Source organism: Carcharhinus amblyrhynchos, chromosome 20 (genome assembly GCF_965287045.1).
Source record: "Carcharhinus amblyrhynchos chromosome 20, sCarAmb.v2.hapA, whole genome shotgun sequence".
Taxonomy (NCBI): Eukaryota; Metazoa; Chordata; class Chondrichthyes; order Carcharhiniformes; family Carcharhinidae; genus Carcharhinus; species Carcharhinus amblyrhynchos.
In genome coordinates, this window is record NC_137343.1 from 37,967,503 (window position 1) to 38,544,218 (window position 576,716).

At 43.9% G+C, this 576,716-nt stretch overlaps 4 protein-coding genes across 6 annotated transcripts in view; 3 read left to right on the forward strand and 1 right to left on the reverse strand.

Moving 5' to 3' along the window:
• Positions 1-118,231: 118,231 nt before the first annotated feature.
• On the forward strand, positions 118,232-468,963 carry srrm4 (serine/arginine repetitive matrix 4). Of its 3 annotated transcripts, none has more exons than XM_080208425.1 (13): positions 118,232-118,784; positions 380,806-380,949; positions 404,442-404,525; positions 408,138-408,209; positions 410,989-411,024; positions 411,122-411,172; positions 428,939-429,031; positions 435,611-435,788; positions 454,266-454,624; positions 455,480-455,710; positions 460,935-461,045; positions 465,442-465,570; positions 468,484-468,963. In XM_080208425.1, exons 1-13 carry the CDS (start codon positions 118,651-118,653, stop codon positions 468,773-468,775), a joined length of 1,914 nt encoding a protein of 637 aa, XP_080064551.1. In that variant the 5' UTR covers positions 118,232-118,650; the 3' UTR covers positions 468,776-468,963. The 3 variants fall into 3 exon arrangements, with proteins under 3 accessions (XP_080064551.1, XP_080064552.1, XP_080064553.1); XM_080208426.1 differs by having other exon boundaries at positions 404,445-404,525; XM_080208427.1 differs by lacking the exon at positions 460,935-461,045.
• Positions 468,964-492,487: 23,524 nt separating this feature from the next.
• hspb8 (heat shock protein b8) lies at positions 492,488-504,971 on the forward strand. Its single transcript, XM_080208703.1, has 3 exons — positions 492,488-493,307; positions 494,234-494,297; positions 504,485-504,971. Exons 1-3 carry the CDS (start codon positions 492,902-492,904, stop codon positions 504,654-504,656), a joined length of 642 nt encoding a protein of 213 aa, XP_080064829.1. The 5' UTR covers positions 492,488-492,901; the 3' UTR covers positions 504,657-504,971.
• An 18,494-nt stretch (positions 504,972-523,465) lies between these two features.
• On the reverse strand, positions 523,466-540,473 carry LOC145355931 (heat shock protein beta-1). The gene is made up of 3 exons (XM_080208428.1): positions 539,999-540,473; positions 526,784-526,847; positions 523,466-524,313 (listed from the first exon to the last, which is right to left on the reverse strand). The coding sequence occupies exons 1-3, from the start codon at positions 540,354-540,356 to the stop codon at positions 523,944-523,946; spliced, it is 792 nt and encodes a 263-aa protein (XP_080064554.1). The 5' UTR covers positions 540,357-540,473; the 3' UTR covers positions 523,466-523,943.
• Positions 540,474-564,292: 23,819 nt separating this feature from the next.
• Positions 564,293-576,716, forward strand: part of LOC145356101 (coiled-coil domain-containing protein 60-like) — a 90,755-nt gene continuing 78,331 nt past the window's right edge. Inside the window, exons 1-3 of the mRNA XM_080208704.1 lie at positions 564,293-564,331; positions 564,643-564,932; positions 567,965-568,054. Of these exons, the coding sequence (XP_080064830.1) occupies positions 564,645-564,932; positions 567,965-568,054 (378 nt within the window). The 5' untranslated portion in view covers positions 564,293-564,331; positions 564,643-564,644. The remainder of the gene's footprint in view (positions 564,332-564,642; positions 564,933-567,964; positions 568,055-576,716) is intronic.

Consider the following 576,716-nt stretch of genomic DNA (forward strand, 5'->3'; position numbering starts at 1 on the left):
CAGAGCTGGGTACAGGGAGAAAAATGGTTTTCCCCATGACCTCCAGCACAGACCTTGCACTGATCGCCATGTTTTGAAAATCAAAGTTTTAGGCATCTGGAAACATGCTGACTTAAGAGATTGTGACATCAGACAATGGGCAACACAGTGGCACGGTGGTTAGCACTGCTGACTCACAGCGCCAGGGACCCGGGTTCGATTCCTGGCTTGGATCACTGTCTGTGTGGAGTCTGCACGTTCTCTGCATGGGTTTCCTCTGGGTGCTCCAGTTTCCTCTCATAGTCCAAAGACGGGCTGGTTAGATGTATGGGCCATGCTAAATTCTCCCTCAGTGTACCCTAGGAATTTTCACAGTAACTTCATTGCAGTGTGAATGTAAGCCTACTTGTGACTAATAAATAAACTTTAAAAAAGGATTTAGGAGCCATTCCGCCCTTTCAGCCTGCTCCACCATTGAATAAGATCGTGACTGATTGGTTGTGGCTACAGCCCCACTTTCCCATCTGTCTCCTATAACCCTTACCTCACCTGCTTATCAATAATGTGTCAAACTCCAGCTTGAATATATTCAATGACTCTGCTTCCATTGCTTTCTGTGGAAGAGAATTCCATACACTAATGGTAACTGAAAGAACAAATATTCTCTTCATGTATGTCTAAAATGATAGAACTCTTATTTTTAATCAGTCAATGTCTAATGCTTACTTACACCTTTGATTTGATGTGATTTATTATTGTCACATGTATTAGTATACAGTGAAAGAGTTGTTTCTTGCATGCTATACAGATAAAGCATACTGTTCACAGAAAAGGAAAGGAGAGGGTGCAGAATGCAATGTTACAGTCAAAGCTAGGGTGTAGAGGCAGATCAACTTAATGCAAGGTAGATCCATTCAGAAGTCTGATGGCAGCAGGGAAGAAGCTGTTCTTGAGTCAGTTGGTATGTGACCTCAGACTTTTGTATCCTTTTCCTGATGGAAAAAGGTGGAAGGGAGTATGACGACGGTGCGCGTGGTCCTCGATTAAAAGTTGGCTGCTTTTCCGAGGCAGTGGGAAATGTAGACAGAATCAACAGATGGGAGGCTGGTTTGCGTGATGGACTGGGCTACGTTCACAACCCTTTGGTTTGGGTAGAGCAGGAACCATACCAAACTATGATACAACTGGAAAGAATGCTTTCTATGGTGCATCTGTAAAAGTTGGTGAGAGTTGTAACTGACATCCCAAATTTCCTTACTTACTTACCTGACTTACAATTTTGGGTCTCGCTGATCCTGTTAACCTTGTTTCAGGGACCGAGGTTCAATTCCGACCTTGGGTCACAGTCTGTGTGGAATTTGCACTTTCTTCCCAAGTTTGCATGGGTTTCCTCTGGGTGCTCCAGTTTCCTCACTCCAAAGATGTGCAGGTTAGGTGGATTGGCCATGCTAAATTGCTCCTTAGTGTAGCAAGATCTGTAGGTTAGATGGATTAACCACGGTAAATGTGTGGGATTGCGAGGCTATGGTGAGGGAGCGAGCCTGGGTGGCCAAAGAGTCAGTGCAGATCCGATGGGCCAAATGGCCTTTCTGCACTGTAGGATTTCTATGATTCTATCAAAGGGTTGGCTTCTATTGACGGAGGGGAAAGGGTCTCAGGCACTTGATGTTTTCAGAGAACATTTCCACTGCCTGCACTCAACCGAGAGTAGTTTCTGCTGCGATTACTCTGCACCAAGTAGATTTTCCTCATTCATGTATGGGACATGGCCATCTCTTGCTAGGCAAGCATTTATTGCTTATCCCTAATTATCCTTGAGAAGGTGGTGGTGAGCTCCCTTCTTGAACTGATGCAGCCCATATGGTAGATACATCTATAGCGCTGTTAGGGAGTGAAGTCCAGGATTTTGGTCAAAGTACAGTGCCAGTTTGACCTGGATACTGCAACCTCAAAGACTTGGGCAGGTCAAGAGAAGGAAGGGAATGGAAACAAGGTTATCGTATCCCACATTGGCTATGCCAGTGGATTCTTCCATGCTGGACATGTTAATAAGATTTCCAACGTTTCCCAGTTTACCACTCATCACTGGATTTGGGAGGTTACCAAGACCCTGAAGAGCAGGAGAAGAGGGATTTGATTGTCTTCTCTCCAAGCAGAAAGAAGCAGGAGGACTGACTATGTGGCTTTAGCAGCCTTTCCAATGATGAAGGGAGACATCAATTGCACACATGTGGCTCTGTGAGCTCCACATCTCAGATGCATTGGAGTCACAGAAGTTTTCTCTCTCTCGTTACATACAATTGGTGTGCAGCCGTACATAGGTCATTATGTTAGTGAATGCCTTTATGTGAAGGCAGCAGATATCATGTTTTCAACCTGCACCACTTAACCATCCCCACCAATTCAAGCCAGCATGTCAGACCAGATAGTGGCTGCTCAGTGACAAACATCCATAACCAACTTCATCCAACAACACATCTAATACTCATCGATTCATCCTTGTGCATTCCATTAATGACTGTCTTATGTGTGCCTTTATCTACCCTAATGCTCCTACAAAGCATGACTCCAGTGGCTGCAGCCTGGCTGGTGATAGGGGGTGCACATATTGTTGCAGCCCCTGAGCATCTCTGGGTCTTGGGAGCCTAGCTTCAGATTACACTACCTCAGCAAGGGTGGCAGTAGGCTTGCTGGATGTTGGGCACCAAGGTCACTGACAGAGTTGGACTGTAAATGTCATCATTCTGAGAAAAAGCAAAATGAATTGTAATCCTAACCCATTTTTGGGATTATTCTGGGTCATGTGTACTCCTTGAGTAACGATGTGCAACTGGGATGGCAGATGGAATTTAATCCTGATAAATGTGAGGTGATGCATTTTGGAAGGAATAATACAGGGATACATTAATACATAATACATGATAAAGGGTAGACCAATTAAGAGTATAGAAATGCAAAGGGACCTGGGAGTGCAAGTGCATAAGTCTCTGAAGGTGGAAACCCAGGTGGAGAAGGTTGCAAAGAAAGCTTATCGAATGCTAGTCTTTATAGGCAGGGGTATAAAGTACAAGAGCTGGCGTCTAATGCTACAGTTGTACAGAACGTTGGTTGGACCGCATTTGGAGTACTGCGTCCAGTTCTGGTCACCTTACTACTGGAAGGACGTGGAGACCCTGGAGAGAGTGCAGAGGAGGTTTACCAGGATGCTGCCTGGTATGGGAGGACTGGGTTATGAGGAAAGATTGGGTAGACTGGGGTTCTTTTCCTTAGGAAGTCGGAGATTAAGGGGGGATCTGATAGCGGTGTATAAAATAATGAAGGGTATAGATAGAATGAACAGTGGCAGGCTTTTTCCTAGATTGGAGACAAGTATCACAAGGGGTCACGAGCTAAGGGTGAGGGGGGAGAAGTAAAATTTGGATACTAGGGGGAGGTTTTTCACACAGAGGGTCGTGGGGGTATGGAATGCACTACCAAGTAAGGTGGTGGAGGCAGGCACGCTGGACTTTTTTAAGATTTACTTACGTAGGCACATGAGTGAAACAGGGATGGAGGGTTATAGGAGACGGTTTTAAATAAGGGTCAGAGCCTCGGGACGTTACTGGAAATCTAATGCTACATGTGTTGATGTTTTGTCTGTTTTATTCCGCAGGTGTGTCGGTCCACCTTGTTGTCTAACGAGGGGCATGCACACGGTGGGTCGTGCGTGGGCTGCTCTTGGATGTTTCGAGAGTGGCCTAGTACTTCGTGTCGTTGTGTGTGCTTAAAACTGGACCAGCAGATGGGCACCACAACAGCTCAGTGACTATCACTGCTAGCTGTGCAGACACATGGATTTGGGCCAGTGTCTGTGGGAGTTTGCGCATTCTCCCTGTGGTTGTGTGGGTTTCCTCTGGGTGCTCTGGTTTCCTCCCACACCCCAAAGATGCACTCTTAGGCTGATTGGTGTAACAAATTGTCCCTAAATTATTCTCCCCTCAATCTGGTTTCCAGTGGGGGTACAATAAGCATAGACATGGGCCAAGGGAGGTGTAGGAAAAATGCTTTGTTAAGATGGCGGCGCAGGTTTATTGGGCCGAAGGGCCTGTTTCCCGTGCTGTGTTGTTCTTTGTTCTTTGATTTCGGGTTCATGTCACGCTACTTGTAACCCCCACCAATTGCCTGGGTGTGCAAAATCCTACCAACTGTTCTGACTTGAGACAATTCACACCTCTTTAACCTGTGATTATTCCAGTCTCCTCTCGCATTGTCTGCACCTGTAAAGACTTGATTACCCGTAAAGACTCGCATTTCAATCATTATCTTGCAATTGTGTTTCTGTCTATGTGTGGCATGTTTGTGAAACCCACCTCTCCACTCATCTCTGAAGGAGCAGAGCTCCAAAACCTTGTGATTCCAAATAAACCTGTTGGACTTTAACCTGGTGTTGTGAGATTTCTTACTGGTCCCTGAGTAAGGTTGAGAAACACAGTAAGAAGTCTCACAACACCAGGGTGAAATCCAACAGGTTATTTGATAGTAAACGCCACAAACCTTCGGAATTGTGTTCCTTTGTCAGGTGAGTGGAGAGTTCTGTCACTTGAGAAAGACAGGCCTTACAGACACTTGTATGCGTCTGACAAATCGGTCTAACTCTCCCTGAAGAAAAGGAGCAACCAGAGAATTTTACCATCCTCCAGGTAGCCTTTCTAACAAGTTTTAGCTAGATTATAACAACTTAAATACTATAAACATCTGTTATAAGCATCTCTCCTCAACAACGTGCTTTTCCACTGAAGAGTATGGCAATGGGTTCTCGAGAAGTCCATATAAGACAATATATTTTCTATATTATATAGAAGTTTATTAAAGAACCAAACATGCAATTCACTTTTGATGGCAATTGCAATATTGATAGTTCTTGGAAAATAAATATAATTTTGTTATCCAAGTCTTGTTAGAGAGATACTTAAAATATCCATCAATATTTAAATATCTTAAAATCCCTCAGTGAGAAGCTACTGAGAACTAGCAAGATAATTCTATCTCAGTTAGTAGGAGATCTATCATCATTATACCACAGCATCTATGCCTTTACTTTGATAGAAGCTGGAGTGAATCCAACAAACCCAAAAGTCTTACTGTTTGGTGCCAGTATTTATACCATAAAAGAACTGAACCAGCAGACAGCATGTTGAGCCCTCATGCTGGGTAACATCCTTTGTCAGCATCCTTCGAGCAAACAGAGGTACAAATAGTGCTCACTGCATTCAATTTCCAGGCATAAATGCACTAGGAGCTGATTTGGGGGTGAGGAAAGGAGAGGGATACACAGACATATAATGAGCATCCTGTATTTCATTCCAGATTGCTGAATGAGAGTGAAGTGGGATTTGAGAAAGTGAATCACTCAGGAACATACCATCAGCTTCAGGGACTTCATGTGACAGCAGCACCAATTGTACCCTGCACTTTCTCCTCCCACAGGGTGAGGTGTACTTGTCTCCCTTCGGTTCTTTGTTGTGCTCTCCGATTATGAGCCTTCATGTCCTACGGCTGGGGTGGAAGGGTGCATTATAATGCGCCTGGGTGATGTGCCTGCCGTAGCTGAGTGGCTGGAACTCTGTGGAAGCCGGGGGGGGGCTGTGAGGTTTTGAAGCAGTGTGTGAGGGAGCTGGAATCCTCCGACTTCATCAGCAGCTGGGATTCTCTGGCCCCGTTGCTGCGAAATGAGATTTGGCTGAGGGCCAAATTGTCTGTTCTCGCTGGTGACAGTGGCATCAGTCTGACATCGGAGAATCCTGACTGTAGTATGTGAATGATAGGCATGAGTGACCATTGTTAAGGATGTGCTACACTGAATAGTTTGTGTACGTGTGTGTGTGTGTGCCTGGTGATGCGATGGGTAGGAGATGGTATTTTCAGAGACAATTGCTGACTTTCACTGCTTGTATGAAATCATTGTGTTTTTCCTGCACTTTTGCCAGCTCTTTGGGGACAGGTTCCTGGCATTGATCCCAATGGCTGTAAGCTTCCACTAGCCCAAAAGTGGAAGACCTTCTGGTCCCACCTGGGAAAGTGAGCTCATTTTTCCATGGCCTACCATGGTCTCCGGCACTAAGTCTGAGAACATCAGGATCCTGATCTAATTTGCTGCTTCAATTTACTCTTGCCCACCCACTTCCCGCAGCCACCAGAATGCACCCCATCTTTACTAAGTGTGGACTGGCTTGGAGTGAGTCTCGGACCACTTGCTGAGTTGCCAGTATGTTTAGCACTGGGCTCTACAATCACAGAGGTGAGCAAACAGCACAAGAAATGCCCATTGCCAGCATCACTTCTATCAGGACCTGGGTAATCACACATTGCATGTCCACACCCGCTCACAATAACTCTCCCCACCCCCACAACCAAATTATTTCCGGATATTTGTTCCTCTAAATGAGGCAGAACAGAATTTGCTCTCCGGCTCCCCCCTGTGTCTGGTTACAGAATTGCTGCCTGTTCTTGTGCTCAGAGAATGGTGAATAGCACAGGAGAAACGGAGAGAAAGCCATGAATTCATTTCTCTTTAGAAAATAACAAATCCACAAAATAAACTTAGAAAAGAGCTTTAATGAGTGTAAAATGCATGTCCTTCTTCCATTCTTGATACCTGAAGTAGGAAAAGAAAGACTTGCCTTTATCTAGCATCATTCATAGCTGTCGATGTCTCAAACAAAGGCAGAAAAATGCTGGAAAATCTCAGCAGGTCTGACAGCATCTGTGGAAAGAGAACAGAGCCAGCATTTCCAGTCCGGGTGACCCTTCATTAGAGCTGATGAAGGCTCTGACAAAGAGTCATTTAGACTTGAAACCGTTGGCTCTATTCTGGCTCCACAGATGCTGCCAGACCCGCTGAGATTTTCCAGCATTTTTTTGTTTTTGCTTCAGATTCCAGCATCCGCAATATTTTGCGTTTATTGGATGGCCCAAAGTAGTTTATAATCAGCGGCGTACAGTTGAGGTGATCGCTCTTGTAGTGCATGCTAATTTGGTGCAGAGGAAACACCCACAAACAGCATTGCAATAATAACCAGATGATTACTTCTGCAATGTTCTTGGGGGATAAATGTGGAGCGGAACACCAGGGATAACTCTCCTACTATTCTTCGTAAGAGTCCCACAGGTAGACAATGCCTCGGTTTAAGGTTTCATCCAAAGGAGTGCACCTCTGACAGTGTAGCACTGCTTCAGCACTGCATCGAATTGTCAGCCTTGATTCTTGTGGAATGCAATTTGAATCCACAACCTGCTGATTTTCATCCAAAGGTGAAGCATTTACTCTGCACCCTCGCAGTGTCACTGACTCAACAAATTCATATAGCATCCAATCACACTTCTCAGAAATGCTCCAAGTTGTCTTGTGTATATTAGTGTTTGAATTGCGGCGACTGGAATGCAGTCAGCCATTTTGTACACAGCAAGATTCCATTATGATAATGGAATGGCTGACCAGCTAATCTGTTTTTTTGATGCTAAGCACATTTGGGTTTTTCATGATAATCTGTAACCAGATATAATGTATATTTTTAAGAGGTTCTGTGAGCATTTAGCGTGCAGCAGCTATAGCATCCCATCAAGCTCCTGATATTTATCTATCAGCAATCAGGTATGATAAACAATGTTTATATAATAACTATCCTGAAGTTGTCTCAGGATTCTAGTTAATCTGCAGGTTCACATGTCATTGATGAAGCATTCGTTTTACCTTTTGCAGTTTATAGTTATTGTCTGAATGTTATGGTGAAAATACAGCTTTGAGATCATTCCAGTTTGCTTATTGCGATCATTTAAAATTTATGCTTGGCAGGTGAATCAGGTATTTTAGTCAGTTTAACAAAGATATTATTAACATTAATCAAGATAAATTATGACAGTCAGTGCGCTATGTGGTGCTGATGCACAATCCCATTGTGGACATATGGCAATATCAAACTCAAGGACCTTGGATGGCACGGTGGCACAGTGGTTAGCACTGCTGCCTCACAGCACAAGGGACCCCAGTTCGATTCTTGGCTTGGGTTACTGTCAGTGTGGAGTTTGCACGTTCTTCCCATGTCTGTGTGGGTTTCCCCAGTGTGCTTCTGTTTCCTCCCAAAGTCCAATGATGTGGGGGTTAGGTGGATTGGCCATGCTAAATTGAACCTAATGTCAGGGGCTAGCAGGATAAATAAATGGGGATATGGAATGGATTGTGGTCGGTGCAGACTCGATGGGCCGAATGGCCTCCTTCTGCGCTGTAGAATTTCTATGATGAAGACCCACTCTTTCAGCTAGCCCATCCTATTGTGTGGCGATGTGTTATGCACCAGGAAGCAACTCCCCATCTACCTGGAGCCATGTGATGTCCCTGGAGAGGTGCGAACCCAGGTCCACTTGGGAACACAATCTGGGAATCATCTCTCGAGCTCTATTAGATAGTCACAACTTGTTCAAGGGGTCACTCACATTGACTGGTTTTGCGTGTTACCCAACTCTTGCATGGGGTGATCTCGATCTCAGTCACTAACAGGTCCAGCTCACGCTGGAAAGAAAAACAGTTAGCGAGTGTTGACTGCATGAACAAGCAACGTCTTCTCCCGGTCTACACCTGCCTAGTAACCATTTTACAGCCACCCCAGTTTTACACCCACATGATTTCTCTGTGCGTTCCCTGATTCTCCTTCACCTACTCTGCTGAAGTCATTGTGAAGGTAACTTCCAAGTGGGAGCAGAATTGTGTGGACGATAGCCAGAAGTTACCTCAACAAGTTAGAACCTGTGGTTGCAACTCAATTCATGCAATCAATTTTGACTTCCAGCATTTTTGTCATCGATCCACTGCTTCCCTTTGTTGTTAAATTCCTTTTTTTGAAAATAACAAAAAAAGTTATTCATTTATATAACACCAGTTACACAACTTGGTCATTATTGCACCCCAAGTGCCAATTTAGCCTTCCACTTGGAGCAGGCGGTGTCGTCACTGGTCCAGTAATCCAGAAACCTAGGTTTATGCTTTGGGTTCCAATCCCATCCCTACTCTTATTTGCCATGGTCACAATTAGTATAATTGATGTGATGTGTGTAAATATATCTGCGTTGTATTTTGAGATTTGGGGTGAGGACTGCCCTTTAAGAGTATGGGTCAGTGACTCCTGGGCAATTTGCTCCACCCTGTGTGGGTGGTCTTAGGCCTGACTGTGAATGAGTGAACACCCTCAATAAACAGCTCCCAGTGTTGATGTTCTCAACACAACCTCATGATTCTTACTGCCTCTTAGTCCACAGGGGAAAACATAACAACTGACTGTTGTATAAACCCACCTGTTTCACTAGTGTCCTTTAAGGAAGGAAACCTGCCACCCTCCCATGGTCCGGCCTACACGTAACTCAAGACCACTGAAATATGGTTGGCTCTTAACTGCCCTCTGAAATGGTCCCAACAAGCCACTCAGTTCCAGGGCAATTAGGACAAAGCTGGCCTTGTTAGCAGCATCCACATCCCATGAAAGAGTTTTAAGAAGTGATAAACAGGGGGCGATGGCAGGGAAGTGGTACTGTTATTCCAGAAGTCCAGACTAATGCTCTGGAGAGATAGGTTCAAATCCCACCATGGCAGTTGGTGGAATTTAAATTCAATTTATGAATCTGAATTAAAAATTCAGTGAGGACATCAGTGAGACCATTATTGATTGTCGATAGCCTGCCTAGTTCACTAATGTACCTTAGGGAAGGAACCACCCTTACCTGGTCTGGTTGATATGTGACTCCAGACCCACAGCAATGTGGTTGACTATTAACAGTTCATTGGAGTTTAGAAGGTTGAGGGCAGATCTTATAGAGACATATAAGATAATGAAGGGGCTAGACAAGATAGAAGTAGCAAGGTTATTTCCACTTACAATGGAAACAAGAACTAGGGGGCATAGCCTCAAAATACCGGGTAGTCAATTTAGAACAGAGTTGAGGAGGAATTTCTTCTCCTAGAGGGTAGTGAACCTTTGGAATCCTCTGCCCATTGAAACAGTAGAGGCTACCTCGTTAAATGTGTTTACATCACAGATAGATTTTTAACCAATTAGAGAATTAAGGATTATAGGGAGCGGGCAGGTAAGTGGAACTGAACCCATTATCAGATCAGCCATGATCTTATTGAATGGCGGAGCAGGCTCGAGCGGGCAGATGACCTACTCCTGCTCCTATTTCTTATGAAATGGAATAGCAAGTCACTCAACTGAAGCACACAAGGGATGGAAGCAAATATTGGTCCTGCCGGCAACATCCACATCTTATAAAAGAGTAAAGGAAATAAAAATACACAATGTGATCCTTGGAGCAGATGTGTATTGGGTGCTTAATGAACCAGAGAACCCCTACAGTGTATGAGGAGGCCATTCAGCCCATTGAGTCTGCATCGAGTTTCCAAAGATCATCTGACCTGGGCTCACTCTCTACCACCCTATCCCTGTAGCCTGAAACACCTTTCCATGGTTTATCCCTCTAGCCTACACATCTTTGGACACTAAGGGGCGAGTTAGCATGACCATTCTATCTAACCTTCACATTTTTGGAGTGTGGGAGGAAACCGGAGCATCCAGAGGAAACCTACTCAGACATGGGAGAACATGCAAACTCCACACCGACAGACAGTCACCCAAGGCCAGAATCAAGCCTGGGTCCCTGGTGCTGTGAGGCTGCAGTGCTAACCACAGTGCCCCCGTGCTGCCCTTGTGGTTGAAGGATTGATTAGTGCAAGGGGCAAGGGAGACATGAGCAGTGACAGGAGCCTGGAAGAGTTTTCTGTGATGTTTTCCTGTGCAAATCCCCAGCAGCTTAACCTTGTGTTATTACAGCATGCTTGGAATCTTAAACTTGTCTGGAATGTCTTCATATTCCATCCCGTCTTCTTCACTGGGCTCTTCGGCCAAACACGTGTGATGAACATCTCCTCCAGCAATAATTCACTGTGCTGTGCAATATTGTGTGGGATGGAGCACAGCATTAATTCCTGGAATCCCTCGCTGGGGGAGCTGAGAGATGCACCCTAACCTATTGACGCATGTGATGTGTATTCCAATGACTTTATTGATGACAGACCTCAGTGAATGGAGGGAGGTACATTCACAGACACAGTGAATGAATGGAATGACCAGCAGGGAACAGGCACTCTCTGAAAGCTCAGCCTCCAGAAGGACAGGGGGCAATTCTCCCAGAAGTGCTGAATTGGCAGGAAAACTGCTCTAAATCCCAATTGTTTTGCCAGCTCTCACCTGAATCTCCGCACTCTGTGCACTGCAGAGGTCCCAGTCATGTAAATCTCATTAAAAACCAAGGGGGGGGTGCGGGGCCTATCTGCACCGGAGTTTGACAGTGCTGGAACTCTGTGCATGCGCAGTAGCCCCAACCTGTCAGTCTCCCCCTTTGCTGGCCAGCTTGATAGTTGGCCAGTCTGGGACCCCCGCAGTACTGCCCCTCCAGCCCCACAGCCCAATCGCAGCCCCTACAGCAATTCTGGGCCAGCCCTGAACCACTCCCCCAACCCCCACCCCGGCCTCAATGCACAGCACATCCCCCCAGTAGTGGCGATCCTCCCATTCCCCCCACCCTGAGAGACCCCCCCTTCCCCATCCTGACCTCCCCAGGTCAGACATTCAGAAGCAGGACCCCTCCCCGGCAGACCACTCCCCAAGCGCACCCCAATCACTGTCCTCCCTCCATCTTACACCAATCCTGTCTGCAGAGTGGTGACGAGACCCCCCCAACCTCCACCAATTATCTCAGACCCCACCAACAATAGGCCCTGCCCCATTGGCACTGACCAATGCCTGATGGGCAGTGCCAAGGTACCCCCCAGGCATGGGCACTTTGCCCCTTGGGCAGTGGCGGGGGACACAGGCTGGCACTGCCTGGGTGCCCACACCCAGGGGATACCACATCCCACCTGGAGGGTCCTGATTGTCCCCTTTCATTCTGGGGGGGGGGGTCTCCCGCTAGTTCCCTGAGCGTGGGGGAGCTAGTCTGAACCCTGCCATAATGAAGTACTCTGGCGAGGTGGGAGATTCAATCGGGACCTGAAAGTTCTCAATAATGAAATGATAAACATATTTAAAATGCATTTAAAAAAGATTCAAGTAACTTACCCGCCTTCCTGTTGGTTTCCAACACGGTCTGGCTGACGGCTATTCGCCGGCTCTGAGAAATGTGTCCAATAGAAAGGTCGCAGGTCGCAATGGGAGAATTGCCACCACTGTTTCCAGACATTTCAATGATTCCATCTCAGCCCTCCCCCCTTTCCTTTACACTTCTCTCCTGTGCAGCAGCCGATTCCAGCCCGGTATACTGTTGCTGCCATGGATGGCCCAGCCCTGCTGCCAAACACATTCCAACACATCTTCCATCTCAATCTTGTCAGTTTGAAAAGTTCTGAAATTTAGCCAAAACAATCAGCACAAGCACACTTTGCCAAACGCTCGCCGGAGTGAACTGGGACAATTGGTGCCTTTTGAAAGAAAGAAAAAAATAATTTATTATCTACCCTAGTGCTTGTGAAATCTTGCACCTCTCAAAATGGCTGTCACATACCGACACACCTGTTTGTAGTTAATCCATTGCTTTGGGAGGGGGTGAGACAGTTCCTGTTGTGTGCTCTGCTTGAAGGCAGGCCCTTTGTAATGACTTCAGTCAGGCCATTGAGGTTGGCCTATTAGAATATGAACTACCTGGTTAAGGATCCAATTGATGGGCCAATCAGGGAGTCTGTGCCTTGTATTTAACCCAGAGTGTCACTTCTTCTACCACCTCCTCCTGGAGGTAGACTGTTGGTTGTGAGCACTCTGTGTGCTGCTGTTAGAATTTGTAACTAAAGAGATTTTGGTGAAGGGTCTCCAAATACTGATTATGTCCTTGAATCTGCTCATGCTTGATTCTGAGCTGTTTTCTTGGCAGTTTTTAATCAGTTTTTTTTTTAAAACCATTGCCCTTCATTCTCAAGGGACAGCAAAAAGTCTGCCTCAGCTGAAATGGGAATCAGATTTACTGTTTCTGTTATTCCCAACCACTTGCTACCTAACTAGCCAGTTGAGCTACTCATCCCTTCTCATCCACCCAGATTTAATTTATTTTCCCATATATATTGGGATACAGTACAAAAAGTATTGCTTCTTGTGCACTATATAGATAAAGTACTGTTCATAGAGTATGTAGGGAAGAAGAAAAGGAGAGGGTGCAGAATACAGTGTTGCAGTCACTGATAGGGTGTAGAGAAAGATCAGCTTAATATATGATAACACCATTCAAGTATGTTGGCAGCAGGGAAGAAGCTGCTCTGAGTCAGTTGGTACATCTTTTCTGATGTGAGAAGGTGGTGGAGAGTCTGTCTGGAGTGGGTGGGGCCCTTGATTAGCTGCCTGCTTTTCTGAGGTAGTGGGAAGTGTAGACCATCAATGGATGGGAGGCTGGATTGAGTGATAGACTGGGCTTTGTTTAGAAACCATTTTTTGATTTCACTTATTGTAATGTATCAATATACAATAAGTATTGTTCCTTCTGTGCTATATGGACAAACTATACTGTTTAGAGAAGGAAAGGAGAGTGCAGAATGTAGTGTTACAGTCATAGCTAGAGTGTGGAAAAGATCAACTTGGGTCCATTCAAAAGTCTGGTGACAGTAGTGAAGAAGCTATTCTTGAGTAGATTGGTATGTGACTTTTTTGGTATCTTTTTCTTGGTGGAAGAGAGTATCAGGTCATTAATTATGCTGGCTGTTTTTGAGGCAACAGGAGGTGTAGACACTGTCAATGGGTGGGAGGCTGGTTTGAGTGATGGACTGGCTTCATTCACAACCCTCTAGTTTCTTGTTTTGGACAGAGCAGGTGTCATAACAAGCTGTGGTACAACCAGAAAGAATGCTTTCTATGGTGCATCTGTAAAAGTTGGAGAGATAGTTGAGGCAGTGCATCAAACAAAGTCCTCTTTCCAAAGAAACACCAGCTTTCCCATATAGCATAATGTAAAGCACCAGTGAAAATCTCATTTCATGTGGTTTATTTCAGCCCCCTTGAAATAAGCATGTTATAATTTATATAAACTTGACCAGCTGCTGATTGAGGTTCTGGGAAATTAATATAACCTCACTCAGTTCTGAATTGACAAGTCAATTTTTCCCTGGTGCTTCATTCAAAAAAGCTAATGGATTGTTGGAGGGTACAGAACAGGTCTGATTAAATTGCAACAACTTGCATTTGTACAGTGTCTTTAATGTAGAAAGATATGCTAAGGCATTTCTTAAATTCATTGCATTTGGGAATAATTGGTTAGGTCAGTACTCATTGCCTATCCCTAGTTGCTCTTGGAAGGTGGTGGTGAGCTGCCTTCTTGAATCGCTGCAGTCCATGTGTTGTAGGTACACCCATAATGCTGTTATTGAGTCAGAGGTTTACAGCATAGAAACAAGCCTTTTGGCCCAACTTGTCTATGCTGCCCTTTTTAACTCCTAAGCTTATCCCAATTGCCCACATTTGGCCCATATCCCTCTATACCTGTCTTATCCATGTAACTACCTAAATGCTTTTTAAAGGGCAAAATTGTACCTGCCTCTTCTACCTCTGGCAGCTTATTCCAGACACTCACCACCCCCTCCTGTGGGGGGTTGGGGGGGGGGGGGAAAGAAAAGTGTCCCTCTGGACACTTGTATCTCCCCTTTCACCTTAAACCTATGCCTTCTAGCTTTAGATTCCCCCACCTTTGGGAAAAGATATTGACTGTCTAGCTGATCTATGCCCCTCATTATCTTATAGGCCTCTTAAGATTACCCCTCAGCCTTCTATGCTCCAGAGAAAAAAGTCCCAGTCTATCCAACCTCTTAGGGAGAAAATTCCAGGATTTTGATCCAGAGACGAGGCAGGAATGACAATATATGGCCAAGTCAGGGTGGTGAGTGTCTTGGAGGAGAATTTCCAGTTGGTGGTGTTTCCAGGTGTCTGCTGTGCTTGTCTGTCTTGATGGTAGCAGTTATGGGTTTGGTAGGTGCCATCAGAGGAGACTGAGTTCTTGGGTGGGTAATCTAATCAAAGACATTTGGCCCAATTTTACTTGCTGATCACAAGTTTGATGGCCAGCCAAATCTCCATTCCCTGCAGCAGGATGGGAAAATCCCACTGGCATAAACAGCGATAAGATTCTAGCCATTGAGTCAAAGATGGGACTAATTGGACTAATTTTTCAGATAACTTTTGCCATAATGAAACATCCCAAGGAGCTTCACAAGAACTTTTATAAAACAGAATCTACCTTAGATAATCAAGCAAATGATGAAAAAGTTTAGCAGAGAGCAAGCTTTTAATAAGTACCTTTTAAAGGAGCTTGGAGAGTTAGCGGTGGAGTGGCTGATTGAGAGAATTCCAGAATTTAAGGGCTAGGACTGTGGCAGGGATGTTATGAAGGTGGAAATAGGTGGTCTTGGGTGGAGTGGATATCTCCAAGATCTCCAAATAACCACGATTGTAAATAGTCTGGTTCAGCTTCAAGGCAGTTGTCAGGGAGAGGAATGGATCACAGGGCTGGTGAACCAGGATTGTGGTGTGGACCACAGACACTGGAGAGGAGTTTCTGTTTAAACAGTACTGGGCGTCAGACAATCAGTCTGGCAAATTAGAGACAGCAGAGGAATGAGTTGGTGACGTCAGTGGACATGTGGAAACTGATGCTGTGTTTCAGATGATGCTGTCGAGGGCAGTATGTGGCTAGATAGAAAGAAAGAAAGAAGGACTTGCGCTTGTATAGCACCATTCACAACTTTAGGCACTTTACAGCCAATTGAGGACTTTGAAAGTGCAGTCACCATTGTAAAGCAGAAATTACAGCACCCAGTTTCTACACAGCAAGCTCCCACAAACAACAATGTGACAATAACCAGATAATATATTTTTGTGATGTTTGAGGGAATAGATATTGGCTGAGGCAAGGGGAATAACTTTCTTAGAAACCTTGATATTGATCTGCGGGGACAGACAGAGCTCAGCTTTGTTTTATCCATAAATATGGCACCTTCGGCAGTGCAGCACTGCCTCGGTAGTACACTGAATGAGGAACAGGAAGATAGACCATAGAGTAAACCTAAAGTAAAAGCGAGGGAGTGGGAAGATGAGTCATTCAAGTTAATTCTGAGTATGATCGGGGTGGTATAGTGGCCAGTGGTTAGCGCTGCTGCCTCACAGCACCAGGGACCCAGGTTCAATTCCAACCTGGATGACTGTGTGTGTGGAGTTTGCACATTCTCCCTGTGTCTGTGGGTTTCCTCCCACAGTCCAAAGATGTGCTGGTTAGGTGGATTGTCCATACTAAATTGCCCCTTAATGTCCCAAGATGTGTAGGTCAAGGGGATAGTGGGTAAATAACTGGGGTTATGGAGAACAGGTCAGGATGGGATTGCCCCTTAATGTCAGGGTGATTATGTGCAGTTGCAAGGATAGGCCTAAGTGGGATTGCTATCAGTACAGACGCGATGGGCCAAATGGCCTCCTGCACTCTAGGGATTCTGTGATTCTACTCTGATTTGCTGGATAAGAATGAAAGCAGGTGAGCACGGGGCCATCCAGAACACTGGAGATGTGCTTACTTCATAAGACTCCAGTGAAGCACCTTGGCATCTTTCATTAGATTAAAGACACAATATAAACATAAGTTATTGCTGCTGAGGAGGATGTTGCAATCAACAGTCAAAGGCTGTAACCAGGTGGAGAAGGAGAGTTTAACTTTGTCACAGCTGCAAAGGATATCATTTTTGAGTCAGAACTGGGACAAGGTGGATATCTAATTGGAAGCATGATTCAAGTAGGGAGCTCTGGGAAAAGTGGGACCAGGTTTTCAAGGGACAGCTTATGTGAGGAATCTGAAAAGGAATGGAAGGAAGCAAGAATGGAGGAGTCAAAATCTCCTTCTCCCCATGCATTGAGGGGAAAGGGCAGATCCTGCAAAGAGACAACCATTAATGTTGTTCTCGGGCTGATGGTCAATGGATAGGCCTGGCAACTGAGGGGAATGGTTCATTAACCTAGTTACATTCCCTGCCCCCCATGTGGGAAAACAAATTAGTTCCATCTGCCTTGCATGCTGGATGTACTCATATATCCATGATCTCAATTTCTTTCTTTTAAATTATGAAGAATGTTGCTGTGAAGTGAAAGTGGAAGATTACTGTTATAACTATTTTTAAGGGGAGACAGTATGTAGTAGTATTGTCACTGGGCTAGTGATCCAGAGAACCAGAGCAACGCTTTGGGGACCTGGGTTTGAAACCTACCGTGGAAGATGGTGAAATTTGAATTCAATAAAACTGTGAAACTAAAAGTCGAAAGGTGTCCATGAAACCATTGCGATTAAAAACCCTTCTGGTTCAGGATAGAAATCGGGGGGGGGGGGGGTAAAGGGGATGCTGGTCAAACAATATTCCGTGAGTAGGTTCCCCACACCACCACCCCTGCCCTCCAACCCGCCATCAACCTCCATCTCCCCACCCACCAACCCCCAGATTTCCTTTCCGAATCGGGTGTTTTTTCATGACACTGGTTTCTTAATGTGGAGATGCCAGTGTCTGACTGGAGTGGGCACAGTAAGAAGTCTCTCAACAGCAAGTTAAAGTCCAACAGGTTTATTTGGTATCAGGAGCTTTTGGAGTTCTACTCCTTCCTGATGAAGGAGCAGCTCTCCAAAAGCTTGTGATTCCAAATAAACCTGTTGGACTTTAACCTGGTGTTGTGAGACTTCTTAGTGGTTTCATGGTCATCTTTTGACTTATAATTTCATACTTATATTAAATCCTCCCTGTGTGTGGAATCAGCTAACTGAAGAACTTGAAGATTGAATGGTCTGTTATAACTATTCTACTTTAAGTTCATACAAATATGAATAATTTCCACAATTTAAAAGGTACAAAAAACAAACTCAATTTATAGATCATGGCTATATTGCATGAATGCATCCAGCATGCAAGACAGACAGAAACTAATTTTGTTTTTCCCACATGGGACAAATGTAATTAGTTTGTGCGAGTTATTCCCCTCGTTTTCCAGGCCTCTTCGTTCATCATGAGCCTGATATATCCCATAAATAAGTAAACTGTGTTCTAAGGCAGTCTTTCACCAGAGGAGCCCAAAATCAGTGATGTTCAAAAACATTATTACTGTGCTAGATTCATAAGTAAGTTTGCACGGTCAGTAAAGGAAAACTCTTTGGAATGAGAATGGTTGCAAGTAATTTGGGGCTCTCGTAGCAGTTTTATTTGAAATGATGTTGGATGGTGTCAGTTGATAAAGGCATTGCATTTCTTTGTCAATACCATATCAACCAAAACATTCAGGAAATCTTGCTTTCTCCTGTACCATTTTCTTGCGTCGGTCAATAAAAGTATTGCATTTCTTTATCAATACTACATCAACTAATACGCTGGAAAATCTTGCTTTCTCTTGTATCAATTTCTTCCCTCCCCTCCTGAAGGTATTTAGCCCTAACTGAGGCAGATTGCCAGAGATGGTGGTTCCTCACTCAAGGCATTGCTGTAAGTTGTGGTGGATGATTTTACCATTGTGACTCACCAGCCAATGGGCAGGACACTCCCAATAGATTATGAGAGGCAGGAAATCAGGTTCGCATCCGAGGGGTGGTGATGGTGGAGGGGGTGTGGTCGGGGTGATATTTCTGGGTGGAGTGGGGCTTGCAATTGGCCTTGGGCTCCGGTGGGGTGGGGAGGGGTGCTGAGTGGAGGCTGGCTGCAGCAGCAGAGGCCTGACAGATTTTTCTCTTTCTCCCTCACAAACTTGTCAGGCCTCAACTGCTTGCCATTGTGCATGTACAGCCACAGAGGTCTGCTTCTACACCAGGCTTGCTAGTGATTTAAGACTTGCCCTTTTCCCTACAGACGAGGAATGACATTACCCGTTTTTTTTCCTGAATGGATCAGATATTGGATTTGAACTCACCCAAAAAAAAGGTCAGAAACTCTCCCATTTTCACACCAATCCTGGACCTAGAATTTTTTTTGGTAAGATCGACCCCATGAAAATTGTGGTGCTCTGTTTGCAGAGTGTGGTAGCCAATAGGAGCTTTTTCCTTCTTGAGTCTCCTAGTGTGACCATTTTGACAAAAAGAGAAGTAGTTTACCCTTGCAGAAACATGTTTCTCTGAAATATGCTGGAGTACTTCAGTTCACAGATTGCCACCACCCTCTTGAGTCTACAGCAAGCTTGTGTTGTGGGAAAGCTGGATTGCAAAACCCTGAATCCTGCCTCAAGTGTGGAAGGCAGCAGACAGAATAACCTGAAGATTGAAGTGGTCAGTTACAACAATTATCTTTCACTTTAGGTTCTTAGGAATACGAATAATCTTCACAATTTAAAAGATACAAAAGAACCCTCAATTTATAGATCATGGCTATATTGCATAAATACATCCAGCATGCAAGACAGAAACTAATTTTGGGTTTTTCCATATGAGAAAAATGTAATTAATTTGTGAGTGATTCCTCTCATTTTGCAGGCCTCTCTGTTCATCATGAGCCTGATATATCCCATAAATAAATAAATTGTGTTGTAACAGACTCTTTCAGTCCAGGATGAAGTAGTTCATGGTCTGTGAGAGAACAATTACTAGACGAGCCCAAAATCAGTTGTGTTCAAAAACATTTACTGTGTTGGTTCATGAGAAAGTTTACACTGAGTTAAGGAAAATGGGACACTCTCTGCTGGAGTGAGAATGGTTGCAAGTAATTTGGGGCTCTCATAGCAATTTTATTTGAAATGATGTTGGATGGTGTCAGTCGATAAAGGCATTGCATTTCTTTGTCGATACCGTATCAACTAAAACGTTCAGGAAATCTTGCTTTCTGCTGTATTATTTTCTTGTGTCGGTCAATAAAAGCTTTGCATTTCTTTGTCAATACTGCATCAACTAATACATTGGGAAATCTTGCTTTCTCCTGTATCAATTTCCTCCCTCCCCTCTTGAAAGTATTTAGCCCTTACTGAGGCAGAATGTCACAGATGGTGGGCAGTTCCTGGTTCCTCACTCAAGTGGGCATTGCTGCAAGTTGTCGGGGGCAATTTTACGTTGTGCCTCTGCAGCTAATGAGCAGAGTTCGCTGCTCAGATTATGCAAGAGCCAAGAATTTGGTTTGCACCTTGATGATGGTGATGGTAGGGGTTGGGGTGATATTTCACGGTGGGATGGAGCTTGCGATTGGCCATGGGCCCCCATGATAGTCGGCGGGGGATGCTGGGTGGAGGCCGACTGCAGCAGCAGGGGCCTAACAGATATCTCTCTCTCTCTCTCTCTCTCTCTCTCTCTCTCTCTCTCTCTCTCTCTCTCTCTCTCTCTCTCTCTCTCTCTCTCTCTCTCTCTCTCTCTGATCTGTCAGGCCTCTACTGGTTGCCATTGCACATGTGCAGCCAGAGATCTGCTTCTACAACAGGCTTGCTTGTGATTTAAGACTTACCCCCTTTCTGTACAGACAAGGAATGGTTTAACCCATTTTTTTTTCCTGCACTGAATAGATAAAATACTAGATTTGAACTCGCCCAAAAAATGGGTCAGAAACTCTCCCATTTTCATACCAATCCTAGACTTAGAAATTTTTTTGGTAAGATTGACCCCGTGCTATGCTTGCAAAGTGTGGTAGCCAATCAGTTTTTTATTTTTTAGGAGCATTTTCCTCCTTGAGTCTCCCAATATGTCCATTTAAATAAAGAGAGAACCAGCTTACCCTTGCAAAAACTTGTTTCTCAGAAATATGGCGGAGCATTTCAGTTCACAGATTGTCACCACCCTCTTGAGTCTACAGCAAGCTCGTGTTGTGGGACAGCTGGATTACAAAACCCTTTTTAATGCTGTTCCCCCGACTCTTGACAGTGGATGGCTCCATCTTGGTTACTGATAGTTTGAACCTATTTTCAGAAGTTTGTTTTATTAATATTACATTATGTGGTGAACATTAAAATGCTATTGGGCAACACTGCTTCAGAATGCTTTTGTAACTAAATTTTGACTAGATGCAGAGTCAAAAAAAAAAGGTAATCAAACCCAAACAAATGTAACAATGATGTGGCTTCATATTGTTAATGTCTTTTCTCCCATGTATGAAAATGGCAAGTTAATGTCTAAGTGTGAGAATAATTCAAGTTCTGGCAAACTGAGTTGAAATTCCTGCAGAAACTCAGAACAACATTTGTTACAAGTGCAAGTTCCAAAGAAATCCCAGGGAAATAGTCAAAATGGGATTTCCATAGATGCTGTTTATTCCTCTGAGATTTACTGTGAACAATGGTCAGGTCTAAGAAGGAATTCTATCCAACCTTCTCAAGAAGGCAACACTTCTCCATGATACTGCACTTTAATATTATGAACCAGCATTATTGATCAGACTGATTTTCAGTCCCTGCAGAGCAACTCACGGCAATTTGTTATGCATGAAATTTGGGACATTTTGGAGCTCATTTATTCGACATGCACCACTTCTGCCTGAAGGATCCACAGAGTATCCATTCTTCACACTAAGCAGCAAGGATGATTGCTTTTGAGAAACTACTCCACTCTGAGAAACTGAGAAAAATTGGAATACTGCATGTTTTGCTGATCTGTTCACTTGTAAATCAAGAAAAGGCATGAAGCTTGATGAGGTAAATTTGTGTACGTCCGATTTTCATTACTCCACCCTTGGCAACTGATCTTTCAGTTGTCTAAACCCTACATGTGTGATTTCATTCCCAAAACACCTTCATGAGATTCTATGCTCCTTTAAGAATTTCTTACAACAAACCTCTTTGACTGAATTTTTCATCATCACAAGATATTCAGCTATCTAATGTGGCTCAGTCCCAAATCTTGCTTGGTAATTCTCTCTTATCATCCTCCTCCTCTGGCAAGTCCATTATGACTCTCTCAAATTTTATAGATACACCACAGAAAGTATTCTTTCTGATTGGATCATAGCTTGGTATGGCCCCCGCTCTGCCCAAGACCACAAAGAAACTACAAAGGATCGTGCCTAGTCTATTTTTGAGCAAACTTTGAGAATTTCAGCTATTTTTCATTGAGCCACTTCATCCCAAGACAGACAAAGCATACCTTAACACAGAGAAGGAAAGGAGAGGGTGCAGAATGTACTGTTACAATCAAAGCTAGAGTGTAGAGAAAGATCAATTTAATATTGGGGTGTAGAATAGACTACCTGCTGTGATAGTGGAGTCTGATACTTTAGGAACTTTCAAGCAGTTATTGGATAGGCACATAGAGCACACCAGAATGATAGACAGTGGGATAACTTGATCTTGGTTTCGGACAAAGCTCTGCACAACATTGAGGGCTGAAGGGCCTGTACTGTGCTGCACTGTTCTATGTTCTAATATAAGGTAGGTCCTTTCAAAAGACTCATGACAGCAGGAAAGAAGCTGTTCTTGAATCAGTTAGTGCGTGACCTCAAACTTTTGTACCTTTTTCCTGACTCCCATCTACACTCTATCTACACTTCCTGCTACCAGCATAATCAAGGATCCCACATACCCTGGACATTCTCTCTTCCACCTTCTTCCATTGGGGAAAAAGGTACAAAAGCCTGAGATCACATACCAACTTACTCGAGAACTGCCTCTTCCCTGCTGCCATCAGACTTTTGATTGGACCTGCTTCACACTAAGATGATCTTTCACCTTATCGCGCCTCAGCTATGACTGTAACACTCTCTCCCTTCCTTCTCAAAGGACCATATGCTTTGTATAGCGCACAAGAAATAATACTTTTCATTGTATATGTATTCATGTGACAATAATAAATCAAAAAAGATGCTAACTACAGGTGCACATTGTTGCTGTAAATTAAGTAATTGCAGACAATTTCTAGGTTGTTGTAGTTAGTGTTATCCTAGTGAGAATCTCCCTCAGCTGCTGTATATTGTCTAACTGAGTCATTTGCTAAAAATGCCGGTATACTTTGATCCTTCCATTAATGTTAATGTAGCTTGTCCCTATGGGAGCTACATGTCTTTAAAAATAAAAATCTTGTAAAACTGCAGATTTAAGCTACTTTTTTGTAAGCTTATCATCTCATTAATTCCATTACCATGAGATATATGAACTGATGGAAAAAGATGCAAATAAAACAGAAAGAAACAGAATTGGTGATACTGGTATAATTTTGATTCACTGTCCCACTTATAATGTTGGGAGGGAGCATCTTTTGAATTTCCAGAGACTGATTTGAAAAGCATCGCGCAACAAGATTTGAAGTTCAGAAGTTTTTACTGTAACAGACTAATTAAAAGGAACATCGGCTAAACATGTAGCCACTTTAAATTACAGCAAAGATCTTCCATTTAACAGGAAGCCTCACAGCACCAGGTTAAAGTCCAACAGGATTATTTGGAATCATGAGCTTTTGGAGCACTGCACCTTCATCAGGTGTGATACCTGATGAAAGAGCAGTGCTCTGAAAGCTTGTGATTCCAAATAAACCTGTTGGACTTTAATCTGGTGTGGTGAGATTTCTTTCTGTGCCCAACCAAGTCTAACACCAACATTTTCACATCACTAATATGACCAAACATCTATGGAAATTGCAGAGGAAGTTTACATTTCTAATGGGTTGATTCCCTGCTGCTTGTGTCCCTCCATGCACATCTGAATCAGAGGCTTGAGTAGATGCACAGGACTTACTTGGACAGTTATCCAGGAAACATTAGACAGGTTAAAACTTGGTCAAACGCCTGCGTAACTCCACGACTTATTCACCCAATCATTCCTGACCACCCAACCACTTCTCAATCATCCAACTACCTTCTTGACTAATCTCTGACTATCCCCTCACCGCCATCCATCAACCTCCCGACCTGACCATCCACTCACCCATCTACTCACTTCAACTGCTTCATCCACCCATTTACTCACCCCTCACGCATTCACTAATACACTGAAACGCATTGGGATCTTGAAATGCTTACTTGAATATGACAGCTGATGTTGTGAAAAGGGAGCAAGTTCTCCACGCTAAAATCTCTTGCTGGTCTCTCTGTGGATTCTTGCACTGAGGGCCTTCTAGATCCTGGACCGGAAGTTTGGTCTTTTCAGACGGATTCAGGCAAGTCGGCAGTTTCCTGACTGACGAACGTTGGGAGCAGAAATTCCGACGCTGATCCGAAGATTTGGGCTCATTTGTAATATTTCCAGACTGGCTGTCCCCTGCACTTAATGTGCTTTAAATCTACATTGTATGTGCAATTGAGTTAAAGGCTGTAATTTAATCAGAGGATTTCAGTGGTCACAAAGTGGCCAGCTTCAGTGATGTAATCCTATCAGTTGAATTGTGCTCTTGTAGTTTCCAGATAACCATCTGTTCCCAATACACATTTCATTCAACTTTCTTCCCATTTCGGAAAAGTCATTTTAAGGTGGTAAGATTCAGAGATTTTTGCATAGCTTGACCAGTCTGTTTCTGTCATTGATTTATGATTCAAAATTAAAGTCTATCATATTTTGTAATGTAGGTATATACAATTGATCTGAAATAGAGACCTCTTCCTAAGCTTAGACACAGGTTAAAACTCTTACTTTTTCACTCGGAGGGTTGTGGATTCAAGCCACGCTTCAGATAAATGAGTGAATCATCCAGACTGATTCCAGCTTTCAAAATGGGATGTTAAACCATCAACCCACCTCGGAATTTAGAATTCTTATTATCAGAATTAATTATTCTAATATCCATGCACAAAAGATGTCAAAGCACTAAAAATTAAAGTACATTTATTAAAGTTAATTCATTGGTCACAAGTAGGCTTACATTAACACTGCAAAAATCCTCTAGTCGCAATACTCCGGGTACACTGAGGGAGAATTTAACATGGCCAATCCACCTAACCAGCACATCTTTTAGCACTGTGGGAGGGGAAACTGGATCACCCAGAGGAAACACACGCAGAATGTGCAAGTGCCACACAGACAGTGACCCAAGCTGGGAATTGAACCCGGGTCCCTGACGCTGTGAGGCAGCAATGCTTACCTCTGTGCCACCATGCCACACAATTCGACAAGGGCAGAGGTAGGCGCCCGATCTCCCCTCCAATACTTACCCCTCAGGTCACCACCAAAACAAGTGATCTGGTCATTTACTGTCCTATTGTATACAAATTGGCCACTGAACTCCCCTACCTTCCATCAGTAACCCTATTTAAATGTATTAAATGTGTGTATTAATGTATTAAAGCACAGTGAGGCATCCTGAGGGTGCACAGAGCTACAAGTAAACACAAGTTCTCCCTTACTAAAACTTGTAAGTTTGATCTTTGCTTCTTCTAACTTCTACAAAGATAAATGGATCTCTTGGTGCAGTGTGGACCCGTACAACAAGCTTCTTGGATAGATTTCCAGTTTGTGCAGGGTTAACTGATGACACTTACTGAGGGTGCTACTTCCAGGGGTGACAAGGAAGATTTATCCAGCAATTGCCACTGCAAGTGAATTCTGGGTTGGAACCAATGTCCTCCACTGCCTGACAGAACAATGGCAGCCTAGGGGCAGGCTCACACATGTAGAAGCCACTAGAGGGCTGACAAATACCCAAGGAACAGCATCCCAACAGGCATCATAGAGGATCAAGGTGGAAAAGCTTGAGATAAAGTCGAAGATTTAGACAACAAATGGGAGAATGTCACCAGCACTCTCAATAAACTGTAAAATTGATGCCTGGCTCAACTCTTCACTGTCACATCTACCAGAAATTTCTTTCCATTTCTGTTTTGACTATTTGCTTTATTTCTGTTTAGATCATTTGTGAGACATCAGTGTTGCTGGCTGGCCAGCATTTAATGCCCAAGCCCAGTTGCCCAAGGACAATTGAAAGTCAACTGGATTGCTGGGGCTCTGTAGGCCAGACTAGGTAAGGATGGCAGATTTCCTTCCCTGAAGAACACGAATGAATCATATGGGGTTTTCCGACAATCAACACCGGTTACATGGTCATCAGTAGATTCTTAATTCCAAATGCTTTTTTAAAATTGAATTCAAATATCACCATCTGCAATGGTGGGATTCGAACCCAAGTCCCTAGAACATTAGCTGAGTTTCTGGACTAATAGTTTAACAATAGTACCACTTGGATATTGCCTCCCCTATTAAAGGGCATTCATTTTTACAAAATTATAATTATAGCTGGAAATGCTGCAAAATCTCAGCAGGTCTGGCAGCACCTGTAGAGAGAGGGAGAAACTTAATGTTTCAAATCTGTATTACGCTTCTTCAACCTTAAGAGAAGAAATTCCTCCTCATTTCCATCTTTAATAGGAGACTCCTTACATTGAAATAACTTTTAGGTTCTCTCACATTTGGAAACATTATTCGCGATTCTCCCAAAAGTGCTGAAGTGGTGGGAAAACTGTTCTAAATCCCGACTGTTTTTGTCAATTCAGCTTCTCACCTGAATCTCCGCACTCTATGCACTGCAGAGGTCCCGGGGGGGGGTTCGCACCAGACCTTGATAGTTCTGGAACTCTATGCATGCGCAGTGGCCCCGATCTGTCAGTCTCCCCATTTGGCACTTGGCACTGCCAATGTGCACTTGGGCATGGACACTTTGCCCCTTGGGCAGTGCCAGGGGCACAGGCTGGCACTGTCAGGGTGCCCATGCCCATCCTCCCACTACTGATCCCCTGTGGGGCCCATTTTGCTCCCCTCTTCATTCTGGTGGGGTCTCTTCTAGCTCTCCGAATGTGGGGAGCTAGTCTAAACCCCGCTGGAATGAAGTACTCCTGGTGGGGTGGAAGATTCACTCGGGACCTGAAATGTCCTGAGAATTAACGTATATACATATTTAAAACAGATTAAAAACAGATTTAAATAACTTACCTGCCTTCCTGCTGGTTTCCAGCCTGGTCTGACTGGCGACTGATTGCTGGCTCTGGGAGATGTGCGTGGGTTCCCGGCACATGCACAAATCCCTGTTCAAGGCCGGAGATGTGCGTCTCCCACCACGACCTGACGGGACAGTTGTGGGTCGCAATGGGAGAATCGCGGCCATTGTCTTTGCAGCTATCCTGTAAAGGCCCCTCCAGCTGAGAAATCCCCAGAGCTGTTCCACAAAGGATGCTGGAATGTGTCTGTCATATTTCTTTGTGCTTTGGCCTTCATACCACCCTCTCTCACTGTGACAGAGTCCTCGTTATCCTCAGTTTTCATGGTACCAGCCTGTTTCTTTAACAGACAAACAATCTTTAGCATAATCACACCCACCCCACCCTTGCATTGTATGTGCGAACCCCCCCCCCCCCAGTTTTGACTGGGGCCTCTGCAGTGCACAGAGTGCGGAGATTCAGGTGAGAAGCTGAATTGACAAAAACAGTCGGGATTTAGAACAGTTTTCCCACCACTTCAGCACTTTTGGGAGAATCGCGAATAATGTTTCCAAATGTGAGAGAACCTAGAAGTTATTTCAATGTAAGGAGTCTCCTATTAAAGATGGAAATGGGGAGGAATTTCTTCTCTTAAGGTTGAAGAAGCGTAATACAGATTTGAAACATTAAGTTTCTCCCTCTCTCTACAGGTGCTGCCAGACCTGCTGAGATTTTGCAGCATTTCCAGCTATAATTATAATTTTGTAAAAATGAGCACTCACTCCATGACATCCTGGTTCCTTCTACCACCACTCCTCCCACCTTCTTCTCTCCTTTCCCTGGAGTTGCAGATGTAACATCTGAGCATTCACCTATTCACTAGCCATGGTCCTGAACGGTCCTTTTAGGCTAGACAGATATCTCCGTGCTCTTCAAAGATGAGCAATTGTTCACGGGGCAACTTCCTCCACCAGCCAGAGATGAGGTGGCTGACTTGCAAATGTTTACAGTGTATGGGTGCAGCCCCCACCCTCCATGCAGAGTTCCCCATTCCCTGCGGTTCTACCTCCCTCCCCCCACCCCCCCAACCCACAACCCCACTCTGGCTCTGCCAACCCCTCAGGCCCTGTCCTCTTGGCACTGCCTGGCACCCGCTGGGCAATGCCAGACTGCTACTGTCCAAGAGGCAGCACCCGACCTTGAGTAGCGCAGCAGACCGGGAAATTTAAGCCCATGGGGGTGGGGTGGGGAGGGGAGGTGGGTGGCTGGGAATGGGATTCGCAACCTCGAGGTTCATTTTTCTGGACATAACCAGCCTCAGGGAACCAGTGCAGGGTTTATTACCATGTGGAAATCAGCATCTATTTGGCGAGCCCAGGATTCAGTTGTTAAAGTTTCTGTCCCTGTTGGTGAAGGTCCACACTAGTGCTGATCATGTAGGCCCCCAGCAATGGCAACCAGGTGTGATGGCCTTGCTGGTGGCACCAGAGTCCTTGTGGGATGTTGGGTAGTCCACCTTGGGCAGTGCCAATCTGGCATTATGCAATGGGCACCTGGCAGTGCCAAGGGGGCATGGCTTGAGGAGGGGGTCAGAGTCAGACCAAGACTAGGGGAGGGGTGGGAGGTAGGGCAGCAGGGAATGGGGAACTCTGCATGGGAGAGGTGGGGGCTGTTGGTAGCATAGGCACTTGGAGGCCAACTCCAACGATCAGGAGGTCGGCCATCAGGGTAGGGCAGTCAGACCTAGCACTCAGTAGGCCAACAACGGGGGTGGGGGTGGATGGGGCTGGGGTTGGTCCAAGCCGGCAAAAAGGAAGCTTGCAATGGTGAGGAGGGAGGTAGGGTGGGAAGCACTTGTCAACTGATCTCCCAGCATGCTGAGTGATTGGTGCATGCGCACTAGCCCCCTCTGCTGTCCGATGTCGGCCTCTCAGGTGGGATTAGGCCCCTCCTCTACAGGCATACATCCACTGATGGACTCTGGAGTGCATAGAGTGCCGTAAATTCATTTCTCTAAGCTCACCCCAAAAAAAGCGGTAAAAACTCCCATAATCCTGCAATTTAGTAGAACTTTCATTCCAAGGCCTCCTATAGTGTGCCTCTCTGAAAGGCACAGAACAGACTTTACAGATTCCAGCTGTAAGACTTACAATGCTGTTATACTGGCCGGAAAAGTACCGTTCGTACTATTTTTTTAAAAAAGAAAGTGATGCCAGGCACATTTAAACACTGCACCCCACTAAAGTCAAGTAACAGCATTAGGCGGATTAAATCTTTAACTGGACGGGTGGAGACCCATTAGTGAAGTGAGTCACATGCCTGCTTTCTGGAGTACCTCACTGGGAACAGGTAGCTGCGCAGTGCGGTGAATTGTATCCATGTTAATGTGTAAAATCAGCCGGATGAGTGATGTCACAGAATCTCACCTGAGGGGGAAATTCATATTCGATAAGGAATGTGCAAGAGGAAAATGGAAGCAGAAGAAAATTGAAGAACAAATTGAATCAAGCCCCGGGCTTTTAAACACAGAAATTTGCTTTAGGATAACAGAAGCGATGGAAATACAGTCTATTAAATGTCATATCCTCCCTAGTGGTTGGTTATATTCCCCATATAACTCATTACATCCTCCCAGACAAACTAATATTGGAATACATTCATATATAATACTTTTTTTAAAAGTTTGTGGGAAAATCACACTTGGTTATACGAAGTTAGAATAAACCTAGAACAATAGAAGATAGGAGCAGGAGGAGGCCACTTGGCCCTTCAAGCCTGATCCGCCGTTCACCATGATCATGGCTGATCATCCAACTCAATAGCCTAATCCTGCTTTCTCCTCATAGCCCTTTATCCCATTCGCCCCAACTGCTATATCCAGCCGCCTCGTCAATACACTCGATGTTACCATTTTGGTGGAAGAAAATAATCTTGCAAGACGAGCACCAGGGGACTGACCTTTGTGAATCAGCTGCTTCCTTTCCAACCTCAACCTAAAACTGGCCTGCTTTGCCTTACCTACGATGGGAGAGCTCGTAGAGACTTATAAAATTCTAACAGGTCTAGGCAGGGTAGATACAGGAAGGATGTTCCCAATGGCGGGGGTGTCCAGAACCAAGGGCCACAGTCTGACAACACAGGGTAGACCACTTAGGATGGAGATGAGGAGGCATTTCTTCACCCAAAGAATGGTGAGCCTGTGGAGTTCATCACCATTGGAAGTAGTTGATGCCAAAACATTGAATGTATTCAAGAGGCAGCTGGATATAACACTTGGGGCGAACAGGATCGAGGGTTATAGGGAGAAAGCAGGATTAGGCTATTGAGTTGGATGATCAGCCATGATTGTGATGAATGACGGAGAAGGATTGAAGGGCACCCCCTCCAGTGCCAGTGCATCCTTTCTCAAGTAAGGAGACCAAAACTGTAAACAGTATTTCAGGTGTGGCCTCACCAGCACCATATACAGCTGTAACATAACCTCATTGTTTTTAAACTCCATTCCTCTGGCAATGAAGGACAAAATTCCATTTGCCTTCTTAATTACCTGCTGCGTTTGTAAACTAACTCCTTGAGATTCCTGCACAAGGACACCCAGGTCCCTCTGCACAGCAGCATGCTGCAATTTTTTACCATATAAATAATAGTCCATTTTGCTGTTATTCCTACCAAAATGGATGACCTCACATTTACCAACATTGTACTCCATCTGCCAGACCCTCGCCTACGCATTTAGACTATCCATACCCCTTTGCAGACTTTCAGCGTCCTCTGCACATTTTTCTCTGCCACTCATCTTGGTGTCATCTGCGAATTTTGACACACTACACTTAGTCCTCAACTCCAAATCATCTATGTAAATCCTAAACAATTGCAGTCTCAACACTGATCCCTGAGGCGCACCACTAGTCACTGATCACCTCCAGAATCTCTAGCTGCCATACGCACACACTGCGTTCAATTTGCACCCTGAATTAGATATAATCCAATTACTAGGCCGTGACGCTCAATGTGGTTCTGTTCTGAAGGGCATATCAGAAATTGGAAGCAGGGTGACAGGGACAGAGATTCACTGAATACAATAGGTTGGACACTGAGATGACAGCATGATTTTAGAACTTAAACCTTTGAATCTTGAAAGGGAAGAATAATTCAGGCCTAGTCCCAGAATTATCAGTATCCCATCCTCTTGTTACGGAAGTCAACAAATTTAAGGAAGCTTCAATATGTGCACTGATGACTCATGGGAAGGATCATTTGTTTTCAGCCCAGATGTAAATTCCATTCTTTCGTCTCGTAACCCAAACCCTCGGCAACCACCTGCTCTGGCTTAATCACAGATTGCAAACCCTCTGCCTCTCGTTTGATCCAAGCTTCAAACCCACATTAGTCACCAAGGCAACTTACTCCCATCTGTACAAATATCACCTGCCTTCGCCCCTGCTGTACCAGAGCCGGGACATAACATCCTGTGACCAAATCCAGCAACTGAGGCACTGCAGATAGTCCACTCCCTGTTTGGCAAGTCCAACTTCAGTTTTGATTGGTATTTAGAAAGTAAATGTCACCTATCTCAATATAGAACCACAGAATCCTTACAGTGCAACAGGAGGCCATTTGGCCCATCAAGTCTGCACCAACCACAATCCCACCCAGGCCCTATCCCCATAGCTCCGTTCATTTACCCTAGCTAGCCCACTAAGGGGCAATTTTGCATGGCCAATCCACTTAACCCGCACATTTTTGGTCTGTGGGAGGAAACCGGAGCACCCGGAGGAAACCCACGCAGACACGGGGAGAATGTGCAAACTCTACGTAGATAGTGACCCAAGTCAGGAATCGAACCCAGCTCCCTGGCACTGTGAGGCAGCAGTGCGAATGTCTCAAACAATGTTTTGTGCATTTTTAAGCTTGGTAAATCAACTCACATATTAAATTCCTGTTCACACTCTGTGTCCTCTCCCTAGCAACTGCAGACAAGGAATTCCATTGAAGGACACCAAAGCAAAATAAATTTGCAAAGCAAAATGAGTGTCTTATTTATCAGGGAGAGAGCACCACAAGGAAAAAACAAACTCACATGTCAGAAACTTCTGACCCCGTTCCTGGCTGGGATCCTCCAGTGCCGCTGCGCTAGATGAAGTTTTGGCTGAATGCCAAATTCTCCATTCTCACTGGCAGTGGGATAGCCGTGGACAAGATTGGAGACTCCCGCCCATAAAATCTCTTTCATGACCTCATGATGAGACGATACTGTGCCTTTGAGAAATGTATTTACTCTGCAGGATGTTTCTGCAGTCCTTGGCAATTTGTCAGCGCTGTATTGTCTGCAACCAGTCTCCTTTATTGTTACTGAAGCTGTATAATTGACATTATGTTTATTCTTATTCTGGCCTAATGCAGTGTTCTATGGTTTTAATGATCCCTTGGGATTGTTGAGTGGAGCTTGATTGACATGTGGCTCAGGGCAACTATGCTTCACAGGGTTTATAGAGTAGAATAGATCATAGAATAGAATCTCTACAGTACAGAAGGAAGTTATTCAGCCCATTGAATCTGCACCAACCACAATCCCACTAGTTTAGTTTCTAGCCAGAAGTCACCCGAGATTAAGTTTACCTCTCCGAAGTTTGGCTGCTTGGGGGGAAGATCCTTCTCTGCAAATAGCTGGCCCGGATTTCTATCCGTAGATGTTACAAAGCTGAAAATCCAGCATCATGTCAGCATCTTAGGGGTGGTACGGTGGCATAATGGTTGGCACTGCTGCCTCACAGCTCCAGGGACCTGGGTTCAATTCCTGGCTTGGGTCACTGTCTGTGTGGAGTTTGCACATTCTCCCTGTGTCTGCGTTGGTTTCCTCTGGGTACTCTGGTTTCCTCCCACAGTTCAAAAGATGAGCGAGTTGGGTGGATTGGGCATACTAAATTGCCCCTTGGCGTCAGGGGCCTAGCTAGGGTAAATGCATGAGGTTAATGGGATAGGGCCTGTATGGGATTGTGGTTGGTGCAGACTCGATGGGCCAAATGGCCTCTTTCTGCACTGTACAGATTCTATGACTCTATACTTGCGTTTGTGCTAAAGTCTGAAGAAAGGTGTTTAAATTGGAACAACAGAGGTAGAAGTTATACATCATTGGTAAAAATTATGTTGATTCTTTTTGTTATATCTTAACTGTGTTCTTAATTAAACTTTGTTTAATAAAAGCTTCTTAGTGAGTCACTTGAATAAAAAAGTGAAACACTTTATGCTCACCAATGCCAAAATCAAATATAAAACTTAGGGTCTAGGCTAACTTCACAAGACACTGTGGTGTCTTTGACTTGGGTCTTAATAATGTCAGAATCAGATGATGATTCATGAAGTATTTTGAAGTGTAGTCAATGTTGTGATGTATAAAACTGCGCAGTAGCAAATTGATGTCCCTGGACCAGCAATGAGATACATGGACCGATCATCTGTCTTACTGATAATGGGTGAGGAAATGGGGGGAGAACTCCCTTGCCCTTCTTCAAATAGTGGCATGGCATTGTTTACATCGACCCAAGAGGGTGGGCATGGCCTTGGTTTAACACAGCATCAGGGAGATGGAGCCTCCAACAGTGCAGAACTCCCTTGGGACTGCACAGAAGTCTCCGCCTGTGCTCCCATCTCTGGAATGGTTTTGTAAACACAACGCCGCACAGTTTCTCTTTCATCACCATCCAGTTGGATAGTCTGAAGCAAACTATTTGATCTCGCCTCGCTGTTATAATATTCAGGAGAACAAAAACAAAGCTCCTTTTCAATAATAAATGACGCAGGGAAACAAGCGCTCAGTATGGGAACTGCTCCATCGCTGAAGATAGGAGGCAGGCCAGCAGAATCAAAGCCTTTCCATCAGCAGATCATTGGCCTGCCTTCTGGTAAAGCTTTGAGCAACGAACAGGAAAAGCACTCGAGTCTGAAACACATCTCAATCCAATGGACCCCTCGGGCCCTGATGCTGCTGTTGCACGCATTCCTGGCACTGCGCTTTAATGCCTCATAAATGTTGCAAAGATGAAACAAATAAGTGAACAATGCAGAGTCCAAAAAAAGTTTTCAAACCAGCTGCTTAGTTGTTCATCTCTATTTGATATCTCTTTAATTTGTTCTTTAATTTGTGGTCTAGTTCTCCTTGATTCCGGAATGCGGGATGTAGAACATTACAGCGCAGTACAGGCCCTTCGGCCCTCGATGTGGAACCAATCTAATGACCCTCTAACCTAAACTATTCCAATGTTATCCATATGCCTATCCACTGACCATTTGAACGCCCTTAAAGTTGGCGAGTTCACAACTGCAGGCAGGGCATTCCACGCCCTTACTACCCTCTGAGTAAAGACCATACCATCCATCCTACATTTATCACCCCTCAATTTAAAGCTATGTCCACCTCGTGTTAGCAAATAAGCTTGTGATCAGGAACTATGATGTCTTCCATTCCCACTTGTCCCAAACGATATTCAAATTGAATTGCTCAGTTTTGCTCAGATTTCCCCTTTATTCAGTGTAGTACTGAGGGAGTGCAGTGTTGTTGGAGGTGCTATTCTCCAAGTGAGTCTTTAAAGCGAGACCCCATCCACTCTCTCATGAGGAGATTTAAAAAAAAGTCCCACTGCACTATTTCAAAGGAATGCAGGGAGTTCTCACCAACATTCTAGCTAATTATATTTGTCCCTCAACGTATGTAGAAACAGATTATCTGACCATTATTCCAGGGCTGTTTGGGGGATCTTGCTGTGCGTAAATTGGCTGTCATATTTCTTACATCACAGCAGCAACTTCGTATCAATAAGAAAGCACTTCGTTGGCTATAGAAAATACTTCCTGATGCCCTGAACTAATGAATTTAATTATAAATGTAATTCCTTCTTTAAAATCTCTGTGACTATTGACAGCAACACTTCCGGTGTGTTATGGTCTGAAGGGATTCTGAAATGCACGGCAGAAGCACATTAAATTTGGATACAAGGGAAAATGGTCAAGGGTGCGAAATCAGAGGGTCCCATCTCCTGTCCTTTCAGCCACAATGTGAATAATTTCCCCAATTTCAGAATCGAAACTGGTCTCCCGGCTGATTCAGCTTCATGGTTGATTAGTATGGTGTGATCTAAGTCCACAAACTTATTCTCTGTAAAAGACACAGGAGCACGATTGCCAATAAGTGACTGGATAAAAACATTTTGGGTTGATTTATTAAGATTAGGCACATGTACACAGTCCTACATTGTTGTAAAGATTAAGACCCGAATACCATAAGATATAGGAGCAGAATTAGGCCATTCGGCCCATCGAATCTACTCCACTATTCAATCATGGCTGATATGATCCCCATTTTCCTGCCTTCTCCCTGTAACCTTTGATCCCCTTATTAATCAAGAACGTATCTATCGCTGTCTTAAGTACACTCAATGACCTGGCCTCCATAGCGCTCGGTGGCAATGAGTTCACCACCTCTGGCTGAAGAAATTCCTCCTCAAAACAGTTTTAAAGTTTGGAGAACTAGCAGTTGTCTGCTCTACCTGTTTATAGCAAAAGTGGAATATAATGGACAGGATTTCCTGGCCGCTCCAAGACCAGAAAACCCCATCCGAGGTCAACGGACCTTTTGCATGGTCTGTGATCCGCCCGCTACGATTCCCATCAGCAGCATTCAGCTACATTAAGGCTGTAACTAATGCCCTGCTTACTGGTCCACAGGATCATACTAATTTTCCTGGACTTGATGTCTTAGACGCAGAAAGCCTCTTCCCTCAGGTGCAGGGTGTTATTGATGCCACTCATGTTGCCATATAAGGTTCAGCAGCACTCGGGTATCTTGCTCAACAGAAGATCCTTCTTGACCATTGCGGGTAAAGTGACCACAACCAGGTTCTCCTTCATATCTGTACAAAATTAACCAGCAGCTGCTACAACTGCTTCATTCCCAAGTGTTTCCAACTCTTTCAGTTATTTCAGTCACCTTCATAGATCCACAGTTGGCTTCTAGTAGCCAAAAACCTTATGCCTTAAGACCTTGGTAATGACCAAGCAGTGACTTAGTCACTTATGCTTTAGAAGCCCTCAGATAGAGGCTGAAGACAATTATAAAAGCAGCCATGTAGTCAGAACAGGTATAGTTGAGTAGCTCAGTGCCATTCTTTAGGTGCCTCAATCGCGCAGGTGGAACTGCAATATACCCCAGCAAGGATATCTAAAATAGTGGTGGTGTGTCACATGCTGAGTAAGATCATGCAGCAAAGAGATCTACAGCTCAAAGATTATGATACTATAGCCAGATCTCCAACTTCTGAGGAGAAGGAGGAAGTTTAGTTGATTTATTAGTGTCACAAGTAGGCTTAGATTTACACTGCAATGAAGTTACTTGAAAATCCCTGAGTCACCACACTCTGGGCCTGTTCGGCTACGCTGAGGGAGAATTTACCATGGCCAGTGCATCTTACCAGCATGTCTTTCGGACTGTGGGAGGAAACCGGAGCACCCGGAGGAAACCCACGCAGACATGAGGAGAACGGGCAGACTCCGCACAGACAGTGACCCAAGCCGGGAATCGAACTTGGATCCCTGACGCTGTGAGGCAGCAGCGCTAACCGCTGTGCCACCGTGCTGCCCAATTGTCTGACGTCACAATCTTCTTAAGTCAGCATGTTTCCAGATGCCCAAAGCTTTCATCTTCAAAACATGGCAATCGATGCAAGCCATGTTGGAAATCATGGGGAAAACCTTTGGACCCCCAACCACCATTTTTCTCCCTGTACCCAGATCCCGTAGCACCACAACAGCAATGTCACGGGACTCAATTGCAACGATAGCATTACTTAAAGGAGCAGAGTTTTTGTAATATAATGAAAGCACCATAGACCTCTTGACAAACATTAACCGAGCTTCTATGCCTGATTGCATGAAGGAAATCTCTTCACCACCTTATCAGTTTAATAAATGTAGATTTGAAATGCCATTGAGCACTCAAACGTCTCCAAATCAGTGACCTTAATGAGATCATTAACATTATGATAATGGGTTCCTCGTGCTGTGAGGCAGCAGTACTAACCACTGTGCTGCTGTGGTAGATGATGACGAGGAGGAACCCTTGTTCATTCTGAAACAGAGGTGAATGAGGAGACTGCTAGTAATGGAACAGCTGGGAGGCATGACTATGTAGCCAGAGCAGGAAGGTTTCATTGCCAAACATGTCCTTGTGTAAAATAGATTCACACTGGATCCTCACACTTGACATCAGCCAGTCTCTGGTGGGCAATTTCCAACTGAAGAAACTTTCACATTGAAGCCACTCCCATTTCCAGCAAGGGAGAAAAGCATTGGCCTGGATTTTCTGGCCCCACTATAAGTGCCAACGTACATGCAGATAAAGCAATGTATAATAAAGCCACAACTGTGCAACAGTTGGATGAACTTGCACAGCATCCATTCCAGCAATGGCCCAATTTCTGGAGTGGGTGCCATTTTCAACATTCATAGCTTCCATAAACTTCCACGCTACCTTCTGAAAACACATCCTCTCTCACCTGGAATATAAAAACATGAAGCACTGGGAACAACAGATGAACAATATTCCCTGGAGCATACATGGCATCTTGACCAACATTGCCTACACTTTGAGCTCAATGCATAACAGTAACTCACGGATAAGTGCGCGGGATCCAGCACTTACACTTGAGATGTGCCTACTGACCTCTATCTGTATGCAGAGTCTCATCATTGAGCCTCCCTTAGGTAAAGCGTGGATGGACAATGCATAATGCAAAGAGAATCTCAGTCCATGAGCCTTTGAATATTGCAACTCCATATGAAAGAGCAGAGAGTGGTGATGCCTTATTGTGGAGCAACGAAATAATCCCCAGAGACCCAGAACTATTGTTATTAGCCAACATGTTGAGAGTGGTCAGCCTCTTAAAGCCTCTGGGATTGGGTCTACCCTAGCTGAAGAACCATGCAATATTTATACATCATAAGTAAGCAAGGCATTATTTTCATTCTAACATTGTCTTTGTTTTAGGTTTCACATTAAATGATTTTCAGATGTTCACAAGGCAAGATACCTACTATCCCAAGGATTGTCTCTCTTTCTCATCTCTTGTGCACCGAATCACCCCCTTGCCACCTCAAACTGCCCGCCATGTGGACAGAGCCCCAGCGGCACTCTCTCAATTAGGTGCTTCCTGGAAGATTGTTTCGGCAATCATGCCATTGCAGTGATTGAGTTTGTGACCCAAGAGTCCAAGATGGAAAGGTACTTAACTGGTTAACTCAGCTCTGACAGTGGAGAAAGAAGCAACTTGGTATTTCCAGACTTTCTCCTCTCAGTTTCACACCATTCTGACAAAGGCACTTGGACCCTAAATTGTCAATGTCCTTCTAACTTCTTTTATGTGTCTGTTTTTCTCAACTAAGACGTACACAAACAATCACCTTCTGTCATCCGTTTTTAAGGCAACTTCCTTTTCTTTCAGCCAGTTATCTTTGTTTATTAAATTTATTGTCAAAGAATCAGGTGCTTGATAATTCCTGGGGCAGGATTTCTGTCTCACCCCAACCGCACCCCCTCCCTCAACAACGAGCACCACCATCGTGGCGTCTTTCACAGCGACAGAGGTGGCCTGCCACTTGCCAGCAGCACGAATCTTCCTGTCAATGGAGTTTCCCATTGTTCGCACCCAGCACCGCAGGAGACCTTTTCCCCAGTGTCCCCAATATTTAATCCTCAAACAATACCCCTAACTCACTTTGTCTGGTCACATTTGAGTTTTACAGCACAGAAAGAGGCCCTTTGGCCCATTTTGCCTATGCTAGCCATCAAGCGCCTATCTATTTCAATTGGCTTCTCTCTTGATGTGTAGCTTGGGTGGATTGGCCATGCTAAATTGCTGCTCAGTGTCCAAAAATGTGGAGATTAGGTGGATCAGCCATGGTAAATTCATGAGGTTGGTGCAGACTCGATGAAGTGAATGGCCTCTTTCTGCACTGTAGAGATTCCATGGTAGCTGCTGGCAGAGTTTTCCAGTGTCCCCCATTCTTGTTTCAGATTTCATTGTCCACAGTGTTGTGCTTATGTTATCTATTCTAATCCCATTTTCCAGCACTCGGTCTGTAGCCTTGTATGCTATTTCAGGTCCTCATCTGAATTGGAACATAGGCATTAGGAGTGAGAGAAGGCAATTCAACCCTTTGAGCCTGCTCCGCTATTCTATAGGATCATGGCTGATCTCCATCTCATCCTAACTCCACTTCCCTGCCTTTCCCCCATAATCCTTTATCCCACTTTTGATCAAATATTTATCTATCTCATTCTTGAATCCATTGATCGATTCTGTATCCACTGCCCTCTGGAGCAGTGAGTTCACAACCCTCTGTGGGAGGTAGCTGCTTTTTATCTCTGTCTTGAACCTCCCCCTTCTTACTCTACAACTTTGATCTCTTGTTCTAGACTGTTCTAGAAGGGCGAACATTTGATTAACATTTACTTTATCAATCCCGTTGAGTGTTTTATATACCTCAATCAAAACTCCCCTCTCATTCTTCTGTAATCCAGCGAGTACAAGCCCAAGCTACTTAACAAGTCCTCATACGACAGTCCCTTTAAATCTGGAATCAATCTAGTGAACCTCTTCTAAACCGCCTCCAGTGCCACCACATCCTTCCTGAAAGAAGGTGATCAAAACGGAACACAATACTCCCAAGTACGGTCTCACCATTGCCTTATACAATTGTAATGACACTGCTTGATTTTTATACTCTAGGCTCTCTGCAATAAATGCCAAGATTCCATGTGCCTTCCTTATAATGTTCTGCACCTGCATACCCACTTTCTGAAACTCATGCACAAGGACACCCAGATCCCTCTGCACAGACGCCTTTTGAATCTGTTTCCCATTTAAAAAGTAATTTGCCCTTTAAATTTTCTGGCCAAAATGGATAACCTCACATTTATCCATTTTAAATTCCATCTGCTAGATTCTGGCCCATTTCCTGAGCCTGTCAATATCCATTTGGCAAGCAGAACTGCAGACCTGCAGAGCTGTGACATGCATGATGCTGTGTGTCTGTGCATTCTGCATATTAAAAAACCATACATGGTACAGGGTCATAAATGACGAGTGCAGTGCACAAGGTAGAGTGACACATATGATACTATCTATGCATACAGTGTATGAACAAACTTTACTGTTTTCTTTAGGTTTGCTGTCTAAGTGGGAGCAAACATGACTTTGGGGTCCAGAGCTGTACACTCTCCATGATCTCAAAATCATTGGCATTCTGCTGCCTCTGAGTCAGACCTTCGCTGAGATTCTGGGGGAGGGAGGGGAAGGCTGCACTGAGCCTAGAGTACTGTGTGCAGTTTTGGTCGCCACACTATCAGAAGGATGTGATTGCACTAGAAAGAGTGCAAAGAGAATTTACCAGGATATTACCCGGGCTGGAGCTTTTCATCTATGAAGAGAGGTTGGTTAGGCTGGGGGGGGTTATTTTCCTTAGAGCAGAGAAGGCTGAGGGGACACCTGAGAATTATGCAGAGTTTTGCACAGGCATTTGACACAATCATAGCCATAATTGGAAGTTGGGTTTAGGCAGGTGCTGGGCCCTGCTCCAATTATGCCAGTAACCAGGGTAACAAGCGACTATAAAACAGTGTATTCAAATTGATTTGACTTCTCCCCGCCTAACACTAATGTGTGAAACATAGAAACTAGAAGTAGGAGTAGGCCATTCAGCCCTTCCAGCCTGCTCTGCCACTCATTTTGATCATGATGATCATCAAGTTCAATATCCTGATCCCACTTTCGCCCCGACCTCCCTGCCCCATATCCCTTTAGCCCCAAGAGCTATATCTAATATATTCTTGAAATCGTACAATGTTTTAGCCTCAGCATTTTCTGTGTAGTGAATTCCACACATTCACCACTCTCTGGGTGTAGAAATTTCTCCTTACCTCAGTCCTAAAAGATTTACCCCTTATCCTCAAACTATGACTCCTAGTTCTGGACCCTCCCACCATTGGGAACATTCTTTCTGAATCTACTCTTTTGGAATTTTATAAGTTTCTATGAGATCCCGTCTCACTCTTCTGAACTCCAATGAATATAATCCGAACAGATTTAGTCTCCCTTCATAGGACAGACCCGCCATCAAGGAATCAGCCTGGTAAATCTTTGCTGTACTCCCTCTATAGTAAGTACACTAAAATTGCACACAATACTCTAGGTGTAGCCTCACCAACACCCTATACAGTTGCAATGTTGCTGGGAACTTGCTGTGAACCAATTGACTGCCATGTTTCCTATTTCAAAAGTACTTAATGAAATGTAAAGTGATTTGAGATTTCTCGAGATTGTGAAGGCACTTTAGAAATGCAAGTATTCCTTTCATTATAATGCAACAAGATAACATCTTGCCCTGTGTATCACAATTTGGCGTTAATGTGAGAGATACAATAAACTGGCTAACAGTGCAGTACACTGTGAGAAGTGGAGGTAACGCAGTATCCAAGTCTGTTAGATGGAATAGAACTAAACGACACAATGACCTCTCCTGATAAACTCTTTTATGAGTACAGTTTAAAATGGTCTAGAAGGCAGGTGATTAAACGCGTGCCATTTTTGTATAAGTCATTTCCTATCCTGAATTCAGGAAGGGCTATTCATGTCTTCAAATGATACACTAGCTCAAGAGAACAACTTCAGGGGAGTCAATTAGGTGTGGGGTGGAGGGGAAGCATTGAGGTGACACGGGTTCAAGGTGAGAGGGGGAAAGTTTAAGTGAGAAGTGCGGGGGCAGTTTTTCACGCAGAGTGTGCTGGGTGCCTGGAACGCGCTGCCAGAGGAGGTGGTGGAAGCAGGCACATTGGCAACATTTAAGAGACATCTGGATGGGCACATGAATAGGGAGGGAATAGAAGGATACAGACCAAGTAAAGGCAGAAGATTTTGCTTTAGTTTAGTTAGAGCATCATGGTCGGCACAGGCTTAGAGGGCCAAAAGGCCTCAAAGTTCCTGTGCTGTACTTTGCTCTTTGTATTAACAGACAAAAAAAATGTTTGAAATACATTAGCACAGTGCTTTTTCCCAGTTGAGGTGCCAATCATGCTGTGTGATATTAATGTGTAACATCATCTTATCAATTTTTCTGATGTATTCAATTGATTTATTTTAAACGGTTTAGCATTTTAAAGTAGTGGGCAAAAGAATTTCATATGAGGGTGTAATTGCTTGTGTGCCAAGATGGCACAGTGCAATTTCAGTTCAAAGCTCCTTACAAACATTGGGCCCATATTTCGTTTTTAGCTCAAAGCACACGCAATTGACCTCAAAAGAAAGATGCCCACAAGCATCCAGCAATCACTGTGATGTGGATTTCCCCTCTTCCGACATTATTTACAATCTGGTGTCAAGTCAACAAGGACAATGTCATCAAGAACCCTATACACTTCTCACAGACTGCAAACCGTGCAGGAAGTAAAAGGCACAGATTATTTTTTCCTATTAATTACATCTTGTAGAGAGCGATGGAAGTGATTGTGATGTACACATGGGACTAAGGCAGAAGCTTACACAAACTTCTCAATATTATTCCAAAAATATGCAAGGCATTTTTACCGCCATGGTGAAATTTGACATTCAACAAAATAAAATTAGGTTTGTGTTTTCGGGCAAAGGAGGTAATTCTGAACTTACTATGTTACTATGGAATTTTTCACCCCTTCACACCCTTCCAGTCTCGCACAATCCCTGAAAAAGATGAGAACAGAGGTTTGAATGGCTCACCGTCCCCACTGCAGGCAAAACCTATGACGGGGGTGGGGTGGGGGTCGCTGCTGGAAAATACTGGTCTAAGAGTGGAAATTTATCTCTCACCGATTGGCTTTGGGATGGGCCGCTTGAGGAAAATCATCGGCCGCAATGCACCATCTGGAAAAGTGTGGAATCATCCAAGGCAACTTCTGAATTTGCAAGTTTAACCATGCATGTGTAGATTTCAGAAGTTGCTGTCAGTTTCAGAGGAGTAATGACACTGACTGTTTTGCTATGATTATTGCTATAAAATCTGGCCCATTAATTTTGAATTAGGATGAATTAAGCTGCAAGGAAGATCTTGGAAAGGTTCTTTTCAAATTAATTAAGTTTGATACCAATTCCAGTTCATGTGGTATATTCATAATCCTTTCAGTTCAGATTAATTTGCACTTCAAGAACTACCTTTGACTCCTCTGGGTACATTAAACTACAGATTGTATGGCTTATGCATTAAAGCTGTCCAGAAAAAAAGAACTCATACAATTTAAAACATTTGGGTTCAAGTTTAGGCTCCAGCCCCCTCATGATAAACGAATCAAATAAACTCAAACCGTCCTTACCCACCCCTCTTACCTGTGCCAACAACAATCACATCCAGACCCTATTCCCGTGTATTTACCCAGCAAATCCCTCCCGACACTAACAGACAAATTAGCATGGCCAGTCAACCTAATCTGCATGTCTTTGGACTGCGGGAGGAAAGCTGCGCACCCGGAGGCAACCCATGCAGACACGAGGAGAATGTGCAAACTCCGCACAGTCACTCAACACCGGACTCGAACCCGAGTCCCTGGCACCGTGAGGCAACAGCGCTAACCGCAGAGCCAACGTGTTTAGTTTCCTGGCCACCTTCTGTTTTACTGTTTTTATTTTTTTGGGTGTCAGTAGCAAGGCCAGAATTTGTTGCCCATTGTGAATTGCCTTTTGAACTGAGTGGTTAACGAGGCCATCTCAGAATCAACCACATTGCTATGAGTCTGGAGTGACACGTAGGCCATACCAGGTAATTATGACAGATTTCCCTTCCTGAAACATTCTGGTGAATCAGTTGGCCGATGATAGTTTCATGTTTGCTGTTATGGATACTAGCTTTATATTCCTACTTTATTAATTGAATTTCAATTCTGCAAGCTGCATTATGAGATTTGAACCAATACCTCTTGGATCTCTAGATTTTTAGTCAGTGAATGTCTCTCACTTGAACCACTGAAGCTATATCAGCTCTGTGGTTTCCATCATCCTTGTTTAACACGTTATCTGTCTATGCAGCAATTTGGCATGTCCACTAAGACACTCACCAACTTCTACAGATGCATCCATTCTTTCCAGTTGTATCACAGCTTGGTATGCGTCCTGCTCTCTCCAAGACCGCAATAATCTGCAGTAACCTATAAAGGGTTGTGAACGAAGACCAGTCCATCACTCAAACCAGACTCCCATCCACTGACTCCGTCAACACTTCCTGCTGTCTTGGAAAAGTCACCAGCATAATTAAGGACCCCACGCACCCTAGGCATCCTCTCTTCTACCTTCTACCGTCGGGAAAAAGATACAAAAATCTGTGGTCACGTACCAACCAATTCAAAAACAGCTTCTTCCCTGCTGCAATCAGACTTTTGAATGCACATACCTCACATGAAGTTGATCTTTCACTGCACCCTAGCTATGACTGTAACGCTACATTCAGCACTCTCTCCTTTCCTTCTCTATGTACGGTATGCTTTGTCTCTACAGTGTGCAAGAAACAATACTTTTCACTGAATACTGCTACAAATGACAATGATAAATCAAATCAAAAATCTCACGCTCCAATGAGTTATAAAAGGCCAAGGGAACCGGCAGCCATCTCTGCACTGCGGACATAGGGGCGGCACAGTGGTCAGCACTGCTGCCTCACAACGTCAGGGATCCGGGTTCAATTCTCAGATTGGGTCAGTGCCTGTGTGGAGTTTGCATGTTCTCCCCATGTCTGTGTGGGTTTCCTCCGGGTGCTCCGGTTTCGTCCTACAGTCCGAAAGTCAAAAGGTGCATTGGCCATGCTAAATTCACTCTGTGTATCCGAACAGGCGCAGGAGTGTGGCAACTAGGGGATTTTCAGAGTAGCTTCATTGCAGTGTTAAGCCCACTTGTGACACTAATAAATAAAAATTGGGTTGAGTAATACAAGCCCATATTGATGGGTTGGGTTCCACACCTGGATGTCAGCTGGTCCTGCTGTTGGAGTGTACCTAATAAAATGCTGATTGTTGCCAATTAGCAGTGAGGGCAGATTATAGACCATCATCCCACCCAGTGTGTGCTGGAGGGATGTCCGATCTGAGGTTGTGACCTGCAACAGCTAGCTCTGACACGGGACAGTATCAGGTCCTTGAAGAAACTGTGTATGGTTAAGAAATTTGACTTTTATAATCTATCCAAGTAAACCTATTTTACTTTGAGCTTATATCTGCCAACCACTTTAAATTTAAGTGGCAAAATCATACATTAGCAAGTCGACCACCCTCAGATATTGAAGACTTACAATCCATACAGAGAGATGTCTGCACTTTCAGAACATGGCAGAGGTTCTCCAAAAGGCACAAAGGTGCACCCAGATTCGGTGAGGCCGTCCTGGATGTCCTTCTCTGTGCAATTAAGGGAAAAAGTGATGATCTAAGTCTGACTGTGGGGAAGAAGAGGAAACACAAGTAGACTGATGCAGTGTAGGATGGAGATGGCTGAGAAGCTCAGCAATATGGACACTGAGTAGAACCTGGTCCCAGAGCAACAAAAGGTTCAATGACCTCGTGAACCCAGCAAGGTTCCGTATGAAGAATTTGTCCAGTGGGTTACAGATTTCACAAGCGAATACAGTTGGTATACAAAATTAGTTCTCACCCAAAGTTATGTGCTTCCACAAGGGTACAGCTGTCCTAAATATGTAGATATGTAAATATCATATGTAAATATGTATGGTTAGTTCTTAAAACAGTTTGTGGTCGGTGCAGACTCAATGGGCCGAAGGGCCTCTTTCTGCACTGTAGAGTTCTATGATTTATGAATTTAACCTAGACAAAGCTTTGTAACATGGTTAAAGTTATATTTGTCCGTGATACTTGAACAAAAGAAGAGCTTTCTGACAGTATCATGGAAATTCACAATTTGTTATCTCTGAAGAGACACAGACCTCTAGCTGATGGAACCAGTTATACTGCCTTGGTGTCCTGCAAACTCAATCTGCCATCTTACTTATACTTTTTAACAGCAGCAATGCAAAGAAGGGGTTTTGCCCAGATTGAACATGTGGCCGCTGCCTGTAAGACTGATTTATCTCCACAAGCTATCTCATCGTGTGAAGTCACCCCGAATGGAAAAGTGAATTATCCAGCTTCAGTTTTTAATCTGCCAATTTCAGTCAAGGAATAGCTCACTGGGCTTTATAGATCCCACATGAAGCACCGTTTTGTTCGTCTAAGGTCCCTCATTTACAAATACGTCACTGATTATAAGGGAGGGAGCAAATCAAAAACTCTTTTGTTTATGGATGAGTAGAGAGACCATATATCACTCGGACAGAGTGAGCCCATACAGGCGAGGTATGCGCCACGTGGAACCTCTGACCACTTCTGGAGCAGCAAGTGTTGGTTCTGCTGGAGCCAGACATGAGCAGATTGTAGATGCTGGCACATCTTGCAAACACTGTTGAGGGCACTTCACTGGTAGCTGCACTAAATATGGTAGGGGAGGCTTTGGACAATCAGCAGAGTGTTCAAGATCATCCAAAGACTGATTCTGAGATGGATGATGAGCCTCTGGAGTCGTCCATAAGGCAGCAGGTGCTGAGTGTCCAACATGAGGTCAGTAAAGATTCAACAGGTTTACCAGAAGGCTGTCTCCGGAGATGCCTATCTCAGCCACCATGAGTGCTGCGATAATCCACCCTTCAGAATGCCAAGCTTCCTCCATTGACAAACTTGTCACAGTGCTGGAGGGGTAAGCAGAGCACATTGCAAACATAGTTGTGGGTATGTGAGCTGACCTGTGCACTATCATCCTCTCTCCAAGTACAGGAGCTCAGTCCCAGAGGAACTAGGGGTTTGGTGACTCACCCAGCTCCTGGCATCTCTCTGGTTGGAAGGGAGGACCAGCTGGGTAGGGACAGGGAGAAGGCCTGGTTCAGAAATTCAGTTAGAGAGTTAGTGCAGATTCAATGGGCTGAATGGCCTCTTCTGCACTGTAGGGGTTCTATGATTTCAAGTGTTCTCAATAAACTGGCAGGGTGAAGGAAAGAAAGGGATGAAAATTTGGATGCAATGGCCTAGTGGTACTATTGCTAGACTATGGGCCAGATTTTACCATTGTGTCGCGCTCGTTTTTGCATACAAACACGTGATAAAGTCGGGTGTGAGGCCATTAATGCGATCCGTGCCCATGTCTGAGCAAATGACCACTCTACTGAGATCCAGGAATGGCCACTATCCGGTTTGGGACCAAAACGGGCGCAACGGCGATTTAAATGCATTTGCATGCATTTAAGTTGAATTAATGAACTGCCCGCCCAACTTTATCAGCATTTCCCCCTTTACCACTGCATTCGCTGATCCGAAATCGCACCAAAATGGACCCGCTGAACAAAAGTCTGAATCAGGAGCTTCAGCTGCTGAAGATTGCGTTCAGTGCTTCCAACGGCTCTCTAAATCAGATCAGTGGTGGGATGGAGGAGGGAGGCAGGTCAGACCATTCTCTGGGGGAGGAGGGGGGCGTGAGGTCAGATCATTCTCTGGGGGTGGAGGGGGGAGTGAGGTCAGACCATTCTCTGGGGGTGGTGGAGGAGGGGGTGACGTCAGATTGTTGTCTGGTTTTGGGGTGGGGGAGGGCCGATCGTTGTCTGGTTGGGGGAGGGAGGTGGGCTGGATCATTCTCTGGTGAGGGGGTGGGAAGGGAGGAGGAGGCTAGTCAGGTGTTTCTCTGGGAGGGGTAGGGTGGGGGAGCAGTGAGTGAGACCAGATCATTCTCAGGAGGTGGGGTGGTTGGAGGGGAAGTGAGGCCAGATTGTTCTGCGGGGGGGGGGGGGTGGGGGGGAGAGACAGATGGATAAGATGTACTTTGGGGGAGCGGGGAAGAGAGAGAGGTGGATAAGATGTATTTCGGGGGGAGGGGGGAGGCCCGATCACTCACTGGTGGGAGGGAAGGGGGGGTGCAGATGGATCTCTGGTGGTGGCGGGGGAGGTCTGCTGCCACTCTGCAGGCGATCAGTGGGGGGACGGGGCTGAGGGTCGCGATTGGTCTGGGTAGCAGTGTGGTGGGTGGATAAGGGGGACAGTGATGTCTGTGGGGCCATCGCTCCTGCTTTTCGCTCCCGGGGCAGCTTTCTCCACTTTCTGTGGCCTGGGAGCGATCTGACATGGGTGCGCTTGTTCAATTTTTTTTCTAACCTGTGCGTGTGCAGTTCAGAGCTCTGATCATTTCGCTAAGCGCCCCCCCCTTAGCGCGATTTGGACCTCCAGATTTTTTTCCGGCTGAATGTGTATGAGGGTGCCTGAAAGCAGACTTTCAAGTCGGATCTGAATTACGTCCAGGTTCAGCACTTGGAATGAAAATGGTAAAATCAGGCCCTATTAATCCAGAAACTCAGCTAATGTTCTTGGGTTGGCATGGGGTGGCACAGTGGTTAGCACTGTCGCCTCACAGCACTAAGCTGAGGGAGTACTGTGGAAATTATGTAAGTGTGGGAAGATGGAGAAGGTTTGGATGTTAGGGCTTCAAGTAGGGCGAGATGGAGGGACAATATTTCACATAACCCCTGATGTTGCGGTGGCTAGAGGCACTATAGATTACCAGCATATTGAGGCATCCCTGGTGTCAATGGCCATCCCCTCAGTCACAGCATCTTTGCCACTCTCCCACACCTCATGCTAACCATTAACTATCAGATTGGTTCCCTTCGGGCTCTCTTCACCTTCTTGGGCAACTCTTCTTTGTAAGCTGAGGACATATCGAGGCAAGATTATGAGATATATGTGAGGGGGAGCACGGCAACGCATCTCCAGAACAATAGAATAGAATCCCCACAGTGCAGAACAAAATCATTTGACCCATTGAGCATGCATCAACAACAATCCCACACTGATCTGATGCCCGTTACCCCACACATTTACTTACCCTACTAATCCCCCTGACACTAAAAAGCAATTTAGCATGACCAATCACCCTTACATGCACATTTTTGGACTGTGGGAGGAAACCAGGGCATCCCTGTTCAGACTTGGCAGAATGTGCAAACTTCATACAGACAGTGACCCACGTCAGGAATTGAACTTGGGTCCCTGGCACTGAGGCAGCAAAGCTAACCACTATGCCACCATGCCGCCCCAGGCATTAGAAGCACATCTTGGAGGTTGTTGGTCTGCTGCACAATGTTCCTGGTGCTGGCATTACTCATTGTAACCCCTTCCCTTGGGTCTTGGCACTCTCACATACATCGTGAACCATCTTTTGCAAGGATATCTCTTATTGCATAGAATCCATCCCTCCAACACATCTAGGCCAGTGAGAACATTTTGAACAAGAGAATTCCAGATATCCGGGCATCATTGTGACTGCTGTCTGGATATCTGGCACATGTGTTATTTTAGGAGATATGAAAGATGGTATTTAGTGTGAGATCTTAGTCTCTCAAAATTAAAAATATATCTTGCAACCAGGCCACCATTAGAGCAGGGATAGGGAAATTCAAAGTTTATTTTTTATTAGCATTGCAAGTAGGCTTATATGAACACTGTCATGAACATCCCGTAGTTGCCACACTCCGACGCCTGTATGGGTACATTGAAGGAGAATTTAGCATGGCCAACCCACCTAACCAACTTGTCTTTCAGACTGTGGGAGGAAACTGGAGCACCCGGAGGAACGCCACGCAGACACGTGGAGAACGTGCAAACTCCACATAGACCAAGCTAGGAATCGAGCCCGGATCCCCGGTGCTGTGGGGGAGCAGTGCTAACCGTTATACAACTGTGTCACCTATGAAGATAGTGGGGTTTGAGTTTTGATACATTGGAGAGCCCCTCTACGTGATAGCCTGAAGATGCTGCACCCAGGCAGGCAGGGAGGTTGCCAGCCCTATCTGTGAAACCTGGAGAATCCCAGTCAGCCTCTTTTAACTGACCTCAATAAGGTTGTATCAGCAAACTACCACATATGTACTGCTAACCCTGTACCCCACCATCTTGCACATTGCCAGGAGGTGGCGTATAGCTGAGAAACCAGTTTGCCAGCCAATGGAGCTCTTTGTATCTCTGGCCTGCCTTGCTGCCTGGCAGTTGGCCAGACCAGGAAGGAAGGTTTCGGGGTCATTTCTCTGAAAGATGCCTGTGAACGGTTTTGATTACAATCTGCAAGACCCTCATGGCCATCCTTTGGCGCTAGTCTATAAATTACAACATTAATCGGATTTCAATTTGACAGTTGATCATGGCTGCCAGTCCCGTAACATAATACAGGGTATCATACTCATAAGATTACCAAATAACTCTCAGAAGTGCAGTTGAAATGTGGCTTCTTGTCAAAATGAAGCTTCCCCTTCATCGCAGTGCAAACACATATCATTGTGGGTGGCCTTCTGGGATGACCTGATCGTAGTGCACTCAGAAGTCACAGCTGAAACCCACGCTACATTAATATCTTTGATGGCTTTTTGAATCAATGCAGAAGTGCTGGTGTAACATCATCCTCAAATATCTTGCAATCAAGTTGCTGCTGTATTCTATTTTGTAACATTGGCAAATCTAGGCACTGTCAGTCAAAACAACTGAAAAGAATGACCTCGCAGCACTAAGGACTCCGGTTCAATTCTGGCCTTGCGTTACTCTCTGTGGAATTTGCACGTTCTCCCCATGTCTGCGTGAGTTATCTTTTGGGCCCTGTGGTTTCCTCCCACACTCCAAAGATGTGCAGTTTAGGTTGATTGACCATGACAAATTGCCCCTTAGTATCAGGGGGATTTGGGGAGTAAACATGTGGGGTTATGGAGATGGGTGGGATTGTTGTCAGTGCAGGCTCGATGGGCCAAATGGCTTCCTTCTGCACTGTGGAGATTCAATGATCTGAGAATTTTAAATGCAAATGAGTTGCCATTTTTTCCGCAATCTTTTACACTGATTCACAATTCGGGTAAGTCTGGTCTCAAATAGAGAATTGACCAAAATTGAAATTGCAGGATGCTGTTCATTGTGCTGGTTTGGGAATGGTCTTCAAACTGTATCCATTTCCTCAAGCAGCATGGTAGCACAATGGTTAGCACTGTTGCCTCACAGCACCTGGGACCTGATTTCGCTGCCTAGCTTGGATCACTGTCTGTGCATATGTTCATGTGTAGAGTCTGCACATTCTCCCTGTGTCTGCATGGGTTTCCTCGCACAATCCAAAAGCTGTGCTGGCTGGGTGCATTGGCCATGTTAAATTCTCCCTCAGTGTACCCCAACAGGTGCGGGAGTGTGGCGACTCGGGGATTTTCGCAGTAACTTCATTGCAGTGTGAATGTAAGCCTACTGGTGACACTAATAAATAAACCAAACTAAGTGCACAAGTCACTCTCATAGAATCCCTACAATGCAGAAGAGGCCATTTGGCTCCTCGAGTCTGCACTGACTCTGACAGATTATCTTACTCAGGCCCTCTCCTCTGTGCTTTCCCTGTAACCCAACACAGTTCCCCATAGCTAATCCCACTCACCTACACATCTTTGTGCACTAAGGGGCAATTTATCAAGGGCAATCCACCGAGAGTGTAGATCTTTGGAGTGTGAGAGGAAACTGGAGCACCCGGAGGACACCCAAGCAGATATGGGGAGAATGTGCAGACTCTGCACAGACAGACAGTCACCCAAAGCCAGAATTGAACCTAGATCCCTGGTGCTGTGAGGCAGCAGTGCTAACCAGTGTGCAACTCATTCTGAGGCACGTTTAAATATTTCTCATATCAAAAACAAACACAACTTGAAGAAATCTATGAATGTATGCCAATGAACTTATTTACGGGGTCAGCAAAGTTTTTAAAATCATTTTCAATGGTTTAAGATCAAGTTAATCACAAGTGACAAACTGGATTCACTTATTAAAAATGACTTTTTTTTGCTGGTAATCCCATTTCCAGCCATAATCTCAATCCAGCTATTGCTATTGTAACACCACCAAGGGGGTTGTGTTGTCCTGGAACCTTGTAGACAGGGGTTTAAGCACAGGTCAACACAGGAGCTCAGGTAAACAGCAGAAAGACTATATCCTCATTATCGCAAAGTCTGTTTCAAATGGCAAGGTGCTTCCAAACAATAAGGAAATAAAACAATGATGAAAAATCCAGCTCTTTGGCGAGTGCTATCTTTACAATGATTCACTTCCCTCTCTATTCAACCAGATAGCGAAACTATTTACCGACACAATCAAGCCAAAACAGCAAAATGAACCTGCAGGGCTCAATGGGACTGGAGGCCTGGAGTGCGTTTGCTTCAATGCAAGAAGTATAATGGGTAAGGCAGATGAACTGAGAAACTGGGTTACTGCATGGAATTAGGATGTTCTTGCAATCGCAGAGACATGGTAAAAGGAGGACAGGATTAGCAGTTTAACTGGATATCTTTGTTTTATGCGGGACCGAAGGGGAAAGAAAAAGGGTAAGGGAGTTGCGTTGCTGATTAGGAAGCACATCATAGCTGTGCTGAGGGAGGACACATGGGGGGGGCGGGGGATCTTGTTGTGAGGCATAATGAGTGGAGCTCAGGAATCGGAAGGGTGAAATCACAATGTTGGGAGCATACTATAGACCTTCCAGCAGCCCGTGGGAGTCAGAATAGCGGTTGTGTTGTCAGATACTGAAAAGGCATGAGGAAAAAGCAGGGTAGTTGTGGTGGGTGACTTTAACTCCCCCCATATTGACTGGGACTCCCTTAAAGCCTGGGGCTCAGATGGAAAGCAATTTGTTAGATGTGTCCAGGAGGATTTTTTGATACAATATGTTGACAATCCAACTAGGGAGGGGGCCATACTAGACTTGGTATTGGGGAATGAGCTGGGCCAGGTGATCGATGTTTCAGTGGGGGAGCATTTTGGTCTCAGTGACCATAATTCCATAAGATTTTGGGTAGTCATGGATATGGACAAGAGTAACCCTCAGGTGAGGGTGCTTAGTTAAGTGAGGGCCAAGAACATCCAAATTAGACAAGAACTGGGGAATGTTGATTTGGGAGCAGCTATTTGAGACTACTTCTGGTTTGTGGGAGGCTTTTGAAGGCTGGTTGATTGAAGTGCTGGACAGGCATATCCCAGCTAAAGTGAAGAAAAGAAATGGCAGGATTTGGGAACCATGGCTGGGAAGGGAAATTGTAAGCTTGGTCAAAAGGAAAAATGATCTCGGTATCTAAAAACTGACGAAACCCTTGAGGAATATAGTGAAAGTAGGTAGGAACTTAAACGTGGAATTAGAAGGGCTAAAGGGAGACATGAAATGTCTTTAGCAAACAGGGTCAAGGAGAATCCCAAGGCTTTTTATTCCTATATTAGGAGAAAGAAGGTCGCAAGAGAAAGCATAGGCCCATTCAAGGGCAATGGAGGGAAGTTACAGGAGCCGTAGGAAGTGGACAAAATTCTTAATGAGTACCTTGTATGAGTATTCACCAAGAAGAAGGACATGATGGATGTTGAGGTCAAGGATAGGTGTGTGTACACTCTAGAGAATATCAATATATTGAACGGGAAAATGTTGAGTATCCTAAGTTGCATTAAGGTAACAAGTCCTCAGGCCAGATGGGATCCCATGTTATCCCACCGTTACTGCGGAAGGCAAGGGAAGAAAAAGCTGGAGCCTTAACAGATATCTTCACATCCTCTTTGACCATAGGTGAGGTTCCGGAGAACTGGAGAATAGCCAATGGTGCTCACCTGTTTAAGAAAGGAAGCGGGGATTATCCAGGAAATTAAATGCTGGTAAGCCTGACATCAGTGGTGGGGGAGCTTTTGGAGAAGATACTGAGAGACAGGATGTATGCACATTTGGAAGAAAATGGACTAGTTAGTGACAGGCAGCATGGTTTTGTATGGGGAAGGTCATGTTTCACCAACTTGATTGAGTCTTTTGGAGAGGTGACAAAGATAATTGATGAAGGAAGGGTTGTGGATGTTGTGTATATGGACTTTGGTAAGGTGTTTGGTAAGGTCCCACATGGCAGGTTGATACAAAAACTAAAATCACATGGAATTTGGCATGGACTGGCTAGATGTATATAGAATTGGCTTGGTTATAGAAGACAGAGAATAGTATTGGAAGGGTGTTTTTCAGAATGGAGATCTGTAGTTAGTGGTGTTCCGTAGGGACCAGTGCTGGGATCTCTGTTGTTTGTAGTATGTATAAATGACCTAGAGAAAAATGTGCGTGGTCTGATTAGTAAGTTTGTGGATGACACAAAGATGGATGGAATTGTTGATAGTGCCAGGGATTGTCAGAGGATACAACAGGGTATAGATTGCAGACTTGGGCACAGAAATAGAGATGGAGTTTAATCTGGACAAATGAGAGGTGATGCATTTTGGAGGATTAAATTTAGGTGTGAATTATACTATAAATGGCAGAAGCCTTAGATGCATTAACATACAGAGGGATCTGGGTGTGCAGGTTCCATGGTTCCCTAAAAGTGGCAACACAGATGGCCAAGGTGATTAAGAAAGCATATGGCATGTTTACCTTCATGCTTGCTGGGGCATTGAATACAAGAATAGGAAATCATATTGTAACTATATAAAATGTTGGTCAGGCCGCATTTGGAGTATTGTGTGCAGTTCTGGTCACCACACTACCAGAAGGATGTGGAAGCTTTGGAGAGAGTGCAAAAAAGGTTCACAAGGATTTTGCCTGGTCCTGAGGGTGTTGGCTATAAGGAGAGGTTGAATAAACTAGGTTTGTTTTCACTGGAAAGACAGAGACTGACGGGAGACCTGATAGAGATCTACTAAATTCTGAGAGGCATAGACAGGGTGGATAGTCAGAGGCTTTTTTCTTGGGTGAAAATGTCAATTTCAAGGGGGCACAGGTTCAAGGTGACAGAGGGAAAATTTTAGGGAGATGTGCGGGGAAAGTTTTTCATGAAGAGAGAGGTCGGTGCCTGGAACGTGCTGCCAGAGGAGATGGTGGAAGCAGGCACATTTAGCAATATTTAAGAGACATCTGGGTGGATACATGAGTAGGGAGTGAATAAAGTGATATGGTCCAAGTAAGGGCAGAAGGATTTTTAAAAATTTAGTTCGCACATCATAATCAGAATCTTCTACACTATCCAGAACTCTACCTACCTTTGTGTCATCTGCAAATTTACTAACCCACCCATCTACATTTTCATCCAAGTCATTTATATATATCACAAGCAGCAGAGGTCACAGTACGTACGGATCCCTGTGGAACACTTCTAGTCATGGACCTCTAGCCAGAAAGACACCCTTCCACCGCTACTCTCTGACATCTATGGACAAGCCAATTCTGAATCCAAGCAGCCAAGTCACCGTGGATCACATGCATCTTAATCTTCTGGATAAGCCAGCCATGGTTGTCAATGAATAAATGTTCATGCATCATTTGGCTGTTAACTTTATTTGGTGGATTACTTATAGCTAACTCCAGCATGACATGTTCTATTGTTGATTCTCGGGCAGTGTACTGCAGAAAAAATATTCCAAAGAAATTTGATGCCTTTTTGACAAAGGACATATTATCCCAATCTGCATGAAAGTTAAAATACCCCAGTAAAATCATACTTGTCTAATTTGAACATTTGTACAAACTATGCCTTCATAGCCATTATCTTTTACATCATTCCTACTACACTCTGAAATTCTTTACTATTTAATTCTATCCATAAAATTCCCACTGTTTGCTTATCTCTTTGCTGCATGCTCTCTTACCATTGAAGTAATTTTATCCTTCATCACTGAGGCTACTTCATCCTCTCTATCAGTTTACTGTGCTTCTTGGAGATCTTATAACCTGATATATTTAGCTTCCAATATCATCGGGCTGCCGTGTCTCACAAATCGTTTCCATGTCATACCCTCCAAGTTACATTCACACTTGCACTTTATTCAGTTTGTTCTTTACAATCCATGTATTTGTCTGAAGAAGTTCAAGCCCTTAAGTTGTCCTTCTGCTATAATGATTTTCGTATACATTTCTTATTTCTCTCTCCTGGTTTAATTATTTTAAACCTTTTACTTGTGATGCCTAATGCACAAATTTCGACTGTTGCTGTCACTGTTGCTAACACTATAGTTCAGAAATGCCACCAATGCCTTTACTTGCTCGGACGGCTAAGAAAATTCAGCATGTCTACTAAGACTCTCACCTATTTTTACAGATGCACCATTGAAAATGTTCTTTCAGGTTGTATCACAGCTTGGTATGGCTCTAAGGATAGGCATTAGCAAAGTATTGTCAGTGGACTAGTAATCCAGAGACGCAGGATAATGCTCTGGGAATCCCAGATTTGAATCCCAATATTGTGGCAGATGATGAAATTGAATTCAATAAAAATTTGGAATTAAAGGTCTAATGATGATGATCATCGATTGTCGTGAAGACCCACCTAGTTCACTAATGTCTTTTAGGGAAGGAAATGGGTGGCACTATGGCATAGTGTTTAGCACTGCTTCCTCCAGGGACCTGGATTCAATTCTGGCCTTGAGTGACTGCCTGTGTGGAATTTGCATGAGTCCTTCAGTTTCCTTCAGTTGCTCCAGTTTCCTCCCACAGTCCAAGGATTGGCTATGCTAAATTGCCCCTTGGTTTCCAAAGATGTGTATGTTAGGGGGATCAGCAGAGTAAATATGTTGGGTTGTGGGGATAGGGTCTGGGTAAGATGCTCTGAGGAGCATCGGTGCAGACTCAATGGGCTGAATAGCCTGCTTCTGCACTATAGGGATTCAATAATTCTATGAAATCTGTTATCCATACCTGGTCTGGTCTACATGTGACTCCAGATCCACAGCAATGTGATTGCCTCTAAAATGTCCTCAGGGATGGGCAATAAATGTTGGCCCAACCAGTGATGCTCATATCCCATGAATGTATTTTTAAAAGACTCACTTGTCTTCTGTTTATATTCCAACTTATATCTATGGTATCTGTTCCAAATGAGCTCAACCCTGCCATCACATTGTGAACCCTCCACTCTCTAGTTTACAGTTCTTGTCGCTCATTCATTCATCGAAGCCCCTGATCACAATCCCCAATCAGACAGTCCCTTTCCATCCCTATAATGATGCCACATCCCATGAAACATAAATCCACTTTCCCACTTCACTTCTATTTATTCCTACCTGAATTGTCATGTGGCTTGCTCAATGTCAGTAAAATAAGCGAGATAGTCATTGGAAACCTAGTGGGCCACATGCCCCTGTCTACACCAATGGGGACGATGTAGAAAGGGTTGAGAGCTTCAAGTTTCTAACTATCCGGGTCACCAACAACTGGTCCTGGTCCCTTTGCGCTGATGTGACAATTAAGAAAGCCCACCAATGCCTCTACTTTCTCAGAAAGCTAAGGAAATTCAGCATGTCCACTAAAACTCTCATCAGCTTCTGCAGATGTACCATAGAAAGCATTCTTTCTGGTTGTATCACAGTTTAGTATGGCTTCTGGTCTGTCCAGAGCTGCAAGAAACTAAAAACGGTTGCGAACAAAGCCCAGTCCATCTCGCAAACCAGCCTCCTCTCCATTGATACTGCTTACCGCTGCCTTGGAAAAGCAGCCAGCATAATCAAACACCCCAGCCATTCTCTCTTCCACCTTCTTCCGATGGGAAAAACATACAAAAGTCTGCGATCATATACCAACTGACTCAAAGACAGCTTCTTGCCTGCTGCCATCAGACTTTTGAATGGGTGTTTTTCTGGCTGGCGATCAGTGGCTAGTGGTGTGCCTCAGGGATCAGTGTTGGGACTGCAATTGTTTACGATATACATAGATGATTTGGAGTTAAGGACCAAGTGTAATGTGTCAAAATTCGCAGATGACACTAAGATGAGTGGCAGAGCAAAGTGTGCAGAGGACGCTGAAAGTCTGAAAAAGGATATAGATAGTCTAAGAGAGTGGGTGAGGGTCTGGTAGATGGAGTGCAATAAATGTGAGGTCATCCATTTTGGTAGGAATAACAGCAAAATGATAAAAAATTGCAGCGTCCTGTTGTGCATAGGGATCTAGATGTCCTTGTGCAAGAATCACAAGTATTTGGTTTGCAGGTGCAGCAGGTAATTAAGAAGGCAAATGGAACTTTGTCCTTCATTGCTAGAGGGATGGAGTTTAAAAACAGCGAGGTTATGTTGCAACTGTATAGAGTGCTGGTGAGGCCATAGCTGGAGTACTGTGTACAGTTTTGGTCTCCTCACTTGAGAAAGGATATACTGGCACTGGAGGGGGTGCAGAGGAGATTCACTAGGTTGATTGCGGAGTTGAGAGGTCGGCTTATGAGGAGAGACTGAGTAGACTGGGGCTATACTTATTGAAATTCAGAAGAATGAGGGGAGATCTTATAGAAACATATAAGATTATGAAGGGAATAGATAAGATAGAAGCAGGGAAGTTGTTTCCACTGGTGGGTGAAATTAGAACTAGGGAGCATGGTCCTAACATAAAGGGGAACAGATTTAGGACTGAGTTGAAGAGGAACTTCTTCACACAAAGTGTTGTGAATCTGTGGAATTCCCTGCCCAGTGAAGCAGTTGAGGCTACCTCATTGAATGTTTTTAAAGCAAGGATAAATAAATTTTTGAACAGTAAAGGAATTAAGGGTTATGGTAGGCGGGCAGGTAAGCAGAGCTGAGTCCACAAAAAGATCAGCTATGATCTTATTGTATGACAGAGCAGGCTCGAGGGGCCAGATGGCCTACTCCTGCTCCGAGTTCTTATGTTCTCATGATGCCTTATATTAAGCTGATCTTTCTCTACACCCTAGTGATGATCTGTAATACTACTAACCTGATGAATATAACACTACATTCTGCGCCCTCTTCTTTCCTTCTCCTCTATGTACTCTATGAACGGTATGTTTTGTTTGTATAGTGCACAAGAAATAATACTTTTCACTCTATCTCAATACATGTAACAATAATAAATCTAACCAAAATCAAATAATGCAGAAAGTAGCATCCTTGAGGCCTATTCATTGATTTAGCTCCTAGTTCCTGATTCCACCCACAACACACCCTTTTGATGTACTGCTTTAATCCTATGATTTTATTCATTATGATGAAACACAGTAGCAGCAACAGCAAAGCAGTATCATATACCTCTATGTTGACACTTCAGCATCTAGGGAGAGGTGTCATACAGCTTAATAAGGCTGTTTAAATAATATGGATAAGAATGGAGAGTGGGGAATGATTACAATATTTCACTAAAGGGGTTTAGATGGTACCGTGAAACCAGATTTGATTCATTATTGCAACATTTACTGGAATACAGTGAAAAGTATTGTTTCTTGTGCACTATACAGACAAAGCATACTGTTCATAGGGTACACAGTAGAGGAGAAAAGGATAGGGTCCAGAATAAAGTGTTATAGTCATAGCTGGGGGGTAGAGAAAGATCAGCTTAATATATGGTGGATCCATCCAAAAGTCTGATGGTAGCAGAGAAGAAGCTGTCCTTGAGTTGGTTGGTATGTGAGCTCAGACTTTTGTATCTCTTTTTGTGCCAGAAGAAAGTGGAAGAATATGCCCAGGGTGCGTGGGGTCCTTGATTGTGCTGGCTGTTTAACTGAGGCAGTGGGAAGTGTAGATAGAGTCAATGGGTGGGAAGCTGGTTTGCGTGATGGACTGAGCTATGTTCACAACCCTTTGGAGCTTCTTGTGGTCTTGGTCAGAGCAGGGGCCATACCAAGCTGTGATACATTCAGGAAGGTGAGGTGTCACTTACACATCTTGATGAAAATACAGTCTTGGGTTATTTGTCCCCTGTTTAGCTCCATCTTTACACCATATAGTGCATTTCCTTAATGCAGAATTTATCTGAATTCTGCATCTATTCTGTGCTTTGTCAGCAATGCCCATCCCACAAATGATTGAGGGCAACTGCTGCCAATATTGATCACAAAATGTTTCAAAGCATTCCTGAGGATGGATGTCCATTGGCCTTAATGGGAGGTTTGGGTATAGAGAATCATTTACAAGCTTATGTATATGGAATGAGTGTTTACGATGCAAAGCATTAACTGCAATTGGTAACCGGTATCGCTTTTGGCAAACATGCTCAGTTTGATTTAATAAGTCCCATTAATAAAAAAAACCCACACATTCATATTGCTATTTTCAGTCATCAAATTGCTTTGCAATACAAATATAGCAGGTGGCAGGTGGTGTAAAGTTAGGAATTTTAAATACATAATTTAGTGATAAATAATCACTATCAAGAGGTCATCAATTAAGGGTGAGGGGGGAGGTATAATTTGGAGGTAAGAGGAAGGTTCTTTACACAGAGAGTTGTGGGGGTCTGGAATGCGCTACCGAGTAGGGTGGTGGAGGCAGGCACGTTGGACTCGTTTAAGATGCAGTTAGATAGGCATATGAGTGAAACGGGAATGGAGGGATATGGTAGGGGCTATTAAATAGGGTAAACCTCGGGAGACACCGGAAGGGCAGGCTGTATAACTAATATGTTTTGTCTTTATTCCACAGGTGGAGGTCCACCTCGTGTCAAGCGAGGGGCATGCACACGGCGGGTTGTGCGTGGGCTGCTCTTGGAAGTCCAGGAGTGGCCTAGTACTTCATGTCGGTGTGTGTGCTTGATCCTGGACCGATAGACGGGCTCCACAACAGCTCAGTGACTAGCACTGCTAGCTGTGCAGATACATGGATTTGGGCCTGTGTCTGTGGGAGTTTGCGCATTCTCCCTGTGGTTGCGTGGGTTTCCTCCGGGCGCTCCGGTTTCCTCCCACACCCCAAAGATGTGCTCTTAGGCTAATTGGTTTCCACCAAATTGACACTATTTCTTCCCTGAATCTGACTGAGTAGGGTCCCATTCGTAGACATGCAGGGTAGAATAGGTGTAGGGCGATGCGGCGGCGCGGGCTCGTTGGGCCGAAGGGCCTGTTTCCCGTGCTGGGTTGTTCTTTGTTCTTTGTTCTATAATGTAATGAACTTCCTCAGGATCATATACAAGAAGCTTCAGGGGAACAGCAAGCAAAGGATGTAAGCTGAGGTGAATGTTAAAATGGATAAAGTATTGGACATAATAAAGGCATTGAGTCATGTATTGATATCTTGCATATGGGAAGTTATGAGTTAAGTTGCAGGCAGGAGAAATAAATGACTGTCTTTTTTTAAGAAGTGGAAATCGGGAAGTAAGTCGGAGCTATTAAAGGAGGAAATGAAGTTTACTCAATGTGGAGCAAATCCAACAACAAGATGGACAATTTGAGCCAAACTGAATTGTATCACTTTTCTCCACACCATGAAATGTGCTGTCAGCCTCCACATTAATTTAGTTCACTGACTGGTGTGTGGCAAGATATTGGATTCAATCCATGTCTGGTGGGAATATTTCATATTTCACGTACAAGGAATAAATATGCCTGGATGCAATCACCTGACTTTTGTATATTGCAAATGGAATTTATAGCTAAAGAAATGGAGTATAAAAGTAAGAAAGTGTCGTTGCAACTGTACAAAGCATTGGTGAGACCGTACCTGGAGCACTGTGTATAGATTTGGTCCCTTCATTTAAGGGAGGATTAGAAGCAGTTCAGAGAAGGTTAACTCAGTAAATTCCAGAGATGAGGTGTTTGTCTTACGAAGAGAGGTTGAACGGTTTAGGCTGACACCCTCTAGAGTTCAGAAGAATGAGAAAAGATCGAATTGAGGTAAATAAGACAATAAAAAGGTATTGACAAAGTGGATGTAGAGCGGATGCTTCCTTTTGTGTCCTCTTTTTGGGCAATCATCCCATGTGCTCTCACTCTCATACTCCTTGCGATCTGTACTGCCTCGTGAAGATCCACAAGGCCAACACTCCCAGTCGTCCCACTGTATCAGGCAATGGGATCCTTTGTAAGTATGTCTTTGGTTATGTCAAGGGCATCCTGAAATCCATCATACAAGGAATTCCCCACTTCTGATGTAAAACTATGCTCTTCCTACAAGAAACTTGGGACCATGGACGAGTTGAACCAGTAACATTCCTCATCATAATGGATATCTCGACATTCTACACCAGCATCCCCCACGATAATGGCATTGCTGCAATAGCCTCAGTACTCAACACCAACAACTGCTAAATGCCAGATGCAATTTTACAACACATCTGCTTTATCCTGGATCACAACGCCTTCACGTTCGACAACCAGTTCTTCATCCAGACACATAGAACAGCCACGGGGACCAAATTCACATCTCAATACGCCAACATATTCACGCATAGGTTTGAACAAGACCTCTTCACCGCACAGGACCTTCAACCGACACTAAACATCAGATACATTGATGACAAAGCCCACCCCAGTCCAACGCCAGCATCTCCACCTCAATCTAGAACAAGAGGTCATAGTTTTAGGATAAGGAGTTGCACATTTAAAACAGAGATGAGGAGAAACTATTTTTCTCAAAGGGTAGTGAATCTGTGGAACATATTACCCTACAGTGCAATGGATGCTAGGACACTGAGTGAATTTGACGAGATAGATTTTTTAATCAGTGATGGGTTGAAGGGTTATGGAGAACAGGCAGGAAGGTGAAGTTGGGGCTGAGACAAGATCAACCATGATCGTATTGAATTTGGAACAGGTTCGAGAACTGAAATGTCCACTCTTACTCCTAGTTCTTATGTTCGGTAAATTGAATAGCCAATTGGCCTGATCATAAGGATTTCCTGAGGGTTGTCTGCTTTGCTTTGCAAATAGTCCATGAAGGCAAGTGGGTTTGGAACTGACACCTATTAGTTGGATGCTGTCGGAACTCCAAGAATGGTTCCTGGAACTGCAAGCAGACTCTAACTTCGATTCAATGCATTGGATTTTATTTGATTTGATTATGAGTATAGAGTGAAAAGTATTGTTTCTTGCGTGCTATACAGACAAAGCATACCGTTCATAGAGAAGTTTACAGGTATAGCTAGGGTTTAGAGAAAGATCAACTTAATGCAAGGTAGATCCATTAAAGGTCTGACAGCAGCAGGGAAGATGCTGTTCTTGAGTCGGTTAGTACGAGATCTCAGACTTATGTACTTTTTTCTTGACGGAAGATGGTGGAAGAAAGAATGTCCAGGGTGCATGGGTGCAAAATTATGCTGGTTGCTTTGCTGAGGCAGCAAGAAGTGTAGATGGAGTCAATGGCCGAGAGGCTGGTTTGTGTGATGGGTTCATTACCTTTTGTAGTTCCTTGCAGTCTTGGGCAGAGCAAGAGCCATACCAAGCTGTGATACAACCAGAAAGAAAGCTTTCCACGATGCACATGTAAAAGTTGGTGAGAAGCATAGCTGACAGCAAGGGCAGCATGGTAGCACAATGGTTAGCACTGCTGCTTCACAGTTCCAAGGACCTGGGTTCAATTCCAGGCTTGGGTCACTGTCTGTGTGGAGTTTGCACGTTCTCCTCATGTCTACATGGGTTTCCTCTGGGTGCTCCGGTTTTCTCCCACAGTCCAAACATATGTGGGTTAGGTTGATTGACCATGCTAAAATTGTCCATTCGTGTCATGAGATGCGTAGGTTAGAGCGATTAGTGGGTAAATATGTAAGGATATAGGGATAGGGCCTGAGTGGGATTGTGGTCAGTGCAGATTTGATGGGCCAAATGGCCTCCTTCTGCACTATAGGTTTTCTATGGTTCTATGACATACCAAATTTCCTTGGTCTTCTGAGAAAGTAGAGGTGTTGGTGGGCTTTCTTAACTATAGTTTCGGTATGGGGGGACGAGGATAGGCTTGTTGGTGACCTGGGCATAAACAATGTATGGTTGGGAGCTTAACGTTTTTCATTGCCTTGAATCCTGGTTGAAATTTGAATGGTGTCGGAAGCATTATTCATATTCAACAGTTCTCAAAGGACTGGAATCATGTGGCACAGCGGATCTCAGGTCATCATTTTTTAAGGAATTGTATCTCAGGTCCTTAAAAATATTATTAGCACAGAGCTTATTTTGTCTATTATTTTTTGTAGTCAGCCGCCAGATTTCATCAGTAAATTTCTTCAGCCCTATTGTTATGGCTTAAGCTCACCCATGATTACTAAGTAACTCATTTTGTCTTTTATAGTCCAAACAATGATCTTATCCTATTTTCTGAAGTGTTGAAGATCATAAGTCAGCTTATCCAGTAAACTAGTGGCAATTATTTTGGTTCACTCCCTATGGCTTTGCAAAGGTAATGGGTGTTTGAGTGTTTAAAGTAACATTCTGATTTGTATGAAGTGAGGTCTCTCTTCTAATACCTGTGATGAGTGCTGAATGTCAGAGTTATATCCAAGTAAGAGCCTAAATATACAGAGTGCTTCGGCCATTCAAAATAACATCATCTTCCAACCAGATTGTGAGGTTAATCAGCAAGGAATGGAATTGTTAATTGGCTGACTGGTATCCCTTCAGTTATTCGAGATAAACTACAGCAGGCATCTTAGGATTAAGCAATTTACCACAGTATATACTCTTAGAAGCAATTTTTTCCCCCAGTTTTCTCTCAGAAGCCGTTGATTCCCACAGGATTATGGCTTCACGTTACCATTAATCCTCCTGTATCAATCCCTCATGATCATCCTTCATTTTGATCTTGGCCATCCAATATGTTGTGATTTGATTTATTATTGTCACATATATTGGGATACAGTGAAAAGCATTGTTTCTTCTACGCTATGCAGACAAAATATACCATTCATAGAGTGCGTAGGGGACAAAGAAAGATAAAGGTTCAGAATATGGTGTCACAATCACAGGGTGTAGAGAAAGATCAGCTCAATGTATGGTAGGTCTATTCAAAGGTCTAATGGCACAGGGAAGAAGTTGTTCTTGAGTCAGTTGGTACATAATCTCAGACTTTTGTATCTTTTTCCCATGAAGAGGAAGAGAATTTTACGGGGTCATGGTGTACTTGATTATGCTGGCTGCTTTTCTGAGCTTGTGGGAAGTGTAGATAGACTCCTTGGATGGGAGGCTGGTTTGCACGATGGACTGGGTTATGTTCACAACGCTTTGTAGTTTCTTGCAGACTTGGTCAGCATAGGAGCCATACCAAGTTGTGATACATCCAGGAAGAATGCTTTCTATGGTGCACCTCTAAAGATTAGTGAGAGTCGTAGCAGACATGTTGGATTTCCATAGCCTTCTTTGAAAGTAGAGGCATTGGTGGGATTTCTTAACTACAGCATTAGCGTGGAGGCACCATGTCAGTTGTAGGACATCAAGAAACTTGAAGCTTTCGACCATTTCCATTTCATTGATGTAGACTGGGGCATGTCCTCCACTACATGAAGTTGATGACTATCTCCTTCATTTTACTGACACTGAGAGTGAGATTATTGTGGTCACACTATTTTGCCAGATTCTCTATCTCTTTCCTGTGCTCCGTATTATTACTGTTTGAGATCAGACTCACTATGATTACACAAATGTAATTAGTACATTTGGCAGTGAGAGCAGTTCAGCACAAAAATTTATTACACACACACACACACACACAATCCAGCTTTTCCTTCAGAGATGTCCAGAAAACAATCCAGAGCAGGAACCCCAATGAGTCTTCTGCTCATAATGCGTAATTCAGCACAGACCAAGTATCCAAGCTACGACCTTTCCTGTCTCTAGGACTCATTATCACACAATTACATTATCAGCATTTATGCCCCATATCATGGGTAAAGGACAGCTCTTCTATACAGTAATGGCTTGAGTCTATTTGCCTTGCTGATCTACTCCATGGGTTGAATCTTATGTTCCCCTGCAGGGTTTGTACGCAGGGAGGGTGAGTGTAAAATTTTTCAGCTGACTCTTTTGCCAGGTATCTGCCCACCCTGTTCTCTCTGCTATTTTGTGCTTGGACAAGCAAAGCCTGCCCACCCTTCTCCCAGTTCAGGCCTTAAGTGGTCAATTATTGACTTCTTAAGGGCTATTCAATGATCAGCCTCAACGTTCTGGCTAGCAATAAGTTCCTGAGAAGGGGAAATCCTGAACATAAAACAGAATCATGCCTCAGGCAGGGGGAAGAAATGGGGTGGCTGCCTCCAAAATCAACCTCCTTTTAATATCAGGTACTCAGAAAGTCTGGACCCGACAGGTCCTCCCTCTCCAATGGCCTGTCTATCATCTCCAACTCAATGTACTGTGAGACTCCCATAACTTACCTGGTCCTGGACTCCCAGGAATTAGGCTCCCAGGAATTAAGCATGCAGTCCCAGTCCTGCCCACTTCAGCTTCTGGTGCTGGAGAACTGCTGGAGAGCCATCCAGATTGGCAGGTGTCTCTCTGCGATGGAACTTCTTCCCAGTTTAAGGATAGGAAGGCCTGTCTCCAGGCAATTAACCCTCATTTGGAGTGTGAGCTGGCTGCAGGGGTAAACAGAGGCATATTTGCCATTCACTCCCAAGGGAAACTTCACCAATTTTAATATCCTGGCCCATGAGTATGCTTGAAAGAACTAATATTTTAAGAGCTCTACTGAGCTTTTTGGAAGATTATATCCAGTACATGGTATTGCCATACAGGCTATGTATTCAAGTCACTGGACCAATATAAATATCCAGGGACAAAGTGGATACCTAATGGTATAGTCAGGAGATCAGATGATTAGCATTGATAATCACAGCACGAGGGATCCCGGTTCAATTCCTGGCTTGGGTCACTGTCTGTGTGAAGTCTGCATGTTCTTCCTGTGCCTGCGTGGGTTTCCTCTGGGTGCTCCAGTTTCCTTCCACAATCCGAAAGATGTACTGGTTAGGTGCATTGGCCATGCTAAATTCTTCGTCAGTATACCCGAACAGGCACCCAAGTGTGGCGATTACGGGATTTTCACAGTAACTTTATTGCGGTATTAATGTAAGCCTACTTGTGACACTAATAAGTAAAGTTTTACTTTAGAATTGAACTTGAGGACTTAGCAAGTCTGCATTTATCCACATCATCCACAAAATACATAGCAGCAAAGCGATCAACAAAGAAAAATCAAAGGTTGAGTTTGATTATTGTGTTTGACTAATTGTGCATATAGATAGCTGGCCCAGTCTAACTGGCAATAGCTATCTCACTAATAGATGTATTACCTGGAACCCGACACTGCAAAGAAGGATTCATTCACAATCACTTCAATCCTGTTGGTTTCTATCCTAGGTTAGGCACAGTGAATATTTTACCCAGTTATTAGCTGCCATGAGGAACATCTCCAGTTCACCTCTTAAATAGTTAATTCATGATTTTATTTGTTTGAAAACTAATTTAATCCAAAGGATATGTACAGTGTTCGAACGTGCGCAGTGTGAACTCCCGGGGTAAAAACGTCAGAAAGGGATTATATTTCAAGCCATGGCAGCTGTGTTGTAGCTGAATGACCTTTGAGCTTCTGCTGTGGTAGATTTAACACCCACCCCCAACAGTTCTGAATGACATGACATGAGGGCTAAGAACCACAGATGGTTCCATTATGAGAATCCAGGTCCCAATTATGTAATTACGAAGTATGTAGACGGAGTGTGATCAATGGAGTTAAATAATGAACAATGCCAGCAGCTTGTGCTAAAAGATTGTGATATGCTTAGCTTTTTATTTTCCCAAGCCCACTGATATGAGTTCCATTATAGGTCAGCTGGCCACTTTGCTGGTTGCTGGAGTAAACATATATTTAGGTTGATATACTTTTTGTGAATCCGTTATTTTCCATTTCTGTGAGAGCCTTGCCAATGCAAAACTCGTGAATCAGATGCAAGGACACTCTCACTGGGAAGAACAGAGTAACGATTATTTTTAATCAGCCAGGCAAGCTCGAGGAAGTGATGTGCAAATATAACACAGGGGAACATTTTAATTTCAGGAGAGGATCTGGTTAATGAGTGTCTTGCTTTGAATTCAGTCTTGGTAATACAAGAATCATTGGTCCACTACCTTAGAATTGGTAATATTAAAATTTGCATCTTTGAAACCAAAAATTTCATGCATGTGAAGTATGTTAAATTATAATTTGCTACAGCTAGAATCTTGAAATTTTCATTTTATATAATTATGACGCCTTAATTGAGAAAAATTTTGAGAAAAGTCATTTTTGCCTGGGGACAACTCATTATTCTCTCCCATTTTCCTCACAGCGCCAGGGACCTGGGTTGGGTTCCCAGCTTAGACCACTGACTGTACAGAGTTTGCATGTTCTCTGCATGGGTTTCCTTCGGGTGCACTGGTTTCCTCCCACACTCCAAAAGATGTGCTGGTTAAGTGCATTGGCCATACTAAATTCTCCCTCAGTGTACCCAACAGGCGCCGGAGTGTGGCGACTAGGAGATTTTCACAGTAACTTCATTGCAGTGTTAATGTAAGCCTACTTGTGACTAATAAACTTCATTTTGCCCCTTTGAACAGCACTGTTGTTAAATTTTCCCCTAGCCATTAATGTGCCAGATTTTGTGAATATCTTGACTTTGAACTGGAATTGCAGTCTCTGACACCTTAATCTATTGGATTTGGCTGGAAGGCAAGTCAAGTTTTGTTTGTTCAATTCTATTTGTGGAGATTAGATTACAACCTATTGTATTGCAAATGTGTGCAGTGAAAAAGCTGCGACGCTGCCTGAGTGGGGAGAGGTGTTCTCGGAACTGATCAATGCTTTCACATTTCACCACAGCCTCCGACATTTCTTTCCAATTACTTGGTATCGTGACCTTTTAAGTTTACCAATTGTATGCTCACAAGTTGCGTTTTCAAGAATAAAATGGACCCGCACCTGCACACTGAAAGAGATGTCTGTTGAGAAGGTGATGTTTTCTACAGTGTGAATTATTCTCGAGCAGCCCATGACAATGTGCTCCAACAAGATAATTTATACTTTATTGAGAAAACTGCAGAAGGTGAAAAGGTCGATGGTGCAAAATGCCATCATTGTTCAGAAAAACAGGTGAGAAGCTACGGTGGCACAATGGTTAGCATTGCCACCACACAGTGCCAGGGAGCTGTGTTTGATTCTGGCCTCCAGCCACTGTCTGTGTGGAGTTTGCACATTCTCCCTGTGGATTTCCTCCAGTTTCCTTCCACAGTCCAAAGATATGCAAGTTAGATGGATTGGCCATGCCAAATTGACCCTTAGTGTCCAAAGATGTATAGGTTAGGGTGTTTAACGGGGTAAATACGTGGGGTTACGGGAAAAGAGATCTGCTGTTGGAGAGTCAGTGCAGATTTGATGGGCCAAAAGGCCTCTTTCTGAACTGTGGGGATTCTATGATTTCTATGACAAGACGTGAATGCCAGGTTTCAGCTCATAAGCGGTTCAGTCTGGAAATCTGAAATCTGGAAAGAGCAGCCATCTGGAATTTTTTTTGATGCAAGCCACAGCGCCAGGGACCTGAGTTCTATTCCGGCCTTGGATGACTGCCTGTGTGGAGTTTGCACATTCTCCCCGTGTCTGCGTGCGTTTCCTCCGGGTGCTCTGGTTTTCTCCCACTGTCCAAAGATGCTCAAGTTAGGTGGATTGGCCATGCTAAATATATAGGGGATAGAGTGGGGGAGAGGGTAAGATGCTCTGTCAGAAAAATCAGTGAACTCAATGGGCCGAATGGCCACCTTCAGCACATTAAGGTTAGAGGAAGGGTGAGGGTAAGGATCCTATGTTTCACCACTTGTGGCACTGCCCCAAATAGCGAAATAATGGATGCACTGGCCTTCACAGATACAGTCAGAAGTCTCAGGTTAAAGTCCAACCTGGTGTTGTGAGACTTCTTACTGTGTTTACCCCAGTCCAACGCCGACGTCTCCACATCTTCACAGTTATAACAGTGGTACTATTTGAACTGGCGTTAAAAGCAACAGCTTTCACTGTTTCTGGAGGAAGCGAGGAGAGAACAAGAGTATTGCTGCCGCTGCTTCTGTTTGTAGCTACTCCTACTGGGAGGTCTATTGTCATGGTACGTCACGCTGCTCTGTCTTGTGCCATCCTCACACATCCATTATAGCTGGTCTGCAACCACTGTGTAACATCAGTCATCCAGCTTCACCAAGGTCGTCCTGCCTTACTGCTGCCCTCCGCTTTGTCCTCTAGAAAAGATCTCCGGAGCTTTTCAGCTCTGATCAAACAGCTGAAACACCGGGTGGAATTTTACAAGATTTTTTTCTAAGTATCCAACCACATGGAAACCGGAGAGTTGCTGATCCGTTTTTTAATGCGGGTTTTCACACGCAATTTTATGCACTCAGTCTTTAAAAATGTGGGCTAGACCTTTTCTAGCTGTTAGAGGCAGTGGGCAGGACCTAATTCACCAGCAGCTCAGATTGGAGCCACAAACTGTACATGCTCAGGAAAAGCAGCTCTGCTGACAACCCCCTGGGCCAGATACAGCATCCCCCTCCCCCATGCAGAGATCAGAGATCCCCCTCCCCCCCGCAAACATTACTTACTGCCACCCACCCTAGACCATCCCCCCCCTCCAATTCTGTCCATATCCACTATCACGTGGTGCCCTCCTCATCTCCCAGCCCTGATGGCTGCCTGACATAACCCACTCTCTCCCCCGCCCCTGGTTATCACTGAGTCACAAATCCTACCCCCCCAACCCCCAGTCTCCCATCAGCACACCTGCAAGTGGTGTCTTGGCTTCCCCTTCATGATAATAGGGCAAACTGCATTAAAGTGGCTGGAACGCTCTAACAGGCGTGTGACTCGCCCAAACTGCCTGCAGCTGATCTGCCCTGACAAGGGGCAGCTCTGTAAAAACCCTAAGGATGGACAGACAGACAGTGCAGGAAGAACTGGCCCCCAGGAAGACTGTTCCCCACTTGTCAGATGCTGACCTGGTCAGGTTACTGGAGGAGGTGGAGGAAAAGCGGGACACCCTCTTCCCCTCAGCCGTCCCAGAGGAAGGGTTGTAAACACAGCCTGGGAAGCGGTGGCAACGTGTGTTAGTGCCAGGGCAACCACGAAACGGTGCCACGAAAAAAACTGAATGACCTCATCCGATGTTTTACCTCAACTAGCATCTTCCCCCAAGATCCCCCCACCTCCAGTACCCTACATACTTTCAGCCCCTGACCCCCAGCACATCAACTCTCCCACCCAACAGAGTCATAACTCTTGGCCCCTGAGGGCCACCCCCTGATACACACTGCAGGACTTGTGCTATCAGGTTTGACATGGCTCCTTCTGCCTCCACAGGAGAAGAATACCCATAATCGTCAGGAGAGGGCAAAGATAGAGGGTGGTGTGCCTGAAATCCTGGTCCTCATTCCCTTTGAGGAGCAGGCACTGGAGCTTGTGGGAGAGGAGGAGATGCGAACCATTAATGACAGCATGGTCATACTGGAGTATACAAGTGAGCACTTACCGATTGGAGAAATCTCACGTAAATTGCATGCAGCCCACATTCCTCTCCTTCCCTTGCATTTAACCATTTGTCCTGTGTTGCTGGAAGGGACCCCGATGTGCCTGGGCCATCTGACATCACGGCCCATCCTGCCCCTGACAGCTCAGGAGACTTCTCGGAGGAAGCAGATGAAGAGATCTCCGAGGCCAGCACCAGTTTTGCTTCTGCTTCCACCTCGCAACTCACCATCCCGGAGATTCTCACGTCGGTGGGTCAAATTAGTGGCAAGGCATCTGGGTCACTCTCTGGCGAGCATGACTCATCTGACAATGTACATCGGGTGGAAGAGGGAACATCCGAGGTCTCTGGCATGCGGGGGCCTGCTGGAGGTGAGGACTCAGCTGGGCCCAGGCTACATGTTGGGCCTCCGCGATCACCTCTCCCTCAGCTGCTGGAGGAGCAGCAACAGAGCCAGGGAATGCAGGAGGGGCTGACGGCCACACTGGACCAACTGCGAGGCTGTTCAGCAGGATCCCAAAGCTTTCAGGTGGAGCAGCTAATGCCTGTCTTGCATAGTTCCCAGCCCAACAGTCCAAGGGTGGCACCCGCAGTGGAAAGCCTGGGGTAGGAGATTCTCATCATGAGTGGCAGGTTTCAAGTGATGGTCGAGTCATAACAGGCCCCAGAGGGCCCAGGCTGATTCACAGCAGGGCCACAGCAGAGTCCTAGAGAGCTGAGGCTGATTCACAGCAAGCTGCAGCAGAGCTCCAGAAGGCCCAGGCTGATTCACAGCGGGGTCACAGCTGAGGGACTCCACAGGCTTCTCGAGATTCTGCAGTCCATGGCTTGAGAGCTTGCAGGAAACCCAGAGGGACAGCACTGAGACACAGCGGGCTATGGCAGCTGCCCTTGAGAACATTGGCCAGTCACAAAGGGTTTTGGCTGAGGGGCTGCAGAGCATGGCTCAGTTTCAGAGGGCACTTGTTGCTGCTATTTACAGGTTACCCTGACTCAGGTGGCAATTGCAGAGGGCATGACCGTTATGGCTAGAACGCAAGTCGTCTTCCAGGCCTGGCAGGGCTAGGTGACATTGGAGTCACTGCAGAAGCACCACAGGAACCCCGAGGGAGGAGAAAGGGCTCAAGCCCATGTTGGGGCCTTCCAGCCAGGAGACTGTGGTTGTGGCTATACCTTCTGACTCCTCCCTTCCTGACAGCAGAGTATCTCAGGGGCAGTGGGATGAAGAGGGTGTCGTGGATATGTTCCTGATATTTAGAGCCCAGCCAGGACCCACAAAGTCCAGGCCCTCCAGAGGATGCTCACCAAGGGCATCACAGGCCATGGGTCATGGTAGACAGCTGGGAATTTCCACCTCCGATCTACATCCTGGGGAGACACCTAGACGTAGCGGTAGGCCATATAAAGCTTAAGAATTGGTAGAAGCACTAAAATGGCATGGGTGAAGGGCAATACTAGGTAGATAGAATATTTAGGCACTTTAAAGTCTCATGTTCACATGTTTTTATATAATTACTTATTTTGAAAGCACTATTATTGGCAGCAGTAAATGCTATTTCACCCCACATCTGTGACTAACTTGTCTCTGATTAGCCTCCAACAGGAATGTACCTACCCCCAACAGTCATCATAGGGACCCTACATGTTGAGGTGCACCCTCCTGCTTGCCACAGAAGCGCTCTAACACAGCGTATCCAGGCTCAGCACTCCAGTCTTACCATGTTCCAGGAGATTGTGCAACTCCCAAGGTGAGGAGAGGGGTGTGGGGAGAAATGGAAGCCACGTGCAGTAACCCAGGCCCCTATTGACCAAAGCACGTGGTGATCAGGGCCTCCCTCACTATCCTGGCATGCCTGATCCTTTTTTTGCTGCCAGCCCACCAGTGCCTGCGTGGTGTTGTTCGTCCTCCTCCTCCTCCTACTGCTGGGCAGCCTCCTCCCCAGCGATGCCCACCTAGTTGCCCTCCAAGCCTTCCTCCTCCAAGAGGTCTCCTCACTGTTGCACCAGGTTGTGTAGGGCATAGGACACCACCATGCGAGACAGTATTGGGGGGCCATATTGGAGGGCCCTGCTACAGCTGTCCAGTCACATTTTGAGGAGCCCTATGCACCGCTCCGCTATTGAACGGCTGGCAACGTGGGCCTGATTATATTGGGTCTCCACATCACTGTCAGGCCTCCGCAAAGGCGGAATCAGACAAATACAAAGCGGATATCCCATGTCCCCCACGAGTCATCCCTGCACCCTGGGCACCCCCTCAAAGACCTCCAAAATATTAGTACTCCCAAATGTAAAACTGTCAAGCCTGCTGCCGGGGTGTCTGGTATAGATGTGCACGATATTCAGCTGATGGTCACACACCAACTGCACATTTATTGAATGGCGACCCTTTCTATTCATGAATCTTCCTGGATTCTTCACCTAGGTCTTGATGGCAACGTGGGTGCAGTTTATTGCCCCCTGCACGTCTGGCATCCCCGTGTTGATGGAGAATCCTGAGGCCAGGCTTCCTGCTGGGTAAGGCCCAGGTCCAATTCATTATACTGGCCAGCCCAGGCATACAGGGCTTCTGTGACCTCCTTGAAACAATTGTGGAGATATGGTTGAGAAATGCCACACAGGTGTCCACTGGCAGCCTGGAAGGACAGGAAAAAGCCTCACAATACCAGGTTAAGCCCCATCAGGATTATTTGTTGCACCCACTAGCTTTCAGGACTGGCTATTCCTTCATCAGGTGGGTGGGTTCTCTCTTATGGCATTTGCCATCATTGGTGTGGCCCTGACTGAGCCCATGGCTGGTAGTGCAACTGAAAGGAGTGAAGATGATGGTATGCTCATTTCTAATCCTCCTCTTCATATCTCACTCCCATCTTATCCCACAATCTCTTCTGATTCTCTTCTGACAATACAAGGTACTGGTGAGGCCACAACTCGAGTAGTGGTGCAATTTTGGTCCCCTTATTTGCGAAAGGATATATTGGTCTTGGAGGGAGTACAGAGAAGGTTCACCAGGTTGATACCAGGGATGAGGGGGTTAGCTTATGAGGAGAGATTGAGTAGATTGGGCCTGTACTCGTTGGAGTTTAGAAGGCCGAGGGGTGATCTTATAGAGACATATACGATAATGAAGGGGCTAGACGTGGTGGAGGCAGAGATATTCTTTCCACTTAGAAAGGAAACAAGAACTAGGGGGGACAGCCTCAAAGCAAGGAGGGGTCAGTTTAGAACAGAGCTGAGGAGGAACTTCTCCTCTCAGAGGGTAGTGAATCTCTGGAATTCTCTGCCCGTTGAAGTGGTGGAAGCTACCTCGTTGAATATGTTTAATTCACTGGTGGATAGATTTCTGATCGATAAGGGAATTGGGGGTTATGGAAAACAGACGGGTAGGTGGAACTGATCCACTTCAGATCAGCCATGATCTTATTGAATGGCGGGGCAGGCTTGAGGGGCTAGATGGCCTACTCCTGCTCCTATTTCTTATGCTCTCATGATTTACAAGCTGCAGGCGGAGGATACATGTAAGTAATTCTGGCTTCTCACAGCAACTCCGCATTGTTCCTTTATCCTTTCAGTTACCTGAGAACTGGCACATAGGCAAGCAGTGCCTCAGGAAGAGCAATCAGAAAAGGAGATTGATGGTAATGAATCATAATCGCTCAATCACACACTCTCAGTCACCAGCTCAGATCCTGACACTGTGCGTACTTCGAGAAGCAGGATGCACAGAGTTTTTCCATCCCGCCCACCATGGGAATAGTGGCAGGCAGGGGCGGACATGCAAAGGTCCTTTGATCTCAGGCGGGGATTTCCAGCCTCGGGGTCAGCGTGGCTGGAAAATCCCACCCAGTTAGCCACTGGGCCTGAGTGAGAGGAAGCGAGGGCAAGTGGAAAGAGTACGCCATCCTCCTGAAGGTTGGGCTTGTACACGAGTTCTGTTGCAGAGAGCACAGATGAGTATTTGGACCAGGCAGCAGAATGAAATGCTTGCCGCATTGGCAGGACTGCCAGCAAGTATGCCATCACTGTCGAGGACAAGTCTGACATCAATTTGGCACTGGGTTTGTGCAGAGCTTGGAACCCAGCTCCATGAGAATGCTTGTGTAACAAACCATCATGCAGTATCTGATGGCTAGTGTCCCAGCCTCCATTGCAGTGCTAGCAGAATACACTCTGAGCGCTGCTATTGAAGCTCAGATTCAGTTCAATGAAATCCAGCTTGCTGTCATGCAGGCTTAGACTGCTACCATTATGGCTGCAAAAAGGGGCGTAGCTAGAGTGTTAAGGTCTAAAATAGCAGCAGTGTTGCACACTGACTCATGTCACGACCTTCCCACTCCGCATACTTCAGGATATGATTCTAATCCCTCACCAAAATGGCACTTCGTGTGGGCCATACTGCAGCATCACTGTACGTCCATAATACCACTCGTAGTGCCACAGTGCGCACATCATGGAGTCATAGAATCCCTACAGTACAGAAAGAGGCCATTTGGCCCATCTAGCCTGCACTGACAATAATCCCACTGGGCCCTATCTCCGTAACGCCACATATTTACCCTACTAATCCCGTTGTCAATAAAGAGCAATATAGCATGGCTAGTTAACCTAATTTGCATGTCTTTCGGACTGTGGGAGGAAACTGCGGCACCCGGAGGAAACCCATGCAGACATAGGGAGAACGTGCAAACTCAATACGGACAGTCACCTGAGGTTGGAATTGAACCCTGGTCCCTGGCGCTGTGAGGCAGCAGTGCTAATCACTGGGCCACCATGCCACTCTTGTCTCTGTGTGCCTCTATCTCTCATTTAATATTCTGTGTAAAACCTATCTCTTCCATCAAGTTTTCCCACTTGTCCTAATCTTTCATTCTTCGATCAAGTGTTTGACTATATTCCTGCCTTGGGATAATTGTACATGAAAGATGCTATATAAATGCTAGGGGCTGTTGCTGTACTGGAAAGCCTGTAGATGTATTGGAGCATTTTCAGGGTAATGGGCAGCAGAGCAAATTTGGAATAATTAAGAACAATGGAAAATAAGTAATCGGAACAAGTATGCTTACTTAGCTCTTTGAGCCTGCATCTGCCATTCAACACGCTCAAGGCTAACCTTACACACAACCTGTACTATCCCCATATTCCCAGATTGCCCAAAATGTTATCAAATAATACCTTGAATATACTCAACAGTCATCTCTGTGTGAGAATTCCAAACGTCCACAACTGTTTGAATGAAAAGAAATTCTCATCACTTCTGTCCCAAGTGACTGACCCCTTATTCTGAGATGGTTACACTCTGATCTACATTCCCTTCCAGGTGAAACATTTTCTCTGCATCCACCCTCTGTCAAGCCCCTTATCTGTTTCAGCTAAATCACCTTCTGAGCTCCATGGAAAATAACCTAATCTAGCTGATCTGTCTTCATGGGGGAATCCTCTCATCCCAGGAATGAGTCCAATGAACATTTGTTGCATTCCCTCTGCAGAAGTATGTCCGTATTTCGGTAAGAGGCCCAAAACTACAGTACCATACTATAGTATTTTACCACTGTAGTGGGTCAGATCTCAAACAATGATGAGACAGAGTACAGGAATGAGATAAAGAATCTAATGAACTGGTGCAGCAACAATAATCTCTCCCTCAATGTCAACAAAATGAAGGAAATTGTCATCAATTTCAGGAAGTCTAAAGGGGAACATGCCCCAGCCTACCTCAACAGGAATAATGTAGAAAGGGTTAAGAGCTTCAAGTCTTCAGGTATCCAGATCTCCAACAACCTGTCCTGGTCCCCACTTGCTGACACTTCAGTTAAGAAAGCCCACCACCACCTCTACTTTCTCAGAAGACTAAGAAAATTTGTCATGTTAGCTACGACTCTCATCAACTTTTATAGGTGCGCCATAGAAAGCGTTCTTTCCGGTTGTATCACAGCTTGGTATGGCTCCTGTTGTGCCCAAGACCACAAGGAAATGTATATAAAAGGTCGTGAATGTAGCCCAAACCATCATGCAAAGCAGCCTCCCATCCATTGACTCTGTCTACACTTCCTGCTGCCTCGGCAAAGCAGCCAGCATAATTCTACACACCCTGGACATCCTCTCTTCCACCTTCTTCCACTGGGAAAAAGATGCATAAGTCTGAGATCACGTACCAACTGACTCAGGAACAGCTTCTTCCCTGCTGCCATCAGACTTTTGAATGGACTTACCTTACATCAAGTTGATCTTTCTCTAAACCCTAGATATGACTGTATGACTACATTCTGCACTCTCTCATTTCCTTCTCTATGAATGGTATGTTTTGTCTGTGTAGCGCGCAAAAAACAATATTTTTCATTGTATGTTAAGACACGTGACAATGATAAATCAAATCAAGTCAGAAACCATTCCCCTGGCCATACACTCAACCATGGAACACCTGGACCACAAGGAGACTTAAGTCAGACTCCTATTTATTGACTACACCATTATTCCCACAAAACTCATCTCCAAACTCCGTGGCCTAGGGGTTGGCTTTTTACCTCTGTGATTAAATCCTAGACTTCCTAACCCACAGACCGCAATTAGTTAGGATAGGTACTGACACTTCCTCCACAATCATCCCTAACACCAGTGCCCCAAAAGGCTGTGTCCTCAGTCCCTTACTATACTGCTTATACACTTACGATTGCGCGGCCAAATTCCTCTCCAATTACATTTTTAGGTTTGCTGATGACACGGTCGTGGATTGAATCTCAAGCAATGACGAGATGGAGTACTGGAAAGAGACAGAGAATCTGGTGAAATGGTGCAATGACAATAATCTCTCTTTTTAATGTCAACAAAATGAACGAGATTGTCATCAACTTCAGGAAGTGTAGTGGAGGACATGCCCCTGTCTACATCAACGGTGCTAAAATGGAGGTGGTTGAAAATTTCAAGTTTCTAGGTATTCAGATCACCAACAATCTGTCCTGGTCCCTCCACACTGATGCTGTCATTAAGAAAACCCACCAATGCCTTCACGTTCTCAGAAGTCTAAGGAAGTTTGACGTATCCATTAATTTCACCAATTTCTACAGATGCACCAATAGAAAGCATCATTTGTGCTTGTATCACAGCTTGGTATGGCTCCTGCTCTGACCAAGACCTCAAAAAACTACAAAGTGTTGCGAACATAGCCCAGTCCATCACACAAACCAGCCTCCCATCCATTAACTCTGTCTACATTTCCCTCAGGAAAACAGCCAGCATAATCAAGGACCGCACTCACCCTGGATAAACTTCTTCCTTTGAGAAGAAGATACAAAAGTCTGAGGTCACATACCGACTGATTCAAGAACAATCTTTCCCTACTGCCGTCAGACTTTTGAATGGTCCTGTCACACACAGGAAGCTGATCTTTCTCTTCACCATATCAGTAACTACAACACTATATGCTGCACCCTTTCCTGCTCACCCTACGTACTTTATGAATGGCATGTTTTGTCTGTACAGCACACAAGAAACAATATTTTTCACTGTATATCAATACATGTGGCAATGATAAATCAATTCAATTCAATTAGAGACACCGATGCCCTTGTATAATGATATGACCGTTCAGAAGGCAAACTGAAGCTGTAGAGAGATCCTTTAGTTGGAGAGCTCATGTGGCTTTATACTTTAACCTTCCTCCTGTGTGGAATGGCCCTATTTTAACATTAAGTTGTGCCCGTTTTCGGGTGTGAAAACTTGGTAAAGTTGGGCGTGAGGCAAATAGCGTGATTCGCTCTGGCCCCCTCCCTCCTTACCAAGGGCTGAAAATGGCTGCCGTTGGGACCGCGCTCAAAAAGGAAGCGGCATCGGTAGAGAAAAAGGGGTGGGTCCTCTGCCACTCTGCGTGTGATTGGTAGAGAAAAAGGGGTGGGTCCTCTGCCACTCTGCGTGTGATTGGTAGAGAAAAAGGGGTGGGTCCTCTGCCACTCTGCATGTGATTGGTAGAGAAAAAGGGGTGGGTCCTCTGCCACTCTGCATGTGATTGGTAGAGAAAAAGGGGTGGGTCCTCTGCCACTCTGCGTGTGATTGGTAGAGAAAAAGGGGTGGGTCCTCTGCCACTCTGCGTGTGATCGGTGAGGGGGAAGGGTGACAGGGAACTGCGATCGGTCTGGGTAGTGGGGGGGGGGGCTGCAGTGATATGGAGGTCAGTAATGTTGCGGGGGCTGGGACAATGTCTGTGGGGGCCAGTGGAAGGCATTATCCGGCCCAGGAGCGATGTGCAATGCTATTCATTTTTTAACGGTGCACGCGTAGTTGGGAGGCACCAATTGGAACTGCAGGAGTTTGGGCACATTAAGCCCTGCACTCAGGCTTCTGTAGCGAAATTCAGAATCATTGCTATTTTTTTCAGGCAGAGTGCGTAGGGGGACACCTAGATCAGGTCTAAAAGACAGATCTGAAACTCTCTCAAGTCCACCAGCACATGGAATTAAAATGATAAAATAGGGCCCAAAATGTTTGCCTAATCCTGACAGGCTATGCTGATTCTGTCAGAATGAATAAAGAGGGTAGTTTGAGTGCTTCAGATACTTCTCGCTCAGTTATCTTTATTACTTATTTATTATTATTGCCAGAAGTAGGCTTACATTAACACTGCAATGAAGTTACTGTGAAAATGCCCTAGCCTTCACATTCCAGCGCTTGTTCGGGTACACTGAGGGAGAATTTAACACCACCAATGTACCTAACCAGCACGTCTTTTGGACTGTGGGAGGAAACCAGAGCACCCGGAGGAAACCCATGCAGACAATGATCCAAGTCAGAAATTGAACCGAGGTCTCTGGCGCTGTGAGGCAGCGCTGCTAACCACTGTGCCATGTGTGCTGCCGCTTTGTTACATGGGTATGGAATTGCAATGCACTGGCATTTCTCCTGTTTTTTTGCAACATTGTACATCCAAGAAATAATTCTACTAAGTATAAAATCTGGATTCAAATGTAAGACTCGAGTTCTTTGGGTTCTTTGATGCATATTGCAATGAATTGTGATTAATCCATTGCCATATTTCACTGAGAGACAGCAGCACTTTGCAACTCAATGAATTTTATGAAAATATACATTCTGGTAAAGTGCTGTGAGTTGCTCTTGTTCACACTTACTTGCCGAATAATGGTTTATTGAGTCCTGATATAAAGATTTTAAAATCAGTTATTGACTGAAAAATATTGCTCCACACACGACTGTAATCTAGCCATTTAAAATCTCAGGAAACTAAGTGTTCAGTTATTAGAATTCAACTTAAGTACAGAATATGAGTTATTAAGGACCCCGCACTAATCCTTCATCCTGCCCGCTTCTGTCAGTTGAGAAAAATGAATAATATATTCAAGCATTGGTTTCAAGATTCTGCTGCATTATCCTTCAAACAAATCTATCCAACAAATCTTCATTTTGGAGAGATTGCTGCAATTTGTTACGAATAAATGTCCCGTGGCATTGCCCATATCAGTTAGTGAATTTTTACAATGAAATACAAGTTGGCAATGAAGTGGGAAAGGACTCTACGGAAGTTCACTCTACAGAGCCATCTAATTGGCAGGACTCGGAACTGCTTCATGGGAGCTGAATGAAATAATGGCAGAAGGAATTAACATTCGTGGAGAGAAAAGACAAAGATCAAAGAAAATTACAGCACAGAAACAGGCCCTTGGTCCCTCCATGCCGGCATTGATCATGCTGTCCAACTTAACTAAAACCCCCGACCCTTCCTGGGCCCATATCCCTCTATTCCCATCTTATTCATTAATCAAGACGCCCCTTAAAAGTTACTATCATATCTGCTTCCACTACCTCCCCTGGCAGCGAGTTCCAGGCACCTGCCACCCTCTGTGTAAAAAAAACTTGCCTCGTACATCTCCTTTAAACTTTGTCCCTTGCACCTTAAACCTATGCTCCCTAGTAATTGACTCTTCCATCCTGGGAAAAAGCTTCTGACTATCCACTGTGTCCATATAAGATAATGAAGGGGAATGTATAAGATAATGAAGGGGATGGATAGGGTAGAGGTAGAGAGATTCTTCCCACTCAGAAAGGACAGCAGGACTAGAGGGCACGGTCTCAAGGTAAGGGGGGGGAGTTTAGAACGGAGTTGAGGTGGAACTTCTTCACTCAAAGGGTGGTGAATCTCTGGAATTCTCTGCCCGTTGAGGTGGTGGAGGCTGCCTTGCTAAATATATTTAAGACATGGGTAGATAGGTTTTTGGTAGGCAAGGGAATTAAGGGTTATGGGGAGAAAGCGGGAAAGTGGAACTGAGCCACATCAGATCAGCCATGATCTTAATGAATGGCGGGGCAGGCTCGAAGGGCTAGATGGCCTACTCCTGCTCTTATTTCTTATGTTCTTATGCCACTCATAATCGTGTACACTTCTATCAGGTTGTCCCTGAATTTCCATCATTCCAGTGAGAACATATCAAGTTTCTCCAACCTTTCGTCATAGCTAATGTCCTCCATACCAGGTAGCATCCTGGTAAATCTTTTCTACCCTCTCCAAAGCCTCCACATCCTTCTTTTATATTCCAAGTGTGGCTAAACTAAGGTTCTATAAAGCTGCAACAACTTTTAAACTCAGTGCCCCGGCCAAATGAAGGCAAGCATGCCATATGCCTTCTTGACGACCTTCTCCACCTGCGTTGCCACTTTCAGTGACCTGTGTACCTGTCCACCCAGATCCCTCTGCCTATCAAGTTCTGCCATTTACTGTATATTTCCTATCTTAATTAGACCTTCCAAAATGCATTACCTCATATTTGTCTGGATTAAACTCCATCTGCCATCTCTCTGCCCAAGTCTCCAAACAATCTATATCCCATGACCTGTACATAATTTTTAAAGGGTTGTGGGGCATAGTTCAAAGCACTATCAAGTTTTTTTCGGAAGGAAGGTGAAGATTGTAAAGGGTTAACATCGGGATCACTTGCTACTAATGTAATCATTGATGTCGCTGTGAGGCAATGTTACGTGGCTATAAGACTGAGGTTTGGTGGGAAGCATAAATACAAACTTATATAGAGTACTGGGATGTAAAAGATTTGTCAATAAAACCCATTCTTGGTTATGGATAACAGTCTGTTTAAGGTTAATTTATCAGTGTAGACTTACATTAACAATGCAATGAAGTTACTGTGAAAATTCCTTAGTCACCACACTCCACACCAGTTCAGATACACCAGGGGAGAATTCAGCCAATGCACTTAACCGGCATGTTGAATTTAGGACAATGGGAGGAAACCGGAGAAGCTGGAGGAAACAGGGAGAATGTGTCGACTCCGCACCGACAGTCTCCCAAGCTGGAAGGTAGCATTCTTGGACTGCGAGAACCCCAAATTCAAGATAACACATGGCAGTTGATGATTTCTGTTGACTGTTCATGTGCATTATTCGAAGTATGTTGGCAGGGAACTGAGTGTAAAGACCCAGAAAATCTTCAAGTGTAGATCGCAGACCTGAGAGATCTGCTGCTTGAAAAAAAGCATAAAAAAGAAGAAAGACTGAAGACTCAGCTGAGAATAGTGCATTGTGGTGCTGCAGATACAAACAGACACACTGACCAGGACTCCAGACAGATGTGGATTTAGATCTGCAAACAAATGTACTGTAGCAGCAAAGGATTCAAAGCTTAGGGTAAGCATAAAGTCTACATTGCCAATCCCAGAACCTTTCCAAAGTGCTGAAGATTCACAACAGGCTCAACAATTGAAAGAAAAGATTCTCCTATTGCAGGACACCATCAGGTTGGCATAAGAAGGATCAGGTCAGTACTTTACTCTATGTGGTAGGGGACATAGTAGATGATGTTATTGCTCATATGAGGAAGTTCTCCTGGCATTCAAATTTCACTTCAGTCTTAAAAAACTGATCACTTGAGCAAGTGAAATTTCATAAATGCAGGCAAAAACCAGGCAGGTCCATGGAGTCAATTGTAAATGACCTGTACATGGAGTCAATTGTAAATGACTGACCTGTACAGGCTAGTGGAGAATTTTGACAATGGTGCCCTCAGAGCTGAATTAATGTGTGAGCTTAGAATAGTCAGGGGTTTGGCTGAAACCTTATCAGGTCTTTTGAAAATGAGGGAAGATTTAACTCTGACAAACACAGTGCAAATCGTATTTCAAAGCAAGTGCAGGAACTAAAATAGAATGATTGTTTGTGGGGAAAGTAATGTCCCTTGGAAAAAGAATGAGTGAAGCCATTCAATATGGTGGATAAACAAGAGAAAGCACTGTGTCACAAAAGTCATATAATTGGGTAAATGCAAACCCACTCACATCTTGGGAAGCTCTGAGTGTGGTGGGAAAATCCTGCACAAGTGGGAAGGATGCTTAGTATCAGATCAGTCATGATCTCATTGAATGGGCTCAATGGACCGAATGGATAACTTCTGGTCTTAAATCTGGACAGCAGGATGGCACAGTGATTAGTACTGCTGCCTCACAGCACCAGGTTTCAATTCCCGGCTTGGGTCACTGTCTGTGCAGAGTCTGCACATTCTCCCCGTATCTGAGTAGGTTTCCTCCGGGTGCTCCGGTTTCCTCCCACAGTCTGAAAGATATGCTGGTTAGATGCATTGGCCGAGCTATATTCTCCCTCAGTGTACCGAACAGGCGCTGGAGTGTGGCGGCTAGGGGATTTTCACAGTAATGCCCACAATTAACACTGCTATGTTAATGTAAGCTGGTTCGTGACACCAATAAATCAACTTAAACTTATAGTCAGCAGGGGAACCTTAGTGTCACATCTGTGGAAAGTTAGGACATGCTAAGAATGTCTGCTAATCTAAAATGCAAGTAGCTCATAGGAAAAAAGAGAAAATAACAAGACCCAAACCAAATACAAGAGGTAGAAGAGTCAACCTTCCTAGAAAAAGGTTAATAAAACAGAAAATAATCACTGGGGCATTAAATTAGAAATTTGATGGCCAGCCCATGAAATTCAAGCCAGATATTGGTGCAAATCATTCAATATTACCTGACAAATTTTAAAAAATCAAGTTACAGCCATCCTATCTTTGCAATTCACGCCCCCCTCAATATTCAGAACCAATCCAATATTTACAGATGCACCATGGAAAGCCTGTCCAGAGGTATCGCAGCTTGGTATGGCTCCTGCTCTGACCGAGACCACAAGAAACTAGAAAGGATTGTGAACGTAGCCCAGTCTATTACGCAAACCAGCCTCCCAACCATTAACCCTGTCTACACTTCCTGCTGTCTCAGAAAAGCAGCCAGCATAATCATGGACCTCATGCACCTTGGACATTCTCTCTTTCGCCTCCTTTCATCAAGAAAAATATATGAAAGTCTGAGGTCATGTACCAAGCGACTGAAGAACAGCTTTGTCCCTGTTACCATCAGACATTTGAATGGACCTACAATATATTAAGCTGATCTTTCTCTACATCTTAGCTATGACTGTAACACTACATTCTGCACCCTCTCCTTTCCTTCTCCCCTATGTGTCCTGTTAATAGCATGTTTTTGTCTGTATAGAATGCAAGTATCCCTGTATCCCAATAACACTATATTCTGCATTCTTTCCTTCTCTATGAAAGGTATGCATTGTCTGTATAGCTTTCAAGATACAATATTTTTCACTGTATACCACTATATGTGACAACAATAAATCAAATCAAATCAAAGTCAAATCCTTACCCTCCTGCATCCAAGTCTCCATAATGACTATCAGATTGTATTTTTGTTTCAATTTGTGCTATCAATTGGTTTATTTTGTTCTGAATACTCTGTGCATTTAGATACAAACCTTTTTGTTTTGTCTTTTTGCTACCATTGCAACAGTTATTCTTGATATTTTGTGCACTCTTAGATTTCTTTCTCTCTGTCTCTTCCTGCCATTCTCTGATCTCCATCTCTTCTATTATTATTTTCCTCTCTCCCCTTGCCTCTATCTTTGACATAACCCATCTTTCCACTCTTTAGTTTAAAACCCTCTCTCGTTGCTCAGTTACGTGGTCCACGTTTCAGGTTCCTCCTTATTTGCTCTTCCAAAAGCATTGACAATGTTGAACGGGACTGTTACAATGAGAAAAAATAATTGATGGTATTTTGGTGAGGTCACACTTTAAAGAAAAGCCTATGGACTTGAATAAAAGGAGGGCTCAGAGAGAGATAATCCAGTTTTGCAGTCCTGAAGGAGAATGGATAAGAGAGAGAGAGGAAGTGTGATTGAGTTTTAAATGTGTTTTTACCATGTTGACACAATGCTGTAATTCCCAGTGAAAGTTAATGGAATAGTTCTACATTTTCAAGTTTAAACTTCCCTTGGCCCCATTATAAGACCACAGTAAAGAAATATCTCCTATAAAACTGTGCTCGATCTAGGCCAACCAAACCGGCCCACGTGTGCCGCACAGCCCTAATTAATGGTCAAGCCTCTCCGTTTTGGTGACCTTGGTATTATTTTCAGCTCTGGCTTTCACAGGGCAGTAGCAGTGACCCTTTGACAACTAATTAACACAGAAATCAGTTAACGCACCATGACATTTGCAGCACAACATTGTGACCGATTAAATAGTAACACATAAACAAGGTCCAAAAGAAACTGCACAGCAGAATGCCAAGAATGCTTCAATTGGTATTTTGGTCCGTGGTGGAAAGTTTCCACAGAGTTGATCCCATCCTGCCATGATGTAATAACAGAAAATGCTGGATAAACTCAGCAGATCTGGCAGCATCTGTGGAGAGAGAAACAGAGTTAACCTCTCGGGTCTAAATGACCCTTTTGCAGGACTGAAGAAGGGTAGAAATATAAAGAATTATATAATAGGTGGGTAAATAATAGAATTCTACTGTGCAGAAGGGGGCCATTGGGCCCATCGAGTCTGTACCAACCACAATGTCACCCAGGCCCTGTCCCTATAACCTGTGTATTTACTCTAGCTAGTCACCCTGACACTAAGGGACAATTTATCATGGCCAATCCATCTATACGTCTTTGGAGTGTGGGAGGAAACTGAAGCACCCAGGGGAAACTCAAGCAGGCACGGGGAGAACATGCAAACTCCACACAGACAGCAACCCAAGCCAGGAATCAAACCCAAGTCCCTGGTAGTGTGAGGCAGCAGGGCGTACCACTGTGCCACTGGGTGGAGGAGGTGGGGCAGAATAGAAGAACAAGGATAGGTCAGGGTAAAGGAGAGATTGACAAAGTTGTCTTGGATATAAGACAAGAGAGAGTGTTATTGCTGCCATTAGGGGATGAAGAGAGCAAACAGTGGCAAAAGATAAGATAGCAGAATGTGTTCATGGGAGCAAGTGAACAGCAAAGGACAGATGACTTAGTAGAGAAGGGGTGGGGTTGTGTTGGGCAGGCCAGGGAGTTAAAAAATAACTAACAATAAACAAAGATGGGTGGGGGCGGGATTCAAGTTGAGGGATAACTTCACAGTCTTATGTATGCCATAATGTAACTTTGTTGAATACGAGATGGAATCCTCAGTTCACTGTACTTCCAGTGAGCCCATGATAGCAGAGCAGTTATGAGAACATTTCAACACATTATGAAACAACTGGTACTTCACATTAGTGGACAACCGGCCTAGAATTTACTACTGTCCTTGCAACGAATATATAGATGTTGGGAGATACACTGATCCCCCAGGCGTGGGTTTCCTCTGGGAACTCAGGATTCCTCCCACACACCCAAGATATGTAGGTTTGGCTGATTGGCCATGCTAAATTGCCCCTTAGTGTCAGGAGGGTTAGCAGAGTAAATATGTGGGGTTAGGGGGATAGGGCCCGGGTGGGATTATTGTTGGTGCAGGCTCAATGGGCCGAATGGCCTTTCTGCACTATAGGGATCCTATGATTCTATGACTCAAAACTCTGAATAGAGAGCCTAGCAAAGCCAAGAATCGAAGACCTGCTCGTAAAATCAAGACAAACCCTGAGTGCACATTAACTCAAGGAAGAGATATGCCATAAGTAGCGATTCGCCTAATTGCTGGGTGATTTGTGCCTCTCCACCATTAGCCTTTCATCAGAGAGGCATCTTACCATCACTGCCTCATGCGTTTCAGCAAATTGTTGCATTTGTGTGATTATAACAAATTAAACCTGTCGCAAATGCTAGAGAGAGTAGTAAACAATCCAAGTACCCTCTTAACGAGGACATTTTTGATCCTGCAAGGCCATCTCCAACTTGGAAATGGAACAATTAAAACTGTGGAACACCACTTTCCACAAGTTTAAATTACTTCTAGATGTTTTAAAAGGGAAAAGTTCAGATTTTTAACTTTTTCTTGCTTTTCCTTTCTGTCTTTTTTTACTTTACTTTAATTTTTAATCTAAAATGTTTTCTCCTCTCTTATTTCTTTCTCTAATTTGATTTGGTGGCACGGTGGCACAGTGGTTAGTGCTGCTGCCTCACAGCGGTTAACGCTGCTGCCTCACAGCACCAGGGACCCGGCTTCGATTCCTGGCCTGGGTCACTGTTTGTGTGGAGTCTGCATGTTCTCCCTGTGTCTGCATGGGTTTCCTCCGAGTGCTCCAGTTCCTCCCACAGTCCAAAAGATGTGCAGGTTAGGTGGATTGGCCATGTTATATTCTCCCTTACTGTACCCAAACAGGTGCCAGGGTGTAGTGACTACGGGATTTTCACAGTGGCTGCATTGCAGTGTTAATGTAAGCCTACTTGTGACACTAATAAATAAATTGAAACTTGACTTTAATTCATCTACCTCTTTCCCAATCATTCTCTCCACTTATTTCTCTATCCTTAGCTATTAGTTAAGGAGGCAGAATATTCCATCATTGACTAAGGCCCTTTGCCATGTCATTATCAGCTTGCAGCAAGATGCATTGCCAAAGAATTCCAACATGATGGATGAGGGAAAATGTCTCAGAAACGTAGCATGCTGTGAGATGCTCTGTGTGAACAAACTCTGTACGAAAGTCTCAATAGTGTGACAACGTGGGCACCAATTCTCGAACAAGAACTCCATTCGCTCGCCCACTGAGACGGTGGGATAAGTGAGGGCACCACATTTTCTTATACTAGTCCTAACAGGCGGGATGGGATGGTTATGTATCAAACTTACCACAGATAAAACTCATGGACTTGGACGTTCCATTCTACAAGGGATGAGCTGGCTGGCAGAATATTATTGGCAATTTGATGAAATGGAAAAAGCAGCAAGCTCAGCTTCGTTTACAGCACGCTGTCAACTCAAATTGACCTTCCTGACATTCATTCAGAGAGTGATTCCATACTAGAAAATGTGGTGTTTTTTTTGCTTTATTGAAGTGTAGACTTGACTTTAAACTTATCCTGAACACAATCAAAAAACAGAACTGTACTTTTGAGGTCAACTTATTTCCTGAGGTTGAAATGACAGCGTTTGACATTCAAAATCTAATATAAAAATCCCCAACTCCTCAAATACCCAGTCCCATCATAATCGCTGTAATTAATTTTCCTCCAGCCGTTTGAAACTTTCTTTTGTCTGCAGATGCATCTTCCTTGGTTCCATTTCCTCTCTACCTCACCCCTACCCCCCACCCCTACCCCCACCTTCCCCACAACTTTTGAAAATAGCCATGGATACGGTAGGTTGGAAATTCACCTTGGGTAGTTGCAGAAAACAAGCAGTGTCTCATTGGCAGCCTGTTACACGTTAGGAACACTGGAAGAGGAATAACGCCCTCAAGTCTGTTCTGCCATTCATTGAGATTTTGGTTGATCTGTCACCTAACTCTGTAGACCCCACCTTTGCTCCTTATTCCTTAATAACTTTCATTAACATAAATCTATCAACCTCTAAACTTAACGGGCAGCACGGTAGCACAGTGGTCAGCACTGCTGCCTCACAGCTCCAGGGACCTGGATTCGATTCCCGGCTTGGGTCACTGTCTGTGTGGACTTCCTCTGGGTACTCTAGCTTACTCCCTCAGTCCAAAGATGTGTGGGTTAAGTTCACTGGCCATGCAAAATTGCCCGTTAGTGTCCTGGGGCGTGTAGATTAGAGGAATTAGTGGGGATAAGGCCGAGGTGGGATTGTTGGTGCTGACTCAATGGCAGAATGGCCTCCTTCTGCAATGTGGGCTTTCTATGATTCTAACAATTGATCTAGCATCTGTTCCCATTTGTGGAGATGTGTTCCACATTTTACATCTAAAAATGTTTCCTAATTGCACTACTGGAAGACCTGGCTCTAATTTTTAGATGACTCCTCTTGGCCCTCATCCCATACCAATGGAAATAGTTCCTCACCATCCACTTTACCCATTCCTATTAATATCTTAGAAACTTCAGTCAGTCCTTAACCTTCTACATTCCAAAGACTGCAACCCTAGTTTGTGTCATTTCAATGTGTAGTGTAATCCTTGTAGTCCTGGTGTCTTTCTAGGAAAGCTGGGCAAAATCCCTCCACGGACAATATATCCTTCCTAAAGTGTATGGTGTCTAAAAATACTGACATAAGACCATAAGAGAAAGGAAGAGAAGACCATTCAGCCCTTCGAGCCTGCTCCGCCATTTAATAAGATCATAGCTGATCTATCACTCACTAAGTCCATTTGCAAGCCTTATCTCCAGAACTTTTCATTCCCCACAGGAATGGTCTAACCAAGGCTTTGCACAATCAAACCATGATAACTAACCCCTTGTATTCTAGTCCTCTGAATATAAAGGCCACAATTCCATTAGCTCTTCAGATTCTTTTCTGGATCTGTTGCACCAGACATTTTTTTTGCATTGATACCCATAGAATTGAATATTGACTGCGTGTTTTAAACAATGATAAATGTGATTCTCTCTGCTTTATGTTCCCACCCTTGTCCAGTTTTATCCTGCAGTGGTTCTCATGGTGCAGAAACCATGGACATGTCATTTATGGAAAAGAACCAGACTTTTGAATGGCAAGTTGATAGTCCGAAATTTTATTTGGATATCAGGGATATGAAACTTTAAACAGTGGGCCTGTCCAGCAGCTCCAGTTATTCCAGTGGGTGTATGTATTGAATTTTTTTGTATTCATTCATGGGATGTGGGCATCACTGGATGGGCCATCATTATGTTTAAGATTCAACCACATTGCTGAGGATCTGGAGTCACATGTCGGCCAGATCAGGTAAAGACTTCCTTTCCTAAATTTCACCGGCGAAACAGATGGGTTTTGACAGCAATCAGAAATGGTTTCATGGTCACCATGGACTTTTAACTTCAGTTTTATTTATTGAATTCAAAAGCCACCATCTGCCACGGTGGGATTTGAATCCAGATCCCCAGAGCATTACCTGGATCTCTGGATTAGTAGACGAGCCACAATACCACTGTGCCACCGCCTCCCACATATAATGGTAATGAACAAAGAGAAAATAGGTGCCTTGGCCATTAGTAAACTGAACCAAATACACAAGAACTGGTCATTCCAGACTGTGGGATGTTGCTGTCCTTTATACCATTCTAAAATTTGCTCAGAAGGAAGAGTTCATGGTAAGGCTGACCGTACATGGGCAATGAAAAGAGCTGACTGGACATTATCTTCCTTTATTGGGGTGGCACAGTGGTTAGCACTGCTGCCTCATAGCGCCAGGGACCCGAGTTTGCTTCCTGGCTTGGGTCACTGTCTGTGTGGAGTTTGCACATTCTCGCCTGTGTCTGCATGGGTTTCCTCCAGGTGCTCCAATTTCATCCCGCAGTCCGAAGATGTGCGAGTTAGGTGGATTGGCCATGTTAAATTGTGCCTTAGGCTCAAGGGGTTTAGCAGGGTAGATTAGGAGAATGGGAAAAGGGCTTGGGTAGGATCGTGGTTGGTACAGGCTCGATGGGTTGAATGGCCTCCTTCTGCACTGTGGGATTCTGTGAATGCATTTATTTTATTCTTGCTGAATAATCTCACCCCACTCAGAATCAAACACTTGATCCCCTCCCTGCCTCTCATCCCCGTCCGCACTCACCACATTGCTGCCTGTAAATTGAAAAACTCCTTTCAAATGGAAGGGTAAGCGGTGGGGAAGGCATTTACATTTTCTTCAGGGTATAGCTACAAATGCGCATTTAGCAAGACAGAGCTACATTCATTGTAACCTTCCAACCATTTTGTCCTTTGCGCCGGTCAAGTTTAGCAGTGTTACACATGACTGCGTCCTCTCCAGCCTGATTGTTCCCTTTGGCTTGACCTGGAGAAGGCAGATTTGATAGCGTGCTATTATTAATGCCAGTCACTTAGTATGGCACAGTTCTCCTTTGATTTCATGTGACGTAAATAGGTTGCTGTCTCCCGTGACAACTGTGGGTTTTATTCAGTGCTCAAGAAGGCTCACACTCTCAGCTATGCCATTAAGGAGAGCTGCCAGACAAAGGCCTAAAGGTCTTGCAGCTTGCCCGTTAACATCAGGAGTAAAACTGACAGAGATCTGCAAGTAAGTTCCAGCTGCTCCTTGTCTTAACTGCAAAGACTTAAGGAAGGGGGAGACACTACAAAGTATTTTATGTCCAAACCGATAAATATATGTAGAACGAGGAAAGGCAATTTGTCCATTGGGCCAGTGTTTTTTTTACAGACCTTGTCATAACTCTACCATACCTATTTAATCTCCAGACAGAACATCTCCCTCTAACCCACAAATATAATTGTACATGTTCCAACATGTCTCGTCATACTTATGTCAGTTCAATCTTCGTTCAGTGAGCACTAGATAGTTCTGCCCATGTCCCCCGAGTCCTGCAACAGAGGAATATGCTGTATGAGTTGGAACTGGACTGAAATATTTGTATTACTTACAGCGTGGGATTGATGAGGAATCGGATGTATGATGTTTTCAAAGTTGGAAGCTGAGAGGGAGACTGAACTAAATAATTCCAAAACTCTACTTGGCTTGAAAAGTTGCTTCAAAGTTGCAGCAGACTGAGATTTCCAGCAACACTCTGTACAATTGTGAGGAAAAGCGGGGAATAGGGATTGAAGTGCACAACATCTGCACACTTCAGCCTCCATCGGAAATTCTAACATAATTTCTGGTGCATGTCAAGAACACTCATCCATTTATGGGCAGGGCATCCAAATGACGTGAAGACATCATCCTTTCCAGCTTCTATCATTTGCAGGGAGGAATAATTTAAACAGGAAATGGAAGCTGGGGTAGACCTACTCGGCCCTTCCTAAAGTGTGGTGCCCTGAATTGGAGACAATACTCCAGTTGAGGCTGAACCAGTATCTTACACAGGTTCACCATAACTTCCATGCTTTTGTTTGCCATGCTTCTATTTCTAGAAGCCAGGCTCTGTGTGATTTATTAACCACTTTCTCGACCTGTTCTGCCTGTTCAATGATTTCTGCACTAAAATCCCCGGAGGAAACCCACACAGACATCAGGAGAATGTGCAAACTCCACACAGAAAGTGACTGAAGCCGGGAATCAGACCCGGGTCTCTGGAGCTGTGAGGCAGCAGTGCTAACCACTGTGCCACCCAATTTGTCCCTCATACTTTTGTAGTTTCTTTTATTCAGATTTAAGACCGTAATTTCAGAATGATCTATATCATTTAGGTGGTAGCCTAATGGTATTATTGCTAGGCTACTTATCCAGAAACTCAGCTAATATTCTGGGGACCCAGGTTCAAATCCTGCCACTGCAGATGGTGGAATTTGAATTCCATTAAAAAAAAAATTGGAATTAATAATCTACAGATGACCATGAAGCCATTGTTGACAGTCAGAAAAACCCATCTGGTTCACTATCGTCCTTTAGGGAAGGAAATCTGTTGCCCTTACCTGGTCTGGCCTACATGACTCCAGAGCCACAGCAATGTGGTTGACTCTTAACTGTCCTCTGAAATGGTCTAGTTAAGGGCAACTAGGGATGGGCAAGAAATGCTGGCCAGCCAGCGATGCCCGTGTCCCACGAATGAATAAAACAAAGATATTGGAGAAGCTGGGTTTGTTCTCCTGTGAGGAGAGAGGATTGAGTGGAGAATTGTTGAAGATGTTCAAAATCATGGACAGAGAGGTGAAACTGTTCCCAGAGTAGAGAATCAGGGGTCGTTCATTTAAAGTGATGGGAAAAGGAACCAAAGGCAACAGAAGGAAAAATGTTTTCACGCACTGACTGGCTAGGAAAGAATTTGACATTAAGATAGAATTTAATATTAAGCTTGGAAGTGATACAGATCATTCTGAAACTAGGGTCTTAAATTTGAATAAAGGAGTCTGTGAAAGTATGGGGGGCACGACAGCTCTTGTGCATTGGGAAAATACATTAAAACAAATTGACAGTCGGCTGGTCTGAAACAAAAATACATTCCTGTAAGACACAACATCCCAACCGGAAAGGTGAATCAACCATGACTGAAAAGAAGAAGTTAAAGATTGCATTAGATGCCAGGGGAAGTGGCAAGCCAGAGGATTGGGAGCAATTTAGAACCCAACAAAGGATATCCAAGAAATTAATGAATGAAAGGGAGAAAGAGAATATGGATGCAAGCTGGCAAGGAATACGTAGGCAGACTACAAGCTTCTTCAGGTATGTCCATTGCAGGAGGAGACAAGAGAATTTATAATGGAGAAAAGGGAAATAGCAGAAAAACTAAACAATTACTTTTTGTCTGCCTTCATAGAGGAAGGTACAGAAAATTGCCCAGAAATACAAGGCAACAAAGGGGCTTGTAGAAATGAAATGAATTAATATCAATACAGAGATGGTACCAGAAAAGTTAATTGGATTGAAGCCAAGTCGCCTGATGAGTTTCAACCCAAAGTGTTGAAGGAGGTGGCTAGAGAAATAGTGGTGGCTATCTTCCAAAATTCTGCAGATTCTGGAAAGGTTCTTGTGGACTGGAAAGTAGTAAATGTAATTCCACTGTTTCAGAAATGAGGGGGAGAGGAAATAGAGGTCTTCTGACCTGTTCGTTGGATATCAGTGGTGGAGAAAATGTTTCAACTGATTATAAATCATAGAATCACAGAAATGTTTACAGTGTTAAAGGAGGCCATTTGGCTCATCCAGTCTGCCCTATCTCTCTGAAAGAGTATTCCACCTAATCCCACTCCCCGTGGGTCAGCACAGTGGCATAGCATTGCTGCCTCAAACACCAGGGACCTAGGTTCAATTCCAGCCTTGGATGGCTGTCTGTCATGTTCTCCCCATATCCGTGTGGGTTTCCTGCCACTCTCCAAAGATGTGTGGGTTAGATTGATTGGCCATGCTAAATTACTCCTTAGCGTCAGGGTGAATAGTAGGGTAAATACGTGGGGCTTACAGGGATAGGGCCCGAGTGGGGTTGTTACAGTGCAGGCTTGATGGGCAGAGTGGCCTTCTTCTTTACTGACATACTTGTAACCATGCATGTATTTTCCTATTCAGATAGTAATCCAATTCTCTTTTGAATAGCTTGATCAAATCTGCCTTTCAGCGAGCTCATTCCAGAATCCAACCGCCTTCTGAGGTGAAGAATAACTTTCCTCATGTCACTTAGAATCATAGAATCCCTACAGTATAGAAAGAGGCCATTTGGCCCATCGAGTCTGTACCGACCACAATCCCACACAGGCCCTACCCCCGTATCCCGACATATTCACCCACTAATCCCTCTAACCTACGCATCTCAAGACACTGAGGGCAATTTTTTTTAGCATAGCCAATCAGCCTAACCCCGCGCATCTTTGGACTGTGGGAGGAAACCGGAGCACCCAGAGGAAACCCACGCAGACACGAGGAGAATGTGCAAACGCCACATAGACAGTGACCCGAGTCAGGAATCGAACCCAGGTCCCTGGAGCTGTGAAGCAGCAGTGCTAACCACTGTGCCACCTTGCCACCCACTTCTACTCCTTTTGTCCATTATTTTGAATCCGTGACCTCTAATTGTTGATGTACTTTTGAGAGGGAATAGTTTCTCACTACTTATCCTCAGGATCTTAAATATCCCAATCAAGGTTCCTTTCAGACTTCTTTACTCCACAAAAATGGATACAACCTCTTGAATCAATCCTCATTTGCTGCAGTCATTCATCCCTGGAATCATTACTGCGAATCTCTCCAATACCTTCACAGCTTTCCTCAAGTATGGTGTCCAGAATGAATGCAGCGCTCCAGATGAGGCCTAACTAGTGTCTCATACAAATTCAACATGACCCCCTCCACTTATATGTGATAACTAGACACTTTGAACATAATAACATAATGCACAGAGACAACATGGATTTCTCAAAGGAAATCATATTTGACAAAACTGTTAGAATTTTTTGAAGATATTACTTGTAGTCTACAAAAAGGACACGCAGTGAATGTGGCATATTTTGATTTCCAGGCGGCTTTGGATAAGGTCCCACACAAGAGGTTAGTAAACAAAATTAATGCACGAGGGAGTGGGGGGGTAAGATAAAGGTATGGATTCAGAATTGCTTAACAAACCAAAAACAGAGCGTAGGAATGAATGGATCATTCTCAGGATGGCAGTCTATTAGTAGTTGGGTACCGCGAGAATTACTACGTGCGCACTGCAGCTGCCTCAGAGTGCCAGAGACCCAAGTTCAACTCTGGCCTCGGGAATTTGCATGTTCTCCCCATGTTTGCATGGGTTTTAAAGTTTATTTATTAGTCATAAGTGAGGTTTACATTAACACTGCAATGAAGCCACTGTGAAATTCCCCTAGTCGCCACAATCTGGCACCTGTTTGGGTCAATGCACTAAACCAGCACGTCTTTCAGAATGTGGGAGGAAACCAGAGCACCCATAGGAAACCCACGCAGATACGGGAGAACGTGCAAACTCCACAAAAACAGTGACCCAAGCTAGGAATTGAACCTGGGTCCCTGGCACTGAGAAGCAGCAGTGCTAACCACTATGCTGCCGTGCCACCCCTAGGTGCTTTGATTTCCTCCCACAGTCCAAAGATGTACATGTTAGATTGACTGACCATACTAAATTGCCCCATAGTGTCAGGAGATAAGCTGGGTAAATGCATGGGGTTACTGGGGGTAGGGTCTGGATGGGATAGTTGTCAGTGCAGCCACAATGGGCTGAATGGCCTCCTTCTGCACCGTAAAGATTCTATATTCACAATCTATGTAAATGATTTGGATGTCAGGAGCATCGTAACATTTCTAGATTTGCTAATGATACAAAACTAGGTGGGAATGTGAGTTGTGAGGAGAATATAAAGAGGTTTCAAGGGGACTTGGACAGGCTAAGTAAATAGGCAAGAACATAGCAGATAGAATATAATGTGAATAACTGTGAAGTTACCCAGTCAGAAAGGCAGAGTATTTCTTAAATGGTGAGAGGTTGAAAAATGTTGATGTCCAGAGGCAATAATTATCCTTGTTTGTGAGTCACTAAAAGTGAGCTTACAGGTGCAGCAAGCAATTGGGAAGGCAAATGCCATGGTGGCCCTCATCACACATGTCATTATAATGATATAATACCTTGGCACATTTATTGTCCAAGACACAAGGTGGAAGTTGCTCATATGAGATTTGGTAAGTATGTTGTGGGTTCACCTATTAAGCTGAGAACAGTTATACATAGGTATAAATCTTAGAGGAATCAGAGCTGTGTGTGTGTGTGCTTTGCTCAAAGCAAAATGAAACCAAGACCAGGGTTTAACCCTCCCACCCAATCCCCCTGGCCCCTCCCTGTGGCATGTTTCCTCTGTGGGGAGGTAGCTTGCCAATGCCAGCTATTGAGATCTTCTGGACCCATTGAAGTCAGTGACATTTTGCATGGTTCATCCACCCTGCCACCGGGGAACCAGCTGTGGGACATCACATTTGATGGGACCAGAAGATTCCACCAGCAGAAAGGGCTGGTGTGAGACACATTTTCCATCTAGTGATGTTGTTGTGCTGGTACCTCTGAAAGACATACAATAACAGCAAGGCTATTTGAGTACAAGAGCACAGATGTCTTGCTGCAACTGTATAGAGTGTTGGTAACTGGAGTACTGTCCATAGTTTTGGTTTTCTTATCTAAGGAAGGAGAGAATTGCCATCAAGGGAGTGCAACAGAAGTTTACCAGACTAAATCCTGGGTTGCTGGTATTGTCTTATGAGGAGAGATTGAAGAAACTGGATCTGTATCTCTAGAGTCACAAAGGAATTGAGGTGATCACATTGAAACTTACAACATTTTTGCATGGCGTGACAGGGCAGGATGTCTCCCCTGGCTGCTGAATCCAAATGTGGAGATGACAGCATTGGACTGGGGTAAACATAGTAAGGAGTCTCACAACACCAGCTTAAAGTCCAATAGGTTTATTTGTAGCAAATGCCATGTTCCGAAAGTTAGTGGCGTTTGCTACAAATAAACCTGTTGGATTTTAACCTGGTATTGTGAGACTTTTTACTGCCGAACCCAAAACCAGAGGACACAGACATTCAAAGATTCCTGTCCAAAGATGTGCAGGTTAGGTTGATGGCTATGTTAAATTGACCCTTAACGTCAGGGAGATTAGCAAGGTAAATACATGAGGTTACAGGGATAGGGCCTGCTAGTATTGTTGTAGATGCAGGCTCAATGGGCCAATGACCTCCTTCTGTACTGTAGAGATTCTATGATTCTATGATTTCAATGTCTTGTTCCTGGTATCTTAAGGAGCTTCCTTTCATTACTTTATTCGAAAATTGCAATTACTTCATTTTTCACTAAACAAGAGAATGGTGTCCAACTGGTTGCTTTAAGAATGCCCAAGTGAACAAGCTTCATCAGTGGAATAAAGCTTCGGGGGCAGAAGTCCCTCACCATATTCCCTTCATTTACAATTCCAAAATAAAAATGAAGTTTATTTATTGGTCACAAGTAAGGCTTACATTAACACTGCAATGAAGTTACTGTGAAATTCCCCTTGTCGCCACAGTCCGGGTCAATGCATTTAATCAGCACGTCTTTCAGAATGTGGGAGGAAACCAGAGCACCTAGAGGAAACCCACGCAGACATGGGGAGAATGCACTAACTTCACACAGAGAGTGACCCAAACCAGGAATCAAACCCTGGTGCTGTGAGGCAGCAGTGCTAATCACTGTGCCATCATGCTGCCCACACAACAGCAGTACACAGAGTCGCTATCAGACAGCAGACTACCTTCGGGAGTGCCAGAGGAACTGACACTCCCAGTTAAATACAAGGAAAAGACTCCTTGCTTGGCCCATCAATTGACTCCTTAATCAGAGAGTTCATACTCCAATAAGCCAACCTCAATGGCCTGATTGAAGTCATTACAATCAGAACAATCATTTTGCTGTTGACAGTCTCCACATTGGATAATGGAGTGGCCGTGCACATCATCAACATGCAAAACGCGTAGGAGTTCAATAAATTGAACTCAAAAAAATCTGAGAATCTTTTCCGGTCGATGATAGTCCCCCTCCACAGCTCCACATCCCAAACTGTTTTGGGTCCCTGAATAGATAGAAGAAATGCATGACAATGCAACAGATGTGAAAGGAGCTAAACATGTTCTCCTTAGCAACAGGGTGGAGTTCGGAGGTCAAAGGCTAAACGTTAATGGTTCAGGAAGCTGGAGACTGGTAAACAATGCAGACAAATCACATCGACAGAATTACCATAATTGTAAAATAAGCTGTTTAATGTCGAGCTGTTTCTCTGCATGAGACATTTTGATTTCTGTATTTAACTTGCCACATTGCACAAATTAGAAAAATTAATACCTTTCCAATCATTTCTACTTCCTCGCTGCTGTTTCAGTGAAGGTGCAAACCGATTTAAATTGTTTTAATATTAAAATCTTGGTTTCATTCCTCAGTTGAATTGTAGCAATACTAATGTGGGTGATTCTAATGATACCTGATGGGCCATCCGGATTACATCCTTGCCCTGGAGAGACCAGTTGCTGATGCTTCTCCTGACTAAGTGGCAAGGGCACCCACCCAAAGCCATTGGCGTCCTTTTCACATATGTATGTCAGTTCGCAATGACATCAACAGGAGTCCAATGCAATTTCAACTTGGCAAACTGAAACAGCAATGAAAGACTTGCCTTCTTATAGCGCTTTGCAGAGCTACAGGATGTCTCAAAGGGCTTTACTTTTTTTTCCCAAGTACAGGCACTGTAATCATACAGGAAACACAGTAGCCAATTATTATGTATGCCCCAATGGACTAACGGTACATAACAGGGAGGCGATGGGTGTAGTGGTATAATCACTAGACTTTTAATCCAGAAACTCAGCTAATGTTCTGGGGACTCAGGTTCAAATCCCACCACAGCAAATGGTGAAATTTGAATTCAATAAAAAATATCTGGAATTAAGAATCTACTGATCACCATGAAATCACTGTCGATTGTTAGAAAAACCCATCTGGTTCACTAATGTCCTTCGGGCAAAGAAATCCGCTGTCTTTACCTGGTCTGGCCTACATGTGATGCCAGGGTCACAGCAATGCTGCTGGGGCTCTCAACTGCTCTCCAAGGGCAACTAGGGATGGGCAATAAATACTGGCCAGCCAATGACACCCATGTCCCACAAATGAATAAAAGTGAAAAGAATTACAAGGTAGGCTTGATACTTGAACACTGGGGGTTGTTTATTTAAGGTGTGCACTGATTCACAGTCAGGTTTAAGACTGTCCAAAAGGATCCCACACGGGGAGGAGCTAATTGCCCAGGGGGTCACTTGGCCCACACACTTAGAGGGGCAGTCCACTCCAACATACAATATTTATATACAATTTGTACACAGCTAGCTCCCACAAACAGCAATGTAATAATAATCAAGTGTGAAACTGATAGAGGAATGAATATTGACCTGAGATGTTTTACAATCACTGAAGGAGGCAGATAAGGCTTCAATTTCATATGTTGTCTGAAAGATGATACCTCTAACAGTGCGGAGCTTCCTCAGTATTGCACTGGAGTGTCAGCTGTGATATTTGTGCTGGACTACTGGACTGGGATTTGAACCCAAACGATTTATTTGATAGTAAACTCACAAGTAGTAAAACTTGTGAGTTTACTAACAAATAAATCGGTTGGACTTAAACCTGGTGTTGTCAGACTTCTTACTGTGTTTACCCCAGTCCAACGCTGGCATCTCCACGTCTGGGATTTGAACCCAGATTCTTGTGATGCAGAAGCAAGAGTGCTGCCTATTGAGCCAAGGCTACTGAACAAGAAACAAGTGGGGAAAGTTTGGGACCAGGAGAGGCCCAAAGGGTACCATTTTTTTGTCCACTTCCCTTGTGGGGTCAGGTGGAGCAGCAGGCTTGAAGGGCTGAATTTGCCTACTTCTGCCCCTAATTCCTATGTTCCTATTTTATGATCCATGTGGACAAGTCCCCTGGCAGCTGATCCTGCCACCTCGCCAGTCATCTCTGGCCTGAGCAGTTTCTGCTCATGTTCTGATCATGTTTTAAATGACACCCAGGAGTTAATGCACCTCAGGCCTCATTTTGTCAAATAGCAAGTGAGTTTCAAACTCGCTAAAAACCAGTCTGGAGTTAAAATTGGGCCCCTTGCATTAATCACCTTTGCCCAAATACTTTCTTGTCAATCACAAAGACTGCTTTGTGCTATAACCTCAGCCTTGGGGCAGAGTGGAAGTGCCTCACATGGACCCTGCCCCTTAAAATTCCAAACTGCAGACCTAGACTTAGTGCAAAATTGATAGAAAGTCCATAGAATATGGAAGCATCACATTGTTTCCCTTTGGGATCAACTCAGGTTTTAGCATCCAGTTTATAATCCACTAGGTTAGTGTCAATGCAAAGCTGCAGCCACTTCACACCTGCACTAAATTGTCAAAGCAAATGCCCCTTAAAAGCTAATTCTGAATAAGTGAGTGAACTACACTGCCATAATTGGGCCTCCAAAGACATTTGAGACCTCCAGCTGGTGTTAACATAAATATGTTAAAAGCATTCCATAAAATAGTTCCTGTAGTTCAAACCCTTTAAGTAATTAATTACATGAAATGAGCTTAACTTATGGGAACAGAAATACAATTTTATTTCATGCAATATGTACTTGCAGCCGCATAATAAGTTTTAAAGTCTATTTATTAGTATCACAAATAGGCTTATATCAACACTGCAATGAAGTTACTGTGAAAATCCCCTAGTCACCACACTCCAGCACCTGTTTGGGTAATCTGAAGGAGAATTTAGCTTGGCCATTGCACCCAACCAACATATCTTTTGGACTGTGAGAGAAAACCAGAGCACCTGCAGGAAACCCATGCAGGCACGGGGAGAATGTGCAAATTCCACACAGACAGTGACCCATGCCGGGAATCGAGTCTGGGTCCCTGGCACTGTGAGTAGAAGTCAAGTTTATTTATTAGTGACAAGCAAGGCTTATATCAACACTGCAATGAAGTTATTGTGAAATTCCCCTAGTTGCCACACTCCACCGCCTGTTTGGGTCAGTGCATCTAACCAGCACGTCTTTCAGACTGTGGGAGGAAACCAGAGCACCTAGAGGAAACTCACGCAGACATGGGGAGAATTTACAGACTCCACACAGACAGTGACCCACGTTGGGAATTGAGCCCGGGTCCCTGGCACTGTGAGGCAGCACAATGCTAACCACTGTGGCACCGTGCCACCCCATCCCACCACATATTCAGCAAAGGGTCACCAAATCAAGTCAGTCCCTTTAACAAACTGCCAGCGTGAGACCTGCAATCGTGTAACACCTTAATGCCAATATTCTCCTGCAGAAACTGCGGACAAAATCCGATCCGATATGAAATCAAATCTATTGTTGTCAGTACCCTTCGGCTCTGTGAAAAGAAATGGCCACTGATACCAAGGTAGACAGTGAGCAACGAGTCATCAATCACTCTGCAAAGAATCAACCCACTGCAACCCACTACAGTAACAAGGTTCCACTCAATCGTACTGCTCAGGTAATGGGACATAAGCATTTACATGGTTCCAACACCTGCTCTGTGCTAACAAACAAGCAGCAACATGAAATATGACAGAGGCTATCAGCATCTACCACAGCAAATAAAATGAATACATTGACTTCAGCAGCATAAGCTAAAACCCTGCTCCCCGCTGTCCTGATCAACAGACCACAGCCATTCCTGCAACACAAAACGCTTACATGTGACATTCCGGCTCCGCAAACTGTGAAGTCCAATGCATCACAGTCCGAAGCTGTTTCCCTCTTAAGTGATATGTAATTAAAAAGAGTCCAATTTAAACAGTAATTAAAAAAGGTTCTTTTTTCTCCATGTTCATGAGTGGTTAAGCGAGTGCAGCACATTAAGGAAGCCATGTTTTTCACATCATTACTTATGTTGTTGTGCATATAGAGTGTGCCCTGTATATAGAATCATAGAATCCTATAGTGCAGAAGGAAGTCATTCAGCCCATCAAGTTTGCACCTATCACAATCCCACCCGGGCCCTATCCCCATAACCCCATGCATTTACCCCAGCTAGTCCCCCTGACACTAAGGAGCAATTTAACATGGCCAATCCACCTAACCAGCAGATCTTTGGACTGTGTGAGGAAACCAGGGCACCCGGAGAACATGGGGAGATTGGGGGAGGGGTGTGACCATGCTTAACCTGTAATGGAGTTGGCTTTACTCATAGAACAAGTATTGGGGCCAGTGTGTTTTTAATTATTTGTTAGTGTCACAAGCAGACTTACATCAACATTGCAATGAGGTTACTGTGAAAATCTTCTAGTCGCCACACGCTGGCACCTGTTGGATACACTGAGGGAGAATTTAGCATGGCCAACGCATCTAACTAGCGGGACTTTCTGACGGTGGGAGGAAAGAGGAGCACCCAGAAGAAATACACGGGAGAACGTGCAGACAGTGACCTGAGCCAGGAATTGAACACAGGTCCCTGGCACTGTGAGGCAGCAGTGCTAACCATGTGCCACAATGCTGCCCTTCCCTCCATGTTTAAAGCTGAAATGGGGCAGTGACAGTATAACAATTGGGGCATTGAGCTCACATTGTCCATCCACCTGCCACCATTTTACTGGGGCCTGGAAATCAATGACTCCCAAAGCAAGTGGGAGTAAGTGAATCAGGGCCATGTGGCATGACTCGGACTCTAGTCACATTTTCCTGCAGTTTAACATGGTGAGTTCTCACTGCTGAACCCATCGAGTGCTGTGACTTTCCCAATGGTATCTCAAGGAACACCTACATATGTCTAATCAGATCATTGATATCATTGGTAAGACAGCAGAGATATTTAAGGAGATATTTCATATTTTGCAAAGAAGAAATATTATTTTGAAAAGGAAATACTCCATGAGAAAGTTGTACTATCCATGGCTAACTAAGAATGTTAAGTGTGGTATCAAATTGAAAGAAATGAGGTACAGTGCTGTGAGGATTAGTAATCACCCAGAAAAATTAGGAAAACTTTAGAAACCAGAAAAACTGGACTAAAGAAATAATAATGAGCAAATATAAGAGAAAACTAGCAAGAAATACAAAAACAGACAGTAAAAGCTTCCACCATTATATTGAAAGGAAAAGAGTGACTAAAGCAAGCATTGGGCCCTTAGACGATGAAGTGGGCAATTAACAATTGGAAATAAGGAAATGGTAGAGATTTTGAACAAATATTTTATATCAGTTTTCACACAAAAGGAAAGTAGAAAATCCAGGAAGTAAAAGGAGGGAGCAACCTAAAACGGTCATGATCCCAAGAGAAAAAATATTAGGAAAATGCATGGGACCAAAGGCTGACAAATTCCCTGGGCTTGATGGTTTTCCTTCAAAGATCTTAAAAGCAGGGCCAGGGAGGGGAATTGTGGATGCTGCTGCTTCTCCTGTTTGTGGACACCTGCTGCTCTCTTTAATCCTCATATCCTTTCAGTGCGCAGAATTGAAAACCATAGTCACAGTGGGGCAAAACTGTTTCAGATTGGTTTAGCCAGTTCCGGGCCTCTACTAATACCATCAGGTCTCAGTGTGATGTTCTTTACAACTCAGCTTTGTCAAACAATTACACACAACAGTCCAAAGATATGTGGATTGGCCAGGTTAAATTGCCCCTTAGGGAGACTAGCTAGGGTAAACGCATGGGGCTATGGGGATAGAGCTTGGGCAGGATTGTGGTCAGTGCGGACTCAATGGGCTGAATGGCCTCCTTCTGCGCTGTGGGATTCCATGATTCTATGAACTTGCTCATTCCTATTGTCCAGTCAGCTCCACTTCTTTGAACCTGGCCCTGTGCAATATTGAGACACCCCCGTCCAAAAGACTTGAACCTTAAGCACTGCAAACAACAATCCTATGTACCAACAAGAATATCTTAAATTGATGGTGACATATTCTATTGACACGCCTGCATTAATGTGCTATTTCTATTCACACAAGTGAGCTCTGTTAATAGATAAATTACACTTTGCACTGAGTGACAAATATTTCCTCATTTTAAATTGAAACTAACCATGCATCAAAATGCCCAGCGTGGAGAAAATAATAGGAGAGCAAAGTGGTACAGATGCTGCAAATCTGAACTATAAACAGAAAATGGGCCAGGTAGCATCTGTGTAGAGAGAAGCAGAGGGCAGGATCTTGACCCTACTCTCTGTCCACGTGATTGCCAGCAGGAGCTCAAGATTTGATGAAATCTCGATGGCAAGGTTGCCATCTCCATTTTCTGCCACCCCTTATGAGCGATATAATCAGATTCATACCCAGTCATTTAAATAAATTTGAATCTAATTAAAGGCACCCTCCAGCAGATCTCACCTCCCCCCCCGCACTAATCCCACTCGATGTGGTGTAACATTGACGAGGCTTACAACAGGTTCATGCAAATGTGAACCTGCTATGGGGATCCCTCCGGGGTCGCAAAGGTCACTATAGCCCCCCCTGGGCAGTGCCCCCAGAAACAGGTTTGCACTGCAAGGTTGGCAGTCCAGATCTGGCAGTGCTAACTTGTGCCAGGGAGCTATGCTGGGGGCAGGCCTGAGGAGGGTCTCACATGCAGGGGGTCATCTATTTGTAGTGGGGGGGGGGTATCAGACTCAAAGAAGCAGTGGAGATGCTGGTGATGATCAGGGTGGGGGAAGGGGATACTGGGGAGTGGGGAGGCGGGGAAGGTCATGCTGGAGATAAGCGTCAGCAGTGCGGAGGGATTGGGTAAACTGAAGTTGTTCTCCCTGGAAAGACGGAGAATGAGGGTAGACCTAATTGAGGTGTATAAAATTATAAAGGGCATAGATAGGGTGAACAGTGGGAAGCTTTTTCCCAGGTCGGAGGTGATGAACACAAGGGGTCACAGGTTCAAGGTGAGGGGGGCAAGGTTTAACTCAGATATCAGAGGGACGTATTTTACACAGAGGGTGGTGGGGGCCTGGAATGCACTGCCAAGCAGGGTGGTGGAGGTGGACACACTGGGATCCTTTAAGACTTATCTGGATAGCCACATGAACAGACTGGGAATGGAGGAATACAAACAAATGGTCTAGTTGGACCAATGAGTGGTGCAGGCTTGGAGGGCCGAAGGGCCTGTTTCCTGTACTATATTGTTGTTTGAGTGGGTTGGCGGAGGGATGAAAAGCTACAGTTGAGTGGGGGGCAGTGGCAGAGAGAGATTTTTTTTTTGTTTCTGTAATCAAGGCACCCTGATCTCAGTGGAGACGATTCCAGGCTCAAAGAGTCTGTGCCTTGCTAGAGTGGAAGTTAAAGTGACAAAATCTGTAGAGGAGACTGGCCAGTGGAGCTGGAGAGTTCTCCACATGTTTTCTCTCCAGAACTGACACTCTGCCTAATTTCATCCAGAGTCAATGCTTCAGCCCTACTAATCCTGACAGAGTGTCACTCACCTTCTCTCTGCACAGATGTTGCCAGATGTGCTGAACATTTCTAACACTTCCCGTTTATAATAGAGCCAAAATAACCCCTTGTGCCAGCCATCCGACAAGCAATCAGATTTTCCTGGGAGCCTTTCATTTTCCTGCGTGTGGAACACAACAACAGCTGCCTAACATCTGCCTTTGCCAAACATTAAACATGAATTTTCAAAGAAAAAAATTAAGATATGAAGAAACATGAAAAATAATGTAAAAGCAATAAGTTGATAATTTAGAAAAAAAAAGTAAAAGTGGTAATTAAGATGTGCCAAGCAGCAGAGATAAATAATACAACTTTTATTTGCCTTCCTGCTTACAGAGCAGGACTGAAGAGAGGGAGATTAGATTACATCTCAAGTTGTGGTTGAGAAAGGGGAGAAAACAGGGAAGAGTTGGGTTGAACTAACTCCGATCTTGCGTTCACTGGTAGCTACATGCATTCCAAGCTAGCCTCAGTAGAACACATGCAAAAGTGAGAGTCGGGAGCAGGTTGCCTTTCCGCCCAGGGTTTTGTTTGCAGCCTGTTTGGTGTGTGAATAGGTTTTCTGGATGGGAGGGAGGAGGAGGAAGGAGGCTCAAAGTTTATTTATTAGTGTCATAAGTAGGCTTACGTTAACGCTGCAATAAAGTTACTTTGAAAACCCCCTACACTCCGGCACACGTTCAGGTATGCTGAGGGATTATTTAGCATGGCCAATGCACCTAACCAGTATCTTTTTCAGACTGTGGGAGGAAACCCGCACAGGCATAGGGAGAACATGCAGACTCCGCACAGACAATGACCCAAGCTGGGAATCAAACCTGGGTCCCTGGCGCTGTGAGGCTGCAGTGCTAACCACTATGCCACCATGCCGTTCACATATGGGTCCCTGCATTGAGTAACCTGTGTGTGCGTCTTCTTCATTCCCAGCCTCAGATCTCTCTCTCTCACACATATACTCACTCATGTTCTCACGCATTCAGTCACTTACTCACCGTCACACACACAACACATAGGGGTGAATTTTACCATTCTGCCTGCCACGGGAATTGGGCGAGATGTAGACCGTGGACTTCAGGTGGGATTTCCGGTTTCAGAAGGAGCGAGGTGGAAAAAATCTGGCCCATAAACTCATTCTCACGCATACTCACTTATTACAGCTTTAGTAAGAAAGCCCAAACTTCTCAAGTTTCTCTTCCTAACTCTGTCTTCTTGTCCTTCCTAAAATCCTGGTGAAGCTAAAACATTGCTTTTTTCCTTTACTTCTATATCCCTTTCCATTTGAGGCTGCTTCACATTACATAGTCTCTGTCCTGCTATATCCGTGACAACTGGCACTTACTCACTCACTCCAGGCCTCGGGAGGTTTGGAGATTTACTTGCTGATGTTCCGAACCATTATAATTTGGATTTGAATTTATATATCGTCTGTAAGAAAGGTAAAAATGTTTCAGCTTCATTTAGGTTTTGTTTATGAACCTTGGTGCCTGTGTGTCTCGATAGATGTGTCACTGAGAGAGGATTCGTATATTTTGAGTTGCCTGTAAATGTAAATATATTTTTAAAATCATGTCTCAGAATCAGAGAATACTACAGTGGAGGCCCTTCGGCCCATCGGGACTACACTGATGCATGAAAGATCCTGACCTGCCCACCTAATCCCATTTGCCAGCACTTGCCCACCAGACGTGCCAGCCCCCATTGGGTTCCCACCCATGGGCTATAAATATCCAATTTGGCCAGTTCACATATAATTAGCAGGCTTTAAGCCTGATTCAAATCACTCTCGCTATTCACCCATCTCCCTGGCACAATCTGCAGCAAGTGGGCTTCTGTGCTGGTTGTCACAAATACAGACCTGGCGTGGTAGAGCCAAGGACTCTGGAAGCACCACAAATCCCTCAGCAAAGAGAGTCATCCTTCTTCCCCCACACCGTGCAGGTGTGAGGTGTACCGGACCTGATCCCCTTCCCCTTCAGACACTTCATCAAACCCTTGTTCCCCCTCAGACCCCCCACTCAGCCCCCTTTCACCCTCAGGCCCCCCATTCAGCCTCCGCCCCCCCTTGCCCCTCAGGCCCCTCTTTGCCCTTGGGCCCTCCATTCAGGCCCCTTTGGGGTGGCAGGGTAGCACAGTGGTTAGCACTGCTGCTTCACAGCTCCAGGGTCCTGGGTTCGATTCCTGGCTCAGGTCACTGTCTGTGTGGAGTTTGCACATTCTCCTCGTGTCTGTGTGGGTTTCCTCCGGGTACTCCGGTTTCCTCACATAGTCCAAAGATGTGCAGGTTAGGTTGATTAGCCATGCTAAGAAATTGACCCTCAGTGTCTAGGGATGCGTAGGTTAGAGGGATTAGTGGGTATAATTTGTAGGGATATGGTGGTAGGGCCTGGGTGGGATTGTGTTCAGTGCAGACTCGATGGGCCGAAGGGCCTCTTACTGCACTGTGGGGTTCTATGATTCTATGATTCCCCCTTTAGCCTCCCCAGTCAGCCCCCCTTGCCCTTCAGACTCTCAACTCAGGACCCTCTTTCCCCTTTGGACTCCCCCACTCGGATCCCATTTCCCCTCAGGCCTTTCAGGCCACATGCTTGGGCAGTGCCAATGGTGCGTTGCCTGGCACCCTGGCAGTGACACCTGGCCTGTTGCCATGGGCTTCAGTGGCAGTCAAGGAGGTATGCCCAGTGCTATTCACCCCTCTGCTTCTGCCAGGCTGTAGAGAAAAGTTCACTCAAGGTTCCTGGGTATGCAATGGGCTTGGGGCTGCTGGTGAGAATGCAATTTTGGATCCTCCCTGCCCCTCATTGGCCTCTCATTCATTCATCATGCTTTGCATTCATTTGAATAGGCTTAAACATCATTAACCTGCTTCCCCTCACCAGATATTGACTTCCCCGCCATATATTGACACTGTGCTGACATCTGCGTGGTTTACAATGGGTTGACACAGGTATGAACCTGTTGTGGGGTCTCTCCAGAAGCATTAAGGGAATTATAGCCCCCTGGGGAAGAGGCAATTGGCTAGGCAGTGCCCTGGCAATGCCCCTGCCCTGGCCCTTGGCACAGGTTGGCATACTCGTGCCAAACTGGCAGTACCAATCTGTATCAACAGATGGAGCCCAGTGGAGCCTCACTGGGGAGGGAGGATACTTTCACACGTAATGGCAGTCTGGAAAGGACAGAAGATACCAGTGATGTCCATTGGGGAAGAGGGGGAGTGGAGGAATGGGGGTGCAAGATAGGTGCCAGCTGAGACTGTTGCAGGGGGATGGAATCCAGGGAAGTGTGAGCCAGGGATGGAGAAGAGGCTAACTCCAATTGGGGTCGGGGGGGGGGGGTGGTGGCAGGGTTGTGGTTGAGTCTCTGAGACCTCCATGGTGGACAGGGGGGAAGATTACTCAGGTTATGATCAGGGCGCCATCTTTAAAGATGACGCCCCAATCTCTGAGCAGCTGGATTGTGTTCAGGCCCTTCATTTTCCTCGCACGACAGCAGGAAACACATCCTCGGTTGGGTTTTTTTTGGTAAAATGTGGGAAGATCTGGAGAGAAACTCACCAGTTTTCTTGCCAGAAACAACACTGCCGTTTGTCTGGTAAGATTCAGCCATTTGTGGCTGGACTGCCCCCTTTACCAGCCCTGGCAGACCTGCAGATCACCCCTGGCATGGTGATTTCAGGCAGCCATGCGATCAGCATTGGCATTTCTACCCATCAGCTGTGAGAGTGCTGAAGTGGCCAACTCACTTTTTAATCTCCGCACAGTCCTGTCCCCGCACCCTTCCCTCGCACTCCCCGCCCTTCCCCCCACCCCCCTTTCTGTCACCTGGCAGGATTTTAAAACATTGCAGCACTCCATTCTGCAGCACAAACTTACCGCTCCCTCCGTCAGAAACCGCAGGCGTGAGTGAGGGTGGGGTGAGAATGCCCTTCTTTAGTGAGGGGTGGTGCTCCCCTGGTTAGTAGTGGGGACACCTTTTCATTTGTAGGTGGGTCCGATTACAGAGATCTGGCTGCCCTTGTAAAATGGCGGCCAGATCTTGGAACGGTGGGGCTGGCCAGTGGGTTGATCAAAATGGGCTTCTTAACATCTTTCAAGTGGGCGAACCTTTTCCACCTCACGACCTCTCAGCACCTCATGTGTTTCAATCAAGTCACTCTTCTCATTTCAATCAGATACAAGCCTAGCTTCTCCAACCTTTCCTCATAAGACAACCCTCCCATTCCAGTATGATAAACCTTGTGATAACCCCCCATGATCTGCATGGGGAATCATTAATTGACCTCTCAGTCGGGTTCATTGAATATGAGCTCCCTGAGGACTAGTGATCAGCCCACCAGGCGGAACTTACCTACCGAGCCCTATATAAGCAGGACTCTGAGTGGCTCCGATAGTCCCAGTTCAGGCCTGTTGTGTTCACCACAGCCTTGTGGTTATTGTTTATTTCCATTTGTGTAATAAAAGCACAGCCGACTCCTGGAGTTATTATACTTCTCTGTACTGCTTCCAACTCATTTACATCTTTCTTTAAATAACGTGACAATACTGTACACAGTACTCTGAATGTGGTCTCCCTATTGCCCTGTATAACTGAAGCATATCCTCCCAACTTTGGTGTTCAATTTCCCTCACAATAAACAAAAGCATTCTATTGGTTTTCCTAATTACTTGATGCACCTACACGCTGGTCTTCTGTGATCTCATTCGAAGAGGAGGGAGGCGACCTAACTGCTTCAAAGGAACAACAGAGCCACACTGAGTAACCTGAACCTTAGTGAGGAGCAGCGCAGGAAGAGATATACATCCCACATTGCCTGGAGTGGTTAAGGCTAATGGTGCAATATATGTTTATAATGTATGTAGATACAAGATGAAGGCATGTGAAATCGCCAGCTCCAACGCACCCCTCCCTGATGAGCATTCTACACCCATTTTGAGCAAGAGGTCAGCAAGAGCATGCCCCCCAACCTGGAAGCTCTGAGTGAACCTATATCTGGGGTCACCATTGCAGATGTCAGAGCAGCTTTCTTTAAGGTCAAACCATGGTCAGCGACTGGCCCCGAATGGGGTACCTGGATGTGCACTTAGATCCTGCACAGATCAGCTGGCGGAGGTATTCACAAACATCTTCAACCTCTCTTTACAACAATCTGAGGTCCCTATCTGCTTCAAGAAGACGACCATCATGCCGGTACCTAAGGAAAACAAAGCTGCGTGCCTTAATGACTATCAACCAATGGCTCTGACATCCATCATTACAAAGTGCTTTGAAAGATGACTCATGGCACAAATCAATTCCAGCCTCCCGGACTACCTGGATCCACTACAGTTTGCCTACCACTGCAACAAGTCCACAGCATTTCCCTGGCCCTGCACTCAATCCTGGAATAGTTAGATAACAAAGACACCAACATCAGATTCCTATTTATTGACTACAGCTCAGCCTTCAACACCATTATTCCCACAAAACTCATCTCCAAACTCCGTGGCCTGGGCCTCGGCACCTCCCTCTGCAACTGGATCCTGAACTTCCTAACTCACAGACCACAGTCAGTAAGATAGGCAACAACACCTCCTCCATGATCATCCTCAACACCAATGCCCTACAAGGCTGTGTTCTCAGCCCCCTACTATACTCCTTATACACCAATGACTGTGCAGAAAAATTTCTCTCCAACTCGATCTTCAAATTTGCTGATGACACCATTGTAGTGGGTCAGTTCTCAAACAATAAGATAGAGTACAGGAATGAGATAGAGAATCTGGTGAACTGGTGTGGCAACGATAATCTCTCCCTCAATGTCAACAAAACGAAGTAGATTGACATCAACCTCAGGAAGCGTAAAGGAGAACATGCCCCTGTCTACATCAATGCACATGAAGTAGAAAGGGTCGAGAGCTTCAAGTTTTTAGGTCCAGATCACCAACAATCTGTCCTGGTCCACCCACGCTGACACTATAGTTAGTCCACCAACTTTCTCAGAAGACTAAGGAAATCTGGCATGTCAGCTATGACTGTCACCAAATTTTACAGGTGCACCATAGAAAGCATTCTTTCTGGTTGTATCACAGCTTGGCACAGCTCCTGCTCTGCCCAAGACGGCAAGGAACTACAAAATGTCGTGAATGTAGTCCAATCCATCACGCAAACCAGCCTCCCGTCCATTGACTCTGTCTACACTTCCCACTGCCTCAGCAAAGCAGCCAGCATAATTAAGGACCTCATGCATCCCGGACATTCTCCCTTCCACCTTCTTCTTTCGGGAGGAAGATACAAAAGTCTGAGGTCACATTTCAACTAACTCAAGATCAGCTTACCTGCTGCTATCAGACTTCTGTATCGACTTACCTTGCATTAAGTTATTCTTTCTCTACACCCTAGCTATGACTGTAATGCTACATTCTGCATTCTCTCATTGCCTTCTCCATGAACGGTATGTTTTGTCTGTGTAGCACGCAAGAAACAATACTTTGCACTGTATGTTAATACACGTGACAATAATAAATCAAGTCAAATCAAATCAAATGTACGGATTTGGGGTGCATATTGCCCCTTTAAGAGTGTTAGTCAGGTGACCCCTGGGGGGTTAGCTCCTCCCACTGTGGGACTCAGTTAAGCAGCCTTAAATCTGATTGTGGAACACTGCACATCGACAATAAAGAATTCTCAGTGTTCAGGCTACTAAGCCCACCTCGTGCAGCTTACTTTAGGGGTGCGTACATAATAAATGGATCCCTGCATTGTGATCACTTTAGGCTGAAGTCATCTATAATACTAGTCTGATTGAGAATACTCCTCCCTAAAGTAGGTCACTGATGGATAGTATACAAAGTGAATTACCTCAGTGCATGTTTTCCATAGGGCCCAGGAATCAATAGGCAAGGGTTAAGAGATTAAGAACTAGGAGCAGGAGTAGGCCATCAGGCCCCTCGAACCTGCTCCGCCATTCAATGAGATCATGGCTGATCTTTTTGTGGACTCAGCGCCACTTACCTGCCCACTCACCACAACCCTTAATTTCTTTACTGTTCAAAAATGTATCTATCCTTGCCTTAAAAACATTCAATGAGGTAGCCTCACTGGGCAAGGAATTCAACAGATTCACAACCCTTTGTGTGAAGAAGTTCCTCCTCAACTCAGTCCTAAATCTGCTCCCCTTATTTTGAGGCCATGCCTCCTAGTTCTAGTTTCACTCGCCAGTGGAAACAACTTCCCTGCTTCTATCTCATCTATTCCCTTCATAATCTTATATGTTTCTGTAAGATCTCCCCTCATTCTTCTGAATTCCAGAAGGGTTGCAGGGTAGTCAGCCATTTTAAGATTTCCACAAACACATTATCTCCGCATGTAGACAGCAAGGCTACTGTCACCAAACCCTGGCACATTCAGAGTTTCACTACCATGATACCCATGGCCTGTGATCTCTGGCAGTGTTACGTGCAGAGGTCCAGCTACTTTCTAGGCTGTCCTTAGGTTGGTAACATTCTTCAGCAGTCCAGCATTCCCCTGTCATATTATGGATTTTGTTATGCTGAGTGACTGAAGAAGCTGAGTTTTTCTCCTTAAAGCAGACAAGGTTAAGAAAGTATTAATAAAAATGCTCAAAATTATGAGGGTTTTAAAAAAGAACCAATTGGGAGTTTTTTTTTTGTCACAAGAAGTGAGAGGATCTAAGCAAATGAACCAGAGAGCGTTGTAATGACTTTAGGAAGTGAATTGTTCAGATCATAGTCCAAAAGGATGGTGGAAGCAGATTCCAAAAGATATTGGGATATATACTTGGAAAGGGAAAATTTTGGAGAAAATAAGGGGAAATAATTGGATCACTGCTTCAAAGAGGCCTTTATTTGAGCTCAATGGCTGGGATTTTCTAGCCGTGTTCACTCCAAAATGGGAAACTCCTGCCTGGGGCCAGAGGACCTTTGCAATGGTCTGCGCCTCCACCTGCTACTATTCCCATGGTGGGCAGGACGGGAAAATTCCCCTAATGGTTCTTCCGCTCCCCATCCTTTTAATGTGGAGTACCGCATTGCATAGCGGGAGCCAAGGATGAGAGAGACGTCCTCTTCAGATGTGGTGGATGACACCCCCCTGCCTCCCTCCGCCCCCACTCCAAAATCCAAAGCCAACAAGAGATCAGATGCAACAGTGGCTGAGGGCTCAATCACAGCAGCGTCTGAGCACCCACAGTGTTTGTTACCTGAACTGGCGTGGGATGTTCTACAGTACAATACTTTGGATAGTGTTGAGATCAGTTGGTCCTTCGCTAAGTCCTGCATAATTTTGCCCTACAGTGGCTACAGCCATTGTCAGTGATAGATCAAAAAGACCATCCACCATACAATGCCAAAGAAACCAAGGAATTAGAGGACGCAGGATTTCCTCAGGTTCTGAAATCCACAACAACAGGGCAAGATCTTAAAATTCGAGCCTGGCCACTTGGAAACAAAAAAAGAAACCATTTATTCAAGCAAAGTCTAGTGGAAATCTCGAAAATATTGTGCCTTCAAACTTCAAGACTGAGTTTGATAGAGCTTTCTTGAGCTAGAGTACTGAGGAATCTAGAAAGAAAGGCAGATTAATAGTCATCTTCTTAGCCATAGAGTTTTACAGCACAAAAAAAAGTCCTTTTGCCCATCTTGTCTGTGCCAGCCATCCAACACCAATCTAGTGCAATCCCATTTCCAGCATTGGCCTTGTATGCTATGGTGTTATAACCATAGAATCCTTAACAGTACAGAAGGAGGCCATTCAGCCCATTGATTATGCACCAACTCTTTGAAACAGCATCCCACCCATCCCCATCCCTGTAACCCTATGCATTCACCCTGCTAATCCCCCTAACTTACACACCTTGGGACACTAGGGGACAGTTTAGCGTTGCCAATCCACTTAATCTCTGGACTGTGGAGGAAACCGGAGTGGTGGCAAGTATACAGCTATGATCTAACTGAACCATGGGTTCATCGACTCCCTTCAGTGCAGAGAAGTCCATTTAATCCATCGAGTCTGCACTGAATCTCTGACAGAGCATTTTACCCTGGCCCTAACCCATGCCCTATCTGTGTAATACCAAACATTTCCTATAGCTAATCCATCCATCCTACACATCTTTGGATGTAATTTAACATAGCCAATCAACTTAACTGCACACGTTTGGACTGTGGGAGGAAATCGGAGCACCCAGAGGAAACCCATGCAGACACAGGAGAACATGCAGACTCCACACAGACAGACACCCAAGGCTGGAATTGAACCCAGGTCCCTAGAGCTGTAATGCAGCAGTGCTAAGCCCTGTGCCGCCTTACCATCCATTCCAACTGAGTGGTAGGACAGGCTCAGAGGGTTGCAAGGTCCATTCCAGCACCTATGCCACTGCAGCAGGAGGTCTACAATATCAGCCTGAAGCTAGAGCTATATGACAGTATCTCATTGACCATCAATCCTTGCAAATGGCTCTTTCCCTTGCCCCTAACTGCTCAATTACATCTCAGATCATCTTTTGAAGAAGGCCATTTCCTCACCAATAAAACACTTCTGTCTGCTGGCCCACCGATATTATACATGCCATTCTGAATATGTCACACCCACAACAGAAGCACTCTGCAGACAATGTTATCAATAGAAAAGGCATCTCAGTTTAATCATAGAGGACAAGTGGTTGAAGAAATAGATAAACTGCAACTTAGCTCAGTTTTCTGAGATTCTTGTGGTCAATGACCTGAAGAAACTTAAGCCTGAGATGGCTGACCTGCCGAGAGATGCTGTGGTGGCTGCAGCTGAGCTGCTCTGATCCAGCTAATACCTTGGCATTAGGGTTCCAGCCCTCCAGGATTGACATGGAGTCTCCAGGAATTGAAGATCAATTTCCAAGACATTGCTGTGTGACTCTGGAGAAAAATCATCGGGATGCTAAAAGAAAAATTGGGCAGGATATTCCCACTTTCGGGATCTTCCAGCCCTGCTGGCGGCACAACCTCCACCCAGGCTTCCTGGCACCAGAGGGTGGATTCAGTGGAAAATCCCATTGACAGGGATAAGACCTAAACATCCAACTACCAGCCCATGGTGGGCCACCTCCCCACCGCAGAGAACCATGCTGCAGGGAAGAGGGTGATGATCAGAGTATCCCATCTCAGGTTAACATTTCAATGATGGATAGCTCCACTGACACTGCAGCAACCTTTCAGTGCTGTATCAAGGTGTGATCATGACTTACATGCCAGAAAATTCTGGAATAGGATTTGAATGTACAATCTACTGAAAGAAAGCAACCACTGAGCCACACCACATGGCTCCAAAGTGAAAATGTGGTCAAGCAAAAGTGTGAAATGCTTTCCAATTGCTATCCGATTTAGCTTTGTCTTTGGGAAGCAGCTACAGCCTGAGCATGTGATTAGAATGAGAAGAAAGGATGATTGCAATATCCCATTGTGATTGGGGAAGCTTTAAGAGACGGAAATGTTTGAAGAGTGTGGCTGGGTCTCAAATGCCAGATATAGGGGCAGTGGCAAGGCTCAACCCGAGAAAAAGGGAAAGAAAGGCATCATTCTTCTCTTTGTTGTTCAGGTCAGGTCATTAAGCTTCTTAATGAAAGCCTTGGAGAGGGTCCAGAGGAGGTTCACGAGAATGATTCTGGGCATGAAAAGCTTGTAAAAAGTCTGACAACACCAGGTTTTAGTCCAACCTATTTATTTGATAATATACTCACTAGCTTTCGGGGTTACCCCCTTCGTCAGGTGAATGGAGAGTGAAAAGCTTGACATATGAGGAGCATTCAAAGACTCTGGATCTGTATTTGATAAACTTTACAAGGATGGGGGGCAGGACATATCACTGAAGTGTACAGAATATTGAAAGACCTGAATAGAATGGATGTAGGGAAGATATTTCTATTAATAGAAGAGACTAGGATCCAAGGGCACAGCCTCAGAGTAAAGGGGGAGATGAACCAAGGTGAGGATGGTGAATCTATGACATTCATTGCCACAGAAGACTGTGGAGACCAGGCCATTGAGTGTACTTAAGACTGACAGATTCTTGATTGGGAAGGGGATCAAAGGTTATGGGGAAAATGCATGGGAATGGGATTGAGAAAGTTATCAGCCATGATTGATTGGTGGAGCAAACTCAATGGGCCAAATAGTTTAGTTCTACCCCTGCATCTAATGGTCTTCCAGCACTGTATCTGCATCCTGGAGATAATGCTTCTGCTGTTAACGTTCTCAGTTTGTTGCAGCATCTGCCAGGGAAACTTTTTTGCCAGTAATAGTGGAGGGGACTTGTCTTGGGGCCCCCCACTTGTTCCACTTCACCATTGCATTAATGAATCTGGTAGACCTTGCAGAACATACCTGGTACAGGAAATTTGTAGAAATATGCCATTTTTTAAAATTTCCAAATCAAACGTGTGCTTAAGTGGTGCAAGGCTTACTTTAGTGAGGCATTGAGCCTTCTAAAAATCCCAAATTGGTGATCAGACAAATCAAATACTACTAACCTGGGGTCAGCTCACCCAAGCAGATTTTAAGTGATGTCCAACCATCAGCATGGTTCTGGCTTGTAACCACTGACAAAACAGGCCTCTGTCCCTTTTCCCCTCATCCCATCAATTCGATATTCCCCTCACACTCCCTGAAACCATGTCCCTGAGCGATATTTTGGGTAACTCAAGATGAGAAATGTCTGCTCCTCATGTTATAGTTGGCAGCAGTGGCGACAAAGGCTGAGTTTAGCTTTGCAATGCCATGCAATGCCTGAAAACATCAACCTCCAAGTGCATACAAGGGAGTTCTCATTGTGTAGGGTGCAGGCTGTAGACAGAAGGCAACAGCGAGGGAGCAAGACTGGCTATCAAATCTAAAGGAATGCCTCTGAACAAAGGAGATGTAGCCTCTCTGCCACTGATTCCTACAGCCAGTCTATGTGGGCTTGAAATGCTTAGGGGTTGCTTGTAAATGCAGCTGCTGGGGCATTGTGTCAGGCACACGCGAAACCTGCTCTCGGGAACCTGCAGTCTTTTGTTATGTAGATACAGCAAGCAGCAGCCTTTGCTTTTTGTCAGTGGGAAAGGGAGAGAGAGGAGGGGAAAGAGACGTTGTACTCAGCTGACCAAGCCCGTTCCAACGTCACCACACTAAATGAGACAAAACAAGGGAACAGCTTAGATGCTGAATGCACTCTGCTGCTGCTGCTGCTTTTGTGTTCTGAAGAAGCCCTTTACTGACAGCAGGTGCTTAGCTACAAGCTGCTCAGTGTTCCCCACCACCCCCCACTCCCCACTCCCCACCCCCGCCAGACAGAGCAATGGCTCTTGTATTGCCAACCCATTGGTGATTACCTGCTAAAGCAGCTCTCGCTTTGATTAGAAAGTCGCTTGATTCCCCCTTTTTTTCCCCCCCTGTAGTAACTGCTATAGATAGGCATCGCCGAACCGGCTCAAGGGAGGGAGAGTGGGACACTCCTGTGGGGAGCGGGGGAAGGAAAACTGTCTTTTGTTTTTGTGCGACAGTTCTGACAGAACAGATAGGTGGAGTGGTTCAGCAGCTGGACAGCTCCCTGCCCTCAGCTGCGTGTGTGTGCTGTGTGTGTGTGTATGTCTGTGCTGTGTGTGTTGTATATGTGTTTGTCTGCTTGTCTGTATGCTTGTGTGTGTGTGAGCCAGTGAGCCCCCTACAAAGCTCTGCTCCCTCCTCATCGTGTCCCCCTCCGGAAGACCCAGCTCACAGATGATGGCCAGCGTGCAGCAAGGCGAGAAACAGCTCTTCGAAAAGTTCTGGAAGGGAACCTTCAAGGCGGTGGCCACCCCCCGCCCAGAGAGCATCATCGTCGCCAGCATCACCGCCCGGAAAACTCTGAACAAGTAAGTGTGCGTTTTCCCCGTATATTTTCTCTCTCCTGTGTCTTTGAAACGAAAGGTCAGAACGTTGTAGGCCACGAGTAGCTTGGCAGGCTGTTGTAGATTCAATTGACCATCTGCTATACTTAGCCGCTGTATGGACTGGAGCTCATTCACTTTGCTTATTGGAAATGTCTGTTGTTATCTGGATCAGCCCAGTTCCCCTGTCCACCGCACAGTTCAGACTAGACAGGCAATGATACTCATGGGGTGACGTTAGTGAAAGCTGTCAGCCTCATCGATAAGAACAAAGGATATATTTTTAAAAGAATACTTCACCCCTTCATTGCGAAGGATGATATTTTTTAGGAGAATGAAGCTAATCGTTTATTCTACTCAGACAGACTTTTTTTAAATCTATAAAAGCCTTTGGGTTAAGTAAAAGCTTTATTGACAGCCGCAGAGTGTGTCAGATTGTTTATTCGTGACAGACAAGCTGGAGTTTTCACAGATTTTGGGTGAAATCAAATAATAGGAAGTATGGCAATAGCATGTGACAAGTGTTATTCATGGACAGGTTTTCATCAGAAGGTTTGAGGGTTGAATGTCTCACTGGTTAAATAACTTCATTTTAACGAGTTGCGACTAGTATATATTCAAATCTGTCCATGCATTGCAACTGAAACCACTGTATGAACTGGGATTCATCTGTGTTTAAGGTATTGTGTTGTACCAGGCTAACCAGCTGCGATGTACCAAGCTGTTTACAACCTGTCTCCAGTGACAACAACACATAACCATTCATTTCAAATCAAACATGACAGTGTGAAGTAATAGCAGGCACAGACAAGCGCACACCTTGTAAAGAAGGAAAAAAAATGTGAAAGGTGTATTAAAACAAATGACAACGCGTGACTGCTAAAGGAGCACACTTTGCTTCCACTTTCATTTCAGCCAAGGCTGCACTAGTAGCCGAGTCGAGAAGGCAGCCCTTGTTGCTGGCTGCTTTCGCTCCCTCTCGCAGAGAAAGCTTACCGAGTAATAATACACCGTTATAAAAGTACCGCTAACGCATGTCCACTGTTTAGACGGGGTTTACAAGGAAGGTTTAGCTGATAATACAATCCCTCGATGATGCAGTTTGAGATGTTCATTAGAAAGACTGATTGCGGTGAGAATGGCTGTTCAGATTGTTGAGGTTGACTCAAAGTTTATTCAGAAATCGTTGACCTGAAGGCACCGGGTCCAATGGACCTCCAGACCAACACTCCTAATTAATAAATCCAGTGGCTAATTCGTGGAATCTTTCTTAAAATGTATTCATTGCCAGCAGAATTCCGAGAGCAATTAAAAGCAGGACAAATTCTAAATTAATTCCGATAAGGATGCATTCAGTGAGTGCTCTGTTGATCTTTCCTTTGTAGCACTGTACAATCAATACATTAGCTTGTGTGTGTGTGTGTGTGTGTGTGTGTACATGTGTGTGTGTGTTTGCTCCCGTTCGTTGTGTTGCTATGTCACTGGAAGTTCATTTGGATCTGCCTACAGCCTCTCCCCGCAACACGCAGTTTGGCAATTAGCACTGCCTGTCCGACCCCCCACTTATATCTCTGAATTAACAGTGACACTGTATTCAGCACTGCTACAGCTGTCGGGTCTCTCCCGCTATTGTATCTACAAGCTGTTTCCTACCAGTCAGGGTTCATTAAAAATTCAGCTTATTCTATGAGAGGACAGCCTGGGCACACAGCAGATGGCTTGCAGGCTGACACTAAGCCTGGCTTTCCCCCCTCGTCCTCAACAGATGCTGTGTGGCTTGGATTATAAGGAAGACGGTGCCGCAGATAGTTTCAAGGGAACTTTTGCGAAAGTTTTTTTTCTCTCTGAAATGTGTCTGGTCTGTTGCGAGAGGAGGGGATTGACAGCAGTTGACACTATGGATCCGTGGAAATAAAATGAAAGGGAGTTATCACTGGAGTTATAGTGGGAACACAATGTTCTCACGCGTGTAGTGTACACTGTGTAACTGATGGATTTTGAAATTGTGTTCCTTGTTGAAATCTGCACATTTATTACTTTCTTAACGGATGCCAAGTTGGTAGTTATATGCTGAGGCATCCGTGAACAGCTGCTATTAGTGACATCCGCATCCCCGCTACACGGTGACTAAGAAATGACAGATAGGACATACTGTTTTTATGAAATACTGTATTATGTGCATCTCTTTTTGAAAAGACAACAGAGCTATGCTGGGAATACGATAAAGAAGCTGATTCCCATTTCTGGGCTGCAGATTTAACTGCAGCCGCATTCTTAGATCTGAAGTAGAGATAAAGGGATTGTTTAGGCTGCCTCTTTCTACCCAGCCGCACCACCCCCCCCCCCCCCCCCCCAGCCACCACCACCCCCCGGCTCCCGCCCCTCCGAATGTTTTCAGGCGCAGATTTAAGTTGAAGTGTGAACTGCTGGCACTGTGACATCCTTCTAAGCACCGACAGTGAAATACAATGGATTCTGTGGGTGATACCACACACTGCCCTTAACAATGGGGGCCCTTCTGCGGTGCGGTGACCTGCTGCCATCGTGCACCTTGCCCATCCTGCACTAACCAGACTCGAATGCCAACTTTAAACCGGTGCCCAAATTCAGTCCGTTCCACTCCACTCCACGTACTGCACCTGAAGTGGTGCCAATGGATGTTGGCACACAGGCAAACAGCATGTTTGATTTGATTTGATTTATTATTGCATGGGGATACAGTGAAAAGTATTGCTTCTTGCACAGAAGCAATGCCAGTCATAGAGTACAGCACAGCATACCATTCATAGAGTACCGTTGCCCAAAAGTTTGACTCTCCTGCTATTTCACAAGCCCACTTCCTTTAAACAGATTGACACATCTGCTGAATTCCTAAGAAGGACAATTTCAAACAAGTCTACTCAGCGACCATTCACTCCCATCTCTCAGCACAACTGTATGATCCAAATTTTATTCAGGGGTGAGAATTATTTCCTGATCCTTCTGTCTGGCACAGCATACAGCAGCCTCAAAAACATTCAACTGGCCTTGCTCGCACACGTCAACACGATCAAAAGCACAATGCTGCCACCCCTTAAAGATATTTATTTGTACTTCACAATTAAATGTGAATATAGCTGGCATGGTTAATCCACCAGAATCAATCTGTAATGCATACAGCCGTAGAGCATACATTGAAAGAATGTTCTTTATGGCCGACCATCTTTTCATTTAATTTTCAGGCACCACCTAGTGCAACAGAGGATGAGAGATTGTTAGTTATTTGACAGCATACTTGTGCCATTAGCCATGACCCCACTCAGAATTTCTTCACCTGTGAGCTTTCAGGCCAGCTGCCTTTGCAGACATGAGTCTTGTGACCACTGTATAATACTCACATTTTCAAATATTAGTGAAATTATCAATAGTCAGCTCAAGGCACTGCATTAGAATGACACGGTGACATACACAACCAGTCCCAAATAATTTTCCCGGGCTGTGAAATGTTCAAAATTATTTATTTAAATGTTTCTTTTTCATTCATGACACACTGGAGTATGTGAGAAACACAAGGCACCAGTGAGAAGGGGACAAGTGTTGCAGTGATTTGCTTTATCATGACTTAATTAAGGGCAGCTACTAATTAGTTCTTTATCATATTACATGGACAGCTGAGATCTGTATTTCAGTAAACATCTGTATACATTGCCCCTATTTTCCATGGTTCCAAGTTATTTCTTGAACTATTTGCAGCCATCCTTTCGGATACATACCTCCTGTTCTGTTGTCTGGGGGCTTCACTGATAATTAGACTCAGCACGGTGATACAGTGGTGCCCGAGAGCGCCAGAAACCTGAGTTCAATTTCGGCTTTGTCTGTGTGGAGTTTGCATATTGTCCCCATGTCTTGGTTGTTTCTCCCACAGCTCATGGTAAATGCATGGGGTTATGGGGATAGGGTCTGGGTGGGTTGCTCCTTTGGAGAGTTGGTGCAAACTCGATGGGCTGTTTGGCTGCTTTCTGCACAGTAGTGATCCTATGGTTATAAATGCTGGAGCTTCATTGAATGTATTGCTAGGAGTACTCATATCGCTGGTGGATTGATATATTGTTACTCAGCATCTGACTTCAGTGCGCTTATATATACAACACCCTGGAAGTGCATTCGCACAACAATTGGCTCCTCTTTCTTCATGAATAACATAACACCTCCCAATCTCCTGACTCATCCAAAGCAACTTCTTCAAGCTTTGGCCATCACCTCAACTCTTTTCCCAAAACATTGTTCCACATTCTCCCTTCCCCTTCTTTATAAGGCGCCCTGGGACATTGCGCTATGTTAAGTTGTGATACTCACTGGTAAATGGAAGCAGCAACAATTATTCAAGCACTATCACCATTATTTAATACTTTCCTTCCTTCTCAATGAAGATGATGTGTCATGCACCATCTTCAACTTAGAGGACAACAAAATGAAAATAATGACTTGCCTTAATATAGTGCCTTTTAAAACCTCAAGATGCCAATTAATTTACAGCCAATTAAGTATTATTGAAGTGCAGATATTGTTGCAGCCACCAATTTTCCCAATTTGTCTCCCAAACAGCAACGGGTTCAAGACCACATCATGTGCTTTTTTTAGTGGTTTTAATTCAGTGACAAATATTGGCTGGGATACTGAGGAGAAAGCCCCACTCGCCTTTGAAATGATATATATTAAATATCCGCCACTGAAAGAGCTTTGTTGTATGTCTCATTTAAAAGATGGCACCTCCATACTGCAGCAGTTGTGAAGCAAAATGTCATCACACCTGAGCAAATGTCACCATTTTAGTGTCCAGTGGGAGGTAGATGGGGCAGAATATGTGTGACTCCCCACGTAGGCCTTTGGGATTTAAATTTTTGCTGTGACGAACCTACTAATCAAGGAAGTATTTTTCAAAATCCCAAATCTTTAGTATTACAGAGAAATGGAAATGACAAAACAATGAAGTTCAAGAAAACATTGGGCTGCATTTTAAGTGATCATCAATCAGCTAAATGTCTAGGTCAGTAACAAAGACAGTCAAATAATCAGTGAGTGCAATTTAATTCTCTACCTTGAACCAGGTTTTATGGTGGGTGTGGTATTTTTAAAGGGCAGGCTTGCAGGCCTCAGAGGTACAAACAAACAAGAGCTTTATTAGAAAGGAGTTTACTCGACTGGCTATTAGGATAGACTGCCCATTTGCCTTTGCAAACGGCCAATGATGTCATCAATGCATCACATGATCAAACTCTTGCTCCAATTGGAAACAAATATGAATACACAACACTTTCCTCATGCTTTACGTCAGAGCTTCCTGCAATGAAACACAATATAAGGTTAACAATTAAAATTTACAATACGAACAATTAACAAACACAACATTTTGGAGGATGTTGATTCCTGTGTGGTTGCTGGGGAACCTCAGGCGTCTGTTCTTTTTCATGTTGACTGCAATCTCTGGTGTTTTTAGTTGAGTTTGGATATCGTCTGTAGTTGCCTCAACCAGCCTTGACGTTGGGTTCGGAGATTTACTTGGTTTGGGAAGTGTCCTCAACTGAGGTACTGTCCCCCACAGTTGTTTCTGATATTATGAGGTTCTCAGGAATGGCTCGGACTTCACTTGACAGAGTTTATTGTGGACTCTTAATTGACTCTATCTCTGGCAACTGGTTCTAGTTGCCAGAAGTTGATCAGTGTCTCTTCTCCACATGACATCTTCTCCAGTTTATACTGTGTAGAAGACCGGTCCTGTCTGTGCTACTACGATATATCGATGTATCCACATGTACCCACATGTATCCGATGTATCCACTTTTCACTGGTAATATAATTCTTTGCCAATACTTTCTGACCTTCCTGAAAAAGACGGTGTTTACCCCTGAGCTCACGTATCAAAATCTGACTTTGCTCTCAACAATTTCCCTTGTCTTAGACGGCTTCAGCAGATCAAACACTGAGGTTTTACCATGAGTAATGTCGGAGAACTTGGGTTGATGAATGTGTTGTATTCCTGTATGTCATCAGCAATTGGCTTCGTCATTTAGACAATGATCCATGCTCACCAGTTACCTTCAATGAATGTTTCATTATCTGAACAAACCTCACAGCCAGCCCATTTATGGCAGGATGATGAAGAATGGATCGGATATGTTGGATTCTGTTCTCCTTTAGATAATTTGTGAATTATTACAAAAAGAACTGTGGTCCATTATCACAAACAGGTTGTTCTGGGTAACTGAATCTACCACAATGAAAAACATTCATCCTTCAAATGGTCCAATATAATTCATTTAAACTTTTACCATGGCCCTTCTGGCCATTCCCACGCTCGTAGTGGCAGGTTTTAAATTTTTTTTCAAATCGAACAGATACCTGACTTTTCCTTGATTTCACTACTGAGTCTTGGCCACTGAAAATAATTTCTAGTTACCTGCTTCATCCTTTCTCTCCCACAATGACCTTCATTAGGTTGGCTTAGGAGACGCCCCCTTAAAAATATGGCACTGACCCAGTCTTTAAACATCTTGCTTGGCTTTCTTCCTAGATCTTCAGCAGAACTGAGATCTCTTTCATGCTTCCAGCTCCCCATTAAGGACAATGACATGTTGTCTTAAAACCATCAGTAAACCTGCTTTGGACCCCAACATGCGATTCACCTCGTCCCAGTTTAGTTTGATTCTCTCCAGCCAAGTCTGAATAGTTACCCTTAACAACGTTCAGGGACAACGGCACATTTAAATCGATACAGCTCCTCAATGGAACCATTTAAACTCTTTGAGAGTTTAAAGGCAATATGTTGTAGTTTCTCTTGGTAAACAGTTTCTGGGGCCAACAAAACTGCTACTCTGGTGTTCACCTCCATTTTCATTGGTTGTCTGCTGTGTAAAGGAGTGACCCAGTAAAGTATTTTTGTACTTGCAATAGCCAGTAACAATAGCTCATCATCTGACTGTCACTCTGTCCTTTCTCGTGCTCTCTTTGTATCCCGTGGATCCTTTCCCTCTATTCAGTTTTCCATTTGATATATTTGGTTCTTTCTTTTTATAATTCTTGCTCGGAACTTGTTGTTTCTTTCCCCAACACCCACACTCTGTGTGTCCCTTTTCCCGCAGTTCCTGCATTTTGCACCTTCAATCTGCTGCTTTGTGCCACATTTTTGCATATTGGTGGCAACGTCAAACATGCGTCTGTGTTTGGATTCCAGCCAATACCTCGTGGAATTTAGTGCTCGAGCTTAAGCGTTGGTCTTCTTTGTTGCTAATTCCACGGAGATTGTGATTTCAAAAACTTCTTTATGTTTAAGTTGCTTTCTGTTAACAGCCCTTTCCTAGATAGCTTCACTTCATAACCACAAACTAGCCTCTCTCTATGGTGTCATTCAAGACATGCCCAAATTCACAGTATTCAGTTAATTTCTTCAACATAGCTCGGACCTGTGTGATTGATTCATTTTTTTGTTGATTTCAAATCCTGAAGTTAGCTTGTTTCCTTTCAAGTTTTGCAATCCCCAGTTCTAATTTATTGTTGCAGGGTAATTGTTATTCACAGTGTGCCTGTAGTGTTCGAGATTCTTCTGGACGGAGCATATGATGAGCTTCTTTTCAGTGTTGTTTTCTCTGAAACCTTCCTTTACATTTTGCTCCCTTTGATGGCTGCCAGCAACATTTAGTGCCCCTCCATCACCAGCTTTGGTGGAGCAACATTTTTATTTTTGTAATTCTTTTTGGATGTCTGTAGCACCAAGCAAAAATTTGTCTAGGTTTATTTATTTCTCTGGGAGGTCTGCCAGGGTGGATCCAACCTCCCTGTCACCAGCTTTCTTTATGGTATTTTTAAAGGATAGGCTTGCAAACCACAAAGGTAAAGATAAATAAGAGCTTTACTAAAAAGGTGTTTACTCTACAGGCTGTTTGGATAGACTGAATACCCATATAAGACCTTCATGCCACCACCACTAGTATTCATGCAGCAACCATTAGGGAACTTGCATGTGGGAAGCCCGGATAATAAGTCCCGTTGAAGTTGCTTGCTCCTTCCAGGGGATCTCTTGATCAAGTGACTGATTGAGGGACCCAGCATTGGGAAGTGAGAGGGGCTGCTAAGAGCCAATCCCCTGTCCTTTCTGCCAAACTCCATCTTCCCTACCTCTGGGTCCCATGCCATGATCCATTCCTGCCATCAATCACCTGCACTTGGGTCCATTGTCAATCCTTGGCCGTGGGTGGGTGTAGTACTGGCAGCAGCCACTGCCTCCCCAGGGGCGCTGCTGATCCATAAACTGGAGGTGCCAGCATTGAACTGGGGCGAACACAGTGAGAAGTCTCACAACACCAGGTTAAAGTCCAACAGGTTTATTTGGTAGCATGAGCTTTCAGAGCACTGCTCCTTCATCAGGTCAGTGCTACCAAATAAACCTGTTGGACTTTAACCTGGTATTGTGAGACTTCTTACTGGATCCATAAAGAGCTGCCACATTCTAATTGGACAGCAGCTCTCAGTAGGTGTGCATGTGCCTCAGGGAAGTGCCGTCACGACCTAGTTGAGTTCCTTTGGTGGGTCTTCCAGAAAAAAAGTTGATGAAGGGCTCTCTCCAGCTCTCTTGCCGGTGGCAAGTCCTCCTTTGCTTCCATAAAGTACCACCATTTATCTCTCTGTGTAATAGGATTTCAATTTCTACAAGTGAGATCATATGGAATTTATTTGAAGCATAGTCATGCAAAATGTCGGCCTCCTTCACATAAATAAAATGATCCCAACAGAACTGCAGTAATCCCCAAAGATATCTTAACTTAGATGTTACCCAATTTCCCACATCGGAACGATAGGATCAGACAGGTTAGGCTTTTCACCATAACTCATACCATTATGGTTTTGTAATCTCTGGCAGAGGTGTGAATTAAGCAGATTGGATTAAAAGATGCCTGTGTCTGTTTGTCATCACGACAAAGAATGCCTCTTCACTCCGTTAAGCTTCCTTTTTGGAGAGAAATGCCAAATTCTCCTATCCAAGGAAACTGAATCCCATCACGTCTGGTTGAAAGCCAAGTCCCTTACTGCCAACATGAAAGTGGTGTGGCTGTGTGCAAACGTGTTTTATGAAGATGGAAAGGCTTTGTCATAAATCGAGGAGGCAGTGAGGAGGAAGTGACGCAGTGGTATTGCCAGAGACTCGGGCTAATGCTCTGGGGACCTGGGTTCAAATCCTAAGTTTATGAATTCTGAATTTAATCAAAATCTGGAATTAAAAATTTAATGATGACCATGAAACCGTTGTCGATTGTTGGAAAAACTCATCTGGTTCACTCATGTCCCTTGCAGAAAGAAATCTGCTCTCCTTACCTGCTCTGGCCTACATGTGATTCCAGAGCCACAGCAATGCAGTTAACTCTTAAATGCCCTTTTAAGGGCAACTAGGGATGGGCAATAAATGTTGACCCAGCTGGCAACACCTGCACCCAATGCATTGAAAAATAGTCAGTTTGATGCAGTTTTAATTACTTCATTATAGTATGTAAGAAAAATTCTCATGTTAAAACATGAGCTTCAACATGTATTTTCTCTGATGGGAATATTTTGTTTTTCAGAAAATATTTCCTTCCACAGATTGACAACTTGCCAACTCCAAAAGGTTACATTTCTCAAAGTGAGATGTTGCTCTTCCCTGTAATCCACTGACTTTATTTGGAAAATGTGAGGAAAATAATGAAAAATTCTCTCAAATATGACCCCTCCCCCCCCAACCTAAACCCTGTCCACTACCCACAAGGAACAAGAGTTGGGAGTGTGATAGGATACTCCTCACTAATCTGGATGATTGCAGCTCCAACAACACTCAGGAAACTTGACACCATCCAGGGCAAAGCAGCCCACTTCATTGGTACCCCCACCCCCCCCCCGCCTTCCATAAACACTCACTCCCTCCACCATCAATGCTCAGTGACAGCAGTGTGTACCATCTGAAAGAGGTACTGCACGACTCCTTAGACAGCACTTTCCAAACCCAAAACCAATAACGTTTAGAAGAACATGGGCAGCAGATAGCTGGGAACACCAGCACCTGGAAATTCCCCTCAGAGTCACTCACCATCCTGACTTGGAAATATTCTCCATTCCCTCGCTATCCTGGATCTCCATCCCTAGGAGCGCTCTAGATGTACCTCCACCACACAGATTGCAATGGTTCAAGACGCAGCTCACCTCCACCATTTCAAGGGTAATTAGGAATAGGCGTTTAATGCTGGTCTTACCAGTGACGCTCACATCCCATAGACAAATATTAAGAAAAAGCCACCACCTCCACAGTGGTGCTGCTAAGCAATGAAGAGCTGCCAACCTTTGGCCAGCAGCTCTCAACCAGTGTGACACCCGTACCAAGGTTCTTAATCTCAGGGAAGGCCTACAACTGCCCACTTAAGCTTATTCCCCTCAGAGTCACTCTTAACGCTTATTTGTGAGCATTCCCAAAAAGGAGCTCTCTCCAGCTCTGCTGCCAACGGGCACGTTGCTCAGCACCTACAGAAAATATCACCTTCTGTCTCCCTGTGAAATAGGATTTCAATTGCTACAGCGGAGATCGATCATAACTTACTCATTACTCATTGAAATCATAGCTGATCTAGCAGCTTGATCTTAGATCTATGGTCCTTCATTCTAGACTCATAAATTACCCTCTAGTACTCTTCCATACTTACAAACATTTATATCACATTGTCCCCTCTCATAATTTGTACTCTTATTTCCTTAAATGCAGCAGGAACTTAGTGAATCAACACTGTGATCTTTCTGAAGACTCAATATCCTTTCAATAGACTGGTGCCCATAGTACACACAGTACCCTAACTTCTTATTAAGCTTTTTTTATGGGTCAGCCTTTATATTCTACAGTTCCTCCAGTAAAACCAAGAAACCCATTAGTTTTTACTGCCTTATTGCCAAGCTGAGGCATTACCTTTAAAGTCCTGTGTAGCTCAACTCCCTCTTGCGGTCCCACATCAAAATTGCGTTTTTTTTTAAAATTCATTTGTGGGACATTGCCGTCGCTGGCTGGCCAGCATTTATTGCCCATCCCTAGTTGCCCTTGAGGAGCTGGTGGTGAGCTGCTTTCTTGAATCGCTGCAGTCCACGTGCTGTGGGTTGGCCAACAATGCTGTTAAGGAGGAATTCCAGGATCTTGATCCAGCAATTGCGAAGGAACGCCAATATATTTCCAAGTCAGCATGGTGAGTGGCTTAGAGAAGAGCTTGAGGTGGTGGTGTTCCCCAGTATCTGCTGCCCTTGTTCTTCTAGATGGAAGTGGTCGTGGGTTTATAAGGTGCAGTCTAAGGATATTTGGTGAATTGCTGCAGTGCATTCTATAGAAGTACATACTGCTGCTATAGAGCATTGGTGGTGGAAGGGTTGACTGTTTTTTGGATATGGTGCCAATCAAGTGGGCTGTTTTGTCCTGGAAAGCTTCCATTCAGAACGTAATGACTCTGTTTTAGTTTATTAAGAAGTATTAGCTCCCACTTACTGACACTGGCAACTGTTTTTTTGCCAAAAAAAGGGGGAAGGTTGCGGTGGTGGTGGTGGGGGACCGGTGGTGGGGAGGAGGGGGGCGGTTAAGTAAAGTTTTAAAGTTTATTTTTGAATGTCACATGTAGGCTTACATTAACGCTGCAATGAATTCCCCTAGTATGCTTGTTCAGGTATACTGAGGGAGAATTTAGCATATCCAATGCACCTAGTCTTTTGGACTGTGGGCAGAAACCAGAGCACCTGGAAGAAACCCAAGCAGACATGGGGAGAATGTGCAGTCTCCGCACAGATAGTCACCCAAGCCGGGAATCGAACCCGGGTCCCTGGCCCTGTGAGGTAGCAGTGCTTATCGCTGTGTCACCGTGCCATGGTGTGGGTTTGAGGTTGCAATCACATTAGCCACAATCTTATTGAATGGCAGAGCAGGCATGGGGGGTCGAATAGCCTACTGCTGCATTCATTTGATCAATTTCATCTTTCTCTAGTCTTCTGAAGGATTCTACCTTCATTTATCTGCAGATTTCTGCACTCAAATCTGTATTCATAAGAACATAAGAACATAAGAAATAGGGGCAGGAGTAGGCCATCTAGCCCTTCGAGCCTGCCCCGCCATTCAACAAGATCATGGCTGATCTGTCGTGGCTCAGTTCCACTTTCCCGCCCTCTCCCCATAACCCTTAATCCCTTCTCTTATCAAAAACCCATCAACCCGCTTCTTAAAAATATTTAGCGAGGCAGCCTCCACCACTTCAACGGGCAGAGAATTCCAGAGATTCACCACCCTTTGAGTGAAGAAGTTCCTCCTCAACTCCGTTCTAAACCGCCTCCCCTTTATCTTGAGGCTGTGCCCCCTAGTCCTACTGTCTTTTTTGAGCGGGAAGAGTCTCTCCACCTCTATCCTATCCATCCCATTCATCATCTTATACGTCTCAATGAGATCTCCCCTCATTCTTCTAAACTCTAACGAGTACAAGCCTAGTTTATTCAGCCTCTCCTCATAGCTCAATCCCCTCAACTCCGGTATCAGCCTAGTAAACCTCCTCTGCACTCCCTCCAGGGCCAAAATATCCTTGCGCAGGTGCGGCGCCCAAAACTGCACACAGTACTCCAGCTGCGGCCTCACCAATGCCCTATACAGCTGCAGCAAGACCTCCCTACTTTTATATTCAATCCCCCTCGCTATGAAGGCCAGCATCCCATTCGCCTTCCTGACCACCTGCTGCACCTGCAAGCTGGGTTTTTGCGACTCATGCACAAGGACCCCGAGGTCCCTCTGCACCGTCGCCTGCTGCAGTTTTTCGCCACGTAAGTAATAGTCCTTCCTACCATTCTTCCTACCAAAGTGGACCACCTCACACTTGCCAACATTAAATTCCATTTGCCATTTCCTGGCCCATTCGCCCAGCCTATCTAGATCCTTCTGCAGACTCTCCACACCCTCCGCACAATTTGCCGTTCCCCCAATCTTGGTGTCATCAGCAAATTTCGACACCCTGCACTCGGTTCCCTCCTCCAGATCATCTATATAAATGGTAAATAGCTGAGGCCCCAGCACCGACCCCTGGGGCACCCCACTAGTCACCATCCGCCAATCCGAATAGCACCCATTGACCCCCACTCTCTGCCTCCTATTTGACAACCAATCCTCTATCCACGCTAACACCCTACCCCCAACTCCATGTCCCCTGACCTTCTGCAATAACCTCTTGTGAGGTACCTTGTCAAACGCCTTCTGAAAATCCAGAAAGACCACATCCACCGGCTCTCCTCTATCCACTGCCCTAGACACATCCTCATAGAACTCCAGTAAATTTGTCAGACACGACTTCCCTTTAATGAAACCGTGTTGCGTCCGCCCTATCAAGCAATTCCCTTCAAGATGCCTCGCAATTTCCTGCTTAATGATGGATTCTAACATTTTACCTACCACAGACGTTAAACTAACCGGCCTATAATTCCCCGCCTTTTGCCTGGCACCCTTCTTAAACAACGGCGTAACATTAGCCGTTTTCCAATCTTCCGGCACTTCCCCGGAATCCAGCGACGTCTGGAAAATAACCACCAAGGCATCCACTATCACCTCCGCCATTTCTTTCAGAACCCTCGGATGCATTCCATCCGGTCCTGGGGACTTGTCCACAATTAGCCCCTCCAGTCTGTCGAGCACCACCTCTCTAGTAACAGTAATGTCATTAAGACCCTCCATTCCTACCACCTTTCCATCGCTAACACCCGGCAAATTATTCACGTCCTCCTCCGTGAAGACAGAAACAAAAAAGTTATTCAAGACCTTCGCCATATCCCCATCCCCTACCACTAGCTCCCCTTTCTCATCCTCTAAAGGACCAACGTTCACCCTAGCCAGCCTCTTCCTTTTTATATATTTATAAAAACTCTTGCTATCCTTTTTTATATTAAGTGCTAGCCCAGCCTCATAGCTTCTCCTACCCTCCTTTATCAACTTCTTTGTCAATCTTTGTTGACATTTAAACCTTTCCCAATCCTCTTCTCGCCCACTGCTCTTAGCTACTCTAAATTCCTCCGCTTTTAATTTAACACTTTCCTTCACCTCCTTCAAATCACTGTTATATACAATGAACAGAATTAGCCCAGCATCGAACCCTGTAGCACATCACTACTTGCTTCTAACCACTGTAAATATCTGTGAATAACTTCTATTCTCTATGTCTTCTGTCTAATTGCATACCACTTAGTCTTCTCTCATGTGGTACCTTACCAAAACCCTCATTAAAGTCCATGTACACTGTGCTTTGGAGGTCTTGCAGTGGGTGGCATCCCTGCCTCTGAGCCAGAGGCTCTGGATTCGAGTCCCACTCCAGGACTTGATAGTCAAAGAAGGCGCATTCATAACACGATCAAACAGGTTGAATGTGTCAAGCTATAAGCCTCTACCGACAGACTAGCAACCTTTTCCAGGAATTACTAGCTATGGAAACAGACAAAAATCAGTCTTAGTGCACCACTATGTGTGGGAAGAATCATAGAATCCCTACAGTGCAGAAGGAGGCCATTCAGCCCATTGAGCCTGTATTGACCACAGTCCCACCCAGCCCATAACCCCACATATTTACCCTGCTAGTCCTCCTGACACTAAGGGACAATTTACCACGGCCAATCAACCTAACCTACACATCTTTGGACTGTGGGAGGAAACCAAAGCACCCGGAGGAAACCTACGCAGACATTAGGAGAACGTGCAAATTCCACACAGTTAGTGACCCAAGCAGGAATCAAACCCTGGTCCCTGACACAGTGAGGCAGCAGAGCTAACCTCAATATGATAAAAAATATGGAACTAAGTAACTACTGATGACCATGAAACCACTGTCGATTGTTGGGACAGACCCATCTGGTTCACTAACGTCCTTTAGGGAAGGAAATCTGCCGTCCTTACCTGGTCTGGCCTACATGTGACTCCAGAGCCACAGCAATGTGGTTGACTCTCAACTGCCCTCTGAAATAGTAAGGAGTCTCACAACATCAGGTTAAAGTTCATCAGGTGAATGAGGGAGCAGTGCTCTGAAAGCTCATGATTCCAAATAAACCTGTTAGACTTTAACCTGGTGTTGTGAGCCTTTATTACTGTACCCATGCCAGTCCAATGCCGACATCTCCACATCATGGCCCTCTGTAATGGCCTAGCAAGCCACTCAAATTCAAGAGCAGCTAGGGATGGGCAATAAATGCTGGCCAGCCAGCGACACCCTTGTCACAAAATGAATAAAAAAAAACCTCACCAAATAACAAAGTACAAAACACGGAATCAGCAGCAGCAGTCAGGGACCGATACAAATGTCTGTTAAAATCTGTGAAAAGTAAGAACAGTTATAGATGAAGTGGATACAGGGTGTAAGGGTTACAGTTGCACGTCAGGAAAAATAAATAAATAAACAGCATAACTTTACACGAATGTAGAAATAGTTAATTTGAAGGTCAAAAGAGATGTGTGGATATTAATAGGCTCAGCACTTAACATGTCACATCACTGTGGCGCAGTAATCAATGAAGCAAACAGGAGGCTGAACTGTTTGGATATAATCAGTGAAGCATAAATCAGAAGACGTTTCACTGAATTTGTATCATTTTGCAGGTAATTTACAGCTTCCTCTGTATCAGCGTTGGTGAAACCAAAATCATTCCTTCTGACATCTCCAGCACGTCTTTGCCTGTCCCAAAGGATCCATTCCTTTTCGGTCACATACTGGGCTACCTCACCTCTCTGCCCTCCATAGAAACACTTATGAATCTGTTCTATCCAGTTATATATTGAGGAAAAGCAAGCAGATTACAGATGTAATGAATGGATAGTACATACCGATCTCACAACCCTTGCAAAGCAACATTACAATGTTACAGCACCAACGGAGACATGTGCCATAAGACCTAGTTAAATTTCTCACATATTGTATGCCCTCAATGTCCCCAGTTATTTGTTTATCCGTGTCACTAATAGGTTTACATTAAGAATTGGAATTCTTTTGCATTACAAGTGCAAGCTGATAATGGCATGGCGAGGGACTTAGTCAATGATGGACTATTCTGCCTCCTTAACTAATGACTAAGGGTAGAGAAAGAATTGGAGAGAATGATTGGGAAAGAGATAGGTGAATTCAAGTCAAGTTTAAGTTTATTTATTAGTGTCACAAGTAGGCTTACACTAACACAGCAATTACATTACTGTGAAAATCCCCTCATCACCACACTCTGATGCCTGTTCGTGTACACTGAGGGAGAATTTAGCATGGCCAATGCACCGAACCAGCACATCTTTCAGACTGGGGGTCTGTGACACTGGAGGTCTGTGAGAGATCAGTGCTTGGGCCTCTGTTATTTATAATATATATACATGATTTGAATGAAAAAATAGGTGCTCTGATTAGTAAGTTTGTAGATGATACAAAAATTGGGGGAGTAGTGGATAGTGTGGAGGATTGTCAGAGGATACATCAGGATATAAATCAGCTGGAGACCTGAGCTGAAAGATGGCACATGGAATTTAAGCCGGACAAATGTGAGGTGGTGCGGTTTGGTAGGTCTACTGCAGAAGGAAAGTATACAGCAAATGGTAGAGACCTTAGAAGTATTAGCATACAGAGGGATCTGGGCATGCAGGTCCACATTTCCCTGAAGGTGGCAACTCAGATGGACAAGGTGGTCAAGAAGGCGTATGGCATGCTAGCGTTCATCAGTCAGGGCGTTGAATGTAGGAATTGGAAAACAATGTTGCAGCTGCATAAGACTTTGGTTAGGCTACATTTGGAATATTGTGTACAATTTTGATTGCCCACACTACTGGAAGGATGTTGATGCATTGGAAAGGGTGCAGAAGAGATTTACCAGGATGTTGCCTGGTTTGGAAGATATGGACTATGAAGGAAGGTTGAACGAACTTGGATTGTTTTCATTTGAGTATCAGAGGATGAGGGGGGATCTAATTGAGGTTTACAAGATGATAACAGGCTTGGATAGAATGGATAGTCAGAGACTTTTCCCAGGGTCTGACGGCCAATTTTTCGAGGGCACAGGTTGAAAGTGAGAAGCGAAAATTTAAAAGAGATGTTGGAGCAAGTTTATCACACGGAGAGTGTTGAATGCCTGGAACACCCTGCTGGAGGAGGTGCTGGAAGCACGTTCTATAACAATGTTAAAGAGGCCTCTGGATAGATATATAAATGGGCAGGGAAGAGAGGGATGTGGAACATGCAGAGACAAGAAAATATTAGATTAGGGAGGCATCTGTGTCAGCACAAGTTTGGTGGGAAGGGTCTGTTCCTGTGCTCTACTGTTCTTTGTTCTTTGGGCAGAAACCAGAGCACCTGGAGTAAACCCACACACGGAGAGTGTGCAGATTCTACAACAGTCACCCAAGCGGGAATCAAACCTGGGTCCCCGGTGCTGCGAGACAGCAGTGTGCCCACAGCCTCTCAATTAATAAATTTGAGGTTGTTTTCCCCATTTGACTCATTGTATATTTGAAATGTTCCATGCCCCGTAGCTGCCTGTTCCATTTACTGCTGAAGTATTTCTGCCCTGGACGATTTTGTACTTTTTTTGTATCCATGTTAAAGCACTCTCATTTCAAACATAACAGATTCAACGCCCACCCCACCACCACCCCTTGTCTTACTCTAACAATGCAGCTTCATTCATAACACAGGGGGGTATCCCTGATGTGTCAGTGTGCTGGCTTCATTTCCTTCTACTGCCTTTTGGGGAAGACTGATGATTTCTATTAAGTTATTGCTAATAGAATTAAACTGAGCTGGGAAATCACTTAAAGACAGATGGCAGAGGGGAACCTTTCATCCTGTCCATCTGGGCTACATTCAAGCTTCAGCCCCAGATGAATAAAAGCAGTATGTTAAGATTTGACCTGGAATTTTGGAAGTACTTTAAAATATATATCAAGTTATACGTATATTTATGTATTCTAAAGCTGAAAAAATGACTCCAAAATATTGTCAAAACCCTGTATTTGTGAACTGAGTATTAAGAATGAAATCTAACCCAAAATACTGCCACAAACTGATTATAAATTCAGCAAAATTTATATTTGTTTAATTCCATTCATTCTCTTGAACTTTCAATAGCTTATTATTTCGGGAGTATCGACTTCAGAGTATAAATTAAAATTAAGGGCAATATTTGTCTGAATAATACTTCTATGACTTAGCTATTTTAGGAGCTTTTAATTTGCTTTGCATCTAGGAGTTTATCCTGACAATCTAAAATAGGCAGAGTGATACGTGTTTAACCCTTGAAAGTCAGGGGAAACAGCACACGTTTCACTCATTCGCAATCTGATTTTAATATATACTTGGGTGCTGTTAGTGACCTTATGAGAATTTGGGCAGAACTTCCGGTCCCACTTGCCCCAGGAATTGTAACGGGCAGGTCAGGACCATGCAAAGGTCCGTTGACCTCGAACAGGATTTTCCGGTTTTGGGGCAAGCGTGACTGGAAAACTCTGCTCTATCTCCTACTAGTTGGAGCTAATGTGCAACTTGAGTTCTTGGTATCCGTTGACAGTTTGGGCGGAATTTTACCAGCATGCCTGCCCGAGGTTTGTACGATCTTGCCTACCTGTGGCCAACGGAGAATGCCGTTCTCCAAGCCTCACCCGCCACTGGAATCTAGGCGAACGTGCCAGTTAAAATTCCAGCCTTTGTATTTGAGTTCCTTGTAGCCTAGTGAAAACATGGGTGGAATTTAATCCAGGTGCAGGGCTCTCCCTCATTGGCAGGAGAGCAAACGAGAGCCCAGCCCTGTGTCACCTCCTTTGGGGAAGGCCTGGCATACTGAGAGCCAGTTAGCCATATCTGGCATCAGCCACCCCACATTATCATCTCCCCCAGCGCCCAGGATCAGTGAGGGGCCCAAGTGAGTGAGGGTGGGCCAAGGTTGCAGAGAATGGGTCACCAGCTGGAGATGGTCAGAAGAAGCAGCAGGTGGATGGCCCTTAGCATATTTTACCTCAGTCTTCCCTCTACCACCCAATGCTTGGCCCCTCAATCTGTCACTGAGTGTATTTTAACTAGTGTATTTTAACCACTTATAGAGCTGGGGAGAAACTACTTCACCCAAAAGGTTGTGAAACTGTGGAATTCGCTACCCTAAAGAAAATTTAAAGAAGAGTTAGACAGATTTTTAATTGGTAACGGGGTGAAAGGTTATGGGGAGAAGGCAGGAGCACATCAGCCACGATCAAATGACGGAGCAGGCTCAATGGGCCGAATGGCCTAATTCTGCTTCTGTATCTTATGAACTTATGAACCACTCCTGCTGACCCCTATAAACATGATGTGGAGATGCCGGCATTGGACAGGGGTAAACACAGTAAGAAGTCTCACAACACCAGGGTGAAGTCTAACCAATTTATTTGATAGTAAACTCACAAGCTTTCGGGGTTTGCCCCTTGAAAGTTGTGAGACTTCTTACTGTGTTCACCCCTATAAACCCCAGGTCGCCAAAAGCAAACTCAACACGGCTTTGCTTTTTGGTGGCAACTGCCTTGCCCACTGCTGATTGAATGCGATGCTGGATTGAGGCCCATAAGTGGGCACTAAATGACAAGGGATCATGTAATCGCACAGCCACTGATGTTTGCCATTCCTGGGGCCTGAAGTTCTATTTCAGTGGAAAACAGAGAGGTCATGGTGTATCCATTGTCATTAATGAAGGGCTAAAGAATCAAAGAAATACATGACTTGGAAAAGCAGAGCTTCTGGGAAGGTGATTTCCTTAATAGATCACTAATTGGGGGAAAAAAACCACCGTTCAAACATTTATATTTAAAAGCAATCAAAATAATACACAGGTCAAAAATGTTTATTTCATGCAGCACTTTCTCACTTGCAACATCATCCCGTGGTGAATGAATTCATCACAATACCTCCTTCTTATTTCTAATTCTTAACATTTGTCCCCTGCTATATAAAAAAGTATTGCCGCACTGAGCAATTTATGCAGGTTGTCCTTGTCAGGCTCCTTTGTAATCTTGGAAGCTCCGACCGGATAATCTCAAACTCTCTCTTCCAAGGAAAATAGAGCTGATCTTCCTTAGCCTTTCCTCATCACCGCACATTATTCTCTGCACACCCCATGGTAATAGATATTTCGGGGACACTACCTTCAGCAACGCGGTTCGAATGAGCCTGTAAATTAAATTGCCAAGGCTTTTTTTTTGAAAGGGGCAGGGTAGCTTTTGTAACGAACCTGAATGAGATTTTCTACAATCACAAACAGAATCACTGGCAAACACCGTATGTCCTTTATCTGAATCCTCTCTGAGTTAACACTGGAAACCATCGACAAGAATAGGCTATAATTACATTTCAAATTCAGAGCAAAGCAAGCAGAGTGCTTTTAGGAGGTGACGAATTTCACAGAATTCTCAGGTTTATATTGCATCGCTTGCAAGCAGACAGCTGCTGGGTACCTGTTACTGGTGAAGATAAATGGGGTCAAACTCTGAAATTTTGATGTACAAGGTAATATGGCAGCAAGTCATATATCTACACTGATTTTATAGGTCGTCAGACACCGTAATCTCTTTCTGCTGTAAAAATATGAAACATATAAAAACTAAATTCCAAGCAATAACTCTACTGCATTGGGAATACCCATAATATCCACTTACCATAACATATTTTAAAATTACCTCCTTTAAGCGCGACCTAAATGATCAGTCCATAATTCTGATTCGATGAGTTTCACAGTGAAATGTATTTACACATCTTTTCCTCATTGCTGTAACATGAAATTTTATTTGAATAGTTCAGGATTTCAGAAGACGAGCATCTTTTGGACCTGTTCTCCAAAAGAGCATCGGATTAAAGTTTACTCTGTGTTATTCATCTATGCATTTGTTCAAATAGTTTTTACCCCACCATCTGATCTCAGCTCTGGCAGCAGCTGGAGTATTACCAGGAACCTGAGAACCCCTTAGGCTAGAAAGACAGTTGGGTATAAATTTATCTTGGCGAGGGACACAACGAAACAAAGCAAATTGGAAGCCCGTGTGCACTCAGTCCAATTTTAGTTTCCAGTTTGTCTGTCTGCCTTGCACGCCTTCTTAAGCCTGATTTGTTTGATTTGATTAGATTTATTATTGCCACCTTTATTGGTATAGAGTGAAAAGTATTCTTTCTTGTGCGATATACAGACAAAGCATACCGTACATAGAGAAGGAAAGGAGAGGATGTAGAACGTAGTGTTACAGTCATAGCTAGGGTGTAGAGAAAGATCTACTTAATATAAAACAGACCCATTAAGAAGTCCCTGGAGAGACAAAGGTTGAGAGGCGACCTGATAGAGGTTTATAAAATGTTGAGAGGAATAGATAGGGTGGATTCTCGGAGGCTATTTCCCAGGGCTGAAATGGTCGCTACGAGAGGACGCAGGTTTAAGGTGCTGGGAAGCAAGTACAGAGGAGATGTTAGGGGTAAGTTTTTCACTCAGAGGGTGGTGAGTGAGTAGAATCGGCTGCCGTTAGTGGTGGTAGGGGCAAACTCGCTGGGGTCTTTTAAAAGACTTCTGGATGAGTATATGGGATCTAATGGGATTGTGAGTTACAGATAGATCTATGGCTTGGTAGGTATAGATGTGATCGGTGCAACTTGTGGGCCGAAGGGCCTGTTTGTGCTGTAGTGTTCTATGTTCTAAGTCCAATGGCAGCAGCAAAGAAACTGTTCTTGAGTCAATTAGTTTGTGATCTCAGATTTTTGTATCCTTTTTCCCAACAGAAGAAGGTGGAAGAAAGTATGTCCGGGATGCTTGATTATGCTGACTGCTTTTCCAAGGCAGTGGAAAATCTAGGCAGAGTCGATGGATGGATTTGTACTTTAGGGGAGAAACTTGGTCAAAACAGATTAAAGAAATAATCCCAGTTTACTAGAGGTGGACTTTAGGTTTGTCTGTACTTTCTCCTTGTTGACTTGCACACCTATCTGTCAGTTGTCCTGAACCTGATCTCTATCACTGAGCCTGGTGCTTAAACTCTGGTTTTCCCCAGCTCTTGGATGGGATAAGAACATAAGAACATAAGAAATAGGAGCAGGAGTAGGCCATCTAGCCCTTCGAGCCTGCCCCGCCATTCAATAAGATCATGGCTGATCTGTTGTGGCTCAGTTCCACTTTCCCGCCCTCTCCCCATAACCCTTAATCCCCTCTCTTATCAAGAACCCATCAACCCGCTTCTTAAAAATATTTAGCGAGGCAGCCTCCACCACTTCAACGGGCAGAGAATTCCAGAGATTCACCACCCTTTGAGTGAAGAAGTTCCTCCTCAACTCCGTTCTAAACCGCCTCCCCTTTATCTTGAGGCTGTGCCCCCTAGTCCTACTGTCTTTTTTGAGCGGGAAGAGTCTCTCCACCTCTATCCTATCCATCCCATTCATCATCTTATACGTCTCAATGAGATCTCCCCTCATTCTTCTAAACTCTAATGAGTACAAGCCTAGTTTATTCAGCCTCTCCTCATAGCTCAATCCCCTCAACTCCGGTATCAGCCTAGTAAACCTCCTCTGCACTCCCTCCAGGGCCAAAATATCCTTGCGCAGGTGCGGCGCCCAAAACTGCACACAGTACTCCAGCTGCGGCCTCACCAATGCCCTATACAGCTGCAGCAAGACCTCCCTACTTTTATATTCAATCCCCCTCGCTATGAAGGCCAGCATCCCATTCGCCTTCCTGACCACCTGCTGCACCTGCAAGCTGGGTTTTTGCGACTCATGCACAAGGACCCCGAGGTCCCTCTGCACCGTCGCCTGCTGCAGTTTTTCGCCACGTAAGTAATAGTCCTTCCTACCATTCTTCCTACCAAAGTGGACCACCTCACACTTGCCAACATTAAATTCCATTTGCCATTTCCTGGCCCATTCGCCCAGCCTATCTAGATCCTTCTGCAGACTCTCCACACCCTCCGCACAATTTGCCTTTCCCCCAATCTTGGTGTCATCAGCAAATTTCGACACCCTGCACTCGGTTCCCTCCTCCAGATCATCTATATAAATGGTAAATAGCTGAGGCCCCAGCACCGACCCCTGGGGCACCCCACTAGTCACCAACCGCCAATCCGAATAGCACCCATTGACCCCCACTCTCTGCCTCCTATTTGACAACCAATCCTCTATCCACGCTAACACCCTACCCCCAACTCCATGTCCCCTGACCTTCTGCAATAACCTCTTGTGAGGTACCTTGTCAAACGCCTTCTGAAAATCCAGAAAGACCACATCCACCGGCTCTCCTCTATCCACTGCCCTAGACACATCCTCATAGAACTCCAGTAAATTTGTCAGACACGACTTCCCTTTAATGAAACCGTGTTGCGTCCGCCCTATCAAGCAATTCCCTTCAAGATGCCTCGCAATTTCCTCCTTAATGACGGATTCTAACATTTTACCTACCACAGACGTTAAACTAACCGGCCTATAATTCCCCGCCTTTTGCCTGGCACCCTTCTTAAACAACGGCGTAACATTAGCCGTTTTCCAATCTTCCGGCACTTCCCCGGAATCCAGCGACGTCTGGAAAATAGCCACCAAGGCATCCACTATCACCTCCGCCATTTCTTTCAGAACCCTCGGATGCATTCCATCCGGTCCTGGGGACTTGTCCACAATCAGCCCCTCCAGTCTGTCGAGCACCACCTCTCTAGTAACAGTAATGTCATTAAGACCTTCCATTCCTACCACCTTTCCATCGCTAACACCCGGCAAATTATTCACGTCCTCCTCCGTGAAGACAGAAACAAAAAAGTTATTCAAGACCTTAGCCATTTCCCCATCCCCTACCACTAGCTCCCCTTTCTCATCCTCTAAAGGACCAACGTTCACCCTAGCCAGCCTCTTCCTTTTTATATATTTATAAAAACTCTTGCTATCCTTTTTTATATTAAGTGCTAGCCCAGCCTCATAGCTTCTCCTACCCTCCTTTATCAACTTCTTTGTCAATCTTTGTTGACATTTAAACCTTTCCCAATCCTCTTCTCGCCCACTGCTCTTAGCTACTCTAAATTCCTCCGCTTTTAATTTAACACTTTCCTTCACCTCCTTCGTTATCCACGGCTTATTACCTCTCTTCCTACTGTCCTTTTTAACCATCGGAATAAATTTCTGCTGAGCACCAAGAAAGATCTCCTTAAAGATCCTCCACTGCTCCTCAGCAGACCTACCTTCCAACGCACTCCCCCAGTCCACATTCGCCAATTCTTCTCTCATCCTACCATACTCCCCTCTATTCAAACAAAGGACGCGTGTCCGGGAACCCACTTTCTCCTCCTCCATCTGCACCAGAAACTCCACCATACAATGATCACTCTCTCCAAGAGGATCCTTCACCGCAAGGTCCCTAATTCTACCCGCCTCATTACATAGCACCAGATCCAAGATAGCTCGCTCCCTCGTCGGCTCCAACACACACTGTTCAAGGAAATTATCCCGGCAGCATTCCAAGAACTCCTCCTCGAGCCCACCTCGTCCAACATGGGTCGACCAATCAATATGCAGATTGAAATCTCCCATAACTACTGCCGTCCCATTCCTGCACGCCGCACTTATTTGCGTGTTAACAGCCCGCCCCACCTCCAGATCATTATTCGGGGGCCTATAGACGACACCCACCAGCGTCTTCCTCCCTTTGCTGTTCCTAATCTCCACCCACAACGATTCCACGTTCTGCTCTTTGGCTCCGATATCATCCCTTGCTACCACCTTGATACTATCCTTAATCAGCAGAGCTACGCCACCCCCTCTTTCCTCCTGCCTATCCTTCCTAAACACTTGATAGCCCTGTACATTCATCTCCCAGTCCCTGTCACCTTGCAGCCACGTCTCTGTAATGGCCACCAGATCGTATCCATTTGTGTCGATCTGCGCCACCAGCTCATCCACTTTATTCCGAATGCTTCGTGCATTCAGATAAAGTGCTTTCATCCCAGCCTTCACCTGGACCCTATTTGCCGTAACGCCACCAATTGGGACATCCTTGGCCTCTTCCTTTACCTGTACCCTATCCTTAACTTTAGACCTCGTAACGTCACCTACCCTCGCACCCTCCCCCCCCCCTAATTAGTTTAAAGCCCTGTCTACAGTCCTCTTTACTCGATTCGCCAACACTCTGGTCCCAGCACGATTCAGACCAACCCCATCCCGCCCGAACAAGTCCCACCTACCCCAATACTGGTGCCAATGCCCCATAAATTCGAACCCATTCCTCCCACACCAATCCCTGAGCCACCCATTCACTTCCTTTATCCTGTCAACCCTACGCCCGTCTGCACTCAGTTCAGGCAGTAGCCCAGAGACGACCACCTTGTCGGTTCTACTTTTTAATTCCATTCCCAGCTTCTCATACTCCCTCCCCAGATCCTCAGTCCGCACTTTGCCTACGTCGCCGGCACCCACATGTACTACAACGACCGGGTTCTCACCCTCCCACTCCAGGTTCCTCTGCAGCCCAGCTGCGACATCCTGTACCCGAGCACCAGGCAGACAACACACCCTTCTGTGCACTTTGTCATTGTGACAAAGGACAGTGTCAATACTCTTCACCCCACTATCTCCAATCACTACTACGTTCCTTTTCCCCTTCTCTTTGCCTATGTCCTGCTGCATCACTGTACCGTGTGCAGTTTGCTCACCAACCTCACCTGCCTCGTCCTCTTCCAGACTGGAAGCAAGAACCTCAAACCTGTTATGCAGATTAAGAGGCTGAGGCCTCCGCTCCTCACCCCCCTTCCTCCTCCTCCCAGCAGTCCCCTTTTGTCCCTGACCCTTAGATTTAGCCAGTCTAGGGGCACCCTCTCTCCCCCTGATGAGCCTCAGTGTCTGTAGCTCAGAGGCCAGCTCATCCACCTTGAGCTGGAGCTCCTCCAGCAACCTGCACTTACTGCAGACATGGTCACTGGGAAGGACCCTGGGGTCTGCCAGTTCCCACATCATACAGAAACCACACATCACATGCCCCTCCATTATTCACTGTAATTTTTTATGGGGAAAAAATTTTTTTCCTTGTTTCCTGCTGTAGTAGTTTTGAAAAATTTTCTTTTCCTTGTTTTTTTTTTCAAACAAACTCACCTGGCCTTTTTTCCCTCAAGCCCTTTTTGATATTAAGCCCTATTAACTCACTCTGCTTCCCCCTCACTCCGCTGCCCGCTCAGACGCTGCCCGCTGTCTACACCAGGCCTCCTTTTAAACCTGGCGCTGATTTAAAGCAGGCTGGTCCACAAATGCCGATGCCTGCTACATACTTACACCTTTACAGCTCTGATATCTGGAACATTGTTCATCCATGAAACTTGGATTTCCTTACATTTCCCCCCTCATTCCCAATTGCTTTCCCATCCCTGCCTTAATCTTTCAATATTGGAATCTGTCAATTGACATGTTACCTCTGAATTGTTGTCTCATACGTTGCTATGTATTTGCCAACCATTCTGGGAGCGTGGAGTGTCTGATAGATTTGCTGCTGTGATAGGTATTTCTACTGTTCACTGCAGACTGTTGGTAATAGTGGACTTTGGCTCATTGTGTTTCCCTGTCATACACCTATAGCTTGATTTCTACCCCTTTTCTCCCGCTGTTTATTTAAATACCTTACATAAGAAAGTGGAATAATCTCAGATTTGTGGGCAGAATCTTACTGAGGAGTCAGAGGTCCCGCCTACCAGCTGGAAAACTAGTGAGAAACCCACACTACCTCTTCTTGGCAAGATCCACTGAGTCACAAGCCAATAGAGGCAAGGCCAGGAATGGACCTTCCCCTGGAATCAAGATCCTGGGGGCAGAAATCTCAACCACTGAGATCTGCCGATCAGTCAGAGACCTTGTGCTCAGCAGCACCAATGGAGAGGCAGTGGCTATTACAGGAAGTATACCTTCTGAAGACCCAGATTCATGGAACAATCCAGGCCACAGTGGGAGGGTTGAAGTTCTCAGGGGGTGGTGCCATGAGTAGAGGAATAATGGGTCAACAGCAAGGACAGGGTGTGACTCGCAGCAGGCCCCCTATTCATAGAATCATAGAACCCCTACAGTACAGAAGGAGGCCATTCAGCCCATCAAGTCTGCATCAACCACAATCCCAGCCAGGCCCTATCCCCATAACCCCATTCATTTACCTTAGCTAGTCCCCCTGAGATTAATTTAGCACAGCCAATCGACTTAACTGAGGGAACGTTGCATGATGAAATGCACTTACAAGTTTTGGATTGCAGCTTGGAATTGTGTGATTATGGTCAGGTTGAATTGCATCTTAAGCAAAGCGTGGACCTCTGCTGTGCAACATCTCAGTATTCCGATGTACTAGTTATTTTTAAACATAGATTAACTGAGAGTTTACCGTTCGACAAATAGAATCACTTGCTGTGAGTATTCTGCCCCAGATTTAATCTTCCATTGCTTGTATATATTTGGTAATCACATGATAAGATGATATAATCAGCTTTGTAGAAAAGGTAAGGAAGTCAAATCCTCATGCGGTGTAAATATGAAATGCAGCAGCCCTTCGCTGATATAAATTAAAGTGCCATGCTTCACTGGAACAGTTTGGATTACGTATGCAAAAAGGTCTATCAGAAAATCTTCAGCTGTTCTCACAAAAATATCCAGTTGCGTATTAATAACTTGACGCGATTTATGGAAGAAAACTCCTTCAGTTTAGGCTCCAGCTTCAGCCTTGTACAAACATACCTGTAACCTGAACAACCAATGTAGGTTTTAAATTGACCATTAGAAAATGAATGCATTTACTCAACCTTTGCATAATGCTAGTCAACGTCTGCATCGTGGATAAAATCACTTTCAATTCTTGAAAGGTACTGCCATCAAAAGCAAGACCAGTGATCAAAAGTATAAATAGTGGGGAATAGAAATAAAATTTAAAATGCACTTCTAACAATCACTATAAAAGCAGGTAGAATGAATAGCCCCTGTTATTGAAGACAAGAGTCATATGCCCAATAGTTGGAAGACACAGGGAGGGACAATCTCCTCTGTGCAACATATATCGTAGAGTCATAGAATCTCTGCAGTGCAGAAGGAGGTCGTTCAAACCTGCACCGTCAACAATCCCACCCAGGTCCTATCCCTGTAACCCATATATTTACCTCCTAATTCCCCTGATACAATTTACCATGGCCAATCAATCTAACCCACACATCATTAGACTATGGGAGGAAACTGGAGCACCCAGTGGAAACCCATACAGACATGGGGAGAATGTGCAAACTCCACACAGAAGTCACCCGAGGCCAAATTTAAACCCGGATCCCTGGCGCTGTGAGGCAGCAGAGCGAACCACTGTGCCAGCGTGCCGCCTGTGAAATCTTCCCAAAATACATTGGCAATTTTGTGACTTACAGCACATAAAGGACATCTCCCATAATTCCTGATTCGGAAGAATTGTTTGAAATATGATGGATGTGGGAATAATCTCCTAAGATTAGACCTTTAGTTTGAGAGAGAGAGAGAGAGAGAGCGAAGCGGATGATAAAGATATTTATGTTCTGCAAAATGCAAAGGGCTCTTTGCTGTGGCTTGTGTAAATATTAGGTGAGTGTAACAGCTCGCTTTGAGAGCAGCAGCAGCAGTAGTGGCGTTTTGGAAGTTAAGGCTGGGTGCGTCCTTGCTGCAGTTGGCAGCAGGTGGGCTAAGATGTTCTGAGGTGACACATAGTTTGCACAAGGCTGATGGTTGCTGACCTTCCTGCTCCTCGCTCCACTTCCTTGCTGCTCAGGCTTAGTATCATCTTCGCTATAGTCATCGCCTGGGAACAATCAAGCAGATGGTACATTCCAAATTATACAAGATGCATTGAGTCTGCGGAGACAGGCTAGTGACATTGCATTGTCAAATCACAGGCACTCTGTGCAGCACTTATGGGTTTTTTTTTTGCAATGATTGTTAACTCTTTCATGAAAAATAGCTTTGATGGCCTGAATAAGTCTGCTGTGGGAACATTTTTTTTGAAGAAACTTGCTGTCCAGTTACTGCTGTGTGTGATGTGGACTCATCGTAAGCAGCCAATGCTTATTTTCACTTCACAGAGAGCGCAGTAGAGAGGGCCATATAACAAAACGCAGCACAATACATCCATCCTCTCCACTTAAAATACATTGGGCCCGATCTGGTCAATCATTGTGGTGAGCCAGTAAGATCGAAAATTAGGTTCGCACCGTTTCTTGCCCCTCGTGATCTTGCACGCCCTGGTGATCATCCAGGCAGGAGGGTATCATGGCAGCAATGGGCTGAGGACACCAGCGATCGGGGATGGGGGGAACAATATCTGGTAGGTGTGGGGGAGTCACATATCTCTCAGTGTACCATGTACACAGAACAATGAGAAATCAAGGTGTCCTCTAACTATGAGAAGCCAGCAGTCTGGTGAGAATAGGCTCTGTCCACTCCCCCTACTGGCGCAAATCACACTTTGCCTCTTTTTTGTACCAGGTTGCGTAAGAGTGTGTCTGAAAATTCGCAGAAAAAATGGGCAGGATTCTCTCCTGTTTTCACACTCGTTCAGCACTTAGACTTTTTTTTGGTAAGGTCGCCACCATTGTTTAGAGAAAAATGTGAAATGGCACAGTTCATTAAGAGGGAACCCATGCAGACTTGGGGAGAATGTTACAGACAATCCCAAGACTGGGATTGAGCCCAGGTCGCTAGCATTGTAAGACAACAATGCTAACAACTGTATCACCTTGTTACCGCTATGTGACACCAATTAAGCGTCTTTCTAACCATCAATAGATATATGGATACACTGAGTGCCTTCCAATTACATGCCTAACCTTATCATCTCAGTGGTCTTATACATTGATCTTCTGATCAGCATCGAGCGTACTCTCGAAGTTTAATGTCTTGCATATCATGATTCATCTTCTCTTTGTCTTGCTTTTTTCTTACTTTGTTATCGACATCCAGTTTAAACAAACTAGAAGACTGTATAAACACTAACTTGGAATGCGGGCAACCTGTTGTAGGCTGGGGGATGATTCTGTAAGATAACAAAAGATTGCTTAGCCTGTGTCAGACAGAAATATGGAAATTACTAATTTTCTTGTCATAATGCAAAATCTCCTCCAAAGACCTCTTCATAATCGCTAACTTCTCTCTGCAATGCCATTCAAAACTAGATGATAGGGTGGCATTTGAATGTGTTCAACTCGATTCTTACTCAGAAATATTACAAACACTCCTGATATAAACTGTGGACCATTATCTGACACCAACACCTCTGTCAATGCATAAATTGAAAACCAGCATCTCATAGCTCAATATTTCCGGTACCTGTGATAATAGGCGTAGACTCAACATTTATCCATTTGACTATTAATCAAAACAAGCCTTTCTTTCCCTTCTACCTCAAAGAGATCGATATGTACAAATCCCATTAGTTTTCCTGTGTATAATCATGGAATGAAAGGAACCAAGAGTGGGTGATTGCCCATTCGGAGGCACACTTCATCCCAGGCAGGATTATCTGGCCATTCCCACTGGCGCAATCGTCGGATTCCACCGTCAATGAGACACTGCCATGGATACCCTGGCAGCAGAGGGTGCAAACAGTGGGAAACCCTGTTGACAGTGGTAGCAGCTGAAGATCCTGCCAGTGGACAATGGCAGGCTGCCTCCATTGCTGCAAAAAATGGAAAGCACTGGGAGGTGCAGAGGGGAGGGGGTGAAAAATTCCACAACCTATCTGTAATTTTTCAATAGCATTGTCTACCTTTGATTACCAAATATAAGCTTATTGCTGCTGCTTTGATGTGGACTCAAGGACAAACACAGTAAGAAGTCTCACAAATACATAAGAAGTATGATACCATCAGAGCCATTTTCCAATTGTATACCATGTTGACCAGGTTAAAGTCCAACCAATTTATTTGATAGTAATCCTACAAGCTTTTGGAAACAGTGTTCCTTCCTCGGGTGTGTGGAACCTTTCACAACGCCATTCAAAACGAGATGATAGGGTGGCATTCGAATGTGTTCAACTAGATTCTTACTCAGAAATATTACAAACACTCCTGATATAAACTGTGGACCAACTGTGGAATCTTCCACACACCTGACGAAGGAACACCATTTCCGATAGCTTGTAGGTTTACTATCAAATAAATTGGTTGGACTTTAACCTGGTGTTGTGAGACTTCTTACTGTGTTTACCCCAGTCCAACGCCAGCATTTTTACATTATGACTCAATGGCAGCACAGTGGCACAATGATTAGCACTGCTGCCTCACAGCGCCAAGGACCCAGGTTCAATTACAGCCTCGGGTGACTGTCTGTGTGGAGTGTGTACATTCTCCCCGTGTCTGTGTGGGCTTCCTCTGGGTGCTCCAGTTTCCTCCCATACTCCAAAGATGTTCAGGTTAGATTGATTGGCCACGCTAAATTGACCCTTTGGGTGGGATTTTCTCCAAAACTGGAAAATCCTGCCCAAGGTCAACAAACCATTGCATGGTCCACCCCACCGATACCCCCTGCCGCTACAAATCCCATGGCAGCAGGATTGGAAATCTCCTCTCTCTGTGTCAGGGAAATTACAGGGTAAATACATGGGGTTATGGGAATGGTCCCTGGCTGAGATTGTTGTCAGTGCAGGCTAAATTGGCTGACTGGCCTCCTTCTGCACAGTAGGATTCTATGATACCTTCAGAGCCATTTTTCAATTATATACCATGTTGACTCACTGTGTGCGTTGTGCACATACAGAACAATCTTTCAAATTGAGCAAACTTCCTCAAAATCTATCTTAGGAGTTCCAAAAATATCACCATGGGTGGGATTTCCCCCATCACTTCACCCCTCCCTCAACTCCTCCACCCCCCACCACCTCCGCCTCCCACCCTCCCAGTATATATTTCAGCCATAGGAACAGTCCTCCATTGGCTGGTGGCCTGGTAGCTGGATTTACGGGATCTTCTGGTCATGCCAGTGTCAATGGTTTCTTCCATTATTCGCACACTCCGCTGCTGGGAACCCACAGTGGAGGCTTTGCCCTCAGCAGGACTGGAAGATCCCACCAGCAGGAATGGCTGTGAAATTCCAGCTCATGATTTTTTGGGCAGCGCGGTGGCACACTGGTTAGCACTTCTGCCTCACAGCACAAGCGACCTGGGTTCGATTCCCGGCTTAGGTACTGTCTGTGTGGAGTCTGTATGTTCTCCCTTGTGGGTTTCCTCCAGGTGCTCCAGTTTCCTACCACAGTCTAAAAGACATGCTGGTTAGGTGCATTGGCCATGCTAAATTTTCCTTCAGCGTACCTGAAAAGGAGCTGGAGTGTGATGACTGGGGGATTTTCACAGTAACTTAATTGCAGTGTTAATGTAAGCCTACTTCTGACATTAATAAATAAACTGAAACTTTAATTTCTCAGGTGACATGTAAACAAGAATTCCATTCTTGTCTTATTGCCTTCTTCCTGTGGTGTATTGTACTGAGCAAAGATGAATATGTGGAGCCACTATAAGCAGCTGTGAAAGAACCTTCCCCATAGGGAGGACAAAAGAGATTGCAGAACAGAATGCTTGGCTGTTAGTTACTAACCTAACCCATGTGGAGTAATCCAAAGACCCTTCCTCTGTTAATTCTTGTGTTTTGTCATCTGCCTGAAGGCACTGACACATGTTGGGGAATTGTTCAAATGCCCTTCAAGTTGGACAATAATTTTCTAGTGAAATATGTAGCTTCGTACAGGAAACGCTGTTTAAATGTGCAGTCTGCTACAAAACAGCATTTAAGAACCTGAGGGATTTTCACAGGATGGATATGGAGAGCTTGTTTCCTCTTTCGGGAAAATCTAGAATTAGTGGTCACTTCTTAAAAATAAGGCATCGCCCATTTAAAACGGAGATGAGGCTTATCTCAGAGGGTGGGCGTGTCTTTAGAAATCTCTTCCTGAAGAGGTGATGGAAGCAGAGTCTCTGAATATTTCGGAGAGGTGGATAGGTTCTTGACAAGCATTGTACATGGGTTTTAAAGGGATTGAGTGTTATAGATAGGCCTGGTAGGTAGGGATATGATCAGCGCAAACTGTGGGCTGAAGGGCCTGTTTGTGCTGTAGTGTTCTATGTTCTATGTAAGCAAGGTGGTAAGATGTTAGTGGGACGTAGATTTGAGATAGCAATCAGATCAGCCATAATCTTATTAAATGGTGGAGCACGTTCAAGGGGCTGAATGGCCTACTCCTTCTCTTTGTTCATATGCTCGTATGTTCTTGTGTGTTAATGCACACAAATATGGTACTTACATCATGTCAGTCGTATGTTACATGCCCATCTAGTGGCACTCTGTTAACTGCTGGTCTGCTTCACTTGCTGGAGTTTCCTCCTTCTCCACATTTGGTGATTAGTGCTCATGAATAACTTTTCATAATAAATCGCAGCAAATACAAAATCTAAAATAATAATGAGTATTGAATAAAGAGTATAAGAGTAACGAATGTCTCCATAATAACTAGGGCGTAGCCTTCCGATTTTATGTTCTCAGATTTCTATCTCTTCGATATATTGTGTAAAGGAAATGCGCATGAAAATTCATTTCAGCAGGGATGTCACTGCAAATTTACAATTTAAACTCACAAAAATAATTTGTAGAATTGGACTTCACTTGTCATCGTATTCAGGAAACAGTGCGAGAAATTCAGAGCCTTCAGTACAAAAATAGTGTTTGAGAATTTTGTCAAATTCACCTGGGTAGAATTTTTAGGACAGTGAGCGATCATCATAGGGTAGGGCGTGCCCAGTACTGGGTCGGGAGGGTGTGGCAGGTTTGAGAGGGCGATGATTGCAGCATCAGGAGGTAGACCGGGGGACGGTATCTCACAACTCCAATGTCCCAGGGGTGGCTTTCTAACTGGTAGATAGAGGGGAACCTGTAGATGTAGTGTATTTAGATTTCCAAAAGGTATTTGACAAGATGCCACGTAAGAGGCTAGTGCACAAAAATAAAGTCCATAGCATTGCAAGGAAGTGTGGATGGAAAGCATGGATTGAAAACTGGCTGTCAGACAGACAACAGAGAGTTGGCATAAATGGGTTCTTTTCAGAGTGGAAAGATGAAACTAGTGGAGTACTGCAGGAATCAGTTTTTGGCCCACAATAGTTCACTATTTACATTTGATGACCTAGATGAAGGAAAGTTTCCAAATTTGTCAATGATACAAAGATGGCTGGAAGGGCATGTTGCGATGAGGATGTTATTATTCTGCAATGGGATATAGATAGATTGGGTGAAAACATGGAAAATGCAGATTACTGTGGGGAAATGTGAGGTCATGCCCTTTGGTAGGAGGAATCAAAAGACAGATTGTTATCTAAATGGAGAGACACTGCAAGTGAGTGAAGTACTGAGGGATCAAAGTGTTCTAGTGTATGAATCAGAAAATGTGAGCAGGCAGATCTGACAAGTAGCTAAAAAGGCAAATGGCATTTTGGCCATTATTGCAAAGGAGTTTAAAGATAGAGAGTATTATCTATCTTTAATTGCACAGGGTGTTGGTGAGGCTTCGTCTGGAAAACTGTTTTGGTCCCCTTACCTTAAAACGGACATTGGAGGCAGTCCAAAGGAGATTCACTAGATTAATTCCTGGGATGAGAGGGTTGTCCTATCAAGAGAGAGTAAATAGTCTGAAACTGTTTTCCTTGGAGTTTAGAAGAGTGAGGGATGACCTTATTCAACACATAAGATCCTAAGGGTAGATGCTGAGATGTTTCATTCATGGAACAGTCTTAAACAAGCGGACATAACTACATGATAAAAGGGCCTTTATCCCATTTGGAGTATTGTGAGCGTTTTTGGACCCCATACCTAAGGAAGGATGTGCTGGTCTTGGTAAAGGTCCAGATGAGGTTCATAAAAATGATCCCTGGAATGAAGAGCTTGTTGAATGAGGAATGTGTGAGGACTATGGGTTTGTACTTGTTGGAGTTTAGAAGGATGAGGGGGGACCTTATTGAAACTTATAGGATACTGCGAGGCCTGGATAGGGTGAACGTGGAGAGGTTATTTCCACTAGTAGGAAAAACTAGAACCAGATGCACAACCTCAGGCTAAAGGGATGTTCCTTTAAAATAGAGACGAGGAGGAATTTCGTCAGCCAGAGAGTGGTGAATCCGTGGAACTCTTTGCTGCAGAAGGCTGTGGAGGCCAGGTCATTGAGTGTCTTTAAGACAGAGATAGGTAGGTTCTTGATTGATAAGGGGATCAGGGATGATGGGGAAAAGGCAGGAGAATGGGGATGAGAAAAAAATCAGCCATGATTAAATGGCGGAGCAGACTCGATGGGCTGAGTGGCCTCATTCTGCTCCTTTGTCTTATGGTCTTATCGCCTGTCATTTAAAACTGAGGTGCGTAGAAATTGCTTCTTGTGGAGGATGGTGAATATCTGGAATTCTCTTCCCCAAAGGGTAGTGGAGGCTGAATCATTGGAAGTATTTAAAGTGGAGGTGGGCAAATGTTTGATAGATCAAGGAATAGAAGGAAAAGGGAGAAATGGCACGGAAAAGGGAGAAATGGCACAGAAAAGGATCTGAGGCTGGTATAGATCAGCAATGATCATATTGAATGGCGGGGCAGGCTTGAAGGGCCTGGTCTCCTACTCCTGCTTCTATTTCTTGTGTTCCCAACTTTGAGATGGCATTCTGTGTGAGGTGCCCTCCGCAATCGCCAGAGATGGGGAAGAGTTTAAAGGTCACTTTGTCGGCCTCCCTGCAGCCACTCCCACCAGTCTACAATCCGAGGCTAGGTGGGAAAAGGCTAAGTAGCCATTAAGTGACCTTCATATGATTGGGTTTCCCGCCCAAGACCCTGCCTACCCAAGCATGGAATTGCATCTGGGTTTGGGCGTGCAGGCTCCAGGGAGGAATCCCATCCAATCAATTACATTCTATTTTCCCGCCAACCCTCCCACCCCACAACCATCTAATCACGTGATTTAGGAAGAGCATAAAATTCTGCCCCCAATCACTTTACAGACAGCAAAAAGTGTGAGAGATTATTGTTGTGTCAGGTTGAAGACTCACAGCTAATCCTTCCTTGACAAAGTTTGCCCTTTTCATGTTATTTTGACATGAGCTGTGCCCAGTGAATAGTCCTCTGATCTACACTGATCGCCAAAAATTGCATTGGTACCTTGAGTGCAAACTGGAGATTTAATTGATGGGTGAGCATTTGGCACAGCGAAGAAAAGACGGGTAAGAGGTTGAACTTAGAATGCAATTTGTTTGGTGAGCCATTCTTACTCGATAGACCCGCATACCTTCATATTCTTGGTTTTTGTTTGTGGAAAATATTGAGGCTGTTCCCGAGTTAAGTATCAGATTCTGACAACAGGAGAGCATGAAGAATAGAGCTTTGCAAATGCATGATGTGGAGATGCTGGCGTTGGACTGGGGTGGGCACAGTAAGAAGTCTCACAACACCAGGAATTTGGAATCCCGAGCTTTCAGAGTGAGTCACTTGATGAAGAAGCTCTGAAAGCTCGTGATTCCAAATAAATCTGTTGGAACTTTAACCTTTAAGTTGTGAGACTTCTTACTTTGCAAATTCAGTCATATATGTGATGAGTGCCGCATGAGTGACCAGATTTTGCCTGGATATCAGAGGAACGCTATACAAAGACGTTTACCAGTTGTCCACTGTGTTCAAGGCTTTGGACATGAAATGTGACATCAATGCATAGACAATGAAGCAAAATCGGTGGCGTGCCATTATGCTGTAAAGTAAATGCAAGATGTCCTGGACACAAGAACAACCGGCATCTAATGGCAGAGATCACGATGAGTGTAGAAAGTATTGATATGTTACATGTAAGCCATCAGTTTAAAGTGATAATATTTTCAGAATGCCTTACTTTTAGACAGAGTATTAAAGTTCAGACTTAGTGAATAATGGGTGGAATTTTCCAGGGCTTCTTGCCGACAGGATCCTTACCAAAGTCACTTCCACAGTGGGCTATCCAGCGATGGGACAGATGAGCCATGCAAATTGCCATTGACTTCAGTGTGACTGGGCAATTCCATTGGCGGTCAATGACAAGCTGCCTCCATCATGGGAAAGTCTGCCACGGGGCGAGGGCTGAAAAATTCCAGCCAATATATCGGGATTTTATTGATTTTTTTTTAAAGATCCAATAGGATAATCCATTGGGTTAAAAAAAAAAGTAAAGTTAAAGTTCATTTATTTGTCACAAGTAAGGCTAACATTAACACTGCAATGAAGTTACTGTGAAATTCCCCTAGTTGCCGCACTCTGGCACCTGATTGGGTCTATGCACCTAACCAGCACATCTTTCAGATTGTGCTTTTTTTTTCAATTTTCTGGAGGGCAAGAACCATTTCCAATTAATAGGATTAATGAGTCACCCTCTCTCTGGCTTCTGTCAATATTGCCCTTGAGATGAAAGCAAAATATTGCAGATTCTGGAATCTGAAACCAAAACAGAAAATGCTGGAAATATCTCAGCAGGTCTGATAGCATCTGTGGGGAGAGAATAAAGCCAACATTTCGAGTCTAGGTGACCCTTCGGGTCAGATGCTGTCAGATCTGCTGAGACTCTCCAGCATTTTCTGTTTTTGTTGCCTTTGAGATGGTGCAGCAGCAGTTTTGGGATATGCTAAATTTAAAGTTAAACTCCCAATTTCCTTTCCTCCCTCTGGAAATTACTGCCCTCTGTTTGGTTCATCTTGATGGAATGACTAAACCATGGAATTTACAAAAGCAAATTTACTTCCTCCATGCTAGTTTAACATTATCATTCATTACCCTGCTATTAGTGAAGCTTTTGAACTACTTAGGACAATAGGTAGGAATTTACTTGCACAAAAAGCCTTGTTGAGTTTGTGCATTTGGTTCTATTCAAACCAAATCAATTCAAATCAATCGATGTGTAATGTTAAAGCATTATAATTGTTAATTGTCAGAGCTCCAATTAAAAAAGAAATGAACTCTTCGGATCAGGAATAATGGCATTCATTTTATCAATTCCTTCCTTGACAGATTCATAGACTCCTTACAGTGCAGAACATAGAACATAGAATGCCTACACTGTAGAAAGAGGCCACTTGGCCCATCGAGTCTGCACCGACCACAATCTCTCCCACATCCTATCCCTGTAACCGCATGCATTTACCCTAACTAGTCTGCCTGGCACTTAGGGGCAATTTAGCATGGCCAATCAACTTAATCCGCCCGTCTTTGGACAGTGGGAGGAAACTGGAGCACCCGGAGAAACTCACACAGACATGGAGAGAACGTGCAAATTCCACACAGACAGTGACCCAAGCTGGGAATCAAACCCAGGTTCCTGGAGATGTGAGGTGACAATGCTAACCACTGTGCCACCAGCAGACCATTTGGCCCATTGAGTCTGCACTGACTCTCCAACAGAGCATTCGACACAGATCCTATCCCTGTGACCCTACCCAGTTAATCCTCCTGATCCACACATCCTAGGACATGCAATTTAGCATGACTAGTCAACCTAACCTGCAAATCTTTGGAGTGTGTGAAGAAACCGGAGAACCCAGGGGAAATTCATGAGGACACAAGGAGAACGTGCAAGCTCCACACAGACAGTGACCCAAGGCTGGATTTGAACCCGGGTCACTAGCACTTTGAGGAAGCAGTGCTAACTACTTCAGTGCTAGCCCAAGATGAGGAGAACTTTCTTCACTCAATGGGTTGTAATGCTGTTGAATTCTTTATCCCTGGGAGCTATGGATGCACAGTTGTTGAGTATAATTAAAACTAAGATTGACAGCACTTCAGATACATAGGTCAGAATTTTACTTGTGTGCCCGCCCCGATTCTGGGGCAGGTGAAGCTCGCAGAACGGCATTCTCCATTGGCCACGGGTAGGATCTTACGAGCTTCAGGCGAATGAGACAGTAAAGTTCCAGTCATAAAATCAGAGGATATGCAAATACGTGAGAAATGGGTTGAGGTGGAAGATCAAGTAGAATTTCATTGAATGGCAGTGCAACAGTCTTGTGGGACTTTAAGGTCTACAACTTCTAATATTTCTTATTCTTTGCCATTATAATCAATGAGTGACAGAACAATGGGCTGGAGGATAATATAATTTAAAACTGCAATGTCCTCAAATTAGATATAGCATAAGTCCAATGCGTTGGGATGCTGTATCCAATCTTGTAAAGACAGGACCTTTTACTTCTTTGTATTTTTTCTGGTTTTGGCTTTGTACTTGACTCACATAAACTGAAAAAAAGTCGCTTGATTTCATTTTAATTTGACCATCTTTGAACTGCCTGAATCGCACTGCCCTGCTATCAAAGCAAGGAACTAAAATTGGAGATGTTGGTGTGAATGATGAGCAGTTTTCAATGCTTTTGTTTGTTACCCCGATCGCTGCTTCATCACGTTCAGGAGAATAGCTGATGACGTTTAAACGTTTGGGGACTTACTTTGTTTGTTTTGGGGGGGGTGTTGATGGGAATAATTTCAATCTGACAGTCGCGGATGCGATGCAGAGAGACCAGGGTATTTGGAAATTTGCTTCTGATTATAAATGAATGAGGAAGGTTTGAAAGCTTTTGTCTGTATTTGTGATCATTCTGTGAAAAAATAAACTAATGAAGGGAGTGCAGGAATCGCACAGTTGGTCATCTGTTGGGGAGGCAGTGGTGTTCTTTGATGTATTTGAGCCAGTATTGAAAATGCTCAGATCTCTTTAGTTACTTCTACTAGTGTTCTGTCAGATCAAATGGAATCAATGATCAAATCAAAATATAAATCTGAATAGAAAGAAATATCTCCTGTCTTTGTACATTCTGTTTACTGCTAAGCTTACACTGCAGTTTTACAGAAATTATTTCACGTTAGCTGTTCTGTTACATAAAATTGCCAGCATGATTAATCCCTAATGTTCTCTCTAGTACAGGTTTCTCTTTAGCATAAAAGTCTGTTTTGTTTCAACAGCTATATAAAAAAAATTGCGACATTACAATGCTAAACACTAAATTACTTCAATGTAAAATTTTCATACTTAATACTTATTTCTTAATTTTACTTAATACTTATGTTTAAGTGAATGACAACTTAGAAAAATCAAATAATTTTCTCATAATTTTTCCCCACCTTATTTTACTCTCCTTCAGTAGTTGGTCAGCTTCTGATACTGTATTCAATCATAGAATTCCTACAGTGCAGAAGGAGGCCATTTGGCCCATCAAGCTTGTATCAACAACAATCCCATACAGGCCCTATCCCTGTAACCCCATATATTTACCCTGATAATCCCCCCTGACACTAATGGACAATTTAGCATTGCCAATCCACCTTAACTCACACATCTTTGGACTGTGGGAGGAAACTGGAGCACCCGGAGGAAACCCAGGCAGGCACAGGGAGTATATGCAGACTCTGCACAGACAGTGACCCAAGCTGGGTAGCTGCAGTGCTAACCACTGTGCCTACGAGCTTTGATAATGATTACTAAAAGCTATTTGAACACAGAAGGCATCACACTTTAGCTCCAACATTGTTCATACCTGAGACTGTTGACACACACTTACAATAGAGGGTGGGGGATTGGGTGGGGGGGGGAGCAGTGTGGGGAGAGTGAGAAGGGGTGTTGTTAATTCTCATCTTCACTCACCAGGAATGCTGAGGTTAATTGTAACACCCCTACTTCCTGAGATCAGGTTAACTCAATGCAGACCCAGCCACAAATTTTGCAGTCGGGTATCGTACATTTGGGGACATCGCAGGCATCAGCACACCTGAAGTGCAATGGGCTAGCCTCGTCCTGGGTGAGCTGGAAAAATTCACTGAGTTACTGACAGAATCACTCTCCTCTTTTCCTGTCCAGCCCACCATGGGCAATGTAGCGGGCGAGGGGCAGACCATGCAAAGTTCGTTGACCTCAGGTGGGATTTTCTGACTTTGGGGCGAGCGTGGCCAGAAAATCCTGTCCTATACTTTTGGACAGAACGCTGCGTGCAAATAATATTGTCAAAGTAAAGTGACCAGAAAGTATTACTGCATCCAACAGTGCAATGGAAATAATTGGATATCACTGTGGATGCCATCATTAACCTAGGGTGTTTCAACAAACTGATTTATCAGTGGTGTTGTGATATTGTCACTGCCCAGTTTCCCTGGCTAATGTTCTGCGGAAATGGGTTCAAATCCCATTATGGAATTTAAATTCAGATAGAAGTTGGTCTTGGTGATAATGACCCATTAATCCATCTGGGTAGGAAATCTGTTGTGCTGACCTGGCCTGACCTACATATGATCCCTGATCCACAATAATGTGTGTGAACCTTTGCTGTTTATTTGAAATGGCCTGCCAAACCACTCAGTTCAGGGGTAATTAGAGATGGGGAATAAACACTGGCCTTGCCAACAAGGCCCACTTTCCATGAAAGAGTAAAATACCATCAGAGTGCATATTAAGTCAACTTTATTGCAAATAAGAAACATAAGAAATAGGAGCAGGAGTAGGCCAACTAGCCCTTCGAGCCTGCCCCGCCATTCAATAAGATCATGGCTGATCTGAAGATTGAATTTTGTTTCTCCCCAAATGATTTATTCCACTTTTTATGCTCCACATGAGTCTTCTCTCACCTTACTTCATCTGGCCTCATTTTGTTTCCCCCTAATCTCAGTAATCATAGGCCATTGAGCCTATCCTGCCCTTGTTGATCTTTGAGAAAGCTATCCAATTGATACCACGCCCTTGCTTTTTTCCCGTTTAAACGTTTGGGGACTTACTTTGTTTGTTTTGGGGGGGCGGGTGTGATGGGAACAGTTTCAATCTGACAGTCGTGGATGCAATGCAGAGAGACCAGGGTATTTGGAAATTTGCTTCTGATTATAAATGAATGAGGACGGTTTGAAAGCTTTTGTCTGTATTTGTGCTCATTCTGTGAAAAAATAATGATAAACTAATGAAAGGAGTGCAGGAATTGCACAGTTGGTCATCTGTTGGGGAGGCAGTGGTGTTCTTTGATGTATTTGAGCCAGTATTGAAAATTCTCAGATCTCTTTAGTTACTTCTACTAGTGTAGAAGTATTTCCTCTGAATACTTGTCTTTAATGATCTGATTGAACCTGTTCCCACCACCCGGTCAGACATTGCTGTGTAAAAAATATCTTCCTCATGCCCCTTCTGGTTTTCTTTGGCCAACTATCTTCAATCCACCAACTCCACCACCACTCAAAGTAGTGTCTCCTTACTCCATCCTTGGAACATCATATCAAAATTGTGCTGGTTTACTGCATTGATCTGAACAGGGCGCCGGAGTACGGCAACTAGGGGAATTTCGCAGTAATTTATTGCAGTGTTAATGTAAGCCTTACTTGCGACTAATAAATAAACTTTAAATCTTCCCATAACCTTTGTTGCTCTGAAGAGAAGAACTCGATCCATTATGCCTGGCTGCAATTAAAACAATGCATGTTCCACTTTTAATTATCTGCTGGCCTGATTATAGAACTTTGTTTACTTATAGAAGGATGAAAATTGTTAAATCAAAGTGTGCTTTCCAGTTCCTTGTACTGTACAGTGCATGCCATTGATATCTATGAAGTTTCAAGTAGCAACAAAAATGGCACACTCGTGACAGTACGTTGTTGAAACTGGACTAAGCGACCAATGTTAGTGTTATTTCCACACCCTTCCCCTGGCTGCTTTTTATACCAAAGGCCAACATTGAGACTAATAGAAAAGGCTATTGGCACTGTGATGCTTCTATTACCCACTCGAGTTCCAATACTCACTCACATGCTTCCTGCACTCGACAGTCGACAGTTTGAAGGGATAAGTTGCACAGTGGCCTCATCCTTACAAAATCAATCTTCTTCTTCAGACTAATATAACTGAGTCTGTGGCAGGTTGGATATTTACATTTTCTACTCCTTTTTAAGAGATTTCACTAAGGGAGGTGACGGCTTAGTGGTATGATCGCTATGCTATTAATCCAAAAACCCAGCTAATGTTCTGGGGACGTGGGTTCAAATCCCAACAGGGCAGATGGTGGAATTTGAACTCAATAAAAAAAACATCTGGAATTAAAAGTCTACTGATGACCATGAGTCAATTGTCAGAAACATCCATCCAATGTTCTTTTGGGAAGGAAGTCTGCCATCCTTACCTGATCTGGCCTACATGTGATTCCAGAGCCACAATAATGTGGTTGACTCTCAACTGCCCAGTGAAATGGCCTGGCAAGCCACTCAGTTTAAGGGCAACTAATAATAGGCAATAAATGCTGGCGAGCCAGCAATGCCCGTGTTCCACTAATGAATGACAAACAAAAAAAAGTAGGATATTTACATTTTCTGTTCCTTCTTTTTGAAGAGATTTCACCTTACTCTGAAGAGGAGTCATACAGACTGTTTCTCACTCTGCTGATGTTGCCAGGCCTGCTGAGTCGATCTAACATTGTCTGTTTTATTTAAATTTCATCTTTTCAAAACCCTTTTTGGTTTAGTAGCTGGAAGGAACGACCCATAAACACAATTGTTTTCAAATCATAGAAACCCTACATGCAGAAGGAGGCCATTCAGTCCATCAACTCTGCACTGACAACAATCCCACCCAGGCCCTATCTCCACAACCCCAAACATTTACCCCACTAATTCCTCTCACCTACGCATCCCAAGACACTAAGGGGCAATTTATCATGGCCAATGCACCTAACCGCACATCTTTGAACTGTTGGAGGAGACCAGAGCACCCGGAGGAAACCCACGCAGACACAGGGAGAATGTGCAAACTCCACACAGACATGACCCAAGCCGGGAATCGAACCCGGGTCCCAGGTGTAGTGAGGCAGCAGTGCTAACCACTGTGCCGCTCTAGTTTTGTATCTGCCCCATAATGAGCCTTACAAAGCCATTCTGATGACCATTATTGCTAGAGTAAAGCGGCTCTGAAATTCCAAGCGGTTGGCAGAATCCCCAGAGAAAACCCTCGGAAACAGACTTCTCTCTATTTCATGAGGAATGGAGAGAATGAGGGTTAGAGTTAGGGTTACTAACACGCCTCATCTCCCATTTCCTTCCTTGTCTCCCACTTCAAATCACAACAAAGCAAGGGGTCTGAAAGCATCTTCAGGCTCTAGAGACGTAAAATAAAATTATTTGAAAAATATTTATTTTTGTCGAGTGTGACTTAGTACAAAGGGACTGGCTAGTTTTTTAGGGTTCAAGCATTCGGTAAGGGCCAGAATCCATCCTTCCCAACATTTGTAATGTGTGAAAGCGGCTTAGGCATTCTCACTCCCGCTTAGCCTCACTGCAGAACATTGTCCATCAGTCCACAAAAATTTACTCAGCCATAGGAAACGAGCATGAGTTGGGTTTCGGGGGGCAGCAGTTTGGGTGGGCTTTTGGTGTGGGCGATAGAATATCATTATAATATGGGTTGAGACGATTTGCCATAGCAGAGTGGACAAAGCTTAGTGTTGTCTTCATAATGCGACAAATATGCTTCGATGTAGACACTGGATGCCAAAAGGAACCAACACAAATTCATGCCAAAGGTATCAGGGATATTTTTTTCAATGGCATGTGGCCAAGACAAAGGTCAGGACCTTTGCATGATTCCCGTAGTGAGCGGGATGTGAAAATTCTGCCAAAGTTGCACTATTGGGATAGAAAATGCTGGAAAAGCTCAGAAGGTCTGACAGCATCCATGGGGAAAGAACAGAACCAGTGGCTGGAATTCTCAGATGCCATTTGCCTGCAGCCACTGCCAGCGAGCGTGGAGAATTTGGTGCTCGGCCAAATCCCTATTCACAGCAGCAGGACTGGAGAATCCCAGCTGTAGGCAAGGTCAGAGAATTCCAGCCAACGTACAAGTTGGGATGGCTTTTCATCACAGTTTCAACACCGTTCTGACGAAGGTTCATCCCGATTTGAAACGTTGACTCTGCTCTCTCTTCCGCAGATGCTGTCGGACCTGCTGAGATTACTGCATCCGCAGTAATTTGCTTTCATTCCATTTACTGGAAACATACATCTGAAAGCTGTCCTTGGTTTCCCATTCATTATAGATATGTCACTTGTGCATAGTTTTCTTATGATATTCTTGGTGGGAAAGATTCAATGCAATGATAGTGCAAGTCAAAGGAGTAACAGGAATCTCACATTTCAGCATAAAAAAGACTATAGGTCAGAGAAGAAATTCTTGCCCGTCTATGACAATGATCTGCAAAAATCATAAGAGCTGTAGAAAGCCAAGTGTCAACATCACAAAGTATGCAATTTTCCCAATTAAAACATATTGGACTTCCACTAACTTTCATTAATCAGATCTAATTATGTGAAGCATTTATGCTCAAAGTTATAATTATAGAATTGTGTTAAGAACTTACATAAGGACTCTGACTGCATATTAACTTATAATTTATCATAATTCAGAGAAATATGGAACATCATTAGCAGTTATCACAACACTCACATTTGCTGATAGCGAACATTAGTTCCGATATCAGTTTTAAATTTCCCTTTTATTGGTTTGATTCCATAACCTTGCCCTATGTCACCAACATTTAAAGTAATGTCAAGGTTTACTATCTCTATGTTGTTTACCATCTTCCATTCTTCCTTCTTTCAGTCACATTCTAAAAGGTCTAAGGCCGGAATTCTCTAAGTCTTGCATCATTGTCAGCGAGAATGGAGAATTTGGTCAAATCTCCATTCACAGCAACAAGACCAGAGAATCCTAGCTGTGGACGAGGCCAGAGAATCCCAGCCTAAGTTTCTCCTACCTTTTTTCTTTCTTATCTCCACCCTCTGATATTAAAGTGTTATATTTTAGCCCAATAATACTATGGCTTATCCACATTTCCTTGATGCTTAGACAGATTATCATTGCAGAGTTACTCCTGGACATTTCGCGTCTAGTGTAGAGTAGGGTTTATTCACCAGAGGTTTAACTCTGTTTTTGAGATAGCAGATTTCCTGAAGCTACATAGCTTTCTATGCCTACAGGTGTCGTGCTCCTGATGAGTGAAGGACAAACCCAATGGCAGAACTGTCTCATATAATTATGTCAACTCCAGTGCAAAGTCAGAATGATTAACAAGGTCAGCAAAACACACTTGTATGAATTGGTTAAACACAAAAGTGTTCAGGATTCTTTTTCCCTTGCCTGCAGTTGAACAGAAGAATATTTGAAATTTCTTTAATATTAGTAAACTATTGCATTTTATATAATCTTCTAAGAACTCTGCATTCCTCCAACTCTGGACTATTTCCTCTCTCCAGCTTTCGCAGTTGAACTGTCCAAGTCCTAAGCTCTGGAATTCATTCTGTAAACTCCAGTACCCTCTAATGTGGGCAGCATGGTGGTTAGCACTGCTGCCTCACAGCGTTAGGGACCTGGATTTGATTCCTGGCTTGGGTCACCATCTGTGCGGAGTCTGCATGTTGTCTGTATGGGTTTCCTCCCAGAGTCCAAAGAATGTGCTGGTTTGGTACATTAGCCATGCTAAATTCTCCCTTAGTATAACTGAACAGGTGCCTGAATGTGGCAACTTGGGGATTTTCACAGTAACCTCATTGCAGTGTTAATGTAAGCCTACTTGTAACACTAATAAATAAACTTAAACATAAACTTCTTCTTTCAGACCCTCCGTCAAACTCATCTTTTTGACCAGGCTTTAAATTACCCTCTTTTTTTTTTATTTGTTCCTACAATGTGGGAATTACTGGCCAGGCCAGCATTTATTGCCAATCCCTAACATTTCCTCCTTTCATCTGGCACTGATATTTATCTGATTATACTTCTGCAAAGCACCTTAGAGTTGACAATCTTTATTAAAGACGCTATGTCGATTTAAGTCGTTGTTGTGGCACCAATAATAGGGGTTGACCACAAACCCAGGTCCCAGAGGTTACAGAAAGCCATCGCTCACCTCCCCGAATAACTATCAAGTTCCAACCTTGCTCTTAACTTCCCGTTGATATAAAATGTAAAGCTTTCTAGTTTACTACAAGAATTTGAAAATAGATTGGGACAATGCTTTCATGGAATTCTTCTGAATTTATCAAACTTGCGCAGAGTTCGTAGCTATTACGTCTTTTAATGCGATTTATTAAAGTAATACGGTTGGCTTTTTGTCCTGAGAATTAATAATATGTAAAGTGCATTATATTGAAGACAAAGACAGGTTTGATGACAACTAGAGTCCAAACTAGTTTAGAAACTACTTAGAATAATCTTTCTAAGATTTGTTTTAAGCAATATATTCTAGTAATTAATTCTCTGTGACTCAAATGAGAAGATCCTACATCCAAGCATTGAAAAGACCCAAAGCTCGCAACTTTTAAGTTTTGGAACAGGATAGTATTATCAAGTGCAATGTCCCAGTGTAGCTGTATTCACTAAGACAGAGTTTTAATATGTGCACATTGTAATATTTGAACTATCGTTTGTGATAAAATATCCTTTGCACCGCCCTCCCCCACAACCACCCCCCCCCTTGCCCCGCCTCAAGTTGCATTCCAATATCGATAGGAATGTTAACATCGCTGAAAAAACAAATGTTGACTGACTTGGTGGAAATGGGGAGGAAGAGCGATTTAATTTATGGATAACTCAAAGAATAAGACAAATTGGGAATTGAGGGGCAACAACTTAAGCAACGAAATATCCAGAAGGAAAAATTCCTCCCGTCTCTGTGTGTAAATAACATACAATACAACATTGTTAGTGCAATGGATAAGTTGATGATAAAGTTTAAACTTTTAAAGTTTATTTATTAGTGTCACAAGTAGGCTTATATTAACACTGCAATGAGGTCACTGTGAAAATCTCCTAGTTGCCACAGTCCAGCGCCTGTTTGGGTACACTGAGGGAGAATTTAGCATGGCCAATGCATCTAACCAGCACGTCTTTCAGACAGTGGGAGGAAACTGGAGAATCCGGAGGAAACCCACGTTGACACGGGGAGAATGTGCAGACTCCTCACAGACAGTAGCCCAAGCCAGGAATCAAACCCAGGTCGCTGGCGGTGTGAGGCAGTAGTGCTAACCCCTGCCATGGTGAATATATTGGCCTTGAAAGGAGGAAGAGGGAGAAAAAAATAACAAAGCAAGATATTAAATAAACAGGGAAACATTTTTGGAAAACTTTCTGAAATAATGAGGATTATTTCAATGCAGTTCATGACTACAGGAGATGGGGGGAACAGAATGATTCTCAAAAATCAACAGGATGATGAACTTAACTTGACATAAAAATGTAATTAATCCCAAAGGATGATATTTCAGGTAAGGCAGTGGAAACAAAACCTCTGGGTCATTTCAGAGGTTGTCTGATGTTGTCATGGTAAAGGGCAGGTAGGGAGGAGTTGTTGCAGGTTTCTATGGAAAGATAGATTCGATGAGCTGAATGTCAATTCTTATTTCTTTTTAGTTTGTGAGTTATGTGACATGTGCGCATGAAAAGCTTTCAGGAAAACTTCTGCTAGATATTTCTAATTCAAATCAATAACCCTGGAAATTCTGATTTTCATTTGGTGGGTTGAGTTGAGGGGTTGGGAGTTTGGTGGGGTAATGTCATGTCCACCAGCTCAGGAAACAGTTCAGAGGCAGTGTAGGGGTTGCCTACGCAGAGGCTGGGTAAAAGTCGGCTTCGATGATTCGGCACTTTGTACCAGCTACAACGAAAACCAACAAAACAAAAAAAAACAGCCATTTAGTACTCATCCTCTCATCCCCTGCACATTCCCCAGGCTAGCTCATATCCCTCCACTCAGATTCCATTGCCCTTTATACCCTCTATATTAACTTAGCATCCCCCCCCCTCCAGCCCACCCAATGTCCCTTTATAGCTCCTCCGCTAACTCATGACCCTCCACTCACTCCATCTGGTGCTTAATAGCCCCTATGATTATGCAAACAGACAGAGTGAAATAGCAAGCACTGATTCTTTTTAACACTGCAGTTTTTTTCCAATTGTTCATAGGGCTGGAGATTTACCTTCTTTGACATAGACAGGATGGATAGTAAGTGGCTTCTTCCTAGGGTGGAAGTTTCAATTACAAGGGCCACACGTTCAAGGTGTGAGGGGGAAAGTTTAAGGAAGATGTGCGGGGGATGTTTTTCCAACAGAGAATTGTAGGTGCCTGGAATGCGCTGCCAGAGGAGGTGGTGGAAGCAGGCACATTAACATAATTTAATAGACATCTAGATGTGTACATGAATAGAGAGGGAATAGATGGATATGGACTGAGTAAGTTAAGTTAGGGCATCATGATCGGCACAGGCTTGAAGAACTGAAGGCCCTGTTCCTGTGCTGTACTTTTCTTTGTTCTTTGACAGTTTGACAGCTCCCTTGACAACTCCCTTGATTAATCATTTGACAGTGCCAATGAGTTTACCAATTTTTTGTGCACATTAATATAGAAAAGTTACAGCACCAAAGAAGGCCATTCTTGTCCAATGATTATTTACGTTTAGCAATCCCAAAGGGCATTTGATGTTACACAAAGGACATCACACCTCTTCCAAAAGGTATCCCTGGACCAAATCGAAAAGGGCACCTAATCTTTTCAAAAAGGTGCCCTAGATTTGCAAAGAATGCATTAATTTTAGACATTCTCCTAAGAAATTTAAAGTGCACAAATTGTGTTTTGGATATGAACCAGCAGACATTGGATGTGACTGAAAGCAGCTGCACTTTAACATGTGAATGTAAATCAGGGATGTGAAAAATACCATCCGTTCCCATTCCACCCTCCCCCATTACCCCACCACCACCATCACCCCCTCTCCCCACTCCTGCAAAGATGGTGGGGGCTCTGTTTGGGAGCTGGGCTTCCAAAATCAGGCTTCTGGTGCCATTTTGAATAAATCAGAGACTCTCTTCATCTGTCAGTGTTAATCTTTAAAGAGTGGAGTTAATGCACAGCCATTTCCAAAAGGTTTCTTTTGATTTGATTTATTATTGTCACATGTATTTTGTTACAGTGAAAAGTATTATATCTTGCACACTACACAGACAAAACATACTGTTCATAGAGTACATAGGTGAGAAGGATAGGAGAGGGTGCAGAATATAGTGTTACAGTCATAGTTAGTGTGTAGAGAAAGATCAACTTAGTATCCTGTAAGTCCATTCAAAAGTCTGACAGCAGCAGAGAAGAAGCTTTTCTTGAGTTGGTTGGTATGTGATCTTAGACTTTTGTATTTTTTTCCTGATGGAAGAAGGTGGAAGAGAGCATGTCTGGGATGTGTGGGGTCCTTGATTACGCTGGCTGTTTTTCCGAGGCAGGGGGGAGTGTAGACAGAGTCAATGGATGGGAGGCTGGTTTGCGTAATAGACTGGGCTTCGATCACAACTCTTTATAGTTTCTTGCGATCAGTTTCTTTGAAAATAAGAAGGAATGTGGAATTGCAGATTGTTCGTTTTGACACCTGGAGATAAAATTGCAGTTCTCGCGCCATCCGGCTTTGCAATCTATTTTTCATTAACTATACACGCATCTTTAGCAAAATATTTTGATTGTCCAGTTGTTGGAGGGAGGATGGTAAAAGGACAATAATACTACTTTTACCAGCAACAATACTGGACAAATACATACAGCTCATTTAAAACACATCAGCTTTGCCTCTGGGTAATGGACAGGCACTGCATTAGGTCTATATGATGTTGTGTACAAAGTAATTTTAAGGCAGAAATTGTGTTATGAACTGGCAGCTACACTCCCTCAAGCCACACAGAATCTAGGAGAAATTATTCTTCTTGTGCTTTTTAAGGCCAGTAAAGGTTCCTAATTACATGATTGTGCCGGAAGAACTACCCTATACCTTGGGACATAACTTTACTCTTCCCATTTCATTACTACATCCATTATGTTTATTCATTGGCAAAATGCTGCAAAGACAAATCCCAAACATATTTCTGCTGGAATAACTATTGCCTCCAGTGAGAACTGATTCAAAAGTAACCCCTTCCCAGATCTAAATTGACTTGCAATTGATTTCTCATTCAACATTTTAACACTCAAAAGGTTTAAAATTCAATACTTTTGCAATTACATATTTGTGTCTTGCCCCCAAAACAGAAAATGCTGGAGAAACTCAGCAGGTCTGCTGCTGTTTCTGTGCTGTAGCACTGCTGCTTCACAGCTCCAGGGTCCTGGAGCTTCCCATCCAGACGATTCCCGTCTCAGGTCACTGTCTGTGTGGAGTTTGCACATTCTCCTCGTGTCTGCATGGGTTTCCTCCGGGTACTCCAGTTTCCTCCCATAGTCCAAAGATGTGCAGGTTAGGTTGTTTGGCCATACTAAGAAATTGCCCCTTAGAGTCCAGGGATGCGTAGATTAGAGGGATTAGTGGGTACAGTATGTAGGGATATGGGGGTAGGGACTGGGTGGGATTGTGTTTGGTGCAGACTCGATGGGCCGAAGGGCCTCTTTCTGCACTGTCGGGTTCTATCATTCTATGATGATTCTATGATTCTAGGTCCGACTGCATCAGTGGAGAGAGAATAGAGCCAATGTTTTGAGTCTAGATGCCCCTTCATCAGCATTCAAAACGTTGGCTCCATTCTCTCTCCACAGATGCTGTCAGACCTGCTGAGTTTCTCCATCATTTTCTGTCTTGCTTTCAGATTCCAGCATTTGCATTATTTTACCTTTATGTCCTACCCCAGCTTTGAATCTACTGTCCCTCTAATGATGATATTGGATGGCACCCAGACCTTCTCAATATGGAAGAAGCAGGAGGACTCTGGTGTAAGGCTCCCATTTAATAGATAAGTACAGAAGTAGGTCCTTTCAATGTCAGCTTTCAAACGGGGACCTGAAATTTCACCTTTAAAGAAGAAAATGACAGAACCTTGCTTTTCCCCCACTACTGCAACACCCCCTCAACAGCATCCCCCTATCTTTCTCCTTCGGCTCTCCCAAAATGAGTAACCCAAAAAGGAAACACAAAATTTCAAAACGTGCAATTTCTGGGCATCTAATTTGAATTCTGGATTACAGAGAAAACCATTGCCCTGCTTTGCAATTAAAGAGGAATTTAATCCTTGGTAGCTATCATCTTGAAAAGGATAGCTTTGGGTTACGGAATTACAAATCATTAACTCTTCCTCATTTGGCTCTTTGTGTGTGACAGCATGAAAATACTCACACCATTTCAAAATGGGAAGAGACTGCCATCACTCTGAAGTGAATAGTAGGGCCTGGGTATCTCTGTGAATGTGCTAAGGGCTAAGTAGGGTGGCAGCATCATGATATCAGGAACTCCCTTTTTCCCTTCTTTAGTTGTGTGTTTTTTTGCAAATGATATATTAATTGCATATTGCAGCATGTTTTTTTTGGATCAGAGTCTGTGCTTATAGTTGGAGAACGACCTAATCACTAGCAGAGCCTTGGAGAACTTAAGGTACCGTCTATTGTTCCTTAGCTTTCCAGCGGAAAGGCTATCAGTTTAATGACATTATCGTGCCTGCCGCATTTATATAACCGGTTACCATCCGTCCTCTCATTTGCAGCATGCTATGTTTCAATGTTAAGAACAGATTCTTCCCTGCTGCCATCCGACTTTTGAACTACCTTATACTAAGTTGATCTTTCTCTACACCCTAGGTAAGACTGTAACACATTCTGCACTCTCTCCTTTCCTTCTGTCCTACGTACTCTATGAATGGTATGCTTGGTCAGTATAGCATGCAAGAAACAATAGTTTTCAATAGATGTGACAATAATAAATCAAATCAAATCAAATCAATGCCAGCACAGTGACAACCCCCATTTTCTGCCTCAGTACAGAACCAGTGGGTTTTACCATAAAAGATGACACGACAGAATCAAGCAGAAAGCAGGCCTCAAACTCACCCCCGTCTCCATGGCAACCAGGTACCCTTGAATGCTCACACATGTCCCTGACCCTCGACTGGGGTTACATGGCCCCCCTGCAGCCCATCCTTTGCAGAGAGTGTTTGGTTTGATCACACATCCGTCACCACACAGATACCAGGTTTGAATTTGGTTTCACCCAGAGTTTACCAAAGCTAACATCTGCTAATCCATGTCAGAGCCAGGAAAACTCTTGGGAATCTTCTGATTCAACGGAGTTTCCAGTTGCAACGTCCTGCAAACGTGGCGGGAAAAATTTGATGCAAATTTTGAAATAACTCCCATGTGAGGAACTCTAATTATGTAACAGAGGGCCATGTCAGGTTAGTAAAATATACATGGAATAATAGATTGCTGGGGCATTGAAGTAGGTGCAAGCATTTAAACTGGTTACTGGGGTCCTGATGGTGTCAAACGATAAGGACAAAGCTTAATGGGTACTCAGTGTCACCAGAATCCTTCCACTTAATTGTTGCTTTGTATCTCCCCTCAAGATGTCGTAAAATAGTCACTAGGTGGTGATTTCATTTATTACAACAGCTGTCTGGCATCCTTAACTATATTCTGGTCAGCCACTGGAGACTGAGATTCTTGAATTGGGTCAACATCTCACGAGGAGAAACAACTTTAACATAGGGTAAGAATTTCTCGAGTTGCAAAGGAACTGATTACATCATCACAGTTGTTGCAGCACTGAGATCAATGTGTTTCCCAAGTCTGGACACTAGAAGGCCTCACTAACACCCAAATCAGATGTCCTGGTCATTAAAGTCACAGTGCATTGAGAGCAGATAGGGTCTGGAAATTTGATTTGATTTATATTATTGTCACATGTATTGGAAATATAGTGAAAAGTATTATTTCTTGTGTGGTCTCCAGCCAAAGCATACCATTCACAGAGGGGAGAAGGAAAGGAGAGGGTGCAGAATATCGTGCCACTGTCATAGCTAGAGTGTAGAAATAGATCAACTTAATATAAAGTAGGTCCATTCAAAAGTCTGATGGCAGCAGGAAAGAAACTGTTCTTGAGTCGGTTGGTACGTGACTTCAAACTTTTGTATATTTTTCCCAGTGGAAGAAGGTGGAATAGAATATGCCTGGGATACATGGGGTCCTTGATGACACAGCAGGAAGTGTAGACAGAGTCAATGGATGGGCTGGTTTGTGAGATTTGGACATCAATAGCCATATACAGGGGAACACACGGCAGCTGCAGCAGAGGTGAAACTTAGGCACAAGGAGTACAACAACATGTTAACGAAGGTGATGGGGAAGGCCACTGTGTTCCACCAAATAGGACATATTAAGGTAGCACCTGAAGCACACATCCCAAATGTGTGTGTGCGTGCCTGAATGTCATCTCATTTAGCATTCTGGAATCTCATTGAGCCTTGTGTTGAGTTGTATAGCTGTTGCCAGTGTCCACCACGCTAAGTAACCACACTGAGGTATGTTGAGATTCAGTGTATTTATTGTGGCCATAACCTTCTCAGCCCCAACGTGCAATGGCATCATCACTGCTTTAGTGAAAGTTTTCTCCTTCCATATTTCTTTGAAGAGTGGATTTCAAATAATAGACAAAATGGAACAGGGGAATGCCAATTGGTACCGATATTGGCAACAGAGTCTGTAACCTTCAGCTAATGTTATCAATTGTTTAAAAATATTCATTTACAATTTCTGAACCAATTCAGAAGACTGACTATACCACCTCCACAAAGGTAACCAGGAATGGCCAACAAACATCGACCTTGCTCACGACACCCACATCCCAAAAATGAATAAAGTCAAATTGGTGATGTGTGTGATTTTTATGACAAAACAATGGTTAGTCTGTAAAAGAGAACCTGAAAGGATGAATGCATCAAATACTAAGTATAGCTTCACATCATGCCTGGGTGACAATGCGCAGTGTGTGTAACGGTCTGAAGGACCGAGAATTCATGTGTATCATAGCCATTTTAATGACGATATTTTGTAGAGTCTCTTTGACGTCCTAAGTATTTGCCTTATGTACTCGTCAATAAAAACAAAATAACTGCTTGAGAAAATTGGAATTTAAACCTACAGCAGTCCTCCAACATCCACAATAGATTCCCTCGTTTCAGAAGTACTACTGAGGATCTGAATTTAATGAGAAACAATGTTATGTGAAGCTGAACATTGCATGGAAGCTGTTATTTGTAAGATACAGAAAATACAGCCTAAGAATTATTGTTAGATTTTCGTTGACATCCAAACCTGCACTGCAATAAATGTATAACAATGCTATTTAAAGATACGTGTTCCGCAGAAAGAAAGAGGTAACAAGAGAAATCTGAAAATGTGTGACAGCTCTGAAGAAAGGACAGTGGGTTTCATGTGAAGACCCTCCATCAAATCTAAAAAGGTGCAATTACTGAGCATCTCCACATCCCTACAGTGCAGAAGGAGGTCATTTGGCCTATCAAGTCTGCACCAACCAGAGATCCTATTCCCGTAACCCCATTTATTTACTGTGCTAATACCCCTGACACTCGGGTCAATTTAGCATGGCCAATCAACAGAGATGTGCAGGTTAAGTTGATTGGGTTTGGGTTAAGAGGGGGAGCGAGAAAAGCAGGTTAAGTTTGTTGACCAAATGTGCTAAATGTGGTCAACAAGTGTTGGACCTTAATGGTGGGGTAGGAGGGGTGGGGAATTGGAGGAGAGGGGGTGTGGGTATTGGCCAAGGAATGAGTGTTTTAGAAGTAACTGTTTAAAGTGGTAGAAAATTCAGAAATCACAGGCAAATATCATCCTAGTGAAAAATCAGTTTCAAAGTGGAAAGAGGCAAAAAGAAATATGAATGGGAGAAAAATGGCAGGAAAATTAAAGAAAGTATTTGCTGTAAAGGTTTGAACAACTACTGGTCTTCCAATAATACATCTCTGTTGCAAGGAGACAATTCTTTCCATTTTCTGCTTTGCTGTTTAAATATTAAACAAAAACTCAAGAAACTCAGGAGCAAATCAAATTACACTCCTCCATTCAGCAACTCCTTAAACACCGAGTGAATAAATGATAAGATATTCAGAAGTTTGAAGTGGGGTTTTACAGCTAATCTGAGGAACCACACTGGATTTATTTCTTTCCGTTTCAATCATTAAGGTTTGAGGGTCCGGGTGCTTGATTCAAAGATTAATCAATTTGTTCTCAGACATGAAGGCAATCTCCCTCTTGTCTGCTGTCTGCACTTTTTGAACAGTCTTGGTCTGGTGTAGGCCAACTCTGAAGCAGATAATAACTTTCTCTCTTCAGAAAAATCTTTCATGGTGGCAGCTGCATTGAGTTACATTGAATTTGCAATAGAAAAAACATGCCGGAATCTAGGTTGAAACACACCAATCGGAATCGGAGCGGGCGAGGAGCGCGTAATGGAAATGTTTGTTGTCATTTAAACCTTTTTTGCATATCTTTCTATTCCATTTAAGAGTTAATGGGAAATAAATTACTGATAGCAAAACTCTACAGATGCTTATTACACATACCTAATTCGTCTCCCTGCTATTTCATTGGATGTGTAAACCCATCTGCATTAAAGCTTCTGTTAAAACAGCCACGAAGAATTCAATAAGAATAAATTAAACATCTGTGTGGCAACATCACCAGTAGCAATTAGCACCCAATGTGTACAAGCTCTCGATGTTACAGCATTTACCAGGGATAAAAGTTCTCTTTAAACTTAAATGGGACAGTGCTGTAATAAATGACCTGCTGAGATAATTACATTTCTGGAAATTGCATGTTGCACAGAGTCCCACAGTTCCGTTATTGGGTTTTAATTAGGGCAGGTAGTAATACAAATTTTCCCCCATGTTTCACAAGAGGATTTTTAGCCCAGTGTACAAAATTAACAAAGGATGAGATAGAGTGAACGGGATAAAATTGTTTGCCTTGGTGGAGATATCTAGAACCAGGGGACATAGGTTCAAGATAAGTGGCAGAAGGTGTAGAGGGGACATGAGGAAGAATTTTTTTATGCGAAGGGTGGTTGGTGTCTGAAATTCACTGCCCAGGTTGATGGTGGAGGCAGAGACTCTAAACTCTTTTAAGAGGTAACTGGATCTGCACCTTAATTGCTATAAGCTACTGGGCTTTGGGCCGGATGCAGGAAGGTGGGATTAGAAAGGGCACCTGGTGTTCTCTGGCTGACAAGATGGGCTGAATGGTCTCCTTCTGTGCTGTACCTTTTCTATGGTGGTCAGATTGACAGATTGCTACACTGCCATTCATACGTTTTCCTTCTAAGACAAATGTAATTGGTAACTGCAGTTGAAAAGACTCTTGGTAGAATTATGTCCATCTCTCAGTCAGATCAGATCTACTAGAATCATAGAATCATACAGTGCAGAAGGAGGCCATTCAGTCCATTGACTCTGCACTGACCATAATCCTACCCAGGCACTATTCCCATAATCCCACATATTTCACCCTTCTAATCCCCCTGACACGAGGGGCAATTTACATGGCCAATCGACGTAACCCGCACATTTTGGAGTGTGGGAGGAAACCAGAGCACTCGGAGGAAACCCAGGTGGAGACAGGGAGAACATACAAACTCCACACAGGCAGTCATCCAAAGCTGGAATTGAACCTGGATCCCTGGCACAGTGAGGCAGCAGTGCTAACCACTGTGCTACCGTGCTGCCCAGAAAATTGCATTTCGTGAGAAATATGGTAACTGAAAGTCCAAGAGTCATTGGTTCCAGTTTATTGTTTTATCAAGAATATAGGAATTAGGAGCAGGAGTAGCAAATTCAGCCCTTTGGCCCTATTCCGCCATTCAATCAGATCATGGCTGACCTCTCCCTGGTCTCAAATCCACCTCCCTGCCTGTTCCCAACATCGCTTTATCCCTTTTTTTGTTAGAAATATTTCTACCTCCTTAATTGTGAGTTCATTTATTAGTGTCACAAGTGGGCTTACATTAACACTGCAATGAAGCAACTGTGAAAATCCCCTAGTCACCACACTTCAGTGCCCATCCGGATACACTGAGGGAGAATTTAGCATGGCCAATGCACCTAACCAGCACATCTTTCAGACTGTGGAAGGAAACCAGAGCTCCCAGAAGAAACCCATGCAGACAACTAATAGGCTCGGCAAAGAACCTGGGTCCCTGGTGCTGTGAGGCAACAGTGCTAACCACTGGGCCACCATGCCGCTCTTCTTGAAGCCATTCAGCAATTCAGGCTCCACCGCACTATAGGGCAGTGAGTTCCACAAATAGGTGTGTAATCTAAATGTACTGTTTCACTGATAATGGGAGATGGATGAAGTGGGTGGTTCATAGTAGAAATTCCATTGACTCTATCGACTGGGAGTCGTTGAGAAGCATCAAATCTACCTTTAACCTGTTTGACCTCTGGTGATCAGTTGGCCAGGTCGAACGCCTGTTTTCTCCGTACAGATTTGCACCCCTCCAGCGTGCGGCTGAAACAAATGGCAATCTTTCAGAGACAGAAACAGTTGGTTTGTTTCTTTAGGTAACAGATGTGGGGTAGGAAAATGTGACAAATTCTAACCTTTCAGATTTGATGATAAGAGAATGGCAATTTGTGTAGGATTTGATGTCACAACTCATAGAAACAAGATCTGGGTTGCAATTTACTATAATGATGGATAATGGTTATTAGATACCCTCCTGCATGCGCTATACGTCAGGGTCATGCATTTAAGTTTGTCAAGAGAACCATAGCTTCAAGCTCTCTGACAAAGAAATCCATTTTATTTGTTTCATTCATTCATTAAACATATCCCTCTGTCGCAGTCTCTTTTCCCCTTTATCAGTGGAACTGAGCCCCAGTGGGAAGGTCTCAGCTGTGGTAACTGCTGGAATTCTAAGTTATTCGTGGGTACTGTTACCATGGCACTATTTCTGACAAGACGTGTTCATGTGGTCTGTTTAGAGAGGAGATATTAACATAGAGCGGAGGCTGCAGTAGTGTATGATCAATAAGTTGGTGAGGTTACCGGGTCACTGACTGTGTCTGCTGCCAGGCATTGATAGTTTTGATTTAATAAAATGGGGAATTGCATTGCAAAGCATGGTACTTATTGAACAGAAACCTTTCTCTGTGGATAGGGCATCATGTGGTAGGAAGTGCATTAACGTTCTATTTGATTATGTTCAAAGGCAGGATATTGAAATAACAGTAATTTATCAAAGGTGCTTTTTTTTTGATTCGAATCATTGAAGGCAAAAGCAGTAGGACGCCATCTGGTCGCTCAAGCCTGCCCCATCCCGATCTTCCACGTCAAATCCATTTGCCTGCATTATCTCTTGATATCTTAACTATTTAGAATCTGTTGGATCTCTGTCTCAAACATACTCAGTGACTGAGTCTCCACAGCCCTTTGGGATAAAGAATTCCAAAGATTCACCAGCCTCTGAAAAATTCAAAGAACAATGAACAACGAACACTACATCTCAGAAATAGGAACTTTGTATGGGTGCAAAGTTGAGACCCATCCCTCTGCCACCCTCACTCTTACCCCCAGAACAAAGAACAATACAGCACAGGAACAGGCTCTTCACTCCACCAAGCCTGCACTGACACATGACATTCTTCTAAAGACTATTTGCCTCTACACGGCCCAAAGACCTCTACCCCTTGCCTATTCATGTATCTGTTAAATGCCTCTTAAACATTGCAATTGTACCTGCTTCTACCACCTCCTCTGGCAGTGCATTCTAAGCACTTACCACCCTCTGTGTAATAAAGTTGCTTCTCACATCTCCTATAAACATTTCCCCTCTACCTTTAAACTTATGTCCCCTAGTAATGACATTTCTACCCTGGGAAAAAGACTCTGATTCTATCCGTGCCTCTCATAATTTTTGTAAACTTCTATCAGGTGACTCTCTCAGCTTCTAACATTTAGGTGAAAACAAACCAAGTTTGTCCAGTCTCTCCTCATCGCTAGTATCCTCCAAACCAGGCAACATCCTGGTAAATCTTTCTATACTCTCTCCAAAGCCTCCACATCTTTCTGGTGGCGTGGCAACCAGAACTGCATGGATTATTCCAAATGTAGCCAAACCATAATTCTACACATCTGCAACATGATTTGCAAATTATAGTCTATGCCCTGACCAATGTAGGCAAGCATGCCATATGCCTTCTTGACCTCCTTATCTAGTTGTGTTGCTTCTTTCAGGGAACTGTAGATCTGTACGCCTAGATCCCTCTGTATATTAATGCTTTCTTCTGCATCTCAGTCCTAAATGGCCTACCCCTTATTCTTCTGCCCTGTCCTTTGGTTTTACACTCCCCATACAGTAGAAATTTCCTTCCTATATCTACCCTATCAATCCTTGTAAGTATTTTATGCGTTTCATTGAGATTGTCGTCATTCTTCCAAACTCTAGAGAACACATCAATCTCATAGGTTTACCTCATAGGTAAACCTTGCCATCCCAGGAATCAGTTTGGTGAACTTTTGTTGCACCACCAACCTTCCTTACTTAAGAAGACCAAAACTATACACAATAATCCAGCTGTGGTCTTACCAAGGCTCTATACAATTACAGCAAAGCATCTTTACTTCTGTGCTCAAATCCTCTTGCAATAAAAACCAACATACTATTTTACTTCTTAATTACTTGCTGCACCTACATGTTAGCTTTCAGTGACTCATGAACAAAAACATCCAGGTCCCTTAGACATCAACACTTACCAATTTTTCACCATTTCAGAAACACTGTGCCTTTCTGTTTTTGTTACCGAAATGGATAACTTCACATTTTTTCCACATTATATTCCATCTGCCATGTCCTTGCCTATATAAATCTGAATTCTGTTTGCACCCTTCTCACAACTCATATTCCCACTTCTTTTGTCTCATCAGCAAATTTGGAAATAATATATTTGGTCTTCACATCCAATTAATTGACATAGATTATGAAAAGCTGGGGCCTAGGCACCGATCCTTGCGATATCTCTCTAGCCACAGCCTGAGAATGATCTGTTTATTTGTACTCTCTGTTCTGTGTCTGTTAACCAATTCTCAATCCGTGCCAACATGTTACTGCCAGTCCCATGATCTCTAACGTTGTTTACTAACTTCTTGTGTGGAACCTTATCAAAAGCCTCCTGAAAATCCAAAATTACTACATCTACTGGTTCCCCTTTATCTATTCTGTGAATTACATCCTCAAAGAACTCCAACGAGTTTGACAAACATGGTCTTTCTTTAATAAATCCATGTTGACTCTTCCTGATCCTATTATTATTTTCTAAGTGTTCAGTTTTCACATTCTTTATAATAGATATTAGCATTTTCCTACTAGTAATCTCAGGCTGACAGATCTGTAGTTCCCTGCTTTCTCTCTGTTTCCTTTCTTCAATAGTGAAGTTACATTTGTTACCTTCAAATCTGCAGAAAACAATGCATCCACTATCTTTGCAGCCACCTCTTTCAACCCTCTGGGATCTAAATCATCAGGGGAGGCAATGGCCTGGTGATATTATCACTAGACTATTAAACCAGGAATCAGCTATTGATCTGGTTACCCAGGTTCAAATCCCGCATTTGGTGGAATTTGATTTCAATAATAAGTATCTAGAATTAAGAATCTACTAATGACCATGTCTGAAAATGTCATCTGGTTCACTGATATTCGTTAGGGAACGAAATCTGCCATCTTTACCTGGCCTGGCCTACATGTGACTCCAGAGTCACTGCAATGTGGTTGACCCTCAACTGCCCTCCATGGACAACTAGGGATGGGCAATAAATGCTGGCCAGCCAGCAAGGCCCATGTCCCATGAATGAATTAAAAAGAGATTCAGAGGACTGGGCAACAGCTGATTTATAATTTTATGTTGTACGTGGCTAACATTTCTAAAAAGCATTGCATTTCCTCTCCCAGAACTCTATATGGAAGTTCAGTCTCTGTCAAGGTATGGATAATATCTTGAATTTTAACATTCCCAACATTCTAAAGCTCCAGAGAGTCTCTTCCTCCAACTCCAGACAAACCTGGGTTCTTTCTTTGAGTTATCAATATCACTAAGGTTGCCAGCTCGAGGTTTTACCTACCTCTCCTCCTGTTACTTCAGCAATATAAATGCGATAATGCTAGGTTGTTCTTTCAAAAATACCGTATATCTTTGGATAACATATAATTTAGGTGCTGAGCCTTCCTGTAGTACAGTAGATTTTTGAATCACTATATTTCAGTTAACTTCAGTCAGGATTTGTAACTGCCTCACTCTGTGTATGAAAGGCTGGAGTCAGTTCTGTCCTGCACTGATTCTCTGAGCTATTCTCACACAGGTCCAGAGGAGACTCATGAGGATGATTCCAGGAGTGAAATGCTTGATGTACGAGGAGTGTTTTGAGGATTCTGAGTCTTACTCGAAGGAATTTAGAAGGACATGGGGGATCACATTGAAACCTACAGGATACTGAAAGACTTGAGTAGAGTGGACGTGGAGAAGATGTTTCCATTAGTAGGTGAGACTAGGATCTGAGGGCAGAGCCTCAGGATAAAGGGACGACCCTTTAGAACCAAGATAAGGAGGAATTTGTTCAGCCAGAGGGTGGTGAATCTGTGGAATTCATTGCCATAGAAGACTGTGGAGGCTGGGCCATTGACTGTACTTAAAACAGAGAGAGAGATAGGCCCTTAATTGGTAAAGGGATCAAGGGTTACAGGGAAAAGGTGGGAGAATGGGGTTGAGAAACTTATCAGCCATGAATGGTAGAGCAGACTCGATGGGCCGAATTGTCTATTTACCTATTATCTCACTTTATTTTGGTGCATTTTCAGAATTTTTTGAGGTATTGTAGTATTGTGATAAAATTGCGTTACATAGTTGATGTTGAAAATATGTTGCAATTTAAAGCACCAATCTTCAGACTTGCTGATCACGAAAACACAGGTAAAATTTACAGTGGCACTGCGGTTGGCACTGCTGTCTCACAGCGCCAGGGACCCAATTCGATCCCAGCCTAGGGTAACTGGAGTTGCCTGGTGCCTGCATTGGTTTCCTTCGGGTGCTCCGGTTTCCCCTCACAGTCCAGGGATGTTAGGTGCATTGACTGTGCTAAATTGTCCCTTGGTGTTTCAAGATAGAATCATAGAGCCTACAGTGCAGAAGGCGGCCATTCAGACCACTGAGTCTACATTGACCACAATGCCACCCAGGGCCTCCCCCCATAAACCCATGCATTCACCATAGCTAGTACAGAATCATTACCATGACTCGGATTCGAACCGAGGTTGATGCAGCCACAGCACAGTGTACTAATCATTATACGATCACGGTGCTACAAATGACTTGTGTGAAGGTTAGGGGATTGTGTGTAGATGTGTAGTTTAGGGGATTGGCCAGGCATAGCTTACTGGTGCGGATACAATAAAGAGCACTTTATCTCTGAAGGACATATTCAGACCTGCAAGAAACATTTCTTGAGGTCAGCTATTATTTTCATAAATTTGTATAGCAGGACACCCTAGAAGTGTATGGCTGAGCTTTCATATAATGTATTTTCCTTTATTTCGCTGTCTGAATACCCTCTTTCTTTTCATTACATTCAACTCTTCCAAACAGTTAAGTTTCCCTACACTGCAAAACGCTTTCTCAATTTTAACCACCACTGTTTTAGGATTGTGCTGACTATTTCTCTAACAGGTGAAAAGAGCACAGAAAACTCTCATAGTTCCCATCCATCAAACATATCAAATATGTGAACATGATTCATTTCACCCTTCTTACCTAAGTTTGGAGCAATTTGAATTCTTTCAAATAACTTTATCCATCTTCAACAGTCTTCTGGCTTTGCGGAATTGAATTTATCTAGTGGATTAATGTGGAAAGAAGCCATTGATCTCTGCCTTCAAACTGTGCCTCTGTTCTTATTGATTTATAGACCACTTCACCCTTTTCTCATACCCAGTCCATATCAAACTTATCTTTCAGCTTCCCATGATCTCAGGATTATTTTTAAGTAAGAGAAGGCGATGGCCGAGCGGTATTATGGCTAGACTATTAATCCAGAAACTAAGCTAATGTTCTGGGGATCTGGGTTCAACTCCCACCTCAGCTGGTGATGGAATTTGAATTCAATTAAAAAAAAATCTGGAATTAAGAATCTACAGGCAATCATGAAACCATTGTTGTTTGTTGTAAAAACCCATCTGGTTTACTAATTTTCTTTAGGGAAGGAAATCCTCACCTGGTCTGGTCTACATGTCCAGAACCACAGCAATGTGGGTGACTTTCAACTGGGCAAGTCAGGATAGGCAATAAATGCTGGCCAGCCAGTGATACCCATGTCCCATGAATGAACAAAAAAAAATTAACATTGCCACTATGTCATATTAAGGCTTCCATTAGAATAGACTCAGACCTTACGCTACAACTATGCTTTATTCAAAAGTAGTTCTCATAGATTATGGGGGCATTTTCCTGCACCGTCCATCATGGGAATCATAGTGGGCGAGGGGACGCGGACCACGCAAAGGTCCGTTTCTCGATGGCAGGGGCTTCTAGTTCTAGTCCCATCACTGTCAATGGGATTTCCCATTGATTCCACCCCTCGCTACTGGGAAACCCATGGTTGGAAAGGGCCGTGGTGGGTGTGGTGAGGAGGGGGGCAAGTGGGGGGGTGTGTGTGTGGAGGGAAGGAAGTGGGGGGCTCACAAATCCACTGTCAGTCAGCTGTCTTTGAATAAATAGCCATGTAGATCATAGAATCATAGATCATAGAACCCCACAGTACAGAAAGAGGCCCTTCGGCCCATCAGGTCTGCACCGAACACAATCCCACCCAGGCCCTACCCCATATCCCTACATATTTTACCCACTAATCCTTCTAAACTATGCATCACAGGACACTAAGGGGCAATTTTCTAGCAAGGCCAATCAACCTGACCCGCACATCTTTGGACTGTGGGAGGAAACCGGAGCACCCGGAGGAAACCCACGCAGACTCGAGGAGAATGTGCAAACTCCACACAGACAGTGACCCAAGCCGAGAATCGAACCCAGGTCCCTGGAGCTGTGAAGCAGCAGTGCTAACCACTGCGCTACCGTGCCACCCTGAAAATCATAGGATCTTTACAGTGCAAAAGGATGCCATTCAGCCCATCGAGTCTGCACCAACTCTCCGACGGAGCATCTTGACCCGGCCCACAACCCTGCCATACCCCATAATCCCATGCATTTACCCTGCTGATTCCCTTAACCTAACACATCTTGGGACACTAAGGGGTAATTTAGCAAGGCCAATCCACGTAACCTATGTGGTAACCTTACTGCCTACGTGTTAACCTTTTGGACTGTGGGAGGAAACTGGAGCATCTGGAGGAAACCCACGCAGTTACGGTGAAGAATGTGCAAACTCCACACAGTCACCCAAGGCCGGAATCAAACCTGAGTTCCTGACGCTATGAGGCGGCAGTGCTAACCATTGTGCCATCGTGCCGAAAATAATATAAATGCATTTTACGTTGAGAACTGAAACATTTCTCTAATTCTCCATTTTATGCCTATGCCTTTGTTGCCTCTCTATGATTACAGATATCCATGGTGATAAGTCCTGCTCTTCAAATCCAATACCTGCCTTATTGATGTTAAATTATTTCAAGCATGCCTTCCCTTTTCTCTCCTGCCATTTAAATATTTAAACATTTCACAAATGAACACTTACTACTGAATCAATTGCCTCAATCTGTTTCACTTGACGGTGAGCTGTGAGTCTGGTGGGATAGAGCAATGGGTAATCAGCAGGACGAGTGCGTTATTTTCTTAAGATATGCGTCCTCAGTGATTCCTATGGAAACATAATCTTCAAATCTTGTTGTAGACCATAGCTTTTAGCATTGATGTTAAAGGCCTGCATGGGAAGCCTGGATGCCATCAGCAGCTCCTGAAATCGATCAACCACTTTGTCTGAGATACTTAAATACATCAAAATATTGTTAACAAGAGAGAGATTTCAAGTTTTTCTGTTCATGCTATTAACAAGCACAGTTAAAAATTGTCCTTCTCCATTTTGTCTATCCCCAAATGGGAATCTAGATAGCGATATGGTGGCACAATGGTTAGCACCGTTGCCTTACAGCACCAGGGGCCCGGGTTCGATTCCCGGCTTGGGTCACTGTCTGTGCGAAGTCTACACATTCTCCTTGTGTCTGTGGGGTGCTCCGGTTTCCTCCTACAGTCTGAAAGACATGCCTGTTAGGTGCATTGGCCATGCAAAATTCTACCTCGGTGTACCTGAACAGGCGCCGGAGTGTGGCGACTAGGGGAGTTTCACAGTAATTTCATTGCAGTGCTAATGTAAGCCTACTTGTGACCAATAAATAAACAAACTTAAACTTCGATTCTATCATTGTAAGTCATGGTGGAAAAACAAACAGGCCAACAGGCACAACAATGGGTAATCCTGTTGACGGTAGTGGGACCAGAAGATTCCGCCAATGATCAATGACAGGCTGCCTCTGGTGTTATGAGACACGCTACGTGAAAAATCCTGCCCATGATGTTCCATAGAATCCCTACAGTGCAGAACGAGGCCATTCGGCCTATCAAGCCTGCACCGACTCTCTGACAGAGTATCATACCCCAGCCCTTTCGCCCTCCCATTCCCCGTAACTTCACACATTTACCATGGCCAATGCACCTAACCTGCCCACCTTTGGACTGTGGGAGGAAACTGGAGCACCCGAGGGAAACCCATGCAGACACGGGGAGAACGTGCAGACTCCGCATAGATAGTCATCCAAGCCAAGTATCGAACCCGGGTCTCTGGCACTGTGAGGCAGCAGTGCGAAGTAATGTGCCACCGTGCCACCCCAAAAGACAATTAATTGGGGTAAAGTTTATTTATAAAGTCTAAGTTTGTTTATTAGTCACAACTAGGCTTACATTAACACTGCAATGAAGTTACTGGAGTACCTCTAGAAAATTCCCCTTCTTTGTGTAGCTGGTGAACACTGGAGGGTCTGGAGGCCTGGAATTACATCTTGATTTATTCCTCTTGTGTTGGAATTTATTAGATGTGCCCCTGTGGAAAGGGAAATTTTGTTAATTAACTTTCCTGTGGTGACGTGCGTGTGTTCTGAATTACACTTTCACAAGAGTTAGAGAACTTTCCTTGGCAACAGCATTTGACACTGCAATGGATCACAGGCTTTGCACGTTTAGATTACTTTGGGACAGGAGATAGCTGACTAGTACTAGCCACGATGAACTGATCTCCACCTTAGCAGGAATGTTCCAGCCTGCCCGTACCCCTCTCTCCACCAGGGAGAATGGGGTAGCTTTATGCTGAATGCTTGCAGCCAATTTTTCCACTATATTGAAGTCAAGGACATTGAAATTTGGCAAAGTACCTAACTAGAACCTAATTTACTCCTACCTCACAGCTTGGGTTAGGTCAGGGGTCACATGTAGGCCAGACCAGGTCAGGAAGGCAAATGTTCTTTCCTAAAGGACGGTAGTGAACCAGATGGGTTTTTTAACAACAAGCTATTTCATGGTCATCATTAAACTTTTAATTCCAGATATTTTTATTGAATTCAAATTTTGCCAGCTGCCGAGATTTGAACTCGGATCCCCAAAGCATTACCCTGGATGTCAGGATTGCTAATCCAGCGATAATGACATGACGCCACTGCCTCAGTTGTTCCGAGGGAAGGAAAAGCAGAAAGTGTTCTTGAATGTCAGCTGAATGTCAGTGTGATTCACGTGGGGGTGTTTCTTTGAATGGTTCAATCCTGCCTCAGTGGCACTACCGGCACCAATCTGAAACGCACCGATTTTCCTGCTGGCAGGGGCACTTAGAAATAATTCGAGACAATCAAGGCCATAGTTATTTTACCAAATGTGTAACATCTCAACGACACGTTTGTTGCGCTGAGCATTACCTTTGAACTCCTGAAGCACATCAACATTTGACTGGTTGGAAACTATTAATGAACTGGCCACTTACACAGAAATAAAGGCTCACCTGTCTGATTCAGCAGCACTTCAGATTGCATCAATAAGAAGGTCATTATAAAGTAATGGTCTTGTAATTGCACCACTAACTCACTCTAATAGGTTTGCTAACATATCATTTCAGTGTTGTTTTATAATTAAGAATGTGCTAAAAATGAATAAGTTATTCATTTATCATAGAAGTGAAGCCAGGGATCTAGACAAGGCACGAACAGGAAAGAATTGGAGATATTATTTTGAGTGAGAAATCAGTGGGGCAGAGGACATAGGCAAAATCTCCTTTTACGAACATGTTCAAACACTAGACACCAAAATCAGCGTTTCCAATCATTTTATTTCTATCTAGTTTTGATTATTCCAATGTGGAATGACGAGGTGGAGGCTACCTCGTTGAATATGTTTAAGTCATGGGTAGACAGATTTCTGATCGATAAGGGAATTAAGGGTTAAGGGGAGCAGGCAGGTAAGTGGAACTGATCCACTTCAGATCAGCCATGATCTTATTGAATGGCAGGGCAGGCTCGAGGGGCTAGATGGCCTACTCCTACTCCTATTTCTTACGTTCTTATGTTTGCTTCCCATAAATTTAAGGTCATTTTAAGGTCTCCTGCCCAAGCTGCATTAAGCCCCCCTCACCTATCAGCGTTTAGTACTGCTGTCTCATAGCACCAGGGACCTGGGTTCAATTACAGGCTCAGGTGACTGTCTGTGTGGAGTTTGCACGTTCTCCCCATGTCTACATGGGTTTCCTCTGGGTGCTCTGGTTTCATCCTACACTCCAACGATGTGCAGGTTAGGTGGATGCTAAATGGCTCCTTACTATCCTAAGATGCGTAGGTTAGATGGGTAGTAAATGTATGGGGTCACGGGGATAGGGCCTGGGTAAGTTCCTTTGACAGAGAGTTGGTGCAGATTCGATGGACAATAAGGATGCACTGTTGGGATTCTCTGATGCTATGAATATCTCCGTGTGTGGCCTGCTGTCAAATTGTTTTGGAAGTAATTGTAAAGCACCTTGGGATGTTGTATTACAATGAAGGCATGAATCAACGGCAAGATGTCTGCATTAGGAAAGGACTCGGAATAAAACTGGGAAGAATTCAACAGCTAAATTGCAGATGGGTCTTTGAAGTCCAGTAACACAAGCTTCCTAGGATCACACATTTCAGGTCACACTGCTTCCCCAGTGAGGGATTCACAAAGGGTAAAGAACTTCCCACTGTTCGAGGCTGAGGGACCAGGGGTGGTGAAACATTTATCAAATCAGTTGGATATTATATACAGGGATAGGAGTGAATTGGCTGAGGAATTCAGGAATAATAGCAAAGGACAATTTCAGCATTTTGAGAAGTGAAAACCTAACAAATTTTTCTTTATTTTGTAACCTCACATTAACCAACAGACTGCAGGAGGCAATAATAGATAGTCATGGAATTTCACTGGTTGAAAGGAAACAATTGTTGTTTGAAAGGTACAGCAAAGGTTCACTATAAACCGGAGCCAGAGTTTTCCAACAGTTTATGCTCCACTATTGCTGCAAGCAAGGTTGGAGAATTTGGCACTCAGTCAAATCTCTGTTCATTGCAGCAGGGCCAGAGAATCCCAGCGGTGTGACCAACCATAAGACACAGGAGCAGAATTAAGCCAATCGGCCCATCGAGTCTAATCTGCCTTTCAATCATGGCTGATATCTTCCCCAAACCCATCCTCCTGCCTTTTCCCCAAACCTCTGATTCCCTTATTAATCAAGAACTTTCCTATCTCTGTCTTAAAGATTCTCAATGACCTAGCCTCCATAGCCTTCTGTGGCAAATAGTTCCACAAATTCACCATTCTGTGGCTGAAGAAATTCCTCCCCGTCTCTGTTTTAAAGGAACGTCCCTTTAGCCTGAAGTTGTGCCCTCTGATTCTAGTTTTGCCTACTAGTGGAAACATCCTCTCCAAGTCCACTCTATCCAGGCCTCGCAATATGCTGTAAGTTTCAATTAGGTCCCTCCTCATCCTTCTAAACTCCAACTAGTTCAGACCCAGAGTCCTCAACCATTCTTCACACGACAAGGTCTTCATTCTTGTGAATCTCTTCTGGACCCTTTCCTTAGATATAAGACCTAAAACTGCTCACAATACTCCAAATGGGATCTGTCCAGAGCCTTATTGCAGCCTCAGAAGTACATCCTTGCTCTTGTATTCTAGCCCTTTTGACATGAATGCTAACATTGCATTTGCCTTCCTAACTGCTGAGTGAACCTGCACATTAAGAGAATCTTGAACAAGGACTCCCAAGTGCCTTTGTGTTTCTGACTCCCTGGAATTGACAGTGGCAGGATCTTCTAGTCCAGCCACTGTCAACGGGATTTCCTATTGAATCCACCCCCTCTGACTGGAAACTAGTGCGTCATCGGTTGGCCCAGAAAATCCCGCCAGCATGAACAGCATGAAAATTCTGGCCTTTATTTAAAAGGTAATTGAACAAATAATGTCACCAAGCTAGTCATCCAAAGGCTCAGGTTCTGGAGTACACAGGTTCAAATCCCACCATGGCAGCCGGTGGAATTAAAATTCAATTAATAAATCTGGAATTTAAGAATAAAGCTAGTCTCAGCAATGGTGACCATGAAGCCATCATTGATTGTCATAAAAACCCATCTAATTTACTAATGCCCTTTAAGGGAAGGAAATCTTCCAACCCTACCTGGTCTGGTCCACATGTGACTCCAGATCCATGGTAATTTACTTGATTCTGAACTGCCCTCTGAAGTATCTGAACAAGCCACTCATTTCAAAGGGCGGGCAACAAATGCCTTGCCATCAATGCCCATATCCCATAGAAAGTTTTGAAGTTTTTATTTATTAGTCACAAGTAAGGCTTACATTAACACTGCAATGAAGTTACTGTGAAATTCCTCTACTCGTCACACTCTCAGTCCGGGTCAATGCACATAACCAGCACATCCCTCAGACTGTGGGAGAAAACCGGAGTACCCGGAGGATAACCCACGCAGACACGGGGAGAATGTGCAGACTCCACACAGACAGTGACCCAAGCCGGGATTTGAACCCAGGTCCCTGGCGCTGTGAGGCAGCAATGCTAACCACTGTGCCGCAACAAAAATGTGAAAAGTTAATAGTTAAGCAGATATAGGCAAAAGTCAGAATTCCAGTTCAAAAGATAAGACAGCCACTGGAGCTTTGTTCCCAGTTACATTCTTTTATGCAATAATTTTTCTGATTTTATGACAAAGTTGTATTCTGGCTGCGGCATAACAAGACCATTCTGATAGAGCTTATTGTATAGTCTTTGCTAAGAATCAAAGTCAGGCCCCTGGGTCCTACATAGATTTGCACATCTTACACTTAGAAATAACCCTAAATAAATACTTTTATAGCCAATCAGCTGGGGATAGCAGTAACTGAATTAAGTTGTTTCCATTTGCATAATGTATTCAACAGCAGGGACTGTGACTACTTTTCCCTATTATACTCCAACCCCGGCACTATTTCAAGTTAAACTGGTGAAAACAGTTTATTTTAATAATGCATCATAGCGTTGCTCTGAATTTCCATGTGCGGTGACTCATTTTTATTGGGAACATTACAATGTTTAATTGTGGGTTGGGGAAACAATGCATGTCCTGGTCCGCACCCTGCTGCTGTGTCAAGGCAATGTGCCGGCATGATTGAAATGCACATTTTGTGTAGAGCGTTAATAGATGGCAATTTTAACAAGCTCTCCAACAATTCATTAAAATCTGTGGGTGTCGGGCTGCTGCTAACTGTCATTGCCGACTTTATAATTGCTCATCCTTTGACTTTTCCAAATGATGAACAAAATCCAAGTGACTTCTTATGAAAAAAAATCAGAGCTATTAGAAGAGCACCAAGTGTAGAGCAAGTAGCATTTTCTTTAAAGGTGATGTTTGGTACCTGATGAACGAAACATGCATGGAATGAAGGGTCAGTGGTGACAGCTCAAGGAATCAATTCTTTGACTAATAAGCCACAATTTTTTATTCTTTTCTTTGCTTTCGTTGTAATTTCCAACAACCTTCTGAAAATACTATTCTTTTGAATTTTCGGTTTCAGCCAATGAGTTTGACCTTCAAAAATCGAAATCAGCTCCAATATTAGTCAGTTCATAAGATATAAAAGCAGAATTAGGCTATTCGGCCCATCGAGTTTGCTCCGCCATTCAATCATGGCTGATATGCTCCTCATCCCCATTTTCCTGCCTTCTCTTCATAACCCTTCAACCCATTACTAATTAAAAATCTGTCCAACTCCTCCTTAAATTTACTCACTGTCCCAGCATCCACTAAGCTTTGGGATGATGAATTCCACAGATTCACAATTTTTTGGGAGAAATAGTTTTCCTCAATTCTGTTTTAAATTTGCTACCCCTTATGCCAAGACTGTGACCTGTCGTCCCTGAATGCCCTGCAAAAGGAAGTGTCCACTCCATGTCTATTTTATCCACACCTTTTATCATCTTGTATGATCCCCCCTCATTCTTCTAAATTCCAGAGAGTATAGGTCCAAACTTGTGATGAAGCTATAGAGGCTGCGTACAAAACAAAAGTTAAAGAAAGAAAACATGGGGGTACCTTTGTCATTCAGCTTCTCTTTATTAATGAGGGACAACATTTCCCCTTCTTGAGCGAACTTATACGAGACCAAATAAAGTGCCATTTTACAATATTGAAGATATTAGTGTCACAAGTAGGCTAACATTAACACTGCAGTGAAGTTTCTGTGAAAATCCCCCAGTTGTCACACTTCAGCACCTGTTCAGGTACACTGAGAGAGAATTTAGCACGGCCAATGCATCTAACCAGCATGTCTTTCAGACTGTGGGAGGAAACCAGAGCACCCAGAGGAAACCCATGCCGACGCAGGGAGAATGTGCAGAGCACACACACAGAGTGAGCCAAGAATCGAACCCAGGTTCCTGGCGCTGTGAGGCAGCAGTGCTAACCACTGTACCATCGTGCTGCTTCTGCTTGCTCACTTACCTCTGCTCCACTCCCTGCACTGATCACTGTCTGTCACTACCAGTACCACACCCATTGCCTCCCCTCAGCTTCCCCCACATCTCTTACCAACTTTTCTGCCTCTGAGGAGCTGAGGTGAGGGGAGCCCGAGGGTCGGAGTGCAGAGAGATGTGGGAAAGGAGTTGAGGCTGCTGGGGTTGGGGGGGCGGGAGGAGGAGGAGGAGGGAGGGGGATGTGGGGTAAGTCATGTGTGGGGGTGGTGGGGTATGGGAGGGAAGTGGTGCATGTGAGAGGGTGGGGAGTGGTTTCACACTCCATCTCATTTAAAGAGCTGAAATCCTGAGGAGGCTTTGCTACTGCGAGGAGCAACTCTGAATTCATCGGCATAAAAATGAGTGTGAGCGCTGGGCAATCAGCTCAAGTTTGCACGCTCACAGCTCCCAGCAGCCATCAGTGACAGCTCCCAGCAGCGATCCTCTTGAATCCCTTCAGATACACTGCAGCCTCTGGATTTGAAGGTGAGTAGACTGCCTGACAGTTACAGAGCTGCTACTGCCCTCCCGAGCAGTCAACATTTGCTGCTGTTGAGACCAGGATCCGTGTCAATGAGAGCAAGCGTGTCTGAACAAACAAAACAAAATGTAAAAGATTTACAACAGAGGAGGGGAAACTTTTACTTTTCCTCCACAGATACTGGAATCAATGATTGAAGACCATGCCAACATTTAAGTAGAGGTTGGATATTGCAAGAAAAGGGAGTGAAGAACTGTAAGAACAGCGCAGGCACATAGGTACTAATATTCATGTGAAGGAATAGGAACTGCTTAGGACACTTTAATGCAATTATATGTAATGAGGCAGCTAGGTGAAACAGTGCAGTAGTACATCCATAAATCAAACCTTGAAAAAAATAATGTACACATAGATGAAATGATGACTTATTATGCACAAATAATGAATTCACATTATTTGGTTTAAAAAAAAGGTTACCGATGCACAAAGCATTAGTGACTCTTTCACTTCTCTCGAATCATTAGGCTTAGAAGCTCTTTTATTCCAGAAATTATTTAAACAATGAAAAAGGTTCTTAATCACAGTTCCCCCTGAAAAATTAAATGATTCAAAGATCCTCACTTTAAACGTAAAAGCTTAATTGTCTTTTGAAAGGAGTACTGATGGTGAAATTAACTGCTGAACCCTTAGCTAATGGCACCACATCAAATTGGAAATTTCACAATTTCACATCTAATTCATTACCTCTTATTGACCTTCAGTTAAAGTTGAAGCATTTGTTGCTGTTATGATTAATTTATTCAAAAAGGAGAAGGATAACTATCTCGTTAGGGATATGATGGGTATAACAGTATAAATTGAGATAGAAAGATAAACTCGTTGGGGTCTTTTAAGAGACTTCTGGATGATTACATGGGATTTAATAGGATTGAGGGTTATAGATAGGCCTGGTAGGTAGGGATATGATCGGCACAACTTGTGGGCCGAAGGGCCTGTTTGTGCTGCAGTGTTCTATGTTCTAAAGAAAGGGAGAAATTTTAGACTCCTCTATTTTTCCCTGAGGGTAGGGGAGTCTAAAACTAGAGGGCACAGGTTTCAGGTGAGACGGGAGAGACATACAAAAGGGTCCAGAGGGGCAACTTCTTCACACAGAGGGTGGTGAGTGTCTGGAATGAGTTGCCAGAGGTAGTAGTAGAAGCGGGTACAATTTTGTCTTTTAAAAAGCGTTGAGACAGTTACATGGGTACATTGGATATAGAGGGATATGGACCAAATGCAGGCAATTGGGACTAGCTTAGGGGTAAAAAAAAATGGCTGCATGGACAAGTTGGGCCGAAGGGTCTATTTCCATGCTGTAAACCTCTATGACTCTATGAAAGGCAACCAACACAACCCTTTTCTGGCTGGCCTGTCCATAATTGACTCATAAGACTGCGATTCTGGTAAATACAACCCCAATTTCTCACTCTCTAACAGTCCCACCTCCTATCTTCCCTTTGTCAATAACCATCAGGGTATCTGCTTGGTCACAATGCAAAAATAAAAGCCACCACAAAATAAACATTCTGAATCAAATTTACAAATCAGACCACGCCACATCATATACAAAAGTTAATATTCAGCCTTGTGAATTCCCTTTACGATTGTCCTGCGTGTTTCTTTGCCTGCCCTATGTAATCTTTCCCAGGGCTGCAGCATGGTTAGTGGTGACTGCTGACTTGCAATGGAGTAGGCTGTGGATAGAGGAGGGTGACCTTGAGCCATTCTGGGTCTACAAGGCCTGGCTTCCAACTGTCCCACCTCAGTCGAGATGGCAGCAGTCTGGCCTGGCTGACTGACAGGCATCAGAAAGGATACTCTCAAAGTGGTAGGAGATCAAACGCAGTCATCCTAAGAGAGGGCAGCTATATTCTGTTCTGCGGAGCCATTGCCACTTCCTTTGGACAGCAGCTCAGTGATTTATTAATCTGCTGGAGTAAAGATTACAGGATTGCGAGGAGAGCTGGCAAGTCCCTGAACACTGGTGTCCGCAGTCACGAAGGCAGCAGTCTGAGTCTGGCAGCTAGCTGACTAACGTCAGCTTCCACTCCAGCAAACCAATATTGAGTGACTCCTGCAATGGCAGCTGAGATATCAGCTACCAGAAACTGCATTATGGTCATGTCCACAAGTATGCCAAGTGTGCCATTGAGTGTGGTGCAACCATTTGAAGTAATGTGCCGATCAAGTTTGAATATCTGGCAGTGTGCGTGCAAGCTGTGAAATGCGGTTGTGAAGCGAAGTGTGGGAGGGAGAAGTGAAGCAATGAATATTCAGTATAGGGAGTCCTGGTTGGTAGAGATTGTTGCTAGGTGGGTGCACTGAGCCATGTCTGAGATATAGGATGGGATTTTCTGGCCATGCTTGTCCAAGACCGGAAGATCCCACCCAAGGCCAACAGACCTTTGCGTGGTCCTGTCCCGCCCGCTGTGATTCCCATGGTGGGTGGGATGGGAAAATTCCATCCAAGGCGTTTGAGGATCCACTCACTGACTTTAATCATTTGTGTGAAATCATTGAACTCCATGCTGCACTGTGTTCAGGAGCTAGGGGCTGGACTGCTGCCATTAACCATAACGGCAATGTTCTCCCATTGACTTCTGAGGGTTTGTCTAGAAGGCCCCTTGGTCCCTTGTGGACAGAGGACATCTCTGTTTCTGTACAACTCCCCCAATAAGTGCAGCTTTGGAAAAGACTTGGAGCTCATTCTTTCCAAGGTTGTGCCATTCTGCTGCCTTTCCCAGCTCAGAATGAGTTGAGGAATGGCTTGCAAGACCTGATTCAACTCCAATGTACTTTGTCTCTAAGGGGAGTCAGCTACCTTTAAGTATTGTAGATAACCTGTGGCAGCTTCTCATGAGCTTGGGCCTCCTGTGAGGCATCTAACAGCTTGGAATTGGCTTCATACGCCCATCATATTAGTTGAAGGATCAAAGCATGAAGTTGGCCTTCTGCCTGTATCAGAAGCAATTGCTGTGGGTTATTCCTGTATCACTATCCCCGTGCCTGGTATTGAATTTAACCCTCACAGATCCCTGTTGACTTGCTGGCTTGCATCAGAAAGTAGCAGTAACATCTATCAAAGTTGCTGTTTTGAGAAGTTTTCATCAGATTGGAATTGAATAGAATTTTCCCTTTGAATGGATTTGTGAATACATTCTCAGAATCAGTTTTAAAGTTAATTTATTGGTGTCACAAGTAGGCTTACATTAACACTGCAATGAAATTAGATTGAGTAGAAATTGTCCTTAGAACAGCTCTGCGTGGAATCTTTCCTCAAAACCCATTCCCAAAAGATTAGCTTAGTTTTTCTCTTTGCAGTTAATTGAGCGGCCTTGAGTGTATGGCCAACATTTTGTTCCTTGTTTTCCAATCTTTCAGTTGGTGGAACTACACCAGTTCCTGGTAATGTCTGGCAGTTACAAAACCATCCAGCCATGTTTATCATGCCAGCTTCTTGATTGATTATCCACTACAACAACTTTCCTTCTTCCAGGGCTCACATAAGTGCTATATTTCTCTTGTTCAGCGTGCTAGCCAGCATCATTAGACCAAATTTGTGTTTGTACTATTTTAATGAAGTAATTAACCTGCTTAAAATAAATAGGCCAACAGCTTGCTAAAATAATAGACATAGGAAATCAACTTGAGCTTGTTAATCAGCGTGCTAAAAATATAAGTCAGAGGATTTGTTTTTATTTCTTCAGGGGATGTGGGCATTGCTGGCTAGGCCTGCATTCATTACCCAACCTTGAGAAGGTGGTGGCGAGCTGCCTTCTTGAACAGCTGCAGTCCCTGTGCTGTTGGTACACCCACAATGCTGTTAGAGAGGGGGGGGACTTTTGACCCAGCAACAGTGAAGGAACAACGATATAGTTCCAAGTCAGGATGGTGAGTTCCCCCTCCAAGGGGGCTTGGAGTGGCGGTGTTCCCATGTGTCTGCTGCCCTTGTCCTTCTAGGTGCTGGTGGTCGTGGGTTTGGAAGGCACTGCCCAAGGAGCTTGGGTGACTCACTGCAGTGCATCCTCTGGATGGTACACATGGCTGCTACCGTGTGTCAGTGATGGAAGGAAAGAATGTTTGTAGATGGGGTACCATCAAGTTGGCTGCTTTGTCCTGGATGGTGTTGAGCTTTTTGAATGCTGTTGGTGCTGCACTCATCTCGTCAAATGGAGAGTATTCCATCACACTCCTGACTTGTGCCTTGTAAATTGTGGATTGTCTGGGGAATCGGGGGATGAGTTATTCACCACAGGATTCCTTGCCCCTGATCACTCTCATAGCCACAGCATTTATTTGGCTGGTCCAGTTCAGTTTGTGGTCAATGGTAATCCTGTGGATGTTGATCGTGGGGACTCAGTGATGGTACTACCATTGAATGTCAAGAGGCAATGGTTAGATTGTCTCTTGTTGGAAATGATCATTGCCTGGAGCTTGTGTGACAGGAATGTTAATTCAAACGTGAATAGTCCTGAACGTTATGTAATCATCAGTGAACATTCCCACATTTGACCTTTTGATGAAAGTAAGGTCATATGAAGCAGCTGAAGATGGTTGAACCCAGAACACAGAGAAATTCCTGCAGTGATGTCCTGGAGCTGAGATGATTGACTTCCAACAACCACAGCCATCTTCCTTAGTGCTAGGTATGACTCCAATCAGTGGAGAGTTTTTCCCCTGATTCCCATTGACTCTAGTTTTGCTGGGGCTCTTTGATGCCGCACTCGGTCAAATGTGACCTTGATGTCAAGGGCAGTCACTCTCACCTACAGAGTTCAACTCTTCCATCCATGTTTGAAACAACTCTGTATCGAGGTCAGGAGCTGAGTGACTCCGATGGAACTTGAACTGAGTGTCAGGGAACAGGTTATTGCTGAGCACATGCTGCTTGATAGCTCTGTGGGTGACCCCTGGCATCACTGATGATCGAGAGTAGACCGATGGGGCAGTAATTGGCCGGGTTGGATTTGTCCTGCTTTTTGCGTATAGCTCTTGAGTTCCAATCAAGTTTCCATTCTTGTTCCTTCCAGTGGGATATAAGCAGCATTTTCACAATGTAAGTGAGGCCTATTAGCGATATAGATCTGGCAGAGCACTTTGATTATATTTCATATTCTGGTCATTTTCTGCAAACCGATCTTTCCCACCTCTAGTTTACAACCATGATGTTGTACTTTTTCCTCTGACTCGAAAGATTTCTGGCTTAAGCCCAATTTCAGAGATATGTGTACAAAACCCAATGCAGTGCTGAGGGAGAGTGGCACCATTAGAAGTGTATAAAACATTATGAGGCTCTGTTTACGGTCTCAGATGGACATAAAAGAACTCTTGGCACTATATCGAAGATGTGCAGGTTAGGGGGATTGACCATGTAAAATTACCACTTAGTATCAGAGAGACTATCAGGAGAAATGTGCTGGGTTGCAGGAGTAGGGCTTAGATGGGATTGTTGTCGGTACCGACTCGATGGGCTGAATGGCCTCCTTCTGCACTGTGAGGATCCTATGATTCTATATTGAAGAAGGACAAAGGTGTTTCTCCCCAGTGTTTATCCCTCTGCCAATATCACAGAGTTAATGAACATTATGGGCGGCACGGTAGCACAGTGGTTAGCACTGCTGCTTCACAGCTCCAGGGACCTGGGTTCAAAACCCGGCTTGGGTCATTGTCTGTGCGAAGTTTGCACATTCTCCTCATGTCAGTGTGGGTTTCCTCCGTGTGCTGCGGTTTCCTCCCACAATCCAAAGATGTGCGGGTTAGGTTGATTGGCCGCGTTAAGATTGCCCCTTAGTGTCCTGAGATGTGTAGGTTAGAGGGATTAGCAGATAAATACGTAGGGATACGGGGGTAGGGCCTCGGTGGGATTGTGGTCACAACAGACGCGATGGGCCACATGGCCTCTTTCTGTGCTGTAGGATTTCTATGATCACCATGCTGTTTGTGGGACCTTGCTGGACATAATTTAACAACCACACCTTATTACATTGGTACAGTGACTCCCCCTCAAAATGAACTGCCTCATTGACTATGAAGCATTTTGCGATGTCCTGACATTGTGAAGGCACTATATATAAGTTCACGTCCTTTCTTTCATATTGTACAGAACCTTTGTCACACCACCATCTCCCCAGCCGGCCCGATACGTGTCAGTTCAGTTCCAAAGAAGAGTCCTATTTGACATGAAGCGCGAACTCTGTTTCTCCCTCCACAGATGCTGCGTTTTTCCAGCCCTTTCTGTTTTTATTTCAGATTTGCAGCGTCTGCAGTATTTTGCTTTTTATTGATCAGTTTGCCTCAGAGTCTCTCCCTTCAGAGTCAAAAGTTTAAAATATCAGACCCAAAGATGTGCGGGTTAAGTGGATTGGCCGTGCTAAATTGCATCTTAGTGTCAGGGGGACTAGCTAGGGTAAATGCATGGGGTTATGGGAATGGGGTCTGTTAGGGATTGTGGCCAATACAGACTCAATGGGCTGAATGGCCTCCTTCTGCACTCTAGGGATTCTATGGGCCCAATTTTACCATTTTGATTCTAAGTGCTGAATCTGGGAATGTTTCAGATCCCGACTTTTAGACCCGTTCTCAGGCGCCCCCACACGCGTCCTGCCTGAAAAAATAGCAGCGATTCTGAATCACGCTGCAGAGGCCTACGGGCAGGGCTTATCGTGCCTGAAGCACTGCTGCTCCAATCAGATCCTCCAACTGCGCATGCACAGCAACAAAATAGAAAAACCCTTCCCCTTGCTACATCGCTCCCGGGCCTGATAATGCCTCCCCCCCCCACCCCGGTCCCCACAAGCATTGCCCCACCCCCACGACATAACTGTTCCCCTTACCCCCCCCATCCTTCCGCTACCCAGACTGACTGCGGCCCCCTCTTCCCCCCACAAGCGACGGTGGCCATTTTAGGCCCTTGGTAAAGGGGGAATGGGCGCAGGGGCAGTCACGGATCGCGCTACTCGAATCACGCCCGATTTTACCAAGTCCTCGCACCCGAAAACGGGCACAACTTGATGGTAAAGTCAAGCCTTATGAGCCAGTATAGAACTGACAACATGATATTTCAGTGCAGTACTTTCAAACGAGCCCTCATACTAAGGGCTGGGAGATTCTTGAAGAGAGCACAAAGGAGAAAAACAGACTTGCATCTATAAAGCATCACTCATGAACAAAGGACATCCCAAATGCTTTATAGTTAATGCAGTAATTTTGAAGTGCAGTCACTATTGTAGCATAGGAAAGATATTATGCACAGCAAACTCCCACACACAAATATGTGATAATGACCAAAGAGTGATGCTGATTAAGGGATGAATATTGACCATGGCATTAGGAATGATTCCCCTGCCCTTCCTCTAAATTGTACCAAGGAAACCTTTTGCCCACTTGAGAGGGTAGCCTTGGTTTAGCACCTCATTTGAAAGATAGAAAACATAGCACCTTTGACAGAGCAGCGTCTTCTCAGCCCTGCGCTGAACATTGTCAGTCCACATTTCCATAATCAAGTCACCGGAGCAATTCTTTCTCAGTTAGAGATAAGAGACTAAGCCACAGATTTCTCCAACGTTTCTCTCAAAAACAGATTATCTACTTATATAAATTTAAACCTTGCTTTATGATAGTCTCCATAACAATGATGTCATTAGCATCTCAAAAGTACTACATTAGTTGAAAACTACTTTAGGATCGTATCTTGAGAAGGCGATGGCCGAGTGGTATCATCACTAGATAATTAATCCGGAAACCCAGCTAGCACTCTGGGAACCAGGGTTCGAATCTTGCCATGACAGATGGCGGAATTTGAATTCAGCTCAAAAAACACCTGGAATTACGAATTTACGATGACCATGAAACCATTGTCGATTATCAGGAAAATCCCATCTGATTCACTAATGCCCTTTAGGGAAGGAAATCTGCCGTCCTTAGTTGATCTGGCCTACATGTGACTTCAGAGCTACAGCAACGTGGTTGACTCTCAACTGCCCTTGGGCAACTAGGCATGGGCAATAAATTCTGGCTGGCCAGTGACGCCATATCCCAAAACTGAAGATTAATATGAAAATGTGGTTATTTTTGATGGCTTTAAGTGTGTATCTGTACAGTTTCCTCATTGTACCCATTCTTCTTTTGACCTCCGTTGAGAAAGGGTTCTTTCTAGTCTGGCCATCCAGCTTTAATGGTTTTCTCATCAGATAAAATAATTCACTTATTTATTAGTGGCTATTAGTTGTAATTTTCCTTCCCTCGATTATTACTCATTTATTAGTAGGTTTACATTAACACTGCAGTGCAGTTACTGTGAAAATTTGCTGCTCCATTTTGTTTTATGTGGAGTATTCTGCTTTTGTGCCTTCAGTTACGGTCGAGGTTATTCATTATCAGTCTATATATCACTGAGCCTCCATAGTGTCCAGGAAAGGCTCCAATATTATATTTGCATTGATGTGTCAACCAAAACAAAAGCCAATTTCAAATTGCAGGTACTTGTGTCTGCAGCTACCAGAGCATTCTTCGTCGTATTAGTAATGCCCTTTGGCTTTTGAGTGCATTACATTTCATCAGCACATTAGCAAAAACTAATTACGAAGAAATGATAGAGGGAAGCAACCTCTCCTATCCCTGTAGAAATTCTATGAAGTACGCAGTGAGCAGACTGCAGGTCCTGTCCTCCAATTGTTTCTAAAAATGTGTTCCTGGGATGCCAGCATTGCTAGCAGGAACAGTGTTTGTTGCCCATCCCTTCTGAGAATGTAGGTGGTGCTCTGCCTTTTTAAATTACAATAGTCCATGTGGTCTAGGTACAAGTTGCTGCAGTGCACAACTGCTGCCACTTTGCACCACTGGAGGGAAGGCATGTTTAAGGTGGTGGATGGAGTGCTAATCAGCGGGCTGCTTTATATTGGATCATGTTGAGCTTGAGTGTTGTTGGAACTGCACTCATCTCTGGTGAGTCAATAGGTAAGGCCTCACCACAGAGTTCTCCACCACTGATCTGCTCTTGTTGTCACAGCATTTATATGGCTGGTCCACTTAAGTTTTTCATTGAATTATAGAATCCTTACCATAAAGAAAGAGGCAATTTGGCCCATCAAGTCTGCACCGGCAACAATCTCGCCCAGGCCCTATCCTGTTAACCCCATGTATTTACCCTGATAATCCCCCGTACATTAAGGGGCTATTTAGCACGGCCAATCAACCTAACCTACACATCTTTTGTAGTGTGGGAGGAAACCGGAGCACCCGGAGGAAACCCATGTAGACACTGTGAGAACATGAAAACTCCATACAGACAGTTACCTGAGGCTGGAATCGAACCCAGGTCCCTGGCGCTATGAGACAGCAGTGCTAGCCACTGTGCCATTGTGTTGCCCCATGGTGGCAAATCGTCAATGGTAACCCCTATGATGTTGATGGTGGAGAATTCAGCAACGGTAATGCCAAGAGATTAAATATTCCCTTGTTGGAGATGATCATTGCCTGGCACTTACATGAAGCAAATGTCAATTTTCAGACCAAGCGTTATAGGCTGAATGGACTTGTTCTTTGCTGTATCTCTCCATTATTGTAAGTTTTTGCTTTATTTCTATTCCAGTAAGACCTATTACATTAAATAGTAACATCAAAGGAATGATCCTGTCACATATTCAACCAAACGCACCATCCTTCACCCACAAGTCATTAACAGAGAGCTAACAAAAGTTTTATTCCTTGTTAATTATTCCATCTGGCAGACGATATATGATCAAATAGCATTTTCTTGCAGGGACAGGAGCAGGAAGAAGAAGCAATTAAATGAGCTTCATCAAACATCTTTTCTAATTAAGATGTTTTTATAAAGTTTCTTTGCACATTTTAAATAGGTCTGCTTAAAATAGAGAGCAAATGAAATTTATATAGGTTCCCCTAGAGTCTTGCCTGACAGGAATCTTGTACTATAGGCCTCCGCAGGTACAGTATGTCGAGGTGACAGAGAGCCCAACATTGATAGATCATGTCACGCCACACTGCTATTTGCTGTGTTAAATAATCACCTAGAAACAATAAATGTTGAGATAACTAGCTGAGTTAGCATTCAGCACGTTCATAAATTTCATTTTTATCCTATATTTTAAACAAAGCTAAATCCCCGTGTTCTGAAACAAAATAAGGGTTTCAGAACAGAAACTTTTCCTTCTAAAGTTTAAAGTTAGAAGTTTATTCCTTAGTATCACAAGTAGGCTTACATGAACACTGCAATGAAGTTACTGTGAAAATCCCCTAGCCGCCACACTCTGGCACCCGCTTGGGTACACTGAGGGAGAATTTAACAAGGCCAATGCACCTAACTAGCATGTGGGAATGTGGGAAGAAACTGAATGAAACCCACACAGACATGGGGAGAACATGTAAAGTCTGCACAGACAGTGACCCAAGCCAAGAATTGAACCTGGGTCCCTGGCGCTGTGAGGCAGCGCTATGACGTTTTCCGCTTCCAATATTTCCTTCTGTTTTATTTATTCATGCAATGTGAGTATTGCTGGCATTCATTTCCCACTCCTAATTGCCCTTGGACGCTGCTAAGAGTCAAACACATTGCTCTGAGTCTGGAGTCACAAGTAGGTCACACTGGTTAAAATGGAAGGTTTCCTTCCCTAAAGTGCATCAATGAGCTAAATCGGTTTTTACAACAATCAGTGATTGTTGTTATGGTACTTATACTGCCAGTTCCAGATATATTAATTAGTTGAATTGCCACCAGTTGCCATGCCATGAATCCATGTTCCCTTGCCCTCTGAATTTCTAGTCATTACCACTTTCTTCCCTAAACACATTCAAGACTTGGGTCACTGAATTCAAATGGTCTGATTGTCCAAATTTCTTATGTGTAAAGGCCTAGTGGTATTATCGCTAGATTATTAAACCAGAAACTCTGCTAATGTTCCGGGGACTGGATTCAAATCCGACCATGACAGATGGTGAAATTTGAATTCAACAAAAATTGTCTGGAATTACGAATCCATTGATGACCATGAGACCGTTGTTGATTGTTGGAAAAACTCATCTGGTTCACTAGTGTCCCTTAGGGAAGGAAATCTGCCGTCCTTACCTGATCTGGCCTACATGTGACTCCAGAGCCACAGCAATGTGGTTGACTCTTAATTGCCCTCCAAGGGCAGCTATGGATGGGCAGTAATTGCTGACCAGCGCCTCATGTCCCACAAATGAATAAAAAAAGATGATTTTGCTCTGTTATTTGTTCCTATTAGGAATAAATCAAAAACTGATTAAATTAAATCAAATAAACTGAGGGACAAATTAAAGAGACAGACCCTCAAACAATTGACGATAATTTCATGGTCACCATTACCGAGTGAGCTTTATATTACTGATTTTGCTGTGTTATTTATTGAGTTTAATTCAAATTAATAAATAATTATTTCCACTTGTTAGTCATTATCAATTATAATTCACTTATCTCTTGATGTTCTCTGCACAATATTTGGAAAGGATATGCTCACATAACATATGAGAAGACAAACAATTCTTTTTGGTTTATTTTCACGTGCTGGGATCTTTCTCACCATCCTCTTTTAATCAGTTTGGCTTCAGAGTTCCTCTGAGACTTCTTTTTTTGTTGCTCTGAGCTTCCAAAATCAGTTTTCACTCTCCTGCATTCTCACTGTGTTGAAGCTACCATTCACCACTTAATTTTCTATTCAAACTCAATTCTTTCCACATCAACTCAAACCTATAGAGTTTTGTGTCTTCCATTCATCTGACAAAGCCTCAAAAAGCTAAACTTGGCAATTGATTCTGAAAAGGCCCCAAGATCAGCTAATGTGTGTTATAGAAAATATTATTTTCATGAACTAAGTGTAAACTGGTGTCATTCGACTCTTCAACATAACAGCAATAATACCATGGATGGCACGGTGGCACAGTGGTTAGCACTGCTACCTCACGGCTCTAGGAATCCAGGTTCAAATCTGGCCGCCGGTCACCTCCAATATGGAGTTTGCATGTTCTCCCCGTGTCTGTGTGGGTTTCCTCCGGGTGCTCCGGTTTTCTCTCACGCTCCACAGATGCATAGGTTAGGCTGATTGGCCATGCTAAATTGCCCCTTAGTGTCACGTGAATTAGCAGGGCAAATACTTGGGGTTATGGGGATAGGACCTGGCCAGGATCGTTATTGGTGTAGACTCAATGGGCTGAATGGCCTCCTTCTGTGGGGATTCTGTGATATCTCCTCTCGCTTTCTTCTTAATATTAGTTATCTCCTTCTCTGGGAACTTACCTGAGTTTCTCAATGTTTAGCCAGTAAAATTTATTCATTAGTGACAAGTATGGCTTACATTACACTGCAATGAAGTTACTGTGAAATTCCCCTAGTCACCACACTATGCCGTCTGTTCGGGTCAAGGCATCTAACCAGCACGTCTTTCAGACTGTGAGAGGAAACCAGAGCACCTGAAGGAAACCCATGCAGACATGGGGAGAACATGCAAACTCCACACAGACAGTGACCCAAGCTGGGACCCAAGTCCTTTGCGCAATGAGGCAGCAGTGCTAACCACTGTGCCACCATGCGCCCTAAAGCTATGTACTGTTTTTCTGAACTGTGGGTTGTCAAACAATTGAATTTCTGCACGCTTTTTAGTGCTCTGGTGATGAGAGAAGGTTTTGTATTTTAACCTAGCCATGTTGTACAGAACATTGTCATTGCCTGAAGAACTGCTTATCTCAGACCTCCTTGCATGAAAATAGCACTTTCCATTACTCACATTAGTTGATCCTTGGGGCCTTTCAGAATCAATAGCTAATTCAGGAGGTGCTTTGTATTTTAAGGTTAAGAACCATTGGGAAAGCACGCAAGCTCATTTCTCGCAGAATACATCCAGATAAAAGGAAGAAGGCATCAGTCTGAGCTGGATTCAACTCACAGTCCAAATAGCAAAAGGATTATTGTAACCTATTGTTGAGCTCACTCCCCTCAATTCCCTTTAATGCTGATCTTTCTGAGTTTGGAAGGCAAAATTCAAATAATGATACGTTTTTTAGTTTAAAAGCCAACAGGTTATGAAATCAGGACATGAGATTTTGAAATGACCATTGTTTCCATGCATTTAACCCAATGCGCAGGTTTGTCAAATAACCAGAAAGTAAAGAAAGCATTTGTATCAAAAAATTTCTAAGTGCTGAAGGAAAATGGGAGAGAATCATGCCCAGTTTTTGAGCGCGTTCCCAGATGCAATCACACAGTACTTAGTTACATTTTGCCTCTTTTCTTTTTCTATCGCCAGCATGGGGAGTGGGAGGAGCCTATTCATGCCAGGAAGCCGGCTGCTGTGCTGTAGGGGCACCATTGCGCAGATGCCCAATCTCCCAGTGTACTGTGTACAGGTGCACACAATGCACTGGGAGATCTGTCACTCCCTCCCATTCCTCCGGACTGCAAGGGCCTGCAAGGGGTCCCACCAGTACTTACATAGAAACATGGAAAATAGAAGCAGAAGTAGGCCATTTGGCCCTTTGAGCCTGCTCTGCCATTCATTTTGATCATGGCTGACTTAAATTCTTTGCTCCAAGCTATGCTGCCCTTTCTAATGGAATGGAGTCCTCTAAGGACACAAATGGGTCAAGGAAACAATATTTTAAAGCATTTCAGCTCCTGTTGGAGCCATTTCAAGTAGAGACACTCCCTCCAAGGTCCCAAAATATTCCCAGGACATTTTTAATTTTGTTCACTTGGACCTTAGTTTCACCCTCTCACTTCCACCATAATCAAACATCATACCTGGTAGGTCACTAGATAATTGCAGTCCAATACCAAGCAATTATTGAACAGGAAGGACCCAGGTTTGATTCTTGACAGTATATGGTAACCAGTATGAGGCTTCCTTGTCCATGTTTAAAAGCATCAGGGAGGCTCCAGGTGAACATATAACTCTCATGACCCAAGCCCTAGTGCAGAATCCTCCAAGGATATGTAGGTTAGGTTGATTAGCAATGGGAAATTGATCCTTGCTGTCAGGGGCATTAGCAGGGTAAATACTTGGAGTTACGAGGATAGGGCCTGGGTGGGATTGTGGTCAGTGCAGACTCAATGGGCCAAATGGCCTCCTTCTGCACTGTAGCGATTCTAGGAATTAGTAACCTCTGACACCAAGAAGCGGAAAACGTACTCAATTATTGAGGCTCACTTGTAATAAACGTCCCATTGGATCAGTAACTGGATAGTTACAGGGAACCATATTGCCTGCAGACAGGGAAGAGGGAAAAAGGAATAAAAAGGAACTTATCCATCTCCATATGCAACAGGGTAACTTGCTTATGTCCTTCCCTGCTTGCCAATGACGTCGTATCTATATGAGGATTTTAAAAATCGGTTTACTCCTTTACTGTTGACCAATCCAGAATACGATGAACAGACTTTCAATAAGAGCTGCTCCCTTGCTTCTTAGTGACTGTTAACAGTTAAATCTAGGGTAGGAATGGGCAGTCTTTCGGTGAAATGTGCCAAATAGATCCGAGCAAATGCCACCTCCTGACACAGGGTAACGATATGGATAATTTCCCCAGCATGACAGAAGCACCTTTTCTTTCAGTTTGATTTAGACATTTCTTTTCCTCTATTGATTCTTATTTGCTTTCAAATGCTTTTTCAAACTGGCATTGATTGAAAATATCTTTTTTTTCTCCCTGAGCTGTTGCCGATACCTTAGATCTTGGTTCTCAGAAATCATGTGGCCACTGATTTTAAATGGTAGCCCCTCCACCAAAGGCCAAAGCAGCAACTCAGAATTTGGTGATGAACACGTCACTTGTTGAGGGAGAGTTTTCAGTAACTCTCCCTTTCAGGGCAACACAGCAGAGTCAGGGTCACCAAGCTGGGTGAGGGGAGGCGAGGCCTAGTGGTATTGTCGTAAGACTATTAGTCCAAGAAATCAGCTAATGTCCTGGAGACTCAGGTTTGAATCCCACCATGGCAAATGCAGAGCCACAGCAATGTGGTTGACTCTCAGTTGCCCTTGGGCAACAGGGTTGGACAATAAATACTGGCCAATCAACGACACCCACGTCCCACAAATAAAAAGGAACATTACAGACATTTCAAAATTGTCATTACAGAAAGTGCAATGACATTCAAGTTGTCTGCATAGATCATTCTGCACTGGTCCATTTTTGCAAAAAATATACTTTATTTCATAAAATATCTGAAAAAAAATTGCAAACATTTAAAAATGGCCGTGACAGGAAATTTTCAAGTTTTTTACATAGATCATGTTGTGCGCTGAGCTGCTTCAATACAATCGAATAACTTTGCAGACATTTCAAAATGGTCATTATAAATGGCATTTAAGTTGTTTAGATAGATAATTTTACCCCACCCCACTCTGCCATGCCCAGTGCCGATGGGGTATATTGGATAAAATTAAACCGGCACCTTGCTGTCTGATGGGTACTCCGATCAGACAGACTGCACTGCTGTTCCCATGGATTTGAGAGGCTGTCATCTCTGGTCAGCGAGGAACGAATTAAAATGTAAAAGTCAGTGCTGGCATGACATCATTCAGACCCTGTTGCCATGTTAACACTTAGTCACCTCAGCACAGTCTTGCCAACGCAGGATGCCAAGAGACTGCAGGCTTCTGTATCATCAAGGACAGCAGAAACAAAATACTCGGAATAGTTACTGCATAAATGGAGTGTGACTGATGTTCCATAAACCACTTTTGTCACGGTCATGGAGCTCATAATTGCATCTTATTTAACCAGCATCCTATCTCCTGCAAATCCCTTGTTGCTGAATGGTGCTTTTGGTGGATTTGATGGGTCGATCTTATCTCCCAGGCAGGCGTGGTGCCAAGCGAATGGACAGCCTCTCTGAATAATGGTAGTGGTCGGTGTGGCTAATTTCAAATTGCCAGGCTCAATAACTAGCCATTTCATCTACATCAGAATTGGAAAGTGGCCACCAGGCAGTAAGAATGTATGGCTCAGAGGCCATCTTTCAGCACCCCCCAGCATTGATCCCAAACACCAGGTAAGAGGTTGAAGGGACCTGAGGATGGTGATGTTGGTAGAGGGGGCTTTGGGGGCTGGGGGCTGGGGGGTGGAACAGGAACAGTATTGGGGTCTTGATGTTTTTCTGTGAAGTCTCGAGGATCATCTCCCTGCTCCTCCAAGCCGAGAAGGCAACCAGACAGAAGCTTACCTTGCTAGACCTCTCCTTGCTCTACCTTGCTAGGCCTCTCCTTGCTCTGGCTGCTGTTCCTGACAGGCTTGCACTATAGCTGGCAGAGTAACAGAGTAAAATTGGAGTTCAGAGATATCATCAAAGCCTGACTTTCATCGTTGAGGAGGATTCCATTGTCCTCAATGGGTGTCTCCATGTCTGCAATTTGAAATTAAGATTGGGATCCATTAAAAATATATCCCTGCCCTGTTTTCAGCTTGGCAGCTGTAGCAGAATCCCTTGCAGAGTCCCTGTTAATAATATTTCCACACGGATTCAACTGAGAAAATGAAATATTGGCTTATGTTTTATGCTCTTGCTGTTGTTAAGATTGTTGGATCCCGATGTTGGGCCTAGCTGCAATCCAGGCACTACTGAATTATTTTCATTTTGCCTGGCCTTGCACTATTGTTTGGAATGACTGATGGAAAATAAAATTGAATTAACCGCATTAATCAGCAGAAGTCTCCAATTACCAGTCTGTTCCCGTTCAAGCTACAGTATCTCATTTTCAAACAGATCAGTTCCATTGATTTAAAATCAGAGTAGCCCTTGTCTGTAGTTACACTGACACCGCTGTGTTGGCCGTGAGATAGGTTTTGGATACTTCACTGGACTGAAGCTGACAGTGCGTTAGGAAGCGCTGTGGACCCAACCTTCCCACAAGCCACTCGTAGTAACATCAGTTCCCTGACACCTCCCCATGTAATCACATTGCTCAGGCACTCCCACTGACTGTCGAACCACAGCAGCATCATAGGGGAAGGCGATGGCATCATGGTGTCATCACTGGACTAGTAATCCAAAGATTCAGCGTAATGCTCTGGGGACCTGGGTTCAAATCCCACCTTGGCAGATGGTGAAATTTGAATTCAATATAAATCTGGAAGCCTAATGGTGACCATGAAACCATTGTCATTTGCTGTAAAAACCCATTTGGTTCACTGATGCCCTTGAGGGAGGAAAATCTGCTGTCCTTACCTAGTCTGGCCCACGTGTGATTCCAGAGCCACAGCAATGTGGTTGACTTCTAAATGCCCTCTGGGATGGGTAATAAATGCTGGCCCAGCCAGTGATACCCAAATCCAATGAATAAATAAAAATAATTATGCATTTCTATAGCACCATTGATGGAGTCAAACACCCCAAAGCACTTCATAGGAGCGTAACTAAACAAAGTTGACACTGAACTACGTAAGTGGGTTGAACTATATGCTGAAGGTGGGTTCCCAAACCCCAGGGTAATGTTGGTGCTGGGCCATATCCGCTTGGTCTCTTGCCCCACTTTAATTTCTTTGGCCTAAGGCTCTTTAATTGTTCTGAGGTGAGACACCGCCCCCCCCCCCCCCCCCCACCAATCAAAGGCTGGCAGCTGTTTTGGCACTGAAGCTGTTCAATGATGGGGTGGATCTCCAGCTAAGTCCAGGATCTGGCAGGGGCAGGCTGGCATCAAGGAGACTGGGAGGGTGGCGTAATGACGGTGGCAAGTGTGGTCAAGGGGAGGGAAAACTATTGATGGGGTTTGGGGGGGAGGGGTGAGGCTTCTGATTAGCACATGGGATCCAAAAAGGAGGGACCTTTGGCCTATTCATTGGTCTGCAGTCTGCAGGCTACACAATGGGGGCGTGCTTCTCCTGCCACTCTTTAAATATGAGTGATGGCGGTACGAGGACCCTAAGGCTTTAATTTGTCTCCTTAAGGGCCTCAATTAGGATATGGACAGGCAACCTACCCAATGGACAGAAATTTCCTATCCCTCCTGCTGTGGGAATCCTGGCACGGAACGTGGCCAAAAAATCCCGCTCAGTGTCTCCGCCGCCATTCATAACATTGTGGTGAGGGTGGGTGGGGTGGGTCTGCTGACCACGCCACATTCCCTTGTTTTATGGATTCATTAGCCTGCTACCCTGCCCGAGAATGGCCATAAAATCCAGCCGAAGGAACTATTAGAACCGGTGACCAAAAACCTGGCCAAAGAGGTAGGTATTAATAATGATCCGAAAGGAGGGGGAGGGAGGGAGAGGGGTGGAAAGATTGTGGGGGAGAATTCCAGATCTTTAGGCCCAGGACTCTAAAGACAAGGCTCTTAACTCTGGAAAAATGGAATACTTCAGGTTACATTTTAGCCCACTCGTTTTAGAAACTCACTTTTTGTTGTTGGCCTGAGAAATCTGGCACTCCTGGTAACTGACTGTGTCCAAATTATCATGAAAAGCGAAGTTTCTAATAAGCACAGCCCTGCCTATGAGCCTGATAATAGACCATAAGATCATAGGGTATAGAAGCAAAATTAGGCCATTCGGCCCACCAAGTCTGCTCCACCATTCATCATGGTTGATATGTTTCTCATCCCCATTCATAAAATTGTAGAATCGTAGAATTCTATAGAAGGAGGCCATTCAGCCCATTGAGTCTGTACCGATCACAATCCACCCAGGCCCTAGCCCCATTACCCCGGGTATTTACCCTAACTTGTCCCCCTGATACTAAGGAGCAATTTATCATGGCCAATCCACCTAACCAGCACATCTCTGGTCTACGCATCAGAAGTGATTTTCCTGCCTTCTCCCCATAACCCTCGATTCCCTCATTGATCAAAAGCCTATCTGTCTCTGTCTTAAAGACACTCAATGACGTGGCCTCCACAGCCCTCTGTGGCAATGAATTCCACACACTCACTGCCATAATGGCTTAAGATGGTTTCATGCCAACAGTTCCAGCACCATAAACTGGGCAGGCTTTGGTGAAGGTGAATGTTTGACAGTTACCTGTATCCATTTTGCAGTTATCCATGTGACAGTAGGGAGGAATCTTGACCACAGTAAGTCTCCACCCCACTGTTTCCTTTTGCCTACCGCCTGTGTCTGCATATGAAATCTCTTGAAGAAAGAAGGAACTTTCATTTTTGCAGTGTCTTTCATATACACAGGAGACACCCTGAAGGGCTTCACAGCCCATTGATCACTGAATTACTGAAACAAGTGGAAAAGAAATGCAGCCACCAGCCTGTGCACAGCAAGCTTCCACAAACAAAACACAGGACAAAGATCCTGGAATTCTCTTCCTAATAGCACTTTGGGTGTACCTATACCTCAGGGACTGCAACGGTCCATGAAGGCAGCTCATCACTATCTTCTCAAGGGCAATTTGGGATGGATAATAGGTGCTGATACCCACATCCCAGAAAAAAATGAATGCTTAAAAAGCGAGAAAAAATGAGTCTAAGCAGGTGTAGCACGGTGGCACAGTGGTGAACACTGCTGCCTCATAGTACCAGGGACCCCGGTTCATTTCCAGCTTCGGGTCAGTGTCTGTGTGGAGCTTGCACATTCTCCCCATGCCTGCGTGGGTTTCCTCTGGCTGCTCTGGTTTCTTCTCAGAGTTCAAAGGCGTGCGGGTTAGGTTGATTGGCCATGATAAAGTGTCGGGGGACTAGCAGAATAAATATGTGGGGTTACAGGAAAAGGGTCTGGGTGGGATTGCGGTCAGTGAAGACTCGATGGGCCGAATGACCTCCTTCTGCACTGTGGGGATTCTGCGATTCTAATCTGTTTGGTGTTACTTGAGGGATAAATGTGAGTTACCCTGTTTTTTCCTGGAGAGGGCCGTGGCATCGTTAATATCCACCTAAACCAGCGATGAAAGAACAGCAATCCAATCATGAGGTTTGAATCAGAGGTGGGATTTTCCAGCTCATCCAAAGCCGGAAGTTCCCACCTGAGGGCTACAGACCTTCCCACGGTCCCTCCTCTCCTCCACCCACCCTGCCTGCACTGATTCCCATGGCAGGCGGAATAGGAAAATTTGCCCCAATAACCTTGCTTATTGTGGGACCAATTCAAGTATCTGCTCAGCATAGATTGTCCTTTTAAGGACTGGGTGTGTAGGTCCACCAGGTTTGTCCAACTTCTTTTTGGTACTGTAATTGGACCACTGACCACGCATCCTCCCCACAATCAATAACCCAGTGGCACAGATTGAAGAAACTGCCCCACATTACTCAAATAGATGGACATCAAAGGTTTCGCCAACTGGACTTGCTGGGAAAGTGAAGAATGATTACACATAATGCAATGTAATAATAGAAAAAAGAATCATTTCCGTCTGGCATTGTTACGTATAAATATGCAGATAAATATATCTTCAGCAGTTGTATTTCAAGCATTCTTACCTGTCATAGTGTGAACATTGAGGCTTATCTGAGCAGATAGGCATTGTAATTTGTCCCACAATACAAAGATATTTCATCAAGTTTTGTTCTGAGATTTCATGTAAGATCCCCTGAATTATTACGTTTTGCCTCTCATGTAGCTTACTGTTTAATCCTTCTCTGAGTGTCAGTGTGGGATAGACGAAGAAACAGTTTCACATCGAAAGCAAAGGTGATTAGCACAAGGGAATAAATTCAGACTGCTGATTATAAATATCCCTTTAGGGGTAGTTCTTGAGAAATGACACTCGTTACGATGATTGCTATCTTTTACTCCACACTTCCTTCACTCACGGAGTGACATGATTTCAATCCATTTCTCACAGGTTACCTTGTTAAACAAACAGTGCCAATTACCTGATAACACTTTGACAGGATGCCACAATCCCAGAACATTTTGTAAAGTAATGTTACTATTATGTCAGACATTGCACTGTGATTTGAGATTTGATTAACTTCAATGTTTGCTTACAAAAGCTCTAGAAAAAGCCGTAAGAACATATTAGCTCTTTGTGATGCGTGACCATTAAGGAAATCCATCAGCTAATTTGCTAATGACCTGGGAGACCTTGGAATTACACAGTGCAATATGAGTGCAGGAAAACTTGGCGTCTTTTTCAATTCTTACATCCAATATTTTAGCAGATGTAAGTGAAAGGGCATTATTTTAAGTTTAACAAACTAACTCTCTTTACTTCCGCTATAATAAAAGCAAATTACTGCAGACGCTGGAATCTGAAACCAAAAGAGAAAATGCTGGAAAACCTCAGCAGGTCTGGCAGCATCTGTAAGGAGGAAAAAGAACTGATGTTTCGGGGTTGCGGGGGGTTGGGGAGGGGGTGGGGGGTGTGGAGGATGGGTGGGAGAGAGAAAAAGTGGAGGGGAAGCAAAAAGGGAGAAAAGGTAAGGAAAGGAGGGATTAAATAGGGGGGAAGAGTGAGGGGGGAAAGAAAAATAAAGAAAGACGATAAAGAAGTAAAAGGTATGGAACAATTAGAGAACAGATGCTGCCAGACTTGCTGAGATTTTCCAACATTTTCTCTGGAGGTTTACTTCTGCTATCTTGGTCTCCCTAAGCACCCAGTCCAGTTGAAAGTGTGCCTCATTGCTTTGCCGGTGGCGTTTTTCACTCAATGTGTGTAAATACTGCCCCCCATTTAGTCGAGCAACAGAAAGGAGAGGAAATCTCCATTTTAGGTAGCCAATGCACAGAATTTTTACAGCGCAGAAGGAGGCCATTTGGCCCACGTACTGAGCTTCTTACCCAGGCCCGTCCTACCCCTGTGACTCCACACATTTAATTCCCTTAACCTACGCATTTTGGGACACTAAGGGGTAATTTAGCGTGTCCAATCCGCCTAACCTGCACATTTTTGGACTTTGGGAGGAAACTGGAACATCTGGATGAAACCCACACAGACACGGGGAGAACATGCAAACTCCAACAGACAGTCACCCAAGGCCGGAATTGAACCCAGGCCCCTGGCTCTGGGAGACCGTGATGTGGAGATGCCGGTGTTGGACTGGGGTAAGCGCAGTAAGAAGTCTCACAACACCGGGTTAAAGTCCAACAGATTTATTTGGCAGCACAAGCTTTCAGAGTGTTGCTCCTTCTTCAGATGAGTGAAGAGTTGTGTTGGCAGCAGTGTTAACCACTGTGCCACCACACAGCCCAGTTGTTTCTTTGCTGTCCCAGGGCAGCCCATGGAATGGAATTTTACACCAATGGGATTGTATGGATCCACCATAGTCAACGGACATTTGAACTTGGTACAATTTATGGCCTCACCCTCTCCGTGATAGGACTGCAAAATTCCGTAACATGTTTATATTGAAGCTGGCAGCCAATGGAAAATAAGTGTTTGCCACACTGAAATTAGCTCCCTAATCCAACCAGCATGGGTCTGCCACTTAATTAGCTCCCCGAGGGTGAATGTTTCTGCCAAGCAGTGAAGAAAGATTGCCCATTGCCTTGGCTGCACTTGCTGAAATATAGATTTTCCCTTCCTGCTGAGAAGTTTTTTGATCTTTATTGGCTGAAAATAACGTGGAGAACTTGAGCTTGTCTTTTAACCCACAGGTTACCGTTCTGAACACAACATCCAAAAGCCCCACCACAAACTTGGCAGAGAGTGAGAATAACAATGTACACTCGGAGAATCCCTGAACTTTGGCCTTTGCAAAGAACGTCCCCGATGGTGGGGGAGTCCAGGGACCGGGGTCACAGTTTGAGGATAAGGAGTAAACCTTTTAGGACTGAGGCGAGGAGAAATTTCTTCACCCAGAGAGTGGAGAACGTGTGGAATTCACCAGCAGAGAAAGCAGTTGAGGCCAAATCATTTGTCTCATTTCAAGAAGAAATTCAATGTAGCTGTTGGAGCTAAAGGGATTTGGGGGGGAAGGCGGGATCAGGATATTGAATTTGATGATCAGCCATGATCAAAATGGTGGAGCAGGCTCGAAGGGCTAAATGGCCTACTGCCATGGTATTTAGCCCTTCGAGCCTGCTCCGCCATTTTGGTTTCAATGTCCAGGTTTGCCAGCCTCATTTAAGTAGGACAAGATCCTATGGTGAGAGATATGGGAATAACGGAGCAATTTTGTCTCAGATGTGTCATGGTCTTGACCTTTCTTATTCTGTAATGGTTTTTAAGGGGCTTGAAACCATTCCCTTAAATGGTGTTTCATCCGAATACCTGAATTCAATACATCCAGTACCGAAGGAGGAACCAAACCATTCAATTCGAGCACCAACACCCGTGACTGGGATTTTCCCACCCCGCCCACCACGGGAATTGTAGCAGGCAGGGGGTGGACCAGGCAAAGATCCATTAACCTCAAGCAAGATTTTCCAATCTTAGAGTGAGTGTGGCCGGAATGTCCTCCCCAGTGTTTTATTCAAATGCACATTTGAGCGGCAGCTTTATTCTTAAAAAATAAGTATTTAAACGTGCTTTTACTAGTTCTGAAGGTATTTATCTGCTTTGTTTAAATAATCCTTTTGCAAAGAGAGGATAGCATCACTGATTTTAGGAGCATAAAAGTAGTTAATATTTAACAAGGTCACTTGTATTGTAGCTTGTTTCAACATTGGTAAACTATTTCTTATTTTCTGCCGCTCTCCCTTTAACAGCTCAATGATGGTACGTCATACTACTGGTACGATTTGCTTGCTCTATTACTATTGAATCCATTCGTTAGGCAGTTAAAGCCCAAACCAGAAACAGATTCAGTGTTCTGCTGCTTTAGGACCAGGAGGCACACAATAAAACAATAGAGTTTTGGAAGTTTATTTATCAGTGTCACGGTGGCACAGTGGTTAGCACTGCCGTCTCACAGCGCCAGGGACCTGGGTTCATTTCCCGCCTTGGGTCACTGCCTGTGTGGAGTTTGTACATTCTCCTTGTGTCTGCGTCAGTTTCCTCCCAATGCTCTGGTTTCCTCCCATAGTCCAAAGATGTGCTGGTTAGGCTAACTGGCCATGTTAAAATTGACCCTAGTGTCAGGGGGATTAGCAGGGTAAATAGATGGAGTTGCAGGAATAAGGCCTGGGTGGGATTGTGGTTGGCGCAGACTCGAAGGGTCGAATGGCCTCCTTCTACACTGTAGGGATTCTATGTTCTATATTAACACTGCAATGAAGTTACTGTGGAAATCCCCTCATTGCCACACGCTGGCACCTGTTCAGGCGCACTGAGGGAGAATTTAGCATGGCCAATGCACCTAACCAGCATGTCTTTTGGACTGTGGGAGGAAACCGGAGCACCCGGAGGAAACCCAAGCAGGTACAGGGAGAAGGTGCCAACTCTACACAGACAGTGACCCAAGCCAGGAATCAAACTTGGGTCCCTGAGGCTGTGAGGCAGCAATGCTAAGCACTGTGCCACCATACTGCCCTACCGATAAACTGAAGGGGGCTCTCTTGTTCATTTGACTGGCAGATGACAAGCTTACTGATATCTCAGCAATGAAAACTCATCTCTGTAACTTTAGGATTGAGATCTCAATCAAAGTGTAATCACAGTGGTTAGCACTGCTGTCTCATAGCCCCAAGGATCTGGGTTTGATTTACGGATTGTGTGTGGAGTTTGTATGTTCTCTCCGTGTCTGCGTGTGTTTCCTCCAATAATCCTAAAAACATGCTGGTTAAGTGCAGCGTCCACGCTAAATCCTCCCTCAGTGTACCCAAACAGGCGCCGGAGTGTGGCAACGAGGGGATTTTCATCATAACTTCATTGCAGTGTTAATGCATAAACTTAAAAACTTGAACCTGTTGCACTTTAGACAATTGAAAGCTATTGATGTGGATTTTCCAATAGTTTGGTACGGAGGCTCAAGGCATTGCGTACACATCGGACTGGGCAAAACTAAGAATAATAATGTTCACATTGATATAAATGTGAGGAATAGAACATAGAACATAGAAAAGATACAGCACAAACAGGCCCTTCGGCCCACAAGTTGAGCCGATCATATCTCTATCTACTAGGCTTACCTATAATGCTCAATCCTACTAAGTCCCATGTACTCATCCAGAAGTCTCTTAAAAGACCTTATCGAATCTGCCTCCACCACCACCGACGGCAGCCGATTCCACGCACCCACCATCCTCTGAGTGAAAAACTTGCACCTGACATCTCCTCTGTACCTACTCCCCAGCACCCTAAACCTGAGTCCTCTTGTGGCAGCCATTTCAGCCCTGGGGAAAAAGCCTCTGAGAATCCACCCGATCATTACCTCTCGACATCTTATACACCTCTATCAGGTCACCTCTCATCCTTCGTCTCTCCAAGGAGAAAAGGGAATGTGTTTCCTTCTCATACGAGGAATTTTCAGTGCCAAGAACGGATGGTTCGAGACAGCTGGGTTGTCACAATATGTGGGCCGGGAGTCTCTGGCCTTGTCTGCAGCTGGGATTCTCCAGTCCTGCTGCTGTAAAGGGGTTTTGACTGAGTGTCAATTCTCCATTCTTGCTGGCAGCAGTGTACCACATCGGAGAATTCCAGCCATTTCTTTTTAGATCAGAATCATAAGCAGAATTTAACAGGTCCACCTTGGGGTTTAATGGAAATTAGAATGGATGCTGGAGAATAACGGATGCGCTGACATCAGAATGTTCATTAATGTCAGCAGAAGCTTACTTATCACAGCAATCAAGGTATTTGCAAACCTAATAGATGATGAGAGGTCATGGCTCCAGCAGCTAAGTGCCTTTCAAGAAATACTTGGAGGCCAGGAAGAGCAGGAATGCTTCAAGTCCCTTAACTAAGCTTGCTTCCTTTTCTGCAATGGCCTACCTTACCTCTGACTCCTACCATAATCTGCCACCAATCTGTCTCTTCACATTCCATCAAAGCTCCCCTCCCCTTGGATCTTCCAGCTACAATCTCCACCCGCCCCCAATGACCGACTTTTCACCTGCCTAGGCCCCTACCCTTAATATAGAATCCCTTTCTCCCTCCTTCCCACTCCCCGACTGTGATCTACCTGTGCAGGCCTGTCCACCCAACACCTAGCTCAGCTCTCTACCCAACCTTCAGTTGGAAAATGGAAGAAGGAATTAAATGCGTTCCTGTTATTAAATCCAGCAGAACCTCCAACTTACCAGGTTTCTCAACCATTCCAACTGCCCCACCCCCCTCCATCCCCCCAGCTACTCCACCCACCCTGCCATTCCCCTTCCTCGTAAACCTTGGCGCCCTCATGAATCAATGCCAGGTTTCAGTCTGGGCTGAGATGTCTGAGCTGAGTTGGGCCAATTGTGGCATTGTCCCTGGACCAGAGCAAGAAGGGGGAAAATCAGTCCGGGTTCTCCTACCCAATGCTCTATCCAGTAAAGAAAAACCTGTACATTCTGTACACCCCCCAGCCACCCCACCCCACCTCACCATTCTCCTTCCTCGTAAACCTTGGCGCCCTCATGAATCAATGCCAAGTTTCAGTCTGGGCTGAGATACTTGAGTTGAGTTGGGCCTGGTCCCTGGACCAGAGCAAGAAGGAGGAAAATCAGTCAGGGTTCTCCTACCCAATGTTCTATCCAATAAACAAAAACCTGTACGTTGGGAAGAACAGGATCACGCTCGATTATAGAGTAATTGAGCTCTCCCTGATATCCTGGGAAAAGCTTACCCAGAACTGGCACCACTAAATTTGTATTAAAACAATATTGTTTCTGGGACCTTGTTGCCAATGAATTGGCAACTGCATTTCCCTATATGACAACACAGATGATATTTCAAAATTACTTATTGGTTGTAAAGCACTTTAAGACATCTTGAGGGTGGGATTTTCCATCCCTTCCCTCCGGCGGGATCTTCCCATCCCACTGAAGGTGACTCCCCCGTGATGAGCTCCCTGGCGACCAGAGGGGTGAGCCACACAAAACGCCGCTGGAATCAGCAGAACCAGAAGATCGCACCAGTATAATTACTCAATGACTCTACCCATGATTGAACACCTTGTTAGTGCTTAGGGTCGCATTTGTGGGAAGTGGTAAATTGAGTGAGGTCCTGGTGAATGGCCAACACATGTGGAGTTGGACTCCAGCAGGCCTCACTCATTCAGGTTAGGAAATACATACAGATACTGGCAGAAAACTGCCCTTTCAGATTAGTTAATGAATGGCATCCCATTTCAAAATGATACCCCTTTCTTAACCTTAAGGAACTGAACCCTTTGAATGATAAATGATTTGGAACCGATAGCTGCTTACTGAAAGAAACAGTAAGAAACCTCCCAACACCAGGTTAAAGTCCAAAAGGTTTATTTCGAATCACAACTTTTGGAGCGCTGCCCTCTTCAACAAATTCACCTGATGAGGGAGCAGTGCTCTGAATGCTCGTGATTCCAAATGAACCTGTCGAACTTTAACCTGGTGTTGTGAGACTTCCTACTCTGCCCACCCCATTCCAGCGCCGGCATCTCCACATCATACAGAAAGAAAGACTTCCATGGTGTGTTTTCCTGCAACTTGCCATTAATCATTGGTGGGATCTTCTGCTCCCGTTAATGTCCACACATTTCGTGTGACTCGCCCGGCCCGTTACCAGGGAGTTTGCCATGGGGGAGTCGCCTTCGGTTGGACAGGAAGATCCTACTGGTGGGAAGGGCTGGAAAATCCCAACCTCAGGATGTTTCAAAGTGTTTTACAGCCCATTAGGTATTTTTGAAATATCATCAGCGCTATCGTATAGGAAATTCAGCCGCCAATTTGTGAGCAACAAGATCCCAGGAACAATCATGTTTTAATGCAAATTTAGCGGTGGCAGTTGAGTGACAAATATTACCCAAGATGTCAGGGAGAACTCAATTACTCTGCTTTGAAAATGAATTACGGGATCTTGCACATCCATCGGAGGGAATAGATAAAACTGGAAGACGTCACAATAATTCATACCAAATATCGGGCTTAATTCTTTTGCCAAAATGTATGTCCACGCTTGTAAATGAAATAGAAACCTCTGTTCTCTTGTTGGTTATTATAAATTAGGAAATCATAATCAATTTATAGTGAAAGACTGCAGTAGCTTTGACATGTTCCTGTATTTTTAAATTAATGATATTCCAGATAGATTTATGGTCTATTTGTTTTTGAAGCAAAGATTATTACCCATCATTCAGCGTCAATTATCAGGTCATGCTGCTATGTTTAAAGGATTCCAAATCCCCCATGATTAAATGTTTACTTAAGTGCGCAATATACAGCACTGCACTTCAAGGATACTTCGTCCTGCCTACATTTGCTACAGCACGTGCAGTGAATACCATAGGCTTTTTAGCATTTAAACTCTTTATTCACTATGATGGCTTTTCTGTGTTTTTTTTAATTATTCATTCATGCGGCATGGGCATTACTGGCTGGCCAGCATTTGTTGCTGATCCTTAGTTGCCCTTGAAACCAAATGCTTGCTCAGACATTTCAGAGGGTAGTTGAGAATCAACTACATTGCTGTAACTCTGGAGTGACATATAGGCCAGACCAGGTAAGGGCGGCAGATTTCCTTCCCTAAACGATATTGGTGATCCAGATGGGTTTTTCCGACAATCGACAATGGTTTCCTGGTCACCATTAGACCCTTAATTCCAGATATTTTTTGTTGAATTCAAATTCTGCCAGCTGCCATGGCGAGATTCGAACCCAGGTCCCCAGAATATTAGTTTCTGGATTGATAGCCTAACAATAATACCACTAGGCCATTGCCTCCACCCCTTCCCCCCATGAAAAAAATTGTGGTTTTGCTGGTAAATTGAAAATGAATACTCATCAGGAGCACCATCTCCCAGCATTACAATAACAACTTGCAATTTTATAGCACCTTTAATGCACTAAAATGTTGCCAGGAAATGGACAGAAAGTTACATAAGGAGGCATGAGGACAGATCACAAAAAGCCTGATCAAGGACACAGGTTTGAAGGAGCGTCTTAAAGGAGGAGGAACAGAAGGAAGGTGATGTCATTGTGGGATTGTCACTGGACTTGTAATCTAGAAACCCTGGGCAATGCTCTGGGGACACCCACCTTGGTAGACTTGAATTCAATAAAAATCCGGAAACCATGAAACCATTGCCAATTGCGGTAAAACCTATTTGGTTCGATCACGTCCCTTAGGAAAGGACATCTGCCATCCTTAGCTGGTCTGTAACTCCAGATCCACAGCAATGTGGTTCTCCTAACTCTTAATTGTCTTCTGAAATAGCTGGACGAGCCATTCATTTCTAGGGCAATTAGCAATGGGCAATGAATGCTGACCCAACCAGCAATGCCCAAATCCCATGAAAGAATAAAAACAAAGGGAGCAATGGAGAGGGAGAGAAGGGTAGGAATCATTTCCTTCATTGTACCCTGCTTTCTTCTTGCCTCAGATATCTGTTCTATGCTAACAGAAAGAGACAGATAATTCTCCCCAGGCAAAATGTATGGATGTCGACATAGAGTCATAGAAGTTTACAGCGTGGAATCTCTCAAGTTTTTCTTATAGCAAATCTTCCAATCTGAGGACTTTTAATAATATTGAAAATTAGACAATTGTTGAATGCCTGTGACACAGCCAAACTGATGTTAGGTCTCAGGACCCCAGAAGCTTCTTTTTGTCACAACCCTTCATTAGTTTGACACAATGTTTATCACAAAAGTCAAACTCAGGTGTGCGTGTTTGCTTGCGTGCTTCCATTTATATATTTGTGTGTATGTGTGTGTTTATATGCGTGTATTTATGTGTGTTTGTGTTTGGGTATGTTTGCATTTGTGTGTGTTTACATTTGGGTGTGTGTGCGTTTGGGTGTGTGTGTGTGTTTGCGTTCGGGTGTGTGTTTGGGGTTTGATTGCATTTGTGTGTGTTTGCATTTGCTTGCGTTTGCGTTTGGGTATGTTTGGGTGGGGTCGCAATTGGTGGGACTGGAAGATCCCACCAGCAGGAAGAGCTGGAAAACTTGGGCAGTACTTTGAGTCCAATATAACTCTTCTTCAGAAGTTGAAATGTTCAGATTCTGGGCTCCGAATAAGAATCATGTTGGGCTCAGATGATTAACTTACTCCCTCCACAATGCTGCCAGATTGGCTGAGTTTGCTTTCCATCACTTCAATTCTAGTTTTATTCCAGCATCCACAGCATTTTGCTTTTATCATTCATTTATCTTGCTTTCATTTGGAAGTTTGGTCAGAACATTGTCCTTAGCCCTTGAAATAAGCTGGAAGTTCTATAGTTCGTTAGGTGCATGAAATTAGCATAGATCTAAGATGAATAACCCTGTTACCTACTCTAGCTCACTATCAATAACCACTGGTGGATGTATGGATGTCTAGATTAGGTTCAAGTCTGATATCTCTTAATGCCAAATAGTTGGCTGACACTCATATCTCGGTGCAGAATCAAAGGGTTGAGGTTTTGGATTGCTATTATTTCTAGAAGAACTATATACCTCCGTGGGTCAGGGAAAAAGAATTGAACCAGCACAATATTATCAGGGTAAAATTCTGAATGTCACATGCCTGCCAGATAGCCTCACCCAACAGAGCATGAAGTGTGAAGGATGCACCAAGGATGCCATCCTATACATAGCAGTGGTAAGTGGATCAATTTCTACACAGATATGTAACAGTTAGTTTGAACTAGTTGCCGAAGATTAGTGCACCATCATGCATGAAAATTAAAGAGCATTTCATGGTCATGTAGGAGTTAGCCGTAATCCGTTTATCCAAGGAACTTCAAAGCAATTCTTAAGCACTGCAAGCACCAGATTATTCGTAATTTCACAAAGGCACCAAACATAAGTTTCAAAAATGAATTCACAATGCAAGGAGTGAACATTCGATTAGAGAAGAATTCATGAATGCGCATGGTAGATGCACATCAACATGCACACTGATGCCACACGTAGTTCATGGATATTTCTCTATTCAGGAATAGTGAAAGGTCAGCATTCCACCATTGAGTATTCATAATAAAAAGTGAAGTGTGCAGTTAATCAAATCTCCTGAAACCGCGATCAAAACCAAGCTAATCTATTATGCTTTTCAACAAGAATTGCTCATAAAGAGATGCAAATTGGCAGGAGTTACAGAATGATAATGTGCGGCACCTTTATGCTCGCTGTCAGTACATCAGTGGGTCTTGAAAGCCTTCATTTTTCTGATCCGTATTATGTTTCTGAAAGGAAAACTTGTATTCAAATAGCACCTTTCATGACCTCAGGGCGCCCCAGAATGCTTTACAACTAATGGAATATTTCTGACGTGCAGTCACTGTTATAATGTAGGAAAATTGACAGTTAATTTGTGTACAACATGCTCTCACAAACAGCAGAGCGATAATGGGCTGTTGCTCAAGGAGTAAATATTGGCCATGACACTGGGGAGAACTCTCCTGCTTATCTTCAAAAAGCGTGCCGTGGGATCTTTGACATGTGCCTGAGAGAGCCGTAGCATTTGAAACCAATTGCCAAAAACGTTAATACAGAATGTCTGCATTAAGAGCTCTTAGGCACACTAAAATAGCAGTCGAGAAAAACATTGCACACGTTCTTGGAACACTTTTCTAATTTTTCAAGTGTTTAATTTCATGCTTATCCCAGTTCGATACAACAGGGATCTTGGGGGTGGGGGGAACAAAAAGTCTGATGTCATATTCCAACAGACTCAAGAACTTTCCTGGTCCCAGAATGTTTGGTAAATACATAGCAACATGTGAGGCAGCAATTCAAAGGTAACACGTCAATCGAGAGATTCCAATTGTGAAAGATTAAGGCAGGGAAGGGAAAGCAATTGGGAATGAGAGGGGAAATGTAAGGAAATCCAAGTTGCAGGAATGAACAAAGTTCCAGATATCAGAGCTGTGAAGGTGCAAGTATGTAGCAGACATCCCATCCAGGAGCTGGGGGAGACCAGATTTTAAGCACCAGGCTCTGTGATAGAAACAAGTTCAGGATAACTGGCAGACAGATATGCAAATCAGCAAAGAGAAAGACAAACCCAAAGTCCACCTCTAATAAACTGGGATCATTTCTTTAACCAGTTTTTAACCAAGCTTCTCTCCTTGAGCATAAATCCATCCATTGACTCCATCTACACTTCCTGCTGCCTTGGAAAAGCAGCCAATATAATCAAGCACCCTCTACACCCTGGACATTCCCACTTCCACCTTATTCTGTCGGGAAAAAGAGACAGAAGTCTGAGGTCACAAACCAATTGACTCAATAACAGCTTCCTTCCTGCTGTCATCAGACTATTGAATGGACCTGCCTTATATTAAGTTGATCTTTCTCTACCCTAGCACTCTGCACTCTCTCATTTCCTTCTCTATATATGGTATGCTTTACCTCATTCTTCCCTTCATTACAACAGTGGCTACACCTCAGATTTTTCATTGTCTGTAAAACACTTTGAGAGATTCCAAGGTCAAAATAGGTGAGATATCAATGCATGTTCCGTTTTTGCTTTTGCAATTGGAGTTGCCCCAGCGTCTGCACCCCCAGCTGATCCTCCTCCATACCTGAGTTTCAACAGCGTGTGTTGGCAGCCTGTGCGACTACGAGGGATAGCACTGACTCTGCTCATGGCGGAGGCACACATTTCTCACATACATCACTGAAGCAGGGCTGTGCTGCCACTTTTTCAGGCCACATCACGCTGTACCTGGGATGGACTAGAGAGCTGGCAGTCAGAGGGATTCTCCACCCTCTCTCCAAGGCAGGATTTCCTTCCAACTGAGGGAGTAAATACTGGACAGGACACTGGGGAGTGTCAATTGATTGTGTGTGAAATGGCAGTGGGCCTATTGGTGGGGACAGGTTGCACACCATCCTGAAAATTCAGGCCTATGTATTTGTCTGCTGTTATTACCAGTGGTGACATCGAAGCCAATATCTTAAAAATGGAATGAGAGTCAAATAGAAGTTTTGTAAATTTATCTTGCAGCGTACAATTACATTTAAGAAACAATCCACTTGTTAATTTTGTCATGAATTTAAAAATGAGGTATTAAAATAAGTATTAAACAATTTCTCTGACCTTAGGTTGGCTCTGCCAACTGAAGATCTGGTGGCCACACCCCCAACCTCGTTCCCCATCCTGGTTTCCCCCCCACACACACAGACTGTGTGAATGTAAGCTATGGTAGGATGGCACTAGGTTGGCAATCCAATGTTACCAAGCCAGTCTTGGTCCGATATTATGGAAGGCAAGTGGCGCCAAAATTGGAAGCCTTCTTGCCAGTTTGAAATAACCAGCTAACAGGCTATTGAGCTTGCTCATAACCCAACTGTATGCAATATCTTGTTGCCCACTCCATCGCAATATTTTGTTGCCCACTCCATGGCCAATCAACCTAACCCACACATCTTTGGATTGTGGGAGAAAACCAGTTTCCTTAAATTTGCAGCTATGACTGATTTCCCGTATGTGGCATCACTGCCCTCTCACATCCTAGCCCAGACTCCCAATTGGGTGCACACCCTCATTCACAACATCCACCAACTGGCTGCTAATTTGCCACCCAACTTTTGATTGGCCTAGCTGAAATGGCTGGTTTGAGTGAGCCAATCACTTTCCATTCCGTCTCCCTCACCCCGCCAAAAACTATTAAATCCAGCCTCTTCCCTCAGAATCAGAATGTTCACAATTTGTTCTTCCGTCAGCGCAAACTTGTAACGAGCAACATGGACGAACTTAAGACTAATGTCAATTAATTGCTCTTCAGGTAGAGAGTGGTTCGCATGTGGAAAAGGCCTCTGGGTAGTTAGATACTCAAATGAGCAAATCTCAAAGTGGGTGGCTCGGTGGGACAGCAGTTAGCACTGCTGCCTCACCGCGCCACAAACCTGGGCTTGATTCCGGTTTTGGATGACTATCTGTGCGGAGTTTACAAATTTTCCCCGTGTCTTTGTGGGTTTCCTCTGGGTGCTCCAGTTTCCTCCTGCAGTCCAAAGATGTGCAGATTAGGTTGATTAGCAATGTTAAATTGCCCCTTAGTGTTAGGGTAAATGTAGGTTAAGTATGTAGGGTTATGGGGATAGGGCCTGGGTGGAATTGTTGTTGGTGAAGACTCAATGGGGCAAATGGCCTCCTTCTACACTGTAGGGATTCTATGAAATCTCTGGAATCAATAAAGGATGCTAATATTGTGACAGGAAGTTGTATACTCTTTAATGGACGGATACAGAGGACAATTGCCTCGAACGCCTTGTCAATTTGGCTTTTTAGTTTGAGAGAAGACTTGAATGCAGTCCCACAGCTGCTGTCACACTCAGGAAGAGGCTGTGGAGTGTGCATTAATGGCAATATAATGCAGGAAGCTATAGTGTGTACCATACCTGTGGGATAGCCACCAGCTCGAGTTGCATTGAGTGATGCGTAGTCCCAGGCTCACAGGCGGCTGGAAGTGCAGCTGACTTAGAATGTAATGCACTAGCATATGTCATTTAAAATCAATCCAATTACCTTGTTATTTCAACTGGAACCATGAACAGGTATCTACTAATGGACATGGGTGGCAGAGTGAGTAGTGTTCAGCCATGAATTTCAGGGCAGTTAATGAATCAAGTAAATACATATATCTTACTGTTTAGCTGCAGAATTTGTTCTGCAAGTTGGGGAGGGAAATGTTAGGGAATCGCAGACAGGTAAATCTCAGCGGGAAGTTCCGTATTCAATAACCAAGACAACCATTATCAGCAGTAATAATGAACTATTTATTTTTTACTGAAGTTTTGGAGCAAAAAGTCCACACTTGTGCTCGCATTTGAGTTGCAGATGCCAAACATGAGAGGAGCATTGGATGATATGAAACCTAAAACATGGAATGTAGTCTCACAACACTAAGTTAAAGTCCAACAGGTTTATTTGGAATCACAAGCTTTTGGAACGCTGCTCTTTCATCAGGTGAGTGTTAAAGGAGCAGTGCTCCGAAAGCTCATGATTCCAAATTAACCTGTCGGACTTTAAGTTGGTGTTGTGAGACTTCTTACGGTGCCTACTCCAGTCCAACGCTGGCATCTCCATAACATGGAATGTTGGTAATTGAACCTTTTTGATTTGGTTTATTATTGTCACATGTATTAGCCTACAGTGAAAAGTATTGTCACTTGCTCGCTATACAGACAAAGCATATTGTACATAGGGAAGGAAAGTAGAGAGTGCAGAATGAGTGTAGACAAAGATCAACTTAATGCGAGGTAGGCCCATTCAAAAGTCTGACGCGACAGGAGGGAAGCTGTTCTTCAGTCAGTTGATATGTGTCCCCTGACTTTTGTATTTTTTGCCCAACAAAAGAATGTGGAAGAGATTATGTCCAGGGTTCACGGGGTCCTTAATTATGCTGACTGTTTTTCCGAGGCAGTGAGAAGTGTAGACAGTATCAATGGATGGGACGCTGGTTTGCATGATGGATTGGGCTTTATTCATGACCTTCTGTGGTTTCTTGCGATCTTGGACAGAGCAGGAGCCATACCAAACTGCGACATAGCCAGAAAGGATGCTTTCTATGGTACATCTGTAAAAGCTGTTGAGAATTGTAGCAGACATGCCAAATTTCCTGAGTCTTCTGAGAAAGTAGAGGCGTTGGTGGGCTTTCTTAACTATAGTGTTGGCATGGAGGGGGTGGGGTAGAGAACCAGGACAGGTTGTTGGTGATCTAGATACCTAAACACGTGAAGCACTCGACCATTTCTACCTTGTCCCCATTGATGTAGACAGGAGCATGTCCGCTTCTTGCAGTTAATGACGGTCTCCTTTGTTTTGTTGACATTGAGGGAGAGGTTACTGTCGTCGCCCCAGTTCACCAGGTTCTCTATCTTTTTCCTGTAGTCCACCTCATCAGTGTTTGAGATCTGACCCCCTACGGTAGTGTCATCAGCAAACTTGAAAATTGAGTTGGAGAGGAATTTAGCCACACAGTCATAGGTGTATAAGGAGTATAGTAGGGGGCTGTGTACACAGCCTTGTGGGGCACCAGTGTTTAGAATGATCACGGAGGAGGTGTTGTTACCTAACTTTACTGATTGCGGTCTATGGGTTAGGAAGTTCAGGATCCAGTCACAAAGGAAGGAGTCAAGCCCCAGGCCACGGAGTTTGGAGGTGAGTCTTGTAGGAATAATGGTGTTAAAGCTGAGCTGCAGTCAATAAATAGGAGTCTGACATATAGGTGTCTTTGTTACCTAGGTGTTTCAGGGTTGAGTGCAGGGCCAGAGAGATGGTGTCTGCTGTGGACCTGTTGCGGAGGTAGGCAAACTGTAGTGGATGCAGGCAAATTGGGAGGCTGGAATTGATTTGAGCCATGACTTATCTTTTGAAGCATTTCATATGATGAATGTCCATTATCAACCTGGTCCAAAGCCTGAGCAGTGTGTGATTATTCCCCAGCACAAAGAAACTCTCTGGGAAGATTGCTCTTTTCTGGTCAGCAATGCGTCAATGCTAATAACCATCGGAAGCAGGTGGCATAGTGGTATTGTCAGTAGACTAGTAATCCAGAGACCCAAGGATTATGATCTGGGGACCTGGGTTCAAATCCTACCATGGCAGATGTTGAAGTTTGAATTCAATGAAAAAAGAAGTCTAGAATTAAAAGTCTAATGATGACCATGAAGCCATTATGAAAAAAAGGCCATCTCTTTTAAAATTCATTTGTGGTGCATGGGTGTCACTGGTTGGCCAGCATTTATTGCCCAGTTGCCCTTGAGAAAGTGGTGATGAACTGCCTTCTTGAATTGCTGCAGTCCATGTGCTGGGGGTTGACCCACATTGCTGTTAAGGAGGGATTCCAGGATTTTGACCCAGTGACTCTGAAGAAACAGCGCTATATTTCGAAGTCAGGATGGTGAGAGGCTTGGAGGAGAACTTACAGGTGGTGATGCTCCCATATCCCTGCTGCCCTTGTCCTTCTAGATGGAAGTGGTCATGGGTTTGGAAGGTGCTGCCTAAGGATCTTTGGTGTTGGTTCACTCATGTCCTTTAGGGAAGGATATCTGCCATCCCTGCCTGTTCTGCACATGTGGCTCCAGATCCACAGTAATGACCCTTAAATGGGATGGGCAATAAATGATGGCCCAGGCAGCGATGCCCGCATCCCATGAAAGAATATTTACAAAATCAGATCATTTGACTGGTTAAGTCTAAGCAACATGGTTTGTAATTGTCACTCTTCTTCCATGGGTATGAATGGCACATGCCGCTGTGTACAACATGTATTATACTACCATCATTTGAACCACATTTCAACACACAGTCTTCAACATGAGCGGCCACGTCATCTGGAATTGTGTGTGAATTTAGCTGAAATTGCTGTATGATGGCACAATGATTCACACTGCTACTTCATAGCTCCAAGGACTGGGGTTCGATTCCTGGCTTGGGTCGCTGTCTGTGTGGAGTTTGCACATTTGCCTGTGCATGCGTGGGTTTCCTCCCAGTGCTCTGATATCCCTCCACAGTCCAAAGATGTGCGGGTTGCCTATGCTAAATTGCCCCTTAGTGTTAGGGGGATTAACAGGATGAATATGTGAGGTTGCGGGGATGGGGCTTGCATGGGGATTGTTGCTGGTGGAGGTGCGACGGACCGAATGGCCTCCTTCTGCACTGTAGCATTTGTATGATCCCTACATGTTGGGGGTGGGAATTGAACAGCAGTTTGCCCATGTATGATCAGTCTGGAAAAATTAAATTGCAATCGCCGTTCAAGCTTTATTTGCAGGATTTTAGTGTCAGCTTGAAAGGATTAAACCTGTCAAAATGTAAATGCTGGAATGATTCTGCAGGCCAGGCAGCATCTGTGGAGAGAAAAGCTGAGTTAACATTTCCAATCCAATATGACTCTGCCTGGGATTGGCCTCTTCTTCAAAGAGTCATATCTGACTCGAAATATTGACCGAAAATTTCCTGACCCATCTGCCACAGAAATCATAACGGATGATTTTCTGTTATATACCAGATTTCCAGCATCTTCGGTACTTAGTCTTTACTTCAGCCTGACAGGATATCTGCTATTGCATCAAATTGTCTCAGAGGGAAAATAGAATCATTATGCGCTTTCCTATCAGATGCACCAACCTTTGCCATTCTTGTGAATAGACTTCATTGTGCTAATGCATGCTATTTAGCCATCAGTTTTCAATGCTGTGCTTGACAAAGCCCTTTTAGTGAGGGAGTGAGTTTGGAAGAAAGAACCCAAAATTAGGAACAAGGTGAAGTCATCAGTTCAGTAATGCCGCTGAAAGTTTTGTAAAGCAACATCGCGCATACAACAAGTGAAGTTTAACATAGGTGAATGTGGGCATATTAATTTTCCACCTGCGTTTGGATCACAATGTGCAGGCGACAAATGCATTAGAATAAGCAAAGCCCTTGCTAATGGTAGGCGGCTGAGCAAGGTTCTGGAGAAGGTGAAGCCTTATCTGGTCAAAGGAAGTCAACTTTACAGAACCAGACAATGATAGGATTAATAAACCCCTGTGTGAACATTATAAATGGAACCTCACAATTCCTCGGGTTTTAATGTGTGAGTATAAAGGCTACAGGCTTTATGTAGCAAGGCATTTTGCTTAGTATAAAGGGCTCTGAATGAAAAACCTTCTCTGTGCTGCAGCCAATAGCTTTAACTCCATGTGCTATGCCTTTTTTATTCACTTTTTACAGTTTTGATTGAGTTCTTTCAATATGGATCTTAACTGGGGATTAAATATCTTTATATTGCATTTAGACCCACAAGGTTGCCATTTACGTGTCCTAGCTGGAACTTTTAAATCACAGCCATGTTGCGAATAAAGTGCTGAAAGCCATTCATTCCATGGTTTAACAATAGCTGGAGAGCTTGCAGGAATATGTGCAGTTGTTTAAAAACAAGTATAACTTAGATGAGGTCAATGGTAGCTTAAAATGGGGGAAGATGAGGAGGTTGTGGAGTTCTGGGGGAGGAGGGGATTGCAGGGAGGAGAAGGAATTGAGGGGGAAGGAGGCGAATGGGGGGTTCAGGAGGGGATTATACTTATACACTAATTTCTTTGAACCAATTTTCAGCTTAAGTTATAAATTTGGTAAAAGAAAGTACTGAGATTTTGAGGAACATTCTGGAGCTTTCCTGACTAATTTTTGGTGACCAGCTGTATGACCACTCTTACTGCAGGAAGGTTCTGCTCAAGTGAGATAGTTCCCTCAATGACAAATCACATACCCACATCAGTCAATCAACTTAACAATGCTCATTTTAAAATCTCAGGGCGCTATCTTACTGGCCGTTCATGCAATGCTCCCATTGCAGTGAAGTTGGAGAATTTGGGGTCCAGCCAAATCTCAGTTCACTGCAGTAGAAATACCAGCAGAACATCCCGGCCTAAGAATTTTCCACGGGTGAAGCTGAATCAATAGTGCACATCACAACTGCAAGCCTCCCCTCTCGACACCACTACCCTAGCTTCCTGTCCTTGCTAAAATCATTCCCTAACACATTGAAAACCCACAAGCCAGTTTTTTTAAATTCATTCCTTCATGGGACATGGGTGTCACTGGCTGGCCAACATTTATTGCTTATCCTAGTTGCCAAGGGCAATTGAGAGTCAACCACATTGCTGTGGTTCTGGAGTCACATGTAGGACAGACCAGGTAAGGATGGCAGATTTCCTCCCCTAAAGGGCATTACCGAAGCAGCTGGGTTTTTCCGGCAATGGTCATCATTAGATTCTTAATTCCAGATTTTTTTTATTGAATTCAAATGCCATCGTGGCGGGATTCGAACACAGGTCCCCAGAACATTAGCTGAGTTCCTGGATCATGGATAACATTGGAATAGTTTAGGTTAGAGAGTCATTAGATTGGTTCCACTAGTCGGCGCAACATCGAGGGCCAAAGGGCCTGTACTGCGCTGTAATGTTCTATGTTCTATGGATTAATGGTCTAGTGATAATACCACGAGGCCATCGCCTCCCCTGTTGAAACCATGCATGTTTCAACACCTTTACCAATCCATGATGATCTGTTCAACTCATCATCCAACTCACCACCCCACATGGAGCACTCTTTCTGAGCAAGATCTGTCAGTAAACACCCTTTGGATCAACAACTAACAAACAAGTTCCTCGTGACAAACTCTAATCTGTTGAACTAACATGGTGAGAGTGGTCCTTGCTAAACAGGTTCACTGTGCAGCCAAGTTCCATTGATGGGGCCTCAGTACCACCCCTTTGTTCACTTGTGGGGAGACACAAGGAATGCTGTACACCACCAACCTCTTTGATGAGTGAGTGTCTTTGCAAAAAGTTCAGATGTAGACAGTAGCTTCTGCACATCAGCTTTGCCCATTGGCAGTTCCAGCCTAATCCCAGAGAACCCATATAGGGTCACAGCAAACCTTACTGTTTAAAATAAATCTTTAGTTAATATATATATCTGATGAAAGAACGAATTCTAATTAATATAGTGGGTGTCACGGAATTTGATATATGTTCCTTTTAAGTATAGATCTGAAACGTTACTTGATAACAACTGCATGAAGCACATGTCAACAGCATTACACAAGTACAGCCTGAATCTGAATGTCAAATCTCAGTGATGTAATATAAATCCTTGATACACGCAACCATTAGGTGGAGCTAGCATGTTGCCGTTTTCGAATACTAATAATTAAATCTGTTCATTCTGAGCTGCTGCTATTTCAAGTGGTGGGTATATAACCCACCCTTCTATGAAGGTACATTATGCTCCATGTGACGCAATGCACCTAGCAACTTTCAATGTAACTGCTTTATTTCACATGGCCATTTTGATTGAAGGCAGTTATTTTTATGAGTGTTACAAATAGGCCTACATTAACACTGCGATGAAGTTACTGTAGAAATCCCCCAGTCACCACACTCGGGTGCCTGTGTAGTTACACTGAGGGAAAATTTAGCACGGCCAATGCACCTAACCAGCACGTCTTTCAGATTGTGGGAGGAACCCTGAGGAAACCCACGCAGACACGGGGACAACGTACAAGCTCCACACAGACAGTGACCCAAGCTGGGAATCAAACCCAGGTCCCTGGCGCTGTGAGGCGGTAGTGCTAACCGTTGTGTCACCATGCCGCTGGCAAGAAATGATGCCTTGAAAACTCGTGCCTCTTTTATTCATGGTGTTTTAATTTTGTCCTGCATTTAAAAAAAAAGTGTCACAGAGTTACCCACTCCACGGGGCAGCCAAACTTACATCAGATTTTATTATCATTCATTTCTCAAGGCAAGGCCAATGGAACTCATTTGGAGCATTGCATAAAAGAATTCTCAGAGGTGACTGTTTTTCTTTAATGTATTTCACCGCAGCAGTTCAGATATGATTGCCAGGATAACAGAAGAAAAATTTACAAATGGGGCTGGTAGCTGTGACAGTGAGCTGTCACTCTTATTAGAGACCTTGAGGAGAAGCCGGGACTGCTTTGAGGGCTGAAGCCTTCACCATAGTGTAACATTAAGACTGAAATGACATGTTTTGAGGTTAAATCTGTTTTGATTCTGAGGTGTCATTACCAAACAGCACCAGGAGAGAAAATTGCTTTCTCCATTTCATTGTCATGAATAAGCAACTAGTAAACAGAAATGACTTTCGACAACAAGTGGCTTTGTGCTGCCTGTAGTTTTCTGCTCGCGTGTGTCATTGTTTAATGCAAAAAGTGCCCCTGTGATTTCCAGTTTTTCTCCTCTTTGAAATCCATCATCCCAGGGACTGAATGATATTGACAACTATTAGAGTTCTGATCACCTCCCATCTCATTAACATTGAGGTCCATTGACCCTTCCTGACCCCTCTGCTGCAGAAACTCTTATCCATGGTTTTGTTATCTCTCCACGTAATCAGCTCCCACTTCCAGTTTAAAATTCCCACCCTTGTTTTCAAACCTCTTCATGGCCTTGTCCTTTCTCTATCTGTAACCTCCTAAAGCCCAACATCAGCAATCTCGCTTTATATTTATATGGCAGCTTTAACATAAAACATCCTGAAACTCTTCAAAGGGGCATAATATATATACATATATATATATATATATAAAACACTGAGCCACATATGGAACTAGTATCACAGAAAAGTGCTGTAAAATCTCAGCAGGTCTGCCAGCATCTGTGGAGAGGGAGTAGAGCCGATGCTTCAAGTTTAGATGACCCTTCAATCTAAACTCGAAACATTGGCTCCATTCTCTCTCCACAGATGCGGTCAGACCTGCTGAGATTTTCCAGCATTTTTCTGCTTGTGTTTCAGATTCCAGCATCCGCAGTATCCTGCACTTATCTGGAAGAAATATCGTGCTGGATTTTCCCAGCTGTATGACTAGGAGCAAGGGAAGGAAAAGACACGTGAGTTAGGTGCATTGGCCATACTAAATTCTCCCTCAGTGTACCCCAACAGATGCCAGAGTGTGGCGACTAGGGGATTTTCACAGTAACTTCATTGCAGTGTTAATGTAAGCTTACTTGTGACACTCATAAATAAACTTAAACTTAAAGGGGCTGGGAAAAATTGGGAGGTTGGGGAGGGGGGCACCATGCTGGGATGGCTCCCTGATGCATTCTAGCTTGCAGGGATCTTTCCTAGGGGTGGACCAAGAAGTGAATCGGCTGTACATTTCAGGGACACAGGAAGACAATTTGCATTGTTAAGGCCTTAACTGAGACACTACGACATCCTTGCCAGCATTTTTCTGATTGCAAGTGACTCCCTGCCATGTGCAAGAACAGCCATCTTCTTCTGTCTGGCCTACTCAAGGCCTGTCAGGGAGCCAATGGAGATGGGGGGTGGAGGGGGGGGGATCTCCATGTTATAAAGTACTAACTCTGGCAGCTTGTTCCAGACATTCACTACCTTCTGTGTGAAAAAATTGTCCACCTGGACCCATTTGCATCTCTCCTCTCTCACCTTAAACTTATGCCCTCTACTTTTAGACTCCCCTACCCTCGGGAAAAGATGTTGACTATCCAGTTGATCTATGCCCCTCATTATTTTATAGACCTCTATAAGGTCACCCCTCAGCTTCCTACGCTCCAGGGAAAAATGTCACAGTCTATCCAGCTTCTCTTATAACTCAAACCGTCAAACTCTGGTAGTATCTTAGTAAATCTCTTCTGCACTCTTTCTAGTTTAATAATATCCTTTCTATAATAGGGTGATCAGAAATGTACACAGTTTTCCAGTTGTGGCCTTACCAATGTCTTGTACAATTTTAATAAGACGTCCCAACTCCTGTATTCAATGTTCTGACCATTGAAACCAAGCATGCCTAATACCTTCTTCACCACCCTGTCCACCTGTGATTCCACTTTCAAGGAGATATGAATCTGTACCCCTAGATCTCTTTATTTCATAACTTTCCCCTAAAGAGCAAGTCTTGCCCTAGTTCAATCTACCAAAATGCATTACTTTGCATTTACTGGCCCAATTGGTTAAAATCCCATTGCAATCCTAGGTAACCTTCTTCATGGTCCACTATGCCACCAATCTTGGTGTTATCTGCAAACTTACTAACATGCTTTCTAAATTCTCATCCAAATCATTAATATAATGTGGACTCAGCACTGATCCCTGAGGCACACCGCTAGTCATAGGGTTCCAATTTGAAAAACAACCTTCTCCAAGCACTCTCTGCCTTCTGTCATCAAGCCAAATTTGTATCCAATTGGCTACCTCACCTTGGATCCCATGAGAATTAATCTTATGCAACAACCTGTCATGCCATACCTTGTCAAAGGACTTGCTAAAGTCCATGTAAACAATGTCAGCTTCACTGCCCTCATCTACCTTTTTGGTTACCCCTTCAAAAAACCCAATCAAATATCTAATATTTCTTTACCAGGCTTGGTACTTGATCACAATTCTGGGAAGTGCATAGGGCATTTTCCCATGTTAAAGGCAATATTCACTTGAAAATCTAGGGGGAAGTATGGCAAAATCCAGAGACACAGAAATAATGGTTTATGACTGTGAACATGTGAATGTAGGCAATATTTTCTTGAGTTTGCTTTCAGATGTTAAGCTGCACCATACCTCACAGTACTGGCTGTTCAATGTCTGTTTGGTGAATTTTTACTTAAACAACAGCATTAACAGTCATTGTCATGACTGTGGAAAATCTATACTTATTCCACCTGAGTTACTGATGTGTTACAGAACTTGCAATGAACGTTTCCATGTCTTTTCCTTCTATCTCGGAGACTGGAAAGCAGAGAAAACATTGTGCTATGTTATTGATTCATTGCAATGTAGCAATTATGGAAAGGTGGAAAACATTTTCAGAGTTGCTGGCTTGAATCCTAGGTTATTTATATTTAAAAGTATTTTGGAAAACTGCCAACAGAAGATTTTTTTCTGAATGCATGACATTTAGTTTAATTTGTTTGGGGATCTCAATGACACTGACAAGACAGCATTTCCAGGCCGATGCTAGTGGTTTTGAGCGTATTAAAGACAACCACATAATGTAGCACTTGTAGGCCAAACCTGGTAAGAGTTGCAAGTTCCCTTCCCCTGTTAGTGAATCAGTTAACTGGAGTCCCAAAGCTTTCATGGTCATTTCATGCCCCAGGTCCCAACCCACAAGCTATTTGCCAGAACCAATTCAACATGGTGGCATCATAGCCATTGGAGAAGATGGTAGTATAGTGGTATTGTCACTGGGCTAGTAATCTAGGGACCAGGTAATGCTCTGGGGACCCAGGTTCAAATCCCACAATGGCATATGGTGAAATGTGAATTCAATAAAAAATCTGGACTTAAAAGTCTGATGATGACCATGAAACCATTGCTGTAAGAACCCAACTGGCTCATTAATGAAATTTGCTGTCCTTATCTGGCCTGGCCTGCATGTGACTCCAGACCCATAGCAACATGGTTGACTCTTAATGCCCCCAGGGATGAATAACAAATGCTGGCCCAGCCAGCGACATCCACATCTCATGACTGAATAAAAGAAACCTTGATACTGTTCATTCAAGATTATAATAAGCCCTAAGCATGGGGCTACTCACAAAGTGGCAAGTCAAATATTTAAATTTAAATTAGCTCCAGGTCTCTTTGTTTTAGTCACTTTCACAGAGCTGGTTAATGAAACAAAATTCTCTTCCTGCACCTAGCTGTGCATTAAGGCAGACTTTCATAGCTAGCTAGTAATTCCTGGAACAGGTCGCTTATCAGTCATTTTTAGCTTGAGGAGAGCCACCCCACATCAAACATGGTGATCGGGAATCGCTCCCGCTCTTATCACCAGTCATTTGAGTATTTGGAAGAATTTGCAGATTGACGCATGTAACATCATTATGATGCATTATGGATGAACCTTCAGTGACCATTACGTCATGGGTGAGATTCGAATCCAGAAGTTCTGGTTCAGGGGTTACTCAGATTCCCGCCACAGTAGCCAGAGGGAAAACACGCCAAACCTATTGTCCCCAACCTCATTAATTATGCACCAGGGTGTTTCACACCTTGTTCAGTGGAGGGATAGGCCTGGATGACGTGTAGTCTGCCATCATATCCATATTGAAAATCCAACATTACTGACCCACTACCCCGTGTCACAAGACAAAACAGAAAGAAACAAGTCCAATAGAGTTGTATCGACAGTAATTCAATAATCATGGCTATTTAAAGGAGAAATACTTACTCAGGTTTGTTTTAAGGAATGGTTGCAACTAAATTGTTCAAAATGGTTCTCAAGATGTATTCAGCACGTGTTACCATGTTACATTTGAAACTCAAAGAAATATTGACCAGTGAACGATTATGGGAAGCTGGAGGATATGATAGAAGTCTTAAGATCTGTTAAGAGGCTGGGACAGTTTTTTATTAGGTTCAAATTTCCGAGGACCGAATCAGGATAACTGGTTAATGGTAAACGCATTGGTTCCTGGAAGCCAATTGGAAATGAGTGACAATGTTTTTTCTGCTTTTCGTGTCCAATACAGGCCAAATGCAAGACTTCAAATACAGGGCAAGTGCAAAGTGTGATTGCTGAAACATCATTGCAAAACACACATCAGGCTCAGGATTTGTATATAGGCAAATAGACATCATCCTTTTCCAGATACATTGACCACTTATAGGTCTAGCACAGGCTATTAGCTTTCCCTGACAAATATTAGTGGAATATGTTAACCTGTGGTGAAGTACAAGCAGGTGAAATCAAGAGCACTTTGGGTTAATCCAATTTTTTATAGACAACCTCTCTGGCAGAGGCTAATGCTCCTTAAATATAAAATAAATTCAGAACTTGAACCCATAGAAGAATGATGCACTATCTTGCCCCTTGCGCAGTATCGTGATATTTCCACACTCACAGCAATCTTCATGAAAGCTTCTTTGAATGAAATTGGACAGCACAGTGGGGCAGAGCGGTTAGCGCTGCTGCCTCACAGCACCAGGAATCCGAGTTCGATTCCCAGCTTGGGTCACTGTCTGTGTGGCGTCTGCACATTCTCCACATGTCTGTGTGAGTTTCCTCTGAGTGCTCCGGTTTCCTCCCACAGTCCAAAGAGGGGCTGGTTAGGTGCATTGGCCATGCTAAATTCTCCCTCAGTGTACCCTAACGTGCGATGACTGGGGGATTTTCACAGTAACTTCATTGCAATGTAAATGTAAGCCTACTAGTGACACTAATAAATAAACCTTACTTTAATTAGCGCTGAATTATGAGCAGTGTCATGCTGTGGGTTTAGTTTGAGTTAGCTGGATTCAAATTGTAGAAATTCATTTGCATTTTGATGATTATTTACCAGCTTCAATAATTTACCAGTGTGAAATCGTCCGAAGATTCGATTATGCTCAATTGGATATTCAGTTTAGATTCACAACTCAAATAAAACATTAAACGGGCCTTTCCTAAAATAAATAATGAACCGAATAATACAAATATAATTTGAAGATCGGCTAACTGCAAATTGTAACTCTTAAAGGTGGCAGCTCAACACAAAAGCCTTCCATGTGTTTTGTAGTCATACTTTGGACACCCCTCTCAGCAGGATCTCAGCAATATATTGAAGAAGGCCAATGGAGTTATCCTTTGTGTCCTGGTTGCAAAGAGTGATATCTCAAAGAACAAGGAAAATTTCAGCACAAGAACAGGCCCTTCAGCCCTCCCAGCCTGCACTAGCCATGCTGCCTGACTGAACTAAAACCCCTTACTCTTCCATGGACCATATCCCTCTATTGCCATCAGATTCATGTATTTATCAAGATGTGGCGATGCCGGCGTTGGACTGGGGTGGGCACTTTAAGAAGTCTCAAAGTCTCACAGGTTAAAGCCCAACAGGTTTATCTGGAATTGCGAGCTTTTGGATTGCTGCTCCTTCCTCAAATGACACTCACTTGAGGAAGGGGCAGCACTCTGAAAGCTCGTGATTCCAAATAAACCTCTTGGACTTTAACTTGGTGTTATGAGATTTTTTACTGTATTTTTCAAGACGCCCCTTAAAATTCACCAGAGTACTGGCTTCCACTACCTCCCCTGGCAGCAAGTTCCAGGCACCCACCACCCTCTGTGTAAAAGATTTGCCTCACGCATCTCCTTTAAACCTTGCCCTTTGCAACTTAAATCTATGCCCCCTAGTAATTGACTCTTCCATCCTGGGAAAAAGCTTCCGACTATCTACTCTGTCCACGCCCCTCGTAATCTTATAGACTTCTAAGAGGTTGTCCCTCAACCTCTGTCGTTCCAGTGAGAGCAAACCAAGTTTCTCCAACCTCTCCTAATAGCTCTCATGGAAGTCTTTCATCCTTCTCTCCCCGGGTGGAGTTCTCCCATTTTCACATTAAGTGCTGTGGTGGGGCAGGAATGAGAAATGATTCTCGCTGTGGCGGTCGGAGGGAAAGCATGCCAAACCTACTGGCCCCAACCTCATTAATTGTGCACCGGGGTGTTTCACACCATATTCGGAGGTGTGGCACATCTGGATGACACATAATTTGCTGGTGTGTCTGGGCGCCTTATTGAAAAGATGTCCAACATCGCTGACCCACTATTGAAGAAAGAAGGTGGACTTCCTGAAAATTAAGATGGATCTCAAGGATCTCTCTGAGACCAGAAATGGATCTCCTGAGAACAACAACATATCCGAAGCTGGAAGATAGACCCTCTCCAGGACGCTGCATTGGAAAGTTCACCTGCAGAGGTTCCCCCAACCCATTGCGGTGGTATTCCAGGGTCAAGGGTTGTGGGCATTTCCCATCCTAACTCCGGAGGCAACTCTGGAATTGTTCGGATGAGTCCCGACGTCTACGCACCATGTTGTTGTGAATGTGTTTTGCGCTGGCGTGTTTTCCTGCTGGCATCGCGGGCGTGTTGGGCGGGGAAAGATATTGGCCATCATCTGAATCCCATTAATGGGATTCTATCAGTATGGAGTAAGCAAGGGTTTTTGCGGGTTTGCTCTGGGTGCTATGGCTTCCTCCCACAGTCCAAAGATGTGCGGGTTAGGTGCATTGGGCATGCTAAATTGCCCCTTGGTGTCCTGGGATGTGTAAATTAGAGGGATTGGCGGGGGACATAGTTGGGGTTATGGGCTAGGGCCTAGGTGGGATTGTTGTTGGTGCAGACTTAATGGGCCAAATGGCCTCCTTCTCCACTGTAGAGCTTCTATGATTTTCTATGATTCTATCGCTATCTGTTAAATATAAGTTGACAAGTCACCTAACTCGCTACCTCTGCTTACAGGACATGGGGCAAAAATTAAATTGATTTTTAACATATCAATGTGTATGAGTTATCTGTTGAGATTTGATTTGATTTGATTTATTATTGTCACATATATGGGTGTACAGTAAAAAATATTATTTCTCGCACGCTATATGGACAAAGCATACCGTACATACAGAAGGAGAGTGTGTAGAATATAGCGTTACAGTCATAGCTAGGGTGTAGGGAAAGAGCAACTTAATATGAGGTAGGTCCATTCAAAAGTCTGACGGCAGCAGGGAAGAACATAAGAACATAAGAAATAGGAGCAGGAGTAGGCCATCTAGCCCTTCGAGCCTGCCCCGCCATTCAATAAGATCATGGCTGATCTGTCGTGGCTCAGTTCCACATTCCCGCCCTCTCCCCATAACCCTTAATCCCCTCTCTTATCAAAAACCCATCAACCCGCGTCTTAAAAATATTTAGCGAGGCAGCCTCCACCACTTCAACGGGCAGAGAATTCCAGAGATTCACCACCCTTTGAGTGAAGAAGTTCCTCCTCAACTCCGTTCTAAACCGCCCCCCCTCTATCTTGAGGCTGTGCCCCCTAGTCCTATTATCCTTTCTGAAGAAGCTGTTCTTGAGTTGGTTGGTATGTAACTTCAGATTTTTGTATCTTTTTCCTGATGGAAGAAGGTGGAAGGGAGTATATCCAGAGCGCTTTGGGTTCTTGATTATGCTGGCTGCTTTTCTGAGGCAGGGGAAATGTATACTGTGTCAATGAGTGGGAGGCTAGTGTGTGTGTGAGATGGACTGGGCTCTGCATGCTCATGTTCTCCCTCCCTCTGGATGAACTTTCAAATTCTGCCCTTTTTAGAAATGACTTTTTAAACTAATATCAAAACGTTGCTAAGACTGATTACTATACTGTCAGCAGTAACAGATTGCGCTCCTGAGCAGCGCTGGAGAAAAGTTCTATTAGCGCTTATGAACTTGGATATGATGGAGATACTCCATACCTGACTTTCATTACACAAGTGTTTGTCTAGCCTGAAGCACAAGGCATGTATCTTTCTAAGCAGCCGGCTGGAAAGTCATTATCGTATTGTGAAAGGCACATAGACGCAATACCATAGAGATATTGAGAACTTTCACATCTTGGTGAGATAGTTCTATGAGCTGGGCACTTAGAATCTCATCATTGCTCTTCTTTAGAAGAGCGATAGAAGGTATCTTGAGGCGGCACAGTGGTACAGTGGTAACACTGCTGCCTCACAGCTCCAGGGACCCTGGTTCAATTCCCGGCTTGGATCACTGTCTGTGTAGAGTTTGCACATTCTTCCCATGTCTGTGTGGGTTTCTTATGGGTGCTCCAGTTTCCTCCCACAGTCCGAAAGACGTGCAGGTTAGGTGTATTGACCCAAATAGGTAGGCGAGTGTGGCAACTAGGGGAATTTCACAGTAACTTCATTGCAGTGTTAATATAAACTATACTTGTGACTCATAAATAAACTTTGCTTTAAATTTTACCCATTGTCTAAGAGCTAACTCATTTACTGGTGTTCGATAAATAACCGAAGGCGATTCGTATGGAAGCAAAGGCCAAAAGAACACTTGTTAAAGGGAAATGGCACACAGTATGCTGATCTGGGTAGAGACTTTAGAGTGGATGGGGTGAACAATCAGAATAATTAGGCGAAAGAGCAATGATGCGTTGCATTAGCAGGAGGATAAGGCTGATCTAATAAGATTGCATTGTTGATGCATAAAGGCAATTAAAGTTTTGGGGAGATATAAGAAGGAAGATGTTATTGGCCAGAATATGAGGAGCTTTGCCCTCCAGCATTTCGCCCTTATTTGGCCAGCCATTTAACACTGTGACATGGTGCTTGGGACGAATGGAGTGACCGATGCCACGTGCTCGATATGCAGGCAGAGGCACGTGTGATATTCTCAGCAACATGTGGAGGCGGACAACGAGAAGATGGATCCTCATGGTTTTTGAGTCTACACAGTTTATTCTTAGCATACTGTGGCTGGAGTAAGGTGAATGTTTTGGCGTACAGTTTGCTGACAGTTTGTGCAGGGTATAAGTCTTAAAAGATTATTTATTAATGTCACAGGCAAGGTTACATTAACACTGCAATGAAGTTACCACGGAAATCCCCCAGTTGCCACACTCCGGCACCTGTTTGGATATTCGGGGGGAGAATATAGCATGGCCAGTGCAGCTAACCAGAACATCTTTTGGACTGTGGGTGGAAACTGGAGAATCCAGAAAAAACCCAGGCAGAACATGTAGACTGCACACAAGCAGTGACCCAAGCCAGGAATCAAACGCTGGTCCCTGGCGCTGTGCTAGCCACTGTGCCACCGTGCTGCCCAAAAGGATAAGAAGGAAACAAAAGCACATGTTCATCGCAGCCTGGAACAAGCCACATGCACTTTCTTCATTGCAATCTCCAATACCCACCCTCCCCAGGATATGTTCCTCCAAGAAGTTCAGAGGTCAGAGGTTCACAGGGGCACCTCCTGTGACAATTCTCTCTCAGGCTATTGCCTGTCTTTTTCTTGAAAGTGGATGTAGAAAGTGAGGCCTTTATTGCCACAAAAATGCAGTAAAACCTGTGTCAACATACATCCAACAATGGTCATAATGCCCGCTAAACGTAGCAAGGAAATATATGTGTGGCTTTAAGGATACAGTTGAAAGAAAGACTTGTAGTTGAAGGACAATGGCAGGGTGTTGCAATGACAATCAGTCATATTCACCTCTCCCTGTTTAGCCATACTGTTTACTTTAAAGCTCTGTAAGTTAAGGCCTATTAAAACACATCAACAGGTCATTGGGAATGGCAGATATACACAAAACAGTAGGCTTTTGAATTTGTTTTGAATTGTGCATTTAACCAAGCTGGGCTTGCAGCATACATATCTGAAGGATAGAACATACTCCCAGCATCAGCAAGACGAGCAATATGCTGTTAATGTTTCTTCAGTGTCTAGAAAATCACATAATACCATGGCCAAGAACTGAATCTAATGCTATTGCTGCTATACTCTTCTATATAAATGTGTGTGGGCTGAAAATATATCCTGGCATATTAATGTACTAACACTGGATGCATTCTTCTGAAATGTTAGTGGAGCAGTAAGCAGATTTCAGTGATTAAGTATCTTCACTATAATGGCAGAGAAACTTTAGGTATATCTTAAGCCTAAGTGTCACCAAGCTAGATTTCAGGCTTTCATACATTGGAACAAATGAATCCTGTGATATGGATTACTTTTATAGAAACCATTTGATTGAAGCATTTTTTCAAGGCTTCACAGCGCCGGGGACCTGGGTTTGATTCCCGGCTTGGGTGACTGTCTGTGTGGAGTCTGCACATTCTCCCCTGTCTGCGTGGGTTTCCTCTGGGGGCTCTGGTTTCCTCCCACAGTCTGAAAGATGTGCTGGTTAGGTGCATTGGCCTTGCTAAATTCTCCCTCAGTGAACCTAAACAAATGCTGAAGTGTGGTGAGTAGGGGACTTTCATAGTAACTTCATTAATGTAAGCTTACTGGTGACACTAATAAATAAACTTTAATTTAAAACTTATATACCAGCAGAAGGAATGGTGGGGTTCAGAAATAAAACAGAAGACTTTCAAATTTAAGCTTCCTGAGGCCACTTAGAGTGTGATGGAGGCATGATGACATTATTTACACATTAAATAAGTTCTCTGATTAATCACATTTCCCAATCCTCAGTCATCAATGTGCATCTTCTTAAAACGTATAACATTTCAGCAATCCTTTTGGAATGAATTTTCTTTTCAGCGATGGCTCTTTGCAAAGCCCTTCAGTTTATGAAGAGTTTGACTCAGTCTTCTGGCTCACTGATACAGAACTAAATATTCAGATCGATACTCAATTGCTGACATGATAAGAGAAAGCGATCCCAATTACATGATTGCTGATGTTGCAATCCTTTCAGCAAACTCTCACCAAACGTGGCATCTGTGACATTGGAGAAAAGCTGATGTTAGACGTCTTTATTTATTGCGCTTTGTAATGAGAACAGAACTTCCTCCAACCTTCAGTTGAATTCACCAAGGACGGAGAGGACAAAGTCGTGGAACAAGAACACTTTAGACAAATGGATCAATCGTAACGAATGTGGAGGGATGTCAGAATATAATTTATTCACTGCACTTTTGGTTTTTGTCCTATTTGGCATACCAGAAATCATTGGACGTGATTCTCCGGCCGCACTCACCTGGAAACAGGAGATTCCCACCCAACGTTAATAGACCTTTACATGGTCCACCCCCCCACATCCACTAGAATTCCAGTGGCGGGCAGGATGGCAGAATTCCAGCCACTGTTTCTCTTTTTCTCATTCATTCATGGGACATGGGCATCGCTGGCCAGCCAGCATTAATTGCCCATTCCCAGTTGCCCAAGGACAGTTGAGGCTCTGGAATCAGATGTAGGCCAGACCAAGTGCAGATGGCAGATTTCCTTCCCTAAAGGATGTTAGATGACTTTTTACAATAACAATGGGTTCGTGGTCACCATTAGGCTCTTAATTCCAGATGTTTTTTATTGAATTCAAATTCCACCAACTGCCAAGGTGGGATTTGAACCCGGGCCCTTGAACATTAGCTGAGTTTCTGGATGAACAGTCTACTGATAATACCATTAGCCCATCGCCTCCCTTTCAAGCTACATTTTTCTGGTTTTGTTAGCTTTGAAGTTTCACAATCTTGAACTCGAACTGATAGGATGAACTACAGTTACTGTGGGCATTTCTCATGCAAAACATTTGTCAATGTCATTCTACAATACTGTAGAGTTAGAAGCCTCTCCATCTCAATAGGGATTAACAACTGATGGAATCTTGATGGAAAATGTCATGTGAAACCAAGCCTGAGATGGTTAATTACTTTGCTACACCAATGAGTTCCATACCTTCTGGACATTAATTGCTAACTTTACCATTGCATAGATGTTGAGGTAGTTAGCACTGCTGCCTCAAAGTGCCAGGGACCGAGGTTCATTTCCAGTTTTGAATGACTTATGGAGTTTGCATGTTCTCCCGTGTCTGTAAGGGTTTCCTCCGGGTGCTCCTGTTTCCTCCCATATTCCAAAGATGTGCAGGTTAGGTTGATTGGCTATGCTAAATTGCCCCTTAGTGTCTGAAAATCTGTAGGTTAGGTGGATTAGCAGGGTAAGTGCGCAAGTAAGGGGTAAGTTTGGCTAAGAATCAGTGCAGACTCAATGGACTGATTGGCCTCCTTCTGTCCTGTAGGGCTTCTATGATCCTATGAACTCTTAACTCTTAACATAATTGGATTTCAGTCGGATGGGAGTTTCGAATTTTGAAACTCTGAAGCAAAAACTCAAACCTGCTCACCCAGTTTTAACCAAGGCCAGATGGGATAGGATCCACCAATTGTCATTGGGGTTTAGAAGGATGAGAGGTATCTTATCGAAACACAAAAGATTCTGAAGGAGGTTTGACAGAGTAGGTGCTAAGAGAATGCCTTCCTTTGTTAGGGAATGCAGAACTAGGAAGTATGGTTTATAAACAAGGGCTCTCCCGTTCAGGTAATGAGAAATTTCTTCTCTGGGGAGAATTGTTAGCCTTTGGGTTCTTTTGCCTCAGCAGCAGGAAGGTTGGGTTATTGAACATTTTTGAGGCTGAGTTGAACAGATTTTTGATCTATAAGGGAGTCAAAGGTGATGAGCTCAAGCAGGAAAATGGAATTAGGCCAAAAATCAGGTCAGCTTTGAATATATTGAATGGCAGCAGGCTCAACTCACTGAATGTCGTATCACTACTCATTGAATGGTTTTTATTTTGTTCTTATCAGCTCTTAGGAGGTGAGTTGATCACTAAAGCTTATTAATGAGGCTGTATGCCTCCAATCTAACAGTGTTTCTATTTATGATCATAGTTAACAGAGTTTCTCAGGCCTCAGGGCTGGACCCATGAGGTTAGTGTCTTTACAGCACTGCTTGTGGGACAAGGAAAGCAGAATGTTTCCACTGAGGTAACCAGCATCTCACCTTAATGTTTTCTCAATCCTTCTCTCCCGCCTCACCTCCCACTTAAAGATCTCCAACTCACCCTCCAACTCCTCATCTCTACTCCCAGTTTCCCCCAATCCACAACTTTTCCAACTCTACCATCTTCCCCGATCTACCTGCATCCACGCGATCACACTCCTCAGCTGCACCCGTTCCTGCAATCTCACCTCTTTTCATCACAAAACCTTCCAGTTCCTAGGTTGTAGGAAGTGTTCAGTTAGGCCAATTTCTGGTTGGGGAATCTGTCAAAAAGTAAAATTGGGCACACCCAATAAAACATGGGAGGAAATGGGAGCACCCGGAGGAAACCCTTACAGACACGGGAGAACGTGCAAACTCCATACATTCATTCAAAACTGGAAATGAACCTCGGTCCCTGGCACTTTGAGGCAGCAGTGCCTCAGGAGTAAAACTCCACAGTGTTCAGGGAAACCTGTCTTTGAGTTTATGATCATCATTTCTCTCCTCTCACCCACTCATAAACTTCAATGTACTTCAAGGCCATTATTATTTATGTCAGAGGGGAGGGGCTCAGAGAAGAGAACAAACTTCTGTGACAAGTACCCCATATTATTTTCCTGCAATAAAATCTAAGCAGCTTTGGAACTGTACATTGAGCAGTCAGTTATTCTGTCTCTCCAGAATCAGGATATTCTGTAACACAATAATAAATGTCAGTGGTATTTTAAAAAAATTATGTTTTGAAATGGAAAATTGGCATGACAAATGAAGTAGAAAAATATCTTTAGGAACACTTTGATCTCTCAAAACATCCAGAACTATTTGGTTTAACTATATTTTCCTCTAAATGCTATAGTAGATTTGTGTGTAGACATTTTTAATTCATCCCATATCTATACTTGCTCAGCTGTTAGTGGAAATGATCCATTACATTCCATTTACATTTCTGTCCAATATTAAATGGCACAAGTTCTTTCTCCATTAGGTGTTCCATTTATTGCCACATTTTGAAGATGCCTCTCCATATTAATGAACAGCAAATCCTTTTTAATGTTACACCAGTGTATTAATGACTGCATTTTTTGTCACTTTGCTATAAATTATTTTCTACTCTTAATCATGAATGTAAAGCACTAACAATGCTTACTGATGCACGGGGTAATCTGTTGGTAGAATCCGTACAGTGAAGAAGGAGGCATTTGGCCCATTAGGTCTGCACCGACTCTCTGACAAAGTATCTTAGCCCAGCCATTTCCTCGTAACCCCAAGTATATTTACCATGGCAAATCCATCTAACCTACACTTCTTGGGACACTAAGTAGCAATTTAGCATGGCCGATTCACCTAATCTGCACATCTTTAGAGTGAGGGGGGAAACCAGAGGAAACCCACGCAGACACAGGGAGAATGTGCAAACTCCACACAGACAGTTACCCAAGGCCGGAATTGAACCCGAGTCCTTGGCACTGTGAGGCAACAGTGCTAACCACTGTGCCACCGTGCCGCCCATGGTACATGGATTATAATTCATTAGTTTGGTCATTCAGTGGTTGGATTAAAACAAATGATGTTGCCCATTGGGATTAATGCATGAGGTTCCTGAACAACAAAGTTAATACTGCAGCTGGATTGCAAAGTTAGGAAGTGCTTTTGGAGGTATTTCTGTAGAGATGGATGCATTGTTGGTTCATCAATGCACCATTCGATGCGTTTCAACTGAATGGTCCTCAATTCTCATCATTGTTTGCAAATCCCTATTTCATTCATTTTCAGCCCCACAAACCTGAGAAATGTTTGCACTCCTCCAAGTCTGGCCTCTTAAGCAAACTACAATTTTAAATGCTCTTCCACTGGTGGCCATCCTTTCAGTTGCCAGGTCCTCATGAAACCTCTCCACCTTTCTCCTCTCTTCCCTCCTCTAAGGCACTTCCTAAAACTGATCTCCCTGATCCCTTATAGCTTTTTGCCATCTGGCCTCTCATCTCTTCATGTGGATTGCTGTAACTTTTTTGTTCCTGTGAAGCACCTTGAGATATTTTAATCCATTAAAGGCACTATAAAAGTGCAGATTGTTGTTGCTGCTCTCTGGACGAAGCACAGGAAAGCCATAATGCCTTTGCCAATGCTATGCAGTTTTGTAGTGCGAGCACATTCAACTCAAATTGGACCTGTGGGACCAAAGAGACAAAGAGGTGGTGGTGTAATAGTATTTTCACTGGCATAGTAATCCAGAGGGACATAGGACCCAGGTCTGAATCCTACTATGGCAGATGGTGGAATTTGAGTTTTCAATAAAAATCTGGAATTATAAGTCTAATGATGACCATGAAACCATTGTCAATTGTTAAAAAAACCCATCTGGTTCACTCTGCCCTTTGGGGAAGGAAATTTGCCGTTCTTACCTGGTCTGGCCTACATGTGACTCCAGACCCACAGCAATGTGTTTGACTCTTGACGGTCCTCACTGAGGTCAAAGACAGGTGGGGACGGGTAACAATTTCTGACCTTGCCAGCGATCCCACATCCAATGAAGGAATATATATGGTATCATTGAACATTCCTTTTGTTTCCGTCTTCATGCGGAAAGGTGACACAGTGGTTAGCGCTGCTGCCACACAGCGCCAGGGACCCTGGTTTGATTCTTGGTTTGGTTCACAGTCTGCGCGGAGTCTGCACATTCCCTCCGTATCTACATGGGTTTCCTCCAGGTGCTCTGGTGTCCTCCCACAGTCTGAAAGATGTGCTGGTTAGGTGCATGCTAAATTCTCCCTCAGTGTACCCAAAAAGGCAACTAGGGGATTTTCATAAAAACTTCAGCGCGGTGTTAATGTAAGCCTACATGTGACACTAATAAATAATCTTTAAACCCTTTTCCTAATTCCTGAGCCTAATTCCTAGCAGATTATGTATTGAACATTCTTCCCAATCTCGGTTTTAAATTTACCTTTACCATTTTAAATTGGAGTTCACTGCTTTCACCTCACTCATTTGATGTAATATATTCTGGGTTAAATTCATCCTGTTCATCCTGCGGAATATTTTATAAGTTTCTGTGAGATCCTCCCTTCTCTGTCTCTTGCCAGACTATGCAGCTGGAACCCTCTAATTCACCCTCATTTGACCCCTCCTGTACACTTAAGTGTCGACCTGGTTACTATAGCATGCTGAGCAAAACTGATCACAATATTCTAAATATGCCCTTGGAATGATCTCAGGTGACTTCCTGTTCCCTTGATGACATAAATCCCAGCATTCTGATTGCTTTCTTCATGACCTTGTTCATTGTTCAGATATTAGAAGTGATGAGTCTGTCATTACTTGTTTCCAGAGCCTTTTCTTAAGTCTTTCTCTGCCTGTGTAACTCAAAAAATCAGGCGTCACAGGGGGACATTAATCGGCCCAAATTATACATACTGGTTCTTTGAAGAAGCTACCCAATGACTCCCACTCTCCTGCTCCTGTCCTCGAGTGTTCTAGGTTGCCAGTTTTTAAGAATTCGCATCAAAGTTGTCAGTTCATGGATTCTCACTTCTTTATTCCAGTACTACACAAGTTAAATAAGGGTCAATGGTTTGTCAATGACTTTTTACTTCTCTGTACACTGTTAGCAAGATGCTTCTAACAATGCATTTTGCAGATATTCTCTCAGCCAGTTGTATATTGTTAAAATTTGGCCTGTAACATAGAGCTTAGGCCGGGATCCTCCAGCCTTGCCCGCGGCTGGGATTCTCCAGCACCGCCGCAATTTTGGGGTTTTGGCTGAACCTCATAAATCCATGATGAGAGTGCAAAGCCTTCAACACAAAGCAGCGCCAGATTTCAGCATATTTATTTCATTAATATGCTAACTTGTAGATAATCCCCAGTTTTCATTCTGTGTTCGCTCACATGCACCATTAAACATGATTGAGTGCAATCAGGCCCAGTGGATAGTACTCCCACGAGACACTCCAACATATGATACGGACTAATTAGGCTTATCAGCGTCAATGGACCGTAATCTGCTTCTCACTAGGCAACTCACAAAAAAATTCAAAGGAGCCCGGGTTATCTCTCATGAGGGAGTCCCACTCTGAAGAAGCTCCAACACCAACAGGGCAGCAACCTGATTGAGGAGTTCAGTTGGCCATCAGTCACAAAAAATGAGGTAAAGTGGTTTATAATGTTTCACGGATTGCATAAACTGTGAATTGATCGGGGCTGTTTGAGTTAATTAAAGACTGGTGTTTTGCCCATTCTGATGCCCTCAATGATGATTTTACTGAAGCATTCATAAATGTGACAAAACAATTGTAAATTTGTTGGGCAATTATCCCAAGACGTTCGTGACGGCTCATATGATATTGACTTCTACTGAAGAGAAAACAGTCTAAGCTTTCTGTAGCCTCTAATTCTGAGTGCCTCCCTAGGTTCAATCTCATTTTTTCCACCTCTGAATAACAGAGTCAAATCTAATCAGAGAAGGAGCAGTGCTCTGAAAGCTCATGATTCCAAATAAACCTGTTGGACTTTAACCTGATGCTGTGAGACTGCTCAGTGTGCCCACCCCAGTTCAATGCCGGCATCTCTGTATCAAATCTAATCTAGGTCGTTGGAATCAGAAGTGTCTTCTCTGCAAGGTATAGGACTCCCATCGGACAGTCACAAGCCATTGCTTACTCGCAGTGAATACATAACAGGGCATTGTTTGTAGTGTTATGACTAAATGAAAAGGGCTAGACTGATTTCCATCTGTTCCCACTTCCTGTTTGGTTATTGCAGAGGTCTTGTATTTTAACAGGATGCTGCACTGCCAATTCAGTGTGTACTTGATTGTGTCCAGTTTGTGAGAATGAAGTCAAACAGATATTCTTGAATTAGACGCGAAAGACGTTCATTTTACTATGCTAAAACCTACCTGGTTAAAAATACTAAAAGTGGACAAATACATCCAATTCCCCAATAACCCAAGCAAACATACACTTAAACTTCAAGCAAGCAAAAAAAAAGCTTTACAGAATATCAGAAGTTAAATTTGCCTATGTTAAAGTGCAGGTCAAATAAAAGGAAAGATTCATTGACTGTATCCAGAGGCATTGGTTCCTCACCTACGGCAGTTTTAAAGTTGTGGCTTTTATGTCTCTTTTCTTTTGGAAACCCTATCAGAGAAACCCACTGGCTTTCAGTAGCATCTCTCTGTCTTTTGTAGGAATGTAGATACACTTATAACTCGACAAAACTGGATTCAAATTGTAGAGAGAGAAGGGACCCATGCTTTCCAACAACTAGAATATTTTAAGCATCCACAGAAAAAGGTTGGATCGCTTGACCTCTTTCCATGCTGGTTGTATATTCTAAAAGCCAGTTCATCAGTTCATGTCTAGCATAGCCCCTTTTAGGCATTGTGACAGCTGTGGTGACTAATTTTAATGTTCCAATAATTAACACCTGAATGGTTTATTCTTCCATTTGGATGGCATATAAAGGAACCTTTTCATACTTCCAGGGAGGCCATTGTCTGCTGGGGCTTCCATAAACCCTACACCTCCCTGGTACATGATCCATACAAGTCGGCAGCCATTTTAAGTTAGTGTCTTTTTTACAATGGTTTACTATGTGGAATCTGCCGACGAGATAGCGTAAAGCATATCTTCTTGACCATAGTTCGAAGTTAACTCAGGAAGGTGTTGAAAATACCACAGAAGTCATTCAAGGGATGGCAGGGTGGGCACAGTGGTTAGAACAACTGTCTCACAGTGCCAGGGACCCAGGTTCAATTCTGGCCTTGGGGGACTGGCCTTGGAGGGAGTGCAGAGGAGGTTTACTAGGCTGATACCGGAGTTGAGGGGGTTGAGCTATGAGGAGAGGCTGAATAAACTGGGCTTGTACTCGTTAGAGTTTAGAAGAATGAGGGGAGATCTCATTAAGACGTATAAGATGATGAATGGGATGGATAGGATAGAGGTGGAAAGACTCCTCCCGCTCAAAAAAGACAGTAGGACTAGGGGGCACAGCCTCAAGATAAAAGGGGGGCGGTTTAGAACGGAGTTGAGGAGGAACTTCTTCACTCAAAGGGTGGTGAATCTCTGGAATTCTCTGCCCGTTGAAGTGGTGGAGGCTGTCTCGCTAAATATTTTTAAGACGCGGGTTGATGGGTTTTTGATAAGAGAGGGGATTAAGGGTTATGGGGAGAGGGCGGGAAAGTGGAACTGAGCAGCGACAGATCAGCCATGATCTTATTGAATGGCGGGGCAGGCTCGAAGGGCTAGATGGCCTACTCCTGCTCCTATTTCTTATGTTCTTATGTTCTTATGTGTGGAGTCTGCATGTTCTCCCCCACGACTGAGTGAGTTTCCTCCGGATGATCTGGTTTTCTCCCACAGTCCAAAGATGTGCATGTTAGGTGGATGAATGGGGCAAATAGTTGGGATTGTGGGGGGTAGAGCGGGGTTGTGCCTGGGTAAGATGGTCTGTCAATGAGTCGGTGCAGACTCGATGGGCTAAGTGGCCTCCTTCTGTAGGGATTGTGAGGATTCTATGATTCAAACATTGCAGGCAAGAGAAACAGAGCTATTGAAAAATTGTAGACGGAGTGCTTTAAAGTAAGATTGTTGCTGGGGCATTTTGGGGAGTTTTACTATGTATTTGGTCCTTGTTATCCCCAATACGAGAGCTCTAAATTCTTTATACCTTTACCAAAAAAGAGCTGTGAAGTTTGAAGCCACTTTGAAATGAAAAGTTAAACCCACATAAACATTCCAAAAGAACCATAGAATTCCCTCAAATCTGCTATCTACCTCTTCACCTCCTGCTGAAAATTGCAATAGGAACTGGTTACTCCCAGAAAACTAGCCACTGCACACCACCAGTGTGCACCCCACCCCTCTCCACATTCCCAATCCCCATCACATTGAAATTGTTTATCATTGCCAGTCTCAAAAATTGCATCCTTTTAGACAGTTCTTAAAGTTCAACTTATTATTTTGGGCTTGCTGTGGTAATGGGTACATTTTAAAAGCTTACACATACGATTTTCTTCTTTTGATCTTGACTACCGTGCATCAATGCAACCGGCAAATGGTTCTCTATTGTATATTCTCCATTCCTTAAAATCAGACTATTCACAGTTGGTGAACTATTTTGTGTGATAATACTATTACCAGGTGTAGTATTTAAACTGCGTCAGGGTTACCAATGTTAGACATACCAATGCAAAACACTTCTTAAAAATAATTGCATTCAAAAATGCTGCCTGGTCGTGTGAGTTCTGGGCAGATTTTATTGCTGGTGATCAAGCCAATGAGTTTGAGTGAAAACTTGGCAGAAAAAATGTTTTTTGGTGGGGACCGGATGGTAGATTGCAATATCATTGCTATCCTTCTCTATTCAGATAACATGCCCTAACAAGGTGTTGCCAACCATAGATCTCCACTGGATTGATCCATGATTAAGCTTGGCAAAGTACTGCAGTGGTTTCCCATTACCTTCTTCAATATGGCTGACCAGGAAATTCTCTCACCTTTACCACCTACCATGTGTTTACAAGCTGTTAGTCAACTTGTTTGGCCACATTATGAACACACCTTCCATGGTCATCAAGTCTTGAAGTATGAGACTTGAACCCAGCGATTTTGGGCCAGAGGTAGAGTCTGCTACATCTGTGCCACAAGACCTCACACACCATTTTCATCATTGTACACATTTTCGTCATAGAAGTATGACTGAACAGCAACAATGGTCTACATGTACTACAATGGAGTAATTGAACAGAAGCTATCGGATTGAATGATTTGATTAGACCCTGACACCTTTCATTTGTACCTCAGAAATGCCATCTTTAAGATTCCTCAGTCAGGGCTTGCATAGTGTCAAACGGAAGCTTTTGATTTAACGTACTAGATCATTACCAGCTCACTCACGTTGAATAGAATTCCTGATCCATTCATTTTCGCTTTAATAGAATTTCCTTAATCAAGTTACGGCCTTTACCTGATTATCGTACACCACACTCAACATAATCAATCCACAGCCATGTTTTATTGAGAAACAGCAATACACTTCATTTCCACGTAAAATATATAATTGTGCGAATGCTCTTTGGCTATGCTTGTACAGGTGGAATTGATGAATAACTAGTTGGACCACGGAACAAATGTACATCAATCTCCACAGTTTGCAGGAACTTAGAAGCCAAATCCTGAATCAAGTGGAACAATTCTTGACAAACTTGTTAGGAATTGATTGTATTTTAACAATCTTCCCTGCAATCCCATGCATCTGATATTTCAATGAAGAATGTAGTCATGCTTAAAAATAAAGTGATCCCATTGTTTACAGCAATTCCAGTAAATTGGTTTTATAACAATGGGAGGATTGTAAAGCACAATCTGCCATTTGGCTGTTAAGACAAAGCCCATGACTATTTACAGCAATTGGACTTTATTGTCTCAAGGACACAGACTCTTGATGTCAATTGCTCTTGGTGAGGGAGGTTTGTTGAATGCTTGTAAATATCCCAGATCCAGGTCAAAAGAATCTAATGTGATATTACTGACATTCTTTCTTTCTCCACAATTGTTACAATGATGTATGTCATCTTAAAGGTGACAGGCACTAGCTAGGTGCACAAATTTGGCATTTATATAAGCAGAAAGCCTTGGGCATTGCTTACCACTCTGAGAATATGCTGAAGTGTCATTTCTCAAGTAGAATGGCCAAGGTGTGACAGTAGTAAGTATGATACTCTTAGAAAGTGCACAGCGCATGCAAGACTTCATTTTTTTTGATAACATCTCAATGTTAAAACGAAGTGACACCTTGTGAGTGAAACCACTCATCACCAGCCATTATTGTTACTGTCCCTGATATTCCCTTTCACCAAAGTTCACACAACAAAGTCTTGCTATTATGTACCCTTGATTTGAATTCAAAATTCTTGGCAATTTTTCCAATGGAAAATGAAAAGTGGTGAGGTGAAAAATGGGCTGCAGTTTTGCTCCAAGTTTGTTTCACATCCACGTGAGCTGATCTTACCCCCTTTCTCTCTGGGACTCAATTTCAAATGCATTTTGAAAGTTAGGAAAAAAGTTTTCGCTTTCTAAGGGCTTCAGGTGTCTAATACTAAATTGTAAACAAGAATTTTTGATGAAAAAGACCACTTAGTTTTTTCATAGAATCCTACAGTGCAGAAGGAGGCCATTCGGCCCATTGAGTCTGCACCGATTACAAGCCCACCCAGGCTTATCCCCATAACCACATTCATTTGCCCAAGTTAGTCCCCTGACACTAGGGAGCAATTTGGCATGACCAATCCACCATGCCCAAGTTAGTCCCCTGACACTAAGGAGCAATCTGGCATGACCAATCCACCTTACCCACGTATCTTTGGACTGTGGGAGGAAACCAGAGCACCCGGAGAAAACCCACACAGACACGGGGAGAATGTGCAAACTCCACACAGACAGTGCCCCAAACCAGGAAGTCAACCTGAGTCTTTGGCACTGTGAGGCAACAGTGCTAACCACTGCACAGCACTATTTACAACCATTCACATTTTTGGTGGACATGAATCCAAAGGACAAAATTGTTCATGGTTTGGCTCCTTCGAAAAAAATGAATGTGTCACATCAGATGGATTCAGCACGAAATGCCAAGGCAAATTAGGAGAATTTTTGCTCTGTAGATTATACTTACAGGTGTTGCTGATTTTATTTCCGTGAATGTGTTTATGACTTTGTCCTGATTAACAAACATTGTTTTTGGGCGCGGAGTGGCAGATTTAAAACAGAAATGAGGAGGAATCACGTCACTCGAAGCTTGGTGAAATTGTGGAATTGTCAGAGTGCAGTGGACACTGGAACACTGAGCAAATTTAAGGAGGCGATAGATGTGTTTTTAATTAGTAGCAGGGTGAAGATTATGGGAAGCAGACAGGAAGGTGGAGATGAGATCAACCATGATCATGTTGAATGGCAGAGTAAGCATGAGGCCTGAATTGCCTAATCTTTATCCGATATTCTTAAAATATTTCTCAGTCTTTGGGCGGGTTGGAGGAGAAGCTGATCTAGTTTTGGATACACTACATTATAAAATAATTGTCATAAAAGTGCTTAATTTTTCAAGAGTCAGTGTTGTCTAAATTAGAACCTGTTCCAAAAACCTGAGAGTATAGTCAAAAATGACGCATCAGCCCAGTACTCAGGAACTATTGCACTGTTGAAGGTGCCGTCTTTTCATTGAGTCATCTCAACAGATTGTATTTGCTCTAAAATACTCCATGCCAATCATTGAAAAGGAGCAGAGCGTTCTTTTGGTATCCTGGGCAATCTTTATCAGTCAATGAGCAACTTTAAAGAGATGATCTAGTCAGTTGACTCATTGCTGGGTGTGATCCCTGGCAGTTTGTGCATTGGCTGCCTTGTTTCATCACTTTATAATTGTGATAAACTCCTAAAATATAACATTGGCTGAAAAGCGAGGGCCTAGTGGTATTATCACTGGACTATTAATCCAGAAACTCAGTTCTGCAGACCCAGGTTCAAATCCCACCACGGCAGATGGTGGCATTAATATTCAATAAAAAAAATCTGGAATTAGGGATCTACTGATGATCATGAAACCATTGTTAATTGTTGGAAAACCCCATCTGGTTCACTAATGCCCTTTAGGGAAGGAAATCTGCTGTCCTTACCTGGCCTGGCCTATATGTGACTCCAGAGCCACAGCAATGTGGTTGATTCTCAGCTGCCCTCCAAGGGCAACTAGGGGTGCGCAGTAAATGCTGACCAACCAGCAACGCCCATGTCCCACAAATGAATAAAGAAAAAGTACCGCACTGTTGAATGTGCCGTCTTTTTATTGAGACATCCAAACAGATCGTATTTGCTCAAAAATATTCCATGCCAATCATTGAAAAAGAGCAGAGCGTTCTTGTGGTATCCTGGGCAATCTTTATCAGTCAACGAGCAACTTGAAATAGATGATCTGGTCAGTTAACTCATTGCTGTGTGTGATTCCTGGAAGTTTGCACATTGGCTGCCTTGTTTCATCACTCTATAATACACTCCTGAAATATAAGGTTAGATGGAAAGTACTTTGTGAGGCCCTGAGGCTGTGAATGGTGCTGAGTAAATGCGGAATCTTTCTCCATTCTAACTGGAGAACATCCTCTATTCTGCACTGGCACCTTGCGTCTCAAAACTCAAGCAAACAATATTTTGAAATGATTCACCCTTCAATAGCTCATTGAAGGATGACTATTGCGATCAATTTAGATGCAGCAGAAATTCAAATGGGTCCAATTTAAATTCAAATAATCACAGTTCAAGGCTGCCAAAGAGATTTTCTCCACACTGCAATGCGAAATGAATACTTCATATACATAGACCTGCTAGACCATGGAAATGGATATTTCAGACAGACAGTTAGAAAAAAATGACATACTGCATTCCTCGGCAAGAGAATCAGATTTGGTTTACATGAAAATCTGTCTAGTGTGACCACCGGATGGAAAAAAAGATGCAAAGCTTTAGAATTTATCAGTAATATCCCCACTATAAATTCATCAAGGAATTGGTCCATGAATTCCAAATCTTAGCATGTTCCTGCGTCAAGGAAGTTGCACTGGCAGTAATACAGGGAATGGTTTTGGAAATTAGACTGTCGGTGTACAACTCCAAAAAAAATCGCAATGGCAAGGATGCAGATGGTTTGGAAGTGTTACAATAAAAATGTCATCGTTCATTTAGTTTGCAAAAGTACAGTTTGATGGATACTGCCTATACTGAACTTCAACTTCAGAAAGGGTCCCACAGTTAATGTTATGACAGTTGTGTCTCAATTCAGATCCATCCAGCAGAACATAAGCTTGTATTAAATTAGTTCAAGGATATGATATTTTTTACTAACCAAACAGATGCAAACATAAGCCATCATCCTCGTTTTTCTACTAAAGTTCATCATCGCCTATTGAACTATCCCCTCATCACAAAGAAAACCATAGCATATTATTTTGCAATCTTACTTTTATGTTGCTATCAGCACCTTCTTTAGTCTTTAATACTATCATTGACACTCCTTTCACCTTGTGCCCAAAACACATTTGTCCAGCTTCTCACAGTAACCAATTAACCCTGACCTTCTATTTTGCTCCAAGTGCTCCAACCGTTCTTGAATGGTACAAACTGGCAGCACAGTGGTTAGCATTGCTGTCTCACAGTGCCAGAGACCCGGGTTCGATTCCCGGCTTGAGTCACTGTGAGGAGTCCGCACATTCTCCTCATGTCTGCATGGGTTTCCTCTGGGTGCTCTAGTTTCCTCCCACAGTCTGAAAGACATGGTGGTTACGTACATTGGCCATGCTAAATTCTCCCTCAGTGTACCCGAACAGGTGCCAGAGTGTGGGGACTAGGAGATTTGCACAGTAACTTCATTGCAGTGTTAACGTAAGCCTACTTGTGACACTAATAAATAGAACTGAAACTCTATATAATCCATCATATTTCTCCCTTCCTTGAGCTCTCTCGAAATGCTAACCGTGTTTCTCCCTCCACAGATGCTGCCAGAACTGCTGGTTTTTTCCAGCATTTTCTGTTTTCGTTTGTTACAGCATATTACTGAGCCTCTGTTAGTTGATTATAATATTTGGTTTGTTACAATAATTTGTTGGATATTGTTGAGCGGGTTATCTGCTCTGGCTCAGTGGAGCCTCTGTCACTAAGTCAGAAGGTTGTAGGTTATGTGTTCTACCCTAGGTCCTTCAGCATCAAAAATAAAAGTGATATTGCAGTGCTGAGGGAGTGTTGCATGGTTAAAGATGCCGGGCGGAACTCTCTGATCTCATTCATTCCCACACTGCTGCCGGTGAGAGTGGAGAATCTGGCGCTCAGCCAAAACTCCACTCATTGCAGCGGCACTGGGAAATCCCAGCCACAGATGGGATTAGAGGTTTCCTGTGGTCATCTTTCAGATTGACTGTTAACTGGACTGACATAAAATGTTTCAAGGCACAACCTAGGAACATAGTCTAGTCCAAAGATGTGCAGGTTAGGTTGATTGGCCGTCTAAATTGACCCTATTGTCAGTGGGGTGGGGTGGGGTGGGAGGGGGAGCAGGATAAATGAGGGTTACGGGAATAAGGCCTGCATGGGATTGTGGTCAGTACAGTCTCAACGGGCTAAATGGCCTTCTTCTGTAGGGATTTTATGATTCTATTCTATAAGAATTAGGAGAAGTAGGCAAATTCAGCCTTACAAGCCCGCTCTGCCGTTCATTCAGATCAGGGCAGCACTTTGAACAGGAGCAGGAGAGTTAAACCTGTGCTCCAAACCAACATTTATCTTCCATTCAATAGCATAGAAATAGATTACCTAATCATTAAGACACTGTACTGTTTGTGGGACCTTGCTGAGCACAAATTGGGTGCTGTGTTTCCCAGTTTGTAACATTATCGACACTTCAAAATGAATTCATTGGCCATAAAGCACTTTGGGATTTCCTGTGGTCACGTAAGTGCAAGTATTTTTTCTTCTCAATGATGTACCTGCATTTTTTGGCAGCCTCTGGGATTTTTGTATCTAATTGTTGTACTAAATCAACAGATCAAAGTGGGGTTGGCGAGTGTTGAAACCTACAGGGTGCCAAGTCAATACGAGCAGACTTAAAAGGTTGAGACACCTTTAAGCTGTGTGCTGAGATTAATACTGTGGCATGAAGGAAGGGAAGCTCGCTTGATTGTTCTAGTGTTGCATTATCTCTCCATAGGGTTGCTCGAGCTGATTATTTTTCAGTCCCAGGGAAGCAGATAGCTAGTAATTTAATCATATAGTGTTTCCGGAGACTTGCAGGCAGCCGCAGTGACAGAGAGATCTTATTCATCAACTCCACATCGAGATAAGAGTTCAGTGAGGTCAGCATCATGGTAGATTTCAAGAGAGTAAGCAATGATCAGAAGCCTTCTTCACAGTTGCCTTAATATACAGGAGATTATGGTTGGAATTTTACCAACCTGCCTGCCACAGGAATCAGAGAGGGCAGAGAATGGAAAGGCCTGTTGATCTCGGGTGGGATTTTATGGTTTCGGGATGAGCGAAGTTGTAAAATTCCATTCTGTGGTTACTTTCTTTCTCATTTTTCTCTTTCTTTAAAATTATCCTTTCTCAGATCACTCAATAGACCCAGCTTATTAATTCTCCACGTTTGGATACTTTTAGTTGAGGTCACTGACTCTTAGATCTGTGCAAATTTCCCACAGTTACAAGTTATACAGGGAGGGCGGTTAAAAAGAATTGCCTTAATTTTGCATCCAGTGTCTGCGCTCTGCAGAGATAAAGGCCACGGTTCTCTGACCTCGTTCACAACTGGGATTCTCCAGTCCCGCTGCTGTGGATGGAAGGTCGGCTGAATTCTAAATTCTCCAATCTTGCTGGCAACAGTGGCAGGGCATTGGACAATTCCGGCCAAAGTTTCATTGGCTAAAATAAATCTGTCAGTCTAACTGGTAAGTTTAGTGTCAATCATAGATATTTAAATATGATGATGTCGAGAGTTAAACAGAAATTGCTGTTTCGCCGGGCAATGTAACTGTTCGCAGGGAGGGAAATAATTTACTTGACGCATTGGACACAAAAGGGACACTTTTGATTTAAGATCACTCAGGCCCAATTGCCAGCTGACTAAGTAAAGCAGAATGGAAATATCCACTGTACTGTTAAATTTTATGCTGGAGGCAACACACTCTGCAATGCACCTTGTGGTTTTTTTTCAAAGTCAAGGAAAGGCTGAACATCTTAGGATAACACTGTGTACTGCGGCTGTCAGTCTGGGGGCTGGTATAAGTATAATGCAACACTCGGTTCACAGTCCAGGTTGTACCATGGCTCACTGAGTTCAGCAGCAGAACTCACGTCCAAACCTATTGCTCGGTTGACTTATTTTTTAATGTTTGGAGAGCGCAGGGAGAGTCTCCTGCTTTCTCCTTACATCCGAAAGATTGAGGTATAAATTTATTCAACCTGAGCAATCCAGCAAATTCATCGGGTGCTCTAAGTATAGAATCAAAGAAAAGTTGCAATGTGGAAGGAGGACATTCGGCCACTGTATCCGTGCTAGCTCTTTGCAAGAGCAATTTAACTAGCCCCCTACCTTTTCCCCAACTTCACTCGTTTGTTTATCTTCAGGTGCCCATTCAAGATTCTGTTAAAGCCTTGATTGAACTTCCTCTCAGGCAATGGATTCCAAATCCCAACCACTTGCTGTGTTAACAAATATTTTCCCCATGTTGTATTCTGTTTCTTTTTGACTATCACCTTACATCGATCTCCTTTGGTTCTCAACCCCTCCACTAAGGAGAATAGTTTCCCCCTCTTTACCCTAATTCCTCACAACCCCTCATTTGCTTTGCACCAGGCTGAAGTTAAACTGCAGCCAGTGTGGTGGCCAACAGATAAAAGATTGCCTAAACCAGGCAGACTCACGACTCCTATTTTAGTGGGTTAATTCGTTAAGTTGCAGAACTGATTCCAAAGTTTTCATGTTACGTGTGCATCAGTCCACACTCCGGCTCGGGTCACTGCCTGTGCGGAGTTTGCACATTCTCCCCGTGTCTGCGTGGGTTTCCTCTGGATGCTGCAGTTTCCTCCCACAGTCCAAAAAACATGCTGGTTAGATGCATTGGCCATCCTAAATTCTCCATCTTGAACAGGCGGTGGAGTGCGGCGACTGGGGGGATTTTCACAGTAACTTTATTGCAGTGTTAATGTAAGTCTATTTGTGACACTAAAGAAACTTGGAAAAGAAAACTTTAAAACTCAAAGCTGATACATGCTAAAGCAAAAGTGGAAATGATGAAGGGTCGCTGGCTCAATTCTCTCTCCACAAATGCTGTCAGGCCTGCTGAGATCTTCCACCATTTTCTATTTTTGTTATGGAAGTATAACTGTTCCCCTCTCTCACAAGAACCATAAGTGCAAATGCTTTTTATTGGTCTCTTCTATAAATGTTGGTTTCTTTTTATTATACCTATGATCCTATTTTATTAACATATGATGTGAACAGTAGCCGGTAACAAGCTCAGAAAATAACATGTCTGTGTGAAGGTATTATTGAGTTCCATCTCCTCATAGGAGCCAACCCACCCTGACTGTACTGTGCTTCTTGTTTAGCTCACATCAGCCTTCCATAACTCAAATGAGAGATAAAGATAATAGTGCCAGACTAGAATACAGGATTTTACTTCAGTTCTGTGGATGGCAAATAAAATACCTTGAGGATGATAAAATTGTGATACAGATTATCTGAAAGATTATAATTCTTGCTTAGACCTTGTGTAGTTTCCCCATGTAAAAGCGGATTCAATAAAGTTACCTAACAGGTTTACGGCAAAACAAGAAACACTCAAGTTGTTAAATGGCTGATTGATCCATGCACATAAAATCCAATACAAGGATTGTGATCCTGGGAGTATAGAATGGAGTTCAACTGTCTCCTTCCAGTATCTATTATTTTATGATATTATGGATACTAGTATAATTGCTAATGAAATTTATATTAGATCCTGGAGCATAATTCTGTTCTTTATAAAATAAAAAGTTGGAATTTGCAATCCCTCCAACTCCAAACCACCTCACCCTCTCCCCCACCACCAAAAAAGCTCAAATTGTTTTAGGCTTATTATAGGGGAGGCAATGGTCTAGTGGTATTATTGCTAGACTATTACTTCAGAAACTTGGCTAATGTTCTGGGGACCCGGGTTCGGATCACACCATGGCAGATGGTGGAATTTGAATTTAACAAATAATATCTGGAATTAAGAATCTACTGATGGCCATAAAACCATTGTTGATTGTTGGAAAAGCCCATCTGGTTCACTAATGTCCTTTATGGAAGAAAATCTGCTGTTCTTACCTGGCCTGGCCTATATGTGACTCCAGAATCACAGCAATGTGGTTGACTCTCAACTGGCCTCCAATGGTGGGCAATAAATGCTGGCCAGCCAGCGACACCCATATCCCACGAATGAACAAAACAAATTAGATCTTGATTCTATCATGGTGTACAAAGTTCCTTCAGAAGAATCATAAGAGCATGATAAAAGTCAGGCTATCTGTGAGAAATATGTCAATAAACATTATCCAGGCATGTATAAATTGTTATATATATTGGGTGCTTAGCCCTTTAAGGGAGCCAGGATACTCCACAACAATAGAATGCATGACATCTTTCATAAAACAAATCTACGTGATGAAGATGATGCAAGTAGAATGTTTTAGACATTGGTTAGCTTGATGAGAATATTTATACACATTTTGTTTTGTGTCTTCTGCTCCAATGATGCTTAAACAATATCACATCATGGACTCCATTAAAATCAAACCTTTATTTCATTTCTAAATATGAGTACAGTTATCACACAAAACCTGCAAGTACAGAAACTCTACCTCCCAGTGTTTATAGTCACTGCAGATTTGAGATATATTGGAGTTCATCGTCTGCCGATGCTTAAATTATCTGAGTGAATTAGAATCATGGAATGGTTACAGCACAGAAGGAGGCCATTTGGTCCATCAAGCCTGCACCAACAACAATTCCACCCATGCTCTATTCACAGAATCCCACATATTTACCCTACTAATCACCCCGAACTAAGGGGCAATTTAGCATTGCCAACCAACCTAGCCTGCACATCTTTGGAGTGTGGGAGGAAACCGGAGCACTCGGAGGAAACCCACGTAGACACAGGGAGAATGTGCAAACTCCGCACAAGGCATCAAACCTTGGCATTGTAAGGCAGCAGCGCTGACCGCTGTGCCACTGTACCCACTTAGCTAGTCCCACTCACCCAACCTTTTCCAACTCCAGAAGAACCCTAGCTGTTGTAACAATCATTTCTGGATGATTGTCCTTTCATGTTTGATGAACTCAAGAGTATCTTGAGTGAACCAGAGTGAGGGAGGCGAGGGTAGGAAACAGGGAAAAGGAGGGGGAGAAGGAAATGTGTTCTTCTGCCATCAGAATGGCTCAATAGATTGCTGTGTTGGAATAGCTTTGAGGTTGTCATTCAAATACCAAAGTTTCTATTGAAAACCTAATCTAATAAAAAGAATTCAGGAAATTTCAATCTGAGATGAAGGTTTCTAATAATATCTGATGTAGAGTCCCACCGACACCAGCTATCATTTTACTTTGCCAGGATAATGGCAGAAGTGAGATCATTTTATTGTGAAATGGAAGCGACAGAGATCTTTATTTTTCAGCTGCTTTCAAGCCTTCCACGTGACAGGCCACCTCAAGGGGAATCTTGTCCAAATGACAACCCAGGCCAAGATTCAGGTTTAACCTTTGCAGTGCGAGTGCAAAGTCCTGCAGGTTAAGCTGCTGAACCGTTTTCCAGCCAATGATTTTGAATAATTCATACGGCCCCTTTACAATACGTGCTTAGTGGAAGATAGGTATCGACTCCCAGAGCTGAGCCCTGACCTACTACACTGCGGCTCTACTATCTTATCTGGCAGGCAATTTCTTCGTTCTGAAGAAAGCAGAAGTAAGCTTTGTATTTCGGAACTTACTGAGATTGAAAAGCGCAACTGAGGAGATGGTACAAGATTGGAAAATATGGTCAAGTGTCACCAAGTCTGTATTTTTAAAACTTTATTTATTAGTGTCACAAGTAGGGTTACATTAACACTGCAATGAGGTTACAGTGAAAATCCTCCAGTTGCTGCACTCCGACACCTATTAGGATACACTGAGGGAGAATTTATCATGGCCAATGCGCCTAACTAGCACACCTTTCAGGCTGTGGGAGGAAACCAGAGCACCTGGAGGAAACCCGCACAGACATGGGGAGTATGTACAAACTCCATACAGACGGTGACCCAAGTCGGGAATTGAACCCACGTCCCTGGCACCGCGAGGCAGCAGTGCTAACCACTGTGCTACAGTCGCTCCCTGGAAAAAGTTTGTGGTTCTGAGGAAGAATGAATTAGGATAGATTGAAGATCGATCAGCCTGATCCAAGTTCAGGAGAGCAGGTACAAAATGCAATCAGAAAGGCTAATAAAAAGTTGGCCTCCAAGATTTCTGTCCTCCTACAATCCTGGCCTCTTGAGAATCTCCAATTATAATTATTCTAACGACAGTTGCTATGCCTTCAGTTGCTTTGCCTCTAAACCCTCAAATCCCCTGCCTAAATCTCTCCCTTGTCTGCCTCTCTAATCTGTAAGATCCTCCTTAAAGCCTACTTCTTTAATTGAGCTTTTGGCCATATACCATATTATCTCCAAGCGTGGCTCGGTGTCACAACATTCCTGTGAAAGGCAATAGGACATTTTATTACATTACACACGTCACATAAATGCAAGTTATTGTTCTTTGGGTGGGTTTCTCCAATCTGGTCAATGTGCCAGCAAGAATGGAGAATTTGGCACTCAATCAAAACCCCAATCACTGCAGCGAAACTGGGGAATCCCAGCCATGGATGAGGTTGCAGCTTTACAGCGTTTCTCTCAAAGAATGAGGTGGAAGCCATGCTTCAATTGTATAGCCTTGGTCAGACCCCTGTTGAGGTATTGCATTCAGTTCAGAGGTCCACATCAAGAGGGATATATTGGTCTTTGGAGAACAAGCATTGCAGATTCACAAGAATTGTGTTGACATAAAAGAGCATCATTGGGCTAAAAGGGAACTCAACCTTGGGTAGATGAGCAAAGCATTTAAAATAATAAAGGAATAAGGTTGATATAAGGGGCTGAATTTTACACTGTCCCAGTGAGTGTTTATTACGGGGGCATAGGAGGCACATAAAATGATGTGAGCACCATCCCACCATCATCGCAGGCACCCCCGACCTCACCATTAAAATCAACAGCCACCTGTCAAATTAAAAAGACCATTTAAGGATTAATCAAGCTTATTATCAAGCCTATTGACCTTAATAATATGCTGCCCATGCCATAATCCGTTTGGTGTGGGCAGCAGGGTAGGAGTGGGAAGCCCAATTTTTAACCGCAGTTGGTTAAAGGGTGGGAAGCAAGACAGGGGTCACTGACTGTGGGACAGGCCTTCTTTAGATTTAAACTCCCCTTCCTTACTACCTGCTCCCTATCGTAAACCCACTCTCACCATCCCCTTCCAACCTTCCACTGCCCCACTCCACCCAACACATCCAAACCCACTGGGCTGAAGACCCCAGACTTATCTACTCCAGGGATCTTAGGCCTTAGGCTCCACTGCTCAGTTCCAGTCTCAGCAGCTGCCACTCCACTGACGTCAACCTAGTGATTCCGGGCCTAAAAAAGTTGTTGGTCAGATTGGCCAACAGTTCCAGGGGTGAAAGAGCCATGCAACCCTCGTTAATGACCCTGTGGTGCTTTATTGCTGTGGGGGCGGCTTGGCATGTGGTTGGTGAACTTCAAGCCTATGTCATTTCCCTTATTGCTCAGCCCAAAGAGAATTTATTGCCTCTGCTGGGGTCATCCAGAACTGGAGGAATACGAGTTTAAATTAGAGCGAAGCCATTGAGGAGTGAAATTGGGAAACACTTCTTCACACAATAGTTATAGAAACCTGGAACTGTGGATGCTTTGACAATTGAAGTTTTAAGATTAAGACTGGGAGGTGTTTGTTACAGAGGAGTAGCAGGCGAAAGCTAGCAAGGAAATGTAAAATGGTGTCTAGGTACGGATCCACCACAAGCGAACTGATTTGCAACCAAGGCACAAGAGGTGAGAGACCTAACTTCAAGAGAGAAAAATACAGAGATGTTGAGCAAAAATTGATATTAAGGGAAGTTGGAGGCTGGACATCAACAAAGGATTGTCCATCAGCCCAGCTTTTCTTCCAATCTGGCCAGGATTCTGAGAGCGACACGAGAATGATTCGTTGAGTTTGGGAACAACATGCAAATCTCAGATAAAAAACCAGGACCATTCTAACTGTCAGCAATGATTTTCCTTTGAAATAAGTGGAAAGGATAATCGATGGGATGCATTATAGACTCCCAACCCACAGCACCCAATTTACACCATCGGTAATAGAGTCATAGAGATTACAGCATGGAAATAACCCCTTCGGCCAACTTGTCCATGCTGTCCTTTTCTTTTCTGCTAAGCTAGTCCCAGTTGCCCGCATTTGGCCCATATCTTTCTTTACCCATCTTACCCATATAACTGTCTAAATGCTTTTGAAAGAACAAAGTTGTACCCACCTCTGCTACTACCTCTGGCAGCTCGCTCCAGATGCTCTCTGTGTGAAAATATTGCCCCTCTGGATCCTTTTGTATTTCTCCTATCTCACCTTACACCTGTGCTCTCTAGTTTTAGTCTCCCTTACCTTTGGGTTTGGACTCCCCTACCTTTGAGAAAATAATATTGGGGTAGGAATACTAGGATTTGAACCCAGGTCCTCATGCTGCAAAAGCACACACTCTGCCACTGAGCCATGTTACCACTCACCGTTAAAATGGTTCTCTTAGAAAATTAACCATTTTAAGGAACAATGTTCCTTAGTTTAGAAATATGTTAAAGTTTACTAATTAGTGTCACAAGCAGGTTTACATTAACACTACAGTGAAGTTACTGTGAAAGTACCCTAGTCACCACACTCCGGTGCCTGTCCAGGTACACTGAGGGAGAATTTAGCGTGGCCAATGTACCTAACTAGCATGTCTTTTGGACCATGGGAGGAAGCTGGAACACCCGATGGAAACCCACGCAGATGCAGGGAGAACATGCAGATTCCACACAGACAGTGACCCAAAGCTGGGAGTCGAACCCGGGGGTCCTGGCGCTGTGAGGCAGCAGTGCTAACCACTGTGCCAATGTGCCTGAGGCAGTTTTCACATGGAAAAATCCCTTTGGTAATCCAAATTAATAGTGAGCCCAAGAATTACTGAGGTGGGGAAAAAGCTAATGACGCATAAAGAATCCATTTAATTGGAAGAAGGAAAAAAAAAATAGCTGTCCCAGTGCAGGGATACGGAAGAAATCAGAATTAACAATTCACCCTTTGCCCTGTAGGAGGACAGGAGCTTGTGAGCACTGAAATCTATCATCCGTCCCAATAAGAGGAAAAGGATAAGAGCCTCCTTGGCAAAGCGACACAAACCCTTAAGTACAGAAGAATCATTAAATCCTCTTTTGATGATGCAAATTGAATTGCTGCATTAAACTTTAAAATTTTAATTTTAGCCCTGTGACATTGGCTGCCGTAGATCGCAGTTGCCACAGTACATTTAAGCAATGTTTTTTTCTCCCACTAACCTGTCTCTTCGTGGCAACGAGATGTGATTAATTCAGCAGGCCTCAGTCTGAATAAGTCACATAATTGCTGCAGAGCTGAGGGGTGCTTGCTGGAGGGCTGTTTCTCTGGGATTATGGCAGTTGTGAGGTGCCACTGGATCACCGTGTAAAGAAATCGAAAATGTTGGGAGACCTCCGAATTCCTTCATCGATTTTAAGCCTTTGATTTTAACAGACCATCTGAGAGCTAGCGAAGCTCAGAAACATTTTACATTGCCATGAGGAGGAGCTGCATGTTGCGGTGTTGGTAATTCTATACCTGCCATAAACAACACGTGTAAAGAACATGATGGGTCTCTAATAATGGGGGTAATACCTGTACTATGGCACTTCTTGTGGCGCAGTGGGTAGCATCCCTGCCTCTGAACCAGAAGCTCTAGATTCGAGTCCCACCCCAGCATTCGACGATCAAGGAAAGTGTGTTCACAACGTGGTCAAACAGGTTGAATATCAACCTGCAAAGTCCTCCCAACAAGCCAACGGTAAAATTGGGAGAGACTCCTGGTCAGCCATTTTAATACAGAATTCAAGCTATAACTCTCTGGCAGCAGTTCCAGTAAAAAATATTGCTATGGGAACAGAAGGTGCAGAAAGAGAAACAACAGCAACCTAAAACAAAGGCAAAATATTGTGGATGCTGGAATATGTAACAAAAGCAGAAAATGCTGCAAAATCTCAGCAAGTCTGACAGCATCTGTGGAGAGAGAATAGAGCCAATTTTTTGAGTCAGGATTTTTTTTACTCATTTGTGGGACATGGGCATCACTGACTGACCAGCATTTATTGTCCATCCGTAGTTGCCTGAGCGCAGTTGAAAGTTAACCACACTGCTGTGGCTCTGGAGTCACAAGTCAGCCAGACTGAGTAAGGATGGCAGATTTCCTTCCCTAAAGGACATTAGTGAACCAGTTGGGTTTTTATGACAATTGACAATGGTTTCATGGTCCTCAGTAGATTCTTAATTCCAGATATTTTTTATTGAATTCAAACTCCACCATCTGCTGTGGCGGGATTCGAATTCGGGTCCCCAGAACATTAGCTGAGTTTCTGGATTAATGGTCTAGTGATAATACCACCAGGCCATCGCCACGCTTTTCATCAGAGCAGATGAAACCTTGGGTTAATTCTCTCTCCACAGATGCTATCAGATCTGCCACGGTTTTCCAGCAGTTTCTGTTTTCAGAACGACAACCTATTCTATGCAGTGCCTTTTATGAAAAGAAACAATGAGGTCTCTTCAGGAAATCAAACAAGCGTTGTCAACAGGGTGGCGACGTTTTGAAGAGAGGATCAGTCTCTCTGACAGTACTTACCATAAAAGCCAGCAATGAAGGCAGCCCAATACACCGTCTGCTGTGACATTAGCTTTCCCCCTAGTTTTATCATTTCTCAATTTGTTAATTCATATCTTTAAATCTGTTAAGCAAAGTGTTACACTATCATGACCATAATAATAACCATAAAGAGAATGATGATGCTGCACTTCAGTGTGACATTAATGCCCCTTTAAGTATGGAGCCATCACCCAGACGTTGTAATGAAGGCAAACATTTATCATTCAAATGTAGTCTCATATTGCAGCCCACGTTGGAGGTTTCTGATAAGCAAGTGATATTTCGCAGAAGCCATTGTTTGGTAGATTTGCATAGTCTTCTGTTGTGCCACAGTAGAGTCACAAAACACTTATTAAAATGAATGAATCAAATAATTCTGTGTTGCATTTCAATCTCTGCTCCATAGTTTAAGTGGTGATTTATCTGTACGGCTTGAAATTGAAATAAGCATTCAAAACTTCAATGTCACACATTTAAATTGGCAGGAAATAAATAGCGTTGTATAGGGAGTCAAACAAACAATTGTACAAGGACAGCTCAAGTTGCATTACCATCTCATGGGGGGAAGATGAATATACACTGCAAAGATTACTGCAGTTGACACTGGCAAATAGTTATTTCAAAATGTGGCCATTGACAATGTCAACCTCAGGGTCAGTCTTGTGATAGATTTAGGAAAAGGTCAGGCCATCTCTGGACATAATATTCATGTGTTCATTCAGAACACATGATATTTCCCCACCAGGAAGTTGGGGCTCGTGAAACCGTCTCCTATAGCACTCAAAGGAAGGAGGGGGTGTTGGCAGATGCCAAGGCCAGCATGTAAGAAAGCTGCCTGCGTTCGCTGGAGAGGCGATGGCCTAGGGGTATTATTGCTAGACTATTAATCCAGAACCTTCTGGGGACCCGGATTTGAACTTGGCGGAATTTGAATTCAAAAATATCTGGAATTAAGAATCGACTGATGACCATGAATTCACTATGGATTGTTGGAAAAACCCAATGTTCAGTACACCTAGTATCACAAATACCTTGGCCGAGATTCTCTGATCTCGCATGTCCTGCCAGTGAGGGTGGAGAATTTGGCGCTCAGCCAAAGCTCCATTCACTGCAGCGGGACTGGAGAATCCCAGTCATGGGTGAGGTTGGCGCATTCCACCTCTCACTGTTCATTATGATTTTGGCAGTATCTTCTTCCTTGGTATGTATAATAACTCCATGGAGGTGAAAGCCCTGTCACCAAGTTACTTTAGTTACACCGTATATCTGTACATAGCCAGCTCTCCAGTTGCTCCCTGCTGAATGCAGACTGGGAGTCTAACCTACCTGCTTTAAATAGGAAGCACGAGACTCTGAGATTTAACCATCAATTAGGACTCATCAGGTATCTCTTTTGTATGGACTCAATCAGGTAGTACATACTTTAGCAAGCCAACCTCATTAACCTGGCTGAAGTCATCACAGTAAGGAATGACATAAAATACTCATTTCACATCTCAAACATGTCCTCTGCCGTCAGGTAGTAATTCCGTTTTTTGCTCTGAATTGGCCCTTCTCTGGCTACTATTTTGTTATTTATTTACCATTTTGTTGTGCATATGCTAATAGGGGATTTCTGGATTCCCTTTTAAGTTAACTGCCAGTTTCTTCTCATATTCTCTCTTTGTCTCTCTGATTACCTTTTTCACTCCCCCTCTGAATTTTCTATACTCAACCTGGGCCCTCCCCAGCACCACTGGCAAACCACCCCACAATGTTACTGATCCCGGTTTTGTTTTGCTGCAACCCATCTGTATGGCCACATCTCTCCCAAAAATGGTCCAAGTGCCCCAAGAATATAAGGGCCTCCCTTCTGCAGTGTCTCTGCAGCCACACATTCATCTGGTCTCTATCCCTATTTCTGTGCACACTCACACACCAGGATGAAGGGGAGAGATGGGGGAGGGGGGTGAAAGAAAAGGATTAAAGATGAGGATAAAGATTTTATCTTTAATGCAACGCACTGCAACGTTACTCCACTTGAAAATAATATTACCACAATAAAGATGGCATCTCCGATTTCATCCATGGCACCCCGCAATGCTTGGGAATGGAGAATTTGGCATTCTGGCCAAAACTCCATTCATTTTCAGTGACACGGGAGAATCCCAGCTGAAAACGAGGATGGTGATTTTCGGTGAATGTCAGGGTGGAGTGGGGGAGGGAGAATTGCTATGTTACGGTGTTATAAATGCCAACAACACTTTTTGCATCTATATGGCGCTCGTCACCTTGGAGAGATCCTCAAAAGGAAAGAGTTTCAGGGCTATGGGTAAAGTATTGGGGGAGTGAGCCTAAATTGGATTGCTTGCTCAAAAAACCATCACAGGTGCAATGGGACAAATGGCCTCCTTCTCAAGTGTTTCATTCTATAATTCTATTAATTCATTAACATTAACTCATTTTGCAGCACCTCACAATTGGAAGCAATGGGAAACAGTGGGTACTTTGACTATTTCGCAGGTGGAATTAGGTGGGGGTGTCAAGTGGGCAAAAATCCAGAGCGTTGATGTAAGATAGCTAAAACCCACTGGATTCCCGAATTTCCCAAGGACAGACAGGCAGTCAACCCACTGCCAATTGCGATTTAAAATATACAAATGAAGCAGGAAGCCTCAGATGCAATCTGCTTTAACATTGGCTGGCCAATTCCAGCAAACCCAGCAGCTGGAGCCATGTATGCACAGGCTCAGCAAAGGGAGATAGTGCTCCCTGTGGGTCGGTAGGAATAGGAGTGCTTTCTCCTAGCAACTGCCATGTTCCACCCCCCACTGTGCTCCCCACCCATCTTCATCTCCTCCATCACCAACCCCTGTCCCAATACCAACCTGTAAAAAGTCTGACAACACCAGGTTTTAGTCCAACCGAATTCACCTGACGAAGAGGCAGTCCCCTCGAAAGCTTGAGTATTATCAAATAAATCGGTTGGACTAAAACCTGGTGTTGTCAGACTTTTTACTGTGTTTACGCCAGTCCAACGCCGGCATACCCACATCATGAATACCAACCTGCCAGATGCTTCTCACCCAACTGGAACCAAGGCTGACTTCAGGTCAAGAATCTGTCAAGGCCAAAGGTCACATGCTGTCTCCACATTAGGGCAATTGCGAACTTTGATTCTTAGAGTGATAGAGTTTTGGGATGAGTGCGGAGGCAGGGTAGGTCACAGATTAGCTATGATGGCATGAATGGACGGACAGATCTGACGGGATAAATGCCCGACTCCTCGTTCCTTCCTTCCTATGCCAGTGGCCAAACTGACTCAGTATGAACATATGAATGAAGCATGAGTAGGTCATTTGACCTCTCTGCTGTTCATTAAGATCATGGCTGATCTGAATGTGTCCTTAACACTATACCTAGCCCTGATAAACTTTGACTCCCTTGTTATTCAAGAATTAATCTACCTCTGTCTTAAAAATATTCAGTGACCACCGAATCCACCATTCTCTGGGGAAGAGAGTTCCATTGATTAATGATAAAAAAAGATTCAGAGAAAAGAAATCTTAAACGAGATTCCCCTTATTTTTTAACCATGTCCCCTATCTCATGAGCGAAAACATCCTTTCAACATCCATCCCGTAAAGTCTCAAGTTCTTATATGTTTCAATAAGATCACCTCTCATTCTTCTAAACTCCAATGGATACAGGCCCAACCTGTCCAACCTCGTAAGATACCGTCCCCATACCAGGTATCAGTTGAGTGAACCTTCTTTGAACTCCTCTCTTCTCAATGAAGCAGTTCCTTGAATTGCTTCTAACACTTTATGCCCATTCTAAAATCATAGAATCATACAATCCCTACTATGCAGAAGGAGGCCATTCAGTCTATCGAGTCTGTACTGACCACAATCCCACCAGACCCTATTCCCGCAACCCCACACATTTACCCTGCTAATTCCCCCTGTCACTAATGTCAATTTAGCATGGCCAATCAACCTAACCCACACATCTTTGGACTGTCGGAGGAAACCCACGCAGACATGGGGAGAAAGTGCAAAGTTCGCACAGACCCGAGGCTGGAATTGAATCCGACCCCTGGCGCTGTGAGGCATCAGTGCTAATCATTGTGCCACCGTGCCACCCGAGATGAGATTAAAACTACACAGTACTCTAGATGTGGTCTGACCAACATTCTGTTACAGCTCGAGCAAAACATTCTTACGTTCATGTTCCATTCCCCTTGCAATAAATGACAACTTTCAATTTACCATCCTAAAACTTGCTGTGCCTGTGACTTTTCGTGATTCATCTACTGGGACATCCAGATTCCTCTGTATTTCAGAGTACGGCACTCTTTCTCCATTCAAATAATATGCTGCTTTTCTATTCTTCCTGCCAGTGTGGGAAAGTTCACTATCTCAGTAAACATCTGTGCCTGTTGTTTTAAAAGTGTGGAGTTAAAACCCCAAAGCACATGGGGGAATGCAGACTTCCTGTCTCCCCATGGGTTAGCTGAGTCACACCTACACTCGCTCTCAATGCATGGGTTAGTAAACACTCTCCCTGTCTTTTTAAAGACATTTCTCATGTCACTTCGAATAAAAAAGACTAAAACTCATCTTACATGGTTTCCTTTACCAGTAATTGAGAAAATGGCAGCTTTTCTTAAAACACAAAGTCTCGTTAGGTACTATTATGACACCAGAGACTCTACACTCACTAACTGAGCAGTCTGTATCCATTCAGTTTAGCACCATTACGTTACAGTCTCCTTGTACTATTGTCATCGGCATTGGGAGGAAGGAACATAGGAATAAAGGGATAACGTAAGGGAAAATCATTCAAAAATGATGCTTATTTCAGAATAGAGAATAACATCCTAAAAGGCTTGATGATAATCACAATAAAAGCTTACGAATTTCAGCCTGGACATGAACCAGCCTTGACAGATGGGAATGCATTGTGCAAAAATACTTCTAATGTAGATACATCTCCCCCTTGTAGAGGGCAGATGTCAGTGCAGTAAGTGTGATCGTGAGTACATGCTGTTCACTTCTTGCGACAACCACCAACCCTGGCAGCAACTCAGAGAAGGCTTTGTTTACAGTGTGTGTAATCTCCCAGAGAGAGACACACAAAAAAATCAGCAAACCAGCACTTCATTAACACAGCAGGGGGGAAGAAAGACTGCTGCTGAGAGGTTAGAAGAAAAGGAGTGTGAAATGAAGCAGTGGTTGTGAAAGCAGCAGATAACCAGCCGAAGGCACCGCCGCGCCCAGCACATCAATCTCCTGGGTTGAGAAAGGCCAGCAGCTGGAGGGGGGAAGAGATGTGACCGCTCGTGACTTGTGTCAGACAGGTGAAAGCGACTGAGCGTTTTCTCCTCCAATACAAAAGGGAAATAAACCATGGAAGGTAAACAAGGAGCAGCTTGCTGGCCCTGCACAAAAATAAAGGGCAAGGAATCCCGATGAATCTTTCAACTCGACACCCAAGCATTTGAACTAATTCATCTGCCTGTGCTTGCCACCAGGAATGACAAACCAATGTGATCGCTCACCCGATGAAAAACGACTTATAAAAACAAGTATAGTTTGCTGGAAAACGTTGCTGTCGAAAGTGAAGCAGAACGCATTTATCATTTTCCAGCGCTTGTTATTGTTGCCACTTGCTCGGGTAGTGAGATAACTGACCAATTCAGTATGGGAAGCTTTAATAGCATTGTTTCCTCAGCAACAGGAGACATTTCCAATCATCAGAAACCGGTCGCCATGTTATCTCTTTTACACCCAGTGGGTCAGACATTTACCAAATTTAAAGGGTTAATAAGTGTCTCTGTGATAACCCCCAAGACTTGCATGGGGGAAATCACTGATTAACCTCTCTGTATGATGTGTGGAATCTGAGCTCCCTGGTGATTGATAATTACCTTAGCAGGTGGATTTCATATATTGAGCCTTGTATAAAGCAAGCCCCTGAGTGGGTCCATTATTACATTGTCCCGGTTGGGACTTGCTTGTGTTCACCACAGGCTTGTGGCTTTGCTTTACTTTATTTTGCGCAATAAAGCACTGTTCCTTTACAGCTGAATCTTGGAGTTATTATTGTCCCCTTTTGCAAGTGGCACAGCAAAAAAAAACTAGAACATTGAAGACCCAAAACTTTGAAAGGAAACTTAAGAAATCAAATTACGTTTTTGGAGATGATGATGCACTCTTTTCCCACGGGGTGGTCACAGAAAGGTTTCCAGAGCACCATATTCTCTGTCTCCATGGGTACCTGGTCACCAGCCCCCATTTTAGTTCAAATGGCCTCCGAGTGGCGTCATACACTTAGCAACAGGTTTCACTCGAGTTTGGGAATTAACTTTGCCTGGTCAGTTAATTCAGGATCAGATGGAGATTGATAGGATGTAACTAACTGGGTTGCTCAGTAGGATCGGGAAACCATTTCCAGAAAGCCACAGAGGTTCCAAACTTTCTTTTTAAAATTTACGATTAGGCCTCAAAGAGTCACCATAAGTAGAAGAAAAGACAAAGAGGGGAGAATTTTCTGTTCCCATTTTTGGCAGGCAGGAAGGATGGAGGGGGAAGAAATTCCAACAGCAGCCCCAAAACAGCTATTTCCCATTGAGTGAATCTGTGACCCCCATCAATGATGTAATGGGGTTCCCACCGTGAAAGTTAGGAAAGCTATTCCCATACATTTAGATGTCATTAGCAAGCTTCCCACCCACTGACACTGTCCACACCTCCTGTTGCCTCGGAAAAGCAGCCAGCCTAATTAAGGACCCCACGCACCCTGGGCATTCTTTCTCCCACTTTTTTCCATTGGGAAAAAGATACAAAGGTCTGAGGACATGTACCAACTGATTCAAGAACAGCTTCTTCCCTGCTGCTGCCAGATTTTTGAATGGACCTACCTCGCACTAAGTTGATTTCCTTCCACATCCAAGCTATGACTATAACACGACATTCTGCACTCTCTCCTTTCCTTCCCTATGTACGGTATGATATGTCTGTACAGTGCGCAAGAAACAATACTTCTCACTGTATACCAATAACTGTGTCTATAATAAATCAAATCAAAAGCCATCCTACTGTATCATCCACTCACATAATAAACTGCCCCCTCCCTACCCCCAGCATGAAGTCATGTTGTCAGAGTTAACAGCAGGTCTGGAGGTAACGGCATTGTGATATTGTCACTGGGCTAGGAATCCAAGGACTAAGGTTGGAATCCTGCCACAGCAGGTGGTGAAATTTGAATTCAATAAAAATCTGGAATTAAAAGTCTAATAATGATCATGAATTCATCAGGTGGAATTTTCTCCGAATTTGTCAGAGTGTCGGGCTCTGGTTGAAAACCGACATGTATCTCTCCAGATGCACTACTGAGTTTTTAGACCTGATATTCTGGTACTCTGACAAAAAAAATGGAGGGGGTCGGGGGAAGGGGGATGGAGTCTGGTTTCCACCGTCAGTCTGTGGTCTGGCGACAACAGCAGTGTTGCTCACCATCTCACTGCCAGTTCCGCCTTCACTGCAGATACCCCCCCTGCCAGGTGCCCCCTCAATACCAGGTTCCCCTCTCTCAATGCAAGGTACCCCCATTACTATCCACCTTCCTCATCAATGCCAACTCCCCCTTCAAAGGCCTTGGTGCTCCCTCCTACGTGCCACACCTTTGGGGAACCCTCACCCCCAAAAGGGCTCCCCAGAGGACCTGCCCTGGCACTTCCCTGGCACAGGTTGGCACTGCCAGCTTGGCATTGTGCCAGTGGGTAGTGACCCAGGTATGCCCCTCTCTCCACAGTGGCCACACCTACCACAACTCCCCTGGCTATTTCCTCTCAGCTGCTTCAAGATTTTAAATAGCCTCGCTGCTGTGATGTCACATCGGTGAGGTGTGAATATTTAGTAAGGGTAAATGCGTGGGGTTATGGGGATAGCACACCAGCCAGGATAATTAAGGACCCCACGCACCCCAGACATACTTTCTTCCACCTCCTTCCCTCGAGAAAAAGATACAAAATTCTGAGAACATCTACCAACCGACTCAAGAACAGCTTCTTCCCTGCTGCCGTCAGATTTTTGAATGGACCTACCTTGCATTAAGTTGATCTTTCTCTACACCTTAGCTATGACTGTAACATTACATTCTGCACTCTCTCCTTTCCTTCTCTATGAACGGTATGCTTTGTCTGTATAGCATGCAAGAAACAATATTTTTCACTGCATACTAATACATGTGACAATAATAAATCAAATCAAACCAAATCAAAATTAATGTTTGATAACACCCCTGTGAAGCACCTTTGGAAATGTTACTACATGAAAGGTGCTATATAAATAAAGATTGTTGTTTCTGGAACCCACTGAAATGAGTAGCAGTGTCCAAGTGACTGAGAAACAAGTTCTGAGTGGGGTGAAAGTACATTGTGAGATTGTTTGAAGTTGCTATTTTAATTTTTTTGGATTTAACATAAATTTTACACATCCAGGTGCTCATGTGACGCACAGAACCTCAGAATCCAAGTGACTATTTTAATTTTTGCTAAGTGCTTCTTCTGATTTCCATTCTGAATCTCAACAACAAGCAGGATCGCTGTCTAATCAGGTCCCTTTATTCAAATCTAACCTTTGGCTTACAGCAGGGTTAGTTCTGGCAAATAATTCCGAAGCCAGTGAAATATTAATATTCCCTTCAATTATTTATTTTGGGTGTGACATGGTATCCCAAAGGAGAGGAGATCAGAGCGAGAATATTGATTAAAAATAGAAACAGAAAATGTTGGGAACACTTAGCAGGTCTGAAAATGTCTGTGGACTGAGAGACAAAGTTTACACTCCAGGTCGATGAGTTTCCATCAGAAGTGAACCGGGCAATCATTGACCCCAAACATTGGGTGGGATTTTCTGGCTCCGTTTGCCCCAAAACTGGAAAATCCCACCCGAGGTCAACGGATCTTTGCGTGGTCCAAACCGGCCCTGCCTCCCCCACCCGCTACGATTCCCGTGGTGGGCTGGGCGGGTAAATTTCGCCCCAATTAACTGTTTCCCTCTTCTCAGATGCTGCCAGACCTGCTGAGTATTTCCTGCCTTTTTGGTATTCATTTCAGATGTTCAGCATCCAATGTATTTTGAATATTTGTTGCAATTTTTAGCGAACAAGCTGAAAGCGTTGTTGTCAAATAGTTATTCGTTTGATGCAGAGAGTATCCCGTCCCTTCCAACCGGTAGAATCTTCCAGTCCCGCCGGAGAGAACTCCCCGCAGTGGGATGGGTGACCATGTCAAAACGCTGTAGTCATCTGTGGGATGTTCCTGTCACTGGCCGATGGCAAGTTGCTTCCAGTGGAGGGGGAGAGGAGCATGGAAAATCCCACCCATTGTGTAGGAAATTATATAGGGATTGAAATGTTTGCTGTGTTTCCAACAAACTGGGCAGGGATGGTCAACTTTGCTCCCTGCCCATTCTGAAAGTTCAGACATGCTTACGCGCACCATTGAAATAAAGGACTGAATAGTCAGTTGTAAAGCATTCAGGGGACAGCTGTCCAGTTAGCCACCAACCTCCTAACTAGTGGAAGGGACACATCTGTCAAGCCTTCCAGCACTGAAATACACACTGAAAATGAAGGGAGACAACGGGATACAAAACAAGACTGATTATAGGAAGATAGAGATGGGCAGAGCAGGGGCAGAGGATATCTAAGCTTTGACAAAGAGTCATCTGGACTCAAAACGTCAACTCCTTTCTCTCCTTACAGACACTGCCAGACCTGCTGAGATTTTCCAGCATTTTCTCTTTTGGTTTCAGAGGATATCTAACCCTATGGGGAGAGGGCGGGAAAGTGGAACTGAGCCACGACAGATCAACCATGATCTTATTGAATGGCGGGGCAGGCTCGAAGGGCTAGTTGGCCTACTCCTGCTCCTATTTCTTATGTTCTTATGTTCTTTATGTTCTAAGGTACCTCACAAGAGGTTATTGCAGAAGGTCAGGGGACATGGAGTTGGGGGTAGGGTGTTAGCATGGATAGAGGATTGGTTGTCAAATAGGAGGCAGAGAGTGGGGGTCAATGGGTGCTATTCGGATTGGCGGTTGGTGACTAGTGGGGTGCCCCAGGGGTCGGTGCTGGGGCCTCAGCTATTTACCATTTATATAGATGATCTGGAGGAGGGAACCGAGTGCAGGGTGTCGAAATTTACGGATGACACCAAGATTGGGGGAACGGCAAATTGTGCGGAGGGTGTGGAGAGTCTGCAGAAGGATCTAGATAGGCTGGGCGAATGGGCCAGGAAATGGCAAATGGAATTTAATGTTGGCAAGTGTGACGTGGTCCACTTTGGTAGGAAGAATGGTAGGAAGGACTATTACTTACGTGGCGAAAAACTGCAGCAGGCGACGGTGCAGAGGGACCTCGGGGTCCTTGTGCATGAGTCGCAAAAACCCAGCTTGCAGGTGCAGCAGGTGGTCAGGAAGGCGAATGGGATGCTGGCCTTCATAGCGAGGGGGATTGAATATAAAAGTAGGGAGGTCTTGCTGCAGCTGTATAGGGCATTGGTGAGGCCGCAGCTGGAGTACTGTGTGCAGTTTTGGGCGCCGCACCTGCGCAAGGATATTTTGGCCCTGGAGGGAGTGCAGAGGAGGTTTACTAGGCTGATACCGGAGTTGAGGGGATTGAGCTATGAGGAGAGGCTGAATAAACTAGGCTTGTACTCGTTAGAGTTTAGAAGAATGAGGGGAGATCTCATTGAGACGTATAAGATGATGAATGGGATGGATAGGATAGAGGTGGAGAGACTCTTCCCGCTCAAAAAAGACAGTAGGACTAGGGGGCACAGCCTCAAGATAAAGGGGAGGCGGTTTAGAACGGAGTTGAGGAGGAACTTCTTCACTCAAAGGGTGGTGAATCTCTGGAATTCTCTGCCCGTTGAAGTGGTGGAGGCTGCCTCGCTAAATATTTTTAAGAAGCGGGTTGATGGGTTCTTGATAAGAGAGGGGATTAAGGGTTATGGGGAGAGGGCGGGAAAGTGGAACTGAGCCACAACAGATCAGCCATGATCTTATTGAATGGCGGGGCAGGCTCGAAGGGCTAGATGGCCTACTCCTGCTCCTATTTCTTATGTTCTTATGTTCTTAAGGTGATGCACTTCTGGAAGAAGAAACAAGGCAAGGGAGTATTTCATGAATGGCAGGACACTGGGAAGCCCAGAGGAACATAGGGATCTTGGGGTAATTATTCCCAGATCCCTAAATTCGGCAGGGCAGGGGAATAGGATAATTAAGAAGGAAACCTGACAACTTTTAAAAGATATTTGGTTGAGCAATTGAAATATCATAATATCCAAGGATATGAAGTGTTGGAACGTGGGATTAGCACACCTTTAGTGGTAGATGTTGTCAGCACAGACTTGATGAGCTGAAGAGTCTTTTCTGCACTCCATGGGCAGATTTTTCTGGTCTCACTCGAGTGAAACTAGAAATTCTCGCCTGAGGTCAGCAGCCTCAGTTGTCCGCGTCTCGCGTGCTCCAGTTCCGTGGTGGGCAAGTTGGTAGAATTCCAATGTGTGTCTCAGTGAGATCAAGACCTCGAACTGATGATGTGGTTGAAGATAACAAGTTTGCCAAGGAATGGAAGAGTAAACTTTGACAGTGAATCAGATCTGACACAAGGTCACTGTACCCAGAGACACTGAAAGGATATCCAGAATGTGTTGAAAAAAGAGGTCTGTGGCATTAATCAAAGTTGTTGGTTTCAAACCAGTTAAAAACACCACGGTGCACAATCAATTAATAATATAATGGTCGCATTTTGGGAGTCTGGATAAAGATACATTGAATCTCTCTTCCTGCCAACACATTAAATAATTTCACTTTACCAACATCTGCCAATTGGAGTTGCAGTTTCACTTCTCTTGTATTGTAATGTACAATGAACTGGTATAAATTATTGATGTCAGAATATACCACCCACATCTATCTCTTTACACCCCACTACTTATCTCTTTCTCCTTTCAAACACTTCAATTCTCAGATATGAACATGATCATTGAATCCCGACAGTCCAGCAGGAGGCCACTTGGCCCATCAAGTCTGCACCGACCACAATCCCACCCAGGCCCCATCCCCTCAACCCCATGCAGTTACCCTAGCCATCCTCCCTGACACCATGGTGCAATTTAGCGTGGCCAATCAATCTAACCCGCACATCTTTGGATTGTGGGAGGAAACTGGCGCACCCGAAGGAAACCCACGCAGACACGGGGAGAATGTGCACACAGACAGTGACCCGAGGTCGGAATTGAACCCGAGTCCCTAGTGCTGTGAGGCAGCAGTGCCAACCACTGTGCCACCATGCCGCCCAAATGATGTTGAAAGGGACTCTCATATTTCTTCTCTTTCTGATGCTGTCTCCAAGAAGAGAATTTGTTTTACAGCAAACTTGTTCCCTTCTCTCTATAAAGTGCAGTCTAGTGAGGATTACGATATTGATCCTGCAACTTAGAGGCTCTTTACATTCTCGAAAAGAGAATAAGCAAGAAAAACGAAGGCATTATCAGATCAGTCATCATTCTGTCACCTCTAAGCTCCAGTATCTTTTATCAAGCCCATTAAGATGCCTATCGCCCTAAAAATAAGGTAGCAGATCACTTACTGTAACATTTGCAGTTTTTCGATGAAACCAACCTAGTAACCTTTCTTCCAGGAATTCTGAGTAATCCTATAAGGACTGCTTTGGTAAGTGTTTTGTGAGCTAGTATGTCCACTGGAGTATTTAGAATGAACCTAGTGTTGGAAACAGAGGCAGAAAAACCTGTAGCAGCAAAATATCCCCCCACTCCTCGTCAAGTGTAGAGGTACGATCTTACTTGCCGTTCACACCATGCTCCCGCTGCAGTGTGGTCAGAGAATTTGGCTGCTAGCCAAATCTCCATTCCCTGCAACGGTTTGGGAAAATCCATCAGGAGTAAGATTGCAGTCTAGGTTTCTGAAATGGGCGGCACGATGGCACAGTGGTTAGCACTGCTGCTGCACAGCTCCAGGGATCTGGGTTCAATTCCCAGCTTGGGTCACTGCCTGTATGGAATTTGTGATGTGGGTATGCCAGCGTTGGACTGGCGTAAACACAGTAAAAAGTCTGACAACACCAGGTTTTAGTCCAACCTATTTATTTGATAATATACTCACAAGCTTTCGAGGGGACTGCCTCTTCGTCAGGTGAATGGAGAGTTCTGGCCTCAGACAGAGCATATAAAGCACAGACAGTTTAGAGATTACTGATTAGAATGCGAATCCTTACACCTAACCTGCTGTTCAAGACCTGAAGTGGCTGATAATGTGAGTGGAAGGAGCACTGATCACAGTATGGAATTTGCACATTTTCCCCGTGTCTGTGTGAGTTTCCTCCAGGTGCTCCAGTTTCCTCCCACAGTCCAAAGACTGTGCAAGTTAGGTGAATTGCCCCATGCTCAATTGCCCCTCAGTGCCTCGGGGTTAGATGTATTAGCAGGAAAAATATGTGAGATTACGGGGTTACGGCCTGGGTGGGATTGTTCTCGGTGCAGGCTCGATGGACCGAATAACCTCCTTCTGCACTGTATGGTTTCTATGATAAACTGGAAGTGTACTGATTGCAAAAGAGGATAGACTAAAAGAGGAAGGAACATGTTCCAACTGAGGGGAGGTGGAAAGGGGACATTTCAATGTTACTGCCATATGGCCTCAGGGCCAGGCATTGTACATGAAGGAAACATAATCAGTTGCTGAATTCCTGCTGGGATCTGTATTGCCCATCTTTTAGGAATAAATACAGCATCTTTTAAGGTAAAGAAAATGTCCCATGATGGCTCACAGGAGCATCATCAAACAGACATTAACACCAAGACAACAGTAAGACATCTCACAACACCAAGTTAAAGTCCAACAGGTTTATTTGGAATCACGAGCTTTTGGAGCACTGCTGCCTCACAGCGCTAGGGACCTGGGTTCGATTCCTGACTTGGGTCACTGTGTGTGTGGAGTTTGCACATTCTCCTCATGTCTGCATGTGTTTCTTCCAGGTCCTCTGGTTTCCTCCCACAATCCAAATATGTGTGAGTTAGGTGGATGAGCAATGCTAAATTACCCCTTAGTGTCAGGGGATAGGGCCTGGATGGGATTGTAGTCAGTGCAGACTCAATGGGCTGAATGGCCTCCTTCTGCACTGTAGGGATTCTATGCCTATATTTCTGTCATTACAAGAGGCTTCATGCTTTTGCAGATACAACTTACATGGTGTATACTTTACAATTCTAATGATCGCATAGGATTTCAGAGTCACATTGTTATAAAGCAACAGTAGTGTGGCATGGGAAGCATCACCAATGACTCTTATTGTACTACAATGCACAAGCTTTGCTTCACAAGGTCAGGAAAAGTACCTTGGAATGAACACATAAATTAATCACAAAATAATCCCAGAAGCAGCAGCGCCTCCTCCATTCCAAGAAAGTTCTTCATTAAAATGATTGTGCACTGCCATATTAAATCAAAAGTAGAAAATGGAGACTTTGCTAACTTGCCAATGGGGTGATCAGAACATTTGATGGAATTCCTATCTCATCCCTATTTACATTTAAACATTCCATAGAGTAGCTTAGGGTTTAATTGGATTTAACTGTAATAAAAGCTACGACAACGGTGCTTCCCAAACTTTTCCCCACTGTGACCCCATTTCAATGTGTTTAAGTTGATGTGAACAAAGTGTGCTGGTGGGGTGACGCTGAGAATTGGGAGAGTGGAGAGAGAGAGATGTGGGATGATGAGGATACGGGGGAGGGCGGGAGTGCTTGTGTAACTTGAAATTACTGTAAGTTAGGAGACTCGAATCCTGTAAAAGTTTCATGTAATGTAATGTGCTGTTGTCCGGGACTCAGAGACTTTAGATGTGGAAACTCAATCACTGAGCATGTGTAAGACAGAAATCAATAGATTTCTGATGACGAATGACATTAAGGGATATAAAGATCATGTAGGAAAGTGATATTCAGGTAGATGATAGACTGGAACCTGTAGAATAGCCTAATCTATTTCCTGCGTTCCTGGATTGCATTTCTGCCTCTCGTAACTGTGTAGACTTGGATATAATCCATAAGTAGTGATCCTGGTCTGAAGTCTAGCTACAGTCACACTGCTCAATTGACACGGAAGTTCACATTCTCGTGATTTGCACACTATATGTAAGGGCTGATGTAAAGCACCCACGTTAAAATCATTTCTGTCCTACCAATTGAGTCATGGAGTGTATATATTTGACAAAGTAGTGTGCCTCAGAAAATGCACGCTATCTTGCTCCACATCTCAGTGCACAGTAAATTAAACAACGTGCTCCCAATCGAGAACGAGTAGTTAAAATTCAGACTGCAATATATGCTAAAGGAGAAACATCAAAGATCAGCACGATGGCACAGTGGTTAGTGTTGCTATCTCACATCGCCAGGGCCCTGGGTTCAATTCCCAGCTTGGGTCACTGACTGTGCAGAAACTGTATGTTCTCCCCATGTCTGCGTGAGTTTCCTCTGGGTGCTCTGGTTTCAAAAGTCCAAAAGATATGTTGGTTAGGGGCATTGACCATGCTAAATTCTCCCTTAGTGTACCCGAACAGGCATCGGAGTGTGGTGACGAGGGGATTTTCACAATAACTTCATTGCAGTGATAATGCAAGCCTACTTGTGACACTAAGAAATAAACTTTAAACCTCCTTCCAGCTCCCTGACACAGTCACTTGCCATTTTACTCGCTCACATTGCCACTCGCTGCACCCCATCTCCCGAGGGCAACACAGTGAATAACGATGGATTAAGTTCAAGGGAGAGAAATGGGGAGAAATAGGAGATCAAGAAATGATCTTGCGATAACCAACCAAACACTTGTCATGCAGTGCACTGGAGAGTTGTATTTCTATCAAAGTGGCCCATTGAGAGAATTTAACAAGAATATTTCATTGGCTGCATTACAGTCTCAGACCTTGCAACCCCAAAGTTTGCCTTGTGACCCCAATGCAGGTCATAACCCAAGGTTGGGATCCCACAGTGTATAACATCAAAAAATGCATGAATTTCAATAGATAGCTGTTTAAAGGTTGAAAAGTATGTGAATGTGACTTAATTCTAAGGACAACGAAACAATAATGATTTGATGGAGCACAATATTCTGTGATAATCATAAAATCCCTGCAGTGCAAAAGGAGATTACTTGGCCTATCGAGCCAGCATCGACTCTCCGACAGACCCAGGTCCTTTCCCCCGCCCTACCCCATACCGCCTATTGATTAACTTTTGATTTCTATGTTTCCTGCATGTTTATTTGTTTCCCAAGTACCACCATTTTGTTTTTTAAATTCAAGAGGAAGTGAAAACAATGGTTTTTGAATGAATCTCTGCTCATGTGTAATTGTCTCAATCTTACTTCTGTGGCAGGTCAGTAGTTTCTTAGATGAGTTGTTACTTTTAGTTGAAGTGAAGGTAAGCAAAGGTTTTCTCAGTAAACTGTGAAGTCGAATTTATAGGAGATCGGTTCTCAGGAAAACTTGAAGTTGGAACTGGTGGGGGACAGTCCATCTCCTAATTTGAAGGCATTGTACTTTATTACCTTGGCTGCTTAGTCAGACTGTAGCTGACTCAAGGGCCTTCTAATGGTCTCTCTATCTCTTGAGAGATGATTCTTTCTGTTTTAAAAGCAGGCAAAAACGTGGCTGGCTCGCTCATGTAACCTGTTACAAGTTCAAAATTCTTTTCCAAATGAGGTGGGTGGCCTTCTTGAGCAGGATTTTCTGTCCGCATTCTGCCCCAGGACCTTTGCATGGTCCTATTCCGTTTGCTATGATTCTCGTGGTAGGTGGAATGGGAAAATTCCACCCAGAGTGTGATGCCCTTCACACCATGAGACTTTGAGATATTGGCTGGGATTTTCCGCTTCTCATTCTTTTCAGGCAGATTTGGTGATGGGGGTGGGAGGTCTTGCCACGATTGCCCTTGCCCACCATCAGGGATGTAATGGAAATCCTGATGTTCAATGTCAGAAACACAATTAGAATAACTTTGAATCTCAATATCCACCCTCTGTGCCTGATCATCCTCTCTCATTAGATAATCAATTCCCTTCCATGTGAGGGCATGCTGGCATGAATTACAACTGGTCTCCCACAGCTTGCACTTGATGGGATGCCCTCTCAGAGGAGCTCAGGTGAGTTCATTGCTCAGAAGAGTGAGAGCAATGCCCAAGCACTGCTCAGGTACAGTTTTAACTTTTGTGCACCTGAACAGCCTTGAAAAATAGCGCCCCTTTCTTTAACAAGCCAAGTTGCTGGTGTTGGGCACAAATGGTGCCCACCCCGCTAGTGTGACATTGTGGGACAACAATCCTTGAAGCTTTTTTGCACTATGTCCATTACAATATGTTGGCGAAAGCCACGATTGTTGCCTATGGCTTCAATGCTGCTTTTTCTGCCCACGTTCACACTCTGCAAAGAACAGGTGAAATTCCACCCTTTGTATTTGAATGGCTCACTCAATTTGAAATGATGCTTTTGAATTAGTTTCAGGGAAAAGTCATAGAGTCATAGAGGTTTACAGCATGGAAACAGACCCTTTGCCCACCTTGCCCATGCCACCATTTTTCTTTAAAACCCCTAAGCTAATCCCAATAGCCCACATTTGGCCCATATCCCTCTGTACCCATTGTACCCATGTAACTATCTAAATGCTTTTTAAAAGATAAAATTGTACCTGCCTCTACTACAAGCTCTGGCAACTTGTTCCAGACACTCACCACTCTCTGTGTGAAAACAATTGCCCCTATATAAGGTCTATGAGGTCACCCCATGGCCTCCTATGAGCCAGAGAAGAAAGTCCCAGTCTATTCAGCCTCTCCTTATGACTCAATCCATCAAATCCCAGTAGCATCCTAGTAAATCTTTTCTGCACTCTTTCTAGTTTAATAGTATCCTTTCGATAATAGGGTGACCAGAATTGCACACAGTATTCCAAGTGTGGCCTTACCAATGTCTTGTACAACAGACATTGTTGTACAAGACATTGTCATTTGGTGGGATTTTCTGGCCCGGGTCACCCCAAGAACAAAAAATTCAACGGACCTTTGCATGGTCCTGTCTTGCCCGCTGCGATTCCCGTGGCAAGTGGGATGGGAAAATTCCACCCATTGTGTCTGCATCAGTCTGGAAAAGTTCCTTTTCTTCCCTCTTGAGACAGGGGAGTGTTTGAATTCACAAAAGAAGTTAGGCGATCATGGGGGGCTGGGGTGGAGGTATAGTTCTGTAGCCTTCTGTGGTGACTGAGAGTATACAGAGAAAATATACTGGACATGAAAAACTAAATTCTGAAGCAATGAGGCTCCACACTTGCAAAATTACATTTTCAGGACCAGTCAGCGATGATTCTTGGTAGTAATTCAGACTCATTGCACCATTAAAAGTTCATGAAAACATGGGCTGGAATCATAGATCTGTTCATGTCAGTGGGATTTTCTCATCCTGCCGCAGCGAACGGAGATTTGGCTGGGCGCCAAATTCTCTGACCTTGCTGCAGCATGGCATGAATGGCCAGGGAGATCACGCCCTTAATTTCACCACCCTAAGTTTATTTAGGTTTACTTATATACTTATATTAGGTTTGTATATTATCACAACCTCAGGCCCTTCGTGTATTTTAATGCCAATTCTTTTGGTGAAGGGCTGGCATAGTAAATTCTGTGAACAATAGAGTAAATCAGACAGCCACATCTGAATTCGCATACTTCACTGCACATCAGCAAAAGTCAGAGTTTACTGTCTGATTTACAACATGGTAACGGTGTACACTGGTAGCCTTGCCATTGCCCTTAACACAAAATCCGGACCATTAATAATTATAATACAACAAGGCTGAAATACTGTGTAGATGAACAGGGAGACACAGTGGGGGAATCGCAGCATGAAATAACAGGAACTCCAATGATTTTTGTTAGCTATTTGAACTGTACGTAAAATTCAGTTGGACGAGACAGCTAGACAGTAAGGAGAGAAAGAAATAAACCGTGGGGCTCCCTGGTTAAATAGAAGTTACTGAGAGGGGAGAGAAATACAGACATGGCGGCAATGCTGAAAACCAAATACAAAGATAGTGAGAGTGGAAAATGATGCAAATAGAAAACAGAAGACATACCTCAAGCAATCAAGGAAATTCGAACAGTGAGAAAAGCAAACTGACACAAAGTGATAGAATCAGCAATTTTCATTTACAATGCAGTGTTTTATTGTCACTTTCAATTTGTCTACCGAGAGAGAAAAAAAATTCTTCTGGAAGCAACAGCGTCTACTCAACCACCAAGATTTGTCAGGTAAATCCTTAAGAAAATATTCACATTGATAGATTGAAGCCTTTATCCTCTCCTTACCTCAGCACGCTGAGATGTGGATACTGACTATGGAGAGAACTGAACGACAAATGCAATTTAAATGGTCACTTGGGAACCGAATATGATTGAAAAGGGATATGATGCAGAAGCTTTTCATCTGGTACTCATTAGGATAAAATGCAAGAATGGCAAATTTCAAACTGCCACAACAATTTACGCCACAGGAGGATAGGATGTGGATTGACTGGCAAGGTTATTGGTTATTTTCCCTGAACATCAATCTGCCTTCAGTCCAAGAAGACATTGGGCAAGATTTTACGGCCTCGCTCTTCCTGAAACCATAAAATCCCACCCGAGGTCAATGGACCTTTCCACGGTCCCCCCCTGACCAGCTCTGATTCCCATGAGGCAGTAAAATTCCGGCCATTGTGCCTCTCACACAATTGAGCAATACCGTGTATGAATCTCAATGCTGGTGCCATGCCAGGTACATAAGCTGTGCATTCCAATGAATGGCTGATCAACAGATTGCACATAATAGGCAGAGTACAGCTCATACTCAACATGATTGGGCAGCACTTCTGAACAATCCTGAGTGCTCTAATAGTTATACTAAAAACCAATTTAAGATAACCAATCATGCTCATAAAATGGCTCAGCTACACTTAGAAGCAAAACACAGCTACGTGGTCTCTGCAAATAAAATGAATACATTCAAGCCTTGCACCGCTTTTGGATTGTCCTGGAGCCTGGTGATTTTTGGTTCACCTTTGCTTTCTCCATGGCAATGACTCAGCCAATCAGAGTTGACCACTACCCAACCAATCGGTACTCTTCTTTTTCTCCTGTAGTGTAAATGGTTGTGATCACTTGAAATTTGGAATTCTTGCATTTGTCCTGATGAATGCAAGACAATAAGCCTCAGCACCATGCCTCTCTTTTCAGCAATATGGGAGCATTTTAATTCATTTGTTTTTGGGGTGTAGGTATCACGAGCAAGACCGTAGTTATTTCTATCCTGACTTGCCCTGAAGAGGTTGTGGTGAGCTATCTTCTTGAATCACAATGGCAATAGTACCCCTATGATGGTATCCTGCAGGAATTTGACCCAGTGATAATAATAATGGTTATTTCCAAGACAGTCTCAAATTTAGAACATCCTCTTCTCTGGCTGTGAAATGCTCGCCTATATTAGATTTATTACCCCTTTTTTCATAAAAAAATGGAAATTTTGAGAAAATAAATTCAGTAGCCATTTATTCAGAGTATTTGTTTAATTCTTGGACTTGTTTGAATGGAAAATAATATGCTTGTTTGGAAGAATAGTGCAGAGATGGGAAGGAGAAAGGGTATTGTTTTATTGATAGGATTCTCAAGCATCTTGCAGCTAATTTGTTATGGAAATATTGAAGGCAAGCATCCTTTAAACAAAGGCCAAAGGTAGATTTTTGCATAGATATCATAGATCAAGGAGGACGCAGTAGCCTAGTGGTATTATCGCTAGACTATTAATCCAGAAACTCAGCTAATATTCTGAGGACCCAAGTTTGACATAGCAGGAATTCAATAAAAATAATATCTGGAATTAAGAATCTACTGATGACCATGAAACCATTGTCGAGTGTTGAAAAACACATCTGCTTCATTAATGTCCTTCAGGGAAGGAAATTTGCTGTCCTTACCTTGTTTGGTTTGCATGTGAGCCCAGAGCCACAGCAATGTCATTGACTCCCAACTGCCCTCTGAAATGGCCTAGTAAGTCACTCAGGTCAAGGGCAACTAGGGATGGGCAATAAATGCTGGCCAAGCAATGAAACCCATGTCCCACAAATGAATTTAAAAAAAAGTGCTACAGCCTTTTACAATAAGCTGCCCTAATTGAAAAAGCATGCACCATGTTTGGGTATTGTTAGGTGGCATGGTGGCATAGTGTTAACACTGCTTCCTCACAGCGCCAGGGACCTGGGTTCGATTCCCGTCTTGGGTCACTGTCTGTGCGGAGTCTGAACATTCTCTCCATGCCTGCGTGGGTTTCTTCCGGGTGTTCCAGTTTCCTCCCGCAGTCCAAAGATTAGGTGGATTGGCCATGCTAAATTCCTCTCAGTGTACCTGAACAGGCATCGGTGACAAGGGGTTTTTCACAATAGCTTCATTGCAATGACTAATAAATGAATTTTAAAAAATAAATAAATGAGTAATTGGTTTTCAGAATCATAGAATCCCAACAGTGCAGAAGAAGACCAATCAGCCCATCAAGTCTGCACTGACCACAATCCCACCCAGGTCCTTTCCCCATAACTCTATGCATTTACCCTAGCTAGCCCCCCAACACAAAGGGGCAATTTAGAATGGCCAATCAATCCGCCTAACCTGCATATCTTTGGATTGTGGGAGAAAACTGGAGCACTCGGAGAAAACCTACACAGACATGGGGAGAATGTGCAGACTCAACATGAAGACACAACCCAAAAGACTCAATATTTAAAGAGCTGTTAGAAGTTCATAAATTGGTTAATAACTGGTCTTCAGTGCTTACAGAACACTCTTGTTATCAAGGACATTTCACTTATTAGAAGCATCGATCGCTATGGTGCTAAATCAAAGGCTTCTTCACAAAGCAGGGTGCATGAAATATCAAATTCAGCCATGAATCCTTAAGCAATAGCAACTGAGAAACTGTAATAAAACATGTGTTTCACAATACTATTTTAATCATATAATCTCTTTCAAGTCTTTTGATTTTGTTGGTAATTTTTTAAATTCTTCCACTGGATGTGGGCATCGCTGGCTGAACCAACATTTGTTGTACATCCCTAATTGCCCATGACCTGGCAGCTTGCTAGGTCACTGTGGAGGGCAATTAAGAGACAACCCTATTGCTGTTGGTGTGAAGTTACATCTAGACCAGACATGGTAAAGATGGCAGATTTCCATCAGTTAAGGATCATTAGTGAACCAAATGGATTTTTCAGACAATTTATGATAGTTGTTATGGTCATTATTAGTGAGACTAGTTTTATAAGGCAGATTTATTAATTATATTAAAATCCCACCAGCTGCCATGATGGGATTTATATCCATGTCCCCGCAACATTAGCCTGCATTATTGGATTATTAGTCCAGTTAGGTTACTACCTTGCCACCATCTCCCCTGTAGACCTGGACATTGGGAGTAACTCTGAGGGTTACCTGAATCATACGGAATTCTTAGGAGATGATGGCTGAGTGGTATTATCGCTAGACTATTAATCCAGAAACTCAGCTAATGTTCTGGAGACCTGGGTTCGAATCTCACCATGGCAGATGGTGGAATTTGAATTCAATTTAAAAAATCTAGAATCAAGAATCTACTGCTGACCATTGTCAGAAAAACCTATCTGGTTCACTAATGACCTTTAGGGAAGGAAATCTACAGTCCCTAGCTGATCTGGCCTGCATGTGACTCCAGAGCCATAGCAATGTGGTTGACCCTCATTTGCCCCTTGAACAAGGGCATCTCGGGATGGGTAATAAATGGGTAATAATTAATGGGTAGTAGGCCAGCTAGCGATGTCCATGTCCCACAAATGAATTGTAAAAAAAATTTACATGGCCAATCCACCTGTACATCTTTTGACTGTGGGAGGATACTGGAGCAACTGAAGGAAACCTAGGCACTCATGGAGGACATGGGGTGACACAGACAGCCACCCAAGGCTGGAATTGAACCCGGGTCCCTGGTGCTGTAGGCTGTAACCATTGTGGATCCATGCTGTTAAAATTCTGGAATTCCCTTCCCAAAAGTCCTGTGGCTGTACCTACAACACAGGGACTGCTGTGGTTCAAGAAGGCAGTTCACCACCACCTTCTCAATGCAATTCAGGGCAATGAATATTGGCCTGAACAAATCCCATGAAAATATATTTTATCGAAAATCTACTCCAAACTCAGAATCCAACGTCACCGCAATGGCTCCTGTTTATTACAGCCCCAACAGAAACTGATTGAATCTTAGTATTCCCCTGACATTCTTCAGTGGCTAATATTTGCGATTTTTCTTCTAGTTAGTGAGTCGCAGAGTAAAGATTGCAATTTATAAGTCTGCTTTAAAGACTGCTTGTTGTCTTGAGTAGTAATCAGTGAGCAGCAGCAATTAATTATAGACAGTGTTAATGCCAAGATCTGTTGCTTCCTTGTGTTACATGACTCATGTTTATAGAGCACGCCGCTTAATGAAAAACTGGTTGACCATTTATAATTGGCTCTGTCAGAGACTTTAAACCTCTGGCTGAGAGGCTGATTGCAATGGATGTCAAGGTAAGAGCCATGGATCCACATTTCAACGGCCCTTTCTGTATAATTAGAGACCTTTTCTCCTACATACAGATGGATTCAGCACAATTAAGACAAGCGCTAATTCTGACTGCAACTATCTATTTAGAAGATTACATACTGCACTACACAGTCAGAAGTGCAAGGCCTGCTTGAAAGTCCAGTAAATTATGACTCTGTTCCATCAGACACTTGCATTCACTGTTATATAAACACACATGTGCTTTTTTTTAGGAGAAGATTTTGCTACTGACAATTTCTGTGACCACACAAACTCTAGGAACTGTGGCTGACATTCCAGTCGTGGTTTGGAACAGAGGAGTTTTGTGCTTGCTAAAGTGGTGTAGGGCTAACCTTACTGGGTTTTGCGAGCAGGCCCTCAGTACATGTACAGAGTGGGGTCATGGCCAGGCTGAGGCTCGCCAGGGTTTGACAGTTCAAAGATGCAGAGGATTTGTTCTGTGATGCTGCATTGGAGATGCTTCCTCAGCAGGCACAGTAAAGGAGGGTCATCCTGCTTTGTTTCTCTACAGAAATGCAAATTCATCTTGTGAAGTATTCTGCCATGTAGTGGAAATCAGCTAGGTTAACAGAGCTGGAAGGAGACAGAATTTTCCTTCTTTTCAGTTATTTTCCCCTTTTCTCCGGAACATGCTGGGATACCATTCAACAGCATGGATCACTATAGGGTATAATGCAGGACTGAGTTGTGTCTGTGCTATCACTTTGGGTTTCCTTTCAATAGGGAAAGTTAATTGGGAGCTTCGTTGTTTGACATTTATTTCAGTGTCCCCTTGACACAGCAATAGGGGAACTGAGTTTTATGTCTCATTTTTAAGATGCCACATTATTTTTATAAATTCATATTTTGATACAATGTGGATTGAGATGGAAATGCCTCTTGAAGGAAAGAACAATCTATTTAAGAATGTTCTCCTAATTGGTTCCTGTACTGCCTCAGATTAGAAAGAATGCATCAGAGGCATGTACTTTGAAACCATGCAATAATATTGTAAAATTGCGGGGCATTCCTTGATCATTGCTCATTGGATTCCCTTCCCCCCTTCTTCAATTAGACTAGTTTCTACCTCCTTTCAATGGACAAGCTTGCACACATTTGGAGAATATGCTTTGTGAACTCGAGCTCTGTACATGAAATTGAGTTTCACTCAGATTCTTCAATACAAAATGAAATCACAGAACTATCGAATTCCTACAGTGCAGAAGGAGGCCGCTTGGCCCATCGAGACTGCACTGACCCTCCAAGGAGCATCTTCCCTACGTTTTGTGTTAGGATCACAGTTCGTTAGAGCGGATGAAGCTCTGATGAAGGGTCACCCAGACTCAAAAGATTGGCTCTATTCTCTCTCCACAGATGCTGTTGGACCTGCTGAGATTTTCCAGTGTTTTCTGTTTTTGTTTCAGATTCCAGCATCTGCAGTATTTTGCTCATAGCTGCGGGTGGCAGTGGGGGAGGGAGTGGGGGTGAGTGGGGGGAATGGCGAGGAGGGGGTTGGCGAACTGGGGATCAGTTGTCACATGGCTGAATGGAATAGGTGGCCATTTCTGTCTCTTGTATATTCATACGTAACAGCTGTGACTGTTGTGCATGCGCTGATATAATCCTATTTAATAGGCTAACCATACTAGGGAGTTTGCCTTGACGTAAGACGCTTCTGGCTAGACACTGATGCAAACTGTGTGATAGTATAATATGAGTGTGATTTCACCCAATGATACTTTGGCAATTTTCCTGTGGCGTTGGATGTCCAATTGATACATTCAACATATGATATTTTAGGATTGAACTCCGCTAATGCAGCTTCATTAATCAGTTTTTGGATACTGTTGATCTGAACTCTGCCTGTAAAGTTTTGTTCTACTTGACAGAGAATGATGTACAAGGGAGACAATGGCCTTGCAGTATTATCACTAGACTATTAGTCCAGAAACTCAGCAAATGTTCTGGGGACCCAGGTTCCAATCCTGCCACGGCAGGTGGTGGAATTTGAATTCAATAAAAAAAATCTGGAATTAAGGATCTTCTGATGATTGTGAAACCATTGTCGATTGTTGGAGAAACTCATCTGGTTCACTAATGTCCTTTAGGGAAGGAAATCTGCTGTCCTTACCTGGTCTGGCATACGTGTGAGTCCAGTGCCGCAGTAATGTGGTTGTCTCTCAACAATTAGGGATGGGCAACAAATGCTAGCCAGCGATGTCCATGTCCCATGAATGAATAAAAAACAAGCCAGCAATAGCTGTCGCTTTGGCATTATTTCAAATGGAATCTGCAATATAACACTTCCCTGGGTACAAAATAGAAACAGATAATGCTGGAAGTTCTCAGCTGGGCTGACAGTGTCTGTGGAGGGAGAAACATTTCAATATCTCAGGTTATCAAGATTAAGAACTTTAAAGTTTATTTTATTAATGCCACTGATAGGCTTACATTAATACTGCAATGAAGCTGCTGTGAACTTCCCCTAGTTGCCACACTCCGGTGCCAGTTCAGGTACACTGAGAGAGAATTTAGCATGGCCAATGCACCTAACCAGACTGTGGGAGGAAACGGGAGCACCCAGAGTAAACCCATGCAGACACGGGGAGAATGTGCAGACTTCGTACAGACAGTGACCCAAGCCAAGAATCAAATCCTGGTCTCTGGTACTGTGAGAAAGGCCAAGTTGCAAGTCACCAAGAAATTTAAGAGGGGCAAAAGAGATTAATTAAATTACAAAAGAGATTAATTAAATTACAACATTGTGATTGGGCGGTGCATTCTTGAGGTTTAAAAGAATGGAGAACGGTGGAGGCGACAAGGAGATTGTAAAAGAGGAAAGGTGTCCCAGAGTTTCTAGATCTTGAGAGGAGTAAATGAAGAGACTATAATGCGATACTATTTCAGTGCCGAGAGAATATGGAAATCTGACAGATACGAGAAGGATTGGAATAGGCAGAGATAAATCAATTATCCATCAAGGCTTTCCTTGTGACTTTTCCAGGAGTAGTTGAGAGGGTTGAGAACAACATCACCAAATAAGGAAGCAACATTTGACTTCACTAGATTCTGGGGTAGAAGTCCATCTCAGGCAGTGCCATCACTGCAATGGTTGTGAAGAAGGATGTGCAGAACTAATGGTTGACGCAATACTGCCCGTTTTATGCCACTATTAGAATTTGCACTGGTTAGGAAGTTAAAGTTTAAAGAATTTCAAATTCAAACCAAACCTGCCTTGAACCATCCACTTCCGTGTTTTTCAACAAAGGCAGGACATGATCACAGGGATACATTGCCAATCAACTCTCAAGAGGTCAATGAGAAGTTTTAAGGAGTTTCCTTGTGTCCACTTTAATGTGCTTTCTATTTTTAACCCATATCAGCTGAGTAATCTTGCTGGTAAACTAACATCAGAAGTATTCAATGCAAGAGGGAAGTGCCTTTTCAGCACTGCTTGTGGGTCAGAAAGAATAGGAATGTTTCTTACATGTCCAGCAAGCTATACTGTAAACCCCACCCCATGAACTATTGGCAACCTACCACCACTATTATCTTGTCCCCACCTGATGCTCCCCACTCCCATCATCCATGGTCAGTGTACATCCAGTCTCATTCCCCTTATCCCTATAGACTCCATATCACCATTTCTTCCAATCACCATGCTGGCTACGCTCTATTGCCTTTGAATTCTTCTCACCCAACCTTTAGACTTACCCGCTCCTCTGCTGTGTCCATCTTCTAAAGGCATTCCTCCCAACAGACAGCCAAACCTGACAATCATAAAATCATAGAATCCCTACAGCACAGAAGGCGGCCATTCAGCCCATCGAGTCTGCACTGACCACAATCCCACTCAGGCCCTATTCCCATAACTGCACACATTTACCCTGCGAATCCCCCTGACATTAAGGTCAATTTAACATGTCCAATCAACCTAATCCACACATTTTTGGATTATGGGAGGAAACCAGAGGAATCCGGTTGGCTATCGGGTGGGAAACCTGGCAAAAACCCTGAAAAATTACCACAGGATATGTGGGGGAAACCACACTTCCGGGGATTTCCAGTCCGAAACCTCTCCCGTCTGCTCCTGACAAACGCCTCGGTGTATTACCAGGACCATGGGGCATTTGAAAAATTGTAAGGATTGGCATTTTGATTGACTTGCTGCAGAGCAAGGAGAACATCATGCTGTAGTGATTTACATTACACCGCTGCACTGACACTGGAGTTGTGTGCACCGTGTGTGTGTGTGTCACCTGATTCGAAGAACACTGAGTATGTGTGAAATTGTTAAAAAAAAACAGCATTGAGTGGAGTTGGATGATGAGGAGAGAAGATAATTGTCTTGACAGGAAAACCGAATCAGAGAGAGAAGTGAGCCTGGAGAAATCTTTTGATTACTCGAAAAGGGTCAAAAGGTGAACCATCAACTATAGCATAGACAGAATGATTTGAGAGGAAAACAGAAAGATAAGAACATAGCTTTGGCAGGAGGTTATATAATAGTCTCTTATTTAAGGCAGATATATCCTATCAAAGGCGTTCAAAGTGTCCATGGCAATGAAAGGTGATTTATTCTTAAAGTGATCAAGTCCAGGGTTCCAGAGGTATATGACACCGGCAAGGTTTCGAAATCATCACTTATTTTAACGTGAGCCATTAAAATCAATTGCACAATTTGATTCTGGGCTGCTCACACTGAGGTAAGTTTTACACCAACTTTTCGGTCAAGACATGCCATGTGAAACTATTAAAAATACCGTGATACACCGGCAGCCAGGCATAGGCAGCTAATTAGCTGGTCCCTGAAGGCTTTGTGTGAATGCACACACAGACCAAGCCTGGTATTTATCTACCATCACACAGCAGTGACAAACAAGGCAGCATCTGCCCAGTTACAATGAGAAATGACATTTCATATTGGTACACTGCTGTCAACCATAAACAGTAATATCCGATTTCAGTGGGCTTGCACTTTGCATGTCACAGTTTTGGATCATTCGAGAAGGGCAGAACAATTTGTGCTCTAATAGGGTTCCTGAAATAACCCGACTGTCATGTAAATATTCTTCAGCCAGCAAATAGTAGGCAGCGCTGTCCACTTGTGTCACAGATAGTTCTGCATGTACAAATATGCTTCATCTGAATACATGGGTTCGTGGCTAATTAAGCCATCTTGCTGTTCAAAATTAATTTAATTGTGTGAGTGCAGTGTTCCCAAAGGATCGTACAGAATTGTAGTCTCTTCACACCCCAACGCATTTTAAATGGGGTGTGGGTCAAAACTGCCATTTGTACATCATGTTGACTGCAATTGATATGAATATCAACATCTAATGCATTAATTGAAGGAAACTTTTGCCTGATGTAAAATTGCTTGAAATTTTGCTGAATAACATTTAAAATTGGGTTTTAATAAATGTAATGCATCACGCAAACCAGCCTCCCATCCATTGACTCCGTCTACACTTCCTGCTGCCCCAGAGAAACAGTCAGCATAATCAAGGACACCACTACCACACTCTCTCCTACCTTCTTCCATTGGGAAAAAGGTACAAAAGTCTGAGATCACATACCAACCGGCTCAAGAACAGCTTCTTCCCTGCTGCCATCAGATTTTTGAATGGATCTACCTTATATTAAGTTGATTTTGCTCCAAGTCCTAGCTATGACTGTAACACTACATTCTGCACCCCCTCCTTTCCTTCTTCCCTATGTACTCTGTGAATGGTATGCTTTGTCTGTATAGCACACAAGAAACAATACTTTTCACTGTATACCAATGCATATGGCAATAATAAATCAAATCAAAATGAGAGAATCCTAGCTAGAACCCCACAACGCATGTATGGTGAAGACCACTGCAACACTCGAACTGCTTTCTCAGCCAAAATAAGCAGTTTGTGTCCAAAACAACAAAGATTTCCATTCCATGATGCTTGGATATGCAACCCTCTCTTCAGATAAAAAATACAACGAAAAGACTGATTGTATCAACATTTCAAGCTATGAAATGCACATGCAAAATTTTCCTTTGTGATGGAATAGCTCTTTTAAATAAATGATGATAAAACATAGCTTGGGGACAGTATCGTGATCAATAACCCTGAAATTGTCCACTCCCCCATGCAAGCCCTCTGCCATGTATTAAATTGGACATGGAGCAGAAAATATCATATTAAGTTTACAATTTCCGTGATGCATTTAAAGGAATTATTGGCTCGTTGCTAGGGTTATTATCCTGATCATTTCACACATATTGCTTGCTGTACCATGTGACCTTTCATATTTACTGAAATATCAATAAGTTAAGTGTTCCATTAGTTTTTATCTGTCATGTCTAAATGTAGGCTGAACACTCTTCCATGGAATAGCCTCTTTGCTGGAACAGTTAGGCAGTTCAGTACATGTAGCTTCAGACTGCACACACACTGGGCACTCTATGAAACAACCAAACTGAAGAATATTGTGTGAGTCAAGGTGAGTGACCTGTGTAACTTATACAATAAATGAACCACACAGCAAAACCAAAGAAATCAGGGAGGTGATATTTCAAGAGAATAGAATCTACAGTGCAGAAGGAGGCCATTTTGGCCCATCGAGCCTGCACTGACAATAATCCCACCCAGGTTCTAACCCCGTTACCCAACGTATTTACCCTGCTGATCTCCCTCACAATAAGGGGCAATTTATCATGGCCAATCTACCTAACTCCCATATCTTTGGACTGTGGGAGGAAACCGGAGCACCAGGAGGAAACCCACGCAGATCCGGGGAGAACATGCAAACTCCACGCAGACTGTGACCCGAGCCCGGAATCAGATCCAGGACCATGGTGCTGTGAGGCAGCAGTGCTAACCACTGTGCCACCATGCCTCGCCTTTTTCCATTTCGACAAAGGGTCATCTGGACTCAAAACATCAGTTCTTTTCTCTCCTTACAGATGCTGCCAGACCTGTTGAGACTTTCCAGCATTTTTTCTTTTGGATGAAATTCAAGCATCCATGGCAATTAACTTTTATTAAGTCAGAGGGGTGGTGAGTTAATTCACTGTCATGAGTTGGCCATCACATATTCCAAAGGGATCATTTGGATTATGCTGTTTACAAAGTAACAAAATAACATCAATTCATAGAATCTCTACAGTGCAGAAGGATGCCATTCGCTCCATTGAATATGCACTAACAACAATCTCATCGAGGCATTATCCCCACATATCCACCCTGCTAATCCCCTAACACTAATACTCGGTTGAGCATAGCCAGTCAACCTAACCCACACATCTTTGGACTGTGGGAGGAAATCGGAGCACCCGGAGGAAACCCATGCAGGCACGAGGTGAATCTGTAAACTCAGCAAAGAAAGTGACCCAAGGCTGAAATTGAACCTGGGACCCTGGTGCTGTGAAGCAGCAGTGCTAACCACTGTGCCACCATGCCATCCTGCTGTTCTTGTTTGACTTTCAAGAAAATTGGCATAATTTAAGATGATGACTCCAACAGCTGTTTTATATTTCTCTGCAGCGTTGTGGAAAAGTGCATAATTGTGTGAATTATCTCATCTCTGTGTAGTCAATTGGAGTCCAGTTCTCATGTTTTTGCAGCTGTTATAGATCCATGGAGGTTTACAGCATGGAAACAGGACAGTAGTGTCCAGGTCTTGTTGCATTTGAACATGGACTGATTTGGTATCTGAGGAGTTGTGAATGGTGCTGAACATTGTGCAATCATCGGCAAACATCCTCACTTCTGACCTAATGGAGGGAAGGTCATTCATGAAGCAGCTGAGGATGGTTGGACCTGGGGCACTATCCTGAGAGCTTGGGGGATCTGTAGCACTGAAGGAGGTTACAAAGTAGGGAGGGGCGAATGTGCAGTCTCCACACAGACAGTGACCCAAGCCGGGAATTGAACCTGGGTCTCTGGCACGACGGACCTGGGTTCAATTCCTGGCTTGGGTGACTGTCTGTGTGGAGTTTGCATATTCTCCTTGTGTTTGCGTGGGTTTCCTCCAGGAGCTCTGGTTTCCTCCCACAGTCCAAAGGTGTGCGGGTTAGATTAATTGGCCATTGCCCTTAGTGTCCTGAGATGCGTAGGATAGAGGGATTAATGGGTAAATATGTAGAGATATGGGGCTAGGGCCTGGGTGGGATTGTGGTCGGTGCAGACTCGATAGGCCAAATTGCCTCTTTCTATACTATAGCGTTTCTATGATTCTATGATTCAAGAGGAGGCAGCACTACTAACCACTATGCCACCTGTGTGTCTGTGTGGGTTTCTTCCAGGTGCTCCAGTTTCCTCCCACACTCCAAAGATGTGTAGGTTAGGTGGATTGGCCATGCTGAATTGCCCCTTAATGTCAGGAGGACTAGCTAGGGTAAATGCATGGGCTAACGTGGATAGGGACTGGGTGGGATTGTGGTTGTTACAGCCTCAATGGGCTGAATGGCCTCCTTCTGCACTATAGGATTCTCCAATGTCAGGTATGCTGATGTCAAATCAAATTCACTTTCTTATTAATGGTTGCGCTGTTTTCATTAGCAAGTTTCTGGAAATGTAGTGAAAAGCAGAAAGGAAGAGAGGAATAAACTTTTGGAATAGAACTTTTGCAGTGTGAATGTGCAGAGGGGAGTTCAAGTGTGACAATATTCTGGTACAGTTTCAACACTGGCCCATAAAGACCCATTGAGTAATGAATTAATATTAATGCGGTAGTATATCACAAGAAGAAAACTTAATAGAAATACAGCAGAAATACAGAAAAATCATTTGACATTTTATCTGGTCTAGTTTTATCCAATGCAATTACCAGTGCATCTCTGGTCCATCATTTAGCGTTCTATCAGGTTTTTCATTAGTACATTCTGTAGGAGGTTTAATGAAATCCATCATCATTCTTCAGTTGAAAATTGCCATTATCTGCTGAAAAATATTAGCCTGCTAGCTCCACCAATGACTGACTGGATAGAGAAATTATGTTGCTCAGCCTTGAGGTTGGAGAAGTCCCAAGCTCAACCCCTAGGGGGCGATTTTATCAAAAGAAATGCTAAGTGAAAAACGAGTGTGGAAGTGGGAAGAATATGGGCTTTTTTGAGGGGGCGGGCAACTTAAAAGTCGAATATTACCACACGCTGGCAAATAAATCTTGGCAAACTTGAAATTCACCACTAGGTGGATTGGACATGAGTTTATTCATCCAAAAGCCAGTTAATGGCGGCAGAGGGTGCCATTGTGCATGCGCAAGTTTCAGTGCTCTGAGAGTACTTGTCAGCACTTCTGCTGCTATCAGCCAACTGCTGTGGCCCAGCACTCCCACCCATCCCTACTGCCACCATGGTGCCCCGCAGTGATCGTGAAACCCCCACCCGGAATGATTGCGAATACCTCCCCCACTGCACCCTTTGCTGGTACCAATCATGGCTGAAACCACCAGCACCCATGCCCCACCCAAAATGATCACTACCCTCCTCCCCCCATTGATCAGCATTTTGGAGTGTGCAGCAGTCCACCCCCCACAAATGGCCTGCCCCAATTCTGGCCCTGTCCCCTCATGCTTCATTCCCTTCAGTTTGTGACCCTTGGTACTGTCCGGTACCTGGTAGGTGCTGCCATTGTGCCAGGCTGGCTCTGACAAGGTGCCCAAGAGCAATCTCTGCCCCCGACCTCTCAAGGGGCTTCAATGGCTTCTGGTTCTACCGGCAACGCCTTCACATTTAATCACTGTAGATAGGAGTGAACCAGAGAGAATCTTTCCCGGCGAGGCCACAGAGGCAAGTGAATCCTGATAAATCTGTCCCAGGCTTGATAATTCTATTTAAGTAAATATTTAAATATATTGAAATAATATATTCATCCTTGGTGTGAGGATGATAGTGCCATATTTTCAGTGCTGGTGAGATGGCGAGAGGTGAGAAATTGGGTGTGAAATTGATTTTTTGGCATTCTTGCCATCTTACCGCCTCGCCTTCCCCATTGATCAGCAGGACGCAATGGTAAGATCACCCCATAGACTTTGCTGAATAGTTTATCCTGGAAAGACAATGCAAAGCTGAGAGGTGCAATTGTTGACCTTAGCTTGCCTGGCGATGGAGGGCAAATAGAGGAGTGGGTCTTACTTCAAGCAATTCAAATATGTGCGTGCTGTCATTCACTTTTGCCACCACTTGTCACAGACAGATAGCCAACTATCTTGCCATACATAAAGAATAGCCATTTGAGTGACAGGATTGTTGGCATTTATGAAACCATGTGCCCCCCTATATCCCATACATATCTCAGCCTTCGCTAACATTTTTCTGGGTGGCACGGTGGCACAGTGGTTAGCACGGATGTCTCACAGCGCCAGGGACCTGTGTTCGATTCTCGGCTTGGGTCAGTGTCTATGTGGAGTTTGCACGTTCCCCCTGTCTGCATGGGTTTCCTCTGGGTGCTCCGGTTTCCTCCCACAGCCCAAAGATATGCGGGTTAGGTTGATTGGCCATGCTAAATTGACCCTAGTGTCAGGGGGATCAGCAGGGTTAAATATGTGGGGTTATGGGAAGCGGGTCTGTACTGTGGTTTGATGGGCCGAATGGCCTCCTTCTGCACTGTAGGATTCTATGATTGTTAGAGACTGCTCCACCAGTAGCTTCTCGATAAAGTGTGTAAAAATGATGGATGATTAGCAGAGAAGAAAATTTTAGCTAAAATGTGTTATTAGTACCATTCAGTTAACGCTATAAAGAGGCAAAGTTTTGAACAATCTCTCAGGTTTTTCCAGCAAGGCCTCTCCTACTGTTGATACAGCCGGCATTCATATCAGGGAGTTTATTGTTGCCTTTGTGATTCCTACCATTATTCTAGGATATCTCAATCAGCAGTGATGTAAAGGTTGCTTTAAAAAAAAATGAGATCACCTCGGCGATGGCTGAACATCTTGTTTCTCCAGCCTAATCATATTGGAAAAAGCAGTAAAATTGTTTCTTATTGTTACGCAGACAATAATACTACCCACTCCCAGTCCCTAATGTGATTTAGTCATTCTCATTTCCTTTACTCTGTTTCAATCTCGACCAGCGAGAGTTTTGCGAGGAAGAAATTAGATTCCTCTGGCTGGAATTATACCCAGCCTGTCTTGTGCTTTGAGAATTTGCTTTAAGTAGGAGGAGAAAGCTTTCAATGGAATTGCAGCTGACAGAGGCAATGGTCAGAATTACTGCGGATAACACAAGAGATTTGTAGTCCATCATGTATTGCAATGCAGTGTGACTACTGGTTAAAGATAGAATAAAATAGGCCTGTCAACTGTCAGAAGGCTTAATAATTTAATAAGACTGGCTTTGAGGTGCTTTGATCACCGTCGAATTTTAGAGAACAGAAGGACATCCAGCACACGCCTTTGTGCTGGTTCTTTGAAGGATCTGTTTAATTAGTTCCATTCCCCCTGCTCTTTGTCCACAGCCCTGCAAATTTCTCCTTGCACATATTTAAATTCCCTTCAAATCTGCTCCGCCGCCTTTTCAGGGAATGTGTTTCCAGATCACAATGAAGCACTGCATGAAAAATAACCTCCTCATTTCCTCCCTCATCGCCTGCTTTGAAAAGACGTCGCACAAATCTCACCAGCGATGTGGGTCACTAGAAAAAAATAGGCTTGAGTGAAGTCTGGTGGAACTGTGCAGGAGTGGTGAATGTCAGATAAGGCTCCAAAATATTATGCTAATGGTAGCTTTCCTGAGAAGATCTTCAATTGGAGGATGAAAGTGTATTTCTAACAGTATTGTCATCAAAAAATAATTTCCAGTTGATTGGCTGGAGATCCCATGGGCATTATATGGTACATTAATGTACAGGCCTGTTGTCAGTCAGCAAAGTAAGCCTCAATATCATTCTTTGTCTGATCGTGTCACTCAAGGACAGTAATAATTTATATGGTTTCTTTTTTCCTTAGCCTTACATGGGAAATGATTATGACTAACAATGAAAGCATTCATTGCCCTAACTGCCCTTAGGCTAAATGGATTACTGGGCCACTTCAGAGGGCAATTAAAAATCAACCACGTTACTGTGGGTCTGGAGTCACATGTAGGTTGGACTGGGTAAGGACAGTGGATTTCCTTCCCGTTAGGACATGAATGAATCAGTTGAGCTGTTACAACAATCCATGTTTGTTGCCATGATTACTGAGACTAGCTTTACATTCCATCTTTATTCATTGCATTTAAATTTCACCAGTTGCCATGTTGAGTTTTGAACCCGATTCCCCAGAGCATTAGCCTGGCTCCCTGGATTACCAGTCCAATGATGTTTCCACTATGTTGCCATGTTGAAATATCCCAAAATGTATCATGTGGAAGCTAGATGGTAGAGGGCTTTGGAGAGATGGATAGAGGCTATGCAAATTTGTTCCCAATGCCCATTTTGGAAATATATTTCTGCCGGAATTTTACAGCCTTGCCCATCCAAGGCTCGTAAGATCCCACCTGAGGAGAATGCCATTCTGGGAGTCTTGCCCGCCTGATCCAGGGGTGAGTGAGGTGATAAAATTCTGGCCACTTTATGTCTGCTGGTTGGGAATATGCCTAACCTGAAGTGGATTAAATAGTGCATGATGATATTGGGATCTCATCCTGATGTCATTGCGCACGCACATGACATTTTGGTTGGAGGGCGCAGGCGGGGATCAGCAGTGTGTCCGTTGACAATTATGCTGCGTGTTGAAGGGATTAATCCCAATTGACCAGCACTTAATATGCCCGCTGCCATTCCAAGGCACAGTAGACAGGGGCAGACAGAACAACCGCTTCTTAACTTTTTGGATCCGAGCGCAGGATGAAAGGGGAATGGAGCAAATGCTGTATGAGGAGTTGGGAGTTTCAGGGAGTGAGGGGGGTTTTGGGGCTTTGAGAGAGTGTTTTCTGTGTGTGGCTCAGCGCAGTGTGGAGATCTCTTGCTGACCACCGGAACTTCCCTCCCGCCTGCTGTGTCTCCCAGCGCTGGCTATTCTGCAGGCAGTGACACTTCTGTGACCTCTCCATGCCACCTTTAAACTTAATGGTGGGCTGCCATTGGATATGGCACCCACTGTGTGCCCACACTGGCTGACCCCAGTGGCCCAATGGGCAGCACAGTGGCACAGTGGTTAGCACAGCTGCCTCACAACACCAGGGACCTGGGTTTGATTCCTGGCTTGGGTCACTGTCTGTGTGGAGTCTGTACATTCTTCCCGTGTCTGTGTGGGTTTCCTCCGGGTGCTCCAGTTTCCTCCCACAGTCTGAAAGATGGGCTGGTTAGGTGCATTGACCCGAACAGGTACTGGAGTGTGATGATTGGGGGAATTTCACAGTAACTTCATTTCAGTGTGCTAATAAATAAACTTTACTTTTTTTTAACCAGCCAATGTATTAGCACAATTCTGAATTGAAATTGGATGGGACTGGCAATGATAAACAGCTTTGGTTCCAAGTGCACCAATCACACGTGAAATTCTGTCCATAGAAAAAGCTCAGTCTGAAGAGATTGGGAATTAAAACATTTGATGGTCTTGAAATTGCCAATTAAAAAAAAATCACAACAGTCTTTACAATGAAGACTCTCTCACCAATAGATGAAATTACTTGGAACCGTTCTACACGCTTAAAATAAATCTTTTGCTGTGAAGTCCATTATCATTCCCTGCAGTGCATTAATTGCAAGTTCCTTCTTCTCCTTGTGGAACTAAGTGTGGGTAGCAGTACCAGGAAAGAGCAGTACTGGTTGTTATATAACATATTAAAACTGATCACCTCATTCTCTGAGATTCGTCATGGTCCTTTGTCAACTACAGAATTTAAAGATATGACACTCAAGGAACTATTACAATCGATCCATTGGTGTATAAATAGCAGCAACCTGCTACGGCTGTTTGATACTTTTCCATTGTCCGTCAAGCACCACTTGAAGAATGATGGTGTACATACACGTGTTACATTTTAAATTTCCTATCAATTGCTCTGATATCTCGTATGCTTCTTTACTATCAAGAAGCTGGCTGTTCTCAAGGAGGTCATTGCACAAACACACCTTCAAATTTTTAATCAATTTACAAGCATGAGGTTCTTGTTCACTCTTTTCTTTGACACTTCATTGAAACAGGCCAACACAAGGGCAGCATTGTGGCATTGTGGTTAACACTGCTGCCTCACAGTGCAAGGGACAAGGGCTCAGTTCCAACTTGTGTGGAGTCTGCACGTTCTTCCGTGTCTGTCTGTGTTTCCTCCAGGTTTCCTCCCACAGTCCAAAGATGTGTGGTTAGGTTGATTGGCTATGCTAAGTTGTCCCTTAGGGTCAGGGGAATTAGCAGGGTAAATACGTGGGATTATGGGGATAGGGCCTGGGTGGGATTGTGGTCTTGATGGGCTGAATGGCCTCTCTCTGCACTGTAGGAATTCTATGATTCCATGACTCCCCTTAGAATTGTCAACTGAATTTGATATAACACTGACCCAATAACAATGACAATGTGCTGCTGCATTTCCAGTCTTATCTTCTCACCTGAGATCCATGTTATCACCTATATGAAGATGTTTGTAAGTGTTACTTTTGCAAGTGTTACTTGTAACATGAGTATTAACTTATGAAGTTAGAGACATACAGTTCCCCATTGATAGCCTTTTAAGTAACAGTGAGCAGGAACAATACATTTCATTCGGGTACTTTAACATGGAACACTAATTCAGATTTGATTATCTACCCACAATATGTATGAAAACAAATACAAGACAGATGCAGCAGGGTTCAAATCATCATTTTCAGAATGATTCTTTATGAGAATTAGTCCATTGTAATAATCATATTAGCAACTCCAAATTCTTGATCAACAGATATGAATAATGGTAACCAGCAATTTACTAATGCAATTCTTGTCAGCTTTCCACCAAATCAGCACCAACTGATTGACACAAGATCATTTAACTCATCTCGTCATTGAGAAACCACCCTTGAGATGTCTTACAGTGTAAAATTGGCAGCCATAATATTCTTCTCTGCATCATGTGACTTAATGCTGCTTCGCTATTCGTCCGTGTGTTTCCAAACATTGTACTTTTTCTTCTACACATATAACTATCACACATAACTTTACCCCTGCACATGATAGCACTTCTAATTGCATGGCGACAGCTTGAGGGGCAATGGATTCAAGTCCCAGGATACAGTTTAATTGGTAACCACCAATCCAATGCAATCCAGTGCAAAACATTTCTATCTACAAAGAAAACAAGTTTAAACTGTGATAGAGAGCAAAATTTCCCAAAACCACCATCAGGCATTTGTCCTGTGCCTGAAATCAAAATGGTTGCCAGTTAAATCATGAGTTTGTTAGCACGTTAGCAGGTGGCATGGTTAGCACTGCCTCCTCACAGCACCTGAGTTCAATTTCCAGCTTGGGTCAGCGTGGAGGTTGTACGTTCTCCCTGTGTCTGCATGGGTTTCCTCCAGGTGCACCAGTTTCCTCCCACAGTCCAAAAGATGAGCAGGTTAGGTGAATTGGTCATGTTAAATTCTCCCTTAGTGTACCTGAACAGGTGCCGGAATGTTGTGACGCAGGGATTTTCACAGTAACTCCACTGCAGTGTGAATGTAAGCCTACATGTCAGTAATAAACTTTACTTACCGTTTATGGTATTCTGACTGAAATGTATTTTGTTTTTAATATTGTTTTGTGCTTTATTTTCTGTTTGTGTAGAGTTTGCACATTCCCCTACGTCTGCATGGGTTTTCTCCGGGTGCTCCAGTTTCCTCCCATAGTCCAAAGATGTGCAGGTTAGATGGATTGGCTATGCTAAATTGCCCTTTAGTGTCCCAAGATAGGTTAGGGGAATTAGTAGGGTAAATACATAGGGTTAGGGGAGAGGCCTGGGGCTAGGCCTGGGTGAGTGCTGACATTCCAATGCCATTCTAAGGGAGTGCTGCACTGTCATAGAGTTAAACAGTCACAGAGCTTTACATCACAGAAAGAAGCCCTTCAGCCCATTGTTTGTGCTGACCATCTTTCTACTCTAACCTCATATGGAGTCAGAGGTACTGTCTTTTGGATGAGATGTTAAGCTGAGACCACTGCGTGCTTGGACTGACATACAAGAAACCATGGTGTGTAGGTTAGGGGGGGTTAGCAGGGTAAAAACATGGGGTTATGGGAATAGGACAGGGGATGGATTTGGGTAAAAGATGCTCTGTCAAAGTGTCATTGCAGACTCAATGAGCTGAATGGTCTCCTTCCATAGTGTAGAGATTCTATGATTCTATGACTTTGGGTGTGTTTTTTTAAGAATATAGGAAAGAAACATTAGGAACTGCACTGAAAGCCTGCAGAACTGACAGACACAGGAAAGGCAACTCTTAACTGTGACTGTGGATTGCCAGATACCTAATAGGCTTCTCATTTCTTGCTTGACTGAGCAATGAAGGCATTCCTGTCTGTTATATACAACTGCTGTTAACATTAGATTTAAAATGCTGTGAATATTCTTTAACTTTAGTATTCGTTGTTCTATCTAGTAAAAATTGTTATATTGTAATGGGCACACCACACTGCTCAGACATAATACAAGTAGACATCAATCTAAGGCCTCTTACCTTTTCTCTTTGTTAATAAGCATGTAACACATTGAAATATCAGCCAACCTGCACCCTTAGGAGCACCTGCAGCTTCTGAACCCTGCTGATATAACTATCATTTTACACCTGTTGTGATATTAGTGTCATGACTGGAACAGTTCTGGCTTTTTCCAAAGGCAACAATGAAAGAAGGGAAGAAAATAGCATCTCGTGTTAGTCCATTCTATCAGTTATGTTAGCAATTGCAGATTCATGTCCAGTTCTTGACAATCAAATGTGAACAATGGGAGTCAGCAATCTTATAATGCAATTCCACTCAGCTTCTGACCAAAGCAACACTGTTTAACTGATGAAATACCATTTCACTCATCTCATTGTTGAGAAACTGTCCTTGAGTTGTCTGCCAGTGAAGAATTGCTATCTACAGACTTCTTTACAGTATCATCCAACTTAATGCTGCCATCCAGTCTCTGTGGGTTACCCTGCTGTATGCTTTGTTTCTACTCATGGATAGTGTTCTGTAGCACATACAACTATCATTTCAAATCTTAATGCTGCCTTTCTAATTCTGTGGCTCCATCCCGGTGAAATAATGTCACATCCTCCGAGAGTCTCAAAGTGCCGTCCAGTGAAACTCATTGAATTATAGAATCCTCACCGTGCAGAAGGATGCCATTTGGCTCATTGAGCCTGCACCGACAACAATCCCACCCAGGCCCCTTCCCCGTGACCCCACATATTTTAACCTGCTAATTCCTCCTGACACCCAGGGGGTCAATTTAGCATGGCCAATCAATCCAACTTAGAGTGTGGGAGGAAACCGGAGCACCCGGAGGAAACCCATGCAGACATGAGGAGAATGTGCAGACTCCACACAGACAGTTACCCGAGGCTGGAATCGAACCCAGGTCCCTGCCATTGTGAGGCAGCAGTGCTAACAACCGTGCTACCCGGAGCTCAGCAACGAAACCACCATCTGTGACAAAACAACAAAAAAATCGACCTCAATGCATTTGGTCAAGAGAACCTAAATTCCAGGATTTTACCTTAAAAAGGATGTTAAGCCTGATGCTGGTAGGGATGAAGTTACACCAATTACACTTGAATCATTGTGGGTTCCGGCTCAGACCTGTGCTGCTTCCTGAATTCTCATGAAATATTTTAACAGTGAAGTAAATCTGTGCTTATTTTGTTAGGTGTGCAGTGAAAGTGAAGATTTATCACTCGTGTCAGGATATATAATCAGGCTGGTTAACCCTCTCTGTGGTGACTTGATATTTTGCGGAGGCAGATAATGCAGCGCTATATCTATATTGACAGCTTTTATTATAGAGTCATGATTCCATCTTGCTGTATTTGTTAAAAGCCAGAGTGTATAGCAATTGGATGCTTATAAAAGAATTGCGTGAATTTTTGACTCACCAGATGAGGGACAGTCGTAACGAGAAATGGAAAACACACTTTAAACACTTAAATGTCATTGATGCACTCACTACAGTTAAGCACAGTCTCATTTCTTCAATTCTGAGCCACTTGGCCTTCCAAGGAGTCCAGGTTGCTGATACACTTTTACATGAAGACTGGCATCCTTGATTTGATTTGATTCATTGTTGTCACATACATTAGGATACAGTGAAAAGTATTTTTGCTTGTGCACTATATGGACAAACCATATCTTTCGTAGTGTACATAGAAGAGAAGGAAAGGAGAGGGTGCAGAATGTAGTGTTACAGTCATAGCTAGGGTGTAGAGAAAGATCAATTTAATATGTGGTAGGTCCATTCAAAAATCTGATGGCAACAGGGAAGAAGCTGTTCTTGGGTCAGTTGGTATGTGATCGCAAACTTGTATTTTTTCCCTGACTGAAGAAGGTGGAAAAGTATGTCTGGGGTACATTTAACGTTTCCAAGTTTAAAGTTTATTTATTGATGTCACAAGGAGGCTTACATTAACACTTCAATGAAGTTATTGTGAAAATCCTCTATAGGGGCCTTGATTATGCTGGCTGCTTTTCCAAGGCAGGGGAAGTGTCGATGGATGGGAGGCTGGTTTGCCTGCTGGACTGGGCTACGTTCACGACTCTTGGTAGTTTATTGTGGTCTTGGGCAGTGCAGGAGCCATACCAAGCTGTGATATATCTGGAAATGATGCTTTCTATGCTGCATCTGTAAAAATTAATAAGTCATATTGGACATGCCGCATTTCCTTAGTCTCCTGAGAAGGTAGAGGCATTGGTGGGTTTTCTTACCTATAATGTCAAGCTGGAGGGATCAGGATAGGTTGTTGGAGACCTGGACATCTCTCAACTATTCCCAATTCATCACCATTGATGGAACTATGAATAGTGTTGGTGGAGGGTCCAGTTCTCTTTCCATTACACAATTGACCAGGAATCCCTTCTGCTTTTACCATCCGCCACTGGCTGTTGATATCTGTTTGTTGTATTGTGGATACAACTTTCTTGGCCTCAAGTCCTGGAGTCACCTTGAACCCAGAGCTTCTGGTTCAGAGGCATGGTTGCTACCCACTGCACTACAAAGCCCCCACAATCCGACTTACTTTCGTTCAAAGTTCCTTAGTTCAAGCAATCCCACATTTCAATTTTTTTGAAATGGAATTCTCACTCTGCTTTGTTCTTTATATTGTTTACTTTCAAGTTAGCACAAACAAAACTGGATACTCAGGATTGGACTGTTCAGGTACAAAACTGTTGTCCAGTATTTTGCCAGTTTTACAGATCAAATTTCATAGAATTCCTACAGTGCAGAAGGAGGCCATTCGGCCCATCGGGCCTGCACCGATCACAATCCCACCCAGGTCCTATCCCTAGAATCCCATGCATTTATTTTGATTAGTCCCCCTGACACTAAGGGACAATGTAGCATGGTCAATCCATCTAACCTGCACATCTTTGGACAGTGGGAGGAACTCGGAGGAAACCCATGCAGACATGGAGAGAACACGCAAACTCCACACAGACAGTGACACAAGCCAAGAATTGAACCCGGCTCCCTTACACTGTAAGGCAGCAGTGCTAACCACTATGGCACCATTCTGCCCATTTTCTCATGGAATTTCCTGAAAATGTCAACTCTTACAGACTTACAACTGAGGCTGTGCATAGATGTAGAAATGGGATGAAATCTATTCAACAGGAGCCAACTGAGCTTTTTATTTATGTGTTTAAGGGATCGCCAGCATCACCAGCAAGACGAACAATTGTTGCCCATCTCTGATTGCCCTTCAGGTGGTGGTGAGCCGCCTTCTTGAAATGTTGAAGTCCATGTGGTGTAGGCACACTCGCAATGCTGGAGAAAGGGGGCTCCAGGTTGTGAGATTTCACCAGTCCCCAGATGGCAGACTGCGAGGTGGGAAGCTGGTAAAATGCCATGAAGGCACGTCAGGTCCTCTTCACCGGGAGTGGGAATGGCAGCAACTTGACTGCCCATTGACTGGAAGCAGACAGTCAATTCCACCAATTAAAAGCTCACTTGATAGTCATCCACCCAGGCCGCTGGCAAATTGCCAGTAGTGGTGGACTGCCACCACCCCCCCACCCCCCCACACCCCCCACCCCCACCTTCTGATGAGGTGACCACTGGAGGAATTAGATGTCACAACCAGAGGCTCCAGGGTGCATGTTGGGGCAATCAACATCAATGACCAGCCCCGTGGTCCTGAAGCCATTGATTTGTTTTCCATTTATTATTGTCACCTGTTTTAGTATACAATGAAAAGTATTGTTTCTTGCGCGCTATACAGACAAAGCATACCGTTCATAGAGAAGGAAAGGAGAGAGTGCAGAATGTAATGTTACAGCCATAGCTAGGGTGGAGAGAAAAATCAACTTAGTGCGAGGTAAGTTCATTCAAAAGTCTGACGGCAGCAGGGAAAAAGCTGTTATTGAGTCGGTTGGTACGTGACCTCAGGCTCTTGTATCTTTTTCTCAATGGAAGAAGGTGGAAAGACAGAATGTCCAGGGTATGTGGGGTCCTTAATTACACTGGCTGCTTTGCCCAGGCAGTGGGAAGTGTAGACAGAGTCAGTGGGTGGGAGGCTGGTTTGTGTAATGGACTGGGGCTGCATTCATGACCTTCATGGCTGAAGAGATTCACCATCCAATTGCTTGGGCTTGCCTACTTGGATGTGAATGCAAAATGAAGCATCTTCCTCTTCCAAGGCACCATCTTGCTCCCATTGAATAACACTCCTCTCTCTGGGTGGCAATGCTGAGGCTTCTGAGCTGCCAGCCATTTGGACAGCATATTGTGGAGGCAGTGTGGGCTCGGCTGCCAGCTCTAGAGCTGGTGGGGCCTGTAGTTACTGCTTTTGGGAAGGCCTGCCATGCTTTGTGCCACCAAGGTACTTAACAGACCAGTAGCGGGTCTTCCCTGAGGAAACGGGGATTGGGATTTTCCAGCTGCACTTGACCCAAGACTGGAAAATCCCACCGGGAGCAACGGACCTTTGCACGGTCTTGAGTCACCTGCTACGATGCCAATGGCGGGCAGGATCGGAAGTTCCATGCTGGGAGTACAAGTTTCATCCACTCTAGACTTCCAGTCAATCAGAGGCCAGCATCTCTTCTGTGCATCAGCGTCACTGGAGAGGTGGTACAAAACCCACCTGATGCCTAGGATTGAAGAGGTGAGGTGACGACTGGAGGGGGGCATCACTAGATTGTTCTTCCACCCTGTATGCTGAGTTCCCTGCCCACCATTGGGTTAATAGCGGCAACAGTGGGATGAGACCTGTAAGTGAGCATTAATCATCCCCCCTCCACAGACTTAATCAGAGTGGAGACAGGAAAGTGGGGTGGTCCCCACTTGCTGCCCTCCCGTCTGATAAATATCTCCATCCACTCCCACTGCCAAACTTGCCAAGTGGGAGAATGGCATAAAATTTTGTCCTTTGATTAAGTTAGCAGGGTTGAGCTGCACAGGGCGGCACGGTGGCACAGTGGTTAACACTGCTGCCTCATGGTGCCAGGGACCCGGGTTTGATTCCCGGCTTCGGTCGCTGTCTGTGTAGAGTTTGCACATTCTCCCTGTGTCTGCGTGGGTTTCCTCTGGGTGCTCCGGTTTCCTCCCACAGTCCAAAGATGTGTGGGTTAGGTGGATTGGCCATGCTAAATTGCCCCTTAGCGTCAGGGGGACTAGCAGGGTAAATACATGGGTCTACAGGGATAGGGCTAGGTGGATTGTGTTCGGTGCACTCGATGGACCAAATGGCCTCCTTCTGCATTGTAGGGATTCTATGATTCTGTGAGTGCTAACCCGTCCACTGTCTTTGGCATCCAGCAGCAGCCACGAAAGAGGCCACATCTGAAGCTTGTAACTGCAGTCCTGCTGCTTTCCCTGTGGATAGTTCAGTGCTTTCTCCTGAAAAAAGTCCCAGGATTTTGACCCAGCAACAGTGAAAGAATGGTGACATTGTTCCTAGCTGAAAAATGACCAGGGTCTTAGATGTGCAAGATTGAAATGAACTGTGCTGATGTGTTATAATACACATAGTGGTTCTTCTAATCAATACCTTTGAGCCAGTTGATAGCCTTTTCAATGAATGGAGAGGTGCCTAGAATATAGCCTGTAACTAAGAGCAATGGTTCATCATATTCCAGGGGGTGATTTATGAGCACATTTATAATATTCAACGGTATTGATGTTTTGCGGTTCCATACCTTGGAGAGAATCTTTCAAAGTACATAATTAGCTCGGAGAGCCAGCAGACTATTATAAGATAATGTATCGTTGAGTATAATTTCAGGAGGTGACAGTTGACTTGCTTTTGATGCAGGATCTGTGTGCAAATGAGAGAGAACAAGTCAATTTATGCACAGGCTGACTCAATTCCCAGCCAAGAGCAGAGGTACCTCCGTTTCTTCCCCCTCCCCCATCTCCCAATCGGTCTTTCGGCTAAGGCACGCTGGAGTTTAGAATGCGCTCAGTATCACATAGCCAAAGGTAGGTTTTGTTTTCCCATCACCGCAGGTCCTCCACATGCTGTGATCGCACAGTGCCCGTGAAACGTACAATTTATTTTGTTTGCCGCGGATTGATTTCATGGTGCAGTTTTGCTGTAATTTGATTGATGGGCTACTTAGGATCCATGTACTTTGTTGTAATTACAGTTTGGGGATTACATAATAGGGAGATAAATCAAACCATTATACAATGGCATTCTCTCATGAAACGGCAGTAATTTAATTTAACTGGCCGATCTTCTCCCGGGCAGTCTGGCACGAACAGAATGGTCAGGGATCCAGCCTCGGCTATCCACCCCTATTGTCAGGGCGAATGGTGAGACTTCTCGTGTTGCTTGCCTAAATTTGTGGTCGTTTACCCCCTGTTTAGACTTTAGCGGCAAAGCATCTGTTTGCTTCTTCCAAACCAGCCACGCACCAGCCAGCTGAGGAGGTGATACGATCGGTGAAAGTCGGGAGTGCCGTCAAGTTTAAAAAGTGAATTGCTTCGAGGAGATTGGTTTTGTTACTTGGCACTCCTCGATCTGCTGAGGTGCCATTCCTGCTGCCCTGCCTGAGCTTTATTAAAAAGTTTCCTCATCACAAACCACAAACACCCCTCCCACCCCCATCCTGTCCCTTCTCCCCACTTCTCACGACCCCACTATTGAGGCCAGTTTAACTTCCTGATCATTACCCCGGATTTAATCAACAAATCCAGAACAGACATAGGATTGAACTGGGGTTTTTCCTTGTGATGGGCACTGTTCCTCTGGATAGCGAGCAGTAAATCATAGGATTCTACTGTACAGAAGGAGACCATTCGGCCTATCGAGTCTGCACTGACCACAATCCCACTCAGGCCCTATCCCTGTAACCCCATGCATTTACACTAGCTAGTCCCCCGACACGAAGGGGTAATTTAGCATGGCCAATCCACCCAACCCGCACATCTTTGGACTGTGAGAGGAAGTCGGAGCACCCGGAGGAAACCCACACAGACACGGGGAGAACGTGCAAACTCCATAGAGGCAGTCACCCAAGTCGGGAATGGAATCCAGGTCCCTGCAGTGTAACCAATGTGCCACCGTGCTGCCCAATATAAGGTAAATTGAGTTTCTTTGTCACCTAACCCCATATGGCCTTGCTCATTATGGAGCCTTACCGAAGGCCGCCCAAACAGAGGCAGGCACATCTGAACATCACATGGCCTAGGTCCGTCCAGTTGAGAGCCCAGAACTCAACCGGTAGAGTAAAGCGGACAATTATCTTTAAGCAGAACACACAGTGGCTATACGTAGGAAAGAGCATTCTTTTTACCACCGCTTTTATCATCTTGGATCTACTGTTGGAGAATTGAGGGAAAGCTGATTGCCCATTTTTATTCCCAGCCGAGCCTTAAACCATCACTCCCAGATTACTTTCTCCCTCTGCCAATTAAATCTCAAACCAGTGTGTGGATTTTTCGACTGATCTGCGACACATTTTGTTTAGTATCTGACGTACATAACAATTCAATTGCAGAGTCTCAATCCCTTTTTACAAATACATTTCCCTGCCGCGTTGGTCTCTACTACTGCACCTCTTTACATGGCAGCCCTGAACAAGGCACAGGAGTCCAGACTTTCTTAGAGAAAATAGTATGTGCTGCAACTGATTGTAAAAACAGATATAGATTCAAATAGCATCAAAAAGGTCAACCAGAACATCAAAAGCCTACTTAGATTTATTACATTGCAAACTATATTTATATTGCAGGCACTCATCTGAGATCAGCTCGCAGTGTTGAGATATTTAGGACCAAGAATAGTGCTTTTGCTAATGGATTTGTATTCTACATGGCAACTCGCATGACTAAACCAGACTATTAATCGACTGTGGATTTTTATGCTATTTTTTCAGGTATCGGATGCTCTTTTATAAAGCGTGTTAAGGTTTCTAATTTGGGAGCTATATGCGCAGACCAAAAAAAATACAATGTTTCCCAACTAGAATTCATTTAATGCAAAATGTAGACCACACTATCCCAGATCCACCTTTCCAATCTAACCTGCTCAATTGAATGGCCATCTCCATTTTTTTTTCTGAAACCTGTCCTTGGGGCTCAGCAAAGAGGAAAATCAAATGGCAAAGTGTAGGGATGGAGAAGCCTCGGACTTTCAAGTAGTGCGAGGGAGGCAGACCATAGGCTGATCGCTGCTGTCCTGTTCCATCAGCCCACGTCCCCTCGTCCTATGCCGCTGTGCGCACTAAGAGCAGTGTCTGCTGCAGCTGCCAAGTGCCATCAGCATCATCCGGCTCAGAGAGTCTGCTTATTAATATTTCAGTGGAACATTTTAGTTGACGTTTTGGGCATTGACCTCGAGGCACTGGAACGACAAGAGGTGGGAGCGGAATATGTTCAAGGAATCAAGCTTTGATTAGCAGAGTCAGCAGAATAATAAGGTCATGCAACAAGGTTAGAGCTATGGCTAAATAGTGTACTTAGAATAAAAAAGGGGGAAAAAAATCAGCTTTGCATTTGCAGCAGTGAGAATTGATTTGATTTGATTTATTATTGCCACATGTATTAACGTACAGTGAAAAGTATTGTTTCTTGCATACTATACAGCCAAAGCATACAGTTCAGAGAGAAGGAATGTAGTATTACAGTCATAGCTAGGGTGCAGCGAAAGTTCAACTTAGTACAAGGTAGGTCCATTCGAAAGTCTGACAGCAGCAGGGAAGAAGCTGTTCTTGAATCGGTTGATACGTGGTCTCAGACTTTTGTATCTTTGTAGATGGAAGAGAGAATGTCCGAGGTGCTTTGCCAAGGCAGTGGGAAAGTGTCAATGGATGGGAGGCTGGTTTGGGTGATGGATTGGGCTACATTCACGACCTTCTGTATAATTTCTTGCAGTCTTGGACAGAGCAGGAGCCATACCAAGCTGTAATACAACCAGAACAAATGCTTTCTATGCTGCATCTGTAAAAGTTGGTGAGAGTCGTACTAACCTCTAATGCACCAGCCCCCCCCCACTCCACCAAATATTTTGGTTAGTTCAAAATATGTATTTGAATGTTCAGCAATGATGATTAACCCAGTGCAGATATTGATCCATTCTTGTGAGAAATTTCGATCAGAATTAACTGATCAGAGCTAGGACAGCACCAGAGTCACTGGTTTCAGCACTCCTTGAGTTAGGATGTGGGATGGGGGTGGGAGGGGGAATGGTGTTGGGGACCCTTCCCAGTTTCTGGAAAGTACATGTGTGATAACCCCCATGACTTGCACGGAGAATCACTGATTGACCTCCCCAGAGGAGTCACTGAATATGACCTCCCTGGGGATTGGTAATTAACTAACTAGATGGAGCTCGTATACCGAGCCCTGTATAAAGTGAGCCGCTGAGTGGGTCCATTATTCCTTTGCCCCGGTTGTGATCTGTTGTGTTCACCGCAGGCTTGTATTTTTGCTTTACTTTATTTTGTGCAATGAAGTACTGTCCCTTTACAGCCAGCTCCTGGAGTTATTATAACATGAATGGACAACACTTGGACTCATGATTGGGCCCAACTGTGGTGTCTCAACTTTAAAACAACCTGCCAAACTCACCATCACGAGAAATGAGTAAGATACCACAGGACAGGCAGCACTCATGGTACTGTACCCCGTTATGAGTTGTATTGACCTCAGTAGAGGGTGGAAGAGGTTGGAGGAATACAACATTTGATTACCGGAATCCATGTTCAGTCTCCCATCCATTGACACCGTTTTCACTTCTCACTGTCTCGGGTCAGCAGCCAGCATAATCAAGGCCCCCGGTGCACCCCGGACATTCTCTCTTCCATCTTCTTCCATCTGGAAAAAGATACAAAAGTCTGAGATCATGTACCAACTGACTCAGAAACAGCTTCTTCCCTGCTGCCATCAGACTTTTGAATGGATCTACCTCGCATTCAGTTGATCTTTCTCTACAACCTAGCTATGACTGTAACACCACATTCTGCACTCTCTCCTTTCCTTCTCTATGCACGGTATGCTTTGTTTGTATACCACAGAAGAAACAATTCTTTTCACAGCATACTAATACATGTGACAATAATAAATCAAATCAAATCAAATTGGCTGAGTAACTGCCTGGCGTTAGAAACACTTAGTAAGCGATTCACAAATTCACTTGTATCCCAGGATGGACTGGCTCTTTTGAAACACAATATGTTTGTTAATTGCTGACATACAATTTTGAGTGTACACCCTGGGCAGGAAGCAGCTGTCTTTCACCATATGTTTAGATCCCACCTTGACAGGTTGGACCAGATCAATGTCCTTTCACGGCTGGCTGTAATAGTTCTAATTGAAAATAATTTGTTCAGCCTCCATCCAGTTCCAAGTCGATGTGAGTCCCCAGCACAAAGCTCCATGGGACTTGGTGCTAATTAACAATTTTATACAAGTGGCCAAAAGGATAGGGAAGGAATGGAATGTCACATATCGCTACAGTTCATAGAATCATAGAGTCCATACAGTGCACAAAGAGGCCATTTGGCCCTTGAGTCTGCACTGACAACAATCTCACCTAGCCCCTATCCCTGTAACCCCACGTATCTATACCGCCAATCCCCTGACACTAAGGGGCAATTTAGCAAGGCTAATCCACTGAACCCGCACACCTTTGGACTGTGGGAGGAAACCTGAGCACCTGGAGGAAACCCATGCTGACACGGGAAGAACAAGCAAACTCCACACAGACAGTCACCTGAAGCTGAAATTGAACTCAGGTCTCTGTGGCGCAGTGAGGCAAAAGTGCTAACCACTGTGACACTGTAAGCACACCACCCCCCCAACCCCCACACCAACTGTGTCGCTGTGCTACCCTGTCAGGTGCACATTATCTAACATTGCGGGTAGTGTATCTTCTTAGAATGGAGCACAGCAGATTTTACTATGATTGAACAATTTACTGTCCATTTGATGCCTTTTTCATGTTATTTTTGTGTTAAGATAATGGGCGGGATTTTTCGGCCTCTCTCATCCCAAGACTGTAACGTCCTGCCCGATTGTCTGCCCCACGCCCATTCCAATTCCCGTGGCAGGCAGGGCAGTAAAATTCCGACCGATATCTTTTACAGCATGAGCTCACTGTGAAAATTGGAAGGTAGAGCAATAGGAAGGGATTTTCCCATCCTGCCCACCATGGGAATTGTAGCAGGTGAACCATGGAAAGGTCCATTGACCTCTGGCGGGAGTTTCCAGTCTCGGGGCGAGTGTGGCCAGAAAATCCCACCCATAGAGTCTTACATTATTTGAGGTGTCACCCAAGAGATATTTGCATGGTGTCATGTTGTCTCAGTTGCATACAGAACTGGAATTAAAACAATATCCCAAATTTCAAAGCGTGTTGCTATTATGATGGAGACTAAAATCACCCTGCAATTTTTGAACACTCCATTAACTCCAAACCTTTATCAATCACATTCTAGCAAGCTAGCAATTTATTTTCTCCTTCCTGACTCAGGCATGCTGACAACAATTGTTGTGTCCCTTGTGCTGCCTTGGATCAGTTCAGCTAATCCTGACTCAACCCAGGATCTTCCTGATCTTTACAGCTCCATACTTCCATTTGGTAGTTCTATTGTCAAAGGAGTCACCAGGGAAGCTTAACATCCAGTTGGACCCAAATTTTAAAGACTCCTTAAGGACAACAAAGCTCCAGTTTTAACCTTTAGGCTGGTTGCTTAAGGGAAACTGGAGTTGTGCTGTGTTTAAAGGGTCTTTCTGCCCCTGAGAATGCAAAACTGTAATCGAACTTAGAACCCTATAGTGCAGAAAGAGGCCCTTTGGCCCATCAAGTCTGCACCAAACACAATCCCACCCAGGCCCTACCCCCATATCATACCCACTAAGCCCACTAACCTCCGCAACCCTGGACACTGAGGGACAATTTCTTAGCATGGCCAATCCACCTAACCCGCACATCTTTGGACTGTGAGAGGACACTGGAGTACCTAGAGGAAACCCACACAGACACAAGGAGAATGTGCAAACTTCGCACAGACAGTGACCCGAGCCGGGAATTGAACACAGGACCCTGGAACTGTGAAGCAGCTGTGCTAACCACTGTGCTACTGTGCTGCCCTACTTTGAACTTGTGTCAACAAAGCCCAGCATCATGGAAATCATTTGTTATGCCCAATAGAAGTTCTGATTGGTGACCCTGGCTGCTGATTGCTTCATTTCCTTACCAAAAGACATATTGGTTAGGTGCATTGGCCATGCTAAATTCTCCCACAGTGTACCCGAACAGGCAGTGGAGTGTGGCAACTAGGGGATTTCCACAGTAACTTCATTGCAGTGTTAATGTAAGCCTACTTGTGACACTAACAAAATAACATTAAAGTTTAAACTTGGTGGCATGGTGGTTCGCATTGCTGCCTCACAGCGCCAGGGACTCAGGTTCAATTCTGGCCTTGGGAGTTTGCACATCCTCCCCGTGACTGTGTGGGTGTCCTCCTCATTCCAAAGATGTGCAGGTTAGGTTGATTGGCCCTGCTAAATTCACCCTAGTGTCAGGGGTAAATATGTGGGGTTAGGAGAATAGGGCCTGGGTGGGATTGTGGTCGGTGTAGACTTGATGAACTGAATGGCCTCCTTCTGCACTATAGGGATTCTATGAAGATTTAAAAATAAAACCAAACACAAAATGAAGCACCAAAAAAAAGTTTAAGACTTAATTAAAAAAACAGCGTTTGCAGATTTTTCGCCCTTGAGGAGAAAATTTTGGATGCAGGAGAAAGCCTAAAGCAATAAGAAGTTTCCTTTCAGTCCGAGATTGGAAAGTGTTCCAGCGCACTGCACTTCCTAATTCAAAACTGTGGTCAAAGTAACCCCCTGCACCGCCCCCCGCCCCCCCCCCCCCCCCCCACTCCCCCCCCCCCCCCCCCCGCCACCCCAACCCCCCCACCCCTCCCTGGCAATCCCCAGCCCAGAGAATTATCATTTTCAGTCAGTAGATTGAGATTTCTAACACCCGCAAAATCCACCCAAAACTCACTCTGCATCACTAGTTCAGGATACAGCCAGGAGATAATGAAGCAAAGTCGACGTGCTTCCGAAGGGCTCAGGCTTACTCTCCAGAATGAGCATCTCTCCAGAACATATGGCCTTTCAACAGCTTTGCTTTAGCATCTTGCATTGCACTGGAGCAAATGATAAAACCTACAACTGACATCTCAGTTCATTTTAGCTTCATTTTCTAACATCACTGTGTTTTCCACATTGATTGTAACAACTATTGACTATTTAAAAGCAGTTTGAAAGATGCCTATTAAACTTTGACTTCTCCCATGTAATATGTGCACTGCGTTCAAAGTATGTGCCTATGCTATATCCTATGTAATTTAACATAGCTTACTGGTTTTCAATGATACGCCACTCAAATTCCACTTAATCTTTTATCTATGTTGCCTTGTTCTGGACTCTAATCACTGTAAATAATGACGGCTATTCTGTCTCATCCCTTGATTATTTTGATCAAATCACCCTTTAATCTGCTTTGTTCTAAAATATCTAATTCAACTGTACGATCTTGGGCTGAACAGGACTGGCTGAAACCATGTAATAATATAAAACAAGAATGGACACTGCTGCTTGTGATGTGCAGTCACTAGTCCGCAATCTAACAACTGCATCAGTGCAACCATTGCAAGCTCAAATATAGGTCACCTCAATGCATGCACAGAGCTCCACTCCTCCAAAGCTTACTTTAAAATAAGGAGGAAAATGATTGATTTCGATTTATGCAGTGTGGTGGCACAGTGGTTAGCACTGCTGTCTCACAGCGCCAGCGACCCGGATTTGATTCCCGACTTGGGTCCTGTCTGTGTGGAGTTTGCACATCCTCCCCAGGTTTTCTCTGGGTGCTCTGGTTTCCTCCCACAGTCCAAAGATGAGCAGGTTAGATAAGATTAGCCATGTTAAATTGCCCCGAGAACTAGCTAGAGTAAATGCATGGGGTTATGAGGTTGGAACCAGGGTGGTATTGTGGTCAGTGCAGACTTGAGGGGCCGAGTGGCCTCATTCTATACTGTAGGATTCTACCTCAGATCAAATAGCATGGTGGCACAGTGGTTAGCACTGCTGCCTCACTGTGCCAGGGACCTGGGTTTGATTACCAGTCTGGGTCATTGTCTGCATGGAGAATGCATGTTCTCCCTGTGTCTGCGAGGGTTTCCTCCGGGTGCTCCGGTTTCCTCCCACAGTCTGAAAGACATGCTGATTAGGTGCATTGACCGTGCTAAAATCACCCTCAGTATACCCAAACAGGCACCGGAGTGTGGCAACTAGGGGATGTTCACAGTAATTTCATTATAGTGTTAATGTAAGACTACTTGTGACTCATAAATAAACTTTAAAAAAGAATCCCAAAGTGTTTTGCATCCAATTAAGTACTTTTGAAGTGTCACTACTGTTGTGATGTAGGAACTGTGGTGATTAATCGACTTATAGCAAACTCCACAAACAGCGATACGATAATTGCGAGATTTTATTCATTCATGGGATATGGGTGTCGCTGGTTGGCCAGCATTTATTGTCTAGCCCTAGTTGCCTTTGAGAAGGTGGTGATGAGCTGCCTTCTTGAAACGCTGCAATCCATATTCTGTGGATTGATCCACAATGCTGTTAGGGAGGGAACTCAGGGATTTTGAACCAGCGACTGTGAAGGAACGGGGATATATTTCCAAGTCAGGATGGTGAGGGGCTTGGAGGGGAACTTGCAGGTGGTGGTGTTCCTATGTATCTGCTGTCCTTGTCCTTCAAGATGGAAGTGGCTGTGGGTTTGGAAGGTGCTGTCCAAGGATCTTTGGTGAATTGCTGCAGTGCATCTTATAGATAGTACACACTGCTGCTACTGAGCATCAGTGGTGGAGGGATCGAATGTTTGTTGTTGTGGTGCCAATCAAGTGGGCTGCTTTGTCTTGGATGTTATCAAGTTTCTTGGTGTGTTGTTGGAGCTGCACCCATTCAGGCAAATGAGGAGTATTCCATCACACTCCTGACTTGTGTCTTGTAGATGATAGATTAGGCTTTGGCAATTAGAGGTTAAGGGGTTAGGGCTTGGGTGGGATTGTTGTCAGTGCAGACTGAATGGGCTGAATGGCCTCTCCCCCACTGTAGGATTCTATGGTACTCCTTCTGCATTCATTATGGAACAAAGTTAGACCAAAGTATTAAATCAAATATAATTGCGCTAAGATGTGTGTTCTTGCATTACCAGCAAAAAGCTTGTGGCACAGTTTACACATCGCATGAGCAGTAATTTTGTGTAGCAGTAAGATTAATTTGTCTTTTCCAATCAGGATGCTAAGTTTGTGATGGCTTGCCGAGGGAAGAATTGTAGCTGCTTGCTAAAACATTGGTTGAACTGAAAAAACAAGAATTAAATCAACAAAACCCACATGCAAAGAGAGAATAGAAAATATGTAAATAACAAGCCCGAATCAATTTTCTAAAATGAGATGATGGAAGGAGCTGGGTGAAATTGCCTTTTCCTGAAGTTAATATAACATGTGAGGTGAGGGGTGACCTTGCAGTTTTTGCTGACTGTTACTGTTTCAAGCTAAAAGAAAGCTGTGAGGATTTCCAGATGTGCTTAAATCTGTGCATGGTCCACGCAGACTGGAGAGTCAAAGAAGAATATATAGTTCTATGCAGTTTTAACATTCTAACCTTGAAATTACACGGTATGAAGATTTGTATTTCAACATGTCACACATCTAGAACATAGAACAGTACAGGACAGGAACAGGCTGTTAAGCTCATGATGCTGTGCCAAACATGACCATTAGACCATAAGACCATAAGACATAGGAGCAGAATTAGGCCACTTGGCCCATCAAGTGTGCTCTGCCATTCAATCATGGTTGATATTTTTCTCATCACTATCCTCCTGTCTTTTCCCCACAATCCCTGATCCTCTTTATTCATCAAGAACCTATCTATCTCTGTCTTAAAGACACCCAACCTTCTGTGGTAAAGAGTTCCACAGATTCACCACTTTCTGGCTGAAGAAAATCCTCCTCAGCTCTGTTTTAAAGAATCATCTCTTTAGCCTGAGGTTGTGCCCTCTAGTTCTCGTTTTTCCTACCAGTGGAAACATCCTCTCCATGTTCACTCTATCCAGGTTTTGCAGTACCCTCCCTCTAAGTTTCAATAAGATCTCCCCTTATCCGTCTAAACTCCAATGAGTACAGATCCAGAGTCCTCAACTGCTCCTCATATGACAAGCTCTTCATTCCAGGGATCATTCTTGTGAACCTCCTCTGGACCCTTTCTAAGGTCAGCACATCCTTCCTTAGAGACAGAGCCCAAAACTGCTCACAGTATTCCAAATGGGGTCTGACCAGAGCCTTATACAACCTCAGAATTACATCCCTGCTCTTGTATTCTAGCCCTCTTGACATGAATGCTAACATTTCATTTGCCTTCCTAACTGCCGACTGAACCTGCAAATTAACCTTAAGAGAACCTTGAACAATAACCCGAAGTCCCTTTGTGTTTCTGATTTCCTTAGCATTTTCCCATTTAGAAAACAGTCTATGCCTCCATTCCTCCTTCCAAAGTGCATAACCTCACACCTTTCCACCTTGTAATCCATCTGCCACATCTTTGCTCACTCTCCTAACCTTCTGCAGCCCCTTTGCTTCCTCAATACTACCTGTCCCTCTACATATCTTTGTATCATCTGCAAACTTAGCAACACTGCCTTCAGTTCCTTCCTCCAAATCGTTAATATATGTTGTGAAAAGCTGTGGTCCCAGCACTGACCCCTGAGGCATCCCTTAAGTCACTGGCTGCCATCCTGAAAAAGACCCCTTTATCCCCACTCTCTGCCTCCTGCCAGTCAGCCAATCCTCTATCCATGCCAGGATCTTACCCTTAACACTTATTTCAGTCTCCTATGTGGCACCTTGTCAAAGGCTTTCTGGAAATCTAAATAATGCTGCAACTTTATAAGACCCTTGTCAGGCCTCATTTAGAGTATTGTGCGCAGTCCTGGTCGCCTCACTATAGGAAAGATGTAGAAGCTATTGAGAGGGTACAGAGGAGATTTACAAGGATGTTGCCTGGACTGGGAGGCATGCCTTATGAAGTTAGGTTGAGGGAGCTGGGACTCTTTTCCCTGGAGAGACGAAGGTTGAGAGGCGACCTGATAGAAGTTTACAAAATGTTGAGAGGAATAGATAGGGTGGACTCTCAGAGGCTATTTCCCTGGGTTGAAATGGTTGAAAGGACACAGATTTAAGGCGCAGGGAGGGAAGTTCAGAAGTGATGTTAGGGGTAAGTTTTTCACTCAGAGGGTGGTGAGTGAATGGAATCGGCTGCTGTCAGTGGTGGTGGAGGCGAACTCGCTGGGGTCTTTTAAAAGACTTCTGGATGAGTATATGGGGTTTAATGAGATTGAGGGTTATAGATAGGTCTGTAGGTTGGTAGGTGTTGATGTGATCGGCGCAACTCGTGGGCCGAAGGGCCTGTTTGTGCTGTAGTGTTCTATGTTCTATGTTCTAAATCATGCCCGCTGGTTCTCCTTTATTTAACTTCCTTGTTACTTCCTCAAAGAACTCTAACAGATATGTCTGACGTCCGCTTGACAAAGCCGTGCTGACTCAGTCCTATTTTATCAGGCACTTCCAAGTACCCTGCAATCTCATCTTTAATAATGGACTCTGAAACCTTGCCAATGTCTGAAGTCAGGCTGACCAGCCTATAATTTCCTGTCTGCTGCCTCCCTCTCTTCTTAAACACCGGTGTTACATTAGTTACTTTCCAGTCCTCTGGTACCCTCCCTGCCTCCAGTGATTCCTGAAAAATCATCAGCAATGCCTCCACAATTTCCTCAGCTATTCCTTCTAGAAACCTGAGCTGTAGTCCATCCAGTCCAAGTGATTTATCTACCTTTAGATCTTTCAGTTTCCCCAGATGCCAAATTAAACTAACCACTTCTGCTTTCCCTTAGTCCATATCCATCTATTCTGTGCATATTAATGTGCTTATATAAAAGCCCCTTAAATGCCACCCATCATATCTGCCTCCACCCCTGGCAATGTGTTCCAGATACCTACCACTCTCTATGTAAAAAATCTGCTCAAATATGCCCCTGTGATAGAACAACCCCCTCTCACCTTAAGTGCATGCCCCTAGTATTAGACACTTTAACTTGGGGGAAAAAGATTTTGACTGTCAACCTCATCTATGCTTCTCATTATTTTATAGACTTCAATCAGGTCTCCCCTCAGCCTCCACGACTCCGGAGAAACCAACTTGAGTTTGTCCAGTCTTTCCTTATAGCTCATGCCCTCCAATAAAGGCAGCATCCTGGTGAACCTCTTCTGCACCCTCTGCAAAGCCTCCGCATCCTTCCTGTAATGTGATGACCAGAATTGAACGTAATGCGGCCCAACCAAAGTTTTATCAAGCTGCAGCATGACATCCTGACTCTTGTATTCAATGCCCTGACCAACAAAGGCAAGCATGCCAAACATCTTCTTTGCCACTCTATCTACTTGCGTGACCACTTTCAGGATTTCCTTCTCTATTAGACTAACGTAATTAAACATTTGCTAAATGAGCAAATTAGCTGCCACATTTCCTCCATTACAACAGTGATTACTCTTCAAAAACACTTTGATGGTTTCAATCAACCTCGCGAGAAAAACATTTAGTAGTTCTTGGTTTCATTCCCTTTTGGGGGAGGGTTGGATTTTACATCTCCTTCCATTACGATAATGACTTCACTATTTCTTTGTGAAGCTCTTTGGGAATCCTAAGGCCATGAAAGGTGTTAAATGAATGCAAGTCTTTTCTCTCTTGATTTTTTTCTTCAGATGAACACTTTTCTCAGATCCAAGAACAATATTGGAATACCCAGGACCACACTCTTCCAATTATTGGATAGTCAGCTTCATAAACTCGGAACTATTGGACCATTGATTTCCCCATTCCTGGGGTAGATTATCAGTGTATAGATTATGTCAATATCCTGTCCAAAGAATGAATGATTAGGGTGCGGAAGTTTAAAATAGGAGATGGTTCAATTTCCGAGACTTCAATAAGGATGGATGAAGGACTGGTCTCTTAAGCTGGCAGCATTATCCACAAAGGAGTGAAAATTTCCAAGTGGTTCAGATAAGGAAAAGCATTATAAAACTGCTACCATCTGCCAGAGTAAGTTACCTCAATGATCAAACCACAGCAAAGGCAAGGTTACCACGGAATGAATTGCCAGGGTCAAAAATAAGATAAGCGAGATTGAAAACATAAAGTAGGGTTCTCTCTAACACCCTTTCACACTCTTGATAGGAAAGGATCAGGATGCAGCTGTTATCACCAGGAGACAGTGCTGACCCCTGATAAAGACATCACCCATCCGGAATGATAAGTGACTGGTTTTCTTTACTATTTTCAGTCCCTACAGCAGCACTTTTGTGAAAAACTGCACAGTACCTGTGAATGGCCCAGCATATTCAACACATCAGCTCATGCTAAATGACGAGGCCACTGTGTAGCAACGCACATCTAAACCCAATGTGCCTTCGGGATAAAGGCTACACTTGGTGAAACTTGGTTAGTGTTTACTCCCTAGGAGGACCCCTTATACACTTCGACTCAATGAACCCTCTCCTGAATCCCTCTGCTCCTCCCTCTTCACCCATCACTATGGGCGACACAGTGGTTAGCACTGCTGCCTCACAACACCAGGGACCCAGGTTCGATTCCCGGCTTGGATTGCTGTCTCTGTGGAGTTTGCATGTTCTCCTCATGTCTGTGTGGGTTTCCTCTGGATGCTCCAGTTTCCTTCCACAATCCAAAAGATGTTCAGGTTAGCTGGATTGGCCATGCTAAGTTTTCCTCAGTGTACGCGAACAGGCACCGGAGTGTGGCAACTAGAAGATTTTCACGATAACTTAATTGCAGTGTTAATGTAAGCCTACTTGTGATTAATAGATAAACTTTCAACTTTTCAAAGTTGCTCCAACATGCCCCTGTGATAGAACAACTATCAGCAACACCACTCACATGCAAAAGCCCTACTGCTTGAGGGAACATGAAGGTGACTGTAAACGTCTATCGAACCCAGTAACAAGTACCTTTGTGAGGGAGTGTGGAGAGTGGTGTGGGAAAAGGAAGTGAGCTGCACGGCCAGAGTTCAGCTCAACTGAACATCTCAAGTTCAATTCGACCAGTGCTCAGGCCAACATGCTTCAGACTCTCTGCGTTCCAGAATCATTATTAAAAACTGCACAATTACGTACAATATTATTGATGGGAACACTTATTCTGATTGTTAAAGTGGATTATCTGTAATCTGTGGCAGCATAATTATAATATTAAAACAGATTTTTTTTCCTCATTTTTCAAAATTCCTTATCAAGCTGCCAACAGACTGGATTCTGATTAAATCTTTCAATTTGCCAGACTGAATTTTAAATTTATTTCAAGAACCATCAGTGTCAGAGTACTTCATTCAGATAGCTGTAGTCCCAAAAGGACAGGCAGTTACCACTGTTCAAAAGACAAATTAGTTATACACAGCTTGAGGGACACCACTCCACAAGGATGGGGAAAGTATTACTGCAGGTAGTGTGGAGATTGAACCTGTGGCATTGACACCATTCTCCCCGTATGATAGTTTGGGGCGGCACGCTGGCACAGTGGTTAGCACTGCTGCGTCACAGTATCAGGGACCCAGATTCAGTTCTAGCCTTGGGTAACTGTGTAGAGTTTGCACATTCTCCCTGTGAGTGTGTGGACTTCCTCCAGGTGCTCAGCTTTCCTCCCACAGTCCAAAGATGTGCTGGTTTGTTGGATCAGCTGTGTTAAGTTGCCCCTCAGTGTCAGGAGGATTAGCAAGGGTAAATATGTACAGTTATGAGGATAGGGCCCAGTTGGGATGGTGTTTGGTGCAGGCTCAATGGGCTAAATGATCTCCTTCTGCACTGTAGAGATTCTCTGATTCATCCAGCCAACTGAACTAACCAACCCCCATATCAGGTGACAAGTTCTCATAAATCATTTCTTCCACTTCTGGAACTGTGTCCTCTGAATTGAGCTCTCTTTTCTGCTCCAGTAGATGTTAGACATTGAGAGGAATTTCCATGGTTAAGTGGGGGTAGGCTTTGATGCATGTGGGAAGTTAAATCCTATGAAATTTATGTTGTATCAGGATCCCAACATCATCCCGTCCTCTTCCAGCGTTCCCTGTGGTGGGCTGTGCAGTTGGCAGGGTGTCATGTATGTATGTTGGGGTGTAAGGGTGTAGGGTGAGCAGGCCAGGAATTGCCATGAGAGGGCAGTTGATGCCTGGCTATGGAGGAGTTCTTGAGGGGATCTCTTGGTACTAAGGAATTTAACACTTGGATCTGGAGGGGAACCACTTAAGATAATGAAAAGGCAAGTAAAAGTCTAGCCAGCTTTGAATACTTTCGTTCCTATCCAATACAATGGGTTCCAGGTGGTCTTGTATTCTTGCTGAGTCGGGATAGCTTTGGAATCCTACGGAAATGGCAAGCGGTTCCCAATTCCATGATTCACAACCTCATTTCTGGACTGTGCCCTTTTCAGGAGTCCCTGTTAGGGCTTTGGGGCTGGTTTGGGTTGGTCAGCATGAACTGGACACACCTGACATCGCTGGCTCAAAGGTGGGAATTGGTATGTCTTACTCGTCTGCAATTTTCATGGAATCGATTTCAGATGTTAAAGGGTCATAGTTCACATCATCTCAGAGGCTTCGCAAACGTCTGTATGAGGGAGCCTTTTAAACTATCAGTCCAAGAGGTCCTCCTTATATCCCTTGTGCAAGCTATGCCCTCTGCCCACCCAACCATCACCCATCATGGACCCATGCTAAGGTATACCCCCATCTAATCCCTGTGGTCCTTCATACCCCCTTGCCAAGTTCTACCCCCACCCATTTTCATAGAACTTCATGACCCTGTGCTAAGTGTTAATCATCAACACCTTTTAAAGAATCAGTATATCCATTACTCTGATAAAACACCTGAGCCCCAGTGAAAACTTTGCTTGGTTGACAACTCTGCTATCAATTGCATAATGTTTACATACACAAGGTTTCAAGCAACTGGAGTGGGGGGGTGGGATTGGATGATGGGGCAGTAGGTGGGCCTGGGTACGATGCTCTCTCAGAGAGTTGATACAGAAGTGATGGGTCGAATGACCTCCTTCTGCACTGTAGGGATTCTATGGATTCTGTGTGGACACTTTATTGGTTCTACACAGTATATCTTGGATCAATGGGTATGGAAGTGCCATACCTTGGCATGGCGGCATGACTATCCTTGAAGAGAGAGGGTGGGGGGCAGCTTGTGAGTGGTGAGCATCGTCTTGCATGGAGGCTGAAGTGGTATGATTGGTGTATGGGATGTTTGTGGGGTATGACTGGGCGTGAGAAGCGATCAGGCCTTTGTGTTTTTATTTAAACTGGGATGAAGTTTCATATCACTGAGGTAGACCTTTTAAACAGCCGTGCAGCTTCCTTCAGGCTCTTAATTCCTATGTCCCTCCTTATTGAGTTGGCTGGCCTAACTCCAGTCTGCACCTGACTCTCCAGCAATAAAGATCTCGCCTTTGCTGATGCATTCCCAAGGTGGGTACAGGAGGGAGTATGGGTTGGAAGGAACCACATCACTGCAATCTCAGTGTGAGGCCTGAGCCATTTTAACTCCCTGGCCTCACTCAGTAATGGTTTTGCTGCCAAAAAGCATCAGGTTTGCCATCAGAATCAGTCAGAGGCCCGTACAGGTTCATGATGGTATCACTGTGAAGTTGAAGCCAATTCCAACAAGGTCAGTAGATTCCAATACATGTGCCATCAGATTATTACAGGCTAATTAACCATTATTGCAATATTCCAAAATGACAAAATTAGCAAAAAAGGTCGGAGGGGATCTCAATGTTTGTGCCAAAATAAATTGAGGCTGCAGTTTAAAACTGCACTGGTCACACATGTCGCTGTTCAACTAAAGACTGCTTTTGTCTTTTGCTGCACCCCCAGCATTAGAATTCTGGAACATTCAATTGAATTTGACGTGTTTGATGGGTGTTTATTCATAGAATGCTAATCATATGTGAAGTTTGATTAATTTGACGGCAAGCTGACAGTAATGAGCACGAATACATGCTTCAGTGTGTCAGACTGAAAGAGAAACCTTAATGACTTCAAACTAATTATTTTTTGCCTTCCTTCTTTCGATAACCATACAATGGATTATATGTGCACTTTCTGACACTATTGAATATACAGCAGCATCTAATATTGCAATCATCTATGAATATTCATGGGCAGCACTGTGGTTAGCACTGCTGCCTCACAGAGCCAGAGACGCAGGTTCAATTCCGGCTTTGGGTGCCTGTGTGGAGTTTGCATGTTCTCCCCGTGTCTGCATGGGTTCCCCCCCCCACAGTCCAAAGATGTGAAGGTTAGGTGGATTGGCCATGCTAAATTGTCCCTTAGTGTCCCAAAATGTATAGATCAGATGAATTAGGCATGACAAATGTGTGGGGTTACAGGGGTAGGATAGGGGAGAGAGCCTGGGTACTCTAATAAAGACTGTCAGAGAGTTAGTACAGAGTCATTGGGCCGAATGGCCTCTTCTGCACTACATTCTTGTGTAATATTTGTTGTGCACTTCTTGGATGAGAGCCTTATGTTAATAGGGCCTGAGACATGGAGGGGAGGAAAGCCTTGACAGATAGAAGCAATTTTAACCTGGTCTGAGCATATCTTTGGATGGTTAGTATTCTTGAATAATACCAAGGATGCTGGAACTACACAATAAAAATTTAAAATTTTGGAAGTACTGTCAGGCAGCATCCATGCGGAGACAGCAGATTAATGGGCTGAATTTTAGGTGCCCCACCACCAGACATGTTTCCCGTAAGGGTGGGAGATGCATGTAAATGGAGTGGACACCCATCCCACTACCCTTCCACCCATCACAAGCTCAGCCCAGGTGCCGAAATGGGCAGCCCACTCACCATACTTAAATCATTGATTAAAGGTCAATTAATGATAGAACCCCTACAATACAGAAGAGGCCATTTGGCCCATCGATATGCACTGACTCTCTGAAAGAACATCCCAACCATCAGCCCTATTCCTGTAATCCCATGCACTTATCATGACTAATCCCCCTAACCTACATATCTTGGGATACTAAGGGGCAATTTAGCATGGTCCATCTAAACTGCACATCTTTGGAGTGTGGGAGGAAACTGGAGCATACGGAGGAAACTCACGCAGACAGGGGGAGGATGTGCAAACTCCACACAGACAGTGACCCGAGGTCACAACTGAACCCAGATCCCCAGTGATGTGAGGCAGCAGTGCTAACCACTTTGCCACCTTGATAATAACTGCCCATGTCACAGAACATTTAGCATGGGCAGCAGGGCAGGAGCTGGAAGTCTGACTTTTAACCTGAAATGGTTAAAGGGCAGGAAGGAAATAGGTTACCAATCGTAGGGCGACCACCCTAAAAATGAACGCTCTCTTCCTTATTCCCACATCCTTCTCCACACTGCCCCCTCTCCCTAGCCTCCGCTTACCCTCCCGAGCTGAGACCCCAGTCTTACCAGCTCCAAGGGTCCCAGGCCTTGGATTCCACCTCTCACCTGTACTCATGGCAGCGGCCACCGATGCCTACCAGGAGGATTGGCTAGCAGGTGCAGAGGGCGGGAATCTGCCCCAATAAGAGGTGGAACTTCCATTTGGCCCTCGTTAATGAGCTACGTAGTGCTTTATTGCTGTGAAGCTGATCGGTGTGGAGATTGTCGATTCCACGTTGATATGAATTTTAGGGACGGCATGACAAAGTGCATCCTTCTACCCTCCCCATCCCCCATCCCTCCTCTTCCCCCACCCCCAACCAGCATCTCTCCACCCCCCCAACCCCCTGCAATGCCCCGTCCTCCCCCCAACCCCCTGCAATCACCCCTTCTCCCCCCCCCAGCCACCCCCACTGCATCATCCTGCCCAATGTTTCAGGTCAATAGCCTTCCATCAGGACCCTGCGCAGTATGACATTACTTCACTGGCTTTCTTAGTGCAATTAGAGGTCTGTGGAATTAGAGTTCAGGTCTTGTACGTGCCTCCAAAATGGTGATCTGGATTTGCTTAATAAGAAGTGGTGAGTCTGGCTGTAAATTCTATCTAAAAGCTGACTTCATATTTAAGGCAATGTTTTTACCCTAATTTAACTCATCTAATGGTGTTGAGTTTTATCCATTATTTGCGGCCGTCAGCTGAGAAGGTTGGGGGTGGGGAAATAAGCCAGTGAGTTAGCTAGTAAATTGTTACTAAACTGCTTGACAAAGCTGCCTGTGGCTCGGTGTCTCGCCTGAGCCCAACAGATCCATATTCCACACTGGGGTCAGAAGCAAAGAAACTGAAACTCACAGCGGGAGAGTGCAGATCAATAATCAACGCGCTGATGTACTGGATAGAATATCATAGAGTCTTACAGCACACAAGGAGGCCATTCAGCCCATCGTACCTACGCCAGCTGTTTGAAGGAGCTAACCCAATTGCTCGCAGCCGACCTCCCCTTCAAAGGGCAGAATAAGACGGAATGAAAACGGCTCACTCATGCATCCCTGCCGACATATTGTCATGCGCGATGGCATTGGGTCACATTCTGGATGACATCACCCCCAATCAGGGTAACACGGCGAGTGGGCAAGCAAAGAGCTTGGGAGTGCGCCCACCTTATTCAAGTGCAATTCTATTGCTTGTTAGTATTGTTAATGTGTCACTTGACGCAAATAATGAGTGTTGAAAGCATTAAACATGTTGCAATTCATGCCAGGCAAGGTGTTCTTGTTTGTTTTTAAGTGTAAGGGTGGGTTTAAAATCTCCGGTTGAGTCCTTAGCTTGAAACAAACATAGGGATATAGGAGCAGAAGTAGACACATTCAGCCCTTTGAACCTGCTCCGCCACCAATCAATTGGATCGAGTGCAAGGTATGGGCGGCCATGCTGCTGACCTCCATGGCCATCTCCTCCGAGGCTGAACGCGCCATGGAAGGAGCCCTGTACTTCCCGTGTGCTGACATCGGGACCTCAAGTCTGGTGGGCACAGCCTGGAGGAGGGTGCGGAGGGATCCATCATCAAAACATCAGGCCCTGTCCTTCTTCCCTGCCTCTCCCTTTGCTCCCTTGACTCAGCCACCTAAACAGGAAAACATGCTGGAACTGCACAGCTCCTCAATGTTAAGATCCTGAAAGCGTGTTCATGACCAGCTTGTACGCCATCTGCGCTCACATGGCAAGAAGCAACACAAACTCTGCATGTTCCAAGAGAATTTACATAAGAGGCACACTAACTTCTAACGATGCCTGATACCATGTCTGATAATTAAACACTGATTTTGGACTGAAGTCTCACACAGTTGCTGGGTGGCCTGACATAGCCAGGTGCCAGGTTGGCCCTTGAACTGCCTGAGGAGGGGGTGGGAGCAAGTACAATAGAGACATTTAAGGGGCAACCAGACAAATAAATGAATAGGATGGCAATGAAAGGATACAGACTCCGTAAGTGTAGATGGTTTTAGTTTAGGCAGGCACCATGATCGACGCAGGCTTGGAGGGCCAAAGACCTGTCCTGTGCTGTACTTTTCTTTGTTCTTTGCTCTTTGAGGAATGAATAGCCATGACCTCCTTCAGGATCACAGCCAACTACTGTGGATGTCGGACAACCCGCCACCCAATTGGATGGATACGGGAAAGACAATTGACTTGGAGGGCGGATTGTTATTTTATACGGTGTTCTTCAATGGTGGGGGAGAGAGTCAGGATGCCACTCACTTCTGGGTGCAAGTCCCTCCCAATCTGATAGTTTATTCAGTCTTGAAACAGGGCGGCATGATGGCACAATGGTTAGCACTGCTGCCACAAAGTGCCAGGGATCTGGGTTTGATTCTTGGCTTGGGTCACTGTCTGTGTGGGGCTTGCATGTTCTCCCCGTGACTGCGTGGGTTTCCTTCCACAATCCGAAAGACGTGCTGGTTTGGTGCATTGGCCATACTAAATCCTCCCCCAGTGTACCCGAACAGGTGCCAGAGTGTGGCGACTAGGGGATTTTCACAGTAACTTCATTGCAGTGTTAATGTAAGCTACTTGTGACACTAATAAATAAACTCAAAAACATTTTTTTTTCTTTTCCAAGCGTATAACCAATTCATTTCTGAAAGTTACTATTGAAGTTGTGTCCACTAACACTTGAGGCAATGCTTTCTAATCAGAACGACTCGCTGAGCCAAAACACTTCATTCTCCTGCTCCTTTTCTGTCCAGCTCGATTAAGTCTCCCTCTAACTTCTGCTGGTCTTGGGAAAACATGTTTAGGGTGATCTCCAATTAAGTTAAATGTCAGGTGCTGCTTGGTGCCTTTGAGTAGAAAAATGAAGTCCGCCTTGGGCTGAGCGGAAAAGAAAATCATTACTTCGAGAAAAAAAAGTTATTTACTTGAACAAAAACATTGCCCTGGAATTTTAGTGCAGTGATTGCCCTTTAAACCAGCAGATGCAATCACTGCTCCGGGAACTTGTGTCGAATCAGCATCTGAAATAAAATCAATTGTTGCCCATTTCACAGAGCATAGCTCAGTAAATGCGCCCATGTCTGTTTGCAACTACAACATGCAATTGATTCTCAAGTAAAATGGACTCCCATTCTTTTGAGGGATTCTTTCTGTTGTGATCAGCATAGATCAAATCTAATGAACAGAACTGGCTATTCGGAGTAGCTGAGCCCAATGGAACAGATGCACTGAGAGGAAGGTTAGATAAGACACATGAGAGAGGAGAAAGGAGAGAGAGAGTGATGCTGATCGAATGAGTTGGGAGAGGACACGGGGAGGTTGAGCAGAGCACAAATGCTGGAATGGACTGTTTCATTGCCATATAAAAGCATGATGTGGAGATGCCAGCGTTGGACTGGGGTGGACACAGTAAGAAGTCTCACAACACCAGGTTAAAGTCCAACAGGTTTTTTTGGAATCAGCTCCTTCATCGCCTTTCTAAATGTGAGAGGCAACTGGAGGAAACCCAAGCAGACACGGGGAGAACATGCAGACTCTACACAGACAGTGACCCAAGCTGGGAATCGAACCCATGCCCCTGTTGCAGTAGCAGTGCTAACCACTGTGCCACTGTGCCAGTTCCTGACCTCCATCTCCATCTGAGCTGTTCACCCAATCCACCTGTGACTCCACTTTCAAGGGGCTATAAGCATGTACCCCAGGTCTCTTTGTTCTGTAACTCTCCCCAACGCCTTACCATTAACTGAGTAAGTCCTGCCCTGTTCAATCTACCAAAATGCATCACCTCGCATTTTCTAAATTAAACTCCACCTGCCATTCATCAGCCCATTAGTCCAATTGATCAAGATCCCGTTGCAATTAGAGATAACTTTCTTCACTGCTCACAGTGCCACCAATCTTGGTGTCATCTGCAAACTTACTAACCATGCCTCCTATATTCGCATCCAAATCATTACTATAAATGACAAATAATAGTGGACCCAGCACTGATCCCTGAGGCACATCGCTGGTCACAGGCCTCCCGTTTGAAAAACAATTCTCTACAACCGTACTCTGGTTTCTGTCAAGAAGCCAATTTTGTATCCATTTAGATAGCCCATCCTAGATCCTGTGAGATTTAACCTTATGCAACAACCTATCATATGGTATCTTGTCAAAGGCCTAACTAAAGTCCATGTAGACAACATCAACTGCCCTCATCTACCTTCGTGGTTACCCCTTCAAAAAACTCAATCAAATTTGAATATGATTTTTCCACTCACAAAGCCATGTTGACTGTCCCTAATTAGCCCTTGCATCTGTAAATGCCTGTAGATCATGGCTGATAGTCTGATGCAATCACAACAAAGGTCCAAGATTTGATTGGGGACTGAAGTGCAAAGTGAGGGACGGTGGCCTGATGGAGACAAGAGACGCAGTGTGGAAGGAGGGCTGCAGAAGAAGCAGGGACAGGTAGGCCGATGGCACACAGAATGACATTGGCTGGTGACAGGATTCTCCAAACCCACCAAAGGCTCTGAGCTTTGCATAGCCTGCCTGCCCTACTGCTGTGGGAACCCACTGGGGTGCAACAGGACTGGAAGATCCCATTGTTGGGAGGGGCTGGAAAATCCCACCCTTTGAATAATTCAAGAGACAATGGGCAAAATCAATGGATGTTGGACTCTAGGGGAATCTAAAGATTGGGGAATAGGCTAATGTGATGTGGCCTAATGTGGCCCAGTGACTAATTTTAATTGATAATGCAGGGAAGGTGCTTTGATATGTTTCTTGTGTTAAAGGTACTATATATATATGCGAGTTGTTATTGCCCTCAGCTAATACCCGGGTGCACAGAACAGCAAGTGTAATCAGGAGTAGAAATCATGATTGATTTCTTCTCTCGCTAACTCAAAGGCATTGAGGCCAACTGCACTGCTATATCAATACACCAGAGGCGAACATTCAGCAGAAAACAACACCTGAACTGGCTACCTGCCTCGAGTTTATGGTGCTGTTTCACAACAAGCAATGTAATTACTCATTGTGTCATTAGTAGAGCTGGGTTGCTAGATTATTAAGATGCTTTAGTTGCTTAGAGGCAATAAATCTTCCTTGTAAGGGTTGAGTTATGAAGTGGACTAAAATCTAACACATTTCCACACAATAAGACCTGATTCAGATCAAGTCCTGGTACATTAGTGTAATAAGAACATAAGAACATAAGAAATAGGAGCAGGAGTAGGCCATCTAGCCCTTCGAGCCTGCCCCGCCATTCAATAAGATCATGGCTGATCTGTCGTGGCTCAGTTCCACATTCCCGCCCTCTCCCCATAACCCTTAATCCCCTCTCTTATCAAGAACCCATCAACCCGCTTCTTGAAAATATTGTGAGATTAGATCAGGGAAAGACTAAAACTGAGCATAGCGAGCGTTGGATGATGATGCATGCTGTACCAATCTTCTTTTGTTTTTATATTCTAATGAATCAATTATTTAGTCTTCAAGCTGTGACGATGGGATGATGTTCAGAAGGGCCAGAAATGAGCAGTCATAAATTAGTGAAATTTTGACTTGCTTACACAATGTATATCTTCATAATTTTGTTATTTTGTCTGCATTCATTTATCTGGCTTCTAAGCTAGCCCAGCTAAAATTGGGTTAGGCAGTGGGCCAATGGTATTATCATCAGTCTCTTAATCCAGAAACTCAACTAATGTTCTGGGGACCCAGGTTCGAATCCCGCCACGGCAGATGGTAGAATTTGAATTCAATAAAAAATATCTGAAATTAAGAATCTAATGATGACCAGGAAGCCATTGCCGATTGTTGGTAAAAAGCCATCTGGTTCACTAATGTCCTTTAGGGAAGGAAATCTGGCCGACATGTGACTTCTGAGCCACAGCAATGCGGTTGACTCTCAGTTGCCCTCGGTGAACTAGGGATGGGCAATAAATGCTGGCCAGCCAGTGATGCCCATGTTTCACGAATGAATAAAAAAAGTCTTGAAAAATGAATAATATTTAAATGCAGGATTTTATCCTATTCTTTCTGGGAAAGATTGCTTCTATCATATACTTATAATGAAGGTCATTTTCTATTAAGATACAGTTGACAGCTATAGCTGTCCTGTCTTCCCAATACAATAGGTAATGTGATAATTACTGCCTAACTATTAGAATCCAACCAATGTGTCATTACCACTCTGTGCAAGTGCTTCAAAACCAATCTTATTGCGCAAATGCATAATGCAGCAGTTTCCAAATAAATTAGTTTATGTTCTATGGTACAATTTATTTCTACCCTTCTGAAATATGTACAAATGTCAAAACTGATTGCATGAGGCTTGCTCGTATAACTGAACAAAGACTGCATAATGCCATACATTAGCGTCCTGTCTGAAAGAAATTGAGAAGGAAATTGGATCATGGGGCTGAGTGACAAATAAGGACTGATTTACATTTTTCTCTAATTGTTGCCCAGTCCTCTCTTGTGAAGTGACCCATTCCCTTAAGCACAATTATTAATAAATGTTGATATGCCATTCGACTGCAGAAGTAACGGCAGCTGATTCTATCCATCTGCGCGTTCCAGAAGGGCTCACTGTTGTTCATCCACACCCATAGGGAATTTGGCATGTCAGCTACAACTCTCACCAACTTTTAGAAAGCATTCTTTCTGGTTGTATCACAGCTTGGTATGGCAAGGAACTACAAAAGCTCGTGAATGTAGCCCAATCCATCAGCCTTCCGTCCATTGACTTTGTCAACACTTCCCGCAACCTCAGCAAAGCAGCCAGCTTAATTGAGGATCCCACGTACCCCGGACATTCCCTTTTCCACCTTCTTCCGTCAGGAAAAAGATACAAAAGTCTGAGGTCACGTAGCAATCGACTCAAGAACAGCTTCTTCCCTGCTGCCATCTGACTTTTGAATAGACTTTCTTGCATTAAGTTGATCTTTCTCTACACCCTAGCTATGACTGTAACACCACATTCTGCACTCTCTCGTTTCCCTTTCTATGAACAGTATCCTTTGTCTGTAAAGCATGCAAGAAACAATACTGTTCATTGTATGATAATACATGTGACAATAATGAATCAAATCAAAGTAACGTCACTGGATGAATTTTACATTTGTTGGTGGGTTGGGGGAGGCTAACCCAGAAGTATGCGCTCCACCAGCTCCCTCCCCTGTCCTTTGTACGTGCCAATTACTGTCTGGGAAGCTGCAAAGGAAGCTGGCTTCCTGACCACAAACCTTGTCCCTTTCAACCCATCAATCTTGCCGTAAGTATTGTGGCCAGAATCTCATGCCTCTTTTTAAATACCACCCCGTAGTAATGGGCTTTAAAGTTTATTCATTAGTGTCACAAGTAGGTTTACACCAACGCTGCAATGAAGTTACAGTAAAAATCCCCTTGTCGCCACATTCCAATGCCTATTCGGGTACACTGAGGGAGAATTTAGCATGGTCAATGCACCAGACTAGCATGCCTTTCGGATTATGGGAGGAAACCAGAGCACCTGGAGGAAACTTGCACAGACATAGGGAGAATGTGCAAACTCCACATAGACAGAGACCCAAGCTGGGAATCGAACCCGGGTCCTTGACACTGTGAGGCAGCAGTTCTAACCACTATGCCACCCTGTGACTTGAGTTAAGATAATAAATAGTATAGGCCCCAGGTCTCCTGATTGTCAGAGACTGGATGTATAACCCAAGATCCATGTTGGGACTCGTGTTGGGACAGATGTCCGAAATGTTGGCTTTTGTGAGAATTGACTGGAAAATGTGAAATTCTGATGGGCAATTCACCTGATTACCCAGGATATGTTGACAAGAAAACGCTAGTCTAATTATTGGGTAGCTACCCAAATGACCACCCCCAATCACTCACACTGAACCACTTCTCCCAACTTCATCCTTGACCCCACCCAATACCCCCTGATCTGTCTTAAATACCCCCAAACCCCCTGACTAACTCTCTGACCCACTTACCCCTGACGAGATCTTACAACCCCCATCACCTGATTCCCCCGACCCACACACCCATTCGCCCAGCCACACACCTGCCACCCTACCAACGGCCTTCCTATCTACTCAGTAACTCTCCCACTACCACCCACCCTCTACCACCCTAGCTGGAGACCACCCTATCCACCAACCAGCTGACCATCTTGCCACCCTCCCCACTTATCACCTCACCCAAGTGCCAGCCCACCCCAACCCACCTGCCACCCCATCCAACTACCACCTTAACTCGCCCATTGATTCAGCATACCCATTCACTCAATGATCCATTCTCGATGTTCGTACTGGATCCCTAAACTGCAGCTGATACTACAAAAACACGGTCCGTCCAGTCTCTCCCCCAGTGGAGCTTTTCGATAGACACAGTGCTGCCCAATTCTGGGAAGAATTGCAGGGCAGCACTGGGGCATGGAGAAGTTCGAACAGAGCGGCAATCCAACAACAATTGCTAATGATTTGGGATAATTGTGTTGATTTTTCCACATTGCAATGTGAATAATGTCACATTACTGCACCTTTAAGAGATTTTTTTTCGAAATCACGTTTTCTTTGATTGCTGTTTCATTATGACACTGGCTTGGCGAGAGGTCCTTTTATTGGTACTTGAATAGGGGTTTATTTATTTTCACTTTGGCATTATTTTATGGCTGTGCATAGTTAGAAAAAAAGCCAGTCGGCAGGTCAGGTTCTTTCATTTTTAGCTTGAAGCTGCAAGTTTTAGTTTTAGAAGGGACATCATGTTGGAAAGCAGTGTCTCTCTGTCTCTCTCCCTGGTGGTTCGCTGACAGCGAGGCCTTGCTTTTCTTAAGGGAAGAATCTACTGTTGGTGGTTTGACCAGAGTCCCTTCCTGCCGTTCTGACTTCAAACTGTTCTGAGTGTCAAGAGACCCACAACACTCATCCAAAGGACTCAATCCAGTATCACGTGAGCTTTAGTCTTTCTGTGCTAAATCTTGAAAAAGGTCTTTTGTCTATGGGATTGGTTTGATTAGAACATTTTAGATATCTTTGTTAAATGCTATACATTATAGTGGCTGTTTTGTTGCTTGTTTGTAATTGGTAAAACTTCTGGCTTAATTTCTTACTATACATGTTAACTGTATTCTTCAATAAACTTTTTTTTGATAAAAGCTCCCTAGGGGGTCACGTAAATCATACCTGAAGTGAAACATATGCTTATCCTGGCCAAATTCAAGACACAAAACTTATGATCCAGGTGGGGCTCCATAAAACACTTTGGAGTTTCTGACCTGAACCATAATGATAACAGCTCCATTTGAGGGTTCTGGGAATCGGCGTCACAGTCTAAGATACCATGCAGCAGAGGAGTCATGAGGTGATCACAGAGAGAATTTTGAAGTCTTCCTGCTGTCAGAATCGGTCTTTCTTAATTATTTTGAAGACTTAGAAGTGATTTTTGGAAAATGTCAATTAAGTTCATGCAGAACTTTATAAGACCCTTGTCAGACCCCACTTGGAGTACTGTGCGCAGTTCTGGTTGCCTCACTGCGGGAAGGATGTGGAAGCTATTGAGAGGGTGCAGAGGAGATTTACAAGGATGTTGCCTGGATTGGGAGGCATGCCTTATGAAGATAGGTTGAAAGAGCTAGGGCTCTTCTCCCTGGAGAGACGAAGGTTGAGAGGTGACCTGATAGAGGTTTATAAAATGTTGAAAGGAATAGATAGGGTGGATTCTCGGAGGCTATTTCCCAGGGCTGAAATGGTAGCTACGACAGGACACAGGTTTAAGGTGCTGGGAAGCAAGTACAGAGGAGGTGTTAGGGGTAAGCTTTTCACTCAGGGGGTGGTGAGTGAGTGGAATTGGCTGCCACGGTGGTGGTAGAGGTGAATGCGCTGGGGTCTTTTAAAAGACTCCTGGATGAGTGTATGGGATCTAATGGGATTGGGAGTTACAGATAGTTCTATGGCTTGGCAAGTATGGATGTGATCAGCGCAACTTGTGGGCCGAAGGGCCTGTTTGTGCTGTAGTGTTCTACGTTCTAGAACTCTGGCCCAGGTGCCAGGCCCATCGACAGTGCTGGGATCAGAAGATTCCCACTGCTGGTCAATGGCGGACCACTTCCATCGCCACGAAGGATGCCACGGGGACGCACGGAGAATCCCGCCCAAGTGACTTTCCCAACGGAAACAAAGATCCTTTGCTCACATCAGCTACATAATAAAGTGCTGCAAGTAGTGTTCAGCATGCATTATGCAGATTTGGTTTTTAATAACATGACATGAAGTGCTGGGATTGTATGATCATCTCAAAGTATTACAAAATCCTACCGCATGGATCACAAGGAATAATGTACCTGTCACAGCTAGCCCATCTTACGAATTGCATTCATAAAGGGTTCAGAAGTCATTTATTTGAATAAGCCCACCCTCCCCGACACCCTCCCCACCCTCAAACAATGAAACGGAAGGCGTGCACACATTGAAATATCAGGGCTTCATTTCACCACATAGGCTCGGATTTTGTTCCTGGTGAGAATAAGCAGAGCAGAATAAATTACAGAACTGCATTAAAAGAAATGCAGAATTACTGTACTTAGAACTGAGTTCCCCATTTCTCTTTCAGGGGAGTTAGTTTAATACCTCAACAAAATGATAAATACTGCTGAGATAGATTCAACATCTTTCAGGAAGATTTGGTTTTTCTTGAGTCTTCTTGTAAGTCAGACTGACGACAATCAAAGTTTGGAACAGATGGGTTAACATGAATTGAATGGAATGAAATGACATGGAAAGGAATGGGACAGGATGGGATGGACTGGGCGAGGATGGGATTTGACAGGACAGACCAACGCCAGACGGACGGATTTTACATGTTTCAGTGAGACAAGGGGGGTAGGATGGAAACTGAGTGAGCCATTCACTCCCTCAATTTCAGCTCATCCAATAAAGCATTGATTGGTCAATTAGTGACCATCTGATAAGGAAGGCAGCCAATTAGAGGAGCAAAGGAGGGGTCTGTGCCCAATCAAGAGGGGCCTTATGCAGTGAACAGGAAGTTGTCATGACTACAAATTTAATGGCCCCTCACTTCCTAAATTTTTTTTAACTGAAGACTGAGTAAAACTCAAACAAAACTGGAGTCTTCCAATTTGCAGCCATAAAGTCCAACCTAATGAGTCTGCAGGTAGAATTTTAATGCAATCCCTGTTAAAACTATAATTTATAATACATGTCGTAATTACACTGTCTAAAATTTACAACCATATGGAAGAGTTAGTGAAACATTAATTTACATAAATGTGGTACATACGTAGCCAATACGGTTGATCTTGTAATTGGTGCGTTGAAACATGGTTTTTGACCTTTGTCAACTGGCAAATTCATGACTGCCGATTTCCAGCTGTGTCAGTCTTGAAGGAACAGCTGGGCCTTTCTTTTTTTAAGTCTTTCGTTTGTGTTCTACTGCAGTTTGGGGGGAAAATCAGAATGCAGCCTCATTAACAGAGGTTTCCTTGTGACAGCTGCCATTCTCAGATGTAGCGGGAACAAAATGAATGGTCTTTTGAGAGATGAACAGAACTGAGAGGAGATTTGCCAAAGGAAGCAATTTGCAAAGCACCCTCTCATTACCAGCTGGTTTTTCCCATTTTTAAATGGCTGCAGTGGAATTGCAATTATAACAAAGATCTTAGGAGAGCTTAGACTGGGCTTTCATGTACAATTTATGAAAACAATTGAAATATAAAGCAAAATAAAATAGAATTACTTAGGGGTTTTCTCTAAAAATATATAGAAACTAGAAGCAGGAGTAGGCCATTTGGCCCTTCGAGCCTCCTTTATCATTCATTTTGATCATGGCTGATCATCGCATTCACTATCCTGATTTCCGCTCCCCCTCCCCCTCCCCCTCCCCCTCCCCCCATATCCCTTGATCCTTTTAGCCCCAAGGGCTTTATCTAATTTCTTCTTGAAATCACACAACATTTTGGCCTCAACTACACTCTGTGGTAGTGAATTCCACGTATTCATCACCCAGTGGGTGAAAAAGATTTCTCCTCACCTCAGTTCTAAAAGGTTTTACCCCTTATCCTCAAACTATGACCTCTCATTCTGGACTCCCCCGCCACTGGGAACATTTAGATTCAGAAAATAATTTAGCATGATTGTTAAATATGCTACAACTGGAAAAGCCAAGCCGAAATCCGAAGAAGAATCTAATTGGACTGGAAACATTGGGGTAAATTTTCCAGTTCCGCCTGCCAAGGGAATCATCATGGGTGGGGTGGACAATTTGACGGGCCATTTAAATGTCCGTTGACCTTGGGGTGGGTACGATTGGATTATCCAATCCATTATCTATGGGGGGGCGGGAGCAGTTTCCTCTGGCCTCCCTGCAACATGTTTCTCACAGCAGGAGATGGCATATTGTTCACCTGTGATGGGATCTTCTGGTTCTGCTGTTATTAATGGGATTTCCCAGTAACTGTATGCCATGCCACCAGGAACCCTGCACGGGTGTGTGCTATTGGCAAGGCCAGAGGATCCTGCTATTATGAAGAGCTGATGTCCTCCAGCCTCTGTTTCTCTCTCCTGCTGCATGCTGAGCTTTTCCAGCATTTCCTGAGTTTTATTGCAGATCTCCAACATCTTCCAGTATTTTGCTTTCATTCCAAAGGTTCATTGACATTCTCACGATATATTTGGATCAAAATCCTGGAACTCCCTCCCTATCAGCGCTGTGGGTGTACCTACACCACATGGACTGTGGCGGTTCAAGAAGGCGGCTGACAACCAGCTTCTCAAGGGCAAGGGAGGATGTTGGCCTAGCCAGCGACACTGTGGGTGGCATGGTGGCACTGTGGTTAACACTACTGCTTCACAGCAGCAAAGTCCCAGCTTCAGTTACGGCCTTGGGTCACTCTCTGTGTGGAAACTGTGCATTCTCCCCATGTCTATGTGGGTTTTCTCCAGGTGTTCCAGTTTCCTCCCACAGTCCAAACATGGGCGGGTTAGATTGATTGTCCAGGCTAACTTGACCGTTGTGTCCAGGGGATTAGCAGGGCGAATGCGTGGGTTGCAGAAATAAGGCCTGGGTGGGATTGTGGCTGGTACAGATTTGATGGGCCAAATGGCCTCCTTTGGCACTGTTGTCATTCTATGAGATCCCAGGAATAGAATTTTTTTTTAAAAGTTGCAATACTCATTGATATAAATCAATTTTACTGGATACTCTACAGGAATAGATAGACTTCCCACATTAGAATTGCAGGTTTAGCTCCAATCAAGCTCCAATATGATAGAAAGTTAACTTTATGGCACTGTCTGTGTTTATGGGGGTACACTTACACAGCACACCTGCAATGATATTAAAAGTTAAATGAACCCCAATGATCTGTTGGACTGTTTTTAACTTTCTCACGTGGACATAATCTGAAATTTCACTGACTTTACCTGACTTGCGAGCACAACCTGCAGTCAATGTAACTGCTAAAATTTGTACTGCTGCGTACTGAGCATTGGGTGTCAGTTTAGCTCAGTTGGCTGGACAGCTAGTTTGTGATGCAGAGCAATGCCGACCCTAATCCTGTATTGGCTGAGGTTATTCATGAAGGCCCTGCCTTCTCAACCTGACCCCTTGCCTGAGGTGTGCTGATCCTCAGGTTAAATCGCCACCAGTCACCCCTGCCCCTCAAAGAGGAAAGCAGCCTATGGTCATCTGGGACTATGATGACTTTACTTACCTTTGCTACAGAACAACTGAGACTGTGCATCAAAGTTATTTGTTAACTACAAAATCCTTTTGGACCAAAGTAGGGCAGCACCATGGCACAGTGATTAGCACTGCTGTCTCACAGCACTAGGCACCTAGGGTTGGGTCACTATCTGTGCAGAGGTTGCATGTTCTCCCCGTGCCTGCGTGGGTTTTCTCTGGGTTCTCCGGTTTCCTCCCAAAGTCCGAAAGACATGCTAGTTAGGTGCATTGGCCATGCTAAATTCTCCCTCAGTGTACCCAAACAGGTGCCGGAGTGTTGTGACTAGGGGATTTTCACAGTAACTTCATTGAGGTGTTAATGTAAACCTACCTGTGACTAATAAATAAACTTTAAACCTTTTGGGATGTCCTGAGGATCTAAATGACATTCTATAAATACACATTACTTATTTTACATTGTAAAATACTGAAACGTAACTTGTAAATTGTAAAGAATGAACTATTAGTAAAACTACAGCAGCAGTGTTCTGAGAAAAAGGTCCATATTTCTATTGCCATAAAATGTATAGCTTAGTTATTAATTGCTCATTCCTTTTCCAGATTACTGAAGCAATATAAAGTTAAACCACTCTTTTCTATGTCCATTCTTTGCTTGCTGTGACAGGCTGTATGGATTACGTTTGAAGATTAGCATGTTATGGTAATAGCACTTGTATGCTTAGAGCTCAGTGTTACATCTCCGAAAGAATTTGCCTTTTGGTGACAAGCAATGCCTGAAGAATGAGGTGCTTTGACAAGGTGAAATTAATAGATTAGAAATATTGTATTTATTAGTAGATAAATTCATACCCTGACAACTCAGAAAGTTCCCTGCAGTTTGAGAGTGAGAAATGAAATCAATTCTTCAACATACCTAAAATTCAGCTTTTCATAATTAAAGTTAATGCTTCATGGCGTACTTAAATGGATCAGTCATATGTAGGTTCTCTAAATGGAATTATCTTTGCTTTAAGGTGGTATTTGTTTTGGGCTGGCACCCAGGGTGCCAATGCCAGTACCAATGCCCGTCTCCTTCACCAACTGCAGACAGAGATAAGTGGGAACATTTTGAAAAGCAAAAAAACATTAGTTCCAGACTCAAGGTCATGCTCGCTGACATTGCGGATGAGTTTTCTCTCCATCCACGCAATGAATGCGAATTACTGGATGACCCCGTGACAAATGAAATCTTAAGTATTCCCTTTGAAAATTGTTCTCGCTGCAGATGTATCTTCGGCATAGCATGCAATTGTTTGATTGTTGTGTGTTTGATTATGTGAGTCTGGTAATTGACCTCTGCTCACTGTGCTTGATTGGTTATGCCTGGGGTGCTGACCCAGAGCAAAGTAAACAGACACCACGGAACATGCTAGAAGCTAGAGCTGGCATAAGCACAGTGCAGGTATTTTGTGATTGTAGCTATGCTTTAAAACAGTCTTAAATAAAAGCTGTTGTGCACTTAGAAAATAGAATCAACTTTGTGTTTCTCTGCAGAAAAAAAAACAACTAACTAGTAAAACACAACAGTGAGCACGTTATACTTTTTTTATTCAGTCATGGGATGTGGGCTAGGCCAGCATTTACTGCTTATTCCTGATTGCCCTTGAGAAAGTGATGGTGAGCTATCTTCTCGAACCATTGCAGTCCATGTGTTGTAGATATATTCACACTGTTAAAGTTTAAGTTTAATGTTTATTTATTTGTATCACAAGTAGGCTCCCATTCACACTGCAATGAAGTTACTGTGAAAATCCCCTCATTGTCACACTCCAGACACACTGAGGGAGAATTTACTATGGCCAATGCACCTAACCAGCATGCCTTTTGGACCTTGACAGGAAATTTGAGCACCTGGAGGAAACCCACACGGATACGGGGAGAATATGCAAGCTGCACAGACAGTGACCCAAGCCAAGAGTCGAACCTGGTGCTGTGAGGCAGCATTGTTGTGACTAGGGGGATTTTTGCAGTAACTTCATTGCAATGTTAATGTAAGCCTACTTGTGATGCTAATAATTAAATCTTTTGCCCCCATAGTTGAGTTAAAATCCTTTCCCAACCTTATTTTTTTTTACATTTTGTGACTCAAGACTATGTTACACATCTGGCGCTCCTGATCCCTCACTGTTAATGGCAAGACCTTTAATTGCCCCAGCCCAATTCCCCAGATTCCCATCCTAAGATGCTTTGCTTCTCTCCTCCACCATCTCCCTCAGCTTTCTCCCCCAAATGCATTTTGTTTAACCAGTGATCCTAATCTCTCCATCAACAGCTCAGCGTCTGTTCCTCTCTCTATTTCAATCCAGAGAACCCTGGGATGCATTGGTTTACATTCAAAGTGCTAGATCAATGCAAGTTGTTTCTTTCTCTGTGCAAAGACAACAGTTTACAGATAGGCCAACAAGGACATCATTCCAATTTAGATTTGAAAGAGAAAGAGCCTGGAGATTTTCTACTTTGATGTGATTTCCTGTCCATTAAACTTCAGGAATCAAAAACCAATCGAGCAAGGCCGCACTTTGATTAAATGCATGTCCAACAAGCGTCTGGTGAAAAATCTCCCCTTTCTAACAGTAGCTCCTTCCTGGGAAACTAATGGCTTGTTTGAACTGGAAAGATATGCTAGTCAGGTGGCCATCATAAATTCTCCCTCAGTGTACCTGAACAGGTGCCGGAATGTGGCAAGTAGGGGATTTTCACTGTAACTTCATTGCAGTGTTAACATAAGCCTACTTGTGACAATAATAAATAAACTTTAAACTGGAACTGCCTGACACTGAATCCAAGTGCAAAGTAGAAAATGTTATATCCTCAACAAAGCCCACACTGTACATGTGTCAGTGCTGAAATGTGGCAGCACAGTGGCAGAGTGGTTAGCACCGCTGCCTCACAGTTCCAGGGCACAATTCAATTCCAGCCTCAGGTGACTGTGTGGAGTTTCCACGTTCTACCCCATGGCTGCGTGGGTTTCCTTCGGGTGCTCTGGTGTCCTCCCACAGTCCAAAGATGTGTGGGTTAGGTTGATTGACCATGCTAAATTGACCCTTAGTGTCAGGGGGATTAGCAGGGTGAGTACATGGGGTTGCGGTTAAGGGCCTGGGTAGGATTGTTGCAGGTGCAGACTCAATGGGCTGAATGGCCTCCTTCTGCATTGTAGTGATTCTATGCTCGGATTTCCTCCCAAACACCAAAGTTGTGTGGGTTAGGTGGATTGGCAGTGCTAAATTAACCCTGAGTGTCAGGGGGATTCGCAAGGTAAATATGTGAGGTTATGGAATAGGGCCTGGGTGGGATTGTTGACGGTGCAGACTCGATGGGATGAATGGCCTCCTTCTGCATGGTAGGAAATTAAGGAATTATTTTTAATTTCCTTCTGTTTTAGCAAATACAAAAATGTGGTTCACAGGCAGATAAGGCTTCTTTGCCAAGATTCCATGCAAGTCCTCATCCTCTTGTCTTACATAATTTGATGTTGTGTACCCATAAAATATACAGTGAGCTCTTTGATGTTTTTGCATAGTAAACCAGTCCTGTGGGATTTCAGTTATTTGGCTGTAATACCTTAAAGACGACTCAGCTGAGAAAGGGGAGAGTAAGATAAAATTCAGGATGAGTGAAGCATTGAATTTTACAGTAGTATCATTACACTGGAAGCCAAAACTACACATAGAGTTCAGTAATTGAGACTGTATTAGTTTTTTGGTTTGCTTTAATTGCCAACTTTATATGGTTGAGGTTGCTTTTAATTCAAGCCTTGTCTGAAATCCAATTAATTAGCATTCCACGCTGCAATCTTTGAATTCTCATTGCATTAGTAATTAAAGTGAGATAAAAAGAGACAGGAAGAAAACAGGGTTGTAAGATTGTGGGTGAATCACATTAAGACTCGGAAAGTTATAATTCTTGCTGCGTAGCAATAGTTTTCACACCTACTCATGGGGCAACCTACTGCAAACATTGGTAGAGATACAGAATCCTGGTTCTACTTCAAAAAGATGGCATCAGTGTCAAAGGAATTATGTTTGAGAAAATGCTTTGCATCAGCAACAGCCAGAGGTAATGTGTCAGGAAGTGAATAAATGCAGAGGGAAAAAAAAATCAGGAATTTGATAACATGAGGCCCCATCTAATAATGTCCAATTGAAAACCTATGGCATTGATACAAGACGTAACAAATATATAAGAACATAAGAAGCAGGAGTAGGCCATCTAGCCCTTCGAGCCTGCCCCGCCATTCAATAAGATCATGGCTGATCTGAAGTGGATCAGTTCCACTTTCCTGCTTTCTCCCCATAACCCTTAATTCCCCTATCGATCAGAGTCATTGAATCCCTACAGTGCAGAAGGAGGTCATTTGGCCCATTACGCCTATACCAACAACAATCACACCTCGGCCCTATCCCCGCAACCCCTGCTAATCCCCCTGACACTAAGGGACAAATTAGCATGGCCAATCCACTAACCCGCATATCTTTGGGCATAGAAACAGAATATGCAGGATACACTCAGCAGGTTAGGCGGTATCTGTACAGGGAGAAACAATGTTACTGTCTCGAGTCCACAGGACTCTTTTTCAGAACTGAAGACGGGGTAGAAATGTAATGGATTATATGGTAGCATAGTGGTTCGCACGGCAGCCTCACAGCAGCAGGTGTGGGTGTGTGTGCGCGCACGCGCGTGTGTATGTGTGTGTTGTGTTCGACCGTGCTAACATGCCCCTTAATATGAGGCGATTAGCAGAGACAATATGTGGGGTTACAGTGATGGGGCCTGGGTGGGATTGTTGTCAGTGCAGGTTCCATTTGTTGAATGGCATCCTTTTGAATGGTAGGGATTATATTCTATTCTTAGACAGGGGTTGGAGAAGGTGGGACAAAATAGGAGGCCAGGGTACGTGGGAACTCAGGATAGATTTGACAAAGATATCATGGGCACAAGTCAAAGCGGGTGTTGATGGTAACATTGAGGACTAAAGAAGGTACTGGCAGTGGCATGAAGGTAAGGTGGCAGAGTGATGGGGCCAAAGCAGGATTTTATCATTAATGATTTTCCACTTTTACCTCAAACCTGCTGTACTCTGATTGAATTTAGAGTGCATTGTACAAATCAAAATCATCAAACTTGGGCAAGACTGCATCTCCAGGCCACAGAAGGACAATTTTGATGGGTTCAACATTGTCGCTGGCTTACTGAGGGAGTAATGTTTTGACCCTCAGTGGTAGTCTCCATATTGTGGTCCCACACAGTTGCGGCCAAGTGCCTCTTACCTACTGCCAATTTCTAGCAGGAGGCTGACAGGATCTACAGAAAAAGTCCGGGATTTTCACACTTCCACGGTGGTGTGGTAAAGATAACTCGCCCCAGCTGAGGGCTGCACACCTCATACCCCGAGTTAAAATTTTACTTCAACGCTGTGAGGATAGTAGAAGATGGAAGAATGTGCACCATGCAATCTGTGAAACGTGGGAATAAGGCAAAAACATTCAGAATGCCGCTTTCCCATCAAAGCTTTATCCTAGACATCTAAGCATATGAAATCTGAAATGGTTATTAAACTCATTAAAATGGCTAGAACTGTCATTGTGCAGCTGATGAAGCTATTGTTTATTTTGAACCTCTTCTTAACATTAATGATATTCCATTATTGCTCTGAGTGTTCCCCGCTGTGGCTGAAATTATAGTGCACAGCATTAATGGGAAGCACCTTTCGATCCATTGTTTGTGCTTGGCAACAGGTTTCCAGTCAAACGCCAACAAAGGCTTTCCCTCAGGGAGCAAATTCCCTTTGCACGCTTCAGTGAATACCTGCCAATCTTCAACAAAGTCAGAGCAAGACATGAAAAACTGTTAACAAAGACCTATTAATTTACAATCTGAGACTCCGCGTACAAGTGCGATCCATTCTGGATTTGGTCCAAAACATAAATCCCATTTTTATTTTTGCTCCCTGGGATTTGTCTTCCATTGTAATGTCAGTTCGATAAAAGGAACTTTCACTTCAGGCAAACATTATTGATGTTTTTATTGCACGTTATAATGCAAGCCTTTGATCACTTACTTTCTCTTAACCCAGTGACAAGTGTCCCTCGGTCAATGTTTTGATAGAAGTGAAATTAGGCATGATGGGAACAAGGCTTAGTAGTGGTCGAGTACCAGGAGCCAACTTCAGAGCGCTTGGAACTGGAGCTTTCACTCATAGTATCTCCCTAAAGGTTTGTGCTTAGCACACGTACTCCAGCTCCTTGGCTAATTAAAGATTCTTTCTATTATTGATATTTTAAATGTACATTTTGTTACAGCGTTGGTGTAACTGTATGTTTTAGAAACATAGAATTTCTAAGTGCAGAAGGAAGCCATTTGGGCCATCAAATCTGCACCGACAACAATCCCACCCAGGCCTTATCCCCAGAACCCCACATATTTACTCTGCTAATCCCTCTAACCTATTCATTCTGGGGGGACAATTTAGCATGGCCAATCAACTGAACCCGCACGTCGTTGGACTGTGGGAGGAAAGCAGAGCGCCCAGAGGAAACCCATTGCAGATACGGGGAGAATGTGCAAACTCCACATAGACAGTGACCCAAACCAGGAACCGAACCCAGGTCCTTGGCACTATGGGGCAACAGTGCTAACCACTGTGCCACCATGCCACCCAATTTTCATGAACTGTACTCCATGAGCCTTATTTTATATATTGAAAAAAGAATGTTTTCTTCTTTATTGAGCATGTGAGCACAGCTCCCATTTTTCCCTGTCTCAAGACCATCAGCGTGGAAACCCCACCCAATAACATCTGCAGTGATGCAAAGTAAATAATACTCTAAACCCATTTCTCTCTTTCTCACACTCTCAACTGGGTGGGTGCTGCAATCATGTTTTTCTCAATAACATGTGACACAGACCACATTTCAGGGTGATCTCATAGCATAGAGGGGAAGTAAACACAGATGGAATATTGCTTATTTTGTGTCCCACTAATTTTAAGTGCAGGATTCAGTACAACTCTTGGGGCTAAAGGGATTTTGGGGGGGGGGGGGGGGGGGGCGGCGTAGGGGAATCAGAACATTGAATTCGACGATCAATCATGATCAAAATGAATGGCGGAGCAGGCTCGAATGGCCGACTCCTGCTTTTAGTTTCTATGCATGTTTCTATGTATGATCCTAATACTACACTGTGGCATTGTCGGACATTCCTCTCTCTCCATCTCTGCTATTTTAGCAGCAGTTCTAACCGGTTTAAAATCATTAAGCTAACGTCTCAGTATATCTTTAATGGATTTGAAGTCAGAATCTCATTAATCTTTTGGGGAGATAATAAAATGAATGGTACTACAATGGTATGTGGTATTTCACAAAATTGGATTGGTTTACTTCATGGCGTGCTTATGGCTCACGTAGGCGGCACGGTGACACAGTGCTGAGCACTGCTGCCTCACAATATTAGGGACCTGGTTTCAATTCCAGCCTTGGGTCACTGTCTGCGTGGAGTCGGCACCTTCTCCCCGTGTCCACATGGGTTTCTTCCGGTTTCCTCCCACATTCCAACGATGTGTAGGTTAGATGGATTAGCCATAGTAATTTTCCCCTTGGTGTTCCAAGATGTGTCAGTTAGGTGGACTGGCCATGCTAAATTGCTCCGGGTTTCCTCCCACAGTCCAAAGATAGTAGACAGCGAACATAAGTTGCCCTTAAGTGGCTAGAGTCAAAACTTAAAGGGATGTGCCCACTTAAAGATAAATAGCTTCCTGGGAATAGGTTTGGAGTTGAGTGAGACTCTCCTACAAGAACAGAATTTGAACAGGAGACAGTGGCCAAAGTTTATACTTGCGAATAATCAGCAGGGTGCAGATATGGGAGGGAATGGTGCACCATACAAAATAACTTCCACAGTAAAACTACCCAACAACACATTAACCAGGTAGGTGCTGCACCTTACTGTCAGTCAATTTTGTTTCAAATAGGCTTGTGACGCATGCAAAACTTTAAGTAACTTTACCTGGGCCATACTCCACTGGGGTGGACAAGTAACTAGCACCTTTGGTACATTAACATCTTGTAAATGCATCATACATAAACATATTGTAACCTACCCGCTGGCTATTTATTGACACAGAAATCTATTACATAACTACTGTAAGTGTACTTGGAAAAAATGTGGCAGTGCATCTACATTGGACAGTTATGTGTTACTGCAGCTTTCACGTGGAAAGCAAAAGGGAGTATTTTCCATGCTGAGAGATCCTGTTTATGCTTAGCCCTGTTTGCTTCAATCTATGCAAAGACTTCATTTTAAGATGTTTCTGCCTATGCAACTAATTCTGCTAAACTTAACAATTGACTGCTAACTTGACTACATGTAAAACGAAAAGGCTAAAAGTTAGCTAGAAATTAACTGCATTCCTGAAGAGTACACAATGCAGGCAAACACGTTTTTCATAATAGCAGCTGCAAGGATTGTTTATCTAAGACGGAGACAGACTGCGAAAAACATTTCCAATAGTGAGATAAGGGTTGAAATGTAATTTGGGCTTTAGTATGTGTTTTCAGTGTGTTCAGGTTCAGTACAGGGTCTGGCTGAGAAGCCAGTTTCCAAGTTTGCTTTTTACTGCTTCTGTCATTTTAATCTTTTTAAGCTCTTTTTAAGAAAAGAAAACCATTTTAAAACTCGTTATCAGTGCTGACCCCTTGTCAGTTCAAACGAATGAATGGTCCTAACGCATGCTGACTAACTTTGCAATCATTTATCCGGCATGCAGGCAGCATGTCACCTCTGACTGCAGATGATCGTAGGATGGCAGGAGGCGATAATCAAAGGTGGGGTTGGATTGTTACTCCCAGATCTGTCTCCTACAGGGTTGGACAGCAGCAAGCATCCTTGAACCTGGGGATATAGATCTTCAGTTAGTCCCATGTTGTGTGGAGTCTGAGGGCTCAGTTTCCCATAGCCTTTGCCAGGTGTGCCCAAAACCACAGATATTGATGGCGGCTGTGAGTACTTGCCTATGGTTCTTGTTCATTTCCTTGGCGGGCCTTCCTTCATCCCGCATGACTTAAAGGCTTAAAATATTAATATTTCCGATGCTTCAAGACTGAGCTCAGCTCAGTCATTCTGAATTGGTTGCCAAATGTCACATCAAAGCCTTGTCATTGAGCTCCAGTGAACGTTAGCAATATAAGAATGCTTTTCTCATGTCTTGCATTTTCCCAGCTTTTCCGTTCTGCTGAAATCTTGTAAATACTGCAATTACAAGCATTTCCCTGACAAACCAACAGAAAAGTTGGCAGTTTTAGCTTTCTTGAAAAATTCTACTGAGGAGAGGAAGAAAAGCAGACAACAGGGAACAAGCAAAAGCAATGATTTTTTGGATGAAAATCTCCAACAAAAATTTGTAAATAAATTTATTGCTAAACGTATAATGGAAAATGATCGTTGCAAAACCCCTCATTCTTTTATGAGCTTCACCATTGCAGAGGTGTGGCGGGGGGAGCCTACAGTACAATGGTTAGCACTGCTGCCTCACAGCACCGTGGATCCAGGTTCAATTCTGGTCTTGGATGATTGTGTGGAGTTTGTTCATTCTCCCCGTGTCTGTGTGGGTTTCCTCCAGGTACACCAGTTTCCTCCCACACTCCAAATATGTGTAGGTTAGATGGTAATTAGATGGTGGGGCCATGGTAATTGGCCCCTTAGTGCCCTAAGATTTGCAGGTTAGGTTGATCAGTCGTGCTAACTTGCCCCTTGGTGTCAGGGAAATTAGCAGTGTAAATACGTGGAGTTATGGGGATAGGGCCTGGGTGGGATTGTTGTCGATACAGGCTTGATGGGCCGAATGGGCTCCTTCCGTGCTGTAGAGATTTTATGATCTCAAACGGGTAGAACATCATTCTGTGTTTGATTTAAATGCATTGGCATATTTAAACAAAGGTAAGGTTATATTTTGTTGAGACGACTTGAGGCCAGTCTGAAAGCTCAGTTTATGTTTGACACGAAAGTGGAGCAGATAGAAGCTGAACTTCCCCCATCGCGCAATACATATTCCCCTCCTGTTCCTTCAACATTTTCAGATGGAAAATATTCCTTAAAGGGGCAGTCTTGCAAGAGGACCCTCCAGTAGAATCAAGGTTTTAGTTTTACAGCTCAGGTCCCTGTCGTGTGACAGTCCAATCTCCCTCTAGTGGTCAAACCTTATAATGTTAAGCCTATTTCACAACAGCATGGTTCGTTTAGAACCTTTTCGCCTGTAGTGTTTTATCTCATCCCTTAATGGTGTTGTAGCCGTAACTTCCAACAGCATTTTAGCCCTACGGTGTCATGGCCTCCCCTTAGTTTTTAAGTCCTATGATCTTATAGCTCTATCTTTTTATGGTGATAATCTGCTATGTCTCTATAATAATCTAACCCTGTGCCATATTACCCCATCATTGACACAACTAGTGCCCCCAGAATCTAACAAAGTCATCTCTTAAATGATATCAAAAACCTATGATGTATTTTCAGTGGAACTATCTATTTCAGGGTTCCAAGTGAACTTGTCCACTGTTTAACTCCAAGATGGAATTACAAGGTATTGCCCAGAAGAGGGTTGTGTGCAAGTTTGAGGACAGGTGTGAGAAGTGTTCTCTCCGAACAGTTAACTGAGGAATGAATCATTGCCCTGAATTTTCCAACCTTAGGCTGTACGCTCTTGGTGGGCACTGAAGAAGATGGAGGGCGGGATTTTACAGCCTCGCTTGTCCCAAAACCGTAAAATCCAGCCCAAGGTCAATGGACTTTCCCATTGTCCACCCCTCGACCACTCCGGGTGGGCGGTAAACTTCCAGCCGTAACACGCACTTCCAGCCACAAGTGGCCTCAGGATGTAGTTGCGCACTGGCTTACCAATTAATGGGCTCCCATTGTGAAACAGGCATTGGGAAAAGCTCTGTGCTGCTGGGAGGTCAGAAAGAGAGCAAGCACTGAGAAAAGTTTGGAGGGTAGGTCTGAGACAAAAGATTGAGGGAGCTGGGATTTTCCTCTTTAGAAAGGAGGAGGATGAGAAGCGACTTAATAGAAGTTTATAAGATGATGAGGGGGATTGATAGAGTGGACGTTCAGAGACTATTTCCTCGGGTGGAAGTAGCTGTCACTAGGGGACATAACTATAAGGTTCATGGTGGGAGATAAAGAAGGGTTTCCGAGATAGGCTGTTTACTCAGAGAGTGGAATGCACTGCCTGCTTGATAGTGGAGTCGGACACTTTAGGAACTTTCGAGTGGTTATTGAATAGGCTCATGGAGCACACCAGAATGATAGGGAGTGGGATAGCTTGATCTTGGGTTCGGATATAGCTCGGCACAACACTGAGGGTGAAGGGCCTGTACTGTACTATTTTATGTTCTGTTAAAGGGGGGAGAAGAGTGAGGTGGGGGGGAAGGGTGCAGCAAGGGTAGGGGAGTGTGGGGAGGAGGTTCGGGCTAGTGCTCCCTCAGGGACGCAGACACTGCAGAGCTGGCACAGGGAGCTGCACACCTGTAAATTGCCCTAGTAAGTCTATACAAAGTGTGTCTAGGGCAGCACATTCAAACACAAACCTTAGTCCCCAGACAATATTTTAAATTTTATTTCATCCCGGACAGTTCATCTCTCCCTGGATCAAGGTTGAAGCTAAAACGTAAAGGCCACCTGGCCATTTGAACCACCTGCCAACAGTAAAAGACAGTAAAAGAAGATGGACCAAGTAAAATTGCATTTTATTGGCCCCTTAATGGATGAAATTGCTTCCTCGATTGTCAGCAGGAATGCTTCCAATTCTCATGCGTGCCCACCGACCAAAATATAGCGAGTGTGTGCGCTGATGACTGGACACATGTCATAGAATCCCTCCAGTGCAGAAGGAGGCCATTTTGACCCACTGAGTCTGCACCGACAACAATCCCACCCAGACCTTATCCCCATTACCCCATATATTTACCCTGCTAATCCCCCTGATACTAAGGGGCAATTTAGCATGGCCAATCCACCTAACCTGCATATCTTTGGAGTGTGGGAGGAAACCAGAGCACCCGGAGGAAATCCATGCAGACACGGAGAATGTGCAAACTCCACACAGACAGTGACCCAAGCTGGGAATCGAACCTGGGTCTCTGACGCTGTGAGGCAGCAGCGCTAACCACTGTGCCATCGTCTTTCTGCATTATTTCCAGGTCGGGCACACAACCACCCCAGCAACGGAGAGAGAGTTCTAGCCATTGTGTCCGAAACAATAAAATTGGCTGGAATGTTCCAGTCATCTATGCTGGTGGGATCTTCTGGTCCTGTTGAGGCGAACAGAGACTTGACTGAGCAGCAAATCCACTATCCTCGATTGCAGCAGTGGCAGGGTGTGAATGGCCAAAAAACTCCAGCCGTTGAGTTTGGATGGATTCACAACACGGCTGGCGAGTGGGAGTCCACCTGAAACTCTCAGAGTTGAGCTACAGAAACACATAGAACATGAGGTCACCTCTCCCAGTAATCCTGCTTCACCATAGAGTTAGACTGGTCCCTCATTTCAGACTTGCACTGGTTACCATCAGCACAAAGCCCAGATCACATTGTGCTAATGCTAAAAGAGTTAGTGCTCCCTGACATCGATTATGATCCATTGACCACATGGACTATTGACCATCCATCCCAGAATAACAGTTATCGGGCATTTTCTGCTATTGCATCTCCCCCAACCCCAGGAAAAAAAAAAATCAACGATAGAACTGTGCCAGTTGAGAAAAAGGCCAATTAAGACAAGGATCTCATTTGAATAAACCAGGCTTAGAATTCAATTTTGTAATATAAAAATGATATAAGTCAAATTGTAAATAATATTATATGCCTGCTTCCACCTTGCATATTTGTTCACATGCTTTGTGCTTTAATACAAATCTGCTGTGAATCATAGAACTAAAAATCCCTATTGCCCTTCACTTTAGTACTCTGCTTGAAACATTTTAATGGGTAACATTTGAAAAATAGCAATTTTAATCATAATACATACCATATAATTGGTGTAATAGGACTCATAAGATTAGCATAATTTCATTTTCACACAATGTGACATTTTCAAACAAATTAATTGGCACCAAGCAAGCCATCTTCGACATGTATATATTAAGGAAAATCAAGCACAGAGGATAAAAGAATGCAGAAGGTGCCGGAATGTTCCAAAAGTGAGGATGCTGGAAGGAGTGGGTGGATTTTTTGATATGCAGTCTGACAAGTAATTGCTTATCTGCATCTGGGAAAGGAAGGAAGGAACGGGAGTGAAATACAGTCTCTTCGGCGCATATTTCAATAAAATTAGTTTGGAACTTCGATCGTTCACAATGACTTTGGGGAAAGATGCAGCTAGTTTTGTGTGAAGCGGTCAACATTCATGATGTTTTTAAATTGTTTATTCACAGATTTTGTGGCAGATTTCATTCAAGTAGACTTGAATACCTGAATCAAAACTCAACACCCTTTCCATTTATTATCAGCTCCCTTCAGGCAGGGGAATTTTAATCATTTGCTCATTTGCACTAAGTGGATGTTGGGTGAGTTCCCCTCTAATATGGCTGACAACTGGGTTTCTATGCCACTGTTACTGAAACAAATCACTACCAAAATTAACTTTACTGCCAAATGGCATTTTAAATTAACCAAGTAATTTTTTTTCATTATTCATTTGTAGAACGTGGGTGTTGCTGGCTGGCCGGCATTTATTGTTCATCCTTAATTTGCCTCAGGGCAGCTGAGAGTCAACCACATTGCTGAGATTCTAGAGTGACATGTAGGTCAGCCCAAGTAATGACGGCAGATTTCCTCTCCTAAAGGACATGAGTGAGTCAGATGGATTTTCCAACAATGGTTTCATGGTCATCAGTAGATTCTTAATTCCAAATATTTTTTATTGAATTCAGATGCCACCGTTTGCAGTGGTGGGATTTGAACCCTGGGTCCTCAGAACATTAATTGAGTTTCTGGATTAATAGCCGAGCAACAATACCACTGAGCCGTCGCCTCCTCATGATTCTTAAAGGGCAATCACAATCTCTAGGAGATGTCTCTGCCAGCTTGGTAAGAAAAATAAGGAAAATAAGCTGACATCTTGGGTGGTATTTTCTACTCAACCCACCGTGTGTGCCATTGGCAGCGCAGGAGGTCTGCCACTGGCCAGTGACAGGATCCCATCTGGTCTCGCTCTTATCAACTGGGCTCCCTGTTGAATGCAACCCTTTCTGTCGGGAATCCCGTGGAAGGAGTGCTCCATCAGCAGGACAGGAAAATCCCACGGCAATGATGTGTCGTCAGTGGGACAGGAAAACCCCGCTGGCATGAACGGCTGGAGAATTCTGCCATTATTTGCAAAATAGGAATCGAAACGGTGTAGAGAAACAAAGGAATCGGGAATACAATTACACAAATCATTACAAGTAGAGACACAGGTTAATAAAACTAGATAAAACAAAGGATAAGAAGCACTTGGATTTATTTATGGAGGGCTGGAACTGAAAAATAATAACACAGTTATGCTAAATTTGTAATAACTTTAGTTTGACCACATTTGGAGTATGGTATATAGATCCTTACTTTATAAAAAGAATAGTGAGGCATTGAAGAGGGTGCAAAAAGGATTTACAAATATAGAACAAGATTACATCTATCGAGAAAGGATGAAAAGGCTGGATCTCTTTTCTTTTGAAAAGAGAAGGCTGAAGGATGATGTAAAAAGTCTTAAATGAAAGTCTTACACAGAGAGTGCTTCCTGTTCTGGTGATAATATCTCCAGAGACCATCAATACAAAGCAGTCACCAAGATATCATACAGGGAATTCAGAAGTGACTTTTTCCTCCAGAGAATGGTGAGAACGTGGAGCTCACTGCCACTGCGAATAGTTGAGCCCAAAAGTATAGAGGCATTTAAAGGGAACCTAGATGAGCAAATGAGGGAGAAGGGAATAGAGGGTTTTGCGAAATACAGTCCAATAAGGAAAGCTCAAGTGGAACAGAAAGAATGGCAAGGACTGGTTAGATCGTATGACCCATCATTGTCCTGTGACCTCCAAGAAGTGAACATTAACCGCAATGGTACTGAACATGAAACCGTTGCATCAATCGATTAAGCCTCCAGTGATTCCAACAAGATCTGATCAGGTGCATCTGGGAATGAAGAATGGGTAGTTGCATGCATCGAATTTGGCAGGGTGATTATTGAGTCGGCTTGTTTGATTAACCGGATCAGCCTTGTTGCATATTGAAAAGCAATCATTGTGAAGTGTACTTAGTTCAGCTTTGGAGTGGCAATTTTATTCAGGCATTCTCCAAGGTCAACTGTTTCTGCCTTTAGGGTGAGTTGTTTCAGGTTTGAACACTGAATTAAACGTGGCTTCTCCCCTCTTTCAGCTCAGCCTCTTGGCATTTATTCCAATGGTTATCCTACATTGTTCACTGTGTACCAGCCACGGATAAGTTGGTAGCCTTAGATGCAGGTAAGATATTTCCCTTGGTTGGACAGTCTGGAACCAGGGCCACAATTTCAAAATAAATGGGTTGTCACTTAGGAAAGAGATGAGGAGAATTTTTTGTTTTACACAGCAATTTGAATTTTCAGAATTTGCTACCCCAGAGTGCTGTGAAAGCTCAATCATTGAGTATATTTAAAGCAGAGATTGATGGATTTCTGATTAACAATACGTAAAGGGTCAATGGGTGTAAAAGTGTCTGATCAGCCTGATTGAATGGCAGAGCAGGCTCAATGGCCTACTTCTGTTCCAATGTTCCTAAATAATCAGAAAATGATGCTATTATATTGAAGGGGCACAAAAGAGCACTGATGAATGACAAAGAGGAAGGCGTTACAAGAAGGACTTGTATTTGCTTGGTGTCTTTCACAATTTTAAGTCACCTCCCACTACTTTCCAGCCAGTGATGTGTTTTTGAACTACAGTCACAATAGAAATAGAGGAATTCTGGCAGCTAGTTTGCACACACCAAGGTTCCACAAACCGTAATAACATAATAATTAGATAATCTGTTCGAGATTGAGGGTTAAGTATTGGCCAAGACCCCTTTAAATAGTGCCATCTTGTACATTAACTCTGAGTCATAGAATCATAGAGCCCTACAGTGCAGAAGGAGGCTATTCAGCTCATCAAGTCTGCACCAACCACAATCCACCCAGGCCCTAACCCTTAAACCCATGTATTTACCCTATCGTTCCCCGCAACACTTTACCATGGTCAATCAACCTAATTCACACATCTTTGGACTGTGGGAGGAAATCCACATAGACACGGGGAGAACATGCAAACTCTGCACAGAGTCACCCGAGGTTGGAATTGAGCCCGGGTCCCTGGTGCTGTGAGGCAGCAGTGCTAACCACTGTGCCACCATGCTGCCACAGTCAGTCTAGTCACACACCACCGAAAGGCTCAGCTAACATTCCTCCCATGCAGAAACGAAGGGGTGTAGTACTGCCAGAGATGGATGTGTTTCAGATATATTAAACAAAGGTCTGTTTGCCCTGCCAAGTTAACATACAAGATGCCAAGGAATGAAAAAACAAAGCCGGGAATCGAACCTGCGTCCCTGGAGCTGTGAGGCAGCAGCGCTAACCACTGTGCCACCGTGCCGCCCTTTCTTTGAAGTGCTAGAAAATACAGGCCCAGTTTGCCCAATCTCTCTTCATGATGCAGTCCCACCACCACCAGGACAGATCTGGTGAACATTTGTTGCACTTCCTCTGTAACAATAATATCCCTTCTGAGGTCAGGGGACCAAAACTGCACACAGTACTCCAAATGCGGTCTGACCAAGCTCTTAAATAATTAAAGCAAGACTTCACTATTTCCTGTACTCAAATCCTGTTGTGATAAAGGCTAACATCCCATTACCCTGCCTAATAGCTTGCTGCACCTACATGTTAGCCTTCAGTGACTTATGGACAAGGACCCAGGTCCATTCGTACATCAACACTTACTAGTTTCTCATCATTTAGGAGTACTCTGCACGTCTGTTCCTTTTGCCAAAGTGGATTATCTCATATTTTTCCACATTATCTTCCATCTGCCACTCGCTATGTCTGTCCAAATCCTGACACCAAAGATGAAGCAGAGATTACTGCCTTCATTCCATTGTCAGGTCCAGCAATGACTTGAGAGTGAGGTTAAAATCGCAATATAATCAGCATTGCTGCCACAGCGCCAGAGACCCAGGTTCGATTCCAGCCTTGGGTGACTGTCCGTACAAAGTCTGCTCATTCTCCCATATTTCAAAGATGTGCAGGTTAGGTTGATCAGTCATGCTAAGTTGCCCCAGAATGTCAGGGGGATAAATAGGGTAAATGTGGGGTTACAGTGATAGGGCCTGGGTGGGATTGTTGTCGGTGCAGATTTGATGGGCCGAATGGCCTCTTTCTGCACTCTAGCGATTCTATGATTCTTTATGGTAGAGGTCGAATGAGGAATGTGGTGGTGAAGTATTCTTGAAGAATTGTTACAGGTCATCTTGTGGGTATATGGGTGGCGCAGTCATTAGCACTGCTGCCTCACAGCGTCAGGGGCGCAGGTTCTATTCCAGCCTTGAGTGACTGTCTGTGCGGAGTTTGCACATTCTCCCACTGCCTGCGTAGGTTTCCCCGGGTGCTCTGATTTCCTCTCACAGTCTAAAGATGTGCAGGTTAGGTTGATGCTAAATTGTCCCTTAGTGGCAGGGAGATTATGTGGAGTTATGGGGTTAGGATCTGGGCTGGATTGTTGTTGGTGATGGATCGAATGGCCTCCTTCCGCACTGTAGGGACTCTATGATATAATCCATCAGGAAATGCAGACTAAAGATTCCATAAGTGATCCATTGAGTTGTAATGCATTTTGGAATACCCTGAGGATGTGCTAAGCCTGCCACATTTATTTATTTTTTTCCCATAACTGTAGTGTCAGTACAAAACCTCACGTTGATATTACAGTAATATACACACTGAGTCTTCCTTCCCTTCCCCTTATGATGGGTTCAGGACTTTGTTACATTTTTGTTTGGATGAATCATCAATGAATCATATAAATGTTGTGGCCTTTAACAAATAATTATTTCTGAACCTTTTTACATCAAAACAACTAGTTTTATTTTGAAAAATTAATATTATTCAAATTTATGGAGCACAAACACAACAGGACAATAAATATTACAAATCCTCTTTTATATTTGTCTTGTCAAAGAATAAATTAAAATAAGAAATATATATTTTTTAATTGCTTGTAAGTTATCAGCAGAAATGAAGATGGTCGAGATATTGGGTGGCAAAAACTGATAGGTAGGATGTACAAGACAGGTTGTGCTGGAATAGTCACATTTTTTTTCAAGAAGTAACAGAGAAGGTTAATGAAGGGAATGTATTGGAGGTTGTTTATTTGGAAGGTCAGTGTCAGTTTGGATAAAATATTGGGTTCAGGATAGAAAATGGATTGTTTTAAAAGACTAGAGAATAGTAGACAGTGGGAAGTGTTCAGACACTGTTATTTCATCTTTGTAAACCAGAACTCAATTACATCTTAAACTGGTCTACCTCCATCCCCTGCCCTGACCTCACACATTGACCCTACTAATCTCCCTAACCCACACATCTTGATGTAGAGTTGCTGGCGTTGGACTGGGGTAGGCACAACACCAACTTAAAGTTCAACAGCTCAGGGCAGGGGGCGGGGTAGGCTTGCTTAAGATGCAGAAAGAGGGAATTAAGGTCACCTCTGTTTCTCAATAGACATTTTATCATGTGATAAATGTGTTAAAATGCAAGCACTGGAAGACTAGACTATTTCTGCAATTCGGTATGCTGATCGTAATTGAATTCCGGTCCAATTCATGTGTGCTGTAGGGCAATTTTAATATACAGAGGGGCTTAGCAACACTGTATCCTCCTGCATTATGCAAGGATACCTCTTTCTGAGAGTCAGTGCAGACTGGATGGGCCAAATGGCCTGCTTCTGCACTAAAGGGATTCTGTGATTCTTTGAATTGGCTGAAATGTGCCATAGGCCAGGATTCTTTCGATGGCAGAGTTTCCCTTGGCGTCATTTGAGGAGTCAGCGTTGAAAACATTGCCATTGATACTAACCACTCCTCAGCCAGTTTATGCTTCAAGGAGGGTTAATGGAATAGAGATTGGATTTTTACCCCTTATTTGTCCTGCCTCCGAGACCTGCCGGCCAATTTGATTGCTGGGCAGATCTTTAGTTCCGGAAGCTACAGAGGACGGGACTGGGATTATAAACTGTGCCAAGAGTCTTAAATCCTAGAAGTCCAGGACCAGATAAGTTAGGGGAACACAAGTAGGAATGGGAGGTGAGACCCAGGGATGTGGGCAAAGGGGTGTTGGTGGAGGGGCCAGAGGATGAGGAAGTAGTTGCAGTGATCAGACCTTTCTTTGGGGTGGAGAAGGGGGCAACTGATGTTAAGTAGTGGCCATTGATGAAGGCACCTCCACCTTTCTTTCCTGGGATCAGTCTTTGGATTTCTCCCCGCCCCGAACCCCTCTCACCAGCCTGAAATTTGGAAGTGGGGTGGGAAATGACTCTTAAGGGATCATTAATTAACCACTTAAGGGCCTCAGTTTGATTTGATTTGATTTATTATTGTCACACGTATTAACATAGAGTGAAAAGTATTGTTTCTTGCGCACTCTACAGACAAAACGTTCACAGAGAAGGAAACAAGAGAGTGCAGAATGTAGTGTTATAGTCATAGCTAGAGAAAGCTCAACTTAATGCAAGGTAAGTCCATTCAAAAGTCTGACAGCAGCAGGGAAGAAGCTGTTTTTGAGTTGGTTGGTACAGGAACTCAGAGTTTTGTAACTTTTTCCCAAAGGAAGAAGTTGGAAGAGAGAATATCTGGGATCCTTAATTATGCTGGCTGCTTTGCCAAAGCAGCGGGAAGTGTCGACAGAGCCAATGGATGGGAGGCTGGTTTGCATAATGGATAAATTCACGATCTTTTGTAATTCCTTGTGGTTTTGGGCAGAGCAGAAGGCATACCAAGCTGTGATACAACCAAAAAGAATGCTTTCTATGCTTCCTGTTAGGGGAAAGAAGGTGGAGGGGGCTGGCTTAGGCCTCAGATGTCTCACAGTACAATTACAGAGAGGTCGGACTGGGCAAGAACCCAGTGGGAAGGTCATCCGGGGAATTATCCAGCCATCCTGTACCTACAAACCTGCCATCAGGCAAGTGTAAAACTCTGGCAATAGATAGACCAGCAGAATAGGCAGATATACAGCAGATGGAATTTTATAGAGAGAAGTGTAGGGTGATGCATTTTGGCAGAAGGTATAGGGAGAGACAATATAGATTTGAATAGTACAATTCCAAAGAATATCTGAAGACAGAAGTATCTGAGAATTGATGTACAAAGAGCAGAATTTAATGCCTTCCCCTGTGGCAGGGGGTGTATTTAATCAGGTGGGAGGATCGTAGGTGGTGACCTCACAGCCTTCCTGACTTCACATTGACTAAGTCCATGCGTAATAGCCCATTTATGGGTCTCATCTCACCACCATGGTATTAACCCAAGAGCAGGTGAGGAGATCTTCCGTGTGAGGAACACAAGTAAATGAATGTGGGCGTTGCTTCTGGTGGGAGAGGGGTTTGTTTCCCTCATTCAACGGCACTCAGTGGTTGATGGAGGGCTCCGACTTCAGGAAGGGCGTGGGCCCACCGAGAGCCAACCCCTACCCTTGGTGCTGACTTTCCTCCTGCCATCACTCACCTGTCGCCTAGGATCTGGTGACCATTCTGGGCCTGAGGTGGATGTCATGCCAACGGCACCCGCTGTCTCCCCAGCAGCATTGGCACTCCCCAGGGCTGCTGGCCTCCGGTTGGCTTGCAGTTTTGCAGCAGGTCTTTGATCCAGGGGGCTGTCCAACGATGTGCCTGAGTGGAAGTTAATGGAGTGGCAGGGGGGCTTCCAGTAAAATCGGATCTGCTACCTCAGGGCAATGAGGCCTGGCAATGTCTGGGGATTTACGGCTCAGTTCCATTTTAGGTAATACATTTCACCGTGGGGATATGCAAGCGCCAATTGTTATCTTTTATTATGTAGAAGTGCAATTCTGATTTGATGAGCTTAATCGAGTGACTTTGTTTTTGAATAATATTGCTAAAGAGCACGCAAGACTTCCAGATGCAATCACGTCCACACTGTACTCTCCTTCCTAACCAGTCAAGCAATCGGAAAAGTCTGTTCGAGCAGATATTGTTTTGCAGAATTTACCATTATTTTAGGCTTCAGAGTGATGGCGCACTGGGAGGGAATTAAACAGCACTGACAGGTATGAAGTGTACCCGCCTGAGATGAAGGTAGCTATTGCCTACAGAGGTGCACATAAATTCTTGGTTTGATCAGAGAAAAGTGCGTGGCTGATGGAGGAATTGATTTCATTCAGAGGGCTCATCAGCAGAGCTTTTCGAGCTGCTATCTGCTGACATTCAATCGCAGTGTCCAATAAAGCTCGGCAACGAATGCTTTGTGTCTGCTGAATGGTCTCGAGATTGGAAAAACGAACACCGTAAGGAGGAAAAGGTGCTCCTATTGTTGCAGGCCGTTTTGTTGGGGAGAACAGTATTAGCTGTCAGGCTGGAAACAGTCACAGAAACACAGTGGGAAGATTGGAATTGTCATTACATAAAAGACTGATTAATTAAGGCTTATCTGTGCTTTTATGTTGGTTTGCTGTACACCTTGATTAATAACAGGCAAGTAATAGGCTGTAATCAAAATGGATTAGGTTGAAGATTGCTGGAGCAAGGAATTAGATAACATGTGTGCTGTCGGAGAGCCTTTCCTGACCTTGAGCTGATTGGAGTCCATTTAAACAGTGAAACACAGCAACATTTATCAAAGTGATCTATCTTTCACACAATCTATGTCCAATGGAGTCCCTCTCAGCCCATCCTGCAGTTTTTCCAGCCATGTTTTCTATTGTAAAAAGTGCAGTTGCCTTTATCAATACAGGGAGACATATACGTTGAGAAAGCTTAAGAAAAATGTCATTGAAATTGCCGTTGTAACACCACTCTAGCTTAGAGAGTTAGGAATTTAATTGATTCAGACAAGATGTTGTGGATTGTAAAACCCCATTAAAACTCAACTCAAAGGTGACATAATGATGCATGAGGCTCTACCCACCGCCAAAAATATTGGAACTAAAACTTGTAGATGTGTTACTTTAAATCTACTGTTCAGCAGCCTTCCGAGGTATCTTGATTTTCACCTGCGGGGAATTTAACATTTTGCTTTTTGCATGTAACAACATTAGTATCGTCAGTGCTTTGTCAATATTCAGGTTGCTTACATTACCAAATCAATATCCATTGTGTTGTTATCCATTCCATAAATTTAGATTCTTATCCCTCAATGGGTTTACTGCCTTTCAACTCAGTGTTTTTTTTCATTATAAGCAAGTAGGTTGCAAATAGGGATTTCCACCAGTGGGAATTTGGCTTCCTATTACGAGGAGTCTGCAGAAGCTACAGGGCAGCACAGTAGCACAGTGGTTAGCACTGCTGCCTCACAATACCAGGGAACCAGGTTCGATTCCTGGTTTGGGTCACTATCTGTGCAGAGTCTTCATGTTCTCCCTGTGTCTGTGTGGGCTTCCTCCGGGTGCTCCAATTTCCTCCCACAGTCCAAAGACGCGCTGGTTAGGTGCATTGACAATGCTAAATTCTCCCTCAGTGTACCTGAGCAGGCATCGGAGTGTGGCAATTAGGAGATTTTCACAGTAGCTTCATTGCAGTGTTAATGTAGGCTTACTTGTGACACTAATAAACAGACTGTAGAGAATCTATAGCAGGCAATTAGATAAGAGTTTTTCAACCTGGATCTCCGTTCCCTGTTTTTAAAGGCATGCAGTTGAAGCAAGTTGAGTGAAGCAGCTCTGTGAAAATGAATGCCATGTAACATTTCGTTAGAGACTTGATTTAAATATCTTAGAAAGAATTATCATGATTCTTGACACTGTATTGTTTGGGGAATAGTTGGAGTACAATCCTTTGTAAGTCATGTATTGTTCTATTACTGTGACGGTGATTCAAAAGTATTTCATAGGCTATATGAATTCCTTTGAGACATCTTTGTTCTCGGAATGTGAAAGGCCCTTCACCAAATGATCGTAGACCCACACAGCGCAGAAGGAGGCCATTTGGCCCATCGTGCATGTGCTAGCAGTAAAAATCTTTCTTATGTGACTTCAAAAGGCATTTTGAGAGTGTTGTTGGAACCAAGATGCTAAATTGGGCAATCAGAGTTACTTCAATGCAATTTATCATAAATGTAGGTGTAGAACTCAATCGTGGGAGAAAGTTAGAATCATAGAGTCCCTACAGTGCTGAAGAAAGCCATTTGGCCCATTGAGCCTGACAATACCTAGGCCCTATCCCCGTAACCCCATGTATTTACCCTGCTAATCCTCCTGACACTAAAAGCAATTTAGCATGACCAATCCACCTAACCTGCACAAATTTGGACTGTGGGAGAAAACTGGAGCCTTTGGAGGAAACCCACACAGACACGGGGAGAACGTGCAAACTCAGCACAGACAGTCACCCGAGGCCAGAATTGAACCTAGGTCTCTGATGCTGTGAGGTAGCAGTGCTAACCACTTTGCCACCGTGCTGCCCTTAGTTGTTGCCCAACTCTCAGGTTAGAACTGTGTTGGTGTTCATCCGGCTATAAGGATGCTCCAGTAACAAGCAATAAAAGACACAAAGTAAGTCAAGGAAAAAGGTCTAATAAAGAAACTTCATTATACCAACACTTGGGCCACACCCTCCCACAATCCCTATATGCTCTCTGTTTATACCAGGTCAGCTGACAACCACATCATTGGTTACATTGTCTACAGCATGTTCCCATTGGTTACGTTATAACATTGGCAGATATATAAGAACATAAGAAATAGAAGCAGGAGTAGGCCATCTAGCCCTTCGAGCCTGCCCCGCCATTCATTAAGATCATGGCTGATCTGAAGTGGCTCAGTTCCGCTTTCCCGCTTTCTCCCCATAACCCTTAATCCCCTTGCCTACCAAAAACCTATCTACCCGCGTCTTAAATATATTTAGCGAGGTAGCCTCCACCACTTCAACGGGCAGAGAATTCCAGAGATTCACCACCCTTTGAGTGAAGAAGTTCCTCCTCAACTCTGTTCTAAACTGCTCCCCCCCTTATCTTGAGGCAGACTCCCCATTACACAGGCAGTGGTATATGGTTGGGTCAGTGTAATGATAGCAAAGCTTGTTTTTCATTTACTCTTTCATGTGGATGTCAAGGCCAGCACATTTTGCCCATCTCTATTAATCCTTGAACCCAATGGCTTGCCACACCATTTCAGAGGGCTATTAAGAGTCACGATGTGGAGATGCCAGTGTTGGACTGGGGCAAACACAGCAAGAAATCTCACAACACCAGGTTAAAGTCCAACAGGTTTATTTGGTAGCAAAAGCCACTAGCTTTCGGAGCGCTGCTCCTTCAGCAGCTGAGTGGGATTTCAGTTCACAAACAGGGCATATAAAGACACAAACTCAATTTACAAAATAATGGTTGGAATGTGAGTTTTTACAGGTAATCAAATCTTAAAGGCACAGACCAATGTGAGTGGAGAGAGGGTTAAGCACAGGTTAAGGAAATGTGTATTGTCTCCAGTTAGGACAGTTAGTGAGATTTTGCAAGCCCAGAAAAGTCGTGGGGGTTACAGATAGTATGACATGTCACAGCAAAAGTCTTAAGGTGCTTAGGTACTTTAAGGCACTTTCTATGCAATTTAGCTTTGACAAAGGGTCATCTGGACTTGTAACGTTAGTTCTTTTCTCTTCTTACAGATGCTGCCAGACCTGCAGTGAATTTCCAGCATTTTCTCTTTTGGTTCCAGTCAAAATATTGTTCCTTTGAAAGACAAAGGCTAATTTATATCTGTAAACTCCAGCTTGTGCCAGTAGACAAGCGTGTGGGGTTTCAATTTCTCTCAAACAGCGAAAGCACGCGTTTTGAAATGTTAATGCCTACAGACTGATACTGTAGAGTAGACAAATGTAATTTTGTTGATTGCTGAAGCATTAAAGAAAAATGGTTTCAGGAAGGTACACATCTATACTTCAAAACACTCAGTCATTGTTCATACTTCGTCGCTCCAGTCACGTGAACCTCTGCTTCAGGAACGTGTTAGATAGAAATTTACGCCCTATTCGCAGCTGCTATTGAGAAAATGATTGGAACATGAAAAATCTCTGCAGCACAAATCACAGCTAACGATGCTTACATCGGACTAAAGATTTGTAAACATGAAGGTCGAAAACAAACTGTTTCATCAAAGTCCCATCTCTTGTCAAGTGGGGAGGCGAATGGTATTATCGCGAAACTATTAACCCAGAAACTCAGCTAACATTCTGGGAACCCGAGTTTGAATCCTGCCCTGTCATACGGTGGAATCTGATTTCTTTAGAAAAGAAAATCTGGAACTAAGAATTTACAGATTCTTCGTTGATAGAAGTCTACAAGATTATGAGAGGCATTGACAGAGTGGATAGTCAGAAGCTTTTTTTCCAGGGTGGAAGAACCAATTACTAGGGGGCATAGGTTAAGGTGCAAGGGGCAAGGTTTAAAGTAGATGTACGAGGTAATTTTTTTACACAGAGTAATGGGTGCCTGGAACTCATTGCCCAGGGAGGTAGTGGAAACAGATATGATAACTGAATTTTAAGGAGCGTCTGGACAAACATATGAATGGGATGAGACTAGAGCGATTTGGTCCCTGGAAGGGTAGGGTGTTTTAGTTCAGTGGGGCAGCATGGTCGGTGCAGGCTTGGACGGCTGAAGGGGCTGTTCCTGTGCTGTAATTTTCTTTGTTCTTTGATTCTCAACTGCCCTCTAAAGGCGACTACAGATGGGCAATAAATGCTGGCCAGCCAGCGATGCCCATGTCCCACAGATGAATAAAAGAAAGTGAGAAGTATATTGTAAGAATTCTTTGTATGCAAACTTTCGCATGGAATTTCTGTGGGTTTTTCTTGATTCTCCGCTGTAACTCCCTGATCGTACACCAGGGTCTCCTCATCATTCACTCTAATTCCCTAATTATCCATTGTCACTCACCGAGCGGGCAGCACAATGGCACAGTGGTTAGCACTGTTGCCTCACAGTGCCAGGGACCAGGGTTCAATTCTCGGCTTAGGTCACTGTCTGTGTGGAGTCTGCACATTCTCCCCGTGTGTGCATGGGTTTCCTCTGGGTGCTCCAGTTTCCTCCCACAGTCCAAAGATGTACGGGTTTGTTTGACTGGCCATGCTAAATTGACCCTTAGTGTCAGGGGGATTAGCAGGGTAAATACAAGGGGTTATGGAAATTGGGTCTGCGTGGGATTGTGTTCAGTGCAGACTCGATGGGCTGAATGCCCTCTTTCTGTACTGTAGGGATTCTATGATCCTTCATCTCAGCTCCCAAACTGAAATCATAATTGACTGATTAATTATTGTTGACTATTAATAATTATTAATCGACTATTAATCACTCCCCGCTCATTCACCAAGGCCTGCTAATCAGCACTCCCCAATCCTTCACCATAAGTCATCACAACAGGAGAGGAACCGTGGTGAAATGGATGTGTACATTGTTATTTTCTCTGGGGTTTCCGATGAAGTTATGAAAAACAATTGGGAGAACATCGAACCCCAATTGAAATTTGTTCCCTGGCTTGTTTTTATTGTCTTTTAATAAGCAACATTTCCTCTCTGCCACGTAGTGCTCAGAGTGTCAAAGAATGGTTTCTGTCCAACGTTTCTGGTTGATGATCTTTCATTGGATCTGCTGTGTTGTTTCCCGGTTTTCAAATGAAAGCAAGTGAATCATAGCATCCCAGGGGCTGTTGGCCCATCAAGTCTGCACTGACCCTCTGACAGAATATCTTACCCAGGCCCTGTCCCCATGCATTTACGATGCCTAATCCATTTAACCATTTATGATGGCTAATCCACTTAACCTACACATCTTGGGAGTGTAGGAGGAAACCATAGCACCCAGAGGAAACCCATACAGATACTTGGAGAATGTGCAAACTCCAAACAGACAGTGACCCTAGGCTGGAATTGAACCTGGGTCCCTGGCGCTGTGAGGCAGCAGTGCTAACCACTGCGCCCCCCCTAAATGTGATGATTGATTGACGTGATCACTGATGTGCCATGACTGGGGACCAGCAAGTGCTCTACTCAACAGATAGCGCTCGCTAAGGAACATGCTTCATGTCTAGAGAGATTTTGAGTGTTAGTAGAAGCTGTTTTCTCATGTACTCCTGACGAAAGTTTTGGCAGAAGACCCAAACCATACTAAGACTCAAGCCTACCTGTCAATATTACTGTCAGTAATCTTCTGACGCACTAAGCCTTTGGGCAAGGTTTCTCCCACCAACCTGTAATTGGAAGAATTTCTCCAGTAATGCTTGTTGCAGGTGTGGATAACAAGCAATTCATATTCACCCCAAGCTATTTGTTCCTATTCTGTTACTCTGCTGGCTTGATCATTGCTGCTAATTCTTTGATTACATTCTGCTTGCTATCTCCAGACTTCTTAATCAAATCCAAACAAATAAGTGAGTCTCCTGCACAAGCAATGGAATTCTTTTTTGCACGTTTTCAATATATGGATATATAGAAAACTAATTTTCCTTCTGCAATTTGAAACACACTGCAGTCTTTCTATGTTATTTCAGTTATTATTACTGGCTTTCTATTGTCCCCATTCAGGGTTTTAATTTCCACTCCAAGGCTGACATTTCAGTGCCATACTAAGAAAGTGACGCGCTGCCATAGAGTTATACAGCCGCAGAGTTTTGCAACACAGAAAGAGGCCCTTCAGCCCATCGTGTTTGCGCTGGTCATCAAGCACCTATCTGTTCTAATCCCAAAGGGATTCTAGTCAAAGGTATCATCTTTAGAATGAGGTGTTAAACTAAGACCACTGTGTGCTAGTGTTGATATAAGAGAAACCATGATGTGTAGGGTAGCAGAGTAAATACGCGGGGTTACGGGGATAGAGCAGGGGTGGGCCTGGGTAATATGCAGCACAGTAGCACGGCTGCCTCACAGTGCCAGGGACCTGGGTTCGATTCCCAGCTTGGGTCACCCCTCTGCAAGTTCTCCTCATGTTTGTGTGGGTTTCCTCCAGGTGCAATGGACCTACCTCGCATTAAGTTGATCTTTCTCTCACTGCAGCCAAGACTGTAATACGACATTCTGCACCCTCTCCTTTCCTTCTCTCTGTACAGTATGTTTTGTCTGTGTAGGGCAGAAGAAACAGTACTTTTCACTGTATACTAATACATGTGACAATAAATCAAATCAAAATCAAAAAACATGTGCTGGTTAGGTGCATTGGCCATGCTAAATTCTCCCTCAGTTACCAGGATAGGCGCCGGAGTGTGGCAACTAGGGGATTTTCACAGTAACTTCATTGCAGTGTTAATGTAAGCCTACTTGTGACACTACTGAATAAACTTCGAACTCTGCTCTGTCAGTGAGTCAGTGTAGACTCAATGGCCTCCTTCTGCACTGTAGGAAATCTTTGATGACACTATTCTGGAGAAGAGGGGGGAAGCTTTTCCTCATGTCCTGACCAATATTTATCCCACAATCAACGTCACATTAAAAGGACATATTATCTAATCATTGTCACTTTGTTTTTAGTTTGCTGTGTACAAATTGGCTACCCCATTTTTTTGATTTGATTTGAATTATTATTGTCAGATGTATTGGGATACAGTGAAAAGTATTGTTTCTTGTGTGTGTGCTATACAGACAAAATTTACTATTCATAGAGAAGGAAAGGAGAGAGTGCAGAATGTAGTGTTACAGATTAACTTAATGTAAGGTAGATACATTCAAAAGTCTGATGGCAGCAGAGAAGAAGCTTGAGTTGGTTGCTATGTGACCTCAGACATTTGAACCTTTTCCCTGATGGAAGAAGGTGAAAGAGAGTATGTCCAGGATGCATGGGGTTCTTGGTTATGCTGGCTGCTGTTCTGAGGCAGTGGGAAGTCTAGACATGTTATAATGTAACCAATAATTACATTGGATCTGTTATAATGTAACCAATGGTGACAATGTGAGGGTCAGCTAACCCAGTAGACATTTAACCAATGACAAAATGATGTGGTGACCAGCTGACCCAATATAAATAAGAAGTGGGTGGGAATTGTAGGAAACCTGTGTGGTCCAGGGTACGGCCCCAAATCTTGAAGTAATGAAGTTTTATTATTAAACCTTTTTGTCTGATTTACTTTCTGAAGTATTCCTTCTGCTGGATCAACAGACAGAGTCAATGGCTGGGAGGCTGGTTTGTGTGCTGGACTGGGCTTCATTCACAACCCTTTGTCATTTCTTGCAGTCTTGGGCAGAGCAGGAACCATACCAAGCTGTGCTACATCTGGAAAGGATGCTTTCCATGGGTGCACCTGTAAAAGTTGGTGAGAGTCATAGCGGACATGCCAAATATCTTTAGTCTTCTGAGAAAGTGGGGGTGTTGGGGTTTCCAACCTTACAACAAACAGTGACTATCCTTTAAAGCAATCAGTGGCTGTAAAGCACTTTGAGATGTATATTGGTCATGGGAAGTGCTTTACAAAAACAAGTCTTTTTTCACACTGCAATGCTCAACACACTTCCTGTAAAGCTCAAACAAAACTATCGTCCTCTGCTTCCAAATCTCTTATTTCCCATTACATAATACTGTGGGACTCACTGGATTTTCCAGCCCCTCTCTCCAGTGGGATTATCTGGTCTCGCCGAAGTCAGTGGCACATTGAATGTCTCGCTGCATTCACTGCACGGGAACCAGTCACTGGGGTAGCAAGAGGTGGTAGAGGGATTGAAAAATACCAGCCATACTTGTGACCTCACTGCTTACGTAGAGAATAGTTGATGCTGATAAGTGACTGCAAGGAAGCCATATCACTCGTCACTTCAATCCCAGGAAAGGGTTTCATTCTTGCACTCCCTTCTCTCATAAATTGACTCTGTCTACACTTCCTGCTGCCTCGGAAAAGTAGCCAGCATATTATAAGACGCCACGCACCCCAGACATACTTTCTTCTGCCTTCTTCTGTCAGGAAAAAGATACAAAAGTCTGAGGTTACATACCAACCAACTCAAGAACAGTTCCTTCCCTGCTGTCATCAGACTTTTCAATGAACCTACCTTATATTAATTTGATCTTTCTCTACACTCTAGCTATGACTGTAACACGATATTCTGCACCCTCTCCTTTCCTCTTCTCCCTTATGTTCTCTGTGAACAGTATGCTTTGTCTGTATCACCTGCAAGAAACAATACTTTATACAGAATCCCAAAACATGTGGCAATAATAAACCAAATCAAATCAAAAAAATTACAGTAAGATTTAAGAGGCTTTCAGTTTCTGTAAGTAAGGAGCAGACATCAATTCTGCTTCATGTCAGTAAAGCATTGCCAACTGTGACATAGTTGCTGCAAGTTTATCAAGTGGTTATTTACCAGTGAAAAGTAGGTGAACACTGCTGTCACTAGACTACACCGTTTCTTTTTGCAGTCTAATGCTTTTTACTCTTGATCCTTTGTGTCCACATTGCTTCCAGGCAAGCTTTCAATTTCTTATAGTTTTCAATTATAGCATGAGTATAGGCATCTCACTGAGACCCTTTCACTTTGTTTGGGTGAACAATGTTTCAGTACAATATTTCACAGAATATTGAGATGACAAACAGCTTTTAGCACCTTTGCTGAACTGTTTGGAGCAGATAAAGACTGCGTACGTCATTCACCACTAAGCAATGGGAAATGCGTGGGATAATTCCTGTACCATATAGGACTCAGTGTTATGACAGCAGTATTGAACAATTGCTCAGAACTGGGGCTTGTAATTGAAGTGCCAGTGAAACAATCATGATTGGTCACCCTCATTTTCATACAGTTGCAATGAAACATTACAGTCAAATCAAAATAGATCATTTTCACCTTCCCTTCATGGGCAACGATCAATGCATTGAAAATTGCATGTGTTCTACAGCAGGCTTTTGACCCAGACTGTCTCATTCCTACCCAGTAAGGAAGATGAAAGAGAACCCCACAGACTAGGTGGGTGTCCCCTCACATTTTGTGTCAAACAGTGAATAGATTTTTAAAAACTTATTCATGGGACATGGGTGTTGCCGGCTGGCCAGCATTTATTGCCCATCCCTAGTTGCCCGAGGGCACTTGAGAATGTTGTGACTCTGGACGCGCCTGTAGACCAGACCAGATAAGGATGGCAGATTTCCTTCCCTAAAGGACATTAGCAAATTAGATGGGTTTTCCCAACAATCAACAATGGTTTTGTAGTCATCAGAGATTCTTAAGTCAAGTTTTTTTTATTGAATTTAAATTCTACCATCCACCCTGATGGGATTCAAACCTGGATCCTCAGAACATTAGTTGAGTTTCTGGATTAATAGTCTAACGCTAATACCACTACGCCATTGCCTCCCTTAGGGTGGCACAGTGGTTAACACTGCTGCCTCACAGTGCCAAGGACACGGGTTTGATTCCCAGCTTGGGTCATTGTCTGTTCAGAGTCTGCACATTCTCCCCGTGTCTGTGTGAGTTTCTTCCGGGTGCTCTTGTTTTCTCCCACAGTCTGAAAGACGTGCTGGTTAGGTGTCTTGGCCATGCTAATTCTCCCTCAGTGTACCCAAACAGGCACCAGAGTGTGGCGACTAGGGGATTTTCACAGTAACTTCATTACAGTGTTGATGTTATCCTGAGACACTGTTAAGTAAACTCAAATTTCTCCACTTCTTCTGCTTTTATCACAGTGGTACATCAAGCTACCAGTCATACAGGAGCAATGAAAGGAGAATTGAGACATCGAGTGCAGGTCCAGTGGTGCAGGCCTCGGGTACGAATGGATGCAGCAAGGTCAAAGAAAGCAAGCAGCAAAGCCACCACAAACTGCGCAGGTAAAGGATTTGTCTTCAGCTTTCATTGTGTTCAATATTAATATTTCCTCCTTCATTAACATTATCGAAATACACCAGCTTCCTCCTCTTACGCCTCACTGCCAAGAAAACCATTGTCTAATATTAAGCTACAACAAAAACCCATTGCAAATTCTAGACTCTGGGCAGGATTTTCCCATCCAGCCCGCCAGCAGAATCCTAGTGAGTGGGACATGGAGCATGCAAAAGTCCATTGACCTCAGCTGGGATTCTCTGATCTGAGGGAAAATGCGGCCAGAAAATCCCACTTTCTGGATCACTCACTGCTGGAATTCCCTGGTCTGGTGCCAGCAAGATCAGAGGATTTGGCGCTTAGCCAAATCTCTGTTCACAGCAGCAGGACTGGAGAATCCTAGCTGTAGGAGCGATCAGAGTACGCCATCGATTATGTTTCACCAGTGGAATGGTTGCTACGATTAAAAATCAGATCAGGTTACACTAAACAACTAAAGCAAACACTAAATGCTCAATCTATTCCTTCATTTTCTTTTCTTTCCAACTTCAGCTTTCTTTTTTTGTACATTCACCGTTCTGTCATTTTTCTACTCGACATGTTTGTGTCCTGTCTTTCTTTTTACATTTTTAAGTACATCGCTTCTCCACAGCCCCTCCTCAGTGGTAACACCCAGCAGCTGTCTCCCTCCCTCTACTCCTGTGAGTGGTAAGGCCTGGGCCTCCTCTGCCCACAATTCACCCTCCTGCTCTTCCTCCTCAGCTCCAGCAGCGACCATTGGGAAGTTTTGCTACACTTTTACACTGGGCTTTGATAGGGCCACAATTGGAGCACCATGCGCAGTTTTGTTCTCCATATTTAAAGAAGGATATACTTGCTTTGGAAGTGATATAGTGGAAGTTCACCAGATTGCGTTGCAGTATGTGTGTGGGCTTCATTTCCCACCCCCCCACCCCACTGCACAACCACCCCCCTCCCTCCCTCCGTTCGAATCCTACAATCTCCTACAACATTGTAACATCAGAGTAGTAACATCGATACGCTGTGTTAGCGAGCTTCTGTGGCACGCGGGAGGGTGATGATGACTCCCTATGTGCCATTGTGTTGATGCTCTGGTGCAAACTAGTCTGATTCCTACTTCAGCTCCACATGCACGCTGGCACCTGGGCCCACATCTGGGTAAGGGGGCATTAAACCCCTAAACAGGGCCTCGGGGTGGGGTGAGGTGGGCGGATAGGGAATCTCTCGTGCGTTCTGGGGATGTCATGGCAGATGCTGTAGGTCGCTGTCAATGCATGCCACCCGCGCTGTAGCCAGTGAATCATTGGAGCACCTTGATTTTCTCCAGCAGCAGCACATTGAGCGGCGTCCCCCACTGACATCAATGTGCAGGGTCCCTCCAGTGACTGTTGGGGTAAGGACATCCTTATTAGAGGCTAATTAGAGACAGGTTAGTCACAGATATGGGTGAAATAACATTTATAGCCACCAATAATAGTGCTTTCAAAATAAATAAGAATATAAAGACATGTAAATGTGAGACTTTAAAGTGCCTAAATATTCTATCTCTCAAGACTTTTCCTTCACCTGTGCCATCTCAGTGGCATTACAACTTCTTAACCTCACCACTCCGCCTCAGTGTCTCCCCAAGATGTGCATCGGAGGTGTGGGTGGCCTACCATGCTCTATGCCCTCTGAAGCCCTTGGCAAGTGCCCTCTGGAGGGCCTGGACTTTGAGGACTCTGGCCAGCTTCCAGATGTGGATGTGCCGGTGTTGGACTGGGGTAAACACAGTAAAAAGTCTGACAACACCAGGTTTTAGTCCAACCGATTTATTTGATAGTAAACGCACAAGCTTTCGGGTTAGCCCCTTCGTCAGGTGAATGGAGAGTTCTGGCCTCAGACAGAGCATATAAAGCACAGACAGTTTACAGATTACTGATTAGAATGCGAATCTTTACACCTAACCTGCTGTTCAAGTCTTGAAGTGGCCAACAATGTGAGTGGAAGGAGCACTGATCACAGGTTACAGAGATGTGTATTGTCTCCAGACAGTACAGTGAGTGAGGTTTTGCAAACCCAGGCAAGTGTTGGGGGTTACAGATAGTGCGACATGAGCCCAAGATCCTTGTTGACACCGTCCTCATGTGTGTGGAACTTGGCTATCAGTCTCTGCTCAGCGACTCTGCGCTGTCGTGTGTCGTGAAGGCCGCCTTGGAGAATGCTTACCCGAAGGCAGCTTCCAGATGTCAGGACGTATCTATGACAACCCCTTCATCCCACTGCCTCTATGTTGCCCTGCTGTCAGGAAGGGGAGAGTCAGAAGGTATAGCCACAGCCACAGTCTCCTGGGTGGAAGGCCCCAGCACAGGCTCGAGCCTTTCCTTCTCCCTCAGGGTTCCGGTGGGCCCTTGGGTCACTCCATGGGACAGCGATGCTTCTGCAGTGAGCTTCAATAGCTCCGGCGTCACTTGGCCCTGCCAGGCCTGGAGGACAACCTGCGATCTTGTCATAATGATCGAGCCCTTTGTGATGACCTTCTGAATCGGGGGCCACCTGTCAATGGCAGCAGCAAGTTCCATCTGAGACTGGGCCACGCTCTGCAGCCCTTCAGCCATGACCCTGTGTTGACTGGACCATGTTCTCAAGAGCTGCCACTGTAGGCTATCCGCTGAGTCTCCAGCAAGCTCTGCAGCCTCTCAGAGGTGGGGGTGGGGGTTTCTCCAATATCCAACGTGGGGGGAGAGGGAGGCTGTATCTGGCCCAGTGAGGTGAGGGGGTTGCGGCTCTGACAGCAGAGCTGGGTTTATTTCCTCCAGTTTTCCTGCACGTGTGCAGTTTGTGGGTCCGATCTGAGATGCAGTCTGTCTGGTGAATTAAGCCCTGCCCACTGCACCTAGCAGCTAGAAACAGTCTAGCCCACATTTTCCGAAGAAGTGCATAAAATTGAGAGTGAAAACTCCTGTTTTAGAAAAAAAACTCGTAAAGTTCTGCCCATTATCTTCAAGAGAGGAAGGCTGAAAAATGGGTGAAGCCAAAACAAGTTTAATTTGTGTCATATCCTAAGTCCCATAAAATTCATTTTTTACTTTTTATTTTGTGCATTAAGTAGGCTCCTCACAATATTCTCACCCAATGCAAGCAAATTCATAAAAAAAGGTCTATTCAATTGCACAGAAGTCTAATTAAGTAGGATGTCTTGAGTAGAGTGGAGTTACATCTCAAACAGTAACACTTAGAAACACAATTTTCTTATTGCAATTTTTGGGTCATTTTTGGCAAATTAAGACCAATCAAGCGAATGCTGATTGCATAGTCTAGCTAATTTATTTAGCAGGTATGACTGCAAATAGGTTACTGCAAACAAATGCAGATAAATTGGCCAAACAGTGGAAGGGTAAATGCAGAAAATGACACAGTAGCTAATGAAGCTCGAATATTCAACAATTTTCAATATTGACTTAAGGAAGGCTCAGGAGAATAAATTAATTGTAAACACCATCCACACCAAACCTGCAAAGAGAGAATACGTTGAACAGAAAGATGCTGGTTACGTTTGAAACCCTATTCATGTCTGGCTCAGATAGTCAACCAGAGAGGATAGCATATTAATATGACAACTCTTCAAATGTATAATGCAACCAGATGGTACAAAAAAAATTAAATTAATGCTCCAGCCTTCAAATCTTGGCTACGTCAAGAACCAATTAAATAGAAAGGTGATGTTTAACAAAAAAAACCTATGTCGCACAGCACTGTGCACTTTTGGACCCTCATTAGAGACACGAAAGAAGCTAAGATATAAGATTTTAATGAATCACATCGAATATTAAAGGGCATTCCAATCTGTGATCTTTCAGTTTTTATTAGCTAATCCTGCAGCTATAATATGATATTATGATTAGTCACTGGAGGTGTATGGAGAAGGCACTGACAAAAATCCCATTATAATTCTCATTGGGAACATCTGTTCATAACTGTATTCCGAGGAGTTACGAATGATCTGCATGTAAAAATGTCATTACTGCTTGCATATATTGAGCTTCTACAAGCGGGTCACAACATACAGCAGGTCCTGCTGTGATTGAGGGTAAATATGTATCATGAAGACATTCCCTAGCTCCATCTATTAATACAGTCTTCTAATAATTGCAGAGCCTAGAAAAGGCTTGATGAATTAGATTCAGTGTGCATGTCCTGTTTAGCTGAGCCCTACGTGAGTGTAATAAATCGAGGGTGACTGGATGAGGCTAAAGAACAAAAGGCGTTATTGCCAATGAGCAAATAATTATATTTACAACAGGGTTGGACAACCGTATATTACTCCTTCCTGGCTTTGACTGCAGATCCTCTCCCAATCCCAGATACACACTCTTGTGCTCATTTGGTGCACACTCCATAGGGTCTGGCTTGATCACATGACCCTTAAGGAATGCTCCCTTAAAGGAGCCATGCTACCACAGTGAGTTTGAGAAGTCTCAATCCAAATCTGGATGTACGTGGTCTTACAGCAAAACAAAGCTGGTAGCATGGCCGAGTGACCTAAGGTGCTGGATTAAAGCTCCAGTCTCTTCAGGGGCATGGGTTCGAATCTCACTGCTGCCATGGTAAACCTTCAGGGCAAGTCAGTGGCACAGTGCTTAGCACTGCTCCCTCACTGCGCCAGGGACTCAGGATTGATTCCCACTTGGGTAACTGTGGACTCTGCATGTTCTCCCCATGTCTGTGTGGGTTTCCTCTAGTGCTTGGGTTCCCACCCATAGTCCTAAAGAGGTACTGGTTAGGTACAATGGTCCTGCTAAATTCTCCCTCAGTGTACCCGAGTATCAGATGCCGGAGTGGCAACTAGGGGATTTTTACAGTAACTTCATTGCAGTGTTAATGTAAGCCTACTTGTGACACTAATAAATAAACTTAAAAAAAACTTTTACAAATGGATAAAACAGTTCAGCAGCCTCATGCCAGAGCAAAAGCTTGAGGGACACCACTCTGCCTCAAACAGGAGTTGACCAAGAGACTATCCCAGTTTTACCACCAGCCATATCATACAAGCTGATGAGCAACCTGTTTGGCCATGTTATGAGCATAACTTTCATGACCTTGAAGTCCTATAGTGGAACTCGAACTTGGAGCTTCTGGCGCAGGAGGGAATACTACATCTGTGCCATAAGCCTCTGATTTCAATAGTAACTGGGACTCAATTAACCATAAGAGATGTTCCTACTTGAGCCTGGGACCAAAAAAAGATTGGTATAAATTTTTGTCCGGTACTGGTACCGGTGTCCCACAAACCACAACCCACTTCTCCAACTTCAATCTTTGAGCCATGTATTCATCTCTCTTTAATTTTATGTACTCAACGCTAATTTGCAAGCAGTTCAGTTAGTAATCCAGACATTATATCCTTTGAGGTTCTGCAGTTTCATTTAATGCCTAGCTCCTCAGGCAGGAGTGCTATACTAGTCCTACCTATGTCATTGGTACCTACATGGACCACCGCAACGGGATCCTCCCCCTCCCACTCCAAGTTCCTTCCCAATGTTGAGCGGATGTCCTGAATCTGGTATAGAGCAGGCAACACAGCCGTCTGAACTCTTACTCTTTGCTGCACAGAACTGTGTCAATCCCCCTCACTATGCTGTCCTCTACTGTATCATGGTGCTTTGAGCAGATTGCTCATCCACCCTGTCTGTTTCTTTAATCATCTTAAATGCCTCATTTTGATCACCTGTCAGTCCTCTAAACTCAAGGGAATGCAAACCAATTTGTCATAACTTCAACCTTAGTTCTGTAATCATTCTGGGTATCTGATAAATAGTTAAGGTCTGCCCTATTCTGAATGTTCAAAATAGTATACAATTGGTGGAAGCATGAATAAAATATATAAAAGAGCAGCGCAATAAATACATAACATAATTAAGTATTTAATTAAAACTCATTAATGACAGTGGGACAGGTGATGCACCAAGGTTACAGCATGTGGGAGCTCTGATGCTAGTGTGACCCAGGGGCAACCATGTCAGCAGGAAATCTTTGTAACTGAAGAAACTTCAACTCAGAGTCATTGAACTGGGGGCTGAGCTGCAGAATCTGCGACACATCAGGAAGGGGGAATGTTACATGGATGCTTTGTACCAGGAGCCAGTCACTCCATTCAGGACAGGGTCATCTGATTTGTGGTCAATGGTCAGGAATAAGAAGATGTGATGGGAGAGTGGCTGGTTAAAGGAACACAGAGGGCAGAAGTATCAGCCTTGCAATTGTCCAATAGAATCCCTACAGTACAGAAAGAGGCTATTTGGCCCATTGAGTCTGCATCAACCATGATCCCACTCAGGCCCTATCCCTATAACCCCACTTATTTACCCTGCTAATCCCCCTGACATTAAGGAGCAATTTATTATGGCCAATCCATAGTGAGAGGAAACCGGATCACCCGAAGGAAACTCACGCAGTCATGGGGAGAATGTGCAAGCTCCACACAGACAGTGACCTGATGCAGGAATTGAACCCGGGTCCCTGGCGCTGTGAGGCAGCAGTGCTAACACTGTGCCATCCGTATGAAGTTGATGTGAAAATCCCCAAGTCGCTCCAGTGTCTGTTCAGATAACCGAGGGAGAAGTTAGCATGGCCAATGTGCCTCTTTGGACTGTGGGAGGAAACTGGAGCACCTGAAAGAAATCTACACAGACATGGGGAAAATGTGAAAACTCCATACAGACAGTCACCCCAGCCAGGAATTGAACCTGGGTCCCTGGTTCTGTGAGGCAGCAGTGCTAACCACTGTGCCACCATGCCAACCCTGGATATGAGGTTCTCTCAGCTTGTTTGGATGATTCAAGGTGAGGAGTCAAGAACCATATTCAGGATTTGAAAACATTTTGAAAGGTCTTTTCAAAAGGTTTTACCCAGGGCCCCCATGTCTAAGCCTATCCCCACCATGCCTCCCAAGCCCTTTCCATGACAAGACATACTCCCAGCCTTTTCCCTTCGTCCCCTTTTTTTTATTGCCAACTCAATGCTAGCTCATGAGAAGCAATAAGTCCCCATGCTCTCCATTTGTTCATGTCAACTCACTGGCATACCAAGTCCTTTCCATACCCATTTATCCACAATGCATTTTGTACATAACCAATGAGCCATATGTTTAACAATGGCAAGTGTGGAAATGGTGACAAGAAAATAAACGTTGATTCACAATTCTTCCTTTCAAAAGAATATTTGCTGGTCCCACAACACTATAAAAATGTCAAGCAAGCAGAGCATTAAAGTCTGAATAATAGAGGCGTCAAATATTTTACATCTCTTAATCCTGTCCCGATGAACACTGAGACATTGACAAAAGAGATCACAATAAAGAACAACTTTTAACCACTTAAGTATGTCACCCAAGAAAAGTTAACAATTCACACTGGTTTTTCAAAACAGAACTCCCTGCTGGGTTAATGTTTTCCCTGGTCTGGGCTCACAGACAAACTTCTTTATACATATAGATAATCGATTATGTACAAAGTAAATACTGAGTGAATGGATGTAGTCATGCCATGAATTAGCATTGACTTGGCACGGACAGCATGAGGGCCATATCGGGTGTGTGGGGAGCATTAGTTAACATTCAATTGGCATGAAAGGTATAAAGGGGAAATAGGTTGGGGGGGAGGGTGAGGGGTATGATAGATGAGCTCTAGAGAACGTAAAATCTTCAAACACAACTGAATCAGCAAGAACAGTGAGAATGATGGCGCAGATGCAAAATCTCACAAGAATCGCAAAACAAAATCTTTATCCACTCTGGTAGCCAAAACCCAAGCTGTTAACTCTTGTTCTTTCTCAAAGAATGCTGCCAGATCTGCTGAGTGTTTGCAACATTCTTGTCTTTTGCTGAACCTTCATCCATCATGTAATCATGGACAAAAGAAAATCAGAGTCATGTCCGGTTGAACTTTTTGGCCTGCTTTCCCTGGAGAACTTGAAGTTCTTAAATATTTAATGTTAACGTCTTAATATTGAAAATTCCTTCAGTGAAATAGGACTTTCGTTGAAAATATCCTTCCTTAGGGGCTATAACTTCAGCTCAAATTCTCTAATTTTCCTGGTTATACAGCAATGGACATAAAAAGCTCAAATTATTAAGATCTGGTATTGTGTCTATTACTATTTTCATAGCTCAATGCTTCTCCAAAATACAACCATGATAAAATGTCTTCAGTATTATATTGCTCCAAGATCATTTATGAGGGCATGGCGAATAATTCCCTTGCATGCAAGGATCGTATATTTATTGAGTGAACTAAATAGACATCCATCAATCTAGGTTTAAGCTGGTCTAAACATGGTTTTTGCAGCTCCTCTGAACAGTAAATGATGAAAGCAGTTTCGAATACTTTAAAATAGCAAGGAACTGTACAGACTTTTTTTTTCAAAATGCATTAAAATGATCATTTGACCCAATAGTGTGGCCTAAGAGAAAGCTGCCAAATCCTCACACATAAATGTATATGGTGGCACATTGGGTTGGCACTGCTGCCTCACTGTGCCAGAGACCCAGTTCAATTCCTGGCTTGGGTCACTGTCTGTGCAGGGTTTGCACATTCACCCCGTTTCTGCGTGGGTTTCCTCCGGGTGCTCTGGTTTCTTCCCACAGTCTGAAAGATGTGCTGGTTAGATGCATTGGCCGTGCTAAATTCTCCCCCAGTGTACCCAAACAGGCACCGGAGTGTGGCGACTAGGGGATTTTCACAGTAACTTCATTGCAGTGTTACTGTAAGCCGACTGGTGACACTAATAAATAAATTTTAAAACTTTAACTCTATGATCTTGAGTCCATACTTGAAATTGAAATGCCCAAAAAAATGATGTTGCTGCCCACTTTTTTATAAGAACTATTCTAGTGAATGACTTCATGGTTAGACGTTCATTTAATTTGTGGAACAATCCATTGAAATCGAGGCGGGGGTGGTGCAGTGATGGGAGGCAACATAATTTTAAATGTAACCAAAATACTATACTGAGTTTCAAAGCATCAGAGAATAAACAGCACAAAAGAATGTCATTCACACTATCGATTCTGTATTGGTTATTTGACAATGTTACGTCATGGCACTTCAGGCATCATCTAGAGACTTTGTTAGAAACAGCAAGTATTTATTCCTTAAAGAGAGACTTTGTACAGGTGACTGCAGCCCTAGGTTACCTTGGAGTCGTGCTCCAGTCTGTATGGTGCTACCTACATGGCTGGCGATGATTCTGCCTAGGAGAGGACTCCACCCTCTGGGGTGATCATTCACCCTCTGCTCCCATTGGTCTCTCAAGCCAGGTGACCCTCTTCTACTGTGCTGTCTTAAAGAGACAGACACCACAGTCTCTACAAGCAGTGTCTTTCAAAGGCCATTCCTCTTCTTTTTCCTGGAACCTCTGCAATTCTTTCCCTTCAAGTGTTTATCCAATTTCCTTTTGAAAGCTCAGGTTGAGTTTTGTTCTTCCACCCTTTCAAGTGAAGATACATAAAAGCTCGCTTCAGTCACTTCTGTTTCGTTAGCCAATCACTGTAAAATGGTGCCCTCTGGTTATAAACCTTTCTGCCATTGGAAACAATTACTTCTTGTTTTTTTTGTGCCAAAACAGCTCATGCTTTTGAACACCTCTATCAATCTCTTCTTAAATGCCTCTGCTCTAAGGAAAACGCTCTCAACTTCCCCAGTCTCTTCACAGAACTGAAGTCCTTCATTCCATTCCCTTTTGTAAGATCTTTGATTTGTTTTCTGACAAGAATTGAACATAATACTCCATTTGAGGCGGAACCAGTGTTTTATAAAGGTTCAGCATGACTTGTTTGCTTTTGAATTCCGTGAATCATACCTTCCTCCAGGCCACAGAAAACCTGGCCGGCACATTTTTGTGTTTTGCAAATTGTTCTTCCAACTCTTGTGTAACTTCACAGGAAGTGAAATTTCCTTCCACACCACGCCAGCTCTGTACCCCCCAGGGGTAGGGGAGGCAGTGCACAGTGGTACTGTCGCTGGACTAGTAATCCAGGGACCCAGGGTAATTCGCTGGGGACCAAGGTTTGAATTCCTGGGACCGCATGGTGGCACAGTGGTTAGCAGTGCTGCCTCACCCGGGTTCGATTCCCAGCTTAGGTCACTGATGCTGGCCTTCATAGCGAGGGGGATTGAATATAAAAGTAGGGAGGTCTTGCTGCAGCTGTATAGGGCATTGGTGAGGCCGCAGCTGGAGTACTGTGTGCAGTTTTGGTCGCCGCACTCACGCAAAGATATTTTGGCCTTGGAGGGTGCGCAGAGGAGGTTTACTAGGCTGATACCGGAGTTGAGGGGGTTGAGCTATGAGGAGAGGCTGAATAAACTAGGCTTGTACTCGTTAGAGTTTAGAAGAATGAGGGGAGATCTCATTGAGACGTATAAGATGATGAATGGGATGGATAGGATAGAGGTGGAGAGGCTCTTCCCGCTCAGAAAGGACAGTAGGACTAGGGGGCACAGCCTCAAGATAAAGGGGGGGCGGTTTAGAACGGAGTTGAGGAGGAACTTCTTCACTCAAAGGGTGGTGAATCTCTGGAATTCTCTGCCCGTTGAAGTGGTGGAGGCTACCTCACTAAATATTTTTAAGACGCGGGTTGATGGGTTTTTGATAAGAGAGGGGATTAAGGGTTATGGGGAGAGGGCGGGAAGGTGGAACTGAGACACGACAGATCAGCCATGATCTTATTGAATGGGGGGGCAGGCTTGAAGGGCTAAGTGGCCTACTCCTGCTCCTATTTCTTATGTTCTTATGTCTGTGTGGAGTTTGTATGGCCTCCCCATGTCTGAGCGGGTTTCCTCTCACAGTCCATGGTAAATTGATCCTAATTTTGGGGGGATTAGCAGGGTAAATATGAATGGTTATGGGGATAGGATGGGATTGTTGGTGCACTCAATGGACCGAATGGCCTCCTTTGGTATTATGGAGATTCTATGACATTTCTGTCCTTTCACACTGGAGTCAGATTTGCAGTTTGTGAGCTGGGATGAACTTTGTGAAGGGTTTGGGTGCAGAGACAGGCTAGTTAGAAGACCTGTCTTTGTTCTCTAACATAGTATTGCCCTTCCGAACTGTGTTTAAAGTCCTCATGTCTCACCTTCCCCACCCGCCATGTCACTCCATGCTCCCTCAGATTGCCCATGTCTCATCCAATCCCCCTCAAATCGCTCATATTACCCCATGCCAGCTCTATAATCCCCATGTAGGGGGAGGCAATGCATAGTGGTACTGATACTAGACTAGTAATCCAGGGACCCTGGGTAATGTTCTGCGGAACCAAGGTAGATGGTGAAATTTGAATTCAATAAATATCTGAAATTAACATACCAATGATGACCACAAAACCGTTGTTGATTGTCGTAAAACCCTATCTAGTTCACGAATGTCCTTTAGGGAAGGAAATCTCCATCCTTTCCTCATTTGGCCTACATGTGAGTGCAGATACATGGTAATGTGGTTGACCCCCTCAAGGGCAGTAAGGGATGGCAATAAATGCTGTCCCAGCCAGCAACACCCACATCCCATGAATTTTATTTTATAAAGTATCCTCCATAGCCACTCACTCAACATAGACCCCAGATAGTATGGGGAGAAAGAACTTTCTAATGAAAGCATTCGTACCACTGATACTGTGAAGAAGTGCATCCAGCCATGTTAAAAAACCTTGTAATATGTAATCCAACTAGCTTGTATCAACAAGGCAGAAACCATATCAGAAAGATAAGCTATTGTCACAACTTCTTGAAAATGCCATCCTCATGAGAAGAGCAGTAAAAAAAATGAAAATAAAAAAGTATATAACGGATCCTCTTGCATCTGTTATAAAATCAAGAGTTTATGCAAAATAGTTTGTATTTGATCTGATAAAACCAGAAGAATGTTAATGCTAATGCTTCTTTGTCTCAACATTCATCCCACAATTCAAAATAAGCTCGAGCATGAACTGGTAATTGCTACATTTAAATAACGTTGCTGGAATGGGCAGAATCTTTCGCCCTGTCAGAGGCAAAGAAAGAGACAGGAGGACGTAAAAATTTGGTGGGTTGGTATCAGACCTCCCGCCTCCATTGGATGTCAGTTCTGGGCAGGAAACTCCATGGTTAACCTATCTGTCCAACTTCATTTCAGAGTCCAAAGTGGCCAATACATTACCACTTAATGGTCTCTTCCAGCCTCCACTGCGATTTCCCAGCTCCATTTGGACCTGCTGAACAGTAGCATGCATGGTTGGTTAAATTGTGCACACTGTATGTTAGCTGGTGGGGGAGAGGGGGTTGGCTGGATCTGTACTGTGTTATGGGGCAAAGGGGTGGGCTCTCAGTGGCCACCCCCTCCGGGGTGGGCTCTCAGTGGCCACCCCCTCCACCCTTGTTACTGAATCCCATGTCACCTCACCATGTGACCCTCCCACTCTGAGAAATTCCTCCCCCCCACCCCCCCCATTATTTAACTTTCTCCTGGGTCCTCGGATTCTAGGGGGTGGCGTTCTGACAGAAGCCGCGCCCTCCTCGCTGGCGATGTCGACCACAAGAGCTGCTGGCCTCTGATTTTCTGGCAGCCTCTCGGCAGGCCGGCCTTCACCGCTGGGGACGTGATTCTGGAGGAAGGCCCGCAGGTGCCCCTGGATCTGCCTGATGGGAAGAAGGTCCAGTGGGCCTTCCAAAAAAGAGGCAGCATGGGCCTCCTGGCAGCTCTCCTGCTGAAAGGTGAAACCCACACCGCCAATGGATAATTAGGTCTAATGTCTAAAACCAGGACTGATTTCCATTTTGCATTCTTTAAATATCCAGGAAGAAACCTAATAATACCATCAGAACAAAATATGTCCTGTTTTACTTGTTGCGACCTACAGAAGGTACTCAGGTTTTGTTATAAGAAGCTCCAGCTACCAGCATTGCTGACTGTTATCAGTGGTAATATCAGACATAAGTGAAATAAACCCATGAGAGAGAAGACAAGTAAAGTCACGTAACACAGGTTATTAAAGTCTATCATTATACTAAGAGATAAAAGGAAGATAATGCATTCCAGCAAGGGATACAGAAAATACTGGAAAAACACGGCGGATCCTTCACCGTCTTTGAAGAGAAACTTTTGTAAAGACTCCACAACAAGGCCGGAATTTTTCTGGCCATTCACGCCCTGCCACCCCTGGAAGGAAGGGTGGAGAATTTGATTCTCAGGCAAATCTCCATTCACCGAAGTGGGACTGAGAATCCCACCAGCAGGAACGGCTGTAAAATTCTGGTCCAAATGATTTTTTACCAGAATGCGATGGGTCTGATGTCTCCCTCGAGCATTCTCGTAGAATTATAGAATCGTACAACGCAGAAGGAAGCCATTCAGTCCATCACACCTGCACTGACAACAATCCCAACCAGGCCTGTAACCCTTCATATTTACCTTGCTAATCCCGCTGACACTAATTTAGCATAACCACCTAACTCGCTCATCTTTGGTCTGTGGGAGGAAACTGGAGCACCCCGGAGGAAACCCACGCAGACACTGGGAGAGAATGTGCAGACTCCGCACGGTCAGTGACCCAGGCCAGGAATCGAATCCCGGTCCCTGGTGCTGTAAGGCAGCAGTGCTAACCACTGTGCTGTTGCTTCCTTTTTGCAATTGAAACCAAAGGTTTGGAATAGGAGTAAGCCACAGTTGCTTTCTTTACAGATTTGAATACTCTTTGAACTTCTGAAGGCGGATATACAGTAGCACTGGGAGGGGGAATGCTGTTGAAACGATTGCCTTGATAAAACCAGTTTCTGAGTTATTCAAATTGTCCCTAGGTAACACTGTGACAAAATATAGAGACCATTCTTTTCAATATTGCATTCTAAAAGCTTTTTATGAGCATTTTTTTTTAATGGCTGCTATATATTGCCAGTGAAGTAAGCCGGATACAGCACTAATTATAAAAAGCCTTGGTCTCCATGTAACAGCATATTCGGATAATGAGGTCATCTTTTTCGTGTACCTTGTTCCTTGACAATGTCCCTGACAAATTCATTATGAGAACAACTGTTCTGTGTTTCAATCTAAATACAAACTGAAGTTAACCTGGTCATGTTCCATACAGAACAGAAACAAGAGCATTTTTTAAGCTAAAGGATGAACTCGTGACCTTTGACCTGGAGGTCAGAAGGACCCAAGGAAGTGTCCTGCAGCAGTTTCCATGGCAGCCACTAGGGGCGGGATTTTCCAGCCACGCTCAGTCCAAAACCAGAAAATCCAACCCAAGATCAACGGACCCTTCCATGGTCCACCCCTCACCCGCTACGATTCCCATGGCAGGCGGGACAGGAAAATCCACCCCCAGATATCAACAATCAAATTGAGAGAAATTTAGAGGAAATCTACTTTTTTTTATCCCTTCTCAGGATGCAGGAGTCGTTGGCTTGGCCTGCATTTATTTTCCATCCCTTCATACCTTGGAGAAGGTGAGCTGCCACTTTGGACCACTGCAGTCCATGTGTCGTAGGTACATCCACACTGCTGTTAGGATTGGAGTTCCATGTGGAGAGACCACCTGGTGAACCCTGGTGGCCTCACTGCAGGCCTGAGAAGGGTGTCCTTCTACTTGGGTGCTTTATGGATCATGGAGCCCCTCCGAGCCCCCCCATGAAAACAATGTCCACCTCTGCAACAACCTGCTGCCTTCCATCAATCCTCCCCCACAGCCACACCAGCAGCCCCCCCCAACCCTAATCCAGACTTCATTTTCCCGGTTGAGTGGGTGGCAGGCATCTTTCCATGGAACGTGTCTCTTCCAGGTGCAGTCCCGGTACTGGCCACTGCACATTATGGCACTGCTGAGCTTCCAGCCCTCTGATGGGCCTTGGAAGTGGGTGCCCATCTCTTAACGGGATGGAGGCCCCCCACAGCGACTCGCTCGTGACCGAATCATCAGAAAAAAACAGTGCCCCCAGCTTTCAAGCCCATCGTTGAGGTGACTGCCACACCGATAAAATTCTGTTCTATGTTTGAAGAGGAGAGAAAGCAATATAAAAAAAGATGGCAAGCCAGGCAGCATCTGATGAGCAAGAAATAAAATGGACATTTCAGGTTGATTGTCTTTCATTTGAATAATAAAAATTACAGGCAGTGGTCAAAGGTCTTGTACAAGTAGGGAGTATGTCACCCTCCTTCAAAAATTCTGTGTTAATAAATAAGGGTGAACGTTCTGGTCTAAAGCAGGTCATTTGGGGGAACATGTGAGAAACAAGCTATGATACGATTCAAGCTTCTTTCTGAAGGCAGATCAACAACTGGCAGAGGGATCTGGGTGTACAGGTATACCGATCACTGAAAGTGGCAATGCAGGTTGGTAAGATAGTCAAGAAGGCATATGGCATGCTTGCCTTCCTCAGTCAGGGCATTGAGTATAAAATTGGCAGGTCATGTTGCAGCTGTACAGAACCTTAGCTAGGCCTTTCCAACATTTGGAATATTGTGTACAATTCTACCAGAAGGATTGGATGCTTTGGAGAGGGAAGAGAAGATGTTTGCAAGGATGTTGTGTAGTCTGAAGGGTATTAGCCAGGAGGAGAGTTTGGATAAACTCGGTTTGTTCTCACTGAACTTGAGTGGTGACCTGATTGGGGTTTACAAGATTATAAGTAGCATGGACAGTGCGGATAATCACATGCTTTTTCCTCAGGAAGAAAAGGAAAGTACAAGGCGATATAGGTTTAAAGTGCGTGGGGAAAAGTTTAGAGGAGATGTGCGAGGAAAGATTTTTACAGAGGGTGGTGAATGTCTGGGACGCAACTGCTTAGGGAGGTGGTATAGCAGGTAGGAAAGCGGCATTTAAGGGGCCTCTCGATGAATACGTGAATAGGTTGGGAATGGAAGGATAGGGAGTCCATAAGTGTATACAGTTTTTGTTTAGGCAAGTATCATGATCGGCGCAGGCGGGAGGGCCTGTTCCTGTGCTATATTGTTCTTTGGGATTTTTGATCTACTTGCGCTAATCTGTCTTCTCTGAAATATCTACTTCAGTGACTGATGAGCTTCCCTTGGAATTAAAGTCAAGCACACCCTGTTGTGATGAGGTGGGGAATCAATTTATGTTGCGGCTCATAGAAACCTTAAAAATCTTACAAGTTCGACTTACAATATGCAATCGCGATAGATAGAGGGGGGAGTTTTTAGCCCAGACTCTCCATACAGGGAATCATTGGTGGGAGTGCAAAATCCAGAGAAGATCGTGAATCCTGCCAGTGAGATTGTAATTTCCAATTTTCCCCACTCTTTGCTGGTGACGTAATCAGCCTCACACCCATTATTTATAAATTATTCCAAACAAGCAGTACCAACCTGACAATATCAACCTGTGCTGGAGGCAGTACCAGGGCCAGACCCTAGTGGGAGCTTTATTGGGGCGTTGGGGGGTGGTCACTGAGGGAGGTGTCTGTTACAATGCTGACAATGATTGTGCAGGGTGGTGGGGGGAGCTGTTGGGTGGGGGAAATGTCAGCGATGATTGTGGAGGGAAGGGGAGAGCCACCGATACCTCCACAGTGGAGGGGCATTGAGTTTACTTTTATATCAGACTGGGGTGACCTTTAGAGATTGCGTCCTGAGCTCTGTGGCACCTGTTGTCAGCGCTAAGAGGTCCCGCTCCACCTGAGTGAGCCACACCCACTCATTTTTTTCTTTAAAGAGGCTCAAAATCTGGAGAGAAAACTGATCTGTGCCATTGAAGAGTTCATAGAGTCAAGGAATCCTGACAGTGCAGAAGGAGGCCATTTGACCCATCGAGTCTAAAATGACCACAATCCCACCCAGGCCCTATTCCTATAACTCCACATATTTACCCTGCTAATCCCCCTGACACTAGGGTCAATTTATCATGGTCAATCAACCTAATCCGCTTTGGACTGTGGGAGGAAATCTGGGCACTCGGAGGAAACCCACGCAGACATGGGGAGAATGTGCAGACTCCACATAGACAGTCATCCTGATACCTAAGAGAAACCAAATAGCATGCCTTAATGACTACAGGCCAGTGACTCTGACATCCATCATTATGAAGTTCTTTGAAAGGTTAGTCATGGCACAAATCAATTCCAGCCTCCCAGACTACCTGGATCCACTAAATTTTCCCGTTGCCGCAACAGGTCCACAACAGATGCCACTTCCCTGTCCCTGCTCTCAACTCTGGAACACCTAGATAACAAGAACATCAATGTCAGACTCCTACTTATTGACTACAGCTCAGCCTTCAACACTATTATTCCCACAAAACTCATCTCCAAACTCCGTGGCTTAGGTCTCGGCACCTCTCTCCGCGACTGGATCCTGAACTTCCGAATTCTCAAACCACAATCAGTAAGGATAGGCAGCAACACCTCTTCCACAATCATCCTCAACACCAGTACCCCACAAGGCTGTGTTCTCAGCCCCCTACTATACTCCTTACGCACCTATAACTGTATGGCCAAATTTCTCCAATTTGATTTTCAAGTTTGCTGACGACACCACCGTAGTGAGTCAGATCTCAAACAATGACAAGACGGGAATGAGATGGAGAATCTGATGAACTGGTACTCTCCCTCAATGTCAACCAAACAAAGGCGATTGTCATCGACTTCAGGAAACGTAAAAGAGAACGTGTCCCTGTCTACATCAACGGGGATGAAGTAGAAAGTGTTAAGAGCTTCAAGTTTTTAGGTGTCCAGATCACCAATAACCTGCCCTAGTCCCCCATGCCAACACTATAGTTAAGAAAACCCACCAATGCCTCTACTTTCTTGAAAGATTAAGGAAATTTGGCATGTCAGCAACAACTTCCATCAGCTTTTATAGATGCACCATAGAAAGCATTCTTTCTGGTTGTATGACAGTTGGTATGGCTCCTGCTGTGCCTGAGATTGCAAAAAACTACAAAATGTAGCCCAATCCATCACACAAACCAACCTGCCATCCACTGAGTCTGTCTACCCTTCCCGCTGCCTCAGCAAAGCAGCCAGCATAATTAAAGATCCCACACACCCCGGACATTCTCTCTTCCATCTTCTTTCTTTGGGAAAAAAATATAGAAGTCTGAGGTCATCTACCAACTGACTTAAGAACAGCTTCTTTCCTGCTGTTGTCAGACTTTTGAGTGGACTTACCTTGCATTAAGTTGATCTTTCTCTAAACCCTAGATATAACTGTAACACTACAGTCTGCAATCTCTCATTTCCTTCTTTATGAATGCTGTTTGTCTGTATAGCACGCAAGGAACAATACTTTTCACTTTATGTTAATATATGTGACAACAATAAATCAAATCAAATCAAAGGCAGTGACTCACGCCAGGAATCGAAACCGAGCCCCTGATGCTGGGAGGCAGCAGTGCTAACCACTGTGCCAATTACATGCCAGTTTTCTGACTGAGTCTGACAGATTTGCAAATTCTGGTAAGGTCACCCCCTAACCTCAAAGCAAAAGGGGCATGAATTGGGTTGGTCATTTCTTTTGAGATGTCAATGGGGCATTAACTGATCTTTATTATTTTGATAAAGGAAGTATCCATGGCGATCTAACCTGTAACCTTTCTGTGCTGTGGAGTTTGTCACCCAAGTAAGGGGTAAATATTACCTCTTAAGACATTAGACTAAATTCAGAGAGGGTTGATCCACCATCTCATTAATGAAGGGTTAGGGATTATAGAATTAAGTGTTATGTTGAGCAGGCACAAAAGTGGAGCTGAGTCCATGAAAAGATCAGCCATGACCTTATTGAATGGCAGAGCAGGCTCAAGGGGCCAAATGGCCACTCCTGTTCCTAGTTCTTATGTTCTTATCTCATGCTAACTGTTACAAAAGGGAGATAGCCACTCTTTCCTAGTGTTTCTTTGCCACCAGTTGCTATACTTTCAAACTGTTATAGTCAACAGATGAATATAGCTGTGAGGAATTAATTGGATCATCGCAATATCATAACCAGAATGGATGATGAAGTTTTTGGGGGTGTGAGGAGAGGGGAGGGGTGTATAAAATATATAGAATAGAATCCCTACACTGCAGAAGGAAGCCATTCGGCCCATCGAGTCTGCACTGGCTCTCCAACAAAGCATCTTCCCATGCCCCAACCTTGTAACCCCATGTATATACCCCACTAATCCCCCTAACCTATGCATGGTGGGACACTAAGGGGCAATTTAACATAGTCAATCCATCAAAACTGCACATCTTTGGACTGTGGGAGGAAACCAGAGCACTCGGGGAAAACCTACGCAGACACAGGGAGAACGGGATGAATGTGCAAACTCTGCGCAGACAGTCACCCAAAGTCGGAATTGAACCTGAGCCCGTGACACTGTGAGGCAGCAATGCTACCCACTTTGCCACTGTATTGCCCTGAAAGGAGAAACTAAAGGAGAAAAACAAAATTAAACTCAAAAAATGACATAGTGCATTCAAACATACTGGGAACTCGGATCCATTTTAGTTCAAGTGCATTGTAATCCAAGGTTACATACCCAACATTGTCAGGATCAAATGAAATTGCTTTGTGTTACATAATAGGCTCTTTTCACAGAAAAATGTCTCCAGTTAAGTGTCAGTTTTGACTTATCTGTAACATTTCCACCAGAAGGTTATGGGTTTAATCCCAACTCCGGATGCTTGAGCACACAGCCCAGTTTGATGAATCAATGCCAATGTGTGGGAGTGCTGTGCTATTGGAGTTAATGTCTTTGGGTTGTAACACTAAAGTGAGGCCCTGACTGTCCCCTCAGGTGGAAGTGATATGTGCCTTTGCCCAAGTAAGAGGGAAACAGAATAGGAGATTGACCCTGATGTCTTGGCTAATATTTATTCCTCAACCAACATTGATTAAAGACAGATTCCCTGGTCATTGTTGTATTGTTGCTAGTAAAAGCTTACCGTGTACAAATTGACTCCTGTGTTTGCTACATTAGAACAGTATCTGCACTTCAAAAGTGCCTTAGAATATCCTGAGGTTGTGAAAGGCATCGAAGGAGATGCTGCTCTTACTTTCTTTCATTCTTTTCACAATGCACCAAGGCTTTCCATATCCACTTATGCCTTTATTAATTGAAGTTAAGTGAACAAATTCACTTGTGCGATTCGGAAAGGAAGTAGTGGCCATAATTCAGTAGTATCCAAGCCATTTTGCAGCCAGTGGTAGAGGTTCGTACTGAGAATCCAGCCATTCTCCACTCTTAAGCACCCCTAATGCACGCGACTTGTGAAAATGAGTGTTTTGAGTGGTGCTCTGAACCAGCCATTAAAAGCTACGGTGTTAACACAGGTTGCAGTCACTCCTTTGAGACTCTAAGTGGTTAGTTCCAATCAGTGTCGAAGCAAGCTGCTGATATTGTCCATTCATAAATGATGCATGTTCTGAGGACAGAGGCAAACCCAGACTGCAATAGCCACAGTGAAAATCAACCCTGTTATACACAGAGATGTTGCAACTACTCAACAATCTAAAATGGATGTCATAGCCATTCTGACTTGGCATTTCCAGATGCTAAAGATTCAAAATACAATAATATTGAGCAATCACTGTGATATGTTCATATATTGGCTGGGTTAATGAGTATAAAAGCAGATGATGATTATATTTGAGGGGTTGTGTCACTACTCTGTGACCACAAGCCTCGGACATCTGCAATGTCCCAACGACGTTAAGGGTTATGGGCTTTACACAAAAAGAAAAGACATGGGGTGGGATTTTATAGCTGCGCTCACCCTAAAATGGGAAAATCCTGCCCAAAATCAGTGGCTCTTTGCGCCTCCTGCCCACTATGACTCCTGTGGCTGGTGGGATGTGAGAATTCCCCCTGTAGTTTGATTCAAACGAACAACAGATTTATACTAGCAGGTCTTGCCTGTGCAGAGGACAAACTGAAAGTAAAAGAGTAGCCGCTGCAACACCCTAATGACATTACCATCAAATCACGTGGCTGGCTCTGAAAGCAACCTGCAACCTTCTAAATATGTAACAACATCTGATTTCTTCACCCAACTGTGTGACCAGTTCTCACCATTAGCTGTTGGATTACTAAGAACATCTGAATTCCTGAACTCAGGAATTGTTGCCGTGATCCTTTGACCCTTGATCCTAATTGTCCTCATGTACTTGTTCGGCCTGTCAACCATTATGCCAGGCATATTCTCATAGATTCACAAAGCCACAACAATTATCACTGGCCAAGACTTAACCATCACAGAGACGTTACATTTGAATACTGGAGTGTCTCATTAGTTCAGGAAGAGGTTTCCTGTGTGACTCACTCTTGAGATGTATTAGTTTTGAAATGAATGTTGTTGATATGAGCAGACATAAGCTATAAATGTACCTAAATGGAAATCTCTAACAGCTTCTCATCATATTAAAAAGACTAATTTTCTATTCCCCCGCAAATCAGCTGCTAACAGTACTACATGTTTACAATTATTTACTTTAATCGTGACTCCAGCTATTTGTTGTTTTGGTTGTCAGCCTTGCTGTAAATGCTACCTTTCACTGTGAAGTGTTTCCTTACTGTGTCATCATGCGTTTTTCAGCCGAGTTACTGTGAGTGTGATTGTAGCCAGTTTCATGTTCTAGAAGCTTAGAATCCAAACAGTGCAGAAGGAGGCCACTCAGCCCATTCAGCCTGCACTGACCACTATCCCACCCAGGTCCCATCCATCTAACTCCACGTATTTACCCTGCTAATCCCCGACACTAAGGGGCAATTTAGGCATGGCTAATCCATCTAACGTCCCTATCTTTGGAGTGTGGGAGGAAACCCACGCAGACATGGAGAGAAAGTGCAATCTCCACACAGACAGGCACCTAAGGACAGAATCGAACCCGGGTCCCTGGCACTGTGAGGCAGCAGTGCTTACTACTGCCACCCACACTGAAATGAATATTCCTTCGCTGTTGGGGGAACCGATTTTGAATTTGCAAGTCGCTTTATGAGTGTGAAGGGAGCAGACATTTTAGTTGCAGGTTCTGGTGGACCAGATGGGTTCCGGCAGCACAGCATTATGATTATTGGCAAATTGAGATTTATAGATCAAAATGATCGTGATAATGTAAAGCACTCTGAGCTGCCGGATGGTGAAGTATAATCCCCAGGGAAACGTCCCCTTTCCACAGTTAGCTTCTGCATCACTCAGAGCAGCTGATTCCCCAGCTCATTCTCTCCTGCAGTGCAGATGTTGCCTGTACTTTAGCTAAGAACGGCCAATAAAAAGACCACAACTCAACTGTTGTTGATATATGCTAATGTACTCGTATTTAATTTCCTAGATAATAATTCAAATTGCTTTCTGGTTTAAAGAGCAACAGAATAATAAATAATGCATGGCTGAAAAATTCAACTAAAGTAATCGTCTGAAATGTTTGAAAGCAAAATAAAGACAATATTTAGGCGTTCCCCAAACCGGCACAATCTGGATCACATGTAGACATAATCCTATTGGATTGCGACATTGCTCTCCCTACACATTTTTATAATTGATATTAAACCTGATCAATTCATTGTCAGCCGAAATATCTGACTAACCTTCGTACCAATCATAATTCCACAGGAAAACAGAAATGGAAACAAACTTCCTTTTGCCCCTGGGTTGACCCAACAGCTATGCACTAACATGCACCAAATTCTCTAGCTTCTTCCAGGAAAAAGATTGAAATTCCCATTCTATTCCAGGCTCCTTAAGGAGTTTCATTGGTGTTAAATGGCAGCGAGGGGATTTCCCATTCTCTCCTTCCCCGCAGATCCTTTGTGTTCTGTTGACAGTGGGACCTAGTGCTGCCCTCTGGGAATGCAATTTTCAAATTGCACCTACACCACCTCCTGTCCTGACTGACAATTGAGTATTCAACCCCATATGTTTTTTTTAAGATCAACTACACTTGTGAGGAGTGTGGCTCTGCACCTCCTTACTGTCAACAACATGTTCAAAGATGTGTGGGTTAGGTGGATTGGCCATGCTAAATTGCCCTTTAGTGTTCCATGATGTGTAGGTTCGATAGTAAATGTGTGAGGATATGGGGATAGGGCGGGGGAGAGGGCCGAGGTAAAATACTCTGTCAGAGAGTTGGTGCAAACGCAATGGTACGACCTCCTATGCCTTGTAGGGATTCTACAATTCTATGACATTTGACACCTTTTGGTCACCAATCTAAAACTTTCTCATTGCTCACTTGGCACCGAGCAAGCATTTCGCAAAGCTCCCAATTTGTTTCATTTTCATACAACCGCTGATATTCCTTCCTAATGTATTGCTTACGCCTGAGCCTCTGAGGATTCGGAGCTTTGAAATGTGCATGGCTACAAAGACCCCTTTGTGCTTTTTCCAGTCCCTAAGAAGAAACTTAGCTGAGCTCTATGTCTGATGTCCCTCTTTAGATCTGCGTTATAATCTATGGAGTAACATCAAAGTGGCTTTTAAAGTATTGGTGAGCTATAGGGTTAATTCTTGCTAATTTCTCCTCCTTATTTCAGCAGATCTTGTGATTCAGCTCATTCCCCACCACCTCCAGCTAAAAGGAAGAAAAAGAAGAAGAAATCAGAACACAAGCGAAGGCGGTATGTGTTTTTACCTGTGGGGATATGCTCCTTTTATCTCGGTCTGTCTCGGTACAGGCTAAGATTCAAAGTAAATGGTCAACCAAGATGTCATCGAGCAGTGTAGCAGGATAGAACATATCCGCACACCCTGCAGGCTACCTGTATCACTGTTTAAAAAAGGAGGTAGACAAAAGACAGGTGACTTTAGGACGGTTAGCTTAACTTCTGTAGTAGGGAAAATGCTTGAATCTATCATCAAGGAAGAAATAGTGAGACATCTGAATTTAAATTGTCCCATTGGCAAGATACAGCATGGGTTCATGAAGGGCAGGTCATGTTTGACTAACCTGGTGGAATTCTTTGGTGGACAATTGGGAACCTGTGGATGTGATTGATGTATCTGGATTTCCAGAAGGCATTTGACAAGGTGCTGCACCAAAGACTGCTACGTAAGATAAAGGTACACAGTGTTACGGGTAATGTATTAGCACGGATAGAGGATTGGTTAACTCACAGAAAGCAAAGAGTGAGGGTAAATGGGTGTTTTTCTGGTTGGTGATCAGTGACTAGTGGTGTGCCTGAGGAATCAGTTTTGGGACCGCAAATGTTTACGATGTACATGGATGATTTGGAGTTGGGGACCAAGTGTAGTGTGTCAAAATTCGCAGATGACACTAAGATGGGTGGCAGAGCAAAGTCTGCAAAGGGATATAGACAGTCTAAGTGAGTGGGTGAGGGTCTGGCAGATGGAGCACAATGTTGGTAAATGTGAGGTCATCCATTTCAGTAGGAATAACAGCAAAACGGATTATTATTTAAATGGTAAAAAATTGCAGCATGCTGCTGTGCAGAGGGACCTGGGTGTCCAAGTGCAAGAATCACAAGGATTTGGTTTGCAGGCGCAGCAGGTAATTAAGAAGGTAAATGGAACTTTGTCTTTCATTGCTAGAGGGATGGAGTTTAAAAACAGTGAGGTTATGTTGCAGCTTTATAAGGTGCTGATCAGGCCACACCTGGAGTACTGTGTACAGTTTTGGTCTCCATACTTGAGAAAGGATATACTGGCACTGGAGGGGGTGCAGAGGAGATTCACTAGGTTGATTATGGAGTTGAGACATTTGGCTTATGAGGAAACATTGAGTAGACTGGGGCAATACTCACTGGAATTCAGAAGAATGAGGCGGGATCTTACAGAAACATATAAGATTATGAAGGGAATAGACAAGATAGAAGCAGGGAAGTTGTTTCCACTGGTGGGTGAAATTAGAACCAGGGGGCATAGCCTCAAAATAAGGGGAAGCAGATTTAGGACTGAGTTGAGGAAGAACTTCTTCACACAGAGTTGTGAATCTGTGGAATTCCCTGTCCAGTGAAGCAGTTAAGGCTGCCTCATTTAAGGCAAGGATAGAAACATTTTTGAACAGTAAAGAAATCAAGGGTTATGGTGAGCGGGCAGGTAAGTGGAGCTGAGTCCACAAAAAGATCAGCTGTGATCTTATTGAATGGCTCGAGGGGCCAGATGGCCTACTCCTGCTCTTAGTTTTTTATGTTCTTACCAAGCACTGGCTACACCATGTACATCACCATGCAAGTCACAACAATGCCCATTTGCACCATTTTTCTGAGGGGTGTCCCAGCTTCCCACCAACATCACAGTGGAGATGGGAGCACCCCCTCCTTCAAAATTTCAGGGCTGATGTATCTATTCTGTACATTACACATCTCCCATTCCCTGGCGACACCTAATACAAAGGAGGTGGTTTTTCACCCATGTTCGCCGGGAGCTTAAATGGCAACACAGGCGCAACATCTCGCAAGAGTCAGAAAACAAGATCCTCACCATTGAGATCCCATTTCTCAATTTTTCCCACCCCTCGCCAATGACGTATTAATTTCAATCCGTTTTCGGTGAATTTACACGTTATAAAAGGGCCGACACATCCCATGATTCCCACTCAATGAACCTCACTGACATCATGTCACATCGGCACAGCTCACAACAGCTTTATGAAGATGGGAAATAGCTGAGGAGATCCTGCCTGGGCATCAAGCTCACTATAGGCCCCAGCAGGGAGAATCAGCGGTCTGGGCAGTGCCAACCTGTGATAGGGGCCTGTGCGAGGGCAGGCCCTCTGGGAAGCCCAGAAGTGCCGTGTAGGGACCAGCGGCAAGGGTCTGAAAAATGAGGCCTTTGAAGGGGGGGTGTGGGCAGTGATGGGTTGTGGGCAGTGAGGGGGGTGTGGGCAGTGAGGGCAATCTGGCAGTGATGGGGGTGTGGACACTGAGGGGCATCTGGCAGTGATGGGGGTGTGGGCAGTGAGGGGGATCTGGCAGTGATGGGGGTGTGGACACTGAGGGGGATCTGGCAGTGATGGGGGTGTGGACACTGAGGGGGATCTGGCAGTGGTGGGGGTGTGAGCAGTGAGGGGGATCTGGCAGTGATGGGGGTGTGGGCAGTGAGGGGGATCTGGCAGTGATGGGGGTGTGGACACTGAGGGGGATCTGGCAGTGATGGGGGTGTGGACACTGAGGGGGATCTGGCAGTGGTGGGGGTGTGGACACTGAGGGGGGTGTGGGCAGTGAGGGGGATCTGGCAGTGATGGGGGTGTGGGCAGTGAGGGGGATCTGGCAGTGATGGGGGTGTGAGCAGTGAGGGGGATCTGGCAGTGATGGGGGTGTGGGCAGTGAGGGGGATCTGGCAGTGATGGGGGTGTGGGCAGTGAGGGGGATCTGGCAGTGATGGGGGTGTGGGCAGTGAGGGGGATCTGGCAGTGATGGGGGCGTGGGCAGTGAGGGGGATCTGGCAGTGATGGGGGTGTGGGCAGTGAGGGGGATCTGGCAGTGGTGGGGGTGTGGGCACTGAGGGGGACCTGGCAGTATGGCATGTGGCTCGGAGAGGAATCTCCAGCTGATAGTGTTCCCATGTGTCTGAGGTCCATGCCCTTCTAGAAGGTGGAGGCTGCGATTTTGCAAGGTGAAGTCTAAAGAGTCTTGGTGAGTCCTTGCATCTTTTAGAACGGGCACTGTATGTCAGCTGTGAAGGGATTGGTGGTTGGAGGTGGGGTGAATGGGATGCCAATCAAGCAGACTACCTTATCCTGGGTGGTGTTGAACTTCATGAATATGGAACGTAGCTTCTAATTCACGTCTGCTGAATTCAAGCAAAGATCACCGCTGGAAACCTCTGACCTCATCATAGGCTGTGATGCTCTGGTCTCACTGCAGTGAATGGAGTTTTGACTGAGTGCCAAACTCTCCATTCTCACTGGCAGCAGAGCAGGAAAAAACGCAATTGGAAAATCCCACCCACAGATTAATATGTGCGTTCGAATAAAGAGAATCTGGAATGTGATTAATTGATGCTTTCTCCTGTCGGATAGATTGATCTTGTTTTGAAATTTAATACTATTGTAATAAAGCATAGTCTTATTCTGGAATGGGCTTAAACTGTTTTGCTCCCGCACCCCTCTCAATGAAATTAGCTCTTTATTGAAGTTTGATCATGTGCATTGGAAGGGAGCTTTGTTCTAAAATGGGCATGATTGCTTTATTTTTTTAATGCACGCCTAATTGAGTTTGCAAAGCATGTTCCTCATGGTTATGGCAATTCTTTCTGCTGCATTATTCCAGGTCCCCTTCCTACAGTCCAGCCCCAGCAAGAAAGAAGAAAAAGAAAAGCTCCAAAAAGCACAAAAGAAATAGGTAAAAAGAAACACTTTTATCACATATGTTCAAACAGACTGGTTATTCTTCTCAAAATGGTGGGTTACCATTTGAATTAATCATTGTTGGGACAATAAGTGGCAGCACTGAGGACAAAATAATGTTTTTCAGATAGTACGGCATGGTACAGGACTGGTATGGGACTGGGCAGCATGGTAACACAGTGGTTAGCACTGCTGCTTCACAGCTCCAGGGACCTGGGTTCAATTGCCGGCTTGGGTCACTGTCTGTGTGGAGTTTGCACATTCTCCTTGTGTCTGTATGGGTTCCCTCCGGGTGCTCTGGTTTCCTCCCATGGTCCAAAGATGTGCGGGTTAGGTTGATTGACCATGCTAAGAAAATTTAATAATAAAATTAGTGTCCTGAGACAGGTAGGTTAGAGGGATTAGCAGGTAGGGCCTGGGTGGGATTGTGGCCGGTGCAGACTTGATGGGCCGAATGGCCTTTTTCAGTATTGTAAGGTTTCTATGATTAGTACAAGTTCCTCCGTAGTTTATTTCCCAGGGTGGTTATTTTTTCTTTATTTAGTTTCCATTTTCCCTGACATCCTTTGACCTCCTTGTACTCTGCATCATTTGAGACTCAGCGTATGATTGAAGTCCAAGAATCTATGGGTGGAATTTTACATGAATGATTCTAACCGTCCAGCTAATGTGAAAATGGGAGTGTTCCTGATCCATCTTTTGAGCTAGTTTTCACTCCCAATATTACAGACTTGGATATTGAAAATATGGTCCAGATTGTTTCTGGCTATACAGGGAGTAGGCTGGGCTTAATTTGCCAGCTAGCCTGTGTCTGCACGTGCGCAATAGCAACTGCAGAAGGAGCTAATGCGCATGTGCAGGCCTCTGATTCTGAATTCTCCTGAAGTGGAGCCTGTGCTGCACCCCAGCTGCCCAGACTGATTGCACCCAGCTCCCCCCTCACCAATCAGAGCTTCAGTGGGCTGCCCCTTCAGTCCCTACCCCTATAAGCCCTGCCCCCATAGGCCCCATCCCCATAGCCCCAGCCCTGGCATTGCCAGGTGGGCACTGCCAAGGTGCCAGTGAGCATTTCCAAGATACCAGGCTGGCAGTGCCAAGGTGCCAGGCTGGCACTGCCCAAAGGGCACCCCCCCCCTGCCTTCAGCCTCCTCGGGGACCTCAGTGGTCTCTAGTTCCACCAGCGAGAGCGACACAACTGTCCCGTGTTCATGGGGAGCAGGTGTTTTCCTCGCCAGAGAGAACGTCTCCTGGCAAAGGCAAGTAAGCCTGGACGATTGCGTGCTGGGCTCACTAAACACATGCCAAAGAAGATCAGAATATACTTAAATAATTTATTTCTGGCGAGAGGCTGACTGCGCTGGAAATCGTCCCCTGTAAGATCGCAAGAGCCGAGAAATCGGGCGTGATCTTGATTTCTGGGCTCTTGCGTGATTTTGCCACTTGTTCCACCTGTCGATGGGCGGGGCGAGCCAGTAAAATCCTGGCCTGTATCACCTTCAACCTGTTGCTAGAATCGCTGATTTCTGTGGAAGAACTGAGGTAGGGAACTCACTGGAGAAAAGTGTTGGACTTGTGTTCTGGCACTTTATACTTTGCACATTACCACTCAGAACTATTCAATCAGCACCATGAGTATAATACCAAAGAGGTGGCTTTCTGTTTGAGGTGGGAAACATCAGTCAAACAATAAATTATACATTGACAAAGCTATTACAGAAACATAAATTGGGTAAGTTTCTGAATATGAACTAGCAGTGAAAATCCCCATGCAATGCTAGTGCATATTTCAAAATCCCCTCGAGAGACTAAACATAGAATCAAAGGCTAGTGCAGTGCAGAAGGAGGCCATTTGGTCCGTTGAGGCGGTGTGGCTCTTTCGGAAAGCAATCAAGTTAATTCCGATTCCCCATCTTCCCCCTTTCCCTGCAATTTTTCTCCTTCAAGCGTTTATTAAACTTCCTTTTGAAGACGACGATTGAATCTGTGTCCACCACCCTATCAGGCTTTGCAAATGCTAAACACATGTTCTGTAAAAAAAAAAGTGTTTCCTCATGCCTCAAGATTTCTGTGCTGTTATATGCTCTGTCTGAGGCCAGAACTCTCCATTCGCCTGACGAAGGGGCAAACCCTGAAAGCTTGTGAGTTTACTATCAAATAAATTGGTTGGACTTGAACCTGGTGTTGTCAGACTTCTTACTGTGTCTAATCTTTAGGAACAGCTAACGATGGCCGGAATTTCACCGTCCCACCCACCACGGGAATCGTAGCGGGCGAGGGCAGACCATAGAAAGGTCCATTAACCTCGGCCGAGGTTTTATGGTTTTGGGACAAGCGATGCCATAAAAATCTGGCCATTGTCTCCTTTGGATTCACTGACAACTCGTATCCATTATCCCTGATTGATGTTGTAATTGCCGTCCACTTAAATAAAAAGAAAGCACCCATATACCAACATGAAATAAGAACAACCCAATTAGAGATTAAAATTCTTTGCAATTGCCAGAACTGTTTGATTTTGCTTTGACAGGGTATCAGTAATATCCCTGTTTTAACATCCCCCACAACCTTCATCTTTATTAATTAATCCTCCTTTAATTAATTTTAAAACAAAAAAATGTCATGACGTTAATCCACGGAGTGAAGTTCCCTTTCATTTACGTTATTGCTAATTAGATGTAATTGCTTATTTGCATGCATCTCGAGAGAAGAAAAATTGAGGACTGAGTATGTCCAAAGTGCCTGCATTCTCTCACATCGCATCTTGTTACCTGCAGGTCTGAAGCAGCCTCCACAAAGAAACGACGCCACAGGTAGAGAGCTTTATTTAATCCAAATTCATAGCTACTGCCTCTTCATTTTTTTTCACCCGCCGAAACAAGAAATATAACAAGCTGTTCTCTCCTTCAGTTCAACAAGCCCAAAGAGGAAAAGAAAGGAAGAGAAAAGACATCGGAGAAGGTAAATGATATCTGGCGGTGGGCGGTAAATGGGCAACTAAGTGTTTAGCGCATGTTTGCTGTTCGTACGTCTGTCTGAGCCAGGGTGTCAATGTGAAGCGCAGGCTGCAGTGTCCAGCCCCAGGTTGAGCCACTGGAGTGGGATCTGGATAACCACTGATCTGATATGCTTTAATCTTTACCACTAAAATGCCAGACAACCTGCGCAAAACCCCAAGCTTTACGTCTGCTATGCAGTGAATTACTTTTACTGTGCTGCGTCTACAAGACTATGAGATATACGAGCAGAATTAGACCATTCGGCCCATCAAGTTAATCATGGCTGATGTGATTCTCATCCCCAATCCCCTGCCTTCTCCCCTCACTGATCAAGAACCTATCTATCTCTGTCTTAAAGACACTCAGTGACCTGGTCGCCACAGTCCTCTGTGGCAATGAGTGCCACAGATTCACCACTCTCTGGCTGAAGAAACTCCTCCTCATCTTAGTGTTAAAGAAGCGTCCCTTCACTCTGAGGTTCTGCCCTCGAGTTCTAGTCTCGCCCACTGGTGGAAACATCCTCTCCATGTCCACTCTATCTAGCCCTCTCAGTACTCTGTTAGACAGTGAAGTTAGTGTCATTTTGTAAGACAGGCACTAGCCTGATGAAGGAGCAGCAGTGCGAAAGCTCATGATTCCAAATAAACTTGTTGGACTTTAATGTGGTGTTAATCAAAGAATCCTACAGTGCAGAAGGAGGCCATTCGGCCCATCAAGTCTGCACCGACCACTATCCCACCCAGACACTATCCCCATAGCACCATGCATTTATCCTGCTGGCTCCCCTGACACTAAGGGGCAATTTATCATGGCCAATGCACCTAACCTGCACATCTTCGGACCGTGGGAGGAAACCGGAGAACCTGAAGGAAACCCACATAGACACGGGGAGAATGTGCACACTCCACACAGACAGTGACCTGAAGTCGGAATTGAACCTGGGTCCCTGGCACTGTGAGGCAGCAGTGCTAACCACTGTGCCACCATGAAGTGTTGTGAGACTTACGGTGCTTTGCCACCGTAAGAAGTGTTGTGAGATTCTTACTGAAAGTGAAGTTAGTGTCATTTCATGTAACAGGATTTGAGAGAGAATGAAATTCTTGTGTAACGCACTAAGATAGAGTCTTTCTGATGTTAATGTGTATTAAGACTCATAGAGCTTGCCTAGGGTGGAGAATGTGATGACGTTATCCCTATCACGTGGTGGAATTTGAAAGATATTTAGTGCACAGCATTATATCTGCAACTTGAAGGTAACTCATATTAGCCTACTCAAAAATGATGACACCATTTTTGCATTCATGTGTATAATTTGACATCAATAGTTTTCATTTGGAATGAATTCAAAACCAAATTTGATAGCATGCTCAAAGCTACCCTGGTATGTTCAAAACTATCCCCAATACTCAAAGTTATCCCAGCATTCTCGAAGCCATCCCACCATGCTTGAAACCACCCAAGCCTGCTGGAAGCCATCCCAGCAGACTCAGACTATCCCCCGCACATTCAAACCTAACCCGAAAGGAAGGGAAAGGAAAGAAGGGTGGGAAGAAGGGGGAGGGAAGCAAGCTGAGATGGAATGGGGAATAAGGGCTGTGGGAAGAGGAAGAGGAGAGAGAAATAATAGAGAGGGGGGGAGGCTGAGTGGGGAGTGTTGGGGGGTGGGCAGCGGCAATTGCATGGGTGGAATGTGATCCTAGACACTACATACATAATCCTTTGGGACTTGAGGAAAATTTTCATTGTGATCATTGAAGGACAGCAAATTGATGACAATAATATCAGTTGAAGCCATCATTTTTCATTGTAACTATGGTTCTGTGTGAAAATGATAGCTAGATGGTCAGAGAAAATGAAGTAGAATGATAGCCAGATGATTGTCTGCGAGTGCAAGAGATGTCAACTGATGGCTAAATGATTGCAGTTGACGTCAAATGAAATCTGTCGAGAGCAAATGATGTCAAACTGTATGAAAATTTTCAGGGAGGGTAAACATTTATTGTTGACGGTCCCCGTGGATGCTGTTAGACATGCTTGAGTTTTTCCAGCATTCCCTGTTTCTATTTCTGGTCTCACTGGTTTTGGGATGAATGTTGGTCAGTCCAGCAGGAGAATTTCCTGCTCAGTTCCTTCAAACAGTGTCAGGGGATGTTTTCCATTTAGTTGAGAGAGCCTCACTTTATCATTGGGAAGATGGCACACTGACAGTGTAGCACTCCCTCAGTATTTCATTGGGCGTGTCAGTGTTGAGTTTCTAAAACGTAGCTCATGTGCACATCTTCCACATTGGAGGCAAGAGTGCGACCAAACTAAGTAACTAATGCCTCTTACTGAAACTGTAGGTGGGATTTTATGGCCTCACTCCTCCTGAAACCGTAAAATCCAAGGTCAACATACCCTCCCTGCCTCTTGCCCATTCTGATTCCCATGGCGGACAGGCCGGTAAAATTCCGGCCGGGGGGTGCGGAATATTCCCATTCCGCACACCACGGGAATTGTAGTGGGCAGGACACGGAATATGCAAAGTACCAATGACCTCAGACAAGATTCTCCGGCATTGGGGCGAGAGCAGCCAGAATATCTGGCCCAGGATATTTATTTCCATGATAAGTTATTTTAGTTGAATGAAGAGTAAGGCCAAACTTCAAATAAATCAGTGACCGTCAAAATGGCAACACTTTTTACATGCCCCTGGAGTGATTGGCAAGACTCAATGTGTTTCTCCAGGTTCTGAAATTTAGTGTTCTTTTAAAGTTGTTTGCAGGAAACCTAAACCATGTTACAATACCTCTGTATACAGCGGCACGGTGGCACAGTGGTTAGCATTGCTGCCTCACAGCTCCAAGGACCTGGGTTCGATTCCCGGCTTGGGTCACTGTCTGTGTGGAGTTTGCACATTCCCCTTGTGTCTGCATGGGTTTCCTCCGGATGCTCCAGTTTCCTCCCACAGTCCAAAGATGTTGGGTTAGATGCATTGACCATGCTAAATTGCCCATTAGTGTCCCGGGATGCGTACAGCAGCAGGATTGGCAGGGTAAATGTATGGGATTATGGGGGACGGGCCTGGATGGGATTATTGGCAGTGCAGACTCAATGGGCTGAATGGCCTCCTTCTGCATTGTAGAGATTCTATGTTTCTATACAGCAACTGAAAGAATATAGCATCGAAATCAAGCAATATTAGCATGCGAGTGGTTAATACGTATTCCTCACATAACCGTGTTCTTCTGTTTATGGCACAATAGCACAATAGTGAGCAAAGCAACGTTACTGGAAGGCATTTGTTACACTGATATCCATATGCAACCATTTCTAAGCTGCAGAGAATATTTCTACAGTTATCAACCAACCCAATTGTGACAAATTATTGTGTCAGTTCAGCAACATATCAATTGGTTCATACCACACATGGCATGCAGAAACAAACTGTAACAATATCAGGGAGCGACAGAATAATGGATAGGTTGAATAGCTACAGGACATTAACATAAACAAGGGACTCAAATTATGCAGCAACTCATTAGATTGAAGTTTGAGCAATTTGTACAGATTATCTAAACCTCAACATTGTTTGTAATTTCCTACAAGTATTAACTCTGTCCTGTCTCTCAGTGCTTTCTACACAAACAGGAATATTCCATCTATAAACCAATGTTATTATAAAGGGATCACTTTCTATTGGAACGTTTAAACAGGGCTTGGTCGTTTAGCCTCCTCAAATCTATTCTGCCATTCAACTCAATCCATCAAATCCATCTGCTCGCCTTTCTACCCCACCGTCACACTCTTGCCCATCGAAAATCAGTCTCAGTTTTAGAATTTCCATTAAGTGAGATTCAACAATCTATTTTCCAGGGAGAGAGCTCTGGGTTTCCACCAATCTTTCTTTGAGTAAGTGTTTCCCTGAACAGCTGAGCTCTAACCTACCTTCAAGAAGATAGGTTTTCTGATATTATGACTCCCCTGATGAAGGAATAGCGCTCCGAAAGCTAGTGGGTTTTGCTACCAAATAAACCTGTTGAACTTTAACCTGGTGTTGTGAGACTTCTGATTGTGGGGCCAGGCAGAGTTGAAGGCAGAACAACCACCCCTTGTACAAAACCCTAGTTGGACCCAACTCAGAGGACAGTGAACAGATACGGACATCACATCTTAGGAAGGATGTTTTGGCCCTGGAGAAAGTTCAATGCAGGTTTACAAGAATGGTACCTGGACTTCAGGGGTTAAGTTATGAAGCGAGAGTAAACAGATTCAGGGGATTCGGGGTAGGCCATTTAGGGCAGAGACGAGGAGACATTTCTTCACCCAAAGAACCTGTGAAATTCATTACCACAGAAAGTAGTTGATGCCAAAGCTTTGAATGTATTCAGGAGGTGGCTGGATATAGCACTTGGGGCAAATGGGATCAAAGGTTCTGGGGAGAAAGCAGGATTAGGCTATTCAGTTGGATGATCAGTTATGATCATGACGAATAGTAGAGCAGGCTCGAAGGGCCAAATGGCCTCCTCCTGCTCCTATCTTCATTATTTCTTTGTTTCTTTATTTCTCTGTTAAATTATACCTTTATTTGCTCACATTCAGAAGGTTGAGGGGTGCTGTGAGAGAGGTCTTCAAAATATTTACGGGGAAGGATAGGATGGATAAGGATAATTTGTTTCCACTGGTTGAAGGCTCTGGAACCAGAAGCCATAGCCTAAAAATTAGCCATTCAGGAGAGATGTTGGAAACTATTCTATATGCAGAGCATAGTCAAGGTTTAGAACTCTCGTCCTCAAATGGAGGTGGATGCTAGTTCAATTGTTAGGTTTAAGTTTGAGATAGACAATTTTACTACCAAGGTCTCGGGAGGATACATGGAGTTAGGCCATAGATCAGCCACGATCTTATTGAATGGCCTACTCCTGTTCCTATGTGTCCTGCCGCAGAAACAGGCATGCACGAAGATGGTGGAAGGATGTGAGAATTTGTCAATATCCAAACATTGGTTTTCTATCACCATAACTTATCAACTTAAGAACAGCCTGGGATTGTAAAAATTAGTTATTACTGAGTTAAGGTGCAGAAATGCACTGCCATCCTCCCTCTATATTTTGGAGAAAATGACATTAATGCAGGAATAGTTGAAAGGAGTGATGAATGTTGAAGGTGAAGATTTTTCATCCTGGAGCATGCTCCTAGAAAATTTAATGTTTGATGCATGCACTTTGCAGTATTTTGGAATCTACAAGGAATAAAAGCATTGCACTTTTTCCATATGAAAATAAATTATTTGGAATGAATTACTTTTGTTTATCTTTCAGTAGCAGCAGATATTAATTTTTAAAGTAGCATCCTTTTTTAAAAGAAATCTTACGACAAATTTTATTCCTTCGAAGCTTCCCACTCTCATACATATGTGCTAATTAGAAGATGCCAACTCATCTGTCAAAACTGCCCTGCAACTCAATAAGACCACGGCTAACCTGATTGTGGCTTCAGCCCCACATTCCCATCTTACTCCCGACAACATTTCACCATTCCCACCACCCCCCCCAACTCCCGTTAGTCAAGAATCTATCCATCTCTGCCTTAAAAATATTCAATGGCCATCCTCTGGGGAAGGGAATTCCAGAAAACCCATGCACTCTGAGAGAAGAAAATTCTCCCCATCTCTGTCTTAAATGGGAGGCCCCTTGTTTTAAAATTGTGTCCACAGGTTCTGTTTTCTCCCACATAGGGAGACATCATTTCAGCATCCATCCTGTCAAGTTCCTTCAGGATCTTATGGGTGGAATTCTTCGGCCACGCTGGTCTAAAAGCCGGAAATTCCCATCTGACAGCAGGATATAGATCTGTCGGAGACTTGGGTGGAGAGATGGCAGATGGAGTTTAATCCGGACAAATGTGAGGTAATGAGGAAGATAGGAAATGTGCAGTAAACGGCAGAACCCTTAGGAGTATTGATAGGCAAAGGGATCTGGGTGTACAGGTACACAGGTCACTGAAAGTGACAATGCAGGTGGAGAAGGTAGTCAAGAAGACATATGACATGCTTGCCTTCATCGGCCGGGGTATTGAGTTTAAAAATTGGTAAGTCGTGTTGCAGCTTTATATAGAACCTTAGTTAGGCCACACTTGGAATATAGTGTTCAATTCTGGTTGCCACACAAGGATGTGGAGGCTTTGGAGAGGGTACACAAAAGATTTACCAGGGTGTTGCATGGCATGGAGGGCATTATTAATATGAGAAGAGGTTGGAGACACTTGGCTTTTTCTCACTGGAACAACATAGGTAAAGGGGTGACCTGATAGAAGTCTACAAGATTATGAGAAGCATGGACAGAGTGGATAGTCAGAAGCTTTTTCTCAGGATGGAAGAGTGAATTATTAGGGGGCACAGATTTAAGGTGTGAGGGGCAAGGTTTATTGGAGATGTATGAAGCAGATTTTTTACACACAGACAGTAGTAGGTGCCTGGAACTTGTTGCTGGGGGAGGTAGTGGAAGTGGATAAGGTAGTGACTTTTAAGGAGCGTCTTGACAAATACATGAATAGGATAGGAATAGAGGGATATATTCTCTGGAAGGGTAGGGGGTTTTAGTTAAGTCGGGCAGCATGGTCGGTGCAGCCTTGGAGGGCTGAAGGGGTTGCTCCTGTGCTGTAATTTTCTTTGTTCTTTGTTGACTGTCAATGGGTTTTACACTGTCTGCAACCCGCCTGCTAAAATTCCAGTGGCGGGCAGAATGTGAAAATTCCAGCCTGTATGTTTGAATAATATCACTCCTCATTTTTCTAAACTCCAATGAATACAACCTTGTTCAACCTTTCCTCATAAGATAACCACTTACTCCCTCCCCCTATCATGCCAATGGAGTGAAGTTCTCTGAAGTTCTTCTAATGAATTTATCCTTTCTTAAATAAAGAGACCAAAATAATACACAGTACTCCAGATGTGGTCTCACAAATGCCCTGTAGAGCTTTGGCAAAACTTCCCTACTTCTATATTCTATTCCTCTTACAGTAAGTGACAGCATTCCTTAACCACTTGCTGAACTTGCATACTAACTCTTTGGGTGGAATTTTCCTGTCCCACCCGCAACGGGAATTGTAGCCAGCGGAGGGTGCAGGGGTGGACCAATCAAAAGTCCATTGACCTTGGGCATGATTTTCCAGTCTTGGGGGCAAGTGCAGCTGGAAAATCCCACCCTTTGTGATTAATGCATGAGGACAGCCAGATCCCTCTGTATGTCAAGAATTCTGTACTCTCTCTCTATTTAAATGCTGCTTTTTATTCTTCCAATCAAAGTGATCAAGCTCACTTTCCCACATTATGCTCCGTTTGTTGAAGTTTTGCCCACTCACTCAACCTATCCATGTCCTTTGCAGATTTCTTACATCCTTTTCACAACTTATTTTCCCATCTTTCTTTGTGTCATCAGAAAATTTAGGATTTGGTCCCTTTAATCAAGTCATTGATATAAATTGTAAATAGCTGAGGTCCCAACACTGATTCCCATGGCACTTCACTCATCACATCTTGCCAACTGGAAGACGACTCGATTATGTCTCCTCTATGTTTCCTATTAGCTATCCAGATCCCTAACCATACTGATATATTATTCCCCACCCCCTATGAACTCTTGATGCTTTTTGTTTCACTTTGTGGTAGGGGCCTGGATGGAGTCATTTGAGGCTGCTTGAAACTATATTTTCCTAAAAATCATTACTCTTTATTTACAGTTAATATGTAGATATTGGGAGCTCAGCATGAGGTTGGAATAGATGCTCCTTCCAGATCGCTCTCTTTCAGTCAAATATTGTGACATAATTATTACTCAACATCACTTATTCTTCTGATGTTGACCCTTTAATTTACATCTCCCCATCAATCCTTTATCCCAGTCATATTTACATCCTCCCACTTCTCGGCCCTCCAAAGTCTCAGGCCTCACTAGGTTAGTCCCTGAAGTGCCTTGAACAATTTCTCTGGTCTTATTTTGAGGTTGAGGATAGTCCATACTCTCCCTTCTGTTAGTGGGAACGTTCTTCTCCCGGGTGGCTGTAGACTTCTTCTTCTTTATCTTCAGGATATGAATAATAAGCCCAAGTTTCCACTAGCTTTCTGTTCAAGGATGTTAAGGCAAGGTGGTTTCCTCCCTACAATACACTGGTCTGTCTCAACTCTGTAAAATGTCATTTGTGGAGATCTTTCATTGATTGCCCTTCCTCTTGTTGATCTCTGAAACATACTCTCCCTGCAGGATTCAGCACTGGTAACTCTTGTGGTCCATGCCAGTGACTAAAGTTCTGAGCTTGTATGCTTCTCTGTTTTTCCTCACCATTTTTTACCCTCTCATGATCATTCATGGTGCTGATGGGTTTGAGTTTTTGTCCTAGAGATAGAAGCTGCATTTTCAACCTTCTACTCATTCATATATCTAACAGTGAAAAGTCATTTTGTAGTGGTGAGGTTTGATAACTCAGAACAGCTAGATTCAGGTCTTTGTTTATCTTCAGCAAATCTTCAATGGTTCATATACCCTTCTCTCAGCTTCACTATTCGTTTGAGAGTAATGAGGTGAAATGCATACACAAACAAAGCCATATTCAGTCACACAATTGTGGAATAGTTAGTGGCAAATTATTTTTGGACAGTACAATGTCTGACATACCTTCGCTTGTTCCAAAACCATAAAATCCCGCCAGCAGATCTTCCCATTTTCCACCCCTCGCCCACTCCGATCCCCATATGGACAGGGCGCTAAAATTCCAGCCCCTCATTCACTTGAGGGACTGAATGATAGTTTCTGGCATAATACTGTGTCATCTGTTTACTCCAATCAAGGGATTCAAGGAGTAAAGAAGGTTTTCCCCTTAAATTCAACAAAGTCCCACAGACTTGATGGAAAAGTGACAGGTAATAGTGCTTCTTCTTGTTCTTGGTAAAAAGACTCACAACATTGGGTTAAAGTCCAACAAGTTTATTTGGAATCACAAGCTTTTGGAGTGCTGCTCCTTCATCAGGTGAGTGATGAAGGAGCAGCACTCTGAAAGCTCGTGATTTCAAATAAACCTGTTGGACTTTATCCTGGTGTTGTGAGATTTTTTACTGCGCCTGCCCTAGTCCAATGCCAGCATCTCCCCAATATAGCTTTTTGTTCTTGTCTGTTTACAGAGCATGTAAAATAGTTAGAAATTATTTCTTCTATAGAACAAGTAATGCCTGGCCACCAGAATAATTGTGCTGCTCATGCAAAACATTTTGTTTTTTTTAAATGATCTTGGTGAAGTCTTTGAAGAATATCAATCCCAAGTGCTCTCAGTATGACTATTCCTTTGTTGAAGACTATCAAGTTGTCAGTGAGAGCGTGGTGCTTAGGCTGTTCAAAGTGCTGCTTTAGTATCTGATTAGTGTGCAAATAGTCCAGTCATCCTTTCAGACATTACTCTCAGACTTGGAAATATCCTCCACTTCATTTATTTGCTGTTTTATTTTCTACAACTTTTTTTCAACAATTGTTAAGTACTGAGCAATTGATGATGTATATGCTTCAACTTGCTGTATTAAGGTTTGATCCTCTTGTTTGGTTCTATCTGATAGTGTTCACAACACTGTGTTTGCTGTCATTTGATACTTCCCTTACAACTTTAATTTTTTTTTGTGAATCAACTGTGATTCCTGTGGCTTGTATCATATGACTTGAAAACTTGATCATTGGTTTGGTAAACTCACATTTTTCATTCATACTCTGTGATGGAGTCATATCCCATTAATCTTAATCTGAACCTCCAGATTCTGGGTGGCATCTTCGCAATCCATTTTATGTTCAGCAAAATGAATACTGTCTTATGGTCTGTTTCAATTTTGAAAAGTAATCCCATATCATTGTCTGAAACTGTTTCACTGCTCACATTACTTATTTTACTATGGTGGCATATCATTATTTTGTTTCTGTTAGTGAACCAGAGGTACAGCAGACTGGTCTATGTTTGTCATTTCTCTTTTCACTTGAAATAAGTCTGCCTAAGACCTGTAGATGATGCATCTGCTGCTATGTTCGGTAGTGCTGAATTGAAATGTGCTGACATTTTAGAGACAGTTAAAAGATACTTAAACCTTTTGAAAGCAGTATGTTGGCCCACATTCCAGCAGCACTGTTAATCCTGTCTCAAGGGCTCATTGACTTGCACAATTGGTTGAGTATTCCAAGGAACCTTTGAAGTTTGGTTTTGTTCCTGGCTTTCAGAAAATCTCTTACAATTTTAATTTTTTTTTTGTGAATCAACTGTGATTCCTGTGGCTTGTACCATGTGACCTGGAAACTTGATCATTGGTTTGGCAAACTCACATTTTTCATTCAATGTTAGGCCAGCATCCTTTGAGACTCTTAGAGCTGCTCTGGCTCTGTGATCAGGTTCTTCTCTCATGGAGCCTTGTTTAACTATATTGTCCATTCAGTATATTAGTCCTTCCATGCCTTCTAACATTTCTCCCTGCCTAAAAGCTGGAGCGGTCACTGTTCCAAAGGGTAATCTGTTGAAAAAAATAACAACATTATAAATGTGATCAGCAATCTGAATTCATTGTCCAAATCAAATGCCAAAATCCACAGTTTGCATTATGTTTGGTAAATAAATCCACTGAGGCCATTGACTAATTTGTTTCACTTTCCACTAATTTGTTTAGTTGAGTTAAATCCACGCAGATAGAATCCCTACGGTGCAGAAGGAGGTCTACATTGAATATCTCACTTGAGCTTCTACACGGGAACATCTCTCTATGAACAAATGCCCTATTCAGTTTGCCTCACGGTTTGTACTGTTTTCACTAATGTTAAATCCTCTCTTGTCTGCAAGAGAAATATTCATGCTTCATCTGGGGACCATTCAGCAATTCTGTCATGAATGAACCCTTCCTTTTAGATTCCGTAATCACAATTCCCTGCCAGCTTGTACGGAACATCAGTGAATTAATCCAAACTTTCACCTGGTCTTTGCTTTCTCTTGTTAAATTTTGCCCTTTCAGATTTAAGTTCCGGTGGACACTGAAATGTGAATCATAAACTTGCAGGACTTCTTTGTAAGAAGTTGAAGTCTCATCATTTGCTGTCTTGCTGTTACACCATCAACAATAGATCGAACTGCATAATGTAGAATGCTGACAAGGACTTCTTGATTTTTTTCATAGAATCCCTACTGTGCAGAAGAGGTCATTTGGCTTATCGAGTCTGCACTGATTCTCCAAAAGAGCATCTTACCCAGGCCCTACCTCTGTAACCCCATGCATTTACCCCAATAATCCCCTACACATCTTGAGATTCTAAGGGGCAATATTAGCATGATCAATCCACCTAACCTGCACATCTTTGGACTGTGTGGGGAAAATGGAGCGCCCAGGTGAAACCCATGCAGACATGGGGAGAACATACAAACTCCACACAATCACCCGAAGAATTGAACCCAGGTCCCTGGTGCTATATGGCAGCAGTGCTAACTTTTTCTATAAACCAGAAGCAGTTTTGCACCTTGTGAACTCTTTCTCCAGTTTCCCAGTTTTGGGCCCATTGTAGGTCTTCAGTGCTCTGAAATAGTTCTGGGAATGGCAATTGGATTCCATGCTTCCACTGAGCGCTGGAATTAGTGCTGTTTCATTGGTGTTACTTGTTGCTTTGGGTCTGAGCTCACTGTGTTTCAGCTTACATCTGCCGTGCTTGCCAGATTCTAACCTCACGGTGACTCTTGAGTTTGTTCCTTTGTGATTTCTTTCAAGAATCTCAGGACTTGACATAGCTGTAGCTTCTTAAAGTTCTGTGGGTCTTTTACTCTCTGTTTGCTGCCACTATGATCCATCGTGTTGCAGGGGACTAGACAGAGTGCTTGAGACTTGTCCATTCTCCCAAAGTAAGCTGCTCAAGACAATAGTTTCTCAAAACCAATATTCTTTATTTATAGCTACTCTGTACACATTGGGAGCTCTACACGATGTTGGAGATTCTGCTCCTCCCAGGTCACTATCTTTCAGTTGTATGGGGTAAATGGTAAAACAGTCAACAGTAATGGTGAAGTCCAAGCCATGGACTTGAATGAAATCCTCTTCTCTTCTGCCCTTTCTCAAAATTGCTGCTACAGTTATTTATGTGTGGTGATTCATCCATCTACGTGAAGTGGGTGGGATTTTCTGCTTTGATGAGGATCCTCAGCCTCAGAGCGTATCAGGCAAAATCAACTCAAACAGCAGCAGAACTCAATAAGAACCATGTAAAGGGAAGAAGAGCCAATTCCCCGCTGCGCTGCGGCTACAAATGCAGACACACAGACCAAGCACTCAAAATGGATATTCTATTTCTCATACGTATTCTGAAATTGCCTGCCAACTAATTGCAGATCATTATCTGTAATGATCTCCCTAGGTGCACCAAATAAACAGCAAATAGCACTTAGAGTATGCATGACAATTATGTTTGGCATATTCTGCAATTGTTGAATAATGGGGTACGCAGTAAAGTAGTCAACGATAATACTGAAGTCAATGAATGAGATCAGAGGCAATTTTGGACCAAAGATGGGACGGAACTTCATGTGATATAAATGGCTCTTTGTTACTTCAATGCAATTGTTCATTCCCAGGCAACAGACTGTCTCTTTTCCAAGTCTTCTCATGTGATCTATTCCCTTGTGTGAATGAACGTTGAAGCTGTTGAAAAACTTCAAGTCACAAAGATAATGGTTTGATGACCTGTCTACCTTTAGAAATGACTCCCTGGCAATGCCTAGCTCATCCCAGTAAGGCCAAAATGTTCTTGTGTGTTCATGGAGATGCTGAATTTAATCAGTGACGTTTTCTGTAATGTGGAGACTTTCAAAGTTTTTCCTGGTAGCTGCTGGCACTTTTTATCGTGCAAAACATACCAAATCAGTTGGCAGACTTGCATTCTCATGCACATGTAATTTTGCCGCTGCCTCAAACCTGCCAACTTTGTCAAAACATTCCAATGTTTCAATGTGAACTGAGGCAATAGAGTAGATTCTCGGGGTGAAGTCTAACTGGTTGTTTAAATCATCACTTGTGTGAGGTCACCACATGCCAGTAGACCTGTAATTGTTGGGCCTTCAGTTTCCACCATGTAGAAAACTCTGAGTCTCCCAAGAGAATTGATTCTACTTGCACTCCAAGACTATGGATCCTGAGCGTGGAATAAATGAACCATTGTGCTAAATGTTACACAGTGGCAGGTTTCGTCATGACCTTCCTTGTGTGCAGGTCTTTTAGAAACTTTAGAGGTGAGATTTTGATACTTAGAGGTGAGATGTTGATACTTGCCCCTGTGTCAATCTCAGTCATTATCAACTTTCTGAGGACAGATAATTTGAACCTTGGCAAACACTTTGGATGATGTGATGGTGCCTATCTTTTCTATGGCGTGAAACCTGCTTTCACTACTCTTCACCTCATCATTTTCTAATTTGTCAACCACGTTTGATCGGGATAAACTTCAAAGGTTTGTGAATGAAGCCCAGTCCATTATTCAAACCAGCCTCTCATCCATTGACTCTGTCTACGCTTCCCGCTGCCTTGGAAAAGCAGCCAGCATAATCAAGGACCCCACATACCCTGGGCATTCTCTCTTCCACCTTCTACTGCTGAGATAAAAGTCTGACGTCATGTACTAACTGAATCAATAACAGTTTCTTCCCTGCTGCCTCCAGACTATCTCACATTAAGTTGATCTTTCTCTACACCATAGCTATGACCATAACACGACATTCTGTACTTTCTCCTTTCCTTCTCTATGTACGGTACACTCTGTCTCTATAGTGTGCAAGAAACAATACTTTTCACTGTATACTAATACATGTGGCAATAATTAATCAAATCACATTCCTAATGGGAAATTGGACGGTTGCCAGATTGCTACAAGGTGCCTGTTGCCTGTGGTCCATTTGAATAAATGCACAACCTTTTGGCTGCATCAGCCTTTACTCTAGTGCCCTGCCACTGTCAATGTCTCTTTTTGCCACGTGCCTTTAGAATTGTATTTCCTTGCTACATGCAGAAGGCCACACCTTCAGCATACCTGGTAGTTTTAGGTGTTTTTTAGGTGTACCACTCAACTGAGTGGTACAAAGAACTTGTAAGCTTCATCAAACTATGAAGATCACTTCTTATTTACGCCCATCCTTGAGTAATTCTTCAACGCTATATATTTTGGACTTGTTCTTACTGGACTGCTTCCATGGAAGTTGATGCGATTACCAACTCAAAAATTCTATCTTCTAGTTCTGCTTCTTAAAAATAACAGTGCGTAACTTTTCCCTGCATCCGCTGATGAAGTGGATTGTGAATTCTGTCAACTGCTGTTGAAATGACATAAACTCTAGTCAACGAGTGTAGCGATTTAACCAGTCTTCCAATGCAGTCATTATTTTCAGGATCATTTAGCTCTTCTGCTGTTAGCCCTGACATGTTCTGCCTGTGTAGACCTTCATTCCCAATTGCTAGATACATTTTTATGACTTGCTTGTCTAGTTCTGGCATATCTGAAACAAGAAACTATAGCTGTGTATGCTCTTTAAGCATTCTGAATTCAGAAAGCATGTCAACTGCATCCCAAATGAAGTTGGGGAACTTTGTGATCATTTTGACAATAGTGCTTTGAATCTTGCTCCTTGTTTTATTCTAAGTACTGTTCAGCAAATCCCAAATCTACCCTTCATAATCATAACCTTCTCTGGCCCAATTCTTTCATGATGAGCTTGGTTTGTTCCTTTTGATTTGTTTGACTCTCCCTCACTCGCTATTGGTCTGGCCCACTCCCTGGTCACTCACCTTTCCCCACTGAGCTCAGCCAGGTGATGGCCACACGATGTGCTGTCCCACTCACGGCACTGACCGAGCACGCTCAGCAATCTTGCCACAGGGTCCATCTGATCATCAGCTCTTTACTTGAGCATTATCTTGGCACTGTGTCTTCCAACCTTTTTTGTGCAGTCGGCACGCTGCGGTTTCAACACTCTCCCATGCCGCAAACCCAGAAAAATCAAGGACTGTCTCCTGCCTTGTAGTACGATCTAAGGCTTGGCACCATGTTGTATCTGTTCTTCATCTTGCTGTCTAGTTGTTTGGCCATTGCTGGTCACCATGTTGTGTTTTTCTAATGAAGGAAAGAGATCATTAAGGGATTGTGTAAATACATTGTGGATATTTACACGGGCACATACATGGATAGCTGGAAGACAACAGCAACAAGGCTGTGTGTGTTGTACTCTGTTCACAGGCCAAATTGGGGCTGGATCACAGGACACACTTCCCTTATAGTGATGTCATGCTGCTATCCCTTAATGGCTTAATACAACAGGTATCCTGAGGGTTCAAACTAGTCAATTAAATAAGTCAATCAAATAAATTAAAATTTATTTTTAAGGTTTGCCATGGTGGCTCCCCAATGGTGCGTTTTGAGCTGTGCATGATATCTGTTCTGGGCTGAGTTAGCCACTATCAGCTCAATGGGGTCCCGTAATTGGATCACAGGATTGCAAGAGTAGGCCATTCAGCCCCTTGAGCTGGGTCCTCCAGTTATTTAGATCCTGGATGATCTTCCACTTCAATGCCATCATCCCACACTATTCCCATGATCTTTGTTATCTTGTTATTATCCAACAATCTATCTATGAATGCTAGGGTGGCAAGGTGACATGGTGGGGCGATATGGTGGCACATTGCTGCCTCACAGCACCAGGGATCCAGGTTCAATTCCAACTTTGGGAGACTGTGTGAAGTCTGCACTTTCTCCCCATGCCTGTGTGGGTTTCCTCCCATAGAACTCAATGGGCCGAATGGCCTCCTTCTGCACTGGAGGGATTCTATGATTGAGTTCAAAGATGTGCAGATTAAGTGGATTGGCCATGCTGAATTGCCCCTGATTGTCGGAAGATGTGTAGGTTAGGTGGATTAGCCATGGTAAATGCATAGGGTTACGAGGATAGGGTGGGGTGGGGAGGTGTGTGGGCTTGGGTAAGATGCTCTTTTGGAGAGTGGGTGCAAACTTAATGGGCCGAATGGCCTCCTTCTGCACTGTATTGACCCCTTGTTCTGTCTAGATATCCATAGAAATGTAAGAGCTGGAGTAATTGGCCTCAGTAATTGCAAGCTTCAGAGGGAAGATGGATGAGGACTCCCGTTTCTGACTGAACAAAGAACAAAGAACAACCCAGCACGGGAAACAGGCCCTTCGGCCCAACAAGCCCGCGCCGCCGCATCACCCTACACCTATTCTACCCTGCGTGTCTACGAATAGAACCCCTGACTTAGCCAGATTCAGGGGAGAATAGTGTCAATTTGGTAAAACCAATCAGCCTAAGAGCACATCTTTGGGGTGTGGGAGGAAACCGGAGCGCCCGGAGGAAACCCACGCATCCACAGGGAGAATGCACAAACTCCCACAGACACAGGCCCAAATCCATGTATCTGCACAGCTAGCAGTGCTAGTCACCGAGCTGTTGCGGCGCCCGTCTACCGGTCCAGGATCGAGCACACACACCGACACGAAGTACTAGGCCACTCCTGGAACCTCCAAGAGTAGCCCACGCACGACCCACCGTGTGCATGCCCCTCGTTTGACAACGAGGTGGACCTCCACCTGCGGAGTGAAAAGACAAAAACGTTAATCACAAGCCTGCCTTTCCGGTGTCTCCCGAGGTTCTAACCCTTATTTAATAACCCCTACCATAACCCTCCATCCTCGTTTCACTCATGTGCCTATCTAACTGAACCTTAAACGAGTCCAACATTCCCGCCTCCACCACCCTACTCGGTAGCGCGTTCCATACCCCCACAACTCTCTGCGTAAAGAACCTTCCTCTCATATCCAAATTATACCTCTCCCCCCTCACCCTTAAATCATGTCCTCTTGTATTTGTAACCAATCTAGGGAGCAGTCTCTCACTATTGACTCTGTCTATTCCCTTCAGTATCTTATATACCTCTATCATGTCCCCCCTCAATCTCCGTCTTTCCAAGGAGAACAGTCCCAGTTTCTCCAACCTTTCCTCGTAACCCAGCCCCTCCATGCCAGGCAACATCCTGGTAAACCTCCTCTGCACCCTTCCCAGAGCCTCCATGTCCTTCCGGTAGTAAGGTGACCAGAACTGGACGCAGTACTCCAAATGCGGTCTAACCAACGTTCTATACAACTGAAGCATTAGACGGCAGCTTTTAAACTCTATACCCCTTCCTATAAAGGCTAGCATTCCATAAGCCTTCCTGACAACATTCTCCACTTGTGTCGCAACCTTCATGGATTTGTGAACCTGCACTCCCAGGTCCCTCTGTGTTTCTATACTCCTAATTTGTCTACCTTTAATCACATAACTCCTCTCTACATTATTCCTTCCAAAGTGCATCACCTCGCATTTGTCAGGATTAAATTCCTGCTGGAAAGTTCAGCTGCAGATGGTGGGTGAGAACAGAACTAGCATCAATTCTGCTGCTTCTTGTGCTCAAATAGTCAGTGCAGAAGATTGGCAGGGCTTCAACGCAAAGAATGGCAATTTGTACAAAGTGTCGTATTGTTGCCATGGAATGGACAGGGAAAACACAAACTGAAGTGATTCAGACTCAAGGGCTGAGACAAAATTTCCAAACTTCAGCATTTCTTGACTTTTATCCAGAGCCCACTGAGAGAGGGAACAATTAATTCCTGTTCCCCCAGTGGCAGGGCACTGATCATCTCTCTTTTGTCTTCCTGTTCAGGTCTCGTGTCACATCACCTTCACGCAAAGGCCACAGATGCAGACGTTCTAATTCACAGAGCTCAGCCTCCAGGTCTTCCAGCTGCTCCACCAGGTAAACCTGCTTTCTTTCCCCACACACATGCACACGCACATGTGCGCACGCACTGATAAATCACATTGGCCATCATTACTGCTCAAAACCTCACCAACTGTCCTGTCTGGAGACAATATACATCTCTTTAACCTGTGCTTAACACTCTCTCCACTCATATTGTCTGTACCTTTAAGACTTGATTATCTGTAAAGACTCCCATTCCAATCATTATTTTGTAAATTGAGTTTGTGTCTTTATATGCCCTGTTTGTGAATAGAACTCCCACTCACCTGATGAAGGGGTAGCGCTCCAGAAGCTAGTGGCTTTTGCTACCAAATAAACCTGTTGGACTTTAACCTAGTGTTACAAGACCTCTTACTGTGCTTACCCCAGTCCAACGCTGGCATCTCCACATCATTTCTTAACTATAGCATCCACATGGAGAGATCAGGACAGGTTGTTGGTGATCTGGACACTTAAGAACTTGATGTATGATAATGTCAGGTTGCTGTTTGACCGGACTGTGAGACAGCTCTCCCCATTTTGTAAGTAAGGATGTAAGTAAGGAGGACTTTACAGGGTTGTCACTGTTATTCCCGTGCCTTGGTCGATGTTGATGGTCCATTTGGTTTTATTCTTTTACAACATTACTGTCATTGTTTGATTCAATTGAGACCATTAAATCTGATGGGCCAAATGGTCGTCTTCAGCACTGTAGGGATTTTATAATTAGCCTGGGCCTCTAGATTACAAGTCCAGTGTCATTACCACTACAAGACTGTCTTCCCCTTCAACTGGTGGTGGTTTGTGTAGTTTTGAATTCCACTTTACAAAACATTTTTCAAAATCATGATTATTTAAATTTATTTCCACCAACCTCAGGGAACATAGTGATGGCACACAGAGAGACTAACCTCCGTGCTGAGTTGAATGCTTGGTGGATCCACTGGTATCACACTGAATCCAGGAACCACACAGTTCAATCTGCTATCTGTGTTGAGTTATCCAATCTCAGCCAGGGAAAAGTGTTGATGACAACAGGGAATCTCAGCCTTGGCTCAGTTGTAGCACCTTTTACCTAAATCAGAACGTGTGGTATCAAATTCCACTTTCGAGATTTGAACACAAAAGTTAGGGCAATGCTGAGGGAGTACTGTTCCGTTCAAGTAATCATCACTTTTGTTTAGTTTAGGTTATTAGCTATGTTAAATTTCCTGATAGTGTCAGGGGGACCAGCAGGGTAAATATGTGGGGTAACAGGGTTAGGGCCTGAGTGGGTTTTTTCTCATTGCAGGCTCGATGAGCATAAGAACATAAGAAATAGGAGCAGGAGTAGGCCATCTAGCCCTTCGAGCCTGCCCCGCCATTCAATAAGATCATGGCTGATCTGTCGTGGCTCAGTTCCACTTTCCCGCCCTCTCCCCATAACCCTTAATCCCCTCTCTTATCAAGAACCCATCAACCCGCTTCTTAAAAATATTTAGCGAGGCAGCCTCCACCACTTCAACGGGCAGAGAATTCCAGAGATTCACCACCCTTTGAGTGAAGAAGTTCCTCCTCAACTCCGTTCTAAACCGTCCCACCTTTATCTTGAGGCTGTGCCCCCTAGTCCTACTATCCTTTCTGAGCGGGAAGAGTCTCTCCACCTCTATCCTATCCATCCCATTCATCAAGCCAAATGGCTTCCTTCTGCACTGTGAGGATTCTATGACTGTGATTTGTATGACACGCTAAGTGAAAGACTGATTGTCATAATCTCAGATTATTGAGTCCCTACAGTGCCATTCGACCCATCGAGCCTGCACCGACAGCAACACCACCCAGGCCCGATCCCTGTAATCCCACGTATTTACCCTGCTAAACCTCCTGACACCAAGGACAATTTAGCCATGGCCAGTCAACCTAACTTGCACATCTTTGGACTGTGAGAGGAAACCGTAGCACCCAGGGAAAATGAACGCAGGCACGGGGAGAACGTGCAAACTCCAAACAGTTACCCAAGGCTGGAATTGAACCCGGGACCCTGGTGCTGTGAGGCAGCAGCGCTAACAACTGTGCCACCATACAGAAGGACATAAAAGATTTGAGGAAATATAGGAGGGTTACCTGCTGTGTCCTGGTCAATATTTATTCCTGATCCAATGTCACTAACAAAGCAAATAATATGACCATTTATCAGAGTGCTGCTTTTTGGGTCTTGTTTATATACAAATTGATTATCACGGTAGTGTGGTTTCAACAAGAAGAACTTTTTAAAAGTAGTTGAAGTTACGAAGTGATTTGGATATTCCGGAGTTCATGAAAGGTCCATATAAATTCAAGTCATTTCTTTGTTTCTTCATCACTATCCAATAACCCATGCTGAATACTGGGTAAAGACAGTGTTGGTCCTTTCTGTAACGATCACTATGGTCAATTTTGATTGTCACTGGTTCATGGAGAAAGGTGACCTGTGGCTGCTATTGGCAACCAGGCAGCTCCGCGTTGTGACATGAGTCAGTGCCTCCCAGAATGGAAGAACAACATCGCCCAAGAGAAATGGTTATGGCTTCTCGCTCAATTCTCTCCCCTGCACCCTCAGCTAATGCTCCACCAGAAACCTGAAGGAAGGGGTGTCAGGCAAGAAGAAAAATAATTCTTCACTGCCATAAAAATGATGGCCGGGATTCTCCGACCCCACCAGCAGCACCCCCTCATCCGCGGTTATTTTTAAAGTTTATTTATTCGTCACAAGTAAGGCTTACATTAACACTGCAATGAACTTACTGTGAAATACCCCCAGTCACCACCTGTTCGGGTCAATGCACCTAACCAGCATGTCTTTCAGGCTGTGGGAGGAAACCAGAGAACCCAGAGGAAATCCACGCAGACAACATGCAGACTCCGCACCGACATGACCCAAGCCGGGAATCGAGCCAAGGTCCCTGGCGCTGTGAAGCAGCAGTGCTCACCACTGTGCTACCGTGCCACCCACAGGGTTTCCCACCAGTGTGGGCTGTCGTCAGTGGGAAGTCCCATCAACAGTGGCGGGATCAGAGAATCCCAGCAACAATGCGCCATGCCACCTCCCTACACCGGGAGACACATGGCGGGGAGGCCGGACATCTTGGCCAAAGTCAGAGAAATGCATAACCTTGTGGAGAGGAAGCTCAGTTTACAGCATTCACCAGAGAATCAGTACCAACCAAGTTTTATTATAAATTTGATTCTGCCATAGGACACGGGAGATTAAAATAAATGGGCCATTTCTACTGAAGGACAATCAAATGCCACTTCCACACTGAAATTATATTCTTATTGAAAGCATACAATTTCCTCTTCAGAATTGGTGATTTAGTGGACAGAATTATAGCATTGTGTTGTATGTATTGTTGTTTGTGAAATCTGGGTTATGTAGTTCAGCAGATCTGTAAGCCTGTTGAGGTCTTTCATTGTTAAGGGTGAGCACTGAAGTGTTACTTTAGAACACCAGTTATTGTTGGGACTGGCGTATAATTAAAGATTAGCAATCTACTATAATGGCTGTGTAACAATGAAAGTGAAATTGTGTCTCAATCGCAAATAGGTTTCCATTTCTTAGTTTCTGCAGCCAATGTTCTGGCATCAACAGAATCTAATTGTGGCTACTTAAAGGTGACAGCCAGTTTGGAATTGAAAAGCTGTCCTGTGGTGCGATGTTTTCATAGCATGAAAAACACATCTTCGAAACACATTGTGCCATGAACAAGGGAATGTTCTAGAATTATTGTACTTTTTCAAATACATTTTCTTCGTTCAAATGAGCAACAAGTGTTTCTGCTTCTGGCACCTACTGTCACTTGCAGACACATGCAAACTGCATTACAGAATGTATGTAGAATAAAGGCTCCTTCAACGGAGTGGGGATTTTCAAAAATATTTCACATATCGGCATGGTGGCGAGGTGGTTAGCAGAAAGAGGCCATTCGACCATCAAGACTGCACTGACAACAGTCCCACCAAGGCCCTGTCCCCACAATCCACACCACAGCACCAGGGACCCAGGTTCGATTCCCAGCTTGTGTCAGTCTCTGTGTGGAGGTTTGCACATTCACCCTGTGTCCAAGTGGGTTTCCTCCGGATGCTCCAGTTTCCTCCCGCAGTCCAAAGATGTGTGGGTTGGTTGGATCGGCCATTCGAAATTGTCCCCTTAATGTCAGGGGGAACTAGCTGGGGTTAATGCATGGGGTAATGGGGATAGGGCCATGGTAGGATTGTGGTTGGTGCAGACTCGATGGGCTAAATGACCTCCTTCTGCACTGTAGGAGTCTATGATACTAACCTGCAACAGGCTGAACCTTCCTTTCAAGGATCTATGACATCTTTCAAGGCCGCTTAATTAGTGGTTATTACTGTTGTCTCACAGCACCACGGAACCTAGGTTTAATTCTGGCCTCGGGGTCTGTCTATGTGGAATTTGCACATTCTCCCCGTGTCTGCGTGGATTTCTTCCGGGCGCTCCAGTTTTTTCCCACATTCCAAAGATGTGCAGGTTAGGTGGGTTGGCCATACTAAATTATCCCTTAGTGTCAGGTGATTAGTGGGGTAAATATGTGGGTTGCGGGGATAGGGCCTGGGTAGGATTGTTGTCAGTGCAGACTTGGCCTCCTTCGACACTGTAGGGAATTCTGTGAAACTGTATGTTGCAGTCTCAGCGTTCCACCATCTACAGTGCTTCAGATAAATCTGGGAGACTAAATGTATTGGGGATCTATGCCATTTGACCAGACCTCCCACACCTTCTCCTTCAGCCTGATAGCAGGGGCAGTATTGCAATGGAAATGGAAACTGATGTCATCACTCGTGATGGCAACATGTCTGGATTCTTGTCACATCTGTAAGTAATGCCCACCCTGATGCCAAAATTTCAGCTGGTACCAGGCTGCTCTGGCAGATGCTGAACCGCTATAATCAACTTCTGGTCCTGGAGGTCGCCATCCACAAGCATCTCAACAGCCCTTAACTGACCCACAGCTGCCTTCCCCTTCCCGTACTGCAGCCACTGAGGGAATACCTAGATGCATTAGACTAGGTGAGAGAACGTTTAAAGTAAGTACAATGTCAGTGACAGACAACCTAGGCTAGTAAATGGGCCGCTCAGGGGTCCCTCCTTCATATCAGTGGATCACAAGATTGAAATCGGGCTTGCTGTCTAACCATGACCTGATGAATAATATTGAATACACGCTGAATATTTCATGATGAGTTAATGATTTATAGCATTATTAGAATTGTCATCAACTTCAAATGGTAAAAGCAAAATAAATATTTAAGCTTTGGATGTAAATGGAGTGCTCGGCTCTCACAGTCAATGTATGTAATCAGCGAGCTCCTCACTTCACTAGATCTTGCTCTACATGAATATCACTTCAATCATGCCAGTTGGATCCATGTTGCATTAACTGTCCAATATATTAACTGTCTTTCTCTCTGCACAGAAACTGCTAGGGTGTAATAAGTCCTCGGAGATAGAAGTCCCTTCACCAAAATCCCTTTATTTCCAAGTCAGACAGCAGCATACAGAGTGCTTTCAGTTAGCAGCCTACGCTCGGAGCCCCAGCGGAACTGGGACTCTTGGTTACATACAAAGCAAGAGGCTCCTTGATTGGCCCATCAATTTGGCCATTAATCAGGGAGCTCATACTCTAACAGGTCCCCCTCGGTTGCCTGATTAAAGTCATTACATGGGGTTTTCCAGCACTTCTCTTTTGATTTCATGAACGTAGGTTGACTGATGTTGCTGATATCATACATGACTGCCTGGAAAGAGCTGGAATCAAGGAATTTCAGGGTCCTCAGTGACCTTCATTGCCACAGGAAACTCTGCGTTAATGCAGCAGTTGATTGTGGGTCTTTTCATGTAGGAGATGACACAAATCCCATGGAGAAACACAATTCTGCTATACACTGCTCGTCACAATTGTCAATGTCTCCCATGTGGTCATGTCTGTGTAATGCCTTCAACGAGGCCCATGAGGTTGGGATCTTGGAATATGAGCTCCCCGATTGAGATCATAGTCATTTGGCCAATCAGGGAGCCTCAGCTGTATATAAATACTGGAGTGTCAAGTCCACTGACACTCCAGATTTTGACTCTGTACCTGAAGCACTCCAGGAGTGGAACAGAGTTTGTAAAAAAAAAGAGAATCTGGTGAAGGAACACTGTCCTCTGAGGAGTTATTTCAGATTGCAGGGGCAGGACTTTCTCGCCGTGCTCACCACAAGACTGGAAAGTCCCATCCTTTGCATGGTCCGTGTCCTACCCGCTATGATTCCAGTGGCAGGCGTGACAGGCAAGTTCTGCCCCAGTTCTCAGTCTGTGACAAGTCAACGTGTGGAAAGGAATTGCCTAGCTGAGGTCTAGTTCTTCACCATTGAAAGGAGAGGAATAAAAAAGAGAGTGCCTCAGTTACCTTTGCAGGTTACTCAGTAAGCAGTATCAGGCCTGAGTAAACCTCACAGGTGATCAGACCCTAAAGGACTGAGGAAAAATAACAGGGGAGGAAATGGCATTTTTTTTATTTCTTTAAACCTCACGACGTTGTTTTTACGTTTGCTCTTCGTCTGCTCTTTCCACAGTCATGAGCCCCGTCCCGGAGCAGCGCAGAGCCTACGAGGCAGATCGAGAAGCAGCAGCCACAGAGCTTACTCAAAGGCCAGCACAGAGCAGAGTGTCCCTGTCAATAGCCGCTCCCAGTCAGCCAAATCACCTTGTAAAAGTCCTCAGAATAAAAACAGCAAATCGACCGACAAAATAGTAAGTATGGAGGCCAATTTTATCTCTCACGCTATGACAATTCGTGAAATTCTAAGAATAAACTTTACTTGGGGCCATGCAAAATAACGTGTGGTTTCAAGAAGACAAGTGCTTAAGTAGAGAAGCTTGGTGTTCTCAGCCTTAAACTCTTATCCCCTGCTCCACTTCCCATCCCTCGTGCCCCACTGTGATTAACATCCATTAGCCTGATTCTGTTATTTTCTGGATCTTATTAATTTCTCAGCAATACGTTCCATTTTTCTTTTGTCATAATCTCCTATTGTCCAAATGTTTTATTTCCAAGTTAAGGAGCTAGATGCGCCACAGACTCTGGATGTTCAGAAGGCCCTTGTTCAGGACTAGGCCAACGTTTGATGATCGGTAACAAGTTCACGTTGCGCCTCCTGTCCATTTCCAGCAAAGAAGCCCAGAGCAAAGCTGGGTTTTGCTGATCGCAGGCTCGTAGCTACTAACCGTACACTGTACAACAGACAGGCACAGTGCAGGCACTAAGTCCCAGATTTGCCCTTTGCTGTTTAAGCACTAACATGGACTTGTCAAAGCAATGATCAACCACCCATTATACAGCCCACTCAATATCCATGTAGTCATCATAAAGGTAAATCAGACTGAGTGCAAAATGGGTAGTCGATCTGTCATTTCTCATCTTAAGCAATGTTGAATAGTCTGCCTTGAATCTCTTATGACTTGCACATTATCCAACCTATTTTCATCTGAACTTATTTGAAATTGTGTTGCTATGCCACACAGTCATTACCCAGGGCCTAACCTATTCAGCAAACTATTTCCAATTTTCAGGTCCCACTGTTTTTTCAATATGTCAAATTTTGATTTCATACAACGCTGTGTAGAAAATAATTAAACCTTTGACCTGAAATCCCGTTGATATTTATTTGTATAATATGCTTTAATATGAACGTAAAATCGTTTTCTAAAACTAAGTTGAAATTTGTTTGCCATTTTTAGTACATTCACCTCACACTCTTGCAAAGTTTGACCTAGTTGTTAACTGTGAACAGTGGTCATGTTGACTTGACAGGGACTGTTAAGCAACGCGCTAAAACAGTGAACAGTTACCCAAGGGGATCTTTGGAAAATAGTCTTTAACTTCTTGTTTTCTGGATAGCAAGAAGAGGAATGTGTGATTTTCACCACAACCGATGTGACCTGCAAAATGACATGATGATGCTTTACAATGCAATTCACTTCATCATTCCATCTGGGTGCAAAAAGAAAGTTTGCTAAACAATTTCTGTGAAGTTAGTGCCCTTGAAATTGAAGGGAGATCTAAGGAAAACGATGGCAGGGTTGACAGATAGATAACCTGTATAAGGGGCAAGCTTCTGGAATCTTAGAACTGATTTGATAACAGGGACTCGACTGAAAGTAAGCAAGGAACCTTCAATCAGTGCCAATTTCTATTGAGAGTTGCAAACTGAATGATAGACTGACACCACTACTAATCTTGAACTTTCCATTTGTCCAAATCAAGCATTGAAGATCTTTAAACTCCCTTTGGAAAGCCTTCCAGATCAGAGTTGAGTGATGGAGTTTTATCATTAGTAGTAGCCGTTGAGGTTCAGAAAGTACTTTGACAGCCTTGGCCTAGTTTCTGGTGAATACCAGTCTACTCTACATATCTGTCCCTTTTTAATACGAATATCAACTTTTGGAAACGTGGCGAACAGCAACACTGTGTGAACTATTGTGGATAGGAGGTTAACCTGTTCATTGGCATAATACAATGATGCAGAGGAAGTGTACTGAATGAAAGGCAAATGAGAAAGGGGAGGCGATGGCCTAGTAATATTGTCATGAGACTATTAATCTTGAAACTCGGCTAATGTTCTGGGGACCCAGGTTCCAATCCCGCCACAGTAGATGGTGGAAATTGAATTCAATAAAATATGTATTTGGAATTAAGAATCTACTGATGACCACGAGACCATTGTCAATTGTTGGAAAAACCCATCTGGTTCACTAATGTCCTTTAGAGAAGGAAATCTGCTGTCCTTACCCGGTCTCACCGACACATGACTCCAGAGCCACAGCAATGTGGTTGGCTCTCAATAGTCCTCGGGCAACTAGGGATGGGCAATAAATGCTGGCCAGCATGCCCCATGAATGAATGTTTTTTTAAATCCCACTCTTGGCACTGTTTTCTACTTCATTAGGATAAAGTCACACGGGTTTAGGAAGCTTCTAACTTAGACAGTAGAGGTTATGCCACACAGTAGTCGGAATTTTACCGCCCCATCCACCAGGGGAATCAGAGCAGGTGAGGGGCGGAGCATGGAAAGGTCCATTTACCTCAGGCGCTATTTTATGTTTTCCGGACGAGCGAGTCTGTAAAATCCTCTCCAAAATAGGAAATTAATCAAAGCATTCAAAAAAATGGAATGGACATTAAGTGCAATTAAAATATAATTCAAGTACATATTTAGCAGTTACTTGATTCCTTTGTCCCTACTCCTTTTCAACTACATCCCAACTGTCTGCCTCTAATGTCCTTCCTCCTGCTCTGATGAAGGGTTGTCCAGACTTGGAACAATGGCTCTATTAGCTTTCCACAGATGTTGTCAGACCTGTTGAGATTTTCCAGTGTTTTCTGTTTTTTGCACCTGCCTCTAATATTTCCAATGCCTGTGGCAGTTGAGGCAGTAAAATTCCAGCCACTATGTGGCATAATTTCTCATCCTCTACTCTCTAAACTAGAAGTTCCCGAAACTCAAGTGGCTTTGTCTGGGTGAAGTAGAAGCAAAACAGTGTCAAGAATGAATTTTTGTTTAAATTCATTTGTGGCATTTCATATAATACCTGCACCTAATCTGTCTTTACACAACAGCTCTTTCAAATTCAATGGGATATTTCTGTTTTTCAGATGCTAAGCAGATACTTAAGCCTTCAATTTGGCTTCAAACTTTACCTGGAACTTTATAGAATTTACAAAGCCTTGGTGCTACCCATCCTAATGGATAGAAGCAAAATGCGCTGCCTTATGTCAGAACATAAGCAAATATCATTAGTGGCAGAAGTGGTCTACTTGTATGAGAATGGCACGGTGGCACAGTGGGTTCGATTCCGGCCTCGGGTCACTGTCTGTGTGGAGTTTGCATATTCTCTCTGTGTCTGCATGGATTTCCTCCATGTACTCTGGCTTCCTTCCACACACCAAAGATGCTTGGGTTGGATTGATTAGCCATGATAAATTGCCCCTTTGTGTCAGGGGGGACCAAGAGGGTGAATATGTGGGGTTACGGGTTAAGACATGGGTGGGATTGTTGTCAGTGCAGGCTAGATGGGCCAAATGGCCTTCTTCGGCACTGTAGGCTCTATGATTCTACTCTCAGAGCATCTAGGCCATTAGTTAATAACCCCAAAGAGTCTTTTTAAAAATGCAATATCTTTAAGAACAGCAATGCTGTTACTCAAATGCAAATCTGAGGAGGAATCATTTGACTCGAAATGTTAATTTTATTTCTTTCTCCACAGATGCTGCCAGACCTGCTGAGGTTTTCCAACACTTTCTGTTTTTATTTTGGTTCTCCAGCATCTGTTGTTTTTTTTTTGTTCTTTTTATTGCAATGAAAAACAATGCAGAGCCACCTTCCACCAACATTTTAAAGTTTCTTTCACAAAAAGGTAGTGAATTGAATGATACTTTGTCACAAGTGCAATAGGTGGAGTTTGACGACCACCTCCCTCCCTCCCCACCTACCCCCATGGTGGGGGCAGGGCAGGAAAATGCGGGTTCAAAACTTCATATACTTGAAAGGAACTGGAAAACCCTGGAGGGGCTGTGAAATTCCACCCATTGTTAATTGAAGTTTTGAAAAAAAATTAACAGAACCATTTAATTATCAGAAATATGGGTTAGATTGATCAAAGTAAGGAACCATGTCTGATCCTGAATGATCCCCATGTGGCTCCTTGGAGAGATTTGCAAATGACGCAAGGTAAAAATATTGGATTGAATTGAGATAGTTGAAATACGTTAGAAATACGCTATGAAAATAGACTGATTATATATTATGCCAGGAAGTTGTGTGCTTCTGGTGGTAGATCAATGAGGAGCATTGATGGTGTCCATGTAAGGTCTTCTCATACTATCCCAGTTGAATAGGATTATGTAGAGCAATTCTGGAATTGAGAGAAAGTCAGACAATATAGACCGAAACGTTACCGGCATGCCTGCCCTGATTCTGGGGGCAGGCAAGGCTCGGAAAACGGCATTCTCCATTGGCCTGGGGCAGGATCATACAAACCTCAGGTGGACGTGCCACTAAAATTCCGCCCTATTCCTGAATTAGGGGCAAGTTCATCACGAGAAAGTGTTTGGCAAACCAATCTTTCTGTGCAGGTTTGCAAATGATGTGGAAACGTATCACAGTGTCATTCAGGTGTAGTTCATAAATCGACGTGCATGTGTTTGAAGGTTCACCCAGGCTCAGAGTAAAGACTTGGAGCAAGAGATACAGGAAGGACAAGGGGGCATGCAGAGGGATTCAAGGTCAGAGGTCCCAAAAGCTACCTACTTCTTTCCAGTTTAGTTGGCGAATTCAGCCGAAGGCCTAAGTATGTGTGGTTGCCAAGCCTGTGCTGAGTGAATTGACCACAGCTGGGTTGGCAGTCAGGTTTTATGGGGATTGAGAAGCAAAGTGGGACAAGAGCAGATCGCTCCGATGATGGGCTGACATCGTTATCTACACAGTGGATGAACTGGCCCCCATCCTGTGCTAGCAAAATGTTCCGCTAAGGTTTCACGGCACGATAAACACTGGTGCTTTCGTGAAATAGCCCTTTCATTAATCACTTCACACAGCCCATTAAATATGCATCACCATTCAGGAAGTTAATCTAACATTAACATGTAAAACCGGTGTTTAACTGCTTATGACTGTGTATGATGATTGCGTCAAATTGGAGCCAGCAGTGTTATTTTATCCCTTTCCCTTCCTTCTTTGCAGTGTTTAATGCAAGTCTAATTTAAGTGAACTGCCTGTGTTGCTGTAGCTTTTGAAACATGGGGTCTAAGCACAGCTGGTTGTAAAAGTGAATAGAATAGAAAACTTGTTCATTCCCATTATCCTCAGTGGCTGTGAAGATTTCCACTCCTCTGTCCCACTGGAAGATCAGTAGCTCGCAGTGTCGCTCAACGTGTTGTCAGCTTTTAAACTTTTTATTTGACAAGATGTTAATTATCATTTGAATTTGTAAAGTCCTGACCAAATACTGCGTCACACGAGACAATACCTGAGCTTCAGGTCAAATATGTTCTAACATGTAATGTCCAAGGCTTTTCTCTAACTTCTCCCCCCATCAGAGTGAAATGATCCTATTTGATAATTTGACTTAAAATATCGAGATGAGTACAAAAGAGGGAAGCCCACTTTGTATTTACGTTCTTGATTGATAAAATAATTAACAGGCAAAATTTCACTCCTATAGTTTTCTACATCTTTTACTGTTTTCTGAAATCAAATGCAAAGCATTACCTCAAGAGCAAGGCTTTATCAAAATGCTATTAGTTATGTGTTACTTCATTATAGGCAGCATGGTGGCACAGTGGTTAGCACTGCTGCCTCACAGAGCCAGGGACCTGAGTTTGATTCCCAGCTTGGGTCACTGTCTGCGTGGAGGTTGCACATTCTCACCGTGTCTGCATGGGTTTCCTCTAGATGCTCCAGTTTCCTCCCACAATATGAAAGACATGCTGGTTAGATGCATTGGCCATGCAAAGTTCTCCCTCAAAGTAGCCAAACAGGCACCAGAGTGTAGCGACTAGGGTATTTTCACTGTAACTTAATTGCAGTGTTAATGTAAGCCTACTTGTGACACTAATAAATAAACTTGAACTTTATTAGTGCTGGGGAACCTATACAAAAGTGAAAACAAGCACCAAAGGATGCTTCTAGTCCCTGGTTTTGAAACATGGTCTGTGTGAGATTGTGAAAAAGACATTGCCTCTTCAAAGAAATGGGGGTGATTCTCCCAGCCCACTGCACTGCTTTAGCTGCACAACAGGCCGGGAGCCTTAAGCAGAGGCTGTTTAGTGGGTTTCCCGTTGGGGATCATGGCCTCCGTGTGTCTCCAGCCACCGAATTTCCAGAAATCAGCGCGGAGCTGATTAAATTTATGTAAATGATCATCTCCCCCAACCCCCGCAGGAGGGAAGGCAAGAAGGCATGGACGCCTCACAGGAGGTCGGGGGTAAGGGGTTCCCCCTGGGCATTGCCAGCTTAGCAGTGCCAGACCGACCCCTCTGGCTCTGCCCAAGCGGCAATGTCCAGGGGCCACCTTGGCACTGCCCATCGGGCATAGGGCAGTGCAAAGGTGGTGAAATCAGAGAGGGTGGGGCCTTTTGGGGGACCTTTGGGGGCTGTGATCAGTGGGGGTTGGGGATCCTACTGCCACTCTGCACTGGGACCAATCAGCATTTGGAGCTGGCCATTGGCGGATGGGGGTGTGCGCACTATCGGGGCTCGGCCTACGGGGGTGGGGGGGGGTGGGCGGGCGACGATTGGGACTGCAGGGGGGTGAGTTGGGGCTGCCAGTGGGGGGGTTGTAGGGTGGGGAGATCCAGACTGCTGGGGGGAGATTCGGGTGGGTGGTTGTGGAAGGAGGATCGGTGCTGGCCCAGGAAGCCAGCAATTGGGTCGTCAGGGAATTGGTGGGACTGGCCAGTGATCGGGAGGCTGGCAGTAGGGTGCTACAGCAGATGCGCCAATCTTGGTGCGGACAGATCCATACACGCACATTGGCCCGTGCAACAATATGCTGCCAACCTCGCCAATAGAAATAAGCGCCGCCCACTGATTTTTAGCATGATTCATGCTGGGACCATCATTTTGAAAATCCTACTGAAAAAAACAGAGGGGTTCACTCCAGTTTTTGCATGAATTCGGCCCTTAGTTTTTTTTTGGGAGAATCCCACCCAAGATATGCGTGGTGAAAGACGCTGATCTTTCATCTCCAGGTTCTATGTTCAACCTTGACTGATGCTAACTGTAAAGGTCCTGTTTGCACAGAATAGTGCACTTACTGGCACAGACCCACTAATAATAGAGTGTTTACTGCAGGAAATAGAAATATCACACTGATGTGGTCAGCATGCTGCTCTGAGGTGGGAGGCGAAGTGTGTTGTTGCCACTGTAGAAAGGGCTCTAACCTACATCTAACAACACCAGCTTATATCTGTATAGCCCCTTTTAACACAGTAAAACATCCCAAGGTGCTTCATTGGAGCTTTATAAAACAATGTGGGACACCCTGTGGCATGAGGAGATGATTGAACCGACAACCAAAAGCAGAGGAAGGATGTTTTAATGAGCATCATAAAGTAAGGAAAGTGAGGTCGAGACGCAAGGTTGTGTAGAGAGTGTATTCCTGAGCTTGGAGCCAAGGCAGCAGAAGGCACGGCACCACCTTCATTGCACTCCCTTCAGGCCAAGTATATCCTTCCTTTGGTAAGGAAGTGAAAACGGTAACTAGTACTCCAGGTGTGACCATACCAATGCTTTGTGTAGTTGTAGTAAGACTTCTTTACTTGAACTGTACTCCCTCAGTACTGAACATTTCCAGAAGATTTGCCTCCCTAATTGCTGTGCCTACATGTTAACTTTCTCTGATTCTTGTATAAGGGCACCCAAGTTTTCTTGGATGCAAGCAGTCTTTTTTTTTATTCATTCGTGGGATATGGGCTTCGTTGGCTGGCCAGCATTTATTGCCCATCCCTAGTTGCCCCTGGAGGGCGGTTGAGAGTCAACACATTGCTATGGCTCTGGACTCCCATGTAGGCCAGACAGATAAGGACAGCAGATTTCCTTCCCTGAAGGACATTAGTGAACCAGGTGGGTTTTTCTGACAATCGACAATAGTTTCGTGGTCATCAGTAGATTCTTAATTTCAGCTATTTTTTATTGAATTTAAATTGCACTAGCTGCTGTGGCGGGATTCGAACTTGAGTCCCCAAAACATCAGCTGGGTTTCTGAATTAATAGTCTAGCGATCATTTCTCTTGCCCATCACTTCTCCATCATTCTCTCAGTATTCAAAAAATATTCTGCTTTCTTAGTTTTCCTTCCAAAACTCAAACCAGCTCCACCATATTGTATTCCTTCTGCCGTGTTTTTGCCCACTCCTTCCTCCTCCTCACCCTCCTCCTCCTCACCCTCCTCCTCCTCACCCTCCTCCTCCAACTTGTCACCCCACTGCTGCGCCAGGGTGGGGAGGGCACAATGGGCTACAACAATGTGGGACACCCTCTGGGGGCTATAATGAAGAGCACTGCTAGTCAAGGCAGTGGAAACACATCTACAGCAGGCCAATGAACTGTTCAATTATTGTCCAGGTAGTGCTGTGAGCCTCATTATAATGGGACTCAGCCTCGGTCTCGGGCCTCTGTACTGGAGACATCAGTCATGACCTCAGTGGATATCCCTTGGCCCCCAAGATCCAATCTGGCAGCCTGGGGTGGCCCTCAAAGACCCTGGGATCTGCATGCTCTCCAGGATATATGCGTGCTTCCTTGGAACCACGCGCGTACATGCATGATGTTCAGACAGTGGTCACACATGAATTGCACACTCAGGGAGAGGAACCCCTACTGGCTGATGAAGAACACCCCCTGGTGCTCTTAAGGCCATGGATGCGCAATCGATTGCCCCTGGACCTGAGGCATCCCGGTGATGGTAATGAATCCTGTAGCTGGGGCATCTTGATGGGCTTAGTCCAGGTTGAAGTGGATATACTCAGAGGCCCAGGCATACAGAACCCCTATCACCTCTCAGATGCACATGTGAACTGATGACCGAATAATGCCACGCAAGCTGCCACTTGAGCCCTGGAATGACCAGGTTGCATAAAGGTTCAAGGAGGCTGTGAGCTTCCTAGTCACTGGGAATGGGAATCATAGAGTCACAGAATCATACCATGCAGAAAAGGCCCTTTGGCCCATCGAGACTACACCAACGTGTGTGAAACACCAGACCTCCTGCCTAACCCCATCTACCAGCACTTGGCCTATAGCCCTGAATGTTACGATGTGCCAAGTGCTCATCCAGATACATTTTAAAGGATGTGAGGCAACCCACCTCTACAACCTCATGGGCAGCGCGTTCCAGACCATCACCACCCTCTGAGTTACGGATAGATCTAAATATTCAGTGAAATAGTCCAAACCAGCTCTCCCACTGGCTGTTACCTACCCATGCTGTAGATTGTCTATTTAATACTGTTCCAGAAACCTCAGTCAATTTGCTTTCCAAAGCTTAATTGCAAAGCAGTGCACTGATCCTACCTAACCCTCCTCTTGCGCTTTCACTTAAAGCCGGCAGTGGGTGATCTCCAGCCCGCGTTTGAGAATCCCGAGGTCGTCCACACCCACGCCTGGGTGAAGGGGAAGAACAGCTGGGGAGAATGGCGTTATTCGTCGCAGTTGCTGCTCCCCCAGGGAGAGGCAGCTAAATGAAAGAGCTATCGTGTTGCAGAGGGCGAGCCAGGATTAGCAATCAAATGCAGTCAGCCTCCACTTATACTTCTCGTCACACCCTGAGGTTTGGACAACAGGAGCCATTTTAAATATATTTCATGACAGCATTTGCAGTGAAGTGACCATGGCATGTAACCACAACACTGCAGAGATTAACCAGCACTAATGATTACTTTGTTAGAAATGCTTCCATTAGGGATCCGTAAATGCAATGGTTTTGAATGATAGGGTTTGCAGAGTGAATCCTGCTGATTTGCAGGAATTTAAAATAATTAGCTGAGAAAAGCTCATTTGTATCAGTCTTCATATCCAGTAATTATATAATTCCTACAGTGCAGAAGGAGGCCATTCAGCCCATCGATCCTGCACCAACTCTCCAACAGGGCGTTCTTACCCAGACCCAACCCCCCACCCCATTCCCTTAACCCCATGCATTTAACCCGCTAATCCCCCTAACCTACACATCTTTGGATATTAAGGGACAATTTAGCATGGCAAATCCATCTAACCTACACATCCTTGGAGTGTGAGAGGAAACCCACGCAGACACGGGGAAAATGTGCAAACTTCACACACAGAATGACCAGAGGCTGGAATTGAACCCAAGCAGTTTCCTCCCACACAAGATGTGCTGGTTAGTTGCATTGGCCGTGCTAAATTCTCCCTCAGTGTACACAAACAGGCATCAGAGTGTGGCAACTTAGGGGATTTTCACAGTAACTTCATTGCCGTGTTAATGTAAACCTACTTGCGACACTAATAAATAAATGTAAACTTATTGCTCAGCGGTGTGGCCGTGTACTTCTTAACCAGATGGTCTTGAGTGCGAGCTGAGGGTCCCAGGACTGCCAGTCACTTCAGCTACTGCCCGCGGTTGGGGTGTGACAGGAGAATCATCAATTCTTAAATCAGATTTTAGGTGGTGTGCTTCCCTTGGGCAGGAGTCAGTTCAGTAACAAGGGTGATGGAAGGTGCAGATTAACATGTATTCTCATCATGTGCAGCAACATTGCTATGGAGCGTTAAGGAGGGAGTGTTCTGAATGGAGGGACTTTTATTTCAAAAGATTTTCATTTTGCTGACTTCAACAACTGTATTACAAACTTTTATACTGCAGCATAAAACAGTGAAGATCTCTGGTGCAATACCAGAGCCTACCCCAATCTGCGTTTTACAATTGTATCTTACATAGTGTGAACATTACCATAGAGATTCTCATCTTTCTGTGTCATTTTTACTGTGACATATTGCAATCGTGCCTCTGAGCTGTAAGTATCACTGGTCACCAGGTGCTATAAAGCCAGCAGCCCCCACTTCCCCACTCGCAGCAGTTAGAAATATTTTTGCAAAAAGTCAGGGTATAAAATGTAGATTTGATTCTCTACTCTCTTTTTTTTTGCAGCATTTGACAGGAAATAGTCCTGCTGGAATGTTACAACCGTTCACGCCAGCAGGATTTTCCCATCCCGCTGCAGTGAGCAGAGATTTAGCTGGGCACCGAATTCTCCATCCTCGCTGCAGCGGGAGCGTGGCGTGAACGGTCGATAAGATCACCCCCAAACTCTTTAACAGATTCTCTGTAGTACTGTACATTAGTGTAGCAAAGTGGTATCACATGGGACAGCAGAATATGATGCCTTTGTCACATTCTATATACAACGGACCAATGCCCATCTTAACCAGGCTGCCAAGAGAGGAGGAAGCACTTCAGTCTGAAGGTTAATCCTTGCCACATTGGCAGGAATTAGAACAGCAGAAGCTTACTTACTTGGGTCTCTGTTGCCTGAATGCAAGTACTCAGCGCTCTTGTTTGCACAATGATATGTGAGTGCAAGGGATACAAACAGAGTGAGAGAAGTGTCTTTCCACGATACAGGACCATCATGCAGACCAGGAAGATTCCAGGCTGCCGTTGGTGTGTGCTGAGTAACAATGGCAACTGCAATGAGCAATATATGCTTCCCAGGCTAGGAAGAGAAGACTTCAGCCCATGTTTCTATTTAGGGTCAGTGTTCAGTACTTTGTGCTGGAAATGTTAGTGTGAGCACAGATGGACCTTAAATCAGGGCAGACTTGTGTTTGACTGGGATACCCAAGATGGTAAAAGGACGTATTGCCATTCATTATAGACTCGCACGTGAAGAATTACCGCTCGGGTTAAATGGGCTGCTTGTGGCTGCAGACCAGCACAAGGCATATCCTCCTTGCTGGGTCAAATGTTTCCATGGACAATACTGGTTAACAGGGTCAGTAATTTTATGCTACAAGGAAGCACAGAGATAGTTCATAAGTAAGGCTGCCATTCACCCGCTCCTCTTTATAAAAACCAGCTTTGCTTTGTTCCCCATCCAGCCTTAATTTGGTTCCACTCTTGATCCAGTTCACAGACATTGAGTGTTTGTCTCTGTCAGCCAGAATTCGGTATTGGTGTTAAGAAAATGTAGCTGCCTGTAAAATAAAAGTAATTGTACTTAACGAACATTCCGTATAACGTGTGGTGAACAGTACTTAAAGAATCGTTGTGCTTTCCTCGTGTTGCTCGCCAATCTAGAAATTTTGTTTACATTTTCTTTCTAATACTGCACTCGAAATGAATAAGGGAAAGGTGGGTATTGTCACTAAATTTACGATAAAGGCATACAGGAATAGACAATGTAATTTTTAAAATGTTGTTTAAAAGCAAGACGCAAGTACATTGCAGCATGAATATGTGTGAGAGATTAGCCGATGTAAATTACAATATGGATTGCTGCCAAGTTTATACGACATGCTTCATTTCTTGAAGCTAAGGCCACATTGTATTCTACATCAGCCAACTTTGCTCTTCTTTGTTAAGCGTCTGTAGTGCAAACACTTTAGGAGTTGTAGTTCATCCGTATGCTTGCGTTGTACCAACCAGCACGATTCATAACAATGACAGCATTTTTGTTACATTAGCGCCTCAGCTTCAGACCTAACTTAACCAACACACTTAACGACACTGAAGTTTGATATGAAACCAGGCTGGGAGCTCCGTGGATATTCCCACTCACTCATCCTTAGCCACCTGTCATCCTGTGCATATCGCACAATACATGATGCACATTTCATATTAAAGATTAGGTTGGTTCACAAATTACAGATGCTAGTTTTTAATGGCTAACATGCTTTTTTTTTGGATTCCTACTCAGATAATAACAGCTTTAGGAAGACTAATATTGAGCTACAGGGAACTGGATTGCCAATTCAATGTGGTTTGGGAAATTGGTACTTTGTACTGGCTGTAGTTTGTTCAGCTTATCAACTAGCTCTTCTATTCTATTACCCATACCAGTTCCAATATTTTCAAATCTCCCCTTTCTTCCCATGTCTCTTCATAATTTGACTTCCAAAGTAACCTTACACAGAAACACGCCAAGGTTACAACATAGAACGTTATGGGCAGCAAGGTGGCACCTAAGTGGTTAGCACTGCTGCCTCACAGCGTCAGGGATCTGGGTTTGATAACCGACTTGGGCCTGTGTGGAGTTTGTAAGTTCTACTTGTGTCTGCATGGGTTCCCTCCGGGTGTTGTGGTTTTCTCCCACAGTCCAAAAGACGTGCTGGTTAGATGTATTGGCTATGCTAATTCTCCCTCAATGTACCCAAACAGACGCCGGGGTGTGGGGATTTTCATAGTAACTTCATTGCAGTGTTAATGTAAGATTACTTGTGACACTAATAGATAAATAGAAATGGGCCATTTTGCCTAATGAGTCTGGCCCAATAACTATTCTCCGGGCAAGGAAATAGTCCCAAACCCACTTATCCACCCTGCTCCTATATCTTTTAATCTCTTTTCCTTCATCCACGTATCAATCTTTATCTTGAATGTTAACATAGGGTTAGTTTTTAAGGCAGGAACTAAAAATAAATTCCCCAGCCTTACAACACTACGTATAAGAAATTCTCTGTTCTATTCTACAAACCTCTCCCAATTCATTTTGTGCTCAAAACCTTTTTTAGAGATTGCTCAATGATTGAAAACAGTCTGTTCTATCCACTCTGCCTTACATAATTTTAATTATTTCTACCGGATCTATGTTATTCTCATAATGAAAAAAGATCCAATTCTTTAAGCCTTTCTTCCTTTGAAACATCTCAATTGATTCTGTGTATCTGACCTTCTGAAGCAATTCATCGTCACCATCACAATGTTTTGTTTGAATAAATATTTCCTGCGTTTAATTTTAACTTGCTTGGTTTTTACTTTTGTAGAATCACAGAATCCCAACAGTGCAGGAGAAGGTTATTCGGCCCATTGAGTCTGCATTGAAAACAATCCCAATCAGGCCCTATTCCTGTAACCCCACATATTTACCTTGCTAATTCCCCTGACACAACGGACAATTCAGCATGGCTAATCTACCTAACCTACACATCTTTGGACTGAGAGAGCACCCAGAGGAAGCCCAAGCAGACTCAAGGAGAATGTGCAAACTCCATGCAGACAGTTACCCGAGACCAGAATTGAACCCAGGTCTCTGGTGATGTGAGGCCCATAAAACAATGTTTAGCTTTTCTGGACTCTCCCGTTGATACAGAATCTTTCCCCATGCTATTTTAAACACTTCAATCACATTAACTTAAGCTCCATATTTCCGGGGAATATAATCCAAGTTAATTAAATCTCACCTCAATGCAAAGTACCTGCTACAACTCCATTACCTGTGCTTCATAGCATTTTAAAGACATAACTCCCAATTTTCTTTTCCCCAAATTAAAATAAATTTAATCTGTGAATCAATCTTCATCTTCATTTTCCCATGTACCACGAAGTAACATTTTGAAGAAAAAACTTGCACACATTTCAGATTCAGCCTCGCCAGTAATTTAGTCAAAGTTGGAATGCTGACTACTTTTCAAATGAGTTATATTGGCTTATAACCAAATGTCCTCAAAAAATGACCAAGTACCTAATTAGGCTTAAAGATAATGGCTTATGCGTTGTTCTCAATCAATGGGCACTGTTCATATCTGAACCTAATTTACCATTATCACATCGGGAGATCTCCTCACTGTGTGCCTGTCTGCCAGAACATTCTTAGGAACGAAGCTCAAGGAACCTAACCCTTAGCGTAATTATTAATGGATTTTGGGGGTGCATTTTTGGAAGCACTTAACTATGTTCATGCAGGATTAGAATATGGACCAGTCTGGGTCAGGAGAGCGGATTCCCTTCCTGAAGAACATTTTTGAAAACCAGTTAGGTTTTTATGACAAGCCAACCGTTTCATGTTCGCTTTTACATTTTTACTTCCAAATTTTTAAAAATCTGAATTTAAATTTCTTAAACTGCAATCGTAGGATCTGAACATCAGTTTCTGAACTCATCCAGTAATTTAATCACTTCACTACCAAGCCTGATAATTTGTCAAACGTCCTCTGAAAACCAAAATAAGTTATTGAAAGCAGACGTTCCGTCATCAACTGATTGACTTGCCTCATTAACTAATCCCTGTAGGTTCATGTTTTTAATTGCAGGCGGCACGGTGGCACAGTGGTTAGCATTGCTGCATCACTGCTAGGGACTCAAGTTCAATTCCCGAGCTTGGGTCACTGTGCAGAGTCAGCCTGCGCTCTCCATGCCTGCCACAGTTCAAAAGACATGCTGATTAGGAGCATTGGCCGTGCTAAATTCTCCCTCAGTGTACCCAAACAGGTGCCAAAGTGTGGCGACTGGGGACTTTCACAGTAACATCATTGCAGTGTTAATATAAGCCTACTTGTGATACTGATAAATAAACTTAAAAACTTTAAACTTAAATCCATGTTGACTGCTACCTAAAGCCTCTGTGCCCTCTAGATGCACTTTGACATTACCCTGTTAGCCACACTCTCCAGAACCCATACACCCTCTCCTGCACTTCTTTTCTGAATGATGGGACAGCATTCAGTAGAACATAGACCTGCAAAGTCTTGGCCATTGTTTCTCTGCCTGCAAAAGGCAACAAGGCTCATTGCTCTCATAAGATGAGAAATAGGAGCAGGAGTAGGCCATCAACCCCTTAAACAGCCCCTCAAAACAACATTTTCACTGTATACTAATACATAGGACAATAATGAATCAAATCAAATCAAATTGAGCCTGTTCTGCCACTCAACACTAAACTTCTAAATCAACTCCACTTACCTGCCCTATCCCCTATCCCTTCTTTCCCTTAGTGCCCAAAAGAAAATCAATCTCTGCCTTGAATATACTCATGATGTGGGGATGCAGGCGTTGGACTGGGGTGGGCATGTAAGAAGTCTCACAACTTCTTACTGACAACAAGTTAAAGTCCAACAGGTTTATTTGGAATCACGAGCTTTTGGAGCACTGCATCTTCATCAGGTGAGTGACTCACCTGATAAAGGAGCAGCGCTCTGGAAGATCGTGATTCCAAGTAAACCTGTTGGACTTTAACCTAATGTTGTGAGACTTCTTATTGAATATACTCAATTACTGAGCTTCCACGCACTTCTCAGGTAAAGAATTCCAAAGATTCCCAACCCTTTAAATGAAATAACTTCTCCTCGCCTTTAAATGATGAACCCTTTATTCTGAGACTATGACTCCTAGTTCTCAACCCTCCAGCCAGGGTAAACAGCCTCTCAGCATCTACCCTGTCAAACCTGCCAAGAATTTTTTTTACATTTCAATGAGTTCACCTGTCATTCTTCTAAATCCCAGGCACATGGATCCATTGCATCTCATTGCAGTTTGTTGAGTTATTTCTTTCCCCTGCCCTTAAAACAATTGTAAATTGAGTTCCCCTCTCTATCTGAATCAATTTAAATAGCCTTAATTAACTTCATTGATTTCCTATTTTTCCCTACTTCTTGGAGCTCTGCTCAAAAAGTGCAAAGTGCACTTGCAGAGGTTTTCAGAGGAAGATCTTCAATCTCATCCGTGGCCGGAATTCTCCAAAATCATCCATTCCTGCCCAGCTGCCAGCAAGAATGGAAAATTTGGCGCTCAGCCAAAAGCTCACTCACTGCAGCGGCACTGGAGAACCTCAGCCACAGATGAGGTTGGAGGTTTTTGTTGGCAGGGAGTGTTGGCTATGCGCCAAATTCTCCATTCTCACTGGCGAGAGCAGACAAGATTGGAGAATCCTACCCATAATTTCTGCTATATTGGTTATCAAGAGATTAATGACTGCTAAACATCATGTGACATTTCTATGAACCTGTTAATCAATGTGCTACCAGAAGAGAATAAATTCCCTCACATCCTTCATGTCCATCTTTTTGCATAAGTTTAAATGTCACAAGTAGCCTTACATTAACACTGAAATAAAGTTACTGTTACTCGTCGCCACACTCTGGCACCTGTACGCTGAGGGAGCATTTAGTGTGGCCAATGCATCTAACCTGTCTTCCAGACTGTGGGAAGATACCGGAGCACCTGGGGGAAACCCATGTAGACGCAGGGAGAATGTGCAGACTCCGCACAGACAGTGACCCAAGCCAGGAATCGAACTTGTGTCCCTGGCACTGTGAAGCAGCAGCTGTGCTAACCACTGTGCCACCATGATGCATGTGATTTGGACCTCATTAAAACATCAAATTAAATAACGATTAATGTTTGCACACTTACCGATCATTTTGGTGGACACCAAAGTACAAAACCAACCTCATCCCATGCTGACAAATTATTGACAACATCTATAAAACTGTCCATAAGCACAGGACAGAGGGAAAGCCACAACTACAGCTCCTAAAATGGTGCGTGACTCGTATATATTCTGCACAAAATGTGCTGAGTTGGAAAAGAGAAAGCTCTTGATTTAAAATAATTTGAGTTCATTCAAAGCCTAAGTTTATATGGGTAGAAATGAAACTGGCAACATATTGTTTCCCTCCTGAGTTCTGATAACAACGAGTGAGTGGATTGTTAAATGCTGCTTTTTAAAAATTGAAAATCCACACGAAAGTTAACTGGGCCACTCGGTCACTGAAATCGACCTATTGCTGTTTCAACTTGAGCTTTATTGAAATGTGCTTAACAAATGACGTTGTTAATCTAATCCATTAAACCAGGCTGGGGGATCGCAGGAGGCCTGTGAACCCCTTCAAGAGCAAACATGTTCCTTAAGAAATCTGTTGCTTGAAAAACCTCCACTATTCATTGTTAACGTTTTGACAGCAAGGCGATTGGAAATTGTGAAATATGGCTGATGAAGCTAGTTTAGATTTTTTTGAAGTTAATAACTCCCACCAATAATTGGAATAGATTAAAAGCAACAAGAGAAACCAAATAATGAGCAAAATGGAGGGATTTGGACAGGGTTTTGTGTCTTTTTTCTTGTCATTTGAGACTCTAATGATGCACTTATGTTGCCCGCTCTTCCCTTTTTCTTACACCTTACCTACTTAAGGAGGAATTCTTGATTGGTAAGTCGATGCTACCCACAGACTAGGGATTTATTATAGGTCGCTGGAGAGAATAGATTTCTTCTGCAGGAAACACAACAATGCTGTACCTTTCAGAGGGGCTTTTTTAGTTAAAGTGATGGACTATTTGTTTTGCGACTTTTATTTTGTACATAATTCTCATTTTGTGATGTTTGTTCATTGTCCTTTCTCACGCCACGCTTACTGGGGCCTATTGATTTCCTCTTTTTAATGCAGTATGTAGTCCTGTACGCACATCTTATTTTCCTTCCTTCACATATACCACTTACTTTCTCTTAATTCCTTACTTTTTTTAATTTAAACAAAAGCTTTTTTTTCCTCTCCTACAGTTCTTCCTCTGTTACAACATTGTTCGCATGCTTTTTTTAAAAAAAAAAGAGAGAGAAAAAAAATGCATGATGTCTAAATCTACGAGTGTTCATGTTGGACAGATTTTTTTCTGTGTTTGGGGGTTAGGTGCCTTTAACAGTAGACCGTGCATCATACAGGTAGAAGATTGGCCCCAGCGTGAATATGCAATGTAATAGCGGCAATGTTTCTGTTCACAGATGTGCAAGTCAGGGTCTTTTGGACACACCCTTGTGAAGGAAGAATGCAACAAGCTTGACATTCAACCCAGCCAGAATGGAGACTACCAAGATTATGACTCGGGCAATGACACAGCCTCACCCCCCTCGACCAAAGTCGCCTCGTCCAGGTCACAAGCCGAGGAGGAGAAAGGGCGGCCTCTCGGGCAGCACGCGGAGTTAGACGGCCAGACCGTTTCCCCAGGCAAACTGAAGTTTAGTGATGCAGAGCCCAGCTCAGATTCAGGGAACTCAGTGGCGAGCTGCTCGTCCCCGTGCAACGCAGTGCCCTCGTCCCCAAGTGCATCTCCAGGTTATCAGTTGGCCAAAAGGGTCAGGAGGTAAATTCTCTCACTCTCGAGCAAAGACTTCAAAATGGAGGCCACCTTAAAGAGGCTTTATAAGTCATTCAAATGCCAGGCAGTGTCGTTAATAATTGGAATCTGAAAGTCTACCAATTCCTAAGTCATGGTATGGAATGTTATTAGCCCAGCCTGGTGAACGGGCCTATAAGGGAGATGTATGATCATGGATTATTGCCAGACTGTCACCTCCTACTCTGTCTGACTCCAGCCCCAAACTAGATGGTTCATGCTTCATAATTTCTGAAGTCACGTGGCTTTGGGAGTCATACATTTCAAAAGATATTTTCCAACTAATTTAAATCTAACAATATTTCCTAAGGGTGACACAGTGGTTAGCACTGCTGCCTCACAATGCCAGGTATCGGGATTCAACTCCGGACTCAGGTCATTGCCTGTGCGGAGTCCACATGTTTCCCCCGTGTCTACGTGAGTTTCCTCTGGGTGCTCTGATTTCCTCCCATAGTCTAGAGATGTGCAGATTAGGTGGATTGGGCATGCTAAATTATCTCTTGCTATCAGGGGATTAGCAGGGTAAAGATGTGGGGTTACGGTGCAGGCTCAGTGGGCCAAATGGCTTCCTTCTGCACAAATCCTACCATCTGCCATGGTGGGATTTGAACTCAGGTCCCCAGAGCATTAACCTGGGTCTCTGGATTACTAGTCCAGTGACAATACCTCTACACCATTGCGTCCTGTATCCCACCAACCCTTCTTATGTCTTTAAGTTCATGATTGTTGCCAGTTTTTAGCAGTGGGAGAGGCACTATACGGAATGGAACATCTGCTGTTCAACAGCCAAGTTTATTCCAGCTACTTTCCCTTTCATTCCAGAGAAGCACCTTCGCTACACAATTGGCCAACAACCACTGAGAAAAAGAGAAGTCCTCCTCCTTCACCCGCCAGAAAATCTCCGGAAAGGCATCGCTCCAGAAGTGACTCGCGCAGCAGCAGAGGGCGAGGCAGGAGTTCACGCAGTTACAGCTGCTCTTCTCGGTCCCACTCTCCTGGCTACAAATCAACCACAAAATACTCAAGAAGCAGATCACACTCTTCAGGGAAAAGGTTTGTCTGAGGAGCTGGCGAGAGAGATAGAAATGAGTAAATGAGGGCTGGGATTTTCCAACCTCGCCCACTGCTGTGATTCTCTGGTCCCTCTGCAGTGAACTGAGTGTTGGCTGAGCACGAAGTTCTCATTTATCGCTGGCGGGGCATGTGAGACTGGAGAATTCTGGCCAAGATCTCCTGAATGGTGTAAGATCATGAGATTATTAACAAAGAACAAAGAAAGATATGGAAGAGGTAACCAAGAAGGTAGATGAGGGCAGTGCAGTTGATGTTGTCTGCATGGACTTTAATAAGGCCTTTGACAAGTTACCACATGGTAGGTTGTTGCATAAGGTTAAATCTCACGGGATTCAGGATGTCTCTAAATGGATACAAAATTGGCTTCTTGACAGAAGCCGGAGGGTAGTTGTAGACGGTTGTTTTTCAAACGGGAGGCCTGTGACCAGCGGTGTTCCTCAGGGATCAGTGTTGGGTCCGCTGTTATTTGTCATTTATATTAATGATTTGGATGAGAATATAAGAGGCATGGTTAGTAAGTTTGTAGATGACACTAAGATTGGTGACATAGTGGACAGTGAAGAAAGTTATCTCCAATTGCAATGGGATCTTGATCAATTGGGCCAGTGGGCTGACAAATGGCAGATGGAGTTTAATTTAGACAAATGTGAGGTGATGCATTTTGGTAGATTGAACCAGGGCAGGACTTACTCAGTTAATGGTAGAGCGTTGGGGAGAGTTGCAGAACAAAGAGATCTAGGGGTACATGTTCATTGCTCCTTGAAAGTGGAGTCACAGGTGGACAGAGTGGTGAAGAAGGCATTTAGCATGCTTGGTTTCATCTGTCAGAACATTCAATACAGGAGTTGGAATGTCTTGTTGAAGTTGTACAAGACATTGGTAAGGGCACACTTGGAATACTGTGTGCAATTCTAGTCACCCTATTATAGAAAGGATATTATTAAACTGGAAAGAGTGCAGAAAAGATTTACTAGGATGCTACTGAGACTTGATGGATTCAGTTACAAGGAGAAGCTGGATAGACTTTTTTCACTGGAGCGTAGGAGGCTGAGGAGTGATCTTATAGAGGTCTACAAAATAATGAGGGGCACAGATCAGCTAAATAGTCAATATCTTTTTCCAAAGGTAGGGGAGTCTAAAACTAGAGGGCATAGTTAAGGGGAGAGAGGAGAGATACAAAAGTGTCCAGAGAGGCAATTTTTTCACACAGAGGGTGGTGAGTGTCTGGAACAAGCTGCCAGATGTAGTAGTAGAGGCGGATATAATTTTGTCTTTTAAAAAGCATTTAGATAGTTACATGGGTATGATAGGTACAGAGGGATATGGGCCAAATGCAGGCAGTTGGGATTAGCTTAGGGGGTTAAAAAAAGGGCAGCATGGACAAGTTGGGCCGAAGGGGTTTACAGCATGGAATCAGGCCCTCTGACTCTATGACTCTAACTGGAGCTTACAGAGCAGCAAATTGCAAAACTCAAACCGCTGTCTCTGGTAAGATGTCAGGTTTTGCACAGTTGGTAGCATGCTTGACTGAGTCAAAAAGTCATGCTCAAGCTGGACTCCAGTGACTTCGGCACATACACTGTGACTAACATGGTGGCACGGTGGTCAGCACTTCTGCCTCATAGGGCCAGGGATCCAGGTTCAATTCCCTGGCCTGGGTCACTGTCTATGTGGAGTTTGCACTTTCTCCTCGTGTCTGCGTGGGTTCCCCCCGGGTGCTCCAGGTTCCTCCCACAGTCCAAAGATGTGAGGGTGAGGTGGATTGGCTATGCTAAATTGCTCCTTAGTGTCAGGGGGATTAGCAAGGTAAATATGTTGGGTTACAGGGATAGGGCTTGGGGGGGATTGTTGTTGGTGCAGGCTCGATGGCCTCGTATGGCCTTCTTCTGCACTGTAGTTATTGTATTTTATACTAGTGCAGTACTGAGGGAGTGCTGACTTGTTAGAATGCAGCAGAAGGAAATATTAAACTGAAACCCCAACTGCTGTTGTAGATGGATATAAAAGTTCTCATGGCACTGTCTGAAGGGAAAGGGAGATCGCTTTGTATCCTGTCCTGCATTCATCTGTCAACCCTCAAATTAATCATTATCTATCTATCCCAGGAGGTGCAATTTAAACATACAAACATATGAATTGGAAGCAAGAGTAGGCCATTCAGCCCTTCAAGTCTGCTTCACCAATCAATACCTTACCTGGCTGTGGCCTCAATTCTACATTCTACCTATTGATCCTAGTTTTGGGGGGATTAGCAGGGTAAATATGTATGATGACAGGGATAGGGTGTTTGTTATTTGTGCAGACTCGATGAGCGAATGGCCTCCTTCTACACTGTAGGGATTCTATGATCTTAAAGATCTAATGGAATTCTATAAAAGGCACAGGATGCTTCAATTATCAATCTTTGCTCTGCTGTTGGGGAACTGTTGATGGAAAGGTGATTTTGAAAAAGGAAGCCTTGTAGTCATGGAACACCCGATCAACTATACAGAACTTTCCAAATCACAAACCCATTTGAAGTCTGCTGTCAACACTTTAAGAAAACATAGTTTTATTGTTGAGCCCTGAATAATACAAGCATTAGCAAGGATTTATTAATTCCTCTAAGTTAAATCCTGGATTATTAAGAGTTGTTGAATCTTGCCCAATGCTGCTGAAGTTTGTAATACAGGGCAAGTGAGAAGGCATTGTAATAAAATGTAAAGTTTATTTTTTAGCGCCTGTGAGGCAGCAGTGCTAAGAACATGAGAACTAGGAGTAGGAGTAGGCCATCTAGCCCCTCGAGCCTGCTCCACCATTCAATAAGATCATGGCTGAGCTTTTTTGTAAGCTCCAATTACCCGCCCGCTCATCATAACCCTTAATTCCTTTACTGTTCAAAAATTTATCTCTCCTTGTCTTAAAAACATTCAATGAGGTAGCCTCAACTGCTTCACTGGGCAGGGAATTCCACAGATTCACAACCCTTTGTGTGAAGAGGTTCCTCCTCAACTCAGTCTTAAATCTGCTTCCCCTTATTTTGAGGCTATGCTCCCTCATTCTAGTTTCTAGTTTCACTCGCCAGTGGAAACAACTTCTCTGCTTCAACCATTATCTATTCCCTTCATAATCTTATATGTTTCTATAAGATCTCCCCTCATTCTTCTGAATTCCAATGAGTATAGCCCCAGAATACTTAGTTTGTCCTCATAAGCCAACCCTCTCAACTCCAGAATCAACCTAGTGAATCTCTTCTGCGCCCGCTCCAGTGCCAGTATATCCTTTCTCAAGTAAGGAGACCAAAACTGTACACAGTACTCCAGGTGTGGCCTCACCAGCACCTTATACAGCTGCAACATAATCTTGCTGTTTTTAAACTCCATCGTTCTAGCAACGAAGGACAAAATTCCATTTACCTTCTTAATTATCTGCTGCACCTGCAAACCAACTCCTTGAGATTTCTGCACAAGGACACCCAGGTCCCTCTGCACAACAGCATGCTGCAATTCTTTTAGTATTTAAATAACAGTCCATTTTGCTGTTATTCCTACCAAAATGGATGACTTCACATTTATCAATGTTGTATTCCATCTGCCAGACCCTCACCCACTCACTTAGATTATCTATCTTCCTTTGCAGACTTTCAGCGTCCTCTGCACATTTTGCACTTCCGCCCATCTTAGTGTCATCTGAGAATTTTGACACACGACACTTGGTCCCCAATTCCAAATCATCCATGCAATGCAATGTAATGTAATGCAATGCAATCTAACCATTGTGCAATGCCTATGTTAGGGGTTGTGGGTTTTAAACAAAAAGAAAAGATGTGGTGTTTACATGTCAATTCAAACTAACAATAGATTTATTGAGGGAGCTCTGGTAGATAGAGAACCTAAAAGCAGGAGGCTCTGAAACACTCCGATGACAACACCATAAAATCATGTGACCTGCTCTTAAAGCAACCATGCAGCTACTTAAATATATAACAGGATGTAAGTTTATATCAGGCAGAACAGGAATTGAATCCTCATCGGAATTATTCTCATCCAAATGCCAGCCATCTCCAACTGTTTTGATTTGTTTTCAAGCCTCCTTTAACTTTAGTTCATAAAAGGTTAGTAATCACTCATTACTAATTCTTAATTTTATTGCAGCTAAAAGTTTTTTTTACCGCAAGGGAGGTAGTGTTCTGAAAAGTGCGGCTTCAGAACCCAATCTCTTTGCTGTGGTTTTCTTCAAAGGTATGGAGCCATGATATCCAATGCTTCTTTGGTTCATTTGTGGGACATGGGATTCACCAGCTGGCCTGCATTTATTGCCCATCACTAGTTGCCCTTGTTCAGAGGGCTGTTGAGAGTCAACCACATTCTGTTGTTCTGGAGTCATGTGTAGGCCCAGACCAGGTAAGGATGGCAGATTTCCTTCCCTGAAGGACATTCATGAACCAGATGGATCTTTCTGACAATTGACAATGGTTTCATGGTCATCAGTAGATTCTTAATTACAGATTTTTTTTATTGAATTCAAATTTGACCATCTGCCATGGTGGGATTCGAACATGGGTCCCCAGAATATTACACAACACAAAAACAGAAAATGCTGGAAAATCTCAGCAGGTCTGACAGCATCTGTGGGGAGAGAATAGAGCCAATGTTTCGAGTCTAGATGTCCCTTTGAGATTTTCCAGTATTTTCTGTTTTTGTTTCAGATTCCAGCATCCGTAGTATTTTGCTGGTATCTTCCCCCAGGACATTAGTTGAGTTTCTGGACTAATAGCCTAGCGATAGTACTTCCCCTAAAAGGTGATGTGATGGAATGTGGCTCCTGGCATTTAGATTTAACCAGCAAGTAAACCATGTGGAAGACTTAAAGTTAAATCATTGATAGTAAAGAGCGCCATGAACAATATTCCATCAATGTAAACTGGCTGTCACTACAGGGAATGTAAAAAAGCCCCGATACTCTCCACATCTTTTATTCTGGGACTCTGGAATAATGCCCATAATATAAAAGAGGCAGATTCCACAATTCCAGCAGTTTTGAATTATACAGCAGAATCGTTTAAGAAAACAATATTGCAATGTAGAGATGGTGCTGTAAAGTAAATCATCTCACCCACTTCCACTCCGAATGGGGTGATGGCTGCACGTTTCGTACTCGAGCCACAACAGGCGTAGTTAACTCTACAGTTGGATACAGAGGCTGTCCCTTTGTGCTTGACCAGGTCATCGTCACGGTCTCGGAGCTACTCACCGAAGTCTAGGAGGAGAAGCCCAGGAAGCAGGAGTTCCCGGTCAAGACGTAGCCCAAGCTATTCAAGATACAGCCCGCAGAGGTAATGACTTCAAGGAGTTGTTTTGTGGGTCTGAGTTTGCAGTGTTCAGCATGGCACAAGCAGGGAGCACTGCGGCAATCCAGGCATGGAGGGCAATGCACCGTGTGGAGAGACTGGGCAATGAGGGGAAAAGCATTTGGCCCATCACAGGTCCTGCCCCAAATTGCTGACAGGTGCCCAGTCAAGTGATGCTTCATTCATACTTGGTGAATAATCCTTCTAAACGCCACCTTGTCTTCCCAAATTCCATTTAGCTTATGCAGAAGCCAATGGATGTGAGGGCCTTTGTGATTTTATAGGTTAAACAATGATTTTATGCCTGAAGCTCACTTGGCACAAAGTGCATGTGAGTAACTATTATGTTTACATCTGTAAAGGACACATGTTGTTTTTCTTTAATTTATTTTTATTCATTCATGGGACATGGGCATCACCTGCTGGCCAGCATTTATTGCCCACCCCTAATTTGATTTTGATTTAATTTATTATTGTCACTTGTATTAGCATACAGAGAAAAGTATTGTTTCTTGCACGTTATACAGACAAAGCATGCAGTTCATAGAGAAGGAAACAAGAGAGTGCAGATGTAGTGTTACAGCCATACCTAGAGTATAGAGAAAGATCAACTTAATGCAACATACGTCCATTCAAAAATCTGATGGTAGTAGGGAAGAAGCTGTTCTTGAGTTGGTTGGTACGTGACCTCAGACTTTTGTATCTTTTTCCCAATGGAAGAAGGTGAAAGAGAGAATGTCCAGGGTGTGTGGGGTCCTTAATTATGTTGCCCTTGAGAAGGTGGTGGTGAGACTTTGTAGCAATTGACAGATCTGAGTGGCTTGTTAGGCTATTTCAGAGGGCAGTTGAAAGTCAACCACGTTGCTGTGGTAAGGATGGCAGATTTCCTTCCCTAAAGGGGGATCAGTGAACCTGATGGGCTTTTCCAGCAATCGACAATGGTTTCATGAACGTCAGTAGATTCTTAATTTCAGATATTTTATTAATATTGAATTCAAATTCTACCATGGCAGCATTCGAATCCAAGTCTCCAGAACATTAATTGAGTTTCTGGATTAATACTTTAGCAATAATACCACTAGGCCATTGCTTCCCCTGTAGAAGAGGATATGGTAGATTTGGCACTGATAGATTTTGCAACAAATTCTTCATCATTTTATATACAATTTCCACCCAAATTCAATATTAAAAACAAACATCAGAAGACTGCTCACCCCACCTCACTGGGAGTACAATTTGCCATTTCTATCCAGTATTATTGAACAAAATTAAACCCAAGGTGGCATGTAACACTCTAGGGAGTATTCCTGCTTCTGAGTTAGCTGCAATGTTTGATTCAAAAAGGATTAGACAGCCACGAAACTGAATGAACCATTATCATATTGGCTGGATATTTTAAATTCTCTTTGGAACTATTATGCCCTGTATCTAGACAACAACTCTGTGTGAGGCTGTAAAGTTTGATTCATAGTGCTGGATATGGAACATTTGTTGTTATATGCCCATTAGTAATAAGCATAACAAGTGCTTGTTAAGCGTGTAGTTTACTGTACAATCATTATAATTTTACCTTGCATGGGCTTAGCTGTAAACCATTACTGGGTCACCCATAGGAAAACTGGGCAAGGAGAATCACCAGCCTTTTGTATAACCCATGCATTTTCCTATATGTGCTTCATCCGTACAATCCTCTACATCCAAGTCCCAAAAGAGTTAAATTAAAAGTTTATTTCATTATTATCAGTAGGCTTACATTGACACTGCAATGAAGTTACTGTGAAAATCCCCTAGTCGCCACACTCCTGTGCCCTTTTAGGTACACTGAGGAAGAATTTAGCACGGCCAATGCATCTAATCATCACGATTTTTAGACTGTGGGAGGAAACCAGAGCACCCGATAAAACCCATGCAGACATGGGGAGAATGTGCAAACTCCACACAGTGACCTAAGACCGGAATTGAACTCTGATCCCTTGTGCTATGAGACAACAGTGCTAACCACTGTGCCACTGTGGCGCCTGTAGAAAAAGACAAAGATCTTATTGACCTTCTACCATCCTGGAGGTCACTTGATTCAACAATATTGGGATCATTGACTAATCATAGAATCATCAATTAATCTAAAACAGACCAAAACGTAACATGAGGTAAACAGTAGTACCGGAGAGTTTTGAGAATCCGAATTTACCTGTGCCTCCCAAGTACGCTACACCTAACACATGTCATGCTACAAATCCCAAAATGTTATTTTTGAAGGAAATCTAAATTAAACTGAATGTTATCGAGGTGAAAGTACCTTTAGACGGAGCAGTTCTGTTGCCTCTTGTACCTCAAGATGAATATAAAAACATGAAGGCATTCAAGGGAGTGCAGAAAATATGGACAAGAATGGTTCCAGGAATTAGGAACATCAGATATGCCAATAGATTCGAGGAAACTGGAGATATTCGCCTTGAGGAAGAGGTGAATAAGAGGAGATTTGCTAATCAGAAAGGGTCTCAACAGAGTTGATAGACAAGTTGTTCCCATTGGCGGATGGATCGAGAACCAGAGGGCACTGATTTAGGTTGAGTGGCCCAAAGAAGCAGTGGTGAAATGAGGAGAACCCTTTCTCACACTGCGTGTGGTTAGAATCTGAGAATGCTTTGCCTGACAGCTTAGCAAGGCTTTCAAAGAGAATAGAACAATCACCTCAAGTGAAAAGATTTGCAGGGCTGTGAAAAATGTCGGGGAAGTGGGAATGTAGCGAGTTTCTCTTCTAGAGATCCGGCACAAATACGATGGCCATTTTACGATTCTATAATTCCATAAGGATTCAATTGTACATACAAAGAAATTTGTTTGCGCAGCTAAAGGAGCTGTGCATTGATTGGACAGGGGAAGTAGTGCTATCCAAATGGTGGCTCCTCAATGATTATCAATGAAGAAGTCTATGCAGGTGATGGACCACAGTGCTGCCTGCCCCCAAGGAATCAATGTAAATCTGTGTGGTGCCAACACTACATGAATAAACTTCTCTCAACAAGGTTTTACTGAGTTGGTTTAGCTCTGTTGGCTGGTGACTGGTTCTTGCAAAGCGACAGGTTCAATTCCCATACCGACTGAGGTTATTCATGACGGCCCACCTTCTGAACCTTGGCCCTCGTCTGAGGTGTGATGATTCTCAGGTTAAAATCACCACCAATCAGTTCATAGAATCCTTACAGTACAGAAGGAGGCCATTCGGCCCTTCGAATCTGCACCAACCACAATCCCACCCAGGCCCTATCCCCATAGCCCCACATATTTACCCTGTTAATCCCTCTAATCCACACATCCTGGGACACTAACAGTCAATTTAGCATGGCTAATCAATCTAATCTGCGTATCTTTCAGGAGCCAATGGTCATTTTACCTTTATTGTTATATCAAAGGAGGATCAACCCTCAGACTCTCCCATCTTTCTCCATATTCCCATCTCCCTCCTTTCATTACATTTTATTTTTAGCATTTTCAGGATTTTCTCCTTACTTTTCTTCTCTCTTTTGACTTTTTTTTGACATTTAAGATTGTGAACTGACCTTTTCACTATAGCCTCCTTGGCCAGAATCTTATCACCGTCCGCACCGGTGGGATTTTCCTGTCCTGCTGCGGTGAACGGAGTTTTAGCAGGGCGTGAAAGTCTTTGACCTCGCTGCAGTGGGAGCATGATGTGAACGGCCAGTACGATCGCAGCCATTGTCTTTATGCTGTGGCTGACATCTGGGGCAGGATTTTCCAATTGCGCTGGGCCCAAAACCGTAGAATCCTACCCGAGGTCAATGGACCTTTGCATGATCCACCCCTTCCCCCCACCAGCTACAATGGCAGCAGGACAGGAAAACTTCCTCTGCCGGATCATAAGGCCATCGATTCTCACGAAGGGTCTCACCTTAGGAGACATCCTTCCCTTTCAAAGTGTGGAGGTTTTGCAGCACTTTCTGTTCTGAAGATTGTCTACAGTGGGCCTTCTGCCATCCATTTTCATTGTAGGAGCATGCCTGATCTCTTCACCATGAGATAATGGAAGTGACAGATAATCAGGAGACCCTGTTTTTACCTTGCATGTCTACTCCAGTAATACCCCAGTCATGAAGCCCAAGCACAGTTGAAGTAACAAAATAAATATTGTTTAGCGTTATTCACCAAGGAAAGGGAATGAAATACATGTAACTGAAAGAGTTACGAGGCAACCTTCTACATAACACTTCATCTGAAAATTCTACTAAAAGATTGAGGTGCTGGATAATATAAATCTGGATAATGGAAGTTCCAATGCATTTGCTGTTCAACAGTAAAAAAAGTTTCATGACTCTTGTGTTCAAGTTTCTAAAAGCCACTGCTTTTAATTGTAATTGGATAGGGACCATGACCGCAAGAGCTACAGTTCCCGAGACAGAGAGTCCAGGAGACGACGGTCTCGCTCCTACTCCCCAATGAGGAAACGGAGAAGGGATTCACCAAGTCATCTGGAACCTCGACGGATTACCAGGTCAGTAAACCACTTGGTCTGTAATTAAGGGGCAATTGTTTACGCCCTGTGGTTTTATTGCATATTAACAATCAGGAGTTTCAGCTGTGGAATATGTTTCTGCAGATCGTCGGATAGATGTTTTCCAAAGAAGCTTCTTTAAGCCATTTGATCTCACCCATCTAGAATGCCACCTTCCCATTACAGAGCTCAGCTGCTCCTTAAGCGATTCCAGTGTCCTTCCTGCTAACCTGTTCTGCCTGCTGATCACCCTCTGTATACAGAAATATTTCCCAGCATTAGATCATTCCTAACCTTGGGGGCCTTTAATCAGTGCCCACTTTTCTTGGTGCCTTACGTATAAGTTAGCCACTTTAAATGTATTGCCTAGAGGAATGTGTAATGCTGTGTTGACATACTAATTAATCATGTGGGCAGCGGGCGGATGCAGGTTCTGCGCATGTTAGGGTCGTTTTGACTTAGGGTGATGGTGTAAAACAGGAAATGTCAGATCAGCCGTCTGTTATACACATCTCCTGCTTTTCATTTACACTTAAGTCAAAACTAACCCTATTGCCCCTCTTGCCAATTTTCCAATCCCCACAGTAGTGCTGAGTGAATCCAGGGTGCACGGGATAACCATTCCCTTACAGGGAAACAGAGAAATTCTGCAGTCGAAACCCCCAGGCTGCCCTCATGGATCAATATAGAATAAAGTTTAAAACTATAGTAACTATAGTGAGGCGGCATGTTGGCACAGTGGTTAGCACTACTGCCTCACAGCTCCAGGAACCTGGATTCGATTCCTGGCTCTCGTCACTATCTGTGTGGAGTTTGCACATTCTCCCCATACCTGCGTGGGTTTCCTCCAGGTACTCTGATTTCTTCCCACAGTCCAAAGATGTGCAGATTAGGTTGATTGTCCATGCTAAATCGCCCCTTCGTGTCCTGAGATGCGTAGGTTAGAGGGATTAATGGGGTAAATATGTGGAGTTATGGGAATAGGACCTGGGTGGGGATGTTGTTGGTGCAGACTCGATGGGCTGAATGGCCTTCTTCTGCACTGCAGGGTTTCTATGATAATAAAATTTAAATAACACCACATATCTAATGCTTGGCTGGTCGTACGTAACCTGGTGTGATTTAATCCAATTCAGCAACCTCAACGTATCAATCATTCCAGATTTAAAAAGAAAGTCGTCTTCACTTAAATATGAGAAATGTGGGTGGGTGTAAGAGGGGAAACAACTCTCCCACAAAGCGTGATAGAAGTATGGAGTAAGTCAATAAAGGAAGGTCTTCGCATTTAGTTGTACAAATGCGTTAAAGAGACAACTATGAGAGAGAACTATAAGACACAAATATGTTTCTCAGATAAAAGGTACATTGAGAGCCACGATGAGAAAACAGTCAGGTAATATTGGATTAATTAAAAGGGAGAGGCTGAATGGTGCGTCACCCATTTCTAACATTCTCCTGAGTTTCTACAACACAAAAAACTAGCTCTAAAAGGTGGGACAGTGAGTGAAGTCACAGCCTCTTGCAGTCCTCCACCCTACAGATACAACTCCCAGACTCAACCTCCAACAGGAAGTCAGAGCATTGAGCCAAACCAGTCTGCACTGGTATTTATCCTCCACATGAACAGTAGACTTAATCCCTGTACCTCGGGCTCTGTGCCATACTGGGTTATTTCAGCTGTGGCAGCAACTGCGAAGCTATAATTGGCCTCAGTGCCCCCGAATTTCATAGAATCCCTACATTATAGAAGGAGGCCATTTGACCCTTTGGGTCTGCACCAACAACAATCCCACCCAGGCCCCACCCCATGTATTTAACCTCCTAATCCCCCTGACAGTAAGGGGCAATTTAGCATGGCCAGTGAACCTAACCAGCACACCTTTGGACTGTGGGAGGAAACCGGAGCACCCGGACAAAACCCACACAGACACAGGAAACTCTGTGAGGTAACAGTGATAACTACTGTTCCTCCATGCTGCCCCTTATGAAAGGAAAGGATCCCCCTACCCAATTACTATCCTGTGTTGATGCAGAGCTGTGCTATGATGCCACTTCAGTTGAATGGTTTGTTGTCACCAGTTGTCAAGGCTTACACAAGGAGGATGGACATGGGCACATTAGTGCAAGGCCATCTGGTAAGGAGTTGACACATGTGGTGGGGCAGGGGAGGGTTGGAGGGGTGTGGGCAGAGGAAAAATCAGCCAAAAAAAGGAAACCAACGCAAAGAATTACTTTGAGAATGTTAAATAGGACAAATCAGTTGTGTTACAAAATGGAATGTTCCAGAGATTAGAGCAGGCTGAAGGTTCCTCAGTGAAGTGTAAAAATAGAACGCTTGGATGGCTGTCAGATACTGACCGTGAAATTTTACAAAGTGGGGCAGCACAGTGGCACAGTGGTTAGCACTGCTGTCTCACAGCGCCAGGGACCCGGGTTCAATTCCCGGCTTGGGTCACTGTCTTAGCAGAGTTTGCACATTCTCCCCATGTCTGCATGGGTTTCTTCCGGGTGTTCCAGTTTCCTCCCACATTCCAAAAATGTGTGGGTTAGGTTGATGCTAAATTGCCCTTTAGTGCCAGGGGGACTAGCTAGGGTAAATGCATGGGGTTATGGGGATAGGGCCTGGGTGGGATTGTGGTTGATGTGGACTCGATAGACTGAATGGCCTCCTTCTGTAATGTAGGGATTCTATGAGTAGAATCACATTGGCTAACATGCCGGATATACGATTCTCTAGAAATCAGTGGAATTGAATATTAGGTGGGTTGTATAAGAGGGGATCAGGGTAATGCTGCCTGATTTGTGTCATAACCCACACCCTCATATTCCTCCTTATATTTGATAGCCATTAGCACGCTGGTGATCAGCGAGCATGGAGAACACAGCCTCTTATTTATCTCCTCTATTTCTCAGTGCTCGGAAAAGGCCCATCCCGTACTACAGGCCCAGCCCTTCATCTTCCAGCAGCATCAGCAGCTACTCCTCCTGGTACAGCAGCAGGAGCCGGAGCCGGAGCAGGAGCAGGAGCCGGAGCCGGAGCTGGAGCAGAAGCTGGAGCCGGAGCCAGAGTTACTCCAGCAGGAGCCGGAGTCGCAGCGTCAGCAGGAGTCGGAGCCGGACCCGGAGTTCGCCCGGAAGGAGCAGCAGCCGCAGTCGGAGCAAGAGTTACGACTCTGCAGGCAGCTACGAGAGCTTACGGCGCTGAAAGCCATCCCCATGCCCCCACCATCCCACCACCCCACCACCCTTTCCCTGCTGCCTACTTGCAAATTGACCTCTGTGTTACTTTGATTTCCCAATGTTTAAATCACATGTGAAATCTGGTGCGTGGTCACAGCACACACTAAACAACCATCAGACGGACTCAAATTTCTCCATGTACATCTCTCACCTTAAAGATGAAATGAAGTTCTTGGCTGCTTTCTTTATTTTTAAAAAAAAAACTCATGCCAAATTTGGAGCAGAATAACTTGAACCGATTTCTCAATCGCGCTTTGATCTCTGATTGTTACAAAGGTTTGTATCGATCCCTGTGACCACCGTACAAACTCTCAGTTACGCAGAAGTCAGAACAGCAGCAGTTCAGACTGAAAGGTGTAGCAGCCCAGCAGGTGCACTGTGGCTATTTTCAGAGCGAGTTTGGACCTTGGCTCACTGAGCTGATGAATCAGATTTCGTGTGAGCACAGCTCAAACCCATCCCTCTGCCATCCCCACTCCGCTCACCCTCAGAACAAAAACAGTAGAGCACAGAAACAGGCCCTTCGGCCCACCAAGCCTACACCAACACATGGCTCCTTTCTAAACTAAAGACCTTTTGCCTGTACCTGGTCCATGTTGCTTTATTCCCTGTCTATTCATGCATCTGTCAAGATGTCTCTGAACCGTTGCTATTGTACCTGCTTCTACCACTTCCTCTGGCAGCGCATTCCAGACACGTACCACCCTCTGTGCAAAGAACTTGACTCTCACACCTCTTATTAATTCTCTCCCTTTTATCTTAAACCCAACCTTTCCCCGCCCCTGTGTAAAACAGCCCCAGTTATTAATTAACAGATACAATTTCAGATTCACTCATAGAACACAGCAGGATTCAGTGAGAACTATCAGTCCAGTCTCCAGGACTCTCTTAAAAAATAGGAGTGTTTACTGTCTGCGAGCAGATTCTGGTTAGCCATGCAGTTCATTTAAAGGAAATCAGTCCGAACAAATCTGGACATATAGAACAATGGAATATGATGCATTGTTTCCAAATACTTGAGTCGTGGTATAAATATATGAGGCAGAGTGTGCCGAATATACAATTCTCTTGAGGTCAGTGGAACTGAATATTAGGTGTGTTGTATAAGATGGGATCAGTGTAATGCTCGAGTGAGACCAGAAATTCTCATCCAAGATCAAAGGACATTTCCATTGTCTGACCCTCGCCCATTCCAATTCTGCGGCAGGATGGTAGAATTCCGGTGATGCACTTTTGTAATTGGCAAGGGATGACTTCCCCTTTATAAACTTAAAAGTCCTTCCTAGAAAATGTTCCTTCTGTAAACTTTGGCTTTTCCATTCTACTTTTCTTGATTATTGGGGAATTGACACAGTGGCAGTGCTGCCTCACAGTGCCAGGGACGCAGGTTCAATTCTGGCTTCGGGTCACTGGCATTGTGGAGTTTGCGTGTTCTCCCTCATGTGTGCATGGGTTTCCTCTGCATGCTCTGGTTTCCTCCCAAAGATGTGCGGGTTAGGTGGATTGCCATACTAAATTGCCACTTAGTGTCCCAAGATGTGTAGGTTGGGGAGAATTAGCTAGGTAAAGGATGGGATGCTCTGTCTGAGTCAGTGTAGGCTGAATAGGCCAGAAGTACAAAGAGGTAATGTGTTATACTCTTGCGTACATCAGTTGAGAGCAGAGAAGGTCATTCGGCCCCTTGAGATTGCTCTGCTATCCAATAAGGTCATGGCTGATCTAATTGTAACTTCAACCCCACATTCTTCTCACCGCCCCTCCCCCCCCCCGTCCCCCCACATAACCTTTCACCCCCTCATATTAATCTCAGAAGGGTGACATTCCCAACTCCGACTGTGGCCCATAGCACAGTGAGCTGCCAAGATTTAAATGAATTGGAGGACAGCTGAGGAAATCAGTCAGCAGCGAGTAGGTGACAGCAAGCTGGACTTTTAAAAGCTGTTAGATAGTAGATGGAAGAGCAAGTTCTGCAGTTTGGAGGATCTGAGAAAGATTGAGTTATAAGGTGGATCTCGATTTCAACAAAGCGAAGGAGGAAGAAATGTGTCCAGGGTGTCACAGACACCACATATTAACACATATCCTTTGTAACACCAAGTTAATTGGGTCAGGAAACAATTTCATTTCATCTTTAATATGTATATATGTATTTTAAAAGCAAAATGAAAGGGAACTACGCTCCAAAGCAGATTTGGTTTGGTACAGGACTGATTCTTTTGAAAAAAAGAGTAAAAAATGCAGTTGGATAGCTTCAATCCAGTTCCACCCAGTCAAATAAATGCACCCCTAATCAGACACTAACAGGCACAAAGTTGGCGATCTCGTGCAGACAGGCCACAGCTTTCTGCTGTAGGAAGTGGACGGAAGAGATTGCACCAGGAGGTATCTTTGAAAGATTTGACCCCGAGCACACAGTCTTGTGCCGGGAGGAATTGATCTGTGTCGGGCTACCCTGTACCTGACCTGCAAGCCTTTGTTGTTGATTCTGAGTGCCTGAAATGGTGAAATATTTTACTCATCGGCACAAACATCCTGGTGGGCACCAAATTCACACACAAAAAAAATGAAGCGACGGTGGCAGCATGCCACTGAGTGAAAATAATGTTTGCCAGAATTTTACCGCCTTGCCCGCGACGGAATCGGGATGGGCGAGGCTCGCAGAATGGCATTCTTTGTTGGTCTCGGGTGGGATCGTATGAGCCTTGGGCTGGTGAGGGGGTAAAATTCCGATACTTATCTGCAGACCAGTATATAAGAGTACCCCTAGGCGACCTTTAGTAAGTTATTGATAGACTTGTAATATCATTCCTTCTTTTGCACTCCTATATTTATTTCAATTCCATGTCTAATTAGCAAGTATACCAAAATGTTTTCTGCTAATTCTTGATCAATTGTATTTTCACTATGCACTGTAAATATATTGATAAAGGTCAATGCTGTACCCAGTTATTTAATATTTATTTGCCCTATTTATTGAATTTATTTATATAGAGTAGGCAGCAGAACCTGTACTTATGGAACTGCCACGTGTAGTATGGAAAATCTCACTGTTTTCCTTTTTTTTCTCCTTTGGTAAGCCATTACATCCAAGACTTTGTGAAACTGTGTTTGTGATCAAGGGCCTATAATCGGAATATTTTTTAAAAAGATCTGAATTATATGAACCTCCCAATGATAAATTATAGCTGCCAAAAAAATGCATTGGTTTAATGTTCAGTATTATCAACTGTAGCTAGAATTATCAGTCACGTATAAACAACTATAGGTGTGTTTGTATTCGTCAAAACGCTTTCAACCCAAATAGTTTTTGAATGTTTTAGAACAAATGAAATAGGAAGAGCAAAGTTGAACAGACGGCATACTTGTTCAATAATGTCCGTTGAAATCTAATTCTTCAATCTCCTCTTGCACAGGAGTTGGAGATGTCTGTTAATATTACTGTACCAGCTCTTTTAATCTTTCCGTGAAAATAAGATATATTCTTCATGACATTAGTCTTCCTGATGCATTTAATTTGTGAGCTTGTAAAGCAAAACTGTTCAAAGAAAAAAAATAAACATCCTTACTTGATTTTGAGGCTTGTTTCATGTTGTTGGGTGTCTTGAAATTCAATACAAATCATACGCCCATTGTGTCTCAGCATCTGCCAGCAGTTGACAGAGTACTCACAGTATTTCAGGTCAGCTACATGAAGAGTACTTCTGTGGCCGCACTGCCCGTCGTCGAACTCTCATTTCCTGAAACAGAATGCCTACATTGCAGAAGGAGACCATTCAGTCCATCGAATCTGCACCGACCACAATCCCACCCAGGCCTATCCCCATAACCCTATACATTTACCCTAGCTAGTCCCCCTGACACAAAGGAGGAATTTAGCATGGCCAATCCACCTAACCTGCACATCTTTGCACTGTGGGGCGAAATCAGAACAGCCGGAGGAAACCCAAGCACACATGGGGAGAACATGCAGACATGAAGAGAGCATGCAGACTCCACACAGACAGTGACCCAAGCTGGGAATCGAACCAAGCTCCCTGGTGCTATGAGGCAATTGTGCTAATCACTGTGCCACCATAGAAGGTTTTGGATTTAGGTTCCCCTCCAGAGGCTTTAGCACAAAAATACAGGCTGATTCTCCAGTCCATAACTGAAGGAATGCTGCACTGTCAGAGGTGCCATCTTTCAAATGAGAGGTTAAACCAAGGTTCCATCTTTCTATTCAAGTGTACATAAAAGATCCCTGGCATGCACAGATGAGCAAGAGAGTTGTCCCTGGTGAGCTAATCAATAATTAGCCCTGAATGGATATCACCAAAATTGTCTGATCAGAAACTGAACTAAACTCGCCATATAAATACTAGCTGTAAGAGCAGATCAGAGTCTCAGAATCCAGCAGCGAGTAACTCACCTCCTGACTTCCCAAAGCCTGTCCACCATTTACAATGCACAGGTCAGGAGTGTGATGGAATACTCCACACTTGTTTGGATGAGGGTGGCTCCAACAACACTCAAGAAACTTGACACCACCCAGGACAAATCAGCCCACTTGACAGGCACACTATTCACAAACATTCACTCCCTCCATCACTGACGCTCAATAGCAGCAGCACCCACAAGGTACACTGCAGAAACTCACCAAAGCTTCTTAGACAACACCTTCCAAACCCATGACCATCGAGAAGAACAAGAGCAGCATACGCATGGGAACACCACCATTATACAAGTTTCACTCCAAACCACTCACCATCCTGACTTGGAATTATATCGCCACTCCTTCAATCTTCTCTGTCGCTGGGTCAAATTCCTGGAACTCCCTCCCTAACAGCACTGTGGATGTGTTTACACCACAGGAACTGCAGCGATTCGAGAAAGTGGCTCACTACCACCTACTCAGGGACAAGTCAGGGTGGGCAATAAATATTGGCCCTCGCCAGTGACACACACAACCTTTGAAAGAATGAAAAAAATCATTAAGTTGCTGTTCGTGGAGACTTGCAGAGCACAAATGAGCAGTTCCTACATTACAACAATGACTATAATTCAAGAAGAGATTAATTGGCTTTAAAGTGCTTTGTGACATCCTGAGGCGCTACATAAATGTGGACCATTTCTTTGTTTAGGTGCATAACATGGAACCTAATGGGCCCTCCATAAAATTCAAATCCATTTTGCCATTAAGCTGCATTTAACTCCGGTTGGTTGGAACAATACATCTTTGTGTTGTGAGTTTGATTTTATCCATTAAAAACAGTTGTTTTTGAACCTTAGTGTTAACAAAATTGAAAAAGGATTGGCCATCAAATATACTTTCAAATATTACTGAGATGCTTGGGCTTTGAGGGTTACAGGTTGGATACTCACAGCTAACATGTGACAAACAATATAGCAGGAAATCTCCTGAGTTGTCCCTTACTTCGCTGCTATAATTTCACAGAAATTTGGTGGAAACCACATTTTTCCATTTCACTTGTCTTTCCATCACACATGTGGGTACGTTTTAGGTTGCCAGGGTGGATGCAGCCCTAAGGAGATTCCTGGACAAAAATGGTGAAGGACTAATAGTGAAGTGCATCCACCTTTGGAACCTGGGTCACTCGCATTGATGGGATGGTGGTCTACTGAAAGGAATTTTAACAACCTGAGCTCAAGCTGCCCTAACCCAGTACCCTACTGCCAGCCGCAGCACAATCCTACCACCCATAAATCAAGGACAATCTCACTCAAACGAGACATAAAGATAACGGCCTTGAACTTCTGCCACTCACACCTCTCAGGATCTATCAACCTTCAGCAAAAGTTCTTACACTTTGATTTCAGGGTCATTAGAAATAATAGGATCTTGATTTCAAAGGGGGTGACAAGGGGTTCAATTAGGACAGGAGAGAGTGTAGAAACCACATCATTGCCATCTCAGTGTGAGACCTGAGCCATTTTAACTCCCTGGCCTCATCTAGTAATGGTTTTCCTGACAAAAAGCACCATGTTTGCCATCAGTCAGCTGTTGAGGGATAGGATCTCGGCATGACGGTCATCGTGGGTAAGGGCTTTGGTACCGATGCCAGTGTGAGATAGAGAGGCAAGGCCAGGGCTTGGGAGGCTCATGTGATCCTTGGGGGGAACTGGGTGGGAGCACGAATGCACAGTAGTAATTCTTCTGAACTTTACTTGACTTCTCCTGGCCAGGTGGTGCCTGCTGCCACAGTTTAGCAGTCAGGTTTGACGCCAGGCGCACCTCCCATCTGACTCATCCTGAAAATTATATTGCCGCACCAGTGCTGCCTCAGGCCATGACTTTACAAATCTAAATCAAACCTGCGGTGGAAATCTTGGCTTCAAAGTTGATGAATGTACAACATTGCTGGATGGAAACTGCAGCCGTGGCTAGTAAGGAGATTCAATTTAATCTTAAACTCACGCATCCAATGCCGCTCCCCCCACCCCCTCCAACACACACACACACACACACACACACACACACACACACACACACACACACACACACACACACACACACACACACACACACCAAGCATCATTCTTAATACTGATGAGTTAAAATTGAGGCATAAATTTCTGAGGTGCTGTGTGGATTGCAACAGTTCACTTGAGGACTTAAGCACTTTTGAACTCGTTATCATGAGGCTTCATGTCATTGATGCACTGTACGGTTGTTTGAACTGCCAGTGAACTCTCGTGCAACCTACTATGCAGACTTGCTCAGGTGCCAGGGAGGATTAACTTACCTGTCTGGAACATATACCATTAAATAGGAATTGATACTGGCCTTTTGTGAATGTTTTGCTTCATTTCGCAAGAAAAATCCAGCAGGATGATGAGGAAATGTTTGTTATAATAAGTGACTGCATCACTTACCCTGATCCAGTTGTGTCAGTTTGCATTGCAGTTTCGCACTGCAGCCAGTTGAACTTAAGAAATGGCAAAGTTGCAGGAAGGAGTTTTATTCAGAAGTCAATAGTCCATTTTGAAAATGAAGAAGGTAAGTAGGCTGGATAAATGCCACGTTCAAGATGCTTGCTGATGACCGCACAATGTTCAACATCATTCAGTACTCCTCAGATACCGAAGTAGTCCATACCCAAATGCAGCAAACCTGGACAATCTACAGGCTTGGGGTGACAAGTGGCAAGTAACATTCATGCTGCACAGGTGCAAGGCAATGAGAATCTAACCATAGTTCCTTGACATTCAGTGGCAGTGCTATTGAATGTCAAGGGGCTATTGTTAGAATCCCCCACTGTCAACATGGGGGTTATGGTTAGAATCCCCCACTGTCAACAGGGGGGGGTTATGGTTAGAATTCCCCACTGTCAACATTGGGGTTATGGTTAGAATCCCCCACTGTCAACATGGGGGTTATGCTTAGAATCCCCCACTGTCAACAGGGGGGTTATAGTTAGAATCCCCCACTGTCAACATGGAGGTTATAGTTAGAATCTCCCACTGTCAACATGAGGGTTATGGTTAGAATCCCCCACTGTCAACAAGGGGGTTATGGTTAGAATCCCCCACTGTCAACAGGGGGGTTATGGTTAGAATTCCCCACTGTCAACATTGGGGTTATGGTTAGAATCCCCCACTGTCAACATGGGGGTTATGCTTAGAATCCCCCACTGTCAACAGGGGGGTTATAGTTAGAATCCCCCACTGTCAACATGGAGGTTATAGTTAGAATCTCCCACTGTCAACATGAGGGTTATGGTTAGAATCCCCCACTGTCAACATGGGGGTTATGGTTAGAATCCCCCACTGTCAACATGGGGGTTATGGTTAGAATTCCCCACTGTCAACATTGGGGTTATGGTTAGAATCCCCCACTGTCAACATGAGGGTTATGGTTAGAATCCCCCACTGTCAACGTGAGGGTTATGGTTAGAATCCCCCACTGTCAACATGGGGGTTATGGTTAGAATCCCCCACTGTCAACATGGAGGTTATAGTTAGAATCCCCCACTGTCAAAATCTTGAGGGTTATCATTAACAAGAAACTTAACTGGACTAGCCACATAAATAGAGTGGCTACAACAGCAGATCAGAGGCTAGGAATCCTGTGGTGAGTAACTCACTTCTTGACTTCCCAAAACCTGTTTATAATCTACAAGGCACAAGTCAGGAGAATGATGGGACACTCTTCACTTGCCTGGATCAGTGCTCCAACAACACTCAAGATGTTTGACAATATCCAGGACACGGCAGCCCATTTGAAATACACTCCTCCACTATCACTCTACAGTGGCAGAAGTGAGTGCCATCTATAAGATGTGATTTAAGAACTGACTAAGGCTCCTTCCAAAGCCAAGGCCACTACCAGCTAGAAGGAGCAGGGCAGCAGATACATTCATGTGGGTCTAGAGTCACATGAGGGCTAGACCAGGTAGGAATGCTAGATTTCCTTCCCTAAAGTACATTAGTGAACCAGGTGGCTTTATTAGACAATGGATTTATGGTCATCAGTAGATTCCTAATTTTATTGAATTCAAATTTCACCATCTGCCATGGTGGGATTCAAACTGCATATTAAACTGGATTTCTGGATTAGAACACCAGTAACAATACCACTGCCTCCCTCAAAGCATTAACTCTGTTTCTCTCTCCACAGATGCTGCCAAACCTGCTAAGTTTATCCAACATTTATGTTTTTAGGCAGAGGATGTCCTTGTTGCAGATCACCAGTGAAGATTAGACACATTGATGAGCTCCACAGGGTTGCCAGTACCCTTTTGAACAGGATTACTTCCTTTATCACCAGCGAGGGGAAAATTGAGTCTCATTCACCTAACACAATCATACAAAGGGGGTTAAACCTTCAGCTCTGGTGATATTGTTGCCTCTCAGACAAGGTGTCAAGAGATTTGAATGGGCCACTGTCCCCCCATCAGATAACTTGCATGTCAATTTGTATATACTTCTAGTTGGGATATTTACAAATTTTATTCCTCTTTAATTAATGTTACAAACATAAGTTTTATAATATTCTTATGTTTTCAAACCGTGGGTGGAATTTTCCCATCCCGCCCACTTGGGAATCATAGTGGGTGGGATACGAAACCTGTGAAGGGCCATTGACCTCAGGGGAGATTTTCTGGCTTTGGGACAAGCTCAGCTGAAAAATTCTGCCCTGTATCTTTAAACTTAGGGTTCAATGGAAGGAAGGCTATGTGATGTGTTCTGAAGTTTGCCTCACAGCAAATCTGGATGGTTGGACTGTTAATACCAGGTGAAAGGTTGATCCTCTTTTATGATGGCAGTGCCAGACTGTCTTACTGGGAAGAAGGTGCAAGGTGTTCATGCTTGGACACAATGGCAACAAATTGTATTTAGTCAATAGGGCTTTTAGTCTTTTGTTAGAGTAAAAGTCTTAAAATTATCTTGCCCTCTCATTCTTTCAGCTTTTAATTGGAAGTTCACATTCCTTTCAGAAATTTTGGTTTCAGTTTCCACAGGGATCATAACAAATGTCTATTCCTAATGGGCTTAGCTTGCCTTTATAGATAAAGAATATGGATTTTTGATTTTGATTTGATTTGTTATTATCATATGTATTGGTATATAGTGAAAAGTATTGTTGCTTGTGTGCTATACAGACAAAGCATAGAGAAGGAAAGGAGAGAATGCAATGTTACAGTCATAGCTAGGGTGTAGAGAAAAATCAACTTCATACAAGATAGGTCCATTCAAAAGTCTGATGGCAGTAAAGAAAATGCTGTTCCTGAGTTGGTTGGTATGTGACCTTGGTATCTTTTTCTCATCAGAAGAAGGTGGAAGAGAAAGTGTCTGGGGTGCGTAGGGTCCTTGATTATGCTGGCTGCTTTTCTGAGGCAGCAGGAAGTGTAGACAATGTCAATCAATGGGAACCTTGTTTGTGTGATGGACTGGGCTTTGTTTGGACCCTTTGTTTCTTGCGGTCTTGGACGGAACAGAAGCCATACCGAGCTGTGATATAACCAGAAAGAATGCTTTCTAAGGTGCAAAAGTTGGTAAGGGTCATAATGGATATGTTAAATTTCCTTAGCGTCCTGAGAAAGTAGAAGCTTTGATGGGCTTTGTTAATTACAGTGCTAGCATAGAGAGGCCAGGACAGGTTGTTGGTGATCTGGACATCTAGAAACTGAAAACTCTCGACAATTTCCACTTCCTCCCCTATGATATAAGAACATAGAAAATTACAACATAGGAATAGGCCCTTTGACCCTCCAAGCCTGCATCAATCATGCTGCCCAACTGAACTAAAACACCCTACTTTTCCAGGGACCATATCCCTCTATTCCCATCCTATTCATGTATTTGGTCAAACACCCCTTAAAACTCACAGGGACATGTTGTTGCACCAGTTCACCAGATTCTCTACTCTTTCCTGTACTCCGTCTCATCTTTGTTTGAGATCCAACCCACTACGGTGGTGTCATCAGCAAATTTCCACTAGGCATCAAGACATGACCGTGTCTTGAATTCAAAGCTCCGATGCCTCGTAACTAGCACCAAATGGAGTGGGTGATGAGCCAATGTTCTGGCACACTGACCCCTGTTGCTAATTATCATAAGTCATTATATTAATATCAACTTACCAAGTGTGCGAATAGAGGTATAGAATTGGGAACATAATAAAATTAACGATAAGTATATTTGGGCCAAAATTAAGTTATTTATTTAATTTTTTTAAACTCCATTTAAAAAAGCAAAATCATCAGTGCTAACACCATACTTTGCATTTCAACAAGTACAGGGGAAGAATTGCTCAGAATCAAAATACCATGGGGAGGAATTTGATATTGTTAGACTAAAACATTACCACAGCAAGAGCAGAGATCAAAATTTCCACTCTGAGGTAGCACTTATGTGGATTTTCCCAGTTTATCTTGTACACAGAGCATTGCTGCCTCTCAGTGCCAGGGACCCGGGTTCAATTCTGGTCTCAGGTGACTGTGTGGAGTTTGCACATTCTCTCTATGACTGTACAGATTTCCTCCAGGTGTTCCAGTTTCCTCCCACAGTCCAAAGATGTATGGGTTAGGTTGATTGGCCATGCTAAATTGCCCTTTAGTGTCAGGGGGATTAGTAGGGTAAATATGTGGAGTTACAGGGATGGGGCCTGGGTGGGATTGTTGTCAGTGCAGGCTCAATGGGCGTAATGGCTTCCTTCTACACTACAGAGCTTCTATGATTCTATGAAGATCCAAGCTAGCCTGGACATTGTGCCAAAAAGTCCTGAAAATGTCGCTTTGAGGCAGCAGAAGATTCTTTTGGTGAATTCAGCATTTGTCTGCTCACGTCCCATTTTAGAATCTTTCTGAACAGGATATGAATTTCAAGTTTGACTCTATTGGAAGAAATATTGACGCTGCAATAATCAAAGACACAAATCGTAACCAGTGCTTCGGACCACCGTGATGTTGAGAAACTGTGTTTGTAATATCGCTCTTATCTGGGAGATGATTTAACCACTGGAATAAATTTTCCAGTACTTCCTCACTGCCCAAATGAATTTTAGGGAAGTCGCTGTCGAAATTTGACGCCTTGTCTTTCCCCTGCTGAATGACTAATAAGACCTCGTGCTTGTTCTCATCTTTCCTACTCTAATATCTTTTCTTGGATGAAAATCACAGTCACTCACTGTACCAAATAGTTTACCTCACTCCATCCCCTCTCTATGTGACATGGCCTATTGAATCTAGCTTTCAATGTGTCACCTGACTCAGGTAATAACATGAGCATTCTGTCTCCCGATGTAAAACTACAAGTTTGGACCTTCCTATCAGCCCAGGCTTTCATTCCCTGCTGGCTGCCTTTAATTTTTTTCTTTCACCACCTCACAGACCCCATTTAGTCATTCCCTGAAATTTGAGACATAGTCTAAAAGTGTCGTCTCTGACTTTGTCATTCGTAACTTCTCCCAAAATAATTTCAATGGTCCTGTGACCTCAAGCCCGTGGACCAATTTGAAAGAACTGAATTTCAAAATTTGGTAGACTCATTTGATGCATCCCTAATCACACATAATAAAAATGGAATTCCCTTGTCCCAATCCTGAAGGTAATCCTGGCTGGAAGCTCTCATCATGGTTTTTAAACATGGTGCCATCTCTCGAGGGCTCCCTGGGGCTCATGAGTTGTACTGTCTGATCCCCAAATTATTCATGATTTCTTTGAATAGTCCTGACTTAAAATTTGACCTTTGGACTGACTGAATCTCCTTTTGTAAGCCATACCAAGCAAAGAATTTTATTAACTTCTCTACTATTCTCCTAACTGTAAAAGGTTTTAAGGATATGACTTTGAGGAATTGGGTGGACATATCCATGATAGTTAGCAAACATTTATTCCCACTTCATCCACTCTATGCAGTCAATTAGGACCCTTGTAAAAGATTTGGCAAATGCTGGGATAGGGAGCAATGGTGCACTCTTGATTACAACTTGCAATTTCCCGATTATATGACAGTTATGCCAAGGCCCAGACCAGAAACTCCAAGGCATTTTATGAAATTAGTCTAGGCCCTAACTTTTACATTTGATTTTGACATTAGGGTGAGCATAAGGCATTTCACTCCAGGTATGATTCAAGTGATCCACTAGAAGCTTTTACTTAAACAAACTTAATTTAAGAACACATTTAGAATATAACAAAAATAATTAGCATAACTTTTACCAATTAAAATATTTAGATATGGCAAAGTATAATCCTTAACAGCTAGCTATCACTGTTGTTCCAGTTTAAAGCAATACTCCATAGACACACACCTTTCTTCAGAATTAATTCACACAAAAACAAGTATATTCACGTGATGTTGGATTTTCAGCTCCTTAACACTCCTGGTCAGAAATCCAGACAGCAGCTTCCAAAAACGTAACTCTCAGGGAAAGATTCATTCTCATACAGCAAAATCTCCAAAGAAGAGACTTATCTCCTGACAGATTCCAGTCTCCAACCTCATAGAGGGAAAAAGAGAGAACTGCTCTCTCTCAATTCAAAAAGCAGCAACTAAGCTTGAAAATTCTGCGTAAGTCCAGCTTCCCCGTCACATGACCATACTTGCCAATCATCCCAATCAAGCCCAGCTCTGCAAATTCTTAGGGGAAAACAATGGGACAGCATTAGTTCAGATGAAAACCAATATTCTAGCCATTAGAAACAATTGTGCTGTTGCAACAATGATACAGGGTGCCGGTTGACAAAATGGATCTGATAAAATGGAAAGGACTGCTCAAAACACCCTGTGCAGAAATATGACTAAAATACGTTTCGTAACATTAAGTATTGTCTCAGAAGTGACAGGTTCAACAGAAGGAGACTATATCCTTGTGCAGTCCAGGTCAATAAAACTGTCTTTGGATTTTGTCTTGGCTTTTCTTCATTCTGAGGTGACGCCTAATGGATTCTTGTGAGCTATCCTCAGAAACTTTTTCCTATATCCGGAGTGTAATACAATTTGGTATAGTTCTCCCAATTTGTCCTGTGCGCCAACGTGTGGTGGTTGTCATATTCTCATTGATCTGTTCTGCACATAATAACACTCGAGAATGCATTGTGCTCCCAGTGCTGAGCAGGCAGTCTAATAGACTTGTTTTACTTTTAAGTCAGTCTGCTGTAATTCAATTAACCTCTTTGAATTGAACACATCAGTCTCACTCCCTACGTCTGTCTCATTCTCATTTAGGTTATTCAGGATGATATCAGATAACTGGATGCACTGTGGGCTCATCACTTCTCCCTCTTTTGTCTTAGCTGATGAGCTTGTGATCACGTCCCTACGGAATCTGGAAAAAATCCAGATCTGTTTGTAATTCCTCTGCTGCTGGATTTTCTACTGACTGCTTGACTACAGTAGGCATCATGACCATCTGTGATCCTGCTGCATCATTCCCTAGAGTGAACTGAATGCCTGCAATGGATAGGATTTCTGCCATCCCTATCACTACTTCCCCTGTTATCAAGCTACTTTCTTTATTAGAGGGATTTCTTATGTTTTCCCATTAATGCTGCTGATCAACATCTTTCCTTCTGGACAACAAATATCTCTATCCCACAACATTAGGGATTGACTCACACCGATATCCCATAATATTTTAGTATCCTTTCCCATTCTACCCTGCCCACATGGAAATACTTTACCATTGCCCAAAAAATATTTGAAAAATCTCCCATTTCATTCTGTGCAATGGTGCACAAATTTTCATCGCTTTTGTCTGCCCTTTCTGTTGGTGTACCAATCTGACTGGCTTCTCTGGTTCCCCAATTTTTAAGTTCCCCTTGACTTGTGTAAAATTGATAATCCCAACTGGACAACCATTTCATCTCCAGCGTAATGATCAGGTGTGTCCCATTTTATTGCAATAAAAACATTTAACCCTTTCTATATCTGTCAGCCCTCCAACAGACTCAGGTTCATTTTGAAGACAAGCTCCCTTGGAACTTTCTAATATTCCCTCTCTTGCTGGCCTGTCCTCCCTCTCGCACCTTCCAGTTTTCCAGCTTTTTCCGATTTAGAAGTGGGTCTAAAGAAAGGATTTGGTCCATGAACCAACTCACTGTCATCTGCAAGCTCTGCTGTTTGTCTGACCATTCTAACTTCTTGTTCTTTCAGCAGAGTTATTTCTCTAAGATCTTCATAGCTTTCCATTATTTTCAATGCTTGCACCCATTTATCAAAGTGACTTTGTTTAACCTTTTTGAATTCAATGTGCATCTTCATTGTGACTTAGAAAACCTGCAGTGCAGTGGAGGCCATTGAGTCTGCACCAGCAACAATCGCATCCATGCTTTATGCCCATAACCCCACATATTTACCCCGCTAATCCTTCTAATGTACACATCTTGGGACACTAGAGTCAATTTAAGATGGCCAATACAACTAACCTGCACATCTTTGAATTGTGGGAGAAAACCAGAGCACACGGAGAAAACCCACACAAACACTGGAGAACATGCAAACTCCACACAGACAGTGACCCAAGTTGGGAATCGAACCCAGATCTCTGAAGCTGTTGAGGCAGCAGTGCTAGCCACTGTGCCACCATGCCGGCCCAGTCCCAGACTATTTTCTTACAGTTTTGAACTGTTGTCTGTGATATCTGGTACTAGCTTATAAGCTCTCTTCAATGTCTTTCTTCACTGTCCTATTGTCTCCAGACCTTTCCTTGGACAGTGACGCAGATACTTCACTCAGCCTACCTACAAGTTTAATCTGTACAAATAGGGTCTTATGACAATCTCATCTGTCTAGCTACTTTCTCAAAAGCACAAAAAAAGGCTTGGCTTCCTTTTCCTTGAAGTTTGGGTGAGCTTGTACATATCTGAACACTTCCCCATGGCCTTTCTGCCGAAAGCCACTTTCATCCTCATTCAGTTCTGTGTCTGTTGTCACTTGTCGCAGTTTAATTTGATGTTCATTTTTCTTTCTCCTTTTCTTTCCGTTGTTAACTTCTGCATTTCCAATTCCTTTCTTTGTCTCTTTCTTCTCTTTCCCACTCTCTTTTTTACCTTCTCTCCCTTTCCTGCATTTCTAATTGTTCCATTTCATTGATCACAGAATCCCTGCAGTGCAGAAGGAGGCCATTTGGCCCATCGAGCCTGCACTCACAATAATCCCACCCATGCCTCATCCCACATATTGTCCTGATAATCCCCTTGACATCAAGGGACAATTTATCATGGCCAATCAACTTAACATGCACATTTTTGGATTGTGGGAGGAAACTGGAGCACTCGGAGGAAACCCATGCAGATTCGGGGAGAATGTGCCAACTCCACACAGACAGTGACCCAAGGCTGGAATTGAACTATGGACCCTGGTGCTGTGAGGCAGCAGTGCTAACCATTGTGTCACCATGCTGCCCCTTGAAATTGAATTATAGCTCATTAGAGGGATAGCAGGGTAAATATGTGGTGCTGTGGGGATAAAGCCTGGGTGTGATTGCTGCCAGTGCAGACTCAGTGGGCCAAATGGCTTCCTTCTGCACTGTAGGTTTTCTAAGTCACAATGAAGGTGTACATTGAATTCAACAAGGTTAAGTAAAGTCACTTTGATAAATGGGCGCAAGCATTGAAAATAATGGAAAGCTATGAAGACCTCAGAGAAATAATTCTGCCGAAAGAACAAGAAGTCAGAATGGCCAGACAAATGGAAGAGTTTGTGGATGACAGTGAGTTGGTTAATGGACCAATTCTTTCCTTCAGACTCACTTTGGGACACATAACAGAGCTCATGCAGCATGTTTTGATTAATAAAAGATACAGCTTCGGATTTCGGCTGGAAATCCAAAGTAAAAGCAGAAAATTCTGATGACAGGAACAAAAGAATTGCGAGATGAGAAAGACCATAAGACATAGGAGCAGCAGTAGGCCATTTGGCCCATTAAATCTGCTTTGCCATCCAATGAGAACCAAACGAGTTCAACTTCTGTCATCCTGTTATTCACATGATGCAACAGCAATGGAATTATTGACTAATTATAGCGTTCGATCTCTGTCGATTACTTTACAATGGCCTCAGATATGACATGAGAAAATAAAAATTCCAGTGGGGAAAACTTCGGGAAATAGAAATTCATGATTACATATTTCTTCCCAAGCATGTGCTGTCTAGATTATACATACATTGTACCCCAAAATGTTATTTTCTAATAAAAGATACATAGCAGAGCAATCTTTGTCAGAGAGAGGTTAAAATTGTGAGTTTCTCCATGAGAACTATCTCCAGTAACCCGTCCTACGTGATGTATTTCCCTCTCTTCCTCTTGCAGCCGTAGTCTTGTCTATCATGCTTTGCTAGTGGTCTCTCGAACAGGTACAGTTTAGGGTCGACAGTTGTTAAAGTGTGATTTTTTAAAAATTATTTCATGGAATGTGTGCACCTCTGGCAAAGGCAGCAATTTTTACCCATCTCTAACTGCCTGTGAACTGAATGAATTGCTAGGCCATTTCAGAAGGCAGTTGAGAGCACATTATTGTTGATTAGGCTTCACGTGTGGGCCAGAGCAGGATAGGCTATAAAATTCCAACAGGACTAGACAGGGTAGATGCAAGGAGGATGTTCCCGACGATCGGTGTGTCCAGAACCACGGGTCACAGTCTGAGGGCACAGAGTAGATGGCTTACAACAAGACGTAAGGAGAAATTGCTTTGCCCGAGAGTGGCAGCATGTGGAATTTGCTACCACAGGAAGTAGTTGAGGCCAAAATATTGAATATTTTCAAGAAGAAATTAGATTTAGCATTTGAGGCAAAGGGATTGGAGGATATTGAGGGGAAAGCAGGATCAGACTATTAGGTTGGATGATCAGCTATGATCATAATGAAGCAGGCTTGAAGGGCCAAATGGCCTCCTCCTGCTCCTACTTTCTATATTTCTATGATTCTATTTCCTTCCCTAACCAGACATTTGGAAGCAATCACTTAAGTGCAAAACTGAACAGAGAAATTGTTAATTTTTTCAAGGTACAAAAACCTTGGTTAAAAACTTGAATTACTTTCTCTTTTCTTGTATCAAGACTCAATCAACTCATTAACCCTTTATTCTCAAGTTCCAAAATCATTCAAAGCAATAATCCTTATTGGTAACAGTGGTTATATTTCATTCAGTACAGGTAAGCTTTGACTATGTAAAGGTCTGAGCAGTAGTGTCAAAGAACAACAGCATTACTATTAAACTCTGGGTAAAAGTGCATCTCCCAAGTCCTGCCCCAGGTACCATCACATTGGTCAATGCAACATGTAAAGCTTACACAATTCCTGTGCTCAGGAAATCTCCCCTCTGAAACTTTCACTGTACAGCTAAGCAAATGGAAACTGAAGTAATCCAATCATGTCCTCTCTATAAATGGCTTAATTCCAAAAGAAATTATTGAACCATCAATGCCTGTCCAAACCAGGTCAAAACATCAACATTTAGGCTTCCAATGCTCAAACCTTTTTCAGCTTATAAACATTTCAGTGTTAAACTTGACAAATATGGTGGCCTTGGTATTCCCTGCTTTCTATCTGAGTCTCCGGAAGTCTGCTGAGGTATTTATTTTCTGCTCTCACACAGCAAACTGCCTGTTTGTGCCCTTCCTAGATTCCTGCTGAAGGTTACCTTTCTTATAACTGAGCATTGATCCAAACCACAATTCTCCAGCAAGTTAGCCGTCTGCTGTTTTTGGCAGTGTGTCTTTTTTTAATTTATTCATGGGATGTGGGTATCACAAGTTAGGCCAGCATTTACTGCCCATCCCTAATGGCCATTGAACTGAGTAACTTGCTAGGCCATTTCAGATGAATTTAAGCTTTAACCACTTTGCCGTGTATCTGGAATCACACGTACCCAAACCCTGGTAAGGACAGCAGCAATTCTGAGTGTTTCATTGCAATAATCATTAGACTTTTAATTTCAGATTCACATTAAATTCAATTTCTACTTTCTGCTGTTGTGGAATTTGAACTTAGTTCCCCAGAACATTACCCTGGGACTCTGGATTACTGGTCCAGTGTCAAGACTATTGTGCTATTGTCTCCTGTGTATCTTTTTTTTTCAAGTTTTCAAAGTATTTTTATTATTGTCACAAGTAACACTGCAATGGAGTTACAGTAAAAATCCCCAAGTTGCCACATTCTGTTGCCTGTTTGGGTACATTGAGGGAGAATTTAGCCTGGCCAATGCAACCTAACAAACATATCTTTCAGATTGTGGGAGGAAACCAGAGCCCCCAGAGGAAAGGCACACAGACACAAGGAGAATGTGCAAACTCCACACCGACAGTGACCGAAGCCGGTAATCAAACCCGGGTCCCTGGCGCTGTGAGGCAGCCATGCTAACCACTGTGCCACTGTGTTACCCTTCAATATAAGATTAAGAGTAGCAATGAAATTGAAGAAGTGTTCAGTCAGTCACAAAATTTGATACAGCTTATGTTCATTTGCAAGAAAACCCAACGTAGGGTTTTTCCGGGATTGTTACATTCCCCATTCTTGGGCATCTCCCTGTGATACACTTTCCTTACTTGAGAAGGTGGGTGGCTGTTCAGCAAATAAACCAACCCGAAGTGCAGTTGAAGCTAAACTCTTTCTGATTTTCTCTAGTCTGTGAAAGAATACCAAGCTCTGCTCAGCACTCCAGTCACTGGTCGAGACTGGTGAATGGGTGAATAGACTTTTAAGGGCTCTGGCAAGTCATTTGATGCGCTGCTGTGAATTAACTAGTTGCAGAACCTGACATGCAATTTGCTGCTTGAATAAAACACTTTTGCATATAAGTTCCTGGGGCTGTGAAAAGGATTTTCTTCTTAAATGAATCTGAGCCACAATCATAGGCACAATCATATGATCCCTGTTTTTCCTCTGGGTATCTTGTCGACACTCACATGCATTGTGTCCTTATGCCTCCTCAGCAACTTCAGTTTACAATTTGCATTCACCACTATGAGGCGTTTACAGTCTTCCAGGCTCAACTATCCCTTAGAAATCAGCTCAAGAATGGAAGCAGCAGTGGTGTAAAGCTAGACTTGATTCTCAGTCAACCAAATGATTTGAATTTGAAAATGTAAAAAGCCTCCCTGCTGTGTTTTTTTTTTCTCTCTGGTGTTGTTCAACAGCAGGGATCCCAAGAGTGAAATGAAGTAGCCATAAACACATTTTGTAAAATCATTTCTCCTTGATTGTGTTGCTAAAGTGACATTGTTAAATAGAATTATATAAATATAGATGTGGGTAAACGAGAGTGCGAGTTGAATTTAGTTGCTGTGGAGGTTGGGGGAGAGAGAAAGTGTTTGAGGGCTGAGTCATCCTGTGCAGGGTGCTTCTGAATCTGAAGCTCGCAGGCAGGGCTAGTGGAGTCAAAATAGCGAAAGATGCCTTTAGTCTGACGAGAATGAGAATGAGAGAAGATGCTGTGTCCACAGAATATAATTAATACCTCCCCATTATTGTGAACACTGAATATCAGCCATTCAGAACGTCAAAAGTCCCAGTCTATCGATTTTTTTAAAAACAATTTTCCTGTGTTATCTAAAAGTTGCAGTTGAAGTAATACTCTGGCTCCAATTTTCCCTAAGTATTATCACCTCATAAATCTATCAGTGAACAGCACTCTGAGCTGAGTAACTAGGTTTAAATGCAATGCTCAACTGCATTAGCTTGCAATGAAACAGCGTGTTCTTGGCACATGCAGTACTTGGAGGGCGAGGTGGTCTATTCCTCCCCATCCCCCCCCACCCACCAAAGTTTTATTTTCCTACATTTAAGGCTCTTTCGTTCACTTGGCTTTCTTGCATTCCCCAGCAACTAGCCCCCAGCTTTCTCTATCTCACTCATTCTTCCATCAATCTACTTTCTGCTTCCTCTGGTATAATACCTCATACAGATACAATGTTTCCCATTTGTTCGTTGTATCCCATTCATTCACCTTTTGGACGTCGAACAGATAATCGAAACTGACAGCTTCATTCGATGCCAGGACAGGTTAAAATAACGGAACTGGCACATGCTTCCCCACCCCCACCAACTCTGCTGTGACATTCTGTCAGCACATCAATCCATTTTATTCTTAGCCACCACATTAGGGAGTTGAACTTTAACTACTGATGAGAGCTTTGCAATCCAGCCACTCTGATGTTGATAGAATCATAGGATTCCTGCAGTGTAGAAGGAGGCCATTCGGCCCATCAATCATGTGCCGACAATAATCCCACCTAGGCCATATCCCCGTAACCATATGTATTTACCCTTCCACCCCTAAGAGGCAATTTAGTATGGCCAATCAACCAAATCTGCACATCTTTGGAGTGTGGGAGGAAATAGGGCACCCAGAGGAAACCCACAAAGACACGGGAAGAACATGCAAACTCCATAAAGTCGTCCAAGACCAGATTTGAACCTGGGTCACTGGCGCTGTGAGGCAGCAGTGTTAACCACTGTGCCACCATGTTGTTTACATGAATTTCCTGCTGCATTGGAAACAATCATAGTCAATGCCAAAAGTTGCTGAAATGTTCTGTATATTTCAAAGAAACTAGGTCTTACAGATTGGGAAATACTCAGACCGAATCAGACACGTGTATATTACATCAGTGCTTACAATACTGCACTGAACAGTTATGAATACAGTTGGTATAATGAGGTAACTAACTGAGTCACCCCATCACGCCCAACTTCAGCTCATTCTCGTGGTGCTGTAATACTGATAAACTACTGTAATGCAGGTAACATGTTTATACATTCTGTTCATATGTGTGAGTAAAAACCATTTGACAATCTCAATTTTTTAAAAAATTGTAATTATTTTCAGAGAAAAATATTTGCAGCATCATCCCAGTTGGATGCAGTGATGTTAAGTGAATATAAGTATAGGAAGACGCATTATCCAACAAATCGAATTCTGCGGAGGAAATTGTTGTTGCTTGGCAAACCAGACTCGAAGTTATTTAATGGACACTAATTTAATTAAATCCCCCAGTATTTGAAATGAAAAGGCTGCTGAAAGAGCTGCCTTTTTTTATTTATGTGTGGGATATGGGCATCGCTGGCTGGTCAGCATTTATTGCCCATCCCTAGTTGCCCAAGGGCAGTTGAAAGTCAACCACATTTCTGTGGCTCTGGAGTTACCTGTAAGCCAGATCAGGTAAGGACGGCAGATTTCCTTCCCTAAAGGACATTAGTGAACCGGATTGGTTTTACCAACAATCCACAATAGTTTCATGGTCAACAGTGGATTCCAGATATTTTTTATTGAATTCAAATTCCACCATATGCCATGGCGGGATTTGAACTTGGGTTTCCAGAATATTATCATAGAATAGAATCATCATAGAATCCCTACAGTACAGAAGGAGGCCATTTGGTCCATTGAGTCTGTACTGACCACAATCCCACTCAAGCCCTATTCCCGTAACCCTCATTTACCCTGCCAATCCCCCTGACATTAGGGTTAATTTAGCACAGCTAATGCACCTAACCCACACATCTTTGGACAGTGGGAGGAAACCAGAGCACCTGGGAGAAATCCACACAGACACTTGGAGAACTTGCAAACTCCACACAGACAGTGACCCAAGGTTGGAATTGAACCTGGGTCCCTGGCGCTGTGAGGCAGCAATGCTAACCACTATGCCATCGTGCTGTCAACTTGGAAATACATTGTCGTTCCTTCGCAGACACTAGGTCAAAATCCTGGAATTCCCTCCCTATTGACATTGTGGATCAACCCACAGCACATGGGCTGCAGCGATTCAAGAGGGCAGCTTACCACCACCTTCTCAAGGGCAACTAGGGATAGGTGATAAATGTTGGCCAGCCAGTGACGCCCATGTCCCAGGAATGAATGAAAAAAAACCTCTTTCAGCAGGGAGCAGGGCCCATTCTGTATTGAGACACACATAAGAACATAAGAAATAGGAGCAGGAGTAGGCCATCTAGCCCTTCGAGCCTGCCCCGCCATTCAATAAGATCACGGCTGATCTGTCATGGCTCAGTTCCACATTCCCGCCCTCTCCCCATAACCCTTAATCCCCTCGCTTATCAAAAACCCATCAACCCGCGTCTTAAAAATATTTAGCGAGGCAGCCTCCAGCACCTCAACGGGCAGAGAATTCCAGAGATTCACCACCCTTTGAGTGAAGAAGTTCCTCCTCAACTCCATTCTAAACCACCCCCCCTTTATCTTGAGGCTGTGCCCCCTAGTCCTACTGTCCTTTCTGAGCAGGAAGAGTCTCTCCACCTCTATCCTATCCATCCCATTCATCATCTTATACGTCTCAATGAGATCTCCCCTCATTCTTCTAAACTCTAACGAGTACAAGCCTAGTTTATTAAGCCTCTCCTCATAGCTCAACCCCCTCAACTCTGGTATCAGCCTAGTAAACCTCCTCTGCACTCCCTCCAAGGCCAAAATATCCTTGCGTAAGTACAGCGACCAAAACTGCACACAGTACTCCAGCTGCGGCCTCACCAATGCCCTATACAGCCGCAGCAAGACCTCCCTACTTGTATATTCAATCCCCCTCGCTATGAAGGCCAGCATCCCATTAGCCTTCCTGACCTCCTGCTGCACGTGCAGGCTGGGTTTTTGCGACTCATGCACAAGGACCCCGAGGTCCCTCTGCACCGTCGCATGCTGCAGTTTTTCGCCACGTAAGTAATAGTCCTTCCTACCATTATTCCTGCCAAAGTGGACCACCTCGCACTTGCCAACATTAAATTCCATTTGCCAGTTCCTGGCCCATTCGCCCAGCCTATCTAGATCCTTCTGAAGACTCTCCACACCCTCCACGCAATGCGGGGTACCACATTGATGTATGTGGTACGGAGTGCCCTAAGAGAGGGGCACTTTCCTTGTGGCCACATGCTAAGGCTGTCAGCATTGAGGAGTGGTGTGAATGTGCACAGTCATCTCTGGCAGGAGTTTTAACAGCACACAGCCAGAAGTGATGGGAAGGGCACTGGCTGCAGTGCTGTGCCAGTGTTTAATATTAACGTTATGAAAAGGAAAGACTGGACTGGAATATTCGTCAAAGATCTGAGCCACTCGCGAGAAATGTTGGTCACTTGAGTTACTGAGGGTGGGGAGGGGGAGGCTTGTGAATCAAATACCTTCTCCCCGCTCCCATCCAGGGGCTGGTAAACAAGGATGACTGGTGTTGCTTTAAATAGGCAGGGCTGCTTTCCTCAGTTAGTCAGGGCATGGCTAAACTTGGTCAGCCCACGTAAGAGGGGCTGATTCTCCCAGGGTGGAGAGGGGGGGAAGAGAGAGAGAGACTCAGATTCCTTTCAATTGCTCATAGCTCAGATTAAACAGATGACAACTGGCGGTCGCCTCATCTCCAACCAAGTATAAAGGCCGGGGCACACAACTACAGGAGAGTTGGGGGGGGAAAAAATAAAGAAAGATAGAAAACAAGCAAGAAGGAAAGAAGGAAAAAAAGGAGTGAGAAAAAGAAAGCAAGAGGATAGAGAGAAGGAAAGAGAAGGGAGGAAAGGACAAAGAGAAGACAGAAAGTAAGAAAGAAGGAAAAAGAAAGAAGAAAGAGAGAGAAAAAGAAAGAGAGAAGGAAGGAAAGGAAGGCAGGGAAAGTTTTTGTCTGGACACTGAGTGGAGGATCCGGGATCGGGATGGCTGAGAGTCAGGTACCGTTTTCCTGCCAGATCCCAGGCAGACACAGGGGCAACAGGGAGCATTTCCGAGAGCCCGGCTTGTCCTCCCGCTTCCTGGACGATGAGTTCGGCATGTCACCTTTCCCCGAGCACTTCGCCGACTGGCCGGACTGGGCCAGACCCAGGCTGACCTCCACCTGGCCGGGACACCTCCGCTCCTCCTTCAACGGGGCAGCTCGGGAGGCTCCGGCCGCCTACAGCCCGGCGCCGCCCCACTACACAGCCCGCTACACCGGCTACCCCGAGAGCCGCAGCCCGCCCTCCATCCAGCCCGGGGAGCCCTGGAAAGTGTGTGTCAATGTGCAGAGCTTCGCCCCCCAGGAACTCACCATCAAAACCAAGGATGGCTTCGTGGAGATATCAGGTAGGCTGGGGGAGGGAATGGGGAAGATTGGCTGGGGAAGGGGAAGGTTGGCTTGGGGAGACTGCCCATCCTCAAAAAAAGCAAGAGGGAAGGGGGGGGAGCTGAGTGAGGAGGGGGATTCACAAGAGGGACTGAATAAGGGGGAGTGAGGCCGGGGTCACAGAAGGGGGGTTGAGTGAGGAGAGGGGAGTCCATTCAGCCAGTCTAACTCAATCAGACAATGGGGCAAGAGGCATCCAAACACATGGAGGGAACCCTCAACACCAATGAGTTCAGAGTGAAAGGCTTTACACCGAAATGTTCCATTTCCCTCCATACAATATTGTTTTTCTTGACTTGCTGGCTGTTGCCAACATTTCGTTTATATACATATGTATATCAATTTGATCAAATACAGTGGCCTCAAAAATACAAATGATTGGATATTGAGTTTGAATAAGTTAAAGCCACTGGGAAAAAATATTTAAATTAAAACTCTGACTCTGCGGGTTGTTCTATAATTGATCCAATGCCAATAAAACTCAGGGGACGTGTAATGGATATCTCAAAAAGGCTGGTGTGCTGTAATAAATAGAAATTTTTTTTTGTGTTCTAAAGGAGGACTGGCTGATATTTTTCAAATTGAAATGTGGGGTGGGTTATCAGAATGGAGGTGCGGGACCCTGTTCCAGCGATATGTTGCGGGGGGTGGGGGGCTGGGGTACAGGTACTGCAGGGTGAGGACAGACCCAGAACTCCCTAAGACACAGTATAATGAGAAGTAGACTGTTGACCAAGCAACAGCAATACCCCCAGAGACTATGAGCAAGGCACTGGAAGGAATGAGAAATAAACTTGGACAGGTTGCTTTGTCAAACAAATCACGATTAAGATTTGTGTAGTTTTGTGTTCCTTTCCTGAATTTCCCTCCTTTGTGTTGTTCCCAGGAAAACACGAAGAAAAGCAAGAGGAAGGAGGAATAGTCTCCAAAAACTTCACCAAAAAGATCCAGTAAGTAGCAGGCACCATCCAAAAATGTAAAACGAAGGGGGCCAGCGAGGCGTTTATAACTTTGATTTTTTTGTTTCCATGCGAAGCTTTAACTTTCAATGTCGCTTTCATGGTATAAACAGCGTAGCAAGAGCCTCAAGGGTTTGGGAACTTGTGTGAGATTCCTTGCTTGCTGAAGGAACGCCTTATTTGGTGTTGGAGTCGCGGCTGATTGACAAGGTTGGGGGGGGCGGGGAACTGCTGAGGTTTTAAGGGCTGGAGCTGGAAGCCAAAAACTGGGGCCATTCGGCAAATTACTGCTTTCGCCACTCCTCCATTTGACCGTTCTTTTAAAAAACCACCGGCTCTCAGGCTGGGGGAGCTGGTATATTGGCTGGAGGCACCCTAAAGGTCGCGTTTTGGCCCTTTACTGTTGCTGACTCTGATACTCTTAATGTTTTCCATTTGGCACTTAAGGCTGGATTGAATTTTGAGTGAGCTGTATACAATTCCTCTATCCGCTTGAAAATGTTCATTTTAAAGGCACTGTCGGAATAACAGAGAAAGATCATGTGAATTTTAACAACCATAGTTACTCGTGCACGATAAAGCTGCCAAGTCAAAAGTGTTTAGAAAGTGAAGTAAAACATAGGCAAACGATAGAAACACCCAGCAAGTCTGGCAGAATCTGTGAAAAGTAATAAATGGACCTTTGGTCAGAATATTCTAATGAAAATTTTCAGTCCCTCTGTACTTTTCAGAAGAATATCATTAGGTATATAATGCTTCTCTCTATCCTTGCTGTCAAAATGTATTACTTCACACTTCTCTATATTAAATTTCATCTGCTACTTGTTGGCCCATTCTGTCAGCCTACCTACATGCCCTGTTGATGTCCATTGGTATCATCCTCATAGCTTGCCACAACTCCCAAGTTTGGTTACATAGGCCGATTTTGAACTTACAGTCTGTGTTCCAATATCCATGTTATATCTGAAGTATATATTTAAATAAATATTTTCATAGATACACATTTATATAATATGAACCTCCAGTCTGAAAAATAATATTTCACTACTACACTCAATTTTCTGTCTTTAAGCATTTTTTTAAATCCAAGCTGACAGTGGCCCTCCTATTTATTCCATGAGTCTCAAATTTATTAACGAGCTTTTTATTTGTGATAATGGCAGGAATTTTATCAGCCCACTGCTGGAATTGGAGTGGGCAAGGCAAAGCATGGGAAGGTCCATTGATGGGATTTTAGGAACCTGGCTTTGGTTCCTTTGCCTTTCCCTCTTTTAAGAATATGCCTGACCTTTACATGAAACATCTAAAAAAAATCACCCATTGTTCCATTACAGTTTGCATTGTCAGATTTAGGTTCACCTTTATCCTGCTAGATCCCTTCTCATCCCATTGAATTTAGCCCTCTTCCAATCTGGAAGTTCATCTTTAGATTGTTTATGGTTCTTCTTAATTATTAATCTAAACTTTACAATATGATGATTACTCTTACTCAAGTGCTCCCCCACAGTCACTTGATCCTTTTTCATTTCCCAGCACCAAATTCTACAATATCTTCTTTCTTGTTGGACCAAGAACATACTATCATAGAAACCCTTCAGTACAGAAAGAGGCCCTTTGGCCCATCGAGTCTGCACCAACCACAATCCCACCCAGGCCCTTCCCCTCAATCCATACATATTTAACCCACTAATCCTCTCTAACCTATGCATCTACGGTCAATTTAGCATGGCCAATCAACCTAATCCGCACATCTTTGGACTGTGGGAGGAAACCAGAGCATCCGGAGGAAACCCACACAGACACGAGGAGAATGTGCAAACTCCACACAGACAGTGACCCAAGCTGGGAATCGAACCTAGGTCCCTGGGGCTGTGAAGCAGCAGTACTAACCACTGTGCTACTGTGCCACCCTACTTAAGGAAATTCTTCTTAACACATTTCAGAAATTCTTTCCCTCCTTTGATTTTGCTCAAACTCTACCTCAACAATACTCGAGTGATTAATGTCCCTGGGCAGAATTTTTCCAATCTGCCCACGGAGCCAAGAAGTTGGAAACCCGCCAACATAAAATTACATTGCAATTTTCCCAATGGCAGGTTAATGGTGGGTCACTCGTCCCGCTGACAGGTGGTACAAATGCTATTTACATTTCATGGATACTCATTCAAACAACTGCCTATCAGTGTTCTGTCAGGCCTTCCAGTTTTGCGTCACATCAGCAGGCGATCGCATCGACATCAAACCCGATGTCTTGAGCATTTTAAAACCATGTTTCTGTTTTGTCAAAAAATCATATTACCACACAATTTGCAACTTTTCACCAACCTTATTCACTTTTGTGTTTACATTCTAAACCTGCATTTGTATTCCTTGTAATCTTTCTTAGTTTGCTCCAATTAAATATGCTGCTATTCCCTTCTCTATTACATTTTGACTCAGGTCTTTATGCACTGTATTCCTCTTCTCTACTTCTATATGGTGGTGCCTAACCACTGCCAAGTTAGTTTAAACCCTTCCTAACCACACAAGTGAATCTCCCCTCAAGGACATTGATCCCAGTGGAGATGCAGTCCATCCCCTTGGAGTAGGTGCCTTCTCTCCCAGAATTGGCCTCCGTGCCCCAAATATTTGAAGTCCTCCCTCCTGCAGCAAACCTCAAACAACACAAGGATCCTCCCAATCTTCTCTCCTGCTGGTGTGTGGTAAATATCAAAGATAGTATCAAATTGAAAGAAAAAGTGCACAGTTCTGCAAAGATTAGCAGCAGCTCAGATCATTGGATGGATCATAAAAAAACACAGCAACGAACAATGAAAAATAGTGTGTGGAAGTAAACCTTTGGGATCCAGTTTTTTGATTCCTGTCACTGTTGATTGTTGACTCAATTCTTGATGTCCTTGACCTATTACTTGAGGTAAAGTCAATAGAAGGATAGTTGTTCAACCCAGAGACTATAAATGTGAGCTGTTGACTGGGGAGCTTATTGAAAATTTAATGTTCTACTGTGTTAAGTGTCAGTTGGTTATCGATGTCTACACTTTACAACCAACAGCCTGGGACAGACGTTTGGTGAAAGCAGCTTTTGTGGAGCACTTTCTTGTACTAGTGTGTTAAAGCTGCAGTGCCTCCTAGTTTATATAGGAGAGCATAGAAGAAGAAATATCCATTCAGTGTATAAGAGTTCATTCCCTTCACACACCATGCAGAATCTATTCTGGAATGGGACCAACCTCAAATCTTTAATCTCTTCAGGAATCATAGAATCCTGACAGAACAGAAGAAAGTCATTCAGCCCATCGAATCTGTAATCCCACCCAGGCCCTATTCCCACAACCTCACACATTTACCCTGCTAATCCCCCTGACGTTAGAGTCAATTTAGCATGGCCAATGAACCTAACCTGCACATCTTTGGATTGTGGGAGGAAACCAGAGCACCCGGAGGAAACTCACGCAGACACAGGGAAAACATGCAGACTCTACACAGACAGTGACCCGAGACTGGAATTAAACCAGAGTCCCTGGCGCTGTGAGGTAACAGTGCTAACCACTGTGCCACCATGGGCATCATAGTAAGGGCATCATGGGCAGCAGAACGGTTCTGCACAGTTGTTTGCCAACCACTGGAAAGCTTTCACTGGAAAGATGGAGGCTGAGGGGAGACTTGATTGAGGTCTACAAAATTATGTGAGGCATCAATAGGGTGGATAGTCAGAGGCTGGGTGGAAGTCTCCCAGGTTGGATGTGACAATTACACAAGTTCAAGGTGAGACGGGGAAAGTTTAAGGGAGATGTGCGGGGGGATCTTTTTCATGCAGAGAATAGTGGGTGCCAGGAACATGCTGCCAAAGGTGGTGGTGGAAGCAGGCACATTAACAACATTTAAGAGGCATCTGGATGGGTACATGAATAGGGAAGGAATAGAGGGATATGGACCAAGGGCAGGAGATTATTTTTGTACTTTAGTTAGGGCATCATGATCAGCACATACTTATTGGGCAAAAGGCCTGTTCCTGGATTGTACTTGTTTTTTGTTCGAACCATCAAAGATCACTCAAGCGGAGGTCTAATCCAGTGACCTGGTCCTACATGCCTCAAGCATTTACATCCATTTCACATACCCTTGGTATGACATTCCCATGCTTCCAGAGACTCAGAAGCTAGCAAAATTAAAGATGGCATCAAATTGAAGGAAAAAGTGCACAGTTCCGCAAAGATTCGTGGCAAGTCAAAAGATTGAACAGATTATATAGAAAATAGCAAAGAATGATGAAAAATTAAAAAGGAGGGAAAGTTAGAGCATGAAAGAAACCAGCCAGAAATATGAAAACAGAATAATTGCTTCCACGGGTAAAAAGGAAAAGAGTAACTTTGTATCTGTCTTTTAATGTGGAAGAGAGAAGTAGCAGCGTAGAAATAATTATGAATCAAGAGGTGAAAAGTTTGAAGTAATTACAATAACCAGGGAAAGGGTACTGAGAAAATTATTAGAACTATAAGCTGACGAATCCCGAGATCCTGATGGACTTCATCCTAGGGCCTTAAAAGCTGAGCCCCTTAATCCAAGTTATTGAAATAGATTATAACTAGTTAAAGCTCCAGCAACCAATCTGTGAAGCGCTCCATTATTTACATCTTGCCAACCCGAGAAAGACCAATTCATCCCTATTCAAATCCCGATGGACTTCATCCTAGGGCCTTAAAAACTGAGATATTAGATGCATTGGTTTTACTTTTTCCAATTTCACTAGATTCTGAAAGGTCCCACCTGATTGGAATATAACTCTTCTAATCAAGAAAGATTGGGAAAAGAAAGCAGGAAATTACACTTGCCAAACATCAAATCTGCAAACCACTGGAATCTGTTATTAAGGAAGTTATAGCAGGGCACCTGGAAAATCTCAATGCAATTAGACAGAGACAGCATGTTTTTTTAAAGGGAAATCACCGTCTGACTAATTTATTAGAGTTCTTTGAGGAAGGAGGCAAGCAACATGGATAAAGGGGGATCTGTAGATGTGGTGTAGTTAGATTTCCAGAAGATATTTGACAAGGTGCCACTACATAAAATAAGAGTTCATGGTGTAGAGGGTAACATGTTAGCATAGATAAAACATTGGTTAACTAACAGGAAACAAAGAGTATGTATAAATGGGTCATTTTCAGGTTGGCAGGATGTAACATTTGGCGTGGCATAGGAATTGGTGCGTAACTACTTACAATCTATTTCAATGACTTGGATTAAGGGACAGGATGCATGGTTTCTAAATTTGCTGATGATACAAAGATAGATAGGAGAATAAGTTGTGATGAGAGCATAAGGTGCAGGATTTTTCAGCCATACTCACTCCAAAACCAGAAAATCCCGCTTGAGGGCACTGGACCTTTCAATGTCCGCCCTGTGCCCACTGTGGTCCTGTGACTAGGGGAATAGAAAAATTCACCTCAAGGATCCTGCAAGAGAATTTCGACAGAATAAGTGAGTGGGCAAGAATTTGTCAAATAGAGTGTAATGTGGGAAAACATGAAAATGTCCACTTTGGTAAGAAGAATAGAAAAGTAGCATTGAATTTAAATGTAGAGAGGGTGCAAAACGCTGTGGTAGCGAGGCATCTGAGTGTCCTGGTCCATGAATCACAAAAGGTTAGTATGCAGATACAGCAAGTAATTAGGAAGGCCTTCCTGACCACCTTGTCCACCAGAGTTGCCACTTTCCAGGAACTGTGGATCTGCATGTCTAGAACACTCTGTATGCTAATATTTGTAAGAGCGCTACCATTTTCTGAATACTTCTGCAGTAGACCTTCCAAATCACATCAGCTCACATTTGTCCGGGTTAAATTCCATCTGTCATCTTTTGGCCCAGGTCTCCAACTGATTTATATCCCGTTGTATGCTCTGATAATTCTCCTCACTATCTGCTAGTCCCCTAGTTTTTGTATCATCTGCAAATTTACTAATCAGCCACCTACATTTTCCTCCAAATCATTTATATGTATATCACGAACAACAGAGGCTCCAGCACTGATCCTTGCGGAACACAGCTTGTCACAGACCTCCAGTTAGAAAAGCACCCTTCCACAGCTATTCTCTGCTTTCTATGCTCAAGCCAGTTTTGTATCCAATTTACCAGATCAGCCCAGATGTCATATGACTGCACCTTTTGTATCAGTCTGCCATGAGAAACCTTATCAAAGGCTTTACTAAAGTCTATGTATACAACATCCACTGCCCTGCCCTGGTCAATTTTTTCTTGTCACTTCTTTAAAGAGCTTAATCAACTTTGTGAGACATGACCTCCCATTCACAATTCTCTTCCAGATGAAATTTATATATGCCTCTTTCTTCTTCTTCACTAAGCTCACAATCTCTCTTGCCATCTGGGGTTCCAGAATCTTGCCATCTTTATCCTTCATTTTTACAGGAAAATGCTTGTCCTGAATTGTTAACAACTGACTTTTAAAAGACTCCACATATCGGATATGGATTTACCCTCAAACAGCCACCGCCAGCCTACATTCTCTACCTCCTGCCTAATACTGCCGTAGTTAATCTTCCTCCAGTTTAGTACTTTCACTCTGGGACTACTTCTGTTCTTTTCTACAAGTAAATTGAACTTTGTAGAATTATGATCACTGTTCCCAAAATGGCCCCCCACAGAGACATCAATCACTTGTCCAGGCTCGTATCCCAGAACCAGGTCCAAGTTGGACTATCTACATATTGCCTCATGACGCATTCTTGGACACACTGAACAAATTCTGGTCCGTTCAAACCCCTGGCAGTAAAGGAATCTCAGTCTATGTTGGGGTAGTTAAAATCGCCCATCACAACAATGCTGTTGTTTTTACATCTTCCCATGAGGTAATAGGAATGCACAGATCTCCATAAAAGACACTTGGTTTGCTTTGAACACAGCTGAGTGAGAACAACTTTTGGTATTCCACTTAGTGCATTCTTTCACAGAAAGTATTAATTAATTAATGTTCCTGTCATGAGGCTGCTCAGCAGGACTGAGATTCAATACACAAATAGGAATTTAGCTGGCTCAGCAATAGTAAGGGGAAAGTTCTTCAGTGTTTTATTCTGGGTCACTTGTCTCACACCAGTCATTGATTGAGGATAGTGCTTCCTGTTATCATGTGTTATAAAATTTGATTATCACACGTACAATGTAGCTTAATGGCATTCAAAAGGATTTGGATCACAGTCTAACAGATGGTGGATAAAAGTCAGTGTAGGTACAAGTGAGGGCTGTTTTGAAGCACGTGCGACAGGGAGGGTTTGTATTAGCAAAAGTTGAATGGCTTTGGATGTGATTCTGAGCATCACTCCGAGGGGGGAATTTTACAGTACATTTGTCCGAGGTCCGTACGATCCCACCTGAGGCCAATGGAAAATGCTGTTCTCCGGGCCTTGCCCGTCCCAATTCCCACCCAAGTGTCCAATGAATGTGAAGCTGTTGTCCTTGAAGTTAATCAGGTGCTGAAAATTGTACTGACTTTTCTGGTCACATTTAAAAGGAAGAGAAACTTACATGTATGTAGCCCCTTTTAGGTCCTTAACATGTACCAAAGCGCTGTCCAGCCAATGCACTACTTATTAGCATTCTAAGTTTAAAGTTTATGTATTAATGTCACAAGTAGCCTTATGTTAACACTGCAGTGAAGTTGTATTGAAAATTCCCTAGTTGCCACCCTCTGGTGCCTGTTCGGGTACACTGAGGGACAATTTAGCATGGCCAATGCACCTGACCAGCACATCTTTCAGACTGTGGGAGAAAACCAGAGCACTGGAGATAACGCATGGAGACACGGGGATAACATGCAGACTCCGCATAGATAGTGACCCAAGCTGGGAATGGAACCTGTGTCCCTGGCACTATGGGACAGCAGTGTTAACCATTGTGCCACCATGCCATCCACCCAGTCACTGTTGTGGGAAATGCCTTATCCAAGAAACTCCTATTCACAGACAGCAATGTGATAATGACCAGATAATGATTTTTTATGGCACTGATTTGAATGATAAATATTGGCCAGGACCCCTTGCTCTTTTTTTTGGAACATTGTCATTGATGTCCAGCTGAGAGGACAGACGGGGCTGTAATCACATGTCTCGTCTGAAAAACTGAATCTTTTCTGGAACTGCCAACAGTTGGATGGTTAGCACATTGTTGGTGCTCATTGGGTTGTTACAGTTAAGAGGACTCACTTGCCCTGCTTGCATCAAATTATTGGTACCTACTCTGGGATTATTTACAAAGAATGGCCTGGAAATTTTAGCGAGTTCTCACTGTATTCCACAGTAACTTCTCCCAACTACTCTCAAAAGTCAGAAAGCAAACAAACTCCAGTGCAGCATTCTCTCAGTCCTGCCCTGGAATATCAGCCTAGATTATTGACTGGGAGAGTGCTGTCATCTGAACCACAGGTGACACTTTAACACACTTTACACCATTCTGGGCACCAAACTCTCAAACTAAATTAGAATCTGTTCATAGGATGATCCTGAATTGGAGGCCTCCTCATAATTTGAATTGTTTTGTTGCAGTACACACTCTCTGAGTATTGATTTACTCAAGTGGTAAGAGTATTTCATATCATAGCATAGAATCATAGAATCTGCAGTGCAGAAGGAGGCCATTTGGCCCATCAAGCCTGCACTGACAACAATCCCACCCAGGTCCCACCCCCGTAACCTCACACATAACCGTAACCTCAACCTTACAGTCCTAATTCCTCCCGACACTAAGGAGCAATTTACTATGACCAATCAGCCTAGCCCGCACATCTTTGGACTTTGGGAGGAAACCAGAGCACCTGGAGGAAACCCACGCAGACACAGGGAGAACATGCAGACTCCATACAGATAGTGACCACCCCCCCCCCCCCCCCCCTGGCAATGTGCTAACCACTGTGCCACCGTGCCACCTTTTGATCTGGGAACTTCAAAATAACTTCCGGCTCAGGAAAACTGAGTCTTTTCTGGACCTGCCTGCAGTTAGATGGTTAGCACATTGTTGGTGCTCATTGGGTTGTTACAGCTAAGAGGACTCGCTTACGCTGCTAGCATCAAATTATTGATTAATTTTATTTGTTTTATAGATACTTACTCTGGGATTATTTACAAAGAATGGCCTGGAAATTTTAGCGAGTTCTCACTATGTTCCACAGTAACTCCTCGAGGAAACCTCCCAGCTACTCTCAAAAGTCAGAAAGCAAACACACTCCGGAATAATTGGGCCAATGTGTTTGTGATTTTGGCAGAAAAAAATATCAGTTTACTTTTAACTTTGAGGAAACCATTAAGTTTATAGTTACATTGTCACTTTGATATGTTTGCAATTGGAAAGTCAGTACCATTCTATTTACATTTCAGGTCAATTACCTTTTATTGGAACTGCTCTGATGAAAGATCGTCAGCCTGACATGTTAACTTTGTTTCTCTCTCCACTGATGCTGCCCAATCTGATAAATGTTTCCAGCATTTTCTGTTTCCTTCCAAATTTCCAGCATCTTCATTTCGAATTACAGTTGATCATTCACTGTTCTCTCAGCGATGGCTGCTGTCACATGACTAATTCACTCTGGAGCCTTGTCCATCCATATCTGAACATTGCTAAAGATATTTTTTCACAAGTAGTACAATTTGTAAGCTTACAAACGGGCGGCACGCTGGCAGAATGGTTAGTGCTGCTACCTCACAGTACTAGGGACCCGGGTTTGATTGACTGCGTGGATTTTGCATGTTTCCCCTTGTATCTGCATGGGTTTCCTCTGGTTTTCTCCCACAGTCCAAAGATGTGCAGATTAGGTGGATTGGCCAAGCTAAGTTGCTCCTTAGTGCCCCAAAATATCTAGATGACACAGATTTGCCATGGTAAATGCGCGGGATTATGTGGTTAGAGGGATGTAGACCTGGATAAATTGCTGTGTCGGTGATTCAGTGCTGACTCGATGGGTTGAATGGCCTCTTCTGCATTGTAGGGATTCTATGAATCTGCTATCTCTTAATGCTTAGGCTATTTTATGTGGCTTTGTGTATAATACAATTTAAAGACAACAACATTATAATACAAATGCATTAAACATCAATGCTGAACCTACAAATGGGTCAGAATTACAGGATTTGATGTGAATGCATCGCTCAATATTGTGTCACTCTGTGTTTCCCCAGGCTGCCTATTGAAGTTGACCCCGTGACAGTTTTTGCATCCTTGTCCCCTGAAGGAGTCTTAATCATCGAAGCTCCCCCTGCAAGACCACCTTGCTATTTCTACGGGGATGACAGCATGAGCATTGATGCAGAAGAAAATGGATTGAGAGGCCAAGAACAGACTGTTTCTTAATCTTAACCGACTATGAAATCACCTGTCAAAATCTGACAAAAACAACGCAAGGTTATTGCCTCTAGAAGAGTCAACAAAGACTGTATATAAATCATTGTTTGTTTACTTTGATACTTCTAGATAGTCTTACAGAAGATATTGATCTGTTTTGGTCTATTTTGTATATGAGAAGAAGGCTGTATATTGATTGATTGTAGGGTTTTTTGCACAATAGCATATATTTTATATGCTAGATGTAGCAGAGTGGTTCAATATTGATGATGCTGTAAAGTGCCTTTAAATGTTGATTTTGAATAAAATCTATGTTGGAAATCATTGTATTTATTTTCCCTTGTGATAACACTCAGTGATTCCTGTGCACGTGTTGATATGAAGCAAGGGGAAGATGTAGTGCACAGTGTCGGACTCACCATGGATTCTTACACGTCTATTGAAATGAAAACCTCCACTGTTTGTGGCTGTAAAGGTCCGACGTGACAAAAGTTTGGACAGTTCGGGAAGCACGGTGGCACAGTGGTAAGCGCTGCTGCCTTTATAGAGCCAGGGATCCGGATTACACTCCCGGCTTCGGTCACTGTCTATGTGGAATCTATATATTTTCCCTGTGTCTGCGTGGGTTTCCTCTGGGGGCCCCAGTTTCTCCTCTCAGTCCGAAAGATGTGTTAGTTAGTTGCATTGGCCATGCTAAATTCTCCCTGAACAGGCGTCGGAGTGTGACGACTAGGGGCTTTTCGCAGTAACTTCACTGTAGTGTTAATGTAAGCCTACTAGTGACACTAATAAAAAATAAATAAGTCTGAATATAGATCTTAATGAGCAGGGTCTCAGAGAACAAAGCCACACTTAAGGCAACACTAAATGCTCCGATAGTTGTCTTGAAATATCGCAAGATGCAGTAGCGATTTCTCTCGAGTTGGCGGACATTTATATCAAGCCTTTAACACAACCTAAAAGTTCTTCACAGAGCCATAATCATGTACAAGTAGTCACTAAGCCAAGAATAGGGGAATGGTCAAAACCTTTCTCAGAGGAGGATTTTAAGGGGAATCTTAAAGGAGGAACATTCTTTACTCTTCCATATGATGTGGCAAGACAAGTATTTGTTAACCATCTCTAATTGCCCTTGAACTGTGTGGCTCGTGAGGCCATTTCAGAGGAAAGTTAAGAGTCCTGCACATTGTTGTGGGTCTGCAGTCACATGTAGGCCAGACCAGGAAAGGGTGGCAGAGTGAGGTAAAAAGTTTAAAGAGAGAATCTAAACCGTAGGGTCTAGGCAGATAAAGGCTCAATCTAAATATTTTCAATTGTAATTATTATCGAACTTGATTTTGTGCTCTGAAGATTACCACTTTTCCAACCCCCAACCCACTCCACTAGTCAGTGCTTTGGTGGCTCAATTCTGTAGGCCAATAGTTTTGTATTCCTGCTTATGCCTTTTAAAAAAAGGGAGAAAGTTAAAGATTGAGACAGAGGTCAATCATCTGCTCATTGGTTATGAGGCGAAATAATCCACAAGCAACATCCCTTCAGAGATTCACTCATGGGCAACCAAAGGATTATCATAGGTTTGAAGATGAGAAAGTAGTTTGATGAGATTGATATACAGCATCAGAAAAGGATTGTTTTATAGGCCCTATGGCCAGTTTTTTGCTCCTAAAAGATCTTGTTTCCAGACAGAATCAGGTATTTATGATATACGCATTAGAAGCAGGCATAGGCCACTACTATGGCCTATACGCTATTCAATAAGTTCATGGCTGATCAGCATGTAACTTCAACCCTATGCTCCTGCCTACTCCCTGATAACCTTTCACCCACTTGCCAGTCAAGAATCTATCTCAATCTGCATTGCAAACATTCAAAGACTGTTCATCTGCTGCCTTTTGAGTTTCCCAGAGACTCACAAGCCTCTGTCTTAAATGAGTAAAGGCAGCTGCAAAAGGTCTGTTTAATTCATCCACCATGGCCCTCCTTTCAATTATCAATTACCAAGACACACTTTCCCTTGGCCCAATGCTCACTTTGTAAACTCTTATTTAAATGTCTATGGAAATTCTTAGTTGGCACGGTGGTTGGTATGGCTCCCTCACAGCACTAGGGACGCGGGTCAGATTCCCGACTGGGGTCATTGTTTGTGCTGAGTCTGCACCTCAACAGTATAGGTCCCACTGTCCCCAGTACTGCTGCCAGTGTCCCATGAACTTGAACTCACTTCTGCCTTTTTGATTTGCCTTTTCTTGAGTCGTGGATATTACGTGGATTATTAGCCATTGTTAGTCGCCTTGAGGGCATTATGGAACAAATTTTATCGACCCGCTCACAATTGGAACTGAAGCAGGCAAGGGACAGACCATGGAAAGGTTTGTTGACCTTGGGTGGGATTTTCTGGTTTCAGGGAGTCAACCATGTTGCTTGAGAGTGGTGTAACTTCTTCAATGGTGAGTTAGTGGGGGCAGAATTTTCCCATCCCACCTGCCACGGGAATCGTAGCGGGCAAGACAGGACCATGCAGAGACCCGTTGACCTTTGGGTGGATTTTCTAGTCTTGGGGTGAGCTCCGCTGGGAAATATCGCTCTGGATTTTTAATGTCAATTCAAAACTTTCATGGTCACTTTCTGGTACTAACTCACAAATGAAATATTTATCAAATTTGATTTAACAATTTACTATAGCGATAGGTCAACTCACAATCTCTGGGTTGCAAACCAAGTATCACGTCAAAGCCTTAAAAAAGTGCTATTAGTCACATATAACAGCACTTGAATAGTAAATTGCTTGACCACTGTTCTAATGAAGCTTTTAACCTATTTTGGCTAAAGCCTTGCCAGGAATATTTACTGTGAGCATGTTGACATTGTTATTCCCAGTATCTCACAGCATTATTCTAATTGACGTCTCTGAAATATTTAAAGTGAAGCTCAATCCAGGGTGTGGAATTCAGTGCCATATGGAATAGTTGAGGAGAATAGCATGGGAGCATTCAGTGAGAAGCTACATAAGATAGGAGAGAGAAAGAAATGGAAGGATATGTTGAAGTGCTTAGATGAAGGTGAATGGGAGGACTCTCTCTTATGTGAAGTATAAAATACTGGCACAATCTTTTTTTTATTCATTTGTGTGAAATAGTATCGCTGAATGGCCAGCATTTATTACCTATGTCTAGTTGTCTGAGGGTATTTGCTGTGGCAATGGAGTTATATGTGGGTCAGACCAAGTAAGGACAGCAGATTTCCTTCCCTGAGGTGAACCAGATGGGTTTTTCCCACAATCAACAACTGTTTCATAGTCATCAGTACATTTCTAATTCCAGATACTTCTTTTTAATTCTAATTCCACCACCTACCATGGTGGGATTCGAACCTGTGTCCCCAGAACATTAGCTGAGCTTCTGGATTAATAGTCTAGTGATAATACCACTAGGCCATCACTTCCCCTGAATCTATGTCCTATGCCAATGCTGTAACTAAATGCTTTGCAAAATCCTATACTGACAATAAGAAAAATATCATTGAACAAGGAGGGGAAAAAAGGCCAGCGACAAATTCCCATATGATTATGATCCACTGATTCTTTTTCTGGGGAAGCATATGCTTGCAGGCACTGGGTGAGGACTGGATTGAGCTTCCATGCTCGGAAGGCCTGCCAACAGCCACTGTGATCTATGAAGGGAGCGAAGTGACATTGATGAGGTAGCGCAAGGCTACTGGCGCCCTTGAAAACACATGAGATGAAGGATAGAAAAACACACACTGCGTTTGAAGGCTGGGACGTACAACGCAGCTCGGATCTGGTCACAGAGCTTTCTCTTTAGAGAGAACACTGGCGAAAGATTGTTTTCAAACCCACGGTGTAAAAGGTCAGTCTGACAGCTGGGGACTTTGTGCCCAGTAAACAAAGATGAGTGACAGCCAGGGTAAGAGTGCATGCTACGCATTGCTGAATACTTAACAAAATCAAGACAAGGAGAAAGTTAAGTAAGGGGGAATGGATTTCTGACAGGAATATAAAGCATTGACCTAATCGAAGCATGTAAGCTCCGCAGTCTCAAAAAAGGAGACGGTTAAAAGGGCAACTTCACTGAACACCTGAAATGTTAAACGGTCTAGATAAGGCAACCTCTAGAATATTTCTTCAAAGTGAGCCAGGAGAGTAGGGTCTGAGAGTGCGGCCTGAGGCAATGTACTTAAATAATGGAAAGCAAGTTTACATTGGATATCAGCAAGAAAGTCTTTATTCAATAAATAATAATGATAAATGTTTTGAGTATTCTGCCAGGCTGGGAAAGAGGCAAAAGAGAGCTCGGGGCATTGAAAATGCAGGTGAATGTTAAAGTGGGAATGCTGGATTATTGGACGGACAAGCCTTAATGGGGCAAATGGCAAGTCTGTGCCCTTGCCTTGTGTTTTAAACTGTCAGAATGAAGATCAGGCAGTTTATGACTGTTAGCTAAATGCAGAAGTCCGTTTACTGACTGGAATGAATCTAATAACAAAGAACAAAGAAAACTACAGCACAGGAACAGGCCCTTCGGCCCTCCGAGCCTGCACCGACCAAGCTGCCCATGTGAACTAAAATCCCCTACCCTTCCGAGGACCATATTCCTCTATTCCCATCCTATTCATGTACTTGTCTAAACACCCTTTAAAAGTCTCTATTGTGTCTGCTTCCACTACCTCCCTCGGCAGCGAGTTCCAGGCACCCACCACCCTCTGTATAAAAAACTTACCTTGTACATCTGTATAAAAAGCCTGCCTCATACATCGTAACATACCTATTTTTTAATAAATCAGTATTGTGAATTTTGTTAGAGGTTTCATTTGGATTTGGGATCAGTTCCCATCCCTGCATTAGGAGTTCAGTGCCCTTTCTGTTAGTAATTAGGGGTAGTATTAACCTATGGGTTAGCATAATCTCTATCAACATGTTGCATGTAGGCCAGACCGGGCAAGGATGGCAGATTTCTTTTCTTAAAGGACATTAATGAATCAGATGGGGCTTTTTTTACAATAATTGATGGCAGTTTCATTACTAAGACTTTTACTGAGATTTTCATTAATCATCTGAATTTATTAATTCATTTTAAAATTCCATCAGGTCCTGAGGTGGCATTTGAACCAATGTCCCCATGAAATTAGCCAGGGCCTCTAACTCCCTAGAATCATAGGCTTTCTACAGTGCAGAAGAGGCCATTTGGCCCATCAAGTCTGCACCGACTCTGACAGAGTATCTTTCAGACCCTATCCTCGTAAGTCGCCACATTTCCCATGGTTAATTCATCTAACCTACACATCTTGGGACTGTGGAAAGAAACTGGAGCACCCAGAGGAAATACATGCAGACACGGGGAGAATGTGCAAACTCCACATAGATAATCAACCAAGACCAGAATTGAACCTGGGTCCCTGGCACTGTGAGTTTTTTAAAGTTTAAGTTTATTTATTATTGTCACAAGTAAGCTTACATTAACATTGCAATGAAGTTACTGTGAAAATCCCTGAGTCGCCACACTCCAGTGCCTGTTCAGGGACACTGAGGGAGAATTTAGCATAGCCAATGCACCTAACCAGCACACCTTGCGGACTGTGGGAGGAAACTGGAGCACCCGGAGGAAACTCAGACAGACACAGGGAGAGCATGCGGACTCCGCACAGACAATTACTTAAGCCGATCACTATCCCGACTTGGAAATATATCGCTGCTCCTTCACAGTCGCTGGGTCAAAATCCTGGAATTCCTTCCTTAGTGGCATTGTAGATCAACCTACAGAAGATGGACTGCAGCGATTCAAGAAAGCAGCTCATCACCACTTTCTCAAGGGCAACTGGGGATGGGCAATAAATGCTGGCCAGCCAGAGATGTCCATGTCTTATGAGTGAATTTAAAAAACCGGGCCGCCACAGTGCTGCCCGTCACGAGTCTACTGACATTACCACTACACCATCACTTCCCCTAAAATGGAACTCCTTGGGGTCTTTATCGAAGTGTGATTGTGGTTATGTTTATTCCGTTCTAAGTCTCACTTTTGATGCCTCACAATCCAACACACGGGGAGCATTGTGGTAAACAAGTGATAGCTGCCAACAAACCATTTTACAGCTCTCCTTATTTTCAATACCATTGAAGTCAATGGAAATAAAGAGCAGGAGAGGCCCCGGGAAATCCACTCACTACGATCAGTTTCACACTCTCATGCAAGGTCTAAATATCCCCCCATAGAATTTTAAGCTAACTGGAGCTTAAAGAATGTAACGACTGCACTCATTGGTGGCGTTGCCCTATCTAATTCTAATCCCTTGTCAAGCCTCATCCACAGGTTCTGGGGTATTTTTAACATGTAAAGCATCCAGGGCTGAAAACATCCGCTAAAAATAACTTTAATGCATAATGGCGGAGCGTGTAAATGTAACATGTTAACCGTGACTAAGCAATTAGATCTGTGTGGCCTACAACGAGCCTGTGAGCAAGAAGGATAATCTGGAGTTTTAAACTATAGAAAAACAACAATTTTATAATGTGGACGTCACGTCGAATGCTCCAGATTTTGAAAGGAAGCCTCGTGACAACGGACAACTCCCAGAACTTGTACCTCCAGCTGGGATTAGCATGGATCAAATCATTGGCAATCACACAGGCTTTCAGAACTGGAGAATATTCTCCCTCCATGACCACTTCATTACAGACAACTTAATCACTTAGGCAGCATTGGGAATACCTATCTGCTGATTTAGATTCCTGCCTACTAATTCACTGGCTTTTATTAAAGATCATTTATACTGAGAAATGTGCACTCAGATACTTGTACTCCTTGAGTGTATAAATATTGGTGCCGAGCAAAGGGTGGCATGGTGGCACAGTGGATAGCACTGCTGCCTCACAGCACCAGTGATCTGAGTTCAATTCCAGCCTCGGGTGACTGTCTGTGTGGAGTTTGCACATTCTCTCCATGTTTGCGTGGATTTCCCCCCACATTCCAGAAACGTATCGGTTAGGTTGATTGGCCATGTTAAATTCATATCAGGGGGATTGGGAGGGTAAATATGTGGTGTAATGGGAATAGGACAGGACCTGGGTGGGATTGTTGTTGGTGCAGGCTCGATAGGTCAAATGGCCTCCTTTTGCGCTGTAGATTCTATGATCTGTCCATTAAGAGAATAATAAATCTGCAAGAATGCCAACAGGAATCGGCGGGGGGAGGGGGGCAAGGAATGTTTCACCAGAGTACAAAACTCTGGTGCGGCCGCACTTGGAGTATTGCGTACAGTTCTGGTCGCCGCATTATAAGAAAGATGTGGAGGCATTGGAAAGGGATGCAGAGGAGGTTTACCAGGATGTTGCCTGCTATGGTGGGAAGGTCTTATGAGGAAAGGCTGAAGGACTTGAGGTTATTTTCATTAGAGAGAAGAAAGTTACGAGGTGACCTAATTGAGGCACACAAGATGATCCGAGGGTTAGATAGGGTGGACAGTGAGAGCCTTTTTCCTCAGATGGTGATGGCTAACATGAGGGGACATAGCTTCAAATTGAGGGGTGGTAATTATAGGACAGATGTCAGATGTAGGTTCTTTACTCAGAGGGTAGTAAGGGCGTGGAATGCCCTGCCTGCAGCAGATGTGGACTTGCTGACTTTAAGGGTGTTCAAATGGTCAGTGGATAGGCATATGGATAACATTGGAATAGTTTAGGTTAGAGGGTCTTTAGATTGGGTCCACTGGTCGGCACAACATCGAGGGCCGAAGGGCCTGTACTGCGCTGTAGTATTCTATATTCTAAATATCTCCCATCTGCTCCCATCTTCTCAAAACTCTAGTGCTGATGAAATGGAAATTTGAATCCAAGCAATTGATATTTTTCTAGCTTTTTCAAATATTATTTTGATACTTTCATACCTGATGCGTTGTCAAAATATGTATCAGGCATAAAACTTTGAAAGCGTTATACAAATATGTAGATTTAAACAAATATAGAAGGCAGGAAACGTCAGTAGAGGTAATTATAATTTTGGGTCATTCTTAAAGTTTATTTATTCATGTCACAAGTAGGTTTACCTTAACACTGTAATGAAGTTACTGTGAAAATCCCCTAGTCGCCAATTCTAGTACAGTGAAGGAGAGTTTAGTATGGGGAAATGCATCTAATTGGTACATCTTTCAGGCTGTGGGAGGAAACTGGAGCAGCCAAAGGCACGGGAGGAATGTGCAGACTCCACACAGATAGTGACCCAAGCTGGGAATCGAACCCGTGTCCCTGGTGTTGTGAGGCAGCAGTGCTAACCACTGTGCCACCATGCCACCCTTTGCTTAGTACTGATATCTTTGTCAATTTACGCTCCTATTAAGCACTTTGGAGCGTTTTCCTGTGTCAAAGGTATTATATAAATGCTGACTGGTTGTTGTATGCTCAAATTATGAAATCAATCTTGACAACAAGAGTGTTCCTTTAAACACAATGGGAAAACCTCCTGAGTTAATGCATACTTTCATTTACTGTTGCTGGGCTTTCGCTATCATTTCTCTGTGTTCACAGTGGGCCAGGTATCAGATGCTGATCATGGATGATATGTTGCAGTAAGACCATTAATAGCTGACACATTAGAGGCCTTCCAGACTAGAAAATAACAGTTTCTGGAAGGAGAACAAGGAAGGCATACCATGTACTCAACTACCCTGGTACAATGCCAACATCTATAAATTGGGTTAATAGTCTTCAGGGCTTTAACGTTCTCATCTGTCCTATCTGTCGACCATGGACTCAGACCTTTCAAAATTCTATCAGACCAAGGATTAAATATTTTCCAAAACAGGTGTTCGGTAACTCCCCTGGGCTGCGAAGCCTGGCCCAGCTGAGAAGTGAGGATCCAATGGAAAAATTCACCAACCAGGACCAGCGAGCTATTTCCAGACACAGACAAAAGCAGCTGTAGCTTTTAGGATAAATAACTAGTAATGTATCCCCGGCTGTAATCAACCAGTCTCAAGACATTGCGATTTGCATTGTGTATAGATATGAACTGATGGCCAAATTATGTAAATACGGTTTTGGTGGCTTCAGTGCAATCAATATGAAGTGGAATGTATTAACCATTCCCCTCCCCTCCATCCCCAGCCTCCACAATGTACCTCTCACCCTGGTTCCCTATACTGAATGTTCAACATGGTGTGCATGCTAAGTAGTGGTTCCTCAGAGGTGTGTAGCTAAACATTACTGGCTCCTCTTAATATGAGAAGGGATCCCAGTTCTGCTGCCAGAGGGCGGCGCAGTGACACGGTTAAAGGGATAGGCCCTGGGAGAGATTGTTTTCAGTGGAGGTTCAATGGGCTGAATGGCCTCCTTCTGTTCTCTAGGGATTCTATTCTATTCTATCTTATTCTATTCTATGGCAAATCTGGACACTCGATGTGGAGATGTCGGCATTGGACTAGGGTAAACGCAGTAAGAAGTCTCACAACACCAGGTTAAAGTCCAACAGGTTCCAAAAGCTTGTGGCGTTTACTATCAAATAAACCTGTTGGACTTTAACCTGGTGTTGTGAGACTCTTACTAAATCAGGACTCTCTCAGACCTGGATTAAAGCCTCGTGTGTGCTCAGTAGCCCAGGAACTCCCTTCACACCCCTTTGATGCAAAGGATGTGCTGCCTCTCCTCCCCCCTCTCCACTAACGTTCCAACAAACAAAGGCTATACTCAGATGCAGTTGGTTTGCCCCCATGTCTCAGTGCCTTGATAAGCACTCTACCCATTTTCACCTTGACAAGCTAGCATTTTAGGCTATGGTCACCTCGACATTATGACTGAGATTAGGAGTTTAATAATCTCACTTATAAACCCATTTCCTTGCACTCATATATAGAGCTCAGAAATCAATATGGAGGACACACAAAAAATGCTTCCCTACCACCTCTAAATTCACCTTTATTAATTCTTGGCATGTAGATGCCACTTTGAACATTGGTGAAGATTGATCAAATTTAGTTGCCTTGAAAAGGGAAGCACAGCGCTTAGCACTGCTGCCTCACAGCGCCAGGGACCTGGGTTCAATTCTCAGCTTGGGTTATTGTCTGTGCGGAGTCTGCACATTTTCCCCGTGTCTGCATGGGTTTCCTGCAGATGCTCCCACAGTCCAAAATGCTTGTTAGTTGCATTGGCTGCGGTAAATTCTTCCTCAGTGTACCCGAACAGGCGCCAGAGTGTGGTGACTAGGGGATTTTCACAGGAACTTTATCACAGTGTTAATGTAAGCCTACTTGTGACTAATAAATAAACTTAAACTTATAAGGTGATTGTGGATCTTATTCATTAATGGTTACAGCTCATATTTATAACAGTTTGAACCACGAGATTTTCTAGGCCTCGTTCAAAGACAGTTAATTGTGAATATAGAAACATAGAAACTAAAAGCAGGAGTTGGCCATTTGGCTCTTCGAGCCTGCCCTGCCATTCATTTTAATCATAGCTGATCATTGAATTCAATATCTTGATCTTCCCGTCCTCCCATATCTCTTGATCCCTTTAGCCCCAAGAGCTATATCTAATTTCTTCTTGAAATTAGACACCATTTTGGCCTCAACCACATTCTGTGGCAGGGAATTCCACACAGTCACCACCCTCTGGCTGAAGGAATTTCTCCTCATCTCAGTTCCGTTAACCTCAAACTATGACCCCTAGTTCTGGATTCAATGGTGGGGGAGTCCACCATTCTTTCTGAATCTACCCTGTCTAAGCCTGTTCGAATTTTATAAGTGTCTATGAGATCCACTCCCACTTTTCTAAACACCAGTGAATATATCCTAACCGATTTAGTCTCTCCCCAAATGACAAACCTGCCATCCCAAGAATCAGCCTGGTAAATCTTCACTGTGCTCTCTCTATAGCAAGGACATCCTTCCTTAGATAAGGACACCTAATACTCCAGGTATGGTCTTACCAACGCCATATACAATTGCAGCAAAACAGCCCTATTCCTATCATCAAATCCCTTCATTGTAAAGGCCAACATACCATTTGCTTTCTTTACTGCCTACTGTAGCTGTGCACTTACTTTCAGCAACTGATGCACGAGGACTCCAAGGTCTCGTTGAGTATCCACCTCTCTCAATTTACGCTCATTCAAGTAATAATCTGTCTTCCCATTATTGCTACCAAAGTGGATAACCTTACATTTATCCACATTATATTGCATCTGCCATGCAGATACCCACACACTCACCCTGTCCAAATCACGCTGAAGCATCTCTGCATCCTCCCCATAGCTCACCCTCCCACCGAACTTTGTATCATCTACAAATTTGGAGATGATACATTCAGTTCCCTCTTCCAAATCATTAACATATACTATGAACCTCGTTGGTGTAGGACTGGAGTCACACATAGGTCAGACTGAGGACAGGCGGCAAGCTTTCTTCCCACAGAGGACATCTCAGGCTTTATTTTGCCAGATGCTGAAGAAAATAAATTGAGCTGTTGTTTATAAAGTGTGAAGGATCACTTTCAGCATCAGTATGCATTGCAATTTACATGTGAAAAAGCCTCTAACCCACTTCTTTATATCTCAGAGGGGCAGCGTCATGATAGCATTCAGCTGCTATAGATTGACATTTCAAGACATTCATTCAGATGGAAAATACTGCACTCGCTCCTCATCTGCTATTTTACTCTTCCAAAGCAAAAGGCGAGACAGTGCACTAGACAGCGTCCAATAGATAATGTGAGTAAACCTCTGTTTGCATTACCCTGTAGGCTTTTGCGGGCTCACTGAACACAGTTTGTAATGTTTATAAAGCAACCAAACGTGGTATAGTGTTACAAAAAATCGTTCAGCATTCCTTCACCAAACCTGCTCCTTATTTCCTCTAATTAATAACAAATATAGAAAAATCAAATCAGTTATAAAACTGCATCACAAAGGTTGAACAAGTTTGTTAACAAATGCCAAAGTTAGGATATCTCAAAACATTCAATTAAAAATTGGGCACTAATTCATTTTTTATTAAGTTTTGTTCAAAGTGAGAGACGTAATTTTTGATTTGATTTGATTTATTATTCTCACTGTGTTGGGTTACAGTGAAAACAATTGTTTCTTGAGAGTTTTACAGACAAAGCATATCATTCATAGAATACATAAGAGAAAAGGAAAGGACAGAGTGCAGGATGTAGTGTTACAGTCATACTAGGGTGTAGAGAAAGATCAATTTAATGCAAGGTAAGTCCATTTAAAAGTCTGATGGCAGCAGGGAAGAAGCTGTTCTTGAATCAATTGGGACAACATCTCTTTCCTGACGGAAGAAGATGCAAGAGAGTATGTCCAGGGTCTATGAGTCCTTGATTATGCAGGCTGCTTTTCTGAGACAGCGGGAAGTGTAAACAGTGTCAGTGGATGGGGGGCTTGTTTGTGTAATGGGCTGGGCTGCGTCCACAACCCTTTGTAGTTTCTTACAGTCTTGGTCAGAGCAGGAGCCACAACAAGCTGTGATACATCTGGATAGGATGATTTCTATGGTGCATCTGTAAAAATTGGTGAGAGCTGTAGTGGACATACTGAATATTTAAGGTAGTTTTTGGGTCCTGGGAGAATCAGTTAAGAATACATTTATTACCGAGTCCTGGTTGCCTTGAGAAGATATCTTAACATAGAATTACCCCACAGAAGGAAGCCATTCAGCCCATTCTGTCGATACCAGCTTTGCATTGTCACCTAGACCAAGTCTACATTCTAGACTTTGGCTCAGAGCCATTCAACTGCATATCGAGTGTTTAAAAAAGTTCAATCAGGGTTTCTGCCTCTAACACCATTCAGGCAGAGTTCCAACCATCCAGTGAAGCCAGTACTTGTGCCTAATCCCTCCATCAATAACTTTAAATCACTGTTCCCTGTTTATTGGCCTCTTTGATCTTTCCTACCCATTCTGTTCAGGCCCTGCATGATTTTGTACATGTCAGTGAAATCTCATCTCAGTCTCCTCTGTTTCAAAGAAAACAAAGTTTTTAAAAGGCTTATCTATTAGTGTTTCTGGAACCTTCCATCACTTAGCTGGTGAGAGTGGGCTGATAAGGCAGTAATCGGATATGCCCTCCTTTTTAGCACTTTGGCAGGTGTCGAGATGGCACATCTTGGCTAGGGGCTCAGCTAGTTCTGGAGCACACGTCTTCAGCACTACAGTCGAGTTGGTGCTGGGTTCTGTAGTCTTTGCTGTATCCAGTCTGCTCACTCATTTCTTGACATTACAATGCAGTAAGTCAAGTTGGTCAATGGCTCATGTTTGTGATACTGGACAGGAATGTGCCGAGACATAAGGTTACATATTGCAGTGGAATAGAGTTCTGCTGATGGTCCCCACCACCTCATGGATGGCTAGTCTTGAGCTGATGAATCCATTCTTAATATATTTAATTCGGCATGATGGTAGTGCGAAATCAAACAGTGAAGGGTGGCTCCAATGCGAAGACAGGACTTTGCCTCCACAAGGACTGCGCAGTGATCACCCCTATCAATACTGCAATGGGCAGATGCATCTGCGACAGGTGGCTTTGTGAGGACAGGTTTTGCCCTCATGTTGGTACTCTCTCCACCTGCCACATGCCCCAGCCTGGCAAGTATGTCTTCATTGTAGATAGAATCATAGAATCCCTACAGTGCAGAAAGAAACCACTTGGCCATTCAAGCCTGCACCAACATTCTACCCAGGTTCTATCCCCGTAATCCCACATATTTACTCTGCTAACCAAAAGGGCTTTGACCAAGAGTCATCTGGACTCAAAACATCAGCTCTTTTCTTTCCTTACAAATGCTGCCAGACCTGCTGAGATTTTCCAGCATTTTCTCTTTTGGTTTCAGATTCCAGCATCCGCAGTAATTTGCTTTTATTTACCCTGCCAATTCCCCAGACACTCAGGGACAATTCAGCATGACCAATCAACCTAACCTGCCCTTCAGGACTCAGCCAACTTGCATTGCTGTGGTGTCACCAAGCCATTCTTGGTGATGACCTTTGAAGTCCTCCACTGAGGCAGAGTATATTCTGTCCTAGCTGCCCTGAGTGCTTCTTTCAATTGGTTTTGACATGGAGGAGTACTGCGGGGTGAGTGATGGTGGGGCAATAGGTGGTAACAATTTTCCTTGTCCACATTTGATCTACGCCACGAGAGAACACTGAGATCCAGAGTCACTGAATAGGACACTCAGGGCTACTCCCTCTTGACTTCACACCAGTGTGCATCTAGTGGGTCTGTCCTGCCATTGGGACAATACATACACAAGGATAATGGTGGAAAAGTCTGGAATGTCGAGTAACAGATGCTATTCAACAAATATGACTACGTCAGGATGTTTCACTAGTTTGGGGGAACAAGCCCTCAGATGTAAGTGAGGAGAAGTTCACTGGGTCGGAAGGGTTGGGTGTAACTGTGCCATCCCCAAATCCAGTACCTAGGTTGATGCCATGTGGTCTGTTAGTTTTAACACAAAAGCAGAAAATGCTGGAAAATCTCAGCAGGCCTGGCAGTATCTGTGGAGAGAGAATAGAGCCAATGTTTCAAAATATAGGGTCTATTTTATCTTCACAGATGCTGTCAGACCTGCTGGGATTTTCCAGCATTTTCTGTTTTTGTTTCAGATTCCAGCATCCGCAGTATTTTGCCTTTACCTGTTGATTTTAATCTTAATATAGCTTTTTGTGGTGGTTTTCTTATACAACTAAACCATGTCAGAGTGCATTGGAGAATCAATCCCATTGCTGTAGATCTGGAATTACATTTATGCCAGACTAGTTTAGGACAACAGATTGCACTCCCTGAACGATATTAATGAACCTGATAGGTTTTCATGATAACCTTGTAGTTTCATGGTTAGCATTACTGGTACTAGTATTTGAATTCAATATTTATTTGATTAATTAACTAAGTTTAAATCTCCCAGCTGGTTTGATTTAATTTGATTTACTTTTGTCACATGTATTAGCATACAGTGAAAAGTATTGTTTCTTGCTTGCTATACAGACAAAGCATACCGTTTATAGAGATGGAAACAAGAGAGTGCAGAATGTAATGTTACAGTCTAGGGTGTAGAGAAAGATCAATTTAATGCAAGGTAAGTCCATTCAAAAGTCTGACAGCAGTAGGGAAGATGCTGTTCTTGAGTCAGTTGGTGCGCGATCTCAGACTTTTGCATCTTTTTTCAGATAGAAGAAGGTTTACATTAACACTGCAATGAAGTTACTGTGAAATCCCCTAGTCGCCATGCTCCGGTGCCTGTTCAGATATACTGAGGGAGAATTTAGCATGGCCAACGTGCCTAACCAGCACGTCTTTCAGACAGCAGGAGGAAACTCAAGCACTTGGAGGAAACCCACGCAGACACTGGGAGAACGCGCAGACAATGCACGGACATTGACTCAAGCTGGGAATCGAACCCAGCCCCTTGGCATTATAAAGTAGCAGTGCTAATCACTGTGCCACTGTTCTGTTGAAGGAACTCCAAATGTTAACTGTGCTTCCCATTCCATGGATGCTGCCAGATGTGCTGAGTTTATCCAGCGTTTTCTGTTTTTATTTCCCTGGCTTCTTAGCCTGGCTGATGTTGGAGGACAGGGGCTGTATGAGGGGGTGAGCAGGATCAGGGGTGTGGGAGTTGGAATGCAGGAGGAGGTGGTGGTGGTGGGGAATAGTGAGTTGATGGAGGAGTGGAGTAATTGAATAGAATGAAGGTGCTGGATTGCTTTGACATTCAATTAAAGAGGCTACAATCCTGAGCAGTCTTCAACATGCTAGGAACAATTTTTAAGTAGATCAGGGTAAAATTGGAAATGTAAGTACCTGGAAAACAGCCCAAGTTTACATTCCTTCTGGACAGGATCATCAGTGGAGGACCCCAAAAAGCCATTTTTTGTAAAATACATGTTCCCAGTTCAGTTGTAAATCAACTCCACTGGAACCTCTAATGCCATTGCAACCCTCAGTAACAGCAAACAACTCAGTGTTCTCTGCTATTGAAGCCAGAATATCTGGGCCAATATCTCTCAGCAGGTCCATGGGACTATGACATTAACTCCAGGGATCTCCACAAGAAACTGGATTGGCAGCTTTCCTCTATGGAGTCGACTGTCACCCTCCTGTCAATTGCAGAATGAATACATTCTGAACCCACCAGGGTGCCTTTAAATATTCAACCTTTAACCGTGAGATGAGGAGGAGAGCAATATGATTACATCTGCCCACTCTGGTTGGGTAAGAAACCCAGAAATGAAAGTCCAACCCTGTGCCTGAATTAAAGAGTGAATTTTTCCCATCCCGCCCGCCACGGGAATCATAACAACTTGGGACAAGACCATGTAAAGGTCCATTAACCTCAGGCGGGATTTTCCTATCTTGGGGTGAGCATGGCCAGAAAGTCCCACACAAAATGTTCCCTCAGTTTGGTAAATGTCTAGAAATTTAATGTTAATGGAACTCAGGTGGTGGTGCTGTGGTACTGGTGCTCACATATTTAGGGGCTAACTAACAGAAGCATTGTTCATTCAAGAGGCGGGATTCTCCGGTCTTATCCATGGCATTGCAAGTGAGATGCAAGAATTTGATGTTCCAGCCAAAACTCCATTCAATCTAAGTGGTACCCAGCCATAGACAAAGACGTAGACAAATACATGGACAAGGACAGAGTCAAGGATGTAGGCAAGGTGTACAAAATGCAATTTATGCCTCTGCCAATTAAAGCTTACTTATGAAAATTTGAACATTTTGAAAGTTTATTTATTAGTGTCACAAGTAGGCTTATATTAACACTGCAATGAAGTTACTGTGAAAATCTCCTAGTCTCCATACTCCGGTGCCTGTTTGGGTACACTGAGAGAGAATTTTGCATGGCCAATGCACCTAACCAGTACATCTTTCAGATTGTGGGAGGAAACTGTTGGAAACCCATGCTGATATGGGGAGAACGTGCAGACTCTGCACAGTGACCCAAGAAGAGAAATGCACCTAGGTCCCTGTCCCAGAAACAAAGGATATAAAAAGTTTTTGCAGTTAAAGGCGATCCAAGACTAATGATTAAATGCAAACCCTACTGGCCTCATGGTTGGGTAGAAAATGGTATGTAGAGAAGGAATATAGTTAGATGAATATTTCTGCTGTTTTGGTTCATGAGGTACATCCGAGTGGGTGTGGGTGATTCTCATTGTAGAAGGTGAGGGAAGAACCTGAAGCACCCAGGAGACAAATCATAAGCTAGAAATGAGAGGCATATGAAAAACTACAGGAAGAATGCGGGTACCTCTGGACGTGGATCAGAAGCAAAGGGCAAGGGTGCAAACTATGCAGTCATGACTTCTACCCAGGGAAACAGGTCAATAGAAATCCCTGCTCTAATACTCATATATTAAGTCTTGCTTGTATTAATACAGAGATCTCAAAAGTTATCCCCATCTCTGTGCCAGCAATAACACCGTTAGATGAAGAATAAGATTCCTTCTATTAAGCCAAAATAATAAACCTTTGTCCAATCTCGTAAGAGTGCCCTGACCACACATGGACAATTTTTTCCATTTTCCATTCAGATCTTCCCCTGACCTCTCTGAAGATCTTTTGATGTAAATTGTTGTCAGATTAGCAGTGGTTTTGTACTGTGGTTCAGCTCTGTGTGAACTAGATTGAGACTACTCATTCATGAATACACCAATTGTATATTAATCCAGTTTTATCATACTATTCTTCTTGACTAATACCTGGATTGGGAGAATATGCTAACCCTACTTGGTCTTTATGACTGACTGTAAAGGTTTGATTGAAGGGCAGTCAAAGATGTCTTATCATTGCATGGTTATTGTGTGGCACTTAACAATAGCACAATAGGTGAGCTATACACACTGTGGATCATTAAGATGTTCACATTACTATACATTGCTTTAATGATCTACTGCTCTGGATCACCACCTTGCCAGTCACAACTGATTTTATGGCCATATGTGCCTTGTATTTTTGCAGCATTAAAACAATAGATATATTAATGTGCAATGATATTCACCACACTCCCTTGCCAAAGAGAAGAAGAAAAATGGCAAGTATGCAAGAAAGATGACTACTGTGTTTATGCATCATGATGTGGAGATGCCGGCATTGCGCTGAGGTAAACACAGTAAGAAATCGCACAACACCAGGTCAAAGTCCAACAGGTTTATTTGGTAGCAAACACCACTAGCTTTTGGGGATTTGTCCCTTCGTCAGGTGAGTGGGGATCAGAACTCTCCACTCACCTGACGAAAGGGCAAAGCCCTGAAATCTAGTGGCGTTTGCTACCAAATAAACCTGTCGGACTTTAACCTGGTGTTGTGAGGCTTCTTACTGTGTTTATGGATCACCAGATCGTAGCCTGCCCAAGCAGGTCGTGGCATTGAGGCACTCGAGTTCCTCATGCATTCATAGGGCATAATATTCCACATAATCTACACAATGCAGAAGGAGGCCCATCGAGTCTGCATCAACCACAATCCCACCCAGGCTCTACTCTGCTGTGGTATTTATGGCAATGGAAAGAGGAGGCTGTTTATAATCTTAAAGTATAAGCGTGAATGAGATTTCCCCTTCAACTAATATGGAAGCTGGAAAACCACCAGTAACCGTTAGTGTTTCCTTTCCAGGTTATCATGCCAAGACCTGATCACAGGATGTGATGGTGCTTAAGTGTGAATGATTTATCGCAGAATGTAAGTAAATCCTTCAGCACAGAGGTCAGCTGTGCATTGTGACACAGCACGCTTGGGCGATCAATGCCCACACGTCTCCAATCTAAAAAAAGAGGACCAACAAGATGGAACCCAGCCATCCATAAAATGAACAGCATATAATTATAAAACTAAATTACAGGCAATCTAACCTTGGGCTTTAAACTACAATTATAAATCATAAAAGCTCTGCACTTCCAGCTTCTCTGAATTTCATGATTATATTATCATCTTGTACCCCTACTCAGATATCCGTTATTTTCTACAGCATATTGAAGGTAGAGATGCTCGTTCTGGTTGCAGTACAAAACATAATGTTCCACAACTTGGCACCTATTACATCAAGTCAAATGTTTTAAGACACTTCCAAATAATATGTTCAGTTAGTGCAAATATCTCAACAGATTTCTCAAATATACTCATTGTTTTATTTGTTTTTTTTTGTTTAATTCTCTACATTAGCGTAGAAAATGTTTTCACTAACTTTACTAAAATCATCTCTTGCTTTACATTAATTGGCATTTCATTTGAATGATTCCTTAACGCTTATATCTGTTGTCTTCTCTTGCACCAACTCTTGTTTCATTGAGTCACTTCCTTCTCTTGTTCTTGCAGCACCTGTTCCTCTTGTTCTGTCTCCTTTTTCTCCGGCTGGCTCTCTTGCTGTGTCTCCTTCTCTACGCCCTGCTCCCTTGGAGCCTCCTTGTCTTCCTCCGGCTCCTTCTGTTGCTCCACCTCTGGCTCCTTTTCTTGCTCTACCTCCTTCCCTATCTCTACATCCTTCCCCGTGTCCACTTCCTTCTCTTCTTCAGACTTTGTCTCTGTTTGAACTGGAACCTTGATTTCCACAGGAACCTGGACAGCAGGCTTGGGGAGTGGAGCTTCCACAATTAGAATCCCATCAGAGGTCAAGGATGAGATCACGGACGTGGTGTCAACATCCGAAGGGAGCCTACAGAAGAAAAATCAGAAAGAAATCAATTCATGGAAAACCCAACAAATGTAATCAAAAAATGTGATACGAATTTGGTGATTTGATGCTTCCTCAAGTTTGGTGTCTGCTCCATGGGTGTTTCACAGTTTTATCACGGGATTCTGTTTTTTACTGATATATAATGAAACTTGGGGTACATCAGGTTCCCAATCCATTGAAAATTTATTGTAAAAGCCTGCAGTACCTATTACTTCCATAGGTGTTTCTATGATAAATATTTGCAACGTTAAAAATGTCTTAATAACCTGTCACCTTCCGTGAAAGACAGATTATTGTGTGAGAGTTTATGAATCTGTATTGTACAGCCTGGACATTGAACTTGTACAGGTCTCCCAGAATGTTTCCTCTTTGTTTTTAATCTACCTTTTTCTTCTCAGCGACAACAATTTCTATTGTCTAAATTAAAAAGTTAAACACATCAATTTACAAATCAAAAAAAATGAAATTTGTGGTGAAATTATTATATTTGTCTATTGAATTGCCCTTTTAGGTTTTTTAGTACTGTCTGCGTCTCTCCTCAAAGTTTGCATTGGACTAACTTTGACCAAGAGCTGTCAATCTGAATGTATCATGTCTGGTGTCTGGAGAGTTTGGGTAGGCTAGGATGGAGTGGTTTTAAGGAAAGGAGTGGATAGGAAGGTTGGGGAACTTCAACTTAAATCAGATGGCACCCCATTATCAGCAAAGGATAGTCCCAAAAGAATGACACCCCCCTTTCTATCCGCCCTTTTAGGTGGACTTCCTCCTCCCACCAAGTTGCCTACACCAAAAGGTTTACGGCACGTGCAGTATATTCTCAGCGTCAATTGGATTGATAGCAAATCTTATTGACCTTTTTTCGGGAAGCACCCAGGAGAAGCACTTTCGGGAAAGTGGAACTGAGCAGCGACAGATCAGCCATGATCTTATTGAATGGCGGGGCAGGCTCGAAGGGCTGGATGGCCTACTCCTGCTCCTATTTCTTATGTTCTTATGACTGTTCATTCAAATATGGTGGCGGGCTGCTGATTTTGACCCCTGTCCATTCTCCATGTTATGGAGGTGAGCACCTGCCATATTTTACATGCCCCTGCTCCCCCCACCCCCACCACCCCCACCCCCACTCTTGGAGGAAACATACCTGCTGAGGACATGTTTCCTACAAGGGTGTGGAATACATAGTCTGCTGCGATGGTGGAGTCAGACACTTCAGGAACTTTCAAGCGGTTATTGGATAGGCACATGGCGCACACCAGAATTATAGGTTTAGACATATCTTTAGACGTAGCTCAGCACAACATTGAGGGCCGAAGGGCCTGTACTGTGCTGTACTGTTCTATGTTTCTATATGTAATATTCAGCCAGGGTAGGTGCAGCTGAAAGGACATGAAGCAACCGAGATGGGTTTTTACAAAAATTGAATGGATTTCACCAGCTGCTGAGGTGGGATTTGAACCAACGTTCTCTACGGATTATTAGTCCAGCAATGTTACTAATATGCCACTGCCTCTCCAGCCAATCCTGTCATTCTCTAAATCAGCTTGAACTGAAAGATCCCTTTGCTTCCCTGTGTGCAACACCAAAAATCATCAACTTCTAATTTATTTAATTGTTTAACGCATCTTGAAATAATTACGCATTCATACAGACTCTCCCTCACCTCTTTCTTGTATAACGACACCATTTACCTTTTGTAGCCAATTTGCATAACTTATAAATGGTCGCTTTGCCAAAGGACTGGCTGAATTCCCTCTTGGTTGAAAAGTTCACTTCCATCCCTTTCTCTACCCATCTCTGAGTATTAATCATCTTATTAAACACGACATTCAAGCTAAAGGAGACAATGGTATAGTGGTATTGTCATTGGACTAATAATCCAAAGGCCCAGGAGGTGCTCTGGGGACCCGGGTTCAAATTCCACCATATCAGATTGTGAAATTTGAATTACAATTAAATCTGGAATTAAAAGTTTAATGATGACCAATTCCGATTGTTGTAAAAACCTGATTTTATGACAATCGTGTCCGATAGTGCCCTCTAGAGGAGGAAATCTGCCGTCCTTATCCGGTCAGGCCTACATGTGATTCCAAACCCACAGCAATGTGGTTGATTCTTAAATGCCCTCATGGACGGGCAATGAATATTGGCCCAGCCAGCAACGCCCACATCCCATGAATAAATTAAAATGAAATGTAGACTATGAAGGCAATGGTCACGGAATTTTCATGGAATTGCGGTGGTGGAGGTGGCCAGCCATTGTCTGACAGCGGGATTTTCCAGTCCCGTCACTACCAATAGGTTTTCCTAAGGTTTGCACCCTTCGTTGCTGGGAAGCACATAGCGAGGTGGGATGACGGGTATCACGGTCTACAGGAATAGAAGATCCTGCCAGTGGCAACGACCAGAAAATTTTGGTTAATTGTTTGAGTAAAAAAGACAATGTACTCACTTATACTTCCGAGTAAAATTTCTAGAAATAAACCCATGTTGATCTTGTCTTTCTTCATGGCTTCCTGGAAAGAAGAACATTTTCATCTATCAATTTGCCGTCACGCAAAGCCAAAAGCCAAAAACCATCGTGCAAAGACTCTTTCTGTACTGTAGGGATTCTATCTAGCCTTGGGTGTGGCATCTGCATATTCTCCCAGTACCTGGTGGGTTTCCTCCCGATGCTCCAGTTTCCACCCACACTCCAAAGATGTGCAGGTTTGGTGGATTGGCCGTGCTAAATTTCCCCTTAATGTTGGGGGATTAGCAGGGTAAATACATAGGGTTACAGGGATACGATTTGGGTGGGATTGTTGTTGGTGCAGGCTTGATGGGCTGAATGGCCTCCTTCTGCACTTTTGGAATTTTATGAAAAGATAGAAGGCCCAAAATAAATACGCCACTCTGATCAGTCAAGTGTATCATCGCAATGTGCAGGATTTTATGACCACGCTCGTCCACAAGCCCCACTTGAGGTCAACGGACCTTCCCATTGTTTGTCCCTAGCCCACTCCGATTCCTATGGCAGGCGGGGCGGTAAAATTCCAGCCAATGTTTGCTTTTTACTTTCATACATTCTTACCTTCCTATGCAGTTTCAGTTGGATAATGTTCAATAATTTACAAATAAGTCAAAGGACCTTAGCAATTGGAACAGTTATATCCTACTTAAATTCCATCTGATGCGTCACGTCAACAAGTATCTCGTACAGAGAGAACATCAACATGGAACTGCTGATGGATATAAAAGCCTGTTGGCTGAGGACAGGAATGGGCCCAGCTGCTGTGTTATCCAATATAAAATAATCAGCCTGCACTCAAAGCCCAGGCTATCACTGACAGAACAGATATTTGGGTGAAATAAGGTGCTGGAAGGCAGCCAGTCCATGGAACTAGAACAAAAACAGAAAATGCTGGAAAATCTCAGTAGATCTGATGGTATCTGTGGTGAGAGAATGGAGCCAACATTTCGAGTCTAGATGTTCCTTCGTCAGAACTGGTGAAACCATGGAACTATATTCAGCAGTCAGCTCCTTCATAAGATCAGGAAAGAAAATTGAAAATCAAATTGGGAATTGTTAACTATATAACATTACAAGAAGTGTCTACAAGACCATGTTTGGTTTGAACAGGGCAAGATTGGGTCAGTGACTTCTCTATCTATGTTGGTTAGTTGCATTGGCCATGCTAAATTCTCCCTCAATGTCCCCGAACAGGCGCCAGGATTTTCACAGTAACTTCATTGCAGTGTTAACTTCATTGCCGCACCTGCGCAAAGATATTTTGGCCTTGGAGGGAGTGCAGAGGAGGTTTACTAGGCTGATACCGGAGTTGAGGGGGTTGAGCTATGAGGAGAGGCTGAATAAACTGGGCTTGTACTCGTTAGAGTTTAGAAGAATGAGGGGAGATCTCATTGAGACGTATAAGATGATGAATGGGATGGATAGGATAGAGGTGGAGAGACTCTTCCCGCTCAGAAAGGACAGTAGGACTAGGGGGCACAGCCTCAAGATAAAAGGGGGGCGGTTTAGAACGGAGTTGAGGAGGAACTTCTTCACTCAAAGGGTGGTGAATCTCTGGAATTCTCTGCCCGTTGAAGTGGTGGAGGCTGCCTCGCTAAATATTTTTAAGACGCGGGTTGATGGGTTTTTGATAAGAGAGGGGATTAAGGGTTATGGGGAGAAAGCGGGAAAGTGGAACTGAGCAGCGACAGATCAGCCATGATCTTATTGAATGGCGGGGCAGGCTCGAAGGGCTAGATGGCCTACTCCTGCTTCTATTTCTTATGTTCTTATGTTCTTAATGTGTAAGCCTACTTGTGGCATTCATAAATAAACATTAAAATCATCCTTGTTTCTTTTCTTCTCACCTGCCATTGGACATTAATGAAAGCCTGAATTCTATCTGAATATTCAGGGTTGATATGAGAATTGTGCAATGTTTTCATAAAGAAAATCAAAACACTACAACTTCAGGTCAATCCTCCAACATTTCAGTTCTACCATCACTGGGAAAACACAGAGCTACACTCTGTGTTTCTGAATAATTCATAGCATGTGCCTTCAGTAATCTTTTGTTTGAGACACTCTACCAAATAGTATTGATCAAACCCATTCGATTTTTCTAACTGAAGTTCTCAGAGAAAGGGCCCTTTGATCCAAGGCTGGAAAGGGCGTGAGGAATCAAACAGTAGCTGGATGACTCCTAGCCTGAATTTAAAAAGCCTGCATGTTGTCTGAAGAATTGAAGACCAGGAGGTTAGGAAAAGAACCATAAAATAACTAGAGGTGGAGGTGGTGTGGTTGGGGAAGGGGGACGGTGGGGGTGGGGCAGTTCATAGAAATCATAGAAACCCTACAGTACAGAAAGAGGCCATTTGGCCCATTGAGTCTGCACTGACTACAATCCCACCAGGCCTGACCCCCATATCATAAGAACATATGAAATAGGGGCAGGAGTAGGCCATATCCCGACACATTTACCCACTAATCCCTCTAACCTGCGCATCTCAGGACACTAAGGGCAATTTTAACATGGCCAATCAACTTAACTCGCACATCTTTGGACTGTGGGAGGAAACCAGAGCACCCGGAGGAAACCCACGCAGGCACGAGGAGAATGTACAAACTCCAACTCCAAGAAGTTAAAGCAGGAGAGGGTGTAATGTGTCTTTATTGTAACAACATTCAAATTGCACAAAGTGTTTTCCCTCTTTCTCAGATTCTTATATTGGCTGGAATTTTACTGCCTCACTCACCACGGAAACAGGGCAGGTGAGGCTCACGGAACCAAATTCACCATTGGCCTTGGGTAGGATTTTACGAGCCTCACCTGAGCGGAGTCGTAAAATCCTGCCCACTGTCTCTCTTTCCATAAGGATATATGCGTATCTTTGCATCAGGATATATTGGCCTTGGAGGGAGTACAGAGAAGGTTCACCAGGCTGATACTGGAGATGAGGGGTTAGCTTATGAGGAGAGATTAAATAGACTGGGCCTGTACTCGTTGGTGTTTAGAAGGCTGAGGGGGGATCTTATAGAGACATACAAGACAATGAAGGGGCTAGATAGGGTAGAGGTAGAGAGATTCTTTCCACTTAGAAAGGAAGACAGAGAGGGCACAGCCTCAAAATAAGGGGGGGGGGGGTGCAGTTTAGATCGGAGTTGTGGAGGAACTTCTTCACTCAAAGGGTGGTGACTCTCTGGAATTCTCTGCCCATTGAAGTGGTGGAGGCTACCTCGCTGAATATATTTAAGTCACGGGTAGATAGATTTCTGATAGACAAGGGAATTAAGGGTTATGGGGAGAAAGCGGGAAAGTGGAACTGATTCATTTCAGATCAGCCATGATCTTATTGAATGGCGGGGCAGGCTTGAAGGGCTAGATGGCCTACTCCTGCTCCTATTTCTTATGTTCCATCTCCCTGCACCGTAGCAGCACACGCAACATTGGCAAACGGGCAAGAGGGCGCAGAAGCTCTTATCTCAAGCTGCTGGCAGTACATGTTTGTCATATTTGCTGGCAGATATCAAGGATTGACTTAGTGACTCACTCAAAAAATTTGCTTCCTACTGTGTGGGGAGAATCTTTAATTTTGATGCTTATCATCATGTTCGCTCCCCACTCCTACTGGGTGAGATCGGTATGTAGCTACATGGAACTTACACACTTATAACTACTTGCTATTCTGCATTGGCACACTGAATCCAACCCCTCCTTCCCGACCACCACCACTCCCCCTACAACAAGCCCGTAGGAATTTTGTTTTTAAATCATTGTTGTGTTACATCTCAAATGAGATAACATATTCATTGTGAAAGTAATCTTAAACAAGTCAGTTTATTGGAATATTTCTTTCACAGCTGATTTTCTGATCTTGGTACATTTTGCACACATACATTTGGTATTGGCATATATTCTAAAATTTGCAACTCATTATCAGCTTAAATATTTCTATATTTGAAAAATAACAGTTGCCAATAAACATGTTCAAATATCTCTGATTAAAAATGAGCGATCTCGAGTGATGGTGTGGAGATGATGATGAGGGGATGTCGGTGTTGGGCTGGGGCACAGTAGGAAGTCTCACAACATCAGGTCAAAATCCAACATGTTTATTTGGAATCACGAGCTTTCGGAGCGCTGCCCTTTCTCCTGAAGGATTCACAGGAGAAAGCTCATGATTCCAAATAAACCCACTGGACTTTAACCTAGTGTTGTGAGACTTCTTACTGTGTCCACCCCAGTCCAATGCTGACATCCCCACATCATCTTACTCTAGTGATGAGGCGAGGTTCCATTTTTAGGTGTTTCTATATTTCAAACTCTGATTTCACCCAACATCGTTCACAGAATCAAAGAACCCCTTCAGGGCAGAAGGGGGCCATTCAGCCCATCGAGTCCACGCTGAGCACAATCCCACCCAGGCCCTATTCCTGTAATTTGACATATTTACCCTGCTAATCCCCCTGACACAAAGGGGCAATTTGGTATGGTCAATCCACCTAACCCTGCACAACTTTGCACTGTGGGAAGAAACCAGAGCACGCAGAGAAAACCCATGCAGACATGGGGAGAATGTGCAACCTCTACACAGACAGTGACCCAAGCTGGGAAACAGACCCTGACGCTGTGAGGCAGCAGTGCTAATCACCGTGTTGCCTCCAACCTTTGGTATTACAAATTCAATACATAGGGACAGTGGGACTGCGCTTCAAAAGTAATTTATTTGCTGGACAGGATTTTAGGACGTACAGATAGCATGATAAGACACTGTATTAATTAATTACATATTCCATACGGACAATACGATATCACCACAAAGTGGTACTGTAACACAATTTTGTGGTGACATCGCTATATGCTAGACATTATATTCCACACATATTGCCATGCTTCCTATATTGTGGTGTTATTATACAGTCACATGACATCATTTGGTACAATCCACAAGCTCCCCTGTAAGTGAATCGAGATTTCCACAGAATTGGATTCTGAAGAAAATAATCATGTCCAAATTCAGGTATTAGGATCTTTAACTCATCTTAACATCAGGGATAACACGTTATTGGAATCTGCAATAGAGGAGCTTTTCAGGCTGATTAGGGCGTGCTTCATGAAAATAGGTTGAAGAATCGGATAATACAGGGCAAATCTCACTGAGGATGCAACTTTGAAACCCCCTCTAAGTGGAATTTGGTTCCTGCTTCTCCAGAGAATCTAAAACAATGTTCAGAACTCCTCATCCCCATCATCAAGCCTCTCCTCACCCCTCCCACCCAACAAACGCAATAGACTAGTGGCTCCCAACCAGTGTGTTGCGGTCTTTGTCATGAAGATCCCCTCCCCCCAAAGTGTGCCATGGGAAAAATTCAAAATGATTTAAAATTCATAGAATTAAACTAGAACTACCCTTCGTCTTTACGTCTGAGGTGGGCATCTCCAGACCCGATGAATCTTAGGTGTACTGTGTATGCGCCAGCTGGGAAAGAGCAGTTCGTGCGTAGTTTAGATTTTTTTACGTTGGTCGGGCCCATGCGCATTGACCAACGGGACTTGGAGCTGAAGGTGAAGGCCCCACGTGCCTGCACAAAAAGTGAAAACTCACAAAGGATGAATTCTAAAGTCTGACAGCAGCAGGGAAGAAGCTGTTCTTGAGTCGGCTGGTACATGATCTCAGATTTTTGTATCTTTTTCCCGGTGGGAAAAGGTGGAACAGAGAATGTCCAGGGTCCTTAATTATGCTGGCTACTTTGCCGAGGCAGCAGGAAGTGTAGACAGACTCAATGGATGGGAGGCTGGCTTGCATGATGGATTGGGCTACATATTGGGAGAAGCGAGAGAGAGAGACAGGGAAAGGTTTTAAAAAAACACTAGCAAGAGGACAGGGAGAAGTTACCAGTAAGGGAAGAAGACAGAGAAAAAAAGGAGGTGGGCCTCAATTTTTTTATGGTATAGTGGTATACCGTGACATATAAAAGATTGGGAACCTCTAATGGGGGGCAGCAAGGTGGCACAGTGGTTAGCACTGCTGCCTCACAACGCCAGGAACCTGGGTTCGATTCCCAGCTTAGGCCACTGTCTGTACGGAGTCTGCCTATCACGTTCTCCCTGTGTCTGTGTGGACTCCGGTTTCATCCCACAGTCTGAAAAACATGTTGGTTAGGTGCATTGGCTATGCTAAATTCTCCCTCAGTATGTCTGAACAGGCGGCAAAGTGGCTAGGGGATTCTCACAGTAACTTCATTGCAGTGTTAATGCAAGCCTACTTACGATACTAATAATAAATAATAATAATTACCTGTGAGAGTCAGGAATGTAACCAGTTTTATGAGCAGAGGAGATTCATTAAAAGTGAGGGATTGATGTTCAGACATCAAGAAATGGGGGACTTGGATGTTATCTACATCAATGGGGACAAAGTAGAAAGAGTCAAAACCTTCAAGTTTTAGGTGTCCGGATCACCGACAACCTGTCCTGGTCCTCCAATGCCAACACTATAGTTAAGAAAGCCCACCAATGCCTCTACTTTCTCAGAAAGCTAAGAAAATTTGACATGTCCGCTATGACTCTCACCAATTTTTACAGATGCACCATAGAAAGCATTCTTTCTGGTTGTAACACAGCTTGGTATGGTTTCTGCTCTGCCCAAGACCGCAAGGAACTACAAAAGGTCATGAATGTAGCCCAATCCATCATGCAAACCAGCCTCCCATCCATTGACTCTGTCTACACTACCTACTGCCTCAACAAAGCAACCAGCATACTTAAGGACCCCATGCATCCTGGACATTCTCTTTTCTACCTTCTTCCTTTGGGAAAAATGTACAAAAGTCTGAGATCACGTACCAACCGACTCAAGAACAGTTTCTTCCCTGCTGCTGTCAGACTTTTGAATGGTCCTACCTCCCACTAATTTGGTCTTTCTCTACACCCTAGCTATGACTGTAACACTATACTCTGCACTCTCTCATTTTCCTTTTCTGTGTAGGATATGCTGTGTCTGTACAGCATGCAAGGAACACTGCTTTTCACTGTATGTTAATACATGTGACAATAAAAAATCAATTCAAATCAAATCAAAAATGTAATTATACAAGTAACTCACAGAGACCCAAAATTCATTGGTCTTTTAAGCCACATTATTGTGTTTGTGTGCGTATCTGGAAGCAGGGGAAATTGCAGGACTGAATTGTTAGTAATCTGTCGAGTAGAAATCATGGATGGTATTATTAGTGCTATCTTCCTTTGTCCATGCAAGTAAGCACAAATACTTGCATCTATGTTGTGCCTCATAGTAAAACATCCCAAGCCACTTCTCAGGGGTGATTAGCAAACAAACATTGACACTGAGTCACTTAAGGAAATGTTAAATATTAATTGTTCCAGTAAAATAGCGAATCGAGGAATGTCACACAGACGTTAGTGTTCACGCTGTAATCTCAGCGACAGCCCAATGCTCAATTATCCTGGTAATAGCGCCATCTGATGGTCTAGAATTATAAACCACCATCAGGCAAGAGGTCAGAATTGTGCATGTCTTCACAATCCTGGCACATTGTCACTCAGTTCCTGCTGCCAGATAGATGTGCACTTGACCCTGACCAGGCAGTTTTTCTGGAGGGGAGAGCACAGATTGAGTGCAGTAGACTAAGGAAGCCTACTACAGTGTTTAAACAGCCCAGCCAGCAGCTCTCTACTGACTGAAGAACATCACATTTTTCAAGAGTTCCTCTAAACCTCATTATCTTTATAATTAATCACCTTGCAATTGTAGCCTTTTAACTTTTAATGTGCCACCCACTGCTACGTTGGTTGCCAGGGGTTGCCAGGGGACACAGATTTGCTAAGACGCAAATGGCACAAAATACATTACAATCTTCGGCATCCTTCCATCTACATAAGATGATAGGCATGCAGGAAATCCAAGGACGACAGGATTGTTTCATATGGTGCACGCTTGCCGATGGCTGAAGAAAGCAACAAATTAGATACGGGTTTCTGTTACAAGTGCTGTGTACAAGGGAGTTACCAGGTGTCGTGGGTTATTGCTTTTAATATTGGCAACTGTCGTCATGATCCTGTTGCCACTGATTGTCATGGTGATGCACGGTTGTCCATAGGTAACTTTGCTATTTCCCTCTATTGACTGATAGTGTCTCCGAAGAGCCTTCGTGTCATGCTTGCCAACATGTTGGAGGAGAAACTTTGGCCGTCTCACTTAAGAACATAAGAACATAAGAAATAGGAGCAGGAGTAGGCCATCTAGCTCTTCAAGCCTGCCCCGCCGTTCAATAAGATCATGGCTGATCTGAAGTGGCTCAGTTCCACTTTCCCGCTTTCTCCCCATAACCCTTAATTCCCTTGCCTACCAAAAACCTATCTACCCGCGTCTTAAATACATTTAGCGAGGTAGCCTCCACCACTTCAACGGGCAGAGAATTCCAGAGATTCACCACCCTTTGAGTGAAGAAGTTCCTCCTCAACTCCGTTCTAAACTGTCCCCCCCTTATCTTGAGGCTGTGCCCTCTAGTCCTGCTGTCCTTTCTGAGTGGGAAGAATCTCTCTACCTCTACCTTATCTATCCCTTTCATCATCTTATACGTCTCAATAAGATCCCCCCTCATCCTTCTAAACTCTTAACGAGTACAAGCCCAGTCTATTCAGCCTCTCTTCATAGCTCAACCCCTCAACTCTGGTATCAGCCTAGTGAACCTTGTTTTCTGGTTCCTGCTACCTCGACACCCTAGGGAATGTGTCCGACTTTCACCCTGTGCCCCATCCAGCACCATCCCCCTCTGGCTGATGAGTGCCAACATACGTGGGAGATCTGCCGTAGAGTGGTCTAAGGCATTCGTGATTTTGTCCTTCCATGAGATGTTGACAGTGCGCCACAGATATTGAAATAAAATACATTATAATTTATTGTATGAATAAATTTATAATTATATTATAATTTACCCACCCATAATCTGGGTCCATATACGCACAACTTCACTTTCAGTCGAAAATATCAGAGGTTGTTGGGGGAGAGGTGACTTGCAGTAGAAAATGTCGGGTCTTGTTTTCAATGAAGGCAATGAACTATTTTTCAGGACCAGATCAGAAATTCCAAGGTATATTACAAAGTTAGACTAGACCCTAGCAATTTTTGATTTTGGTATCAGTGAGAGTGTCGGGTGTTTCAGTCCAGGTGTGATTCTATAAACCCACTTTATTTAAAACAAACTTCATTTAACAGTGCAGTTTAACTATAACAATAAAAATTAGCATAACTTTTACTAATTGAAATACAACTCGATACAATCCTTAACTGCTAAACTATCTCTATTAGTTCCAATGCAAGCAATATTCCTCATGGCCTGTGCAGGGAATGTTACTACTGTTCACACCAATGGGATTTTCCTATCCTGCTGCAGTGAACAGAGATTTGGCTGGGTGCCAAGTTCTCCGTCCTCGCTGCAGTGGCAGCGTGACATGAACGACAGGTAAGACCGTGCCCTTAAACTCCTCTTCAAAATAAGTTAGCAAAAACAACACAGGCTTACGTGCTGATATGCAAGCTGCTATTCCTTCAGCTTCCAGAACACCTTTGGAGAAAAATACTTATTTTCAAGCGGGTCCCAGACTACAGTGTTTAGAGAGAGGGAGAATAATGCCTCTTGCTTCTGGCAGAACCAAGCAGACAACTGCCTGCTTGTTCCTGTAGAAGTTTAGCTCTGCCCATTCGTGTGACTCTCTTGTCAATCAACCCTAATTAAACCCTATTCTGAAACCCCAAGATGCAACCCAAAAAAAAACAAAAATGCAGTAACTCAGATTAAAAAAACACCTGAATAACTAGGATCAATTCTTCTTCTATGTTCTCAGCAGTTTGGGGGGTGTTGGGGAGGGGTGGGGGGTGTGGTGGAGGGCTGCCTGGAGCAGACAAATCAGCACCATGATCAGAACTGAAGTTTAAAACATTCTCTTCATAAGAAACATTGTATAAACAAAAAGAGAAAATGCTGGAAAATCTCAGCAGGTCTGGCAGTACCGGTAAGAGAAAAGAACTGACCTTTCAAATCTAGATGACCCTTTGTCAAAGCTCTGACTAAGGGTCACCTGGACTCAAAACATCAGCTCTTTTGTCTCTTGATTTAACTTTTTGGCCCTCTCGGTATGGGAGTGACCCATGCTGCAGTACAGTTTCCAAGGTAACGGTAGAATCTTTACACAAGCGGTCACATGCTTCAGAAATCTAGACTGTGAGGGGAATGGTAATTGGATAACTGTAAATGGAAACCCTGGCCCAGTGACATTATGGATAGTTATAATGTCATGATGTGGAAATGCCAGCGTTGGACTGGGGTAAACACAGTAAGAAGTCTGACAACACCAGGTTTAAGTCCAACCAGTCAGGAGATAAATGGAACTGAGGGCAGAATGAATTTGAGGCCATTCTGGTCTACGTGGCTGTCTCACCTTGGTTGGTGAGTTACCTCACTGAGCTAGCCTATGGAACTTGTGAAAAGTATTTCACTTGCAGAGTGGAAGAATTACGAACAGCACGCTAGTAAATATTAGTGCAGGCAAAAACCTGGAGCCACTTAAATGTTCTTGTCCTTTTATTTGATCCTTTATTGTATGTGTCAATTCCAATTTGTAACCAAATTACTTCTGTGCAAACAGCCCTATGCCGTGATCGGTAGGAGATTTCATAAGGCTACAAGGTACACACTGATGAGGAACGTCACTCTGGATCATCCGCCCAGAAGAACTTCCATTACACAGTCCAATTAATTCTTAATGATTCTTGGACTATTACCTTCCAAAGTGCTTAACTGGCTCAAAATCACCTTGGAAAGTCCTGTACTCATAAAGGGTGCAATATAAATATAATGTTCTTTATTTCTATCTATTTGAGTGTAGTCTCCAGGTCCGACTGTCAATGTTTAACTTTCATAGATTTACCTTTTCTATAACATTTAATATCTTATAAAAGATGTGTTTTATATTTGTATTTATTTATATAGAACTCGAAACACAAACGGATCAGTCATGATCTTATTGAATGGCGAAGCACTCTCAAGGGGCCAAATAGCCTACTCCTGCTCCTATTTCACATATTTCTATAGCGCCTTTCCCAACCACTGTACATCTCAAAACACCTTACAGTGAAAGAAATCCTTTTGAAGTGTAGTCACTGTTGTATATACCTCTATGAGTTATCCGGCATTCCCAGTTACCGCCATTCCAGGATTAGTGTCTCCGGTTTTCCCTCAGAAACCAGCCTTCTTACACCAGAGAGTAGACATCCCAAGCAGCGAAAGTTCATGGTCAAAGATTTACGTCGCTCATACTAATCTGGGTGCTCTGTTTTTACACTGGAGTGAAGTAAGGTTAACGTTTGTGTAAAAAAACAGTGCACAAGGAGAGTGGTGAGATGGTATGATATGTCACATGGAAACTTCACTGGTGTTCATTCTATCTGAAGGATCAGCTATGCGGCTTAATCCTGCACTCTTTCCAGGGTTTGAATACCTCCCTGGTGTCACAGTGATGGACAGAATATTCAGGATGCGATCTGACCTTTTCAGTTAAGTACTCAAAGAAAATAAATGCTGAAATATAAATTCTCAGCTGCAAGTTAACACCTGTCTGGAGATACACCTGAGACAAACTTATACACAGAAATGCAACTCCTCAGAGGCCAGTGTCCCTTCACCAGATTTATTTTATTTACAAGTTTATCTCCACTCCTAAGTGTGCCTCTGGTACAAAGTCAGAATCTGAGTGCCAGTGGCAACAGTCCTCATTACATACAATGGTGAGACTCCCTGATTGGGCAGGCAATCTATAATAGGTCCTCAAAGTCTTTCGCCAAAATCCCTTTATTTATAAGTCTGACAACAGCGTACAGAGTGTTTTCATTTAGCAAACTACACTAGGAGTCTCAGAAGAACTGGCATTCCTGATTAAGTACAAAGCAAGAGGTTCCCTGATTGGCCTATCTATTTGGCCCTTAATCAGGGAGTTAATGTTCTAACAGGTCCACCTTAATTACCTGATTAAAGTCATTACACAATCATTACCTCAATCAGGGAGCTCATACTCCAGAGGCCCACCTCATGGGGCCTCATTGAGGTCGTTACAATTGAAAAAGTTGAGGACTGGAAATTTCAGCTTTTCTATATTCCCATAATGTGGAGTAATTTTCTCCTTTGTCCATTTTTCTCAAACTCAAATCTCAATGGTATCATTCTGGCAACAGTATCAAAAGAACATGGCAATGATATTCTTCAAGATTGGATTTGATGTACTTAAATGGCTGACTCAGTGCAGCTTGTTGACTTACAGATCTATCAGGGTGCTCTGATATACGAATGGACTAGGACAGCAGGAACATGGAGTAAAATGGTTTTGCAGTGAGTTCCAATGTGCAATGCCATTGGTGAGGATGATGTGAGTTTGGGATTGCCCAATAGAAAATGGTCAATTGGATCACACAGGTCAGTGTTTCTTTTAAGAGGCATAGAATAAAAATTGGGAGATGAAGGAGGAGAACATATGTATAACCTTTTCAAAATTCTGAAGCATAATTGCTAATACAATAACAATTTGCATTTATATAGTGCCATTAGTATGCCCAACAAAGGCTTCATCAAACAAAATATGCCACCATGACACATAGGGGTACCACAATGGTTAGTGGTTAGCATTGCTGCCTGCAGTGCCAGGGACATGGGTTCAATATCGGTCTTGGATGCCTATCTGTGCAGAGTTTGCACGTTCTCCTGCATCTGTATGGGTTTCCTCCTGGTGCTCTGGTTTCCATCCACAGTCTGAAAGATGTGACCGTTAGGTGCATTGACCTGAACAGATGCCGGAGTGTGGCGACTAGGGGATTTTCACAGTAACTTCATTGCAGTGTTAATGCAAGTCCACTTGTGACTAATAAATAAACTGTACTTTAAGGAGGTATGAGTATGCTTGAAAAAGTGGGTATAGCTTGCAAGTGTGTTTGAAAGGAGGAGAGAGAGAGAGAGTCAGCGAGGTAGAGAGGATTAGGAAGGAAATTCCAAGCCTCTGTGACTGAAAGCTTGGCTTTCAGTGCAGGAGAGATTAAAATGGAGGATGCACAAGAGGCCAGAACATGCCAATCATTATCTGAACCCTGTTACTGGTCATTCACATACCTGAAATCTCCAAATAACCCTCCTGGATCTTCACTTTGAGCTCTTCAGGGGTAAAGTGCTTCACATCAAGGCAGACTTTCCAATTGCCCGACGTCTCCTGGACCAGGGACATTCCCCCACTGAGTCGCCGCTGCGAGCTTGGCGGGCAGTGGCTGGACGCTGTGCTCTCAGCTGGACCTGAACCTGACTGCCCGGGAGAAATTGCGTTGAGCCGACTCTCCACCCACTCCATCCAGTCCTTCAGTGGCTCTTCAGAGAGAGGAGGGAGCCCAAAATCCTGGTCAAACAGGCGGCTGGGGAAATAACAGCTCCTGAAGGGATCCCAGCGTCTTCGGAAGAAGGGATGTGAGAGCGACATTTTCCAAGGGAGGGAAAGAGGGAGTACTTCAAAACAAAAAAAAGTGTGCTTAAAGAAAAACAAGTTAGCTGAAGATGAAGCAAGCAGCTTTGACTGGGATGCTCCAGTATCTGCTAGTATTTATACCCCAGCCCTTCACCCCATACATAACTTCATCACAAATAAATGCGCCTCTGATTTGACACTGGGTGTAAGGTTGGAACTTTCTGGTAATCAGGCCAATGCATCCACATTGCATCACATCAGAAGCTATATATAGAGATTTGACAAATAGAAACTAATGATTTTATTTATAGCATGCATTCCGCAGCAAGGATTACAAAGATCTGTCCTGCTGATGTTGCCCTTTTACTGTGAATATATTCTGGCTCGAACTTCTGCTGTCAACCCAGTCTATTGCAGACTCTCCATTTGCTCCATTCCTCATGGATGTCCAAGATCTTTCTCTTTGCATTTTATTTGTTGAGCACTTTCTGAACAATCGCCCTTAATTCCAAACACCATGAAGTTGTTGGAGACTTTTGTTGGTGTGGGTTGATAGGGTGGAGCAACTCCCAGTTTAATTTCTGATTTATCTTCTATGCAGGAATACAAGGTTTTTACAACACAGAAATAGACCAAACTGATCTCTGTTGGTGAGCCTCCTCTCACCTTAGATCATCAAACACTCATCTTCAATTTCTTTATTCCTTTCTCCCTCATGTACTTATATAGCATCTTCTTAGCAGCTTCATCTCAACTGCCCAGTGTGGTAGCGAGTTATGCATTCCAACTGTCCTGGGCAAATGAAGCTTCATCTGAATTTATTCTTGGATTTATTATTGATCGTCTTGTACTTATGGCCCCTTTAACCTTTCCACAAGTGGAGAAATTTTCTCTATAGCCATTCAATCAAACACGTTCAAAATTTTAAAGAGTTCTAGTAAGTCACCTCTCATTTTTCTTGAACAAAAAGCCTCAGTTTGTTCAATTTTTCCTGGTAGTTATATTCTGCCTGCAAGAACAGATCAGAGTCTGGAAATTCCATGATGAGAGATTCACCTCCTGACTCTCCAGAGGCTTTCTACTATCTACAAGGCACAAGTCAGGAGTGTGATGGAATATTCTTCTCTTACCTGATAAGGTCTGTGCTATCAACATGTAAAATGTTCAGCACTACCCAAGGTAAAGCAACTTGACTGGTATCTCATCCAGCACCTGAAAACTTCACTCTCTCCACCATTAGCACACTACAGCTGGGATTTTCCAACCTTTCCCAGGATCTTCCAGTTTCACTGAAAGCAACTGCACACAGTGGTGTGGCTGGCAAGCGACACAAAATGGCCATTAACTTTGGCAGGACCAGACTATCCCAGTGTGAGCTACCTGTGCTGCCAAAAAACCTACCGCAGATATGATATGGTGGGGAGGGCTGCAGAAGTGTGTACCATCCACAGGATGCAGCACTAGCACTTAGAAGAAGAAGAACAGTAGGGCAAATTAACCCCACCATCACTCTCTAAAGCACACACAAACTTGAGGTGGAAATGTATGGTTGTTCCTTCATCATTGATGAGTCAAAATTTTGGAACTCCCTTCCTAACATTATAGTGTGAGTACTTTCAGAACACGCACTGCATGGTCCAATAGCTCATCACATTTTCTCATGGGCGATTAGAGATGGGTGACAATTGCTGGCCCACACTCAGTAAAGAAATTACTAGCTGGATGTCTGAAAAGCATTTACTATTGTGCCTCGAATATGTAATATTGGAGAGTTTAACAGGAGGGTGAGGAATCCAATGGTTTTGTCCCAGTGCTGAGGGGGAGAGGAGATAATCCTGAGCAAGCGAGCAAGTGAAAGAGCGACATTGGGATGGAAGAACTAAGAGAAACATTCATGTTTCTCCTGAGCCCATAAAGACTAGTTAGAAAAATTACTGCTGCTTTGTTCTGGGACAGCCTCCAGCAATCCCTGTATGGACTGCGGGGTTAAGCGGGTTAACATCTGCACCAATAGGTGGGATCAGTGCATCACGCTCTGCCCATTGGTACCTGAAAATATCTTACAACTGGCATAGGTCCCGGGTTTAGATAGAGTATTCCATTGGCACCCCTCCCTCTTTATGTAGGCGTGCTGACCTTGCACTTTGAAGTCAACTTGAAAAGTTGGATGGGCCTTTCGCTTATTTTCTTAAAACAATTTTTGCTTGAATGCTGTCCCACCTTGCAACCTGTAGAAGGTCATCAGGAGCTAAATCATCCTTGCATTGTCAAAGCAAATTCTCTACTCATCTGGCATCTATATGACCACATCAATTAGCAGCAGGAGAAGGCCACTCAGCCCCTCAAGCTTGCTCTGCCATTCAAGATGATAAAGTTGATCTAATTTTAACCTCAACTTCACATTTTTGCCGACTCCCAATAACCTTTTACTCCCTTGCTTGTCTAACTACTTCCTCCTTCAAGATCTAGCTCAACCATTTTTTGTGGACAAGAATTCTAAAATCTCACAACGCTCAGAGAGAATTCTTTTTCTTTATCCCTGTCCTTATGGGCGATCCTTTATTTCTAAACAGTGGCTGCAAGTTCTAGATTCTCCCACAAGAGGAAACGTCCTCTCCACATCCATCTTGTCAAGATCTCTCGAGATACAAAGAACAAAGAACAGAGAACAACCCAGCACGGGAAACAGGCCCTTCGGCCCAACAAGCCCGCGCCGCCGCATCACCCTACACCTATTCTACCCTACGTGTCTACGAATAGAACCCCTGACTTAGCCAGATTCAGGGGAGAATAGTGTCAATTTGGTAAAACCAATCAGCCTAAGAGCACATCTTTGGGGTGTGGGAGGAAACCGGAGCGCCCGGAGGAAACCCACGCATCCACAGGGAGAATGCACAAACTCCCACAGACACAGGCCCAAATCCATGTATCTGCACAGCTAGCAGTGCTAGTCACCGAGCTGTTGTGGCGCCCGTCTACTGGTCCAGGATCAAGCACACACACCGACACGAAGTACTAGGCCACTCCTGGAACCTCCAAGAGTAGCCCACGCACGACCCACCGTGTGCATGCCCCTCGTTTGACAACGAGGTGGACCTCCACCTGCGGAATAAAAGACAAAAACGTTAATCACAAGCCTGCCTTTCCGGTGTCTCCCGAGGTTCTAACCCTTATTTAATAACCCCTACCATAACCCTCCATCCTCGTTTCACTCATGTGCCTATCTAACTGAACCTTAAACGAGTCCAACATTCCCGCCTCCACCACCCTACTCGGTAGCGCGTTCCATACCCCCACAACTCTCTGCGTAAAGAACCTTCCTCTCATATCCAAATTATATCTCTCCCCCCTCACCCTTAAATCATGTCCTCTTGTATTTGTAACCAATCTAGGGAGCAGTCTCTCACTATTGACTCTGTCTATTCCCTTCAGATCTTATAGATTTCAATCAAGTCATCTCTTATTCTCCTAAACACCAGTAAATACAAGCCTAGTTTGGAAGATAAGCCACCCATGTCAGGTATTAATCTAGTAAACCTTCTCTGAACTGCTTCTAATATATTTATCTCTTTCCTTAAATAAAGAGCCCAATCCTGTATACAATACTCTAGATGTGGTTGCACCAATGTCCTGTATATATGAGGCATAACTTCCTCAATTTTGTATTCAATTCCCCTTGCAATAAACAATAACATTCTATTCGCTTTCCTAATTATTTGCTGCACTCAAACACTAGGGCACCTAGATTCCTCTGCATCTCAGGGTCTGCAATCTTTCACCACTTAAATAATATGCTTCTTTTGTATTCTTCATGAGAAAATGGGTAACCTCATATTTTCCCATGTTATACTCCATTTGCCAGATCGTTGCCTATTCACCTGACCTATTTATGTCCTTTTGTACCTTCCTTTTGTCTTCCACACGACTGACTTTCCCAACTATCTTTGTGCTATCAGCAAATTTTGTGACCATGCCTTCAATTCCTTCATCTAAATTGATCCCTTCATCCATTGATCCTCATGACACACCACTCATCACATCCTGCGAACCATCTGGCATCTATATGACCACATCAATTAGAAGCAAGAGAAGGCCACTCAGCCCCTCAAGCTTGCTCTGCCACTCAAGAGGATAAGGTTGATCTGATTTTAACCTCAACTTCACATTTTTGCCTCTTTATGCCTATTCCCTGTTTCTTGTTTGCTAGTCAAACTTGTATCTATACCATGGACTTTTATCGTCTGCAATAACCTTTGATGAGGCATCTTATCAGTTGACTTCTGAAAATCTAAGTGCAATACATCCATCGATTTCCCTTCATCTGTTACTTAGAATCATAAAACTCCTATAGTGCAGAAGGAGGCCATTTGGCTCATTGAGCCTTCACTGACAATAATCCCGCTCAAGCCCTGTATCTCCATGTATTTACCCTTCTAACCCCCCTTACACCACTGGACAATTTTTCATGGCCAATCCACTTAACTCGCACATCTTTGGACTGTGATGTGGAAATGCTGGCGTTGGACTGGGGTAGCCACACTAAGAAGTCTATTTTTGGACTGTGGGAGGAAACCCATGGAGACATGGAGACAATGTGCAAGCTCCACATGGTGACCCAAGCCAGGAATCAAACCTTGGTCCCTGGCACTTCAGTTCAGTATGATTTCCCTTTCACAAAACCATGTTGACTCTGCCTGATTAAGTTGTAACAAAGTGCCCCCGTTATAACATCTTCCCTCTAACAGATGTTACGTTAACTGTCGCATAGTTTCCTACTCTCTGTCTATCTCCCTTTATCACCTGTTAATTTAGTAAACCTTCTTTGGGCTTTCCTACTCTGAAATAAAGGAGTTAGGTTAAATATTTTCCATTCTAATGGATGGAATCTAATGGATCCACACAGGGACAATTTTTGACAATGTATTTGTCCTTTGGATATGGGTAACACCGGTAAAGCAATATTTACTGCCCATCCCTAGTTGTTTAATGGGCATTAAGAGTGAATCATTTATTGTAGCACAGGGATCATTTTTAGGCCAGATCGAACACAGATTGTGGTCCCTCCCTGAAGGACATTTGTGAACTAATTTGAGCTTTTATAACAATCCAGCAGGTTTTATGGGCAACCTTTCCTTGTGACATAAATTACTAAAATAAAGTCTTGCGCTTATACAATGCCTTCCATGACTTCGAGTTATCCCAAAGCACTTTACAGCGTGAAGCAGTTTTGAAATGTAGTCACTTCTGTAGCATAGGGATTACACAATCCTAGATTTACCTGACCTAATTTTGCAGCTTGCCATCCGGGGGGTGTGAGCTGGTGACCTCTGCATTGTGAGTCCGATATCACAAGCACACTCTGTAAACCCAGCATTCAGGAGTGCAAACCCAGCTGACCTTTCTTGTCACTCGGCCGGAAGCGTAAAGAACACCTGCAGCACGTTCCCCCTCCATCCTCACCCCTCCCCTCAACCCCACCAGCCCTCCTCCCTTCCCTCCCACCACCACAATCAGGATCAACACAGTGTGGTGAAGAAACCCATGGATCTGGCCAAAGCTGAGGAGTCCATGTACCATCTGGGCTTTTGGTGAAATATTCCTTCTTCTTTCTTTTCTTGCATCTGTTGTTCATCCATCGTCATCGATTAGTCACCATTAGTCATTTTGAGGCTGGATGCAGTGTGTCCGAAGATGACTGATCAGGCCAATTCGGGCACAGAATGTCCTGGCACACATTGGACAGACTTATGTAGACACTGTAGTTGTTGCGCTGGTGGCTCTGGACTTGCACAGCTCGCGCTTAAGTTGTGCTTCATCAATATACCTTGCTTCCTGACAGCCTTCGTGGATGGGGCAGCGCCTGATGGGGCAGTTTTGTGCCAGTGCTTCCCAGGTGGTCGTGTCAATGTCAAGCATTTCAGGGAGGCCTTGAGTGTATCTTTGTAATGTTTCTTCTGCCCTCCATGCGAGCGTCTTCCAGCAGAGACTTCTCTAAAAAGGAGCTGCTTGGGTACGCGCTCATCTGACATATAGATGACATGACCTGCCCACCGGGTCTGTGCTCTCATCAGCAGTGTATGGACTGATGGTAGACTTGCTCTCGAGAGATCTTCAGTGTCTGGTACTTTGTCTTGCCATCTGATGCGTAATATTCTGCGAAGACAAGTCATGTGGAAATGATTGAGCTGTCTTGCATGCCATCGATACACAGCCCACGTTTCACAGGCATACAGGAGGGTAGTGAGTACCGCAGCGCTGTAGACCTTCAGTTTTGTTGCTGGGCTGATTCCTCGACGTTCCCATACAGTGGAGCGCAGTCTACCAAAAGCAGAACTTGCCTTTGCTATTCTGCAGTTCTGTATCAATAGTCACTGCTTGGGAGAGGGTGTTGCCAAGATAAGTGAACTGGTCCATTGCCTGTAGTTTCTGCCCTTTGATTGTGATTATGGGTTCTGTGTATGGTGCATGAGGAGCAGGCTGGTGCATGACTTCCTGGACAGTGTTACTGGAATCAGCCTCAAGTATAGAGTGGATGGGAAATCTTCAACCTGAGGAGACTTCAAGCTATTACCAAAGTGAAGGAGACCACTCTGAGAGATTTCCTCTTTGCCGATCACTGCGCCCTGTATACTGGCTCAGAGTCAGAGATGCAAGTCAGTATGGATAAATTTTCCACAGCTTGTGACAACTTTGGACTCATCATCAACATTAAAAAGATCGAAGTCATGAACCAGTCTTGCATCTATTGGTGCGTTAAAGCACACCTTTGTCCGATTCCATAGCTGATAATTCCCAGGCCAGGTACTTGTCTGTCACCAGGGGTTTATATCTTGAGGGGCACCTCTCCACACCAAGCGAGCTATAATGACTTCAACGAGGCCCATCAGGTTGGCCTCTTGGAGAATGAGCTTCCTGCTTGAGATCAAAATTGCCTATCCAATCAGGGAGTCTCACCTGTATATCTACTGAGGGAGTGTCAGGCTTACTCACCCTCCAGATTTTAACCTCGTACCTGGAGCATTCTTAGGAGTGGAATTGAATCTGTAAATAAAGGGATCCTGGTGAAGGGACACTGATCTCTGAATAGTTATTTCACATGGCTGATCGGGAGTCTCTCCTCTTACCACTTGTCAATTGGCATGTGTTGGGAGGATTTTGCAAGTTGACACTCAACCTGTTTGGCTGCATTAGGTGGGACTCGAACCTGGGATGGGACTCGAACCTGGGATCAGACTCAAACCTGGGATGGGACTCGAACATGGGATGGGACTCAAACCTGAAGCTACTGACTCAGAGGCAGGGACACCACCCAGGTGAAATGTCTGGTGAAGGCGTGGGGAGGTCCTAACATAAGGCCTCATATCACACTTACCGGAGAGGCAGTTAGACTTAGTTTTGTGACTAATCATTTGGCGCAAACTACTGTCAATGTGAGTCACCTCCTGGGGAAGTGATGCTGAAAGCTGTTGAGCTGCACATGAATTACTAGGTGATGTAGAATAATGAATGTGGATGTGGGAGTTTACTGATTCAAATCCTATTAGCAGTAAGTGTGAGCTCACTGTGTCAGGAAACAGTAATCGTGGACATATGACCAAAGTTAACATTAGCACTCTGGCGTAAGTGTATTAGGGACAATTCTCATATAACCATTTATGTGCCATCTTCCCGACTCAGCATCCTGTATGTTTTTTCAGAAAATTAATCCCATCACAGGGATCTTTGAAACAGCCGCATGACTCCGACTGAGAGTTGCCATGGGAACCGTGGTACTGAGGTTAATTATGCAAAGAGTAGGAAGAATTTGCCCACTTGTTTGACGCTTGTCTCCCTTCTGGGCACAGCACGAGCAGTAGCTGCCAGACACCATCATAAATGGAGCTGACAGAGCCTGCAGGCAATATATCAACATCGCCCTGACTGTTGGGAGGATGAGCCATGGGTCCTAAGGAAGGATATGATGTATCGACTGTTTAAAATCATGAAGGAAAGAAGCTCTTCTGCTGGCTTAGAGGTGAATACCCCACGCTGGGATGTTCTACAGAGAGCAGAAACGTCCCAGTTTTGATCTTTGATCTGGTCTATGTTAGTCAATCAGTTATAATTCAAAGGCACCTCCAACTTGGACCAGATCCTTTCATTCCGATAGAACAAGAGTTGCCCCCTGGGAGCTGACTTTGCCTCTGGAAAGCTCTCTATTGGTTGAATATGTAACAGTACCACCCAGAAATGTTGGCATGTTTCAGATGACCTCCAGGCTGTGTGCAAATGCCACTGCTCGCCATCAGTGAGTCACCGGCATTAAAATACCTCAGACCTCTACTTGCACTGCGCAGATGGTTGTATCACAGTTTGGCATGGCTCCTGCTGAGCCCAAGACTGCAAGAAACCACAAAAGCTCATGAATGTAGTCCAATCCATCACTCAAACCAGCCTCCCATCCATTGACTCTGACTACACTTCCCACTGCCTTGGCAAAGCAGCCAGCATAATCAAGGACCCCAGCCACCCTAGACATATTCCCTTCCACCTTCTTCCATCGGGAAAAAGATACAGAAGTCTGAGGACACGTACAAACCGACTCAAGAACAGCTTCTTCCCTGCTGCCATCAGACTTTTGCGGCCCACCTCGCATTAAGTTGATCTTTCTCTACACCCCAGCTATGACTGTTACACTACATTCTGCACTCTCGTTTTCTACTCTATGAATGGTATGCTTTGTCTGTATAGCGTGCAAGAAACAACACTTTTCACTGTATGTTAATACATGTGACAATAATAAATCAAATCAAAATCAAATCAGTTGAATTTTAAATCACCTACAAAGCTAATCTGCACAAAACCAACTTCAAAACTAACCTGCACCACAACCCATCCAGTTAAAATCAAGACCTTCTGATTAATGGTATAATGATTATTCTTTACATTTTGGAGGTTCTCGTTGCTGGATTCATCCTATTACTTATCTCGTCAATTTTTCGTCTTTTCATTTGTTTCTACAACTTATTGCATCTTTTTAACTGTTTATTTGTTCTTAAGAAGCAATTTGTTGGTTCTCACAAGGTGGGAGATAGGTTATGTGTCACGGGGGGGGGAGAGCAATAGCAGCAGAGCTTCTAATAATTGTGTGGAAAATGTACACAGAGACAGAGAAACATATATTTTCTTGTTGTTTCTTGATAGGTTGAAGCCCATCAGGATTTTATGCACTTACCTAGCTTGATGGGTGTATATCATAAGGAGATGCCAGTATTAGACTGAGGTGGGCACATTAAGAAGTCTAACAACACCAGGTTAAAGCCCAACAAGTTTATTTGGAATCACCAGCTTTCGGAGCACTGTTCCTTCATCAGGTGATTCCAAATAAACCTGTTGACTTTAACCTGGTGTTGTGAGACTTCTTACTGATGGGTGTATGGGATTTTTATACGGCTAGTCGTTGGTCTCCAACAGTGTTGAAGGGAAGTCTGGGATCTACAATTAACTCAGGTTTTGTATGCACAGAAATGATCTAAACAGGGACATTCTGACAATTACAATAAGCTAGTACTGTCACTGTTGACATCTGCTCACAATTCCAAGTTGTTTAACTCCTCTACTTGGAGAGTGACCAAGTTACCTCAAGGTCAGAAGATTGAGGAGGATTTATAGAATCCCTACAATGCAGAAGGAGGCCAATTGGCCCATAGAGTCTGCACTGACCACAATCCCACCCAGCCCCTATCGCCGTAACCCCCATACATTTACCCTAGCTAGTTGCCCTAACACCAAGGGGCAATTTAATATGGCCAATCCACCTAACCTGAACATCTTGGACTATGGGAGGAAACTGGATCACCCAGAGGAAACTCAAGCAGACACAGGGAGAACATGCAAACTCCACAGTAACCCAAGCAGAAATCGAACCCAGGTCCCTGACGCTATGAGGAAGCAATGCTAAACACTGTGCCACTGTGCTGCTCTGGAATTGATGGAACTTATCAGCCCTTTTGTGAATATTTTCATTCAGTTTTGATTTATTGATGCTGATTATAAAGCATGATGACATTTTCACAAAAGGAGTTAAGCTTCTGATTTACAACAGAGTCCATGATTCATCTCAAGACTGAACAGCAATTGCAGCGAGCAACCTTTATTGTAAAAATTATATACCGTCCGGGCTGTTATAACAAGAAAAGCATTGATCTTAATATCGACCCTTGGGGAACTCCATCTCATAATATTCTTCAGTCGTTCAGTCCATTCACAACCTCTGCCTACCAATTATAAACCCAAACTACCACCACCTCTTTAAGATTCTACTGGATTCTACTTTCCAAATAAGTTTGTGTTGAGATACATTGTGAAATGCTTTCTGGAAGTCTTTATACAAAGCACCACCTTTATCCGCTCTCTCTGTTAATTCATCAGATAACACAATGAGGTTACTCAAACATGATTTGCCTTGAAGAACATAGAACCCCTACAGTGAAGAAGGAGACCATTCAGCTCATCGACTTTGAACCAACCACAATCCCACCCAGGCCCTATCCCCATAGCTCCATACATTTACCTTAGCTAGTGTCCCTGACACGAAGGGGCAATTTTAGCATGGCCAATCCACCTAACTCTCTGAATTCTCCAAGTGAGAATTAATTTTGTCCTTGACAAGGGACTTTTCTCGTTTTCCCCTACTGGACATTAGGCTGGTTGCCCCGTAGTTACCAAGTTTATCCATCTCCCCTTTCAATAAACAAGTTGCAACATTTACAATCCTGCAGTCCTCTGCCTCACAAGATATCCCTCCCCGTCCCTAATCAATCCACTTTTCCTTTAACTATCTTTTTATATTTTATATGGTTAATATATTTAGAGGAGGTGGTGACATAGTGGCATTATCATTAGACTAGTAATCCACGAGAATGCTCTGGGGACCCTGCTTCAAATCCCACCATGGCAGATGGTGAAATTTGGATTCATTAAAATTTGGAGTGAAAAGTCTAATGATGATTATCAAACCATTGTTAGTTGTTATAAAAATGCCTCTGATTCATTAATGTCCGCTAGAGAAGGAAATCTACCTTCCTAACCTGGTCTGGCCTCTGTGTGACTCCAGACCCACAGCAATGCAATTTACCCTTAAATGCCTAGTCATTCAGTTGAAGGATAATAAGGCATGGACCATTCTGTGGGCACAGAAATGGCAGATGGAGTTTAAACCAGACAAATAGGAGATGATGTATTTTAAAGGATCAAGTTTAGGTGTGAATTATATTGTAAATGGCAGAACCCTTAGGAATATTAACATAGAGAGGGATCCGGGCATGCAGGTCGACAGTTCCCTAAAAATGGTCACACAGATGGCCAAGGTGATTAGAAGGCATATAGCATGCTTGGTTTTATTAGCTGGACCACTGAGTACAAGAATTGGGAAATTATGTTGCAGCTATATAAACTCTTAGTTAGGCCGCATTTGGAGCATCGCGTGCAGTTCTGGTCACCACACAACCAGAAAGACATGGAAGTTTTAGACAGAGTGTATAGATGGTTCACCAAGGTGTTGTCTGGTCTCGAGGGTGTTGGCTATGAGGAGAGGTTGAATAAACTAGGATTATTTTCACTGGAAAGACGGAGGCTGAAGGGAAACCTGATGGAGATCTACAAAGTTATGAGAGGCATGGATAGGGTGGATGGTCAGAGTCATTTTTCCAGGGTGGAAGTGTCAACTACAAGAGGGCATAAGTTTAAGATGAGAGAGGGGAAGTTTAAGGGAGATGTGGGGTGAAGTTTTTCATGCAAAGTGTAGTGGGTGCCTGGAATGCGCTACCGTAGGATGTGGTGAAAGCAGGCACATTAGCAACATTTGAGATGCATCTGGATGGGTTCATGAATAGGGAGGGAATAGAGGGATATGGACCGAGTAAAGGCAGAAGGCAGATAAAAATCACACCCAGGCCCTACTCCCGTACCCTCTGACACCAAGGTTAATTTAGCATGGCCAATCCAATTAACCTGCACATCTTTGGACTGTGGGAGGGAACCGGAGAAAACCCATGTGTACACGGGGAGAGCATGCAGACTCCACACAGACAGTGACCTGAGGCCGGAATTGAACCTGGACCCCTGGCACTGTGAGGCAGCGGTGCTAACCACTGTGCCACCGTGAAACCTTTTTACTATTTTTTTAAAAATCGACATCCGTTTCTTTTGTCATCCAGGAAACAGTGGCTTTAAATGCCTCAACTTCCCTCCTTTTAGGAATCTGCTTGATTTGTAACCAAACCTTCTCCCCATAAAGGCCCTGCAATTGCTGATTTGCTGTTTTCCTAGCCTGTCTTTTCCTCGTGTCTCCCTGTTGTGAAGGAATGCTGTTCCTGGTGATCTCAGTGCAGCAGCAGTTAAGGGGTTGATTAAAGTAGCAAAGTTGCCAGGTGATGAGAAACTGGGCAAGTGACATTGGCATCTGACTGTCGACTGTGAAATCGCAAATTCTAGACAAAATGTGTCAAGATAAACCACAGCTCAGCAGGAGTGCTTGCATACTCGCAAAGGGGTGATTTGGAAGGGGCAAGTAATTGCCAAAAGTGCAAAAATGATAACAAAGAGCATGTTAAAATATTGAGCAACGTAAGATATTAGATTGTGATCAGGTTAACATGTGGACCACATCCACAAATAAGTATAATGAGTTGAAATGGCTTGTTTTTCCCACAGTCCTGTGCCATATTATTACACTGATGAACAATGATTAAAATAGTGTGGAAATGTGGGATGAGACTGGGATAATCAATGGAACAGAACAAGATCAGGTTCACCAAGTCACAGCCCCAGCCTGCAGGACAACTGGGTCAAGTAATTCTTTGTTCTGTGCTAATTGCCATTGATGTTGTTGCATGTATTAATCCTAGCTCCTAAAGTGAAGGTATCAGTTCTTGTAATCTATTAGTGTGGGGTATGAAAACTATTGGCCAGAAGCAGGACAGTAAGGAAAATAAGTCACTGCTTTAAAATGTCTGTAGAATTTGTAATTTTTTTTAAAGAATGCTTGAGAAGGACTTCTCAGACCTTCAATTGTACTTTGCTTGAATAACAAGAAATATTCATCCATGTGACCTGGTGGCCCCTGGCTTGGAAGCAGTACCAATAAGAATAAAGTTAAGATACAGAAGCTGTGTGCCAGAAACAAAGGAAAGCTGGACACTGAAGGCAATGGCACACAAATGCAAACACAAAGGAAAAGCAGACAACGACAGAAAGAGGAACACACTGAATTATTGTGAAGAGAAGGAAAATCTCTCTCAGGGAAAGATTCGTTTTTACTGTTTGATAGAATAAGAGACAGGAGTTTCTGGAGGCAATGTGCAAGCTGGCTAAAAAGGTTTAAGAGTTGGAAGATTGTGTGAGTAGCTGGGAGATGCTAAAGAACTGGATGTTTTACCAGAAGTAGCCAAACCATGAACTGGGATGTTATAGTTGAAAAGGTACTCTGGAAAATTATCCAATCAGGATTATCATGACTCAATGGAGAAAGGGTTCCTCACAGGTGATCTTTAGATGTGTGAAACTCAGGAGAGGAAAACTTGACTCCTGACTTACCTTGTGTGAATGAAGAACAGAATGTTGTGGAATTGTGTAACTACCTAATGCCATACATACTGCTCTTCTCTCTCTCGCTATCTCGATACTTAGGGGTCTGCAGTGGACACTTAGTAAGGTAGCAGTGCCTTTGTGACTCTTTAACTCGAACTGAATAGGTTCATTCTTTGAATTTGCCAGTATATTGTACCACTGCAGAACTTTCAATATTATCCTTGATCAATACTGCTAATCATCTACCCTCCCTACACTACAGTGCCCCTCCTACCCCAACCTCCACCTTATTTTTTTCCTTCTATATCCATTTTGAATACATTGTAGCCAAGAGTGTTTGGTTCCCAGGTCACCATTATAGCCGCTATATCATAACCCCACTTCTCTTTTGCCAATCTTATTTGTAACACTCCACTTTGAGACAAATACATTTGAACACCATACTTGTCAGCTTTGCTTTCCTGTCTGTAAAATGCTATTATCTGTTGTCACACTTTTAGGTCTATGTTTTAGAAGATAAATTCTCAGATGCGATTCTTTTCTGGCCATTACACTGTCTATGGCACTAGGCGGACAAGGCTAAAAACTCTGCTGTCCACTGGATACCTGAATTGTGCTTGACTCAATTTCCAAAGAACTTTAAGATGGTTGGCCATGACTCCCGCTCAAAATGCGAAGGGGAGCAGGGGCGAGATTGGAGGAGAACATTGGAGAAGGATTTTTTTCAGTTACAAATCAGAACCTTGGTTTTATTCTTGAGAAAGTAGATTAAGAAACTGCAAATGTTCCGGGACCCACGTGATGTTGTTCATTGCACAGCGCGAGATGTCTGGATTATAGCACAGTAAGAAGTCTCACAACACCAGGTTAAAGTCCAACAGGTTTATTTGGTAGAAAAAGCCACTAGCTTTCGGGGCTCTGCCCCTTCGTCAGGTAAGTGGCAGAGTCTAGAAAGCTAGTGGCGTTTGCTACCAAATAAACCTGTTGGACTTTAACCTGGTGTTGTGAGACTTCTTACTGTGTTTACTCCAGTCCAACGCCAGCATCTCCACATCATGGATTATAACATCCAGGGTGCGACATTTAGTGTGTTCAGCATTTAATAGATGAAGGAGAGACAGGGTAGAGAGAAATTCCACACTATGGAGGTAATTATAACTTTTAGCCAGACAACAAATGGGTGAGAATGAATCAGCAGCCCATTTTAAACCCCTCGCCATTATCTTTTCTAAAACAAAGTGTGTGCATGAACCATGTATATACTTTTTAAGTTTATTTATTTATTAATCACAAGTAGGCTTACATTAACACTACAATGAAGTTACTATGAAAATCCCCTAGTTGGCACACTCCAGCGCCAGTTTGGGTAGCATGTCCAATGCACCTAACAGCACGTCTTTCGGACTGTGGGAGGAAACCGGAGCACCCAGAGAAAACCCACACAGACACGGGGAGAACATGCAAACTCTGCACAGACAGTGCCCCAAGCCGTGAACCAAACCTGGGTCCCTGGTGCTATGAGGCAACAGTGCCTATCACTGTGCCACTGTGCTGCATGTCACTTAGAAGCTTCGGCAAACTTTGATCTGCAGCACGATTCATTGCTACAGTGCCTTCTAATATGTTCTGACACAAATTCTGATCAGAGTTTAATATTCTGACTTACTATTATGGTTCAGAACTAACATAGATTTCATGCATAGGTTAAGAAGTGAATTTGAAAAGTGACGGCATCGCGGTAAACAGAATTATGTGCGGAATCATCATAGCTAATCTCCCTCTGCGAGGTATGAATATCATTTTACTCAGATAAGCCTATGTCGTGTGTATTCTGCAGTTATTAAAAGCCCCACTACCTGCAGGAACTTTAAGCCTGTGTGAATTCTTCAGCATTTCCCAAAACATTTTAAATTTTAAATTATGTTCTCAGTACTGCAAATCCCTCATCCATTATTGCAATTTACATCACATTTTTACATTTTTGCTGTTCTCATGTCTGCCACTGCTGGGGAAATGGACATGCTTCCACTTTGACATCAACCACTCCCCATTTAGGTATGGCATATTCGGTTACACAACAATATTCCTGCTGCCCTGTCCCCATCGTAACCGCAGAGGGCTCACCCTCGCAAACAATGTCAGTGTGATTTTTCTCACGCTTTCCACACAAAACATTTTTTAATCTATTTAGCTAACACTCCCAGTGTAGGGGCTGTTTCCATCCTACCAGAGGGAAAAACAGGCTTAACCTCATCTTCATCAAGCTGCCTGCCACAGATGCATCAGTCCATGACAGTATCAGTAGGAGTGAACAGCACCCAGTGTCACTGGAGATAAAGGCTTGCCTTTATATTGAGCATACCCTTCACTGGATAGAGCGGCACCACCACTCTGCTCAATGGGATAGACTTTGAACAGATCCGGCAACTCAAGACGAGGTTTCCATGAAGTGCTGTGGGCCTTCAGCAGCAACAAAATTGTACTCAACCACAATCTGTAACCTCATGGTCCAGCGTATCTCTTACTCTACCATTACCACCAAGCTAGGAAATCAATCCTGGTTTAATGAAGAGTGCAGGAGAGCATGCCACCAGCCTTACTTGGTGAAGCTACAACACAGGACTACTTGCATGCCAAACAGCATAAGCATCAAGTGATAGACAGAGCTAAATGATTCCATAACTAACACAACAGATGTCATTCTCCAAGTCATTCACTTTTGATTTGATTTATTATTGCCCCATTTATTAACATACAGTGAAAAGTATTGTTTCTTACATGCTATACAGACAAAACATAACGTTCAGAGAGAAGGAAACGAGAGAGTGCAAAATGTAATGTTACAGCCATAGCTAGGGTGTAGAGAAAGATCAACTTAGTGCAAAGTAAATCCATTCAAAAGTCTGAGGGTAGCAGGGAAGAAGCTTCCCTTGAATCGGCTGGTACGTGTCCTCAGTCTTTTGTATCTTTTTCCCGATGGAAGAAGGCGGGAAAGGGAATGTCCGGGATGCATGGGTTCCTTAATTAAGCTGGCTGCTTTTCTGAGGCAGTGGGAAGTGTAGACAGAGTCAATGGATGGGAGGCTGGCTTGTGTGATGGATTGGGCTCCATTCACGACCTTTTGTAGTTCCTGGCAGTCTTGACTTCAATTCGATTTTCACCATCTTGACTTCAAAATATACCACCATTCCTTCACTGTCGCTGGATCAAAATTTTGGAACTCCCTCCCTACCAGCGCTGTGGGTGTGCCTACACCACAGGGATTACAATGGCTCAAAAAGGCAACGCATCCCCTATCTCTCAAGGGCAATTAAGGATGTGCAATAAATATTGGCCTAGCCAGTGATGCCCACAATCCTGTAAAATGAAATTTTAAAAAACTATGAGGGGCTCTAAATTGCAGACCCAGAAGGAGTCAGACCACGTCAGGGTGAGACGTCCAAAAGTATCTTGCATATGGTGTTATCATCAACAAAGGAAAGGAGACTATAATGCTTGAGTTGGATTTTAACTGATGACCCAGAGGTTGAATGCCAATGCACGAATCCAGTCCCCTCTACTGCGTACAGCTATAAATAAATAGTTGCCTATTGCTCTTCAGACCTATTGAACAGTAACCAGTACCCTACAACAGAGTTCTACTGGAACTGTGTCCAGTCGATCCTGCATTTCAGGGTGATAATCAAGGGCCAAATCAGTCTCAATTGTGATACCCGGTCAATATTTCCTGTTCTAATCGATGCCGACAGCTGATCAGCCTGTTGCAGGCTGGCACGCTTGGAAGTCAACCACAGAGGGGGCTAGGTGGGGGCAGAAAAGCAAAGAAAACTGGGCAAACAAGGACTCAAATTACATAGCCACGTTTCTTCACATTGTGCATTCATTTTCCAACAATGAGATTCTGACATGACTTGTGCTGCACATTCTTACAAACACGCTAAAATAATGCCCCACGCTACTATTGATTGTCCTGATATATTTATCTAAGGCATTAATCAATCGGAGGTCACAGTGAAGAGTTAAATAGTTGTGTATTTCAGTCAAGGTATCGTCAAAAATTCCATAATGCAGAGAATGAACATTACATATCAAATTCCATCCCTAATGAACTGGCATTGCAGAGGCTGACACCAATAAGGCAATGCGTACACTGTTGTGAGTTTTGCACATTCCAGTGGAATCTGAGAAATAGCTGAGAAGAAATATGGCACAATTAATTTACCATCTCACGGTGCCATCCCCAATTTAAACATGTGGTGAGTGCAAGGTTTTCAGAGGACACGGCAGCCAGGGTGGGAGTGGTGTGCGGGGCAGAGTGGCGACGTGACTTGTCGAGTGAAATGGGGTAAAGGGTGAGAGTGAAATGGGTGAGACAGTGGGTAAGTAGCTCAGTTGAGATTGAGATTTTCGTATTGTTATTGTTTCCAGTGTTTTTCCTCCCTGCCAAACCCCACACCAATTATTACATAGCAACCGTAGCAAGAAGTGGGGAAGATTTGTATTTATGTACTTAAGCATTAAATGCTAGAAGATCTCAGCAGGTCTGATAGCATCTGTGGAGGGAGAATATAGCCAATGTTTCATGTCAGGAACTAACTCTGTTCCCTCCCCACAGATGCTGTCAGACCTGCTGAGATTTTGCAGCATTTTCTGGTTTTGTTTCAGATTCCAGCATCTGCAGTAATTTGCTCTTATCTTTGTATTTATGTGTCTCTCATCACAGAATCTCTACAGTGCAGAAGGAGGCCATTCAGCCCTCTGAATCTGCACTGACTCTCCAACAGAGGATCTTACCTAGGCCCACCTCCCACCCTATCCCCATAACCCCAGGCATTTGTCCCGCTAATCTAGACATCTTGGGACACTGAGAGATAATTTAGCATGGCGAATCTACCCCAACCTGCACATCTTTGAACCCTGCTCATAGTCAACTCATGAACTTAGATCACAATTGTGCCACACTGCTGGGTTGCTTGATCTCAGTTCTGTTGACACCTCCCAGAATTAATCCAGCCAAACCCCACTTCCACCCCCCCAACCAGTCTGCGCATTCAACAAATCAACCTTTGTCACTCATAAGGGCATCACTGGGCACCTCCCCGCTACCCCCATCGCCCTTTATACTTTCCAAAGGGACCACCCTGATGAAAGATCATTGACCTGAAACACCAACTTTGGTTCTCTCTCCACAGACGCTTCCTGACTTGCTTAGTCAGTACTGTAGCAAGTTGCAAGTAGGGCAATTGATGTTGTCTACTGGACTTCAATAAGGCCTTTGACAAGGTCCCTCACATGGGATCAAAGATGAACTGGCAAGGTGGATACAAAACTGGCTCGGTCATAGAAGACAGAGGGTAGCAATGGAAAAGTATGTTTCTGAATGGAGGGCTGTGACAAATGGTGTTCCTCAGGGATCAGTGCCGAGACCTTTGCTGTTTGTAACATATATAAATGATTTGGAGGAAAATATAACTGGTTTGATTAGTGAGTTTGCCAGTGACACAAAGATTGGTGGATTTGTAGATAGTGATGATGACCGTCAGAGGATACAGCAAGATTTAGATCGGTTGGAGGCTTGGATGGAGAGATGGCAGATGGAGTTTAATCCGGACAAATGTGAGGTAATGAGGAAGATAGGAAATATACAGTAAATGGTAGAACCCTTAAGAGTATTGATAGGCAGAGGGATCTGGGTTACAGATACATAGGTCACTGAAAGTAACAACACAGGTGGAGAAGGTAGTCAAGAAGGCATATGGCATGCTTGCCTTCATCGGCTGGGGCATTGAGTTTAAAAATTGGCAAGTCATGTTGCAGCTTTATAGAACCTTAGTTAGGTGACGCTTGGAATATAGTGTTCAATTCTGGTCGCCACACTACCAGAAGGATGTGGAGGCTTTGGAAAGGGTACAGAAAAAATTTACCAGGATGTTGTGTGGCATGGAGGACATTGTTAATATGAGAAGAAGGTGGAAAAACTTGGTTTGTTCTCACTGGAACAACGGAGGTTGAGGGGTGACCTGTTAGAAGTCTACAAGATGATTAGGGGCATGGACAGAGTGGATAGTCAGAAGCTTTTTCCCAGGGTGGAAGAGTCAATTACTAGGGGACACAGGTTTAAGATGGGAGGGGCAAGGTTTAAAGGAGATATATGAGGCTAGTTTTTTATGATGTGGAGATGCCCTCGTTGGTCTAGGGTAAACACAGTAAGAAGCCTCACAACACCAGGTTTAGGTCCAACAAGTTTATTTGATAGTAAACCCACTAGCTTTTGGGGTTGCCCCTTCGACAGGTGAGTGAAGAGTTCTGGTCACAAACAGAGCGTATAAAGGCACACACAGTTTACAGAATACTGATTAGAATGCGAGTCTTTACAGCTAATCAATTCTTAAAGGTGCAGACAATGTGAGTGGAGATTGCATTAAGCATAGGTTAAAGAGATGTGTATTGTCTCCAGACAGGACAGTAAGTGAGATGTTGCAAGTCATGGGGGTTACAGATAGTGTGACATGAACCCAAGATCCTGGTTGAGGCCATCCTGATGTGTGCGGAACTTGGCTATCAGTTTCTGCTCAGCGACTCTGCGCTGTCGTATGTTGTGAAGGCGGCCTTGGAGAATGTTTACCCAAAGATCAGAGGCCAAATGCCCGTGACTGCTGAAGTGCTCACCAACAGGAAGGGAACAGTCTTGTCTGGTGATTGTTGAGTGGTGTTCATTCATCCGTTGTCATAGCATCTGCATGGTCTCCCCAATATACCATGCCTCGGGACATCCTTTCTTGCAGCGTATCAGGTAGACAACGTTGGCCAAGTTGCAAGAGTATGTGCTGTGTACCTGGTAGATGGTGTTCTCACGTGAGATGATTGCATCCATGTCGATGATCCAGCACGTCTTGCAGAGGTTGCTGTGGCAGGGTTGTGTGGTATTGTGGTCACTGTTCTCCTGAAGGCTGGGTAGTTTGCTGCGAACAATGGTCTGTTTGAGGTTGTGCGATTGTTTGAAGGCAAGAAGTGGGGATGTGGGGACAGCCTTGGCAAGATGTTTGCCTTCATCAATGACATGTTCAAGACTCCGAAGAAGATGTCGTAGCTTCTCCGCTGCAGGGAAGTACTGGACAATGAAGGGTACTCTGTCCACTGTGTCCCATGTTTGTCTTCTGAGGAGGTCGGTGCAGTTTTTCGCTGTGGTGCGTTGGAACTGTCGATTGATGAGTCGAGCGCCATATCCTGTTCTTATAAGAACATAAGAAATAGGAGCAGGAGTAGGCCATCTGGCCCTTCGAGCCTGCCCCGCCATTCAATAAGATCATGGCTGATCTGTCGTGGCTCAGTTCCACTTTCCGGCCCTCTCCCCATAACCCTTAATCCCCTCTCTTATCAAAAACCCATCAACCCGCTTCTTGAAAATATTTAGCGAGGCAGCCTCCACCACTTCAACGGGTAGAGAATTCCAGAGATTCACCACCCTTTGAGTGAAGAAGTTCCTCCTCAACTCCGTTCTAAAACGCCCCCCCTTTATCTTGAGGCTGTGCCCCTTAGTCCTACTGTCTTTTTTGAGCGGGAAGAGTCTCTCCACCTCTATCCTATCCATCCCATTCATCATCTTATACGTCTCAATGAGATCTCCCCTCATTCTTCTAAACTCCAACGAGTACAAGCCTAGTTCATTCAGCCTCTCCTCATAGCTCAACCCCCTCAACTCCGGTATCAGCCTAGTAAACCTCCTCTGCACTCCCTCCAAGGCCAAAATATCTTTGCGCAGGTGCGGCGCCCAAAACTGCACACAGTACTCCAGTTGCGGCCTCACCAATGCCCTATACAGCTGCAGCAAGACCTCCCTACTTTTATATTCAATCCCCCTCGCTATGAAGGCCAGCATCCCATTCGCCTTCCTGACCACCTGCTGCACCTGCAAGCTGGGTTTTTGCGACTCATGCACAAGGACCCCGAGGTCCCTCTGCACCGTCTCCTGCTGCAGTTTTTCGCCACGTAAGTAATAGTCCTTCCTACCATTCTTCCTTCCAAAGTGGACCACCTCACACTTGCCAACATTAAATTCCATTTGCCCAGCCTATCTAGATCCTTCTGCAGACTCTCCACACCGTCCGCACAATTTGCCGTTCCCCCAATCTTGGTGTCATCCGCAAATTTCGACACCCTACACTCGGTTCCCTCCTCCAGATCATCTATATAAATGGTAAAAAGCTGAGGCCCCAACACTGACCCCTGGGGCACTCCACTAGTCACCATCCGCCAATCCGAATAGCACTCGTTGACCCCCACTCTCTGCCTCCTATTTGACAACCAATCCTCTATCCACGCTAACACCCTACCCCCAACTCCAAGTCCCCTGACCTTCTGCAATAACCTCTTATGAGGTACTTTGTCAAACGCCTTCTGAAAATCCAGAAAGACCACATCCACCGGCTCTCCTCTATCCACCGCCCTAGACACATCCTCATAGAACTCCAGTAAATTTGTCAGACACGACTTCCCTTTAATGAAACCGTGCTGCGTCTGCTCTATCAAGCAATTCCCTTCAAGATGCCTCGCAATTTCCTCCTTAATGACGGATTCTAACATTTTACCTACCACAGACGTTAAACTAACCGGCCTATAATTCCCTGCCTTTTGCCTGGCACCCTTCTTAAACAACGGCGTAACATTAGCCGTTTTCCAATCTTCCGGCACTTCCCCGGAATCCAGCGATGTCTGGAAAATAACCACCAATGCATCCACTATCACCTCCGCCATTTCTTTCAGAACCCTCGGATGCATTCCATCCGGTCCTGGGGACTTGTCCACAATCAGCCCCTCCAGTCTGTCGAGCACCGCCTCTCTAGTAACAGTAATGTCATTAAGACCCTCCAGTCCTATCTTTCAGCGTCTGGAGGTGTCTGTTGTGATTCTCCTCATCTGAGCAGATCCTGTGTATACGGAGGGCTTGTCCATAGGAGATGGCTTCTTTAACTTGTTTAGGGTGGAAGCTGGAAAAGTGGAGCATGGTGAGGTTATCTGTGGGCTTGTGGTACAGTGAGGTGGTGAGGTGACCATCCTTGATGGAGATGTGTGTGTTCAAGATTGCAACCAATTCTGGAGAATAGTCCATGGTGAGTCTGATGGTGGGATGGAACTTGTTGATGTCATATAGTTATTTCAGTGATTGTTCACCATGAGTCCAAAGGAAGAAAATGTCATTGATGAATCTAGTGTATAGCAATGGTTGAATGTCCTGTGCAGTGAAGAAGTCTTGTTTGAGCCTGTGCATGAAAATGTTGGCATATTGAGGTGCAAATTTGGTCCCCATGGCTGTTCTGTGTGTCTCAATGAAGAACTGGTTGTTGAAGATGAAGACACTGTGGTCCAGGATGAAGCAGATGAGTCGTAAAATATCATCTGGAAACTGGCAGTTGTCGGCGTTAAGTACTGAGGCAGTTGCAACGATGCCATCGTCGTGGGGGATGCTGGTGTAGAGCGCCAAGACATCCATTGTGACGAGGAGTGGCCCTGGTTTCAACTGCTCCGTGTGTGCTGAGTTTCTGTAGGAAGTCCGTAGTGTCGTGACAAAAACTGGGGGTTCTTTGTACAATGGGTTTCAGGATGCCCTCCACGTAGCCAGAGAGGTTCGCGCACAGGGTCCCATTGCCCAGTACGATGGGATGGCCGAGTGTGTTTGCCTTGTGTATCTTCAGGAGGCAGTAGAGATCTCCAATGCGGGGAGTACATAGGATGAGAGCACAGAAGGTGCTCCAAAGGTCCGGATCAAAGGCCTTGATCAGAGTGTTGAGTTGACAGGTGTGCTCTTTGGTTGGATCTAGTTTTTTACACAGAGGGTGTGGATGCCTGGAACTCATTGCTGGGGAGATAGTGGAAGCAGATACGATAGTGAGTTTTTAAGGGGCATCTGGACAAATACATGAATAGGATGAGAATAGAGAGATACAATCCCTGGAATGGTCGGGGGTTTTAGTTCAGTCGGGCAGCATGATCGGTGCAGGCTTCAAGGGCCGAAGAGCCTGTTCCTAAGCTGTAATTTTCTTTGTTCTACTGTACAGCACCATCTAACCCCACTCAACCCAAACCTCCCCCATTTGACCAAAGGCTGCAAATGGAGACTACACCATACCCTTGGGAGGGGAACCTAAGTCAAACACATTTGTAGTTGGCTTAATTAATTTTTAAAAAAAAAATGATGTTATGATTTCCTACGTCTTAAATTCAATGGAGTCTCTTTAAGAATTAAGATAAACAGTATAAATGTATCATTTTTAATGGACTGAAGTACAAACTGAGAAAATTTCCCCCATTTTGTTGGAATGGACGGCACCGAGCTGTGATCGTAACCCATGGTAACTAAACAAGAAGCTTGAAGTGTTGGGACAGAAATAGTTCCTGAATTAATTCACACAGAGTTACAGCAGGTTTGTTTTTTTAAAGAGTTATGTTTGGAAATTGTAAACAAAGTAAATCTTTTTTGAACTTTGAATAACTTTAAAGAAACCTTTAATAACATTTTAGAAACTTTGAATAACTTTTTTGAACTTTGAATAACTTTTTTGAACTTTGAATAACTTTAAAGGAACTTTTAATAAATTTAAAGAAACTTTTAATAACTGTTTTGAACTTTGAAAAACTTCTTTGAATAACTTTTTTGAACTTTGAATAACTTTAAAGAAACTTTTAATAACTTTTTTGAACTTTTAAAAACTTTTTAAATGTTTTTTACACTCAGCCATGCCCACAAGCAGCAAAGCCCTGGAGCCGCGGAGTTTTGTGGTGATAAAGCCTCTGCCCCTCCCTCCGTCCAAAGGACTGAAGGTGAAGGCCCGGAGTCTGACCGTCTACAGCCCCTCCGAACCCAGCCGACAGCAGGTCTTCCGTGAGAATTACTGCCGGAGGCAGCATCAACTGAGCCAGCAGGGTTACCGTTCAGTCTGCTGGAAACCCTACCAGGCAATCGGACAACCCCTTCACCTGGAGCCGAGGCAGCTCATCCTGCATTCACTCGGGCAGCTTGATCAGGTCAGGACTGGAGGACTCATATCCACTGAATACAGTCAACATATACACACACAGATACGTGTACTTATGCAGCCAAGCTCTGCCCAAACCCTCTCAAAATCAGCTAAAGTAACTGTTGGCATTTGGGCACAGGAATCTCTTAATATCAAAGCCATTCATTATAACGTAAAAGCAAATTACTGCTGATACTGGAATCTGAAACAAAAACAGAAAATGCTGGGGTTGACACGGTGGTTCGCACTGCTGCATCACAGCACCAGGGACTAGGGTTCAATTCCCAGCTTGGGTCACTGTCTGTGTCAAGTTTGCACATCCTTCCCATGTCTGCATGGGTTTCCTCCGGATGCTCTAGTTTCCTCCCACAGTCCAAAAGATGCCCTGGTTGGGTGCATTGGCCATGCTAAATTCTACCTCAGTGCACCCGAACAGGCGCCAGAATAATGACAACTAGGGGATTTTCACAGTAACTTCATTGCAGTGTTAATGTAAGCCTACTTGTGACACTAGTAAATAAACTTAAATTTAAACCTTAAAATCTCAGCAGATTTGACAGCATCTGTGGAGAGATAATAGATCCAGTGTTTTGAGTCAGAATGAAGACAAGGAAAATTGGGCAAGATTTATACTGGTGGTGGTGGGGGGAGGTCATAATTGATAGGAATGACAAAGATAAAGAGACAGTTGCACAGTGGTTAGCATTGCTGCCTCACAGCGCCAGGGACCTGGGTTCAATTCTGGTCTTGGGTGACTGTGTATTCCGAGTCTGCAAGTTCTCCCTGTGTCTGCATGGGTTTCCTCCGGATGCTCCAGTTTTCTCTCATGCTCCAAAGATGTGCGGAATAGGTGGATTGGCCATGCTAAATTGCCCCTTGGTGTCCAATGATGTCTAGGTTAGGTGGGTGGTGGATGTGTGGGGTTACAGGGATCGGACTGGGGAGAGAGCCTGGGTTGGACTCTGTCTGAGAGTCAGTGCAGACTCTGAATGGCCTCTTCTACACTGTAGGGATTCTATAAAAAAGAATTCTGTAAATGGTGATATTAAAGACTGAGAATTGTGCTAAGAGCTTTTACTATTCATTCTAATGACATGTTCAAGATGATCACACTATCTGACACAACAGATATTAACAATCAAAACCCTTCACGATACTGAGCGGATCTTTTAAATCTCCCATAACTTTCTTTGCTGGAAGGAGCACAGTCCCAGCTTCTCAATATTCTTTTTCCATGTGCAGCCATTACTGTCAGCGTGGGATGGTAAAGGGAGAACAGCACATCTTTGAATAGTTGGTCAAAGAGTCAGTCATGGAGAGGTAGCTGTTATTCAAATTGCAGTTGGGCTGATCAGCTTTGCAGTTAACACATTACTATAGAAAATTAAGTCTTGCTGTATATTTCTTATTTCTCCTCACATTGTTCTGTCTTTAACTAAGTCTGTAATTTCCATGTTGAATAGTACACTTGAAGAGTGGTTTTGCATGTGGTTGGTGAAAGGGGGAATGAAGGTAACCGGGTATATGGCATTAGCATTGCCCCTTGTGTGAATGCTGAATGGCGGTTTAGACTGGCTGGACTGAAAAGTCTGTTTCCGTGCGGTAATTTCTAGCAAAATGGATCTCTCTGCAATTAAACATCATTGTGCACCTGGGTCAGTGTTTTATTGCCAGGGTCAGTGTTTTGAGTTAGTGGCGTTTCGAGTTCAGGCTCTTAACATCCTTGCATTTGTAAAAGGGAGCTATGGTTTCTGAGGAGTCCCAAAGGATTGTAGCTCTTCTGAGAGACATTGATGCAGTACTGGTTAGGTGGATTGGCCAGGTTAAATTCTCCCCCAGTGTACCTGAACAGACACCGCCATGTGATGACTAGGAGATTATGTGACTTTTAAGGGGCTTCTTGACAAATATATGAATAGGGTGGGAATAGTGCGAAATGGTCCCCCAGAAGTGTAGGGGATTTTAGTTCAGTTGGGCACCATGATCGGTACAGGCTTGGAGGCCTGAAGGGCCTGTTCCTGTGCTGTAATTTTCTTTGTTCTAAAGCTGTGTTGTAAGTCATGCTTGGTTTGTGTCATGTTTACCACTGCAGTAAACATCATTGGCTTATACAGCACAGGAGGAAACCATTCAGCACATTATACCTGTGCCAGCTCTTTGAAAGAGCCACCCAATTAGTTGCCCCTCCCCAACTCTTTGCCCATAGTCTCACAAAGTTTCCTTTTGAAGCATTAATCCAATTCCCTTTTGAGCATTCTTACTGAATTGCTTCTACCATCCTTTAAACCCGTGTATTCCAGATCATAAGAACTACCTTAATTTTAAATCAAAATCCACCTCCTCCTCACACCCCATTCCCCCTCAAAGTTCTTTTGCCACCATGTTCTCTGCTTACTGACCCATTGCTGATGGAAACAATTCTCCTTTGTGTATTCTGTTGTTTCCTCTGTCAAAACCCTTCATGATGCTGAACACCTCCATTCAATCTCCCTTAACCTGGAATGAATACAATCCCAACTCTTCAATATTCTCTTTCCATGTTAGACAGCGCTGCAGCCTTTAACCATTCCCATTAGCATGCAACAGTAAAGGGGAGGACAGTCCATAGAGTTACTGAGTCATAGAGGAAAGCATGGAAACAGGCCCTCCGGCCCAACTTGTCCATGCTGCCCCCTTTTTTAACCCCTAAGCTCGTCCCGATTGCCCACATTGGCCCATATCTCTCTATTCCCATCTTACCCATGTAACTGTCTAAATGCTTTTTAAAAGACACAGTTGTACCCGTCTCTGCTACTAGCTCTGGCAGCTTGTTCCAGGCACTCACCACTCTCTCTGAAAAAATTGCCCCTCTGGACCCTTTTGTATCTCTCTCCTCTCCTCTTAAACCTACGTCCTCTAGTTTTAGACTTCCCTACCTTTGGGAAAAGATATTGACTATCTAGCTGATCTCTGCCCCCCATTTTCACATCTTTGAATAGTTGGTCATAGAGTTCTTCCAACAGCCTTGAGAGAATTCAATTCATTATTTTCTTTCTCCAGACCGTGAGTGATGAGCCAAAAAACACAGCGGAGGAAAATCCAGAAGAAGCAAAAAGCTTCACCTCTCCAGTGATGTCAAAGGAGAACAAGGTAATCTTAATGGAAAATTGTGATTTTTTTTTTAAAACGGCGTTGGATCTGGCTGGTCACAAGAGATTGTTGGCTTCAAGATTTGGGAGCAGTTGAACTGAGTAACAAGCGTTGGTGTTCAGTTACTTTGCTTTTCCCCCCTTCCGTGAAAGTGCAGAACACTGGCAGGGCGTGATCCTGTGACACTTCTGGTCCCTCATCCAGTGATGCCTTTTCTTACGTTTTGCTCTGCTGCCTCATCTGTGACAGAGCAAGCGTTACAATGCGCTGCTAGAAAGGGAAAGAAACCTACAGGACTTTGCAGGATCAAGCTATTTAAATAAATCAGGTAGTGACTATGGCAGTATTGGTGCATCTTTAAATGCCTGCTGGGGTGGAAGGGAGAGAGAAACATCGGATAGCAGAACTAGAGGGCACAGCCTCAAAATAAGAGGGGGGTTGCAGTTTAGATCAGAGTTGAGGAGGAACTTCTTCACTCAAAGGGTGGTGAGTCTCTGGAATTCTCTGCCCATTGAAGTGGTGGGGGCTACCTCGCTGAATATATTTAAGTCACGGGTAGATAGATTTCTGATAGACAAGGGAATTAAGGGTTATGGGAAGAAAGCGGGAAAGTGGAAATGATCCACTTCAGATCAGCCATGATCTTATTGAATGGCGGGGCAGGCTCGAAGGGCTAGATGGCCTACTCCTGCTCCTATTTCTTATGTTCTTACATTCTTAAACATGGAGCTCTAGAAACTCCTATGGAGGCAAAGCTGGCAGCATTGGCTTTACTGTGTTTGCGCCAGTCCAACGCCGGCATACCCACATCAGCATTGGCTTCATCAGTCATTCATTTAAATGGTGCAGGCTGTATTTTTCTCAAGTAATCCAGGCCAGTACAATGGAGAGGCAGTGGCATACTGGTATTGTCACTGGACTAATAATCCAGAGACTGTTTTGATTTGATTTATTATTGTCGCATGTATTAGCTTACAGTGAAAAGTATTGTTTCTAGCATGCTATACAGACAAAGCTGACTGGACATAGAGAAGGAAACGGGAGAGTGCAGAATGTAGTTTTTGTCATAGCTAGGGTGTAGAGAAAGATCAACTTAATGCAAGGTAGGTCCATTCAAAAGTCTGATAGCAACAGGGAAGAAGCTGTGCTTGAATCGGCTGGTACGTGTTCTCAGACTTCTTTATCTTTTTCCTGTTGGAGGAAGGTGGACGAAAGTATGTTCAGGGTGCGTGGAGTCCTTAATTATGCTGGCTGCTTTTCCGAGGCAGCAGGCAGTGTAGACAGTGCCAATGGATGGGAGGCTGGTTTGAGTGATGGACTGGGCTTTATTTACGACCCTTTGGAGTTTTTTGAGGTGTTGGACAGAGCAGGAGCCATGCCAAGCTGTATTGAGTGGCATGGTGGTGCAGTGGTTAGTACTGCTGCCTCACAGCGCCAGGGTCCTGGGTTCAATTCCAGCCTCGGGTGACTGTCTGTGTAAAGTTTGCACATTCTCCCCGTGTCTGCATAGGTTTCTTCCATGTGCTGTGCTTTCCTCCCATAGGCCAAAGATGTGTGGGTTAGATTGTTGACCGTGCTAAATTGCCCCGTAGTGTCAGGGCAGATTAGCAAGTGAAATGTGCAGGGATATAGTGATAGGGCCTGAGGGGGGGGAAAGAGAGAGGGAGAGAGTGAGAGAGAGAGAGAGATTGTTGTTAGTATAGTGGGCCAAATGGCCCCCTTCTGTTCTGTAGGGATTCTATAACTCAGGGCAATGGTCTAGGGACCCTGGGTTCCAATCCTGCCATGGCCGATGATGAAATGTGAATTTAATAAAAATTTGGAATTAAGAACCTGAAAACTCATCTATTTCACTAAGGTCCTTTAGGGAGAGAAATCTGCAGTCCTTGCCTGGTTTGGCCTACATGTGACTCCAGATCCACAGCGATGGATATGGTTGACTCTCAAATGCCCTCTGAAATGGACGGCAGTTGGGGACGGGCAATAAATGCTAGCCTAGCCAATGACATTCACTGAAAAATAAACAAAATAAACAAAATAACCCATGTGAACTCTTGTCACCTCACTGCAATAGACTCTGGTCTCTTATTGGCAACCAGTGATCAGGGCTCAGAAGTGGGACTCTGAGGACATCAAGGATATGTTGCCATCGTGTAGACCGCACATCTTTTCTCAAAGCTGGGTCTTTAGAGTTGCCATTGTGACACCATCCTCTTATTGAGACTAGTTCCTGCTCCACTTTAAGCCTCCACCAGCAGTAGGTACTGGATAATGACCAGGCGCAAGGTTTGATGTCCATTCCTACTCTCTGTGTCCAGGACTGGTGAGTCTGATTGCAGCAGTCGTTGCATACACGCTTATCCTTGTACAGGATCACTGTTGCTGGGAAATAAAAAGCGCCCCGGTTATGGATATCCATTTCTAATAAAATACAACAGAGACCCCACAGCCAGGGACAGGCCCGCCAAAAACATTCTGTCTAGCTAGAATCAGCAAACAGAGAACATACAGACACTAAAAATAACTGCAGCATCAAAGACCGGGGACCGATATTCATAACCCATAGATAGGGAAGACATGCACATCAGCAACACCCCACTGTTTCCATGAGCACTGCCCATGGGATCCGCCAGTGAGTAAATGACTTATTGTCTACTGAATTATGAATGCTCACTGGATGAGAACATGGAGGTCTAACTTCAAACACTCTAGACTGAATATTAATATATCTTGGAGGACAACATCTTTAACGGAGCAGTTTTGGTAGGTTAGGAAGGTGTGAATCTATACTATTGTACCTGACCGAGCCATTTCCAAATAGACATGAAGATGTGAACTAGCATCATTGTATGAGGGCAGACCATCTCCTGACAGATTGAAACTTGCAAATATATATTGCTGTATTAAACAAAACAGTTGCAAGAGGTGTAAATTGTCCCACATAAACATATAAATAATTAGAAGTTTCTGGCACTTGAGAGCATCTTGGGAGAGTAAGACCTGTGTTGCCTTCTCGCTGGCGTATAAAGCTCCCTTGATTGCTGAACCTTAGTTCTTGCCGTGAAGTGAATTGTTGTGTCTTTCATTCCTGCCAACAGTCACAATCTTCGGATCACGTGTATCCAGGAGCACTGGCCCCTCCCTCCAGCAGAGACCAAGAAGTCTGGTGTTGTGAGACTTCTTACTGTGCCTACTTTGACATGCAGGCTGTTTATGTTGTCTAGAGTGTCTTCGGTAACAGTGTTCACCCTAGAAGACAACTCAAGGGTTTTTTTATTCATTCGTGGGATGTGGGTGTTGCTGGCTGGGCTTGCATTTATTGCCCATCCCTAGTTGCCTTTGTTCAGTGGGCAGTTGAGAGTCAACCACTTTGCTGTGGCTCTGGAGTCACTTGTAGGCCAAATCAGGTAACGATGGCAGAGTTCCTTCCATAAAGGACATTAGTGAACCTGAACCTGGGTTTTTCTGGCAATCGACAATGGTCATCAGATTCTTAATTACAGATTTTTTTTGTTGAATTTAAATTCCCCCACCTACTGTGGCGAGATTTGAACCTGGGTCCCCAGATCATTAGCTGAGTTTCTGAATTAAGAGTCTAGCAATAATACCACTAAGTAGTGGGCAGCACGGTGGTAGAGTGATTAGCACCAGGGACCTGGGTTCAGTTCTGGTCTCGGGTCACTGTCTGTGTGGAGTTTGCATATTCTCCCCGTGTCTGCGTGGGTTTCCTCCAGATGCTCCGGTTTACTCCCACAGTCCAAAGATGTGCGGGTTAAGTGAATTGGCCGGGGTAAATTGCCCCTTAGTGTCAGGGGGACCAGCGAGATAGATATGGATTCTGTTGATATTAGTGTCCAGCTCCTCACTGAAGTGATCTTTCACCTCTAGGAAACAGTGTTGGAGCATAGATACTCATGAGGTTAACTGGCTGTGTTGGAGTTGAGAGGTGGATGGAGTGAACACATTCTGAACCATTTGTGGGGAATTCTATCATTGACAGCAGTGAGTTCCTCACAGTGACACCTACACCATCTCATGCATTCTCTCTCAAATCTTCCAATGCCAGATGCACGTTACATGTTTTTCTCTCAGTTCTCAGTTTTCTCCGGGTACTCCGGTTTCCTCCCACAATTTGAAAGACGTGCTGGTTAGGTGCATTGACCCGAACAGGTGCCGGAATGCGACGGCTCAGGGGATTTCACAATAACTTCATTGCAGTGCTAATGTAAGCCTTACTCGTGACTTGGACTTTGGCTATGTCATTATTCAAACTGTGATGTCAATATAGCTGTCTTGTGCTCATCATCAGCCAGTTACAAGCTATCTGGTAATCTCATGCAAGTGGCCCTGATGTTCTGGTTTGCCAATTAAAAAGTTGACATCTTTACTTTTGTTTGTTTGCCTGATACGATTGAATCCTTCTTAAGCAGACACTCTGAGCTCCAAGACCCATTGAAGCAGATGGACTGTGATGGGTCAGCATCTTACTTGTCAGGGGCTGCCCTGACTTCAGTTGGGTATTGGCTGACCAGTGGGATATGCTGGTCCCTCCTAGCATTGAAGGCTCAGGCACCCGTCTCTAGGCCAATTGATTTGGGCTCATCACTGTTGCCTGTTAACACTGCAGTGAAAATGGAAAGTCCTCTCCAAGTTTAAACCTGGGCAAAATTCACAGAGGCCCTGGGTTGCCCAAATCTCAGTTATCCCTCTCGATGTCTCCGGTTAAGTCCATAGGAAAGTGGAGCACTTATATTTGGCACTGGCTTTGTTACAAGAGTTCCTGGAAGGGTGACCTAATTTAGACATCAGTCTTCCTTTGGGCTCCACTGCACAGAGTTTTTGTGAGAGTGAATGCCCTTGACTTCAAGGCAGCATTTAATCAGGGGGTCTCAGTAAAGTTTGAGCAACTGAGGAAAGCACATTGCTTTGAATTATGTTTAGCTCAAACGAAAATTGTTGTGGTTGTTGGAGGCTAATCATCTTAGCCACAGAATATCGCTGCAGGAGTTCGTAGAATCCCTACGCTGCAGAAGGAGGCCATTCAGCCCATCGAGTCTGCACTGACTCTCTGAGTGAACATCTTACACAGGACCATCTTGCCCTATCCCTGTAACCCCATTTACTCTTACCCAACACATCTTGGGACACTAAGGGGCAATTTTGCATGGCCAATCCGCCTAGTCTGCACATCTTTAGACTGTTCCCCGGAGAAGTCTCCTAGGGCCAAACTCCTTCAGCTACTGATCAGATATCTTTCCTCCATCATAATATCACTGTGAGGAGGTTTTTCTGTTGAGTGCACAATATTCAACTCGATTTGCAATTCCTCAGGTACTGAAGCAGCCCGTCCATGCCTCAATACAGCAAGACCTGGTCAACATACAGGCTTGGGCTGCTGAGTGGCAAATAAATTTCGCACAAGCAAATATCAGGCAATGGATAACCTCCTTTGACCTTCAATAGCATTCCCATTACTGAAACCCCCCACTATCATCCTTGGACATCAGCATTGACCAGAAACTTAATTGAACCAACTATAAATACTGTAGCCACAAGAGTAGACACAGTAAGAAGTCTCACAACACCAGGTTAAAATCCAACCAATTTATGCTCTGTCTGAGACCAGAACTCTCCACTCACCTGACGAAGGGGCAAACCTTGTGGGTTTACTATCAAATAAATTGGTGGACTTTAACCTGGTGTCATGAGACTTCTTACTGTGTTTACATAAGAACATAAGAAATAGGAGCAGGAGTAGGCCACCCAGCCCTTCGAGCCTGCCTCGCCGGCATCTCCACATCATGGCTACAAGAGTAGGCCAGAGGCTGGGAATTCCAAAGCAAATAACACCCCCTCCTCAACCTCAGATCTGTCCACTTGTAAATTGGTACACACTGTTGCCACTGTGTATTGGCGGTGGTGGATGCAATCAAGTGAGCTGTTTTATCCTGGGTGGTGTTGAACTTCTTAAGTGGGTTATTCATCTGAGAAGGTGGTGACTGTGTGGGCCAGGTATATCCTTTATTGATAGAATGTAACATTGAATTTCACACATAAAATGGATGTCTGGTTATGTAAATGTACGACGGTTCAATATTCTGCTCACCACCATTTCCAACACAAAAGAAACATTAATGTTTCTGATAGATCCAGCTTCTGTATTATAAAGCCTTGCTCCAGCCCTGTGTGTGTAAGTGCAGGGAATTGGGAATATTAAGATACGATAAATGTGGTAAGTGGCTGTGTTCATTGTAAGTACCTTGCTTAGTGACAGTATTGTATTGGCAATCAAATAGCATTTCTTTCTTCTATGGGCTCGAGCCCAAGGGTTCCCTTCGTACTTCATGCTCTGACTGTGTGTTGCCTTGTACGGTTACAGTGGCGCGTTTGCTACAAGATAGTAATGCATAAAGGAATTGTTAATAGTGCCCTTGGTGACAAACGTGCAGATATGTCGCATATTGCTAATGTGTACAGATATAAGTTGCTGGGATAGTGAAGCAGTGGGAGGGTTGTTGTTTCTTTCTGTGAAGTGTGTCCTTGATTGAAATTCTGGTCAGGATTCTTAAGCTGCTTAATTTTTCAGCATGAGGTTGATTGCTAACTTTCGGTACATTTCTGTGTGAATGTAGATAAACCCTTAATACAATTACCTTTCCAAAGAATGTATTTCTTTTACAAACTGAGGACAAATTCTATTTCTGTTTCCCATTAGGCTTTCACTAATACTTTTGGAAGATAACGCTATCCTTTTGTTGCCCTGAGCTATTTGGTGTCATATTCTGGGAATTCCAACAATTTCAGATAATTTCTAAGAATGTAGACAATTCCTTCGTATGATTGTTTGACTGAAAATTTAATACTTCTTTTGTACACCCTAGCCTGAAGTTCTGTGTTACGTTCAGCCTTTGTAGAAAATTTAATTTGAAGGTTAAACCTAGTATAAACTTAGACTAAACAATTGTCAAGATCAGATTGAATATATACCTATTTAGTTCCACATCCAAAGATAATGGTTGAGCTTAAACTGTTTGAGCAGTGTCCACATCCATTGCTAATCCAGGTTCACCGTTAATCAAAGTCATAGGTATGTACAGCTCAGAAGTTGGTTCCTATTCCGGCTAGCTAAAAAAAAGCTCTTCAGTCAAATCCGCAACACGATAGCACAGTGGTTAGCACTGCTGCCTCACGGCGCCAGGGACCCAGTTCGATTCCAGCCTCGGGTCACTGTCTGTGTGGAGTTTGCACTTTGCCCCCTCGTCTGCATTGGTTTCCTCCCGCAGTGCAAAGATGTGTGGGTTAGGTTGATTGGCCGTTCTAAATTGCCCCTTAGTGTGGGGGCATTAGCAAGTTAATTGAGGGTCGCGGGAGTAGGGCCTGGGTGGTTTGGTACAGACTCGATGGACAGAATGGCCTCCTTCCGTACTGTAGGGATTCTATGATTCTAATCCCCTTGCTGACTCTTCTGTCTCCCTCTGATTATTTGTTGATCTATGCTGCACTCCCAGCAGTGCAATTGCCCTTTTCTTTCCTCAGTTCAACCCACGTGCCTATTTTGAGGCTCCTACCCTTATGTCATAGTCGTCGCAGCTGCAATTGCTTCTTTAGGTAATATTGAAACCCTCCTTTTTAGATGTCCATTTCTATCACCATTGAAAATCCTGTAATCTGGAATGTTGAACTGCCAATCTTGTCCTCCTTTAAGTTTCTGTAATAGATATGATAGTGATGGAAGGGATCATCAACAGTGCTATCAGGCACCATTTACTCTGCAATAACCTGCTCACTGGTGCTCAGTTTGGGTTCTGCCAAGCTCTCACAGTTCCCGACCTCATCGCAGCCTTGGTTCAAACATGGACAAAAGAGCTGAATGCCATAGCTGAGGGAGAGTGACTGTCCTTGACATCTAGGCAGCATTTAGACCAAGTATGGCATCAAGGAGCCCTAGTAAAACTGGAGTCAATGGGAATCAGGGGGAAACCCTCTGCTGGTTGGAGTCATATCTGGCACAGAGGAAGGTGCTTATGATGGTTTGAGATCAGTCGTCTCAGTTCCAGGATATCACTGCAGGAGTTCCTCCTCAGGGTAGTGTTCAAGACCCAACTATCTTCAGCTGCTTCATTAGTGACCTTCCTTCCATCGTAAGGTCAGAAGTGGGGATGTTCGCTGATGACTGCACAACGTTAGCACCATTCGCAGCTCTTCAGATACTGAAGCCATCCATATTCAAATGCAACAAGACCTGGACAATATCCCGGCTTGGGCTGACAATGGGCAAGTAACACTTGAACTACAGGTACAAAGCAATAACCATCTCCAACTGGAGAGGATTGAACCTGCACCACTTAATATTCAATGGCATTGCTATCACTGAATCCCCTGCTATCAACATTCTGGGGGCTCCATTACCGGAGTAACTCATCTCTTGACTCCCCAAAACCTGTCCACCATCTACAACACAAGTCAGGAGTGTGATGGAATATGCTCCACTTGCTTGGATGGATGCAGCTCCAATAACACTCGAGAAGCTTAACACCATCCAGGACAAAGCAACAGCTTGATTTGTACCACATCCATAAAAATTCATTTCCTCCACCACTGACAAACAGTGGCAACAGTGTGTATCATCTTCAAGAGGCACTGCAGGAACTCACCAAGACTC

Excerpts from the sequence above, each read along its gene's own strand:
- srrm4 (XM_080208425.1), top strand. The coding sequence starts at position 118,651 with ATGATGGCCAGCGTGCAGCAAGGCGAGAAACAGCTCTTCGAAAAGTTC. Across the intron at positions 404,526-408,137 it reads TCAGAACACAAGCGAAGGCG|GTCCCCTTCCTACAGTCCAG; the intron begins GTATGTGTTTTT and ends GCATTATTCCAG. Across the intron at positions 461,046-465,441 it reads TCAAGATACAGCCCGCAGAG|GGACCATGACCGCAAGAGCT; the intron begins GTAATGACTTCA and ends GTAATTGGATAG.
- hspb8 (XM_080208703.1), top strand. The coding sequence starts at position 492,902 with ATGGCTGAGAGTCAGGTACCGTTTTCCTGCCAGATCCCAGGCAGACAC. Across the intron at positions 493,308-494,233 it reads TGGCTTCGTGGAGATATCAG|GAAAACACGAAGAAAAGCAA; the intron begins GTAGGCTGGGGG and ends TGTTGTTCCCAG. Across the intron at positions 494,298-504,484 it reads AACTTCACCAAAAAGATCCA|GCTGCCTATTGAAGTTGACC; the intron begins GTAAGTAGCAGG and ends GTGTTTCCCCAG.
- LOC145355931 (XM_080208428.1), bottom strand. The coding sequence starts at position 540,356 with ATGTCGCTCTCACATCCCTTCTTCCGAAGACGCTGGGATCCCTTCAGG. Across the intron at positions 526,848-539,998 it reads GGGTTATTTGGAGATTTCAG|GAAGCCATGAAGAAAGACAA; the intron begins GTATGTGAATGA and ends TCTTCTTTCCAG. Across the intron at positions 524,314-526,783 it reads AATTTTACTCGGAAGTATAA|GCTCCCTTCGGATGTTGACA; the intron begins GTGAGTACATTG and ends TTTCTTCTGTAG.